Raw genomic sequence first — 576,716 nt, 5'->3', positions numbered from 1 at the left:
TATTAAACAGCGCCCTGCGAAAAAGCTGCTTGCCCATTGGCTCAGTTATAGTTTGATTGAAAACACACATTTTCCACAGGAATCGAAGCTAAAACCATGCGCTGTCAGGCAGCGAGTCATACACGTACATGTACTGTTACTGTTATTCTGTCAGACTGATTCAGTTTTGTCGAGATATAGCTTACCTGTACATGAACATTTAGCATAATGTTAACAATACTCAAGATCTGATAGTACATCAGCTGAGCATGATGGATAGATTTATGTAGCATGGGGTGCGTGTTCTTAAATTTGGCCTTTCCATTTTGGTAGTTGCTTTGAAGTCAGGAGGCCATGTCTAATATGATGTTATGGGAAGTGCACTCTTGCAGACTTTAGTAAACAGATCAAATAATTATTTAACTGTAGCTTAAACTCTGTGTGACAGCTCATTTGCATGAAATGGGCGGTACACTGTCATCTGCTGTGAGACCCCAGTCAACTCAGTCTCACTGTGGGTGATAATAATTAGGCAATTAAGGAAATTACTGATGTTCTGCAAGCAACTATCTTCCTCTATCTCATTACCCTTCAAAAAATACAGTCAGTTGAAGGACTCCAGTACAAGTCAAAGTGAGACTGAAAACTGTTACCCTGATCATTTCTCATGTCTTTTGTTAAATCAATGATCTCTTTTATGGAACTGAGCAACTCACAAATATATGGTTTAAGTGCAATTTTTATATAAAAATGACCAGGGTGTCCATGCGGCTATGAAGCCGACATATTCAGATGCCATCAGTCGAAAGGGGGCTTATTATGGAAGCAGAATACCAATGAAATATACCAGCATTCACCCAGATAGCAAACCTCCACTGCACTGAGGAGAGGAATAACTTAAGTGTATACATAAATTAAGGCAACTGATGCCAATCTACGTGTTCCCAGCAGTGTTTGTTAACGCCGCTGCAAAAGTCCAATACAACACTTTAAATCTCTGGCCTCTTTGAAGAAGTATTTGTGTATGAGACTTGATCACAGCCAATTTCACAAATTACAGCAACTTTTGGCACACCAGAGTTTTAACTCTGACTGTAATTGGCTGAGATTTGCTCTGAACCCATCTAGTAAACAAGGCTCCCTTCTCTGAGGAGAAGTAGGCAGGCTTCCTAAACTTGCACACACACACACACACGTATATGCCACCTCACATATTTTTTATTCATTTTCAGTAACACCAGCATCAGGATCAATGTGGCCAGTCATGGTGCAAAACTAATCCAGTTTACATCACACACATATTTCATTCATCCATTTTCAGGAAGCCCTTTTATTGTCAGAGAGAGGAAAAATAAAGTATTTGAGCAACCAGGGGAATGCGTCCAGACCACTCAGTTTTTAGCCAGGGATGTAAATCACAGTTTAAGTCAGGAACCTTTACACAAAACTGCTCATCATCTAATTCTACACAGCACTGTGCTCAGAGATAATGGCACAAAAGAAAGGTAACAGATGGAAAATGCTAGTAGATGAAATACTAACAAAATATTGTATTTTTTAGTGCTGTCAGCGTTAACCTCGTTAAAATGAAGTTAATGCCATAACCGCATTAACACGGCAAATCTCCGTTAGCGAGTTAGCGCGGATTGCCCCGTGCGTGGGGCTGGACAGCACTAACGCGTTAACAAGCTAACCGCGCTAACGAGCTAATCGCGCTAACGCTTTGACGCCGTGCATGCCGCTCTAACTCACTAACTGAGATTTGCCGCATTAATGCAGTTATGGCGTTAACGTCATTTAAACAATATTAACGCTGACAGCACTAATTTTTTATGTTTTACTGTGTGGTTCAATGACTTCATTGAATGTACATTTAAAGCATCTAAGAAAATGGATTTAATCATATTAGATGTGCTAGTGTTTGCTGTGTCTGGAAGTACGTTCATAAGGGGATGGTCGCTCTAGCTTTATGTTTTGTTTGTTGGACTTTGGTCATTTTATTACAACATATCTTGTAAACAATTACTGGCAAGCAACATTTAAGCACTCTTTCTTTCTGCTTACAGCTGCTTGAATGGTCACATGCAGTCTATGAATGCAGCTACTTCCTACCAAGCCTACTGTTCACTTTTCGACAAAAATGACTAAGAAATAAACATAAATTAATTAATTAATTAAATGGTTATAAAGCTAGCTTAGTTGAAGGTTCAAAAGCCCCAAAAGGTGATGGCTGATGGCATGTTGGCCATGTCCATCTTTGATGTACAGTCTATGTTTCCAGCTTATTGGCACTATAATCAAAGCCCTTCTTGTTCAAGTCCAAATCACGTAGCACAACACGATCAGCTTTTCATTAATTTTAAGCAAGAATGTCTTTTATATTACAGGAAATGTACTGAACAGCAGCACTTTTTAGAAATGGTCTGCACAAGCACTTCAAGCATGGAAATGGGAAATAAAGCTGGTAAAAGCAGGCATGCATTAGTACAAAAACCACATCAGTGGTTCAGCACATTTTTTTGCTGGGCTGAGAGGAGAAAAATAAGAGCAGTGGAAAGCTCCCACGTCCAATGAAAAGTCCTGCTGGAGCTGCCAGTGCTTCAAAACAGTCTCTAAACCATCTGCTCTATGATCACCTCATTCAGAACCAATAAGATATACTGACGTCCACCACCCTCCTTCCAAAACACATATTTGCAGGAAAATGCCCAGAAAAACTTTCACCCACAGGGAATTGTCTCCAGGTGCAACTGTGTTGTCTTCCTTATTCACATACTTGTTTTCAGCCATTCAAAAAACATGCACTGGATCGAAACCATCTGCTGGAGCTTGAATTCACAAGCTGGCATAACACATCCACCAAGAAATATGTATCACAGTCACTATGGCAACATGTTTCCAAGCACCAAACAAAACAAATCTGCATCAAACCATATAAGGGGAAATCAGCATTAATGCTTTGTTTGTGTTGTGTGGAGTTGATCTTCTAAAATCTACCAGCTACTAATCTAGGGAAATGAGAAGTGTAATCACCCCGCCCAATAAAACTATAAGATGCGTAGTGAGTTTTACACAGGTTTAATGCATGGAATCTGTGTTCGTTTTTATAGTTCCAATAATCCTGTCTTTTTTTCGATAATGCAGAGATGGTGGGTGGAGCAGACATCGTAATCCTGGACTGGACTTCGAGGATTAGGCTGAGATTGTCTGGACAGCACAGTGGGAGCAGATTGAGGCTGTTTTCTCACACACGCAGTCTCAGAAAGAGCTCAGGGGTAATTAACGATTTGAACTGTGATTGGTCCATTTTGTTAAGCTTCTCAGGATTTCATGTATTGTTACTCACTCAGTGCAGTTTTGAGTTTATGCCCCATGGGTGACCCTGAGATTCCAGACCACACATACAGTGTGTGGTCTGAAAAAGACCGTTTATAGCCCCCAGATTATATAGACAGCCTAAAAACAAGCTGCTCTTGCACCTCCTTGTTAGGTGTAGTACAATCCCAACAGGTTTTCATTCATGTCAAGCTTTAACATTCAGTTCAGTACAAAGCACATACAGCTGAGAGCTCAGCAGCCAGTAATTCATCACTGAGCTATCAGATTACAGTTGTTTATGTGACTTCTGCTGTTTTTGCTGAGCTTCACTCATGAAATCTTTATCAGTCTCATCAGTGTAGTCACTTTCACTTTAGTCAGTTTCTTTTGTACATGTAAAACCTGTGGCAGAAATATAGAAACAATGAAACCATGAAAAGAGTTAATGTGGATTCAAACTTTACATCTACACGAACACATCGACATTTAGACCTTTTCAGCTTGTGATTTGGGATGTTAATATTAATGTATAAGACAAGATTTTCTTATAATATAGTTCAGCCAAATTGTTCACAATGTTCAACATGGCCAGGGGGCACCGATGCAGAAATATCAAAACATTACAACATCATCCCTGACAGAGAAGAATTTAAAGCAACAGCAGTGTTTGACACATAGGCAGCGAAGTCAGATAAACAGTAGTATGACTTGTTTCTTGCCAGGGCCTGTTGTCTTCCTCTTTGACACCTGTTAGAGCCTGAGGGTGCGAGAGCTGCCATTTCGAAGTAAACCAGGTCCTGAAAATGATCAACAACAACTGCTGGAGTGTGTCTTTATTGAAACACAGAAGCACAAACACATATGTAACCTTTTTCTTTTGTAACCGGGGGTTAAAGTGGGTTGGATATAGATATTCTTATTTAAACATTTCATGACACCACTCATACCCTTAACATATCCCTTCTCTACCTCGTACAGATGTAAATAAAGATACGGTGGAAACCTGAAATTAAAATCTGTCGTCTTTATAGTTTTAAAGTCAGGTCTTGGATCAACACAGAATGTTTTTTTGTGAAACATCTTCCTAAACTAGTTGAAGTATACTAATTTTGTGTTATTCAAAGGTTGCATGAAAATACTGCACTAAAGAGTTTGGAATAGTTCGGTGAAGGATAAACTGGTAGGCTGTGTTATGGTGAAATCTGATCAGGCTTTGATGTTCGTGGTCAAGAACAGCAGACATCAAATTATGTTTAAGGTAATGATGGTGATTTGATTCACTCACCGAAAGCAGTCAGTATCGGAGTAGCAGTACAGTTTAGCTAATCATAGCCTGCAAACAAAGAAAAATACACTGGAACTCACAAAACATGTTATCATGTGACGCCTAATATGATTTTCCTCACGCTGCACTGCACCAAATCCCATCTTACTCCCCGGTTCATAATGTGATATAGTCATTAAAATTTTGCAAAATTAAACAATAATTAAACCTTAAAAGGGGGGCATCTAAATTAAACTGTGATTTGCCTGGTCCTGAAAAGCTAACAGTGGTTCAATCAATTTGTTCTAGGAACAGAGGAAAATTCAGCTAAAGCCCTCCAGGCGTGAGGTTTCTTTAGTCTCTCAATCATATGCTGACAAGTGGGTTAAAATTTGGTTTACTGGTTTGCTTGAATATGAAAGTAGCTTGCTTGCTTAATAAAACTGCCATCTCTTTGTCGCCTGTTGGGACATGTCTGCTGTGCACAGCACAAAAGATGTGAGGGCATGACATCATCAGAACTTTCTGCCTCTTTAAGCAAAAAGGCCCAAGATAAATGGTTTACCATAAACATGCACAATCCTCATCAAGCAATTCCTTAGATACGTTAACCTCATTTTACATATTTAAAAAAAAATCAAGGGGTAAGACTTGTATGGATAACTCATAATAAACAAATCTGTATTTTTGGCTGGTTTTACTGTTAACTGGCACCTTGATAATCAAAATTATTATTAATCAGCCAGTTGATTAACTATCATCAAACATTAAAGTATAAAAACGGCATCGCAAATATTCTGTTTGAGCAGCAGATTTAGGTCACCAACATAATCTCTGTGGCAGATATCCATGTACTGTGAACTGTGTCAGCTGCATCATCATCATCATCACCATCATCATCATCATGGTGCTGCTGGTGGCTGTCAAATCCACTGACTCATAAACACCCACCACTTTGCCATGTCAGCATATCGTAATGTCAGTGTGTTTGTACATTTCATACTGACAAATGGCTGCACAGACAGTGCTTATGTGCATGTGTGCGAGAGAGGTTTGTGTGTGTGTGTCTGCCAGAGCGTCTGTGTGTAATCAGAAGAGTGTTTGCACATGTTTTTAAAGTAAGCAGACCTACGCAGTTTATAGCCTCCTTCTTAACCACATCACACAAGCCACCTCGCCTGTGCCATGCCTGTGTGTCTCTTCACAGGTCTTTTTTGTTTTCTGGAGAAACTGCAGTTGAGATTTCAGAAGAAGTGTAACCTCCAGCGGAGAAAGGAGCTGTGCATCGTGCGTTCTTGCAAAAATCTGCGGGCCACTTTGATTAGTAATTGCAAGATATGCTACATGTGAGTTTGAATCCACCCACTTCACTTTTCTCACAGATACACAGTAAACAAATGCATGGTATACACTCAATACCCACAGAGGATGTATAAGATGACATACAGAGAAAAGATATTTAGACTAAAACGATGCATAGAACCGCATGCTTGTTTATCGCCCATTTCCAAATGTTTTCCGCTCTTCTTTCAGCCTCACATCTACAACCGCATGCGTCACGGCTACTGTAAGACAAACACCTATTATCCTCGAGAGACTGTTGACTCAAATCTACCAGTAAGTCCACTCGAAGCCCTGGAAACACTCGTTTTGCAATGGCATGTCTCTGCCTGCCAAACACAAAGCCGATAGCATCAATAAAGAAAAGTCACCGCCTCCTTGTTGCCACTCAATGCAGGCACTTATCTGGTTGATGGATCCCAGAAAATGTGTATATGTAGTTGTTTTATTTGTTGATACAACCCTACATCAGTAATCTGATTTTTTGGCAAATCTTTCAGGTCTCAAGAATTTCTATGACTAGTTGACTGATTGTTAGCAGTTGTATCTGATATATAATAAACATGAAGGATTTCTTTCCTTTCATAATTGCTACTGTGGCCTTTTTAAGGATGTCAGAGCTAACAGAGTGCGACACGGAAATCTAGGCTACAAAATACAGGATTTGAGAAACATTAAAAGATTTCCATGGTAATCTGTGTGAAAGAGGTTAAAGCTTTAAAAAGTGCTGCCTTCTAAGTATGATTAGTATGTAGCTGTCATTCTGCTTTCTCCGTCTTATCACTCTCTGTTGGAAACACGAGCTGATGTCTCTCCAACTCTTCTCGTGTTTTTTCACGGCAAACTTTCTCACAAGCCTTTCTGTTCTCTCTTTCTCTCTGTTGTGTTTTTCTCCCCCCCCTGCACTTCCTCGACTGTGGCCTGCACGATTGGTCGGAGGAGGTGGAAAGTTGGCCAATGAGAGGACAGTTGCCAGGCAGTCTGTACCTTGTTTGGAGGCGGCTGGAGGCTCACACAGCTGTTCCATTGAAAAGCAGCAGGACATAATAACAGGGGCCCCTCGCCAGACACATACACACACACACACACAAACACACACCCACACACGCACACACACGCTCGCTTCACGCACACACACGCTCGCTTCCACAAAGGCACACAATGCAGGCTGAATTGAATTCTGTGGTCTGAAAAGTTAACTGCGCTACTTTTTCTGTCGACATATGTGTCCGTTTAACATAACAAATGTGGCATACATGTGCTTAGCAGTTATTTTGAGACATTTTTCCCGAGTTTTGTCTAGTCCAAATGCGATGTTTATTTTCTTTTGCGTGCAAAAGTTTGCTCTTGGGGTAATACCTGGCTCTTTAGTGGCAAAAGTTTCTGCTATGTTGACCATTTATTGATTAACTTTGTTTTTCCTCTCTTGGGCGAATTTTTCGGAAAAAAAAAACGTACTAAAACAAGCTCTTGTATGTCATAGATCATCAGCGCTGGATGCACTGTTTTTCATGCTGTACTAACAGAGGAAACCACAAAAAGAAAAAAGAATATAACAGCGATGTTGTGTTTCAAGGTCAACGACTTGTTTTGCAGTGCTGCAGCGTACCTAATAACACTGGAGAATTGTTAACTGGGCCCAATGACCCACATCACCCGGCAAAACACTGTGGATCCATCTGTCTCTGTGTCCCGCTTTAACAATACAACTCCTTTACGCTGTGTGCACTTTTTTCCACCCACATTTTTGACACCTGTTGCCTGTGAGGACAAAGAATCAATCCAAGCTGCCCTTGAGAATTAAAAAGATTTTAAAAAAAGCATATACATTTTAAATGCACAGAGCCGAATATGTATATACATGAACTGACACATGCATTGTGCGGCATATGGTGAGCTTTTCTTGGCTGATGGCATCAATAACAGCTGTCAAAAGTGGCTTCGGTAACATGAGTCACTCTAGATGAACAAAGGGGTATTTTAAAGGACAAAAGCATCCGCTCTGCTACAGTGCTTCAGCATTGCTTTTGTTTCATCTTGCAATATGTGGTAGCCAAATGTCAAAGCTTCTTCAGATTGTTGCTTTTACACTCTATTTTTCTAAAAAGAAAAAAAACTAATGGATTGTTGCTGTTTTCTCCATGGGAAACGTCAATTTCAAGGGTGTTTGTAAAGGCCTGTACATGTGAGTCTCTGTGTGTAAGCAATCAATAGGCCTCCTGAGTTGTGTTGCTGTTATAGAGATGAGTCTTCTTCAACAAAGAAGTGGGAATGTAAAACAATTTCAAGGTTGGATGTCTAGGGTCATAAAGAAAAATCTGCTAGTATGAAATTGCTGTTCCCTCTTTTCCCACAAGTTAATGAGTTACTAATTCAAACACAGTATAAACCCATGTTGAAACCCATGTTGATGACTTTCTTTGAGTTAGCAGTGCCCTTGTCATTTTAGACCTAACTGTGCTTTGATCAGTCTGTCCTGACCGTTGATGTGATGTTTATGAAGAACTGACTGACCCACAGGTTAGATAAGCTTCATTAACACTAAAGAAAAATATGTTTTTTGCCAGGGTGAGGCTTTCACTTCAAAGGCCTTCTTCCTTCAACTTCAAATTAAAGTGTAAGGAAAGAGCCAAAGTCCTATTATAATCTATGTTTTTCTGCCTCAACCTCCTGTTTTACTTTCTGAATCATTTTTATTCTTTATCCTCATTTCTCCAATGCTTCTTGCCATGTTGACACAAGAACTAAAACAAAACCACCTTCATTTGGTGAAGCTATTCTAGGCAGGGTTAAGACAACAGTGTTGTGGGGTGCTCATGATTACTTCTATCCTTTTTGGCCAGAAGGACGAGAAAATATTTAGAAATTCTTAAAAAAGTATGCAAAAGGATAGCTAAAGTACAATCTGTGCACTTCCTGTTTTCATGCTCATGTAAGCTCATGATTTTCCTGAAATTCCTCTTTTCTTTTTAGTGCACTTTTTATATCAGGAACACAGTCTGGAATTTTTTAAAGAACAATCCATAACCTTGAAAAATTCCAGTCACTAAAAATCATTAACCATCTACGACAATATCAGATCTTCAAACAACTGAACTGGACTAGTCAGTGTGTTAATGTTTACCTTATGTTCTTCTGCCTGATAACAGAACTGCTGACATTTATAAAAGGAATAGGAAATACACCACGAAAGGCACAACCTTCAAACTGTTCTTTTCTCAAAGTTTTTCTGCAAATTAGTTATGTTAATGAATTGGTATAATATAGCAATAAAAACATCACATTATATTTATATCCAAAATACAACAGATCTAATACTTCCAAGAAGAAGTATCGGGGTTGGTGCCAGGGGAAGAGAACTGTGCGGTCAACCAACTTTGACAAGCAGTACTTGGCTCAACTTGCTTTACTATTTCATTTAAAAAGAAAAAAAATGAGCGGCTTCATGCGCACACTTGCACTCAGACTATGCCCATAAAACAGAGGTTATAAACTAAGATGCACAGTCACAATATACAAAATAAGAGAGGCAATCCTATAATTCTATATAATAACCTATACACCGGGCCACCGTTACAGGCGACACAACAAATTTAAGGATAAACAACCTACTTTAAACCACATCATGAACGGGTATGCATAATTACAACCATACACGCACAGTATGCTCATAGTTTTAAAAGTTTAAAAATATCTGTCTCAGAGGCCATAATATGCAAAAAAGTAGACATTTTTCTCAACTGTTAGCACAGAATATCCTCACCACCTTGTGAATGAGTCTAGCACTAGCTCTAATTATGGATACTGTGGTGGTTGCATGTATGACTTGAGCAACTAAAAAATCTGTGCTCAATTTTTTTGTGAGTGAAATTCTAGTTGGCCTATTACTTCAATGATTTATTAACAAAAATTAGCAGATATGTATGTGTCTGTGTGCTAGCTAGACATGCTACTTATTGTTAGCTTAGCACTCCACCCTGTTGACCAAATGTGTCACTTCTGGCTGCAAAACAAATAAGATGGCTAGCCTACGCTAAATATGCTATTAACTGTGCTAACTTTCAAAGCTGGCAAATAGTGACCCCCAACAAATGAATGATGAAGGAATATAGCTTGGATTCATCCTATTTTTATTACACAGTCATAGAGGTGAATATATAACCACAGTATATGACCCTATACATTCAGATAGTATAGATCCAAACACATGCTAGGTTTACACAAGTAATATCATTTGCCCTTGAAGGATAGGAGTGAATGTCAGTTGTGTGTTCTCCATTGCGTCATGCACACTGCACAAATATGGGTGCGACACATTTAGTGGAAAAATTGATCACAGTCTGTGTCCTTTGCCCTTTGTTAACCCCCACCCCACTGGTGCTACTGCCAGCAGACAGGCTCCAAGCAGATGGGATAGTTTGAGGGGGGAGGGTTTATTTTTAACAGGCTTGTTGTCACTCAAGACTTTTTCTTCTACTTCTTATCTCTCACTATTTGATTTTACTTCATTCTTCTCTCTCTTGGTCACTTTCTCCCTTAGTTTATGTCCTCAAGTTACACAGTATTGATGTTTGGTCTTTTTATTGTAAAAGAGTCTGTGCACTAGTAAAAAACTGGGTTGAAAACTGGGTTAATATTCTCATCTATCACATGTCCAGTTATCAACCAAGATCAGAAAAAGGTCCACTGTGGCTCTGCACAGAGAATGAACTGAAATCATACATCTTTATGTGTGACATTAATTCAGTCATATCTGTGACACACATGCAACCATTCAGACCAATACCACACCGGTCTGTGAAGCTGATCTCAACTGTTTGGAGACAAATACGTTACACATACCTGTCTTTGAGTTTCTTCTTTTCCACTAAAGCCAAATTTAAAATAAATAACTAAAAGGATAAACTTCAAACCAAGCATCTGATCATTTGAAACCTTATAGACGTAAAAATCCGTGACAAGGTTGAAAAAAGTACGATTAAAAATGGTAAATTAAAATGATATCTGAACATCTGTTTTTCATTTGCTTCTTTGGGATTTGGAGCATACAACAACAGTAAGGAGTAACTGGTGAGGCTGATGGGCGGCTTTGAGGATACACTGGGGGAACAATCATTCAACTGTAAAAGTGATTTGGCTAGGAGGCAAAAGTCCAGACAGACAGATTGTGGGGTATATCATACGCTTTGTCTGTGAAGGGGAATTTTGAAGCTGTCGATGGGAGAGACAGATAGCGAAAGGCTTTGAAATCGGTTGAAAGGGAGGAGGGGCAATGTTCTGTATAAAATATCATTTCATTTAAACACATACACGCATACAGCAGGCCCACATGCTGTACAGTGAAACACTCTCCCATATTTATAGCCTAAACAGGTGCAACCCTACGATACCACCTCCACCTCTGTTCCTTCCAGTATTGCTGCTTTTCACACCTACTCTCCTATACATTACGTCACCTCTGACAGGAAATGAGCCACTACTATTCAAGCAGCTGTAGAGACCGCTCTCTTCTTATGGGCTTTCATTTAGGTTCCCTTCCATGTCATTTATTATTCATGTGTATTAAAGTCAATATTGTTTTCTTCTCATGATCCAGAAGAACAGAACTGATCTAGACCCATACAAAACATTAAAGCCCATCTGCTGTGTTTTTTCAGTGCAGTCTTATGCAATAGGAGGCTCTTTTGGGGCAACTTGAGCAGTTATGTGTGAACATGCTGCCACTTTGTGGCCTTGCAATGCAACTACTATCAGATTGTTCTTTCACATGACATATTTTCTACACTGGAGGTCAGCATTTTAAAGGCGTGCCAGTGTGTGACCATAATAAAGTAGTGAAACTGCTTTGGTTTGGTACAAAAGGGCATAGTCCACATTTCAAGTGTTTTTGGCTTCTAGTGAGAAAACTCAGTAAAGCTGTTTCTCACATTTGGATATTGTTTTTGAACAATAACCAATTTGTAAAGAGTTTCATCATTTATTCTATCTTGTCTAGTGTGGTTCTATACTCGTGGATAAAACTGACTGAAAAGCATTGTTTGTCAGCTCTGCCTTTGTGTATTTTCATGACCATTTATGTTTATCTGTTTTTTTTTTAAAAGATAAACATAAATACTCACATTCCCACACATAATAATGCAATGGAAAACTAAAAAGCAGTGTTCACCAAATGAGTTCAAATGATTCACGATGCAACAAAAACACATTCACAGATTATGCGCTTTAAAGACACACATATAAATAAATAAATATCTGAACACTGAAGGGGAACGAAACCATCTGTTTGACATTTGCAGTTCGTTTTTCATTATTTTTAAGATGTGTTTTATACGGCATGGGAAAATTCTGTCCAAAATATTTACAGCATTGAAAATTGGCCCTGATTTTCAGGCCCTCGCTGAGCACGTTGTGCTTTAATCCACATGATCTTAAAAATAGTGTGGTAATGAATGGTTGTTTTTGCACAACACAACTTTGTTCAGCTAAAGAAATAACACAACACAAATTGTTTATTTAACTGTTTCTATTTGAAATACACATGTAACCTGATACAGCGCTGTTCTTCTAAATGTACATTAATTCCAGTGATCGCCAGGACAAAAAAACTGCATGTGTGGAATTGTTTGTCAAATCTGATTAACAACAAAAGCACAAGCTCCATGATTTGTTGCTCCCATTGCGAGTGAGATTTCTACTTTTTTGACATTTAATGTGTTGCAGTTTTTTCAGGGTTGATAGCAGTTTAATTTATACTGAAAATAATGAGTTGCTGCCCTTATCAGCACTCATGCTGCATACCTTAGAGAGTTATTATCTCTGTGCACTGTGGGGCTAGGGCATGAGTCATGAATTGGGTTGTTTTCTGTCTAAGCTAACATTGTTGTTGTTAAGGCAAAACCTATCATGGTCTACTACAGCAAGTATGCTAGGACATCTCAGCCAAGTTCAAAATTAAACCAGACCAGACATTAATTTATTAGAAGTTTGTAGGATAAAGCCTTGATTAACCCTTCATGTCTTTATATTTTGCTGGGGAAAATAATATGCACGTGTGTTTTGTGGCAGGCTGCTCTTAACAAAATGCCTAAAGATAAAATTTTAAATCGGATCTTTCCTAAGTTGTGTGTTATCTGTAGAGAAAGGTCCATCTTTTGAGTTAGGTGATGTTTTTATGGTTGAATTATGTAAAGGTCAGTGTTAAGTGGCTTAAGAAACATTAAAACATTCCTCTAAAATGGTCAAGTACACAGAATGAGTGAAAAAGCATCCGATGTCCAAAGAAAAATTTGCTAGACCTCCAGGATACCTAGAGAGTTATTACTCTAGACCGAGTCGCAATATGATCTGGCTCCTTGGCTGCAAAACACAAGAACTGAAGGCTGCAACAAGACTTTTGTGCAGTACTGTAACCTAATGCTGAAGAAGAGAATAATACATCTAACCATTCATCATAATCAAATTGCTATCACTGGTTTTTGCACTCCTGGAGTACTTCAAAATATTAGCATATGAGTGAAAGGCCAAGCAGTTTCCAGGATCCACTTCTCACCCTTATATAACCTCTTAGATGCAAATGCCTTCGCGTGGCAGATAGTAGCCACTGTAAAGCGGCCATCACCTCTGACCCCTCTTCCTAAAGTTGCCCCATTTTCCCACTATTGATCCTTCAGATTCCTCTGACATTGAGAGTAAGTGTGACAATCCTCTTCCAGATAAAGGCATTTTAGGAGTTATTACCCATGGCTTACCCAGAGCTTATGTGTGAAACCTCTCCATACAGAGAGGGGCACTGAAATGGACCATTAAAGTTAACTATGCCGGGGTAGTGTGTGGTTCAAAGGTTGCACTCTTTCTCCTGGAGTATTCTGTTCAGTAGCTTTTAAGTCTTCTGATGCTACAGATAGAGGCACGTGAGGGTCAACTGGAAAAGGCAGACAATAAGGGAATTCAGCATGATGGGTAAGCAACTCTCATACATCAGTTGAGCAATGTCTTTGTTGTGCTGTCCTTAACCTTCATTGTTTTACTCTATTATCATATTTAATGTATTATTTTACTGTATTCATATTATCCCTTTATAATTTTGGGATTCTGCATTCTATGTGTATTTTATTAATTTATTTAATTTTTTAGTTTTTTCACCAAAAAGTTATTTAAATATGAAGATGTGTAAATTGTTATTATTTGATATCGGGGTTTTTTTAGAATGTGTTTGAAGCCAGAAAGAGGTCAGACCTGTTAAAAGGGAATGAAAATCAAAACCAAGTACATGTTATGGGACCTAAAATGTAGCACACATACACATGGTCATTTATTATATTGTATTACATACAGAAGCCATTCGTAACTTTCTAGGAAACTGGAGATTCATACAATCAGTTCATGTTTTTAAACCTGTTAAGGTTTAAAAGCTACTGGTCAAAAACAAATGTTTAGCACACTTTAAATATCTGTGGCTCAGGATAAATTTATCAGAAGGGGTGAATAAGGCTTGTACAAACAAGTGCTCAAACAGATTAGAAAAGTGCCATATAAATAAGTGACAGGCCATTTATTGATTCAACAGGTTTATAAATGTAACCAGATTTTATTTTTAACGCTGAGAATGTTCTTATGACTCTTGTCTGAAATTTGTTTTACTGATATTTGTCCCTCAACAGAGAAAATAGAAGTGCTGACACTCACACTTGTCCTGCTGTGCACTGTCTCTGGATTTTCACAGAGTACGTATTACATTCCAGTAAGTTAAAGCTAGAAAGTTTTTAGCAGTTTTGAGTTGACATTCTTTCAGTAAAGATAATCGTTTACAGACCTAAGCCCTGACATTCCCGTAAACACCTTTCATGTTAATTATGCTAGTTGTTGTAACGTGAAAGTGTAGCTTTTTAGTGCTTATTTAAATGTATGAACTTTCTGTCATTGCATTGTACAACAGGACTGACTTTCGCTCAGATAGACGGATGGAACAGCCATGACCAGTCTGACTTGAGAAATAAGGAGCTTAGCGATGTCTTTACATCTGCAGAGATGAGAAAAAATGGCGCCGAAAATATTACTGAGGAATCCACTCAAATGACAAAAACTGAGGAACAGAGGGGTGAAAGGAATACCTCAGAGAGGAACCCTACTAGAGAGCTTGTCGAGAAAGTAAAGACTGTGAAGGAAAGAAGGGGAGATGGACTGACTTCACAGATAGAAACAGAAATGGAGGAAAACACAGAGCGTGAAACGACCACAGCTGGCAGTATAGAAGGACTCTTTGTAAAGAAAAGTGATGAAGGGTACACCCCTGAGACATTTCTCACAAGTAGTCTTTTACAAGAAGGAACAAAAAGAGAGATCTACTCTGTACCAGACACAGCTGAATATGTAGATACAGATAAAGAGGTTGCATCGAAAATGAGAGAAAATGGACCGAGTTTGGACCCTGCCTCAAAGACAGAGACACACAATGAGAGCAGGAGACTGATACGTACTGGGGGAAAATGGAAAATAGATCATGATCATGATGCAGTGATACCAGAGGAAGCGAATCACAACAGGATAGATGTGAAAGTGAAGAGAAGTGATCAAATAGAGAGGCTAAAACAAAAAATGGTTGAAGAGGAGCAAGAAGGAGAGCTAGTTGCAGGGATCAGTCATCAGGAGAAGAGAAGAGCGGCACAAACTATAAAAGAAATAGGAGACAAGGAGAAGGGCGCAAAAAAGAGTGAGGACATAGCCCATGCAGTCTATAAGGAATTAATAGAAAAAGAAGATCAGGTATTAATTAACAACATTGCATCTCCTTTAAGTATATTTCCTGCTCAGGTAGAAAATGCCACAATTCAAATTATCATCCGTTCTCAAAATAAGCCTCCCGCTTCTCACATCTCCCCTTCACTTCCTGTCACACCCACACAAATTCCTCCAGACTCCTCTCACCCTCCCACCCTTTACACCACGGATAGTTTTCAGTCTCCTTCTGTCAATATTCACATTCCTAACTCAGTCAGTCACATCACAGACTTAACAGAGAGTCTGGGGGGCCATCTCAAGCAGAAAGAAATGGAAGTGAAGGCTGGCTCAGTTATAGAAGATGTAATGGCTAAAAATGTTTTGTTGAAACCAGCATGGAAAGAGGTACAAACACACAGAGCAGAGGACAAGGGGGAAATAAACATAGTTGTGCAACCATATGAGGAGGAATTTATCTTGTTGGTCCAAACAGCAACAACACAACCCAATGAAGCAAAGTTTTTCACCAGAGAGCCAAACTCAACATCAAAAATAAATGCAGTTTTATCTGCTGAAGTGCCTCGGCTTGCACACAAATCAAACACGTCGCAGTCGATGGGAAAATACCGAAATGTTGAACTGATGGAGAATTACACCAAACTTACAGGGAAGCAAAATAAAGCATCTTCTCCGCAACTACAGCTGAACAAATCTTCAGCCAAACCACAGCTCGGAACTGCCAAAACACCTTCACCGAGGCCAGTGAAAAACAACAAGCAAAGCAAAAATAAGACCATCAAGAAGTCCAAGGAAAAGAGAAGGAAGAAGAACAATAAAACCCAAAAGCCACCAAAGAAGAAGAAAGAAATCTTACCACCAACGCAGTTTCCTTACTTTATGGACAACTATTGTCCAATCGAGTGTGCCTGCTATGGAAGGTAAGACAAAGGATACTAAAATGAGACTAAGATACCCTTTCAATATTCTTAATATTAAATCACTAATGATTCTTTAATTGTATGTGTTGTTTTTAGAGTGGTCCAGTGCTCAGACAAAGGTGTGGATAAGGTTCCTTATGGTATCCCCTATAATTCCCGCTACATCCTCCTTATGAATAACTACATCAACAGCATCCAGCTGGACCTGCTAAATCAATATGACTCTATGGAGTTCCTTGTACTAAGCAACAATCGTCTCACAGATGGTTCAATTGAGGGAGCTTTTGAAGGGGTCCCAGCTCTGAAACGCCTCTACTTGGATAGGAATCTCTTACAAAGGGTGCCAGCAGACCTTCCAGCTTCTCTGGAGGAGCTTCGTCTGGACAACAACCGCCTGACCGTGATCTCGAAGGCAGCCTGGGCATGGTGCCCTGGCCTCTTGGTTCTGAGCCTCAGCAACAACAGCCTTGGGAATAATTCAGTTCCTAATGGCGTGCTCTCCCCTCTAGGGAACCTGCGCACTCTAAACCTGGATCACAACATGTTGATCTCAGTACCTCTGGGGTTACCATTGTCAATCAAAGAACTCTATCTTAAGGGTAACGTCCTTGAGAGTTTTGGCCGAGGAGCTTTCAACGGGAAATCAGGGTTGGTGGTGTTGGACCTGAGTGCAAACAGACTGATAAACAAAGGGCTAGATAGGGATTCCTTCCTCAATACAACGTTCTTGGAAAGCATCAACTTAGAGGGGAACAGACTAAAACAGGTGCCACAACACCTTCCTCTATCTGTTAAAACTCTAAATTTGGAAGGAAACTTCATATCTTCCATAAAGAAATCAGCTTTCAGAAGTTTGAAAAAGCTAGAGCACCTAGGCTTAGCATGGAATAAAATCTTTAAAGTGACAACAGGTGCATTCAGGATGCTGCCCGTACTGCACCAGTTAGACCTGAGTCACAACACACTGAAGCAGGTGCCCAGACAGTTACCTAAAGGTTTGCACTCAGTAGCACTCAAGCACAACAAGATTCGGTCAGTGCCTCGTGATGCTTTCTGCTGGGGCAATAAAACTCTCAGCGGACTTGTGAAAGTGCAGTTGGAGCACAATTTCATTGATATGGCAAAGCTGGATGCACATGCCTTCAGATGCTTACGGGGCTTCCAGGTGGTGCACTTCTATTGAGCATCTGAAAAGTTTCATAGGCTTGGATTTTTTTATGCACACAATTGAAATAAAAGTTTATAGTACTGAATCCTGCTTTGAAAGTTTTATCCAAGACCTGTGGTGAATGCCACTATTACGAGAAACCAATGATGAAACTCAAAAACAATATTTATTGTGTGTGAAATTCAATTTATTGTGTGTGACCCACCAAAGTCTCAGTGTCCGACTATTTTTATGACTCAGGCTGCTTTTCCCAAAAGCCCTTATATGGTAGGAAAACATCTGTTTGCGTGCAGCATGAGCAGCCTAAGGTACCTAGAACCAGAATTGTATGACTGCAAATCATCATGTTATTACTGACAGTTTTTATTTCTGGCAGTTTTTCCATGACCAACTAAAGCAAACATTATTATTTTATCCTACAGTAATTAGGTTTTTTTTTTTTAAAAAGCTGCTCTGTTTTATTAGGCTAAAAGTTAAATTAAGACTACTTATATGAAGGTAACTGAAGGGATGAAGGAATTAGAAATTTAAAATAAAAAAAAAAGAAAGAAAGAAAGAAAAGCAATTATGTTGAATGTATGTAAACTTGTTTAATTTAATTATTGGATCCAAATTTACTTTTCTTTTTAACATTGTCAGCATTGTTTTCATTTGTCCTAGTTTCTAGAATGTGGATATGTCAGATATGCTGACAGTGAGAGACTCTCTGTGGCCTATGGATTCATGTTTGTTTTGGGTAAAGTGTGAGCTCACTGATTGCAACCATCTATTCTTTCCTCTGTGTGTACCAACAATATGTTTTATGAGTCACTGAATAACAAAGATTCTACTGATTATATACCTTTGTCGTGACACTCTATTCGGCTTTTCGTCTCCACTATAACATCTTACTTAACTAGATGTCTGTTTTCCTCAAATCTTCAACGAAAAAGTTTAATCATGTAAATTTGTCAGACTCAATAAAAAACAAGTTAAAATAAAGAACTCGTTTGCTGGTGTATTTGATTGTTTGTTCCTCTTTCCCTGTTTGTAACTATTCCAGCTTTCTGGTTCTTAGTGAAAGAACAAAGACAGTGTGATGGGGCAGTTTAAAGGTTCAGTCTTAGTTATCCTGTCGGTTGACTTATTGTTCCACGGTAAATACATGGTCCAAAAATGTAAATACATTCCTAATAAACTAGCCACTAGATGGCAATAATGTATAGAAGAACATTTCCAATGAGGACAGCCTTGGGGTATGTGTGCAAAACTAAAGACAGAAATGTGTTTTTACCTGGCACAAATACAACACTGTGGCAGTTTAAATGCATATGCTTCAGGAAGCTCATCCTGTCAGGAAAATTATATATTTAAGGTTATTTATGGCTTCAAGGCTCACACTACAATGGGAACTTAATGTGAGCATCGTGCACAAACACAGACAGGGGCAAGAGTCATAAAAAGATTTTCACTCTGAAGCAAATGTGTTTAGGATTTCACTCGCAAAATTTAGAGAGGATTCAACCTGACCACAGGCCTGGAAAAAATATACATGACAGAAGATAAATGAAGAAGGGGCATCTTTTCTATTAGTGAAAAGTAAGACAGAAGGCAAGAATGGGGTAAAAGCATTAGCCCACGTGGAGGTGCTTAGCACTTTTCTCCCTTTTCCTTCTTTCCCTCAGTCTAATAAGTTCAGTCAGCAACGTGGCACTGCACCCATAGGGCCTGGGAAAGAGGAGCAGGAGGGGGCAAGAGGGAGAGCCAGGATGAGGGGGGAGAAAAGTAGAAGAGAGGCTGAAGGAGAGGAGGGAGGGCTCAAAGAATGGATCCAGGCTCCACTGGTTCAGTGCGTGTCCAGAAGGGAAGAGTTTTGGCTGCAGAGCTTACCAGCACCTCCTTACGGTCCAGCAGGACCCTGACCCTGAATCTCACCACCATATCTACCTGGGTCTTCTAGAAATCCTACTTATTTCTTTTTATACCTTTGTGCCTTTCTCTTCCTCCATCTGTCTCACTCACTTTTTTTTCTTTGTTGCACATTATGTTCCTGCACCCACTCACCTTTAAACCAAAGTGCATATCAATTTATGCATATGTGCATGCCTGCGCGCATGCATTTTTCTTCTCTGTACTTGTGTGGGAGTCAGATACGTCATGATCATCTGAACTGCTCCCTTGACACAGTCTGAGCCCGTGTGCTCATTTAAGCAGTTTGGCAGATGGTTGATTTGGCAGATTTGTGTACGTCGGTATCCTGTGCTCGATGCTATCTGATATTTAAGCTTATCCTAACAGGAGGAATGCAGGAGTAGTAGTAGTAGTAGTAAAAGTCGGGGCTTTGCCATTCTTTATTAAGAAAAGCTTTTGCACTGATTGATTTTCATTCAAACATGACTTATAAGGCAAAGCAATCATGTAATATTTGACTAAAGCCCCAACACCACTGACTTAAACATTCTGTCTATTTAATTTAGCATTGCAATTTTACACTTATATACAGATTTCACTCAAACAGTCCCATAGGTACAAATGCTGTGACTGAGAACACAAAATATGCAATTTATTTAATTTTTTTTTTCACTCTAATGCTGACCAAAGTCATGAAACTCCTAGAGGAATCTGACCACAAAAGAGAGAATAGGAAGACAGAAAAGAACAGACTGAACAGGATATTAAACCACACCCTAGATGTGATCCAGCCAGACAAAACACACAGGCTGACTGGACTGAGTTGTGGTACTATTCAGCTGTTCAGTCTTTTCCTTTCCCATATTTGTAAAACTTATGAAACTTGTATACATTATCAGATGATTTATATTTTATGCTAAAAGTTTTATTAGCTACAGCAACAATTTTATGGAATACGTATAAACGAAGTGATGAAGTGTTTCAGTGATGGTTGACACTGACAGCATATCATTTGTGGCTGGCCTTTTTCACATACAGTAATTGAATGCAGTTCTAAGAAAGACACACATAAAGAAATCATTTTTGCTGTGTATATGTGCTGGGTTTAAGGGTGTCTTGCACAAAGACACACATACACATACACACCCATCTCTCTCTCTGTTTATCTTGCTGTTCGGCACTATACAAACCAATGGCTGAATTCATCCCCTAAGCCGAGCTCAAACTCTAGACTCCACTATAATTCAACCCCTGTCAACCCTTAACCTTAAATCAAAGAAAAGATGAATCCTAACTCTAACCTTAAGCCCAGACTCTGAAGATAAGATTGACCAACATGACCTCAGTTCTAAATCTCAAACGTAATCCTAAAGAATATAAAAGTCCTCGTGGAGATTCAAATGGCAGCTCGGTCCAAGCACGGTGACATTTCAAAAGCCAAAGGTAGGTGGCGCTTGAGTTAGCCCGGAGAAAGGGAAGGCAGAGGGAAGTAAAAGAGGGAGGGCAGCAAGTGAAGGAGGAGGCGATACAGAGAGAAACCATGGGAGCCAGAGGGACCTCTAGACACACACATACACACAAATTCAGCCCATCATATGGCTCTGCCTCAGGCCTGCACTAACAATACACACAGGCATGAGCACAGAAGTCACACACGCACATATACAAAATGCTAAATTGCTCTGCACCATCAAATTTTAGTTACACAAAGCTACTAAGGAACATTTAACGAAGGCACCCATTGCAGGGCATTCATTACTAACACATGTGTGCACACACTGTGCACATATGTTACTCAGACTCCACAAGGGGGCCTGTAAATGTTTATCTTCTGGAGCGAGACCGAACATCTTGATCTAAAGCAAAGCACAGTGGTATAAGCAGTCGTTACACTCCAAATGGGCCACATAATGTTATCTAAAGTAATTCATTTGTTGGCCAGTTTGAGAAAGCAGAGAGTGGTTTAGGTAGGATGAGGGAGTCTCTAGAAATGTCACACAACAGATAAGAAAACTTGCAGCAGGAAAGGATTTCCTCTTCTCTTCTTTGTTACAGTTGAAAACGTGTCTTATATTTGCTATCATTGATTTAACATTTTACTACTGGCATTAAATCCACCTGACACAGGCTTCTAACTAAAAAAAAACTTTGCAGGGTTGGAGTATGCAGAAATATAATTGCCTGTGAGTTATTCCCAGCCTATAAGTACTCAGGAAACATGCTCACAATAACCTGATTTATCAAGTCTTCTTTACGTGTTCTATCCCAGACCTAAAAAGCTGGTTGACAATTCATTTCACATAAAATAAATCTTCCAACTCAGTCTCCTAGCATTAAACTTGATGGTTGTTTATCATCAAGTCAATGCCTGTTTAGCTTTCAGCTTTCCTGTAGCTGGCCATTTGTTTGAAGGTGTTTGCACAGGGATTCATGCAAATAGCAATTACTGTACGTGCATGGAGCCAATCAGGGGTCCCTATTCTCTATTCACAGTGAGGACAACTTTGATCTTTTCCTCCCTTTTATCTCTGCCAAATAATTAATAAGCATATTCCATTGCATCTTACATATTCCCTCAGCCTTTTTAAAGTGATCCATATGATCCTTCCAAATAAAAGTAGAGACAGCACGGACTTGTAAAGTTGTCCAATTTCCAAGCTGTTCTGTTTTTTGAGAATTGTAAAATCACCAGCCAGTAATCTCCTGCAGGATTTCCCAGAGCACACAACTTTAAGACCCCGTAAATCTGGTTTTGGAGCCAATCAAAGCACCTTGTTTGTCTCATTCCCAGTTTGAGGAGCAATAAACAGTCTGACTTCATATCCATTCATCGAAATAAGTTTGAAGACATTAATCATTGCTTACTATTACAACAGTGATAACTGGGTTTTATCCAAAAGGACCTCCTGGAATTGGTGTTTGTCAAATAGTCATGCATAAGATACAAACCAACCATAAGCCACTTTCGCACAAATACTGCAGCTTCCAAAATTTGTATTATCTGATGCAGATGCAAGGGAGAATTAAAATATCTGACACAGATTAAACTCTTTAAGTTGCCAGCTCACCAGTCGAAGGTCCATGTGAGAATATTGCAGGTACATTCACTTGGATCAATACCAAGTGAATGGGTGCCATGCTCAGCCTCTGCTTGCTCTAACCAGGCGGCACCTTACCTAAAACCATACTGAGTATTTCCAGTATTTGGAATGCAACCAACCTAGACTATTTCATGCTTTGCGCTTCATGTTAGAAAGGGCATCTGCAAGCAGCTAAATATGCAATTTGAAACATACACTTATTACATACGTATACATATTTTGTTTCCAAATGTGACATGGCTTTACTTCTTGTAATCTTTTAATCCTGGACTCAGACCAGTCCCATAACTATGATAAATATTGAGATTTGAATACATATTATAATGCAAATGTGGAAATATTTATTCTAAAGCCCAGCTACATTTTCTACATTTCTGTGGTCTAAATCCATCTTTTTAGGTGTCTCAGAAGTCTGTTGTGCTTGGTTCTACATCAGCAGCGATAATTTATTCACCAAAGCCCACAAAGCAACCTAAGAATGCACCTTTGCCTTCAGGCCTCTAATTCAGTAAAGAGGCACTAACACTCACGTTTAGTTCATGAACTGGAATCTAACTGAACTGACTTGTGTGTTTTCTCTTGGTTCAGTCTTGGGTTTCGATCATTAGGTTGGTGAGTCAAAGGTTAAACCTGACTCTTGGAAAATTCCTCATTTTAAATTGAAAACCCGCTGAGCTTTCAGGTGTAAAGTAAATGAAAACAAGTCAAAACCACAGACAGGATGCAATGGCATTCCACTTGGTGCATGTAATATAGTTTAAAGACTTCATTAGGGGACAGACGTTTAGCAGCTGAGTCATGTAAAGATCACTGAATGACAAGATTTGTGCCGATCATGATACTCGGCAACCCATCAATCCATCTACGGTTCCAGTGATCTTCTGTGTCTCACTTTTTTATTGGTTCTGAACCATATGTCTGCCATCAACATGGGAAATCTATAAACCAGGTCACCCTCAGGAAGCATGTTGTTTGTTTCTCCAGCTTCCTGTGTGTTGGCTTTTGACATGGGCTTCAAACAGGTTTGTCTGAGGCAAATCAGGTCACAAAAAGCAAAAAAAAAAAAAAAAAAAAGTAATTCAAAGAAACCTTAGAAATATCATGGGCTAAAAAAAAGCCAAACAGTGACAGCTGGCACTTTAAATAAATAAAGATCAAGTAGAACATGGGGTTTTCCATGGTAGCAGACATTACCTAAGAAATTGTTTCCCCACCCCAATTTTACTGATGTCTGTTTTGAATGTCAATGAGCAGAAAGTACGACAGACAAAGCCAGTGGTTTTATTAAAGGGCAAGTAGGGAAAGAACTACTAGGAACTCTCCAACGCCACTTAGTGACATTTTTCTGGACCTAATCCATAACAGCACTATATTACATGACGCAAATACATTCAAACAGTAGTCAACAAATCACCTGACACCACAAATCATCACCCAGCATTAAAACATCTGATAACGCTGTTTCTCCACTTCCTGTTTTGCCTCTAATCTAACAGCTGTAAAGTAAATTAGTAACACTAGCAACAAGATGTTAAATTAGAGGTAAGTTCATTCTCAGCAGGTATTACACAGCTTTAATGTCAACAGTGGGGGTTGTGACACACAATTGGATGTTTTAAATAAGAGGCAAGTCTAAACACATGACGATGTGACGCAGACGTGGAGTAGAGCGGTGTGTATAGACACACGATTGGTGAGTGCTCAAAAACACTGTCAGAGCTAATTTATCTCCCTCGCACACTTCGGTGAGATTAACAAATGTGCCACTGCACGAACAAAAACATGACTGACAAATTAGATCATCTGATTATGTTAACGTGACAGCAAGATGAGTTGGCTGGATTTCAATAATCAGTTCACCCCTCATAGCAGACATTACAGTCAAAGAGTGACTGGCAGAAATGATTCAGACATTATCTGTGTTCCCTGCAGTGTTATTGGCACTTATAATCTAAGTGGCATCAACTATTTTTATGTGAGAAACACTAAGGATCTAAGGATAACCATACTGTTCAAAGCTGTACTTGAGCAGCATCCTAATTGGTTTTGCATGTATTTTTCTCATAAAATATCAAATAGGTTATAAATTCGAACCCAATAAAGAAAAGACAAGGATTAGCACGTATAATTATGTTTGTCACAAATATCATGGCAATCAATCAAATTTAAAGTTTATTATTAAGTATTCATGTTAATATTTCATTAAGACCCCAAAATAATCATTGCCATACACTATGATTCATTTCCTTACAATCCATAAAAATGTTGTGTATGTTTATAGACTTGCTGGACACTTTCTTAGGTACATCTTGTTAGTACTAAGTTGGACCCCCGTTTGCCCTCAAAACTGCCTTAATTCTTCATGGCATACATGCAGTAGGCTGTAAACAATCCACAATCCATGCACATCCTTGATGAATCTCTTGTTCCATCAGATCCCAAAGGTGCTCTGTTGGATTGACATATAGTGATTATGGAGTACTTTAGTACTCAGGGCTGTGTGTCGGACAGGGTCGTCTGCAGTACGGGGGCCCCACAGGGAACGGTTCTGGCTCCGTTCCTCTTCACCATCTACACTGCAGACTTCTCCCACAATTCCACCCAGTGCTTCCTGCAGAAGTTCTCTGATGACTCTGCAATAGTCGGCCTCATCACTGATGGGGACGACAAGGAGTACAGAGGTCTGACCCAAGACTTTGTGGACTGGTGCCAGCTGAACTACCTCCAGATCAACGCCAGTAAAACCAAGGAACTGGTGGTAGACTTCCGCAGGCACAAGCATTCTCCACTGCAACCACTGAACATCCAAGGTATGGACATTGAGGCTGTGGACAGCTACAGGTACCTTGGTGTTCATCTGAACAATAGACTGGACTGGACTCATAACTCAGACGCCCTCTACAGGAAAGGGCAGAGCAGGCTGTACCTGCTGCGGAGACTCAGGTCGTTTGGAGTGGAGGGCCCACTCCTGAAGAAATTCTATGACTCTGTTGTGGCTTCTGCTATCTTTTATGGCGTGGTCTGCTGGGGTGGCAGCATCTCTGCTGGGGACAGGAAGAGACTGAACAGGGTGATCCGAAGGGCCAGCTCTGTTCTAGGATGCCCTCTGGACCCAGTGGAGGTGATGAGTGACAGGAGAACGGCGGCTAAGCTGTCATCCCTGATGGACAACATCTCCCACCCCATGCAGCAGACTGTGACAGCACTGAGCAGCTCCTTCAGTGGGAGACTGCGGCACCCACGGTGTGGGACGGAGAGATTTCGCAGGTCTTTCCTCCCCACTGCTGTCAGACTCCATAATAAAGACTTTAACTGATCAAACACACACATCCATACATGTGCAATAACACTAAGTGCAATAATCCTTTCTGTCATCGTTGTATTTTTACTCAGTTGTATATAGTATTTGTATTTGTATTCTATTTTTATCTTATTGTATATTTATTTTATTTTATTCTACTGTATATAGTATTTTATTTTATTCTATTCTGTACAGTTGTGTACTGTATTTATTCTTATTGTATTCTAATTTTTGCCTCATAACTTTTGCACTGTCCACTTCCTGCTGTGACAAAACAAATTTCCCACGTGTGGGACTAATAAAGGTTATCTTATCTTATCTTATCTTTTCTTAGTGACATGAATGAATAAATTAATTAATTAATGTACTGGGATCATAAAGAGATGGACTTGGTCAGCAACCATACTCGGATAGACATGCCTGTTTACATGCATGTCCATTTCAAGTTTTGGAGAGGCGAAGCGTGAGATGGACACCCTTGCAGAAGTTTCATTGCTGCATGCAGAAATTGCATTACCAGCAAGGGGAGATAATGTATTTAAAGCTATGATGTTGGTAGTGAGCAAACAGCAAGTTAAGTATATTCCAGCGTGTCTATTACATGCTTTGTCGTGATGTGGAACCATAAATGTCGTGACATGGGTTGTCATATCACCTCAGACCGGCCATCCTCCTCGAACATTTGTGAACAACCGGACATTTTCATCCATAGAACGGCTATTCGCTGGCTATTTTCTCCTTCCTGGTGCTGTACAATTCCAGCAGATCAGCAGTTTCCGAAAAATCTATCTGGAAGGTTCAAAGTCATTCAAATCACCTTTCTTCACCATTCTCGCATTCAGTTTGAGCATTGAGTTGGTGCCATGTGACTGGCTGAGTAGTTATTGAACTGAACAAGCAAAGGCTTGAAGAGGCGTGTCTAATAGGGTGATTCTAGTTATTTCAGTTGTAACCCATATGCATTATTGACAGTCTCGATGCATTAAAGCACAATTTTTAATCAAATGTTTAGAAAATAACAAGCAAAAAGTTTTGTCTTACACTTGACACCGTCAACCTAATCAAGATCATGTCGACTTTGGTCTTCAAAAGATCCCATGTCCTGCTGCATCAGCAGGGACTGAAACAGCATTTGGCAACAACATAATACACTTAATTCCTCGATCCGGGGCAGAGTTTCCCGGAAAGAATGAGCTGTTACATAGAAAACAGATGCACTAAATTCGTGACATTGAACTCTGATTTTCCACAGTGAAACAAAGTTATCCATCCGGGTTTAATTAATTTCGATTTAAAGTTAAGAAACAAATTGAACCATTTAAAAAGGTGGGCAATAGTTTCTCTTATTTTGTTTTCCATAAAAAACTAAATAACAATGGAAATTTCCACACAAAAATGGATTACCATCATGTTTTTTTGTTTATTTGTTTGTTTTTATAACAGCACTATGATATACAGTTATTAAAACAAAGTATTGCATCTAAATGTAAAATCCAAAATCTAAATAAAGAATATGCAAACTATAACAGTTACTTTACCAAAAAGAAATAACTCCAGTTAGCATATTTAAAAAAAAAGATTTATGGACCAGTCAACTGTTTGTGCCAGGTATTGTGAAACAGTGACTTCTTTGTTGCCATATATTTTCAGTTGTGCAACAGTTCAATGACTGTTACTTAAATCAGATATTTCATCCATGTTTTTGTGTGAAAATACTACCGCCAACTTTAACATCTGCCCATTTTTCACTGCCAGGGTCATCAATGTGTCTGACAGAGAACTACAGAAGGATTATGGGAAAACACCCCAGTGGGTGACTTGGATCTGTGAACAGCTAACACCGATGAATCAGTGACTCTTCCTGATTGTGACTTTGATGTGGTTCAGATCCAGTTTTGTAGTGAGTGCTACATGTGTTGTGTAATTTCAGAAAGATAATATATATTCTTGTTGTAAAACAGGTAAAAAGAGGACTCGTGTCTGAAACAACATTAGATTTAGTTTCCTTAGAGAACTGCTTCCTCTTTGTGCTTGAGCTTTACAAACTTTATAAACACTCATAACCGAAGAGGCGGAGGTCGAGATGTCCTGACTTTGAATCCCTAGAATGGAAAAATCTTCAAAAGAAAGAACTGCAAATTCTGTGACGCAAACAATGCGATCTTTTGTTCAACCCAAGCTTTTAAATGTCTTGTCGTTGAAACATTATGCTCTTGCCTATCAAAGACTTTCTGCAGTTGCCAGCTTCAGACTTCAGCAAAGCTCGTCTAGAACCTTTTATACAACAGTCTAAAGGCAATTATGCTGACATTGGCAAGTTATCGCTGCCTGGAAACTGGAAAATCCCACCACACAAGTCGTTCATTGTTGTTAAAATTTCTGTCTGTATTAACAAATGAGAATTTTAGAGTGATATTTGCGGAAAAAAGATCACCGTGTCTGTCAGAACACAACATTAAATGATCTTCTTCTTACTCTAATCAGCTCTTATAGTACATTTCCAAATTTTCTTGCATTTTAATGAAAACATGATGATCTGTGACTCAGCTCCAAAGCCATCAATCACCCGAAACTCTATGGTCCAAGGAGCTTTCACGATGCACATACCTGGGAAACTGATTCATTTAGTTCAATAATATGACTTGCTTATATTTATGTCAAATGTGTTAAGCTTCTACTTGCATTTGGTTGCCATGTGGTTACATACTTTACAGGCTGGCAAAGCAAGCCTGCGTATCTGACATTAGGCTTTCATTGCCAGGGTTACTAATACAGACCATTTTAAAGGTGGAAAAGTGGTTGTGACTACACCCTTGTTTTTGTGTGGTCATCTTTCCCATCAGTAGACTCGAGACATTGTAAAGCTATGCAAACCTGGATGTGAAAATGTGAAGTATGTGGAAAGAATGGGGGCAGACTGTGGAGTAAACTTCAATTGATCCAAGAGTAACTGAATGATCTTTTGGCCTGCTGGTAAAATATCCTGGTTCAATCAGTCAGGCAGAGGTTCTGTACGAGAAATGATGGGCTCTATTAGTACAAGATTAGGCTTAGACACAGAATTCTGACCCTTTGCCACAGGTTTTCTGCTGCAGCAGCATTTAGCTGATCAGACATGGCCACTCCAAGAACATTTCATTTCATCCTAGAGTGAAGAACTCCATGAAAGAGAGGTTTTTCTCTTTTCCTTTTTTGTGGTTTTTTTTGTTTTTTGGAGAGTTCAGTGCACTTTGGAAAGCTTCATGAGAATACTAGGGAAAACTCTGACCACATCTCATCCGTTCCATGGATAGCCGGTCTGCCATCAACCACGGATAAATTATCAGAGTCTGGGAGAGAACAAATGTGGCCAACACCTAATTGGCTCCACCAACACTCTTTTTGTGTGTTAATCCTTTTCTCCTGTCAGTCTGTATTGTCCTTTCTTCGAAAATCAACTTTGCTTTCTCCCCTGCACATAAAAGACAAACGGAACAATATTCATCATTGTTTTGAAGTTGACCTTAGCATGTGTTTTACACATAACAGGTACTTGAAAGCATTTTCCATCTTTCAGTGAATGCTCCCTTCAGTTCCTGTACAAATTTTTCCAATCACCTGAAATGCATTCCCGTGGAATATCAAGCATTCATGCCAATTCTATTTCTGTCCCATGTGATTTGGGCAATCTACGAATGCTGACGTGTGTGAAGCAATAAGTGAGATAGGATATGTTTACATAGTTATGCTATGAGGTTATTGAGGAACTGGGAGTGAAAAGTAAACGTCTCATATGTCATTAAAAAAACAGAAATAGAGGACTACTTCCTTCAAAACTAAAACATACAAACAGCAGTTTATTTTGTCAGTTTTACTAGCAATAAACAGTAAAATTAACAAAAAAATCTATCCACTGAAGTAGCAAGCAACAATGTTTGTGTTTTCTTTCACTTTCTTCCTTTTTCTGTCACATCTGGTCCAGTAACAAAGTACATGTTCCTACCACACCTCGATGAAATAAACTTAAACAGCTAAAATGGGAAGTTGGACTGCAGCTCCTTTTGGCACACTGAATTATAAATGTGGATAGAACAGAAAAACATTTCTCAGGAGGCAAACATCGCCATTAGTCTGTCTTACTGTCATTCTGGTTGGGAACTGCCATCCAACATATACAAAGGAAGTGTTTTGTCTGGTGAAGATACAATTCTTCTCAGTTTAATTACAATCCACGTTGGTACTTGAACTTCATTGGCCTGAATTCTTGGTGAAGATAGATGGTTGACCCACTATTCTACAAAAGCCCACATGCTGCTGCCAAAGTAGGGTGTGGACACTGTGATGGCTCATGAGGGACAATGTGGAGACATAACACATGTAAGTGTTTTCTTATGGACGTGTCTGAAAAAGGGGGCAGGAAATAGGTCAAACAAAGTTTCCAAAGACACTGTACAGCTGTTACAGAATAATTACTAATGAAAAGCAACACAACAAGATTTAACACCATGCTGCTCCTTTACAGTAACTGTTCTTTGTTCCAAGAGCACACTCAGTTATTAAGGTCTATGAATAGATTAAGACTCTTTCCCTGTTGTGGTGATGTTCAAGAATTTTCCACTGGATCTGCTAAAAGTTGCATCAGTTATGTCCAGTACTGGCCCAAGTTGGTGATAAAATCAATAGAGCCTGTAGCGGTCTGTTTGCAGTAACTGGGTAGGAACACTTAGTCATGGCAAACACACAGAAACCCAAGTCTGAGGTTCCCAACAATGTCAAAGTCCGAGCCAAATGAAGGGAAGGTATTTGAAAGTCCTAACTGCATTCCAGACTTTAAACCTGTGGGCGTAGACCTGGAAAACGTGATAGCCGGAGGATAGATTTAAAGTAATAATCAGATATTTTGGGAAAAGCATGTATTTGCTTTTTTGGGCAACATTTTTGTGAGTTTACTTTAGCATAACTACTAAAACCACTGAAAAAAAATCACAGAAAAAGGTGGAGTGAGGGCGATAACACTAGCTTTTGAGGTTTGCAAACTGCACCTGTAGACTGGGTGTACCACATAGATCTATAGTTCAACTGAAAGTGAAGAAAACTTCAGCAGGGACTTTTTGCAAGGTGTTAGTACAATTAAAGGCCCAGAAAGTGATATTATCTGTTAGTTAGTCATATTAAAAATGCTCCAAAAAGGACTAGTATTAAGGGGTCGATTTTAGTGAATTAAAATTAGCTAACTTAAGTCTATAAATGCTAGCAAAAATATAGAGAGGGATAGTAGCTACATATCGGCTATTTTACTCAGTCAAAGGACTCGTGTTGGAGTTGGCATGTCAATATCTGTGGTAAATTTTGTAAAAAAAAAAAAAAATTTAAAACCACCAATAAAATGCACGCAACTGATTGACTAGTTATTAGTGTTACTAGATTAGGCTGTGTCCTTCAGGAAAAAGTAAAAATGCCATTTTGAAAGCTGGCAATGAGGGAAATGGATACACAACAGCAGCAAGTATACCATCGACTCAACGTCCTCCTTTGTTGTAGCATTCATGTTGCATACCAATGACATTATGGGACGTTGCTATAACGACCCATTAGGTGGTAATGGAAAATGATGAAAGTTGAGCCACATCAAGTAGGTACTAGTGGAAAAGGACTACTAGGGCTGCACCCTCTTTCCAACTAATTTCACCTAGCAACAGCTAGCAACCACCATCCACTTGCCAAGTTGCCAAGACGTCACTGACCTTTCCCTAGTTCTGTGTGAACCAGACAGCAATTGGTGAGTTTTGGTGTGAAGTGGATGGATTTTGAGGCAGAGTGAGGCTCACAGTGTGTGCAAAGCTAAAACTGTTGACAAAAACCAGCTGTTTTTGAGCAAAGCAGTGTTCCAGTATATACTCTGGACCAAATGAGAACGAGTTGCCCAAGATTTTGACCTGAGGGGAGCAGTGGGACATTTTTCCATTTTTATTGTAATCATGTTTGCAGCCATTTGGCTTCTTTGCACAAACAGTGTTTTTCTCTATCAGCATCCTGCTGTGTTTGGGCCTCCTGTTGTTCAGATTCAGGAACATTTTAGTCTCATCTTGCTGACAGCTTGTTTATAATCTGCCCTCCACTGTCTGGCGAGGCTGATGGAGGTACTCTATTTCACGTAACGCTTTATTTGGACTATGTTGAAAAAAACTAAAGATATTTGACATTTTGGGAAATAACTGACCCCACATTCACATGTGCGCTGGTCAAACAGGATCTCTGTTGGACTGCTGCATTAAATATTGCTACTATCCATTACTGTGTCTGTGTATGTGTCTCAACATCTGTTTATCTCATTACTTTGCAGATGTGTTTTCTCCAAAGTAACAGAGTTGGCTGACTAACACCCAAACTTAGCTCATTATGTCCTGTTGTAAGTTCATATTCTGTGTTTTCAGCTAATGAATTACTTTAAAAAACTACATCCTCGGTAACTTAGAACTTTCTGTCTTCCTAATATTGCTATATTAGAGCTCTTTACAGCTATAAACACTCTTCAAACGAATACAGTGACAGTCAGGCACAGACTAGTGCTTATTAGGTGGATTGTCTCTCCCATTCTAAGCTGACAATGCCACGGCAGGGTTTGACTGTTAATGTGTTTCCCATGCACACACTTTCTGCTTCAGCCTTACCAAATGACACTCGAGAGCCCTGGACTGCCTGCTGAATACATCACCCATTTTACAGCCACTCTTTTCCACTAAAACTCTCATACTGATACTATTTTCCAAGGTTTCTAAGTATTAATCTACATTTAGTGTGAATAAATACTGCATTTATACAAAATAAGTTAATGCAACATTTGAGAAGCAAGTAAGTTAGACATGGCAGGACAAAGCAATGCAATATGTATGGCATTATTATTAGTAAGCATCTGAAAATCAGCATTTTGTTGATGGATGGCTTCAAAGCTGATACACATTGGCAGTGCCTACTCTTGTGCAACAGGACAAATTCCAGTTTTACAAAACACACCTAAGGAAAAATATCATAAATCTACCAATCTGTAGCCTGATCCATCCCGGCCTTGCTTTCTTTTGATATTTAACCTTAACACAAGCCAAGTTTTGTGTTATAAACACTATTCAAGCATCAACTGCGCCAACATTCCCTTCAGTCGCATCAAACCTTTACCCTAATTCATCTCATGATAGCTGTTAAGAATACACTGAAATGTTAGGACAGATTCACCAGCTCTTAGGAAGAAAGACTGACAGGGCAGTTTAAACAGATTGTGCAGAAGTCCTGGACACTCCCTTCAATTTGGTTTGGACAGACATCAAAATGGACCGTTGGGAACATTTGAATTTGTAATGTGGTTGTAATCGGTTTGTACATCTTCACTGGTCATTGAATAATTCATTTAGTAAGAATTCTGCACATCGTGCCTCATACGCTCCTAGTATTTTACTCCCGATATGTTTTTTTGTTTGTTTCTTTTACTAGAGGAAATTAACAAATCTTCGCATGCAAACATAAATTCTTGTGCTGGGATGAATTGCAAAGTGCACTGCCATGCTTATTTGAAATGTGATGTGAGTATTTCTGTCAGAAATACTTTTTGTGGTTTACCCATCCTCACAAATTGCTGACTATATCTTCTGCCATAATGGATTACTGGAACATCCCAGTGAATTACCATCATTGGATTCAGACCATTAGAGATCATGTCTAATGTGCTGCTTCTTGGGGGAAAAATTAAAGGCATACATTTAAGGAATAAATGTTTGATATATATATTTCACCCACCATTAAACCTTTTTATACTAAAAAACTTTACTAACTTTACTATAACTGCCTTCACTTGCTGCTTGTTTGTGGGTCTTTCTGTATTCAGTATTGTATTTAATAAAAGCATGCTATGTTATGGACTGAATTTGAGCAGCCCTGTATACTTCATACTTCCCTGCTGTTTCTATCAGCAGTCACATCATCGATATGTGTTATGATGTGTTATTCATCAGATCATAAGCTGTTTCTCTCCTTCTCCATTACAAGTTTATCTTGGTTTTGTCTGTCCAAAGAATTCTTTGCATAATCGTGTGGCTCTTGTAGACGTTTAGTGTAACCAGTGGTTGGCGCCTAGTTGTAAACCCTCTGTATTTCATCCATGGAGGCACTACCTCTTGATTGTAGACCTTTACAGTGATACACTGTATTTCTTCAAGAGTGCTCCTGAGTTTGTGAAGTTGTTTTTTTAAGTATGAAAATCTGACATTGTGCACGTTAGTTGTCTTCTGTGGTCTTTCAAGCCTTTTGGTGGTACTGATCTGACTATTCCCTCTTCTTGATTTGCCCACTCCTGAAGTTTTCGTGTCTCTCCTGTCAAATTATTTTTGAGACTCTGAAAAAAGGAAATGCATTAAACTGGTTCTAGTTCCTAAACAGTTAACCTAAAAAAAAAAAAATCTGTAAACCCCCAGTTTACAGATTAAAGCTGTCTGCACTTCAATCACATGTGGATTATCTGATTTAAAATCTACAAAAAATTGTTTCTTTGTCCAACACTTTTTGGGCCTATCTGTATCCCAGGCTACTTGATGCTGTAGTGTTATGAAAGGTTTGTCCTCCATGAATATTATCACACGCACACATAGTAATCGAGTTGATGAATATTAGTCCTGTGGGCAAAATAATTAATTTCAACCAAAGGTAGAACAATATCGGAAAAATGTTGTTTTGCCTCATGTGCATGGAATGTAAAATGTGTATAAAAGACATACAGCCCTTAAATGCCTACAGATTGTCTGGTGTTGTGTGAGGTTAATAGTATATTAATAGAGCTGTCACTGAGACACACCGGCATGTAGCATTTAGCTCATACAGTGTTTTGTGGATCATCTGACTCTGTAAATACACCACAGTGTTAACGCTTAACTTCATTTTGTTTCCATGACTTGAAGGTTGAGCGGAAAGTATTTGTGTAGCTCTCAAAGCTTGGTTCACTATAAAGCTTGGCAGCTAACATATCTGTTTAAAAGCAAGCGGCTCTGGAAGGGTCAAACTTCGTTGGCAGACAAGAGAGCTGCTTGGCTGCTCACCTCAGCTCAGTTAATCAAAAACAGACTGAAATGGAAAGAAAAAAATGCCCACCAAACACATGCAAGCCCATACGAAAGATTAATGAAGTCTCTCAAACACCCAGTGGCCATTTGTACTTTGAGAAAAAACATTCAAGGCGGGACGCTTGCACATAGTTAACCCTGTATCCACTGCAGATTTGTGGATGTGAGTAATAGCCACTTATATTCCTTCACCATTATTTAAAAGCAGCACAGATTACACGCCAAAAAAGTGTTCACCCTGTGAAAATGTTGCTAATAGTTGAGCAGAAAATAAAGCAGCTTTGGTCACACTTTTGTTTAAGCTCACAATGAACTCAAACCAAATTGGATAAAATAAAAGTTAATTGTGTAATTAACGAAGAAAAACAATAGGTCAGCTTGACCTCCTCACCACCACAATATTTTATTGCCTTTTTAATGACACCACCTTGATACACTGGTGTGGTTTAAAAATGATAAAATCTTTTCCTTTGTTTTCTACCTCAAAGCGTTGGATCAGAAAAGTGTTTTTTATTGTTCTTTTGTGGTGTTCCACAATAAAACACCTGCCAACTGATGGGTGTATTTTCTTCTAATGAGCTTAAACTCTGCTGAATCAAACCACTAAAATCTAGCCATCGTTGCTATTGTTCTCACTTTTTGCTGCAATAGTCAATTTAAAACTGCTGCCTTAGTAGAAATGCATTGGCTTTTTAAAAAACATCAGTGTACATTTGTTGAGACAAAGATATCCTGTCATTTAAAATACAGTTTACAGACAGGCTTGTCAGTGCTTTTGTTTTTAAGGAAAAACAAATAAATTTAGTCTAATCCCACACACTGTCAGGAAAAAAACAACAGTAAAGTTCATTTTCTATCCCTACAGGTGCAATTTACCCCCCAGGGATAATTATTATTGAACAACAATCTTATTTTTACATTTCCAAAGGCTAAAAGGGCAAATATTTTATTCCAAGGCAACAAATGGTACATTTTTGCATTATTTCTTTTAGCAAAAAATCAGAAGAAAAATCAGTCTTTGACTTAATACAAAAGAAATAAATAAAATCTGTTAGTTTTACTCTGAAATGATCATTCTTTACAGTAAAAAGAAAAGAACTGAATCCATAGCAAGCTTTTGTATCTGTCTTTTATATCAGTGGCCTGTCAGCTCACAGCACCGTGTTCGTGACTTGATGAAGTTGACAAAGTGTGATGATGTGAGAGACATAAAGATGTGATAAATGTGAATCAATTTCCAAGTGTTTAAATTATATAAAATCAATTATAATTAAACATTTTTGATACCATTTGATTAAAGATTTGGCTTTTTGTGAAGTATAAACTGTAAGGGAACATAACAGTAGCTAAGAGTGTTCTGCCCACTCGTGAGCACCCCTAAAAGTATGGTGAGGTTCCTTATTTTCACAGATTTCTCAGCACATCAAACATTTGTAGATTTACTCATTAGCTGAGCTCAGCCACTACATTCATCTACCATAATTGATTCATGCTCACCTGAAATTAACAGGCTGTGATTTGGTTAAATTCTGAAAATGCCTTCAGTTCTGGTTGTGGTGATAAGACTGGACGTGTAGCTGGAAGTTCCAGCCCAGCCTTGCGGCAATACAGCCGGCGTGCCCTTTTAAACCTCGAGGTTCAAATTCAGAATGCATAAATGTTTAATTTGGCACGAAAGCAAAATGAAAACACAGCAGAATAAGCTTTGTTAAATATCAAAAGATCAAATCAATTAAAACTGATTTGTTCCCAAGGTTCCATATGAATAATCCATTTTTTATGCCATATGTTGCACTTCCTTAACCTAATTCTGCTTCTTCGATTTAAAACTGTATAATACAACTGAGTCAATATTCTAATACAAAAGCTTTCAGCAACTTTGTGACAAGGTATTTATATTGCAACTACAATACACGAATGATTTTAGAAATCAAAACCTGAGCAGTGCAGAGAGTACTGAATCTCTGCTGCACATCAACTCTTATTTGTCCTTTTTTCTCCTTTATTGTACAGAACAGGTTAGTAAAGGCTTTTTAACCTAAGAAACAAAATTATGAATGTTTTAACAGCACTGCTCAGCAACCAGGCGTCTGTGTTTGCCGATTCCATCGTATCCCTCTCCTCTATTACCGGATGTGATGTAAACTTGGCTGATCGTGTGTTCCGTCTTTCACTTCATTTTCTGCCACACAGGAGTCTGTCTCCATGGACACCGAAAGTCCTGCCGGCCCTGAATGAGCACGTTTGTATCAAAACACTTCTTGAGCATGTTTCCGTCGTCTGTGTGACTCATGTGAGGGCCGAGGTGAAATGCAGAAGGAGACATCTATTTGAAAAGACTTGTGCATTGTTGTGACGATAGGTGGCTCACCTTAATATGGACTAATTTGCAAGGAACATGAAAAAAACAAAAACAAAAATCAGATTTAGCCCCCATCTCTTCTTTCACTTTGTATTCATCCATCTTAGTTTCAATTTCCCACAGTACTTTGAGGAACAACCTCTTACCAAGAGATGATAAATGACATCTCCCCTCTATACACTACCAATGCCACAGTTACTCATTTGTGCAGCGGCACAGCACCCATCTCACCATTAAGGCTGGCAACTGAGTTGCCCAAGCTTTGTGTGTAGCTCAGAGGAAAGGGTGCAAACAGTGAACCAAAGTGACAGGATTCCTCCACAGCAATTATCATATGAATAAGTATCAACACACAGCCTTGCTTTGATTGGACCAAATAAGGTCATTTCCCACAGTACTGCTGACCCACAACCCGATTGTCTGCCTGTCACTGCCATCACTGGTGCCTCGACTCTCATTCGTGTGTGTGTGTGTGTGTGTGAGACAGAGAGCATGCATGTGTGTGGAGGGTCTGTTTTGTCCATTACAGCTGAGATACTCCATTCAGAGCAATAGGAATGACAGCTCTCCTACACCTCACTGCTGGTGAATTACTTAGAGAACCTGGGATGGGATTTGTGTGTTCAGTCCTGCACTTTAAGGACTTCCGTTGGTTTGTCACTGAGAATTACAGAAAAACAAAACTTTATTTGAAAAGGAATGTCACCAATGTGTACAGAAGCTGTAAATCTATAATGCAGGAACAGGTAAAGTATTCAATTATTATAGAAAAAAACTATTTCATGAATTCAAAAGTTTCCTAATTTGTTGTATTAATTTCCTTAAAAATGTAACTAGAACCACAATGGTGCCGGTATTTCACTTCGTGCCATCTGGTTTTGTAGTTTTACACATGCAGCGATTCAGTCCCCCCTCCACTTGTAAATCAAGCCACATTAAGGCTCACTGAGCGCTGGCTCTCTAAATGAAACATAATTTTAGCTCATTATGGTGAAGCAGAGTTTGCTGTCCAGCTGACCACAAACGACACTCAAGGTCATTCTCAGTATGTGAGAACATGACAAAGATTTTTCTTCCCAGAGTTGGTTACGTGCAGGTTACACACATCTGTCTTGTCACAGAATGTAGTATAAAAGCCACTTTGGTGGCAGTGGCACCATAAGAAGCCGATAAAATCTTGGAACGATAAAGATATGTTCCTTTACCCAAAACTTCCCACCAGAATACCCCTCATTAATGCTGTAAGGCTGCACTGTAGTGTAGTGCATTATAATTTCTATAACGCAATATCCATCCAGCTTCTTACAAAATATATCTACTAAACTGTTTTCACTATTTTATGACAGTAGAAATTTCTATACACATCTACTACTACTCTTCCTTGACAGACAAACACAGCGGAGCACTATCAGTCATGGATTGGCCTCCCCAGAGCCTGGACCTCAACATTTTTAAAGCAGGCTGGGATCATCTTGAGAGAGAATGGAAAAATAGGCAACAAGCATCCAAAGAAAAGCTCTGAATGTTCTTCAAAAAGCCAGCAGAACTATACCTGAAGACTACTAAAATTACAAGAAAGCTTGCTTAAGAAAGTTTAAGCTATGTTGAAGAATAAATGTCATACAAAATATTGACTTTCAAAGTCATTTGAATTTCACAAACTCTGTTTTTAATATACTGTATTTCCAGTTATGTTTCAACGTGTTTCAATCAATCAGTCACCACAGCAATTTCTCATTTTCTAAGAAAAATATAAAGAAATGTGAGCTTAGCCAGATAGTTGAAGTGATACCAAACAGCTTTTTTTTCTAGTACTAAATACTTATGCTAAGTACCTAATAGGATAAAGTTCGAATGGACTTTTTCGTATTTTCAATTTATTCTCAAGAACAGGAACAGTGACCAACACATATGCACTTCAAGTTAAAAGAAAACAGTACTCAGGAACTCAGCGTGTGATAAGCAGTGATCTGGTAGCCAGATTAAGCCCAGGTTCAATCAGCACTGCTGTCAAAGTACAGTTGATAAAATGGCAATCATTCTAAACATTAAAAAGGCAAGGTGTTTAAACAAGTTGTTCATCTAGACATTACCCAAGGCTACATTTCTTGCTTGAACCACACCCAATATCCATCTGTCATACTTGGCCAGACTTAATGATATAACCTAAACTAGCCTCTTAGCAACAATATTAAATGTTTGCCTTTAACTTTATCACGCATATTCGGACTTTACAAAGTCTGTGACTTTCAGCACAACCCTTTGTTACCCACTAGTAGCGGTAGAGTACGTGTAAGAGAGGCAGTACATGTAAATGGTGTAGACTCCCTGGAAAATGTATTTTTAAAGGAAAAAAATGACACAGTGAACAGGTTGCATGAATGGTTGGTAGATTGCCAAAATTGAGAGAGGCACAGTAAATACAGAGAGATGAAATAGAGCATATATTTAGCCTCCAGCTCTCTGCAGCAGATCACGTATGTGTGTGTTTGTATGGTGAGTGACGGATCAATGAATCATCACTCCCGTCACTGAATATGTTAGCACAGGCAAACAAACCTTCACATGCCTGTGTAAAAAAAAAAAAAAAAAAAAAGTAAAACATTTCTAATGCCATTGAAATGTCTGGAAATGGTGTTCAAACAATCTCTGATATGAAGGGAACGAATCCAGCCAGTGGCTTTCTTTAAGACGGAGATCAACTTTTTTTCTGCCCAGAGAATTACAACTGTGAACGGTTATTATTGTCTTGGAGAAAGGCATTGTTCTTTTGTTTTTGGCAAATCCTCTATGATTTAAAAAGAAAATAACCCACTGCTGAGGTCACAACTTGATGCTGAGCTTTTGACCTTTCTTTCTGACTTCTCTTTACAAGAGATTAACCTGGCCACCTTCCAATCTCTTTTTTAGGCACACAAATATAAAGCTATAGGCTACCTGAAATCCCACTTGTAATAGTGTATGTGCTTTCTGCACTCCTCTTCCTTAAACCTATCTTCTTTCTTCATCTCTTTTTTGACTGCTCCCAGCTTATTCTTACCTCTAAGTCCTATCAATATTTCTGTCTCATGAAACTTGTTCTTTTTATTTGCGTCTGCTTTTGACTTTAATTAGTGTTTGTAATCCGACCCTCCTTTGAGCCTGCAGAAATATACTGTAGTCTGCCTGAGGGAGGTCGGATTGAGCTGCAAGGTTCAGCATTCTATATCAAAGCAGAAGACTTCATCAAAACACCCACCCTGTAAGCATAAGGTCAGGGGTTAAATCTTCTCAACACATCCACATCTCCACAACAGCCACGTGTCATGGCAAAACCACCTTCTGTTTTCCATCATCTTCCAAAGATTGAAGGCCGCAGACAGGTTGTTTGGGGTTTTTTTCCCCCTGTCTTCATCCAGTTATTGCTATATGTGCCAGGTATGATCTCAGCTTTTGTGCTGGACACCCGATTTTTTTCAGTTCCTCACACAATGCTGTAATCTTTCTGGCCTCTGACCTTTTTCCATGCTGGTGTTTGGCTTGTGTCCTTCCTCTCTCCTCTAGTTCAAGTCTCATTAGAGCATAGATCGTGGATTTTAGTTAAGGTCACTATTTTGTACAAAAACCAGAAAAATCATGGCGCTTTTTCCGCCAAAGTACAGTGTTAAGACAAAGATGGACCATTTCAACACACTTGGGGGCCGCACCATGTGTGGTCTGCCCTTTGCCTTTTGCAGTGAGAGAGTAAGCCAGACAGGATAGAACTTGCTCCTCTGCTATCTGATACTTTTTCAAAAGGAAGAGCCGGAGACAAAGAAAAGGCAGAGGAAGAGTGTAGAGCTGAGATGGTGGAACTAAAATGTATCCTCCTAATGTCTTTTTGATTAGCTGAGTTTTCACAATAAAGACTTCAACAAAGACACGAGAAAAGAAGAGGAGAGACATGAATTTGAGAAAAAAGAAAAGTAACAGCTTCAGACCTTCATTTAAGGTCTTCCCAGGTGTTCATCTCTGCACTGGCTTATTTTACTTAATAATATATACTCACTTAACTCATTCACTGCCAGCCATTGGCAGTGAATGAGTTAAACCCATTGACTCATTCACTGCCATTGACGGCTATAGACGTCAATGGCAGTGAATGAGTTAAAAAAATAACTGGGTAACACCTGAATAACACCAAATATAGTCGTATGAATAAAAAAAAGTACAGTACAGCCTTGAGTTATGTCTAGATGAACAATTCAAACTAAGCCAATATACAGAAGCAGCAACTGTAAACCATGTTGATTTGTTACACACAAATCAAAATGGTTTACAGTTGGTGTTTGCACTGATATGCTGTATTTGGTTTTCTGTGCATTAAGCTGGGAAACACTTCTAAACAAGCCACTTCAGCTTTTTTCTAATTGTTTCCAAATGCATTTTAAAGTTTAAAATGCTACCTAAGGTCTGTAGTCTGGCAGTTGTATCTAAGATCATTGCTCCCTTCCTCAATGGGTTTGTCTTAACAAACTTGAATGCTCCAGACCAGCAAACTCCCAAAATTTCTGCTTTGTAGGTGGACTCAGGGGCGGAGCGTGGGGGTGGCTTACGGGGCTTAAGCCCGGGTTGTTTTGTCAGAAGCCCGGGGTATTTTGGAGTGTAATTTTTTCATAGTTAGATGCCTGGCTGACAACTGTATAAAACAAAAAGTACACACAATATTCGAAGCACATAGTGCACACTGTGGGAATTTACGACTGTGCGTGAATCCCCCCCTGATATTGGTATGATCCAAGCTCAGGCACTAAGCGACTGAGCGAGGGGGCGGGGCAGCTGCTGCCCGTGAGTGCGCTGTTGAGCCAGCCATACTAAGGAGAGCTTAAGTTTGACCAGGTACCAAAGCAAATCATTCGTACTGTACAAATAATGTAAATATGACGGTGCATCACGAAAGATTGATATGAAACTGATCACTTGACCAATATTACGTTACTTGCTCTTCAAGTGAATCAACAAATGGCAAAATGAAAAGCCGAACAAATGCTATTTTTTTAGAGTCTTAGCTTACGTGTGTTTATTTCATATTTTCAGTTCTTACCCTCCCCGACTAAATCGGTTTCAGTTATGTACTGAAACATAAGAATGGACATTAGAGGGTTCTTTCAAAGAAAAAACTCAGGTAAATGTTATTTTATATATTATGCTTTGTATGTTGTTCAGTATATTTCTATGCAAAACAAGAGGGATTTCAGTACACAGCAGGATATTCACATTTGTAACCAGATATTTACATACACTTTAGGGAGAAAACATAAAACATTTTTACTGTACAACATCAATTTAGAGTAAATTTTTGTTTTAGATAAATATTGAAATATATTTTGAATTAGTTAAATTTCAGAATAAAGAGAGACAGAGCTATTTTTATCACTTTCATCAAATTTAGGAGTACATGTACACTAAATTTATTGTTAATTAATAAGAAAACTCCAGACGATTCCATTCTGAGCTGAAGAAGCTTCTGATAGGTTAGTAGAGTCCATGTGAGTAAATTGCTGGCACAGCTGTGGATGCATATAAGGCAAAACACAGAGCCTGTTTCTTTGACATGGGAAAATCAAGAGATATCAACCAAAACACCAGGAACAGAACTGTGGAGCTCCATAAGTGTGGCTCAAGTTTGAATACAATTTGGTGCCATTTGCAATTAAGAAATACAGACAGTTTCTCTCTTTACTCTTAAAGTTAACAAATATGTTTTTATATTTATCAATCTAAAAAAAATAAACATTTAGTCTGATTTGATGTTACAATTAAAAAAGTGTTTTTATCTGAAGAGTAAATATCTGGTTTCAACTGTATATTTGATGATTGTCAGCACAAAGAGGGAGAGAGAGGAGAACGAGGACAGAACAGATGAACAAGAGCAGGTGAGACACACATGTTAGTCAAATGGTTGTTTACCAAAAGTATCACCGTATCATAGGTCCTCATGTATCTCGTACCTAGTGTTTCTTTTTAGGTTTGTTATTTTTCAAATTCTGTATTTATTAAGTTCTGCAGGCTTGTTTGCACAACAAGGCTGAATAATTATATAAACTTTTCTCAATCTAAATAGTGTACTTTGGTAGAATTAAAAAAATAAGTGTAGTGCAGGTCTATGAAGATTTTTAGTGCTATCATCTAGTTCTGATTCTGGTTCTGTCTTGGTTAAGTCCTCAGTAGTCCTGATTTTGAACTGTTGTAGTCCTGTTTTTAATTCTGGATCAGTTCTGGGTCTGGTTGAATTGGGGTTTAGTCCTCATGTCTTGATGCAGCCCTGACCTTGTTCTGCCTTGCTGCTTAATTAAAAAACTAGTTTAAGGTGTCCTGCACATGTGATATATATTTTATATATATATATTTTTCCCTATATGAAGTCATTCTTTTTTCTTTTTTCCAAAAAAAAAAAAAAAAAAAAAAAATCCCACATGCATACTACTCTTTGGGCTAAGCCCCGGGTGTTTCAAATGTCTGGCTCCGCCTCTGGGTGGACTTACTTGCTGATAATCAATTATTCAAGAGTATTTAGTTAGCAGCACCTGGCTACTAAATACCCTCTTAATTCCTCCCTTTCATTTTTCCATGGTGCTGTGGTGTACTTGTGTATGCATGAAAACCCAATTTATAAAAAAGCGAGAGAGAAAAAGGTGTGTTTTCCCTTTTAAATGAGAGATGTAAATACATCATCTTAACTTATCTGCACTCTCAGTAAATCAGGTTATGGCACCGGTGATGCAAGGCCTGGTGCCATAAACTGATTTTGGAGGGAAAATTGAGATTTCATTATTGCAATCAAAGCAGAAATAACTCTGCAGGGATAAAATTTGTGACATAATGCTTTTATCCATGTTTCATCATTTCCATTCTAAGTACAATAGCTACTTTTATGACCCAGAGTAAATTACTACAAGGAAGCAGATAGAGGCTTGCCAACTGAACACATGGCTGCACATGGAGATATTGGGTAATGCATAAGTTGAACTTAATGCGACCTTCCTACAGCAGCAATACACTTTCTCTAAACACCACATTTCTGCCTTTCAGTCATGATTATAAGATGACATCTGCCTCACCTGAAGTTGAAAAACTGAACCGCTCAAGCCCTGATGAGAGCATGCTTACACTCATCCAATCAAACACGAACAAAGGCAAGATTTAACACAACCTCACTTATTAGAAGTTTTCTTGAACCTGATGGCTGATTTGGTACTCAATGCTCACCACCCTCTGCCAATGGTCAGTGCATTGCAATCTGGGAACCAATGAGTTCGTCATCTCACTCAACGTTTGGATACTAAAACCAATATTTCAGTGTTTTAGGTGTAGTCAGCAGATATCAAGGCCAAGACTTCACCTTCAGCTGACCATTCTTTGCTTATTAAAACAATCTGAGAAGCTCAGACCACAGCTTTCGGGTCATTTGGGAAATGTTATATTTCTTTACAGTGATTATTATTGACTTTGTAACAATTACCCTTCTTATGGTTTTTCCCTTGCAATGATATTAAGTACTTATTGACTAAATGGTAAATGGACTGGTACTTATGTAAGGCCTTCTGACTAAGTTTGAGCACTCAAAGTCTTACTGCAACGTATCTCATTATTACAACGGTTTTATTTATGTCTAAGTGCTTTGTCTAACTTTCACACGTTCACACTTTGATGGCGCGCATTAGGGGCAGCTCGGTATTCAGTATCTTGCTCGGGGGACACTTCGACACGTGGACTGGAGGATACTGATCCACCACCTGGGACACAGTCGCTCCTGAAAGAGTGAAATAGTTTTGTTGCTAGATAAATGAAAGCTAATATGTCCTTTACCTCAGTCTTTCCCCATCCATAACCACAGCAATAGGTGGGCTGCTGTGGTAATTTTTTAAAATAACACTATATGAGTTTCAGGGTATTTTTTTCTTTTTAATAAAAATATATTTTAAAAATGTAATTTTTTTTTCTCCAAGGACTAAGATTGGAGGGCTCCTCCTCTATTTTTGTCTGGTAAAGCCCAACACACCCTGATTCATGACGGCAGCCTAAACAAACCTCATTAAGATTTGGGCAATGAGGTTAAAAAGGAGAAAGAGGTTTGTGTGTGTGTGTGTGTGTGTGTGTGTGTGTGTGTGTGTGTGTGTGTGTGTGTGTGTGTGTGTGTGTGTGTGTGTGTGTGTGTGTGTGTGTGTGTGTGTGTGTGTTTGTGTTTCCTGGAGGTAGTCAGTGGAGTTTGAATGAGAATGAATGACAGAGCGTGAAAGAGAAAGAAAAAGAGTTTGTGTGCAGTGTTCTCTGCTGAGCTCCACAGAGGACCTATCATTACCAGATGTCTCAGTATTTTGCTTCCAGACGAATCCCTGCTCACCGCCTTTAATTCGACTCTGCCTCTTTCTCTTTCTATCTTCCCTTCTTTCTTCCTTTCTGTCTGCTCGCCCTCTTTTTCTCTCTCCTTCTTTTCCTTCCTCCCTTCTCCATTCCCAGCTGTTTTTGGAGCACACAAGCACGAAGGAAGTTCTCCACCAATTGTTTCGGTCCTGAGAGGAGCTCCGCAGTTGGACCCCTCCCCCTTTCTGTCTCACTCCCCTTTCCCTCCTGCTACTCTTTTCCTCTCTCACCCTCTCTCTCTCTCTCTCCCCTCCCCTTGTTGTGACAGAGCACACCTGCTTGATCTTGGCTGCATGCGCTCCGAGTCCAATTACCCCATAGGCCCTCTCAGCCACTTCACAGTCTCATCGACTGGATTTTGGGAGTCAAGCTCATCTCAACCACTCTCTTTGCCTAGCTTCCACTGAGAACAGGTAGGTTAATCTTTTAACTCTGATAAAGGATGAAAATCTGAGAATGAATGAGTGATCTTAGCTCAAGAACAACGACTTGGGCTTGACTGTGAACAGATTTGTTTAGTTTGAGAATAGTTTTGAGATAACTCTTCAGATTTTTGTATCATTTAATGTCTTGCTTACACATATAGGGATGAATTAGGAACATCTCTTTGTCCATTATATAAAACTGACATTATTTGCTGACGATGTTATTTTCTAAACATGTGTCTACATGTGAGGCAAAGTGGGTTTAAGTGTGCCTCCTTTCATACTTAATTTTGCATCTGTGTGCATGTGTGTGTTGTATATATTCCCGATTTGTTGCCAAGCCTTGTTCCCACAGCACTCTTGGCTTTGTGATGAGACTTTAATCATTCCCAGTCCAATCTCCATACAGCTCTGAAAGCAGCGACTAGGGAAGGGGGTGTGGTAGTGCTGTTGATACCAGTACCTCGCTCGTCTGCCAAAAAAGTATTATTTTTTCCCCGTATTTGATCTCCAAAGTATCCACCAGTGAGGACTGTGTGAAGTTCTCTCACTTTACAGTTTTAACTTGCATTTCTAATTTGTTGGTTTTTATGGCAGCTGACCAGAGAAGTGTTTGGCCACTTATTTGTTGACTGTTTAGATGTAACCCATATGTCAGGGGATTATTCAAATGTGTTGTATTTTTACATGGCAATAGAATCAGATTTGAAATGCTTATGGAAGGGTTTAAGAGAGGAAAAGGAAGTAAACTTGGACTTTCTTTCTCCTTAACTTGGTTAATTCTTTTTGTCATTATTTGCTAACGTCAGTGGAAAAGATTCTGATTTGTTGCATTCATTTTTCCCTCTCCCTCTCTCTTTCTCTCTTTGTTTAGCTTTCTTTTTCTCTCTTTTTTTCCTTTCCCTGTGGCGTATTGGCCAGTCTACAAGTAAATGAGTGGAGAAAAAAAGTTGAAACGACAACAATGAGGATTTCTTTGTGTTTATTCAGCCCATCACTGCATGTCAAGATGTTGATTGGAAAGGTTGTTGCTGGTGCTTCTCACACTTTCCATTTCAGTGACTCATTTCAGGCCATTTTAACCCCAATCCCTTATCTGTCTGCTCAGTGAACCTGTTTCCTTTCAGTACATACCTCCTCTGTCCGCCGTGGCATTTGCAACTGTGTTTTCACAGAAGCAGAGCAGCGCCCAAATTGCTAGGGGCAACTTAAAGTGAGAAGAGGAGATGAAAAAGGAGGAGATGAAAAAAACCCTCTACCTGGCAACACACAGCACCATTAATCCTGTAATGGTACAGCTTCCTCTATCAAAGAGGTCTGAAGACTTCCCGGCAAGCCACCACACAACTCTGAGCTAACTCATTACATCCTTTCTTTGCCAGCAGAGAAAAAAACTTAATAAGGCTCAGCTGCACTGAATGACACTGAATGGAATGGAGTAAAACTGGGGAAAACTTAGAAACAACACAGAAAGAAAAATGTCACTTAGAATAGAATCGAAGCCAAAAAGAGGCATACACATTGTGCTAAAATACACCCAGAGCAATAAAAGTACTCCTCCAGATCATAGTTTCTTGGGCTAAGCAGCTGTTTAATGTTTGAACCAGAAACCAGAAATACCAGATTTTAAACTAAAAGCTGGACGGCATTTTTTTCCATTTGGAATTCAATTGTTTGGGTCAAAAAAAGGAAAAGAACAATGGAACTTGAATGGACATCAGCCTTGAAGTATTTTCCCCCTGTGTGTGTTGGAATACCAGAAAGTTCCACATGTCAGTCCTTCAGGCCAAAGTTAAGGGGTCAGACAGAGAAAGAAAATACCAAAAGCTATGAGAGAAAGGCTTGGCAAGGAAGGAAGAGAGCACAAAATGGGAGGAGGAGATGGAAAGAGAAGAAAGGTGGAGAAGGTTGGGCAGTTTGTCCACGTCTGTACAGCACAGACGTTTGATAATGGGACTGAGGCTGATGGCAGGTTGACAGCTCTTCACATGGAACAGCTGAAATGTGGTTTAACCACTCACTGGCTTTCTCATACTTTGATTCCAAACACCAGGCAAGGTTTTAAGACCCAAGAAGTTCTTTCAGTTATATTTTTTAGTCTGAAACTTTTAGTTTCTCTATGAAGAAACTACTTTGAATCATAGTGGTGAAAAACCCTTGGGTTTTTCTTGGAGCCTAAAACATCCCATCATGCAGATATACACGGAAGGAAAGACTGATTTGGCTTTACTCATATTAATTTTAGAGAACTCGTTGGCACTGACATTGTTTGTTGGCAGTGCCTGTGCATATTTTCAGATGTTCATGTTCTCCCTCACAAAATCCCCCAAGTATGTATCAGAAATTCGTTGACTGTAACGACCACTGACTTGTTGGGTAACTGCTGAATTAAAAGTTCTCAGTAATTTTACCATAGTCATCAATCAAGCATATGTGTTTGTGCAATCATGTGGGAGGGGGAAACATATTCATTTGCTGATAGGTTAAAGGGGCCACATGTGTTTTAAATGTCCTGTGGCCTTGTAAATACCTTCCAGTGATTCATGGCCTGCAGACACTCTGCTAAGTCAGGAGCAGGCCTGTGGAGAGTTAAGAGGAGAGGAGCGAGGTAGCAGACAAGGGTCGAGAGTGGCAGTTAGCGTCTGCTTTATGGTGATTGGTTCATCATGGTTTGATTTGTTCAAATTAAAGCTCTGTGGTGTTTAAAGCTCGAATCTGTTTCTGTTCTGCTGTTGCACTTTGGTCGATCGAAAGTGACGAAGCATAGAAGGGAAAATTGCTTTACTCCCTCTTGCAGGCTCCGTTTCCTGTCTGGGATTCATTAGTAATGCTGAGGCCAGTTTTAGGGGAGAGTGGAGGGAGGGAAGGGAGATGAGACAAAAGTTGAAGACAGGAGAACTGACAAGGATGCCACCGCCACAGGAAATGTCAAACCCTTCCCCCCCTTTTTTTCATTAGTAGCCTGGACTGATGAATCCCAGGTTTCAGATACGTAAGAAAATATTGTTGAATGGTAACCTTATCGATTAAAGCTTTTCACAGTTGCCCGAGCTTTTCACATTGCTATACCTAGTTTGATTCTTTGGTCAATGCTTTGAGAAGCCTTTGATGATCACTGGAAGCCCTTTCAAAGTCTTTGGAAGTCATTAAACCATCAGTTGTCTCAGTGCAGTAAAATACGACGATTAAAAATTGCTACTACACCAGTATCTTGATCCAAGTGTGTTTTAATAAATCTCACTATAAAGCCAAACATATTTCTCAAGTTAGGTTCCAATGACTGGCTATATATCACTTCTGCACATGCTAATCTTTGTTTTACTGATGAGGACATTTTTTGCAGCACTGTTTCTCAAACATGCATTTGTTTTTAAAGTGCAAGTGTTTGCTTCATAGCTCAATAACAGGAAACCTTTTGTCTAGCAGCTTTTGCCAATTAGTTTCTGTCCACTTTTTGTCAACAAAGAATTTCTCATTGTCACCTTCCAAGCTGGCATACAGCCACACCATCAACAATATTCGTCATGTTCCTCGAATAAAGCCACTCTGACCTGAAAGATCAAGCAGGGAGGTTTGGAAGATGGTTTAATGCGGTTACTATTTGTTCACACTTTCATGTGCGTTTAATTTGAAATGTAATTTAGAGATTTTACAAACATTAAATCACTAAAAAAATATATTAAAGTTGGGTTTTTTTGTTTTTATTTTTAATAGAAATAAAAGATGTTTTCTGCATTTTAGGAACAAAATGATAAAATTTTCTAGTGTTATGTTTGTATCTCCAGCTTGGTGGTGTCCTCTGTAAAACTGGAAGTGATAAAGTGAATCACATTTATCCTGTAACAGAAAGTTGTATCTTCTTAGAGGGAATTAGAAATGCACACACTGGTGTGATCTGGGGTTTTGCAGGGTCAAGTCATGTTCCTGCATGCTGTTCAGGGCTGACAGCCCTTCGGGTTGTTTGAGAAGCCATATTTCAGATTTGCAGGCCAATCCTTCGGGGCCTGTAGATGCATCTGAGCAGACTGGTAATTAAGGAAGCAATGCCTGGGGTGCAGCAGGTTGAATTTTAACTTTTTCATTGTGTCTGTGGGTTTTTAGAGTAAACATTAAAGCTTACAGAAAGACTTTGGGTGACCAAAATTTTTAGTTACTAGTTACTAGTTTATAAATTTCTACACCTCTTGACCCAAAAACGCCTAACTTAATAATGCTAATACCACTTAAAGTTTATTCTGCAGCTATGATTCCAATTTCTTAGTTAACGTCCCAAAGAACAATCTCTGTCTGAAAAGCTTTTAGTTTTATTTTTCTTGGGTTTGTTTCAAATAATTTTACTCTCATCATCAGCAACTCCTAAATCTTAATATAAATCATGAAGTAGTAAGCAGTAAGCTTTGTGTTTGCAGTATTGCTGCAGCAGTTAAAGGCTAACAGAGCTCAGTTTGAGATTGCTCTCATCTCGTTCTTCCTTTTGCATGTCTGGCTTCCATTAAAAGATGCTGAAGTGTTTATGGACACCGTCTGACAGATTGATGGCAGGGAAACTGAAATTCTGCACCAGTGAACATGTTCATGTATATCTAGTTGTGTGTTTTTGGCCAGAGGTCAAAGCAGACAGATAAGGTTCAGTAGTCCTTGGTTATGTGTGCCCATTTCTGTTCTGTTCTGTTAAATAAACCTGGTTTTGCTGATTAATTTGAGTTTTCAGCCTCTGAAATGTGCCAGATGTAAGGAGTTTACAATATCAGTAGTTCACTGAAAAGATTGGCAAAGTGGCTTGAAATAGTTAAACTATAATGCTTTAGCAAATGAATTATCATGCAAAACAGGTCCATCCAATTTGACATAGATACTTTGTTATAGATACTGTGTCAACAGCACAACATGATGTTGGTTATAGTTATTTTGGTACCATATGATCTGGCATCCACTGGCTCATAATACTCATAATACTGGCCTACGAGTGCCTTACATCCCAAAATCCAACAAAATTAAAGAACACTGCATTCAGTTTCGTAGATGAGGTTTTTATTGGATTGAATTTTCTGCTTTGATTAGATATGAGAGCCTAACACAGCCAAGATTACGCAGCCCTTGGAAGACTGGAACAACTTGTCCTCTGGATCAGATGTTTGCTGAGACCAGAGCTTTTTCATTCAACACATTCAAGTAAAACAAATGCAACATGTTTTTAAAGCACAGAAAGTTGAATCTGGACATTAAACACATGATCATGTGACACAATTCCAGTTTCTAATTTCCAACCTATAGAATCAGCTGCTTTGTTTTGGGGGGGGGGGGTTCTGGTTTTTGCACTTCATAGCAAAACAAGGAAAGTTAAGAGGCAGAAACGAACCTATCGAACTTGATTCCCCTCTGAATGGATGTGATTTCAAGCTTGGTCACACTGTATGCAAGCACTGTAACCGCTGGACTGAAGCTGTACAGTGTGTCAAATCGGTGGCTGTTTTGTGGACAGAGACTATAATTACTGCTCATGTTGAGAGTCACTTTGAGCCGTGATCCCCATGACCCGACACAACCTTAACCAGGATTTGCACTACGTCAGCACTCACTGTCACTCCCATTCTCTTAAAAGCTTACAAAATAGTTTAAGCAACAAATCTAGTATTTTCATTGTGACATGCCTAATAATAGAATAGAAAAAGTACTACAGTACAAAAAACAACACAGGTACCTGTGTTAACACACATTAAAACAAACTTTTTGTTTCATCCACACTTGAGAAGACCTTAACATGAACCCAGTCACACAAAAAAAAACCCAATAAAATAAACATATGGGCCACTAACATCCTATGTGTGCTCAGAGGCCATATAAGCAACCTCGGAGTCACTTTTAACCCTGGCCAGCTTATGGTTTTTGTTAAGTTTCATCATCCTGGTCATGATGCTCAGGTCAAGGTCGGCTGCAGACCAGCAGCTCCAAAATTGTTTGTTAGCAGCTGTGGCTCAAAAGCGCCCTTCAATTATTGTGGCACCACGAGGGAAGGAGGAACGTTTGGCTTTAAGGTTGACAAGCAGATTGCTGGGTCTTTGAGACTCTGCATGTGTGTGTGTGTGTGTGTGTGTGTGTGTGTGTGTGTGTGTGTGTGTGTGTGTGTGTGTGTGTGTGTGTGTGTGTGTGTGTGTGTGGTTATCTTTAGAAATAGAAAAAAAAGGAAGTAGGATTCTCCCAGCGACTCCACTTGTACTGTAGATATAGACCCATACAGAAGATGAAGTGTTCGACAAGCAAACGATCATTAAATATGATATACAGCTGCAGCCATGAAATTTCTTGTCATGCATCTTCTTTGAATTACTGTAAAAACGCAAGCAGCTGTTAGCTAAAATGGTTATTAAAAAAAAGAAACAGGTGCAAAAAATATGAAACACGCTTAATGAAAAGGTAAAAATTAATGGAAAATGAGCCTGTAGAGGTAATCCAGGACTTCTTTGATGCTACATACTGGAACCAGAGTACTTGGTTCACCTCATGGACAGGACATTAACAGTTTTGCTGGCAGAATCACAGAACACATTAAATTTTGTGACCACACTATCTCCCCAAAAAGGATTTCATGTTGATTTATAAGATAAGATAAGATAAGATAACCTTTATTAGTCCCACACGTGGGAAATTTGTTTTGTCACAGCAGGAGTGGACAGTGCAAAAGTTATGAGGCAAAAATTAGAATACAATAAGAATAAATACAGTACACAACTGTACAGAATAGAATAAAATAATATACTATATACAGTAGAATAAAATAAAATAAATATACAATAAGATAAAAATAGAATACAAATACAAATACTATATACAACTGAGTAAAAATACAACGATGACAGAAAGGATTATTGCACTTAGTATTATTGCATATGTATGGATGTGTGTGCTTGATCAGTTAAAGTCTTTATTATGGAGTCTGACAGCAGTGGGGAGGAAAGACCTGCGAAATCTCTCCGTCCCACACCGTGGGTGCCGCAGTCTCCCACTGAAGGAGCTGCTCAGTGCTGTCACAGTCTGCTGCATGGGGTGGGAGATGTTGTCCATCAGGGATGACAGCTTAGCCGCCGTTCTCCTGTCACTCACCACCTCCACTGGGTCCAGAGGGCATCCTAGAACAGAGCTGGCCCTTCGGATCACCCTGTTCAGTCTCTTCCTGTCCCCAGCAGAGATGCTGCCGCCCCAGCAGACCACGCCATAAAAGATAGCAGAAGCCACAACAGAGTTATAGAAGGTCTTCAGGAGTGGGCCCTCCACTCCAAACGACCTGAGTCTCCGCAGCAGGTACAGCCTGCTCTGCCCTTTCCTGTAGAGGGCGTCTGAGTTATGAGTCCAGTCCAGTCTATTGTTCAGATGAACACCAAGGTACCTGTAGCTGTCCACAGCCTCAATGTCCATACCTTGGATGTTCAGTGGTTGCAGTGGAGAATGCTTGTGCCTGCGGAAGTCTACCACCAGTTCCTTGGTTTTACTGGCGTTGATCTGGAGGTAGTTCAGCTGGCACCAGTCCACAAAGTCTTGGGTCAGACCTCTGTACTCCTTGTCGTCCCCATCAGTGATGAGGCCGACTATTGCAGAGTCATCAGAGAACTTCTGCAGGAAGCACTGGGTGGAATTGTGGGAGAAGTCTGCAGTGTAGATGGTGAAGAGGAACGGAGCCAGAACCGTTCCCTGTGGGGCCCCCGTACTGCAGACGACCCTGTCCGACACACAGCCCTGAGTCCTCACATACTGTGGTCGGTCGGTGAGGTAGTCCAGGATCCAGGTAGTGAGGTGATGGTCCACTCCAGAGTTCACCAGCTTGTCCTTTAGAACCGAGGGAAGAATAGTGTTGAAGGCACTGGAGAAATCAAAGAACATGATTCTCACAGTGCTTCCAGCGGTCTCCAGGTGAGCGAGGGAACGATGTAGGAGGTGAATGACGGCATCATCCGCTCCAATGCCAGGCTGGTAGGCAAACTGAAGTGGGTCCAGTGATGAGCTTATTAGGCGCCGAAGCTGAGCCAGGACCAACCGCTCCAGGGTCTTCATCAGGTGGGATGTCAGAGCCACCGGCCTGTAGCTGTTGAGGTCCTTGGGGCGTGAAGTCTTTGGCACTGGTACAACACAGGAGGTTTTCCAGAGCTGTGGGACTCTTCCCAACCTCAGGCTCAGGTTGAAGAGGTGCTCCATCACCCCACACAGTTGGTCCGTGCAGGACCTGACGACCCTCGAGCTGATGCCATCTGGACCCGCTGCCTTCTTGCCATTAATCCTCCTCAGTTCCCTCCTAACCTGGGTGGTTGAGAGAGACAGGCTGGAGCCTTGTGTTGAGTGTGTATTGGATGCTGCAGTTGGGGGTGGGGGGGAGTGAGCAGGGTGAATAGAGGAGGTGTGAAGTGTCTGAGGTGGAACAGCAGCAGTGGGGGTGGGTGAGTCTGCAGCCGATGTTGCAGACTGCCTCATGGCTGAATCAAATCTGTTGAAGAAATGATTCAGTTCATTTGCCCATCTCACATCTTTATGAACAATCCTTTGGTCATTGAAAGAAATGCCTAATGAAAAGATGAAGTCTTCATGTCTAGGGATAGGGTGGAGCTGAAGGTTAAGTTGAAAATGTAAGAGCTCATAGAGGAGGAAATTCAGAAACTCTGCCAAAGCACAACAGACAGCCGACCAGTGGGCAGGCTGGAGAAAGCAAATGTCTTGGCCCACTTGATGCTGCTCATGAAAACATCTCTTGACCCTCTGTAGTTTGCATATAGACCAAATCTGGGAATGGAGCATGCAGACATCTGCAGTATGTGCTGCAGAAAGCATACTCCCATCTAGATAGCAACAGGATCACCTTCTTTGATTTTCCAAGTGAATTTATCATGAGAAGATACAGGAAATGTCAGTAGACTATCTCAGCGGTCCCCAACCTTTTTTGCGCCACGGATCGGTTTATGCCCGACATTATTTTCACGGACCGGCCTTTAAGGTGTCGCGGATAAATACAACAAAATAAAACTAGTACCGGTACCGAAAAAAAGAAGATTTATTCATAACACACGTGAAAAGACCCAGGAAAACCGAGTTAACGATAAGAACGATAACAAAATAACGCTGAAAACCAATACAAACCCTGAAAAAAATACATTTCACACCTGAGCCTCAACTCTCGCGGCCCGGTACCAAACGACTCATGGACCGGTACCGATCCGAGGCCCGGGGGTTGGGGACCGCTGGACTATCTGACAGCCAGGACTCGGTGTGAGTTTGGGTAGTGCTCTGTATGAATTGGTGATACAGTATGAAAGAGACTATATTGTCTCCTGTTCCTGTTCACCTTATACACCTCATAATTTCAGCAAAGTTTGCAATACAACCTACAGAAATACTGACAATTCTGCAGTGGTTTGCTGTATTGGTGATACAGGAGGAGAAGCATGGAGCACTACTGGATGTTTTTTCTAGAGTGGACTGGGAGGTATCATCGTGTGAATATGAAAGGCTACGTGGGCCATGGTTATGCTGGGATAGGATATTGATGTGGTGTAGGTGTAAAAGTACCCAGGGATCCACATGGATTACACAAAGGCTCTATGTAAGAAGGGGATAAGTGGATGATTTTCTCTTACAGACTGAAACTTAGGTGCCAAAAGGACAGATAAAGGAAATCTTTCATTTCATTTCATTTGTATTGTATATCTCATTCTATAAATGTTTAAATGTTAAGCCTTCTCTAGTTCCAGCAGTAACAGTAGAAATGCAGACTTGACCATGGTCACAATAAGGCTGACACGTGGATTGTAACAATGTAAAAAAAAAAAAATTTTAAAATATGAAAATGAAAATATATTATTTTATATGATTGTTATTTTTAACAGTATCTGTAAGGGAACCCTCAGTCGGATGACCCTCACTAATCTCTCTAAACTAAAGGTGTTTTTACTTCTACATTTCTTATTCTTTTTCTTATAAACTGAATTCTTTTGTCTGCTTTTGACTTATTGCAGCATTCAACAGCATCCAATTCAACAGAATTTGGTATTTTCTAAACTTATTTTCTAAACTAAAAGACTATATTCAAAGTGTATCCACCCAAAACCTTCTGTGTCATTTCAGGCTCCCTACTATCAGCACCATGAGGTCTGCCTGTCTCTCTCTGCTCCTGGTCACCGCCTGCTGGGCTCTGCCCTTTCGCCAGTCTGGCTTCTTAGACTTCATGATGGATGAGGGGTCAGGGGACCCTGTTACTCAGTCCCCATTGCCCCCCGTGATTGGAGGCCCTAAATGCCCCTTCAGATGCCAGTGCCACTTGCGTGTGATCCAGTGCTCTGACCTTGGTAAGGCAATACACTTCCCAGTGGTGGTTTATATGGTTGTGTAGACTTGTTTTCTAGCACTGATTAAACAATATGAGAATTATCCATGGTTAAAGTCCAAAATCTTTCAGTATATATAGACAAACAGAACTCCATCACCTGTAAAGATATGCTTTGCATGTTTCTTTTGGGTTTGCTTGAGCACAGCTAACATCTATTTTAAGGCCTAATTCCTAAACATTTGTGAGAAGAAATGTTTTCTTCATTCAGTCCTTCATGTGCAGTCCTGTTCTAGAATCAAAATGCCTGAGCTTGTTCCACTGTACCATTCATGGCATTACATTTTTTAACTCTTTTCCTCCTCAGACACCTACTAGGGGTAACCATAGCTTCTCTTTTCTGTCATATTTCAGGCCTGCTTCCTAAAAAAAGATTGGGTGTGCATCAGGTAGTGATGGTTATTTCTCCCTGTACAGTTCACTAGTGCCACCCTATTAGTTGCCAAACCACATCTTAATTTATATAGAGAGGTGTGAAAACTCATCATTAAGGGTAGTGGAGAGATCACCAAATGTTCTTTATGGGGGAAGGAGTTAAGAGCCTGAAAGAAGTCACTTGCTTTCCTCGCTCCACCCAAACCCAAAGGGTCATTGGAAGGGTGTATTGTGTTACTCATTCTTGCACAGTCCTCCAGAGAACTTGTTTTGATACATTAACTGCTTCCAGATGCTGCAAGTCTTATTTCATTTATTGTAACAACAAGATTATCTTCTTTTTCTGGATAACAGCTTTTCTTTAATCGCAGCAGCGATTAAAGGTTAACCTGGACTTCATAAATATATTCTAGTACCGTAAATTAACCAAAAAGTGCTTCTATAAGTTTACATGGTTTATTTACCAAGGTTAGAACTACTATTAGTTGGGTTTTTCATTCATCACACTCACAACAATTTGCTCAATAGTCATCTTCTTTGTTTGGACCTCATCTGCCATGTTTGTCTAATCTCATGTATGGTATACACAAAAGGTTCAGTCATCTTTCAGAATCCAACACACAAAAGTCCCTGACCTCATTTATATTTGGTTATTATGTAAAAGTGCTTGACTAGGCAGTTCGGTTTGACAATTCTTTGGCCCTGTTTTTGTTTGGAAAGTATGAGCTTCAAGAAGGAGCAGGACAGGGAGGAGTGTCACTAATGGAGGATACTAGGATGAGGAGTAGACAGACATCGCATAAACAAACAAAAGATGTTTCAGATTCTGGAAAAGAAGCATAAGGAGACAGGCAAACAAATACGAGCAGGCGACTCAAACGGTTAAGGGACAGACAGGCAGTCACAAACACAGACGGTCAGAGAGACCAGTTCCATTATGTCATTACTCCAAGAGGGGCCGTGAGCAGCAGCACTTTCCCCAAAGATGCAACTCTATTCTCCACTCTTGCATCAGCACTATTTTCCAGATCCCCCATCTGCTCCGTAGATCTGCTGGCACATCCACAATAGACATTCAAATGCTCAGATACACACACACACACACACACAGGAATAAACATTGCATGTGTTTGGACACACACAAGTCTGGCCATAAAATGTCTGAAAGAACTCAGAGATTTGGATTTTTCTCAGTGAGGCTGATTGCTGCTGGCACGATGACAGTTAAAACATTCAGGGGGAAAACCGGTGTAAGGGTCAAAAGTTGCGATTATATCTGTAAGAAAGAGGTTTTGCTGACAGGCTGCAGAGCAGCTTTTCTTTTTCCATTACAAGTAATAAAATGGCGCAATCCCCCATTAAACCTGTAAAGCTAATTGTCTTTTAAAAATATATGACGGTATAAAGTGAGCAACCTGGGCATCACACCCTTCTGAACAACCCAAAAAAGTCCCAAACTTCCCAAGAGCCATTTGGTTCTGTGACAACTCATCCTTCCCAGACACAGTTCCAGAAAACGACAGGAAATTTCATAAATAGTGTCATTAATTCTTTGTAAGGCTCCAAATTAGTCCAGTCTACTCCAAAGCAATCATGCACTTGAGATTGTAATCACTCTGATATAAAACTGAGTGATTAGTGAAGTGAGGACAAAACTCGAAGCCCAGTTTTTTCTTGCTCATTTCCCGATTGCTAACAGATGAAAAACAAGAAGTGAAACATTCAGTTAATTTATGCTGTAATTTTAAACATTTTTTAACATTAGACTTTTGCTATTGTGTAATGAGGCGTTTTTCTTTCAAGCTTTGCTTTCGCAGTACATTTGACAGCTTGGCTACAGTTCATTAACCACATGAGGTTAACTTAAAGTCTCCAGTCACACAGGCTTAGAGAACGATCAGAGACCCTCTGGTAACCACCTGCTTCTAGGGGGAAATGTTTATTCCCAAGCTAGTTGACCAAAACTTCCTTGTTTTGGTCGCTAGCGTATTGGTGCTCTCATAGTATGAATGGAGGTAATAAAGTTGCCTACTGGCCAGCTACTGTCCAAGCTGTAGTGAAACTGTGAAAACTAACCAGAAATGAAGACCGTTTGCCTTCAAAGTTAAACCTGCAACTTTTGAAATGTTTTGGCTGCAGTGCCGAGGCTCAGATTTTATTTTTAAGGCAGCTAGGCAGCGAGTATTTGCAGAACAACATGAAAAACTACAGACAACCACGCCAACTCATTTCACCCACGAGAAAGCCAGCAACCTTCAGGAATCACTACTAACCAGTCCAGGGATACAGATTTGTCCCTAGCAACCAGTGATTGTATCACATACAGGGCAGACAGCTCTCCAACATAGCGTGCATGACATCACATGGAGAACATTAATTAAGCCAAACTTCGTGTCCAGAAAACAACGCATTTGTTGGGCCTTATGGAGTTCATATTCAGGTCATTTATGGCTCAACTACTTTGAATCACATCAGATTGCATGATCATTGCACAACGCCCTTTATCTTGAATGTTTTTGAGTTTCTTGCGAGATTTTTTTCCACACATGAGATGTCAAATCATTATTCACACTCAAATAGAAAACATTCCTTTTTAGCCAAGTTTTAAGTTAAATGTTTTGAAGGGGTGGTTTTTAATTAATTTGACACTCTTATTATAAAAAATGAATCTGCAGATGAAACATGCCGTCATAAAACCATGTATTTTGTTGGATAGTCAGCACCACATGTTCCACCCATTTTTCTTCTAAACCTCCGGTGACATGGAGTACTTATTAAGCTGTATTTGTCACCAGATAGTTGACTGTAAATTGTAATAAATAGTGTCTAGCTGAGGCAGATGACAGATGTTGGAAACTAGGTTAAGGCCATATTTTTCAGCAGTTGTCATTTGCCTGACATATTAATATATATGGCGTATTTTTTGCTTCTATTAGAAACCACAAACACATCCTTTTGAAAGTTTTTCCAGCTGGCTTTCTACAAAATTGTTGCTTTTACAATAGAGGCATCAAAAAATGAGTTTTAGGCCCGTGGAAGCAGAGATGTTTTGACTTTTTAGAAAAGAATAATAAAAGGTGTGTGTGTAAGACTAGAGCTATACAGTGCAGTGATGTAATGATGACCACAAACTGCTGTGTTAATGTGTCATGCACTGCCAAGTTGGAAAAGCTGACAGAAAAACAAACCAGCAGGAAATAATGTTTGGGTGAGCCAAACAGAAGTAGTCACAAGTTATTGAGCCAAAATTTGTCAAGACATACGTATGGAGTGGAGAAACAGAGTGTAACCTTTTTTGTTAAACAGTTTATTCTACGCCTCTTCCTCTCAAATGTAAACTGCCCATTAGGAATCTCGCCGTATGTTTTTTTGTATCACCACAGAAGCATAAAAATCTCCTAGATGTCTTCATTCAACTTTTTTGAAAACTTGTCTTTCACATCAGATGCCTTTTTTTTAATTTGCTCATGACGTGCCGCGCTAAAGTCCAAGCAAAAGGATCTCATGTGACCTCAGTGTCCAGGTATGCAGTTGCATTAATGCCAAAGGAAATTTGTTTCAAGGTCCATTTCCACCATGTGTGCCTCGCAGCACATCAAATAGTTTTTCTGTCCCTTTGGAATGTCTGTTCTTAAGATCTTAAAGTCAAAGCACCATCCTGTACTGTTAGATATTCCCAAGCCAGTATGCAACAGACATCATGGAGAGGCTTTATTCAGTAACACTGCAAGGCAGACAAACACACAACAGTTATCACATGTGGATTTGTAAGTTTAAAGGACCTATAAATGAAATGTGTGAAATTGTGAAAAATTTGTTTTTCTTGGCTGTTCAAATTAAAAACAAATCATCAAATCAGCTAAACCTGTTTTTGTTTATTGCTTTGAAAAATCGAAATCATCGATTCATCCACACTATCAAAAAAAACTGAGTGATGCTCAAAAAAACATGTTTTTCAGTATCAATCTGATTATTTTTATGGGATGGTTTAAAAATCCACACATGTTAGCTGACAAAAAAAAATCCTCCTTCCCAGGATGAAGACCAGTAACTCAAGACATCACATTCAAACATCTGTGTCCAAACTGTCTTTCCTGCAGCTCATGCTGAGCACACATTGCCTCTGGCAACAGCACAAAGTTCCACAAATACACACTACACATTTTCACACAGTCGGACAAAGGCGGACAGAAACCAGGGAAGAATAGCGGGTAATCGTTTTGTATCCATTTCCTCTTGGGGTCAGAGTGTGGTTAACCTCTCAGCACCTGAACCACCACTGTCACCGCCTTACTTCAAACTCCACCATCCATCATTCCGATGGATTTATTGCACTTGTATGCTGCTGACTGTCATAACCACACATGCAGTTAATCAGGTTCTTATTGAAATCGCCTCCTTTAGGCCTGAAGGCTGTCCCTGAGGATATTCCAGATGACACCACCCTGCTGGACCTGCAGAACAACAAGATCACTGAGATCAAGGAAAATGACTTCAAGAACCTTAAAGGACTACACGTAAGAGATCATTCGCTTTCACAGGGTCGCGTGCCCATGAACCATTTGTTATTCCCAACATTATATAATGTCTGAAGTTATGTAACTATAAAACTCACCACAGCTGTCTTTCAACATAAAACTTGATTATCCACACTGGGAAACATCTTGTCCATCCATCCATCCATTCGCTTCCGCTTATCCTTTTCTGGGGCGCTGGAGCCTATCCCAGCTGTCATAGGGCGAGAGGCGGGGTGCACCCTGGACAGGTCGTCAGTCTGTCGCAGGGCTAACACACAGAGACAGACAACCATTCGCACTCACGTTCACTCCCACATTCACACCTATGGGCAATTTGGATTAATCAATTAACTTAACCCCACAAATTGCATGTCTTTGGACGGTGGGAGGAAGCTGGAGTCTTGTATTAAATCAATTTTTTGATGTTGGATAGATCCTCCACCTCCATAAAGCACCACGTCCATTTCCCTATACAAATAGTAAATACCACGACTACCCCTCTCACAGTCCCCCAGTCCATGGAAAGCATTATCCCTATAGGCCTCACAGCCTTACACCTCTGAACTCTCGTAGCTTTCCTTCTCACAATAAATGCCTCAGTCTGACAGCCAGAGCTGTTTCCAATGTAATGTAACTGGCCTCACAAGGGGATTGGTCCACATACCACATATTGCTTCATGTCTGCTCCAAGAGAGGGCAACAGCAGGAGTGAGATTCCTCTGAAAATGCATTAGTAATAACACCCACCACCACAACATCTGCTGGGTTCAAAATATCTTTTGTTTTTGTTGCGGTTTTATTCGGAAAGTACGATTTCTTTCACAGTCCTATGGTGCATATAGCCATGAAACTTTCTCAGTGGAAAAACTAGAAGCCACCAAGGTGTAAAGTTTCAAATAAATGTTCAAATTCCATATAAATAAATATCAAACAGTGATCTGGATGTGAAACGCTGCTGCTGTATTTTCTAGACTGAAATGTTGCTGTTAATGCCTTGAACTCATCATTTCATGCATTTTTAATTAACTTTAACACTGTTATAGACACTAGGCAGCAATAAAAACATTTTACAGTCAAGAATATCATATTATTTCCCTTGTATTCCCTCTTACAGGCTCTGATCCTCGTGAACAACAAACTCACTATCATCCACCCCAAGGCCTTCAGCCCTCTGACCAAGCTGCAGCGCCTGTACCTGTCAAAGAACTTGCTAAAGGAAATGCCGGCTAACATGCCAAAGAGCCTGCAGGAGCTTCGCATCCATGAGAATGAGATCACCAAGATTAAAAAGGCCTCTTTCCAGGGCATGTCCCATGTCATCGTCATGGGTATAAAAATTTACTGATATAGTTACCACATTATATTTATACATATTCTTTTGCTCTTCCCTCAAGTAATTACATACAGAGGAATAGCTAGCAGGTCTGATTTACATTTTAAAAGAAGCAAACTTGCTCATGTAAACACACAGAGTATGCAGCTGGTGGCTTGACGGCCTCTGGGAAGGTTGATTTAATGTTTTGTGTGTGACCTGTTAATGTATTCTCTATTGTGTCTTAAAATACAACCCCCACTTCTTTTGCAGAAATGTACAGTTTACAAATCAAATGTGCATATTTGGGCAATGAGCTGTACTGCTGTTTATCCATCTAGATTGTTTTGCTATGAGTTGATCCAAATTTTGGAGATAGTGTCTCCGTTCTTCTGAATATTCTCTGCAGAAGGATCTGTGCTTTTCCCTTGGCTCGGTTCTAATGTTAGCTGATTGCACGCTTGTGCAAATTTCATACATGAAATCGCAAAGTTGTTCAGCATAGTGAAGCCTACAAGCAAGATAAGGCAGAGCCAAATGTAACAAAACTCCCTGCGTTCTCCTAAAATACCAACACATCTTCCCAATTTGGTGTGACACTTTCCCAATCATATATGTAGAAAATGATGAGCTTACAGTTTTTATAGCTTAGAATTTGGTGTTTAGGTTCAATTATCAATTCTTCTGCTGTAATAATAACAATATCAAACTTAAGTTGTTTGATTAAAATGTACTGGAACACTAAAAGGCAGGAGTTGTTTATCTTCACTATATTTGCAAGATTAAAGAGGTTTTCACTACTGAAATCTCCAAATCTGGGCAACTAACAACAAAACTTGCTGTGAATTGTCCCATTATTTTCCTCCTCACTTTGATAACTCATATCTAACTCTTAAAATTCCCTGTCCCACAAATAAAGTATCATTGTGTCACTGATTAAACTAAAGCCAGCGTGTGGATTCAATCAGCTGAAATACAGTGAAAGTGGTATGAGAATGATGCTCCGTCTGTGACAAACCAGGAAATCTGGCATGGAGAAAGATGACTGTGCAAACAGAATTATTTCATTAGTCAGCCCTCGTTGTTCCCGTAACACATCCAGGGAGGAACTAATTTGGGATCCATTTCTCTTTTTTCGTCATGTGTCCTCAATTCCATCTTTTTTTTCAGAGCTTGGATCCAATCCTCTGAAAACTGCAGGAATTGAGGCCGGTGCTTTTGCTGACCTGAAAAGGGTGTCTTACATTCGCATTGCAGACACTAACATCACAGAGGTCCCCAAAGGTATTGTTCTCATCTATTACCACAAATAACTCCTAAAAGAAGATTTGTGCATGTGACTGGATTTTAGTTTACAGTGAAACACTTGGTTTAGTGTAAAAAGAAAAGAAAGAAGAAATACTGCATATTCCTAGACTAGAAATATCCTCTTCTTGCTTTTTTTCCCTCACAGAAGATTGAAGAAGTCATAGAAGTTGCTACCTCTTAATACCACTTGGTTTTTGATGTGGATCTATTGTCTTGTGGGTTCGCAGGTCTGCCCAGCTCTCTCTCTGAGCTTCACCTGGACGGAAACAAAATCACCAAGCTGACAGCTGACAGGCTCAAAGGCCTAAATAACCTGGCAAAGTAATATGCATATGTTTATCATTTTAAACTGTGATTTCCTTTGCATTTTGAGCTTTAAAGTGAGTGCAGGTGGGACCACTTCAATGCAGTATTAACCACTTGCAACTACATGGCCGTGAGTAGTTGTAGTAGTTGTAGATTTAATGCTTTATGCTTAGAAAAAAGGAGAAAAACTTGACTATCCAGAGTCCGGAATTTAAAAAAAAAATGCAGATGCCCAAATGGATTTAAGAGTAGAGCACTGGCACATATTTACGTGTAAGAGGGAAAAAGTTTATTATGGGGTTTGTAATTGAATGATAATTAAGCTGAGGGTGCCTGCAGTCGCTTGCAGACAGGCTGGAGTGCAGTCAGAAGGGAGCCGAGTGAGTGGGGCACTCACTCTCCTATGGTTTGGAGTTGGTTGAGTTTTGCAGAGCTAGGTTTTTCTGCAGTACATAAAGAAGAACAGTCTGGGGAGGTTCACTGGAGACTGAAGTAAGCCTCTTAAGACACGCACTTTTTTCCATTAATCCTAGGTCATCTGAATTTGTCAGCTTCAGCTCTGAATGTGCACATTTTGTCACATTTCTCTGCAGTCACTTTTGCATCATTGCTGCTCCCTTTAGGCAGCTTTTTTCTGATTTGGGCAGCTGGTGGGCGTGGCTCCTATGAGTGCAGCTCTATTCCTGACATGAGTACTACATCAAGAATATCTGCTATCCCTGATATCATACAGAGCTACCAGACATTTGTACAGCAGGCTGAAGTCTAAGCTTGTGGCTCATAATTTATGATAATGTACCTTTCTGAATGAGTTACCTTTTCGAATTGTGTTTCCACTCTTTGGTTTGGCTTGTTGACCTGGAAAACTAGCTGCAGTGTTACTGTTTAAGCAATTTTCTGTCTGGAAAACCCTAAAGCCTAAACAGTGGTTTCTGGATAATCAAAATAAATGGTTTGCTCATAAATTTGACTAGAACGTGTTTATAAGATCACTGCTCAGATTATGCCAGGGATGGCATACCAAACCAGAACAAAGAACACTTTGATGCAGAAGTTGAGGGAAGAGGAGCATAAGATGCTTTTTGTTTTCCATTCTCTCATAATGAAGTAATTGAGTGGGAGATTCTGGGCTCTGCAGCAGGTGTGGATATTTTCCTGCATGCGCATTTCCTCTGGTAAATCTCTCTCACTTCCTTTCAGCTCATTTTATTAGCTATTGAGGACTTTGGAGTGAATGTCACTGGCTTAGTTTGCAATGTACTACTTTTTTCTACTTCCTGATTTTTCTTGCAGGCTGGGTCTGAGCTACAATCAGATCAGCTCTGTGGAAAACGGCACATTGGCTAACGCACCCCACCTGCGAGAGCTGCACCTTGACAACAATGCTCTGACCAGCGTGCCTCCTGGCCTGCCCGACCATAAGTACATCCAGGTACATACTCATCTGATTAACGTTAGGATTATGGCACTTTTCCAGTTTTCAATACACATCTTAATCAAAGGAAGGTTGTTATTGCAACCACTTATTTCCAGCACTGTAGTTATGTTTCTCATTCTCTTATGGTTTGATCACACACAGCTCCTTTTCTCTGATGTAAACCATGCTGAAAAAGTTTACTTTGCTGCGTTTTTTCATTTGGGTTGTTTAGGTTAACAATGCTCGATTACAAGTCAGCCAAGGCTTTCATAACTCAAGTCATATGGATTCATTTTTTGTTTGTTTATTGACTGTTGGTAGCTTACACTGATACAATCTGATCTGGAAAGTAGGGGGAAAGTAGACGGGCCATTTAACGTTTAGTTTGGCACTTTGATATCTCAAATGTGGAACTACTGCTTCAATCTTATCTCAGAAGGCTCCTTCATTTAAGGTAATTCCCTGAATTTCTCAATAGATCAAAACGTATTAGATTACAAACTACCTTTTTCTGTGAATGTTGTCAAGAGCAAACATCCCAGACTTTTGGAAGAAATGAACCAGGTTGTTGATATAACTTTCAAAATTTGCAAACTATGCACAGTCTGCACAAATCCTTTACTTCCAGCACAGATTGGGACACTTCCATTCTCTGAGTCAAAAAGGATATTGTGTGATTCATCTGCAATTCCTGTTCCCAGACATCCCACGCAAGTCTGTGGAAAGCCCAAAGTGGCATGGCAATAATTAAATGACGATCAGATACAGTATGAGAAGGAGAAACTTGCAGAGGCAGCAGCAACTGTAAGCATGCTGGAGCACATTAAATAGCACACCCTCTATGAGATTTACCAATAGAATGAGCAGAAATGTATCAGCCGATGTGGACTGATAGAAGTTGCATAACAGAAGGTTTTATTGCAACTGTAAGAATATCTACACTGCGATATTTAGGGTGTTTTTTACATTAAAAAAAACAAAGAAAGGTGGACAACAATATTGTTTTTAGTGAAACCAGATGTTTAGAAAAGGTGCCACATACAAAGAAATTATTTATAGAAGTCTCTTTCATGCTTTTTGTTCTGTCTTTTGACTTTTCCATTGTATATGATGACATATTTAGCAGGGTGACTCTGAAGTCTGTAATTAACATTATAATGTTATGCCACTTTCCCGCCTTTGCTCCTAGAGCCTAGCAGCTTTGTCATTTTCCTGAGTTCTCCATATTTTTTACACACCACTTGATTAGCATGTATGCAGTCCTTTTCTCCACTGTTTTTAGTTAAACATTCTGAAGAGAGGAGGGAAAAAAGCCTAGCTTGGTTGTTGCTATCATTCATTTTGAGACATATTATTTTCCTCTTAATCTGCTTTATTCTGGAAAAGCCAAATTATTGCCATGCACGTTCGGTGACCGAATGTTGTTATTATTTTAATCCCTGCTCTAGGTGGTCTACCTTCATGCCAACAAGATTGCTGCTGTGGGAACAGAGGACTTCTGTCCTCCCGGCTTCAACACCAAGAAGGCCATGTACTCTGGCATCAGCCTGTTCAGCAACCCCGTGCCTTACTGGGAAGTTCAGCCAGTCACCTTCCGCTGTGTCTTTGACCGCTCCGCTATCCAGCTCGGCAACTACAGGAAGAAGTAGAGCGTCCTACATGCCACTGCAAGGAAGTGTGTGTTTGTAAATGAGTGTGTGAGAGTTTTGTATGTGTGAGTGTTTGACAACAGCCCCACAACACTGACTCCCTACCAACACTGCCTTTCCACAAATGATGATACAGTTAATTCGCATACTCATTTCAAAACTCTGTGGACCTCAAACACAACGTATCAGATTCAATATTCAGCTTCAAGGTTTGTGTAACGATAGTACCCACAGCTTACTGCAACTACTAGCACACTACAGTGACGCTTTCGTGCACAGGGCACATCATTCACGGGACCAGTTACGCAAGCATTAATATTGCATATATGTTCACATAAGTGCTGTAACATATTAATGTGTATAATATGTGCAATTTATTCAGTGGACAACAAATTAAAAGATGAACCCAAACCAAAAAAAAAAACCCAACAACAACAAAAAAATCTCACTCAGTGGAAATCTCAATTTAATCGCCTTTTAGACCTGTAGCATTGTATGAATTAGCTGGCCTGTAGAGCAGGCAGCAATGGGTTAACTTGTGTTTTACCCTTTAACAACCGGTATACTAGAATGTAGTAGATATTGCCTGTGTACTAGGAATAGACTTCAAAGTGTAATATTACCAAGCTGCATTTCAAGAACACAGAGTGTCTATTTGAATTGTTCTCAATCCAAGTAGAGATAAAAGCAGCAGTGATTTCATTTGCTTTGTGATATCTTGTGCTTCCTTCCATGTTGTTTTAGCTCTGGATCTTTTTATATATTTTCTCCATCACATTCCATCTCCTGTTCTGTTCCAAGTGTGTGCTTCCCATAAAACAAGGTGAAAATAGCTTGTTAAATGTAGAATAAATCATATATGTTTTAAACAGAAGCCATGCCCAAAGATTTATATGCATGCTCTTAATTTTTCCTTTCAACTTGAACCTGATGCTTTCTTTATTGTCGTGTTAATGCGTGTATGTATCTACTTCATGTTTACCTTCCCTTTATTTTTATTTTTTATTCTTTTTGTTGGAAGTTGGAGGGTCTATGTAGACTGACATGCCAGCAGCAACCATGTTGGTGTGAATGTTGTATGTATAGATGCTGTATATAAATGCTGTATAAAAACCTCTCATTGCTTAAATGCACAAGCACTTACCATAGCTCAGACTTAATATATCAGCAACAAACGTGTTCCTCTTTTTTTCGGAGCAGGGGCTCCAGCTAAGTTGTCATGAACAAAATAAAAATACTAGTGGAAACAGTAGCAGTTTTTAATGGTTACAATGACCAGAATTAGCATTATTATCTTTGGTGTGAATGGAGAGTTAGCTCCAAGGTCACTGGATAGCACAAATGATCAAGCGAACGTACTAAACATGAGAAATCTTCACTTATATGGAACATAAATTCACATCAAATTCGAATGCTAACAGGAGGCATGTCATTGAGAGAGAACCTTGGCAAAGACTGGAAATATGCAATGAAAGCGCGATGAGTTATCAAATGAAAAACACATGCACCCAAACACTAAAAATTTCAATTTCATTATTTCAGCTGACTGCATTTCAGAATAAAACCAGACTAATAAGCGATCTAGGTTTGACTATGTTTCACTTTCGATTATTTAAAAGTCATCGATTGCTTTCACTTTTATCGCAGCCTTTATCTGCTCGCGCTAAACATCAATGCTTTCTTGCCATCTGGCAACAGTAAGTGAGTCACACCATAAAAACTGTACTTCTCTACAGTTTTAATTATTTTAATTATAGTATACAGGCCTGCAAGAGCTCAACATATCATGACAGAATCAGGTGGGTTTTAGTGACTTATTACATCAAATTAAAACAGCGCTTTTCATTAAAACAGTGATTTTGAGCTGTTATGTATACTGTGTTACTCACTGGTACAATATATTACCAGTGGGGTATGTAAGAGGTGTTTTAGTGTGTTTTCTACATTTACTTATGCTGTGTATGGTTCCGGGGGTTGAAGACATTCCCAACAAGACACTTTGAGCAGATCATCAGTCGACTGTTACACTGTTTATATTTACATGTATGCTGCAAATGTTGCGTCCAGAGTGCACCCAGCCTCTTGCCCTATTACAGCAGGAATAGGTTAAAAATCCAAACTGCAAATACTACACAGTGCAATCACCATAAAGTCTCCTGTGCGGTGTGTTTGATTCTTCAGAGGAAACCAGAGCTCAGACACAAACACATCACGTACACTTCACACAGGTTACCAGGTTTGATAACAGAGCTCTATAATCACCATCACACAACATCCAGATCCCAAGGTGAGTGAAAACACTGTGGTGAAGGCTGTAAAGAGCCTTAAAAATCTAACTTATGGTAGATTAATTTGCTTCGAGCTACCCCAGCAGGCTCTAACTCATTTTGATGGGTTTTGTGGTCCGGGATGAAAAAAACAGTATTTGCAGAAGAAACATTTCTGGCCTGTGAGCCATCGGAGATTTATAGTCAAGGAGTCATTTGGGAGACTTTAATGGGAATATTTAGGTTGAAGAAAAAAGAAACTGGCCTCCCATGAGATATATATAGTGGTTAAAATTCCTGACTCCAAAAAAGGCTGTGACAAGAAGTTTTTTGTTTTTTAATATAGTTACAATATCTTATTTAATTCAAAACTGTGGTTTTATCATTATTTTTTGGCTTCTTTGAGCATTTTTCTTGTTCCTACTACACACCTTCAATTCATTCAATTCAATAGTGCTTTTTTTTGTAAGGTATTGACAGTAGAACTGTCATAGCATTAGCAGCCTGCCTTTTTTTATGATCAACACAGTGCAAAACGTCTCGCATCTTTTCCATTCAAACAGCCGTCACTATCATACCCAGTAACATAATTAGTAAATATGAAATAAGCCAGAGAAGGCCTTTAGATCATCGGATATATTGCAACGTATATACTGCTGTATTTCCTATAAAGGGAACTTACCCATGAAGTTCCCAAAAATGTAACACAGATCAAGGTTTTTTTTTTAATTAATCCACCTTGCAGTCATGTGTATCAGTGGAAAGTCTACTTCTGTCATACTTCTGTTACAATCAAGCCAAAAAAGCAGTTTACCATGCCTTTACACTTGGACTGCTTATTGTAAAGGCAACTCTGAGGACATACATGGGAAAGTAGCAGCAGCAACAAATGCAGTGATCCTTTTCATTGGATAGTTGTTCAGCAGTCCATGTAAAATAATATGTTAGAACAGAAAACAATATAATTGGCTTATTGAAGTAGAATGAAACATATAACTCAAGAAACACAATAAACACAATTTTGTAGTACATGTACGATGACAATAAAAGGCTATTCTAATCTAGTCTTCTGTTCTAAAACACCAGACACTATTTAACCTGATGAGTTATTCAGTTTTCATGAGATCATCCTGTCATGAAAATGTTTGGGGTTTAATAATAATTTCACTTGGTAAATTAAATTAAAAACATGCTATGTTATGTTAAGTATTAACGAGTTGCCAAAAGCTCAGAACTCTCTGCCCCTGATATGACTTGGTTCTTCTATTTTCTTTAGACAAGGACAGAAAGCATCAGTGTTTGAGCTCTGGCGCTCATCCCAGGACCTCAGAGCGGGTTCAGCTAGACAACATGAATGCTCTTCAATCTGTTGCCCCCATGTGGTGGCTATCGGTAGAGCACTTTCTATTTTCCATCCGCCTTTCTGCCTCAGTCTCACACACACAGACACATGCCAGAGCAGCATGCAACTTGATCTTGTGCACAGTCGTCTATCTTCTCGTTGCCAGGACTTGTGTGTGTTTAGGCATGTGTGTCTGGTGCTTTACTTCATGTGCTGGAGAACTTGAGAAGCACTAGTTGGGGTGCGAGCATGCACAGATCACACCGATTGCTAAGAATAAGTGTCTAGTGTTATGCAATTGAAGTAGCCTGTGCCCTTCACCATGTTATGAGAGGAGAGTCGTGAGATCCTGGTGAGAAGCAGATGTGCCAATGATCCATGCAGATGTTTGCTTGAAACTACATTTATCAAATGCAGCTTATAGAAAAAACCCTGAGCTTATATCTGTCTGACTATCATCAATGTAGTATTCTCCTTAATCTACCTATCAACACCTTAACAATGTGTTAAACCCTGTAATTACTGCACGAGGTATTTTACACGAAATGTGCCTAAATTGGTCTACTTTACACTAAATCCTTTAATTTAGGGATTTAAAGAAAATTGAGGCATGTTTGTGTGTTACAAATAGACGCGCAAAGCTCTGTTTTGTTAAGTAGATCCTGTCATCTAATTTTGTTGCCGGGTCACTCTTGAGCCCATGAGACACCAGGTGAGAGAATCACTCGGGCTGCCAGGGATGAGTCTCTCTGTGTTAAGCACAGCCACATGACCACATGGTAGGAACAGAAGGTGGTGTCTGAGTGCTGTCTGAGACTTTATTAGAAGCTTCTGTGTGTCGGTGCCAAGAAGTCCAAGAATATCCTGTTTGCTAATATGCTTGCTTGGATCTCCATCCGTGTACCTGGCAGTCCATGTGCATATGTGTGTTACTTTGTTCAGTGTTCTCTTATTTTCCTATCCCCCTTTATTTTTATGCAATTATCTGTCTGAGTGCGCTGTTGATCAGAAATAAGGTCTAACATTAAGTAATGCAAATCTGTTGATTAAAAAAAGAGAATAATATGCAATGTTTTGTATACAGAAAAAAAGGTTAGTTGAAGGTTAGATGAAGTAAAAATGTGCAGACTATATTATATGGTGCACAAATGCTGTGTAAGATCCATGTGGGATTCAAAGTAGTTAGGTGTCCATTAAGGTCTCTTTTTATTGCAAAGCTTTCAAAAAAGGTCATTTGCACAAAGTTAGCATATGTACCATTTGGAATTGCGTGCTATTTTTGAGAGTCATGCAGCAGGTACTTTTAAAATCTAGATCTACCAATATCTTGCTAAAAGACTGAGGCTAGAGTTATATCTTCATTGCAGAAAATCCAGCTTCATCCCTAGTTAGTCTGAGTGACTATAGCCAATCTATGATGCTACTGTTGTAGTGAATGTATTTATTTTTTGTGTCTATTTCACATTTAATGTTAAACTAATGTGCTTTACCAGATGCCAAGTGAACTATTCACTAAAGGAAAAAAGAAGGAAAAAGGTTGGCCAGGTTGCCCAGTGAATGCTCTACTTTGCAAACCGCTAACTCATAGATTTTTTGTCAAACTACGTTGTCATCATTGAGCAGTTTTTGCAACTATCATGAAGAAATTAGCTTGATATGACAAATAGTATAATTAAGAGGAAAACAGTGTTAAAAGTCAACAAGAACATGTTTTATAGGAGCAAGTAAGCTGACTAAGGATAATAACAAAACAAGAGCATAATTTCAGATTGCTTCATAAAACCATTGACAGGAACACAGCAAAGACAATGAGCAACCAAAGAAAAACACTTTTTCTAGTTACATTTGAAGAGTATTCTGTGATTTGTATGTCCATGTTTGGATGCCTTCGTCCTTTTTGTGATTTATCTGATTTTATCTGTAAAAAATAATCAAGTTCCTGTTTTGCTGCCATTTTTACTGATTCCAAAAATATCATAAACCTCAGCCATATGTAATTTACCTTGAAATTTACTAAAAGAAAACAAACATTAGGACATGTGCTATGTGGAGCTTCAGGGTTTTTTTTTTAAATGTGTGAATATTTCAATATATGATCACTAAGGTGGACTCCATCTTTTGAGCCTCTGCCATTTGAAGCATCAGTATTAGATCTTTGTTACCACCATATTGACTGCTAGCAGTGACCAGAGTGTTAAGTTATTGGCTAACATTAACTTAACTGACTGCAAGCACTGAACTTATGATCTTGTTCCGTTTGATACGGTGGCTTCAAAGCTGGGGACCAGGTCTGTTCACAGCCAGTAGCTGTCTTGAAGTCAACTTTGGTGCATTAAGACAGCAACGAAACAGGAATAAGATGCAATTACATGCACTTTGTTTGTCATAACGCAGCCGTTAACTGTGACAAATGAGTAGCAATCCCATTCCTGTTACCGTCTACAGTACAAAGAGATTAACCTTGGGTGGTAACAATAAAGGTCAAGGAGAATTGCTTTGTCAGTCTAGTTACACATGTCCACCAAGGCCTAGTATATTGTTGCGAAGTTTGAAGACGATCCATAAAAAACTGTGAGCAAGTTTTCACATTTTGTTTGACCTGGACCTTTAACTCCACCCAATTGTCACCTAAATTAAATCAGCTAGAACTGTTATTGGGATCTTCCATCACACAACATATGAAAATTATATCCTAAAAATTGTGGACACTAGACTGCTAACAAACAACTTGAACTGATTAGATACTCCCTTCCTTCAAAGGGGGAAATAAATCACAATAATTGCTTACATTCATCTAGATTTGTAGATTTGATAGATAAATTCCTCCACCAATAGTAACATAGTTGCAGGATAGCAGTATAAAATGGCTCAGACACTCTGCAACTTCACATTTACACAGGAGTTCAATTCAATTTCATTTATATATAACCACAACAACAGTTGCCTCAGGGCACTTTATATTGTAAGTTTGAACTACTCTTTTTCCAGGGTGGAATGATTACACAGCATACTTTTGTAATGACTTTAAAAAACATAAGAATAAGGTGCACAAGTTTGAAGTTAATTTGGATGTTCTCTAATCCACATGGCGTCAAAGGTATGCGTACAAACTGAGTGTCATTTTGTAGTTAAATAACCATCCTGCAGCAACTATATCACTATTTGTGGAGGAATTTCTGCTTCTGTTGATTTCTACTGTGGGCACAAACCTGGTCCCCCTTTTCAAACCAGCCACTTCAAATGTAACAAGATCGCAAGTTCATTGCACAGAGTTGCAAATAAATTTGGTTGTGCCATATTGTCCAACCATTGTTTTCCCTAGTGTGACTCTAACATAATGTGTGCGAGCATTGTGACTGGTACGTCACTACCACATGGGCGGAAAGTGCTCCTAGGTTTCTCAGTCAGTTTCGCCGCTCTGCCATCATGATCAAAAGACCAAGATGGCAACCAGGAAAATGCTGCGATAAAAGCTTCACAATAGGACCTTACCAATTGGATGATGTCGGGTTGGTTATGGCCATCTTTTACATATAGTCTACCTCTGGGAACCAGTCTCAAGAGGCCAGTAGAGGTTTGTAACACTTCCATGTTACTTTCATTTTCAGCCCCAGCGTTTGCCATTAACTGCTTGCATTCAGTTTTACATCTGCATCTGTTCTGTCAGACACACATGGGATGTATGAATATGTCATCCAGGTTAGAGTGATTCATTTTTAGCTTCAGCCTTTAGATTAATAAGTTGTTAGTCAATATATCAATATATAATATTTTTGGAGGAAGTAGGAATCACGGTGGCTTTTAAATGTAGGAAAGGTATGTTATTACATTGAGCTCTGAAAGAAAAAGGAAAAACAATAAAAATAAAAAATACTTTGGCACAATCTTGTCATTCAAATTTGATGAAGAGAAAATTTATATATGTGAGCCATATAGATAATATTTCACATAAAACAATGTGTTAATTGGAATGATTACTTAAGAGTTACACAAGTTACAGTTAATAAAGCATTAGGAAAACTGTGGTGAGAGCCAGTGTCAGTCCTCTGGTCTAATGGAAAGGATAGGACAGCATAAGGCAGACATCAACACATTCAAAAAGAGACATAGTGACTAAGCAAAATGACTAAATGTCTGTTTTCCAGCCTCAACTAAACGAACAGTCTGGAAAAACTTGAGTCTGAGTTCATACAAAACAGTTCCAATAACAGGGGTAAAAGTACAAACGCCTCAAAGAAATAAACATTTTGGGCAGCTTGTAGCAAATATGTCAACTGTGCTGAGACCATTGAAATAATATTTTTATTCAGTATATAATCTGGAATATGCAAAGACAGTTGTTATTATCAAGAGGTTTTATTGTTTGTGCACACTGGACTATTGGCACCAATTTGCAGCAACAATGAATTAAATGTGAGGTGGGAGGAAAGTCACTCATAATGAGGAAACCAGTGAGAGGGTTTTTTTTCGTATCTCAGCAAAACTCCTCAGCATTTAAAGATCATTGTTTAGGTTTTATGGTCCACAACTTCTACTAATTTGCTTTATTGTCTACAGCCACTGTTTCCAGTAACAGTAACAGTGTTTTTACCTGACGCCCGTCGCACCAAACAGACAAAAGTTACCGGCTCCTGAACATTAACTGAAGCTGAGCAGCTGCATGGCTACATAGTAGTGGATAGACATCTGTCACTTGGACACCACTTCTGGTCTGTGTCCACCTAAACACAAAAGATCAGTGCAGGTTTCTTGGGAATTGGGTTCAAAATCCAGTTGTTGGGGGGGTTTTTTGCTTTGTTTTGTTTTTTTCAAGGGAGTATGGGGCTGTAATACATAATGTGTGACAGATAAATCACAATAAAGCAGTTAATAGATTACTCTTCCAGCAGCACAGAGAGCATCAGCTAAAATATAGTTTATAGTTTTTGATCAATTCTCTGTTCTTTATAGATTTCTGTCACCTGTTCCTCTGCTGTTGTCTCTGGTTGGGGTAGGGGAGGCTCTGTTGATGATTTTTGTGTGAAGGATGAGTCAAATAACATGTCAAGTCTTCCCTTTTATGTGAGTGTGCACAGTACCTGAAGATGAAAGCCTGTTGTTATAAAGAAAGTTGATAACCACCATCTGGACATCTCTTATCTCTGTCTGGAGTTTGAGGTGTTGCTATAACAGCTAAGCCATTTATATCTACTAAAAATATGGAGGCTCTAAAAGTAGCCCAAATTTACTGCAAGTTTTATGTAATAAAAGAACATTAACTGGAACTTGAAAGCATCATTAGCTGTCATCTATGAATCATCTATGTAAAACAAAGATAATCCAGACGTTTGTGAGTTATGTCTTTCTGAATTTAGACAGGTTCATTCAATTTGTCACATGTTAAACTGGGTTGTTTTGTCTTAGTTTTGTTTACTGAGTGACCTATAACAGGATTTTTAGCATTTTGGCATTTCAGTGAAAACTTAAGTACACCATTTGTGCCTTTAATTAATTAAGAGGGTATAACACAGCGCTGCAATCTTCTCTGCAGATGAATATCCCAGTAAATTGTCCCATGCAGTGCTCAGAGAAACTTAAAAAAAAAACATCTTAGATTCTACTTGTCTTAGTCAGCATTTTAGATGTTGAATTTCATGAGTACAACTAGAAAGACTGAACAAGGATGGCTTTTTTGGAAGGTCTGCCAGTAGAAAATTTCTTGTCTCTAAAATAAAAACATGGCAGCATGGCTTAGATTCACAAAATTGCATCTGGACAAACCACAAAACTTCTGGAACAGTGTCTTTTGAATAGATAAGACCAAAGTGGAGATATTTGGCCAAAATGCACAAACCGCGTTGCAGTCATTGAGTCGAGCATTCTACTCTAGGGGGAAATGTCAGGCCATCTTTCCGAGAACTAAAGCTTGGTCCAAACTGGGTCATTCAACAGAACAATGAACCCAAGCACAACAGCAAAGTCCAGACCTCAACCCACCTGAAGATCTGCAGTTGCATCTTAAAAGAGCTGTGCATAAATGAATGCCCAACACCCCCTGTGGACTGAAGTAATGCCGTAAAAAACAGTGGGCCAAAATCCAATGTGAGAGACAAAAAACAATTTTTTTCACGTTGTTGCTGCTAAAGGTGCTTCTGCAAGCTTTTGAATCAAGGTTTTCACAGGACTGTACCCTGACTCTGACCCCTTGCTAGAAAACGTGATCCCACTGTAGGTGCAAAAGAATTGCAGGATGTTTTTTAATAAATCACATGGAGTGAGTGCCTAAACATAGTCGTAAAAAATAGCATCCAATAAACATTCTGTTGGTCCCATTTCCTAGGTCCCATCAAACCATTCAGTATGAGCTCCTTGGAGACACATGAGGACCCTCTCCAAACTCTGCATATCTATAATGCCTCATTGGCCTTTTAATTTCTTAAATTGCATACAGTTTAAGAAACTGCATACAGTCCTTTGCATTAATTGTAGAACCACATAGCTTTGTGGAAACCTTTGCATGTCATTATGTGTAGCGAGGATCCAACTGTTAAAAAGAACTCTGTTGTTAGAATTTAAATGTGGGAGTTTTCTCCATGAAATGTAAGGGGTGTGTCAAGGAAGGTGTTTATGATTTATATGCGAGTCGGCTAACAGGCTGCACTGCAACCAATTAAATCCAGGTGCCAATTCCTGGAATGCATTGATGGTATGGATGCCCACCAACGAATGAGAGAAACATTTGGCCCTTTACTCCCCTAAACCTCCTTATTCAGCTGCAGTATTTAGAGAAGTTATGGCCACCACGGGCCGCATTCTTCTTTTGTCTTACTGTTTGTTTATAAATGAATATGACACAGATATTCACTGTAAAAGAATGTGGGGAAGCAAAATAAAGGGTGCAAGAATGAAAAGTACAATAATTTACATCGTAGACATATGGGATCAATTGGATCTGCTTTGACCTGCTTTTTTGGTCAAAAACAGAGGAGAAGAAATATTTACGTCAAGTGTTATGTAAGTCTGTTCTGGCTGTTTTTATCTTCTTGGTCAAATTTTCCAAAGCCTGATTCACAGCTCGAGGAGAACAGCTGAATTTATTCTTTTTCATGACCAGTGTCTGCGTTACGGGTCTGCCAGAGATTGTTTTCACATTTTTCCAGACCTAGCTTCTCCTGCCCTTTGAAAATTTCCACGCACAACCTACTAAAATTAAAGTTTGTTTTTTCCAGTGTGAACAAATGCAATGACATGGTTTGACTGTAATAGTGACAGGTAACAATAAAAAGGGAAAACTACTTTTATTTTCGTCGTACATGGTGCAATATTTCTGTTACTTGATGCACCTGCTCTTGGTTAGTTTACAAAACTTTTTGGATGATGCTCTTTCAGAAATTCATTTTGATGACATCTTCAATTTATCTGATGCCTGGACTCCAGTTATTTGAAGAAGCCTCCTATCAACCCCCCCTCGTCCCCTCGTCTCCTCTCCTCCCCTTCCTATTCCCTCTCTGTGTCTCTCCATCTACCCCTCTCTCTCCTCCCCCTCTCTCCTTCTTTCTCTCTGTGTTTTTCTCCAGAGACTTCCAGTTTTTGAACACCAAACTCTTCTTACCTACTGGCCCTCCACCCAACACGCACACTGAGAGAGAAGCACAGGTAAGCTTGCGACTGAGGGCATGGATTTGTGATTTCCTGTTTGAGTATTCTTCCATATTTCTGGGATTACCAAGTGTTACTACAAGGCTTTAGGGCACTGGCTGGTGCTGCAGCAGAGAAGGAAAAAAATACATGTGCACTAACAATTAATGAGTAGAAGTAGGAGTTTGTTCATTTGCATTTGGGTGTGTGAGCCTTAGTTTGTTACTTGTTTACATATGTCTGCAATGCATTTTAAAGACTGTGTGACAGACTTTGGTGACTTTAGACTTTGGAAAATAATCTTCTGCTCTTGGATCCAGTGTCTGCATTTTTCATGGGTCTGGATTCAATTATTCTGGTTTTCCTTTGTCTGCAGACTTGAGTATGAAAAGCCATGATTCTGAACGAATATAGATTTTTGTTTTTATATGTGTTAGAGTCATTAATTATGTAGCCAGAAAGCATGTATTTTTAAATGTTGAAAACGTAAAGCGTGCCTTCGAAGCATTTACATCGGCTTTTGTGTATTCTTGGAACATCCACATTATGTTGCTGCTTCAATTCATGTTTTAAAAAACCTCTATCATGCAGTTTGGCTTGTGCTGCAGCTATAATGATGTGATTCAAACAGATTATTAAAATAATCTAGGGCTCAGTGCTCTCCAAATTAGTAATGTCTTCCTTGACTGATCATATAATATGCTTTAATACACTGGGGAGTGGGTGTGGCATTCTCTTGGGTGGGTGAAGAGTTATCCTAACAAATTTTCAACTTCAAAGTTTACATTTTATTCTTACTTTTTTTTATTCCTTTTTATATATTCAGATTTTCAATAATAACATTTTGATCTTATTTCCTACCTCCCCTTTCTTTCTGTCTATTGGATCTGCAGACACCATGTTGCCTCTGCGTGTACCCATCTTGGCTGTGCTGGTCACACTGTCCCTCTGCCAGTATTATGACTATGATTACCAACCTAATCCAGTGATGGGGCCATCATCGCCCAACTGCAATCAAGAGTGCGATTGCCCATTCAATTTCCCCAGCGCCATGTATTGTGACAGCCGCAAGCTCAAATTTGTTCCCATAGTTCCAACAGGGATCAAGTACCTGTACCTCCAGAACAATCTGATTGAGGAGATCAAGGCAGGAGTGTTTGATAATGTTACTGACACACTGCGCTGGCTGATACTTGACAATAACCAGATCACTAATGCTAAAATAGCAAAGGGCACAATTGACAAACTCTCAGGCCTGGAGAAGTTGTTCATCAGCTTCAACAACCTTACAGAGCCAGCCATTCCTCCCTCAAAGTCCCTTGAGGAGCTGAGAATTATGAACAACAAGCTGTCCAAATTTCCTTCTGGACTCTTGACTGACAAGGAGAATTTGACCTCCATTCACCTTCAGCACAATGACCTAACCTCTGAAGCCATTTCAGGGGCTTTCAAAGGGCTAAAGAAGCTGCTGTCACTGGATGTAAGCCACAACAAGCTGAAGAAGCTCCCAGCTGGTGTTCCCAGTTCACTGGTAATGCTCTATGCTGACTACAATGTCATTGAAAGTATTGGAGCAGGATACCTGAACAAGCTGCCCTCACTTCAGTACTTGAGAGTCTCACACAACAAGCTGGTGGACTCAGGGATCCCTGCTGGAGTGTTCAATGTGACATCACTGCTGGAGCTTGACCTCTCTTTCAACAAACTGCAGTCTATCCCTGAGATCAACGAGCAGTTGGAGCAACTCTACCTTCAGGCAAATGAAATCAACAGTGAGTGATCAGCATTTTAACATCACAGGATTCTAAATGTTTTGCCTTTTTTGTTAAAGTTTTTTTAGAACAGCATCAAAGTTTGAGTTCCTGTGTTCTCAATGAAATATCTAAACATGTGAAAATAATACGGCCAAGGTTAATTGGTTAGTTAGGCCAGTTTTGTGCCAATTATACACGCATGACTGGATAGCTTAAATGTGGGCGTGGCTTATCAAATGTAAAACCAGAGAGAGGTTCTAGGTTGAAGCCATTTAGTTTGTTCATGGGTATTGGCATTACCATTTTCCAAAAGCAGAGTAATTGATACAAAGTTCAGAACTTTCCAAACGATCCTTTTTAAATGTTTTCTAACCAGATGAAAGATTAACAGGCTAGCATGTCCAGTTCTCTGTGCCAGTCATGTGACACCCAACTATGCTAAACATCCATATTATTAGATCAGGAGGAAGGGAGTAATTTAAACTAACTAACCAATTTAAACTGTAAATATAAATAACTTATTTTCAGCTGAAATCTGAAAACAAAAACATTGTGTAAAACAAAATGACATTAAGTAGGATGCTGGCTACAGCATGAGTGCTTTTACATGAAAAGAAGGGTTAAACTGTGTATATTTATGTGACCTGAAATGGAGAAGAAATGGAGAAGTTTACATTGGTAACACAAGGTAATGTTTTGTTTTGTTTTTATTTCACTTTATATTTAAAGCCATTGATATTTAACCTTATTATTATTATTATTATTATTATTATTATTATTATTATTATCATCATCATTATTATTAAAAGTGTGATTCTTAGTAGAAGCAGCAGTGTGATTGCAAATGCACAATTCCAACTCTACAGCATGTGCAAACAAGCATTGTAATGCAAATGTTCATCAAGGTTCTTTTAAACTATAGACTGCAGGCATGTAAAGGATGGACATAGCGACTATGGCATCTCTGATTAGTTATTGACAGTTCTGAAGTCTTGAAACTCTCGTTTTTAGTCATATCACTTTGGCTTTTTAAAAACTGACATAGCCAAGTTTGGGGCTAACATGCTAAGGCTAGCACTAGCTTGTTAGTGATATATTTTGGGATGCCAACTTTAACTACCTAAAAAAAAAAGCTTAAATGTACTTAACATAAAAACTGAACAGCATTACACTGTTTTTTAAGTATCTTATAACTCAAATTAAGGGGTGGATCTGAGCGATAAAGCAAGGGCAGTTAATGCACATATCAGCAACATGTCAGTTAAAACGTCGCCATACCCCAATGCATTCTCTGCTTTATCATCCATTTTTCTCGCGATATAGCCATAATTAAGAAAAAGAAAATTCCCCCTATGATGAGGGGAAAAAGCAATTGAGGAAAATGAAGGGTCCTTTTCTCAAAGACTTCAATGCAGCTGCAACCAGAGCAGTTGAAGGAATGGTAATTTGGCACACCTCCAAGGCACTTTTGTCATTCTCTTTACCAGGTTAAGGGGTTGAAAATGTAAAAAAAATATATTAAAAAAATCCCTACTGGCAGCTATAACGATCTCCACTTTTTATCATTTGTAGAGTTTGACCTGTCAAGTTTCTGCAAGCACATGGGACCTCTGAACTATTCACGTCTGAAGCATCTGCGTCTCGATGGAAACAACGTCACTCACAGCAGCATGCCAGCTGACGCTGTCAACTGCCTGCGCCAAGCCTCAGATATCATGTTCGAATAAGGACCGGCTCTTCTCTATCATCATGACAAAGCTCAGCCCATAACCTTCTGGATTCACATGTCCTAATAATACGTCTTTCGTAGTACTGCCATGCCTTTGCATGTCCGACATAGGTACTAGATAATCTGGGAAACATCGGCCAAGCTTTAGAACAAATCTATAGCTTAGCCAATGTGTGATACAAAAGAAGGCATGCACGTGCAATCAGATCAATAAATTCAACAGGCATTAAACAAATATTCCAAATGACTCATTGTCAATATTTCTACATACCAACCAATACTAAATCACGAAGTTTAAAAAAATTGAAATGCACACAATCTAAAAATAACCGAAAACTCCATGAGATGAATAACTATTATGCTTTGGTTATAACACACACTTTAAACATTCCAAACTTGTTTTTGAGCACACTGAATAAAGACACAATATAATAATACCGAGAGTTTTCCAATGTCTTAATTCAGCCCTAGTGTTCTCTTTTTCCTTGTCTTGTATGTTTCAGTGTCTAGCATGTATAATATAATCAGGGGGATTTTATTATTAATAATAATCCATTGCTGTGCAAAGGACCAGCACATAAGGACTGCATACTTGGATTTAATGTGTAGAGTAAGAAGAAAATGGGGGTGGGTGGGTGTATAATAGCAGCTACATTGCAGTCGTGTTTTCATCATAGCGGTTTTAGGGAATATATCAGTGTTGTGAACGTGTCTGCCTTTATATACTGCATACTTTAAACTGGTTTGAAACAAATTTTTATGAAGTCCCAATGACTGACTTTTGTTTTGGGTTTTTTTTACTGAATAAACGATAATTGACTAAGAAATGTCTGTTTTCTCCTAATAATTAACTAGTTCTTCAAAGGATTAGAATTCTGTTCAGAATAAATTACTATTAAAGCTGATATGTTTCTCTGTTTAGTTGTACCTTGTGATGTTAGAATGATGTAATCTCGAGATTAGATTGTTTCTGTATACTAACTAAAGCCTAACTATTTGCTGTCATTCACATTACTAATTTGTATACAACATTTTCTTTACTTGCATGCACCCTTTGGTGCCACTCTTTGAATAAACTACAGCTTTTGCAGTTAAGGTGCTTTCATTACTATGTTGTTGTTGGTGTTTAATACTGATAAATGTTTCTTACCAGCATTACATCAAAATGGCACCAATTTCATGTTGATCGAATGGTGTGTCTATTTTATTAGGTTACTACATCTGTCTAGTATTTTCTTTCCTTTTTTCATGACTTCTTTTGACACCTTTGACTCAGTAACTGTTCATGGATTCACTGTAAGAAAATTAAACACAGTTGAACGAACTATGTTTGAACATATTTTCATGATATCATTGGTAAGCCTGCCTATATGTAAGCCTATAAATAACTTACAAGTCTTACTTAGTGTAAATGTAAAGAATTGAGTTAACTAATCTGACATCCTGTATTTGGGACTTATTTCCTAGAAATGCTGGGGGTGTGTCCCAGAAGCAAGGGCAAAAGGGGAGTACATGAACTGGTTGCCAGTTTGTTGCAGAGCTAATACAGGAAGACAGATAATCATTCATACCCACATTCACGCCTATTGGCAGGTTAGTCTAAATTTCAATTTTGTAACACTTGTAAAAAATGTGTGAGTTTTATAGGAATCTTTATAAGTAAGTACATGACCACTATTGAGTTATGGAACTGCAAAATGAGTGGAAGAAGAACGACTAATGAAATAGACCCTTAAATAACATCTTATAAGATTTCTATTATAGTCAGAAGATTCTTTATTTATTCTCTGAGGCCTGCTAGTGTTCTTTAAACATACTATTTACATTCAACCTTTTTCAAAGCACAGTGCATAGTGGGCTTCAACGTCATCTTGTTTCAGCAGGTTTCTCTCTAGCCATTAATTTAAAGGAGCTGCACAGTCAACCTATCGTGTATATTTCTATTCAGCTGTGCAAAACAGCTGTGCTGGTCCACGAGGTAGGCAGGGGTTGCAGGGTTTTGCTTGATATAAGCTTAAGTGGAAATAATTTTTGCTGTAAATCTACCCTCCCAGCTGTCTCAAATAGAAACCACAAGTGGCTGAAGATTTCAAAATTATTGTTTTTACAGTAAAGGTTCCTTGTGGTCCTTCAAAACAAAAAGGGAGGACTCACCACTCTTACTTATCTCACTGTTCAGTAAGGTCTATTTTTAACTTTCTATTTTCCTGTCAACTGTGATAAACATGATTATTATTGTTATTATTATGATTACATACCCTCTGCAAAGAAACTGTAGAGAACAAAATAGGCATCACGTTTTATGTTCATCTTAAGAATGATGTGCTTTCAGACTAACAGTGACTCAGAGTCTGAGAAATGTGGGATTAATGGTATGAAGGAGGAAAAAAACATAAAACCCACACATTCCTTTCCAGAGAGGTACAATCCATTTAAACATGCTGACTGAATGTTAATATAAAGTAGATGTGTTTGGAAAGTTGTATGCTTTCTTTTCCTTCACAAGAAAATGTATCATTATTAAATATGAGATTACATATACAGTCATGTGATAAAAACTGGACTTTATTCAGTCCTGTGAAAAATAAGTCCAACCCATGATTCAGTAGCTTGTAGTACCACCTTTAGTAGCAAAGACTTGGAGCAATCCTCGTCTCTAAGGCTATCAGTCTCTCACATTTGTCGTGGCGGAATTTTAGCCCGCTCTCTTTACAATGTGGCTTCAGTTCATTGGTTTGTGGGCATTTGTTTATGCATAGAGGTTTGTTGGCATGCACAGTTCTCTCATGGTCCCACCACAACATTTCAATCATACTGAGGTCCGGAATTCAACTGGGCCATTGCAACACCTTGATTATTTTCTTTTTCAGCCATTAGGTTGTGCATTTTCTGCTCTGCTTTGTATCATTGTCGTGTTGCATGACACAGTTTTGGCCTAAATTGAGCTCTTGCACATTTGACTGTATACTTCGGTATACAGAGGAGCAATGACTGCAAGGTGACCAGGTACTGTGGCTGTTGAACAAGTCCAAATCATCACCCCTCCACCTTCATCCCTGATATTGTTGTGCTGATATCCTGTGTTTGGTTTTTGTCAGGCATAGAGCAAACGTGTCCACTCTGGTCTGGTGTGTCCAAAAGACATTGTTTCAGAGGCCTTGTGGTTTGTTCAGATTCAACTTTGCAAACCCAAGCTGTGCTGCCATGTTCTTTTTAGAGAAAATAGTCTCTTTTTTTTCTGGTGACCCTTCCAAACATACTCATTCAGTCTTTTTCCTTGTGCTGTCATGAACTTTAACATTTTGCTAACTGAAGCCTGTAGAATCTGAAGTATAGCTCTTGGGGTTTTTTTGCAGTTTTTTAGGTTCTACATGGTCTGACCTTGGGGTGAATTTGCTAGATGCCCAGTACTGTGAGGTTGTGGCATTATATTAACACAATTCAATGCTCCATACCATCAAACTGACAAAGCCTCTATTGTCATTTAGGTGGTCACACTTTTAATTAATCAAATGCATTTGATTAGCTGCTACTTACCATCTTAATTTCCAAGGAAGCAGTAAGGGTGTGCCTGTAAAGTCCTTCTTTTTCGCATGAATATATGAGATGTTTTCAAGGCGTCAAAGACACAGCTACAAAGTACACTTATTAACATATTTACTTTGTATCTAATTCAAACGGTCACTTTAATAAAAATGTAACCTTAATTCCTCAATTACTTAATTGCATATTGTGTTTGTATATTCTTCTCACCATGAGGTTAAACTGCAGATCTTAAAAGGACCAAAAGGTGCCTATATCACCAGAAAAATTATCCTCAGAAGAGTCTTGTCAGAGGCTAAAATGCCCAATTTTCATTATCTGTTCCTGTTTTAGAAATTAAAAAAGATTGTTTATAAATCTCTGCAAGCCTCAACACAGCAGAAGTTTCAACATGTACAAAATATGACATTTTTTTCAATTCAATTCAATTTTAGTTATATAGCACCAAATCACAAAAACAGTCGCCTCAAGGCGTTTTATTCTATTGTAAGGTAAATCCTACAATAATACATACAAAGAAAAACCCAACAATCATATGAGCCCCTATGAACAAGCACTTTAGCAACAGTGGGAAGGAAAAACTCCCTTTTAACAGGAAGAAACCTCCGGCAGAACCAGGCTCAGGGAGGGGCGGCCATCTCATCTCATTTTATCTGAGAACATATACAGTTTACAGCCATATTTTTTTTTGCAAACAACACCTACGTGAATAATAATTTAAATACATCAATTTAACCGTTTTGGGTAATAATCAGAATTTAGTCAGATTTTAGGTTTGCATCTACAAAATTAACTAATATTTGATTCCACTTCATTCTAACTGCACATTCTGCTCATATGAGATCATTAACATGGCAACTATTACAGCTGCCAAATATCATTCTGAACATGTTGTCAGACTTAGATTAAGCCTGAGGTTTGGCTGGTTTTTTATTTTATTTTGAGCCTTGCTTGAGTCTTAAGCAGCTGTAGATAATTTCACAGTGATTAACTCTCTCATCTATAATGTATTTAATGCACACACCTCATTATCAATGTGCATAATAAATTAGTAACACGCATACTGACTCTAGGTATGTACTTAAAATTCACTTATTACAACTTACACAGGATCACCAGCGCCTTTGCAAAGCTTTACACGAACTGTAACAACACTGCTAATCCTGGCTGATAAGCACCATATGCGCTGGAACAACGTCTTTCTTGGTGCATTGGTCTAGGTTTTCTTATTAGATCAGACACCATTTAAAGAGAGTAGGTTAGTTGATTATACGTGGCACTTATAGCTATTATGTAAACTGATTCCAGATGTCCCATTTGACTCATGCTAGGCTCTTATAATTCAATCCTGCTGTAAACGTCAGTTTGACCCAATTATGAAAAGTTATCTGTCTGTCGTTGGGTGCTGGAAATACACCACTTCCCAATGTCATCCAGTCTGTTTTAGCTATTTTTGCTCAGGTAAACCTGATACAAGTCTGGAGGTAAAAGAGTTAGCTGTTGCCTCACCGCTACCACCATTACAAAATGTAACATGTTTACTTTAACAGCTTTTTCACATCTCTAATGTTTTTATACAATCATATTCCAAGTGTAGGACAATTTCCTCCTTTTCCTCCTGTGCCGCCCCTATTTAAATCTTAGGTAGAGCTCCTGCTGCCTATGTCTAGACAATAAAGTCTTTTATAAAACCTTAAGCCTAATATCTTCCTGCTTGGGATGGCAGGTGAAAGTATAATCAGCTGTTGTAGCCTGGCGACCCAGTTTCATAGATCATCCTTCAATCCAGACTGCCTCCAGCTGTTCTTTTTGTTTATCGCTATTTTTACTCATAAACTGTGTCAATCAACAATCACCCCAGTTTTTGTAATTTCCACTAAGCTTACACACTATAGTTCTCTTAAAAAGGTTTATTTTATTTTTTTTCACCTTTTGCCATTTAATAGGAATAAATAGAACAAAGTAGCATACCTTTTCATGGAAAGCCTAGTATTGCAAAAAAAAAAAAAAGAAGAAGCCCAGCTAGAACTGCAAGAACAAAGTGAGTTGAAATGTGCACACCTTTTGTTTGATTTAAGTCTTCATGCTTGGTTTGGATACCCATGGATAAATATTTGCCAACATCACAGTGAAAAATATACAAATGCTTGCATTAGAACAATAAATTGATGTGTATCATGTCACATTTACTAAAATAACAGTTTTCCCTGCAATGTCTTTCTACTTTGAGTGGTTAACTTTAATTGCGGTTTGAGACACAAGGAAAATCTTTGTCTTCTGCAGTTGTTTTTGCAGTGAAACAGTGTAAAATCTTCTCCAGTACAATCTAGGTGAGTAAAATTGCTGAGTGTAATTATGTTATTTTTGTAGATAGTGCCAACAGTTGCATCAAGGTACTTTATAGTAAATATCCTATAATACCCTATAATATCCTATAATAATACAGAAAAAATGTGTATGTGCTTGTATCTGATTGTATGAGCAATGTAGGAGAAACAAAAACAAGACTTTCTGTGAAAAGCTGGGTGTAAAGTACCATCTAACCTCACCTTGCACCCTAGAAAATGTACCCCAAGGCATTTGAGCTGAAATGAGCCATAACTAATCATGTGTCCATCCCCCAGAGTTATGAGTAAAGAGCAAAACATCCATTTAAAGGTGGGGTGACATCAGCTTAACTGTCAATCGTTCAAGCATGACTTCATGTTCTATAAAAAAAGGAAAAAAATGGGGGGAAGACAAAAAGATGCAGAAAAAAAATGCTGGGCTGGCAAAAAGTAGGCAACACAGACTTCTGAAGGGACATCCCAGCTCGCACACAATCGTCCTCCCACCAACAACACACGCTCCATCTTCTCGGTTGCACCGGTGACCAAGGTGCAGCCTTGGGGGAAATCAAAAGAATAACAATACAAGAAACAGGGCTAGGCTGGGCTTTTGCTTCAGACCACTGAGACTGCAGACAATCATCAAAGCTAATCATTGGAGGAGCACAAGAACCAAAACTCACCTGGTCGAATGAAAAGCAGGTAAAGATGATTTTGGCTTTCATTTACAATGAGTCTGTTTGAGAGAGTAGTGGAAAGAGTTCAGAGAATTTGCAGATTTCTGATGAGATTGCTCTTTATCTTTGATATGGCTTCACTTTACTAACCTCTATTTAAAAACCTACACTTATTATCTCTTCTTATGATCATGATTGAGCTGGGCACTTTTTAAACCAATTTAAAGCCGCTTTACTAACACATTCACACCTAGAAAGGACTGAACCGCAAAGAAACAACTGTGGTACTTTTGAAGTTTCCAAATAAACATCTTGGAAAGTCGCATTTACTGCCAAACCTGTTTTTTTTTTCACGTAACAATTACCCATAAAAACATTTTTTTTGTCCTTTGTGGACACAGAAAGTCATGCCAACTCTTCCAAATATTTCAAAGTCATGAAGAGGATTTCAACAAATGGAAATAATCATGCAAAACTCATACATTGCAAATAAAAGCCATTGTGTAATTAACATAGCTGGCTCTGACACAAAGCCCCTGGCAGGAAGCCCCTTAGTCTGTCAGGCAGATATTACCCAACATTTGTTTTTAGTAAATACAGTTTCCACTTTGCAGATCTATGAAGCCATGACTCATTAAAAACTAAAAACAAAATAACAATAGACGATCTCTTAACCTTTTAATACAGAGAGTATTTCTGAGACCTTAATGTGTTTAGCTTCTCTCTCTTTGGGGGATCCTGTAAAATAGCACATTTGTGTGTAAAATGAATGAATCAAATTGACTTTATCCCCATGTTGCTCATTGGCCATAGTAAAGTAGCACAGGGAAAGCATATTTAGAGTACAACATTAACAGACTGTGTTGCAAGTAAATCAATTTCAGTGTCTGCAGTGTGTGCAAACACAGTAGTCTGATAGAAATGCATCGAATTGGACAAATTGGACAGCTCAACATGCCATTATATGTCTTTTATCACAAGTAAAGGAGCCGCTTTTTGGCTAACCCAGTAAAGGCACTGCTAAGGCACTGAAATGTGTGCCCTTTCAGCTATTCTAGATAGCAACTTGTCTTTTATGCATAATTCCTCCGAATGTGCTTGGGACAAATGTCTGGCTGTTTAACTGATCGTAGAGGATCACAAACATGTGTTAAGGAATAATCACTGTGCACAGGTGCACATTGGAGCTCTAATGGGTTTGCATGGCTGATCATGGATGAGAGTTGCTCCTATCCTCACAAGTGAGCTGGGATTATCCTGTTGTATTCGAGGCTCTGCCGTCACTGCCAGAATTGAGCACAGTCTTATGCTCGCATGTTGAAAGGTCACCGATTCTGATGTAAGCGAGCTTCAGCAAAACATTTTGCAAGGCCAGCCTGCAGTAGAATCTCCTCAGCTTAAGCATGACTTCCCTCCCATAACCTCTCATGTCTTCCGGCAAGGTTTTGTACTTAAGCAGAGTGCGTCAGCTTTGTGCTTGATGCTTTAGCAGTAATGCAGAAAAACGTGCCTCCCCTCTTAATAATGTCAAATTTGCTCAGGAAAATCCTCATGTTTTAAAATTCAACTGGATTGTGGCATTTTCTATGAGTATCACCTTTTGCTCCTTCTCTATGGTAATTTCAAAGTATTGTCCGATTCCTGCAGGTTTTTTAGATAATGCTCTGTTCCATCCCAGTATTTTTGATTAAACTATGGATATTTCTATCTTAATAAAGGAGCATTATATTTCCTTGAAGTCTTATACTACTTGAATTATTCAGAATAAGTTAAACTGAGATTTATATCCCCAAGCAATTCCCTCCCACATTCTTTTTTTCTGCCATCTGTGCAGACAGGGTTGACAACTCTTGACTTTCTGTACTTATTTTAAACATTGATATGGAGGTGGAGATGATCATCTGTACATGACAAATATACTGAGCTGTATGTGTGTGTACTTTTTGTTTATCCCACTAACTGCATTCACATAGTGGACAACCAATGAATAAAATTAGCACAAAAGGTTGATTAAGGACTCTTAAAGTGGCATTAAATCAATTATACCAGCAATGGTTTTACATGTGGAAGTCAGCAAACTAAGGACAGGTATATTTGCATTCTAAGTGTGCCATGGCTCAGGTACTGAAAAGGCTTAGGACAGTACACATCTATTAAGGATTATGACCATTGATCCTGGGAGACTCTAGCTGGCCAAGAGAAGCTTTAACGTCATCCTGAGTGACAGGCTTGCACACCATGAATGAAAAAGCCAGCAGTACAAATAGAGGGACGTAAAAGCCATCCTCATCATTTGAGACCACACTTGATAGGACTCCACAAAAGGAAACTTTACGGGCTAAAGGTAAGATAGACTGGACTGCAAGGCAAAGACATGTATACTGTCTGAATTATAGGGTTGATGGTTGTTAGTTGTTAATCTTGCAGCTTTAGTAACTGGGTTTAAACTTTATAAAAGCATGAATTACATTGCTGCCAATGCACTAAGTATTCTACTCCAAAGCTAATTGACAAAGCTTTGGCTTTTCTACAGTGAAAAATGAGGGGCACATCTCCGAGCAGAGGTTATCCGCCTTTGTCTTTGAAGTGTGGCCATCTATGGAAAGCAACCCGAAATGAGTTCCAGACAAACATGGAGTGCATCAAGAATTTAAACAAGCACCAGATGGTAGCTGAGAGGAATCAAGTTGTGGCTTAGAAGATGAGTGGATAGAAGATGGCAAAGCTGACTTTGGATTTTTGTTTGTTCTTGTTTTCATTTATTTTTTACTTCTTACTTGCAGAGCTTTCAATCTATTGCTTTTCTGCAACATCACACCTTTAATCTTCCTTTACGCCTGTCAGGGGTTAGCACCATTTGCATGTTTAGTTGAATATGTTTTTATCTGCATGCATCACTGCATCAGATATGCAGACTGAAGCTGGCATGCATTGACACGTGGGAGAGCTTCTAGACTGACCTAATACAATTAAAGTTGACCTGGATTTGCTTCCGGTGTTTTGAGACTTAATTGGAAGGCAAGTAAACCCCCGGATGAGTGGACTACTTCTCAGCTGGCTGCTTGCCTTCATAAATGAATTAATGATGGAGTAGGTGGTGGGGACTAATTTGGGATTTATTTCAAACACTTAGTACACTAATCCAAATGTATTTGCTGATAGCCATGATTTATATATTCTACCTGTTATTAGACATATTGCATCAAACATCTTACAAAGACCGTTGCTAGTAAAGGGGGTCAGAAGTTACTGCATTCTTAAGGCAGTGTGGAATAACTGCTCAACATTTTTTAAAGGAAAGACATTTGTCTGTAGGGCTTCCTGACTGTAATACTCTCTTCTTTTTTTAAACATTTCTAACGCAGGCTGAGCAGCAAAATGGAACTTCTACTGAAGCTTCTCAGCATCTGGTGCCTGATTGGGCTAACTGTCAGCCAGGACATAACTTACGAGGAACATATTGCCCAGATTCAAGCCTGCCCTAAAGAGTGTCGCTGCCCAACGAACTTCCCTCGTGCTGTTTACTGTGACAATAAAAACTTGAAGAATATCCCTAAAATCCCTCCATACACATGGTACCTGTATCTGCAGAGCAATATGATCGAAGTGCTGTCAACAGACGCCTTGCAGAATGCCACCCAGCTGCGTTGGCTGAACCTTAACCGCAATAAAATCACTAGTGAAGGCGTGGAAGAAGGTGTCCTCAGTGCAATGACTCACCTGGTGCACCTGTACATGGACGATAACCTCTTGTCTTCAGTGCCATCACAACTCCCAGCCAGCCTGGAGCATTTACGTCTGTCTCGCAATCGAATCTCCAAGATCCCTGCAGGTGTCTTCGTCGGCCTGGATAAACTTACTCTTCTGGACCTCCAGGGTAACAAGCTGATGGATGACGCTGTGACTGAAGTCAGCCTAAAGGGTTTGAACAACCTGGTACAGATCAATCTAGCCAAGAACCAGCTGAGTACCATGCCTCTTGGGCTACCACCTTCTACCACCCAGCTTTTCCTTGATGGCAACAACATTGAGAAGATCCCAGCTGGCTACTTCAAAGGTTTGCCAAAAGTGGCATTTCTGAGGCTCAACCACAACAAGCTTGCCAGCAGTGGAGTCCCCAAAAATGTGTTTAACATCTCCAGCATTTTGGACTTGCAGCTGTCCCACAACCAGCTGACTGATGTTCCTCTCATTCCCTCAGGCCTTGAGCATCTTCACCTTGACCACAACAAGATCAAAAGTAAGCCTAGGTGTATTATTTTCTGCTTAATCAGAAATCAATTTAAGCTGGAATTACTTAAAGGAAAGTTCTTTAGAATTTTTCATTTGGAATCTATCCATTCTTATTACATTAACTCCCTTTTTTTTTAATTTACAGCTGTAAGCGGCTCAGGTGTCTGTCCCGTGTCTGTCGAAGATCTGGGCGATTCACTTAATGAAAGTGCTCCTCGACTCCGCTACCTGCGACTGGACGGCAATGAAATTCAACCACCAATTCCCAGAGATGTCATCATGTGTTTCCGTCTCCTTAGGTCTATTGTCATCTAAACAGAAAAACGAACATTGTTTCTTAGGCCAATTCTTATTTTCCACAAATGATGACTTGACCTTGAAGTTGATTTGGTAAATAAGAATTGTGAAGCCATACATATTTGCATGTTTGTAAAGTATCTGACATTAGTTGGCATGAACTTATTGTATTGTTGTGTCTTGGAAACAGCTTTTTTAGTTAAGTCTGAATAAGATCTAAAAGACACTACTGATGGGTTAGAAGCTTTAATTGTGGTTATTGACAGCTAGCTGTGCCTTATGCAGGTGTAAACAGCTGCATGAATACTTCTGAACCAAAATGTAACTGTACATGAATAGGAGGACAATATGTATTTATGGCATGTAAAAAGCTTGGAGACTAATTGTCATTATGCGATATTGAACAGAAGCTAAAGCTTCTAAATGCAAAATCAAAATACAACTTTTATTTTTTTTTCTATGACTACTTTATATCTTTGGGCTTGAAGCCAAATAACTGGTCTTGTGTTCTTATAGGTGTGTGGTCTTGATTTTCTTCCGAAAATTACTCTATTCTAGAAATTTGCATATTTACTGTAGGTAATTTATTTTTATTTAATACTGGGGGAATAAAAGTGAAATCCTGTGAATATTCCTGGCCAACAGTCCTTAATGTTTTGTACACAACAATGTGAGAACTGTTTTTATAAAAAAAAAATACCAAGACACTTTTTAATTATGGCCATTTCTTTTTCTGAATAATTTGAGATAAGATGTCATTTGAATTGTCTTCAATTTAAATAAAACTTCTAAGAACAACTTTGTATCCTGGTGTTCCGTTTAACATAATATATCAAGCACTTTGGATCACTATAACACTGAAACAGTAATAATAATATATCCGTGCAAGGGTTTTCATGCACAGATAAAGTAAACATGTATTATATTATCAACCCAGATAACAGAAACATTTGTCCCACAGGATTAGCAAATGTTGTGTATGTTGTGTGGGCCAGACATGACCCAGCTGTCACAACACATTTGACATGCAACCCATATAAGGTGGACTTGTTGTTGAAAAGAGACTCAATAGTCAGCACTATCCGTCAAGGACTGTGGCCATTAGAAAATTGCAGATGTGAGCCACATTTAGGCCAAACATATTTTACTTGGGTAGTGCATGTGGTGATTAAAACATAAAATAATTCAAGGGACTTGTGATCAATGAGTAAAAATAATAAAAGAACCAACCTTAGGAATCATTATACTTTGTTAAACAAACAGTTTAGGAACTTTGATTAGTATTTATAACCTTCAGAGGAGCCACGTCCAATGTCAGATACTGATGTGCTATTTGCAAAAATATAGCTATAGATTTTGCAGTTTGTATTTATTTTAATTTATTAGCATGTAGGTACCAGACTAGATAGGGCTATGTAAAGAGTAGGCTCCTAAATATGTTAGCATACTAACAGTGACAGTATTAAAGATGGACATACCAGATAATCTGAAATCCAGTTTTGCATCCTTTAACATTTCTGCTGTCGCCATCTTGATTGCAAGAAACCAAAAGTGGCTAAAGACACTATAACCGTGAAACCACTTGCTTACTGGCTAATAGCTAATGAACTCAAAGAGAAGCCTTTTTGCAATCAAAAGTATAGCCATGTGGTAGCCTCCAGAAAGGATGCAAGTTTAAATCACTTCAACAATGGCTTTGTTTATTGGACCAGAAAGCTATGTGGGAGAGAAGCAGGAAGTAGCGATTTCTAAGTTCCACTGCAGCAGAACATTCTGACACCCCCCAAGTCGGTGTTACAACTCAGAAAGTTGGGGCAGCCACGCCAGACTAGCTAAAATTGCAATGTATTGACCAGGTTCTACTCAAGAACGTGATATATGATTCATGAATTGCTATTTTCTTGCTTTTTCAACTTTGCAACTAGAATTTTCTCTTCTTTGGAGTGACATCTGCATAAGCTCAAGTCAGTTAGCTAATTCAGCAATATTTCAAACACAGTTGCAATAGCTAAGATATATATGGAAAGACTGACTCATCTAATTTGAATAAGCTAATATTTAAAAAGTGTCAGTTGCTTGTAAATGTGACTAAAACAGCTAGCTAATAGCATTATGGCTAGCAGCTAAAATTGTTAGCTAAAAGTAACAGTTGACTAAACAAGATTTGTTAGTTATACATAATAAAGTTGCTAAATTTAGTACGTGAATACCTAATATAGTAAGACAATGGTTATGGGGAAAGATGAGACATCTCATTAATGAGGCGTTTTGCACAATGTATTTGTCATTGTTAGGAAGGTTAAGTCTGCTAGCATGAAAATAACAAAGGTTGACATGAAAGGAAAATGTTTCTTTTCCCTCATTCTGAGCCACATTATTATAGCAAGACATTAAGTGGAATAGGGAAATAACGAGTTTTTAATTCTTTCCTCATCAAAATGTCACCAAGGTTTACCAACCCCTGGATCCAACAGGGCTTTGAGGGTAAGTCAAATGAGAGAGATTAGGAACCACTCACATAAATGTTCTGACAGGAGATCAACTTCAACACTTTTTAGGGTACTGTCCCATGCTTCCTGTGTGATAAATCATTGTCTCAGGTATGATATTTTGGGTAAAAGTTCATTGTGTTCTTTCCTCTAAAGAGTGCTTGGCAGAACAAAAGCTGTGGATATAAATCCCAGCATATATGGCAGGTTAGAGGTTTGCCTGTCATTCATCATAAGGTCTAGAGCTACCTCCTGAGGGAGAAGTGGACAGGTTCAGACAAAACTATGGCCAAATAATGCTGACTTGCTCTCTGTGTTTGCATGTGTGTATGTGTCCCATATTTATTTTAACAAGGGACATTAATGAGCCAGGCTGTATTTGCAATGTCAGTAGAATCCCCTTAAATCTACATCAGGACTTTAGAAGAATCACTTGCCTTGGGGGTCTGAACCCTGATCAGAATATTTTCCATCAGTTAAGACATCCATAGTTCTCCTACAACTAAAATCAGGCTTGTAGTTAAAGCAGACCACTGAGCAGCTGATGGTGCAAAGAGAAATTTGCTTCAACCCAAAAGGAGGACAGAGGCCTTCCTAAATCAGGGACTTCCTCTCAGCACTATGCTAACAGGGGCTTCTTACAGAGGTCCCATTGTGTATAAGGTCCCCGTGGATCCCCCTCATACATGAAAGCAACACATGCCAGAGTTTCACCTGAGGAAAACACAGGGAAATATTTCAATCTGACTGAGCCAACTTCTTAGAAAAATAATGCATATTCTTAAAAGGGATGGCCGGATATTTTGCCAGTGGTAGGCCTTTACTCTCTGTTTCTTTGTGTCTGATGTGTGCGTGTGTGTGCATGTGCGTGTATAGTGTGTGTAATGTTTGAGAGGGTTGTGCATGTGGTTGTACAGTGTGGGGTGGGTGCACTCTGAGTGACCAAAAGCAATCTGCTCTGGTCCAATCAGTCTCAGTGCCTACCTTCACACATAAGCGGCAGGGCACTCAGGTCTGCCAGAGCGCACAGACCTATACATACACACACGTCTACACACTTGTCAAATTCACACACACACACCTTTCACACACTTCACACACGCACCCTCCCTCTTCAAGGCACCCTGTGCGACCTCTCACCATTGGCCAAGTCCCGGAGCCCTCAGCATCTCCATCACGGCTGACGGGACCATTCGGGAAAGCAGGAGACGGAGGTAAGAGTTTTTGGTGCTATCTTCATCTTGCTGGTTGAATGGCTCTTTGGTGCAGAGGATTAGGCAGGAAGAGTTGCTCAGCTAAGCCTTCCAAAAACACTCCTATTCAGAGTTTTTAAAATGAGCTACAACACAAATAAGATGGTGTGGCAGGGGCTTTAATTTCTCTCCTGGGTTTACTTTTGAAGATATGCAGGTGCTTTCTAAGGGATTTTTTGGGGGGTCCATAATGTTTTACATGTTATTCAGTTGTGTTAGACAGGTGTTTCACAGTATCAAATTTAAGGCTTTTGATTTTTCCTTGTTTCTTCAAATGTCGTTACGTATTCCTGTAGTGTATGTATTTGTGAAAAATGACCTTAGTCTTTGAAATAACAGCAGGTGTTCATGAAAAAGTGCATAAATAGCACCTTTTCATAACATCTTTTGCTCAACTTCTGCAGAAAACGTCTTCTACTTTGCTGAGAATCTTAAATAATTGAAAACTTTCTGCAAATATTCTCCCTCAAAGTATAGTTACATACAAGTGCATACCATACTTTTCTCACTGCCTAGTCACCTGCTTTGATAGAGGATTTTTTCAATGCAAATTAAACCTTCTTGCAGTCCAAATAACCCAGATTGTTTTGCACCAACAGCCAAGTGGGCATCACTTATTTGCTTGTGGGTTTTGAGGGGAAAAGGCAGAATCACTGAATATCAGGAATGCCCAATGCAAAGCCAAGCATAACAGAGAAGTAGTCTGGAGGCTCCAGTCTTACATACATACAGTTTCCACACACTGTACACTGTGATGGCCTGAGTAAAAGCACACCTCTGTCTTTAGTATAGTTCGTTCAGTCTAGCTGTGCTGGATTGCGTAGCTCCATGACGGGCGGTTTGTTTAAATAGCAATGATAACCAGTCAGATCAAGTTATCTCAGCAGAGTGCACTAAGTTGATGTTGGAGGGACAACGAAGAGACTGATTTGCATATTAACTCTGTCCCTCTCATACTGACAAGGTTAGATTCATGACTTAAATAACCTAGGAAGCTGGGTTTTTTTTGGTTTTATATCTGTCCTCATCCCAAAATAGTAGCAGCAGAGGTTTCTCAGTTTTCTCTCACTGAAAGATAGGTGTGTTAAAACAGAGTGTGCATCTGTGAGAGGATTGCGTCTTTCCAAGTGTGTGCATGAACGTGGATCTCTGTGTGTATGTGTGTGTGTGTTTGAGTGTCGCTGCTGCTGAATGAAGCTTTTCCTTGCAGCTGTAACTCGCTGCCATCCTGTCCACAAACCTCGGTGGAATTTGGAGTTTGAGTGCTGAGACAGGCAGCAACCGGCCCTCATAAAGGCCCTCTGTGAAGGGTGAGGGGTCGATTCAGCTTAGAAACCTGTCTCTCTCTCTCTCTCTCTCACACACACACACACACACACACACACACACACACACACACACACACACACTTGTTGCTCTCTTGCTGCTCTCTTCTACTCAGTCCTTTCCTCGCTCTCTCCATCTAACCCTGAGGGCCAACATCTTGTCTACTATCTTCGTCAAATTCTTCTTCTTCTCTTCCCTTACGCTCCTTTCTCTGTGATAGCCTACAGGACTCTCTTTAATCTGTAAAAATATATCAGTTCCAATGTGACTACACCTGCTATTAGTGTTTCGAACATTGACACACTAGCATACTGACAAACGATTAAAGTCGTAAGCCCACTGTCTGTGGTGCCAGCTAATTAAGCACTAATTAGCATATGTTAATCTTATTAGTGCTTCCCACTTTAGAATAATACTTAAGAACTGACCAACCTTGGTGAACTAAGTAGACCTGTGCAGAAGATTATGAACAGCAGCTATCGTATCTAGGCCAGGGCTAATGATAAAAATTACACATACTAATTTTGATTTTCCACTTTTAGAGTATCCCATTATATGATCAAATATCCCCAAAATCTTTACTTCAGCCATAAATACCACAGGCTGAAAGTGAATTTCTAAAATTCTTTAGCCTTAATGAGACTAAACAAAATCCTCTCCTGGTTCATTATCAGATCAACTCTGACTTTTGACCTTTGACATACCACAGACGAGTACCTATTTAAGCCAAGATGGTTGCTCCATGGAAAAGAAAGCCTCTGGCTAAAGCAAAGCAGGAGGCCCTCATATTTTGATCCCCTGAGCTGTCTGCACCATGATAATGAATTCATTGACCTTACAGATGGAACCCAAAGTCAAGCTTTGGTGTGCAGCACTGTAGACTGGTTATCCTTCCAGTATCTCGAACTGGTTATGGAGTAAGGTTCAAAGGCATGCTCTGCTGTGCACCGACAGCATATGGAACTATATTTTACTACACACCATGTTCACATTACTCACAACAGATGTCTTTGTACTGTAAAAATGAACCAGTTTAAAAGGGTTTTATTTAAGGAAACCTCTTAAAATTTGCTGTCCACGTCTTTTTTCGTGTCATTTTTTACATTTTGCAAGTGACAATAAACTACTAAGTAAAAAAAGTCACCATGTGAATGTGTAATTTCCCTGTAATGTGCTATACTTCACATACGTCTGTAAAATCTTTTAATCACACATTCCCCACTGACTTTGTGACTCTGCCCTCATCAAGGTGGACTATGAGGATGCTTGTGCGGCTTCTGTTCGGACTCTTCGTCCTCAAAGCGGCGGTGGCCAGCCCCAGATTTTCCCGGCAAGCGCACTTAGACACATACAGTAGCACTAACTATGATGACAATTTCAATTTGGAGAGTGACTATGAGGATGTCCTGACAATTGGTGAGCCTCAGGTAAGAAACACAATTTCTTTTTTGAGTTTATGCAAGAGAAAATGTATGTTTCAGGCTTTTAAACCCCTTCCAGACTCTTTTGCCTTTAATCATAAAAATAAATAGGTCACCTTAAACTTTTTACTCTAGAGCAACCGCTATAAAGGCATTTTCACAGACATGGAATTTATTTCATTTAGCAGCATGTGGTCTGTTGAATTTATTGCCGATTCTCAAAAACATTTAGAAGACACATGTCCTCTAGTCTGTGTGTAAAGATTGTGCGACAAATTTTATGCTGATTGATTACTGAAAAAACTTGAGAAGATAGACAGAAAATATGAATCATATTTTATCACATCAACATGACAGACAGCTGATGTTTTAAAATATAAAGGCTGCTGGGACAATTTGATTTGAGGTCACCAGGTTCACTGAGCACAGAGGGAACCGGCTGCTGTCCAGGAGCCACTGGGAAGCTAAATGTTTTCCAGATTTATGCGTCCAAAATAATTTTAGACATTGCAGCCACCAGTTTTACTTACATATTACTGATGTCCAACTGCAGCTGATGCACTTTGAACTGTTGACTGTTTTGCTTATTGTGTAGAAGCTGATTTCAACCTTACTTTATGTTTGCCTTTTCAAGCAGATACATGTAAGTAACAGGTAGAGGGAAAGGGCAAACACAGCTAAAGCTTTATCTGCTTCCAACAGATCTTCATACAGATTTCGCAGGTGCATGTCAGTCCTCTGGAGGCTAGACAGCTGGAATCTTTACTAAAAGCAGTGACTAGATGACCTTCAGTAACGAGAAAACCCCTAGGTGTTTTCTCGTTACTGGAAGTTTCTATGCAGGAGAGCGGCTTTTAAAGATGAATGGAGATCGGTAATGGCTACAAAGGAAAGAAGTGAATTCAAGAAGTGCCCTTCAAATCTCATATCACAGCTCAAGCTGAGAGTGATGTGGCAAGCCTTGCAGACACAGTGGGATTGAAAGCTATAGCCAGAATTCATGTCAATTTATTGTTCTTTGTGACAAGGAAATTAGTCCAAGGCAGTGTCAAAATGACATCAGATTTTCAGCTGGCTCCCTCTGAGCCAGTGACTTAAATCAAACCTGATGTGAACTGCACTTACAAAACTGCTCTTATCTAAGGTCTGCTCCACAATCCAGCTTATGAAAAGTTTTTTGTCATCCACCTCCATAGAAACTAGTGCCACCCAAGCTTTTTAGCCTTAATCAACTTCACTGGCATATTTTATGTGTAGTTTTACAGCTCAGAGTTACATTTGGAGCTGCTGGGTGTGAGAATGTTTTCATGTGTTGTAAGAGAATGGCTTTGATAATGTCTGCGTTTAATAAAATCGGAAATTACTCAGCAAGTTTCAAGAGGTTTTGTGGAAGTCTGTGTGGGTCGGAAGAGGAGAAGCAGTACAAAGTGCATTTAGAGTAACTAGAATCTTTTTTCATGCTGTCCACGCTGAATAAACATAACGCTTTGACTCATAATTGCAGTTTTTAAGGGTCTCTCATTTAGTTTTGTTGAGAGGGCAGATCATCTGAGAGAGCGCTCTTCTAAAAAGAGTGAAGATTTAGGAGAGGTTTTTGTATTTTTCACACAAACATCAGATCTCATGGGAGAAATGGAGCGATGATGAGCTCCATGCCTCTGGAATGCTGAGTCTTTACTTTCCACGGCCAGCTCTCGTTTGGTATTTCTCTCCTTTCTCCTCGGGGCTTGTCTCTTTTGAGAGAACTAAAGGCTCATCTACTTTGTTATCCAAGCCAATCTTGTTCAGTCTGCTGCATTCAAATACTCTGGACATGCTTTAATCACCAACTTTGGATTCATGCAGGCACATTAGTTTCATCATGATCTTCAGTCTGCCTCTTATCTATTTTCTCTTGAGTTTTATAACATCTTAGGAGCTGGATGGTTCACTTAATTAGAGATTCTATTTATTTGTTTTGTTTTTTGTTACCATCCAGAGGTTGGATGTAAGTTTTGAACAATGGTAAATGACACATAACTGTTCAGAGTGTAAAGAAAATATGACTTATTGCTTTCATGTTTCATGTAAGGTAAGAAGACCAATGCCAGGCTAAAGCTTAACCGATTTAAGCTTTTTTGGCTATTGTCATATATTTTTTTAAAAACCATGGAACATCCTGGAATATGGAAACAACATAGTGAGCAACATTTTCTCATTGACATCTAAACAATCAGACCTCTTTTGGCAGCCAAAGGTTTGACCCCCGCTGGCCATTAGAAGCAAAGCAGGTTTAATTGAATTTTTGAATGCACTACCTTGCACAACCTGTGTTCTCTCCACGTTTCAGACCCCATGTCCATCTTTAATTTACAGTCTATGTGGCGCTGCCAGCAGCTTGTCAGGGCAAAGACGACAATCGGAAGAGTAATAGATGGCATAGATAGCATAGCTCTGTCCAAAAGTAGGACAGTTTTACCAACCTGCACTCTAGAAGTAACTATATGAAAAATGATTGATTCAAAAAGTGTAACTAAGATGGAGTATTATCTAAGCTTTGGAGAATAATCCAATTTCCCAGAATGTGACTCTGCTCCTTTAATAGACATTCTGCATGTAGACGGTGTGCTATCTTTTTCACTCAGCAAGAGTTTAAGTGAGTTTAACTCATGTGGCTTTTCGAAGGACTAGATATTACATACATACATACATGCTGCACCCCATATGACTAAGAGCCTATGGCTGGTGTCTATGGAGTTTTCAGTACTTTTCCAAACTGCTCACTTATTTTGTGTCGATAAGCTGGAGGACATTGGTGAAATTTGTTTGGAAAGATTTCATCTGACTCTCAAACATGTTTTACTTGCCTATGAATATATTCATATATACTAATATAACAGTAATACCCTTAATTTTGGCTTGGTCGGTAATTTTATACATTTTGGTTTTGGCTTAACGCTCCACATTTCTCCTTTCACATCCCTTATTCCCCAAAATCCAGGATTTCAGAAACTTTTTTTCAGTGTTGTTTGTTACCCCCTCTTTCCCCTCGGGTGTATATGTTTGGGGGAAAGGGGGGGGGGGGGGGGGGGGGGGGTGGCAGCAGTTAGATTTTTCAGTGCAAGACGTTTTAAAGGCCTACCTCATTGTAGTATCCTCAGCTTTTTCTCAGGAAAACTTTAAAATGCAAAATATATGAATGAATAGCTTTTCATTGGTACAAGCCTTTTTTTCCTCAGTTACATTTCAGGTAGTTAATTATTCTCAATAATTTGACTGCATTCACTTGACATACATTTCCTTTGATGCCTCTTAGCTTACAGATATCTGATTACTCTGGTTAAAACTAGATAAAAAGGCTGAGAAATGGATCTGTGCAGCTACCATGTGAGTCTTGGTTCCACAAGGACCATTCCCTTTTTGAAGGACTGACTCAGCCTTGAGGGGCGTTATACAGTGTCAGGTACTACCTGTGTGAAGTGTGTGGGAGTTCACTGCCCTCATCTGGAGAAGAATAGAACTGCAGGTTTCTTGAGCTGTCAGAAGAGCAACTGCAAAGACTGTAAATATAATTAAAATAGCAAATGGCTATACCCGAAGCCTTTAATGAAGGAACCAAAAGGCACAGCTGTGTATAAAGCTTTCTTGGTTTGGCAGAGCTGTCTCATTTTTATAATTTCCCCAATTAAAATTGCCTGTTTGATCAACAAAGGTGCTAAGTCTTGATTTACAAAGTAATTTGGTATTGTGAAACTTGTGACATTTTCAGAGTTGTCGCTGCATGTTCCTTTTACAGTCTTTAAGCTGCCCAGTGTGCTGGATTATGTAAAATATGCAGTGCCTTTTTACTATAGAAAAAAATACTGTAATATTTACTGTGATGTAGTATCGCTGCTTTACTGGTCACTTACTAGCAGATATAAAACAGAGTTCTTGGCTGAATCTCTATAAAGTCTGAGCAAAGGTTATTTTGCATTTTACAAACTGGACAGCACTGGATGTTTTTTAGTTTTTTTATGAATCTGAGCTAGATAAATAGTGCACGCTCTGCAGTGGATAGTTTCTTCAGCACAATTTGCTGCCATCTAGTGGTTAAAATTTAAGGTTATGAATCAAAAAATACTTTCCTGTTTATGGAGATCTTTGTTGGTGTCTTTTCTTAAATCTTTGGATCATTATTTTTTTGTCTGCTCAACCTCTCCTCTAAGTTTCACAGAATTCGACACTGCTGTCTTTACGCAGTCTTGTTAACAAACAGGCAAACAAACAGCAATTATCAGGTGCCTGTGCGCTGACTCTGAGCTTAGCACAGGAGTACTAAATGTGAAAGTAACTGGGAAAAATATGAGTGGTGAGATAGTAAACAGAGCAGGGTTTGCACATCACCAGTGCTGAGGCATATTTTGTATGCCAAAATGCCAAGTACAGTTAGGTCCTTGATTTGTCCACAACAGTTGTAGTTTTGCCTCTTTACACGGCCACAGTGGAATTTAAAACAAACAGTCAATATCTGATTGCAGTCCAGACTTTCAGCTTCTTTTCAGTAGGTTTTAGGAAAATTTTTCATTTAAATTTTATGAATTGCAGCTGTTGTTATGCATAGTTTTCATAGATAGGCTCAGAAATCATTAGAAAATTAACTGATATGTGACAAATGAAGAAGAAAAATAAACATGATCAAGAAAGAGAGAAACAGCTCATGATCCAAATATTACCATATTATGTTTCAAACATGGCAGAGGCAATCTTATGCCATGGGCCACTGGTTTGTATTGATGATGTGGCTGCTAATAGAAGTAGCAGGATGAATTATGAGATGTAAAGGACCATACTCATTGCACATATTCAGACAAATCCCTCAAAACTGGTTAGACAGTGCTTCAAAATAGACGAAGCCTCAAAGCATAATTCAAACCAAGAGTTTCCCGAGGCAAAGAAATGGGATATTTTTCAATTTTTCAGTCAGTCATCTTATTTCAAACGAACACGGTATGCGTTTCAGTTAATAAATACAAAACTGAGTGAAGAAAACCCCACAAACAAGCAGTGACTAAAAGTGGATGAAAAGGGGCCTGTAGATAATCTCATGGGAGGAAACTGCAAATGATTTTCATCCAAGCATTCAAAACTATTTTTAAATTTAAAATGATGTATCTTCTGTCAATTATATAACTATGCATAAGGTGACTGTAAAATTCCTGCACAGTTAATATAAACTTTCTGTTAAACCCCCTGAATTAAAGTTGTCACATATTGATTGTTTGATTTAAACTCCAACAGCTGATGTAAAGAGGCAAAATCAGAAAAAATTTGTCTAACAGCACTACACAGTTTTGTCCCCATGCAAGTTTTTGTCACATAGAGCCATAAAAAAGTAACTTTTCTAATGCTTTATTTCATCTTTTATCATGTTTATTTTAAAATGCAGTTCTCATATATTTTTAACTCACTGCTGTTGTCTTTCCCTCAGATAGAGATTGGAACACTGCCCCCACCTGAATATGAGGGCTCACTGGAAACACAGAACGAAGTGGAGCAGCCGAAGGAAGAAGAAGAGTTGCCTCTAAAACCCCAGCTAGTCCCTCAGGGTTCGGGAGGATCTGGGGTTCTCATGGGCCTAGACACACAAAAAGGTCTGAAAAAAGGAGAAAAAGTCTTTATCATAGAACTACTTCATGAGTAAGTTCAGTAAATATGAAAGAGAAAGGGCCTTGTCCAGCATTGGGCCGTTGGATGTGTGAAAGCAGCATTACTTAACTTAGAAAGAAGGCACTAATCTTTCCTCGAAACACATCATCCTCATCGTCTACCTGTGATAATCAGTTCCATGTGCATGTCATCCATTTAACTTGCAGTCAGTGGTTAAATGTGCCCATTTGTCATCTATTGTTGCATGTAATCATCATCATTGTGAACTGTGTTAATCTCATCTATCTGTTCATTAATACCTAATCTTGTCTCTAACAAGAGGTGGAGCTTCGTCTGACACCCACTGATAGACCTCGTATCATTCAGGATTTCTGGATCTCTGTAGAGTCTGGGGCCTCTGGGGCCTCTGGAGCTTCTGGGGTCTCTGGGGCCTTTGGAGCTTCTGGAACTTCTGGGGCCTCTGGGGCTTCTGGGGCTTCCGGAGCTTCAGGGTCTGGAGGCTCAGGAGAGATTCTGGTCTCTAGCGCCTCAGGAGGCTCTGGAGGCTCTGGAGACATTGTGCTGATCTCCGGAACCTCAGAGGAGCTCCACATCTCGGGAGAATCCAGCCAATCATTGATATCTGGCAGTCTCTTGATATCTGGGGATCTCTTGGGATCCGGAGATTTCATGGGATCTGCTATTTCTGGAACCTCGGCCGATTTTGCCTCTGGAGGTTCTGGAATTTCCACTGAACTCCATTTGGGTTCTGGAGGGTCAGGAGACCAGTCTGGCTTTGAGGTATCCGGAGATCTTTTGAGCTCAGGGGCTTCTGGAATATCTGGGGTTTCTGGGGACTTTGAGTCCGGGGACCAAAGGATAACATTTATATCTGGAGGTTAGTATCGTTGCACCATATTAGTATCTAACTTGTCATTCTTTGTGGGATTTATGTTGATTGTCCTAAATTTCATTTAACTGCTTTGCTTTTTAATGTAGTTAAATGTTGTTCATAATTATTTGTGCTACTGGACTTTTTTACTCATAATCACTTTCTTTCTAACATTTTATCTCTCAAGAGTGATTGATTGGTTAATGGGTTGATTCATTGTCCATCTTACCTTTCACCTCCCAACGTTACCACTCCTAACACCAAACATTGGCTCTAACAAGAGGAGGAGCTGCCAATCACTCCAGACATTATTGCCCAGGAGACACTAGGTACTTCTGGGGAGTTCTCAGGAATCCCAGAGGTTTCGGGAGATGATGGAGTCTCTGGAGAAGTATCCGGAATCTCTGGGATTTCTAGTGTCTCTGCATCTGGAGAAACTGAGGTCCCTGTAACTCTGCTCCCCACCACTTTTGAAGGTCAGTACCAAATCTAGACTTGGGGAAGACAGGCAGTACTAAAGGCTATGTCTCACATTATCAGCAGTCTCCGAAAGTTGATTCTGTTCATCTGGACTTAGCGTTTTGTGGGAGAAACGTTTCGTCACTCATCCAAGTGACTTCTCCAGTCTCCGAAACGTTTCTCCCACTAAACGCTTCGTCCAGATGAACAGAATCAACTTTTGGAGATTTACTTTCCTGGATGATTGAAAATGCATCAAGACATTATCAGCATTGTTTTTAGGAAAAGGATAATTATTAGGGCTCAGAACCCCAAAGCAGAACAGAAACAACAAGGATATAAAAGTTTACTTTAATAAAAAATGTTCAAGGTTCCCATAAACTATGCAAGGTTAAAAAAAATGGGCACAGTTGTGCAGAACGGGAAAATCGATTATAGAAATACTTCCTGTGGCTTTCCCTGAACGTTCTTTCCTTCATAGCTTAGTATCCCACCATAGAAGCCATCTGAATTTGTTTCTGTCGGTTTGTTCTTTACTAACACCCACACTGTTTGCGACCACTCTGCAAATCATATTTCATGTTATTAACATCAGAGTCTTATTTTCATTTGTCATTTAAAGTCATAAACTCTTGCTTAACACTGCTAAAACACTGCGGCAAACCATGGGCTACTGTTTGCCAGATGTCTTGTCCCATGTCTATGATCTAACCTTTATTTTTAACACCTAATCTTGTCTCTAACAAGAGGAGAAGCTGCTTCCACCTACAACACAAAGCCCTCAAGAGGGTGCTGGCACTGTAGAAGGGTCAGTGAGCTCTGAGCTGCCAGAGCCCAGTGAGCCTGATGAGCCAGACAAGCCTGAAGAGCCTGTGGTTGACAGACGAGGTCAGTATAGAACAGATGGGAATGTTATATAAAACCTATATCCCCTTTGGACTTGGAAAGTTCTGGTGTGCTTGGACCTGATTTTTATTAACTTTGACCTGTGGATGGTTGTCTCTGGAGGATTCGGGACTTTTTAACAAGCTACTATGGCATGTCTTCCTTTTTCTGTTTTCCTTCTTCTTGTCCATGTATTCCAGGTATGCCCATTTGCTTGCTGTGCACATGCCTTGGTGGTTCAGTCTACTGCGATGACTTGAATCTGGATAGTGTGCCCCCTCTCCCCAAAGACACCACTCACTTCTATGCTCGCTACAACAGAATCAAAAAGATCAACAAGTCTGACTTTGCCTCCATGAGTATGTTTCCATTTTGAATAAAAACACATCAGTATTAGTTCAGAACCATACGCAAACTTAAATGCAAGCTTAATTTTTCTTCCGATGTGTTTTCCCACCTTCCTTCAGACAAACTGAAGAGGATTGACCTGACCCACAACGAGATAACATCCATTGAGGACAGAGCTTTTATGGGTCTGCCTGAACTGGAGGAGGTGGTGATTCGAGAAAATCACATCTCCCAGCTGCCGTCTTTCCCAGAGACTATGACCCTGATTGATGCCAGCCACAATAACATTGGCTCAAAGGGTATTCATAGAGAGGCATTCAAAGTACGTACACCTCTTTTACTTACAGTTGGACTCGCACATATCAAGTAAAACTGTGTGTATTTGCTCACGACAAGAAATTAAAATAACATTTTCTTAGTCATTTGGAAGTCATCGATGACCTGGATGACTGAGAACCTTCACAGACATAGTCATTTGGAAGGAGCAATAGTTTGTCAGCCACACATGTATTATCTCAGCTGAATGCAGGAAACTGTGTTTTTGGATGGAAACAGAATAAAAGGAAAGTAGCAGGATAAGAGTACAACTAAATTAGCAAAATTCTAATGTTAAGCCAGTGTTTGAAATCCAGTATTGTCATGAGTGCCTTAAAATGTCTTTCACAAAGGTAATATCTAAGGTTCTTTGCCATTAATGATTATCTTTCCTTACATTAAACAGGATATGACTGGCCTGCTGTACCTGTACCTAACAGACAACCACATTGATTATATCCCAGTGCCTCTACCAGACACCCTGCGGTCTCTGCACCTACAGGTATATCCTCTGGCCAAACCATAAAATCCATCCATCCATCCATCCTCTTCTCTAATTCAGCAGTTTTAACTCGCTGCTTCTGCATTTTGACTTTGTTCATGCTCTTGTTGTTTATTTCAAGTAATATTTATCTAATTTTAGGACCTGATCCCAGTGTAGTGTAGCTCAATGACAACAAATCACATCTTTCTATTTTTAGTTCTATTTCTATTATCTTTATTATAATTGTTAGCTTTAATATGCATAAAGATTTTATCTTAGTTAAGGGAATTATTGACCGTTTAAAAAACTCTGTTTACGACATTTTCCCATTTCGCATTATTAAGGAGGGATTTAATGTAATTGGGCCTAGTATATTATCACTAATCAATCATTCTTTGTCACTGGGTTGTGTTCCGGCTGCCTTTAAACATGCCGTAGTGAAACCTGTTCTTAAAAAGCGTTCCCTAGATCACTCAAACCTCGCTAATTACAGACCTATCTCCCAACTTCCGTTCCTGTCAAAAATACTTGATAGTCCTATCACAACTTCAGACCTATCTGAATGCGAATAACATCTGGGATCAATTCCAATCTGGGTTTAAACTGTGCCATAGTACGGAAACGGCACTCTTGAGAGTCTTCGATGATCTTCTTTTAATTACTGACTCTGGGCGCACCGTGGTCTTAGTTTTGTTGGACCTGTCCTCTGCTTTTGATCTGGTGGAACATAATATCCTCTTAATGAGGCTTGGACATCTGGTTGGCATTACGAGTATGGCCCTTAGTTGGTTTAAATCTTACTTATCAGAGAGGTCCTTCTCTTTCACGATGGGTACCTACTCCTCTTCCATTGCCCCCGTTACCTGTGGTGTCCCTCAGGGGTCTGTGCTGGGTCTCTATGTTACCTCTTGGTCGTATTATTGAAAAGTACAAACTCTCTTATCATTGCTATGCAGATGTTATTCAAATTTATTTTGAATTGACTGAGGATGATACTTCATCGATGCTTCGCTTCTTCCATTGTATAAGACAAGTTAAATACTGGCTGCAGAGCAATTCCCTTATCCTTAATGACAAGACAACGGAAATTGTCATCTTTGACAGTCATACCCCTAGAGCCCATCTAACTGGTGTCCTCGGGCCCTTCACTGATTATCGTTCCGACTCTGCGAGTAATTTGGGTGTTTACCTGGACGGGTCCTTTAAGCTTGTAGAGCATGTGTCCTCTGTTATTAAATCTTGTTTCTATCAACTTCGTTTAATTTCTAAGGCCAAGCCAAACTTACCACGTGAGGATCTAGAAAGGCTTATCCATGCCTTTGTCACATCCAGGTTAGACTATTGCAACTCCCTATACACTGGGCTTCATTCTGCCCTTCTTCATGTGCAACTCGTCCAAAACGCCACGGCTCGCCTTCTAACTGGTACTCATAGGTTTGAGTCTGTCACCCCAATTCTCACTGGCCTCCACTGGCTTCCAATTAAATACCGCATTGATTTCAAAATCCTACTGCTTACTTATAAAATGATAAATAATATCGCACCTAGCTACCTTATTGATCTCCTTAGCGTGTATACTCCCAGTAGAACACTGAGATCGTCTGACCAATTGCTTTTGGTGCAACCTAGGTCACGGCTGAAAACTTGTTTTTATCGTTAAGTCTTGCTTGCTTATGTGCGTACTTGTGTACAGTACTTGTATGCTCGGTTAATCAATGCCTCCCAGCTGCTAGCTTATCTGCCTTTGTACTTTACTACTGTTTGATTGGATTATGTGAAGCACTGTGGCTACCTGTAGTTTTAAATGTGCTATACAAATAAAGTTGTATTGTATTGTTTCAGCGTAACAATATTCAAATGATGCACGAGGACACGTTCTGCAACCTCCAAGATTTCAGCTACATCAGAAGAGCACTGGAGGACATCCGTCTGGACGGCAACCCCATCAACCTCAGCAGAACCCCACAGGCATACATCTGCCTGCCCCGTATACCCATCGGGGATCTCATTTAACCACACAAATACAACCACACGCACACATATTTGTACATATTAACAGCCCACATACGATTCATTCACTCGTCAATCCAAAATCTCATTTACAACAGTGCCTTACCAATAAACTGTCATACATGCTGCTGGATATAACACCATTTAGATTAATTATCAGCCTTAAAAAACAGAAATTAGTGAGTGTAATTCTGCTGACCAAGCACATATTCACTGCTCTACTCCATCTTCATCCCGTTGTTCGGATATTTATCCCAGGGCACACAACAGCACGCGTACACACCAAAAGATATGGATACTCATATCCATATCCACACACACAGACATTCACACAAGAATGTTGTCAAAAGCCAAACTGTCCCACAACTTTATTAAAAGTGAACAACAGGCAGTATTCACAGAAAAACAAATCTGTTAAAAGCCCTCAAATGTCATGTATGTGTTCGTTTTCACAGTTGGCAGAAAAATGACAACATTCTTTAAATGTATTTGTTTTGTAAAAAAATATAATGTTATTAATAATAAATCTAATAACTTTCGGCAATGTATACTAGAATATAGTTATCAAAGCTGGAGCTTGATAAAAAGTCAATTGAGTATCTAATGCAATAAAATGTGCATTTTAAACACACTCAGTGGTTGTAAAGTCTGTACTGTAATATAAAAAAATATATATTCTGATCATGAAAAAGGTGTGTTTTTTTTTAAGTGAACTGCAATTTTTCGGTATATTACACTACAAAAAAGTGATGTTTTAACCATGCACAATAGCTGATACCAACAACTCTGATGTGTAGAGTCAGTCAACAAAACACTATTGTTTAATATGGGGACGGGAAGCTGTTGATTTTGATTGTGGATGGGGTAAAGAAAAATGCTAACAGGTTGCTATTGTGTGCTCTGTATGGAATAACCACAAGTGAATAAAGTCATTTTGAAGACCTCTCCAAACTAGGAGTGGCTCAACGTTTTTATTGATAACTAGTAGGTGAATTATTAATGTGGATCTTTAATTTTATGAGGGCAAATGAGAACTGGGAACTGCTCAGAAATGTGCCAAAAAAGGGGGGAATTTTTGCAGATAAAGCCAGTGTATGCAAGGATTTTAGAGCTGAGATTTTCTCAAAAATTCTCAATAAGCTTCTCAAACAAATGAATTAGCCTCTGTTTCCTGTCCATATCGCCTGATTCTTTCACATTGCTGCTGTTGCTGCTGCTTTCTTCTGTAACCTCTTCCTCAGACCCTTCTTTTTCTTCGGAAAGGCTCATCAGTCTAGCTTTCTCTCGCTCCAGAGCCAGCCGGTCCCTGCGCAAGGCATCCCTGTCCCTCTCCACCATCGCCCTCTCCCTCTCCATTACTGCCTTTTCTCTGTCCAGCGCCGCCCTCTCCCTCTCCAGCACGGCTCGGTCTCGATCCAAAACTGCGATCTCCCTGTCCAGCACTGCTCTCTCCCTCTGCAGCACCAGACGCTCCCGTTCCATCACTTCTTTCTCCCTTTCTGCCACCTGTTGCTCACTGCACGTCGTCCTCCTCTCGTCCTCCACCTCTTGTAAGATGCAGTCTATATCCTGAGGTCCCTCCTGTTCCGCCACCACCTCCCCATCCTCAATCCCATTAAGTGGAAATTCAATCTCAGTTGGAGCAGCCACAATAGAAGACTTCACCATTGCGGCTAACTTCTTCTTTTTGGGTTTGATCAAGAACTCCCCATTGTCTTTGTTGTGGGGGAAGGCCTTGAGAATGGGGGCGCTGCCCTCCAGCCGACCCGCCATTGCATTGTCCATCAAGGAGAAATAAGGCCATACATCAGGAAACACTTCCACCCCTTCTGGGGGATGCTTTAGCTCCTGAGGAGACAGAAAGAGGGCAGGAAGTAAAGAGAAAGCTTTGTCAAAAAGCTTTATTTGTCCAAGTGAAAAGAAAACAAACAAACAAGATGCAGGATACCTTGTATCTCTTCTTCAGGTTTTCCCATTTTTTAGACGCTTGATGATGGGTCATCTTACAGTGTAAGCCCATATGTTTCAAAATGGTCCTAAAAATATAATATGCCACGTCTTGTGATTAAAACAATTTTATACTAACATCAAAAGCAACGATGAACCATTATCACTGGTAGTAATAGTAAGATGGGGCAAAGATAAAGGTACAATTTTTTTTAAGTATTTCTGGTTCCGAAATCTATATAGTTGGCATTTTTCAGTGTCTGGGAACTTGAAATTATTGGCATACCTCCATGCCCACATAGAAGTATTTCTCTTTCCAGAGAAGAGGTAGGTATTTGAAACCCTCAGCTTTACAAAGTCTTCGATTTCTTTTTTGCTCACTGAAAACGACAGAGAGAAAAATTCTATAAGTTACAAATGAATATATGAGAGTGTGTGAAAAATGTATAATACTATATCACTATTTATTAATTAAATACACCTATTATTTAATAATATTTAATAATATTATTAAACAGACTTTTTATTTTTTTATTTTTTATTTTTTTTACAAATGCTGCATTCATGGTACATCGGAAAAGGTAAGCCTTTACTTGGACTTACGTCATTTTAAACGTTCGCTGGAAAAAGAAAACATGGCTGCTACCAGGATTGCGTTATTGATTTTCTACAAGAAAAACCTTGTCAACAGACATGTAATTCACTTAACAGAAAGAGGAAAAATAATCGAAAGGACGCAAAAATCATATCAATAATATTTCAGCCTTTCGACTCAATGGTGAAGAGAAACAGAAATATAAAGTGCCGAAGTCGTATTTAAAGATCATCTTTATTTTGGTTCTTCTATTAGTCGGAGTTCTGGAATTCACACCCTTTTCAGTGTCCAATGAAGGCAGCATAACTTGTACTTCTCACTTCCTACGTGCGCAAGCTAGCTCCAAGCTATAGTTAGCTTATTTAATCACTTTCTGTCGTTTGTCCTTACTTTTATATGTGAAATCCACGGGCGTATGCATATCGCAAGTGCTGCTGGTGTACTCGTGGTCTGCGTACTCCATTTTTCCTATTTCTCGTACTTGGTGTCAGCCCGTTTATCGAGCGTTCTTTGTAGGAAAAGACTCCTTGCCCCCGTTGTTGGTTCCTTGCGAGGGACCCTACATTCTTCCTCTCGTGTTTGAAAAGAGCGTACTACCGCCACCTGTAGACAGGGAGACTCCAGGGACAGAGTCAGCTCACTTTTATTTCATTTTATTTCATTTTAGTTTAGTTTAGCGTTAACAAAATGTATCTCATAATACACCATAGGAAAAAAAAATCTATGATGTTATGTTGCAGATTTTAATACAGAGATAAACATTTTGCACAAGCAAAGATGCTGTTCCATTGTACGGGAGAATTGCATATTATTTTAATTCCGCACCTATCTTTATCCTTGTAACGGTGTTTGTTTATTGTTTGTTTCTCATCAGTTATCTGCTTCCCAAAGTGTAGAAAATACCAACACATGTTTACTACTGCCCATTAAACCTAATTCTCAAAAGCTGCTTAACACGTTTACTCTATTTTTTTGGCAACTTTGTTGCATTGGGTAGGCCTTATTAAGATCACATTATTATTCTAGCCTAGTATATATAGTGCCAGCCTCTTGGCAATCAGATGTGGGAGAGGCTCTTCCAAAGGAAAACGAAAGTGTTTTGCAGAAAGCAGAATGGCCTCCTCCTGCCGTGAGTATCTTTCGCGCTATGCTCCTTGTAACATTTCTATATTTTACTGTTCATATATTTTATAAAGTCTGGTGGTATTTTGTTTACTGTTTGTTTATATTTCCCTTTAAATCACATGCGAATTATTTTTAACAGCTCTCATTCTATCAGAGTTTCCATAAAGATTTTCTGTGAGGTCAAACATGCCTAAAATGTGCAAATGTGCAGCATATTTAATATTTTAACAAGACCAATAGTCTAGATTTGAACTCTTATTCTGAGACACTGATTGTCATTGTATAGAATTAGACGTTTACTTTCTGTTTCATTTACTGTGAAACTCGATTGCATAGAATGCCTACATAAAACCTGAAAGCTGGACTTTAATAGTTATGTTTTAATTCCTCATTTACATAATTTAATTAAAGTTAGTATGCATTTTTCTTTTATTTATACGTTTTTATAAACGTATATTATTAACATGTGTGAAACTCTTAATAGCATGTTTAACTAGCCAGCAGGGGGCAGCAGATAAACAAGTTATTTATTTGCAATACAAACCGGCACAGAAACTTTGTTTTCAGATTTTTCTAATAGCACCAGAAGAATTGTAAAAGTTATTTTATACATATATATAAAATAATTAACATACATTAGATAGAAAGGTGGAGCAGGTGAAAAAATAATAGCTAAACATAGTTCTAAAGTGAAATGGACAAAGCAGCTCAACAACAAGTGAGGGAATGCAGCTTTACAAGTTTTCAGCCTGCCTTTATTACCAACATATCGAAACTATATTGTCATACGTTATTTCAAAATAAAAAATACCGTAGTGTACAAAATTATTGAGCCACCCCTCACTTCTCAATAGTTTGCTTCCAAGGAGCCAGGCTGTTAAAGCGGTATTGAACAATGCTACTCTAGACTTTCTGATGGTTTTCCTTTGGACATTGGCTGCTTTATCACTCATTTACAGTCCAGGGCTTGTACCTGACCATTGTTTTTGTTTGTTAAGCCACTTAACATTGGCTTAACGATGTTAAGTCATTCCAGCAAACAAAAGGCGCCTAACTCAAGTTATGAATGTCATGTGCTTAAGATATTAAGGGTAAAATATTCGTTGATCCATCTGCTGTTTGCTGAAGCCTCATCACAAATGGTTTCAGCGGAAGAAGAAGCCATTTTTAAAGAACGGAAACAGTGAGAAAAGCCTGAGGTATGCCAAATTACATAACAACAGGGACTGAAAATCAGTGGCAACAGGTCTTAGAGAGTGATGAATCCAAGTTTGAAATCTATGTTTCTAATCATCATCAATATGTGCAAAGATCAAGAGAGAGATACAACTGTGAATCTGTAAAATATGCCGGAGGCTCTGTCATACTTCGGAGCTGCATGTCAGCCAGTAGTGTTAGGGATCTTGTCAAAATTGTTTCATCAATTTGAATTATGAACATAAGAAAAGTGCAGTCAGATTTAAATCCACCATGCAGTACCAGCTGATTGGCACTGGGTTTGTTTCTCAGCATGACAAAAAGCCCAAACACACTCAGTGTAGTAAAAGCTAGAAAAACACACAATAGACCAGCATCCCCAGAGCCCGGACCTCAACACTTTTGAAGCAGTGTGGGATCATCTTGACAGAAAATGGAACAAAAGGCTGACCAACATCCAAAGAAGAGATGTGAATGCCCTTCAAAAAGCCTGGAGAGCTTTTCCTGAAGACTATTTAAAGAAATGGAAAAAAAAGGCTTCCTACCAGAGTTAAGGCTGTGTTAAAGTATAAAGGTGGTAAAATCAAACATTGACAATTTCCATGCATATTTTCACACATTTCAATAAGTTTCTGGAACAATTTCCCCACTCTACTAGCAAAAGCTAAACAAATTAGGGGTAACTCAAGACTTTTGCTTAGTATCATATGTACTTTAACATCCTCAGCTCTGACAAGAAAGGTCTACCACAAAGCCCTGAGCATTAGTGAGATCAGATGTTGTTTCTGTGCCTTCAGAGTCTGGCTCAGAGTTACCCTCTGTAGTTGAATTCAGGCCTCAATGCAGGTCGAGTTCCACAGTGAACTGTATGTTTTGTTATGCTTTTCCATTCTTGTAGCAAAGTTGCCCAAAAATATGTACCTGTATTTGTTCATATTGCTTTATATATTCAGGGATGTATCTTTAGTAAATAAAGAATTTAGCTGTATATCGAAGGAACAAAATATGAAAGCATATCATGCATTTTTTGTTGTTGTTTTGTCCAGAGGCTGACGATGAAAGCACTTATGGTTCTGATGTCAGCAATGAGTCAGACAGCGCTGAACCATCAGATGAGGAAGACAATGAGGAAGACGATGAGGAAGACAATGAGGAAGATGTTTTACCCTGCAAGTTTTACAACAAAGGAAACTGTAGGGACGGAGAAAGGTGTGCTTACCTACACGTTTGCAAGTACGCTCTTAAAGGAAACTGTCGTTACGGCTCCAAATGTAGACTAAACCACACTGTAAGTCAAGGTGTGCCCTCCAGTGCAAGCGGCAGGACTCCGGATCGGTCATCATCTAGTCATGGTGAGTATTTGCTTTTGGGGTTTTCAGTTGTTTGTTTTATCGCCACAAGACGTTTTTTCTTTTTTTCTTTTTTTTTTAATTTAAGTGAGAAAGATTATTCACAAGTGAAAAACATTCAAGACAGTTTTTAGTCTTCCCAGGACAGGATGTTCCACTAAATTTCCCACAATGTCAAACTGTGCAATGCTCAAAGAAACCAAACAGCTACATTTCAGGCTTGCAGGCCTCTACAGTTCTCAGTAAGCATGTTAAATGTTAAATTTCACGAAAGCAGAATTAGAAAAAAACTGAATAGTATGGGCGTTTTTCAGGAGAACTTCTTCTCCTGTGGTGGAGGGCTGATAATTTGTTCTTGTTTTACCGCCACGAGACCTTGGGCGCCTTGCAGCCCCTGAATCGACCATGAACTCCTCTGTTTATCAAAGTATTTTACAGTCCAGTGTGAGGCCATCTAGCTGACTGTTAACACTTTGGTCTCCAACAATATCAGCTAGTTCCTAACAAATAGCTGCAAGAGCCACATTTTACCTTATACATATATTTACATGTTCGAGCCATATTAGAGCAGCTTTAATGTCCAGTAATAAGTCACCAATTACAATGTAATATATAATGTCTTTTTGTTTTGTTTTTCTAACCAGACCAGAGGCTTACTGATGGCCGACGCTACCAGTGGCAGCTCAATAACGGAAGAGGCTGGAAAGATGTTGAAAATGATCACATCCTTGAGGCCCAGTATTCGCTGCCCCACACCAAAAGCATCAAAATATACAACACATCATACGGGTAAGCAATGAGTTTATGAAGAACTTTTTATTTCCAGGCACACTGTAGTCACTACATGCTTCAACTTTCCTCTCTCTACAGGGCGGTGAGCATAGACTTTAAAAGGATGAAAGTTTTTGGGAAGAAATTGAGAGTGAGACGCCTGGATGACGGTAACACTGCGTGGATTTGGTACTGCATGTTGGGTCGTCGTTGGATCAAGTATGGAGCCAAGGTAGATAGCAACTAGATCTTTGCTTAAGTTAATGGAAATTGTTCTCCTTTGTCTGTTTGGTAATGATTCTTCTCTCCCTCGCGGACAGGATTCAAAGGGCGTCTCCACTCCTGTGAAGAGCTCCGACATAGAGGAAAAGTTTCAGAGAAATCCAACGAGCTCCTTTACTTTTAACGTCAATGGTGAAACTTTGGAGCTCAAATTTAAAGGTGAAGTGAATTCACTAATCTGTAAATTTGTAACACCCTTCCAGCTAAATTCCAGCTTTTTCTTAACAGTCATTAGCCTATTCCTTATTTCTGTTTGTTTGCTTAGAAATGCAACAGGTGAGTAAAAACAGGAAGAGGAAAGTCACCCGTCGACCTACGTACCAGCAACCACAAGCAGTCAGGGGGTGAGTGTTAATTTTCCTCAAGGATTTTTGTTCAGTTAAAAATTGTCAAGAAGATAAGATGAGAGAATTTAACATAGTTTTCTGTTTTATGAAATATTTTTGATTTTGTTGTCGCAGAGTTGCTCTAGCATCCTCAGGTTTCCAGAATCTTAGCTTGGGCACTAAGCCACAGTGGGAATTTGAAGGCGACAGTGGAAAATGGCACGAGTTCAAACACAGGGTATGTCATCTGTGCAGTGGATGTTATTTTTAGGATTATTCAAAGTACAATTTCTGAGTTATTGCATTGACATAAATCATCACAGTTTGTCTGTGGATTTTGTCTTAACAGAAAAGGACTTCCACTGACTGCTCAGTAACCAGTGATGACATTGAGAGCAAGTACCAACAAAACAACAAAGGCACCATGCCCTTCACAGTGGCAGGACAATCCTACAATCTTGACTTTGGAGGTTGAGTTTTTATATTTTAATCCTGTAGTAAAAAACTCGAAATAATAATTAATTGTTGGCTCTTAGAGGCATTTTAATAAACAACTGACTATCCATATCTACCTGTTCCAATATGAAAAAGTGATGTAACATTTATTTAACATTAGACTTTTGTTGATTTGTTTATGATTTTCCACAGCAATGATCCAGACCAACGTCAGGACCAATCACACACGCAGGGTGAGACGTGTGCTGGTGTGAGCCATCAAGATGATTTCCTGACCTCCAGAAGACTGTGCAGCAACGTAACCACGATGCTGCCACGTTCCTCTAACTTGAGATTTATATGAGATTTATTTTTGGATGGTTAACACATCCTTTTTATTGTTGAATTTCAGAATTTACCTCATTGCAGGCCTTGTCATGGGTGAAGTTTACAAGGACACTTTTAAATGCTGCCTGACAATCTTCCACTCCAATAATGCATTCTACCAACTTGCCTTTTAGCATCATGGTTGTTTAAATTATTCATCTTATCAACTCAGGTCACAGTAAGCATTTTTTTCCACACTTCCATATGGGGATGGAGGGGAAAATTTGTTCTTATAGCCAATAATTAAACAAAAGGAAGTGTATAACAAACACTTTGAATGCATGGGATATGATACATTTGCCTTTTTTTTAATGTAGAAAAATGAGATGTAACTGTGCAATATTAGTTCGAGGTCTTTTTGCACATTACCTTTGAGATCTTTTTATGCTTTTAACACACAAACTGCCTTGAAAAGTCTCCGTGCCTCTTTGCATTGTGCCACAGTTTTTGCTTTTTGTGGTTTATTTGGCTTTGCACAAATGCACCAGAAACGGGTTTCACTGATTTGGGAGAACAGACTACTGCATCTTTGGTATTCTCTAAATGCAATAAAAAATGTTTGAAAGTCACAACACACCAAGACTTTCCCCTTTTGTATATGCAAGTAGGACACCAGAACCTCAATGACCAGTTCTAAACAAATATTTTTTCAACAGCTTGCTTACATTTACATTTACAGAGGGCGATCGTGGCTTAAGAGTTTGATGGGAACTAGAAATGTCTTATTTTCTAATTATAATAAAATTTGGATTCATGTTGAGTCAACACTAAATTAGTCAGAAATGTAAATGAATATAAATATTTCTTTGGGGTAGTGTAGACCAAGTGGCGAGGAAGGTGATAAGTAGACAGCATCAGCATCAATTTCTTTTAATTGTACTTTATTTCTGACATCTCCATTATACCATTTTTAAAAACACCTCGGTAGGCAAAACCTCACTTGCTTTATACAGGACTTTACATACACCTGAATCTCATTACTCTCTACCACTGAAAAATAGGTTAGACCAAACAATATGATCTAAACAAAAAACAGGAATAAGATTATGCATCTAACTGACAAACTCATTTACACAGCTAAATGGTTTGAAAAGTAAAACACTGCATACAATACAACTCAAAATGTTACTTTAAGGAAAATAAACAATGCTATACACAATGAAAAACCCTGCATTTGGTTGCACCCTGTGATGCAATCAATGACATCATGACGCTATATAAGTAGGAAGTACTGGGGTGGCCCCTCCCACACATACAGAACCTCAACAAATGGACAAAAATGGTAAGTATAACCAAAGCAACGTAACCAAACATAATTTATTAGAAATTTACCTGTGAATAGAAGAAAATTCAAATGACCTGATGGTTAGTAGTATTTGCTTTAAAAACATATGCATGGATGTAATGGATGTAACTAATGCTACCACAAACACACTCGGGATAGTATGTCAAGCAAAGTTACACCAGCAGTGTCTAAATTAAAGCATTATGGCCAACTGTACAAAAACAAAACAAGAGATTAATTATCGATATGATCAAGAGACGAGTGGTAAATGAGTAACTTTCGTCATAATTTATGAATAACTTTTAACAGAACACCTATATAAGTGTACAGAATAGGAACTGACCTCACAGCCCATTGTCCCTTCAATGGTGCTAGTTTCAGTCATTGTGCAAATGTACCAATTTATAAGGTTGGGGAAACCTGCAGTCAGCTGAGACTGAAGAAGTCGCTCCGATGCATGACGAAACGTTTCACCCACTGAAAACGCAACGTCCAGATGAACAGAATCAGCCTTTGGGAACTGACAGCGGGGGGGTGTGACATATAAATGGGGAATGTTACATATGACGGCACTCACACATAATTAAGACACACTTACAGATTTTGTCTGTGAAGGTAAGACAACTCTAAGCCATTGACAAAATAAGGGAGGGGGCAAAACTCAGAGGGTGGGGTGTTGTTTACAGGTAGGTGTTAGTGAGAGAAGAGATGGGCAGCAGTGGGCTGACAGAGTAAGGAAGGGAAACAACGAAGTCTCATGCACAGTTAATTGATTAGCAAGGTAAATAGCAACTGGCTGGAGAGGCGCTGTTTCATAACAGTCATGTTAATTAAACAGCATCACAATATGAAAGAGTCAAAGAACTCAGTCCTTCTGAATTTCAACAACCAGTGCAGAGCCTTTTTGGTAACATGTAACTTTCTCATGTCTTAACTTTGTAAAGCAATAGGAATATTTTAAAGTTCCTGTTCCTTAAACTTTGCCACATTAAGTTGCAGGTAGTTTTGTTCACACCAAATATCAGCGTTGTCTACTCTTCCTCATAACATTGTAGGCCACAGGGAAGTACAAAAGGGTAATTTTGCGGTGAACTGTTCCTTTAATACCATGAAAGAGCAACTCTACAGTCATCTGATGGCTTCACTGTGCTTTAATTTTTGTCGCTGTGAAAAGAAACCAAAGCACTGGAATCAGCTGTAGTGTACACTCTCCAGAGACCGCCTTAGGGGAGCGTCATTATCGGTACTTTAGCTCCACCTATGTACCGGTACGCGCTAAATTGCATTAGCTGAAGCCCAGAAACGAAAGTGTAAGCCATCGTTTCAGTGAAACTATCCGCCGGCTTCGGTCCTCGATCGCAAGTAAATACAGCGATTTAACGAAACTATTTTTTCAAGTTTTAATCTGGAAGTGGCTTTTTAAGACTGACTGATTGTGTTTTTTCTGCTTTCATTCTGTCACAGTGGATTTTTATTATGAGATGAGGGTAAGTGTGTGTGTGCTATGTGGAGGGGTTTGACAGGGTCTGGAAAAAAAAACAGGCGAGCTTGTGTTCATGGCATCATTTCTATTAATTGCTTCCAGGACAATAATGAGGAGGAGCAGATTCCCCAGAACACCCCAGGTCTGTTTGACGTGACAGTTTAACTTCCTGCTATACTGCCTCTATCATTATAAGGCCATAGTTTAGAACACAGAAGACAGTAAAATGAGAACATGTAGCATTTTAAGAACAAAAAATGTCTAGTTTTGAATTTAATGGCACTAATACATCTCAAAAGTTGGGATAAGGCCATGCTCCCCGCTGGGTGGCATCTCCTCTTCCTTTAACAACAGTCTGTAAACAACGAGCTGAGTGCTGATAACAACCCAGACCGTCAATTTGTTTTTTAGGCTGATGTTTTCTAGAAAGAATTTTAAATTTTGACTAGTTCGATCACATAACAGTTCTCCACTTTGCCTCAGCCTAAGAATCATCTTAGCATCCCACACTGATTTCAGACTTGATTTCTCTAGATTCATGTCACTGACATGTTGCCATTTAAACTAATTAATTGCAAAATGTTCCTCCAGCAGTTTTTTTTTCTTTTTAGTACTACTTAATTTTCCTTTTGTTGCCCTCATTTGAAATGTTTGAAATTTGTTGGTGTCTTCAAATTCAAAATAAGCTAATATTGCTCTTAAAACAGTACATATTCTCTTTTTAAACACTTGATGTATTGTGAGTAAGATATTGGTTTATGAGATCACTGCATTCTGTCTAACATATCTTTATTTCAACAGTCAATGGGAAGTATTATGAGTGGCAGCTGTCAGTTGGCCATCAGTGGCTGAAAATTGAAAATGACCATGTGATTGAGACCCACTACTGCCAACCAGGAGCCAAGGGAATCAGTATCAATACAAGCCATGGGTCAGTATGTTGTGATTATATCTGATAGTATCAGCAACTTTAACGAAGTGAGAGTTGGTCAGGGAAGGGAAATGGAAATGTGTCAGATGCCATTTGAAATTTTACAAAGGTAAACCGAAACTCAGTTTTTGGGCTATTATAAATTAACTTTTTACTGTAGGTAGAACAGTCCTGTAAATCCTGTACGCTTACAAGATAAAGGGTTCAGTCAAGTTGAGCCATAAAATGAAATGGATCAGCTGATCAAACACAACATCACCTAACATCACTGGAAGACATCAGTTCTTCTATGCATTCTTTAGCTTTAGCCTGCACATATGCAAGCCACTTTTGAACCCCTCCTCACGCCATGCAAGGCCATCATGTTAAATATAAACGTTTGACCACAGAGGTCCTGTCTATAGAAAAAATATTATTTTATCAACAATAAGTATTGATACAGATACAGATTTTGTGTCAGGACAATGGAAAATAAATTATTGCATCAATAATCTTTTTTTAAAAGGAGCACATTCAGAGAAGTATACTTTTCATTTTAATCTTTTATGTTTCCACAGGGTGGTGTTCATAGATTTTGATACGTTACAGGCTAATAATCCAGGTATAAAGGTGCAGAGACTAAGCTTCCTTCCTCGGGGGCAGGCGGAAGACATAGGCTGGTACTTCAGAGATGACCAGCTGTGGTGTGAATATGGAACACAGGTGAGGAAAATTGCAGGAATTAACTCCTTAAATTCACTTGAAGGCTTTCTTTGAGTATTCCTTGTCATCTTCCTCTTCAGGGTTCCAACACCATGTCATCATCAGTCAGCAGTAGACAAGTTGAACAGCAGTTCACCACGAACCCTCAGGGAACCTTCAGATTTACAGTGGGCCGTACACCCTACTTGATCGATTTCTCCAGTATGTGGTGTTTATAGTGATATATTATTGTGAGCTTGCTCTTTTATACAGCTATGGAAATGTGTTTTCATTTCACTTTGTAGCCATGACGCAGAGAAACCTCATCACAGGCTTACAAAGGAAGCTGCGCAGGCGTCCAAAATTATCCTCCAACACTGGAGCGTAAGACTTTTTTCTTTTATTCCTGTAGTTTAGACAGTCTTTGTACACTGAGCAAACTTAGTCTACAGAGATGTCAGTAAGAAAAGTATCAAAACTCCCCAGAGAATAAATAAAAAGTTTCTCTGAAGAAGGCTAACGGATGTCACGGGAAAAGAACATGAATGATAATCACTTCTTGTCTCTGCAGAGTTGGCTTGACCTCAGACTTGCCTGCAGCTTCCTCCTCGCAGACCGGTTCTGTGGGCTACAGGTGGGAATTCATGGGAGTCAGAGAGCAATGGACAGAATACCAAGCACATGTAAGTAGGTCATCCAAAAACTGCATGGAAAAATTTTAAAGACTTGCACTAAGCTGCATAGTAGCATCAAAGATACATCAAGAACTGCCCTTACCTCGGCAAAGGAGGTTATGCTTGCATGGCACGTGTACGGATGTCTGTAAACAGCTTGAGAAGTTTTAATGAATTCTGATAAAACTTTGTAGGAGTGTAGAGTGGGGTCATGTTAGCAATCCATAAAAATTTGGATTACATCGAAAGAGCTTTTCAAGGTCAGATTAATGATTTATTGGTCGAAAATTGACAGAAAGCCTTGTAACTCTGAACCTATGATTCTTACAAGTGTACTGTCAACATATAGAAAGGGCTGTAAGATTTCAAGTATCATGTCACATCTGACCTCTGACCTCTCATTAAAGGAAAGGAAAAGTTTCCACAGGATTCTATGGAGTCCTCTTGAAAAACTAAGTACACCCCAGTAGCTTGTAGCACCAATAACTGCTTTCTATATGTGCTGTGTGCAGATATGTTCATTTGACAGCGCTGCTATTGAGAGACAGTACCAGCTGAACAAACAGGGCACACTGAACTTCAAGATTAACAGATATTCATACACACTGGACTTTTCAGGTATTGTACACACTTCAGAACTGCTCTTCTGTTAAGCCGAACAATTCATGCTTTTTTTTTTTTCTTTTTTTTTTTTTTAAGCAAATTATATGGCCACTGAGACATTATCTTCATTAATTTATCATAGGTATGTACCAAGTCAACAACAATTTAGGGACAAGAAGATCAGTTAGAAGGACTCCTATATATGGTGTTCAGCAGAACATCAGGTAAGGAGAAACATTTGGCCACACAGTGACCACATCTCTTATTTTGTGCTAATTAATAACATGAATTAGGTTAAATATTATATTTTGAGGACATTTACTGATGTTAACACTAAAAGATTGACTAATGTTAAGATTGTTTTGCCTCAAACACACCAGATATGCACATAAAGATGTATATGCTGTGAATGAATGAATTTCAAATCTTTTGTTTTTTTGTTTTTTTAGTTCAGGCCCTCAGGCACAATGGCAGTTCCTAGATATGGATGGATCATGGAAAGATTATTCCAAAGTAAGCCACAACTTTCTTTTTATTCATGTGTAGACTGTGCTCTAGAAAATCCTATAGAGTACATTTAGTGCATTCCATCAATCTGTCCAGCCGTCCATCAATCTTCTGCCAGGTCTGGGTCATGGGGACAGATGCTCAGACCTACCACTCCTCGCCTCCTCCTCTGCCTGAAAGTCATGGCCTTGAAGTTGGAGATGCTAATTATCATTCCGGCTACTTCACACTCTGCTACAAACCATCTCGGTACGAGCTGGAAGTCATGGTTTTATCAACCCAATGAAACCATGTCATCTGCAAATAAATAAAGAGATAAGAACCTGTGACCACTGAACTATTGGCTGTGCCCAGAAATTCTGTTCATGAAAAACAGAATCAATGACTAAGGACAGCTCTGGCACGGTCAAGCTTCCTCTGGGAATGAGATTGTGTTAGTGTGGGCAATATGAACCAAGCTCTCATTGTGGTTGTACCACAATACTCTATACTCCTAAAGCACTGTCAAAAATGCCCTTTTTAGATCCACAAAACACATCTAGAGTTGCTGGGCAAATTCCCACATACCTTAAAATTCCTTGGTGTCTTTTTCGGGTAGAGGGAAACTACCACTCCAGTCTGCCAGTAAGGAATTGGGAAGTGTGTCAACCAAGAGAGCTCCATAACATCCCGAGCTTTTTGAGAAACCTGGGGCCTCGTCCCTTAGAAGCTTCATGTGCCTCAGTGAGCAGAGCCCCAGTGGCATGAACCATAGTGAGTTCTCATCCTGGTCCCCATAGTCTTGTTACTTTACAAAAGGCCAACAGTGGGATTCAGGAAAATTTCAAACTACTCCTTCCACTACCCCACAATATCTTCAGCTGAGGTCAGCACTCCATCTCTGCTGCCTCCCCCTCCCAAGTTGTCTGACTGTATATATGTATAATATAATATAATATAATTATGGTTATTCATCTATAATATTTCTGTTGAGATGTTGTAGGTTTTGGGGTTAATTCCAAACTGAAACACAAACAATCCCTCGCACAGTTTACATACTTTAACATGGAATTATGGTAATTTGAGCAAAGTATTGGGTGACCTAACCAGAATTTAACAACATTGCCTGACTGTGTTTTCTCTGATGTGTTGTTGCTCTGTGTTATTCAGGGAATATGCAGCACATCCAGTCAGGAGATTGAGTTCCAGTACAAACTAAACCAATCAGGAACTATGACATTTTCCACCAGGAACTTCAGCTATGAGTTAAGCTTCTCAGGTAAGCAGCAAACATAATCAGAAACCTTTAAAGTTAAAAGCCATATTCAAAGATTTGTATAATTGAAGTTGTGAATAAATGCACTTTTTGTCTTTTATAGCCATGACTCAGAGAAACCTGAGCACGGGCACAACCAGAACGGTGAGAAGACTTAATCAGTGACTGAGCGGACAACAGATTTGTAGGTCGGGGGTCAACTTAATGATGATCCTACCAGTTGTGTCACTGCCCACCTCAGGTTGGCTCTCCTGTCAGAAACTGCCTCCTGCCTTTAACTTAACACAACTGATAGACATTTACTTTGTCCCCTCTGAAGACATGTTGTTTTTAATGCAAGCGTTATAAATTTTATTTTTCCACATTTAAGATGACACTACGTTTAGTGTTAAGCAGTAAAATGTATTTCCTTTATCAGTTTTCCACATTTCTGGGTTTAGGGCTGGTTTTAGCAGATTATTCCATATTTAAATAAGTGGAATCGTTTACAAAGAAATCAGTGGGAGGAAAAAAAAAATTCAGTTTACTTTAAGCCTTTTGTTAACTTGACTATGGTTTCATAAAATGCAACATGCTTTAGTAAATCTTCAAATATTCACAAGTTGTTGTAATGACTGGAATTTTTAAAAGTTTTCCCTTTTTATCCTTTGTCCTTAGCATGCATGTTTTTAAGAATTTATTAAAAGTGCCTTTTAATCAGTGCACTTTGCTTGTGTTTACTTTCCTTAATTGAGGTTCCTTACATTTACATTCCAAAATCTAAATTCGTGTTTTAAAGTCATCAAAGAAATAACCACCATATATGGTGTACAGATGTGTATATGTACAGATCTTCAACCTAAGAGACCAGCACTGTGACACATAAAACAAAGCCGTATTACACATGCAGGACAGCAGCTGTGTACAAATAATCTTGTGGAAGAATAAGCTTTCAGTTTCTCCTTTGAGCTTCTGCTAGGATGCATCCCACATGTTGATCTAAGTATAACAAACGTCTACTTGAAGACATTTTTAATCTTGCATGGAAAAAATAGGGAAATTAACAGAACACAAAGATTCAGTTGAACAATTAAGACTCCCATTAGTAGCGTTTTATACAAAAAAAGGTAGTGTAATAAAAGATAACTCATTCAAACTGTTAGCAACAATCATCATCTGAGGAATCAGCGTGACAAAGGTCATTACAAAAATGCTTATGTCACATAGCATTCTGTAATAACTTTTCCTCAAATATTTTATATTCCATATTTGTTTTTGGTGTTTATAGGGATGGCTCATTAGCTGTTTACATATTTGCAGGAACATATCAATTTAAGGAAGCAGGAAAGACCAGAAAACCAACATAGAATACAGCCTTTGTGCATTAGCGTAGTAATAATATATCCTAATATAAATTATGTAAATGATAGTGCAGGGGTGTGAAACTTGCGGCCACCCCTACTTACAGCCCGTATATAGATCTTGAAGTTACTTTTTTTGTTAGAGAGGATTTGCGGGGAAAAACTGCATTCACGTTTGCAGTTTTGTCTTATACAATACTTGAAATTTAAAAAAAAAAAAAAAAACACTCTTTTGGAAATATTTGTGGGTGTTTTCTTGTGTGTTTCTTTTAGAGTGGCCCTCCGATGAGATGACAGTGCCAACAGTGGCCCACAGCTTAAGTTTGAGACCCCTGTTGTAGTGTATTGCAATGTTAGAATATAAAGCATCTGCAGAAGGCTGTTGCTGTGTAAATGAAACAAAAATGATTTCTGTTCATCTGTAAACTTATGTTGACAAAAAGAATACATCTACAATGTGATGAACCTTACCATTGACTTATTTTATTGTACTGTGGGAGGTTTTTATTTTATTTTATTTATTTCATTCGATTTCTATTACAAGGATACTCAATTCTGCACTTTAATAAAGAAATGCCCTAAAAATTTCTGGTTTTGTGTGTTTTTGTTTTATTCACAAGTACTCAAACAGAGTCTTGCCCTCTCTCCATTCTAGACTGGCACATACAAGGCTCTCTAAAGGGTAATTGCAGGAAACTAAGACAGCGATAACAGCATTAGTACGTCTTCCTCATAGGCAATTGAGGGAAATTTTATCTTCTCTGAATCATATGGACCAACCAAACCCTAGTCCACACACTGGATGAACTTTAGCCCACCAGCAGAAAGTGAAAGCAGTTGTTTGTGTGGAATGGCACGTTTAGGTCTGTCTTCGATCATAAGTAAGTAAACCGGCGTTTAACAAAGTTATCTAATTACATTTTAATCAACAATGCAGAGAGAGGTGATTTTCTTCTTTTTTGTTTTCACAGGTGGTTTTTCTGAGTTGACAGTAAGAGTGCTGTATCAGTCTAAGCAGTGGGGGAAAAGGGGATAAAAAGGTTTTGACCACAATATGTTTATTTATTGTTATTCTAGATTAATGAAGGAGCAAAGGTCTATTGGCAGGAAACTGTAGGTCTGTATGACACATTTACATGCATACATTCATTTACATAGGATTGCCTTTTAGTCCTTTGACTTAAGGACCATTGATTTTTCTATCTCATCTGACTGTGCCAACAGCAGCTACTTAAAAAGAACAATATGGCCTAAAATAACAACTAACCATAAAAAATAAATACACTACACACGAAGCCATAGCCTTTGTGCAGATTTGCTCAAAAACACATATTAATAAGTGGAGTGTGTACGATAACATGATCTTTGCTTGTGTTTCACAGTCAACAGGAAGAATTATGAGTGGCAGCTGTCAGTTGGCCATCAGTGGCTGAAAATTGAAAATGACCATGTGATAGAGGCACACTACTGCCAACCAGGAGCCAAGGGAATCAGTATCAATACACGCCATGGGTCAGTGTGTTGTGAGCATATCTGATAGTATCAGCAACTTTACAAAACTGAAAGTGAGCATGTCATTGGTCAGAAAAGGACCTTTAAGTATTTATATGGAACTTTTTACTGGGGGGTGGAACAACCTTCATAACAGTGTTATAGAGTTCAGTAAAGCCATAAAATCAACAGATCAGCTGATCTCAGTGACAGCCCACATTACTGGAACATACACTTCCTCGTCCATGTATCTAGTATGCAAGCTGCATTGGACCCGCCCACCTTAGCTCCTCCGTTTCCCCTTTGTTATATGATGTAGGGAAAGGGAAAGGTGGGGAGGTCACAGAACATCATGTCAAATATAAACTACTCCCACCCATGTTGTTTAGAACATTAACAAGCTTCACACAGACGACTGGATTTTGTGTTGTCTTTCAACAGGAAGGTGCTCATAGATTTTGATAGGTTACAGACGAATGACCCAGGAATGAAGGTGCGGAGACTAAACTTCTTTCCTCAGGGGCAGATGGAGGACATAGGCTGGTACTTCAGAGATGGTCAAGTGTGGCGTGAATATGGATCCCAGGTGAGAAAAAAAATTCTAAATAAACTCACATTGAGTTTTACATGAAGGTTTGATCCCTTGAGTGTTCCATGTCATCCTCCTCTTCAGGGTTTAAGCATGTTGTCGCCATCAGTCAGCAGCAGAGAAGTTGAACGACAGTTCACCCTGAACCCTCAGGGAACCTTTGCATTTTCAGGCTACGTGATCGATTTCTCAAGTATGTGCCATTTACAGTGATGTGTTCTTGCTTTTACTTTTATACAGTGATATTTTTATTTATTTATTTATTTGGTTCATTTTGTAGACATGACCGAGTTCCACACCTTTACAGGCTCTTATAAGAAGGTGCGCAGGCGTCCAAAATTTGCATCCAACACTGGAGTGTAAGACTTTTTTTTTTCCTGCAGTCAGACTGCAAAGTCTGCAGCTAGCTGAGTGAAAATAAAGACTTTAATCCACCGAGATGTCAGTAAGGAAAGCAAAACCTCTGTATGATTGTGTATGATATTCATTTCTTCTGAACTGCAGACTTGGCTCCACTTCAGCCCTGCTCACAGCCGCCGCCTCCCAGACCTACAGGTGGGAATTAACAGGAGATTTCCCAAATCGGACAGAACACCAAGCACGTGTGAGTAGGTCGTCCAAACATTTCATGTTGTTTTAGCAGAAATGTGATGCACTTAGAGTGGACTTGAAAGATAATTAGCTGTAATTGCTTGGGTTCCCACAGACCTGGCGTGTCCACCACGTCCAGGGGCCAATCATGGCCCTAGGTCAGATTTTATATGTATTTATAGCCCTCCACTGCAAACGGAATGAATAAAGTGTAATTCCTCTTTCCATCTCATGGGCATGAGTTTTTTTTATACACTCACGCAATACACACAAAAATTAGTCAGATTTAAAATTAACCTGAGATGACGATCTTCAGCAGCTTCACTGAAGTTTCAGGTGTTCCAAACAGCTTGATCTTATTTTTTATTTCACCCTCCACATGTGACAGAAAAGTAGAAAGGTGAGAAGGATTGTTGGCCCCTGGGTGATTTTCCATTAATAAATATGGAAATCTTGGGGGAAAAAGTTTGGACACCATTCTTTCTAATAGTGTGTAACTCCTTCAGTTATTGTGACTGTAAAGATTTCTATAATTACACTATTGTTCAACAGGCTAATAGATGAAATCAGTAAACACTTTCCTGATATGTTTATGGTCTCAGTAGGTTCAAGTCCTACTTATTTCTCATAAATTATGGTCCTGTTTAGAGAAGAACAGATTTATCTTTGTTTGTCTTAAAACTTTTAATCCTTGCCCCACTGAATTTGCACTAAATGTACAAAGTGCATTTCTCTCTTTGTGTTTCTTTCTATATGTGGTGTGTGCAGATATGTTTATTTGACAGCAGTGGTATTGAGAGACAGCACCAGTTGAACCAACGGGGCACACTACACTTCAAGATGAACAGATCCTCATACACGCTGGGCTTCTCAGGTAATACACTCACTTCAGAACTGTTAAACCAAACAATAAGGCTTTTGTTGAAGCACATTATATGACCACTAGTATATCACAGGTATGTCTAAGTCGATAACAATACTGGGACAAGAAGGTCAGTTAGGTCTCCTTTTCATTCAGCAGAACACCAGGAAAGGAGAGATATTTAACTTAGTCACCACATATCTCTTATTTCTTGAGTTGTTAATGTGGATTAGCGTAAATGTTACATTGGGAAGTGAACGCTGCCCCCTTACACACGGATTAATAATTTGACTAGTTATTCTTTCTTGATAAGACACCTGCGTAAAAGCTGAATTTTTGTGAAGGTGTATATGCTTTGAATGTTTATAGTTTAAATCTACAGTCCTGGCTAATACACCTTTTGTATTTTATAACAGTAACTCAGATAAACCTGAGCACGGGCACAACCAGAGCGGTGAGACTTAATCAGTGACTGAGGGGATTTGTAGGTCAGGGGTCAACTTAATGTTGATCCTACCAGTTGTGTCACTGCCCACCTCAGGTTGCCTCTCCTGTCAGAAGCTGCCTCCTCCCTTCCTGCCCTCTTCACCTCAACAGGCTGATCGACATTTATTTATTCCTCCGCTGAAGTCATTTTGTTTTCATTGCAAGTTTGAATTTTTATCAAGCTACACTAACATGCAGAGATGCAGTAAATTAAGCCATGTACGAGTTTTTTACATGGCCGGGTTGAGCACTTGTGATAGTGGCTAATGTAGCCTATTCTATATTAAATAAGTGGAATCCTTTACAGATAAATCTTTGGAGAAAACTACTTACAAATCTTTTAACTTAAAATCAGTTATTTTTTATCAGTTCACCATAAAATACAAGTAAATTCCATGTTTTAGTAAATCTTCAAATATTCACAATTTGTGTAATTATTGGACTTTTTAGATGTTTTCACTTTTTTTTTTTTTTTTTTTTAACCCTAGTTAATTTGCTTATTTCGTGTAATCCTGATTGTCTACAAGCTGTGCCATGTAAATCTTTTTAAGAATTTATTAAAACTTCCTTTGGATTGTGCTTCTCCTTCATTTCTTAAATTTACACTCAAAAATCCAGACAAGATTAGATTGTGCACTTTCCTTTATATGTACAGATTTCCACCCTCAGAGACCAGCACCTTGACACATGAAACAAAGCCCACACTACACATATAGGACAACAGTCATATATAAATGATCTTGTAGAAGAATAAGCTTTCAGTTGTTCCTTTGGGGTTCTGCTAGGATATGTGAAACACTCCAAAAACTACATCCATTTAGCAATGAAATAATATGTGCCACATGTCGACTCAAGGTTGAAAAACATCCATTTGCAGACACATTTTTAGTCTGGTATGTGAAAAGCAGAGGAATTAACAGAACCCAGGGATTAAGTTAAATGAGTAACACTGCCATTTGTGGCATTTTTATACAAAACCAAAAGGGTTTTGTGATAAAAGATAAAACATTTTAAACAATCATCATCATCATGAAAAAAAAACAAAAAAAAAAAACAACCTGTATGACCAATGTACACCTAAAAACCCTAAAATTCTGTGATTCTTGAAAAATGTAGCTTTAGAATGAGCACACATTAATATCTAATTCTTTAGAAAATTTCACAGACCTATGTTATAAGAGGTCAAAACAAAGTTTTAGTTAAGGAGAGAGATGTTCGAGCCAATCGATATGCACCCTTAACAACCGACAGTGATTATTGCACACAACTCAGCTAAGGCCTCTTAAACATTACCACAACAACAACAACAAAAAAAAAAAAAAAAAAAAAAAAGGCAAGGCCCTCTCAGAGCAACCCACTTTTAAATAAACTATTTATCTACACTTCATAATATGCCACCAGTACAGGTCTACTGATAGCTGAAAAGTGCTACAATCAAAATATATTGTGATAATCTTTATTTCATAAACTGATCAACATAAATGGTAGCGCAGAAGTCCCTTAAAGATCTCATCAGTAAAAACGTGTTAATATATTTTTTTCATTGGTCACTAGAATCATGAGGAATCATAAGAAAAGATGTTAATTAAACTTCAGATCTTTTGTGGTCAAGGAGAGTAACATGCAACAAAGCAAGTGGTTAGAGAAGCAAGTGCCAGACAGCTGATAAAGATGGAAAACATTAATACTTGAGTAACAGATGAGTGCCGTCTAGATTTAAATATGTACCCACGTAAGGCACAATAGCTAAAGCAGTGCATATGCTCTTTTATGTAGTGCCTTTTTAAAAAGGACACTGCTTCAATGGTTACTCCACACATCCGACACAGGTTAGTCACCCATACTGCAGTTACAGAAACTGGTCTTGTTACAAAAGAAGGTGCCTGGGCGGTCAAAACTGTTTACTTTAATGTAGCAGCAGAGAAACAGACTACAGAGGAGCTACTTGGTTTTCTTAGCCTGAACTGCAACGGTGGGGCTGTCAATTCGACACCCTCTCTCAGACTTCCTCCACAGAGGAGCCTCTTGGATGCAGATCAGAGACTGCATGCTTCTCAGAGCCAAAATTCAAGCTACTGCCAGTCTACATTTAGATTACATTTTGTTGTTTGTGGCATCTGTTTCCGAGCCAGCTCTCTGATCATTTTAGACTTGCAGCAATTCTAAAAAACAGTCTGGAAAAGCAGTATAGTTCGCATGGATGTAATCAGCCCACTGACAAGCCATTATGTGTTGTAATCAGTCCCATAAATATAGTCAGCATGCACCCATCTCCACCTACTACCATCATAATTGGCAATAAGCAGAAAAGGCCTCAATTATGCAGGAGCTCTCTAGTGACTGTGTAAAGAAGTGCATTCCTTCTTTTCCTAACCAAGTAGTTTTTTTTAACTTAATATAATCAGCACAAGGACGCCAAGAAGCAGCAAATTCAAGTAAAAAGTAAGTGAAAGTAAAAATCAAGCCTAGAAGAAATGAGAAGAAGAAGATTATACCCCCACTTTCCTGCCTGCCTCTTTATGCACTATTTTCCTTTTGAGCAGCCCTGTTCTACTGAGCCCACTAGCAGTGAGGTGACTACCTACCATTAACAGTCATAGGAATAATAACAACCGATAACGGCAAATTAACGGGGTGATTACAATCCAAACAGGATTAAAGGTACAGAAGCCTGAAAATGACCAGATGAGAGACACAGTAACCACTTTTTAAAAATATTTTTCCGCCAATTGTGTTGACTCAGACGTCACATGTTCAAGAAGTGAATTGCAGTCCATCCACGCCATCATTCATGTTATAAACACAAACCCTTCCTGAATAATCTGAGTTGGAATTCAAGTCAACCCATCAAGAATGTTAAGTACAAAAACAGTAGGAAACCCCCAGCATAGAAGAAGAAACTTCACCTCGATAGTCTGTCCTTCTAGTCAAGTAAAAATGGAATTCAGGTTAGTTTGCCAACAGAGAGAGTCAGAACTTAAGCCAGGTCAGATTAAAAATGCCAACAGTAAGAGCCTTGAAAGGACTTTCAATCTTCACATTCAGTCGGCCTTTCTGTGAGAATTCAAGGCTCTTCTGTCCACAGTCATTAAAAGAATATACTTAACCTGGAGTCTCTCTTTAATTCTTGTTTAGCCAAATAAGTCTTTCAGATCATTGTTGACAGATGCACTATGTTTTATCCCACTTGGGTTCATGCTAGGGGCAGCAGCAGGTTGAGCAAAGTTCTGAGGGCTGAAAAAAGGGTTTGCTTGCATCCCAAACCCACCGGGCACCCCTCCCATACCAACTGGCACACCCTGCATCTGAGTCTGAGGGTTCTGGGGTGAATTAAACTGACCGAGCCAAGGGCTGCTGGTTCCAGGTGGAGCTTTGGGACCGATCTGGTTAAGAGTGACTTTGGGCTTGTTGGATGTAAAAAGATTGTCCAATGCTGACATGTCAGGAGGTTTATTTGTTTGTCCAGTTGTTCCTTGATTCTGTGTGAGGGATCCAAAGTTTGGGGTGCTGGTGGTGGTGGGCATTCCACCGTAGAGGCTGGGACCTGTGGGTCGCATGCCCATCCCCATGCCTCCTGCCTGGAAGCCCATAGCTGGGTTAAAACCATTTGAGACAGAGGTTCCCATGGAGCCGACCATTGGACCAGAGGAGGGGAATGTAGACATGGTGGATCCTTGCACTGGGGCTGGTCGTGCTGTGTTTGCCATGGACATAGATGTCATGTTGCTGAGAAGGCTGCTGGTCAGATCCTTAGTCTGTAACATAACAAGTAGTATGATTAGTGTTTGAGCACGAGTGTGTGTTTGTGTACACAGATATTGTCAGGATTTACCTGTGAGTTGGAGCCAGCAGTGGCTGCTTTGATCGTCTGTGGCGCTAACGGCTGCTGGTTCCTCAGTTTGGCTGCCTGTTCCTGCTCTTTAGCCAATCGCTGCTTCTCTTCTAGCGTGAGAGACACCTAGAGGTGTGCAAAGGAAGAAAGGAAATAAGCAAACCAGGCTGCATGCTAAATGAACAAAGAAGAAAGCGGGTGGAAATTAATCAAAAGAATTAACTGCATACTCTGCTAGGCTGTGAGACTGGTGCTGCAGATCCATTTTCCTTCCCATTAACCCCTGTGCCACCAAAGATGTCATCAATCTGAAAGCAAAAAGAAGAGATTTTAAGAGAGGCTAACATTTACAGTCACGTTGTCAGAGCCGATGACTGTCATGAAATCAAGCAATCACCTGGTTGCCAGAATTAGGTGGGCTCTTGCTCTCCTCTGCTTGGTTGAGTGGATTTGATATGTTCATGCTCCTGTTAAATGACATTTGTAAGTGCTTACTTAGTCATAACATTACCAACAGTACTGTCTGTTAATTGCTCTCTATTAAAGATTAGAGGTACTTTAAACATTCTAGGACATTTGTAGTTTAAAAAAATAAAAATAAAAAATAAAAATCACAATTAATATTCACAGTCATTTAATCAAAGATAATTAGGAGTTTTACTGTACGTGGTGAACTAAATTAAGAAAGACACCTCTGCTGCTCCTGCATGATGTGTAACTGCTCCAGCTTGGTCTTGTGCTCTGTCTCCATGCGGCTCAGCATGTCACGGATAACCATCATGAAAGAGTTAAACTGGAAGAAAGCATATCAATTACCCTATGTGTTATATTAATATTTATATAAAGTTTTCTGTTGTTTTTAGAAAGTTACAGTTAAATAACACAAATATTATATCAGTTTGACTGTGCAGTACTTGATTGAGATTGAGGTTGTTGTCTATACTGAGGGAGACGAGGTGGGGCAAACTCTTGGTAGCAAGATGCTCTTTGGGGATGCCCAGCTTCTTGTGGTTGAATGTACACTTATAGATCCCTAAAGTAAAGAGGAATCACGTCAAATAAAGAATTCTTAAGAAAAACAAAATGTGAAATGATATGGTAATATGTGTAACTTCCTCTGAGGAGGGGAGACGCTACGGTTTGTTTACCTAAGATGCCCATGAGTACTGCTGGTTCTCTAGAGGGGATCTGTTGCAGGAAGGGCAGGATCTCATCAATGACAAACCACTTGTCTAGATATTCTAAAATCTTCCCCAGGCACACGAGAGAGTTCACTCGCACCTACACATCGAGACAAGACACACGGTGACACAGCAAATTACAGAATTAAACAGGAAACACATTAATGCATTTCAGTCAGTAGCTAACAACACTGAAAACAAGAATGTGGCATTTTTAGAAAAGAAAAGGCAAAGTAAAGACTTTAAAAAAAAAAAATATATATATATATATATATATATATATATATATATAAAATTTTATTGAGGTAAACAGCTCGAGAGCAGAATGAGCGATGTAGACTCACAGCAAGTGAGGATGTCTGTAGGCAGGCTGATTTGATCCGAGGGATGAGAGAGTTCTTCATAGATGGGTAATCAATCAGGTTTGCAAAGGTTGGGATGATGTTGAGGCACAGCTCCTGCTCAGCGAGAGATAATGTTATTAAATGTGACATTTTGATAATGAGTTGAAATGCATTCTTACTGTGCTTGCAACACTAAAAGGAGAACTAAGAGTACAGGCAAAAATGAATGTCTCAAACTGACAAAGCACAATTCTAAAAATAAACACCAATGAAGTAAAAATTAGCAACTACTCTTATAAGCTGTGTCCCAATTCCTAGGCCGCATCCTTCGAAGGACCCAGCCTATGCGATCTACATGGGCCGAGTCCTTCGAAGACCGAGAACGCTGGAAGTGCGAGGCTGTGAAATGGGACGGTCTAGCCTTCAGATTTGCGTCACCAGCTGTCTCGGTAGAGTTCAATAAACTCAGCTGTCAGCTCCCTGCTTCCTAAAATATAACAGGACACTGGAGTAAATTCTCTACCATTTTCACACTTCTGTGAGGTCTTAGGAGGTTCACCAGTTTTCTGTTTGACATTTATTAGGCTGTGTGAAAACTATAACTTTAACCTCAGCCAAACCGATTTACTCAGGAACAAATAAAACACTGAAGAAAGCCAAACAATAACATTTTTAAATTAACACCTACATTCACCCCTGAAAATATGTTGAAAGTTTATTTTGTGACCCAGAAAGAGTAAAATTAAAGCACAGTAGCTGCCGCCATTGTTGGAAATAGGTTGGGCCACGAAGGATACACTAACCCATCCTTCAAATCCGGTGAAATGAAAGACGCATTTGTTGGGTGCATTGGGAGCAGCCTTCGAATTGGGACAGCCATTGTCACCAGGCTGTGACGTAATAAGCCTTCAAATGCGGCCTCCGAAGGATGCGGTCTAGGAATAGGGACACAGCTATAGTGTTTCTAATTTAGACAAAAGATATCTAAAGCAAAAAAAAGAACCAGACATACCAAGAATATCTTAGAATGTTTATAAAACTGCATCTATGTTTTTTCACAAATTATGTGCACAGTAGCTCCTTGAATCATAATCTATTTCACCATTCCTGTTTCCCCTCTGTACCTGGATCTGTACTGAAGGGGCTTCCAGAGCTCTGTAGACCATGGGCAGCACACTATTCTTTATATCATCTGGTGGCGTTTTAGTCAGCAGTAGGTCCATCTTTTGCAGGAATATCAGCAGAATCTGCACAACACAGAGACTCAGTTAAGAAAACAAGAGTGAGGAAATACTAGCCTATGTTCAACAGGTGAGTACAGTGGAAGACGGAAGTAAGAGACTCATTCCAGTGGTTTTAGTACAGCTTTTAGTATCACTAACAACATAACACATACACTAAGCTGATGCGACGAGAGAATATTCACAGCAGAAAAACCACTCACCATATTGCTAGCCTGAAGAGGCATGGGAAGAAAAATACAGAGAAGTCTTGATAATGCGACAGAACAAGACATAAAGCACCATGCGTTTTAGGCAGGCTAAATACAACTGTTCAATCACATATCAATTATTAATTACACACGTGTCTCAAAGTGGGAAAAAAAATATATCATGCAAACAGAGTTTTTAAAACAGATATACTTCCATACCTGAGGATCCATCCTAAGGCGATGTGTATATTTCAAAAGTGACGTTTCTTAAAGCACCAGTTGTTGCAAATGTGCACAAGTTTAAATTAGTGTCTGTGTCAGGTTACATTTCTGTATACCTGAATAGGCTCTTGCTGCTTGAAAACAGGCGTGAGGTCAGGCAGGATGAGGCGAACATATTCGTCCTTGGTGCACTCTTCAGCAATCAGCAGCACGTTGGGAAGCACAAAGGGAACCATGTCCGGATTGACGAACTCAGAGGTCAAAGCTGGCAAGATGCGATATACAACCACTCTCTAAAGAGAAGACACAACAGAATAGGTAAAAGATGAAATGACATGACTAATATGAGTCATAAGATCGAGTGTAACACAGTAATACTGCTAACTCAGGAGTAAACCAACGTGTTTATACAAATCCTGAAAATGAAGGTGAAATCTCCAGTATTCACACTGCAAACAAGTCTTTGGGGGGGACTTGTTTGCAGCATTTACCTTTGGTAGCTGGGGTAGGACTTTGGGGAGTCCTTTGTAGAACTGGGACTTCTGTAGGTTGTCCCTCTGGAAGAGGGAATCAAAGTACTGCAGAGTGACTGCACCAACATCATCAAAAAATGGGATCTGAAAAACACACACAAAAAAATATTTTTCCTCAAAGGGAGGCCTATGAACGATGGAATGATATTCTTATGCAAGCAATGAATATGCAGACCTTAGTCATCTGGTCGGCATCAGGCCGGACATTAGGTGTGACACTGAGCAGCATTTTGACATGCTCCCGCACCTCCTCTGGGATCTTGCTCAGCACCGCTGGACTCATGCTGCTCAACTACAATTGAAAGACAAGAATAAACCCCATAACAGTAACATATACCCAAGTTATTTGTATTATAGCTGTAATGTATTCCATAGTTTATCAATACATTAAGTCCACATTAGTTTAGAGGATCTTTTCTTGGAGTTTAGACTGTTACTGTCATGGTTCTCTTGCGCCTGAACTATGAGTTGGTAAATGACTCAGATCTCAACAGATGACAGTAGCTGAGCATAAAAACTAAACAAACCAGGCAAGCTGGAGTTTACATCTATACTGCCCACACTAATATTTGTGATGAAGACTTTGAAGGAATAGCTGGAAACCAAATAAGTGTATTTGTTCCCTTTATTATGGTCCACTTTTATTCTCAAGGCAACATTGTTATCTTGGCACAGCCGCACATCATTTTTTGTTTACTTCAAACATCTGCTCTCTAATGACTGGTGACAATCAAATCCCGTTTCACAGGGAAATCAGCTCAAGTGGAGGGCATCAAGGAACAAAGGCAAAAATAAGAGGAGGATGGAGAAAGATGGATGCACATGCACAAATGCACCAAAAAAAACAAAAAAAACAACAACAATGCCTACAACAAGCATTTTTGAAAATCAAAGCCAAAGACTGTGCAAAGGTTTTGGTTTTTTTGAGCAGCAGTCATTAAAAAAAAGAAACCAACAAAAAAAACAAAAAACAAAAACAAACCCACAACATGTCTACAATACAGCTTCACTTACCTGGTCCAGCTGCCTGCTGAAACTCTTAAAAATGTCATGCTTGTTGACTTGGAAAACAGGCTTCCCCTCATTGAAGACAGCATGCATGACCACGCCCAGAGAATACATGTCAGAGGCAGCATCACAGCTAACTGACAGTATGTACTCAGGAGCCAGGTACTCTGGGTTGGGTAGGCAGAGTGGAGGAAGGTTGGGCTGCCACTCTTTACATGTGTACTTGGGCTACAGGAAATTAAAGTAAGACGTCAAAAAGTTGCAAGATGTTATTCTGGTAGAGCTTCGTCACGGCAATAAGCCAAGCAGGCTGAAAACATACCTCAGCATCTGACGGGTTGTTAGAGGAGATGCTGAAGTCAAAACCCATGATCTTCCACGCACCACTCTTGTTGAGGATAATGTTCTCTGGACACAGATTGCCATGGACCATTTTCACCCCGCTGTGGAGAAAGGACAAACCCTCCGAGATCTGAAGAGAGAGAAAACTGAAGTTATTGGGAAATCTGAACAAGATAAATTAATTTGCCTCAAACAACCAAGATACACCAGTATTATCAGTTTAACTGGGTCAACATACATTTTAACACACTGTAAATGAGTTCTGGGTCATAAAGTTTAAACACAATTCTGCACTGCTGCAGTAAAAGTTGTGTAACAACCAACTGATGCTAAACACTGCAGGCATTTCTTTTAAGGTCTTTCAGCTTCAATCCCCTGCTTTATATAACAGATGAGAAATGCTCTGAGGAAAAAAAATAGAAGAATTAGGACCAATGTGGGTGACAGAGACAATAACGGAGGTGGAGGTGAATGTAAAATGTTCCCTGGTATTACAACCTGTCATAAAACATAATTCTAAAAGGTGACAGGCAAGGCTTGGCATCAAGCAGGTTCAACTGGCTTTGAGAAGAAAGAGCATAGAAAATGTTTTGGATCTCCAAGCATAGTACTAAGAAAAAAAATAGAAGAAAAAAAGAGAAGAGGAAGTGTGCACTAAATAAACACCAGTATTTCTTGCTCTGTAACCTGTAAAGAAAGACTGAGAAGCTGATTATTGCAACTACATTAATAACCAGTACTGTTGTGTAAATAAATGCTTAATTAAAAGCTTTAAAAGTCTAGTTTGCCATGTGCTTTGCTCAGTCTCAAATTAATATAGTGACTAGGGATGGATACCGGTGCCATTATGTCAGATATCTGGATCTGACAAAAGTACCGGTTTGGCACCGGTATCGAATGAAACCTAAACAATACCCATCCCTAATAGTGACAGTAAATTGATCCCTTTACTGTTTAAAAGTCGTAAGCTACCCTTCATTTCTTTATGTTTTAATGGGAAAATGGGAAGCAGATGTAGACATTTATTGATCTATTGTTCTGATTTATTGTTCTGTACTCTGTTAAGATGACCTTCCACTGCTTCAATAAAGTTTAGGTCTAGCCTCTGGGGAAGCTAATCTATGACTGATAGTGTTTATTGTGGGTTTTTTCTATCCAGGTATGCTTTTTTTTTTCAAGTCATTGCCAACCAGATGCTTTCCAGAAGGTGTTACCTGGTGGATAAAAATCTGATGGTAATGCTCTGGGTTTATATTTCCATCAGTTCTGACAAGATCCCCAACACCACCGCCTGAAATGCAGCCCAAAACCATGACAGAGCCTCTACCGTGTTTTACATACATCTGTACATCTGTAAACACTCATTGTTATACCTCTCTCCTGACCTCCTCCATACATATTAACAATGACTTACAAACATTTAAAGTTTGAAATCTACACTACACCAGACCAGTTGCTAACAATTTTCAGTTGTGTAATTTGGCATTCTTCAGCCTTTTCTCCGTTTTTCTTCCTTAAGAATGATTTCTTGACAGCTTCACTTGGATGATCTGATATCGTCGTGTTGGTGTTGTTCCCAGATCATCATGAAAATGTTGTTCCAGGATCAACATCGCAAGTGACCAATCACATTGTTGTGACGTTATTCTTTTGCGCGCCAAGCCATTTGTGCATTTATGAAATTCCAATGTTGCAAGGACAATATCAATTCTGCTTACCGTTTCTTAAAGGGTTACGGTTAGGGTTAGGGTCAGGGTGCGTTGATTGGCGGACAGAGGCGGTTTCTCGCAGCTTAAGTAGTTTTTGGTTTTACGGCGGTTTTTCCTGAAGTCGCAAAAGAATAACGTCACAACAATGTGATTGGCCACTTGCAATGTTGATCCTGGAACAACATTTAGTATGATGATCTGGGAACAACACCAACACGACGATATCAGATCGTGCGCTTCACTTCCACTGACACCATTTCTGATGAGGCTTCAGTGAACAGCAGATGGGTCAAGTGAAGGGACACATGAGTCTCTCAGGTCCTGTGTCAGGTCTTTCGGTTTATTTATTTTTTTCTCATTTCTTAAGGATATAGCTTTCAGATACTGACAATCTACTGTACATAGTTTTTTGTTAGGAATGCTACTTCTTTTGTCCTCCACTTTCTCCTACTGGAGTGAACTGAAAATAAATGTAAAAGCAGCTCTGACTGACCTTTTTTTTTTTTTTTTAATTATTCATCAAGAAACACGCAGCCATACAAAAAGAAATCTATTCTGCCTACATGCTCACCTGTAGCAAGCCATACTTGGTCTCCACATCATAGAGCTTGTACTCCTTGATGTCGCTGGGCACAGGGCTGGGCAGGTTGTCCCATTGGCCAAGCACGTTGGACAGGCTGGCAAACACCGGCTCTGTACAGAATGCCAAGCAGTCTCTGAGGGCCAAATAAATAAATGTCATCAGTTCAATTCAAAGCAATAACAGACAGAGAATAAACAAAACAGAAAGAGTAAAAACAGACGGAAGAGAATTATGAATTTAGAGCTGTCATGGATGAAAAGAAAGAAAGCACAAGGCCTTAACCTTTACTTGCCATGATCCATTTTCATCTCAAATGTCAAGATATCCTCTGAGCAGTGACTCATTCAGTTTCATCCATGACATACATACGTGTGTGTGTGTGTGTGTGTGTGTGTGTGTGTGTGTTAATCACCGTGATTCTTCCAAGGGATGCTGAACAGTCAGGAGTCGAGGGTGACGCAGTCTGGTTAGCTGTTGCACTCCTCTTTTCAGTGAATCGATGATTTGGTCCTTCTCAAATTTCTGATACTTGTCAATCATTTTCTTGTCAAAAACAAAAACCGCTACTTCCTGGAGGGTAAAAGACATACAACAACATGGTGACAGTGCAGTTTTCAGTCTCAAATTAATTCCTTTTCCCCTTTCAGCAAAAGTCGGGTAAATCATTTATGAACTTGGATCAAATCTAAACTTGTGTCAAGAGGTGGTCTGGTCAGAGACACACACACACACACACACACACACACACACACACACACACACACACACACACACCTGTTTGGTGGACTTCTTGGTGCCATTATAGATCCTCCAGCTCAAGCCGGGACCTCCACTTGCAATGTGTCGCCCCACCTCAAACTCCCGTGTCACAGGGTTGCCCATAACAGCACTAGTGACATCGGCTGTCACCTTAGTGACAGTGCTTTTCAATTTGTTCAGCATGGACTCCATGTTCAGGCTCGACCTGGCAGCTGAGATAAAACATTGATGATGATCATTAAGGAATGATCAGAGGTTAAAGACATAAGCTAGAGTCAGTCAGATGAGGAAATTCTTTGCAGTTTTTGCAACCAGGCACTATGTTACATGCACAGTTACAGTATACTCCACTGTTATTCTTAATATAGCAATTCCCCAAATTGCAAGTTGGCCATGCAAACTGTAAATTCAGTTTGTATATCACGCATTAGACCTTATTCTGATGATAGAATTTTTCAATAAAGATGTGGAATATGGTGGTAATATTAGATTCAGTACATTCAGCATGTACTGTCTGTGCTGTACACAAACCAACAATAGTTTGGCAGACTATAGTACAGATGCATGCCCAAAAAAAAAGCCCACAACTCTGGTCAGTAGGAGAAAAAAAAACAACTTCTTTTCAATGATATAAAAGCCTTGTATATCAACAGGTCTTTGGATTTCTGCAGATACTGAAGAAGCACCTTTTAGAAAAAAAAGACAGTGGTTAAAGAAATTAAATAGGAAGGCTGTGTTTACACAAAACCCCCAATAATGAGATTGATTAAATCAGTTCCTTTTGCAAAAGATTATCAGTAAACTGCAGCCACATATCAATAATTTAATTAAAATATGAAGCTGTTTCAAATGCGTTTCCTTTTCCTGTTTCAGAATAGGCCTTTATGGTGACCCTACTAAGAAGCCTCTAAAAACGCGAGTGTGCATTCCCAAACCCGTTCCCTGGCTTTCACCCCATTCTCCTGTTTAGCAAAAACTTCTACTATATTAAGATGAAATCGGTGGAAGGCTTCACAAAAAGGTTATTTGCTCATTTTGTCAGCTTCATGGGACTTGAAACACAAATATTCTGTGTAGGTAGTTGGTGAAAGAGACATCTGTGTGCTTCTGGCAAAGCAAAAGCCTTCAACAAACCATTAGACATGCACTAATGCACCTGCTTGAAAATTTGCACATCAAAGTCCCCACCAGCATCCTCCCTGTGCTGGCTGAGGAGAATAAGCATAGTAACAATCCGCGCTGTCCCCAGAAATATAAAATGACTCAGAGCAAACTGAGCCACACCACATTAATGCTCTCTTTCAAAATAGTCTAGAGTAAGAGCAAGTTAGGCAACAGAAACCTAGACAAAAGAGCATGACCGATGATTGTGAAGCAAGTTTTTTTTGTTTGTTACGTTTATTTTTTTAAAATGCAAACACTTCCTTCAGTGTTCTTAATCTTTCTTGAGCAGGCTTCTAGACCTTTGATGTTTGAACCGAATAAGCTCCCAGCAAATCCATACATTGCCACGTAAGCTGCAGTTTTAATAATTAATTCTTTACAGAACCCTACATTTAAAGTGTTATGGATGGGTTTGAAATGTTCAAAATACAGTGATTCTTAATAAAACGTTTTATAAATGCTTTCAAACTTAAATTCAATTTTGACTTTGCTGTGGTTTGCTGGAGGAGCAGCATCGGAGCTGCTGACACCAACAAACTGAATAAAACAACTAGGAAAACCAGGGTCTGTGACTGACTGCAAACTGGATGTTTTTGAAGCTGTGGTGGAGAGATGGTCACTGAACAATTTTTTATCCATCCACCGATAATCCAGACCAGCCTGTTCACTTCTTGGACAGGCAGCTGCCAGACAATATTATAATTTCCTCATCATTTCAACTACTGTAACAGCAGAATTTTCCTATTAAGGGATAAATAAAGTATTTCTCATCTCATTATATGTAGCATCACATAGCATCACCTACTTTTGAAGCTGTTAGCGTTCTAGAATTTGTCCCTCAGTTTAAGAATCGAAACCCTAAAGCCCTGATGCTTCATTTGAAAATGTGGCAGTGCTCTGAAAAATGCTGCAAAACATCGAAAGCACTAAAGGCAATCAGATTTGAAGATTTCATAGAACAGACAGCATCATAGCCTATTTTACCACGCCACTGCTTCTGCCTGGAAAGAGTGGAAAGGCCAAAAAACAATGGCAAAAATATCAGTACGCATGAATAGAAACCCATGACCCTGTTTTTCTTTGCAACAAGCGTCCTGACTGTCTGCTGACGAGTAACTAAATTGAAACGCGTGATTTACTTGACTGTAATCTATATTAATACCAGTTGCTAACCTAATAAAGTCGTTAGCACCTTAGCAGCTGGTCCCCAGAGAGCCTGTTAGTATCATGGTGGAATTGTTTATGAAAACTGGACGTATCTAATAACAAGTAAGTAACGTCGGCAGGAATTAATAAGTTCTTCATATTCGACACGATCAAGCCACATGTTAGCATGGGTTTCAAAGTGTTATGGGTCACTCGGCGTGTCTGTCAGATCTGATTGTGAAATACCTTGATGTTAGCCAAGTTAACCATCTTGTTTAGCACACAGCCAATGCAAACGAGTACTGAAAGCACGGCTGGCAGTCAACAGATATCTTTCCAATTCTTCTATTAACCCTTTGCCTACCTATGTCGCAGACATCATCGTTGCAATATGTTGCCTTTTTCCCCACATGAACACAGCAGTCACCTGCCCAAGCTAACTAGCCAACAATGCGCAAGTAGACTGACGTTCCAGTCAAACAGCGATTATTTCTATATAAAACTTTCACTCCGAATGCCTCCAGCTACTTACCTTAATATTAAAAAAGGGTCTCCGCTTTACTTCCTATTGTAAGTGGGCTCTCAGCCGTACCGCTGTCAGTAATGGCTGTGAAACACAGCCCCCATGTCTTCCAGTAGCATACGAAATGAGTTAGCTTGGTACGCTAGTGAACGAAGAGCTCTACTTCCGGGTTTGTTAACGGAGTCAGGTGCGTCAACGTCATCAGGTACTCTTTTTCTTTTATGTTTTTTTTAAATAACCACTTCGAGGTCGGTTTTATTTTAACTAAGTTAAAACGTAACTTTTATACACGGTCATTATTTCACACTTTGTCAATTTATTCAAACAATATGTTTATAATAAATTATTAGAAAAATATAAACCTATGAATACAAATATGAATTTTAAGGATTATTATGTAGTTAGAGGATAATTTAGGCTTCAAACGTGGTTTAAAACGACAGGAACCAATTTGTATTATGTATTTGAGAATAATAAATAATAAACCATCGATGTGCGGTGCAACCCTGTTACCAATATTCTAAAAAAGTAGATTTCAAAAATGTTTTTTCATAAATTCTTGACCAATAAGTCAAAGAGTCACCCTCATACTGAACACTCGAATATTTATTAAATTTCAGATAGGAATTAACTTAATGACAAAACATTTGCAGTAATAGTAGTGTTGAAAATCCTAATCAGAAACAGATGAAGTGTGTCAAAAAAAAAAAAAAAATCATAATTTATATTTATCCTCACTATTCCATTACAAAACACTGACTTCTAGTTTGCACTGTGGTACATACACTGCAACATCGAAAGTTTTAGAAAGGCTTTATTAAACATGTTAATCTGAAACAAAATAAAGTATGTTTCAGCATCATAAATTGCATTTTTTTAGATGATTTCAGTGTTTCTGAAAATAAAATGAGACCACATTTTTTATTACGACCATGTCTTCATTACAGTGATGCTTATAATTTTTAAAGAAAAATTACATCAGTAGCATATCCAGTTAGAGTACCGCACTTTTTCCAATGAGGTCATAATGTCTATCTTTCAAGTAAAAATCCTAAAAACTTCCAATTAGAATATTTAAATTATGGCACTAAATACAGTCATTAACCATAAAATTATACATGAGGATAGTTATCCTAACACCCTTCCTGCTTTCATTTAATAATAACATTTTTTAGAACGTTCACAGAAAAAGAAATTATTGCAACAATTAGTATTTTTCTTTCAAGTACAGCTACCAAATCAAGGCCTCAAAATGGATAACATCTTTACATCTTTTTGTGATGTAGAGAAATTAATGCTTAATTAAAATGCACAGCCCCAGAAAAGCACAACACTATTCCCAAGGCCTGATGCACACTGGAAAAAAAAGTTTAGTATTACACATACAAATAGAGCACTTCAATCTAGAAGCATAAGCTGTTCACTTAATGTTGCCTCAAAACAACCATTTGATGGCTGTGAGAATTCATTTAGTACTGAAATTTAAGTATTCCCTTTACACCCTTTTAACACTTGATTTTATCCTGCAGTAAAGCTAAATTGTAGAATGTAAAATCTGTGCCAACAATATAGTTTTCAAACTAGTGCAATACTTTTTACAGCAGTTGTTGACCAGATGTACTGAACTAAAATTTCATTGCCTTCAAGTTACCAGCAAATTTAAAAATAAAACTTCAGCTATCATTACCTCGTGATTTATTTGGATTTGGAAAGATTACACCCATGGAAACATGCCGTTTGAAAAGCATTTGTAGTATGTATCCACCTCAGAATGCCATCCCCACTCTGCATACTACACATTAGAGGTGTAACCATATGCAAGTCAGTACTTCCTTGTTAGTTAGAATCATAAAATGCATTCAAGTTTAACCTTTTTTTAAAATCCTGAAACTGCATGAATTTGTAGGTACACCCATGAAGTCAAACCAGTCCCAGCTACTTGTGTGTTTCAGAAAGTGCTAGAAAAGTGCTGCAGGAAGACCACGGGGTGATGCTTTTCAAATTCTTTGAGCATCCTCCTCTTCTCCTTGGCAGACATCCTCTTGCTCGAGGAAATGTCATGAAGAAGTTGTTTGAGGCTCTCCAGGGTGGTAGCCTCACGCTGGTCCTCGTATTCCTGTGGAGTCACCTGCTGGCAGAAGGTGAACGCTGCAACAAAACATGAAGAGGATTTCATGGTTTTCATGGAGGATGCACAGTGCTCAGGAACAAGTGGGGGTTTTGTTTTGTTTTTTATTGTGGATCTGGAGCAACAGTGTTTCCAAATAAGATAGGTACACAAAAAAACTGAAGTACAGTGTATCTATACATAGTGAGCTGTTATCTCATCTGATGGTGTACTGTGTGATGGTTTGTCAGAGTGTAATTAACATTGAACTTACTAGCAAATGAGTCAGGATCTTTTCCCTGCTGCACAGTCCTCAGTGTGCTCCTCACAGCTTCAATAAGGGTTGTAGGTGTCTATCATTATTGCAAGATAAGACCAGAGAGTAAAAGGAAACACTGTAACAACTATCAGGTACTTGTAGAGACATTAAAAAGTAAACTTAAGGCTGGTTGAAATCCAGACGGAAACGCATGTTTGTCTAAGAAGACTATTTCAATGTAGTTCTGAGAGCACAGAATTTTACCTTGAAGAGCTCAGAGTGATTGTCCATGAGAAAGAACACCAGAGCTTCACTTTGTGATCGAGTCAATTCATGATTCTGAACAAGAGCTCTCTGAAATGTGCGGCACACCAAGGATCTGTTATCAGTCTGAAAGGACAAAAAATAGGTTTCAATTCAATTTCATTTATAATTTTACAAAATAAAGCTACGGTACTATCAGATTATTCAGTGAAACAGATTCAAACATGTTCAGTTATTTTCTATATGGACTATTTGCCTTTTATTATTCTATAAAAGTGCAAAAAGATGAAACTGGCAGTGTGGTTTAGAGGATGCTGCTGACCTGTTTCTGCAGACGGCAAGCATCTGAGCAAGCTGCTATCGCCATGAAGGCCAGAAGTCTTTGCAGTTCATCTCTCAGACTTGTTTCCAGCAGCCGCAAACACAATTGAGATGCTTTGATGGCATCCTGTAGCTTCCCTTCATCTGGAAATTAAAAGACACAAGTATTAACCTTCATGACTGGAGAAAAAACAAACAAAAAAAAACAAAAAAAAAAAACTGTGGTACAGATCACAGCCCTATCACTTATTGCTCCACACCATGAATCAAAAGTCACTATAAACTTAAACTTAGCTCTTTTGGTTCTTACCCAGTAAATTCAGAACTGCAATATGTATGTCCAGGTAACGCCCTGAAATGAGTGGAGATTTTTCTTGTCCACTGTAGTATTTGGCAATGGTATCAAACAACAGCCTCTTCTTGCTTGTCATATGTTCTGCACTGGGATCCTCCAAAGACGCATTTCCACATTGCAGGCTTAGCTGTTCTCCTGCAACCACGATCAGCTGGTCGGGAAAGAGTTCCAAACAGTCTGCTGCTGCTGACAGCCACTCATCCAACCTGGAAAAAAAAAGTATGAAAGAACATACTACAGGTGTAATGGAATACATGAACAAATAGGTCTCAAGCCAAAGTGCAAAAGCCTCAAGGGATGAATCAGAGGACTGACTGGGGTAGGGGAAGGGTGTCAGACAGCTCTCGTTCCAAGCATGTGTTAGAGATAACCAGATCCTGGTTGGCCAGAGGAGCTTTGCAGGTTTGGGGATGAACTCTTTCAGGAGAGGTAAGAATGCAGTCCAACACTGGCAATTCTACTAACTGCAGCAGCTGCAACACGGTTTGCTGCTTCCAAACCTGATCTGACACTATGGAAGGAAGAAAGAGCAAAATAAACAAAAACAAAAATATCTGTCCACTCGAAATCCCCCCCCCCCCTTACTATACTGGCACATTTGCTCATTACCAGTTTTGGAAAGAAAGGTAGAAGATGTGGTGGTTCTGTTGTGAGCTGCAGACAAGGATGGCTGCAGATTGATGGCCCTTAGCAATCTTTCAACCCTTCTGTCTGAAGATCCAACAGCAAGAGGATTGGCAATTGTTCTTAATTCATTCAGCCTCCTGAAAGAACAGGAAACATTTGGATGATAACAAACACTTTGGTTCTGTGTATATGTTTCTTTTTTCTAAATAAAAATCTAAATACAAAATGTTGTAATACTTAGCATGAGTGTTGATGTTTATAATGTCTTAGCTATGAAGAAACTGAAATGAGAACATTAAGATAAATGCAACAAATTTACTAAAAAAAAAAAAAAAAAAAAAAATCATAATACACCTATTCTGCAAAGATGAGAGTTTCAGTGTTCAGATCAGCACTTTCAGTGGTGATTCACATGCTTTAATACTGGAAAATAAATGTAAATTAAGCACCAATGTAACAGAACAGAGAGGATTTTATGTAAAACTCACCTTGAGCTCCTCTTCTTTTTTATCTCCTGTTGTTCTGGCAGTATGTTTTCTGCATTAATGTTTCCCTTCACATCAGAATTCGAAAATCCTTTGTATTCCAGAAAACGGTAAAGACTGCAGCTGCTGTCCTCAAAGGTCACCTCCTTGTCCCTGCGAAACAGCTTTGTGCCTACTGGTTCAAATACCTTCGCCTCCATCAAAGCCTGACAGAGCCGAGCAGCTTTGAGACGAGAAACTTCACTTGTGCAAAATGCCACGTTCTGCATCAAGTAACTGAGAACTGCGTCCACAGCGTCTGAGCCTGTGAAACATTCAGCGTAAACACGTAAATGTCTCCTGCAGCTGCGTACTTCCACTTGAGTCTGTAGGGCTTGGATGATGTTGTGCCACAGCTGGGTGGCACCAAAGGGCCCAGAGAAGCCTGTTGGTAATTAAAGAAACAGAGGTTTGAAGAAAAAGTGACTCCAGTGAGTTTAAACTAGAACTTGCTTAACTGTAGCCAAAGGTAATTGTTGGATGTTAATGACTTGTTTAAAAGTTTGAAGGATAAGGGGAGTTTGTAATATTTCCTCCATCTAATTAGAAAGGGTTAGGGTTACAACTGTTGTTGTGATGTGGCGCTGTATAAATAAATTTTGAATTGAAATGAAATGAAATGAATTGAACTAGTAAGTAAAAGCTACACTGCATGTCATTATCATGGTGTTTATGTACTACGTTGAAGTACTTTACGAGACTATTTCAATTTAATACTTTATAAAACTACAGTTGAAAGTTAATTTACAAGCCCACTGATAACGACGTGTTTGTGGTGGCAACCGTGTTTATAATTATCACTAGTTCCATCTAGCATGTGTATTAATTGCTATGCTATGTTTGCATAGTCATTTCTGTAAATGAGAAACTCGTTAAAACGAAACTCATATCTTACCATGCTGTAGATTTTCACGAAAGCTTCGAGTTTGGCTGTTCAACCTTCTAAACCGAGGAGTCAAATCAAGCGCCATCACGAAACTCTATATGTGACGTAATCACGTTCTTCTTCCTCTAAAATGAACCGACTCAACCCCGCTGCTGCCCCCCAGAGGTTACAACAGCCACACGTGCAAAATACCCCGAAAGGTTTTTGTTTTATTTGTTTTGTTTCGTTTTTAAATGAAATTTTTATAACAATGCCCAAAGTCGAATAAAAATAAAAATTTTGCAGTTTTTATATTTAAGATGTACTGCCATTGGAAACATGCTGAAAAGACTCAATTTGTCACAAGTTAAGCATCTGGATCTTTTCTCAAGATGTCATATAACCACACAATGACCATACTGTAGTATTAATATAATAAAAACCTCCCACCTAAGACCCGTATATTTTTAGAGGTCTTATGTTAAGGGAAATAATAGCGAGCACAGGCGTCCACACTACCACAGGTAGTGAAGGTTCTGAGGTTACATCCGTAAACAAAACAACCCACGTGAACACAGACGTTTTGGAAAAGCAGGGCGGGGTGTACCATTTTTCGACAGCTTGATAAAATGTAGCCCGTATTATTACATTACCCTTTTCTGAACTAAATGTCTGCATATTATTGTATCTGCTCTCTTTAAATTGCAGATTCTTTTTAAATTAATTAGATTCTTCTTTTTTTTAAAAAAGACAATCCTTAGAATCGCCTTTATTTTTGTAGTTGAACACACCCGTGTGTAAAATGGTTTCGCCCGCTAGTTCTCAGAGCCAGCTGGGCTACTGAAGGACCTTTAAACAGAGAAGCAAACGCAAGAGGAGACAACTTTATTTTCCTCTTTTCTCGGTTTTTTCTTTTTTTATTTATTATTACTATTATTGAACACTTGAATTCCCTTTGCACAGCTCACTCATTCCAGTTGGTGCTGGTAATGCACCATTGCCAACCACCATAAATATAATCAGAACAGGACCTTTAAAAAGGACGACGGCGACTTTTCTCTTCAGAGCGGGGCTATTTTCGCTGTCAGCTTCACTTTCTAGTGACTTGAATGAGGTAAACATCGCGTTTCTCGAAGACATTTGTGCTTGTGACTTAGTTTATGGTGTCTGCTGCTAAGTTATCCGTCGCTTTGTTGTGAAACAGGAAGAAGAGTACAGTATTTGACGGTTCTGACATTTAGCATACCAGTGACAGCTGGTGTACGAAATTAATGACATTTATGACTCGTATTAAGCTGTAAACCAGGGGTTTTAGTCAAGTAACAAAGACAATTATATAACACTGACATAGTGCTGAGTTTGACGGATGCATCAGATGTATTTTGAAGGGAGAGCGTAACGCATTATTGTTTCCGCACTTCTTTTTCTGTGGTTTCTGTCATGATCAGATACAATATACTATTTGTAATGTACACGGAGTTCTTGTTTTGGTCTGCACCTCGGATCACGTGTACCCACTTCTTACGCATGTGTGGATATTTTTTTTATCCACGTTTGTAGCTGTGCAACCAAAGAGTTTCCATGTAGGGCTGAGAGACGGGGAACTGCAACCAATAAGGAGAGTTCCCGTGGATCTAGCCCTGCCTTCCTGATTCACTGCTTTGTTTACATTATACCGCAGTCAGATCTGGACCCCAAAAGGCTGTCTTTGTTCCTGCAGAAGTTGATGTAGCTGTGTGTGTGTGTGTGTGTGTGTGTGTGTGTGTGTGTGTGTGTGTGTGTGTGTGTGTGTAAGAGCGCCTGTACCTCTTATTCGATCACATATTCGCTCAGATATGTTTCCAAAACATCTGGGAAAATTATACGATATGTTCATTTATCTTAGATTGCATCCTTCTGGTTATAACAGGACAATGCATTTTACTCTACCTAGCATCTGAACTGCTTAAAGAAGCTTTCTCATAAAGAAGCTGCAGATGACAGAGTACACCTAATCCGTAATCAGTTTTCTGGATCACTCTGCTTTTATCCCTCTGGATAATCTCTGAAAATTGGCCTGCTGCATGGCTTTGACCTAGCTGTCAAGTCTAGCATATGATGTAATAAAAGGGCTCCCCACACCCATTTTCCTCGACCCTTGAGCTATCTTTAAACTGCAAGCGCTGCCAGGGAGTGTGCATTCATTTCTGGCAGCAGATAACTGAGCCAGAGGATAGGAACACCTATGGGTCATTCTGCCAGCACTGTATGTCTTAGGCTATATTAGAAAGGCCTGCAGGCTTAATTTAACCTGTTACAGTACTCAAGTAATGTTTAAGTGGGTTACTCTTTTTTTTTTAACAGTGGTAAACAGTCTTTACAATAACGTTAAAAATGTGCACATCCCGTCATCTTTACCTTTTTTTCCTATGTGCATTTGTGGAAAACAAACAACAGCACAGTGAGAAGTGTAACACGATCATCTTGACAGTTGCGTAGCCCTCTGTTGTCCCATGTTGCCCTGGAGACACAACTGACATTGGATAGACAGGCACAGGCATAAAGGCTTTTGTGTAAACCTATATGGAAATGTGTTCTGTTTATGTCTAGACTTTGTATTGTGATTTAAACCCTGGTGGCAGTAAACAAACACTGAACCACACTATACACTATTATTATTTCTTTTTATTTTTCAGTGACTTACGTCATGCACCATCATTGACTTTAATAATATGTTGAAAGTGTTTGCAACAAGGCAGCTTTGTCTGTTTAATGGTGCCCTCCAGCTGTTTCACTGAGTATGACTGGTGTTTTTGTTACACTCTGCCTTGGTAACAAAAACTGCAACAGTCACACACTATCTCACTCTCAGACGAGCTCAGGTAAAATGATGGTAAGATTGTGTCATGGAAATTTTGGTTTTCTAATGAGTACTTTGAGGATAGTTTATGCAGGATTCCCTTGAAAGTATCTCAGTAATTATCATTTAATAGTCTGGATCTTCTGAACATATTGAATTAAACTCTGTGGTAGGAAATCCCTTTTAAGTTATTACTGACTTGTTATTTGCAGCTATAATCCAAAATGCCTTTAAATGATGAGCGGCTTAACTCCACATCCAGCGGTGAGGACCAAGGTAGTGATGTGGAGTCATCATCAGAGCGCTGCGACAGCATGACATTGAACAGCGACCTGGAGTGCTCACGTGATAGCTTCACCAGTGACTCCTCCAGCAAGCATTGTAGCCCATCCTGTGAGTCTGTCCCCTTCCTTTCTCATTGATCTATGCATAAGCTCACTGCATATAATCCAAGTTTGTGTTTTTTCTTTTTGATGACCCTGTCTGAGTGGTAAAAAAAAAAATACATTTAATCTGCTGTTTTGTTTGCAGTTGTTGTTAGGGGTTAATGACTGTGTTTAATATAAAGGCTTGTAAGAAAGCTACCACCCTCTACACCAGGGGCATCAAAACATAAGGCCCGGGTGCCAGAATAAGCCTGACAGAGACTCCAATCCAGATATAACAAATAACAATTGTATAAGAATCTAAGATTGAATAAGAATATCTAACATGTTCAGTTAACGAACTTTCTGTTTTATAATTGCAGGACAGTCTGGGAAACTTCATCTGTCATTTTACATATTCATTTCTTACAGTTTAAATCCAAAAAGTCGTACTGTTCTTTTATTATTGCATCATTCATTCTTCTTCATCATGTGGAAAAACTGAAACATGCTTATTATTATTAGACTTCTTTTTATTATATTAAGAAAAAGAAGTGTGAAATGCCAAGGATTAAATGTGTTGTTACACTTCAGTTCACTGACATAAAGACGGACTTTTACTGGTTACCTTAAGTGAGCTGTATGTATGAACAGTGTAAATGGAGTTTGACATCTGTCATCTTTAATAGTCGGACATGCTTTTTTTCCCCCAATTTATAAATCAGCAAATATTTGATTCCCACAGCAAGCCCACCCAAAACCCTAACACTGGACGAGGTCATGGAGTCTGCAAGAGACCTTTTCAATCTCAGCCTCTCCCATGAGATTGTTATTAACCGCAATTTCCACCTGGAGCCAAATAGCCTACCTCAGGACAGGTAAAATATGACAAAAGCCTGTGCTTACTAATGTCAAGTTTTGCAATATTAATACCACACCAATACTACATTTCAGATTTTTCCATAATGAAGAACATGTTAGGTATCAGGGAGAGCTGATGCTGCTTTCTGTGCTTTGTACAAACATAGAGATTTTGCAGTGTTTAAAAATCATGTTTACCTTTTTAAACATGGTTATAAACTAAAATAAATGTGATTCTTGTTATACCAACTGTCTGTGTCTGATGATAATATGCGAGAATTTAGAGTTAGAAAAGAAAAGGGAGATCCAAAGACTCACTGTTATTTATTCTCAAGCTCCCAGTGGATAACACAATTTTAAGTTGACAAGTTTATCTTCAAACATCATAGCATCCTGTAACAAACACACACTTTCTGAGCAGAAAGAAAGATTTGAATTTGATCATTGAGGACATGCTTTCATGATTTGCATCTACAGTATATTTGCAGCAACTTGTCTGGGAGTGTTTATGATTGGTGTACAACCAGAAAACACCAAATGTTGCACTACTGTTTAGTTACTTACTAAATAGTAGTGTTACTTAGTTATATCAAAAGAAAGGAAGATCCAAGAAAATCATTTTAGTTCCTTCAGAGAAAAAAAGTTAATTTACCAGTCTAATACTCTCAAGATAAGTTAATAAAATAAAACTCAAAATCAAAGTGTGCTTTATAAATGGCAGTTTTACTCAGATAAACCCCCTATTATTTATTTATTTATTTTCTTTTAGTTTATTAAAGGCAGTGAGAGATAATCTTCAGAAGGCCTTCTGGGATATCCTGGAGGCTGAGCTGAATGACGACCCTCCTGAATATGGACAAGCCATCAGATTAGTGGAGGAGATCAGAGAGGTCACCACATGCATTCAAATATTTATTTATTTATATATATATATATATATATATATATATATATATATATATATATATATATATATATATAATTTTTTTTTTTTTTTTTTTTTTTTTTTTTCTAAAACAACTTTTTTTCCCCCTCTTGACGAACAGATCTTATTGTCATTCCTTAATCCGGGTGCCAATCGGATGCGGACCCAGATCATGGAGGTGCTGGACATGGACCTGATTCGTCAGCAGGCTGACAACGATGCTCTAGACATCCAGGGACTTGCCTCTTACATTATCACAACCATGGGCAAGATGTGTGCACCCGTGAGGGATGAGGAAATCAAGAAGCTACGAGAGGGCACAGATAACATAGTGACGCTTTTTAAGTAAGCGCACACTTTTCAAAATATTTCAGTGCTTGCATCCAATATACATTAACAGTGACTGTATTTACTGTCTGACCTGTTCTGTTTAATAATAATATTTTTAATTATAAAAGCAAATTTTTCATAGCATCTTGGTTATTTCTACACATTAGGGAAATATTCCGTGTGTTGAGCCTGATGAGAGCGGACATGGTCAACTGTACAATTGAAAACCTGAGACCTGTGCTGCAGAGGCAAAGTGTCGAATATGAGAGGGCAAAGTTTCAGAGCATCCTGGACAAAACACCCAGTGAGTGAATAACACTACATTCTTCTTTATATATAACCTTTAGCACCCTTTTATACACACAAAAATACAGAAAATATGCCACAGTTTTATTGAGGTCTACATTTGAGAATTATTTTTTTTTATATTTTGTGTGTGACTTTCAGACTGAAATGAAGCAAAAACTGTCATATTGACCTCCCAGTACATCTATTTATAACAAAAGAAACTCTAACTGCTCAACTCAAAACTTTAAAAAGAGAGTCCAAAGTCCAGTGGAGGATGTCACAGTGGCTATGCCATCTTTTCTTTACAGTCTGTGTCAAAGTGAAAAACTGAAACCCTGCTAGACTTGCGCTAATATGAAACTTTCTCAGGTGCTTTAGACCGCACTACCTCCTGGATCAAGTCTGCACTGGAGGAGCTGCAGTCATCCATCGCCCCTACAGAACAGACTAATGGTCCTGGAAAAGGACAACCAGTGGTGCCTGGGCCATTTCAAGTTCTCAACGCTGCCTTCATTCGCATCCTCACATGGGACTACTCCAAGAGCCCACCGCCTGAGGTAGTGTGTTGTAAATGTAGTTAAGAGAAGGATGTTTATGTCAGCTTCTCTCCTTGTTATTTTTAAAAAATATTTACATAGCTGAGAGATTAGAGATTTTACAGACAATTTGTGCTTTGGAGATTTTATTGGTGCAATCTTCTCCATTAGACGTGGATGACAGATGAGATCCGTCTCCAAGAGATTCAGTGGCAGCTTCAGCAATGTCAGGCTGTGAATGAGGTGCTGCTCATTGTCTACAGCACAATTGGGGGGCCTATCCAGGGTCTACCATCCTTGTCTGACCGCCTGAAGAGGATGATCAGTGTGCTGCTGGATGGGATGCACAGATCGTCAGTACCTTTGTGTCAGACTATTTTCAGACATATCTGTCTCAAACTCCATCTTAAACTGATTTTTTTTTATACCTATAGGGACTTTAACCTAGAAGAGTCACTAGAGGGCATCAGTGCTCAGATCTGCTGTGAGCTTAACAAGTCTTTAACAGAGAGGAGCTACCCTGCACTGACCCCAGCGCTGCAGGGCACCCTCACAGGCCAGATTTGCAACATTACCCAAAAGGACAATCCCATCCGAACCCTAGTTGGTAAGAGAGAATAAGTTGAAAGACTAACTTCTTAAAAAAATTTTAGTTGAGAAATTGATGTAATTGACTAAACGCTTGCTGTGGTTTTTCTGCAGAGGACCGTGTGCAGCAGTACTTCATGGCACTCATTTCTGACCCAAAACCTCAGTCCAAAATTGAACAAGTACCAGCTGGTTTGACTGCTATCAAGCCTGAACTAGCAATAATTGGGGCAAAGTTCATCTCCCTGGTCAACTACAACAAGACAGTCTATGGCCCTTTCTATGCTGACATCCTGAGGAAGCTGATGTTCAGCAACAGCCAACCAGCAGCCAACCCTCCTCAGAACACAGCTCAGGACTCTGTCACCCACAATTAAAATGAAAATATCATGCAGTTGAAGAAGACTGTTTTTCTACTAGACACAGGTAAAGCAAAGGAGGTGGGGAGTATCTGTGTCGACTACAATGTATTTGAGCAGCATCAAGCTGGTTGTTAATACACAAAGAAAACAAGAAAAAGTCGAAGCTATAGGAGGAGGAAGAGAAAGATTTTCAGTAATGGGATGTCAATGCATGGAGTGAAAGAAAAAAAGAGAAGAGGAAAGTGGGTCATTGTGTCATGCAGGTTCTGCAGCTGTGGTTTTGTCATTACATTTGGCAGTAAAAGCACAGCAGTGTATTTATCACATGCTCAGCTTTAAATGTGACTCCTTACTTTGCGAAAATGCTCAAACTTATTTTTCGGCAATATTTGGACAGTAACACAGTTGTTATAATTTTACCTCAGTACCCAATCAGTTTAATTTTATTTTCATTATTTGATTTTTTAAAAAGTGCTGACCTAAGCTGAGCTTTTATTCAATGGCTTGAACAAAAATATAGTGTTACTATATTACATAGCCATATACTTAACAATTAATCCAGCTGCTTATGTCCTTGGTCACTAAAGCAATAAACACTAGTGACCCAGTGCCATTGGACTGCCTCCACCATGTTTTACAGATATAATAAACTTTGGAAAATGAGTTGTCCACAGGTTGACTTCAGGTTCAGCTGTCCAAACAATACTTATTATATTTATTACCAAGCTAAATTCCTGAACCCTTTCTCCAGTTTAGATGTAAAAGTTCCGTAAATACTCACTTGAAGCCCGGTAAACAGCAAAAATAACAAATACCTTGTCAGTGCTTCCCTGTGAACATTTAGGACTTCAAACCAGAAAACCAGTATTAGCTACAATAATCCATTTCTGTACCTAATGTTGACACCCCCTATTTTATCATTGTGTCTGTAGTCAAACTCCTTGAATTTTGGAGGCAGTATATAAGAACAGAAGGGCATTTTTAATATGTACAATGCATACAGCAAGCTTTATAAAACACAGATGGAGAGGTTTATATAGAAAAGTAGCAGAGTAGAATTTCAGATTCTTTACATATAATGTTATCACCGTTAAGTACTAAGGTAACAGTATAACTGTTAACTACAGAAAAACTGACAATAAGAAGTGCCACACTTGAAGGTAATGCAAAACATGAGCCCTTTTCCTTGGATTTATTAGTTTAGTTGTTGTCTCTTACCTTTTTATCAGCCAGAAAATGAAACTGTTTGTATCATTTTTAATCCACACTTAGCTTTGACCTCTGAAAGAAAGTAATGTCAGTTGTCTGCATGAGTTTCTTTGTGTTGGGATTTGTGCATTTTAGTTGTTGCTTGAGTAATTTGTTGGAGTATTTGTTGCTTGTTGTATGTTCTGTAATTTTATTTGTTAGCTGCCAGTGGAATATTAGTTATGTTGATTGGTTATATTGTTATTTGCTTGTTACATTTTAACGTGCTGTTTTGTTTACAGTACATTTGCGCTGGATGTAAGAACACAATTGTGAGATGAAAGGTGCTGAACACAGAAATGAATTTTGTCTCGAAAAGTTTCCAGCGGACATTTGTATGCAGAAAGAAAAACATATGTAGTTTTACATCAGTTTACATAAGAACATGGAGAGTTTTTGTTTCCCTCTGTATCAATGTTAATATAATAAAACAACAAAATTGAGCATGTGGTGTTCATTTAATGATGAAACCTTATATACAGGGTGGGCCATTTATATGGATACACCGTAATAAAATGGGAATGGTTGGTGATATTAAAGTCCTGTTTGTGGCACATTAGTATATGTGAGGGGGCAAACTCCTCAAGATGGGTGGTGATCATGGTGGCCATTTAGAAGTCGGCCATCTTGGATACAACTTTTGTTTTTTTCAATAGGAAGAGGGCCATGTGACACATCAAACTTATTGGTAATGTCCCAAGAAAAACAATGGTGTGCTTGGTTTCAACATAACTTTATTCTTTCTTGAGTTATTTACAAGTTTTTACCACTTATAAAATGAGTTCAATGTGCTGCCCATTGTGTTGGATTGTCAATGCAACCCTCTTCTCCCACTCTTCACACACTGATAGCAACACCGCAGCAGAAATGTCAGCACAGGCATCCAGTATCCATAGTTTCAGGTACTGCACATCTCGAATCTTCACACCAATTGCCTTCAGATGACCCCAAAGATAAAAGTTTAAGGGGGTCAGATCGGGAGACCTTGGGGGCCATTCAACTGGCCCACGACGACCAATCCACTTTCCAGGAAACTGTTCATCTAGGAATGCTCGGACCTTGCACCCATAATGTGGTGGTGCACCATCTTGCTGGAAAAACTCAGGGAACATGCCAGCTTCAGTGCATAAAGAGGGAAACACATCATGTGGCAATTTCAAATATCCAGTGGCCTTGAGGTTTGCATTGATGAAGAATGGACCCACTATCGTTGTACCCCATATACCACACCAAACCATCACTTTTGTTGTTCCAACAGTCTTGGAGGGATCCATCCAATGTGGGTCAGTGTCAGACCAATAGCGGTGGTTTTGTTTGTTAACTTCACCATTCACATAAAAGTTTGCCTCATCACTGAACAAAATCTTCTGCGTGAACTGAGGGTCCTGTTCCAATTTTTGTTTTGCCCATTCTGCAAATTCTGTGCGCCGATCTGGGTCATCCTCGTTGGGATGCTGCAGTAGCTGGAGTTTGTAAGGGTTCCATTTGTGAGTAGCTAATATCCGCCGAAAGGGATGTTCGACTAATGCCACTCTCCAGTGACATGCGGCGAGTGCTACGCTGTGGGCTCTTGCTACGCTGTGGGCTCTTGCTGAATGAAGCTAGGACAGCCACTGATGTTTCTTCATTAGTGACAGTTTTCTTGCGTCCACATTTTGGCACATCCAACACTGAACCAGTTTCACGAAACTTAGCAAGCAGTTTGCTAACTGTAGCATGGGAGATGGGTGGTCTCGTAGGGTGTCTTGCATTGAAATCTGCTGCAATGACCTGGTTACTGCGTTCACCAGATATCAACACAATTTCGATCCGCTCCTCATGTGTTAACCTCTTCGACATGTCAATGGCTGTGAACAAAGAGAAACTTGTAAATAACTCAAGAAAGAATAAAGTTACGTTGAAACCAAGCACACCATTGTTTTTCTCGTGACATTACCAATAAGTTTGATGTGTCACATGGCCCTCTTCCTATTGAAAAAACAAAAGTTGTATCCAAGATGGCCGACTTCTAAATGGCCACCATGGTCACCACCCATCTTGAGGAGTTTGTCCCCTCACATATACTAATGTGCCACAAACAGGACTTTAATATCACCAACCATTCCCATTTTATTACGGTGTATCCATATAAATGGCCCACCCTGTAGATATATTTTTTCAAAGGGGTATTAATAGAGGGAACCTAACAGTTTAGCCCACAAATAGGAAGAAAACCAGGTTTGAACCTTTATCTTTAATTTTGTGTTGCTTTTTTCTCTTGTTGCAAGTTGAAAACACAAAGCTATAATGTATTATTGCTATCATTTTGCTATCTGGGGAATGCATGAGACTAACACACAACTGTTAAGAAAAAAAGCTATTTAAGCAAGGATGAAAATTATAATCACCAACCTGCATCCTTAATTAATTAAATACAGACAATAATTTGTATAGATGATAATTTTAGCTTGCATATACTTCATTTGAGTCTCATTGCACGCAGGTCTGACAACAAGCCTATATGTCCACAGCATTATATAGGTAATCTATTCACAGCTACTTATAATTGTATTATCAGGGCATCAATGTGTACTGGAGTAAACAAATGCTCTCATCACTTGCTGTCACCAGGCAGTAATGTTGCCTTCAAGTGCGGCCTGGAGGTAGATAAAAATAGAGTTGTCAAAGGATTTTTAATTCATAAATCTAATTTCGTCTAATGTGGCGTCTAATTGTGCAAAGTGTTTGAACTGTATCATGAATTTAGTGGGTAATACCACACACTAAAGTGTTTTTGATTAAACAAGACAGAGAAAGTAAATGATGGTCGTTTCTATGTTATGTCTTATAGTAACGCATACTAACTCTTATGTTACTCAAATTTACCATGAAAACACCGCCGCTGGAATACGTATTCATATGACTTTATCGTTGGAAAATATTTGTAAAGCCTAACCGTTTTAGCTGAGCGAACGCAAATATTTACAACACACGAGAAGTATATAAACGCCGCATCAGTTTGCCCAGCTACACATTCTTCCAAAGCGTGAGCTCACCGGTCACGTGAGCTAGAGCTTGCAAAGCAATTGGTTGCTTCACGCCGGGGCAGTTGTTTTTGTTGTGAATCAGGAAGCTCTTCTTTCAAAATTGGGTGTGTAGTAACACGTTAAGACAGAGAATTAAAACCTCTGTTTAGTGACTGGGTTCTTAAATCGTGACCTGATATCGAAGCCGCATACAACTAAACAACCACCTTCTTCGCTGAAGACTAGACGATATTCGTAAGTATCAGCTAGTGGCTACCTGTCTTTCTTTGTTTCATTTACTTCAAGCAGTCGGAGTAGGTTGAACTTCCTAACAAGTGCTGGATTGGGCTTGGTTTGTGAATATAACGCTAGAAAAGATGTCGACTAAGAATAAGAAGAGTCAAGTTTAGTCTTCATTAGCACTAGTGAAAGTTCATTTTGAGCTGTCAAAACTAAGTACTCCTACTATTTTTTAATAACAGATGGTAACCTATACCCCAGTGAATGCGTTATCAGCTCTTGTATTTTCACTTTTGATCTCTTCCTGTTTCGTATTGGAACACAGATATCTGGACATTAAAGACTGTTTTCACACACTTTTGTGGCTTTGAGGGTATTTTTAAGGTTTTAGACTACATTCTGCCGTTAAAGCCTGCTAACAAATTTTATTTTTAAACAGCAGGAAACCTTTAAAGCTTGACGAATACATAACCTTCAAGACTGATCAGTTCACACATATACACAATCACAAATACATCTGTATATAGCAGGGGCATGACGTATTGAGGACATATGTCAGGCGAGTTATAGGAAAAACAGTACATGTATTACAATAGAAACCAGTTGACTCACAGGCTTGTAAACATCCAGAGTCTCATTAAACATGCCCATCAGTGCCTCTACAACCATGATGTGATTTTTTTTTTAAAAACTTTTTAATTTATTTATTTTTTCCCAAACTAACAAATACTAAAACTAACAATATTTACTCTATGTTTCTACTTTAATTCTCCTTATTAAAATATATATATATTATATATATAAAATATATATATTTGTATTCCCCATGTAAATGGTACAGTACCAGTACTTGGATTGGTACTTATTTAATTTAATTTAATTTATACTTAATTATTATGTTTGGAGGGGAGGGGGGCACTATTGGATAGTTTGAGTAAAGAGAAGATGGTAGAAAGAGGAAGAGGAAGACATGCAAGCCGCTGCATTTGGCCTTGTAGCATGTGGTTGCCTGCTCAACCACTGAGGTAACCGAGTGCCCCCGTAAGTACTGTTTAACTTAAAATTCATTCAGTCACATTTACATGAAAGAGTTGCGCAAACTCTGGGGTTAGTATCTTGCTCAAAGATATTTTGACATGCAGGTTGGAAGAGTTGGAGATCTAACCACTGACCTTCTGATTAGTAGACTACCCACACTACCTCCTGAAGATGGAACAATAAGAAATACATGCCATGCCAAAAAGGATGGACAGATCCACAATTTATTAAACGCCGTATTTTTTTCCAATAGCGTGCAGTGCACCGAGATCCTGTATGGTTGGTGTGTGGCGCAGAAATGGCGCTGGAGGAAGGGGCACGGAGCTGTCTGCTGCGCTTCCGCCAAAAACTGGAGGAGGACATTAAGCCCACCTACCTGATGGATCACATGATCAGTGATGGTGTGATGACTGTGGATGAGGAGGAGAGGATCAGGACTCAGGTGAGCTTCTGGTGGTTTCTACATTTTCTAGAATTAATACTGTGGTCAATGAAAATATTGCTCGACATTACTGAAGCCCTGTCCTCCTTTCCTCCTCTCAGACTTTATTGTCCATGTATTGAGTCACCCTCCTCCTACCTTTATTTACTGAGTCAAGTCTTTGTTTTCACACTTGTGTTGACTTTGCCATTTTCTGTGGACACAAGACATGACGATAACTGTAGATAACTCATTTTCCCCTTAAGGTTATTTAGTAATACATTACCTTGGATTTCGCCATAGAGAAGCAATACTGTGTCATTAAAATGATGTTCCGTTAAGTAACTGAGGCATACATGAACAGAATGCTTTTTGGCTGCTGTAGAAATCAAACTAACAGCAAAACCAATAAGTGTGTACAATTTTAATGTAACTTTACATTCTCTTTTTAAATATTTAATAACAAAACTGTATTCCAACCTTTGCCAACATTTTGCCAACATGGGATTTTCCCACTAGATGATGCAACTGGTTGATTTCTAGAATACAGCTGGCTTAAACCATGCACAAATGTTGTAACATGAACAATCTTTTTTGTGGAATGTATCTCAGACTCTTAACATTTATTCAAAACATCGCCTGGTATGGTTTCTACCAGATCATAACATTTCACATCTCATCTCTGATGTTTCTGTCTTCAGCTTACCAGGAAGGATCAGGCTGGAGCACTAATAGAGCTCTTGTTAAGAAAGGACAACCTTGCCTACATTTCTTTCTACAACGCACTGGTCAGAGAGGCATATGACGATTTGGCCAGTTTGCTCCATAGGGACCTGCCACACATCTCATTGAATCCACATAAGGGCTCTTCTGATGGCTCTGCAACTTATGGTAAGAAGTAGGAAGCTGTGGGTGAGGATGGTGGAGGTTTGATAGGTTGTGCTGTTAGTGTGTGGGAGTTCATGAGTGCTGGCAGAAAAAAAAAAAGGATGTGCAGAGTCTGCTTGTTGTGTGGGAGTTGATCTTGATCCTGACTGAGCATCTTCTTAGTATTAAACTTAGTGTTGTTTTTTGTATGATAACTCTTCAAACACTCACAGTTTTGCTTTGTTCAACAGTTCAGTCAATGCTTAGTGAAGGTGGCATCCCACAGAGGCCCGTAGTGTTTGTCAGCAGACCAGAACTAGTGAACAGGGCCAGGGAGAAGCTTTACCGGCTCCAGAAGGAGCCCGGCTGGATCACTGTCTTTGGCATGGCTGGCTCGGGGAAGTCCGTCCTAGCTGCTGAAGCTGTTAGAGATCATGGAATCATTGAAGGTGAATATTTGACTGATATAAAGCACTAACTATCAATATGAATTAGTTTGAGGCAATGAATGAAACTGAGAAAGGAAAAGCTTAAAACAAAAAAGTTTTTGTAATCGTTGATGTACTTTTCTGGGTCTCTTACTAACATAGATCACCGATGCACTCAGCTAAGATGATGTTGTCGCTAATGATCCACGAACTGACAGATAGCAGTTACTTCTCTGTAGTTTGACAACTCTTGCTCCTTTAACTCTTTCTTCCCTCTTATCTCCAGATTGCTTTCCTGGAGGCGTCCACTGGCTGTCCATCGGCCAGGTGGACAAGCCAGACCTGCTGGTTAAAGTTCAGTCATTGTGTTTTCGTCTGGAGCAGAGCCTTGATTCTCAGCCCCTCCACCGTCCTCCAAACTCTCTGGATGAAGCCAAGGAGCGTCTTCGCTTCCTCATGCTGCGCAGATATCCAAGGTCACTATTTAGTAATTATATGTGATCTCCCAACTTTTTATTTATAATATTGAGTTTAACATGAAATACTTTAACTTTAATCAATCAATAAGACAGAAGTAATATGTATATAGAATAAGTTAGTATATCATTTACATTAACCATGCCATTCTAATATCGACATGTACAAGTAAAATAATAAAGGATGTAAAAAATAATTAAAACAGAAAGATACAGTATACATGTAAAGTATTTTTAAAGTTACTGAAGCAGATGAATTGTGTCGGTCAACAACGCCAACATTATTATTATTAAAGTCAAGTCAGATGTAGTTTATTGGTGAATTATGTTTTATGTATATACCACTGATTTAAACACAGCAGGAAATATAAACTGAGACATTTGAACTGCAATAATGCATTAAAAACAATTCAAATTTAAGTTAAAAGAAAGTTTTAAAAAGTTAAAGACAACAACTTTAAAAATTCGACAGACATTTTAGGTAAAGATGAATTGTTTCGACGGGGTGGGGGAAATAAAATAACTGTGTAATAAATGTATCCTATGTCACCAAACAAAATACCTTGGAAAGTTAAAACTTTTACTAAAGAAGAAACTTGGTTACATAGAAAATATAAAAAAATGATGTGTTCAGTAACTCTAAATCTGCGTATGGAAAAATAGAAGCTTAAAGGTAAAAGGAATGCAGATGGTTTCATGTGCTGAATGTTGTTTAACTGCTCTGCTGCGACAGATTGTTCATATGAAAGTGAGTAAGTGGTGCAGCCACAGTCATTTGGATGGTATCTACGTCAGCAGACGTAAACAGTCAGCTGATTTAAAAAGCAGCAGCTGTGACAAATTCCTTCTTTCTTTTGTGTTTTTTAGATCTCTGCTGATTTTGGATGACATCTGGGATAGTACAGTGTTGAAGGTGTTTGACATCCAATGTCGTGTTCTTCTCACCACCAGAAATAGAAGCCTCACTGATTCTGTTAGTGGTATGTGTTTTGTTGCTTTTCTCTGGTCACTGTACAGACTTAAGTGGGTGAAACTTCTGCGATTACTTTTCTGTATACTGAAAAATACTCTGTATTGACTGTTTTTGTAGGTGCTAAGCACGAGGTGGAAGTTGAAAGCGGGTTGGATGAAAACAAGGCCTTGGAGATCCTTGCTCTGTACACTAGAATAAATCTGCAAGCACTACCTGAGGAGGCTCGCAGTATTGTCAGAGAGTGTAAAGGTATGTATCTTGACACTGACTAATAAAGAAATCTAAGAGAAGCCTAGAAGATGTCTTTGCTAATATGGGTGATGTTATTTTTTTATAAGAAAACATGGCTAATTTCGATTTAGTTGTTGCTTTCTGGGAAAACAAATCAAGCTTTGTGACGATTTAGGTCTCATATCATTTTTAGGGTCATGTGCTTTAAAAAAACCCCACACATTTCTGTTTCCTCGCCCCTCATGTCAGGCTCCCCTTTGGTGGTGTCTCTGATCGGAGCGCTGCTCAGAGAAAAACCAAACCGCTGGCGTTACTATCTCTGCCAGCTGCAGATGAAGCAGTTCAAGCGTATAAGGAAGTCATCATCTTATGACTATGATGCCCTGGATCAGGCCATGGCTGCTAGCATCGAGGTACTTCCTGATGAGCACCGAGACCTCTACAAGGATCTTACTGTTCTACAGAAGGATGTCAAAATCCCCGCTAAGGTTTGTCTGCACAAAAGGAGATTGTTTATGATCCCTATATTTTCTGACACAGTGACATGACATTTTAAATTTTAATGCTTTTTGCAGATTAATGGCATATTATTCTTCCACAAGGTTAAGAACGGTTAATTGTGTTGTTCTTTCTTCTCCCAGGTGCTGTCTGTTCTTTGGGATCTGGAACCTGAGGAGGTGGAGGACATCCTGGAGGAATTTGTTAACAAGTCTCTGCTTTTCGTGGACAATAACAGTAAACCCTACCTGTACTACCTTCACGACCTCCAGATAGACTTCCTGTTGGAGCAGAACCGAACGCAGCTTGAGGTCAGTCTAAAGGCATCCTTCAATTGAAGTGGGCAGTGATTGTCAAATTAAGCTACAAGTTTTAAGAGGCCAGGCTAACTAATTAGCTACATTAGGTTTAAATTAGCTCTAGCATAAAATCAAAGCTATAAATCCAGTGTCATTATCTTTAACCCAGCAAATATGGTTCTTTGCTGTTGTGTGTGTGCTTATTTGGGTTTTCTGTGTTAAACAGAGCCTTCACACTAAGGTGGTGCGTCAGTACCAGCAGCATTACAGAGACGGTCCCCCCACTTCAGGAGACGAGGAATCTCTTTACTGGATCCGATATTTGACCTACCATATGGCCAAAGCCAACCTTACCCAGGTAGAAGTGATAATTATTTTCTTTTTCTTTTAAGTGTGTTTGAACCTAGTAATTCATTACAGTGCTGAACAATGAAATGGCTTTCTCATTTTCTGTTCTACAGTATGGGAAACCATTTTTATTATAGATAGATAGATAGATACATACATACATACATACATACATACATACATACATACATACATACATACATACATACATAAGTTAAAGTAGACCAGACTGCACAGCCCTATGCAGTGTTTTAAGATGACGTATAAGTGAGAAATAATAGCAGGGTTTTATTTCTTCAGTCTACCTTTTTTCTCACCATGTCTCTGTCTCTCTGTGTCTTTTTCTCTTTTTGGTTTCTGATCATCTCTGTCTAGGAGCTCTACTCACTCATGTTCTCTCTCAACTGGGTGATCATCAAGGCCAAGATAATGGGTCCAGCTCATCTCATCAATGACTATGTGGAGTATGGATCCATTCTGGACCAAGAGGTCAGGACATAAAAAAATGGCCACTGTGTCTATTGCCCTTTTCACATATGGGATACACATATGTGTTCAGATATGGGTCACTTTAAACTTAATATTTATCACTGCCACACAAACCTTTGTTTTCTATGTATAAGTAGTTTTTCAAGGCATAAGATTAGTTGAGTGGCATGATGCAGAGCCTGAAGATAATTGTTGTTTTTTTTAAATTTCCAGTCATATTTTCAGTGAGTGAAGCAACTCACAAAGATGCATGAGAGATATGTGCAGACTGCAGGAATCATAAATTTGTGCATACCTATCTGTTGCATCAAATTAGTGAAAATGACAGTGTCCTTGATGCTTAAATTTCTGATCTTCATGTACAAAAAGAGTAATTCAACAAAGAATGAGAGTGCAGCTCATTCTACCTCATCCCGAGGAAAAATACAGGTTTAGACTCCGTCTGTCTTTCATGTACTTTGTGAATTAAATAAAAAGGTTGACCTTTAATTTTCCTACCTTCATTTTCTTTTTAATTATCACATTTTCACTTTCTAATTTTCATCTTTGCAAGAGAACATGCCATGGTGCATAATAGCAATTACTTACCAATCAAACTTTTGTGATTTAAGTTCTTAGTGAAAAATAGTTATGATAACAAGCGACAAGCTTTGGGTAGTTTCCCTTTAATGTGACCTGGTGTTTGCAGTGGACTCAAGTATGCTTGTGTTTTCTTTGCTTCCAGAACAGTGAAGTGCGCAGTCAGTTCCAGGAGTTTCTGTCTCTGAATGGCCACCAGCTCGAGCAGCGTCCTTTTCCTGATGTTGTGCAGCTTGCTCTGTCTCAGCCGCCCAACTCCGAGGTCTACAAACAAGCTCAACTGCAGGCACAGAACCGGACCAAAGCTGGGAAACTCTACTTTGACTTGGTGTAAGAAAGCAAGCATTTAATATGGTGTTCTCTTTATAATGGAGATATTTCAAGTTGATTTTTACATCTCATTATTAGTTAGTTTGTTATTGAATTATATGATAACTAATTTTCATTGTTAAATCTGTACTCCCTTCTTTAACATGTAAGATTTTAGATGACATTTGCTGTTACAATGCAATTAAAATGAATATTCAATATATAATATATCTGAAATTGTTATTATTTCCATTTTAATGGTGTGTACAAGCTTTGAACTCCTGCTTTTACTGTTTTGTGTGTGTGTCGTGTTTTTGAATACAGGAATAAGAGCGGTGTAGACAATCTGTCTCGTTTGGTGATTCACCCCCACCAGGGCTCCATTTACTCAGCCTGCTTCTCGCAGGATGGAACCAAAATTGCTTCTTGTGGAGCTTGCAAGACACTCAAGGTACCATTTCACCGGCAAAGCATCAAAAGCAACAGCAGAATGGACCAAAATGCAATCATTAACTAGAATTGTTCAGCTCTCTGGAATCTACAAATAGCTTCAGTAACACTTTGTCGTAACCATTGTTAAAAGCTGTAAATTCATAGTTTATTAAACTTTAGTCAGGAGTTTTTAGTGTTACATGAGGAACTCAATATTGTACTGATGAAACGTGGCTTCGCTGCCATCTTTGCAATGGTGTGCAGGTGTTTAAAAGTACCTCAGGTGAGAAGCTCATGGAGATCCCTGCCCATGATGATGAAGTGCTTTGCTGTGCCTTCTCCCCTGACGGCCGTCTCTTAGCAACCTGCTCTAGTGACAGAAAAGTCAAGGTACACAGTCCACAGCACCATTATAACTATGTTATGATTAAGAAATAAGCGAGTAAAATAACACAGAAATCTGCCATGTTATCCTGATGTTCTTGACACTGCAGGTGTGGAATGGAGAGCGAGCAATGCTGCTTAGGACGTTTGAAGAGGAGCACGAAGAGCAGGTCAACCACTGCCAGTTTACCAACACATCAGGGCGCCTCCTTTTGGCCACCTGCTCCAATGACGATATTCAGAATGTCAAGGTTTGTCTTATTTATGCTTTCGATTTTGTTTTTAAACTTCTGACCTTTCGTGTTCTACTTCCATCAATTCATCTATTAATTTTTATCCAGTTTATCCAGTTCAGATCTCATTTGTGTTAGAACCCAGCTGTCATAGGAAGAGAGGCCTGGACAGATTGCTAGCTAACACATGCACATAAAAACACAAGGCAAAAAGGGGCTAATATGTTATGTAATGTGTTAGCCATTTTTTTTAATGCCACATGCATTTTCTTTGCTTCATTAGTTGTGGAACCTCAATAAGCCATCCTCCCAGAACACCATGTTTGGTCACTTTCAACCAGTCAACCACTGCTGTTTCTCTCCTGATGACAAGTATCTGTCAACTTGCTCCAACGATGGTACCCTTAAGGTGACTGCCATTAGTCCTGATACTTGCTTTCTTTTTGATACGGTAACACACACTGAACTAGAAATAATTATTAGCAGGTGAAGTGCTCTGACATATACACTGTTTTTGTTTAATTAAATCTGAAGTGACGGATTTAAATGGTAAAGATTTGTTTTTCTTAAATACGTTTTTGTACTTTTGTTGGACAACATGTTTCCTAGTCATGAGTTTACAGTCCCAATAGTTTTATAATCCCTGAATTAAAACATTTGATTCTAGAAGAACTTTACTGCAACAAAATAGGCAAATGATGGTACTCGCTTTCTATTTAGATCATTTATTAGTAACTAAATTTAGAAATATTAATATGCTTTACATACCTTGGTCTTGTAATGCACTGACATGCATGATTCTGCATGTTTGCAGGTATTTGAGGTTTCTTCTACCAATGAATGGAAGACGATCAATGTAAGTGACATGTTTACAGACAACAAGGAAGACGTCTTTGTCAAGTGTAGCACCTGGACTGCCGATGGCAAACGCGTCATATGTGCTGCCAGAAATGCCGTTTTGGTGAGCATTTATCATTGTAAGCATGCTGCTGTATGATCCTGTACGCTGTTTTTTTTGTAGGTGGTGCTAAATGTTTGATAAAATTGGGTGCATATGGTTTGGATATTGTTCATTATCTTAACACTTTCTCGCTGTACTGATTAAAAATTGAAAACACATTCACTCTATCCTCTTTGCCCTTGATGTTGGTGTGCTGTTTCATTGAAGGAGACAGGAAAGAGAGCTTGTTTGTCTTCTAGAGAGTCTAAATAGTGTGTCTTGGTTATAAATGTGCATATCCCCTCCTCTCCTGAGCTTTCCAAAGTCAGCCAGTATTGTCTTGTTATCAGCCTCACTCTGTTCCCTACATCTTCATTCATTTGTATTCTGGGAACCCAAACAGAGTGAAGATTGGATAGGTTCTTTTACTCTAAGGTGACTGAAAGGAGAGGCTTTATAAACTTGAGGAAAATTGCAACATTAATCCTAAGGCATGATGAAAATCTTTTTCTTTTTTTTGATGCAAAGCACAGAGTTATTGTAGAGCACATTAATACCTTGGTATACTTGATATTGTCAAATGACCTTTGAGCTTAACACAAGTTGCGTAAGTTGTGAGTTGGGGCCTCCATGGGTCGGACTTGTTTGCCCAGCACATCCCACCGATGCTCGATTGGACTGAGATTTGGGGAATTTGGAGGCCAAGTCACGGACCAGCCTTCGCCTTCTAAAATAATGTTATGTTTGATTGGTGTAGCTTGTTCCCCAATAGGCATTGAGTTTGATGTTTGCTTAGACCAGGGGTGTCAAACTCAAATACACAGTGGGCCAAAATTCAAAACTGGAACAAAGTTGCGGGCTAACGTTAATATTTATTGAAATATATTTATTCCTCCAGATAAAAGAATGAATCTTTTCTTATGGACTCAAACACGTTTTGCTGAAAAACTGAATATGGAACAAGCAAAGCTTAATACTAAACAATATATATATTGTTTCGTTCTAATAGTAATTAGGTGTGGCTTTGCGGGCCAAATGTAATTAGGCTGCGGGCCAAATTTGGCCCGCAGGCCAGAGTTTGACACCTATGGCCTAGACTGAATACTAAAGATGGCCATGGCCACCAATTGACTTGTCTTAAGCTTGGCATTTTGGCCTTTGCTGTTTTAGGTTTTTCGAGCCGGGCCTGACCTATTTGTACAAATTGGTCGACCGCTAAGTTCTCAGCTATTTTTAGCATTGCAAGGGATGCATGTAGGTACACTGCAGAGATACAAATATTTGCTAATTAGGGCTAACATATAAATTAATGAAATAGTCAAAGAATCAAAGAACTCACTGAGAATAAAACCAGGAGAGACAAATAACTGGGAAAGCCACGTTTTGTGCTTCTCCTTTCTTTTAATTTCAATGTGTTATTTGTACAGTCGTAACAGCTTTTGGACATGTTGATGAGACAACAGGTGCTGATTTGTTGTCTGTCTTTTATTGTTTCTCAGGTCTTTGATGTAGAGACATCAGACATGTTGTTTGAAATCAGGACCAATCGAATGAGCACAGTTCAATACTGTCACGCCTGCCCCACCAGTAACCTGCTGGCCATTGCATTTTCAAACTATGCTGTTGAGGTATCTCACTATATATTTAATGTCTCCTTTTTTTATATAAAATTCAAAATTGTGTATGTAAGTATGTAAAGAAAATTCTCAATAATACTACTACTAATAATAAAGATAAATAAATGTTTGTGTTCCAGCTGTGGGATCTCGAAGCCAATAAAAAGATGGCAGACTGCAGTGGCCACCTAAGCTGGGTGCAGCGTGTCCAGTTTTCTCTTGATGGCTCACAGCTGCTCTCCTGCTCTGATGATCAGACCATCAGGGTAAGACTGAGTGTGTGTGATAAAGCTACAGTATAACAGTACGGAGAGAGGCTGTCAGTGTTGTTCTAATTGCTTATTCTGACAGTAAAATTAACTTCACAAGTTGACTAATTACACTATGTTCCCCCTTGCCAGCTGTTTCAGTTCTTAATGAGCAGTGCTCAGGGATGGTGATGTAACTGTAGTACAAAAGGTATCTGGTCTTTTTTATGGGAATGAAATGCATTTAGGCCATGGCAGAAATAAAGATCTAACTGTTGCTTTGACTTGCTTTTAAATTACTTCTCTGTTATTTGGGTTACATAAAGATGGCAAAATAAATTATTTAACAGGTTTGTCTTGACTCATTGCTCTCTAAAACAAAATAATATGTATCTTAAATAGCTTGAAGACAATGTAACATGAAATATCTCTGCAGTTTAGCCTTTTGGGTGGTTTTTTTTTCTTTTTTTACAGTTTTTACAGCTGCTGTTTTTCAAACAAGGTGGCAAAACTGTCCCTGACAGTCCACAACTACAGCAGAGCCTTCTGTACATACTGCTTATTAGGGGTGAGAGAAAAATGTCGATACTGCAGTACATCATCTCACTTCAAACTGAGATCGCTATGCTGGCACCAGATATTGATCGTGACACACAGCCACAGACTCACAGCCACAGACTCACAAGATGAAAAGCAGTCACTCCTGTTGTTATAAACTTAACAGGGCAATAAATTGCAGGTCACACTAGGGAAAAGGTGGGATAAACAGACGTGTTTACAGTGTCCTCTTTCATCAAAAAGAAAAATCCTGACCTGCCGTGGCAAATATCCTGCAAGAAAAAAGAAAAGTACTTTGTGGCTATGTGTGGATTTGACTTGTTTTCACCAGAAACCCTCATCTTAACTGCCAAGAAGATTCCAGTGACTTAAATATTGCCACAACCGTCAATTTATTCAGTTGATATTGCATATATTCAACTCTAACTCTGGGTTATTATGTGAGATTTACATATCTTGTTCGTTCTGTTTTAAGATATGGGAGACCAAGAAGGTTCACACATCCTCAGCCATCCGCCTGAAGAGAGATTCTGACGTTCTGTTTAATCATGAGGAAATCATAGTGTCAGCTGCAGATAATTGCAACAGACTGCAGGTGAGTTGTTAGGAAAGTGGATATATCAAAGTGCATAGAGTTTTTTTGTGGCAGGAACGTGAAGCTGTAGTATTTTTGTTGGTTGGTACAGTGATTTAAAAAAAAAAAAAAAAATGCGTGTGTGTGTTTTAGGTGCGTGATGGTAGAACAGGATCGGTGCTGTTCCAGTCAGAGGAGAAGTCATCCAGGATCCGGTGTACCTGTATCTGTCGGCAGCCCTCTGCTGTTGTCCTGGGGCAAGAAGATGGTACTGTGCAGGTAGATTAAACAGATTCTTACATTACTGAAGGACATAATAAATTGCACATAAAACAAGCATATCGAAAGTACGCTCACTTTCAGCTTTATTTGGTACAAATTGCTAGTTCCAGGTTGAACTCTCTTTTCAGAGATTTTAGTATTCGTAGCTGACCGGAGTGGCATCCAGTGTGGTCTTTTGCTGCTGTAGTCCATGTGCTTCAAGTCTGGATGTGTTGTGTGTGGTCTTTTTTTGAATTCTGTGTAAACCCTAGAGGTGGCTGTGTGGGGAAAATCCCAGTGCTGTCATGCACCAACAACCAGACCACGCTGTGTAATGAGTAAATGAAATCACCTTTCATCAAATAATAATCTATAGTGTAATGTTTACTAAAAAGTAATGTTTCTCCTCTTTAAAGCGAGTATAAGTACTCAAATACTGCAAATTTCCTATATCTTTTTTTTCCTAATCAAAGAAGCACATACATGTATGGGCAGGTGTGCGTGTGTCTGTACAGATGTAAAAATGTTGAGCATTTGAGTTTAATGTTCCATTCCACATCACTGTAGGAGGTGTTCTTTCAGGCCGTGTTGAGTCATGAGATCTGACATTATCGCTGTCACTTTTTTTTTTTTTTTATCTGTCCTATCAGCGGTGTGACAGGTCAGCACCTCTTTCATCTCCTTTTCCCTTGACTTGTTTCAATGTTTAGCCTTTCCTTTTACCTGTAATTTATATTCTCAGTGCTTTTCACTCCTGCTCTCTGTATTTATTTCTTTTTCTCCCTCTTTTGTTTTATCTATCTTTTTTTCTCCTTTGTTCTGTATGTCCCCGTTCTCTCCTTGCTCCACTGCTCTTTGTCTAGCTGATAAATTGCGGTTTGCAAGCAGAGAATGAGATTGTAGTCTGGTGTGTGTGTACTTAATGCATATTCTGCAGCAGTAGAGGACATCCCCCAAAGTTACTGTCCTATATTACAGCACAAACACTCACTCAAACAGGGTCCCCTGACACATCAGAACTGAGGCCATTCCAGCCCCCTACAGGAGAGAGCAGCTCTAATTAATTAAGAGGTCCTGCTGTCTTAATGAATACAGGAGCTAATGATTTTAATTACAGCTCCTCTCTGGCCCTTCATATGTCTCCCTTCCTGTCTCCTGGGAACAATTTTTCAACCAGAAAGTAAAGAAAGAGCGATGATTAGTGATCCAAGACAATACCTGGAGAGAATTTTGATAAATGCAGATGCATACAAACAGTGATATAAACTATATTGCCAAAAGTATTCTCTCGTCTGCCTTCACACTCATATGAACTTGAGTGATGCGTCATTCTTTATCCATAGAGTTCAATATAATGTGAGCCCGCTCTTTGCAGCTGTAATAGCTTCAGCTCTCCTGGGAAGGCTTTCTACAAGGTTTAGGAGTGTTTATGGGACGTTCTTCTTCCAGAAGCGGATTTGTGAGGGTAGACACTGACAAAAAGGCCTGGCTCACGGTCTCCACTCTGTCATCCCAGAAGTGTTATTCCACACCAAACTTGCTCATCCATGTCTTTATGGATCATGCTTTGTTTACTGGCGTGCAGTCAAGTTGGAACAGGAAGGGGCTATCCCCAAAATGCTCCCACAAAGTTGGGAGCAACCACCGCAACTCCTGAAAAACGACCCTACACTATAATCCTCCTCCAAACTTTACACGTGGCACAGTGCAGTCAGACAAATACCGTTTCCCTGGTAACCGCCAAACCCAGACTCGTCCATCGGACCGACAGATGGAGACACGTGATTTGTCAATCCAGAGAACTTGTCTCCACTTCTCTAGAGTCCAGTGGCGGCGTGCTTTACACCACTGCATCCGATGCTTTGCAATGCACTTGTTGATGTAAGGACTAGATGAAACTGCTCACCATGGAAACCCATTCCATGAAGCTTGCTGCGAACTGTTCTTAAGCTAAACTGAAGGCCATGAAGTTTGGAGGTTTGTAGCGATTGATTCTGCAGAAAGTTGGTGACCTCTGTGCATCTAAGCATCCACCGACGATGCTCTCTGATTTTTACATGGCCTACCATTTCGTGGCTCAGTTGCAGTCATAACCAATCGCTTCCACATCATATTTATATATATTTATTTAGCATCTTTTCACAGTACCACGCAGGAAATTACTGTGCCCCTGAGAGCGACCGATTCTTTCACAAGTGTGAGTCAGTGGGTTGGGCATTATTCTGAACACTGAATATAATCCGATTCCTGAATCTCTGTTGCAGACATGTTTTCTATTCTGACACATTAAGAAATGAATGATTTAGGGGTATTTATTGTTGCAGTTCTAGCACCAGGTGGAGCCCTAGTGTAAGCTGGATAAAATCGTGGCTCCTCGGACTGCTGCAGCTCATTCATATTTTTTTCCTTAAACGTGTCGTTTTATTTATAGCCAGTGTACTGGAGAAAAATTAGCAATGATCTGTCAGTTTGCAGCATTGTGAGCTGCCAGCTTTGTTATGCTAATGTAAAAAGTTGAAAGTTTGTGAAATACGTGCAGGAGAGAGAACATAATGTCACTGTGTGTTTCTGTATGATTGAAAAGTGCAAATGTGTGTTTGTGTGCACGTGTGCATTGTGTGCCAGGCGTCAGGGCTGACAGTTAGTCATCTCCTAAGGATGCTTGGCTGCAGGATCCGAAGACTCCTGAGCCCCCACAGGGGGTTGGTGCTGGCAGTAGCTCTGTGCACAGGCAGCGTGCAGGTATGGTAGGGAAGGAGTATGATCTCTGTGTGTGAATGTGTTTGCACTTCAGAGTGTTCAAGAATAACTAATTGCTGTTTGTGTGTGTGGCTGTTTGTTTACTTTTTCAAAGGGCTTTTAAAGCTAATAATAGAAAAGGCAGATTATTGTTGTCACTGTGCGTATCAGCTATCACATCTCACCATGCAGGACCAGGCTAATTATTTGGCCATCTCACCACTTTTGTTCATGTGTCTTTGACCACATGAGTCTTAAAGCGAGTCAGTGGCTTGTTTATGTCTATTAAAATGAGCAGTCCCCTTTTTTCCCTCTTTACATATTTCCCCTTATATATTTATTTATTCTTTTACCAGATCTCCATGGACATTTCCATTAAAACCCTAGCCCAGAAATACTTGAGCCTGACGTTTAATGCTTGCCTAGGTGTTCTCTCACAGGCTGTGAAACCCGCGTGTCAGAACATGGAGCTTGACAAACATGGTCAGCACACCCTGAGGCTTGTTCTGCTCAGACTTTTCAACCCTTTCTCCTGAGACATAAATATTTTAGTGCCTGCTAAAAACCCCAGGTGACATCAGCCTTTACTTTATACCTTCAAAACCGACAGGTGATGGGATGGACTGAAGTTTATTTTGTGCTCTAGGTCTTTAATTATTTATGTATTACTTTGTTGTTTGCGGTTTATGAGGTTTCGCAGATCGCAGATTCCATAATTTATCACAATTGTTGGATAGCTGCAGTGGGGACAGACAGAGATGGGGCAGGAGGGGAGTGACATGTAGCAAATGTCCGGTCTGTTTGGGGTCAAACTGGGGGACTTAGCTGCTGAGGGCATTGCTTTTCCCCATGTGGTGTATGCCCCAATCACATAGCCATCTGTCTGCTCCAAATCTGAATATTTCTTCTATTACTGGATAAATCTGTCAGATGGTTAATTAGAAAAGTAAAGTTTTTGGATTAGTGTTACAGTAGATAATAAATCAAATTTCACCTCAAAATAGCCTAATTAACACTTTGTTAGTCCTTGGCAAGTAGAATAATTAGCTTTGGTGATCAACTAAACATCTATTATATTATACAGTTCTGTTCCACTTTTTCAGTGTTGCCTAAACCCACAACAGTTTCCCAATCAATATAATCTGTGATAATGATCTTTATTCTGATGTGATTTGTGATTGCTGATCAGTCTCAGTAACCAAACTACCAGTTTTGTGTTGTACTTCTATAGCACAGTCCTTAGTGCTAACCTGCTCGTTTAGCCCTTACAGTCCTGTGCAAAAGTCTTTAGCCAGTCATTTGTCATCTGTCACTTGTTTATATTTTGCCAGGGAAATGGGTGTAATGACTTACAGAAACATCTGCAAATAAAGCTGAAAACCCCTCAGTATATTTTGTACAATTCTAATAACCTTGAAAGTCAATATTTGGTATGACCACCTTTATTCTTCAACACAGTCTGAACTCTCTTAGGAAACTTTCTTGTAATGTCTTCATGTAGTCTTCAGGAAAAGTTCTGCAGATTCCTGAAAGACATTCTTTGGATGTCGGCTGCCTTTTCTTTGCGAATCACATCGTTAGTGCAGAAATACAAATTTTATGCCCATCTTTCTTATACTTGCTATGAATAAGTAAAGAAATCGGTAAAAATTGGCTCTTGGTTCTTTGCTAAGATGTTGTTTATATGTAGACACAACACTGGTTCATCTCTTAAGTTGGGGTTCTTTCATTTTTGAATGATTCATAGGTCGGTGTTCAAGCAAAAACCAACATTCCTCTGAAAATGGTCAGATACAAGATGTAATTGGAAAATGAGTGAAAAAGCAGCCGATGTTCAAAGAAGGACTTTCACAAAGCCTGGAGAGAGAACTGTTGTTTAAGACCACAGTAACAAATCACACACCTGGGTGCTTGGAAGAAAAATACATAAAAGTTGGAGGTGGCTTGAGACTTTTGCACAATATTGTATATTTTGTACGTTTCAATCACAGTTGATTGATACATCTAACAACTAAACACAAAGCAGACTGATATGAATGTGTGTCATTGTTTTTACAAGATTTTCATCACCGAAGTATCTAAGACAAAATCTTATCTCTCTCTCTCAAATCCAGCTCTGGCTATTCTGTGAAGGGTCTCAAAGTTTTATTCAGAACTCAAAAGTGACAACACACGGTTTTTCTTTTTGATGTGCTTATCACTGTTAAGCCAGCAGTGGTGCTTTACATCTCTTCTTTTAAGTTCTCCCTTAAAGTGTGACTTTCTATCAGGATTTTTTTTTTTTAAAGAGAACCTTCAGAGACACTTTTGCTGCATAAGTGTATCTTTAGACCCGTTTTGGAGCAAGCCATTAACCATTAGGTCTTACTGTTTACTTGATTATTTATGTTTATTTCTTCCTTCCAGGTGCTGGAGGTGCCCCCTGGGAAGCTTCTGGCCACTCTGCAGGGGCACACTAAGACTGTGCTGCACTGTCAGTTCAGTCAGAACGGCCAAACACTCATCACTTCATCTGAGGACGCCACCATAAGAGTAGGTTCCTCCTCTTTCTAGGTTGCTTTGTTTTTGTCTTTATCCTGTGTGTCTGTCTGCTTTATATTTCTGTTTCTCCTAGTCCTATTCATCAGTATGTTCTCCATCCTCACTTTCTTTTCCTGCTAATCAATGGCAAGTTTCTTTCACCTCCCCTGCCAACCTGCTTCCCATTTTTCTTCTCTGCTATCGATTACTCTTTCCCCATTCCCATTCCTCACCTTGAGTAAAAATGCCTTCCATGCTCAATCTTTTAACCTCACAATATTTCAGGTCCCTGTGGTGTTTTCACTTTCCCCTACCTGTTACACTCTACCAACTTCTCTGTCGGCCTCTGCACCTCTCCATTCTTCATCCCTCTTTTTTTGTGTCCTCTCCTTCCTTTTCTCTTTCTTTGCCTCGGGCTGTGCCGCTCTCGGTAGCTCTTTATCTCCGTCTTGCTCATGTGTTGACCGCGTGCAGCTATCTGTTATGTGTTATTGTTGTGCAGTGTGTGAGTATGTGTGTATTGTTCAGGCCGTTATGCTCTGTCAACTCCCAACGTTCATGCTCTGCTGCTCATTTCCCCTTTCCTCTCATCTCCCTCTTCTTCGTCTATTCCCTTTGCCGACAGACCTGTCCACTGCAGCACTTCCTTCCCTCACCGACAGCACAGCATCTAATTCCATATTCATACAGCTACTCTCTGCACTGTTCTCAGCACTCTCAAACAATCCCCACTTATTCAAAAAGAAACTGAGATTTATGCAGTTTGATATGTGCTCACAAGAAGATGGATATCTGTGTTTAAATGTATGCCGATTTAGTGACACTGATCTTAGTTAATGAAAAGTTTTAACCTTCACACCAATGACAGATTCTTTGCGGGGGGTGGAAAGGCAGCACCTTGCACACAAGGCCATGATTGATAGGATTATCTGGATGCTTCTCTCTGTCCTGCCCTCCGTCTTTGAGCTCAGTTGGACTCCTGTTTCAGCTCATTTCCTGTAACTCTCTGCTCACATAAAACAAACACTCTGTAGACTCATGCACAGGTCCAGATTTCTAACTTAACAGATTCATCAGCATTTAGTGAGCACATTTAAAAGGAAGGGGAAAGGAAAGTAAATCAATTAAGTACTATGATATTATGTTGTAAAGATGGATTTATCCACTTAATTTTATGGGGCGCTACACTGAGGAAAAGACTGCTTGAAAATACTTTCCTATGTTGTGTTAGTTAGAAATGTGTTTTTTAAATTCAGTTAATTCTCTTGAGTTTGACCAGTTTGATTCTTCCTTCATGTATAGATACTTAAGAAACGCATCACTGATTAAATTACTCATTAAATACATAGGAAAGGCAAAAATGGCAACAAGGGGTGAAAAGTGATTTTTGATATCTCTGTCACAAAGTGGCTGAAAGACTTTTTTTCTGTTGTCCCCCGTAGTTGTGGGAGTGGCAGTCAGGAAAGTGTAGAGTACTGCACGGTCATAAGGAGCAAGTCAGATGCTTCTCTCTACTCTCCGACTCACCAAACGACTCAAGACTGCTGTCCTGGTCCTTCGATGGTACTGTGAAGGTAAAACTCGTGCTCTTGCACATTTATAATATTACATTTAACAGCCGTGTGAGATTGAATGGTAATTTTTTCTTCTTTGCACACTCTTAGGTGTGGGACACCGAGAGCGGAGAGAAACTGCAGGACATTGAGGCTCATCATGGAACCATTCTGTCCTGTCATGTCTCGCCAGACGGATTCTTCTTTGCCACCACCTCTACTGACAAGACTGCTAAGGTTCAGCGCTCTCTCTCTCTCTCACACACACACACACACACACACACACACACACACACACACACACACACACACACACACACACACACACACACACACATATTACATGACATATTACTCATCTTCTCTCAAGGCTCCTTACAGCACAAACACATGGATGCACTGCTAGAGGTGATATCTTAAGAAACACTTTTTTTTCCAGCAGTTTGGTAAAAGACCTTAGAGGTTGGTATGCAGCAGAATGCCCCAATGGCCTTGGAGACTTAGCATCAGATCATCAGATCAGTCTGTCGTTCTGCATCCATGTCCAGTCTAGCTGGCAAACTACCCTGGCAGACTGGCAGGCCCACAATCAACTAACATCCCTGTCAGGATATTGCGTTTGCCAGGTTCCCGTTTGCCGACACCACTGCGCCTGACTTTGGCCTGACTTTGACTGACTCTGTGGACTAGAGGTTTTCTGCAAGCAGCTCTTAAATCATCGCTTTCCCTACTCATCATTCAAAGAGCAGCGAACTGCACCTTCGTAATACAAGCTGAACAATCCTGAGATGTCATGCTCTTTCACATCTTTGTGTGTCATTCCTTTTCCTTTCCTTGGATTCTGAATACAGCTGTGGGTTCAGTGTTAGATATATGCGATCAGTTATCCACTTACAGACAACTGGTGTCCCTGAGTGTGCACCATTAGCAACTATTCAAAGCGACTCCGTCTGGCGTTTGTTGAAGCCGGTGATCAAGAGTCACTGCCGCCGAGTTTCACACGGGAATTTGGATTCGGTTGACACTTACTGTAGAGAACAGGCATTGGGTCGTCAGCCAACCTGGCTTCTGTCAGTAAACGGCAGTGAGAGAGAATGTGTGTTTTATGGATTTGGCAAAGATCATAATTGAGGTGTGTGTGTTGTGGGGCTGGTTAGAAGCCAGTGACATAGTGCTTGCTCTCCAGACCGAGCAGGAGCTAAAAACACACACAAACACTGAAGTCCCTGGCTTCCCTCTATCTGGAGGTCAAACCAAAAGGCTCAGCCATGACTTGCTTTGTGGAGCACCACAAAAAAGGAAAGTGCTCTGTTCTGTCTGTCCCTTTCCCTCCACCTCTTTTTCTCTCCATCCCCCTTTTTTCTCCTTTCTTTTCTTTTCCCCTGACCTTCAGATGAATTGAACTTTGTGTTCAGACGTAGCTAGTCGACTGCCAAATGAAGTGTCTAATTATGAGGCGTGTTATTTTCAGTGCAACGCAGGATGTGGAGTGAGGAAGGAAGGAGTATAAAAAGAAAAGATGTGGAGGAGGGAGTAAAATATGAGAGACGGTAGCAATGAGGGAAAGATTACTGATGAACAGATAATGTTATTGTAACAACATTAGCTCTGCATTTGGCATGATTGTTTGCCGTCATAAGATCTATCAGTGGGTGATGATTTTTCTGAGCAACAGAAATTAAACTTCTGTGTCATTATTACTGTGTTCAATCTTCAGTATTTACAACAGATTCTGTTCTGACAGATTATTGCTAGGCAAACATTTCTGAACAGAGAGATTTATATTGAACATAAAAAATATAGCAAATGTAACACACTTTAGCTTATTCATCACCTATAAAGCACCCTTAAACTGTGATTTAGATTTCTGCAGGAAATCTACATCCTAACTTGTGTTGCAACTGAACACTCCTTTTATCTCTACACCGCAACCTTCCACGCGATTCAAATTGTTGTGGTATGCATCGACCCAACGTGTACTTAAATTTGTCAGTAGGTGTGCGTCAGGTTATGTAGAAGGTTGCAGCATAGGGTTAAAATGGGGTTTCAAGTATAGCGTAAGTTACGACATAGATCTGATGCAGAATATATTTCACGTAAAAACCGACACAAAATTCAGAAATTTTCAGATCTAAACTTACTTTATGTACAGACCGAACAAGTAGTGTTTTTGCCAAAAATTTGTCCCCAGAAAATACACTGTGGAATGAAGTCAGTATCAAGCAATGCTGGTCCTAATGTTTCTACACAAGAAAAGGAAGAAACGGAGATTCTGGTTTCATCCAGTTGTCTGGAGAAGCCAGCAGCAGGGAGAATTTCATGGTTTGATCCAGGATCTGAAGCTGTATCTCGACCGCTTTCGTACATATTTCAGGATGTCAGTGTGGCAGTTTGGAGATAGACTGGGTCAGTCGGCTCGGAAATTATTGTTTTAACTGTGAGTACGAGGTAAAATAGTATTATATTACTTCCATATCATATATTTACTTTCCATAACATTGTATTTGCAGTACCAGTGCACATTTTGATGCATAAATGTTGCCAAATGCTACATTCTAAATGTTGTGTTTTGTTTATTCGGATCTGAAAAATGGAGCTTGGTTAAAAAAAAAAAAAAAATGTCGGCCACGTAAATTACACGGTCGGTTTAAACGGCTGCATTAAGGACAGCTGAGTCTAAGAAATATTTTTAATGCACGAAACATTTGCACGGATTTTACACGTCCGATGTGTAAAGGCCTTTGTCTATCTTGACTAAATGATCTTTGGTCGCAAACTTGTGTGTGAAAGTGTGAACGTTAAGTTAAAAAAAAAATTCTATATGTTTTTCTTTTCTTTCTCTTTCATTCTGCTCTTAGTTGTGGCACTGTGAGTCCTGGCAGTGTGCCAACACATTGATCGGCCATCAGGAGTGTGTGAGAAGCTGCCGTTTCTCGTGGGACAGCCAACACCTTGCAACGGGAGATGACAACGGAGAGATCCGGGTGTGTTTTCAAAAATACTCAATTTTTGTTTTGAAGTCCTTTTATTCTGGTTGCTGTTCTAGAAAGAGACTAGTTAGGCATCTGCTGCTGATGTAAAGCAACCTGATACACAGAGCCACACAATGTTTTGTTGGGGAGGGATGATGCAAAGTAATATGGCGGTGTCAACACACTAGCCTGCTCTATGTTACCAATATGACAACGCATTAAACCACCTAATTTGCTGTGGAACATACAAAAAATGCAATTATAGCAGTCGACATTTATTCCAGAAATCACTCTGTAATTACGTCTCATCACTCATTTAGATAAAGTGCTTACTAATGCATCATGATTGCTGCGGTGCACGGAGGAGGGGTGAGATGAAAGGGGGGAGCTAGGGCTCCCTCTCAGGAGGGGGTGTGGGAGCTGGAAGAGTGTGTAAGAAGTTGGGGTGAAGATAGCAGGAAGAGGAGGAGACGTCTGACAGTGGGAGGTGAAGGAGAGGACTCAGGCTGCCAAATTGGATCTCTAAGGCTTTGGAAAATGAAGCACTTGTACACAATGTACACAGAAACTCACACATCCAAAGTAAATATGAAGCCATACTGTGTGAGAGGTAGAGGAGAAGATCTGCTATTCAGCCAGCAAGCCGTATCTGGTTAATAAAGGGTTAATGCCCTCTAGTGGCCTCTGCGCAGAGCAGCTCCATTATTTAGAAATGACCGAATCCATCAGATTCAATTACGTAAACTACAGCGAAATCTCGCCCCGGTTTCTATAGAAACAAATGTGAGTCATTCAGCACAAAAAGCATGCAAAGTGTTAAATATAGCGGTATGTGTGATGTGTCACTGTCAAATGAACATGACATGTGAACAGTTGCATAACAGCTGCAGTAGACTCATCATTTCATTATATACTGTATGTTATATATTATATGGTTTTACTTCAAACTATACACAGAAATGTCACATAAAGAGCAATCCTCATACTCTTCTGTGTTTCCTTTGTCATGTTTTTAGGCTCAAGAGAAGCTTATAGCATCAAACCTTAATATTGCAGTTTCAACAGAATTCATGCACATCATAAAGTCTTAGTGGCAGGGGGCCTAGAGAGTGCAAATAATCCCAGACATACGTGCATATTTTATTAGAGATGTTTCAGTCCTCAGACTGTCATCTTCTAAAGTTCTTACTGACACTGGCATACATATATATACAATCATGTGCTGCTCTTAAAATACTGAGGGGAAGCCAAAGATCGGCTTAGTACGTATAGCAATGAAATTAATGAGAGTATAAACTATACAACATAGTTTAAAGCCGTCAAAGATTTAGAAAAAGATGCCACAAAGAGAATAGAGAATACTTGAAATAATGTCAGTACTCCTGTGTCAGCCTGAGAAAAAGTGTATCTCAAAGACAGCGACTTAAAGGTAAAGAAGCTTACCTCTAAATCTAATGAATGGAATCTACAATTTTACTCTACCAGCCACTACATCTGTTTTATTACATAACAAGAAGGAAACATGTATTTAAAACTGACAGCGTAAAATGTGTGTTAGTTGTTTATAGGCCCTAACATTTGTTTATTGGATGATTTATAATGTGTGACTGTGCACCACAGCTCTGGAGTGTCAAGGATGGGTCCTTGCTGAAGGTTTGTTCCCGGGACGGTAAGGATGGCATGGACTCGCTGCATGGAGGCTGGGTAACAGATCTGCACTTCTCCCCAGACAACTCTCTTCTGGTCTCAACTGGAGGTTACATCAAGGTATGCTAATGCATTCTGCACATTCAAACCCATTTGGTTTTCACAGCTGGCAATGGGTGCGTCTGTTCTCAAGGGAGTGAAATGCAGTTAAGTTGAATTGAGCTGTTCAAATCCATGCCGTCTTACTTGTTTTTTCTTCTGCCTCTGCATGGACAAGGTTCTCAGAGTTGTCCGTCCACCTGACATTGTTAGATATACGCCAATAAGTGTCATTCAAGTGACAGAATCTCTTAAACACCTTGTGGAAATGTATTCAGATCTGGCACAAACATTCACTCGAACCTAAAGAAGAAATTATTATATATGATTGTCAAGATTCTAAGGTCAAATTGACCTCACTTTTGCCTAAACCTCAAGAATCATTATTAATTTGGCAACCTTTCAAAGGATAGATTGCAAACTGATGACATTTTAAACTGAAAAGGTCAAAAGTCAGTCTCTCAGTGACCTTATGTAATTCCCAAACTGCTTTGTGGGACATTATTTAATGCCATAATTTGTGAGCAGGAGAGATTTTGATCCTGTTAGTCCTTGGTGAATTAATGACAGGTCTTTGATGCCCACTTGTTATTTTTCCTCTGTGGTTTCCTTTACTTTACTACATTTGTCGTATAAATGTGCACAGACATGGATCTAAACTTCAGCACTACTGGCCAGCAGAGGCATACAGTCACTGGACATTTTATGTCTTCATTAAAACACCAGTTGGAAAGATGACAGGAAATAAAGGGAGAATGAGGTGGTTGATAATAAGCAACAAATGTCTCCATGAGCTTGAGATATTGCAGTTTATGGCGAGTGCTGAATAATCACCTTCATTTTTTTACATTGTGGGTTGTTGTTTTGTTTTTTTTACGTGATTTTTCTGGGGGATGAGAGGGGGGCAGTGTTTCATTTTCATGGTATGCAACCCCGATGCTGCCAGGACACTACAAAATATTTACTTTTATAAGGAAACAAAATTAACAGTGTTGGCTGGTCACAAATCCTTTTATTAAGTGATGAAAACCCCCACAAATAATAACAAAGGATAGATAGTAATTTACCTACTATCACCCTAAGTAGTAATCACATCACACACACTCTGTGTAATGTGTGTTTTTATTGCCTTGTATTGACGTATACATAGGTATTGTCCTGCTTCCTACTTACTAATAAACTTGAGTATATTTCTTTATTGAAAAGCTGTTTATGGATGTATGCAGAGTACATTTCTTGATGACTCTATTTTAAAAAATGTAAGGTAGGTAGGTAGATGAACGCTGATTGAGAATCACAGTAAAATCAATGGAAAGATGCTTGCCAGCATGTGTCATCTCTGCATTCACTAGACAGCTGTTGCAATGCTGCAGGTTTACATAAAACACAGAATGCCTTAGAGAAAGATATCAGTGTCTCCTTGTGACGTGACTGGAATGTTCTAGGTCTACGGTCTCGTTCTTATTGCCTTTACTTTACAGCAGAGGGGTCACAAAGCGGACAGTCTCAGCTGAGCTCTGATTGGCCATTTGTTCAGCAATGATGTAATTCTCCAGGGAGAGCACTTCTGATCCATGAGGCTTTATATCTCGGATTACTCCTGATACTGTGTGTGGGGTAGTGCCGTGTGCACGATTGTGTACAAGTGCGCATTTGTTTATACCTGCATGTGTGGGTCGACAGAGTCGTTTCTGTCGAAGGCAGAGAGTGCTGCTGTTCAGGCTTTATATAGACAGATGGCCAAAACGCATCATAATCTCATCTGGTGCAGATTGCTGTTGACAAGATTATAAAACTTGGAAATTATTTCAAAAGTTGAAATAATCGTTGAATGTACTCATTTTAATTAAGAGTCTTTGGTATTTAGAATATAAACATTTAAAAAAAAAAAAAAAAAGCTCTTTCAGACGTATTTTTGTGTCCTCGAGGTATAAAGTGAATGTGCAGAGTAGTCGAAGAATAAAAGTCCTCACCAGGCGGTTCCAAAAGACCACGATTGTAGCATGACATCATACATGAGAATATTTATGATCTTTAGATTTTTTTCTGGATTTAGATAATAAGGGCCATTTTTGGATGTTGAGTTATTCTGTTGCAGCTTTTGGAAACATGACATAAGAAATCACAATAATGGGAGTCGAGCAGTATCCACTATAGTAAAGATCAGCAACTGAACAATAATAAAATAAAAATAGGTTCCTCTGTAAAAGTCCCTTTCTTTCTCCTTGCATTTGTTTGTGTGCTGTGGAGAGTGGGTAAATACCCCTCAAAGTGGCAACCCATCAACTTGCACTTTGGGAGAGAGGATCCCAGTCTCCAGCCAAATCACTGGTAAATAGAGGCTGTAACCCAAAAAATCCTGCATTTTAAAGACTTTGAGTTATTTTCAATGTTTTCCATCACATTGTTGGCCGCTTGCTGTTACAGTAGAACTGGACAATCTGATCTGGGGGTATGTATATATTCATTGTGGACAACTTTGTGTATGTCAAAAACAACTGTAACACTCCTGAAGTGATGCACTTCCTCGTAGCCTTTCTTGTAGCTGAAGATGCAGTTTTCATCATCTGGGGTAGTTTTCGACATCAAGTCATGATCAGTCGCAGACATGTGCATCAAACCATGATCGGAATGAGTCTTTCATTAAGTGTCCAGAATTAATAGATTTTTTTTTTTCACCACCTGAATTTTAAATGCGTAAAGGCCTTCCACTAAACTGCAAGTATAGGTTACTGAATTACCTGATTTATGCCTTTTTTACATCAGTGAATTTAATTTCTTCTCTGATGGCACAGCATATTCCAAGATGGCAATGCCAGGATTCATCGGCTCAGATTGACTGGTTCTGGATATTCACACAAGGATGGGCAACAACAGCATCCAGACCTTAACCTCTTGAGTCTTTGGAGTGTACTGGAAAAGATTTTCATAGTCCAACTCTCTTCATAAATACAGTTTCTGAGTGAAATATTAATACATATTAAAACAAGTCGTGCATAGACAGTGAATGTGCGCCACTATCTAAGCTAAAGGCAGTTTAATTAAAATATGTGTATGTGATTTTTTTTTTTTTAAGTACTTATTTTTAAGCTGGGAAGAGAACATTTGTTATACATTTATGAATAGATATAAACAATATTCAATAGATTTTTACAAATAAATAGCTATTTACTGTTATCCAACTACTTACTCATATTTAACTACTTAAATATTTCTTAAACCAAACATTTCCTTTCCCCTACAGTTGGCAAAAATTTGCATGATGTATTTGATCATCCAAGATTTGTATGTGTGTGTGTGTGTGTGTGTGTGTGTGTGTGTGTGTAATTTGTGTAATCCACATAAAGACAGAAGTGTAAAAGCATCTAGCTAAGCCAACTGATTATCAGCCTGAACTTCACAGTTGGTACACAGACATGATAATGGTCTCACACCAAAATTCTGGCAACAAAGCCGTTTCCTATATTTTCACCAAAATAAAAATATTCCTGTGATCATGGTTTGCTAGCAACAGATTAAAAACCTGAGAAGCAAAACAAAAAACCCCAAAATAAACTTGTTTAAATCCTTTTTTCTTTCTTTATCTCATCCTCAAACTTACCTGCCAGTGAAAATCTAATAGTCATGTGCTGTAATCTGCTTATGTCGCCCTTAAAACTGTGACAAAATTATTAAGAAAAGCATTAGATGTCTACTAAAACACCCTTCTGCTTGTTTATTAATAAACATATACAAACAGGGGTGCTCTACCCGCAGCACTAATGCAGACCTCATCTGCTTCATCTTGCGTCACATCAGGATGACGGTCATAATTATTCTGGGAATCGAATCACTCTGTTACGCCGTTTCATAGACCCTCTGTCTTCTTCAGCGAAGCATGTTGACGTGATAGATCAGCGAGTGGATTTGAGGAGAGGTGATGGATTACTCTGCCTGTCTTAAAGGGTGAACCTCCCTCAGCCTCAGGCTTTGATTGATTAATCACATAGTGTGTCAGCTGGACAGCGATGAGAAGCCATCCCGTCTGTCATAGTAATTACCCTGACAGAGAGAGTATCTCTCATGACAGATAATATAGCCCACAGACTGAGAAAGCACAATAATAATCTGTTTTAACGATTATTGTCAGCGTGTCTCCACGCTCGCCCATTCTGCAACAAATGTCTTCAATTTTACATGGAAACTTATTAGTAAGTAAGCTGATATTTAAAACCTCTGTTTCTGACATCTGGATCTGACAGTTATGAATAAATATAAAGCCAGATACTATTTACTATCACTCAACTATTTTCTCAGATTTGAGAATGATTCATGGAGTCTTTTTATGTGGTAATCATTCTTCTGTCAGTCTTGGAAAAAGGCCTGGCGATCATTTGAGCGCCCTCATAAGGGTATTTGGTTTGTATTTATCCTCAGCTGGTGTAAGGGAAAGATTTCATTATGAAGGATCAGTGGGATTGTGTAAGATGTGCGTTTGGATCATAGATGTAGGCTGATATCGAAGTCTGGCTTGAACACCACAAAAGCTCTAAATAAAGGCTTAGCTGAGGAGCATGAGGGCTGAGTAACTTGTTTTTTTGTTAATTAGAATTTAGAATTAGAGTTTATAACCATCAAACCTGATAACAGAGTAAAGAAAATGACAATGCAGTGTACTGTAAAACTATACCTTCACCATAATAACAAATTCATTCTTCGTGGTTTCAATAAACAACTGTAAAATGCTTAAAACGTTCCTAATATGTTTGGTGTCAGGAGTCGACCAATTTGATTAACTTGGCTAGAAAAAAATCTGATCCAGAATCAGGATGTGATCGCAGTCTTTATTGTTTACGAATTTGAATAATAATCAGCACATATAAATAGCATTACAGAGCTCGAAACTCCACTGACTCGTAATGCTACACGACAGATCTAAACCAATGTGTTTATGCAGAGAAACAGCAAACCAAAATTTAAAGACTGCAGCAAATGTATCTTGGGGGCAATATTTGGAAGTAGTATTAGCATAAGAACAATTTAGATTAGGTTTGATATAAACCAAAATGAACCCTTTAATCACTGTTTTTGTTAATTCTGCAGTTATTTCATAGATTATAATGTAGTAAGTACAGGAAGAAAGTGCGTTCTGGACTACTGGAGAATTTAGGTTCATTTCACAGGTAGTAGCTAGCTCCTACAGACCCTTGCACATCTATAGTACCTTGCCACATGCCAGAATACAAAGCATACGTGAGTATTGGAGGTTTTATAGCTCAAACTTACAACGTACACCTGGTAGTTGATTCGGATCGAGATCGGCTCACGTTCACACCATAAACAAACCGCACTGGAGTTTGTTTGGATCTGCAATGAGATCACCTCCTTCAAAGGGTCTTGGTCCGGTTGTTTTGGTCCACACCCAAGTGCGATTACTCAGTTCCTATCTGAACAAACGAACCAAAGTTCAGTTTAAACGGATTAAACACAGCAGGTGATAACACTGCTAAGACCGAACCACGTTTCATTTGTGCGACAGCGTTTTGGAAGACAGCTGTCATAGTAAGCAAAGCGGAGCACACCCGAGAATGTTTTCCTTATCGCGATGTGATTCAGTGGAGAGTTTTCAGCTATCAGATCCTCTCTGATCACAGCTGTAAACATGAGAAGCCCTTCCACGGTGTGACTCGGTGTGTTGATGCTAGCAGAATGATGATGTTGCTGGCCGGATAAGAGCCAGAGCAGTGACAGCGGGTGACATCTCCCATGGATCTCTCTTAGACGATGGCTTGATATGATACAACACGAGCCTTGTAGCTCTTATTGTTTGTCTCCTTCTATTTGTCTCCTTGGCCACCTGTGCAGAATGATGTTTTCTTGTTTGTCCTGGTGCTTTTGTGTTTTCTTGTCTCTGTCAGTACTCCTTCCTTAATCATCTCTCAAGCTGCTGTTTTTCCACGTCTGTGCTGCTCTCATTCTGTGCGTTTTATCACGCCCTGCTTCTCTGTATGCTTGGGTGAATGATGCGAGTGTAATTAAAAGCAGCAGGCCATTGTGTGAGGGTATGTGTTAGTCCAGTCCCCTGTTGTGGGTAGATGCCGGTGTAGAGTGTTTAATTAAACTTCTCGTGCTCCTTGTCACCAGTGTTTCTTTTTCTCTTAAAAAAAAAGAGGAAAAAAAACACATTAAATTGCTTGTATTTCTTACAAAACAAACGCCTTCAGGAATTGTTTGGGGTGTGTGTGTGTGTGTGTGTCAGGATTTGATGTAGTGGCGTGGTCCAGCCCTCAGAGAGAGGCCGTTACATTCTACAGTGACTCCCATCATTTCTCTCTTCTGTTCTGGGTCCTGCCAGGAAATGCTGTACCTGTCTCACACCTGGCCTTGATACACACACGAACACACAAACTCTGCAAACGGCGATGAGACAATCCGTCACAGTGCCATGGTCCAACAGGGAGGCAGCAGGTGTGAAAAGGCTCATCCTGACTGCAAGAACACACACGCACCCCCACCAGCCCAGAATAATTCACACCATTATGTTACAAACAAAACAAAAGCACTCAAGTGTCTCTTTGTAAATACTGACTCAAAAGAAAAAGACCTGTCCTATAGTATTGAGCCCTAATCAGTAACAGTGGGTACTCTTTAGGAGATTTTATACTTTCTGCATCCATGAGTCAGCTTATTGGACGGTGAGTTTAAATGACAGTCACCAGCTACGCATGCACCTGGGCAGTGAACTTCAAAGAAGTATAACCCAAATGAATACTAGGCTGTTGGGTCCCCAGCTTTGCGTGTCCATATCCTCAACAGAGTTTAACCCAGGCTTCAGGTTTGTTCTGTGTTACTAAGCGACCTGTCATAAACCAGGCTTAGGAGCCATGTCGTTAGCAGGGATCTGAATCCTGTTTGGTTGATCATCTTGCATCAGTTGGATCAGACTTGTTTTAAAATTAGAATCCAAGAAACTTGTTGGATAATCTAGCAAGCCCTAATGAGAAGTCTTCTTCCTATTTCAGCTACTCCATTTAGGGGTTGCCGCATCAGATTATCCGCTTCTGTCACATCCCATCCTTCGTTTCCTCTTCTGCCACACCAACCCTCTGCATGTCTTCCTTCACTACATCTATGAATCTTCTCTGATCTTCCTATTCTGTTCCTGCCCAGCTTCAACAGTTCTTTTCCATATCTTCATGATATGGCAGTTCAGCTATATCCCCCGTAGTTACTGTAGCTCTTTCCATCACCCTTGTTCACCCAATCTCCAAGAGTCCTCTCTCCCAACCATCTCTCTACCTGCACAGGTATGTCATCTGACCAACCACTTTGCTACTGTTCATCCTCTTTGTACCAGGAAATGATAGGAAGTAAGAGTTCTGTAAAAAAGGCTACTAATGTGAGAAAATAACCTTCAGCATCGAGACTGCATTGAAAACTCATTGAATGTGATTTTTTTTGCATTATTGGGCGGTGATTGTACCAACTAACTTTGATTAACTAACTAAATTCCACCTTAAATTAACATAGTCTTCACTAGAACAGGGCAATAGCAGCACAGAATTGCCAAACACATACTAAATCGCACACAAGCATACATATATACATACACTTCTAAAAGGTGTAAGCCCAGATGGATACGAGTATTTCAGGTGATGGTTCTCCCCTGCTACTTCTGTTGTCAGCCATCACTTATCAGGCGAACGTGTGATGGAGGAAAAAGGGAGAAACACAATTTCACCTTTTTACTTTCTTGGACTCCCCTTGCTTCCAGTCCCTATTTTTCTTGGGTTCCCAGAAGACCTGTTCATCCTGTTTCTGTTATCTCTGTTTTACACCTTCCTTCAGTTGTCGTTAGATTATTTTTTTAATACAATCACACACTGTGGTTATCAGTGTGCCTTTTTAGCTTTCATCCATCATATCAAAATCCGTCTCTTTGCTGTTTCATCAGCTCAAGCCAACATTATTAAGCGTCCTAACAACTCCTTGGCGGCCAGTGAATTGTTAGAGCCAGTCATCACTCCAAGCAAGACTCAAAGTGAGGTAGGAGGGCGGGGAGACTAGATGAAATGAAGGAGTGAAGGTTGCGCTGACCTTCCCTCAAGAGACAGTTGATAGCATAGCAGCAAGTTGCGTAGGTCTGAGCAAAAAGAACTGTCCAGAGTAACTGCATTCACCTCTCCCGGGGGATGGGTGAGGTATCGAGCAGTCAAGACTCTCGTATAATGAGGTTGACTAAGCCATGAGTAAATGTGTCTCATGTTTCCTCACCGGCAAAGCCGATCTTAATGCTTTCTCTCAAGGCTAAACATTAGTCATTACAACTATTCATTCTTCTGTCTCTAGATCCTGTTGTGTAAAGTCTTTTTTCTTCTTCTGCATAAATAATACTTGTTGCATATGTGATATTTATTTATTTTTATTTATTTTTGATTGGACATAAGAAAAAGGGGGCGGTGTGTTTCAAAATGTTGAATATTTTAGAATTCACGTGTCACCAAGTGATTTAGTGAGCCTCTATCCCAGCCATTATAGAGTATGGGGACGCCACTCCATTACAGGACAGACCTCCACACACTCAGATCCACAGCTGCTTCCAATTTAGAATCACTTATTAACATGGATGCCTTTGGACTCCAGATGGTATTGCATTGTGGATCAAAATTTGACTGCACTTTTTTGTTTTCAAAATTTCACAATGTTTGACAAAATCCTCAACAAATGCAGCTCCAAACCATGAAAGCACCTCTACCGTTTTACAGATGATGTAGACTCTCACTGTTGTCCTGAACTTCTCCATACATATCCCAACTGTTTTATCCAAAAATTGGAAATTTGGATTCATCACTCCATCAGACCTCTTGTCTCTGATTTTTCAGTCTACTTCTTTTACAATTTGGCAATTTTCTTATGATTTCCATTATTTAAAAATGATTTCTCACAGCCACTGAGAACATTTCTGATAATGCTTTAGTGAACAGCACATGGATCAACTGATGAGCCAGATACATTTTTCTATCTCTTAAAGACATAACTTTCTACAGAGCCCCGCAAGGGACATGGGAGGAAAAAAAAATTACGATGAACTTTTGCGAGATCTCGCAAAACAAACTCGGGATCTCGCAAAAGTTGAATTCCAACAATGGCGGCAGCTACTTAGTTGTAATATTACTCTTTCTGGTTCTTCAAAATAAACTTTTAAGATATTTTGAGGCGTGAATGTAGTTGTGTAAATGTCGAATATCTGCTCGGTTTACAAGACATCACATATTTTCAAAAGTGCTGCGACGTTTTCGGAGATCTGACACCCACCATCTCGAAGCTAACGGGAGGTCGAGACCTACTACAGCCGGGAGGAACGCCGCTCTCCCGGCACATTGTGCCTTGACCTCCCGGTCGGCTTCGAGCTGGCGGCCTCCGAAGAATGCGGCTAAAAGTTTTGCGAGATCCCGAGTTTGTTTTGCGAGATCTCGCAAAAGTCCGTCTTAATTTTTTTTTTCTCCCATGTCCCTTGCGGGGCTCTGTAACTTTCAGATCCTGTTCATCTGCTGCAGATGTTTTATTTTGTCCACTATTTGCCCAGTTTCCTTAAAATATTGTGATGGTACACTCCAAACTGTGCCAGTTAACTTTTAGCTAGTAAAGGGTGACCATAATTTGAGGGCACTTGTGCCAGTCATGAAGATCTTTAATAATACTGTTTACTTAAAGAAAACTTTAACATATTTAAACGATGCCTTCTCTGTGCGGTAAATGAATGGTGAAATAAAAATATGTCATATAGGCTTTTAGAAGTAAACAAGTGCAAGAGGACGGTTGGTCAACAACTGTGTTGTTTTGGGGATTTTTCCTGGATACAACTACAAAAAAAATGTTTCTGCAACAGGCAGCCAATTGTCTGTTATGTGTATGCACAACACTGGTTCATCCCTTGAGTAAGGTGCTATTTTAAATGTTTGAATGATTAACAAACCAACGAACAAAACAAACATTCCTCTGAGAATGATCAGAAAACAAGGGCTGGTACAAACCAGCCAATGTTCAAGGAGACCTTCAGAAAACTTGGAGAACTACTGCTTAAGACCAAAATATAAATAGAACAGAATAAGTGGGCTCAAGTCTTGAAAATGTTGTTTACTAAGTGAACTGGCACTCTTTGGCACCTTTCGCTGCTGTGTCACAGGGACCAACGCTGACTGAGGAGCTGCCATGTTTATTTCCAATCCTAGTGTGTCACAGGTTATTACCTCTCTCCTGTGATTCTAATTTCAGCCCTTCATCAAATGTAGGCCAACAAACAAGTCCCTTAATTGCGAAATGAACTGCAGTTCGTGATGTTTTGTCTGTGTCCTTTATTCTGACACTGGAAGCTAACTCTGTTACACTAATAAATCATGTAGAGCTCACTTTGGTGCTTATTCAGATAGAAAAAAACACTTACATAGGCTGCCAGTCATACTTACAACTTTTGAAACAAAAGCAGGCCTAGACAGAAATCTGAAGATGGCATGACTACATCCTGAAAGAGAACGATAAATATTTGGACTGAATGATGCTTATCGTGAGAAAAAGCATCAAGATCTGCTATGCCTGTGTTTTTTGTTTTATGAAAGGATGGGATAGGCCCATGTGAGAGCGTTCACACTTGCCACAAGCCCTTGGTCAATAATCTATTAATACAGTGAATCGCAACTTTATTTATAGCTGCAGTTTGTGTGGCTGTGACTTTCTGGTTTTCTCTTTCTGTCGTTCCTCTAATATGCTTTGAGGTTATGTTATTTGCAACAACAATGATAACAATTAATTTCTTCATGAGGTTCATTTTATCTCCACGCAACGCTTGTGTGTACTTCGAATCTTTCTTTTTTGTGTAGCAACAAAAAGATAGCCACCTTTAGTATATTTGGAATTTGTTGCACCCCTTGGCTTTCACTTTGATCAGTCCACTCCCACTCCTTCAAAATTGGTCCAGAGATGGAAATAACACATTTTTATAGCCTTCTAAGAGTCAGTGTAATAGGCCACCATGTTGGTTCAGGCAGCGTTTGCAGCTTTGCTTTCATTCAATGGGTTCGTGCTTCAGAAATAAGCATCCCGCAGTGCTGCTCCAACGTAGAAGCAGACCTGGCTCTAAAAATACCTGCACACACTCACAAGATGCAAAAGACCCCCTGAAAGCCGACTATCTTTTTCTTAGACAGAACAACAGTTCTCCTTCTTGTTTTTTTTAATGCATATTTTAACATGCACATGCTCTTTCTCATGTGGTCAAAATACATCCAGAGCAGACACGTACTCCCTCGACTGTCTGCTTGGGAATTTGTTTCTGTATGAGATAAAAGAAGAGCGAAGAACTTTAGAGAGAGTTGATATCGGAATGAAGATGGCCTGGTTTCTGTACTTTGGGTATGAACACAAGCTGGTGAAATATTTATCTGCCTCTTGGAGGCGGTTGTTTCCTCTGCGTCGCTCATTAAGCCAGGGTTAATTGTCTCGCTTGCTGTAAAAGAAGGGTCTCTGTTTGTTCTTAAAAAAAAGGAACAGCAAGACGAAATGAGGCAGGGAAGATGTGTTAGATTACTGATAGAGGGGAAAAGTAGAGCTAGGTGGTGTGTGCTTTTCAAAATGCAAAGACGCTCGCTCACAAATGAGCTTACTCAAGCTTGTTCTTTAAAGTAGGCTTTCATGTCACATATATATACTGTTACTGTGGTGGGTGCTCATAGGAAACAGCCAAAGTTTCACATAATGAGGTCGGCATATGTGCAAGTGATCCCTGTGAGCCAAAAACTCAGCTTCAGTCTGCAGTTTCTTCCTACTCTTGGCTCTATATAACGGCAATAAGAGCAAGGTAGTTAGTTGGTCATTTTCATCCCATGTGGGTCATAAGGCTGCAACAAAGAGAGTGGGTATACGTTATGTGGTCGTCTCAAGCACACAGCTCTGGTGGTAAGCGCAGAAGCCCCACCAGCTCGCTGTTCAAGTCTTCTCTTTGCAAGAGAGAAGCAATCAGGCAAAAGTCAACTAGAAGGGAACCGTTTGTGTTAGACAGGGATGTTCTGAGTGGCTACGGCAAGGCATAGATACAGAAGGATTGTTTTGAACTGTGAATCATGCAAAGCTATTGTGATGTCAAAAATAAAAATACATTTTGAAATGGCGCATTCCTACTGATTTTACTTATTCTGTATCTTGATATGTTTTTGGCTCAAGAGTTGGGAGTTTGCCTTGTAATCGGAAGGTTGCCGGTTCGAGCCCCGGCTTGGACAGTCTCGGTCGTTGTGTCCTTGGGCAAGACACTTCACCCGTTGCCTACTGGTGGTGGTCAGAAGGCCCGGTGACGCCAGTGTTCGGCAGCCTCGCCTCTGTCAGTGCGCCCCAGGGTGGCTGTGGCTACAATGTAGCTTGCCATCAAGCATTCGTGTAAATGTGTGTGTGAATGGGTGGATGACTCAATGTGTAAAGCGCTTTGGGGTCCTTAGGGACTAGTAAAGCGCTATACAAATACAGGCCATTTACCATTTTGTATTCTTTTTCTGGCATTTAATTTTGTTCTTTATTGCTTTCACTAAGGAGGTTATGTTTATGGTAGAGTTTGTGTGCGTGCGTGTTATTTTGTCTGTTAACAGTCCATTCAAATTGGCTTCTATCCACCAAGGTCTTCAAGGTCAATTTAATAATTTTTGGATCCAAAATTGACAGAAAGCCTTTTAGCTTAGAAACTATGATTCTTACCAGTGTGATATTGTCAACATATAGAAATTACTGTATAAATATAAGATCAATCGATTAATCTGAAGGTCAAAGTGATGAGACTGCCGTATGAGAACAGGTTATCAGACTGACAAGAACATATTGGCATGGGATACTTTGTGAGTATAGTTGTTTCATTTTTTAGGACTTTGTTATGCACATCAGAGTAACAGGTTATAACAATTTAAAGTCATAGAAATACGAATATACGTAGAATATTCTGAAATAACTATTATTGTTTTATTATTTTTATTTATTACTACTACTACTTTATTACTAAACATTTAACCAAATTTTGCCAAACAGTGAAACAAATGCTACACATGGATCATATCCACATAATTAAATCAAAGAATAATAAACAATTGTGCTTTAAAACGGAGCAAAAAACAAAAGCTTGCACATTGCTCTTGTTTTCACTGCTCTAGAAAATTCTTAGAAAGGAAAAATAACAAAAGTTAGTTCAGTCTTTTTTATCTTGTTTGAATCACAGTTATCACCACCATCTGTCCTTCCAGCCCTGCTGGTTGGAGCTATGATTTCATTGTTGTTTACTTTTTCTAAATTAAGCGTGGCCACTTATTTCTGTTGCTGTAGAATCTGATTTTTATTATTTTTTTGTAATAAAATCAAGATTTAAATGGTCACACCTGCCCTTTCCTTATAAACCCAACAAATGATTTATTATAAATGTATAAAATAGCTGTTACATGTATGTGTTGTAAATGTAACAGTAATTTTCTGATTAAATCAAATGAAGCTCACTCGTCACAGCTTTCTAGCTTTGGGCCAAACTGTTAATGTGAAAACAAGATTTTCTGTTGAAGTTAGCTCTCCTCTTTTCACTCGTTGTTTTTTTTGCCAGTTTCACACATAATCTAAGTGTAAATTATATATTTGTCTTCTTTTCTTAATCCCCAGCTGCTCTTTTATCCATCAAGTACATTTTTTGTCTCTCGCCATTTCTTTTGATGTTTCTTGTTCTTTCCCTGTTATGGAGTCTCTTGATCTGCATATATATATTTTTTCATTTATCTTTGCTACATTTTTAAATCATAAAGTCGGGGAATACATGACAAAGAACAATAAGACACTGAGGATGAAAAGTGGGGAAAAAATTCAATGATGTGATGTGTCTTTGTTGCTTTTCATTTTTTTCTCTGCAGAATCCATATTCATTTCCATTTTTTGGGAGGGGGGGGTGGTTCTGGTTTATCTGCAGTGAATAAGGAGTAGCTGGTGGGAATGCTGGTGAGAGAAAAGTGAAGGAAGAAAGCCAGCGTGTGAGGGAGAGATGTGTAGAGGATTGTCTGAGCATCAATATTTCAGCAGCGGAACCTTGGATAAATAATTCAGCCTCAGAGTCGCGCTGTGTCCCTCTCTGCTAGACTCATGACCTGCTCACACGCTAAATCCCTCACTTTCTCTTTATGAAATGGAGGTGGCCTTACAAAATCACCTCTGGTCGGTCCCTTTTTTTTTTCTTTTTTTTTTTAAATCTTCTTCCTCTCCAGCGTCCACTCCTTGTGGTCTGGCTCTAGATACTTTTCTTCTTATTTCTACTTAGCATAGAAACTGTACTTATTCCCCCTGGACTCTATTTATGTAAGAGGAAGATGAATTACCTCCTTCCTCCCTTCTAAAAGACCCAACTGTGTTCACACATAAGCATCACTCTGGTCCTCAAATGAATATAAAAACTGTTTTGTTTTTTTATTACATAAGCAATCCTGACTTTCCCTCAGGTAGCCCGAATAAGCAGACCTATTTAGAATCACCACAGCTAATGGTGAGGGCCTGTCTGAGCCAGTCTGGTTCTCCTCTGTTGTTGCCTGAGATGAACTGGGGTTACTCACATTCACACAGACGCTATCAGGCCTTCCCCAGATGTCATTCTAACCTCTGTGTATGTGAGCTTGACACTATCTGAATCTACAGAATGCTTTGGCTGTATTGATAAGGGGATCAGTGGCCATTGTTTTGACATCACGTTTTAGTCAAAGGAGATGCCATAAATATTTGTGCTTTTCATCCAGTGCCATTTGTACTCCCACTGATTGTTGGTATAACTTCTATCATTTGCTATCAGGGATAATAGCTTTTGGACTGCTGCTTCACTTTCCCTTGATGGTTACAGAAGGAAGTTCTTTTTGTTTTATGTTCTTTTTTTGAGTTTTTTATTTATTCGTTTATTACATAACAGTTTCCCCCTGTCCTTCTCTGGCAATAAAAATGTACTACAAGCTCACCGGTTTTACCCAGAAACTGATGGTTTCTGCTCCTGTGGCTGCCTAAGGCCCTCAGGGACTGGAATGAGACGTGCCAGCTGAGTCCCTTACCATGATTTTTTTGCTTCACCTAACATAGTGGTGTAAGAAGCCACAGGATGCCAACTGAGTTCCTGATTTCCAAAAGCTATTCCAGAAGTCAGTCATTTAAAGTGCAGAGTTTACAATATTATACTGTACTGCACCACCACGGCTCTCTTCTCACATATTCTAGTGTCAGGTGATGCTTTATTTGTACCTCAGCCCAGTAAAAAGTGACATGACAAAACCAGGATCTTCCCACAACACCTCCATGTTGGCCTTGTTTGGCAGCATTGTTTTGTTATAATTTTGTCTTCAGTGTAGATGAAGGTGGTCTCCCACTAGAAAACTTTGTTCTTAGCCTGCAGGCTTTCTTGTGGTTTCTAGAGTTTTTCTAAATAGAATGGGAGACAGAGCTTTCAGCTATCAGGGTCCTAGTTTAGTTTCAGCAGACAGACACCTTCTCTAAAGTAAAACTAGGCTTAAAACTTTCCTTTTTGATAAAGCTTTTATTTTAGTGAGAATTAAAAGGGAGGTTTTTTTTATTTTCTTCCCATTGCCACCAAGAGTTCATGAGAGATCGTCTGATTGTTGGGATTTTCTCTCCAACATTAAAGGATAATATGTGATTTTATGCTATATAAATGAAATAAAATTGAAATGAATAAAAATAAACATTGACAACTGAACCTGCTGCTCCTCCAGTATGCATGGCAAAGTGTCCTTGGGGGGTTCTGTGATAGAAAAAGAAATATATTAATGTGTCTGTGGTCGAAAGTGTCTTCAAATATTGCTAAACTATATGTAAGCTAATGTGAATAATAAAATTAATTAATTAAAAGAAAAAGGCTAACGAGAGGATCCTATACTGTGTTTATAGAGCTCCTTTTGGCACAACACTGCCTTCAGATCATAATTCTGCTTGCTAAGCTGCCTGGCAGGCGGATGCTATATAAGTGAAGTCCATTATTAATGAATAATCCCCCGTGTTTTTAGTTGTAGTATTTGTGTAACCTACACTTGGTTTTGCTTGTATATTATTTCCATGTTGATGCACTGATGCATTCTCTGAATACGCTGAATTTCCACTTAGCCTCACCTGTGCGTTGTCTTCTTTGCATTTGCATATTGTACATGCAAACATTGTCACAAACCCATTTCCCTCCGCTTTCAGCGGCTTCACTACAGACTGTGTTGTCTTACATCTCAAAGAAGACCCAAAGTGGTCACCAAACACACACAGAACACCCAGCAAGCAACTCCAGTTTAGTTATTTAGCATCTACACGCATCACTAGCTGTCTCCCATATATCAGTGGTCTCACGGAGATGGTGTTTATGTCAGCACATCAGCCATCTGCTCCGAGGATATGGGCCCTCCATGTGACACACGAACGCAAAACCCAGCTGCATATTCCCACGAGAGAGAATAAACAGTTGTTATGACAAATGTGAAATATGTTTTACTGTTTTCAGCATCTTTTATCTGTCTGGATTTGCTCACCTATCATTTACCTTTCTCCCGTCTGCAGCTTTTGGAAAAAGCTCACTTTCCTTCCTGTCACATAAAACTATAAATATGCATGCCACCCAGCATAGTCTCATCCTCATCCTCCTGTGTAAATGATTAAACATAGCGATTTTCTGGCTAAGTTTTTTTTTTCCTCCTAGTAAATCTAGACTCACTCTGAAATGATTTTCACACTTTCACTCCACACATCTCCCGTCGTCCTTCTTCAAAGCCAACGGGCTTTTTTAAACATTTATTTTGCACCAGCTCTTTTCTCCATACATTGCGTCTCTCTGCTAATCCTGTTTATAACCACTTGGAGTTATAGAGTTTTTACTCCCCTTATTATCAATTTCGTCAAAGAGTTTCATCATTCGTCTGCAGCCGTTGTTTGCTGGGAGGCTCAGTCTTGTTTTTCGACTCTGTTTGCTCTCTTCCTCGCCTGTTTCAGTCCGTCTATTGGTCTGTTTATTTTCATATATGTGTTTGTGTGCTTGCGCAGCAGGCGTCTCAGTATTATTTCTTTGTTTGAGCTGTCAGCTCTTTGACAGGCAGCAGCCATCTTTGTTTCATTTCAGATGCAATTAGGCTTTAGCCAAGTGTGTCTCTGCCCTCCTCTGGTATCTGCGGTATATACTCGGTTTGTCGCCTCACCAATCAAATTGATCCCACCTCTATCGTGTTTTTGTGTTGTTTCATGGCTGTATTGTAGGCATCATGGTTTGACCTTGAAAATCTCTTTGCTGAGATACAGGATGAAAGGTCATCGGTACTCGAGTTTAAATCTTGTTAGCCAGACTCTCTCTAATGGTAATTTTCCACCAGTTTGCTGTAGCTGACCTTTTTACACTAAGTAGTGTAGATTCCAGGCGTTTTTGGGGGGTAGTGTGATAAGCCCATCATTAGATAAATGTGTTGGGATCTGACTGATTAAGCTCTATTGATGATTGAATGACAATTCTGCTAAGGCCGCCTGATTTAAAAAAATAAAAAAAAAAAGTTTTGAGTGGACTGTTTGAGGTCTCACTATTTCGGAGAAGCTTGAAGTGGGTCAAGTACTCAGGCAGCTTTTTGTAAAATGAAACCTAACAGTCTTCTGTCAGGCGTCTTCTGTTTTTTGCCTCCTTAGAGGTCTCTAGCACAGCCTGGCTGCTTGATTTCAAGTTTGGGAGATAACTAAAGAAAACTCTCTGAGGAGGGATAACCTGCACAGTGGGGTTGATCGTGCCCTTGCAATCTGGGAAGCCATCGGGCAGTCTGCCGACTTGTCTGTGGGGGCAATTTTTCTGGGCCTCTTGTGTATGGAATAAAAAAAAAAAAGGTAAATAAAAAGCTGAATTATTGTGGATGATAGCAGACAGTTTTGGGTGTGCAGTCCGGCAGTCAAAGCCCCACTTAAACAGGGCTTTGGCTACATGTAGAAATTGTATTTTGCCTACAGATTACATAATTTAGAATGCAGATAGCTGCTTAGAAATATGATTCCTGCTGTAAAAAATGTGCCCAATAACTTTACCTTGATTTTAATACTTCCCTTTATTATATACTTTCTGTTTCTCCTGACTCTTGTCAAAGAGAAATTCAGTTTGTATTGATCATCATCAAACCTCATTTTATTCAACTTAAAAGCTAAGGTCAGGCCACACTTGTAGCTGGCCTTGTATTAAATACACCCTATATGCATATGCATAAACTGCTGCCACTGCGTATAAGAACAAAAATAGGAGAAGCAAGGCTGTTGCTCCACATTATATTGATGATATACCTCCATGACCTCTGTATCAACTTCAGTTTTTCTTGTGTTATCCGAGAGGAAGGTATTTTGCATGCTTATTCCTGTCTCTCTCTATTCACATTCATTCTTCACATTTATGAACCATGTAGGAATTAATTGCTTTGACATAAAGTCATGTTTACTCTCAGGTCACGTTTAGCCTTGAAGGCAGTAGCAAATTACATAGCATAGCTTTGAAGTTCAAGGTAACAAATCTGTACTAATAGCTTTTATGTAAAGCAGCCTTTGTATGCAAATGTTTTGTTAGACAAAGTATGTTTAATATAATATGTTGTGAAATATTTTCTTGTCTGATTTATGGCTGAATATAGACGAAGGAGATGGAGACATTATTTCCATTTCCATAAGGGTTCCTTGTCAGATACGAGCTGTGTAATGATGTGAAAACCACAAAAAGGGGGGCTTAAAATAACCTAAGTGTAACCCGACCTGCTTTTTGTTCCATTTAAACTCAGTAGAAACTGTCTCATATTCACCACAAATATTTCATAGTAGTGTGTCCAGGTGCTGGGCTACCAGGAGAAGTCTGGGCATGAGAGAGAAGATTATTTTTAGCAATTAAAGAAGGATGTTAATGGAAAAATGCACCACATTGCACTATATTTAAAAAAACATCTTTAATCTTCTGGGTCACAAATAACCTAGATTTAAAATTATTCACCCTGCAGACAATAAGATTGTTTTGTTTTTTTTGGTTTGTTTGTTTTAATACCAGATACTCCTGTCTCCATTTCCCCCAGTGCTAAAGTAGTGGATACTTTTTCTTTTAAAGTCAAAATCCTGACACGGGGGCTTAGTTAAGATGAAATCATCTACCTGCACCATATAGGACATTAAGTAGGACATTAACTAGTATAGGCAAGTGTCACCAATTTAAAGCAACTGCTTTGATTATAAATTATAAATATGACATTTTAGGAGACTATTATAGGAGTCTTCTCTGTTGTCTTTTCTACCAAGATCTTAGCAGCCAATAGTAACAGTGAAGGAAGTCTAGTGAACAAGTATTGCCAGTGCCTTGAAGCAGCAGCAACAACAACAACACACACGCACACACACACACACACACAGTGGTGCAGCGTGAAAATCTGAACAAAAGGAACCTTGCCACATTTTTTTTGCGATGCCTTTTTGGGGGGTATGCAAATGAGCTCACTTTAAAGTTGCTGTAGGGTTTGTGTGATTAATGGGCTGTGTGTGTGCGTGAGTGTGCGCACCTCCTATAAGCCAGCAATCTGCTGCTGCCACCTCTTCTGTTGCAGTCTGTCGATAGACTTAGGGATTCGCCTGCTTTCCTTTATTAACCCACACTCAGAGCAGCTAAAGGTTCATAACAAAAACATGCTCAGCTACTAAAGATTAAACCTATTAAAAAAGTCACGCCATCTTTATTTAGCTGGAAGGGGCATCGTTTCTTGTTTTGATGTGTCATCATCGTGCCTAATATTGTAAACGCTGAATACACACACACACACACACACACACACACACACACACACACACACACACACACACACTCGTGCCAAGCTATTAATGATTGACTTGATGTGCCTTTGATGATTCATCCCAGTGTGAAGGAGCTTCAATGGAAAATGTCAACTTTAAACTGAGATTAAAGGGAATAACTCAAAAAAGCTGCAGGGGGTGGTGTGTTTATGGGTCTCCATCGAAGTATTTGAGAGAGCCTGTGGGTGTGTGCGTGAGTTTGAGTCTGGAGATTTTAGAATATTAAATTCGAAATGGTCTTCTGGGCAGCCATCGTAAACTACTGAGTCTTTTTAGTTTTTGTTGTTGTCTTTGTTTCATGAATCAGACAAATCATAATGTACATTACACGACTTCTGCCTTGATTTACTTGTTCCAGAGAAATGTAACTAAATACATATTTTCTTCAATGGTTTGTACATAACTTCTTGTTCTTTCAGATACCCTTGGGTCAAACGTAATGATTTGAACATGTTCTTGTTTTTTTGTCCTTCTTCTTTATATCAAGTGGTGGGAAGTGAAGACAGGGAAAGCTCTGCAGACCTTCTATACAACGGGAAGCGCCTTAAAGAAGATACACGTGTCATCTGACTTCTCCACCTTCGTCACTATCGACAATATCGGCATCCTCTACATCCTCCAGAGAGTGGTGTGACGATAACGCCGCCGGCACCGCTCCAAAAGATGACAGAAACAGACACCATCATCCAGCTTATTGCAAGAACTGCTCAATTGCATAATGTATGCAGACTTGTCCAACGCTAAACGCCCTGCGCATCTAAGAAAAACAGTTTACATTTTCACTTTGCACAGTCAGTAACAATAGCCTTGAGAGCATTAGACAAATACACTTTGCTGGGGTCACATGACCAGTTTGCGCCAGCTTTAAATGATGCACTGTGAAATCTTCTTCCTTGAATCTGCATTACACACATCTTTTTAAACACAAAGAGGTGCATTTAAAAGGTAACACTGATTTCTAAAAAGCCAGCAAACCTGATCATCGGTTCTTCTCAAACCCATTTTTTTTCTATCACTACTATTTACCAACAGATGAAAGATTTAAATGAAAAATATGTGTTTTTTGGGGTTGAGGATTGCACATGTGCAAGAGATTTTCCACTTTTGTATGTATGTATGTATGTAATCGTAAAAGCTATCATAGACGTCCTATGATTTGTTAGAAGTGATGAAGTGAGTTTGGTTTGTCTGTGCTGTGATGCTTTCGAACTTCTGCATTGGGTCAGTATTCATCATTGACAGTTTCAAACCGTTTCTAGACACTGCAGCCTTTTCGTGAATGCACATACTGTGGGTAACAGAGGGTATGTGTGCTTTGTGTCAACACTTTCTAAACATACCAGCACATTTGGAGCTTTTGGTGCACTTTGATGAGCATTAAAAATGGATAGCATGATAAAGTTTTTATGAATTAAATTCTTTTCAAAGCTGAAGAGGTTATTTGTATGTCAGAACTGTTTGTACTTTTGAACGTGGATCAAAGGAAATGTTTTCTATAAAATATAATCACAGCATGTGATTTATAATTTATACTCGAATTTCATGTTGCCAGTCTTAAGACATTTTTCTGCTTTAATTGCCTTTTTTTCATATAACTATATAACTGTTTTAACTTTAGATATTACTTATTACTGCACGCTGTCTTACTACTGAGCCTTCACTTGTTGAGAGCACTTGGAAAAAGTAGTTACAATCTTTAAGGATGCTTTTCTTAATGTGACTTGAAAAACAAATCCTTAATTTGAGTGAAAATTCTGAGGTTTTACTGAGAGAGGCAAGTGTCCCTGTACCTTTATCGAAACCACTCACGTCAGTGAGAAAGGTGTGGACTCCATGTGCAGCTGGAGCAATAAGCACAAAAAAAGAATAAATCAAAGTAAGGATGAAATTCAATAATGCTTGTGTTATTCTCACACTGTGCCCTTCCTGATTGGTGCTTTTTTAAAGTTGCTGTTCAATCATCAAATTTCCTTCTAACTGATATCAGCTCAGGATGTAAACTGTTATATGATGTGGTTCAATGGAAAATGTAATTTATTAAGAATAAATCACATACGCTGTGAAGTTGTATGTGTGTGTTTCCCCTTTCTTTTTAGTTGTGTTTTGTTTAGCAGGCGCTAAATTTATGGTTAAGACCTGGTGTGCTCTGCCCTATAAAACCTCCTCCTTCCTGCCGTCTGACGCTCCCCATGAGGAGCGAGAGCCCTGCTCTCAGGCACAGTGACAGCATGATTCATCCTCACATGGCCTGCATTGTAGGGACGAAGGATTTGCTTGACTTGCCTTCCAGAATGATTCAAAATCAGCTTCTCTTTATTCAACTGTCTGGAATCAAATTTGCAATGATATTTTTCCCTGAGTAAATATTTTGATCTGTAATGTAACAGAGAATGGGCTCAATTCGTGTGCGCAGTGATTAGGAGCCTATACATTTACCTGTTTTGCTTTTCTGCTCATCTGGGGAAAAAAGTACAAATACTGGTGATTTTTTTCTTAGCAGAAGATATGAAATCTTCCTCTTGAGTTCATTATTTTTCATGTGCAGGAAAAATTCCCATCTTTATATCTAACAGAATAACAAACTGGCTCAGTCTACCATTGTCCAGAATCTTGAGGCATTTTAGTCAGTGAGGGACAGGAGGTCACTGAACGAACCATCACCTCTCCATTTCACACTGTAGAGATAGCAGAGGCTGGTTCTTATTCGACCGTGCTGCCATAAAGAACGCTGCAGGAAATCATTCCAGCCGCTTTCTATAACACTTCACAAGAGCTCTTCTTATGTGACAGGTAAACACACCTGTCAGGACATAAGACTCCACAGACACTCCTGTATCAAGCCTCTTTGCTGCTCTCATATTTATAGCGCATATGTTATGAAGGACCTTTGCCAGAATTCTCTTTTTCACAATCTCAGTTTTATTTTATTTTATTATTTTATTTCTTTAACCTTTTTATTATTTTATCACTGTTGTATCACTATATACATTTTCACACAGCCTTACATTATAAGACCTTCAGTGTAGACCTGTAGCACTTTTAACAATGTTGTTTTATAAAAGATTATACAATTTTTATGATTTATGCTGCTCCTGTATCTATCTGTTTTGGATTTATAGATCTAAAACCTGCAGGACACCGGCCCTTGAGGCCTGGAGTTGGACACCCCTGCTTTAAGATTTCCACTCATCAGATGACTTCCATTTTACTGAATGAGCTCAGTTTTAAAAGTAGCTAAATACTAGATAATTAATCAGAATCAGGTGGATCAGGTAGAATATGTACTGCAGTTAATAAACAGTGAAACCTAAGAGACTGGAGTTAGAGGACTGGCTGTTCATAATATAGTTGGTAAAGCAAATGTTAGCATCATGCGTTAAAGCGCTATTTTATGCAATCAAATATTCTCTCTTTTCCCAGCGTTTCATGTCTGCTTTAAATATATTGAGTGCACAATAGAAGCATTTTTGCTTTTGTTCACATCAATTTCAAACTCACCTCTCAGAAATTTTGCTATTTTTTATGATTCCAACACTTCTAATTATGCTAGAAGTTTTTTCAGGGTATGTAATTGGTACTAATATATCTTTGTTGGGATAAATCTGGCATAACCTTTATTATATATCTATATATTTTAAAAGTGTTCATTATTTTATTCCTGCCAGAACTTTTTGTGCATTGAATATGAGTTCAAAAATGCATCTTAGTAACTGGAAATAGAGTTCTTGTTTCAATGAAAGCATTTCAGACTACAAGCCACATTTAAACATAAGTTCATGCAGTTTTTACCTCACATCCATGGCCAGTTTAGAATAATCAGTTATCTTAACAAATGTGTCCAGAGACACCACTTTTTTTGTACTGATTGTGAAACGTGGGATTTCAGCTTTTCATCAAACTAATTGGAAATATTTAGTCAGCATAAAATCGATCTGGTACAATAGATAAACATCAGCAGTGGTTAATGAAAGAACTCAAAGCTGATGTTAGCAATACTGACATTTGGCCAATACTGGTGCGCACATCACTCAAAACGCATGCCAAGGTTTCATAGGATGCATTTTTTGGCACACATTTCTTAGTTTAAACATCAATGTGTTCTGATGCAAGGATGTAACTGAAATATATCATGTAAAGGTGGGAAAATTGGACAAATAACTGGATGGGCAGTTACATTAGATTTTTCAGCTGAAATCCCCCCTCAAGTTGAACTCTGGTAGGTGGAAAAGTCACAGAAAAAACATAGCTCCTGTATCATCACCCATTGGTTTGTGCAGTGCAGTCTCGTGTTCTGAAGTCTTGACACGAGCATCAACTTTGTCACCGACATGGTGTTTTCAAATCGGATGTGATGAGCAAGAGGTGTGTGACTAAGATCATGAACTCAGAAAGAAGGTTTTTACAAAAGGTCTAGACCAGGGGTGTCCAACTCCAGTCCTCAAGAGCTACTGTCCTGCAGCTTTTAGACGCATCCTTGTTCCAACACACCTTAATCAAATGAATGGCTCGTTACCAGGCCTTTGCCAAACTTGATGGCATGCTGTAGAGGTAATCCAACCATTTGATGGTCTATAGATTTAAGAGCATAAAGTCTTTTTGACCCCTGCTGGACTTTGTAAATAATGTAGGTGCAAAAGACTTCCACTTTGGCTTCACTTTTTAGATCAGAAAGTTAGGATTGTCTTTTATGTTGTATTTAGTTTGCTAACAGGAAATGAAAGACTGCATAATACTAGAAATACTATTCACTGTAAAGTTGTTCCACACACTCATGTGGAAATAGGTCATAATTGTTAGATATTTCAAAATATGTGTTCCTTGCAAGAAAGAAGAACCCACAAAAAGCTCTGTATTTTAAGTTCACCTTTGCCTCCTTGAGTCCAGTATTTTGGGTCCTTTTTTCCTGCCTGCCTGCACACAGCCATGACGGTTCATAAGTTAGCTAATTGAGAAGCTGAAGTTGATGTAAGCGCTGTCAAACAATTACGTCAAATTATTTTGAGCAAAATAAAATGAAAATGAAATCATAAAATAAGGCAGAGGCAGAAACCATCAATTCAGTTTGGAGGTCATGAAACATCCTCCAGCCATCTTTTGCCAAGCTCTGTTCATTGGGTAAATTTTCTCTGCCATGACTTCACCACCTGTTTTTCATCCTGAGAACCAGCTTTGAATACTCATAGTAAATCTGTCCTGTCTATAAATTTACTGAGCTCTAGCTTGACACAAACACAGCCCTCGTTATCTGGCCAAAAACATGACGACATTACCTACTTATATCCTGACTAAACTTGAAACCATTTGTCTCTGGGTGCTCAGTCATTCAGTGTGCTGCAGTGCATCACGGCTGTCGTTTAGATTTGGGAACAGGATCAGTCTTAGAGCAGCCATATGACATGCTATAGCATCGTTGCCAGTTGTCTGTCAGACTCCAGCGCTTTCTATTTATATGCTGTCGTTTTGTGGGTGATGTAAACACTCGAGTTCTCTGCTGCACGAGCCTACTTATCAGGTTGTATATTCTCAGCTAACCCTGAGCTGGATATTTCCAAGAGAAAGACAAAATTATTTGGAGAGGGTTTTAATCATGCTCAAGCTGCAATTACACACATTGTCTTAAGAGCCCAACTGTCTGAATTTAGCATTCAGTGAGCTATACGCTAATGGGCATCTTAAATTGCTGCTGTTCGTATCTTGCTCGCAATTACACCTGGATGGAGTAAGCAACTGTGATCCCTATGCCTTCAAGTGCAAATTAAACATTCCTGATACTGTTAGCCCCTGAAGGTAGGATTACGTTTGGGATTAGGTCACTGCATGCTTTGAAACAGCCTTACTTTCCCTCTGAATGCATATTTATGTAACAACAAAATGAGAAACGGGGAAATATTAGTGACTCTTGCAGTCTCTACGGCAGTGGTGTGAAGTTTTTAAAGTCTGGTTGAGGTGTGCTAACCTCATTAATTCTGCTCCCTCTTGCTTAATTAATCTTTGTCGTCTCCTGAAGTAATTACAGCTATCTGGCTGTCTGAGTGTCTACACACCACTGACACCACCTTCCCCCTCATGGTTGCAGCAAGGCCGGGGCTTCTTTTCTTGATGCCTGTCATGCTGTAAAGTACTAATTCGATACAGCAGACTCGGGGTAAAGAAAGGCAAGTTGAGGCGTCATTCTTTTTCCCCTGAATACTGGCTGCTTTTTAATGTCTCAGGAGCTAAAAAAAAAACACTCTCCCGCTGTGCTACTGAGCATGAAAAATTGTCAAAATCTCTCAAAAGTGTGTCCTTGCGTCATTTTATTTTCACGTGCATTTAGATTTAATTAATTTTGAAAGGAACACAAAGAAAAGATGTGATAAAACTGATGTGGATATCCAGATTCAGTAAATTGCGCCCTGAATAACATTATCTCCTTTAAAAAGCCATTCAAATGTAAAGTTCAGAGTCCTACAGGCTAATTAGCCTCCTTAAGAAGCACTAACTATTCAGAGGTGTAGGCTAATGTGAGGGTGATATTTAACCCCCCCCCCCCAGTTCCTCAGTGAGAGGTCTGCAGTCGAACGTGGACTCCCAGGAGATTTAAAAAGGGTCCGTTTCAAAAGAACTAAGCTCCCCTCCGGCTTTCTGTCTGCTGTCTAAGACTTTCATTTTGTTTTCTTTCTCCCTCTGTTCTCTCGCTTTACACGTCTTTCCTCTCATTAATTTTCTCTGTTTGCTATTTCTCAGGCTGGTGGCTTTGCAACGTGCAATTGTGCATGCAGATTTTTTGGGTAGTCAGCCAAACATACGCATGCACACTCGGAAAAGTGAGGAATGGGGTAGCCTAAATAAAGTCGCACGTACGTCCTCGGGAAGGGAGGTGTGAGGCACGTCTGAGTGTCAGCTTGTGTTTGTAGGCTGGAAATGTACGTGTGACTGTGTGTGTCATAAGACTTAAAGTGGCCACAAGCTGCTATTTTAGAAGCTAATTATGTGATGTGTATGTGTGTATGTATGTATGTATGTATGTATGTATGTATATATATATATATATATATATGCAGTGCAGTCTCGTGTTCTGAAGTCTTGACACGAGCATCAACTTTGTCACCGACATGGTGTTTTCAAATCGGCATACATGGTACGCCATAACCAAGTGGCCGGCATAGTGTACAGGAACATCTGTGCCGAGTATAACCTGGAAGTCCCGAGGTCAAAATGGGAGATGCCCCCAAGGGTGGTGGAGAATGACCGAGCTAAGATCCTGTGGGACTTCCAGATACAGACGGACAAAATGGTGGTGGCTAACCAACCGGACATAGTGGTGGTAGACAAACAGAAGAAGATGGCCGTAGTGATCGATGTAGCGGTTCCGAATGACAGCAATATCAGGAAGAAGGAACACGAGAAGCTGGAGAAATACCAAGGGCTCAGAGAAGAGCTCGAGAGGATGTGGAGGGTGAAGGTAACGGTGGTCCCCGTGGTAATCGGAGCACTAGGTGCGGTGACTCCCAAGCTAGGCGAGTGGCTCCAGCAGATCCCGGGAACAACATCGGAGATCTCTGTCCAGAAGAGCGCAGTCCTGGGAACAGCTAAGATACTGCGCAGGACCCTCAAGCTCCCAGGCCTCTGGTAGAGGACCCGAGCTTGAAGGATAAACCGCCCGCAGGGGCGTGCTGGGTGTTATATATATACACACACACACACACAAGGTAGGGTGAAATATGGGATCCCATCTTTCACCAGTTTCCTGCATTAGTTCAAACCACATGGTTGACAAAGTATTTAAAATCTGGTCACAGATGTGATCAGAAGTTTACCTGTGCTTCTCAAGGAGGTTGACTTTTATGGTAATTTGGGGCTTTTAATAATTTCTTTGCACTAAAAAACAAGATTTTTGACTGGATGTTTGATATTTTTATTTATCTATGTATGTATTTATCATTTTTGTGATGATATGAGAGCAAAATTGTCCAAAGCAAATTTCTCCCAAAGATGACAAATAAAGAGACTTTTAAGTGTAGTCCACATATTCTCAATAGAGTTTAAGGTGGAGCTTTGCAAAAGTCATTTTAGGAGTTTATGTTTTGGACTTTCTGAATCTGGTTAAAATGACATTCTAAGCTGTGTTATATTTTCTGTGTGGTTTATGTTTGGTTTGCCTATGAGTGCTTATTAGATCGTTTAGTTTCTAGCTCTAAGTTTCTTGGTAATTCTTTCTTCATGTTTAGAGTGGGTTTCGGTTAACCTTCAGTCCTTACTGATCATCGTTCTCCCTTCCTCAGTGTCTAAGCATCTCCTGTGTTTAGTCAATCTCAGCTCTGTGTTTATGCTTGTATACTCAGTCTCTCAATCAAGTGTGCGTGTCTTGAGTCTGGGTTTCTGTCTGTGTGTTTCTTGTCTTATTTTGATAGTCTCTTTTCCTGTATGCATCGTGTTCAGTTTCACTTCCCTTATCTTGTTATGTGTTGTGATATTTTGATACCATGGTAGCATTTACAGGATATTGTTTTATAGTGATATTATACAGGAAAACTGTTACTCAATAAGGCCCATTTACTAGTTGTTTTTCTCTTTCTCTGTGACCCAAGAATTAATGTGTAAGAATCACAGGATGGTACCTCAAGGTTGAAAACACCACAGAGATCACTCCCTTACTCCCATCCTCCCTTCTTTATCTCCTAGAAAAGAGCTTGTTAAAGGCCAGGTGGTTTGTTTCAGAATTCACTAATGAAAGAACTCTGTATTCTATGTCTAGGAGTGTATTTTGCTGGGATGATCATAAATTGTAGCTGAACTGATAAACTATACAAAGGATACTTCTTTGCTCAGAGGGCAGGAAGACGTTTCCTTATTTGGTCTGTACCGGTTTGAACTGAGAATCTGCTGACACACGAACCTTTTTCCTCTATATATACTGTTGTCTGATGAATAAACCTTTGAGTTGATTTTGGGAAAGCAACCTGAACAGTCTCTGTATCATTTTGTTCTCCTAACTGCTCCCGACGTCGTAACTAACCCAGCTGAACGGCATACCTGAGTGTTACTTTGAATCATTTTGAATCTTATACAAAACTCTGCTTATAGGTGCCCACGCCTCGGAGGAAACCCGATCCACGGAGAAACCCGGGACGGAGATTTCCTTCATTATGTCTGATTTATTTCTGCTGTGTTCCCTCCTGTTTCCAATCCCCTCATCATGATGATGATGGGGTGGCTGTAGCTCAGGTGGTAGAGCAGGTCAGCTATTAACCGGAAGGTTCGGGTTCGATCCCAGGCTCCTCTAGTCTGCATGCCAAATATCCCTGGGCTAGATACTAACCCCATGTTGCTCTGCGATGCATCCATCGGAGTGTGAATGAATGATAGATAGTAAGCTTTTAACATGCTTGTGTGAATGGATGTGATTGGGTGAATGAATTAGTTGTATAAAGCGCTTTGAGTGCTCAGAGTAGAAAAGTGCTATATAAGAACCAGTCCATTTACCATGTGTGCATTTCATCAACTCATCAGTCTTTTCCTGTCCGTTGTCGTGTCCTCCACATTAGCTGCGTCTAATGGTCTTGGGTTCCTTAGTTACCAGAGCCTTTGTTTCTAGTTTATCTTATGCACGCTTCTTTTAGTGTTCCTTTCTTTTTAGTTTGTTTTCTCAGCTGCTGCTAAAGTCAATTTTTCCATCTGTAAGTCCTGCGTTTGGGTCCTACCCCTGCCTGCCACACAGCTCAACCTTAACACTTTATTCATTCCAAAAGTTCAGAGTCCATCCAGTTTTGATGTGTGTTTGGGATCATTGTCCTATTGTAGCACCTAAGTTGGTCAGAAGGTTCCTTTGTGAGTGCGCATGCGCCATTAGCGTGCTGCCTGCTGTAACCCCTAATTTCCCTCGGGATGAATAAAGTATTCTGATTCTGATTCTGAACTCCGCCCAAGTTTTAACCATCTAACGGTAGATTTTTAAGGGGAAATTGAAGAATTTGGAGGTACTTGTCATTAGTCATGATTTCATCCAAATTGTGCTATGTAAAAGCAAAACAGCCCAGAATCTTGATGCTACCACCACCATGCTTAGTTGGGCAAATAGCTTAGTCTTTGTATTTAGAAATGGCTCCAAGAGACAACTTCTGTAGCTCTAAATCTCCTTACATCTTCGCTGAGTTCCTTGGACTTTCTCAATATTCTGAGTGCTGTCAAACATTTTTTATGTTGGCAAAAATAAACTAGTTGTAGTCTTGTTGTTGATCATTAATTGGCTTTGCCAAGTTAGAAGATAATGTAAATCCTTCAGCACCACTTATTGAAAGATTTATATTTTTTGAGTATCCATATTAGCCCTGTGTGGGTTAGACAGAATCCAAAATCAATAAAAATAGTGAACACAATTCTTCTTTTGTTATCATTGGTGTACAATTATTTCACCTTGGAAAAAGAACACGAGTGTATGTAAACTTTGATCACAGCTGTACGTTAATGTTACTGGGAAATTTATCTTTTCGCTACTGAAGATCATAAATAACAGCAACACAGAGTACTGTAAATACTGCTATTTACATGCAAATAGTATACTGTGTATCCTGCTCTGAGACGTCTCCGGGGCTTCTGTGGATCAACTCTCTGATTTTTTTATTTTTTATTGCTTGATCATTGTTTTCCCTCTTTTACTTAGAAAAGAAAGACAGATGGATCACATGATTGCATGGAGCTGAACTGTACACAGAGTGTGCATTTTCAATCATTTTTGTAACTAACATAAATAAAAACCAGCCTTGTACAGCCAGGAGGAGTATTTCTTGTCTGCCAGGTGGGTCAGAACCTGTCCTCCTGTGCATTGCTAGATTATGCATTTGCAATGTTATCAGCAGGGGAGCTGTTAGTCCTGTGGCCTGGACTAGCTACCCTGCTGTCAGCAATAGTGCTTCTAGCATCCTAGCCATTGTTGCCAGATTTAGGTCTCATTTAAAAAAACACTTTAACTATACGTTGGAGATTAGCTGGGAAGTGTTTGTGTATAAGCTGGATAAGCAGCCTGGAGTGCACACAGAATTATATAAATTATCAGTGAAATATGAACATGGGTTAATAATTAAGAGTAGCTATTAGCAAGTTGGCTGTTATGGGTGTGAGCATTTCTAATTATTAGCGCATTATGTATGTTTAGATCTACATTGTTATTTGATCTACTTGAAGCTGATCAGTCAGAGACTGGTTATAGCCAGTCAGTCTACAATTTTTAGTCTTCCTCGTTTATCTTGTCAGTGAAATTTAAAAGAAAAAAAAAACCCAGTTAAACGGTTATAAAATTGGCTTTTCAATTCAACAAACAGTCCAAATTGCTATGATTATTTTACTGAAATTATCTATATTTACTTTGACTGCTAATTTATCAACTAATTGCAGCTTCTATCCTAATAATTTTCTTACACGAACACACCAACATTTAATTGCTTTTTTGTCATTATTAACACATCTACAGGAAAAGACAAATGCTGGTATAAGCTATAAGCTAAGGTATAAGCCTGCCACTGTTCATTAATTTATTTTTAAATAAGTTTCACACCGTGTGTTTAGAATTAATCTTGCACACTGAAAAGCCCTTTGTATTTGTTTCTGTGTGTCGACTGTACCTGCTAGCAGAGCTCGTAATGTCTGCCAACAATAGCAGGTATGCTGATTACATGACTCTCTCTCATGCCAGTGTTCAGACAGACAGACAGACAGACAGACACACACACACACACACACACACACACACACACACACACACACACACACACACACACACACGTGTTGTCGTTCTGCTCTATGACCCTTAGGTGTCTGACACCCATTGAGTACTGGGTCACCACAGTCTCATTCCCATGTGACTTTTGACCCCATTTTTCTGTTTATTCTCTTACCCCATGTGGATGTGAGTGGTTGTATGTGTGTGCTCTGATTTTACTGACCTTGGCCAAACATTGGTTCCTGTTCCTGTCAGCTGTTGGCTCAGCTGCGTGCCACCTTTATTGCTTTCCCTCGCTGAGCCAGAGGGCTGAGAGCCAGATCTCGTTCCTTGTTGGGCCTCTTCCCATCTCTCCTTAACTGCTTCACCTTCTCTCACCTATCTGCCCAGTTGGTTTAGGTGACTTTAGGAAATGCAGACGTGGCTACGTCATGGGGAACTATGCTGGTTAGTGGCATAAATGCAGACTTAAGTTTTCGTTTTTAAGGAGAGGGTTTGAATTTGAAATGGAAGAAGGCCCAGAAACAGCAGATGCTGTGGTCACCCGAGCCTCACCTTGTCCTGCTGATCACCCAGCCAGACCAGCAGCATCCATGCTAACAGTCCACAGGAAAATGGAAGCGAAGAAGAGGAGGTGGAGGAGGAAATTGTTAACTCTTCAGCCATTGAGCTGAAGAGCATCAGTGAATTTAATAACCATGTCTGTCATAGTTTAAAAAATATTCACTGTAAAGTCAGACTGGTGGTGATTTTCTAAACTTTTGCAAAATTAATTAGGATTAAACTGGAGAGAGGACACAGGATTGTGTAACAGGAAGTAGCTCTGGATGTTTGATTTGGTTTTAATGAGTTTTACACAATGCAACCCAAAAGATTTGCCTCCAAATGGAATTGAACCAGTAAGGTGTTGCACACTCAACCTCTAGTTGCGCAGATTTCAGATAATTGTAGCAATCAACTGGCTGGTTACTGAAACTACTTGTTATTGGTCACTGATCGTAAACAAATAGATCCACTTGTGACTGAGCCATGAGATGGCACTCCACAGTAACATGGGGGTGTAACGGTGTTATGAGACCATACTGACTGCATTTAGCTGGAATCTTTCTGTTAATTTTGTGAGATTGTTATTTTTTTTTTTTTAAGATTAATTGCCTCTTATACTCAACATGCAGACATTTTACTTTATTCAATAAAGCCATGTTCAAAATATTAGAGGTACTTCCTGTTTGTGTTTTTGGGGGTTTGTTGTTTGTTTGGTTTTATAGTGGGAATAGGAATAGGAATAGGAATGTACTGGTTGGGTTGGTGAAACCGTATGGCTAACATAGACACTTAAGTATTTCTTTAATCACAAGTCATGTGGTCATTGCAGATTAATGTCATTGTCAGTTTGTCAGACCTCAGTCTGGCTCCTCTATATTTAGGGGTGATTAGTAGAGTGTAAGAACATTTATTTTAGTGTGTGCTGTTTATGTGTTTGTTTGTTTTTTAACTGTAAGTTGTTGGTGGTCTGTGTATCTGACAGGTGGCAGGAGGGGGTCCTGAAACAAATTATTATCCAGAAATATATTGTCAGGGCAAACTTATTAACTGTTTTGTTTTTTTCAGTTTACATGTTTTCACTAACAGTAAAACCTGTAGTTGCTGTGAATGCTGGAAGTCTAGAACAGGCATTATGAAAGCAGTGAGAAGTAGACATTTATGATCTACTTGCCTTGTGAAAAAGTTCACTGTGTTACTCATTTCTACTTCAACCAGCCCATGGATGATGCACCACAGGCTAAGCATTTCTGCTTAGCAACATAACCATAAAATGACCAGACATTCAACGTGCTCAGGTAGCAGATAAACCACCTTGCTTGACAGGCCATTTGTCCCTGTCGAGTCAGTCTCCTGTCACCACATGTAGTTTAGCCCAGATGTCTTGAATTATAATGCAGGGATCATTCAAACAGTCAACGGAGCAGCTTTTGGGATAGTGCTCCCAGAAAATAAGCCCTGAACATGCACACAGTTTTGTTTTTTTGTTTTTTAAATACCCCAGTCTACTCTTTAATGCCTTGAATCTTGTTTTGCACCCATGAACAAAATTCATGGCAGCTGGGAAAGTACACGCCAACAGAAGTTAAGCAGCAGTTTTAAAAGCCTCTTAAGGCAGAGTGCTGCAACAGTCAGTTTTATCTTACCAGCATTATGGCTGGAATATGCATATGGTGCACTGATCAGATTATAAGGTCCCAATTTACAATCCCCAGTGTTTTTACAACATGTGTGTCATCTCAGGGACAGATAGACAAAACTGCACTTAAAATCCAACTCCCACATAAAATCTGACCTCCTTAAGCCCTGTATAGTAGTATTTATGCATTAAAAAGAGAAGTTGTAGCCCTATAAATGTTTAATTTACACAGATAACACACTGACAGGTGAAGAAGTATTTATAATTTCAGTAGAGTATAACTCCGTCCCACAGACCAAGAGACCAGTCAGCAGCCCCCTAGCAATCACCTGTCACTGAGTAAAAAAATATACATTCTCAAACTTACTGGCGAGTGACTGCTACCTGTCACTGGGAAATTGGTTGCAAAGAAGATGTTGCACGAAAAACCGCCTCATAATTGCTTTGGTCACTATCTCGGATTGCCATAGTGGTCCATAGTTTGCAAGAAAGAAGCCACTTGCCACTATTAAGCATTTATACCTTAGGGCTCAACCAACATTTGTCAAAAGGGTAAACTTTTATTTTGGAGGATTTATCTCCAGTTTGTGTGCATTTAATGATTTCACTACAGCTTGGTGAGCATATGGTGAGTATTTGCAGACAAGTTGGTGTCTTTAATGGCAATCTCCTAGAACCAAAGCAATCGCAAGGAGATTTTTGGTGCAGCAATAGCAAACGGTTTTACCTAGCGACTAGCAGCAACCTTCACCAACTGCTCAAGGAATGAACATTTTTCCCTAGCAAAGTGTAGTGTCACGGAATCACTAACTGTGTGATTGAATTGTATTTACCTTCATTCATTCTCGTCTTTGAGTTAGCTTCCTTGTATTAAGTTATCAGCACTTTTTGCCTCTATCTTTGTCTCCGTCTTTGTGAACCACACTGGCAGCTGTGCCTCTAGTATCACGACGGAGTATTGTGTTCATCAGCTAGCGATACACTGGTAAGTTTTACCAAAGAGACTTTGTGGCAGATTTGTTCTTTCATGGCTAATGGAGAAATCTGAGTTGGCTTGATGCTGCCTCATGCAATACAGGGTCTTCTGCTGTTGAGTAACAGTTTTGATGGTTAAATTGCTGCAATCTCATTAGATAGTGCAATGGCAACTTCAGATACAGTCTGTGTGCATCTGCTTTTTGTTGTCTGATAACAATTCAGTTTGATGGCTTCTTTATAGACTCATTCACCGTAAAATATTTACACTTTTTAACAAACGTAAGGGAAGACTCGATCATCAGTGTAAAAATTGTATAAAACCACTGTGTATCAATTTCACCTGTCCTTAACACTCTGCGTAGCTTTGGGTTGTTACCTGCAGCCCTTTCAGATTGTACAGGTAGCCCGGCACATCCATAGGCATTTTGTCGGAAGGAGGTTTTATTTGTCTCTGTTCAGTCTCAAGAGTGTCATAGAGATACCAAGAGATGGGCATGAGGAGAGCTGGACAGAGCCGTAGAAGGGTCTCAACTTGGCATCGGGACCAGTATCTGCTCCTCTGTGTAAGGAGAAACAGAAGGAACACTGTGAGAGCCCTACAAAGTGACCTCCAGCAGCCTATTAATGTTTATGTTCCCAACCAAACTATTAGAAACAGACTCTATGAGGGTAACCATATGTTCCAGTTGTCCTTTAGTGGAACCTGTGCTCACAGCGCTGCACTGTGTAGCTCAGTTGGTGTTCTCCAGGGAACATCAGAACTGGCAGCTCTACCACCGATGTCCTATTCTCTTCACACAAAGAGTTTGGACACCTGTGCCAAATGCTGTCTGTCTGTACATGGTACACTTATTTTCCTGGTAGCGTTTCATTGCGATGCCTTAAGAGGCTCTGACTCGACTGACTCCACTGATTATGGGCACACTAAAAGCTTTCAAGAGAATTTCTTAGAAATGTCGCAGAATTGTATTTTTAAATGACATTTAGAACATGAGAGGCTAAAGCCGTCATCACAGCAAACTTTTCCGTGGAGCTGGTTGGTGGTATTGAAGATGAATTTTGTTTTTCTGGGTTACAGCTGAGAGAGAGAGCTGCTGTCTGTGGCTGTTAGGTTGTGAGGCAGATTTTCCTTTCTTGTCCTAAATTTTGGATCCAAAGAGTCTCTCTTCATCTCACATCACTACCCAGAGTTGTTTTTTGCTCTTTTTTTTTTTTATCTCCCTTTCTCTTATTTGCAATTCTTTATTGGTGTTACTTTTATCTTCTCACTCTTTTTTTCCAACTCCATTTACCAGCGGATCGTATTTTACAGTATTTATTTTGTGCTACACTTGAGCTCTGATTACTGAATTTGTGTAAACTGACACGGTGCTTTGTGTTTGATGGGGTTTTGTTTTATATTAGTGCCATGGCAGTATCTGAGCTTCAGTATCAGTGGCAAAACAATACAACAGATTTATTAGAGGCACCAAAATGTCCTGAACCTTAACATAGCCTTACTTTATGCTTTGCCCAGCCCTACTTGCACAAAATTGTAGAAAAAAAACAAAACAAAATGAACATAGTGAAATTTTAAACCATAATTAAACTAGCAGGGAATGAGAAGCACCAGACCACATGTGGTCTGTCCCATAAAAATTACATTATATAATCATCCGGCTTCTGGTCTTCATTGTTGTCTTGGCTACCCTTTCAGTTTGACACAAAACAAACAAGCTTAGTCGTGCATAACTTGGTTTTCTAAGGAAGAAATGACCAGATTTATTTGTTCTAACTTTCTCGCAACATTTAGCATTAATCATTGGTTGTCCCAGTCAATTAGTGTTGCTGCTGCAGAGCTCAAATAAAGGCAGACAGATCTGGAGCAGAGTGACAGGAGCAGGCTGATGAGCGCTGGGTTTGTAGTCTGTGTAGCCTCAGGAAAACTCTGCATCTGTGCTTATGTGCACTTTATCTGGTTATTTTCTTATGAGATTTTATTTTTATTATAAAATAGTGAAAACAAACCCCCTGAAGACAGAAACATGCACACAGGCTTTGTACGTGTGTTGTTTTGGAGGATTGAGAGGGGATGGAAGTCATTAAGGTTTGTCACTCGCCTGATACTCCTTTTATGGGATTTAACAATTTAAGATAGCAGATGGCTTAATTTTGCTTAAGTGCTCTGAGGAGTTTGTCTTTGAATATAACATCTTTATGCGTCAGCGACTCTGAGTGTTCAGCAGATACTTGAAATTTAAGTTGTTTAATAGCATTGGACTGAGAACTAGAAACACAATACTGAGTGTACTTATTAGTGGTTTAATGACCGCCTCCACTAATCAATTAAGCAGAACAGAAGGTTGAGACAAGTGTACGTTTTAACAGAGCATAATGGAAGGTGTTATGTTATATTTGTTCTTATGAATACAAGTAATACCACGGCGGTGGTAAAAAAGGCCCAGCAGCGTCTCCACTTTCTGAGAGTGCTCAGGAGGAACAACCTGGAGGAGAGGCTGCTGGTGACATTTTACAGAGCCACCATAGAGAGCATCCTAACGCACGGCATAACAACATGGTATGCAGGGTGCTCAGCTGCGGATAGGAAAGTATTGCAGAGGGTCATCAACACAGCCCAGAAGATCACTGGCTGCTCTCTGCCCAGCCTGGAGGTCATTGCAAACTCTCGGTACCTCAGCAGAGCTGGCAATATCATTAAGGACTACTATCACCCCAGTAATCAACTGTTTGAACTATTACCGTCAGGCCGACGGTACAGGTCACATAAAATCAGGACAAACAGATTCAGGGATAGCTTCTTTCCCAGAGCTATCACCGTAGTGAATAAGCACAAAACAATTGAACCTGCTTAGCTATACCATACCGTCACTGCCATTATATTATGCTGCTATTCATACTGTCATTATATTAATGCTGCTATCCTGTATATATCTTACTTACTATTGTTTGAATACTTGCGATTGTTTTATTGTACTTTTTATATTTTACATTTATATTTATTATTGAATCTTGCACCAAGGGAGTGGCACTCCAATTTCGTTGTACTCTGTACAATGACAATAAAGGCTATTCTATTCTATTCTAATACAAGGTATGATAGAAATAGCCTGATATTCAATATTATTAAGAATTAGTCCTGTGGTTTTTCATAGTAAACCAATTATGAAAGTCCAGTCCTGCAAATATCTTGGTGTGCACACTGATAGCACCTTGAGTTGGCATATTCATATTGACTGGGTATGTTCTCAACTCCTGCAGAGGCTGTTTCTTACACATACTGGATGTGTATGGAGTTGAGGGGAAAAAATAAGTTTAATAAGAAGTGGGATAACCTGCATGGTTCAGGTACCTTTCTGTGAGATTGAAATCAAAGTTAACAGGCTTGGGTCAGGCTGCAATGAAAATGATTGGTTTAAACAATATTTGACCAGCGTGCATTTTAAAAATCCTTTTGTGAGCCATTCTGCATTTGGCACTCTCAGTATGAAGTAGTATTATTAGACATAGGGTGCAGACCCCAATGCAAACTAAACCAGGTTACAAAATATAATAAGATGAGGCTATAAAGGTTGCAGGGGAGTCGGCTATGTGATGTCTATTGTTTTATTTATTTTATTATTTTTTTAATGCCTGTCTGCTGGTGTTGTGTACCCATATGTGATGATAGGTGTAGCTTCAAAGTCAAATTTAACCACGGAGGTCTGTCTATAGCTATCTATGACCCATTCAGATAAAAACTGTATGTCATCGTCTTTAGTGTACTTGTGAATACCAAACTCTTGTGCATGAAGTAGTTTCACTGACGGTGTTCTTGATAAATACCAGTTTGTCTCCCTGTGGCAACAGTAAGGCCATGAGATGCTACTGCACCCCACTTTTGTTCATTATTAAGAAACAGCTGGGTTAGGAGTTTATGAGCAGACCCTATTTTCAACCTGGTATGCTAAGATAATCCCCTTTGGGCTTAGGGTCTATATGTAAATGATGCAATGTTTGCTATTTTTAAAAGTCTCTAGAAACAATAATCTGGTGCCAGTATTTGCCCAAACATTCCTTGTCTCCATGCTGACCATTATGACGTCCCTTTCCGATGGGCCTTCCAATAAAAGTGAAAGCTGGAAAATCCACAGCTCTCATTTTGTCTAAAAATGTATTTCAAAGATTATCTAAAGCGATTGCAAGGCTTCAGCTGTCTTTTGGATAATTGGATAGAATTACAAGTTTGATTTCTTCTTCTCTGTTGCCGCTCCACTTTAATTGAGGCCAAACAGATGAGTAGATTCTTATATAAAAAGCTTTTCTAGTGCAGCTTAAACCTCTGATCATCTTTCTTTCATATTAACGTCTGTTTCTCTAAATTCTTTATTGTCTAAAAGGTATGTTTGTGATCTCTGCTTTACCATTTTGGGGCATAAGAAAGGTGACATAAGAAGCTTTCTGTGATGGTTTGGTGTCACAAAATCATCATCAGCTGCCTAACAACTTACTAGGAACCCACCCCGACATAAGTTTAAGGTGTTTTGGGAGTAGACATCAGACTCTGATAAGTAAGGCAGGCCGGAACGTCAACGAGAGCCTGTCGGCTCTTATCGCAGTCGTGCCAGTTGTATTTTTTGTGCTCTTCAGGGTAGGTCTCCCACATGCTTTAAAAACCACCTACCTTGCATGAAACATTTCCGTTCTTCATCCAGTTGTAGAAAATTGTTATGTAAAATACTTCCTCTGAGCCTTTTTGCAGTGCTGTCAAATCTCATTTTGCAGTAGCACTTAACCTACATGCTTATCCTCTGCCCCATTCAGCACTCTGAGGAGATTCCAGCAAACAAACACAGATTTAGTTTGTCTGGTGCTGGCTTTTAAACAAATGTAAACATTTAACTGAATACAAAGTTGATGCACATCTAAAATTATTTTCCTTCATCTCCACCACCACTAATCAGGTCATGCTTCAACTCTGTTTCAAAAAGTTCAGTATGCAGAGCCTTAGTCTTTGAGCTGTAGTACAGATGATAAACCATATCTTGTATTTTACTTTTTAGGCTTCATTATGAGGTTCTTGCTTTATCTTAGATTTGTGTAGTCAGCTTGGTAAGTATTTGACCACTGCTTTTGATTTTTGTAATTTTGCCTTTGCACACCACAACAATGGATGTGAAATCAAACAGGCACGATGTGATTGAAATGCAGACTTTCATCTTTAATTCAGGGGATTTCACAAAGTATTGCATTAACTGCTTTTTATAGTTTATATAGTCCCCTATTTTCAGGGGTATTTCATGTCTTTCGTTGGGAAACCTTTCCAATTCACAGGCTTTGTGTTGTCACACAAAGCCTTCATCTCTCCTTTCCAACTGTCCACCTTTGTGGATAGTTTGACTTCTGTCTTTGGGCCAAGTTAAGAATGCAGGGTTTCCACCAGCGTGTTGAGATTTCTCATGTGACATCATAAACACAATGCTCAAGAGTTATCCACCATAATCGACCTAATTAAACCACCGGTTGCTAGGGGAAAATGTGTATTGTGTATGTATTGAATCAGGCCCATAGATGGATTGTTCTCAGTCATACTTTTCCTTTTCATCAGTCAATCAGGCCAAGCAAAATATAAGACTGATGCTGCTTTTTAAGGTAAATTTAAGTCTAAATAGATGGATAAACATAAGATAAGATAACCTTTATTAGTCCCACGTGTGGGAAATGTGTTTTGTTACAGCAGGGGACAGTGCAAAGTTGCATAGAAAAATAAGAGAAAAACACTGGAATAAGATATCAATAAGATAGAATAAAATACTATATACAATCGAATAAAATAGAATACAAATGCTATATACAATTGAGTATAATACAACGATGCCAGAAAAGAGTATTGCACTTAGTGTTATTGCTATTGCACATGTGTGGATGTGTGTGTTTGATCAGTTGAAGTCTTTGTTGTGGAGTCTGACAGCAGTGGGGAGGAAAGACCTGCAAAATCTCTCCGTCCCACGTCGTGGGTGCTGCAGCCTGCCACTGAAGGAGCTGCTCAGTGCTGTCAAAGTCTCCTGCATGGGGTGGAAGATGTTGTCCAACAGGGATGACAGCTTAGCCACCATTCTCCTGTCACTCACCACATCCACTGGGTCCAGAGGGCATCCTAGAACAGAGCTGGCCCTGCGGATCAGCTTGTTCAGTCTCTTCCTGTCCCCGGCAGAGATGTTACCACCCCAGCAGACCAAACCATAAAAGATGTCTGAGGCCACCACAGAGTCATAGAAGGTCTTCAGGAGTGGGCCATTCACTCCAAAAGACCTGAGTCTCCGCAGCAGGTACAGCCTGCTCTGCCCTTTCCTGTAGAGGGCGTCTGAATTATGAGTCCAGTCCAGTTTGTTGTTCAGATGAACACCAAGGTACCTGTAGCTGTCTAGTCTCAATGTCCATACGTTGGATGTTCAGTGGTTGCAGTGGAGGATGTTTGTGCCTGCGGAAGTCTACCACCAGCTCCTTGGTTTTACTAGTGTTGATCTGGAGGTAGTTCAGCTGGCACCAGTCCACAAAGCCTTGGGTCAGTTCTCTGTACTCCTTGTCGTCCCCATCAGTGATGAGGCCGACTATTGCAGAGTCGTCAGAGAACTTCTGCAGGAAGCAGTGGGTGGAGTTGTGGGAGAAGTCTGCAGTGTAGATGGTGAAGAGGAACGTAAAATTTTACATTAAAAGTCCTTGAAATCAAAGAAATTAGAAATTTCATGATACATTTTTTAATCTTTACAGATATTAGGTAGACAGCAGAATAATAATACAATTAAGAAAGTTAAATGTGTAAATGAGTGCATAATAAATATTGAGGTGAAGATTACATTTACAAAACCTTTTCATTTCTTAAATATAAAATTTTATTTTCATTAAAAAAAAAAGAAAAAAGATTAAACTGGAGGCTAGCTCTGACTCTGCCTAGCTTTAGTCATAGCAACTTTTCCATTGTCAGCTTGTTTATAATATGCATGTTCAGCTGTTCGAAGGTGGTTTAAGTAGATTAGGTCTGTTACAAAAGGTTTTGCAGTGGTTCCCTTCGCAGTTTAGTTTGGTTAAAATTGTGTCATAAGTCACTAAGAAGAGCTTTTACCATGCTAGCCTGTAGCTTCCATGTTTCTCCTGAGGTCTGTATTTCAAAGATTTTTTTAAAGTACATTTCTATTCAGATAATCAGCTTTTTATTTGGATAAGTACATTAAACTTTAACTTGTCAACAAATGCCAATGTCAAATCCCGCACTGCGTTTGTGTTTGTTTCATTTTGAGAATCCAGGTTGTTCGCTCGGGTGTTTCTGTGTTAAGAGAAGGTGATAGTCTGTTTGGTTTTTGCTTCTTTGCTTTTTGGACCAACACTCTTCATTGTGTCCAGCTTTATCATGTTGACATCACAAGCTGCTGCTTAGCAGTGTCTCTCTGTGTGCATGTGTGTTGATTCACCTTTTGTTCAACTCTTTTGCAAAACCAGTTGATTTCTCTGTTGCACACTTTCTAGAAAGCCCATTTCTATGTTGAGCTCATCCAGGACATTATGTTAATGCCAGTGTTGCTGCAAATCTGCACAGGTGCAAAAAAGGTGTTTTGTGCTCAGCCAGTCATTTACCACAAGAAGCAAATTGTCTTTTATGTAAAACAGTTTCTCAAGGCAGATACTAATCCAATTTTTTGGTTCTGTTTGCATATTAGAGGCATGGAACGGTGGATTCAGGTGTGTCCAAGGAGCTGAATCTAAATGTCCACACAGACCTGTTTCTTTTCTCCCTCATTTCCATTCATGACTCCGTAATCTTGCTTGAAGCAGTCTCTGTTTAACGAATGCCAGATATAATTGTGATTGTTACATGAGTTGTTTTTCTAAAGTATTCTCATTTTAGTTAGTGGCCGTGGGAAGAACACACCATCTGGGATGTTGGCCCTGTCCCACAGTCTGACACAGACACTGAAACAAAGCGTGCACTCTTCCTGCTTAACACTTCGTTGCAGACAGTACAAAATTTAAAAAATTGGTGTCAACAAATAGAACCATTTTGCCATTATTGGTCATTTTCTCGTAACAGCAAAAAAACCTGCCATGCTTGTCCGTGTGTTCATGTCCTCCCCCATTATTGTGTCCTCGCTGTATCTCTTTGTGCTCAGTTAAGTGTCTCCACCGCTGCCAGCAGTAGAAATAAAATTGAGCTAGTGGAGATTTGGGAAGCCTGCATACAGCATCCACTGCACCACTTCCTCCACTCTTAGTATAATCTTCCAGAAATAATATCTTGAATTAACTCCCACTCTCCTCCTGCAGTAGTGTCCTTTTATAAAAACAATATAATGCATTGTCAGTTTTCAACAGAATGCACCAAATTGCAGATTGGCAGTAAATCTTCTGCAAACGAAAGTGCCACAGCACCACGCCTTTCTCCTCCGATCTCAGAGAACGGCCCAGCGGTCTGTCGGCTTCTTTAGGCTGCAGATTTGAACTGTCCAACCTGCAAACAGATTGCGAGCCATTTTGCTCTGAGGTTTATAGCTCATGGCAAATGCTTGTTCAGCCTTTCACAGACTTGCTGTAAATGTCAGTCCTCTGTAGTTTCATAGATAATAAACCACATCCACTCATCCATACGTCTACATGAGTTGGTAAAAGACGTTGACAGCGATGTAAACCGTGCACTAAGCCCTTGTTTATATATTTATGGAGCATCCCGTTGTTTATTTCTAACGTTTTTCTGAGCCAGCACCAACATTTATGCAGCGTTGGGATTTAAAGCAATTTATATTCCTTAAAATCCCCCATTAACTCTCATTTTATTCTGCTTCTAACAGCTTCTAGGTTGTAAATTGCAAAAAAAAAAAAAAAAAATTTAAAAAATAAGACTTTTAGACACCTTTTGCTGACTGAGAAGGCAGTTTAATTTTCACATTACTGCAGCCTCAAAATGTGGGAGATGGCACACAAGAAATGCCAGTTAATTACACAGATCAAATCTATCACTTATTTTAAATAGTGTCTCTCTACATAGAGACAGTATTTCAGCTAGCATAGTGCTACAGAGTCAAGTTACTTTACCTCTGATTTGCCTGAAATTGATAAGGTTTACAATTTGGACATATTATATCATGTTTACTGTGAAATTTTAGCTTTATATATTTAAAAAAGACTCATCTACCGACTCTCAGGCTTTTTATTTTCTTGCACATTTAAATCTGAGGCAGTGTTTAAACATTCACTTTAGTTTCATTTATATAGTGCCAAATGACAACAACAGTTCCGTCAACTTGCGTTATATTTATAAAGGTAAAGACTCTACAATAATACAGAGAAAACAAAGAAAACAGCAACAATCAGATGATGCCGTATGACCAAGCAATTTGGTGACAGGGGGAAGGAAAAACGCCCTTTTAACAGGAAGAAACCTCTGGCAGAAGCGGGCTCAGGGAACGGCGGCTATCTGCAGCGACGGTTTGGGAGTGAGGCTGAATTTTCTGTGAATAATTTGGAGTGATGCTGACTGTATTTGGATACACCATCTACTGATATTTGTTTGTGATACAACTTTTTAGTAATATTTTCAGAATCCAGCATGAAAGTTGAATGTAAATCACATAACTATTTAATTTAATCTATTTGTGAGGCTAAAATTGTAATAAAGCTTGAATAATACATAAAACATTTTTGCAAATCAGAGATTGTCAAGCAGACGGCCCACGATGATATGAAATTGAGTGACCGAATACTTACATGATTTGATATAAATGTAGCAGGTGGCTCATTCAAATAGTACTTCTTGATCAGAAATACACTCACCTTCAATAGAGCGGATCTTTGCAAACAGCTGCAGATCCAAACCCTACCAGCCTCTTCATGTAGATTTTCTTTTTTTAACTGCAGTTCTCGTCTTTTGTTGTTTTTGAAAGACTAATGTTAACGTGAGTTTGTATCATAAGGTGAATATTTTATTTTTTCACCTGAAAGCATGTGGTGCACCTCCATTCCTTCATTTTGCACCTTCAATTTTGTGTCAGATTTACAAAAAAGGAAAGACATCGGATAAAATCATGGTGTGACTTCAGAGACGTACCTTACTCAAATAGACTGCATGTTTCTCTTTAACTGCAAAATTTCTCTGACACGATGTGCAGAACGGTAACTCAGTAATGGCCAAAGGCCTTTGCCTTCCTGTCACAATCTATCTGCCTCCCATTCAGTGGTTGGAAAACCAGAAGAATGCAAATGAAATGTGGTTAATCAGCTGAGAAGTGAATGTAATTAGGAAGCAGAGGGGAGCGGTCATTTTTGAAAATGATTGTTTCTGTTATATATGCAGAGATTTGTTGCTCGTTATGATTTCATATTGTGAACACTTTACAATAGGGAGTCTCTCTGCAAATACACAGCAGCTGCAATGGTTCACTGCAGACGTGTCGTGTCAGTGTGTGTGCTTTTTCTACATGCAAAGTTCGATGATTTGGTTAATGAGGAGGCAGCTAACTGCTCACCCTGCAGTGACCTCAGTGTCAGAGCAGGAAGTTGCTCATCTGATCAGTTCTGAGCTCATCTGCAATCTGTTTTTAGTATACTAAAAAATTCCTATATATATAATTGTATACACCTAATTAGAGGTTTGTAGTGCACAGCAGTGGGTTTTGTTCTTTTTCTTGAGTATGTGTTTTCACTACAGTCTTGATGCTGAGTATAACTATCGGTGAAAGTACACTTTAACAAACTCCTGGTCTGTTTCACTACTGTCTCAACATCTTTCTGTCCAGTGGATTCACAATTGTTTTCACTTTCACTAACTCCTTTTACACGACTGCCCTGAGACCTCAGTGATTTTCACCACCTGAAGGTATAAATAATCCACCAGGATTCTGTGAGGAACTTCCTACAAACCAAAAACAAGCTAGTGGAGGAGAAAGTAACTCTGAGAGCTCTGCAATCAATATTGTACTGATTTATTAACTACAGCTTTTCCCCATGAGTGTTAATTTGTGTTCAAATTGTTGAGCAAGACTAAGAGAAGAGCTCTTTAAGAATGAATACAAAGAGAAGATTTGTAGAGATTCTTAATGCTTTGAAGCCTGGAGGAGCCAAATGATTCTCCTCTCTTTCTCAATTTCCTTGGTAGAAAGCGGTGAAGTTTTGAAGTCCCTGACATCACAGCTGGGCAGCAGGTCCAGTTTGAGGTATGTGAAATATTACACACACTATAATGTGCGAGTAAGTTCTGAGATGGTGATTGTTGTGCAGAAATGGGGCAAGACCCAGATGGTAAAAGTACATTTTGCAAATGAGAATCAGTGCAACGTGATTTGTGATACTTGGAGATGCATCCTTATCATCTGCAGAAGCTGCACCAAGGGTTAGTACTACAAACAGAGTAGGATTTGCAGCTAAAGCTTCATTGAAATATTCAGGTTGAAAAGTTGCAGACACTACAACAGAGGAACATTACTCAAATATCTCCATCTTTGCTCTCAGTCACAGTGGTAACCAATACCAAAATAAGCCACTATTGTCAGATAATGTGTGTCTAGGAATGTTTATGTTTACTCTGGTATTAGATCTTCTATGCAGTGATTGAGAATGGAAAAAAAAAAAAAAAAAGATGTAATAACAACTTCATTCCATGGATAAATATGGTTGTACAAGTCATATTTTATTTAATGTGATTTACAAGGATATAAATAATGGCCAAAATTACAAAAATCAGTGTGCTGGAAGCCCAAGCCTATGTACATTAGTTGGTCAGCAGTGATGACACCAAATAATTCATGTTAGTTTGCACTCAAAATACAGTCTCTACAATCTACCACTTTTTTTTTTTTAAATGTCCAACCTTTATTTTGGTACCATGTTTCCAGTGCCATTTGCTGCAAATCCTTTATTCTTTTCTTTTACATGTATGAACAATGAGTTGGCAAAATATCTATGTACACTTTATAACTGGATGATTTCTCATCCAAATAATACAGTAATACTGCGTTTTTAAAATAGTACATCTGCTAGATAAGAGTAGAGCCCCGTGAGAAATGATGGAGAGTTGACCTGACCTAAAAGTTAGCTAGCCACCTGCGACATTCGCTCTCTGTGTACAAGTGTGATCGCCTAGTTTCGGATTTTATTTTATTTTATTTTTTTTTTTTGTTAAAGGATTGCCATCATTCTCAGGCCCAAGGTTTTCATTTCAGCATATCATAGAAAAATAATGTAACATTAAGACAACAGTAGACAAGAATTGCACAAGTATAATCATAATCCTCATGGTAATATAATACTCTCATATTAAACATTAAAATGTCAGGCAATACGAATAGAATACTTTTTTTTTTTAGACTCTAGATGCTTTGTTCACATAGGCTCTTCATCCATTATGAGACACCCGTTGCATCTTGAGCGTGTTGCAGCTAGTCATTTACACACTTGTGCATATATCTCTTTATTATTTTCTGACATTAAAGGAAAAACAACAACAAAGAAATAAAATAAAGAGGACCAAAAGAGCCAGCCAGACATCGTGGAACTCATGCCAACACTGACACATGCCCGGGGATGCCCTTTAGTCAGCCCGCCGTCTATTACCTAAACATGCCCTGTAACCATACTCACAGTCTCCATGGAGATGCTGACCTGCCAAAAAGTTCGAAGGTCATGCCTCCCAGTTGGGCGCATAAAACGGATCCTGCTGGAGTTGCAGAAAGTTGAGGCTGCTTTCAAATAAGTGTACATTCAGAGCAGACGGTCGTCTGTCAAGATGCAGTCCTGTCAGTGTGTGTGTGTGTGTTTAATTATTAGTTGGTCCGATGTTTACCGTGTCTAGCAACACGTGGATGAATGACGTTAAAATTTTGTAGTCAACTTTAAACACTGTGGAGTAGCATCCATGTTTGTAGTCCTTTTGAAAAGTGAACAAGAGGGTCCTTTGTAGTCCTTTTTGCATTGTGTGTGTGACAAGGTCCATGTTTAGGGCTGGCTACATTCTTTGCATTCCACAGTAATAGACATGAGCATCCGGCATTGCCCTGCAAATGAGATGACATCACTTATCGAGAGAGCCCTCACACCCCGCCTCTCCACTGGCCCCCCTGCTCAGCAAATCCAAAATGGCCACCATGCGTTTCACAAGCCACATGCTAAACCTTTTACATACAAGATTTATTCCCCCAAATAAAACAAGGTTTATGGGCTGGGAAAAAAAAATGAAAACAAAGTAAAAAAAAAAAACAAAAAAACTCCACGTGATTAAAGTAATTCTGAACATATACACAAACATGTGCTGAAAAAAGGTGCTAGAAAAGCAAAAGTTCACCTAGATCTTCCTGTGTCACAGGTCAAGTTTAAAATATAGTTTGTCAAAGAAATTTACAAGTTTATCTCCAAAAAATAATCTGATATAAAGAATCAAAAAGTTGAAATACATTCTAGTAGCCTGCTGGATGAACCAGTTTGAGTCAAAGTTAGACTGTGCTACATCACCTCTCCCAAAGTTCAGCTCTCCTCTTTGATTAAAAAGTGTTTAAAAAGTCTAAATTTCCCTCCAGTTGTCAAGTTAGGACAACATCCCTCCTCACTGTCAGCTCCCACACGGTGCTCAGAGACAGCTAAAACACTGTTTCGCCTCTTAGCAGTGCTCTGGTTTCAAATCTTGTTCAAGTTATCAGGGGCAGTTGGACAAAAGGGCTAAAATGAATAGTAAAGTGAGGGATGGAGGCAGTTGGAGGAGAAAAGGAGGAGAGAGACGAAGCCAAATGGTTGCACCCATAAACAGGAAGAAAAAGAAACAAAAAAAACAAGAAACTGGAAGCAGAATAACCGAGTGGTTGACTGCTGACTGACCGACAAACATGAAGTGGAAAAACAGAGCTGACCATTCCCCCTACAGGTGGAGACAGAAGTGCACCACAGCCCTGGGTTCAAAGGTCATGCGCCAGCCCTGCAGGCAGGAGGATGTGGCCCAGGCCAAAGAGAGGGGGGGAGAGCAGAAATAAAAGAGAGAAGAGACAAGGAGAAAGAAGAGAGAGACAACGCAGCGCCAAACGTCATCATGCAGTGGACAGGCTCGGCTATCGGGGGCGGGGCGAGATGTTTTTTTAATTTAATTTTTTTATTTTTATTTTTTCAGCCGGTGAGGTGGCGCGGCGGCGTGCGTCGCTCGTGCCCAACTCCGGGGCGGGGCCCCGGTACAGGGCAACCTCTGAAAGGCACACACACACAGGATTGGACAAGGCGGGTGTATGTTAGAAAATAGTGGTCTCGTACTTGGTGTTGACTCCTCTTTTGGCCTCCTGACCTGGCTCCACAATCCACGGCACGTTGGCATGGCCCTTCTGATCCATGGATGGCTGCTCCATCTGCCACAGAGAGAGTCGTCGGAGGAGGAGGACGGGGAGAAGCAGAGTTAGAAAAAAAACAAGAGGGGGAGAAGCAGGACAAACGGCCAATTTATTATATAGTATCGCTGTGTTGAATGATTTCAAACCAAACAATGCAAAAGTCTGTGTTGTAGTTTTAAAAAAATCCACTTGAGGTGCAATTTTCAGATATTATTTCATGCTGATAGTCGGTGACATCAGAGTGATACAGTAGAATGAATGAGATGGAGGTGGAGGATCGGCTGCTTACAGAGAAATGAGGTGGCGGGAGAAAATATTACAGATGAGAAAGCAGAACTGAGAATATACACTTTTTTTTTTTAATATGAATAAATGTCATGTCTGTGTTCACACTGAGGCAGTGCATCACCTATAAGCTGTACAAATGGTAAATGAACTAGTTCTTATATAGTCCTGTCCCACTCTAAAATGCTATACAACCTTCTTCATTCACAAGCACTTTGGCCTTGGCTTACCCAAGGATGCTTTGGCACTTCCAGGGATCGAACCACAAACCTTCCGTTGAGCAGACAACTTGTTCTACCTCCTGAGCCACTTCCTGCAGCTTCGAAGACTTTTAACAGAGATGCTGTCTGTAACTGCAAAGCCATCGTGGTGGCTGAGAAACAAACCAAACAATCTAGAGCGCTTTCAAAAATAACCCCAAGGCAACAATCAGGAGGCGTATTGCCGAGGGTGGCTTTCCTCCAGTCTGTTGGTTTGTTTTCAGATGGTTTTGGGGGATGGCAGCGGCGGTAAAGTTGACTCGGTACAGGAATACGCGTGTTTGTAAACTTGAATTGCAAACATATATGAGCAAATTATTAACTGCATCTCCATGTAGTGTTAACATTTTATAATAAAGCCAAAAAAGATCAGCTTTGAAAGGTGTCGTAGTGTTGTTGGAGGAAACTGGATTAACTCTGCGGTGCACTGACAGAGCCATGGTTCTGTTATCTTCTCTTAACACACTGCTACAGCAACAGTACTGAAACTAACTGTAATTTTAATATGGTTCTCTATCCTCTTCTTTACACACACACACACACACACACACACACACACACACACACACACACACACACAGCCAGAGCAAGACCATATAATCCTGTTTTGGGGTTATAGGATTAAGGCAAACACAGACACACTTTCGATCTCGCGGCATCACAACACATCACGCTCAGTGAAGAGCTCATCCAGAGCATCACCAGTATCAAATTCATCAACCACACATGAAGACGCTGAATGAATCGTCTGCCTTCAAAATGAATTTTTCCCAAGGAAGGGGTGGGAAGAGAAACTTTAAGTGATGCTACCGGGGCGTCCAATGTTTGATTTGGCTCCGAAGTCAGTGGTCCAAACCGATGTAAAGCATGCTCTTTGTAGTGTGGGTCTATTGAACTTTTGAATAATTTCTTGGCGCACTACATACTCTGTGGAATGGCAGTCGTTCTTTAATGACCCTTTATAAAAATCATATGCTTTGTGTGATAGATGAAGATGTTTCTGGGCGAGTGTGAGGTTGGGCCAGAAGTGAAAGCACTCGAAATATAAAAGTTCAGTGCAAGCATTTAGTTCTGGAAGTACTGAACCTACGTGGTTTTAAGTGTGTTTAAGCATTTAGCTCATTTTTAAGCATTTGTTATAAAGGGTAGGCAGTGTCTTAAAATGCTCCAGCAGGCCACTCTGAGTCCAGCGTTTGATTTGATGATTCGCATGAAAATGACTTGTGAAGTTTTAACTACACATTCAATCCCTGAGAGATCTTACCGGTAATATAAGTACAACAGTAGACATCAGTTTTTCCACATGAAATTAAATGAAAGAATCTGTCAGCACTCTTCAGGCTTAAACTGGAAGGAATAAATCTGTAAACTGCAGATTTATGCTGTAAAAAAACAAATAACACATTTCTGTAGATGTTGAAAACCCAGAAACTTTTCTCCCATTTAATTCTTTATTACCTAATTACATTGGTGTATGAGTATGGAGGGACCCATGGGGATCTTTATAAAGGAAAAATGCAGTTAAAAGTCCAAAATTTGTCCCTTGTTATCATTTTCCAAAGCTATCCAGTGAGGCAGACTGGAGTCTTTGCCAGACCGATTCTGGCCCCCGGGACTTATGTTTCACAGCCTTGATCTAAATGAAGTACAGCCTCTAATGTTACAATCAAACTAGGGAAAACCATAGTTGGAGACTGCAGGACGACCACAATTATTGTGAACTTCCAGCCCTATTGCCTTAGTTGCTTCAAAGAACAATCTTCAAAGTAAATTTGACATGTGATAAATTGGCAAGAAGACCAATTTGCTCCAATTGAATGGAGTCAAGTTGTTCAACTGTAACAAATCAGTAAAAAACGCAAATCTGTTGCCATCTATATACACAGAAATTCACATAAAATTCTAAGTCCTGCCAGACCCTCATAAATTTAAAACAGAAATTCAGAAATTCATTCCCACATAGTGATATAGTTTCTGCAGAACGGAAATGTAACTGCAAAATGCTATAGGCAGTCTAAAACCTTACTTTTATATAGGAATATAAACAGAAAATAACCAGTTGAATCAAGTCCCCTATTGCGATGCTTTCCTGCTGAGTTGCACTTGTCGGTGAAGACTGACTCAGGGTGATTACAATATGCTGGAAATCTGTCTCCATTTATAAATTAGATGGAAATTATTTGCAGACTGCTGCTAGTCTATCTGAGGGTGACTGCAGTCAATCTGAGTCATACTGCGATGGTGTGGAGACAGGTTGCCTTCTGCCAGTTGACCCAAGCAATCACCATGTGATTGAAATTGGTTGCCCAGAATTTGAGTGTGTTGCACGTTCAACACACTCAATATAATATATAATATACTATATAACTATAAATCAACTTAGTCTTTGGGCAACCACCAGTTTTTTCCAAATCGGAAAGAGGTTGCGGTCCTATTTTCACTGTAGTATGACTGAGCCATGAAAGAGCAAGTAAATGGGGAAAATTTATGTAATTCAGTATTTAGGCCACACAACCTGCAGCATGTGCCACTGAAAGGCTGACAACACTTGTCGTAGCTGGCAAGCTAGGACATACAAGGTCACTAATGATGAGAATCTTTGGCAACTCTAAGAATTTATTAAACACAAAAAAAGAAAGGAAGGAATTCACGAGATAATTATTGACTGAGTCAAATTCTCAAGAGCCAGACCCTTTAATTAGCATAATTTAACAAAATTTAAAAAAGACCAAAAAAAATCCCTCATCCTTCAGCTCGGTCCAATTACTGTTAGCTGGTTTATACGTCCAACCACTCAACTCTACTGTTTATTGATCAAAGCGCTTTATTTATATTAATTTACCATCTCAAATATACCACAAAGAAGGAGGCGGTGCATCTCCATCCAGAGGCTGAATTGGTACAGACAGACACGTAAAAACTGAAGCACTTATGAAATGGATTGGCTCTGCAAGATTGGCTGTCTTTTTAATACCAGCGCTACTAAAAGTGATATGGAGCCATGGGGTAGTAAATGAAGAAACACACACAGCAAAGAGGACACACAAGGATGCAGAGTCAGTTGAGTAAAAGAAACAGAATTAAAATGGAAGCACTTACAGATGGCGCCTTCTCCTTGAATAAATGAAAAATTATGTGAAAACAAAGGATAAGAGAAGGAAAAGCGTGGAGGACCTGTGACTGAGCTTTGTGAGGAAGATGGAAGAGTCGAGAGGGAGGAAGAGGAGGGTGAAGAGGAGGCCGGTGAGGGGTGTAAATGTGGCCCAGTGACCAGCGGCTGGAGGGGGGCATGATGACCTACAGGGAGGCAGAGGTCATACACAAGTCAAAGTCGGCCTGCTCCAAAAGCAACAAACCAGCAAGGCAAAAACCACAGCCAGGACAGAGCAGCTACATGGCAACAGAAAAAAGGCAACAGCGGTCTAAAACCAAGAGCAAAAAAACCATGGCAACAACATGGCAGCAAATTCATTGCCCTGGAAACAGCGGGGGACAGCAGCATTACCACAACACAGCAAAACTCAAACTGGAGAAGGCAATGTTACGCCACACTTATATAGCAACTCCTGCATGGCAACAACACTCCCACTAGTATGAATATGCCACAGCAACTGTACAAAAAAAGCTCTGAAAAAAAAGTGTCTCTAACACTCAGGCTCAGTTTATTCAAATGGATTTAGACAATTTTCCCCAGGTTCATGACGGGTTTCCAGTTGTTTTAAAGGTTGTTAAAGGGTAAGGGCTTCCTAGTCTCTCAGTTTGTCAGTTAGATTTGTCTGGTTAAGTAACAAAAAATATAGCAACAGCGAAAACACTTAAAAGCCCGATTTTGCTAACCAATTAGTGAAACCACGACTGCTATGTCCATCTTTAATATACAGTATATGAGGCGGAGGCATTTTTCTACACTCATAGTCTCCATCTTCCATAAGGACTTCTAAACAGCTGTTATAATCTGATACGGCCCAGGCCTATTGTAGACCATCTAAAATGAAATCTGTTGCTTTACAAGTGTCACATTACAGATTACAGTAACATACCAGTCTTCGTTAGTTCAAAGTTCACCTTTGTAAGTTAAGTGGAAGTTGGGGGGGATTTGCAAGCTGATATACTCACAGGGGAAATATGACAATGGGAGGTTGTGGAGAAACTGTTACTGGTGCACAGAGAAACAAAGCTACTGTATTTTAAAGGACATGGGTTTAGAGGTGCTGGAGGATGGAGATCATTGCTGGCGGGTGGCAGGAATATTAAATGAATCCTGCAGTATCTTTGCCCTGCTGCACACCACAAGCCATTAACTACATCACACACACATACATATACATGAAGCAGGCAGGAAAAAAGACAATTAATGGTTAATGTAATGGTTGCCGACTAAGCAGATTGTGTGTACACATGCCATCATCCATCATCTCTGTAGGCACTCTCCTTTCCCATCTTTCCTCACCATCTCACATCTCACACTAACTTTAGAAAGCGAGAGCAGTCCTATGAAACTGCTGTTCCACTCAATCACCTTTTTTTTTCATGACTCACAGTATGTAAATTTGGTCCAAGCACACCGTTACAGCAGCAACTATAACTCTGTACCAGGCCTTTTGGACTCACATGTGTGCTGCTGAGCCTGAGCTGGTGTTTGTCAGTGGAGGAGGGTAGTGAGTGCAGAGTGGGTTAGGGTGACTATTTTAATTGTCTGTTGTGGGGTTTATGGAAGGGCTGCAGGTTTATTGATAGACTTTGTGACGCCGTATTTGATGGAGGCATGACACATGCTTTTATGATACCATTTGGGAAAGAAGCTGTTAAACAGCGAGGGCTGGGTATTGATTACCATAATTTATATGTATCAATATAAGTTGCATAACTGTTAGGGGCATATAGAGTCCACTAGAAGCATGACTGATACATTTTGACTTGTCTGAGACCTATTAAGCTCATTTCAGCTTCAGATTTTAAGCCTTGGACTCAACTCGAGAGGCTTTGAATGAATGTGTCCAAAGTAACTGCTGCAGACTCTTAGTTCACCACCTGCCTAAAACAGGCCATTTTACTTCTTCTCCTTTTTAAAGCCACAATCCCTTTAAAATTTCTTCTCTTTGCCGTTTGCAAACGGGAGGTTTGACCAGTGGGTGGGTGCATGAGATAATATCCTCGCTTTGGTGTCATATAAGAGTACAAGAGTACATCCAAGAACAGAAAAACACTCTGAAATTGAGCCATTGGTGCATCTGCAGCCTGAGCTTTTGGAACACTATAACTGTAATATTTGAAACCTTGGACACTTTTAATATGACCATCCGTCATTGTAGCTTTTGCCTGGGCTCAGACGTTGGACTCATCCCGATTATCGAGTTGACACAAGACATGAAACAGTTTTCGTTTGCAGAACGATCTGATCAATAAGCACTATTGAAGGGCTATCTTTTAGCCCATTGATGCTACAAGCTGGAGTAAAGCCATTGTCAAGCTACTATACAGCCACCAACGAGGATATCTATTACACTTCAGGGAATGTCAGGCTAAAGGAGGAAACGGAACAAGTTCACAGTTCTGAATGATATCTGCGAGCAGAAATAAGGGCAAAAATGGAGCACTTTGCTCTGCTTAACCATCATCGTTCTCTAAATCCATTACGGTTACATTCAAGTGCTTTCCTGCAGGTTTGAGAGAAGACTAGGTTTTTTCCTCTTTTGCTCTGTATGCACTGATGCAGCTTAAGTGAAGCTCCTCAGCTTATCATTTAAACCATCAAAGCATTTGTATATCAGCATTTGTATTTATTTCTTATAATACCCAGCCCTACCTTAAGCAGATTACTGCACATGAGCGAAAAGCTCTTCCCTATAATGCAGTCCTCCACATGAGAATTCTTTATCTTCTTTTACACAGAACCCCCCCCCCCCCCCCCATCCACACACACACACACACACCCGGAGAGAGAGCGGGCAAGCCTCCCTGGAGCTTTATGCAAACACGCATCATCAATCAGCCAAGTGTGTAAGAGACTGCAGGGACAGTAAGACTGAGTGAACGCTTAACAGATCAAATATCCACCTACACCTCTGCCGCTTAGTCCGCTGGGCCAAGGCGCACGCAAGCAAAGAACATGAGCAGATAGAGCTAGAAAACCAATCTCAGATGTTTAGAAATAATGTAAATGAGTGAGGATGATACTGGTAGGGTATTATGGACAGAGTCCAGTGAAAATAGGAGTGCTTTATTGGAATAAAATTCAAAAAATTTGAAGCTTTTTCACTTTAGACCAAAGCAATCCAATCCAGACCATCTGGAACATGTGGCCTCACTATTGTGGAACTTGACAGGGATGGATTTTTTCTTTGAACAGTAGTGCAGCTGTGCAGCTGCGTTACTTACAGACTTGCGGATGTTGATGCGTGGCTTAGGGACAGGTTTGCTGGGTTTGCTGTCGAAGCTTTCGGGCAGTGTGGATGATCCGTGGCCACTCTTCCTAGCCTGTAGGGCTAGCTGGTAGGCCACCTCGAAGGCCTGTCCAAGCGTCAGGATGATCTCGTAGGCCAGGTTCTGATATAAAGGCAAAATCAAATAGGTTAATGTGATCTTGGACAGTGAGTCTGATGTTCACCTGTGAGCACAGCAGAGTGTCAATACTGACCACATCAAAAGCAGTGAAGACATGGCAGTAGTGGTGACTGGACTTGAGGTCTTTGGTGATGTAGGCAAATGTGGACAGATCCTCTGGATCCTGAGCTGCACACGAGATGTTACGAATCTCATGCTCCGCTATGATGTTCTACAGAGAGAGAGCGAAATACGGAGAGGAGGAAACAAAAAGAGAAAACACAGAAGCAGAACGATAAAGAAGCGCACAGAGAGATCGTAGATTATCTCCATTGAGCCACTTCACAGAAAAACAAATCTGATTTATTATTCATCTCAAACTCATAATCACTGTAGCACACTTTTCAGTTTGAGACGTTTCTGGAGTCACTAAGTTGGAATTTGTCCTCTGGTAATGTCACTGGAGAACGCTCAGACTTTGTGTTGCGTTAATTAAAGCACATCTCAGCGCTGTGAATTAAAAAAACATCAAAGCCCAAAGAGAAGTTTTAGCGGGGGCCAACATCAGTAAACATTACATTTAAGTTAGAAGTTGCTTTGAGCTATTATAAGAAAATATGCTGAAAATGCATTAAACTTTGATCTAGAAGAAGTGGATTTTTTTTAAGGGCATGAAAATGAAAACATTAAAACAACATATTGTAGAGATAAAAAAAAAACAAAAAACGGTGCAATGCAGATGATTCCACCTGAGAGAAATCAAAAAGAAGTTGCATAACATTCAACCAGTGAAATGCCAGGTTAGTCATACAGGACAGAGCTGTCTCTCTGCACTGATTATATATAAATAGGCATATTGATTACTTGGTTTAAGCTAAGAGAGGAATCCTCTCCTTGTAGTTGTTGTTTTGGGTGAACCCACACAGCAGGTAACCACAGAGGACTAATAATGACTTACTATATTTGATCTTCCTAATGGATTTTGTACTTAATACTGTTTCTTTCCATCTGTCGTTCGCGGTTTAGTACATTAGTGAAAAGCCACGAGGACGGCTGCACAGATAGTTTTATTATTACATTTTAAAAGATGTTTTGAGGATGCTTTTTATACATTAAGCGCTATAATGGTGTCAACAGGAAGACGCATAATCATTTTTCCAAAGTCTGTGTAATTTCCCTCCACAAATAATTGCACATTTAATTATCTTTATATTGTGTTGGAGACAATCGCAGATATACGTAGCAGCGGACGTCTTCACGCAGCCCATTTTAGTTTCCAGGGCGTGGAGGAAACCCTACACTAGCCTAACGCAAAATGAGTTGTGGCGTGCCGTTGTAGAGGGAGCTGCTGCACATTTCATCTCCTTCTGTGTTCTATAACAACGCAGGACCGAGAGAAGGCACAAGCATGTCTGTGTGACTAATTGGAGAATTGAATTGCCAAATACAGATTTACTTGGGATTTTTTTTTTTTAATTAATTAATTTTCTGGTAAGAATCACCAGCTGGTCTCCTTCTCATCACTGTTGGGTAACTTTAATATCTAAAACTGTCTCTGTATATTTCAGTGTGGATGACCTACTTGAGCATACTCTGTTTTAGTGCAATTCAAACAAGAATCCGAATATGTACCCGATTCTTTTCTTATATATGTGCACATGAAACTCAAATATTTCCATTCTGTTCTAGACTTTCAGCTCATCCCTCATCCTGATTATTGCTTGTTTGTGCTCTGTGTACATACCGTTGTAAATCAGCGAGGCTGCAGCAGCACAGAGCAGACACGAGCACTGCAATGCTGTGCGGGCTTTACACTCGGTGTGTCATTTACACCGGGCCTCACAGGAAGCGAGCCGTGCGCATTGCTGTACCTTATTTGTGGCGTCGATGAACTTCACTCCTTTGTAGGACACGGACAGCACGATGGTCGGCACTTTCTTCATCTGTTCTGTCGACTTCTTGTGCAAAAATGAGAAGGTAGAGACAAAAAAAAGAGGAAAAAAAACAGCAGTGACTTTGGAGGCAGCTCGTGAAAGTAAACTTGACAATTTAACTTGGCGTATTTAATGAGGATTTCTGTTCTGCTTTGATTGCCAAACTTTAGTCGCACCATTCTCAAAGGTTATGAAAAATAAAATAAGAAACTACCTTTCTACACTCAAGTCACTGCAGCGATTCAATTCAATAAGTCTATTAACTTTTAGGTCATATCGGGCTCTGACAGTATATCTCTCCTCACTCCTTGTAATTACATACCTATACTGAACTCATTATGCCGAGAGGTGCTGTGAAGAATTGTGTGATTTACAGCGATGTCAGCGTTACCCTCCCAGCTGTCATTCTACCTGACAAAAGGTTTAATATATTCAAAGCTTCCTTCTCTGAACAACTTTGTGTTCTTCATCGCTTGTCATCTCCTCCTCCTCAGCATCCATATTCCTATCACAGCCCGTCCTTTCTTTCTCCTCCCTTGTCGAACACGCGAGCTGCTATCCCATATCTGTTTGTCTTTGTTCTGTTCTTTGCTCCCTTCCTGCAGCATGTTGCTGCTACAGTTCGACCCTGTCACTATCAGGTAGTGTTGAAAAACTGACAAAGGCAGTTCGCTGGCAGTAAATCCGAGCCGAGAAGTGAAGTTGGATCTTAAACATCCAAAACTACCTCAACCGTGGAGGGAAGGATGAAAGAGTGGTACGTTAGCGATGTTACAAAAGCTGGGGTTAATATGACGTGCATCTCTTTGCACCTAATTGCAACCACAGTGTGCAGGAAAAGGTTGGTAAAACTGAGGAAAATGAGAAGCAGAAGAAAAATTTCCCTCTGATGATGGTGGCATACTGTAAATATAGAAAGTAAGAAAAGAGAGAAGAGGAACCGAGAGCTTTGCATACGAATATTAAATTTCTTCTTTACACCGCAGCAGCCGGGGGCCGGAGGAGTGAGAGAGTCAGCGTTAAGAGTAAAATATGGAAAGAATGAGCAGGATGAAAAGACATGGATAGTAGGGCACATTCCTCTTTCTCTTTGTCAGTAAGAAACAAAGGAAAGGAGGAATGAAAAAAAGAGGGAGCAGCAGAATGACACAAGGCGTGAGGAAGAGATAAGGTGATTAGAGGTAAAAGGGGGATTGTGAGGTATCAAGCAACCCAGGCAAGGATATTAAAAATAAATCCCTCAACACACTTAATCCACCGCTATGATATTTTAAGTTTAAGTTCAAGTGAGAGCGTGAGGGCATTCAGACTGTGTCCCAGATTTAAAGGTTTAGTAAGCCTGCTCTCATGCTAGCTGCTATAGTATAAGCTAGTAAGCATAGCTTGGTAATAATTTTACTTAAATTTGACTTAGTTAGTTTGGGGCCTTAGTCTATGGGGCCCGGTAGGGCACAGCCCAAAAAAGGGACATGGGCCCATGTTATTGTAGGCCCACCACCCACAGGAGGCGCAGTAGGGGTCAGGGGTTAGGTGCAATGTGCGTCGGGCGGCAGCCAGGAGCAGAGGCCCTGGCAGGCCGATCCCTAGCTATCAAGGCTAAATTTGGTCGAGTGAGTTTTAATAAATCAAAATTATCCAGATGTTGACTTGAGGTTCCAGTACCAGAAATAAAGTTAGATTGAGCTTTACCCTCATCTTGGCGCAGGCATCTTGTGTGGACTCCGTCCCCCTCAGCTCCTTCACCAACATTGAGCCCAAGTACTGTTGGAAACACACAAACAACACGATGCTAGGTAAATACGTGAACTTTTGCATCAACTTTGTGACTGCTTTTAAATTTCCAATAACTCAAACGGAAATGATAGAGACGAAGTCTAGCAGCAGGAAGAGTCATCTGCTGTCAAATTTCTTCGCCGTTCTGATGGTGACTGATGAATTAGTCAGAGCCATCCTCTCAAAGAATGAACAGACCATCCTGCTGCCATCAGTGCTGCTCAGTAGGACATTGCTGTTTCTACCATTACTGCTCCTGTGTAGGTCGGGACTGGTGACAGCTGTTTTACTGCCTCAGCTGCTTGCAGCGGTGACCCTGCTCTATGGCTTGATTATGATAAAATGGCTTGAGCCAACCTGCCAAATGATCAGCAAGCAGTGCCGTAGCTGAACGCTACACTGATCTCTGCTGAAGAGGATACCACAACCTCCAACAGCAGCCCTCTCTAATCACATCGTAAGTTAAGACACCTGCTTCATCAATGTATTTGTAGACTGTATATCAAAGACAGAGCATCTGGGTCTGAAAATCGAAACTGATACATAGTTCCTTAAACCTGCATTCTTAATGATAGCTAGCCTGGGGCAACTGGTGTCTCTCCTGATCCATGACCTCAGTAAAGGCTTTCCCAATCAGCTTAGTCATAATCAAATAATCAAAGTTTTATTTAATTAACATCATGTAGATTTCTTTTAAACTTTTCTTGTGAGAAGTGTGCAATGTCTCTACATAGCTCAGTCAAGTCCACCCCTCAGCTGTTGTATCTAGTTTTAAAATGCCAAGATATGGCTTCCCAAGAGGACAGTAATAAAACCAGTGTCTGATGTCCCAGTGGCTAGTCAAGCTTGCATATACAGTTTATCTGCAGATCCTTTTTTTTTTTTTTTTTTGCTGATAAAAAGCTAGTTCTACCCTTTTCCAGTAGCAGAGCACTTCATTTTCAGTTTTGCAAATGAGATTAGATCTGGAACCTATTGCAGTTTGGGGGAACATTATAAAAATTATATTTTCCACTAAAGATAAGTTGACTTAGTTTTAGTTCTTAGAACAAAAATCCCATCCCATTCATGCATTCTCAGGATAAGCAAAATTAGGGTCACGAGGGGCTCAAGCGAATTGGCAGAAATCGGTATCGACCAAAGAAATTGGAATCTGTGCATCTCTACCTCTAACCATTGCTATGTGTGTCTAGTTTAGCAGCTGGCCAGGTCTTGACTGTCAACCAGCTCAGCCTGGATGTAAACAGCATAAACAATACAGAAGGCACTGAGTGGATGGCTTCCTACATGGCTCATATGGGGTTTCATTAAAGGCACACAGCAGTGATTACATCAACCTTGAGTGGCTCCCTGAGGTACATTAACATTGCTGTCTGGTAGATCCTTCTGTCTGGATGCAGTTAGTAATTTTGCACACGTAGTATCAGATTTAATAAAGAAGCTACTAATGGTGACGGTGTTTTACAGGGACAATGTTTATGTTGGCATTAGAGCACTTAATGGGCGTGACATTCACTGCCTCACAATGACTGACCAGCTTCTTGACGGGGATTTATTCCCCAAAGTGGGACCTTAAGCAGGCTTTTAGTGAATTAGGAGAGAAATATTTACAGCTTCATTTATCTCATCTATTTAACTCTACAATAAATGACTCGAAAGTCAAGGACCACACGCGATTTGTCTTGAATCTGATGGACAATATATTTGCTTAAAGTCACGAAACATCATTCTGGGCCAATTGCTTTGCATGATGAGTTGCTTTTTCGCAGCACAGACACTGACTCAGTCATATTTTCATAGTCTAGTCCTTGGCAGATCAGAAAGAGGTCGTCTGGGCATGTTAATACTTCGTCTTGACTCAAGCTAACAACGTTAAATCGCTGTTATGGCTGGCTTGCTGGCAGTTATCTGAGAAATTGCATTATAGTTGCACACAAGATCAGCTGCTGTCTCCTATACCATGTCGCTGGCAGTAATTTTTGGTTTTTATTAGTTTCAAATAAAATTCAAGGCATCATAACAAGGCTAAGACTCTACAGCCATGCTACTAGCTTTGTAAGTCTGTATCTGGGTAACTGTAACATCCGCATGCAACGATGAACAGAAGGACATTTTTAATGTTTAGCATATGTTAATATATTGTTATTCTGCATAGGTTGATAGTTTTCATTACATGCTAAGTGGACAGTGGACCTCTAAGCCTGCTGGGATTGTCACCAACAAATGTAAACTTCATGTTGGTGTTGGAGGAAAAGGTCGAGAAAACTCTGAATGACAGTACTGTCCAACAATCTTGAGCCACCCCCCTATTTCTTTATATTTTGCTTCCAAGGAGCCAGATTCTTCTTGCAATTTCTTTTAAAGTGGTCTTGAGGAACAGAGTTCTCCAGCTTTTCTAATCGTCTATCAAAGCTTTTCTTTGCGCATTTGTTGGATTTCACAGTCCAGCGCTAACCCCTGACCATTTTCAGAGGAATGTTTCATTAGAGGGGCCCACATCCTCATTTTAGAGGTTTGACAGCGTTTTTTAGTGGATAAAGTCGAATGGCTTAAACATGAACTGAGCTGCGGTTTGGGGAAGGCCTCGGAGGGGACCGGCAGCGACTTTTGGGCCTGGCAGATCCCCATGGGAAGTGAAGAAGTGAAGGGATTGAAAATGAGAACAAACTGCTTGTAGAACTGAGGATGTCATATATAGATAAGAACTGGAAGTGTTCAGAGGCATAGTCCCACTCCTCTAATTCATATAATTAATCTCCAATTAATCCACTTAATACTGACCTTTGAATGATTCAAGCACAAAATACGCACCCAATGCAAGGAATGAGTCAGTGCTGTCTACACATAACAGACAACTTAGCATTTAAAATGGATTATTTCCTGTCTTTATCTTTCGTTGATAGAAGCCTGTCACAAACAAATTATTTGTTCTTCTTTTTTTAACTGAATCTGTGTAAATGTCAAGGATTTTTCAAACACTGTTTGAAAGAAAAGAAAAAGTATTTTGCACCAACAAGGTGATTTTCAAAGAGCTACAAGCAGAAAACTTGTATCTCAACACAGTGCCATCGTGCTCTTAAGAATTTGAGAAAACTAATCAAGTAGAGGACAAAAGAAGAAGTGTCACGCCTAAAAACTCAGATGAATAGTACCTGAAAGTCAAGTTCTTAAGAAATGAGAAACGAGGAGTAAGGGCTGAGGTATCCCAAATGACACAAGAACTGAACTGAAAATCACTGGCAACAGGTCTTATGGAGGGATGTGTCACGATCGAGCCAAACCAGTGAGTGTTTACAGCCAAACATTCCAAGAGAAGCTTTGAATGTCCTTCAACAAGCCTGGAGAACTTTTCCTGGAGACTATTATAGACATACAAGAAAGCTGTGAAGCATAAAGGTGGTCACACCAAATATTGACTTTGAAGGTTGTTAGAATTGTACAGACTTTATTTGCCTTATATACTGAGTTCCCATTTGTGTTTCCAAATGTTTCAGTAAATCACTGCTTCCCATTTTCCTACTAAATACAAAGCAACATGAGCAGGTTTAGCTCACCAGCTTGACCCATATGAAAGAGCGACATCACAAAATATTCGTGTCTGAGCCCTGAGTATTACTCAATGATATTTTGTATTTTCCTATCTTCAACGTTTTTTTTTTCATTAATAAGAAAGAGTAGGCAGTCTGTGCTGAGATAATATTGGCTGTTAATGATGTTGCATGTTTGGTAATAATGTCAAAATGTCTGCAGGGTTTTGCGGGAAGTGGATCTCTAATAACTTCAGATAATAATTTCAAAATCTAGTTGTAAAGCTGACATAATAAAGTTGCAATGTTATGCGAGGAGCCGCTGAAAGTAGAGAGAATTTTGTTTGTTTGCAGTCTGAGCTGAAAATGAGAACACCGTTGATGCATCGCATCTATTGTTCTGCCCTGGTTGCTTTCTTCTTCTTCTTTTTTTAGCAATTCCTCTTTTTTTATTAAAACAAATACAATGCGGTCCCCTTCAGTGTCTTATCCATCTAATTTATTCTTATTCACTCTCCAGCTTCCGTCACCTTGCCAGTATTCACACTGAGCGCTCTTGCCTGGCGCTCTGTTGAGGCTCTCCCTCATTTATCTCACTCTCTGAGCTTTCTGGAGCCTGTTGTCCTGGGACAGATAGCATTAGAGATCTTGTCATAAATGGCTCCATGAAAGCACCGCCACCACTTTTCCCCGGTGGCCCACCCGTCGTCGATTCCTCCCATTTTCCCAAACACATTGCTTGTGTAGTTATACAACTGTTGGAAGCCTAATGGTCCAAGCTTCTGCTATCAATCTTCTAAGGTGTAAAAAATAAGAAGGGTGGGTTTCTAACAGAGGGATGACACACTCTTGGGAAACTTCTTGCACCTCTTTTTCACAGCCTCTATCTCATTTTTTTCCAAATTAGACATCAATTTAATTTCCCAGCTTCTTTTTTTCCCCTCTGTTACATAATAACCAAGCTCATAACTACTCTGTCTTCATCTCACTGCCATCAAACCATCCAGTCTAAGAGATCCATTTATATTGCCTGTCAGTGTTTCTGAAAGCAAATGGCAAATTGGTTTCTGGTTACCAAGTAAGTAATCGCTTCAGCCTGGAAGCTCAGTATGTAACCCGTGAGAGGTGCGAGGCTGTATCTGTGGTAACGTGGATATGTAACATCCTTTATGTAACTGGCAAAGGTCTAAATTTACCAAAGTACTGAGAATAACCTAGTGCAGTATTGACTGAGAGGTGAAGCTGAGGGTCACTGATCTTTAATAATGTTATATGCAGTAGGAATTGACAGCATTCAAATAGAACCGAAACATTTAGTCAGTTAAGCCACGAATCAATCAGCAAAGATTATGACTAGTTTTTCAAATGGTAGGAAAATATATAGTTATTTATAGTGCTTGGATTCAGGGATTTTACTGCTACATTATAAACCAAATGATCAATAAAAAGGGAAAATTTAAGAATGCTCAACAACAGTGTATGACTCACATAGGCTTCGTAGTCGCAGGACTGAAAGATGAGCTTCTCGGGGTGATGCTGCCAGTACTGCACCGGAGTGGATGAGGTGGCCTCGTTTGGCGGACGCAACGTGATTGGCTCACACCACTCGCCTGCCTGAAAACACAAGCAATTGCATGTCGGGATTACACAGGAGTAAAAGATGAGGGCATGACATTGCGGTCTGTGCTGCATATCCCGTGTTGACCTGATAAAAGTGTGTAAGTTTGTAATACAACAGCTTTCATGACTGCATGTGGACACGCCATCAAGGGGACATGCTTTGGACAGCATCCAAAAGGAAATTAAACTTGGATGAATTATGCTCGGCTCCTGCATGTTCGCATGCTTCAGCTGAGCCGCTCGCTGCTTTTTCACCCAGTAAAGTATCCAGCTTTTTAAAAAAAAACAGAAAGAAAATGCCCAAATCTTGCCTTCATCCTTCTCGAATGTCTCAGGATAACAAGCCTGTTTTGTTTTTTTTTGCTTTTTGTTTTTTAGTCCTCCTTTTATAAATGAAACCAGATGATTTTTGCCTGAGGAGGTATTCACACATCCTCTGCCAAACACTGCATTTTTATGTGTCTGTTCACATCTGACTGTTTTTGTTTGGCGGAAGGCTGATGGACCGCAGAGGTGAGATCTTCTATTCCAATGCAAAAACTGTTGAATAAACAGCTCAGGGACGAACCTTTGGAGAGCGTCCGCGAGAGTCAATTCTATGCTATACGCCACCGGTTTAACCAGATTAAACAGTTTTTCCCTTCTGAGAGAGACGATTCAAAATATTTAGTCGGTAAAAAGTTTGTAGTTTTACCACTTTAATGGCCAAATGTGTCTAGAAAGAAGTGAGCTGCAGTAATTGTTCTCTGGGGAGGAAACAAGGAGAGTGAAAACAGACGGTGAGGAAAGAGCTGGCGTGAGAAACGTTTGCGGCAACCAATCATGGAAACATTGTGACAGCCAGAGAACAAGGGTAATGACACAGAATAAGGATGTTTCCTCCTTCCTCTAACAGTTGTCCTTCTATTCTTGCAGAGATGATTCAACAGAGATTTGCTTTTGGAAAAGGGGGGGGGGATACACTGTGACGCAAACACACAAAAAAGAGATTTATCAGGGCAAGCATACCGTGTGCTAGTCTGCACTGATGGGCTCTCTGATTCACACGGAGACACCAAAAGACCCCAATCATACTGAACCAAAACACAGCTGCTGCTGCCTCCGATGTAAGCCGGGATGTGTCTGAATCACTGTGCTGCTACTGATTGAAAGCCATAATGTTCTAATTTAGCATTTCACATGAGATTACAAGTGGCTAAATGGACGAGATGCTTACTTCTTAAGTCTATATATGTGTGTGTATATATATATATATATATATATATATATATATGTATATATGTATGTATGTATGTATATATATATATATATATATATATATATATATATATATATATATGTGTGTGTGTGTGTGTGTGTGTGTTTGGTATTTTTAGTGACGTGTCTATGCAGCAAACACTGCTTAGATGGTCTGCTGTAGATTATTAATGATGACTTATGTTAGAATAACTAAGCAGACAATATTTTTATCTCCCATCTCATATTTTAAAGATTGTCATTTGATTACTAATATTTCATCTGTAATTAAGATATATTCTGCTGTCCTGATTACAAAATGCCTGCCATGAAGCTCATTTGTTTCTAATAAATAATAATAGATTACAGCTTACATGTAGACCTGAAATCAGATTTGCATTTATATTACTTTACATAAAGAAACGCATTTTGGTATGAAAATGAGCTTTTCTACTATTTCTTATTCTGTTTTCTTAACTCTCACTGTTCAACAGTGAGCAACACAATAAACCTTGAAAGGTTTTGATGAGACGTATTCGATTTGATTCAGTGTTATATTTCGGCTTTTAATGCAACTATCAGAATGCTTATGTATTCAAGCAGCCAGGTCTGCATCTATGATTATGACCATTCATAATACACTCCTGGAGTCCATCCCTCTCTCCCAGTTCCCATCTTCATTCATCCCTCCATCCTCTCCTCCCTTCCTCACCATGCTGACTTGAGCCATCTGTCGCTCCAGCTTGGATCGCGGCACGTCCTCAAAGTAGTTGTCATTGCTGCGCTGCCTGCGCCGGGCGTCCGCCTGCATCATGAGGTGCTGCACGTCCAGAGATCCACCTGGGACCCCTGCTGTGTACGCTGCCTGGCCTACCGACGGGCTGAGCTGGGGAGGAGTGTGATTTCCTCCGGGCTCCTGGTGCAAAACAGGTGTGGGCAGATTGAGAGGGGTTAAAGGAAGCAAGTCAGGTTTTGTATATCATATTATAATGTGCTATGTCACCGCTGCAAGTGTAAAAGTAGGGCAATGCAGTGCAATGTGTCACATTACATTTTTCAGCTACAGTGATGCTTTTCTGCTGACTACCCAAAACCACTTTGCAAACTTGAGGACGAACAGCAGTGTCCTGTTACCAGGAGGTCTCAGTAGATCCATCAGTGTCCTTAATCACAACAGTGAACCCTTGCCTGCTCACTGTAAGTCACTTTAAGCGAAAGCACCTGCTAAATCCTTAAAGTGGAAAATGATGTTCATTTAAGAGGTTTTCAAACTTGAGTAGAAACTCAAATCCCCAAAAGAATTAAAACTTCCATTGGCACAAGGGTCAGTTATTTCTCCTGAGAGGCTGTTCACTTTCAGCTGATATCGTACGAGAAGACTCTTGAAGAAGCTTGGTAATATTTTCTTGCCTATGCAAGCTCATGCATTGCATCTCAGTTGCTGTCTAAAGCTTTGCTGTGTTCCTTCACCCATTTTGTCCATCACACAAAACTATCTGCTCCTGTTTGTGCAGGATTACTGAGTAAACACAGCCCTCTGCTCACACACTGGAAGAAAAGGGGCTTGAATACATAATTTTTCCCTGCACTAAGCCATTCAGTATCATCACGCTTTGCTTTAATTACACATCTTTGTAACACCTTTAGGGAATTTTGTGAAATTAGGACTGATATTAAAAGTCTGAAAGTCTCGTTTCAGACTAGACTATTTGCTTGCTCTAGTTTGGAACTTTTTTCTGTTTTATATGTCTTGAAATGTGGACTTTAAAACGTTTAAAATTGTTACGACACATTCAAGCAATACCGCATACTATACACGCTGGATCTAGCTGAAGCTAACAGCGCTTGTGCCTGGTTAAGCATTTCGAACTTTATTAAAGGAGCCAAACAAATTCCTTTCCCCCTGGAAACTAACAAGGATTATTGTTGTAATATTTTTCAACCTATTTCATGACTCAGTGGTTTACAGGAAGACGTGTTTAGGAACAGCGGGCTGTTTCAGCACTGCCTCCAGATTTTCAGGCTTTCTCTGGGCTTGAAAAAACCGAGATATAGGAGTGTGGCTGTGATGGGAGAGGGAAAGCCAATTCATTGTGAGTAGCATCCAGGACAAATCAGCAGGGAGGAAACGGCAGTGGGACGGCCATTTTGCGCCTCTCCGAGAGATTTGGGTAATCATTTGGGTGGTAACTGCAGCAGTGGGGAGGCTGAATTTCCCTCAGAGAAATAGAGAGCCATCTGGGAAGGGAACTACTGTCTTATAGAGTCATGATAATTTGAATCCTAATTGGTTAAGATATTGCTCAATATTGTCATGGGTAAAACCCATACTGTCAGCTTGCAGAGACTCACTCACCCGTAAGGAGATGGCCCGTGGAGGTTTCTGTGGGGTGTCTTCGTGTAGCCGGTCCCCCAATGAGGCCAGAATCCGTTTTCTGTGGCCGATAAGGTTGATCTTCAGTACCTGATGAACACAAAGATATTCGTTTTCATGCATTGTGCACAAAGATCATTCATCGTAGGAGACCTGAAATAGTTATTTGACGCATGTCCAAAACATCTGTGTTGGGGACAGACATCAACAGCTCAGGGATTTCTACTATAGTTCTTCTCCACACCAAGTTTTATAATGTACTAAAACACAATAAGTGCATCCCCCACAAACGACTCTGCTGGCAAAAAAAGATGACTCTCACTTTCATTTGCATAATTTAAAACAAATTTTAGCAACAGCAAAAGGGTTAATAGACTTTTAGTCGGGATGATAACAAGATTATGTGAGTGTTTAAAAAAAAAAATGCAAAAAGGTAACAGATCATCATCATTAGCCTAAAATGGAGAATAATACTAGTTTTCAGAAAAGGGTTTCGGAGACAAAACCATTGGAGAGCACTAGCAGAGCACTCAGGGGTGCGCTAATGAGTGCATAATGATATAAAATGCCCCTGAGAACATGCATGTCATTGTTGTTATTACATTACCAACATGGCTTGGATGGCTCCATTCAAACTGGTGCCTTTACCTGAATAACAGCACAACTGTACCTTATATACAAAGAACATCAGGTATGTATGAGACTTACGCCTAAGAGAAACAGTGAGAGAGACAAGGGTATAAAAAAATACATTTGATCAATTAATTATTGCTCTTTTGTAACGTTGATCACATTGGTCTGATCAATCTGAGAATATGACCATAAGAGTAGCCACATCTGGATCACAGTTTCCATTTTCATCTACCCAGCTTTGTTTACAGAAGCAGGTTTATTTTAAAAGGCTAATAAAAACCCAAATCCTCATTAGATCGTAGCTGATGGTTATTCAAAGCATTTTGACAGCAGCATATCTCTTGCAACCGAAAACTGCTCACTCTCAATCGGTCTGTTGCTCGGATGACAAATGGACAACAAACAAAAAAGCATAAAACAGAAATCTTCAAATTTTGGTTTTTTTTAGAGATTACCGTACATTAATGGTAGATGAAAACAAAAAGCTGTTTTTGAAATTTTAACTTGTATGATTCTTCTTAAAATTATATATAAAAAAAACAGAAAGACAACAGCAAAAGGTGAGTCTCGTACATCTTTATTAGCCCTTGATCCTGAAAGGACCTTGAAGCTATAGGCACACCTTTTGTTCTCATGTACATCATTTACAGATCCAACCTGTGCTCTTATGTAAATAACACTGTTTATATAACATCACAAAGAATTAGCTGTTTCTTTGTAATTCTAATGGAAGATAGGCTAGCTATAGCTTTGTATGTGAGTTATATCAGTCCTCTTGTCTGACAGCTAGCAAAAGAGTATTGAACAAAATGTTAACCTATTCTTTTAGAGAGCTTTGAAAAGAGGCTAGCTCATCGTTTCAGTGACTAGATTTGTCTCAAAGATTCGCTTTATGAATTCTAAAGATCTTTTAGTATTCTTTAAGCTAAGCTAACCATTGCCTACCTGCACCTCAACAGCAATTCATTAATCTTCCCTTCTGATCACAAAAGCAAATAACTGCAAGTCCCTAAATGCCTGTTCTAAACTAGTACTACTGCTTAACAAAGTGTTGTTAGTGACAGCTGAGAGTGTACTCTGAGATTTTGCTCTGACAGCAAGTAATTGCAAATTCCACAATGAGATTGTGGCAAGTTTGTAACTGTCTATTGGGTTTTTTCCTTTTTCCCCCCCAGGTTCTCATTACACAGTCACAGAGAACAAAGAAAAGAAAAAAAAACCATGCACTTGGACTCCAATGAAAGCGTTCATTCTTTCTCTGGTCACCAGGCGTCCACTGACTGTGCCAGTTACTGGGTTTTCTAAAGAGGCGGCCTGGAACATGGCAGCCTTCTGCAGGGATGTTCTCTTTGCACCTTCTGGTACCAAACTTCAGTACACAACAAACTTCTGCAGGTTTTATAGAGCTGCCTCTGGAGAACTTCGAGTAAACGTATTTATGAACATGAGAGAATTTGAATGTGTCCTCAGGGCAAAGGGTGGTAATTAGCCTCATGGCACGGTCTTGCTGTCAGTCTAATGGCCTGCCTCTGTTTGAGTCAGCACAACATAAAATCTCCCTCACCAATTACTGCTGCACATCTGCGGAAGAAGCATAAAAATACAAAGAAACAACCAAACAGGCGCTTAGGATGCATACGGTACGATTCTACCTACGTGAGCGCAAACCTAAACAATCAAAGAGAGCATAAATAAAAAAAAATCATATTCCTTGCATAGTAAATGGAGCAGATATGCAAACAACTCTTGTATAATTTATCAAGCAAGTTCAGAAGTGGTAAGTAGGTCTTATAACTTTTATTTCATTTCATAAAATAAAGAATACACCGTGGCCAGCAATGTGTTCATCTCCACTGGTCTTCACTGCATGCAAACATGTTTTAATTGTTCATTTTAGACCGATCAAAGGGCAATCAAGAGCACACAAGCTGATATTATGTAGTAATAATAATAATGGATTGCATTTATATAGCGCTTTTCAAGGCACCCAAAGCGCTTTACAATTCCACTATTCATTCACTCTCACGTTCACACACTGGTGGAGGCAAGCTGGGGCAGACTGACAGAAGCGAGGCTGCCATATCGCACCATCTGCCCCTCTGGCCAACACCAGTAGGCAGTAGGGTAAAGTGTCTTGCCCAACGACCAGGATAGAGAGCCGGGTGATCGAACCGGCGACCTTCCGGATACAGATACGCTTCCCAGTCCCCTGAGCCACTTAGTGAATTTAGTGCAGTAAAAATCAAGTGATGTTTGTCCTTCCTTTAAAGTGTCAGTAATATTAGAAGCAAAAATAATGTGGGACTCAAATGATAATAATGAACGCAAGTGCAAATATGATGTATTCTCAGCCTTTTAACTTTTGGCTTTTTTTCTTTTTTGACATTAGAGATGATGATAGAGAAATTCTAGCCAGATACTAATGTTAAAAATAAAGGGGGGGAAAAAATCTAAATTTAAAGTCTGTTTTGCTTGTTTTCATTTATTTGTGCAAACAAAGAAATCATCAGTATTAAAGCCCTGCTGATGTTGAATTTTTAAGAGCATTGTTGGTGGCTTAAAAAGTATTATTCATTCATTTGTTGTTTCGACATATTGGCAGAGATTCTTTGTTCTCTCCCTCAGATACATGAAAATATGAAAAAAAATGTTCCTTCCAAAAAGGTGCTTTTCTAACAGGGAAGCTGCAGAGCGCCCTCTGGAGGACAAGCTATGCAACATCAGCACTTATAACACAGCTGAAGGGTGTTTCTTTCTTATATTCTTTGCGTTTATCGTCCTATTTATCAGCTAATTATTATAAAATAACTGACTGGATTTTTAGTCTTGCAGCTCTTCACACTGTTTCTGAATACTTAACCCAGAACTGAACACAGAAATATCAGCCCTTTATGCTGGTAAATGCCAACTTATTTGCTGATGTCAGCCCATACAGTTTTGATGCCCTTATTTTGGACTCTTGACTAACTGACCAACTGTTGCATTGCACATTCAATAGTATGGCGCCATTATTCTGCATTGGTATTCATTTTTGCTTCTTATAACTGACTTGCGTAACAGTAAATAGTCATTACATAAAAATGATGACTGCAGTGTAAAATGTGACATGTATGTGAGTTTTCCTGCTATACGGAAAAAGTTATGAAATATTCAGCCTCCTGCCGATCTCCTGAGGGGCAACAGCGTGGCACAGTCCTCACATTGCTCTTTTGTCAAACACGCACACTCGAGAAAGAGCACAGTAATTGCCTTGCATGGTGCAAATCTGTGTTATACTTTACCTTATGCAACAGCATCTACTTCAAATACAGTAGAAGCCTCAACCTCGGCCTGAAGTTCAGCTGTCACCATAGCAACACAGAGCTGCAGCAGCAGTTGCCCACTCACGCTCATCCATGAAATAAATAAATAAAATACACACACACGTGGATGAGGATGTGTACTCACACACACACACACACACACACACACACACACACACACACACACACACACACACACACACACACACACACACACACAAAGAGCCCAAACAGCTGTTTCAGAGCTGCTGGGGAAGATGATTATATTGTTATCCCTCAATGGATGTGAATTTAAACGAAACCCAGCCATTATTGTTAAAACACACACTCACTCCCTTCCTGATGGTTGCAACACCAGCCCATTTGCATTGAAATTATATTCAGAGCAGGTGTATATATACTGTCAGGAAAAGTGCTGAGCTACCGCAGCATATACCCTCTTCTTCCACTTCTGTCTTGTGCTATCGCGCCAGATTAAGCATTCATTTAAGCACAATTCTATTCAAATCAACTCAAACACGGAGCTCAGATGATATAATCTTGATAAGCCAATGCTTGTACATTCTGTTCCAACAGCACATTGAAGGTGGGAAAAAATGGGAAAAAAAAATGCTCAACAGATATAGACAACATTTCTGTCACCGCAGGTGCAGCAAACATTTGATTGATGCTGACAGTAGAATAAATCTGGCATTATTCTCTATTTTATCACTGTCAGCAGATATCCTGAAAAGACCCAACCTAACACTGTCTTAGTCCACCTCTCAATCATTTTCTCACTCCATCATCTGGTGTAATTTTAAGAATACTGGTTCTTATTGATAAATAGTAGAGACAAAAAAAATTGATTCATCCAAGACTTTATTGACAGTTTACCAGTTGTCATTTCTTGATTGAGCTGTGGTACATGCGAACTAGAAATAGACTTATTTACTGGACTTGTGACTGGCTGGGTCAGACTCATATGTTAAGAGATTGTGAGCTGGTGTGTTTAATGCACGCGCAACAAAAGCATAGCCAGGTAGTCGTGCACTCACTAGCAGCGATAGACTAAGCTGTTACGATTAAAGTGAAAAAATACAAAAAGTTCACTGAAGTAAAACTGTGATAGAACGCGCAAAAATGCAACAACAAAACCAATGAGACACTTAAACACGGACAAGTTAAAGAAGCTAACAAAGGAAAAGCGGCTAAAGCGGAAAGTGCCATCCAGAGCTAGCAACAAGCCAGCAGCCTCGGTATCAGCAAAAGGTCAAAGCAGTGAGGAAGATTAGGAAGACAAATGAAAAAGAGAGAAAGGCTCGATGGGGTGTTTTCTGATAAAATTATAAAAATGATGGAAAATGATGTCCGTGCCTGACATTTGTTTTCTTCTATGAATCTGGCGCACCTACACTTGTTTTATAAGCAGCGTTGGGCAAGTTACTTTGAAAAAGTAATTAATTATAGTTACTAGTTACTTCTCCAAAAAAAGTAACTGAGTTAGTAACCGAGTTACAATATTCTAAAAGTAATTCATTACTTGAAAAGTAACTATTGCATTACTTTAAAAAAAACGTTTAACCCTCTGGGGTCCAGGGTATAATTGGCCATTTTTAACTACTTTTGATTTTCCCTCTACATTTCACCTTTAAAAACTATTTACTTTGCCTTGTTTGGTATCATCCTTTTCAGCACAACCCCACGTGTCTAAATTTACAGTTATGGTTTCATTTTGACATACTGTATTAACACAATTGATCTAAAATCAGACAAAAAACATAAAATCAGACTAGAAAAAGTTATATTTTTTTACTGTAACAACCACAAACATGTTTAATGAATCATATTTCATAACTTTAAATGCAAATATAAATTGTCAATTTTAAAATCCTATGCTCAAGTTTTGCAAACAACAAAGTTATTTGCATCCATTTACCTTTTACCTTGATTTTTTTAAATAACCATTTCAAACTATTTACAGAACAATCAGCTGTTCTGCATTCAATAAGATGCCACACAAACTATTTGTGCCACTCCAAAAAAATAATTTCTGTCCACTGTAAAGGAGAACATCACAGCCTGATACCTGCAGGTCTATCAACACAATTTAAAAACTGGTATCTATCACTTTGTTGCTTTGTCCTTAAGTGGTCATGTGATTGGCTTACCACGACCACTTTATTCTTCCTCAGTCAAACAGCAGCACTCATGCGATTGCTTTGTCCCCTTAGCTCCAGGTGTTGTGCTAGACAGTGATCGTGATTACCGTCCACGGGAGCGCGCGCAGCTGCTTAAAGCTGTAGCGTCCAGATTACTTACGTAGTCAGCTACTTCCGTGCAACTGATATAAGATGCGGTAAGCTGAACACGGCTTCAATTGTCTGTTTGTTGAAAATAGTAACGGACCGCATTTTCTTGTTAGTAACTGTAACGGCGTTGTAACGATAGGAACAGTAATTAGTTAGGTTACTCGTTACTGAAAAAAGTAACGCCGTTACTTGTAACGCTGTTATTCCCATCACTGTTTATAAGGCAAAACATGTCAGGTAAAACTCATTTTCAGTCAAGTATTTATATCACTTTCCAGCTGTAGAACACTTTATTTTCAGCTGTTTAAGAGAGCAAAGATCCTGCAACGTACTGCAGTCTGCGGGAAAATTTAAAGTTTAACAATCTCTTTGAAGAAAAGCGGATTCCACGGGAAGAAAAACTAGTATGTTCAGGCAACAGAGAAAATATTGAAGCACCCCATAAACTTGCTTTGGAGATACTCACAATTCACTTCAGTGTGTTTTTAATCTTAGATATAATTTAAATTTTGCACTCCTGGCAGACCAGAAAAGCTCAAAACTATGAACCAGAAGGGTTTGTAACACAAGTCATAGCACTTTCGCTTGCAGTGAGACGGTGCTTGAAAGTGATGTCAGATATTAACAAAAGGGTCCTGATTTCAGAACTTTGCTGCTATGATTGTGTTTTCTGTGTGTGCGTCTCTGTGTGCCGATCAATGCACTAATCCTGTTAGCAGTCCCGTTAGCCCAGATTGAACGGGCTTGATTAATGGATTAGATGACACACATACGGTTAACAGAGCCACACAGCCATCGCCGCTCTGTGGCCTCTGTTCCCTGCTACATCTTGCCAGCTCCAGCTTTAGTCCAACAATTACATTTACAAATAACAATGTTAATTGTAAGTCTGACTATTTCTAGAAACCTTTCCATCTTTCTCTCTGTCATCAGAACTGAACGAAGTGTGATGTGGAAAGAGAAGAGTGTGTTTTTATTATTTTCTAGTGCTGGAAGGATGTCGTGTTGTTTGGGAGGATGAGAGAAAAAAGGCAACAAAGGTGTGCGATGCCATTAGAAATACCAGTGTGTTGACCAATGTGAAGAACACTTCTTTTTTTTACGACAACCATCATTCAGTTTTGCCCCTCCTGTTTGAAATGATGACAGAAGGATACAGGCTGGAGTGACAGCGTGTGAGATGCACACCTGTCTACACACCAGCCGCTGTTAAGAGCTGTATCACCCACAGCTCATGCAGGTGATGACAGGCATGTCATATAAAGTTTTTTAGTGCACTCATTTGTGAAAGATGCAGTGTAACAAGATCTGAAGCACAGTTTACACTTTCAGGTGTGTAAGCTGCCCTTAAAATATTTTAAGTAAAAAGAAAAAAAACCCCAGTGACCTCTTTTAAGCACAAACTGTGACAAAATGACATATTTGAAAAGAAACCAGTGACAATAAGTAGAAAGCGTCAGCGATCGTGGACATTCACAGCGACTGCTCTCATTCGGGACACTGGAGACAAAAAGGCTTTTCTGTGGCTCTTACTGGAGGGGAGGTTGGAAGCTGGTTGGCTCAGTGGAGCATGAAACCCAGCGAGAGAACCAACAGTCCAGTCCCTGTCTGTGCTCAAGCTAGCACATAGTTTTAATGACAGAGCGGGAAGAGAGTAAAACTTCTTTTATCAGTCTCTTTGCTCCTTTTTAATCTACATTGACTTGGCTAACAATCCCTTTCACTGCCCTCCAATTCTTCACTCACTGCTCCCTTCACTTTCTGCCCATGGTCCCTTGACCCGAAATTACCTCTCATCATCTGCTCTTGTGTCTCGTTTCCTGCAGGCTTTGTCCTCATTTTCACTCCGCTGTCCTCTCGTTATTCAGACGACAGAGAAAAACACCAAGTCAGAGAGGATAACTACTGTGTCTCGGGCTAATAAAAGAGTTAATTGAACTCCTTCAGTTCAGCCATGGCAACTGCATTTGATTGGTCCATCTTGGTTTGTTATCGCGTATCGCGTGCATCTACCTTCTCCGAGCTCACTCATGTCAATATGACCGATCACCTGACCCCTGCAGACAGAGGTTGTGACCTTTGTGATATCCACAGACTTGTGCATGCCTCATGGGTTGTCTCCTAATAGCACGATCGGGGGTTCGAGAATCCTGCATCGACTCCGTACAGATCAAAGAATCACTGGCCAAAGCTTACTTAAATTGCAGAGGTCAGAATACATTACAGGCTAAGTAAGCAGTAATATCGATCAGTAAAAGGCGCGTGCCTGTCTGAATGGCATCTTAGGGAATGAGTGCAGGACTGCAGCTAACACTGAAAACACAGAGGTCATATCTTTGTTGTTGGTGTATATCACAGATTTTTGCACATTATGTTTATTCTTTAAGTGCTGTTTCCAAATTTTTCTTAATATTTGGCAAACCTGTTAGCGATTTCCATAATGGCGTGGAGTCTGGATGAGAGAAAGGTGTTTAGCTGTCTGTCAGAACATACGCAGCATGTGTATTTAAGGCAACACAAGGCTTTGTGCCTAATTATTTCTTGCCTCGGAGCAGTTGCCAACATTTCTAAAGTCCTGGCTGCGAAGTGTGCATAATGGTTTGTGGAAGAAATATAAATTGAAGTTAAGAGTCATATAAACACCTGCCAAAGTGTAGATTATGCTTAAGTAGGTGGCTCCAAGAGCACATTTTGATGATGGCATCATTACAATTTTCAGACACACATACACTTGAAAACAATACCAGCCACCCTGTCGCCTCCTTGTAGCAATCAATACAGGTTGTGATAGAAAAGCATTGATGTAACGTAGATAATGTGCACAGCACTGAGTTTATGCAACAATGCTTTCCTCATTTTCTCTCCAATCATTGACATTTTTTTCTGACCCTGAATACTTAATCACAGCCAGCTGCCTTCCTCTCCCTTGTTCTCTCTTTGCTCTCTCTCTCACCTAATGTGTTGTTTCGAGGTGGAGCTTTTCTGCAGGGATGATTAGTGTTGATTTGCCTGGAGCTCCAGGCCATTAAAACACACATGCGTAAAACAATCATGCCCAGGCTTAATATAATCTAAATAAGCAAACAAATAAATGAATAAAAGGAAACATAGCACCACTTTTTTGGGGGGTGGGTGGGTGGGATGAAGCAGGGGAGGGAAACTGGAGACAACTGGTTGCCTAGCAACCAGTTACGAGTGATGTGTTGAAGTTGATGTCCAACCAAGACCAATAGGACATTTCAGTTCTTTTCAGTGCTGACAGAAGTGGCAGCCAATGAGAGGGGGCTGTTTAATAAGCCTGCCTACATGGAGACAGCTATATCTCCATTAATAGCATAAGAACTGTAACTATGACTGCAAGCACAGACTGAGTGAGTGTGTGTGTGTGTGTGTGTGAGTGTGTGCAAACAGAGCCAAATGCTGCAGGATCAAGGCTGAAACAAGATCTCTCAAATCTTGCTTCTGCAGGCACACTCGTACACGCACACACACCCTCATTCTTTACCACACACGGAGGCTCATGAATTGAATTCCCAATAAGATGGGAGAGGAAATGGTGGATGATATTTTTCTGGGTTAATAAATACTTCAAAGCCCCAAGATGGAAGCAATTTTCACACTGCAGAGAAGCACAAGCTCTCCTAAGGCACCAAGCTGTGCACATGACTGTGTGTATTTGTGAGTGTACAATATTGTCTAGGAGGGGAGGGGTTCAAAGAGTTTATAAACCTCTGTATTTTTTGCACACACACAGAGCATATATCTAGATTACATTACAATGAAACAGCACTTGAAATATTAGATCTGGGTCTCGTGTTTTAGGTATTTGCTAATATGGTTGTAAATATTACAATGGAAATTGGCAGTCCACGACTGCATAGGTATATTTCTTTGAAAGCACAAAGACAATATCTGTCAATTTTTAAGATGTATGATATTTTACTTTTATTTATTGTGAAGTTAGGACCCAAAATGGTAGACTTTGCCCAATCCTTCAATGGTAAAGAATCCTTACAGAAACTCACGTGTCCAGATCTGGATTGACTCCAAAATCTAAGCTGGGCCAAGTTGTCATGCAAATCCAATCATAACTTTTTGAGAAAAAGGTGAACGCACAAACAGAACGCATCACATAGCTTCCTCTTAACTGCTTGTAAGACTTATTTTCCATTCTTCTATCAGGTTTCTGACATCAGTACTTTGCTGAGGTAGTGATTGTTTCTAACAGCTGCTTGTAGTCAGAGTCAGTGAAGCGTGAAACGTACAGTACGTGCACTTTTTGGGGCGGAGGGAGAAATAAGACAAGATACGGTTAATAGGATGCTTGTAGCAGCCATATGTGCATCTGTGGGCTCTCTGCTGAGTGACAGCTTTGGATGGGACCCTGCTGTGTACTCTGTCCTGGTTCTCTGTGGCGGCTGGGAAAACTTTTAAAACAGTTGCTTTTCTTTGTTGTTGAATCTAAAGTTTTGTAAATTCGATTTTTTTTTTGTCCATTATAAAGTCATCGAGTATGCAAACAAGAACTGATGCATCAGCAACATCCCTTTAAGCTTTACATTAAACTTAATTTTATTCAGTTTTGCTTATATAGCATCAAATCACATCAACAGTTGCTTCAAGGCGCTTTATATTGTACGATACCAAATCTTCTATATGTGCATGTACAGACAGAACAGACAAAAGTGAGATGGTACGATCTTCTGTCTGCTTTGATGTCCCTCTTTTTAATGCATATATAGGGAGTATAAGTGTTAGCCATTTAAACTGCTGATGAATGCCTAAGGTTGGGATATAAACAGCTCATAGAAAAATGGCGATCTTTAATGTGAGCCATTAAAATAAGATAAATAAACTTGGACAGAAGGGTGCGGTATATACCCATTAACGATCTGAATGGTCCACTAATGAAACGGCATAGAGTAATATGTCCTCTTGCAAAGCGTAGGAGCATAACTAAAGAGATATTAAGCATAAAAACATTTGTATCAGCATGTAAAAAGTCTTTGTCTGTGGAATGCCTCTCGCGGCATCATTCATCACGCCGTGGTTTCTCTGAGCTGCATACTGATTAATGCCCGTCACTGACAGGGAATCTATTGCAATGAGTCGCTGTGGTGACGATTCGATGAACAGAAGGCGAGGCTGGGTTTTTGATGGATCGGCCGACGTCTGAGATAAACAGCATCAGGCAGACACTCCAACTCAATCTTTCTGTCCATCCAGGCTCCGGTTATCAAACAGCTGGGCGAAGAAAGAAATACTTTTAACTTTTCTTTCTTTCACGCCACATGCTGGGACCCGTCTCACTCTTTCCCAAAAAGGACCTAACCCATTATCCTGCACAGTCTTGTATTTTCATTTTTCTTTTACTTGTTTGCGTGCGTACTTTTTGGAAAACAAGTTGGTACAGGCTAGAAAATATTAATTGGGCTGTTTGAGTTTTAGCTGCCAGTGGATTCAAGGCAGCTGAAGTTTAATTTAAGCCGGGGTAAAAATAAAAAACTTAAAATAATGGCAATCACGGCTGGAACAATAACACTGGTTTAAAACAGATAAGGGTTTAAACGCTTTGATTAAAATAGCTGAAAACAGTCATCATCTGACAGCAAGCTTAGCCCCCCTGTTGCTAATCAATGTTTACAGTTTATCTCATACATGCTGATTATCGGTTGCGTATCACTCGCTGTGTAGTCAAGTCAGCTGTGCAAACCAACACGAAGCCTTACAGCATCTCTCTAAGCTACTACATTCCTTCTCAGTCTTGTCCCACATTTCACTTCTCCTACCATTTTTCTAGGAGTACGGTATGTTAGGTGAATGCAAATAAGGAGAGGACATTAAATTAGGCCAGCAACTGAACTGGAGTGTATTTAAACGTAGTGGCTGATCTGCTAGACGGCGGTTAGTGTGTTTTCTGACATTCTGACTTTTCAGTGACAGCTAGGTCCCCTCTCTGAATGATGCAAGCAAACAAAAGTCACACAAATTTCTCTCGTTGTGCAACTAAATGGCATAAATTCACCATTGTTGGCTGTATTTGCTAAACTTGTGGACAGAGACCCAGTGGCTCTTTAATGAAAGCACAATCAGAGCTTTAAGTACTACAACATGAGGTCAGACTCTTACTCTAGATGCACAAAAACACTCCAACTCCTGCGCGCACGCACGCACAGTTACACAGCCTGTAAATTAGCCCAGTCAGCAGTGTTGATTGAGCGCCGTGGACTCATTTCTTGTGTTTAAATCATCTCTGAGCACAGAAAGCACGAAAGCTGCATTAAAAGAACAGCTAGCGAAGAATAAAAGTATTAGTGTTCATCTCTAAATCCCCCCGCATGCTTTATAGCTCTCCTTTTGTCATCACCCTTTCCACATCCCGTCTCAAAGCAAGCTCACCTATTTCTCCACAGGACGTGACTCATTCCAAAGGTTGAGGAGTAATCTTGACTCCTGCTGTGATTTCTTTTCTCGCCCTCTTCTCTTGAGCTGTTTACTGTTGCTTTGTTGCTGACCAGCACAAGTGGTTTTCTTTTTTTCTTCTTCTCCCTTCTGCCTCTCTCCTTTCTTTATCCACGCTTTCCTCCTCGCCTCCTCAGCACCAGCTTTTGTCTCCCTTTCTCTCACTTTCTCTGCAGATTTCCAGCGCCCGAAAACTCCTCCTCCTTCTTCAGCTTGCGGCAGCCAGACTACATCTCCTACATGTCTCTGCCTGAGCTCTCTCTCTCTCTCTCTCTACACACTCTCTCTCCCGCTTTCTACCCAGTTTACATTCACCCTCCTCCTCCTCTCTATCCCGTCACTATGGAGACACACTGAGCCTATACCAAGACAAGCTTGTGCTCGCAAGGAGTCTAAGTTTATGTGTTTGTGTGCTGCTTGAGTTGAAAGAGTTCAGCAGTGATGTAAATATTCAAAACAAAAATTACATTGCTAACAATAAAATGTGAGATAACTCCTGATCACAGGAGTATCTTTATCTTTTATATTTATCTATATCGCTTCTAATTATATAATAATTATATTTTCATAGGGTCTATTATGGACTGGTTTTGTGTTTAGCACAAAGCCTGGAAACGGCTAGAGTTAGCTTTACAGCAGAAATATACATTTTATGGCCTTTTTTGCCTCCTTTCTGCCTTTATAATAATGATGCTTAGGAATGTTTTATTAATATTATAAAATACTTTACAACACCCCCACTTTTTTAAAGCCTTGAACTTATGCTTCACTAGAAGCACAAGCAGATAAAATAAAATTCAAATAAAATTCTCATATTCCATTAGTGTATTGGGCTATTTCCCAGTAGACAGGCTTCGAGCCCCAGGACCCTGAACTGGGCAAGCAGAAGAAAATGGAGGGATTTATGCTAACCAAGCTAGCTAGTGTTAGCTTCCATTGCATTTTCTATAAATAAATAAATAGTCTATGGATTCCCTCTCTTTTCTGTGTTTATGTCAAGTTAAACTTGAAAAATGAGCATAATTGATTTTCCGCAAATGTAATGATATCAACATTATCACCTAAGAAAAACCAGGTGTCTAATAATTGTTCTTTTAGCTATTATTAGTTATAAAATATGTTGTTAAAGAGTCTGGAAAAGACTAGCCTTAAGTCCGAGCTGTAACAAATTCAGAATAGTTGCAGTTTGACACAAAACACCTTAAAGTCTTTAAAATGGATTTAAATATATCCACTTCTTTGTATATAAGATCTAAAGCAATTGTAAACCTATTATACTGACCTGAACTCCTACACAGTGAATGCAAATATTAATGCAAATATGGGAGTAGTAAAAAGAAAAGAAAGAAAAACGAGGAATCTCATTTCTTTTTTTTCTTTTTTTTCTAATTTCTAATTGATGCGAAAAAGTATTTTGTAGTTTGTGATCATCTCAGCCGGGACAGTTTGATACCAGTCCGACCTTTCTGATTGGTCAAACTTAATGCTATTAACTGGAACTTCAGAGCCCTCTCGCAACCAAAAATAAAGCTTTAGTCTCTGGCTGCAGTTCTAAACAAGTTTAGACATGTGACAGGAAGTAGCCTAGAGCACAGAAAATTCCCATTCATCTGATCATTATCAGTTTTGCAATTCTCCTTCGTGCCTCATTTCAGAGAAATCCCATCACTGAGGAGGCTTTCGTAATATTCAAATATCTACTATTTACCAAAGAATGAAACATTTAGAAATGACTCACCTTCTCTTATGTCTCTTAGGTCAAGACAACACTAGTCCATGTGGTTACTTTATATATTGAGCGGGTACATGTGTTTATGTCCGTATTAAAGTGTCACATAAATGAAATCCAAGCTACAAAGCTTGACGTCATTCTAGCTATTTCTGTCTTTACAAGCGTCTACTTAGGTTATGCCCCGTGGATCACATAAATAGAGTGCTTGAATCCCTCACACTGGCATCTCCATTAGAAAACAGCAACAACGGTTGAGTCTTAAATCTGTAATTAGATTTTTTTTAAAACCTTTAGACATTATTAAGCATTTTAAACTAATTTTAAAGGAATAGATCCCACGTGGTGACAAAATAGTCCCCTAAAGACCCAAGTAAGCAAAAAAATATGCAAACTTCAAGATCTCAATGCACAATTATCAAAACTGAAGTAATTCACAATTGGGATATTAATGTAACATCTAGCAAACATATGCTAACATAAGCTAACTTTTTCAGGTGTAGGGAAAGCATATATAAACAGTGTAAAACATGGACGTAGCTTCTAGCTCAGAAAAAGGAAGCCAATGCGAAAGTGCCTTGTAACGGCATTCTGCCTGTTCTATCTGTTAGTGTTGATACTTGTGTCCTTTCATATTTATATTTGCTTTGTTGTCCTTTGTACGTCTGCTGCTATGGCGACTCAGTTTCCCTCTGGGATTTATAAAGTTTCTTTAGTCGGCCATCAGATGGCATTAGCTGTGACTGCATGTGAATGGAAGTCTACGGAAAAAACAGCTTTCGCTCTTGACCTCTGTAAACACTTTCCTGCTCAGTGTATGAGCTCAGTCACTTGTTTTTGGTCAATAAAAAAAAGAATGTCTATTTACTGCACTACTGTTTAACCATTGGTATGCTTGTAGCTGTCTATTGTGAGCCATTTCATTTACTTATCAAACGCTGTATATGTGCTTTTGTACTGTCTATAGCCTCCTTACACATGGCAGTCAGAGCTACATATAGTAGAAACTTGCTACTCACATTTATGACATATTTATGACATATTTCCAATTAGAAGTGTCATTTCAAGGTTTAAAGGGATGTGATACTAGTAAAGCTAGTCAACTTAATGGTGTCACAAACCACAACACAGACGAGAAATTATTAGTAATGCGTGACTAAATTGAACCTGGGCTCTGTATAGATGAAACAAACACAACAAAATCAAGTAAACTCATCCCCGTTTTTACAAACAGATTTAACAAGTGAAGATGTAGTAGACCGGGATGTGCAGCGCTACAACAGATCTGCCAACCGCAGGTTCATGAGCCACCGAGGGGTCACACATATTCTCTCCTGACACCTCCTACACGATCTGCAGCACGGTGAGCGCTATGACAGGAGGTTGTTTTTTTAAAAGAAGAAGAAAAACTGCAGGAAAGTGATATCAGCAGTAAGCAGTGACGGTGAAGTACACTGCAGTCCTGAGGCAAATCTGCCCACACAAAAATTAACACCAGCTACTACTCACTCCCTTTTCACACATACTGTATCCCTGCACATTTCAGCACGCCGGACGCAAATACACATATGAAAAACAAATGTTCCTCACCGGGCGCAGGCATGAATTTTCGGTGCGAGAACTTGTGAATAGGCAAGATACCTAGAAGCATGTACTGTACGTGGCGCTCGCTTAATGCTTGCGTGTCTGTGTAGGTTCTAGTTTATGAAGTATACGATCCGGCGGTGTCTAACGAAGGCAGGAACCATCTGGTGTTGGGATGTGAGACAATCTGTCCATTTGGAGAGGTGACAAAGAAGGTGATAAGCACAGAATAACAACACACACACGAACTATTTAGAATAGTGTCAGGAAAAAAAAGCAATCCAGCACACACACACACACACACACACACACACACACACACACACACACACACACACACACACACACACACACACACACACACACACACGTATTTCATTCCATTTATACCAAGTGCACAGTCTCTATGGTAACTAGTAGCCATCTTCTACAAGCTGTAGAAGAAAAGCTGAACTCTCATGACTCTCCTCAATTTATTTTAGACCCTTCATGCAGTTCGCACACACTTAGTCACTTTAAGCTTTTCACAAAACATTCCTAGCATATTGGGTGTACACTTACTGAAATTGCACGTTGTAAAAACTGAGGAGAATGCAGGGACAAGTCCGGCCCTGTGGGTGAATCACACACACACAGATATACACCCACACGCATACACCTACACGATATGAGCACACACTAACAGGCCTTCACATGCAAAGGACGAGTATGAAGAGGCAAAAGCTTTTCCTCCGCTGCTCTATTTTACAAGAGCAGATCATGATTATATACCACGAAATCATGAAAATCAGTCAGAGAGATGTTGCACTTACTTCCTGTATCTATTTAATACATAGGGTTGGTTTAAGTTAGCGGTAGTTAACCTGGATGTTAAGAGATAATAAACAAAATAAGTGCAATTAATATGTGTGTGTTTCCACTTGGTGCTGCTTTATACTCACAATTCAGCTTATTTTCCTAAAGGTGGAAACAATGTAGCTTTTACTGATTTACTGGAAGGTAAAACTGGAAACACATTAGTGCCATCTTCAGAGTATTAAAGTCAAAACAATCCAGCTGCTTATCATGCACATCATCTTAGTGGCCATGGGTGTGAGGGGAAGTTGAGTCCTGGAAGTTAAACATTTATGTCCATTCGACTCAATAAACTGCAGTTCCTATATTTACCTTTAGGAGGTCTATAGAGAAAAAACTAAACTACGTTCTTCTCACACACTTAGCCTCATGTCAGGCTATAAAACACGAGAAACCTCTTGTGATTAGACTTAATGAGGTCATAAAAAGCCATATATATTGATGCTATAGTAATTAATCAGCAATTAATATGTAAGATGTTACTCTTTACCCGAGTAGAAGATTTTGTATATACTTCTTGAATTACTCTCATTATGTTATCTGTGTAATTTATTTTTTAAAGAGGAAATACTTGAGATTTATAACTACGTTGGAATATGAACTTTCCTCTCTGAACCTGTGAGAGGCTGTGAGTGCACATACTTTTGCCTAAAATGCTCAAAACACATCACAGTGATTATGATTAGAAGCTTCTATTTTAAGCTATTGTGGGTCTACTACTACTACTACTACTACTATTCGATTATTTTTGCTACCCTCAATTTTAATCCGATTACTTGAAATCAACTTGAACATATCAGAATGGGAAGACGGTCCTTTCATACCCAGAAGACCTTAACGACTCAGCTTTCCATCCTCTGTGAACATCAATCAAACACATTTCCAGAACAATACACAGGTACGCTACACTTGTACACACTTGCAGCCGCCCTCCCTTGATATTAGGAGCCACTCATCCAGAAAACATTAAGGGAATCGTTCCTTAAGGACCAGAAACTATCTGCACTCCACCACCGTGAATGCGGCTTTCTAAAATGAAATCCATTTCTAATTGCTTCACTGTGGGCTCTCAGAGGACTCGCTTTAAATGAGAGCAATTTGGGGCCTTGACTCAGTTATTTTGTACTTTCTTTCACCTCCAGACGAGATCTGATTCAAGCGAGAGGCAGCAGCGCCACCGTGTGGATTCTTAAAGGATGTGCCTCTATGTCACTGCACTGCAGGGAAATGAAACAGGGGTATCAGAGTAGCCTGGTAAATCGGCAGGTAAAGCTGATGATTGTTATCAAACAGTCATTTTTACTGACACTTTCATGTTGCAGCACCTCCCGATAAAACAGCTCCCCCAGACTTTAACACAACAATCAAGACTTCTTTTCACATAATCTGATGAGCCTGAATGTATTGGTGTTCCAGCTGCACAGCTTCACTTTTTAAAGTTAAATTGGATCCATTTAAACAGGCTTTCTCACAGCCTGGAGAGCTAAGCAGAGTAAGGATGATCACAGTAAATTATTCTTGAGACAGCAGACAGATTTTACCAGGAGACTTGTGTTATTAAAAGGAGGCTGATAGAGTTATAAAGTCTTCCCCTGATTGCATTCTCAAGTATCTAAAAAAGCCCTCAAAATCAGTTTGGCTTCTGGGGAGAAATTAAGGTTGCAAAGCAGCTTAAAACGGCACACAAATATCCACAAATATTCAAAAACCTCTGGCCTCCCTCAATCGAAAACACACAAAATACTCTTCTGACATGAAGGAATCCAGGAAAACACGCATTTGGAAAGCTCTAACCACCAGTTTGTATTCACTCATATTGCTAAAAAAATAATTGAACTGGTCCCATTAAGTATTTCATGAGTCAGTTTGGTGATACAAGGCGAAGCAATTTATCTTGAGTACGTTCTGTGGAATATGATTTGTTAAATTTGATCGGTGTAAGAAACTCCAATTATAAGCCACGTGTGAAAACTTACTCTGTCAATTTTAATAATGAATTCCTCTAAATTATTAATAGCAATTTCATATTTTAAAAATTTAAGTCTGATTTAATGAGTTTTCATTTCAGGTCTTTCAGACTTTTGGTTCTTTTGTTACTTCGTTTTTCAACGTCACAGCTAAGTGAAAATAACTAAGTGCATGTGGGGCCTACGTTAGCTTTATGTGTGCTTGTTGTCCTTTATGATGCAAGACTGACATGGTCTCTGTTCTTAATGCAGCTCCTGGATATTTAGTCTTCTTTCATATTACAAGAATTTTGTCCAATTTTAGCTTTTCTGTTTCCCTCCTATCGGCTCAAAGCACTCTGACCATTCACCCCTGACCTCTGCCCTCCGACATCAACAGTAATTTTTACTCAAGAGAACTGCCACTCACTGCATATTTTCTCCTTTTCTAACAATTCCCTGTAAACCGTGCCATGTTTAAAGTCTCTTAAATCGCCTTTCTTCATCATGCTGATGCTTGCTTTGAACTTCAACAGCTCATCTTGACCATGTCTACATGCACTGAGTTGCTGCCATGTGATTGGATGGTTAGATATTTGTGTAAACGAGTTGAACAGGTGTAGCTCATTTAACAAGCCCTCATCCTCTTTGTTTAAGCAGTCCTAAGTAGTGCAGTGTGCAGCAGTCTCTAGCACCTGGGACCAACTTCAGATTTAAGCCGGGGCCGTTGCCAAGGGCACAAGGATGGGAGAATTAAACACTAACATACATGTAAACTAGCAATACCATTTTTGATGCCAGAAGAAACCTCTGGATCCCACAAGAAAGCAGAGCAAGAACACAGAGAACACGCTAAATCCACCTAATCTTGTACCAGCTAACGGCGCTAAACACTGGAACATCATGCTATTGTTGTGTGGGAACAAAAGATGTGCGTTGCCCCATTGTTGTTTCATATCCTGCTCAAAAATATAATGAAAAGAGATGTGTGTGTGTGTTGTTGAAAGATTATCAGTCAAACACGACAGATCCATACACACTCCCAAGCTGGTTTGCTCCTATACTTCTTTAATTTGGTTTCTTTCTTTATTAGTTTCAGTCTGCATTATGTAGAAATGTGCCATTTGAATCTATTTTTTTAACATCATTAGAAAATACTTGCTTTGATATGTTTGTGAAATTGCAAAACAGAAAGATATAATTTAGTTATATACGAATATTATAATAATAAAAGCAAGTCATGAAAGAATTGGATTATCCAGTAGCGCCACTGAGACTAAATCTAACAGTTAACTTGGACCAGGTGTGACTCCGAAGACTCAATCTACCCCGACGTTATAAACCCTGAATGCCACAGTTACTCTCTCTCTCTCTCTCTCTCACACACACACACACACACACACACACACACACACACACACACACACACACACACACTACTGCAGAGAGAAAGCTGCACCTGCTCTCTGTCTGCATTGTATTGTGCACGAATGAGGACCAGCGGGCTTAAAAGGTGTTTTGAAATACTCTGCTAATCCCACAACAGCAGGTATCCACATATGTGCCCAACTATACACACACACACGCCTATGCCCCCACCCACACGCACTTATATCCCACTTTAAAACACTTCAGGAACGCTTCACACTCCTCCCCCATCTCCATGGACACCACTGCATCTGTTGCCCACGGCAATTACCTGGTGATTACATGAAAGCAGTGTCCAGATTCGATTTTTAAAGATTCGTTCTTATCTCTCTCTCTCTCTCTCTCTCTCTCTCACTCACTCACTCACTCACTCACTCACTCACTCACTCACTCACTCACTCTTTTCCCACTCCCTGTCATTCTCTTAAATCCATATCTCCTTCCCAGCATCACTTTATATTATTCTCCCACCACAATACATCGTTCTCTACACCATCTCCGGACAAACACACACCTCTCTCAGGTGCAGAAGTGACCTCTCCAAGTCTCCAGAGACTACTTCAGTGACAGTGCGCTGCTGCAGTGCTGTGCAGCAGACATACACGTACACTCTCTCCCAGTCAGATGTGCTCACAAGAGATCGATAAGAAACACTACATCCATGAGATAAGGCCAGCTTCACAGTCTCCCTGCAGACTGCGGACTAGGCAAGAGTAACACTTCATGTTATTGGACCCATGACTCCATTAAAACACTGCTAAGATTATTCCTTCATATCTATTTTAGTACAGGGAAAACATTTGATTCAAATACCTTGTGCTTAAAAGCAGATGTTTTCCACTATTCAATTCCATTTTATTTATACGGCGCCAAATCACAACAACAGTCGCCTCAAGGCGCTTTATATTGCACAGTAGATCATACAGAGAAAAACCCAACAATCATAGGAAACTACAGTAAATACTTCTTTTTGAACACGTTCAAATTTAAATTTGCAGTTTCCCCAGACTTCATATATGCTGAGTTGTCCAGTAGCCTGCAGTTATCTTTAAAATATATGGATGTGGATGACGGGAACTCTGATCAAGGACAGACTACTGAGTAGGCCTAGACCAAGGTGCAAGAAGAGTAGGAACTGACAACCCTCACTCCAGCTGCAGTGATTGCCCCACCATGTTTCTTTGATTGCCACCCTCTTACACTAATGGTTTTCTATCTGCTTTTTTAATCCCTTATTTTCATTATAATACGACATGAAACTGCACAGCAACTGTGGATGTGAATTGATGTAAATTAGCCCCTTGGCTATATCTGACTCACACTTGTGTTTAAGTTCACAACAAAATGTATAAAGGAAAAAATACCTCCTGGCACACTACCTAGATGATACTGTCTTGTTTTGTTTTGTCCCCTAAAATATATGCAAACTATGTTACATCCAGTAAATGCAAATTATAAAATCAGACACCAACATGTACATTACACTACGGAGGCACACCATCTCTATCACCCAGCTCTATTCATTCTATTAAAGCTCCTGAGTTGAGTTAAACATCAGTTCATTCTAAACATTTACTATGAGATATAATAACAACAAAAAGAACTTATTATAAACATAAACAACTTGGTCCTTTCTTTACAGGTGGTCACATCGGATCATCTGCCTTCATCCACGGAAATTCAGGAACAGATGAGAAACAAAGTAACTGAGCTTTATATTAGCATATACAGCTGTGGAACTCCAGCGAACCAAAATTACCCCAAGAGTGCGACAATAGCTCATCCAAGAGGTCACAAAAGACCCCAGAACAACATCCGAAGAACTGCAGGCCTCCCTTGCCTCAGTTAAGCTCAGTGTTCATGACTCCACTATAAGAAAGAAACTGGGCAAAAATGTTCCAAGACAAAAACCACTGCTGAGCAAAAGGACCTTAAAAGGTTCATCTCAGTTTTAAATGGAACCATGAATTCTGCCGTCTACCCAAACACTCTAACGCGAAATGTGGGGCCATCAGTTTGTGACCTTAAGCTGAAGCGCAAATGGGTTCTGCAGCAGGACAGATCCAAAACACACCAGCAAGTCCACCTCTGAATAGCTTAAGAAAAAAAACGAAGACTTTGAAGTGGCCTAGTCAAAGTCCTGACTAAATCCGACTGAGATGCTGTGGCATGACCTTAAAAAGGTTTATACTTGAAAACCCTTCATTGTGGCTGAATTATAACAATTCTGCAAAGATGAGTGGGCCAAAATTTCTCTTCACCATTGTAAAAGACTCACAGGCAGTTATCACAAAAACTTAATTGCACTAACATTAATTTAGAAACTGCATGTTGTGTTTACTGGTCTTATCTTCGTCTAATATTTACATTTGTTTGATCTGAAACATTTAAGTGTGACAAACATACAAAAAATACTATTGTATTCATTTTTAACCCTGTCCATCCTGGTCACTCCAAATAAAACTCCCTCTTCAGCAACACTACTTTCAGCTCCACCTCCTGTCTTTTTGTCAGTGTCACTAGCTTCAAACCATACATCATTGCAAGTCTCACGCTTTACACTTACAAACCTTCCCTTTCACTCTTGCTGCTATCCTTCTGTCATAAATCACAGATGACAATCATACCCATCTACTTGATTGTCCCTGCAACCCTTCTTCACTCCCCTTATATAGAACATGAACTAAAACCCAAAATAAAGCATTGGGTAAGTTTTTATACTAAACTAGGGAAATCTCTTTATCCACAGTCATGTTGAATAAGTGAAGTATTGTCACCAAAGCACTATGATAGCAAAGTTGGGGATAGTACAGTCCAAAATAAAAGCAAGTTTCCTGAATCAAAGAAGCCCGGTGCAAACAGTGAAATGCAATCTGAGGTCTTATAGGGACATGCAGTACTTTTGGCTTTACAGTGTACGTGGGCACCCTCTAGTGGCTGCAAAATGTGCTGCACTGCAGTTTCAGTTAATTCAGAAAATCTTTTGATGCTATACAGTATTCAAATTTACACGAACAGGTCTAAAACTAATATACATCCATGCATGTCATACATTGAATACAAATACATAAACATACAGGAATGTATTAACAGTTTAACTGTCTCACATATGCATCCAGACACACACACACACACACACACACACACACACACACACACACACACACACACACACACACACACACACAGAAGTGCAGCATGTGGGCGGTATCCCCGGCGCTATAAAACATCTTGCATCCCACATGCTTATATAACTCCCTCTCCACCTCCTCCAGCTGATCACTCATCACTTTATCCTCCGCAGGGAAGGAAAAACACCCCTTCTCACTCTCTCTCATTGAAATCAGTCAGGCAGGCGCCCCCTGCAATCGAGCATGATTTCGTTACACTGCCAGCATCAAAGAAGCACATCACTCCAAAGAGATCGGCCTGCATTAAACTGCATCTCCGAGTGAAGATTTTATGTTGGTAAAAATTGAATCATAAACCTGGACTATCTGTGACAACACATAAACCCAAATGTCAAACCTTCTTATCGTTCCCCTTTACTAATATTTACAGAAAGAGAGAATTCAACATTCAGAAGCTCCTTGTTTTTTTTTTGTTACTGCAGATATCGGACCAGAAATCTCTACACCGAAATGACGAAAGAAAAAGACAAAGCAATGTTATGATTTAACAGTAAAAAAAATGCACCTCCCTCCAGTTTGTTTTCTCAGCACATATTGCACAGTAATGAGAAGAAATGCCTGATGGGCCTTCTTTACAGTATGGCCTCTGAATCAACTTCAGCCTTGTTCTCGAGTAAGAAGCCAAAGGGCTAACAGTAAGCCTGCATGGCTACTGAAGTTTGACTTTCCGGGGTTATAATATGTACACTCAATAGGAGATACAAACTCACTCTGTCACCAAGGTGAAAGATGAGGACAAGAACCAGCAAGCATCCAGTTCACAAAGCACCAGCTCAGTCAAATCTATAGATAAAAGAAGTTTGTGGCTCCCTTCTGCAGTGATCTGTATTAATTTTATGGCGCTGCTCTAGGACCTCCGCACCCTTCATAGAGCGTGCACAGCAAGCCACAAGTGGGAAGAATGTAAGCGACAATATCGGACACAGCATGTTAGGAATGGGGGAGGGAGGGGGTTTGCCAAGTGGCTTGCAGCAACTTTAGGCAGGTTAAAGGAGCCTGAATAGCAGCTGGAAAATTGGATGGGATGAGATCAACTTGTGGGATGGTGGTTGAGAATTAGATGGTGCTTTGCCTGAACCAATGCTATGCTATCTGACTAGATATCTGACTATTGACGGGGGTGTCTCGATGTGTGCTCAATCATCCAGGTAAGGAAATCCCAGAAATTGCAGCAATTTCCCAATTTGCATATTAATGACTATGAAACAGCCTCTTGTTAGTCAGTGGTACTACTTTCGGCCACTATGTAAATGTATATAAGGCAGGTGAAACCTGCAGTGAGCTGAGACTGAAGAAGTCACTTGGAGTAGTGATGAAACTCTCACTGTGAAAACGTCCAGATGAACAGAATCAAGTTTCTGGAATTGGTTGACGGAGTTTGACCTCAACCAATTCATACCTGTATTCATACCTGTCTTGTTTGAACATATTTTCATGGGTTCTGCCACAAATGTCTTTAGCGAAGAAAAAAAGAAAGAAAAAGCAATGAATTCAGAACTCTGCTACCTTGACCATTTGCCCGAAGTTTTAAGACGGGACTCAAATTTATGGTTAAAAAACAAAAACTCAGAGATTCCCTGAAACAGCTGAGCGCTGCTGTTTTTAGCAAATGTTCCTGGATTAAATGGTGAACTCACTGGGCACTATTTTCAGCTGCAAATTGATTTTTGTTGTTTTTCTGTGCTCTAGTGAGTATTTATGGCCACAGAAATGTAATGTGGAATTGACTCAAAGTGAACTGCAGAGCTCATTCTCTTGGGAAAAAGTAACATATCACCCAGTGGCTAAATTAGGTTTTGGCTTCCCATGTAATCCTTTGTGCTTTCATTAGATTTTATCTTTTAATATGGCTATTTTTAGCACTGTAGACTTACATTGATGAGCTCAATTTCCCAGATCTTTTTGACCAGCTCCATGGAAGTGTAACCATTGACAAGGAAAGACTTGGTGTAGTCCCCGAGCTCCAAAGACTCCAGCCACTCTGCCACTGATGTGGGGTTGTTGCCATCGTATCCGATAGGTCTCACCTTAAGTACACAGAGCAGAAAAAAGGGATTAAGGTAGAAGTTTGTCTTTGGAGCGCACTTTTTATTACTTTTCTGTAGTTCTGTTTGTTCTCGCTGCATGCTCTTGTACATAACAGGAGGCTGTGAGCACAGCGGATTATCTTTCTTCTCATTTTCCACATTTTAGACCTGGAGTTTTACTGCATAAAAACAGCTGCTATCTGAAGCAAGATCTGGTGCGAATGTTTACTGCCTACATACCTATTACTAATTTCCATTTTATTCCTGTGCCATGCTTTATTTTCAAGATGCATTCCATATTAAAGGCTTTCCTCAATCGAAAGGAAACAGGTGAGGAAGCTAAACGAGTACAGGAAAAGGAAACACGAGCACAACTGTTGAGAAGGTTCGTAAAAAAAACCCACCAAAAGCAGACTCACTGCTTGCACTGAGACACTTTGAGTGTAGCAGATAATACATAATTCATTCACTTTTCTTTTGACAGTCATAAGCACTTCAGAGAGCTTATGTTGCTTCAAGCAAGCGTTCTGCAACCTCCACCTCAAGTTAAGCATGTGTTCGCCTACATGTGTCTGCACAAGTGTGTGCGTCTTTTTGTGAGAGGGCAGGCAAAAGTTAAAAGGTTCCATCTCTTACAGTGTTTTGAAAAGTTTATTGGGGATGAGAGGAGGAAAATGCTGACTGGAGATCAAAGTTTTCTTTGGAGTCTCTATGAAGCATGCTTATCTCCGAGCTCAGACTCTCCCCTTTCTCTTAGCTCGCTGTTGCAGACTCCTTTCTTCTGCTCGCACTGTGTGCAGCTGGGCACTTTTGATCTTACTTTGACTCTTGCACACTCACACAAAAGTATTTGACCTTGCTAACATATAGCAGCAGCCTTTTTTTAAAAGAAAAAAATCGACTTCCGGTCTCTTTTCAGCAGCAAATGTCGGCTCAAAGCGTGTCGATATGTTTTTATTGAGTGCATTTTGCAGATGCGAGAAGGTATGGATTTAGCAGTTTCTCGCATCATTTAATTTTATGTGCTTTCAAAGCTGTGATAATGTGGCTCGGTGCCCCTGTCTCTGCATGCTTCTTGTTCAAGTGTTGAGTAGAACATGCAGAGAGATACCCAGCCACCCACAGAGAGTTATATCACACGGAAACAGATGTAGCAGAAGATTTGCTGAATTTTATATGAAACAAAGAGGACTGAGTACAGGCCGGCTCAAGATTCTCTCCTTCAATTGGTCATGAATTTATATAACTTCATTGAGATGGATGCTGCAATAAACCCAGTCCAGACTGACTAAATTATCCACTTTGTAGACTCTGTGGTATTCTTGTGTGATAGTGTTACTATTTGCAGCGCTGACCCTGGGCAAGAGCCGTATGGCCTGCAGGAGACGTTGTCTGTGGGCCGAGTTGAGGATTCCAATTTCCAGCAGGTCTTGGTCCTCCACCACATTGCTGCCCTGTAAAACACCAAATAACACACAGGGTAAGAAAACAGGTTACAGCACAAACCAACAAGGCTCCACTACAGATATCTCCTTTGAAAAATAACAACAGAAGAGCCACATCTCAAATTTCTTTTCAGTGTGAAACGCTTCACTTCTGGTACTTATAGCCTGACCCCGTTTAGCACTGCTTCTGATAAAAGTTTGCACTATCAGCAGCTTTCGTGTACAGCGCATTGGCAATGCACCACAACTCATTATTCTAACATAAATACAATGTGGTTTCTTCCAGACATTACCCGATGGAGCTGCATGCAAGAACACAAATGTCCACATCTTTCAGATCTGACATTAGGTGGTTGCTTCCAAGTGCAAAGTCTGTGTAATGTCTATTTGAGGACAGTGCAGGTAATTGTCCTGTAAATACCCAGCAAGCTGGCCAGATAAGTCCCTGCCTTCCTGCATCCTTTACCCAAGCACATTTAGCATTTCCGCTAGTAAGAACGCATCTGCTTTTATGCGTTACATGTGGAGGGAGCAATTCATCTTTAATATTGTCCAGTGTTGATGTTCGAAAAATGTCTGTGCAAGTTTAAGCTGCAACTCAGGTAGACTCTAAATCCCTGCTCTGTTTAGTTTCAGATATCTGGATTTTTCTCCGCTTTCTATGGGAGCTTGTTGCCAGTTGAAATTTCAATGTACCAGGTCAAAACGTTGAGATAATTAACTTGACATATTGAGATAATAACACCCAAATTTTATGGATGATGTTTTTCCCCCAGCGGTGGGAGAAAAAAATAAACGTGCTCTAGCTCGTTGCAGTTTTCTCCTCATATCATTAAGTAATAAAATCCTATTTGCAAACTCATCAAGTTTTCTTAAGTTTTGTAACTCTCTGACACAGAGTGTGCATTTGGTTTAATAAGGTGGGGTAATGATGGTAAAATCCGAGTTTAAAAATCTTAGTATCATCTTATTTATAGCAGATATTATGAGTTAGAATGTTTGAGAACATCCAAGTCCACAGGTACGTCTCTCTTTGAATCATCACACCTTTGCAGTCTTATATCAATACTTCTATCTTGCTCCCTCTTCTTTTCTACATTGATATGAGAATGTTTTAACTACAGATCTGTAATAAGATAGCCATATGAAGCTAATGTGTAGATTTATATTATCTGGAATATTAATACCACACTATTAAGAATGCCACATATAGCTGCTGTAGTTTACCTTTGAAAACAGTTTTTAGACCATAACATTAATAAATCGAGTTTATTCCTCAGATAATATTGCATTAAGATTTCATTAGCTGTGAGGAAAAAATATCATAGGAAACACAACAAAGAAAAAGAGATTTTCCACAACCAACAGAGCGTGGCAGACAGCAGTACGATGGTCTTTTATTAAGACTAACAAGAGCCTATATGGGTATCATACAGCCTCACCTTTAATTAATCCAATGGGAAGCCATAAGAGAGTTATCAGTCATTCTCCCGCAAGAGAGACAGAGAGGGAGTCTTCATGCAGACAGATAATTACAGGAAAGAAGAGATGCGGTGTGCAGGCAGACAGCTGTAGCACCGAGAAGCAGCGACTCAGCCAGAAATATGGTCAGAAATACAGATTGTGACAGAAGTGAAAAGTAAAGAAAGGTAATCATCAAAATGATGGCAAAGAAAATGGGAAAGGAGAGGGACTGTGTACGCAGCCTGCAGGCAGTCTCAGGGCCATCCATACACTCCCAGCACACACGGACAGCGCGCACTCTGTGGTACTGAAGGATTACACTTGTCATTCCCTCCACATCTCCTTTATGTCAAACTAATAAGAGCTAACTAATAACACAGAAGATAAGAAGGAAAAAAAGAACACAGGCAGATACCAGATAGCTGCTGTTTTCCTCCACCTTATTTCATTTCTGCGTAGAGATCGATGCTGGGAACACTTTGCCCTCGAAAAGGACATTTTGCTCCCTGGCTGTGACATTTTCATTCTAGGTATGCCATTGCTGCAGTTTAGTTTTCACTGCAGCTTCCTGAAGAGTTTCTGCAGTCATGCATGAAACATGCTGCGCTTTATGGCTCTCTCACGCAGATTCCTACGCCATTCTGCGTCCAGCTGTGTATCTGCTAATTGCATCTGCTTGTATTTGCATTTAAGAAGGAGGCAGCGTTCTGCATGCTGAATTTTAAATGGCTTCCCAGGAAAAGCGCTGCACGGTGACTACTGCGGCGCTCAGGTCTGTATATGCTAAAGTGAATTTGACTCCGTGTTAGACACGTACGCTCGGCGTAATGGCTTTGAACAGGTGCAGTGTGAAAAAAAAAAAATGGCAAGGAAGGAAATATCAAATATGAAAGAAAAGTGGAACGACATGCGAGAGGCTGTATTAATGAAACGAGGAAGCAGTGCTGGAGTTAGAACTAAAAGATCAATGTGTGTGTTTTAAGAGATTTGAATCTTTTGGTGCAGCAGCTGAGCTTCTGTTGTGAACTTGTATAATGCATATCAGGGGCTTTGGTGAGTTAAATAACAGGTGGGTGCCATTTTGCAAGTAGCATTAAAAGACACTGAAGTTGGCTGTTTCCACCTCTACGATTGCTAAGCAGGAACACATCCTGAACACCAGCTCCAGGCTTCAAGAAGCAATTCTAAAAGGTAATGAGCAAACTTTTACAGAGTCTCTTGAGCAATTTCAAAGCTAGATTGTGCTTGGACAAAAGTACTGAGTCGCACCTCTTAACCTTCGAATACACCCACTAGCCAGGCAGTCTGCTTCTACCAGCATTTGTGAAAGATTATGTCGTTCTAAAGAGCTCGCTGAATTGGAGCACGGTGCTGTAATAGGATGCCACCATTGTAACAAGTCACTTTGTGAAATGTCTTCCCCTCTAGATATTCAACAATCAACTCTGAGTGGTATTATCGTAAAGTGGAAGCGCTTTTAGCTCAGCCACAGAGCAGCAGACCATGGTAAGCTACAGAGCAAAGAGAACTATGCACCAGCAGCTTCGTGGCATAGAGGTCCATGACTGAGGAGCTCCTCTAGGTGTGGCTGGCATACTTGCACTACTAGCAATGCGATGCATGTTTTAATAATAAAATATGAAGTCATGATGTTTTGTTTTTGCCTCAATAAAATTAAATCTCTATCCAGTTTGTTTACACCACAGTCTAAAAAACAACTGCAGAGCAGATCATATAAAAACAGATAATACAATATCTTATATGATGTCGTTAGCAGACTTTAAAGGTGTGTAGCTGTGAGGTAGATTGGTCCATTTTGAAAAGTTGGATGAATTTAGGACCTTACAAAGAACAGTAGTTTTATTACAGTATTATTGTATAAGAATTCATTTAAAGCTTTTGAAATTAAGAGTGGCATTTTGCCATTTTATCCCCAATAAATCCAGTACTGAATTCCCTTTTGTAATCTGATTACTTCTAGATCTCTGAGTGAGCCTACTTCTGCTTTGTGTTCAACCTTTGAAAGATCCAGATGAAATATGCAGGTTGCAAAGACATATCTCCTGAAAATGACATAATGCGATCAGATGAAAAACTAAATAAATGCCCATGAAAAGTGATCGACTTTTGTGTGACTGGTCCACCTGCCTGTCACTGTACCGGGCTGTGAAAACTAATGCAGCAGATGATCGGGCTCATTCTGTGGCTAAACCTTAGCTTCCACAATGTCTTCACCTACTTGTACACTGGGACCTCTGTGGGAAGAAGAAGAGTGCAGTCCATAGATCAGCTCCCAGGCTGATTAATAGAGCACAGAGAGGAGCTGGTGTTGGAGCCACAATGCTACAACTTCACAGCAGAGTAATGACTCCGAGAGTCGGAGCAGAGTAGATTGGGGGGGTTTAAAGAAGCATGACTAATTGCTCCCTGTTGGGCTCCTGATACAGAGAGAGATGGGGTTCCTCCATGTTTGTTCTTTCTCTCTCCAAACCTATTTTGTCCTGTTTCTCTTTGTCTGAACATTATGTTTGCCCTACAGTATGGCTACCACTTCCAAGTGCGCGTGATGGATCATGGGATCAGCTATCACATGAATAGATGAACACAACAGCCAGCAGAAATAAGTGAAAGCAACTAATGACGGTGTTGTGCTTTTCCTCCTCGTGCTTCTACTGTTTATCTTGTATTCTGGAGGTAAACATGAGCTCTGGTATGGACTGGTATGAGCTCTAACAATCCATTATGGAGGTTTTTAGCATCCACAAAGTTGATACAATTGCCATAGCCCACAGTTATTTTGTGATACTTAGACCACGCCGCTTAACAACTGTGCCAGAGAGGGCAAAATCTCTAAATGCAGAAATTAAAATTCATGTGCAGTAGCAGGGGGTTGAGGCTGAGATTAGAGATGGAGCAAAAAACGATAGTAGTGACGACCATTATCGGCTCCAGCAGGCCTGGGCGTGTGCTACAAATCATGCTCGACCTACTGTGTCTCTTTGCTCTCTCTCTCTCTGTTCTTTCCATGCCTGTGTTCATCCCTCTGAGCTTCTCTCTTTGCGATTCTCCGTTGCGCCGCTTATTTCAGAAGCGTTCCTCTTTCCTCATTATTTTGTTGCCTCTCTCTCACTTACTAACTATTCAAACCCTCTCTTCTCTGTCCTCACTTGCACTTTTAGTCTGTAATTCATATTCCTTTTGGTTTCTTTACAAAAGTTGTTGCTCTTAGATTTATCGCCTTCTCCCGTGTGAAGAGGCGGTGACTTAAGTTTCTACAACTTTGCGGCAGTTTGAAGAATTTCGGTTCCAGAATAAATCCCTTCATGAGCTGTATTAAATGTAACCACCTTATGAAATATGAATACTGAGATTGTGTTATTTCTAATGCTGTTGTTTCCTAACTTCACTATCAGGAGAAGCTCAGGGTCAAATTAATTCCGCTAGCTTTGCGTGCTTTTTTTTTTCTAATTCAGCTGCTGTTTCTTTATTATACATAATGCTTTACTTCTCCATTTCTTTCACTACGGCCTCATTCTTCTGCAGCTCTGGAGTCTTTTATCCTTCTTTTATTTCACTGTGTTGAATGAAACTAAATAAAAAGCATCATGATTAAGGAGGTTTCACTGCACATGGCATTCTTTTGTATTAGTGTGTGTATCTCAGTGCCTCCACAGTCCATTTATGTGGCACTTAGTAGGAATTCTCTATTTTCTATCACAACTGTGCTTAAAAAAAAAAAAGAATCAGCTTTCTTTACTATCCTCTATTCATTCGGATATTCTCAGCATATATATGTGCTGGCATGCAGTGTGTGTGTGTGTGTGGGTTTGATTGTAATGAGTATTAGCTGGGACAATGTGACTGCAGTTAGAGGGCTAAACAAGAAGAATGAGCTTCTCGCTCCAGTGATCCCATAAATATGACGTAGCTTTGCTTTCAATTCTCCTCTCACTAGATGCATTTGCATCTTAGAAAACATATGAAAGGCTGCTGCTCGCCATGATGAACAACTAGGGAGCGGTAATATCACAGACTCTCCAGTGCCCTTCAGTTTTATGAAGCATTTTATCGTCCTTTGTCTCCTTGTTTTAGTTTCACAGCACACATCTTGACCATTTAGGTTCCCTGCACTCATCGGCATAACTTCCAGACCCGGGAGGCGGCTATTTTTTGTGAGATAGCCCAGAAACACCCGCTGTACATTACCTGCCAAGCGGCAAAAAAGCAACTGGATAATGTATGCAGATGAGCACCTAAAAAAAACTCTTTTAAAAAAGGGTAGGAGGAGAGAAAAAAAAACAGACCAGAGGAGGTAAACAGAGAGTGACTACATACATTTGCCAGGTGGCCACTATCTGAAAATCTATTCAAATATATGCTCTTGTTACACCCTGTCTGCCGCCTGTACCAGGGTCCAGTATCTGTTATGAAAAATGCAACCAGCACTATTTTTTGAAGTGTAGCACATTCATGGAAGAGGCCACCGCATGCTGCTAGGACTACAGCAGATGCAGCATGTGTTGTGCTTAGTTTCTGTCGCATGAAATTTGGTACAGTTCCAGCTGAGAATTTTTAGCACAAGGTTTAATAAATGGTTCATTGTTGTAAGGACATTATTTACTCTCTATTTGACCGTTTTGTCATTGCTTTCCAACATTCTTTCAAAACTCCCTCTGGATGTGATCCTTCCCTCTGTGATCATGTTACTGTACTCTTGCATTACAGAAGTCCTTTAATTTTCTAAATGATCGAGAGTTAGAAAGAAAGAAATGGTGCAATTGCCCCAATAATAAAAAGGACAAAAACACCAGAGTAATCTGCAACTTTTCACAAGAGATGATATGCAAGAAAGGACATGAATGTAAGCGTAAAGGTAGAAAACTATGCAGGTTGCAAGCACTATGAAACCTCTGCAAAGCTCCTGCTATTGCAGCTCGCTAACATAAGAGATTTTTCGCATTAACAAACTAGAGATGAACAGTCTTGTAGCATCATTTATTGCATCATATGAAGTGAACTTTGGGGTGTGTTTTCCTGACAACTTTACTGTTTGCTCTAATCCTTCAATAATGAAACAAAGGTTTAGGGTATGTCCTTTAAATTAGAATGGGAATTTGTACTGATACGTGGACATATATACAGTAAGGCTTATTGTTTATTAAGCTGCAGAATACCACAAAGGTAGTGTCAAGTATGCAGGAATTAAATAAGTAATGCATTGTTTTAATAAAAAAAAAAACCCAAACAAACACTGAAGAAGATTTTACGACAGGCGATAGCGAGCGTAAGAGGTTAAGCTACCAACAAATATCTTAATGAAGAATCGCTTAGTAGCTCATTCAGCAAGTCAAAGTGCAAGACAAGACATGAGGGCCTGTTTGGATCCAAACAGAAACAGCTAACGTGAGTCAGCCTCTGTCTGTCTGTGTCCGTGCTCTTGCATGTCTCTCTGTCTTTAAATTTTCCATACATGAACGGTCACTGAAGTGGATGTGATTAGCCTCTATCCAGTGTCCTTCGTATAAAATTCTGTGTCCATAACAACCGTTCTACTCCTCGCCATTTGTCCATCAATCCGGCAGCACTCGTCCTCTACTGGGTGGTTAAGGTGCCCGGACACACCCACACTTATGACTCCTATTAGCAGTAAACGATAATGGCAGATTGGAAGGCCCGTACTTAAACAGTATTCATGTCTATATAGATGTATATATTCTTGCACGCCACATGGGGCCTTTCACAGTTATGCACTGACGCAGATCAAACTCGAGGGCAAATTAATTTGCAAACCAATCAGCTGTACAAATGAACTGGCCTTGAAACGGGAAGGGAAAAAAAAGCTTTTATTTTGTAATAAGCAGAGTCGTGGTTTGAATCATCCACGCCACTCGATTTCCCATACTGAGTGAAATGAATGTGGCACAAAGCTCTCGTTCAAGAAGCCAGTCAACAATAAAAAAAGAGCTGCTCTCGCCCAACACAATGCCTGTAGCCAGTGCCTAAATCGCATTAATATCAATTTGTGGTGGACACTGATTTTTTCCCCCTTTAGGTTGAAAAATATTAGCAGCCTTCTTGTTTAGTCAAGACTGTTAAAAAGCATAAAAGGAGTTACAAACTCTACTCAGCATGGGGGACACCAGCGAAACTTTAACACCCGGAGAAAAGCACCACTTAGAAAAAGAGACTTTGAAGTTACTCTGATGTTTGCGAGGCAGCTTCATCTCTTTTCAATATTAATTGTATCTAAAGGCGTTTCAGAGGAGACGGTTGAGCTATTGAGAATACGTTTTTAAAGAGGGGTGATGGGATGGAGGGAGTAAAGCCAGGAAAACAGATAATCCCAGAGTCTCTCAGAAACAATGTTATTGACAATAAACTAGGTCCACACGAGAGTAATCCAGATACATAAATGGTGGTGGACAGCCACGGGCTTAAAAAAATACATGTGAGTTCAAAAAAAACAAAACAAAAAGCTGTGAACAGCCTATGTGTGACGTTAACAGTTGCCTGGACACTAACAGCTGCTGCAGTGACTCCTACCTTCTGCTCATTAACTTACCAAAGGAGGATGTAAACAGAAAAATTATGTAATGTTCTGCAGACACCCATGAAACTCGATTCATTATGAGAAAATGGATTTATATAAATTTCCAATTAAAATTAGAAGTTGTGCTGAAACTCCAGATGGCAGGTTGGTTTTAGATAAATATCTTATTAAAAGATAGTTTGAGATAATGCTTCTGAATGAATCTGTATGCCAATAAAAAATTCAAGTATGCTTTATATGTTGAGCTTTATTAGGAAATATCTGCTATCTTGCCATCATCACTGCGTTGATGCATCCCTTAAGTACACAAGGCAAGAATGGTACCGTTTCAGCCACCCTGACACAGTAACCATGAAGGTGCTCCAGGTTTTAACTTGCAACTTGGGCTGACTTTTGAGAATGGCTAACTAGATCAAACTAAGACCAAGACGTTCTCTAAAACCGCATGTGCTCTCAACAGTTACCAGCTTAAGAAAATCAGGAATTTCTGTCTTTCTCCATCCCGATATTGTACTTCATTCTCAGAGCATAGGCTTACTCATGGTTTTTAGGAAGTCCAAGCCTTCAGTTATCTGGCTCCCGTCTAGTGGGTTCAGGAGATGAGCACCATTTCTACTTGTGATGCTGAAAACTTTACTTTTTGATCAATCTTATACTTAAGGATGCTCTGTCAACCTTGAACCATGCCTTAGATATGTTCCTATGTATTAAGTCTGCTAGGGGACCTCCAATTACGGACTTTTTTCACTCGGCATGGGTTTATATGTCTATCACTTTGATTATGCCTCCTTTCTCCTGCATTTTCAAAAGAGGAGCATAGAAAGACTACGAACAACTTAGGCCTCATAGCTAAACTGGTCACAGCAGATGACTGCCCCTCTTTTAGACTCGTTCTGCAAAAGGTCTCTTCCTGCTAAAATGAAGTTCTTCCTCCCTGCTGATTTTTGAGGGTCTCTTTCTAACATTGTTGAGTCTTTACCTCACAGTGCAACATTCATTGAGCTAAATGTTGTTGTGAACTAGTGCTATACAAATAAAACTGATACGCCTACTGCTTCTTCAAAACCATTTCATCTGTATTAAATACTTTAACCACAAGATAAACTGTGACCACGTGTGGGAGAAACACACAACAGAGAGATGGTGTGATTTCATCCTGTTGCCAGGGTAACTAAAGGAACAGATGCAGGTCACACTGAGTGTAGGACCAGAACGCTCACACAGGCTTACATGCATCCATAAATACTTATGGTGATCCATGCATACCCTGGCGATTGACCCGATGTCAGAAACATCAACATTTATCTGCATTCTCTCTTCTGGATGTCAAGAAGTCAGGAGAAAATAAGAGGCTGTAAGTCAACCAGAATTAGAGAACTGGATAAACCCTCGAACCCCTTTATATCTGCCATTTTTGAGATATCGCCCCCCCTTCAGTTGGAGATTATTAGTAATAATAATCTCCAACTGAAGAGGAAGTCATCCAGTCAGCATGTCTCTGCTTTGTCTCCCATCTTTCTGCTTCTGCTGCAGTTTTTCTTGATCGAGCGTCATCGCTTCTCTACTGCTTTCTCTCCTTGTTTTCATTTCCTACTTTCCTGCTCATCCCTCCCTCTTCCGTGGATATCTTTCCCACTAACACACACATGCAACATCAAAAGAATGTCCAAAATGACCTAGCGAGTTTCTCTTCCTACGTCACTGCTTAAGAAGAGATTGCATAAACTAGAGGAGACCATCAGTTTGGATCCCGATCCGCAGGCTACAGGTGGTTGTGTGCACAGTTTTTCCTCTGTGTGCAAGCGGATGCATGCAAAAACCGTAAAACAACTGTGATTTCTGCATGCATTTTTATTGCAGCATGAGCACGTATGTGTGCAGCATGATGCTGGAGTTGGATTTTTTGCTGTGGCAGAAATGTGGTGTAGGATTTCTGTGCGTAGGAGGACCTCACATGGCATCAGATGGGAGAGGCAGTAATGATGGGAAGGGAAGAATGAAAGAAAGAGAGAAGATGATACAAAAAAGGGGAAATTCAATAAATTCAAACTAAAAAAATCAGAGTGACGGAGGAAACATGCTGGTCATGCAAATCCCTGCACAGAAATCGATGACATGATGAGCTCGAGGAGCAGAGAAAGCTTGAAGAAGCTTTCTTTTCCCTCAAAACATAATGAAAACACTCACCATAAACTGGACGTTGTCAAATCCATTGGCCAGCAGGTGGTTCTCGTACTGGACCAGGCCGATGGAGTCTAGCCACTGGCCCACAGACTGCAGCGGGCAGCGGGGACCTATAAGGGGGTGGAGGGGCAAACGTTTCAGTAGGGAGTAGCCATCCACGCGGTAGCAGCGGCAGTCTGGCTGAGACAGCTGGCACTGCCACATCATGTTGTGGCGGGCAAAGTGGCTGTCGAAGGAGCCCGCCATGCTTTTGAAGAGTCTTTTGGCAAGGCAGCAAGACAACAAAGATGAAGGGAGGGCAGGTAGAGGGGGGAAAGGGGGGAAGAAAAGGAGGCTAGGCAAGGGGCATGGTGAGTATGAGTGGGGTCAGCATGCAAGGGTGCAAGCAGGTAAAAGTGGAGGTTAAGACGTCCAGACGTTTCTTTCTCTGAATCCAGCTGGAGGAAAGATGGGAAGGGGCTGAGGGCTGAAGTTGTATCCAGAAAAAAGCTTCTGTCGTGGAGGTTAAATCCTGCCAGAAATGGGTGATGGATAAGACTGGAGGTATAGATCCGCAAGCAAAATCGACTGTGTGTTTGTCGTGCACAGCACAGCAGCAGCTTCTTTTCAGCTGTTGCGCTCGCTTGGCTGCTCCCCGGAGCTTGTGTGTGTGTGTGCACGCAAATGTGTGTGTGTGTGTGTTTCAGAGAGAGAAAAAGAGAGAGAGCTGCCCGCGTTGTAGATTTCTCTTTATCAAGTACTCCCACTCTCATCTGTATGCTTCTGCAGCCTCCTCTCTCTCTGTCTCTCTCTCTTTTCTGAGCGCACTGCTTTCCTCCTTCGTTCCCTCACTCTCTCAGTCTCGCTCGCTCGCTCTCTCTCTCTCCCTCGCTCACTTTCCCCTGTCTACCTCCAGTCTCCGTCTTCTCTCAGTGTCGATCATCACCCTGCTCTCTCTCTGCTGCTCTACATATATCTGGCTCGCACTGCTGATAATAGTCCTTGCAACATCTTCAGCTCCTTTGTCTGCGAGCTGAGCTGCCGACCGCTCATACCAGCACCATGCTGACTGTATCCATGTGGCCATAAATATACACACACGTCTGTGTGTGCGTGTGTGCGCGTGGTGCTTTGTATATGTTGTTGGTGGGAAGAACTGGTGTGGCATAAACTGGATTTCTCTCTGTGGTAACCATGGATAAAAGCAGCTTTGCATTCACAGATGAAAAGTGAGAGAGAGAGGATCAGGAGGTGGAGGATGGGGGACTTAATACAGGGAAAGGGGGATGAATGCAGTAAACAGAGATGACTAGTGGAGACTTCAAGGTATGCAGGTGAGGAAACTGGCAAAAAACAGTGCTTTTCTGTGCAGAAAAAAAGTTCCATTTTTCCTGTAAGAACCACACAAGATCACTTACAAAACCACCCACATGCTAATCAGATAAATTCTTAAATTAACAACGGCAGTCTTAATTTCATAGTTTTGGCCACCATTTCTATCAACAATATAAAAAAGCTTCTTAGCTGAAAATAAAACAGGAAATCAATTATTCAAATTTTAGTATTTCCTTGCAACTCCACCTCTATCTAATATTCTATATACAACCTATATAGATTTTACAAATCCAAAAAGATGGTAATTTTTTTTTAAAAAAATGCAAGTTTAACATTACTATTTTAAGTGACTTCTTGTCTGAACTGCTATGCTGTTGCTTTCCCCCCATTATTTCAAAATTTACCACATGTGGGGTCTCTCTTTTGTTTCCTATAATGGGTCTAGCTGACAGGGTCAATGCCTCAGTTCAAGTTATGTCGGACCCAGTAAGAGCTGAGCTCCTATAAGATCTGTGGCACTTGCTAATTCATCATTAACACCCATTATTTCAATTACAAATAATGTGTTTTTAATGCGATCAATAAGCTTAAAGAAACCTTTTTCTAAAAGATCTATGCACAGTATAATGTTGTGTGAATGGCACTTTACCACCAGGGGGTACAGCACATTATTTTGCAAACATTTCCTGTTAAAAGCACACACAGTATAGACCATATATCCATGATGGGTGTAGCCACCCTTTGGTTTTTGAAGCACTAACTTAAATCATACACATTTTGTGGTTTTTTTGGAACCCAAAGTGAAAGTGGGTTTCTAAGTACCAGTTAACAAGCTTTGTTAGCAATCTGCAGTGATTCACTGTAGATGGGCAACACAAATACACATACCTGCTAATTAGTGCTTAATAGCATATTAGCAAAACACTGGAAATTTGCTGGCAAAAACTGAGGCAAAGACCTATCCAGCAGGCTGTGAGTATATTTTTACCACAGCAACAGAGAAAGCACCAGAGCATGATGGTAAAGTGCAAACTGTGTCCATACTGCATCATAACGTTGACACAAAGCTAGCAAAGAACTGACTGTATGCTGAACCCAGTCCGGCAGCCAGAGCCTGAACTTCAAGAGGCACTCTTCAAAGCAGCATTGCTTTGTGTTTGTTGGCGTTCTGTTCAAAAGAAAGATTGTGTGTCCTTATTACTGTAGGGTAGGGATTTGTGTCGGTGTATGGGACTATGGAAATGCATTAGAGGGCATATTAAAGAATAACACAAAAGTAAGGTAATGAATAGCATAAGAAATTCCATTCTCAGAAGTAAATAAGCAAATTAGTAAGTAAATTTTTTAAAGTATCAAGTTATGTGTGAGTAACACTCCAACACTGCTAATTTATCTCATTACCCAAGCTTTGGTAGTAACAAAACTCAGATTCTAACTTGTCATAATCTCTTAATTACTCAGCAACTGCTATGTTAAGTGCAATACTATCATACTATGGAAAAATGGTGCCCAACATATGAGCATATGACTAAAAATTTAATTGATACGACTTGCCCTTAAAGTCAGATTCACACACACTCACTCATACATGCGCGTGCTTACCTGAGGTATCATCCTTAATGTCCAATCCACTGCTTATTCCTGCCCCAATGGAGCTCATAATCTTGTCAATCTGATCAGATCAGAGAAAGAGAGTGAGGGAGAATCTCAGTTAGAGAGATGTACAGCGTGTGCAAGGAAAAGTCATTTCCCAGTAATAAGGCTAACCCCTATTTCTAGATCCGAGTGTCACGTAGCATGATCATTACGCCAGCCTGCATGCTCAATGCCAGTCATTCCCCCTGTGAATTGGAGGAACGGGAAATTTAAAGACACCAGAGCAGAGATGAAAGGAGAAGGTTGGATTGGAGAGAGCTAGTGTGGCTTCATTAGTGTCTGACTACCAGCAGTAAAATGATCATCCTCAACCCTGGACCTGCTGATAACCACTTACAGTGGGGCAAAAAAGTATTTAGTCAGCCACCGATTGTGCAAGTTCCCCCACCTAAAATGATGACAGAGGTCAGTAATTTGCACCAGAGGTACACTTCAACTGCGAGAGACAGAATGTGAAAAAAAAAATCCATGAATCCACATGGTAGGATTTGTAAAGAATTTATTCGTAATTCAGGGTGGAAAATAAGTATTTGGTCAATAACAAAAATACAACGCAATACTTTGTAACATAACCTTTGTTGGCAATAACAGAGGTCAAACGTTTACTATAGGTCTTTACCAGGTTTGCACACACAGTAGCTGGTATTTTGGCCCATTCCTCCATGCAGATCTTCTCGAGAGCAGTGATGTTTTGGGGCTGTCGCCGAGCAACACGGACTTTCAACTCCCGCCACAGATTTTCTATGGGGTTGAGGTCTGGAGACTGGCTAGGCCACTCCAGGACTTTCAAATGCTTCTTACGGAGCCACTCCTTTGTTGCCCGGGCGGTGTGTTTTGGATCATTGTCATGTTGGAAGACCCAGCCTCGTTTCATCTTCAAAGTTCTCACTGATGGAAGGAGGTTTTGGCTCAAAATCTCACGATACATGGCCCCATTCATTCTGTCCTTAACACGGATCAGTCGTCCTGTCCCCTTGGCAGAAAAACAGCCCCATAGCATGATGTTTCCACCCCCATGCTTCACAGTAGGTATGGTGTTCTTGGGATGCAACTCAGTATTCTTCTTCCTCCAAACACGACGAGTTGAGTTTATACCAAAAAGTTCTACTTTGGTTTCATCTGACCACATGACATTCTCCCAATCCTCTGCTGTATCATCCATGTGCTCTCTGGCAAACTTCAGACGGGCCTGGACATGCACTGGCTTCAGCAGCGGAACACGTCTGGCACTGCGGGATTTGATTCCCTGCCGTTGTAGTGTGTTACTGATGGTGACCTTTGTTACTTTGGTCCCAGCTCTCTGCAGGTCATTCACCAGGTCCCCCCGTGTGGTTCTGGGATCTTTGCTCACCGTTCTCATGATCATTTTGACCCCACGGGATGAGATCTTGCGTGGAGCCCCAGATCGAGGGAGATTATCAGTGGTCTTGTATGTCTTCCATTTTCTGATGATTGCTCCCACAGTTGATTTTTTCACACCAAGCTGCTTGCCTATTGTAGATTCACTCTTCCCAGTCTGGTGCAGGTCTACAATACTTTTCCTGGTGTCCTTCGAAAGCTCTTTGGTCTTGGCCATGGCGGAGTTTGGAGTCTGACTGTTTGAGGCTGTGGACAGGTGTCTTTTATACAGATGATGAGTTCAAACAGGTGCCATTCATACAGGTAATGAGTGGGGGACAGAAAAGCTTCTTACAGAAGACGTTACAGGTCTGTGAGAGCCAGAGATTTTCCTTGTTTGAGGTGACCAAATACTTATTTTCCACCCTAATTTACGAATAAATTCTTTACAAATCCTACCATGTGAATTCATGGATTTTTTTTTCACATTCTGTCTCTCACAGTTGAAGTGTACCTCTGGTGCAAATTACTGACCTCTGTCATCATTTTAAGTGGGGGAACTTGCACAATCGGTGGCTGACTAAATACTTTTTTGCCCCACTGTAACTATGCAACCTGCACATCCATCTACATTTCAGCACCGCTGGCTCAGAGGTCAGAGAAACCCGAGTGTTTAAGGAGTCAGGTCTGACAAATTCAAATGCTGTTTACAAGCTGACAGACCATGAAGGTGGTCTTTGTAATAGGATAAACTGAAAGTAATTTCTGCATATGTCACTACACACCAAGCACCAATGCAAATGCAAGCAATAAATCAAGACTCAGAGTGGTAGATTTAAAGCTGATTTAAAGCTGATGTGACATTTTTCTAAACAACTTTATTTTGAAGTAAAGTAAAGCTAATGAATCGAAAATGCTGTTAATGATACATTATTTAAAAAAAAGAAAAAAAATGACGTGCACAACTACAACTATTTAAATGCAGTTTATTGGCAAGGAGATCACATCTGTAAGTCTAAAAAGTCTAAAAGCAGTTGGTTTGGGTCAAGTCGAATCCATTCATCCACCCCAGTATCAAGACATCAAAGCCAATCTGCACAGAAGTGCCTGAGATGTTTTGAATCATCGTTAAACAACAAAGAAGAAGATCACTGGGTGATGGACCAATTAAAATTTGACACTATATTATATAACACATCAGTCATGGACTATATTATCGGTAATGCCAGAATACGTCTTTGGAGTCCTGTCATGAGGGTCCATTTTTCACAGGCGTACAGAAAGGTCGACAACAGGAAGCACAGCAGGTGAATTTTGGAGCACATACAGATAATCACAGGGTGTTTAGCCAATGTAAAAGTGCAGTTTGTTGTTTTGGTTTGTGAACTTAAATTGTTTTATGTCTATATTGTATATGAGTGTAGACTTGTATATAGTTAAACATGTATATTGTGTGATGACATGTCGAACTCTGAACGTTGGAATTAGAGATAAGGTGGTAGGAACAAAAAAGTGTAAACTTAGCTGGTGGTCTTAAATTTTGGTATTTCAGCTGCTATCTTTACCAAAATCTCAAGTTTTAAGCCTTTATCTAATATCATGCAACCAAGATACTTGAAGGTCTTCACCATTTCCTGTCTTGTCCCACTGACTTTGAAATCTAAATTGATACCTTGGATATTGTTGGTTATGAGCTGGGGCAATGCTTTATCAAGATGTTCCAGCATCTTTTCTTGCAAGTTCATCAATATCATCTGCACAATGCAAGTTCTAGCAGATCTACCATAACAATGCACAGTCATTCAAAGCAGGGATAGAATGGTTACCTTTGAAGAAATGTCAAATAGTTTGCAGGTCCTAATTCCAAATATGATCAGATGCATTTACTAGATCTACAGCAGATCTCTGGAGTATTTAAGCTTGACACTTTAGCTCCCCTACAAAATAAAACTAATGCAACCCATGTTTCATGTGCCAGGCTCAGATTAAGAGACTAATCTGGGTCACTTGAGTTTAGATTTTGACCAAGAAGAACCCCCCAAATAACCATATTTTTTGTATAAACCAGCATATTGGACTACCTTTCAGCTTGTTGCACTAAAGAGAATGATCTTCAAATCACTGACTGTTATGGAATGTCCCTTGCCACTTCTCTCTTCTCAATAATGCAACACTTTCCTGAGCATGTGATAGATATAGAGCAGCTTTGTTATTTTTTCCTCTGAAATCCCTGTTTACCAACCTTAAATTTCCCCGGGGCCAATCTAACCTTATCTCTTCCTCACGCAGCATGCAATTATCCAGAAAAAGAAATATGAGAACTGTGGAAAATTCCATATGGCAATTCATCATCATCAGGAAGTCGTGAGCTGCGTGGAGTAATTAATGAACATGTGCATGCAAATGTGGAAAGGCATGCACAAATGGACTTCCACTGACATGCATTAGAGTTACTTTAAAAATAGAGAGACTAATTAAGGCATCCCCATGATTACGTGTGATGGAACTTGCTTTTCATTTTCTGGGTGTGTCAGGGTGCAACGAGTGCTTTTTTTCTGAGGCGTGAAGAGTGAGCAGAAGTCAATGTGTCTGTGACCCCAAATGGTTATAAGGATCCAAACAGTGGTGTCCAGTCAATACATCACATCTGTGTCAGAGACCCTTTAATATTGAAAGAACCCCGGGCACAAACACACCAAGACCAAAGCACGCAGCACCCTGGACCGCATCTCTTTAATAGAAACTAGAAACTTCCTTCTCTCAGATACGTGGGTCTTCCCCGCAGCTTCATTGCTGGTTACAGAACAAAATCAATATGTGAGCATGTTAAATTAGCACTTGGGCTCCTTCTGCACTGTAGTAGCCGAGTGTATTTCAAAAGGAGGAAAAATTGAAGCAGCTCACTGCTGTGGGTGCGGAGTTTTCAACTGTTTCCTGCTGAGACGGTTCACTTGACCAAAATAAATGCAGTGTCAGAGCAGAGGCGCTGACAACTTGGCTTCTTCTTTAATGTTGCAACTGATGCTAAATGTTGGGTGATAAGCTGTGCATGTCAGGAAAACTGTCTTCTTACCTCTTCCCACTCAGCAGTGAAAGACGGCGTTCTCTCCAATCTCCCCTCCGGGCTGGCGCCTTCACGTGGGCTCGGACTTCCAGGGCCCTGGCCCCGTGATCCGGACCCCCAGCTGTGCTCTTCCTGTAAGAAAAAAAAAACAAAATAAAACCCTTTGTGCTTAATTACTGCACAAATACGAGATGCAAAACAAAAGTTGCCAAATATTTAACCTTAAAAATATGAACAACTAAAACTGAAAATAAGTCCGTTCAGTGCTCATCAAACTTTCAGCTGTAATGGCACTATTTTCATCAAACAGATTATGTATTCTCATGATTTATTTACAATGAATTACAGAAGTCTCATAAAATGTGCTGCGGCAGAGAACATTGTGACCCAGATTGATGAGTTATCCAATTGGCTGGACTGGTTTCTGCTCTGTTTATGAAGTCACATGACACAGCAAGATGCAAATTATTTTTATATAAGTGAATATTTACGATATTTGCATTTGTGCTCAGTACAACAATACTGGAGACTTCTTTGCTTGTGCAGACGTTTAAAAAGAGTGAAGTTTTACTTATGATGTCAAATGAATTCTCAGAAACACTTAATAAGAAAGACTCTTGGTAATAACTCTTATTAATCTAAATCGCAGAATTCATGTTCTTTTTAGTGCTCTGGCTGCATAGAGAATGACGCTTTTAAGGTAGCGAGAACTTACCTGTATGGGAGACACTGCCACTAGGTTAGAATCAGACTTGGAAAGAGATTTCGAAAGCTGCAGGTCCAACACACTGCGTGGCATGGACCTCATCCTCCCAAGGGTGCAAGCCCTTTCCTCGTAGCCAATCCCAGGTGAACTGTCTTTGGATGTCGCTCCTGTCTGGCTTCCCCGTAAATCTGCAACTTCTCCGTTTTGACCAGAGGAACAAGAGGGTGGGTGGCTCAGGGTAGACCATCCACGAGGCAGATCTACCTGTTCACAGTTTCTGGGTTGGGCCTGGTCCTGGTTGACCTTGGTGTGGAAGATAGTCCGGTACACAACCTGTGGCTTTCGAGTGTCGTTGGCTAAGCTCTGAGAGTATGACTCACTCCCTGGCCGGGAGAAGACCTGACTGGCTCCTCCGCCGATCACAATGCTGAACTCAGGGGTCTGCAGAAAGTTGCTCTGGACATCTGTATTTTTAAAGGATTTGGGGCTGTAAAGGTGGTAAGGTGTATCGGGGGGTTCACAGGCTGGAGAAGATCCATGAAGCAGGCCTGCAAACTCCTCTGGGATGTGGCTTTTCCTGTGGTCCTGTGACAGAGCGTTTGATTTGGAGGACAAGCAGGGAGGAGGAGGAGGAGTCGGGTCTCGCTGATAAGGGATGTCGTCTGCAGACAGGACACATGCACAAAAAAATTTGATTACCATTAACTCAAATTAACCTAAGCATATGCATTGTATTTGAGTCAAATGCCAAAACAATGATACAAATGAATGAATTTATTCCAAGAATACAAGACAGCAAGTATAGAATAAAGGACTCATTAAATAACAGAAAGAGAAAGAAAAGTAAAAACTACACAAGCTGCAAACAGGAAGATAAGAACAGGGTAATGCATCTTCTGCTTCCCTTGTAGAAGACTGTTTGTTTCTCAGAGGAGTAAAAGGGCTCCAGACTTGCATTTTGCACCTCTGCGCCTTCACTGTGTGGGTGCAAATGGCATGCTTGTGCATCTGAACTTACATGTATGCATGAACTCGTCCAGACAGATATTCTCAGACCATCGATGTGGTTTGAGTATTTTTTATTTTATTTTAAAGTGTCAGGGGATGCTTTTAGACGTCCACTCACTCTGTCTGTGTGCAGCAGTTGGAAAGCTGCTTCTGACTCTTTATGTGTGTGTGTGTTTGTGTACGCACGCGTTCTATGTATACTTGACTATTATTGTATCAGTGAATGCTTATAGTTACATCTCCATTAGTTACAACTTAAGTCGTGTATGTTTACATGTTCTTTAAAAAGATATGCTCATTAGGAAAAATGTAATTTCACCAGAACTGCCACATTCTCAGACTCATGACAAATCTTACACTAAATATGAGAGTGTAGTAAAGGAGAGGCTTAGAATCAAACAAAAACTAGTTAGTTAATTTCTCAGGTTAGAAAGGAGCTGCTCCGCCCCTGCACTGACTTTACTATTAAATCCATCTTTCATGTTTTTACACCCACTGTGAAAATAACAGACTTTGACATCCACCGAGCATCTGACTGGCAATTACTTCATTACTGCAAATGCAGTAAAAGCATACCTGTATACAAAAACACACACATAACACAATCAGTCATGGACTGGCCTCCATAGAGCCCAGACCTCAACATTACTGAAACAGTGTGGGATCATCTTTACAGGGAATGAAACAAAAAACAGTCAACATCCAAGGAAGAGCTTTGAATGTCTGAAGGACTATTCCTGAAGACTGCTTAAAGAAATGACAAGAAAGCTGCCTAAGTTCGGGCTGTGTTGATGAATAAAGTCATACCAAATACTGACTTTCAAGCTCATTAGAATTATACAGATTCTGTTTTCCCCTTATAAACTGTATCACTTATGTACTTTTATGCTGCACCTATTTCCCATTTTTTGAGGGGAAAAAACCCAATAAAAACAACTGATTTCACTGCTTTGCATCCAAGGCAGGTTTCTAAAATCAGATTTCATTTTCCATTCATTTCCTGATTAAACTATAATACTGGTAAGAAAAAGGGTTTATTTCTTGTGTTAGTCGAGCCCCGACCCTCCTTTCGCTCCCTTATCGGTCACTTTGTGTTAAGATTGTGCACCAGGCCAAGGAAACAGTCTGACCATTGATTGATGAAGTATTTTTTTTTCCTCACACATAAACACACACACCTAATAACTCTTAACAGTCAAATACAGTTGTTTGAACAAATAGAAAAATTTTACACTCTTGTAATCAAAACTGTCACTGGAATAATGGCATGTACCCTCACCGGCCCACACACACTGAATTTACAATCATTTGACTGCATACCCCCGCTGCCAGCCACATCCTCGACCCAAACAAACAGACAGTCAATGTCTTGGTTTGTCAGCCAGTTTTTGCAAGCATTCTCTGACTGCCTTCTGCACAACAAGCCACACATCAATATGCAACAACTGCATAATGGAAGAAGAGAAAGAAAGAGAAAGAAAAGAAAGCGGAAAGAAAGCATAAAGTTGCCAACTAAAATTGCTCACTATGATTGAAACAGGAGATGATTCAGTTCTTCTAAAAACATCATTAATGGGGCCCCTCAAACACAGACATGTTGACTGCACCGCAAAACACACCCATCCACATTTCAGGTAATGAGGGATGAAACCATGACTCATCCTTGAGTATTGCATCTACTGAAAATGTCATTATTTCTTACACAACTGAAAGCATTTCGGATTATTAAGCCCCATCATTTTTTCAGGATAAATGGGACAAAGCAGCCAAAAGATTAGTAATCCCCCTGACCTCTGATCTTAATATTTCTCTCTCATTGTCCACAGTGTGTTACTTTGATCGAGCAGAAGCATCCATAAGAAGACATACTTTGAATGGTCTTTCTGAGGGAGGCTCCAAAAGCGAGTCATTCCCCATAGGCCTAGCCATCTCTTATCACTATCTCACACACAGCGAATGCTTACAACATAAAACATAAATGCATCTATTTTAAATTATGTGTCAGAATATTCACATGAGATGCGGTAACTGAATTGGCCCTTAAAAGGCATCATTAAGATCATTCTCCCCTCGCTTTTCTTTCTGTACGTGCCTTTCTCAACCCTGTTATGAATTTCTTTTGCTCCCTTCACTTCCCCTCTTTGTAATAAAAATGAAAAAGTTGGCAACAGGTGAGTCTACCCGTAACTATGGCAACAGCGAGCGCCAGCATCTCTCGCAGTCATCGGGCAGCTGAGTGCCTTTGACCTCCAGGAGAAGGAGGGGAAAAGTGTACAGTGGATAAACACAGCAATCAAATCAGCAAGTTGTTTATCGAGACAGAAAACAAACAAAATAACAAAACAAAAGCCGAGCAGATTTTTGATTTGAAGAAAAAAACAGAAGTAAAGTTCTATAAAAAAGTATAAATAGACCAATACGTCTAACAGGCAGCTAACTATGCTTTTCTTTCTTCTTCTTCCCCTGCAAACAATCGATAGATTCCCCCTCTGAGTTGTTTTCACCTTCATTACTTATCCATTCCTGAGTGTCCAGTCTTCACTCACCATCCTCAGTGTCTTTGAGTAAGGCTGTGTGTGTCCGTGTGTGTGTTTCTTACCTGGAGATCCAAGGCTAGTTTCAGCTCTAACTAAAGAGCCGTCAAACTGTGTGCACCCTGCCCTCGCTTAAGTACAGCCAATATCTAGGAATCGCACAACAGCTGCATCACTGCATACCTGCTTTTTATTGCGACACTAGTATGAAAACACACAAATACACACAAGTTGTGGCATGCAACGGGACAGCCCAGGAACTAATCTTCAACTGAAAGCAAACAGCAGCAGCAATGTAAATGTTTGTGCAATAAATACAGATTTGTCATAATTAGAACTAAATGCCAACTGTAAAGGTGGCTGCTGACCGACTTTTAAACACTAAAAGTCTTCACTTGTGCACGTCCTTCTATTTTTCCATAGAGAATAAGCAAAAAATAGAGAGGGAGAGAAATAGAGCTGTATTTACTGTATGTAGTGTACGTTACGTAAATGCTCCTGCTGTTTCTACTACTTTTCATTTATCGGAGTTCTTTAGTGTTATAGCTGCCCAGCACATCCTACAGGTTGTAGATCAATTCAACACACTATTCTTATTCAAAAGAGGTATTGAGTGTATTATGTATTAGGACTGAGAAGTGACTAAATTAAGCTTAATGTAAAATGTCAATATACACACTAAATGTTCAAGATAGCTGGGAGAGAATCCAAATAAATTCATTATAGATTTTTATAGCCAACAAATCAGCAGAAAATGTTAAATTTGTCAACGTCTGGTAAGGAGAAGGCTGGAGTAGATCAACAAAACACTGGAACAAGGGAATTAGCTTTCCTGCTCCAGGCAGACAACAATATTATTGTTGCTGTGGTAAGCACAACCACATCACCTCCACTGTAGTCATGTGCTTACTGATGTAACCAGGTAACCTCCAGGTAACCTAACTCAATGTTTTAAGTGTAAACTAAACCTAACCATGTTATTTTTGTGTTGTAATTTTACCCACAGTGTCTGAGAGCTTTAATTTACTTGTAGGAAAATCCCTTTACCACCTCAAAATGCAGCTGCTTGGGAATAACACTTCCTGAAAGTTCAAATACTTTGGGCCTGCAGCACTGATTTTCTGCGTACAGCCAACATTCTCTGTAGCACTATAAACAGTTTGCATTGGGTTAATTATTCTTTAGAACATACACATATTTACAGAATGTAGCAGACATCATATGGACCAGTAATGAGTTATTTTAAAGTTGTTCATCTGGCTCATAATCCATCGCAAGTCACATGTTATTGTAATGTTAAAAGTACATAAAAAAGTCATTGTTTGGCCATATTACACAAACTAGTGGAACTGAAAACCCACTGAGAAGTTAAGGTAGCTCATAGACGCTCACATCCAGGACAAATGAATCCCATTTCACTACATACTTTGGAAGGAGGAGTGATTCTTGAGTGCCTGTAGAATGAAGAAGAAGACCCATTAGGTGATCACTATGTTAAAGGTTCTTTAGAAGCTTAGCAGTACTATGAAAGGAGTAGCAATCCTTGTGGGACTGTGGAGGGACAGATGGTCAGCGGATGCCTCAACAGTCTTTGATGAGCAAAGAACCTCAGCTGATTTTGTTTCAGGTAGAAATTCAGCAATAGCTTGCTTTTTTGTTGTTGTTGTTGTTGTTGTTTTCGGCTTGCCCTGCTATGTTGTCAGTGTGCGGGTGGCGGGTCAGAGTGGAACATGGAGCACAATAGTAGAGGACAGCCAGTGAGAGGAGAGGACAGAGTTACTCAAGTTGATGACAAATTGTCAACCTACTGTAGCTAACACTGAACATGGGGGTAGTGGGTGGTGAGTAGGGGTGTGTGAGCTACCTGTCTCTCCGAAGCAGCTGCATCACGGGAAACACTGGATAGCACACTGCCTGACCAAAAAACAAATCGCCACCTGGATTTAACTAAGCAAATAGGTACGAGCCTCTTATAGGTGCATAGGTGATTATCTTTCAGCTGGCAACAAGTTATTTGCAAACTGGTGCAATGAGTTGCTTCTCATTTCATAAACAATCATGTCGAAAGACACATCTCGTGGTTGTGGAAAAGATGTTAGTGTGTTTGAGAAGGGTAAAATCATTGGCATGCATCAAGCAGAGAAAATGTCTAAAGAGATTGCAGAAACTACTAAAATTGGGTTGAGAACTGTTCAACGCATTATTAAAAAGTGGAAGGATAGTGGGGACACATCATCTTCCAGGATGATCACGATCAGCGATCACTTAAAGTTTTGGTGAAATCAAATCGTAGAAAAACAACAGAAGAACTCAGGGCTATGTTTAATAGTGAAAGTAAGAGCATTTCCACACGCACAATGCGAAGGGAACTCAAGGGATTGGGACCGAACAGCTGTGTAGCCATAAAAAAAAAAAAAAAAAAAAACACTAGTCAGTGAGGCAAACCGGAAAAAAAAGACAATGGAAGATGGTCATGTGGTCTGTTGAGTCCAGATTTACCCTATTCCAGAGTGATGGGTGCATCAGGCTAAGAAAAGAGGCAGATGAAGTGATGCACCCATCATGCCTAGTGCCTGCTGTACAAGCCTGTAGGGGCAGTGCTATGATCTGGGGTTGTTGCAGTCGGTCAGGTCTAGGTTCAGCAACAGTATGTGTTCCAAGAATGACTTAAGCTGACTATACTGAAGGACCAGGTTATTCCATCAATGGGTTTTTTCTTCCCTGATGGCACAGGCATATTCCAAGATGACAATGCCAGGATTCATCAAGCTCAAATTGTAAAAGAGTGGTTCTGGGAGCATGAGACATCATTTTCACACATGGATTGGCCACCACAGTGTCCAGACGTGCTGGAGAAGGCTTTGCACAGTGGTCAGACGCTTCCATCATCAACGCAAGTTCTTAGTGAAGGTTTAATGCGACACTGGTTGGAAATAAATCTTGTGACATTACAGAAGCTTATCGAAACAGCGATTACGTGTTGAAATCAAAGCTAAAGGTGGTCCAATGAAATATTAGGGTGTGACCTTTTTTTTGGTGGTGACTTTTTTTGGGCCAGGCAGTGTATCTGCTATGAAATTTTGAGACCTCTTTGGTACCATGCTCTAATCTAAAACTGACATGTGATGAGTGAAGAGAAGATATTAATGATATTAATGATTCAGTTTCTGAACAGCTTGTTATAGCAGAACAAACACAGGCTTAACTAATAACACTAACAATGGCTCCGTTTCAACGAGGGAACCCCGTCGGGTATGACTCTGAGCCTCCTTCAAAGGTCTGGAAGTGGTATAAATTAGCATCATTAGTTACACCTGTGCTTTTCCTGCTATGACATCAGATAATCTCATTAAAAAGAGGTACACATGCACGTGCAACCAACCGAATAGGACTCCAAATTAATCTTTGCAAATAAAAAGCAATATTTTTGTTTCCTAAGATCCTCTTCAAGCCCAATTGCAGTGGGTTGTAATGTTCAGCGGTGTATCGTGCATGCATTAGCAGCACACTCAGAAGTCAAGTGTTTTTAGTGTGCACACTGACAATTTTGAGTGTTCCCTAAATTCATTGCTTATTCACTGTGTGTACACCGCAAACTCAAAACCTGCTTAGAGCTTCTAACATCATATCGAATTTGAAAACTTTTTCCTTTCACCAGCTCATATTAGTAAGTAAAAGTAAGCGTTCTTCCTTAAATGAATATTCTCTTGCAAGTAATCACTTTATAGAAGTAAGATTCAATTCCACAGTGGTGTATAATGCAACCCCGGTCTAAATTAAACCCTCTCTACAGTAAATAAATCTAGTTAAAGCTGAAACAGCTGGAAGACTCAGCATAGCTTGACAAAGAGGCAAGACAATATTCTTTCATTGAGGCATAACAGTTTGCAGGCCAGCACTGAAAGGGAAAACAACCTAGAGCACGAGGCTGAAAAGGTGAAAAATGAATTGCAGAAGATGGAGATGGAGATATGCGGTAGAGAGGTTGAGGGAGGTTATCTAATAGAAAACACATTTTAAAAGGAAAGGCAAATGAGTAATGCACAGGCATACTGTCGCAATAAAACAACTAACCAAAACACAGAAGAAAGGTTGACAAATGGCAGCAAGGCTGGTGTAAAGTGAGGGGGAAGGCTAGGGGCACAGACCAGTGACTGACAGGCAGACAGAGTGTGTGAAAGCGGCTAGAGAAATAAGGGAGTGACAGAATGAAGGATTGAGTGATTGAGGGAGGAGGGGTGAGGGAGAGAAATAAAAGGGTAAGGATACAGGGCTGGAGGTTATATATCAAAACTGCAGAAAATAAGAGTAAGGCTTGTTCTATCATAATAAAGTCGGCCAATCTACAAAGTATCGGAGCAGTCCACTGCAAGTTGAGTTTCTACTGCAAACTCTATCAGAAATCTAATAAAGCCTTTTTCATTATTGATTCTTACACGGACAGGTCAAAAAAAGTTGCGGCGAGAGGTCTCAACACATCTTATTTTGTTGACTAATCTCTACAAGGGACAGTGGAGGTGTATGCAGACGGTTGCACAAACTCACCATCTTCTCATACAATGGGGTGTTTTTCTTTCTGTGTGTGAGGTAGCAGGAGGGGCTGGGAAACGATCCCAATATCTGATAGCGTTGCGTTCATTGCTCCATCTCATGTGGCGCCGCACTGACTGTTATTAAAAACTACAGAGTAATATCTGAACTGTCAGTCATTCCTGAGATTAAAGACTGAGCCCTACTTTCTAAGCACCACAGGCCTGGATAAATCATTATCAGCTCCCGGAGCCTTGGGTACCAAGCTTACATTAGGTTAGTCTTAGGCTAGGCGAGCAAACCCCTCCCCCATCTGAGTGGGACTGTAAAAGTCTGCTCGGACTTATGATGATGAAAGCAAATGATTTGATGCCATTGATTTAAGAAAATGTTAAAGCAACATGGGATTCAGTGGGTTACATGTGAGAGCTAGATAAATGTTTCCTTCAATGGTTGTTGGAAATGTCAGAATCATTAGCTAAGGTCCCGCAAGTACACTTAACAAGAAACAGAAAGGTTTCAGTTGTACTCTTCCAGCTTTACACCAAATGTTTAAGAACCTGGGGATTCAAAACCACACAAGGGATTACAAAGGAAAAATGACCTACAGTGTTTGCTTTTAACTCCTACTTGTGTCACAGGATTGAACATAGCATAACATAATGACTAATCTCCTGATAGGTCCCATACTATAGGATGACTCTTGACTCTCGGAAAAAAAAACTCAGAAAGGTTACATTGTGGTTTTTAAAATATGACTACAATTTGCTCGAGAAAAGGTCTGTTGTTGAAAATATTCACCAGTGTTATTTGTGGATTTATTGAGATGGAACATCTCTCGATTATGTTTCAATTAGCTTCTGGTCCTCATTCTCTAATGCACCTGTCCTTCAAACTCAACTCAGCCTGATTCACTATCCTACAGAGCTAATATCATCCTATATGTATTTACAGTGCTTTACAATTTTGTTTAGACAACCTGTCCTTAAAAAAAGGCAAAAAAAATTGTAGAAATCTGTCAAAAACTTGTTTAAATTAAAAATTATATTGTTATTTATTAGGCAAATAGCAGACTGAATTCACATTTTTATGTCAAAATAAAAATGGCACACTGGTCCTCACTTCAAATAAGAAATTAATCAGGCATATCATTCTCCACAAAAATATTCTTATCTTCAAGAATACAATAAATAACTGTAATTGGGCATCTTAATTAAATAATAATAATAATAATGCTAATAATGATGATAAATTCACAGATTAAAAACAATAATTATATTTTAGCATTTATATTATAATTTCAATTAAAGAGCTGGGAAATTACACAAGCATAAGAAAGATTTTGGTAATTACCAATGCTGTTCATTTAGGCCAGCTGTGGGATAGACCTCACACTGGGTGCTGGTCTAAGAAATGTGTTAAGCACTGTATATAGTCATTATAAATGCATTTTAAATGGATTATGGCAAAAATAACTTGGCTTACCAAATTAACAGATACTTAGAATTCACTGTTACACATATTGATATAAAATGTATTCATTTACTTCCAAAGATACGTACTCATTAATATAAAAGAATAGGAAACTCATTTAGACACTTATTTAGAGATATGCATGTGACACTTGGACACAAGGTAGAAAGCACCCAGTAACACCACTCTACTGTGGTTATCTTGGATTTAAGCAAATTTAGTGTTTGTAGCTCCTTACATGGCTTATTCCACATAATACATCACACAAAATCATGAGGCTGATAATCACCTTTATCTTCATCGTATTTAACTATTTTAGTTCACCATACATGGCTAATTGGTTTTAAACCACACCCCATTATGTTCGGCTGGACATTTCTTGTTCTCAGTGGAGATTACACCTTTACTGCATTTTTTGTTTGTGTCAGATTGACCAAATCTGAATCCCAAATTCTGTAACAGGCTTGTCACCATCATTTCCTGCACTTTATTATAGCTGGCTGTTCTGATGTGAGTATTATTATTACACTGAACACAACAGTATTTATGATTTCCAGCCTAAGCCTCCGTGGTGCAGGGTCTCTGAATTCCACCAAACTCCTAAATTATCACGCTATCACGTTGTCTGTAAAAATTAAAATCATCACTATGTTTTCACAGCTTGTGAAAGATGATGCCTGCTGCCCAGAAAATTAAAGCGCCTCCACGATCCTAATCAACAAATTAGTTTTTAGGTTAGGTGGTCGCCAATTTGGTACCTTAGGTGAATTTCAGTCTATTACACATACTAAAAAGACTGGAAACTACCGAGAGATTGTCATGGACAAGTGTGTGTGTGTGCATTTGTGAGGTTTCTAACAAACACGAATGTCAAGTTAATATTAGACTGTATTTTCAATATCCTCTTTATTTCTCATACACACCCAAAAGCAAGCGAGCAAAACAATAAGAAGACAATGAATGGCAAACAGTTCTTATCTGAGTTATGGGTTAAGGGGCATTTTCCTTATCTTCATCTTTTCATGCTGAAAGTTGGCCTCGGGTTTGTGACACTAGAGCTAGCGCCACACTAACAGGTGCAAACAGGTCAGGCTAAACTCTGCCCCGTGGGTAGCGGAGAAGCGATAGGGATTCCCTGCTGAGAGCGTTACTTCATTACTGAGAGCCTGTACGTATCTAAACCCAGCCTTAAGGCAGAGAGGGGCCAGTCTGGAGATATTGAATTCACACTTTCACTCGTAACTCAAATATGCAGAGGGGTTTTTTTTTTTGCCACAGTGACTGTCTTTTGTCTGCTAAAACCCATTTTTTCAGGTCTTCTCAAGTTGAGAATGATGGCAGTCACTGAAATTTCATTCATTCAGCTTATGTGAGACAGGAGAGGATGGTGACAGTTAAATGACTAATACGAGATCAGCAGTGATTAGAAATTTAGATTTTATATATACGTGCTATCCAAAAATCACATAAATGCTTAACAGCTTTAGAGATTTTCAGAATACAAAAGGAAACTTCGCAAATTAAAATGTAGTCACCGATCATCTTAGTGTTTATATAAAGAGATCCAATGGTCACAAACTCACAAAAGGTACCGATTTTTCAAGTCAAGCTTTCTTTACCACCCTTCAAAGTCAGCACATTTCCAGGAAGTCTAAATGCTGCCTTTCTTTCAAATGCTACAGGACTCTTTAGTAGGTACAACTTACTAATATCAGGCTGGAAAGCCTTCAGAACTGCCTTAATGCTTCATTCTATAGATTTAGCAAAGTGTGGGAAGCAGCACACCCATGATGAGAATCTCCTGTTAAACTACATACAAAAGTGTGTTGTTGGATTGAGATCTGGTGCCTGTGGAGGCCATTTAAATACTAATGTTTCTGAACTCACTGTCATGTTCAAGGAAGCAGGATCTGGACTTTCTGACATGGTGCATTGTGGCCATAAAGGGATGGAAATGGTTAGCAGCAACACTCGGGTCCAAGGTCTTCCAAAAAAAAAAAAAAAAAAAAAAAAAAATAATCCCCCCACATCACCAGTTAATACAAGGCATGACAGATCCATGATCTCATGTTGTTTACGCCATTACGCCATTATTCTGAGCCTAATATTGAAATTTGCAGCAAACATTGAGGCTCATGGCGAGACTGGCAACATTTTCCTGGTCTTGGTGTCCAATTTTGGTGAGCCTGTGTAAATCATAGCCTCCTGTCTGTTGTTTGGTCATTCTCCTCTGACTTCTTTCATCAAAAAGAGAGACCATGCCAACACTGGCCATGAAATAACAGCATTTTAAAAAGCTATAAATTACAAACTGTCAGTGAATAATGCCCCATTTGTGGACATAAATCACCAACCGACAGTTTTATGCTTTGCACTCTGCTTCACTTCATTTTAACTTGCTTTTTATTTTTGCTGATACTTAGTTACCAAAACTTTGGTAAGTTTAGGAACAGACTGCAGCTTGAATAATAATCTGCCCCTTCACAACCCTCCACACTGAGAGATTGCCCAGTGAATGTGACGCCAAGGGAACTTTAACAAGGGTCCAAATGTTCAAAGCTGGGAGTGAGAGAACCACATCACTACTGACTAAACCCAGTGTGTCACAGGACAGACGCCAAAAGTGACTTTCTACATAACTTTCCTTCAGCACCTATGACGAAATAGTGTCTGAGACTGTGATTAGAGGGTGTGAAAAAACACATATATGAAATGTAACTCCCTGTTACCCATTTCTAAAGAATTGTGCTGCTTTTTCTTTATCTTTATATATGTCTTATAATGCTGCAATAACTGTAGCATGCCAAAAAAACCCAAAGCACTGCAGACCAGATACAACTTCTCCATAAAGCTTCTCTTAAGGCGAGTTTCTCTGTGCATCTCTCTAAATTCTGCTACCTTCTGTCGAGCTATTTTGAATATTGTCTGGGTATCAGCGTGAGCCTCTTTTGTGTTCAGAGCTTCCAAACATGACTCATCATCACCTCAGGTCCTTCTATTCAAAACCCAACCACAAAGTAGTGACAGAGATTTAAGCCCGAATACAAAGAGAAGAAGGCACAGAAGAGGAGTTACATAGCAATGAGGTGTTTTAATAATGTTCATGCACATTGTTGATTTCAGTTTGCATGGATTTTCAAGAGGCTTGTTACTGAAAAGACTCAATGAGAACTAAAAAAAATAAAGAAACAAATAAAAATCACACAGCCAATGCGAGAGTCTGCAGTCACAGTGTCTCTATTAGCCAGATGAGATTTATGAGTCATCCGTGATAAGAAGTAACCCTAACTCTAAGTTATGCATAAAATTTTGTGTTAGTTTTGTGTGCCAGACAAAAAGTGAGGAGATCACAGACTCCTTAATATTCATCCCTAGTATCATGACTCCAAGGAGAGCTATTGACTGATCTTGTAATACACTTCCATCTCAATAACTACTTTTTATATTTGAGTATTTCCTGTTATTTCTTGTATTTTTGGGGGACAAAACTCATTCTTATGAAGAAAAAAAAAACAAACTGTCAATATATCGGCTGATATTCTTTGACACAGGGTTGACACAGCTTCAGAGTTATGCAGCGGTGTGTTTGCCCACTTCCTGGGCAAACACACCGCTGGGGGGGGGGGGGGGGGGAATGAAAGGCTCAGCGTTTATTAACTTTCCATCAATATTTTTCAAAAACTAGTTAAAACCTTATTGTGAAGGCTTTGACTCACTCAACAACACCATCTGCCCAGATGTGATCCTACACTATAATACGTTGCCACATGTGTTGCAGTCAATGCAGCCATTTTTGCAAACAATGAAGCTGCTCAGCTGGAATAACAGCTAGCATGTTAGGAGACATTTTCCAAATTACCCACTGTATATTTTGCTGTTTTATTTATGTTTATCATGTTTTAGGTAAAAAGAAGGTTTTATCTTGGTGAATATGAGTACATATGCTGATACATAGGGTTGTGCGATATGACCAAAATCTCATATCCCGATATAAGAATTCTATCGTCCGATAACGATATAAATCACAAAATGTAACATTTTCTGTAAATTCTGTGAATCTCGGGCAGCTCGACTTGCGTGAAGTATTTCCAGCTGCGCTTCATGTAGCTGGAGTCAAGTGTTTTAACCGATGCATGAAACTATACATTTTTAGACATAGGTTGTAACGGCCGCCGTTTTCTTTGTGAGTATTTATTACACAGGGTGCTGCGGGGAAAAGCCTGTTCCAACGTTTGAGTGTAAGGTTTATTTTTTTAGCACCTGGCGGCTCTTTTTTACTTCTCATCTGTAAATAATCTGCTCTTTCATGTGATTCAGTTTATTTTGAAAAGTCTCAACAGGATCTTGAGCTTTATTGTGAAAGGTTTATGTGGAACATAAACAAGCGGACAGGCGATGGTGTTACCGTCGTTGTTGCTAACCACAACGCATAAAAACAGGCGCTTGTCCATCGGTAGTGTGGTTATATTAAATATAAGAGAAATAGAGAACTTTAAGAAATTAATGTAGCCACTACAGTGACCATCAAAATAATGAAAAAATATTGCCGTAAACAGTTTATTTTGCGAGACCAAGAAACAAAACGATAGACGTTTTTATATCGTCATCCGATATATATCGTTATATTGAACAGCCCTACTGATACATATGTAGCTGCAATAGGCTGAGATGGGTTAATATTATTAAAATCCCCTTCGAACACACAAAATCCACATTTGTCCTGAACCTGTTTGGTAGCAAAACTGCCTAAGGCGAAAAATAAATTAAAGACGGAGAGTGAATGTGTGATCAAAACTATCCACCTCATTAATGAAACTGAGCAGTTAATTAGTGCTGCACCCTTAGGGCGGTACACTCTACTACCAAGACTGTCCAAAAACTCACATATGATCCCACTCTGTGTCAAACAGTCTGTTGACATAGCTCTAATAATTTCTACTCAGACCATGAGTACAAAATAAAAAGGATTGCTGCACTGCAAGGCTTTGCACTGGATTGCATCAGTGCACCTTATGAACTTTAGTGTAAAACTGCATGTATGGCATAAAACCAAATCACGCACTTATTAAAAAAAAACTTTACACACACGAGACAGAAGCAATACAGCTCAAACTGCATAACCGCTAAACGCTCTTTCATCTCTTTCTTCCTCTACCTTTCAAATTTGACTGAACAGCTTTTATCTTTGATTGATCCTCTTTCAAACCTGATTGAAAAAGTAACAAGAGGAGCACTATAATTTCACCACTTCTGCCACACAACAGGGGACACATTCAGCACATTAAACCTGGCCAGAACCGCAGGGGAAAACTTGCATGATGTGTCTCTGCTTCAGTTTATCTCAGGTCTTGATTAAAATATTAATGAGATGTCTAGAACCTCTTTCTTCTTATTGAGGTTACGTCAGAAGAGATGCAATAAAAGACAACTCTTTCAAATGTGTGTTGACAAAGGAAGGTGAGGAGAAAGCTAAGGTAACTAAGGTGTGTGTGTGTGTGTGTCCATGAGTATCAAATTAATGCTCCAAACAAAGGCTTTGCTGACTGTGACGATGACTTAATAATTACACGCAGCAGGCCGACAGACCTGCATCTGTGCAGAAGAATGTCCTTATACAGGGAACAAGTGGAGTGTGTGATAGTTCACAACAAAGGACTGAATCAAGCAGTGGAAGTCTAATGAACTTAAGTCTTTCAAGTAAACACACAGCAAGAGCAGCACTCGCACACTGAGTAGTTGATCGCTTTGCCATTTACGGCTCATTAACTGATGGAGATCATCGATTACTCAGCCGCTTTGTGTGTCAGCTGCATTATGAGGAGAATATGAAGTTTTTAGGCAGGATTTTTTTTTTAATTTTTATAACACACCAAAGAAAATGTAATTCTTTATACTAAATCGGGGCGGCTTCACCTATCTCAGAGAATCCTTTTACAAACTAACCTCAGTTTATTAAGATAAGGTCATGAAGACAGAGTGATGAAAAGAAAAAACCCTTTACAGATAATCTAGCAGCTGCATAACAGATCTGCTCTTTGGGTAATTTACCATCTGTCTTAACATGAAACATGGTTCAATTTTCTATTTACTTTTTATAAATGGAACAGAAGAAGCTACGAATGCGGTATATTGACTCTTGCTCCAGTTTCTTCAAAAGCTTCATCGAACGCATATCTTATGTTTGCCAAAACTTTGCTGTAAACCAAGCATTTCAACTGCATTGTGCATCATTTCTAAATAGGAATAAAATAGGATAAATAGGAACAAATAGGAATAAAAAGCAGAGGTATGCCAAATTACACAAAAACTGGACTGAAAATCAGAGGTAACATGTCATATGGAGTGAAGAATGACTGAGTGTCTACAGCCATCTTTAAAACACAGTGGAGGCTCTGTCATGGCTTCAGGCTACATTCACCCAGTGCTGTTAGGGGATCTTGTCAAAACCGATTAAATTATGAAGTGCTGTCAGATTTTGATCCACCATGGAAAGTGTCTGATGGGCAACTACTTTGTTTTTCACCATAAATATGATCCAGAAAATCCTACTGAGGTATGTTTTACACAGAGCCAAAGCAGTAAAACATACCTCAGTAGGATTACACACCATCAAACACTATCATTGATGGACTGGCCTCACAGAGCCCGAACTTCAGCATCACTTAAGCAGCGTAGGATCATCTCGACAAACAACAAAACAAAGAATAAAAGTAGTCAGACTGAATATTGACTTACCAGCAGGTTAACCTACAGAAAGACTATCTTCCCCCAGAGTGATCTTTCCTTTAGACTATAATACTATATATAATATAATATAATATACTATAATTCGGTATATATTTGCACCTTTTCAATACATTGCTGCACCTATTTCCCATTTTCTTAGCAAAATGCACAGAAATAACTAAAATAAATTATAGCATCAAGGACTAAACTGAGTGTTTAGCTGAAGTCGTACTTTGCCCTGTTTTGGTTTACACCACGTCCCGAGCAAAAAATCTGAGGGAAACAGCAAGATAAGGTCTTTGTGGGTTAATCACTTTTAGTGATCCCTTTTAACTCTACATGAATCACCTGACCTAGCGTTGGTAGGTCAGGTGATTACTGCTGCTTTTAATGTAATGACAAACTTCTGCAAGAGACAAAAAACAACTGCCATTTAAATTACATGGAAAATAACAAAATAAGGAGTGCATAAAAAGCTGAACAGCTCTCAGAGGAATAAATAGAGACCTGAAGATTTATGCCTGTTTGCTGCTGACTTGTCGCAGGGGGCACTGCATAATTCATTAAGGACAACTGCGTCGACAGTTCCACTGACTTTGCTTAATACTGAATTAGACTTGTTGGTCTGCGCTGGAGGAATATCCTCTCAAAGCAGTGTCCAGCACTACATAAACTTTAGTTATGTAGTGTAACAGCAGCACCAGGGATGGATCGGGTTATAAATAGGAATCCTTATAGTCCAACTGCCCACGCAGGTTGCTGACACCTGCATACTTTGCTTCGGGTTGAAGGAAAGTACACAGTGTTGAAGGGAGGAATGAAAGGAATAATCAGAGGACAGACAGATGTGTAGCAGGAGGAAGGAAAGACCTTTTATGGAATGCCAGGAAAAACGTGTTCCCTTCACTTTCTTGTCCTAATTTCTCAAACCAGCCCCCTGAAATCTCACATTTCATTCTTTCTATTTGCCTGAATTTTGTTCATCACCAGGCTCCCCCACCCCCTCTGCAACATTAGACGCTCATTCTCTCTCACCCACTCTTTTTCACTGGCATCCTCTGAATTCTGTGACTTTTTGCCTTCTGTACCCACATACATATATACTCCTTTCTCTCATTTTCTCTCTCTCGCTGTCTCTCTTTCTCTCTGTAAGCCACTTGTTACCATGGCAACCCCACAATAGGCCTTATAAAGCTAATAAGTAGAGAGAGCAGGCGGGATGAGCAGCGTAGCAGAAGAAGACGGAGGAGGGAAAAAAAATAGAGGAAAAAAAATGAAATAGAAAAATAAATGGGTGCCAATCTATTCCTGGTATTGGAACTTCAAGCAAGGAGAGTGAGGGAGACACACATCCAGAGAAAGAGTGGAACAAATAGAGGTATACATATTTAGAAGGCATTACTGGCAGCATCTATAAAGTGCTGTAGGACTTATATAATAGGTTTTCATAAGCAGGATGATAAGGCATTACACATCCATTATAAGAAGACAATCCCTCCCCCAGAATGTAAAATTTTAGTATGTCTGCATCAGCAGCCAGTTTTTATAACAAGATTTTTTTCTATATGCTCTAAAGGTTAAAATAGTAATGTGATGCTTCCTCCTGAAAAATAGAGATAAAATGGATTTATTGATTCATGTTTTTAACCTATAGCCAAAGACTAAGTTCCAAGGACTTAATCAAGAAAAGTAAATTTAATCAAGTCTTTAAGTAAAAGAAAAAAAATGTTTTACTTGTTTTCTGGAGAACAGAGTTAAAAGTTGTCACACCCATCAAGAAATGATATGACACATCAATCCTGTAAAAAGAATTAGAGGTTAACGGGATAATGTATCAGCTATTAACAGAGCCAAGCTAGTGAGTCTCTAATATATACTCTGTCTTTAACATGGACTGTAAATAAAAGATGTATCCGGCCACCATGAAGTCCTGCACTTAACAAGGTCCATCCATAGACTGCATAATACTGGATAAATAGAGTTATGATAATCATATCAATAAGGTCATCAGAACGGCTTTTTGTCACACTCGACTTGCTGGACTATCCAAACCATCAATAGTACAACTTTGACAACAGCAGTCAAAGTCCTTACATGGAAATTTGAACATATTACCCCAGTGTTAAAGTCATTTCTCCTATTTCAACACATAATTACCTTTAAAATGCTTCTATTAGTTCATAACGCTCTCAATAGTTTGGCTCACTATTACATCTCCGACTGGTTCAGTGTCTATAACCCAATTAGACCTCTCAGGTCACCAGGTGCAAATCTTGTGACTATTAGATCCAAGTGTGCTGAGTGTTTCAGTTACTGTGGTCCTTTTCTTTGGAATACATTCTCTGCAGACGTCAGGTCAGTCACAACTGTGTCTTCATTCAGAAAGAAACTTTCTTTTTGGGAAAGTCTTTCTGTTCTCACAGGTTTAAGCTACATCCACGCTGGGAACCATTTGCTCATTGCATATCGCATTAAAGCTGACAGTTCGTTGCTTGCAGATATTCCACGCTCCAGCTGCCTAGGTGACCATCTAATGTATTTATGTATTTACTACCAGGTCACGTATCAATCAACAGTAATCTTTACTCTCACTGGTAGTTGCTTCAGTTGCCTGCCTGGAAGTTGAGAAAACTTTATCTCAGGTCCGATGCAAGTTTATAAGAACTGACTCGTTTTTGGAACCAGCACCAAGTGGTCACTCAAGGAACTTCAGCCTTTAGGTACTTAGGCAATAGACAATAGTAGTAGTTACAGTCTACAAATAAGGACATGAGTGGTATCAGTCTACTCGTGCCTATTCTCCAGGAGAGTGAAAAAGTATGTTTTCTAAAATGAAAATAAAAATGTATTAAAAAGTTTGAACAGCTCATGATTAAAATGTTACAGATACATGATTAGCCACTTAGCTTACTCCTTTTTGAATATGGTAAATTCTTAAGATTTACAATTAGAGTAAGTTAGCCAATCATGACTGTAAATAACCTGGAATGTAATTTAACTGATTGTTTGTCACTCTGTTCATCTTTCAATATTTATGAACAGAGCAAATATCTTACATAGTACAGTATATGTTATTGCATTCATTCAACCAATAATTGGATGCATAATTATTAAGTACAGGATCAATGCATTGATCCAATGCACTGAGAAGTGGGATGCCTTTTAGGCAACAGTGTCCAAAAGACACTTTAAGTGGTTGTGCATTCTAAATGAGCCACTGATAACCTATTTAAGCACGAGAACCTTCTTGCAAGCCATTAAATTTTTATGTATCCACTCAGCAATTCAACTATGAACACTATCCATGCCCGATATATTTACATAGTGTCAGGCAATGTTTTCAAAAGTCAAAAAGAAGAGATTTTCGAGACTGTGATCAATAATTGCTCCTCAGTTTCTGTCCTCAGAAGTCATCCACCAGATATCAGTGACAGGCCAAGGCTCATTATGTAGCTTTAAGAGGGAAATAACACAGTCTTGTAACATAAATACCACCGCAATGCTTCAATAGGAATACTAGATGAAGATGTCTCATTCAGTTTTACGCCTGTGTGCATGAGTGTGTGCGCGCGCGCGCGAGTGTGTCTGTGTGCATGCACCTGTGGATTGATAATGAATGTGTTTTTCCCCTGCTGAGGCTCTACTCAGATCAAAGTCTAGCAGGGTCTCTGAACTGCTCCCGGATGAAACACACAGACAAAGACACACACACTTCGAATATGTCTCCTGCCTGGACAGCTTCCCTTGCTTTGCCTCTTTTGTTGGAAGCCCGATAGCTGCGGGTGTGAGGGACAGTTGGACTGAAAGCCAGGTGAGAGAAGGAAGTATTACCACGTCACAAGCTAACCATCGCCAAGGCCACCACTTTTCCATGACAACAGGGATTTTATCACTATGGTAACACAAACGAGGTTCTAGGAAATGACACCAAGGAAACGAAGGTCAGAAATAAATATCTCATAATACAGAAATACTTAAATTAAATATTGAAAATTAAATATTACATTGTGCCGACATAAACGTACAAAAATTATTTTTTAATAAAAAGGGGGATTTACTGTAGGACTTGGTATTTCAAGCAAAAATAATATTCAGTGTTGACTTAGAACTATTCACTCACCCACTTCTAATCTCCAGTGGTGGTGCATATTTCTGGTACATCTGTCATGCTAGCTTTACCTGGTGACGTTTGAGCGGAGCCTCATTTTTCTTTATTTCTCAGAACATTTTGACAGCTGTAATTGTCACGGACCCGGTGCCGGGGACTCGGGGTTCGTGAACAGTGTGGACCTTTATTGTTATTAGTGTATTGGATGTATGTTTGCTGCACTGTGCTCTTGTGTTCCATGCTGGTGTGTGTGTGTGTGTGTGAGGCTGGAGGATGAAGGACAGCCACCTGCAGGCCTGATGGGTGTGGCCCTGCCAGCTGCTGGTCACGCCTAGCTTACCACACACCTGCTTCTGATCAGGATCGTCGGGGGAGCTACTTAACAGAGCGATGGAGCTTCCTCCGGCGCAGGATCGTTGAGTTAGACTCCATGTCAGTGTTTGTAGTGCTGGTCAGTGTATGCCTGCTGGAGTTGGTGCCATAACGGCTGTGTCTGTGTTTTTTCCTCAGGAGAGTGGAACACAGGACTGCAAGACACACGGGGTGTGTGAAGGCACAGGGGCAGAGAGCACGGGATACCAGCACTTGGGAGAAGACACGTCACGGGAGTCGAGGGAGCACTTTTGGAGATTCAATGTGTGGTGTACATTTACCTCACTGTAAATAAACCCACTGTTCATTTCATTAAGTCCAGCGTTTGGGTCCTTTCTCCAACATCCCCCACGGTCTGCCCCCCAGACCGTGACAGTAATAGTCTTCCACTTTTGACTTTTCTCCTGTTTGCTAACTACCATCAAACCTTAAAGTGCCATTTTTACATTATAGCCACCTTATACATACACACATAAAACCAGGAGTAGAAATCGTCGCATGAACGACTTGATTTTTTATAATTTAAGGAATATTCAAAAATATTCCCTAATTTACACAGAGACATACATGGTAATGGAAAGTCCATGATGTTAAAAATGTGTCAAACTCATAAATATGCAGTCACAATTTTTTAAAAAGGGGCACATGAATAGTAAACATGCTTGCATCAATTAGCATTTATGCTACTTTTTTATTTTGTGAGCTTAAATAAATGCAGTGAAATGTGCACGTGTGCAGATTTAAGACTCAGATGCACTGATTACGGGACTCTTAAATGAACACCTCATTCATTACTCCGAATATTCCTTTTGGAGAAGAAACTTTGAAACTCAGCGGGGGAGAGCATCTAATGATGAAACAGTGTTTCATCTGGTGTGACAGTAAAAGCGACTCCCCACTGGACTAACAGAGAATTTTTTGCTGATGTCTCAGAGCCTAGTTTTTAAGATAGCCAGCAAGCTTGCATCCTGATTTGCATCAAAGCTGAACAGATGTGCGATTCATCTGCTATATTGTTACCCTAAAATCTTGCTTTTTAAAGGCCAGACTAAAAAGAATATATTTAACATGATTTATTCAGTAGTAATAGTTTAATCTCTAACATTAATCTGTTCGTTACATCCCCACAAGCATTTAAAATGGTGAATATATCAGGCTAAATACATTCATTTTCACTGGCTTGCCATGATTAGTGGAGTTCTATGCAAAAGCAAAGAAGATTTTTGGTGAATATTTAATAGTAAGTTTAAAAAAATGTTAACAACTGCAAAGCATTGATGCATTTAGCTTTAAGGGAAAAGACAGAGGAAAGTCTGAAGTTTGTAGTCTCCAGATCACCTGGCTGATTGGTTGCTCACATGCTTTCATCTGACTAAATTCTCACTGTTTGGAAAATTACCGGTGTTTCTTTGATGAGGAGAAAATCACGAGTCCTCTGGGAATCCATTATAATCCATTATTTTTGCCAGTGAGAGGAACACGCTGCTTGTGGAAAATGGGAGTTTTGAAAATGTTGCATTTTCATAACCGTGAACCTGCATTACCCGACAGGTCTAACTAACCGCTGAGCATTCGGTGTCAGAGCCAACCTGCAGTAATTGATGCTGTGTAAAAGTAGCTGGTGTGGCTGTATTCGTCAAAACAAAGTCTAGGGCAGATTATGCAAACACAGTTTAAGAAGTTAAAATGGCATATAATCTAAAAACATCATGCTAATGTGTCTGTGTTGGGATGTGCTGATAACTTTGAATGCAAACAAACCCAAACTGGCATCTTTTAATATGTTTGCACTAATAATATGACTATCCTTTCAGCAATAGCTTGAGTGGCTCCAGCATCTGCAAGTAGTAGCAAATAGAGATATTATTCATTTATTTTGATGAATGAAGTCAGCATTGCCTAACTGAAAGATAAAGTGTTCTCCTGCTGTTGCTAAACTGTCTGCCTGCCTAGTGTAGCCTGGATCATGATCTCTAATTCATCTCAGTCAGAAATGATCCAGCTTTCATGGTGCACTCTGTACACCTTCCAGCTGTTCTCAGACATGTTCTTAGCCTCTAAGGTGCTTGCCACTTGGTTATGGCCACCAGAATAGAATGAGTAGAAATATGATTTCAATTTCCTGGGACCCAGGACAAAGAGATTAGGGTTTTATTTGGTTCCTATGCAGTCAGAGTTTAAGCATCACTTACACCAAGGCAACAGTGACAACATGTAAAAGGAAAACATGAGGAAAAAAAAAAAAAAGGTGGGCTTAGCTATGTTATAATGAGCAACCCAAGTGCAAGAAAAATAATGCACCACATGGCGAAACATACAAGCAGTCATTATATTCACTTTCAGATAAAATATGTGCGTTATGCATTATTAGAGTAGATATTTAGTAAGAGAGGAGGTCACCAAGACACCAGCTGGCTTATACACATGAGAAATGTGGCATTTTAAATATTCTGAACAGATTTTACATTCCCTTTCATTTTAGCTCAAACCACATTTCACTCCCTCTCTACAGATGCTTCACTGAGAATAGACCCCTCTGATGATAAAACACCACTAATCCCAAAATAAAGAATAATTCAGGCAACATGTTAGTGAATATCCAAAAAAACCACATTATTCACAACCATGTTATTTTTCATCAAACTGATATGACAGATTTTTTGGTCAGGCAGCAAAGAATGAATAAATCTCTTTAATTATTTTTCTTAATTGACCAAATGATAAATTAGTTAGGAAAGACACTCATAGAACAATAAATAATTAAAACAGCCCTTTAGATGCCACCTTAAACTTGTACACTTCCCCTTTAATTCCAAAGTTACTCAGTCTTAATTTGCATCTATTAAAACAGGAAGAAGTGTTTTAGTAGCTTTGATTGCTGCCATTACATTAATGCAAAGGGTTATATAAATAGCACAGCATTACTCCTTAGAGAAGATATCTGTGTTGCTTCCCCCTCCTTCCCCTCGGGGAAGTGAGATGTCATTACATTCCAGGTAAAAGACTTGTTCTCACTTGAGGCTCAGGCCTTCAATAATGATCATCTTGTTTTGTAACTGGAAAACTGAAGGTAAAGGGCATTTAATGCTTCTTACCTGTGAGCTGACAGTCGTCGTTGGAACCTGCAGAGTCCTCCTGGTTGGGGCTGAGCGGAGGGCTGGCGGGGGGACTGGTGCTGAAGCTGGCGTAGCCGAGGGAAGAGCTCACCTCGCTGGGCTCACAGCTGTGGTTGACCGGCCTTTGGACATCCAAGGATGAAGACAGAGAGGTGCGCTGTTTGGGCTGGGAGAAGAGAAGACGAAGGGTTTGAGAGTCCAAAACTTTTTTGTTTGAGTGTTTAGTTTTGTTTGGGTTGCTTGAAAAAAGGTTTGCCAGACAGATTTTTTTTTTGCTTCCCGTCTGAATAAAAAACTTAAAATTAACTCTCAGTATGGTTTTGTATGTTGCGATTTCAGTTTCACATTTTCCTAGTAGCAGGCTACTTATTTGTATATCTTTTGATTACTGTGTTATTATGACCTGTTTCTGTTAGATTTATATTGTTGGATTGTCATTTATGCTTAGAAATATCTACTCATATATGCTTAGAGTTTTATAATCAATGTCATGTTGGTAGAGGGTTGATCCTTAATAGTCTGCAAAGACTTTGTGTGCATTCCAGAGTGTTCTGGCATCCACACCCACATCCTGGGAGCATGGGAGAGGTCGTACCTTCGCTTATTGTTTTGTGGTATGATAAACATATCTATATCTGTTTTAGTCTAAGTGCCTTTTCTTTAGATGAACTGCTGGGCTTCCAGACCAGCAGGTTTAGGGAAGTTGTTTATAGGGTCACACTCTGACCACACACACACAGCAGTGTTACGAGGGAGCGGACGAGAGCAACTGGGGTCAAGTGGAAGGAACGTCACTTGGATCGGGCCTCCCTCGTATACGAGAAATATAAAGAGCTCTGCTTGGTGTTCAATGCTTTTTGCTGTGTAACTGAACTGTCCTGAACATTCCAGCGAATAGGTTTATGCTACAAACTTATCAGTTTCCTGTTTATGAATGAGGTTTTTTAGGTTTTTACTAAGTCAGATCCTACATTACATTATGTTGTGTTGCAGCTTTATGTTGTTCATGACCAGATCGCCACTAAAAGGGAACCATTGCAAGAATTGCAATTGCAAGAATTTACAGCTTTAGAGAAACACAGTTCTCTCTGAACAAACAGCCCCTTTTTGATTTATACCAAAAATAAAATGCAGTTGCCTGCAGCTCAATAAATGTTCCCACTCATCATGAGATGTAAGAAGAGTTATCTGTTTTTCATCACTCGTTTTACCACAGGGACCAGCTAATAACTTTAATTACCAATAAAGCAATTTTCCTTATTTTTGTTTTGATCCTCTCGCCCTTTATTTTCATTTTCCTTTTTATACGAAAGATCCACTTCTGTTGCTGAAGATCTTGTGCTTTCTCATAGTCAAAAGCAAATCCCTTTATTATTTTATTTTATTATTTTCTGGATGAGTTTATGGGTGGTGCAATCACTGCTAGGAAAAGGAGAAATGGATGCAGCAGTTTATTGAAACATGTGGAAACATACATGAAAATACACCATATGAGGCAAAAACACAAAGGCATTGTTTTAAGTCAAGGCATGTATTCCTATTGTTTCAAAAAAAAAAATGTGTATAAGATATGGACATCTGTTTTTTCCTCACGTAAAACTGGGATGCAAGATAGCAGATGACAGAGGTAGAACAGGAAAAAGAAGCGAGCCAAAATGGCTGCTTAGAAGACGCAAATGTGAGTGATAAAGTGAGACAGGGGACAAATGAAACTGTAGACTGGCATCTGGTAAACACATCTTACATAATGAGGCATTTGCAGCTCTCAACAACCTGCTGCTAAGCTTCACAAACAACTCAGGCAGTCAAAACCCTGCTGGTGCATGTATATGCAATCACAACTCAAAGGATGTATGCTAAGGGAATCAATAGAGTGAACTCTGAACGCAAAATATCATCCTGAAATATTGAGAGACAGACACACACACGCACAACAGAACAACCTTCGTAAGACCTTCACGGTCTATTTTGTGACTCAAGGTATGAAAACGAAACCTTGAGAGATGGGAAAAGAATATAAAAGGAAATGAAAGCAGGAGGAGGAGAGGACGCTCTTTTCTATGCATGACGCATTCAAATTGGGCTTTGAGATATTCGCCGAACTAAACTGGGATGAAAAACACAAAAGCAGAACAAGAACAGGGGAAAAGGCTGAGTGAGGATGAAAAAATGGAAAAAGTGAAGACACGCCGACTGAAAAGAAAAGCAATTAAGAAATAAAAAGGAAGAAACAAAAGAAACAATGAGTAGAGGTAAACATTTGAAACAGGATAGGGAGGATCAGGCCAAAAAGCAAGCGATCACTGACGAAAGTAAGAGGTACGAGATTGAAATACAGAACAAAAGAATGGAAAATAGGAAGAGAAGACAATGTACAAAAAAAAGGAAGGACAGTGAAAGAATGATTAATTTAACATAAATTTGAAAGCCTGGATATCTTTCTCTATTCTGGGAAATAAGTGCTGTTGGGTGAGAATACTAACGCTAACCCAAACTCTCATGTCTGTGCAGTATTTATGAAGCTGCAGCCTTTAAGCTAGCTTAGGGGAAAATCTGACAGTTTTTTTCTGCTTGTTTGCATCGATTAGACAAGGTACGCCATGCTGAGTGAGCTTTAAGGGTGCAGGTAGGCTGGGGTAGAGCTGTTTATTCCATTTCTTTAGTAAATTACAATCATTTCCAACTAACTTTACCAATAAAAGAAAGAAATCCACCCCAAAGTACACCGCTACTGAACTTGAATATCAATTTGGTGCAGTGTGTTTGGTCTTTTAAGTTGAAGAATGAAGAAGAATTTTTGCACACACAGAGAGAAAATGACATCCAGCTAAGAGTGAACACTTCAGGATACACCACTGCTCAAGTCCAAGCTAAAAGAACCAAATATGGCACAGAGTTCTTTTTTTTTTTTTTTTTTTTGTGGAAAGTCAGTCACCAGGGAGTTACACGGCAGCAGCAGCAGAAACCAACAGAGTCTAAGGATGTTTAAAGGACCAATGCATCAACCAGACAAGATCACAACAACCCAGAAAGGGTACAGGGAGTAAAGACGGTGATGTATGAGCCCAACAGGGAAACACACTGACTGAGCAAGGGGAGGGACATTACAAGAACTAGCTGTCAAAGCCACGTATTCTCTTCATTAGTCTTTCCATTTGTCTTTGGTCGTGTAACAGAAGCAATTCTACACAAACCGACAACTTAGGCGTTGTTATCAGGTCTCTGCGATCTAAAGCGTACATAATCTGTGGAAAATAAAGACACTGCTACAAGCCATGTGTGACATGACTCAAAACGTGTTACTGGAAGCTTAACAACAGAACACCGAGGGCTCAAAATGAGATTAAGCAATCGTGAACACAGAATGAGTGAACTCCTTCAAATGTGACACCGTGGTATTTTAAAGTGGCAATCTGAGCCTTTGTGTGTCTCCGTCTTCAGGGAGTTTAATGGGTACATCAACTGCTCCTAAAGCATCCCTCTCTTACTGTACTTATCGGCAGCTCATCTATGTGCATTTGTCTTCCTCTTCTTTCAAACTATTAAATGTGTCTGTTCTCTAGACTTGTGCTTGTTAAGAGCCTGCACACGCACACTCATTAACGCATATAAGAAAAAAAACATGCACATGTGCCATAGCTCTGGCTGAGGCTTAGCGTTAACAATGCAAACAGGCAGCGGGCTAATGAACATGTCATGCCCGATTGGAAGGGGATTAATGAGCATACACACACACACACACACACACACACACACACACACACACACACACACACACACACACACACACACACACACACACACACACACACCATGCATGACTAAACATTAGAAGAAACCATTTTCCTTCCTTTAACAACATAGCAAAGGGGGGGGAAAGGTCATTTAACAAACTACGTGTGTTGAAATCCTAATAATTGACACTTTTGCAACCCAGCATTTGTGCGGTAATTAATCAATAACATGAGAATCTGATCTCATGATTAGAAGGTAGAAATATCACCACTTCTGATGAATGAAACTCCCCACAGAAATATTTACTATGCTTCTGAGGGAAGCAATGCAAAAAAACCAAACATAATATATGTCAAATACACCAAAGAATGAGGCTTATTTGTCTCTAAATGTTGCTTTTGTTAGTGTAACGTGAGCAGTAGACTCAAAGTTAATTATGGTTAGATTTTAATTGATATTTTCAGTTGCTACAGCAGCTCGTCCTCTGTTAACATTAGCTTAGAGGTAATGATCCCAAATCCGGAGCATTGCAAATAGCATATGTCTGTCTTTTATTTCAGCTGCCACACACGTCCACAGAAAGATGTGAGCGTACAAACAAGAAGGCAAAATGTTCAAAAGAGCCGAGCTGACGATGCTTCTGCTTCCAGAGGGCAGTGAAGAACAAGAGAATAGAAAAGATAAAGGAGTAAACATCTAAAACCTCCTTTTCCCCCCAATTCCAAAACAAACTCTTAACTGCAACTCTTACAAGTAGCATTCCGCTGCTCATCTCTGGATTTTGTACACTTTCTTTTGATGCATGCTGTTTTTGCCCCACTCAGCTATATGGCTCTGTTTTCTTGTGTGTTTCTTGTAATGATCAAACTTCTTTTTCATTATTTGCCTTAAGAAATATGTCATATGTCAGCCAATACCTTTTGATTAGCCACAAAGCAAGAAAGCATGAGATTAGCCTTGTCTCATGCTTTCTTGCTTTGTGGTAGATCTTTGTTCTGTCTTCACTGAGATATTTGAATGCTAATCAATAAAAAATAAAATAAAATCATGTACTGAATTTAAAAAGCTGCATTCAGTGCATGACATATTTCTTTTTTTTTTTTTTTTTTTTTTTGGCCTGTCCCGTTTGGCTCTTTTGCCTTCAGAATTGTTGTCTAAAGGCAAAGAAAGATGCCCAACGGATTTACTTTACCAAACTGACCATCCCAGCCTTGCCGTAATGGTCCATTTGATTCACCTTTTATTGTTTATTTTATTTTCACTTACTGAATACGGGACAGACTTGACTGGGGGAAAGAAGGGGAGAAAGAAAGAGGGAAAGAGAAACAGCTGAGAAGAGGGACGGGGGAGAAGGGCAAAAGACAAAAACCAACAGAACGGGCAGAGAAAAAAAAATGCATATATCAATCACCTGGATCACCTGCTGAGAAAGAAAAAAGAAAGCAAGCAGAAGAGAACAAGAGTAATAGAATAAACAACATCACAATGATATATGGGAATATGACAGTAAATACTAAATATTAAACATTATTGTGCAGCACATAAGATCAACAGAACACAGTGTGCTTTGAGGTAGGAGCCAAAAAGGGTGTAGTTTGTGGGTGTGATCACCCGTGTGTACACCTGTGAGCATGGACGCGCTTGTTTTTTGTTTTTTTAAAAGGTTCCTTCATGTAATAATCTGCTAGAGGGTGTGGGGGGGGCCACAGCCCCGTCCTCCAGGGCGTGAAGCAGGTGTGGAGGAGATCAAAACTCCAGACATCCAGAGGCCCCCAGAACACAAGAGACCAAGGAAGACCAACAGAGGGGCAGCCGCGCCACTGTCCCGGAAAGAGCTGAGGAGAGTCCCAGATGAGGGCTCACTCAGCAGCCGCGGAGCAGAAGCCAGGGGGAGTTGCAGTGACGCGCCCGTGAGCTCCGCCGGCAGCCAGCTGCGCCTGAGTGACCGAGCCCCAGGCCGAGAGGCCGGGGGCACCCCACCTCCGAAGTGGCCCGAGCGAGCCCCAGGCTCCAGGCCCCGATAAGCGGCCGCCAAGGAGTGAGCCGGTGTGTACCTGGACGCCCATCCCCGGACACAAAAAACCACCAACGCACCGATGTCTGAGGGGGTCCGCCACTGGCAGGGGAAGTGGTGGTAGGGGGAGACATATTTCAGCAACGTATACAATTTGAAGGTGACACAATTGCTGGTGCCAGACAAGGCAGTCTGAGTATTTTAGAAACTGCTGATTTCCCATAAAGCTATTTCTAGGGTTTACATAAAATGCATACCTTTACAACCAAACTATGCAAAAGGGCATCTCTGAATCCTCAATATGTTGAACCTTGAAGCAGATGGGCTACAGCAGCAGAAGACCACACTGGGTGACACACCTTTGGTTCAGCTGAGCATTGTTTAAACAATGCAGCCTACCCGAATACTATTCCCAACCATACCCATCCGTTTACGACCAATTGACCAATCTGCTGATGGCAGATAGCATGACAACGCATGCTCATTCAGTTAATTGCTCTACTTTTATTCCTCCATTAAAATACTGTAGATGTTCTCTGAAAAAGTAACACCATGCTAAAGATCTTTTTGTGAAGGGATTGTTCCTTTCTTCCTCTGTGACTCATAAATGTGGACGTAGGAGCACTTACATCTAATATACAAAATCTTTTTCAACATTTGAACTAATTACATGCTCTACGTACTATCTATTTATCTATCTGCTAAACATACTGCTCACCTGGTTGTTAAACATTTTAGTTTGTGGTTTTTAAAATGGGCAAATGTGGATTAAAGGTTTAGTCTATTTTAAAATTAAACCTAATAGCTAATGAAGAAAGTTTTAAATTTCAGGTGATGGCAGGTCCAATTTTCCAATCAATGATTTCCATGTGGAATAAAATATTATTGGAATCTGGCTCTCCTACTCTTTTATCCCGGACCTGTATCCAGTTGAGGTATTATGTGCAGACTATTAACCTTTTAAGGTTATGGTTAGGTCTTAGCATAAACCTAACCATAACCTAATTGTTACCCTCACACTAAAACCACTTTTTGAGCCTCAAAAATGCCTTCAAATTCGTGGGGATGGGCATTTTGTCCCCACAAGTATAGTAAACTTCCAATTTTTGGTCCCCACAAAGATATGTAAACATGATACACACACACAAAATAATCTTCCTAGAATTGTAAGTGTCCTCCCCACCATTCTCTGCTATCGCTTGCCATCCCTTGTGTTTATTTGCTCTATCCCTCAGTCAGATGAAACAGTCTTTTATTTTGTTCCATCATCTAAGATTGTGAGGAATCCAGGAAGTAATTTACCTTCTGTTTGTTACCAAGCACTGAACTTGTTTTCCCACCAAATCTATTGTGACAGATGATTTAAATGTGATGCAGAGGCCAGCAGAGATTAGCAGTCCTCTTGGCTCATAACCAATGATATGTATGAAATGCATCATTTATTGAAAGCATCCAAATCCCGGTTACAAATCCTTTTAATACAGGCAGAAAACGGCAGGGAAAAGCTGAGATGTGCAACTCCCACTTGAGAGATTTTAGTATTAGCTTGAGTCACTTCTATTAGCAGTGCATGACCCAAGTCTGTCCTCTGGGGCCACCGGCTGGGAAAGAAAATCTCTTTAGCCACAAACACAGAAAGGTCTCCTACTTGTTGCAATAACTTGAAAATGTCCAGGTGGAGTAAGGAAGGGTTGAGAAAAATGAACTGAACAGTATAAACCGAGGGCCCCATTCTCTCCATTTTCTCTCGTCTTTTGTTACACAAACACACGACAATGTGGGCCATATGAAGAGCTGGCACAAACACTTAGATGTATTTATGGAAATATAAAGCAAGTGTTTACTGTAATTACAGACAAATCCGAGCAAACTTCCTGTGAGATTAACTAACAGGAGCAACACTGTTACAGCAGCCGGCAAGTGGCACAAGCAACAACCTCAGCATCTAACTGACTGATGGGAGTGAAAGGATGAATGAGCTCTAAACACCAATGCGATTCGTAATCAGTCTGTGAGGTGTTGAGTGAAGATTCTAGAGGTTTGTTTTAGTCAAGAAAATGTGATAATTCTAGAAGTTCAAAATAAATCAATAAATATATAGAGAAATAGAGAGAGCATTTAGATCCCACCAGCACAAACGGTGACAACAATTCACAAGCATGTGTTGACTTTGTACAGAATACAAGGTCAGTGTCAGAGCATATATAATGGATGAGCATTCAACTTTGACAGGGGCATTTGGATAAAGTAACTTTGCTATTACACATTTTATTAAAAAAAAAACAAAAAACAGGAATACATTTATGCCCACAAATCAGAGACTGTAAACTAAAATACACGTTCTGTTATTTTAAATTTACATAAATTTCCATTTAAAGCTGAGTGAATCCCATGAGACTGATACACCTATACACTGGGCCTACAGCCAATAATCAGTTGACATACATTTCAAGTCTTTGGATGTCACAGTCTTAGACCGTGGGAGGAAGCGGAAGTCCACGCATGGACAGAGAAAACATGCAAACTTTACAGCTGGGAAGTGGATTAGAACCTAGGACCTTCTTGCTGTGAGTCAACAGCGATAACCACTGTTTTGCTACTTTAAACCAAAATCATTAACCTGTCTGCTTGATTACAACCTTACACACATAGCACACTCACAGAAACCAACTCAGAAAATGCAGATATATCTGTGTTAGATTACAGATGCAAAGCGGTTAAATGAATTTACCACATACTGGGAAAGTTGCATATATATGACTGTGAGTGCAGAGTGCCCTCAGCACAGTTCCATTTGTTATGCTAAGTTCAAGTAGGGTCATCAAGACTAGCTGCATAAGCTGATGAATGACCTCTCCTCAGTTCCAAAGAGACATCAAGGATATTTTGCAGAGTCTGACCTGCACAGGCTCATTGGTGACTGCATCAGAAACACCAACTGAATAATTAACCTCAGTTTGAGCTGGAATAACTTACCAGCAATGTGCATTTTTATGTTTTTCATTAGCGAACAGTAAACTTTAATTTAACTAATACTTTAGTTATATCAGCAGAATTCAGCTGAGAGGGCGCAGTGATCTTTTTAGATGGGCCTTTCCATAAAGCTGACGGTGACTACACCAAAGAGCTTCCTTGTCAGTTCCAACTGCTACTTTTTCTTTGTTGAAATTCAAGTGTGATGGCTGAAGTGGAATTATTAAAGCTGTTGAGCAACAAAAATGATCCTTGCAAATATAAGTTAATACCTACAGTAAAACCTGAGGTATCAGCAAAAGCAATGTAAATCTAACGTACACACTGAGAAAAAAAATACACATGTCAGATGTTGTTTATATGTTGAGTCCTTTTATCTTGTTGGTAGGTGGTTGCTAGGCAATGTGATGGGCGTCATATGATGTGGATATGAACTTTTTTAGGATATAAATGAGGTCTTAATGTTGTGACATTAAAATGTGTTTTTTTATATGTGTTATATGTGCATAAATGGCATAAATGGGTGTTACACATTATCAAGGTGGTTCTTAGACAACACAATGACATCACAAGATCTTATTATAGATCTCCTGATGGTCTTTTTCAGTATGACGCTGATTAAAGATGTATACCTAGGCGTGCAAACAACACTTTAAAAATGGATGTCATGCTACTTTGTTGGCAGAGACCAGAGAGACCACCACCACCACCACCAAAAAAAAGACAAAAAACACACTGCATAAAACTTTCTGCCTTGTTTACAAGCCACAAGCTAGCAGAAAGCCTACAATTATGCATGGGAGTTGTAAAGCTAGGTGTTGATTCACAGTGGGGCTGATAATACTACTAAATCTTTTACACATCTTAGAAGAGTGATTAAATTTGAGGCTAAAATCAACAAAAGCCTTTAAGACAATCTCTTTACTGGATAGATTGGTTGGTTTATCATCTGCTATCACAATAATGTCTGAGAACTTTACCTCCATTTGTCCTGAAGAACAACAAGTTTTCAGTGTTTTTAACCTTTTCACATTTCCAATGAGATCTGTCCCGAAATGGCAGTTTATAAGTGTGTCTTTGGTGCTAACAGAGGCAGGCAGTCTTTTCTGTGACGGTCCTGTTTGTTTACTGTAATTATGCTGTCATCTTAAAATTACTCTGCACTGATGTTGAAATTACACATATCAACTTGCTCCGGACTGGTCAAAACAATCCACTATCCACCACCAAAATCAACACCCTTTCCCCCCACTGAGTTACAATAAGGATCTTTAGGTCCCTTGCTCAAGAGCACTTTAACTACAATAATTTGGAAATATGGGACTGTACAGTAAGTCATGGGGTTTCCACACAGGCACATCATTCACATGTCAGGCTGACATCCTTCTGAATGCTCTGGTGATGTTTTCAGAGTGACAGCGGTGTCATACTTGGTGCCTTTATTATGGACTTTGTGTGCGTCTGTGCATCCTCTCGGCCTCTGTAAGGGGAAAAGTATTATCTCCATGTTTCAGCATCAGAAAGCAGTTGGCTCGCTTTATCTACTCTCTGAGTGTGTTTGACTGTCTTCATGTGGCCAGGGTAGCTATCAGCTCAATCAAGGAAGTGTTGAAGTGTGACAGATCCAGGGTAGGTAGATCTGAATGTGTGCAATGCATACTGTATTTCCACATATTCTTCTGTGTGTGGGTGGGTGTGAATGGGTGTATAAGAGAGAGATCCCAGTATTGCAGACATTCGCATTAGGTAAGCAAAAGAAAAATTAGAGCCTGAGCTTTAGTAATGGGCAACACACACACACACACACACACACACACACACACACACACACACACACACACACACACACACACACACACACACACACACACACACACACACACACACACACACACACACACACTTAATTTCATACTGCTTCTAAGGACTTTTAACAAACAGGTCCCCTGTCCCCATAGAGGGGTCTATGACAAAAGTATACACTTTGAGTCACTGCAGCAGAACTGGAGAGGTTTTTGTCTTGGGGGATGGCACACTGCAAAAAGAGACCGTGGCAGCAAATCACTTGATCTTGCACCATTATGCAATTGTTACGGTGCCAGTTCGGCAGAAAATCTCACCATCAGGGTGAGATAAACTGCTTGTTTTCAGTAACTCTCACTGAGTACTCAGTTTATTAACTCTTCATGATGTCAATTATGCTCAGTTGGTTCTTGCCAGATTAAGACTTCTCTAGGAAGTCTATATCGTAATTTATGCCTTAACCTTCTGCGTTATTCAGTCGTTGGCTGTGTCATTCGGACATATAGCGACATTTCTCAGGAGGTGCATGTCAGTTCACGTGGAATGATCTGGTTTATGATTAAAAGGAATTTATGGCTGCATCTTAACTTGTGAAATAGACTTCCCATAGAAGTCTAAATTAGGGGCCAAGAGTGTGCAAAGAAAACATCCTGCACACCAAAACATCAGAAATCAAAACTCAGACCAGGCAACATTTTTACTACCTTCTAGTGGCCATTTTTTTAAGCCAACTGTAGCCTCAATTGCCTGTTTTTAGCTGACCGGACCAGGACCCGATCTGGTCTTCTGCTGCTGTTCTGCTTCAAGGTTCGATGTGTTCATGTGTTTTTTCCTTATTACTGTTGCCTTCCTACCAGCTCAAAGCACTCCAACCTCTGCCATCAATAAGGCATTTTTGCCCAGAGAACAGTCGCTCACTGGATATTTTCTCCTTTTGGGACCAGTCTCTAAACTCTAGAGATGCTTGTTTGGGGGAAAATCAGTTGATCGCCAGTTTCTGAGATACTCATATGAATCTAGCATCAATAACCATGCATCCTTCAAAGTCACTTAAAGCACTTTTTTTGCACATTCTAAAGCTCAGTTTGGGCTTCAGCAGGTTGCCTTAACCATGTCTGTCTGCCTAAATGAATAGAGTTGCTGCCATTTGAATGGCTGATTAGAATTTAATTTGCAATAATGAACAGCCGAACACCTGATAAAGTGGCCGGTAAGTGTTTATTAAAACACAATCTGATCAAACGAATAACACAGAGTTTTCATGTCTTTATCAAACACACTGAGTAGACACTGATGGTGCAGGTCAGAAAAAGTAAAAGGTTGTCTGTGCTTACAGTTTCCCCCAAAGCTGCTTGGAGTCAGGTGTCGCAATTAAGGAGATGAGACTGGAGGTGTTGGAGAGGTGCCTTTCTCAGCAAATAAAGGTGCCTAAAGTGTGGTTACTCACAAAATTTGCTCTTTTTGACAAAGAGTGGCCAGTGTGAGTCATATCTCAATAACATTCACAGGATTTTAGAAAAAAACATTTCAGAGATGCACACAACAGCGTATTACAAAAGACCTACACGTTCCTTAATCATCAAATCGTTCACAAAGAGAGCAAATTCACAAGTGCTGCAGTACTCCTCTGCTTAGAAGTAATTTTACTGCAAATATGTAACATACAAAGTATAGTCCTGCAAGAAGTTAAAAAAAAAACCCTCAAATGTAGGAACAAAACTGCAATCTATGTTTCCAATTTAGAAAGAAAGAAAAAGCTGAATAAGAATACTGTTAGCACCACAGAGGAAACACCTGGTCTCAATAACAACAAACAAAAAAGTTAAGGTAAACTAAATTTTGAAGCATAAAGGCAAATCACACAAAACTACTATCACTGCTTTGAGGAAATATGGTGGAGGAAGCATCATGATTTTGGGCTGCTTTCTACTTCAAGGTCTGGACGCCTTGCAAATACTAAGAGAAAAACTGAATTTCAAACTGTACCAGGGGAAAATATCAGTGCAGAAAAAGAAAAGAAAATAAGATGCAATAAGCCACTGACCTGCATTTTTCAAATAAAAATAACTAAATGAGATCTTGGATTCAGATTCCTGACCTAAGCTTAACTGAGATGCTTACTGTTTTCATAATTAGCCAAAGGAAACATCTAATGGATGTTGTTGCTTATTCCAGCCTGCACAATGTGATTAATCAGTCTGAAAAGAGATGAAAAGCACCAGTGTTTGGTTGTTTTAACCTCACAAGTCAAATGACGATTAGACCACATAATATGAGTAATCATTGCAGAAATCACGGTAATTCCAGAGGGTTCACTAACTTTTTGCTTGCTTGTGTGTACTGCTGAAATAGCCAGCGGGAGCACTAAAATCAAATGAAATGAATTCTAGAGAATTAATTAAGCACTATAAAATTGAACTCTGGTGCTCCTTGATTATGTGCGCTTCAAGCCGAGAGGAGGCCCGCTGGGCGCCGCATGTGATCCCTCTACGCACATTAGTTAACATGCCAAAGATAGACCCATGATAATGGGTGGGGGTGGGTGAAGAAAACAAGGCAACAAGAGAAGATGCTGTGGTGAGTAAAGGCCATTCAGAGAGTCAGAAGGTCTACTTATCTCACGCCATGTCTTAATCTTCAACAAGAATGAAAATCTTGAAAAACACTGACATGATAGTTACTACACTACATTAAACAAGCAGATGAGTTCAATATTTTTTTCAGTGTTATGTCACACATCATCTGCTCACTGAGAAACAACTGCCTTTAATTATCAAGGTGCGAAACGCTCGCGCTGCGCTCGGGTGTCTGATACTATCTTCCCAGTGACCGAAAAAGCGAGGAATAAATTAATCTCAAGTCTCTAATGAACTTAATTCGATGTTGCGTTTGAATCGCCGAGTGTTGATTTGAAGTTATTCAAGATCAGAGGCATATTATTATTAATCAATTCTGCTGCTGGTGTACACAGAAAGTGAAGTTTTGAAAGCTTTATAATACAGGCAAAGCATCTATCTGTGATATAATGATGCTGATACACATTTAATACACATTCCTTTCACACTTCAGTTGGCTCACAGGAGGTTCCTTCACTGAAATAACCCTAATGAAGCATTTTTTTAAATTTAATTTCATACAAATATCCATAAATGACTCTGTTTCTTAAGCAGTAGACGATGAACTTCAACTTCTGTCTGTCTGGGTTTGACTTTTTCATCTAGATCTCATTAGACCTTTATTATAGTGAACAAATGATTCGCTACAACGACAAAAACGAATCTGTCTAGATGGGGAGTTGTGCTGGGTTAAGGGCAGGATCGTTGTGTTTAGCAATGACTGCTTTTTGTGTTTCGGCAATCTTCATCATTATTTTTCCAATATAATCACCAGGTGATCAATGTTGTACCATCTGTGCCATTAGCATTAAAAAATAAACAGTGAAGTTGCATAGATTCAGGTACAGCAGCTACTGAGACAGTGACACAAAAGGAGTTTATATAACTCCCAGCATGAAAAGAAAGTAATATAGGCCTATTCATCGGGGGACCTTTTTTCACAATGTATCATATAGTTTCCTGTGTTAGTGAAGACAGTGTGGCAGATGCAGGCTGTACAGGACCGGCTGTGGCTCAGGAGGCAGCGCAGATCATCTACTAATTAGAAGGTTGGTGGTCTGCAAGCCAAAGTATCCTTAGGCAAGATAGTGATAGTGCTCCTGAGAGTGAATGTGTGTGTAAATGTACTTAGACTAAGAAAAAAGTGCTTGTATAAATCTGTGTGTGAATGGGTTAAAAATACATGTCGTAAAAAAGCCCATTAGGTGCTTAAGTAGAACAGAAAAGCACTACATAAGAACCAGTCTATTTACAAGTAAACTGGGACATCACATCTTTTTTTTAAACCATCTTTTCAGGTCAAACAGGAAGAAATATGAATAACATACATTCACCAAATTAACTGTTTTAGCTTATGTCTAAAAACCACCTTAAAAACACATGTGACAAATATGGAGCAGTCTGTAATTGACAAAAATCTAACGGTGAAACAAGGAGCTGATGAGATGGGATCAACTAGCATTTCTAACAAATGGATCAATGTAGGCTCTCCTTACACACACATTCATTTCAAAGAGGCGCAAGCGTGAACTGTCAATACAGTTCAAGCTCATGCACACTGGTGCCTCAATGAGAGAGAGACAAATTAAATAAAATCTAAATTTTAAAATCATATTAATTTAATGCGCCAGTGGGAAAAATCTGTTAAATAATGCAGTGACTGGCAAGCTACTGGTGCGCATTCTGACCACAGTCAACGCACAACCCAGCTGCATGCAACATGTAGATGCTGGTGAAAGGTGAAAGTTAACATGAATCAACAACTGAATTATTAAAAAGAGTGTAGCTGGTGCAGCAGCAGACCACAATCTCTCAATCGCACCCCATTATGTCAGCGTGGAGGTTCACAGATGACACAGCAGATACCTGTCTTCCAAAGCTGTTTCTTCAAATACAGAAATTTGACGTTTTTATACCTGCGGTGCAAAACGTGCCCCCACAGGCTAGACTTCCAGCAGGTTTTGTGACTAAAGAAAATATTCTAAAATAAGACCAAAATAAGACACTGAGAATGGAAGTTAAATCACATTTAGAACAGAAACACAGTCAAACTTTCCAACCCTGGTTTAAAAGGACCGTCTGAGTTTTTGCTACCAGAATATGATGCCTATAAGCACAAACATAATGGAAATTTTAGATAATCTAAACTACTAGAAACAGGAACAGAGAGAGGAAGGTAGATGAAACGAAACAGGGAGACAAACAGAAACAGAGAGATGTTTACCATTGTGTGTGTGTGTGTGTGTGTGTGTGTGTGTGTGTGTGTGTGTGTGTGTGTGTGTGTGTGTGTGTGTGTGTGTGTGTGTGTGTGTAGGTTTTTAAGCTACTTGTGGGTGGATGCTCTGATGTTCAATAATGCATCAGGTGCTTCTACAACGCATTCATTAGTGTGTGTGTGTCTGTTAGTCTTTTTGTCTGTGTTTGTGTGTGTGTTCACCTGTGGGCGGATGACTCTCTCGATGCTCTTCAGGGCTGTGTCAGGGGAGGGGGGCGAGCAGTCCGGTGTGGGTCCTGTTGAGCAGTTGCCATGGTTACCATGCTCCCCCTCACTCACCGTTACATGGGACAAGTGACCTTAGAGGGAGAGAGAAAGAGTGAGAGACAAGTAAAAAGAAGAGGGGAAGACTTGCCCTTTGTACCCCCTTCATCATCCACAGGAGGGCGGAGTCTAAAGCCAGATTACCATTTCTACGATACTTGCAAGCAGATGTGTTTGGATTTAAACTCTGCATGTAAACAGAGTCACAGTTAAAGTCAAGGAACAAAATAACACAGAATAAATGTAGTATTATGGGACAGACATTTAACAACATCCAGTCAAAATACTGCAATATACACTGATCAGGCATAGCATTATGTGCACCTGCCTAATATTGTTGGGTCACCTTTAACTGAAAAAACCATCTTTACCCATTGAGGCATGGACTCCACTAGACCACTGAAGGTGTGCTGTGGTATCTGGCACAAAGAAGTTAGCAACAAATCCTTTAAGTCCTGTAAGTTGTGTGTGGATTGGAATTGTTTGTCCAGCTCATTGCACAGATGCTTGATCGGAGTATGACACCGACTTGCCTTCTTGCCATAGTGGATCATGGGTCCAGGTATTCCCCAGGTAAGCAATGCACCCGGCCTTCCATGTGATGTAAAAGAAAACGTGGATCATCAGACCAGGCTACCTTTTCCCATCCAACTCTGATGCTCATTGTTGGCGACAGTGATCTACACGGGCACCCTGATTAGTCTATGCCTATGCAGCCACATACCAACAAACAGCAATGCACTGCTTTTTTCTATCGGCTTTCTATCAGAAACAGCATTAATTTTTTAGGCAATTTGACCTAAAATAGCTCATCTGTTGGATCTGACCACACACGCCAACCCTAACGCTGCACATGCATCAGTGAACCTTGGCTGCCCTGGACCCTGTCGCTGGTTCTCCACTGTTCCCTCCTTTGACCACTTTTGATGGATAATGACCTCTGCAGACCGGAAACACATCACAAGTTCTGACCCAGTCGTCTAGCTATCACAATTTGGCCCTGGTCAGACTGTCCCAAATCCTGAATCTTGCCCATTCTTCCTGCTCCTAACACATCAACTTGGAGGACAAAATGTTCATTTGTGCCCTAATATGTCCCGCCCATCGACAGGTGCCACGATGAAGAGATAATCAGTGTCATTCACTTCACTTGTAAGTGGTCATAATGTTATGGGTGATGGATGTAAATGCTCTTAAAAAAGCAAACTAGATTATCGCATCTCCCCAGTGCTCGGTTTTCAGTCTTTAGAAAAAACAGGTGAGAGCTTAGCCAGTCTTTTCAGACTATATCAGTTGCCAGCATGAAGCAGTATAGACAGCAAAATAGTTTATGTAGGAAACAAAACATAGGTGGTGTAATAGCGTGTTAGCATTTTCTAGTTCCCGCTAAACACATGAGAATTCAGCAAAATGGCTAATGTGTCATATTATGTACAGTACCTCCGCCTAACAGTGACCTGGTAGTTACAGTTGTTTTATCACTGAAGAGAACCAAAGAGAGGCGAGTGTCATTTTGTAATTTTACAAGCTTCAGCAACAACCACAGCAGGAAAACGTGACTGCTGTCCAGAGCAGTTTGATGTCTATCTCAGTTTTCTATACACACACTCAGTGTGTGCAGTTGATTACAGAGTATCTGAGCTAATTTCCCCAGTGCATGATCCTTTAGCAGAGAAGAGGGGAGGAAAAAGGAAAAGAAAAAGACCAGAAAGGAAGGAAGAAGAGAAAAGTGCTGAAGTCGACTGAATTAACTTTCAGTGGGAGAAAGCATTTGTCTTAATCCACTGGAAGAGACACAATACCCAGACAGCTTTCTCGCAATATTGTCATCAGACACACACACACACACACACACTCGCTAGATGTTTTCTGTCAGTTACCACCTGCCTACACGGACTCGATCAGATGCCAGAATATCATCCAATTAAGGTGTGAGACCCAGTCGGGACTATTACCTCACAAGTGTGCATACATGTACACACTGACACAACAGCACTAAGAACAGAATTATATATTTCATCTGATTTCCAGGGATTGTTTCTTAACTAAAGCGACAACATTAAAGCCACGTGCCTACTACGTGTATGTACGACCCCCCCACCCCCACTTGTGCCACCAATAGAGCTCTAGCATGTTCTAAAATGGGCCAGCAGCTCTGTGGTGGTGTCCTGTGGCATCTGGCATTGGACCTCTGGTAGTGTTTCAGGCTTGTTCCTGTGCATCCTGGATTGGATGAATTAATTAGTTCTGCGGATTGATTATTTTTGCTCCTATGTAGGGAGAGTGCTGCCATCTGCTTGGGCTGCAACAATGTTAAGGTGGGTAACTTTGATATGAATGCCCAGACGCACGGTGTCCCAGCAGAACACTGCATTCTTACAAGATAATCGCATAACTTTTAATTATGTGGCAGGTCCACTTAGCTCATTTCAAATGGAAACTGAAATAAAAGCAGTGCTCCCTGTTGTTGTTTCAACTTGGATGTCGTTGATGGTGTGATTTTTCACAACTCCCACAAATCATCTTCACCTATTCAAAAAGAACAAATGTATAAAAAAGGGAGAAATGTGGGGCTGCTGCTGATGTTTTGCATAATGACACATACAGCGTCCTGTAATTTAATGAGCGACAAACGCCTTTACTTTACATTTACCAGGATGTCAGCCTGCAGAGGAGGAATTCTAATCTTCATGTGGAAAAAAAAAAAAGCAAGAAGAGGTACCAAATTATTTGTGAACAAACTGAAAAGGATAAAAATAAAGTTGTATTCAGATTTTCTTTTTACTGTAATTGAAAGTAAACTCTACATTTTTTTGTTACTTATTATGACAGAATTTTTTAATAATTAAAAAGAACATGGTAACTTTTGAGAAAGCAATAAGAAAAAAAGGATAGCAGCAGATGCATTAGATCCCTGAAGACATTCCTGGTGGAACAATATTCAGTCTAAAAGGTTGAAATCAGCCCAAAATTAAAGTGAGCCAAATAGAGAAGAAATAAAATACAGCAGATACGGTGTCTGGTGTATCAAATGAAGCTTCTGCCCTGGATTATAAGTTTGAGATGAAGCCATTTACAGTCATTCAGTGTAGCTGGTCTTAGCTGACAAACACTGTTGCCATCTGTTTTTAACATTTAACAACCACACAGAAAGAATATATCATTTCTTATATATTCTGAGAAACTCTTGGGATCCTTTTTCAGTACACTTTAGGTCATTATCCATTTGGCTAAATCTGACATTTCATCCAGCTACCGGTACTTCTATCAGCAGTCAGATCATCAGTAAATACTAGTAAGCCAGTTCCACTGACAGTAATACGAGCTCACGCTTTAACATAAGATCCACCGCACTGCATTATATCCACACTGTGGGTTGCGCCACTTCTAAAGCTTTGGCATCTCTCCGATTGAAAATGATGGCCTCTCACTCTTATCAACATCTCTCTGGGCCTTGTATCCAGTAAAAAGCTACCAAAAGCAAATATAATTGGACCCAACTTCGGATCTTCAATCAGTTCAGTCTGTCGTACAATTATAGAGCAGGTCTCACCTTGCCACACAACTGCTTATCAGTCATTCGTCCAATTTTTTTTAAGCTCCTAAAAATGAAGCACTGTTTCTTGTTTGGTTTAAAATCTACTGTGATGGTGTACAGAGGTAAATTTGCCTCTTGTGGAAATAATTGCATATTCTTTATTGACATCTAATAACTTAAGATTTTTCAAAAATCTACCAAACAGCATTTTAACAAGAATCCAGAAAAACAGCAAGTAGGACCAATTTTCACAGTAACACAAAAGAATGAGGCTCATTAGAGAAGAAATCATAAACACTGAGAAAATGCTAGCAGGAACAATAATCGAGCAACAGAGAGAAACACGATTTGCAAAGATGTAAACCTCATAAGAGACCATTTCCAGACGCAGCTAAAACTCCCTGAAGTCCTTAAATACTAAATAAATAAATAAAAGAACTGTATTTCTTTTCATGGAAGATTTTCTATATACTCCAGCAACCTGAAGTTACCAGTTTTATTGTGAAGCAGCTTTAAAACCAAAAATGTCTGATCCTGGTTTAGAAATTGCTACCATCTTCCATCCTATTTTGATTTTGATTTTTCAACAGTCTGGCTGCAGACGTGAAGCCACACAATCACGCAGGCACATCTGTCCTGCAGGGGGAAAGTGACACAGCTTCACAGCATGCTCTCACATCTATCAAACATGTTTGCAAACACACACGAGCATGCGCATGCACACATACACACGCGCATGCACCATAAAAGAACTGCCTGGAGCTGAATCAATGTTTAAATGTGGGCGTAAATAGATAAAATAAAGAGTGAAAAAAAATGGGAGAGAGAGAAAAAAGGAAGGAGGGTTATATATAGATAGGGATTGAGGTTTTGTCCTATTGAATAAGCCTGTCAACACTGTTTTTGATGATGGATGTAAGATGTGTGTGTGAATGTGTCTGTTTCTGACTCTGCTTCCTTTACATGTGCCTTGGGCTCACTCCTGGGAAACACTCTTAGCTGTCCTTGCCAAAGAGAATACATGTTTGTATGTTAGTGTGCATACAAAAGTGCACATGCGTATGGGTGTCGAAATGTAATCTCTGATGGATGTTGTACCTGTTCACATCCTTGATACTGGGAAGCGCCGAAATGTTTCATTGTACAGTTTCTGTGTCTTATAATAGAGCCTGGATATATTCAAATATAACTCTGTGTAGATCCAAGACCAGCTGCCCTGCTCTTTACAGCACCCTGTAGAGGACCCGTGTGTCTAAGTGAATTCTCGGTGTGCGCAAGCGTTCAATCAGCTGTCCACTTCCTGGTCATCTAACAAGACAAAAACTGTCAATTTTAGACACGTTCTTTGGGCTGTCAGTTCTGCCTCTCTGCCACTCTGGGGGTATTTCATATGTATAGTGTATGTGTGTGCATGCAACCTTGCAAGTCAGTGTCAACTTACAGCTGAGCTTCTGTGTTTTTTTAACACTACAGTTGGAATCGAAAAAAGAGGAAGTTTGAAAGTTTTATTTACCCATGCACTACAGCAAAGATGCTTTAGCCAATCCCTGTGGTTTGGGGTTTCAGCTTAGGATAACTTTAAATCCACACAGGGAATTGAGAGTAATAATCTTTAAGATCCTCATTAAATCGAGGCCAATTCAGTACTATTTTTGGTCTGTATTTTTAGTCATTCAGTGTATTTATATTTTGTGAATAGCCCTTTTATACAGAAGTTGCCATTGTTCCCACCTTGAGTGGAAATTGTGTTCATGCTGAATTTGTGAGTTCTACTATAAACAGACATCAGCTGATCTTCTGTTGCATTTCAGACAAAGTACAGTTGCTGCTCAGGTTATTTATTTATTTATTCACATACTGACTATACTGATACAAAAATTAATAAAAGAGATAAGAACTTTATTAATCCCAAAGGAAATTCTTGTGCCTTTTATATGCTCGGTGCAATAAAAATAGAAACAGGAGCAGAAGCAATAAGGTGTACAGAGTCAGATAGCAAAAACAGCAAAAACAAAGAGCACTCAGCATGCAAACCTCTATCAAGGCAGCTCACTCTCTGGGCAATATTTAGCTTTATGGGAACAGTATTATATTTTCTATATATTCATTTTGTCTTCTTTCTTTTTAAATGTACTTTAAGTTTGTCGTGCAGTATAAATCATATATTGGTAGCACGTCAGATATTTGATTAGACAAACATTATTTGGGGATCAACTTAAAAAAATAGTTGAAATGTAAAAGTGAGATCAGACGCCAAATGTGACCTCATGTTTGGATGCAAACTATAATGTCCGTAAGTTATTATATTCCAAACATTTCCTAAATGTTTCCGATACAAACCAAGGTAATATGTTTAAAAAACAGCATTATAAAGCACAGCTACTATAAAACAAGAAATATTAGAGGAATAAATATGCATATAAATAAAATACATGTCAACTATCAATATGTACAGTATCTTACCTATGAGAAATTTGGCTTAAAATTTTAATTAGATTAATGCTATTAACAAATGCAGTATAAAATAAATTGCATGTGATGGTGTAGTAATAATAATCCTTCCATCTGGTAATGAACAGATGGGATGGAGCAAGAGTATAATATGATAAAATGTTGATGTGCATGTGTAGATTTTTAAAATATCAAGTTACATCATCTAAATGCTATAGCTCGGTAGTAGAAAGGATCTCCTCTACCGCTCATTCCTACACCTTGGGCCAATGAGACTTTTGCTATGAGTGCTACGGTGACCAATCAGGGAGGCATGCACGGCATAGGGCAGATTGTCCATCATGCTGAGTAGTTTCTCCAACAGGAAGTTGAAAAGGTTTGATTCACTACTGGAATCACCATTTGAGGGTGTGAAATGAGTCTTCTGTGAGCCCCATATAAACATAATGTCTGCATAAATATTGAAGAAAATCCCAAATCGAAACTTTTTAGTAATATTTTTGACTAGAATACCTACAACATTTAGAAAATAATTATATGTTTTAAAGATTATATTGTAAGATAAGCCTCCACAACAGGGAAGTCAAAAAGTATTTAAAGATCTTAACTCACTGTTGATCTTGAAAGTATGGAAAAGCCACAGAGTCTTCTTTACTCCTACAATAGAGCGCAAACAGAACTATATGACAGAAACAACCTAATCTAAGTAAGTCAACAGAAAACTCAAGGCTTGAATCTAAAGCTAAGACCAGAAACTTAAAAAAAAAAAAAAAGTGTATGACCATATCAACAGCAATTTCCTCTGGGTGTCAAAGAGGAAGACACGTTATTGCCTTTCTTTCAACAAGTCAATGGGCCTCGACCCTTTTAATGGCGAAGCCCTGGGCTAGTACATGGTGCCATTAGCCACTCTAAGCCTCCAGTGCCAACCAAAGTGCGATAAATGGGGTGAGACGCAGCAACATCACAGCTTTATCCACCAGAGAGCAGTGAGGGTGAAAGTTAATATGGGAGGGGGAGTAAGAAACTAAAAGACCGAGTACTTCATTCATTAACCTGTCAGGTAGCAGGGCTGCGGTGTGCATGCCTGTGACTGGCTAATGTGAACTCATTTAAAAATGAAGCATGGCTGTGACAAGACCATCATTAAAAATGCCTCTTTCTGTAACATAAGGGGAAAATCATGAAAATCAACACTGTTATGAAGTAGCAATCTTTATATATTAACCATCCAGATGAGACTGTGAGCAAGTTCAGATTGAGGCTGCGCTCACACTGCGGGATAAAAAGGACCAAAATCTGAGCTTTGTTTAGTTTTTCCTCCTCATATGTGACTCAGAGCAGCCAGGAATCTAATCTTTTCAATCTGCCTCAGGCCACTTTCACATGACCTCAGTGTGAACCCTCAAATCAGAATTCGTGTGACTTTCTGTGTCCTGAAATTTGAAATGAAATATGATGTAACTTAACATTGACATACACCTCCATACAAAGCAGCAGATATACAGTATGGGTAAAAAGTTCTCACTCAACCTGCTTACACATCTGTTGTTAGACAAAAGCTTGTGGATCAAACAGCTTCAGGCAACGAGGTTCATCGCTCAGCATCGCTGAGAGTTGAAAAACTGTCTAAATTCTTTCATCTGTAATCAAATTATCGGTGTGGCTGCTTTACCAGGGGCGATCGTGGCTCAAGAGCTGGGAGTTCGCCTTGTAATTGGAAGGTTGCCGGTTCAAGTGCTGGCTCGGACAGTCTCGGTCATTGTGTCCTTGGGCAAGACACTTCACCTACCGCCTACTGGTGTTGGCCAGAAGGGCCGATGGCGCGATATGGCAGCCTCGCCTCTGTCAGTGCGCCCCAGGGCAGCTGTGGCTACAACTGCAGCTTGCCTCCACCAGTGTGTGAATGTGTAGATGACTGGGTGTGTAAAGCGCTTTGGGGTCCCTAGGGGGGACTAGTAAAAGCGCTATACAAATACAGGCCATTTACCATTTAATAATTAAGTTTAACATCCAGGCATCCATGAAAACAGGATTTATAAAGTTTAATCGAGTTAGAAGCCAGCAGGAAGTTAGCACGTTAGTTTCCACATAAACATGATATACCATGTTCTAACTGAGAAATTTCTGAAAAAAAATTAAGACGTACACCTCTGCTATCACGTTCTGCTCGGGGTGTCCGGGTGGATTTTCGAGACTGATAAAAATGTTTGGGTTTTCCTGTATTCCGACAGAAGACCCATGAGTGTGACGTCATCCCCGAACTGCTGCTTTGTGAGCGCTTGTTCTGAGCTCACAGACGGGACTAATGATGTTTAAACGATCCCAAAGCGCAAGTGCATCTTTTCAGACGAACTGCAAAAGAAATTTCCCTCGTTCCGACCATAGCTGGACTGGCCATCGGGGATACTGGGCATTTGCCCGGTGGGCCAATGGTGATTTTTCGTTTTTACGGCCGATGGTTTTGTTGTTGTTTTGTAACGGTATAAACAATGAAAGGTGGTGGATTGGCCAGATGCTGGCTGGTGTGCAAAATTAACTCAGTTATTTGGTGGTGTCTATGGCGGAGCTTCCACAGAGGGCAGCAGGTGGATGAGTGTCAGGTGAACTGAAAGTTCACTTCAGGTAAGAAGTTATGACCTGCAGTCTATCTGGGTCAGATATAACCCAAGTTTAGGTGGAGTTTATTTTCGTTGTGCTGACTTTTTACAGTAAGTTACAATAACTTGTACTGCCTACCAGCTAGCATGACAGAGTTTCTATACAGCTGGGCAGGTGCTGTGATGTTACTGATAGTGATATGATATCGGTTTGGATATGTGGTGAGAGGGAAACCAGGAGATGTCCTTACTGAATCATCAGAGCTGAAAAGCTGATGGAGAAACAGGTTTACCTTTTAGGTGACATGAATGAGTTGAAGGGAAGTTATGAACTGTTTCTGAGAGACAAATAACACCAGGATCCTTTTCTAAGTAGCTGACAGCTGGTAACTGTGCAGGGGCGGGTCTAGCAAAGTTTTGCCAGGGGGCCAGGTAGGGCATTAACAGGGAGAGGGGGGCACAAAGAAATACTTTTCTTTCTTATTCTCATTTAAAATGTCTCGCTTTTAATAAAAAATACTGAATCTTACAATCTAAGTTTTTATCTGATGTAAAATGTATTGAAATCATACATATACCAACAAGACAGTACACCACTGTCACAACAGCGTTCATTTTAATTCAAAGGCTTTATGGCTTTTCCTATAATACCTGGTGGGCCGGTCTCTGCCCTGGCCAATTTTTTGTCCCAGTCCAGCCCTCATACCGACCTAGTACTGGCAGTGTTGGTCAAGTTACTTGAAAAAAGTAATCAGTAACTAATTACTGATTACTTCCCCAAAAAAGTAATCCCGTTACTTTACTGATTACTTATTTTCAAAAGTAATTAATTACTTAGTTACTTAGTTACTTAGTTACTTTTTAAAAACACGATTTACAACCTGAAGAGGTGATAAAGCGATAGATCTTTCAGCCCAATTCTACTTTTTCTACATAATCCATCATACAAAATGTAATCAAATGGAAAAGTCTCTTTTTTTAACTTGTTTTATCAGTTTTAATCTTTTAACTTTATGCATCAAGCAAAAATTTAATTATATGCAACATTCTCTGAGTTGAATAAATGAGTTTAACATTTAAACCTATTTTCTGCACATTCCAGCACATAAAATAAAATAATTTTTTGTGTTTACACTCACTCTTTCAAATAGATGCAAGTAAAACACAGCAGAACATAAATAAAGTCAAAGACTCAGCGGTCCTGTTGCTCTATTTTCACCTGTAAAGCAGGACTGCAGTAGGCGGAGGTTTACCCTGGTGCAGGTGTGCAGCGGTCAGTGGAAGGATACGGCAGTTTCTCTGTGAGTTTCCCATCACGTCGTAGCTACTCGGTGCTTGCTCGGAAGTTTAGGGGTTTTTTTCGCTGTAAAAAGAAGTTTTCTTCCCACGCACGATGGACGCTAATGTTTTTGTCACTTTTTATGGAATCAAACTCAAAGTAAGGTCAGTACTTCCACGCTTTAAACGCTGCACGCTCATACTCTCTCCCGCACTCGATATGTGATCCATTGTTGATCTGCACACAGCTGTTGTCACTAACGGCGCACTCGCTTACGTCACTGTCGTGAGACATTCTCGCAAAAAATCACGGTTTTAGTAACGCAGTAACGCAGCGTTCCTACGGGAAAGTAACGGTAATCTAATTACCGATTTTGCAATAGTAATCCCTTACTTTACTCGTTACTCGAAAAAAAGTAATCAGATTACAGTAACGCGTTACTGCCCATCTCTGAGTACTGGTAATTTTTCTTATGCAGATGAGGCATTATTTCTGTAGCATTATTTAATTCCAGAGGTTTTTAAGTTATTTTTTTGCACTTGTTGACTTGTAAAAGCCTATATGACATATTTTATTTCACAATTAATTAACCGCACAGAGAAGGCATCGTTTAAATATGTTAAATATGTTTCTTTAAGCAAGTTCTTCATGACTGAGCTAAGGGTCCTCTTTTTTGGAAATCAGAATATGGTCAAACTAGGCTAGCTGGTATATAATGATGTGCTACGTGATCGCTAGCAGCACAGCCATGTTAGCAAAAACACAGTGAAGCTGGAGGATGAACGCTAACTTTTTTCCACTCGATAAAAGTTGACACGAGGATTCCAGATGATTAGGGACAAATGCAACTGCATGGCAGGATGCTGTAAACGGACCAAACTTCAGTCAGGAGAACAACATAGATAATCCATCCACAATACGAGGTTAGTCATTCATATACTGATGCACGGGCTAGCGGCAATAAAAACTGAGAGAGGCCGACAGTGATCACTGACTGTTTTTAAAGGCTTGTTGAGATTAAATAGAACAAGATACAAAGCATTAAAACATGTTAAAACACAACAGCCTTAATAAACACCGGATTCATCACATCATCACTTAAAGACCGGATAGTATAAATTTAAAAATCCGAGATGATTTTCCAAAACGTTGACCTCTGAGGTCAAAGCTATGATGATTCCTGTGTCGCCTCATTCTAAACATATTGTGTTTTAGGATTTGCCACACATAAGTCAGAATTTTGAGTTATCTCAAAACTTAATAACTCAAAAAGGTTCATCTCCAGTTTGGAGTTATTTTCTTAGAAGTTTGACTTAAAATGTTGAAATTTTCAGACATCTAATTCAGACTTTTCCGATCATATCCCAAAATTTTAACTTGTGAATGGAAAACAATTTTTTCAGTTGCAGAAACATGCTTCAATAGAAAGCAGTTGAGGATCCAGGTTAAAATTGGTCAAATGAACGTATTTCATAATTACAATTATGAATTATGAATTATACAGTATTACAAATTTCTCCAAGAGGTGACAAACCAAAGAAAAATTCAAAGAAATTCAAGATACCCATCCTGCATGTTTATCGGCTGATTTTGTCATTGGAAAGTTTACAGAGATGTATAGGATATAGGACTGTGAAGTATTATACGCATACACAAGCACATACATAGGTACAAACACCAAGTGTGTATTTATCTTAGGAGAAGTCAGTCAATAGCAGAAAAGAAGCACTTTTGCTCTTACTGCTTGGCAACAATCTGTACTTTCTGTCTGCTCCATACGTGACTGGAAGCTGGGAAGCTTCGCTCGCAGGTCCCTCCTCACCACTCTGCTGCCTGTTTTCCTATCTGCAGGATCGCACTTTACCTGCAGTGCTCCTGTGCGTTTCTGCAATCGGGCTGTTACAGCAGCATTCCTGGAGTTCAAATCTACTGATTGTTAAACTGATTACCAGTACTGCAGAACTGTTTAACTGGTTAAATGTCACAGTTACAAATACTGAGTAACTTAATAAATGTGCTTCTTAGTAGCAGAGCAAAAACTAAACAAAAAAAGAATAATTTAAGGTTGAGAAACTGCACAAAAGAAAACTGAGACATCTGATGGTTGAAAGTGACACCAGATATGTTTCTGCCTCTCCTACTAGCTTGTTACATTCCACTCTCTGCATGAGTGTTTTAATTTACACTTGGCAAGCAGTTGTATTTCTATCTGAATCTGTATACATGTAAAAATGAATAAAACGAATCTGACAAATGTACATTAAATCTATCTGCAGGCAAACAGTGCAGCAGAAATGTATTCTCTCATTCAAAACAAAGGAAATTCTATCAGAAAGGAATAAATATAATCCTGACATAAAATAAAAAATGACTTGCCTTAGGACTCGAAGAATAAAAGGATTACGTGCGCAACTATATACTCCATGTACTTTGCATTATAAAGAAAATAATTCAGCCTCTTCATTGTCAAAAGTGACAGTTTTCATATCAGAGGGCATATTGTGCAAAGGGACACCGCGTTCCCATGAATACCGCAGCATCAGAAGGAGGACTGCGCCTCTAACACTCTGTGGAGAATCTCTTGACAAGTGCTTTAGGAGACAGAAAAAAATAAAGTTAAAAGTAAAATAAAAAGAGATGAAAGGTTGGTGAGGAATTCAAGAAGCCAAGACATGAAATGCAGGAAATTGTTTGGGATGGCAGTCTCAGTGACAACAGGCCCCTGGTGTTTCTGTAGCGGCTAGGCTGAGTGACAGTCAGCAGATGAATTTTGATAAAACCGCCCTGATTCTTTGAAGATTCTGAGTGTATTGTAGCATCTTCCCCTCCTCAACTGTGAGACTGCAGCAGCCCACACCTGCAGACCACTAACCAGCAATAACAAGACAGGTGGCTATCAGGCAGGGTTTACACTACAAAAAATATCCAGCTAGACCCTTCAATTTTTTTAGGATGAATATCTGGTACTCTGACACTATGAATATGGACATTCAGGAGTGTAATATTCCCCAGGTATGTATGACACCATAAACCAAATCCAAATGAACCTTTTTAGAAAGATCGAGTTTCTGGTAATACTTAAATATAAAAAAATTGTAATAAGTTCTTTGTCATTTTCTAAATATGAGTTTATGAAATACTCCTATTTTCAGATACCTGCTTTCCACTACAGGCGCTGATGATGTTAACTTTAAAAAATTTTCAGATGCACAATATAGGCTAGTAATTATGCACCATTTTTGACTGTGACACAATTTCACAAACTGTAAATGCATATGTAACATCTGATCCGTCTGTGTGGAGATTTTATGTTGAGGCAGTACCGTTCATTTCGTGTCCCCAGTTTAACAAATCTTGAACCAGAACTTTTTATAGTGCTGTTAAAAAATTGTCTCTTCTGCCGTTGTTACTGTGGTCAGAAAACAGGCCTAACCTGTTAATGTTGCTGGCAACATTAATAGGCTCATTACAATTTTATTAAAACATATCAGCAAATAAATGCTTTTTTGATAATAAAACAGTATTTAAAATAAGATGTGGCTTTTTAAAAAAAAAAAGAATAATTATCTTATAATACCTTTATAAACCATCTATATAGAACTTATATTTCATCCAGTGACTGGCATCCTTCTAAATCCCTGTACCTTGTGGAAATTATTTCTTTATAATGTTATGTTTGGACATTGATTTAATTCCAGAGTTAAACTATTCCACAATCCTACACCACATATGGTATAGAAAAACTTCTGGTTGTCCAAAAAACTATACCTTTAAATTTAATGCAGCCCTTTAACTCTAACCCCTGTCTATCCCTCTAGAAATCACAACACATTGTTCCTTAACTTATGCATTGGTGGTTATTGTTGTTGTTAAAGCTCTTTTTTGCAATAAATACAGTGGTTGTAATGAACTTTTCTAAGTATTTTCCCAAAACCTCCACACAGTAACTTAAATATGATAACACCAAAGAACAAACCAAATTTTTTGCAGTGTATTGCACCAAGTCCCACTCTGCTCTTCCTTTTCCTCTCATCTCAGCCCTTTCCTCCTCATGTTCCTTGATCACCACATCCTTCCTCTCAGAGGCAGATAAAGAGAGACTGACTCACACCCATGTCCAATTAGGCTGACATGTGACTGGACTCAGAGCAGGAATCCAGGATTTTCCCTCCTGCTGTGTCATTTTCATGGAGATGGCTCAGCCTGAGTCAACCTTTGACTTCCTCTACTGAATGTATAACCTGTCCATGGTCCATCTCAGAGTCTTTCTTACCTTTGGTCTATCTGGATTAACACATTATCTGATACCTGGAAGGAGTTATCTATGTTATATGTAAACTATCTCAGTGTTATAGGTGAATATGTCCTTCTTGTCATGCTTACCTATACCATAGATATGTAGTCAGCTCTGCCTCACATCTCAGTCTTATTCCCAATCTCTGTATGTGTGGCTCTCTTTCCCTCTCATTTGGCCAGGTAACAGCACTCAGAGAGATGAGAACAAATATAACACCCACACTATTCCTTTACGTCAGTGGAGCAATTCTCCACCCAAAAACACTTTGACATAAAACAACTAACCTATCACATGCACGCACACAATCTAGAGTGTGTGCTGACAGTTCAACTCTCAACTCTCAAACAGTCGATGATGAGCAAGATCCAACAGTCGAGCACGGGACAAACACACAGAAAACAAGGCTCTACAGTAGCCTCTCGCTGCTCCTCTGCTCAGGAGTGGTGGGGAGGGGGGTGTCACTAGCAAGACAGTTCCCATGGCAACATTCAGGTGACTCACCAGCCGGTGATGCAGTTGCCGTGACAACCTGCAGCAGTGTGTAGTCGAGTGAAAGGGGTGAATGCATCCGTGGGTGTTTGTTGTCGTGGGTGCAGAGGCACAACGCCGCAGACCAAACAAGCGGTGAGCAAACAGAACTGACTGAAAGGTCAAAGGCCGAGGGATTAGCTCATGCTAGAAACAGATTAGAAAACAGTGTGGATGACAGTGAAAAGGTACACCGAATCAGGTATAAATCGCTGAATGGTTGCTGCTTTAGTTATAAACGCATTTTTAGACTGAAAGAAGTTAGAAGTTACTCAGAGAGCAGTGCAAATACAATATTTGTTTCCACCTGCTCCTAGACTAAAAGGAACCTCAATATTTAGGAATATAAACGAGCAACTGTTTGCATATGATATTAATTAGTTATTAATTTGCTCCAACCCACGTTTTTTTGTAGATTTAAACTACAGTAACAGTAACAGACTCTGGGTGCTAATCTGGCAATGAAAACCTCTGTAATATGAAAAGATGGCAGTCCTAAGCTGTTGAGCAGCAGTTGAAATTATATACAAAGCAAGGCAACAGAAGCATCTGCTCTCCATGCACAGTGATAAACAGGCCTCTATTCTAACTTGGGAATATATTTTAAATTAAAGTTTCAACTTTTGATACGATGTCAATTAAATATTGAGTTCCAATCGTTGGTAAGCTTTTTGTTGACAAAGCTGAAGCAGCAGCAGGATCTATAAAGATTTTAAGGTTATGTTTATGAGGTGATAAAGACAGGATGAAAATGAAGTACACAAATTAAAAGTACGTTTTAGGAACTAATTATTACTGGGGAGTGGAAAATTAAAATAGAAACTCAGACCTCATCTGTATATTACCCTGATACTAACATCTAATCTCGGTCATCAATTTTAAAAATCAGCTAAGCTGCCTTAAATAAATGAAGACCAACAAAAGCCACCATATTTTTAACAATGCATGTATCCCAAACACTGCTGCTCTCACTCTCACCCACTGTCTCCACACTTGTTTACTGCCATAAAACTGTGTGTTCATGTTGAATAGGCAATATGTTTGGCTTTCAGCTGGCTCGTTTCTGCTACTGAAGTCGTGATCTTCACAGCAGTGGGATTTTCATATGGATCATGGCTTGTACTTGTATGTACCATATGTTCCACTGTCAAATTATTCTAAGACCATTCTAAGATTTTCTGCAGTGACAGACTGTACATTTTCTGTATGACATTAACGCCATAACGCAGCAAATCTCCGTTAACGAGTTACCGCGGATCGCCCCGTGCGTGGGGCTGGATGGCGTCAACACGTTAACAAGCTAACTGCGCTAATGCACTAATTCCCACCAATTGAGCATTGCGTGGCACATCCACCATACTGTTTTACTTTTGTCGATGACGCGCTTACCATCAGGGTCATGCTTCACATGAAAACCAAGATAGTTCCAAACGCCAGATCTGAATGAGGGTGGGGGAGGTTCAATTACGAGCTTAGCTTCTGTCTTGCTAGCTTGCGCTGCGCTCAGTGGATCTGCACTCAACAGTGCAGCCTAGGCGGAGTAGGCGAACGCAGATTCACTGAGCGCTCAACACAGACAGCATCGTCAGAAGAAAAGTTGATAAAATAAATAAATTTTTTTGTATTGTTCGATACATATGCGTACCGAACCGAAAGCACTGTATCGAACGGTTCAATACTGATACGAGTATTGTTGCACCCCTAAATAAAACCTACACTTACTGGCTACTTTCTTGCCCAAATATCCAATCAGCCAATCACATGGCAGCAACTCAATGTATTTAGGCATGCAGACATGGTTAAGACATCAAGTTCAAACAGAGCATCAGAATGGGGACTTTAAGTGACTTTAAACACAGCATGGTTGTTGGCACCAGACAGACTGGTTTGAGTACTTCACAAACTGTTCATCTACTGGGATTTTTCCACACAACCATCTCAAGGACTTAAAGAGAATGGCCTAAAAAAAGAGAAAATATCCAGTCAGTGACAGCACTCTTGGTAACGCTTTAACCCTCTCGACCCAGGCGTTGCCAATTTGCAACAGTTAAAAACTAACAACCCAATTACCCCACATACATATTTTATGAGTTTTTTTTACTCAGAAGTACCACTGCAGGACTTGGTTGTGCATTAGCAACAAAAAGTTTAATTTGAGCCTGAGAGGGTTAAGAGTGCAGAAGAGAATGTTCAGACTGCTTCAAACTGATAGAAAGAAAGCACTAGCTCAAATAACCACTATATACAACCAATGAATGCAGAGGAGCATATTTGAACACCAGGTGCCACTCCTGCCAGCTAAGGCTTGAACTGAGCCTTCAATTCACATTGCGCAACAGAACACTGAAAAACTGCTGCCTGGTCTGATGGGTCTCATTTTCAGCATGGGCACAATTTGGTGTAAAGAACAGGAAAGCATGGATCCATCATGCCTTTTATCAAAAGTTCATGCTGCTGCTGGTGGTGGTGTAACAGTGTGGGGGATATTTTCTTGGCACTGAACGTTTTTTACCTTAGTATTGTTGCTGACTGTGTAAACCCCTTTGTGACCACAGTGTGCTGGCAGAATATCTTGCCATCTCTCAAAGCTCAAATCATCTCAAAATGGTTTCTTGAACATGATAATGAGTACACAGTACTCGCACAGTCACCAGATCCCAGGGGTGGAATAGGATGTTCACATCATGGATGTGTAGCATCATGTTAATTCAGACCAAAATCTCTGAGGAACGTTTCCAGTACTTGAAAATGTGCCATGAAGAATGAAGCCAATTCTGAAGGCAAACTTGGGTCCAACCTGGTACTAGCAAGGTGTATCTAATAATGTGTCTAAAGTCTTAGATATTCAAGTAAGTATTATATTTACATAACCTAAATAAAAGGACACCTAAGTTTATAAATGCAAGTTACTGGACTGTTTTAGTATTTTAGGTGCCAGATACATGTGTAGCTATCCTACCATTGCGTGGACAGGCGTTGAGTCGTTGATTGATATCAAGAGAGGAGGGTTTGCGTGTGACAGCGGTGGTCACAGACTCATACGGGTTGTCCTCGTCTTCTGGAAGGAAAACATCCAGCGAAGGAGAAGTGACGATCTCTGCCGAACGCTTTGAATCCTGGGAGGGAGAAGAAGAAAAAAAAAAAAAAAAAACACGGAAAGAGAAATGGTAGGGTAGTTTGTTAAACATATCATAATAGCCACCAACAAGAAAAATCTGATAGCTGTTTTTCTTTACACCACCATAATTTTACATGTTTTATTCAAATGATTCCACTGGAAGCTACCAGCCGCACTCCATTCATTATAAGACAAACACCACTAATTACATCATTAATTATGTACTTCAGCCAAACTGGTATTATACCCTTCCAGAGACCCATAGATGATGTGTCATGTTAATGAATGGTCTTTGAAAAGGGAAGTGAAGAAGCCTCTGATTGAGTCCAGCCAGGAATTCTTATTTTGTGACTTTTTAAAAGCAAGAGAGGGCAGATTTTTATTTTTATTTTTAAGACAAAAAGAGGTCTGTTAAGGGGCTAAAGTTCTTTTTGTTTGCCTTGGCCTGAGGTGCTTCATTACAAACAACAAAGGAAAATAACCACATCAGATCAGTAATGCGAGTTCAGCTCAAGGCTATCATTCAAGTCCAACCGTGTTCACACAATTGGATTATCATCAAAGGTTTAGGCCAGTCTTCTCTTAAAATAAAGGGTTGGGAAAAGTTTGAAGTTTCCTCGTTTCTTTAAAATCCGAAAGTCACTTTGGGGTTTTGTCCTCAATGTGATCGACAAGACTTTCCTGGAGCTTTTCCTTAACACAAAAGAGACAACTTTTCTCCCATATAATTGCTGTAACATTACTGCAGTTTTTACTTTAATCTTTGAAGGCTTAATGTGACGAATCTCATGAACGTGATCAAAATCCTTTAATAATAGGATAGGATAACCAAAGCCAAACCCTAACCTTGAAGTACAAACATACAAGGGGATACAAAAGCTTTATTTCAACTTATTAAATGTTGAGAGAGCAGGCTGCTGATCTTCTGATGGTGCAATAGCTTCAGGGTATGATCACATGGCGTGAAAATATTTATGCGTAAAAGAGGAAAGGAGTCACTAAGAAAAAGAGGACAGAGTTCATAAATTAAAGGTAAAAAAAAAAAAAGGCAGAATTAACCTGGAAATTTTTAATTGTTAGTTTTTCTGTTTGAATAAATCAAAATCCAATTATTTGCAGGGTAAAAATAGCAGCGAAGTAAATGATTATCTTGATAGGCAAGGTTTTTAAGATGCACCTTGTGCAAGGGTTTACCCCTAACCCAGCTGAGGTTTCAAGTGTGAGAAATGAAATCAGCAAAACTTCATAACAAAGACAAAAAAGTTGTGTGAAAAAGAACAAGATACATCTTAACTGCTTTCACAGGAATTAAGAGCGCAAGCAGCAACCATAGTCAGCAGGTGTGTGTTAACATAATGCCACAATCTTCCCAGGAGTGAACATATCAGCAAAGTCACCCCAAGGTTAGACAATGCTCTGAGAAACTGCAAAAGTGTGTAAAGACAGCATTATGGGCAGCCCCCAGCAGCCAAGGTCTATTGGGTTTAGTCACCTGACCCAGCCCTGACTATAAGCGTTATCAAAAGGAAATGTTTTAAGCCTAATCTTAAAAATAGAATTCAAACTGGGAGCTGGTTCCACAGAAGAGAGGAGTAAAAGCTAAAGACAGCACGGCTTACGTTTGAAAAGTTGGATTTAAACAAACTACCTACTATTTTTGGAGTAATGTCCATAATGTTTGGCCATAATGCCCAGCACCATATATAGTAAAAACAAATATGAGCATATTAAAACTATTTAGCAAAATAACGAAGGTTAATAGAGGAGGACACAGGCTTGTTTGAAGTCCGCTATATACCAAAGTATTCTAGTGTCAAATGTGAGGCCATCTGTTTAAAAGCCAAAGCTTGGCCAAATTTGGGTCATGCAGCAGGACAGAGATCCCAAGCACAGCACGAATTGCAATGGCAAAGTTAAACTTACGACCTCAACTTCATTGAGATGCTGTGACGGGAACTGTGCATAAATGAATGCCCACAAACCTCAATGAACTGAAACAATGCTGTAAAGAAGAGTGGACCAAAATACCTTCACAATGATGTGAGAGATAAGTTCAAGTCGCTATTGCTAAAGGTGGCTCAAGGCTCAAGTGTCTTAAGGGTATTTGCAAACATTAAACTTTTGTCTTTGTAACATTTTTAACTTATTTAACGGACAACTAGTTTAGGTTTAAGGAATAGGGGAGTCCTTATTTCCATTCACAAATTTAACTTCTATCCTAATCAAACACATGAACTTGTTTGCCTCTACTTTCTCTCTTTAGGTTTCTCTCTAGTCCGTTAACAGAGCCAGGTTGGATTTTCTTTTCCCATTTCCCCAAAATAAAAGGTTAGAAATCCAAACTTGCACAATAAACTTAAAAGGTTCCTCTTGATTATTTCTTATCCGCCCCTTAATAGAAATTACAGGATACTCTTCATTCAATTCTCTCAATAAGTGCTGTTGGACACATTTGTGAGCCTTATTGTAATTCACTCTGACTAAACTGCAGAATGCCTGAAATGTCATTTGCATATTAAATGAGACAGATCATTGATTTTTAGCAAAATGAGGCTTGCAGCATTTTGAAAATCAGCTCTCATTTGAATAATTTAGAATCATAAATAAGGAAATGTTTCTGTGGGACCTTTATATAACAGCCTTGCTCTCTGGGTATTTCAGGAAAATTTCAGATTGCACTTTGTTGCGGCGCTGGTGAAAAGGTTGAGCCCCAAAGGGCTCAGATAGAGAGCTGAAGCCCAAAAGGTCCATTATCTGTGAGGCAGATGTGTACCAAGAAAGAATGAAAAACAAGAGAGAGTGATGTGAAGCAGGGGAAAAGGTTACAGGGGCGAGCGTCATTTCAGCCAAAAAGACAAAACATTTCTTTCCAGCGACTCAGCCTCTGGATGTCTGTCCTTTCCCTTAGACTCCATCATCATTTCTGAAGTGTCACTTGGCAACCTTCTCCAAGTTGTACTCTTACTAATGGGATCAGTGGTGAACGCTTCACTGTGTGTGTGGCTGCCCCTGTTCTCACCATTGCTTCATACATATTTCTAAACCCAATGACTTCATCTTTCCGTTCCTCTTCTCCTAATCTCTTTTCTAATTCAACAGCCATTACTCTTCTTGTCAGCATCTGCTACTACATTACCCACACTGCACCAGGCCATCAATCACACACTGAGCACACTCAAAACTGATTAATCATTCTAGCTTACAGAGCAATCAGTCCTTTGATGATTTCTCTCGCTCACACCTTCTGCACTCAGTCTGGGATTTATTTCACACCCCACTTCATTAAAAGGCCCACAAACTCAAAGTCCCTTGTTTTTTCTACCCCTTTTCCATCTCCATCAGCACTCGATTAGGCCGCCATTACCACTAATCCAGTCAGACCCAGTCAGACTTATGCGCCTTCAGTCCACAGGTGGCCCCGTCTCGGCTGACAGATTTGACGTGACAGCCTGGTTAGCTAGAGATTTCCCTCACGGAGCTGAAGGAAAGGTTGAGAGCACTCCAGTACAGCCATAAAGAGCCATTTCTGAGACATAAAGATTATTTTGACCATTAAAGGTGCAACAAATCATGTTCACATTGATTTTAAGACCGTACCAAACCATAACCACATATGGGTTTACACACCTCTATACCCCAAACCTTTATCAGCTTCACAGTAGAGCTGACGCTTTAATTTTTTTCTGATACGTCTCAAAGGTTATTGGATCAATTCAGATTGCAACAGCTATAGAAGTATAAAGGTGTTTTTGGTTTTTGTGATAGATTTACACTAGAAATAAAAGCTTGTTTCATAGAAAACATATAACAGTAACATATTCTCCCATTGAAAATAATTGCATTCAGAACAGGGCTGAGAACTGTTTTAAAAAGTAGCCTCTAAACGTTTATGAAAGATTCCACTTTTTATCTATTGTAAAACTCATTTTTGTCACTACACAGTCATGAGTAAAAATCAGGAAGCAAAACTTGTCATTATTACTGCAATAGCTTCTAAAAGCACAACCTGATTACTGCCTTTCTGCATGTATACATTGATTTACAACCTGGGGCCTCATTTATGTCACCGCATGTATGCTTACAGCAATCGGGCTGATTACTTCACAGCAACAATCAGTGGTACCCCTTACCCCGGGCTATAATATGAAAATGGAAGTTTGGTAGATGAATGCAATTTATTTATTTATTTATTATATATTGTTATGGTAAATCTCACCTTCCTTGTGATTGGTGCCCATCACCAGCATTGTAATGACTGTATGAGAGCTGTCACTGGATTTATTTCCAGACTTGGCTAATTCACACAACCCATTGATTCATGATCCAAATGAGAATATGGCTGAAATTATTCATTTTTTTTTACTCATTGTTTGTTTTCAAATCACAACTGAGATTCCCATTAAAGCTGTCACTTTCTGTTATAAAGCTGATGGCTCCACTGCTTTAACTTGGAAAGATTTGCCATGTTTTCTGAAGAGCTGCCTACTCTCCCAGATTTGTGTCACAAATCAGTGTAGTGTTTCTCCTGACAAACCTGACTTTCAGCATCGCCGTCACACTTTTACTGCCTCAGTATTGATCTTCTGGGGTCCAGTAAAATCTCACTTTTTAATTTTTTTTTAAGAGGCTCTACCTTTTGCGGTGGATTCGTTTAGATTGATGGTAAATGGAAAAAAAAGAGTTGACTTTTTCTTTAAAGAAGCAGCAAAATAGGCAACAAGAACATGCAATAATACAAACAAAAACCATCAGAATTGAGGTATACTATCATTGAAGTGACTAGTCAGTCTGTCAGGAAGGCAGCTGCTGAAAAGTAGATGGCATAATTTAATGTTTAAATAAATTTAACTGACTTTTTTGCATTACAAAATAAGTAAAGAAATAACTGGGATTTGAATAATGGGGAGCTGCGCTCATCTAGCACTGTGTCTAGCAACAATCCTGGCTTTACATGTAAGTACTGGTCACGGCAGATGGCCGCCCCTCCCTGAGCCTGGTTCTGCTGGAGGTTCCTTCCTATTAAAAGGGAGTTTTTCCTTCCCACTGTCGCCAAAGTGCTTACTCATAGGGGATTATTTGATTGTTGGGGTTCTCATTGTATGTATTATTGTAGGGTCTACCTTACAATGTATAGCACCTTGTGGTGACTGTTGTTGTGATTTGGCGCTGTATAAATAAAATTGAATTGAATTGAAGTATATTTACAATCACATAAGGCAGAAGTTTAACATATGCTTCTGTTGAATCATATAGAGAATTATAGATAAAGATAATTTTTTACTGTTATGTGACTGACAGCTAGTAAACTTACGGATTTAAATTTAAGGGGAAAAATTATCCTCAAACATCAGGAATTCCTCTGCTTGCATTCTCCATTGCAGGCCCTCTTAGCTGTTCCCATAGCCGGCATCATTACAAAAAGAATTTGGGCACTTTGTGTTAGAGCCCTGCAACTGTGGATGTCTTTACAAGAAGAACTGGGGAGAGCAGACTTTGCATCTTCTTATAAAGCCATGGCTGCTGGAGACACCTAGGTGGAGTAGTCATTACTGTCATACATGTTTAAACTCTGGAAAATCAGGCACATGCAAAGTTGGTGTAATAAAATGTAGCATCTCCATGGACGAGCTCGTGCAGCTACAAAAATCATCTCAGCAAGGAGCGATCAACATTGGACCATTAGTCATACCTCAAAACGTATTTTTACGTAAAGTTGTTCTTGGTTGTTGTTTTTCTATAAGGATTGTTTTCTTATTCATTTATTTGTATTGTATTGACCTCACTGCCATATTATTTACCCTGTTTGTCCAAGTCTTATTCTGTTCTTACTTGCTTTTGTTTTAACTGTGTTTAATTTTCTTTTTGATTCTCGATTTTCAATCAGTGGCATTTCAATTTATTCTGCAAAGCATTTTGGATCTATGTTTTGAAAATTGAAGCATTATTATTACTATTAGTAGGAATGTAATCATACCAAAGGGGTTTTTCAGTGGGTCAGATTTGCCAGGAAATGCATGAGATTGCTCCAAAGCGCGAAGCTGGGAGGGGGCAGTACTTTAGAGCGAACGAAGATAAAGCTTTCCGAGTTACTGTTCACTTCCAGTGAACAGAGGTCCAAAACGAAACGGAGACAAGTGGAACCATTGTCCTTTTAAAAGGAAGTGTCAGAGTTCATAGGAAATTCAGTTGTGATCTGAAAATAAATAACTCGCATGGTAAATTTTGGTGGGAAAAGTTATGAATAATCTCAGCTACTGTCTCCATTGTTCACAGGAACAACGAGGATGTCATTCTGTATTCCAGAGCTTTTGAAACGCTACGAGCGGAGTCACACTGATTAATAGATGCACTGAAGAAAAGCATATGACAAAATCTCCAGAAAGAAATAATGAAAGCTTTGCCCCACTAGCATCTGAAGGGAGGAAAAAACAAAATGAAAAGAAGTGATGGTGAAAACTGAAAGAATGGCAATAGGTAGAACTGTAACTAAATGTATTCCTTAAATGAATACAGGTATAAATAATCAATAATTGTATTGAAAAAGACCTATTTTTGTGCTGTAACTTGTGCTATACCCTTTGCTACCAGGTATAGCTACATTTCTCTCTTTCACTTCTACATCACCTTTTATTATTCCTGTTAAATCTCCAGCGTCCACCCTGGCTGCTTTGGCAGAAACAAGGCAAAAGAAAGGAGGTCAAATCTGACAGGTGTAATAAAAACCACAGCTTTGGATAAGACTAGAAACAGACAGCGAAAAGAGAAGGGAGAGGAAAACACAGGTAGATCAAAAGGACGCCAGGATCCTACTCAACACTTACTTTGGAGTTTGTGTCAGCGAATCCCGAGGAGATGAGCACGAGACAGAGAGACAGAGCGGGAAGAGGAAAATGACTTTGTGCTCAGGAACAGAAGCAGAGGAAGTGGGAGTGCGGTAAGTTAGGAGAAAGGATTTCCTCACGCACAAAGACGAAAAATGCACAGAAATGGGAGGCAACTCAGACAACGTGCTTGTTTTTTCTACACTAAAGTAAGCCAAAGAGAGACAAGAAAGCAAGCGATCCGGCTTCACTGAAGAGAGCAACAAACTTAAAAGTTTGAGCAAGTCTCTCTACAGCACATGTCCCACCTATCTCAAACAGGACAGTCGGTGCCGAGAAATCTTTCGACAGAAGCCTAGGAGCACCTGAATGTGGAGATGAAATTAATCCGGCAGGGTGACAGCAGGTTTAGCTACCTGATATTCTGATGGTATTCTCCCATTTGTCCCTGGAGGTGATGGGGGGGTCAAAAAGCTTTAAAATGTGGTCAAAAAGGCTTCACGCAGAGAAGTGTGTGCTGTGCCTCCAACAAACAGACACACTCGGTCTTCATTCATATCCCTCCCTCTCTCTCTCGCTCTATCTTAAAGGGAAGAGATAGGACAGAGAAACTTGTGTCTGAGCTGAACAGGAAGAGAGCAGACAAACAGAGGCCTCCTCTGGCCACTAATTAGCAGGTCGTATGCAGCTCCCATCCAACTGCCAGGCCAGATTAAACGTCTGACAGTGTGCGTTTTGGGTGTGTGTGTGTCTATGTGCCTCCACATGTGGCCAGAAGATTGTTTCTGATTATATCTGTGTAATAATGCAGTGTGGCATTTGTACGTGTCTGTCTGCTGCAGATACAGTTTGGTGGGGGTTTTATGCGTGTGTGATCATGTCAGAGCTTTCATGCATATTTTGTGTGTTTTTCTCTGATTGAGTTTACTCTCGTTATGTATAGCATTTGTGTGTGCGTGCCTGTTTGCATGTGCGCAGGCCTGATAACCCAACCAGGAAATGTGCTGTTGCTTCTGTTACATCCGAGGAACTTAAATCCCAAATCTCTCTTTTTCAGTTAAACCCAGCGCTGTACCACCCAACAGCCAATCCACCACCCCACACTGTACACAGAGTTCACAGGCCATCAGATATGAATAGACGCTATAATTTGCTGGCATTTCCTCATGGAGACCATTTGATTAGAAAGAAAGAGGAGGGGTGAACACAAGAAAGGACAAAGGACACTCTGAGGGCCTGAGGGGTGCGGTCAGTAGAGGATACCAATAAAGAAAAGAGACAGAACGTGAAGAAAAATTAAGGCAGTTCAAAACTGAATGGGTATGTTCTTCTTTCTTGATAATCAAACATTGACCAAAATCCCATCTGGCAACCTGCAGAATGCTGTAAAAAAAGCTGTATTTTAATTTTTTTTTAATCATTGCACAGGCACAATTGTATCCATTCTGTCAAAACTTCATCTCCATCTATGTGTTCTGTTGTGGGTTATGATTTGGGGGATTTGTTTCCCATACAATTCTACAAGAAAGCAATTAAGTACATCTCTAAAATTTCTATCCGGTCGTTAAGTCTGGCGTCACTAGCCATGTCTGGACCTAAACTCCGCTGCAGGTCCATATATCAAACGATCACTATGGCATTACTGAGAGTTGAAAAATTCTCTAAAGTCTTTCATCTTTAATAAAATTATCAGCGTTCTGCTCTACCAGGTGTAACAATTGAGTTTAACATCCAGGCATCCATGAAAACGGAATTTATGACATTTAACGGAGTTAGAAGTTAGCAGGAAGTTAGCTCGCTAGCTTCTATCTAAATACAATATAGCATGTCCTGACTGCGGGGTTTTGGAAACAAATTAAAAAGTACAGCTCTGTTATCATTTCCAACATAAATGACAACAGAAAACTAAACAGCAGTGACGTTTGTAGGGTTACTGAAGTTGGGCTAGCTGGTATATAATGATGTGCTACGTGACCGCTAGCGACACAGGTATGTTAGCTTAATATAAACAAGCTAACTTTGCTGGAAGCTGGATGCTGTAAAAGGACCAAACTTCAGCCAGGAGAACAACTGAGATAATCCATCCACAATACGAGGTTAGTCATTCATATACTGGTGCATGGGCTGGGCTGTAGTTACATCCTAAGGTTTTAAAAACTGAGCTTAAATAAATGATTAGCGGTAATAAAAGCCGAGGGAGGTCAACAGTGATCACTGACTGTTTTAGGAGCTTTTTGAGATTAAATAGAAGAAAATACAAAACATTAAACATGTTAACAACACAAAAGCCATATTAAACGCAGACTACTTTAGGCCCGGAAGTAGGATTCATCACGTCATCACTTAATGACCGGATTACTGTTTGATCTCGGGTAATCACAAAAATAGGTAAGGTATAGGGAGTATTTGATTGAGAATTAAAGGACAGAGTGAAGTAAATCTGAAACTGGAAAATAGAAGAAAAGGAAAGAAAAAGTCAGAGGTGCAGGTTGGTCCGATCAGCGAGCAAGGATTGCCTTGCAGAATTGGATTTCCCTCCATGGCTGGCTAATCCCTCAAAAATCAGCTAGCTGAGCCACCCATGGGACACCGACACTCACTCCACAGAAAATTACACCCTTCACATTCCCCATGTATTCTACTGTATTGAGCAAAGCTCTAACTGCGGCTTCCCTCGGCTCCACGCTTAATCCCACAGACACGGCAACCAGCTGGAGCAAGAGACTGCAGACAGAGAGCCACTGCTGTGTGACCAAACTTTTACTGCATTTAACTGCAGGTCCTTCAACTTTGGAGGAAGTTCTGAAGCAACAAAAGGCTGCTAAGGTGAGTGTGCGTTGCGTAACGGTGGGAGAAAAAAAGTTTGCAGTAGGAAGCACATTTAGTTTGGAGCTGAAATTAACTTCCCAGTTATTATTTTATTTCCCATGGCTGCATTTACACAACCTTACTGATAAACCAGAAGCAAAAACTGAAAGCTGATATCCCATTGTTTTCAAAGCTGTTTAAATATGAACAGATTAAAAAAAACAAAACAAATCTTTAACCGCTTAAGACCTGAACTCTTTTATGGCATGCATTTTCAATTTGTCTTTGCTATTTGGGCTGTTTGAGACCTCATGAATGTAAAAACAAAGAATTATGTGGGGGGGTTTTTCCTGATTTTTGTTTCTGAGAAAAATGAGATCCACATTTTTACATTTCGATAGAACAGTGGCAGTATAATGTCCTTGTAAGTGGAAATCAGGCCCTTGTGGAGCAAAATTTAGTATTTTGGTCTAGACAACCCAAAATGTGATGTCCACATATGTGCACTCTAGGTCCTAGGAGGTTAATATAGTAGTTGATTTAAAAGTCTGATCTTGTGTTTGTTAATCACTGGCCAATATTACAAACATTTAAAACAGCTGAAAAAACAGAATTAAAGGCAATGCATATGTCAGCCCCAAGTGAGGCAACCATGCAGACTATGCCTGGTTTTTGCAGGGACTCATGGGAATGTTAATGTTGAAGTTGTCATGCTAGCAGTATTGTTATCATTCTTGCAGTGTTTGCTTTTTGATTGTTATGTTTGTGTGTAATATGTTTTTATGGCTGAGTGAAAACTGTTTTCTTCAAGCACAGGCCACCATGACTGAGGTTACCGCAGTGGTTGGAGACCACTAACCAGCCTTATGAAGAGCCACAAAAAAAAACATCCCTCCCAAAAGAAGGGCCATTGGACTTGACCTCTGTGAACACTTTTCCTGATCAGTTTATGAGCTCAGTCACTCATTTCGAGTCATACTGAAGGCTACGTCCACACGTACCTGGGTATTTTTGAAAACGCAGATTTTTCTATGTGTTTGCGCCTTTCGTCCACACGTAAACGGCATTTTCGGTCACTGAAAACTGAGATTTTTAAAAACGCCATCCAGGGTGGATATTTTTGAAAACTCAGTTTTTGCATTTACATGTGGACAAGGAAAACGGAGAAAACGCAGCGTCAAAGGTGTGCGCATTTTTTGACGTCACACTGTGCGCCACATTATTGTTTCAGTGAAATGAATTTCTACAATGGCGGACTTACACCAAATACTGTTACTCTCTGCAGTGTTTAAATGCTTACATATACACACACAGTTACTGTCCCTCCACACAGGACTCAGTTCTGTTTCTATGTGCAGATCTATCTTTGTTTAGTCTTTCCCACCGAGGCTTCTAGATTTCTGATTGGCCAACATTTCTACACGGTTAGGAATATATCGCCACCTGTTGCTTTGGCATGTTCCTAGCAGTGTTTTCCTTCGTTTTTGCGTTTACGTGTGGACAGGATTTTTTTTAAAAACAAAAACGGAAAATCTCCGTTTGCAAAAATACCCGTGTACGTGTGGACGTAGCCAAAGTCTATTTTGTAGATTTCTTGAGAGGAGGATAATCCAAGGATACGTTCATTGTCTAATGAAGTTGGACTGACAAAATGTCAGTTAATAAATGTGTGGTTTCACAGTCAGTTCACAGTCACTTCCAGCATACAAAACAGGATTTTATTCACCAGGGTGTCATCACAGTACCTATGTCCATCTTTTATACTGCCTATCAGCTTGATGTTTGCTTTATTACACTTAATTTATTTTAGTGCACAAGAATGATTTTCAGTGCAGACCTAAAATGATGTGAGACAGGGGCACAAAGTAGTGGAGCCAGTGGCTCCTTGGCACTGGCTTCACTACTTGGCAGCTATATTGGTGAGGATATAGCTGTCAAACACTAAATCTTTGTATTCAGACTGAATTAGCAAACACTATATCCATTTAAAATCAGCATGCTGGGTTTGGTATGATGGTACACTAAGCAACTGCAACCTCATAAATATATTTATGTAAAAATCAAGAAATTCCTTTAACAGAGAGCGGTTCTTTTCCAGAAACTCATAATCTCCCGAGATTAGACCAAGCTAAACATGATGAAGCATCATCTGCAACTGCCTCACATCTCTCGACAAAGTTCATTCCCCTTTTTTTAGCAGAGTGTAAATCGCTCAAAATGACAAATACCTATCATCATAGGTTTTTTTTGCATAACTGTGCTGCCAGAGGCAAAATAACAGAGACAGACGTTTCCTGCCAACATCATTAGCCCTCGCGTCATGTGGGGCCACAAATAATTTCCATCAATATGTTACACAAATACACGGATACAAATGATGTTTGTTTAAATATGAACTCGGTACGATCAGTCATCTTATTTGCCTGTAAAGCCTTCTAACCACATCTTTAATTCCTTTGTAAACAAGAACACAGAAAGCAAATTTACCCTTATCTCGCTCTGTCACCTGTGTGTAGGATTGTCCCTTAATCTCTTTAACGCGAGCTCATTTGAACTGGAACACAACATAATTTGCACACATTTAACAGTCTCTGCATAAGCGTACTGTGTTTTCAATGCCTTGCTCAAGGGCATCAACACTACAGGAAGGGTTGCTGTGCTGCACCGTATTATAAAACCAACACTGCAGTAAAAAAAAATAATAATAATAAAAAAAAAAAAAATTCCTGCTGGTGGCTTTTCTTTGAGCTTCTATTCCCCTCTCGGCAGCTTTCTCTGCCTTTTCCTGTTTACCTCAAGAATAGTGAGATATGTGATACTCCGACGGGATGTAAAACTACACACAAACAAGCGCACGCATCCACAGCACATCTTCATGGAGTCAAGGGCATTATAGGTTTGTGCCAGTCTATTTCAGGTGAAATATGACAGCACCTATATGTGTCTTTTGAGTTATTTTGACAGCCTATAGCTGCAGTCTAGAGGGGCATAACGCCATTAACAGGCACCAAGTGTAAGCACAGAGCTGCGTCACGTCCCATCGAGAGACGGGAGCAAGAGCGGGAAATGAAAGCAAAATCAAATCAAATTAAAAGAGAACATAATAATAATCAATTAGTCTAATTCAATGTTTTGAATGACAGAATTTCTGTTTTCAGCCAATTAAATGAATGATAATTAACTGGAAAAACAGGATTAAAATCCACAGAGCAAACAGCATCATCCGCTATTCACTCCGAGCAAAAATTTATAACACTTTTGTTCACATCTTTGTCTCAATTCATACAATCCTCACACACACGCGCACACATTTGCAGGCACTGCAGAGTTTTAGACGTCTCAGATACGGACTGCAAGAAGTAATTATTTGCTTGATCGTTTAGTCTGCTAATTATTTTCTTGATAAATTAATTTTGTCTATAGTAAATATCAAGAAAATAGCCACCACATTTTCCTGGATCTATTACTGACTTTTAATTTAATTTTACAAGTCCAAAATGAGATAATTAAATTTTCTCCAAAGGTTCTATTAGACATCAAACGTCAAATCTGAAAAGCTGGAGCTGAAAAAAGAAATCCTACTAAAATAATTAAACACATCATCCAAATAGCTGCTGACTATTTTCAGTTATGTATTTTTATCTCATAACTGGCACGCTCATTTTCTTTCAGGAAATTGATGTTTCCTTTCCCGAGCAGTTATGACTACAAGGTTTATGTGAGTGGAAGAGAATTATACTACTAGCATATACAGAATGGCTACATATTAACAGTTTGATTTATTACAATGGTATAATGCAAGATTAATTAATTTTTCCATTCAGTTCAATTCAATTTTATTTATATAGCACCAACTCCCAACAACAGTTGCTTGATATTGTAAGGTCAAGACCCTAAAATAATACAAAGAAAGCAACAACAAAAAACCCCAACAATCATATGGCCCCCTATGGCAAGCAATCCAGCGACAGTGGGAAGAAAAAACACAGTTTTAACAGGAAGAAACCTCATGCAGAACCAGGATCAGGGAGGGGTGGCCATCTGCTGCGACTGGTTACTGAACACTTAGGAAAGATTCTCCTGTTTTGACTTTGTAGTCACATCAACTCGTGCTGCCCGAAGTCCTTATTAAAAGACTCCAGGTAATGCCACCAAGAAAAAAACTCTGTACTCTGAATTTCTGTAGTATTAGTGATGAGCAAGAGGAGGAGCATAATGGTGTGGGTGGAGTCATCTTTGTCTGAATGGGAATAAGACCAGAGAGATGCAATTTACCTAAGTAGGCCTCCAAAATGACCAAGCACCTGGGTTTCCTCATCACGCGCAAATTCTTTGAGTCATCCGCCCTGTTGGATGGAATATAACCAATGGTTACGAGCGGAAAAATGTTTCTCCCCCAAATGGTTGGCAGTGGGCGAGAAATTTGGGGTTGAGTTACTGCCACTTCCTATCACTTCTGCTATAACACCACTAACGGTGGACTGTGGAATATTTAATAATAAATTTTTCATGACTGGACTTGTTGCACAGGTGGCATCCTATCACGGAACCACGAAGGAAGTAAATGAGCTCCTGAGAGCGACCCATTCTTTCACAAATGGTTGATTTTATACACCCACGGTGATGGAAGTGACTGGAACACCTGAAATAAATCACTTGGATTGGTGAGTGAGTACTTTTCAGTACCTTTAGTCTTCTTTGTACTCATCGAATCTCATCACCAGTTTGTTTGCATGACATTATGATACCGCCACTTTGCTTCCAGGAAAAACTTCAAAAGGCCAGCTGCTGTGTGTGATTTATTTATTTATTTAAACGAAGCATGTCTAATTCTGCACGTAAGATAAAGATACAGTTTCCATGGAGCAACTTCAACCTTGCTTATTTTAAATAATTAAATATTACAAAACATTAAACAATCTGAAAAAGGTCAATGATCTTAAACTTTAAACATAAGATGAAAACTCACCCACTCACACAAATTCTACTCCCTCATTTAGATGCTTTTAAAGCTCTGCACATAATTTCTGCCCCCTCATAAACACTTGCCTTTGATGTTCCTTAGCACCCTCAAAGGCTCTCATGGCTGTCTGATCTGTGACAGCACAACACTAACCTCTACAAACTGATATCTACATATGAATGCACACAATCTGGAGTCAACCAGACCAGAAGCTTATCCTGCACTTAGTCTCATGAGTTTTGACCGATCATGTCTGAGCAGGCTTTGACTATGCTGTTTGTGTATCTAACATGCAAATCATGAAAACATCTGCTCTCATACAACTGTTTAAAACATATCTGTAAAGGTGGACTGTACTGGAAACTGAGCCTGGATATCACTTATCTGGATATTTGCTGGCTAAGATTCTTTCATTTCTCACACAAAGACACCTTACAACACACATCTTAAAACTGCGTCAGCTGTGAGTAAAGCCCTGTTTCCTAAGAAAGAAAATTAGAGCTTGAGAAAGAGAAATGTAAGAAGCAAGTCTGACTAAGTGTGGAGGAAGAAAGTCAGACGGAGGAAGAAAAACAGGAAGGAAGTAAAGATGGTGAAATGAGAGGAAATAACCTGGTAGAAAGTCAGGAAACGCTGACATGTGCAAGTGTGTGTGCAGCAGTCTGACGCACCTATGCTGTTGGTGACTGAGATTTGTTAATGGTGGACATCCCACGCCTGACATCTCAAGAAAGTCTGTGTTGCTTGGCAACACTCCAGACCTCTCTCTACAGCATCTCTTGTCTTTCCTGCATTTCATCATTACCTGTCTCTCTTTTCTTTTGCTTTCAAGGTTGTCGCAAATGAGTTCTGTAACTTAATTTTAAAAAAGGTGACGCTGCAAAGGAAAGCCCCGCACATGCTTTGGCGTCAAGCTGCGTTCACATGGAGATGGTCAGTGGAAACCTGTAGCTAGTAACGACAATTCTCAACAGGGGAAACTTCGTAATGAGGGAGTGAGTGCAGTCATGTGTGCACAAAAAACACGCATGTGACAGGCAGCAAGGATATGTTAAATTCATTACCTCGGGCCACAAAGGTACAAGGTACAGACACACAAATATGTATAGACACACAAATATTAAAACATAGGCAAACTTTATTTCGTGCTTGCTTAAGACGTGCAGTCTTGCACAAACATAGAAAAATAAATAAAACGTCCGCAGCTGCCATTTAATAAAGGTACGTATTTACTTTGCTGTTTTTGTTTCAGGGTATGACTTCACGTCAGATGGCTATTTTGGAAGCTGTGAATTGTGGGCCTGTTGAAATACTTCAAGCAAGTTTTGACATTAGACATCCATCTCCGTAATGCTACAGGGCAGCTTTTCTTATTCCACTACTCATGAACCTTCATCCAACACAATGGACTGGCAGCTGCTGGGACTGGATGTGTTATGAGAAGTAGGGGTGGGTTTACCGATTAAAATTGGTTAGGTTAAACCTCACAAAATTTCAACAACCACCAAACAACTAAAACTGTAAATGAGAGCAGGTACATGGATTCTGCACAAATTCGTAAACATAGAGCGCGGACCCGCCGACGCATCAGAATTGGTGAGATGTCAGCTTTCTATGTTTACGTCTTTTTTTTTTTTTTGCACTAGATTCTGACGCTGCAGGTTTCATCATCCTCCAACCAAAACTGACTGAACCATCAGCAAAAGAAGATCCACACTAAGCTTCACCTTTCGCTTCACGTAAACATCGTCATGAATTCCCTCTTACTTTTGCTGTTTTGCTTCCACCATGATAAAATGACACGTCATGCACAGCTCTCCCTCTCTCTCAGTGTACTTCAAGAAGAGTGTCACATCTAAAAATCTCTGTTTTCTGCATTATCCACTTTCTTATTACGCACCAGTCTACCACTGTGTACAGCGCTGTCGGCCGCGGTTTGTTTTTTATTTTTTTAATTTAACTAACTTACAACAAGAAATTTCTGCTGCTGAAGAAATGTAAACTTTTTAAAATTATGCGAAATTGCAAAATGCTTAGCTGTGTCTCTAATTAAACCTCTGTAACTTTGCTCTGCTTCAATTTAATAAAGTTACGTTGAAACCAAGCACACCATTGTTTTTCTTGTGACATTACCAATAAGTTTGATGTGTCACATGGCCCTCTTCCTATTGAAAAAACAAAAGTTGTATCCAAGATGGCCGACTTCTAAATGGCCACCATGGTCACCACCCATCTTGAGGAGTTTGCCTCCTCACATATACTAATGTGCCACAAACAGGACTTTAATATCACCAACCATTCCCATGTTATTACGGTGTATCCATATAAATGGCCCACCCTGTAGAATGAAACGGTAAAAGGTAAAGAGTTAATAACATTTTTTTCAGACCAGACTTTATTCGTTTTTTTGGTCTTCGTCCTGGTTAGAAATTGAGACAAACAGGATAGAGGTACATTTCCAGGCACTGGAAAATTACACAAGTTCCCATTAATGATGAGAAGGGTTTCTGATAGTTAAGCTTGAACACATGTTGTAAAAAAATCTGTATTTCTCATGCCAAATTCTCTTTGACTCTTACAACTAGTATATATCTACACACCAATACCTGAACACTCCCCGGCACCTTTCTACCAAGCATCCGTGGTTTTTGGAGTGGTGAGGTGTCTGATCAGAGTCCAGAGACAATATCCACCCTGGGCACATCCTTGCTCACCCTGATACCACCCGGTGGCAGAGGACAAAGAAGTATCCCCTGCTAAACCACCAACTCTCAGGTGTTTCACCCTCAGGCGTAACTAAGGTATAGCTATGAATTTAACAGTGTTGTTTTTCAGCCACATAATATTTTAAAACACTTCCATAAACCCTTCATTGCAGTATTTTACATTTGCAATGGCTAGCCATCCTGTTTCACAGAAAATTATCAGCCAACACTGCTTTTCCCCTCGGCTGTACTGACCTTTCAGGTCATTGTTTTGGTTTTCCAGCCTTTTGGATGCAGCAGGCAGCTGTGTTCAACAAAAACTCTCCTGTGAGCTCTCCGCTCAGCACCAAACAGAGCTGCCAGGTCTGTTTGATAAAACCAGCCTCATGGCCAATCAAACTAACCTATAATAAACAATACAATATAACACCCAAAAGGCAGGCACCCGGTGTTGGAGAGTATCACAAAATAGTTTGTTTTCTATCTAAGCCTGCATGCTGGAGTTCGGCTTTTATGATTTTTAGGATATATTAGCAATTTTCATACACAACACGAACTCATGGACAAGAAAAGTTCAACCTGCAGAAATGCTTCAAATGTGGGCCAATTACTCAGAAAACCGCAGACCTCGCAACCATAGCAACCCTGGCACCAACAAAGTCAGTAACTAGCTGGTGAAAAAGGAAGCATATAGCAGCTACTGTAAATCAGAATCAGAATCAGAATCAGAATACTTTATTGATCCCTGGGGGAAATTATTTTTTGTTACAGTGCTCCATTTTAAACCAACATTAAGACAAGACAGACAATACACTAACTAAGAATAGTACAATATATACATATATATACATACATACATACATAAGTCACTCATAAATAAATAGTTGGAAAAGAAACATGTGTAGTTGTAGCAGCAAACAGTGTGTTAAGTGGATGCGTTGTACAGGGAGATGGCCACAGGCAGTAAAGAGCTGAAAGGAGCACTCTTGCCAGAAATTCAAAATGTAAATGTTGCCTTACACATTTCTCAGAGATAAAAATGTACATGTGATTTGGCACATGACTGTAAACACTGTTTATATGTCAGTGATGCTTTTCCAGTTTAGATAGATTCATGCATTTCTTTTCTGCAACCCCCCCCCAAAAAAATACTCTGAATCGGGTGCCAAACATAAGGCCCAGGGACCAGAATCAGCCTGGCAAAGATTCCAATCTGGTCCTATGGAAGGTTTTAGAAAATATAAAGGAAGACATTGCTCTTGGATTTGTAACTGTATTTTCACAAGGTTTACAGTTTTTTTTCTACTGATCAAGACCTCCCCCACTGGCCATTAACACAATTTCATTTTAGATTTCAGTCAGTTTACCTCTTGCAATTTAAACCCAAAGAGTCATGCTTATAGATTTCTTTCATTTACTACAGCAGCATGTTAGAAAAACTGAAACATGATGTTGAAATTGTGCTTCTTCATCTTCTATTATTACATTTATATATTTATATATCAATATTATATAGTAAGATTTAATAGATTCACCAGTTTCACCAGTCTAGCCCACATAAGATGAAAGTGGGCTGTATGTGGCCCGCAATGCAAAATGAGTTTTATATCCCCGCTCGAAAGTTTTTAAATGACCAGCTTGATAGGGCTGTGGGAGGTTCCTGACCAGATTTCAATTAATCAAACACATCTATCTGATTAATATACTCATTTTCCTCAAATTAAACAATACACAGCACATGAATCAATTTTTATTTACCAAATATCTGATTTACATGTTTATATGAACACTGCCTGTATATATTAGGAGGGCAGGGTTCTTAGTCTGGAGGATATTTTGTAATCAATTGAATTTGACAACATCATTTCTGCTGACATACAGTAAGTAAACCAAAGATATATGAATTTTCCAATGAAGAATTTGAATAATTTTAATGGCATTAAAGTATATTGAGGGGGGGGGGGGGGGGTTAAAGAAAACTTTAAATTACACCGTATTTCACTTTAACATGGTGCTTTAAGCGGTTTATTTTAAGGTTAGACTTTCTGTATGACTCATTACAAAAATCTAGCACTTTGATTGACAGCTTTAAGTGACAGCTGACAACCAGGAAACTAAACACTCAGACAAGAGACAGAGGTTAAAACACTACTGCGGACATCTAACGAGGGAGAAAGATGACCAGGGGGGACTGGTGAGCGCGCATGTTAGCAGATGTCACGTGGATTGATAAAAACAAAAGATTGAGATGTAAACAATGGTGGCGACTGCAGCACAGCTATTTTTTTTTAGACCCTATTAATCCTCTAAGGGGATGCAAATGCTTTTTTTGTGTGTGTTTATGTTAACTCTGTTTATCCACAATGGCAGTGGGAAAATCACTGCAGTGATAAGTTAATTATTCAGCAACGACTCGGTCCTTCTCTCCCTCTGACACTCTGTTCCTTCCACTTCTACTTCTTCAATAAAACCAGCGCGAGCACGCACGCACGCACACACAAATCCTCCCACGCAAGCTCGAGATGATGTCACACACAAAAAGCTGATGATACCGATTACGCTGTGTATACCCACATGCTCGCATTCAAAGGTTTAAGCTATCATGCACAGCGCATTAGTACAAACGCACACACTCGCCCAGGTGCGAACATCTCCAGGCGGTGTGCCAGTCAGGCCGGCAGGCTGCCAGTATACCAGACAGAGGGTCTGTTGTGTTGTAAATGTCAGATGTCCCGCTGTTTGTGCCAGCATGCATCTCCCTGCTAAGCACTCATTTAAACACACTTAATACACAGCGTGTGGGGCTGAGGGAGCCGGAAGGAAGAAGTAAAGATGGAGCGGGAATACTGAGAAGTAGTGTGAGTTTGGATCAAGCCTGCTTGTTCAGTAAAACCCTAAAAATCAAGCTTCTGTCCTACACAGCCTTTCTTTGTTGTTGTAATATGCCCATTTTTCCCCACAGGGATCATTAGCCTTTCATGTCGCTTCACTGTATCAGATATTTCAGCTGAGAGTTATTCAGAGTTCATGAACTACTCGTAAAGGTAAAAGGCTTCAAAAAACAAACAAACTGGAGAGATAGGGAGGATCTTCAGAAATGTATGATAAGGAGATGAAGAAAGAGGCAGAAACTGAGCAGAGTATTTAGAACTGCCAGGAGAGCCGGTCTCTCTAGTGACGGCTCATTCACTGCGTTCCCAAGGTAACCAGTGAAAGTATTCGCTCAGAACAATGGCAATATCACTAGCCTGTAATTTGTGTGTTTGTGTGTTGCTTTACTCTACATCATGTATGTTAAATAAGAATTGTGATGATGATATCATTCTTTGACTCTGTGCACACCGACACTACATTATAATGCAAATTAGGAGTCAAAACATCATCATCATGCAGTTAGAGTTAGTTAACTCACTGCATATAAGAGTGTGTGTGTGTGTGTGTGTGTGTGTGTGTGTGTGTGTGTGTGTGTGTGTATACCTGCGACAGGCTGGAGAAGCCCAGGTTACGACAGCCATTGCATGGAGTCAGTGCTTCCCAGAAGCCAGTGGGACCGCAGCTCTTTTCTGCCTCATCTTCTTCCATGGCCGGAGGGAGAGGTGGCGTCGGCCGCTGTGAGCACAAAATTCAGAACACAAGTATACGATTGTCATTATAACAAGTAACCAGTAATAATCAGCTCAAAGATTAGAGGGTGTATGTGTCCCAAGAAGATTAATTGTCAACCGGACAAAGAAAAGACTGATGGTACCGTACAAAAGCCATTTGTATACATCAGCATAGATTTAGGAGGACAGAGGGTGACAGCAGTTATTTTCAAAGCTGCTATGACCAATATATTTACAGTAACAGTGGCTCGTGTAACCCTGGCACAGACAGAAACAAATTGGAATAAACAAGCTTTTACATTAAGACTGAATTAAAAGAACAGCAGAGCTCCTGAAGGCTCTGCTGGTTGAGAGAGGGGTGGGAGTTGGAGGCTATTATGAAGCCTTTCCAGGTGCCACTTATTGGTCAGAAGCAGCTCACTGTTGATTTGCCTTCTGGAAAGAAAAAAGAAGCAAGTAGGACCGCAGAGACTGGTCACCCACCTCTGCCATTCTCTTTAGCTCTACACACAGAGTTATTAAATTCATCTTTTTGGCTTCAGAGCACAATGCTAACGTCGCTCTGTGACAGCTGTGGGTGCAAGTAAGTGGCAGTTTGCTAAAATTATTTAACTTATGATGCTTATGGCTAAATGTGCAGCAGATTCACCAAAAACACTCTTATGGGATAAAATCAAACAATCAAATACATTCTTATCTAGAATTTCTTTCCCTGACTTTCTTCCATTACTGGAGATTTTGATAATTACAGTAAAAGCCAGCTTATTTCCCCTCAAAGGCACCATCTTTATCAACCTCAGTATCTCTTTGTGAAGCTCTTCATGGGGATCACAGCAAAAACCTGCAACCCTTCTCATATAACTACTTGAAATACCTGCACAGCACTGCTTTGGGCTAGTATGTGTTAGTGAGAAAAGCCCATTAATAGCAGAACATCTGAGGCTCACACGCAGTGCCCTTTCCTGGGGGCTCTTTGGCTCTCAGGGGACAGGTGTGCGGATGGGCTCTGCAGTATGAAGCGTCAGAGGGCAGATAAAGCCCACCTGATATCTCTGTGAACCAAACAACGCAGCCGAGGGCGTAGACCACAGCAGATTACAAAGACAAAAACACATATCGGCCGTCTCTAAAACTGCATATAGCTTTTACCAGGAGTGATGAGGGTACACAGACTGAGGGAGGTCTCATGTTCATCATGCGGTGATTATCTTTAGAACAGAGGTCTAAAAGATGACAAGCGAGAGGGCAAAAAGAACAAAAAAAGAAAAGGATTAAGAGCGGCAGGAATGCAGAGGGCATGCTAAAGAAGCAAAGAATGAAAACTGTGCACCCAAATGAAGTTACAGAAGGAAGGAGAGACAGATGGAAAGAGCCAAAGAACGGCAGCGAGAATGGAGACGGAGGCAGAAAATGAGGCAGAAAGCGAAAGGTCACCAATCGCTCCAGATTGCAGAGGGCCCTTTGCAACACTTGAATATTGATTGATCTAAAAAGGACTGCAGTATTCACATATACATACTGCACTGTATGCATAAACAATACATAACCTTTCATTACAGTATGAATGTGATGCCAGCCAGTGTTCAATAGAGAGGACACAGTTAATTATTCATACTGAAAGCTGCATAGCTAATCAATATTACATTAGTTGTCAATGGGAAAGCTTTAAAGGGATAGATTATGACTTAGGGAAAATCACCTGCTTAACTACATGAAAATGTGTCTTTTATGTCTGTCTGAAAGCTTCTTAACACAAATGAGTTTAGTTCATTTGATGGAGGAAACACAAAATGATTTATACTTGGATTTAAACTGACTCCAGTGTAATGAGTTTAAGTTACACGAGTTTAAATTTTACAGATCAATATGAAACCCAATAAACCCTTAGACATTTCCCTGCACTACATGCACATGGCTCTGATAGTGCAGCCAACTGGTTAGTGAAAACTAACCATGCATAAAAAATATCTGTTGAAGAGAGTCTTTGCATGGATGAAAAACACAGTTTTTACACAGATTTTAAGTGGCTCGACAGATCCAGGCTCAAATATCTCTACAATGACTGAATGGGTTACGCTGCACTAGATTTCTTTCCTAATTGTTTGGACCACTAACACTGAAAAGTGTGATATGTCCCCTGATGGGAAGACAGGAACTGCAGGTGTGGCCACAAAATGCCATTTCCACAAAAAAGAAAGGAGTACATTTTCATATTATAATTATATTTAAAATGGGTTTCTTCTTTTACAAAATAAAAAAAAAAAAAACAATCAAACTAATCAAGTCTGGAGTGAATTTTTTATATTTTATGTCTCATGTTCAGAGTTTTTACTCAGGGCTGCAAGTATTGTACAGATTTCCAACTAGCATGGAGAAGTCTTAATTAACTGGTCATTATAGACAATCATGGTTAGCGATGAATAAACAAGGATCAACTCCTAAATCTAACTGACATCTACAGCAAGGTGACATTTTTGGTGCAGAGAACAATATCGTGGCAAAAATTACATTTCAAACCAGTATGAAAAATCTGATCAATATGCCCAATAATATGATTTATTACAATATATCCTTACTTGATTCTGTGCTTAGTGATAGAATGTTAGTATCGGGAGACAGTAAATTTTATAACCTGCTAATCAGTGTCCCTCAACATATAGCTTAAAGCAAAGCTGTATATCATTATAGTCCTGCAGGGTTGTTAGCATGGCTACAGATTGGCACCAAATATTAGAAATTAAGGAACACATTTGATTTTTAGTCCAGACAGTACTTGTAAAGGGTATTTACAGGTTCCGGCCTCTTAGATGTGAGGATCTGATTCTCTGCTCTATGCATCATCTGCACGCAAAACACAGAAAGAGTCCAAGTAGGGAAAAGAAAAGTGGCCAGCAGGGGGCGAGCTGTAGAAAGAAGTCAGAGTGCAAGTCCACAAGAAAGTTTTCCTCACTTGACTTATGACCTCATTAAACACTTTTCTGTTGGGTTTATGGCCTCAGTCACTACCTTAGCTTTAATTCACTTAACATGATGTCAATTTTGGTCCAATTTAGAGTAAAACAGACGACAAAGCATCCAAGCCTCATTTGTCACATCTGGTTTCCAAACACCAAGATGAAAATGGCCAGAACACTCTACTTAAAGCTCCACGATGACATCCACCTTTTATGTACAGTCTGTGCTTTTCCATCACGGTTATTGGGATACACAAGTTCTGGAATTCTGGCTGGAAAAAATACACAATCTCAGCTTTGATTTGAAATACTTAGATAAGCATGTGGACTAAATTATTTAGTTTTGAATTATAATTGAATAATAAATTCTTGTGTAATAAATGTAAGCAAAGAATACAACCAGTGCCAGCAGACCAGTGGCATCAGATTATAACAAACACATGCTGGTTTAACCACACAGAATGCACATGCTAGTGCTCATTTGAACACAACTCACACACATTTCCACTCTGACTTTCTGAATTCACACTGTGCCAGCATTCTTCGTGAGTGTATGCAATCTATGTGTGAGTTATTGCGCATATTTGCATTGTTCATTTCTGTACTATAGAGACATTGAATCGCATACTAAATAGGCCCGGCCTCAGTTTAGACAGTAGCCTGCGGGCACATATAAACACACACAGACATACACAAGCTAGGAGTGTCAGTAATAGAATACAAATTGGTACTTATAGAGAGGGGCACAAGATGGATTCAGGTAATTACAGCCTGAGTAAGACGTGGTGTACGTGTTTAATGTGCATGCACGTGTGAGAGAGCCTCAGCATGAGGTCTGTGCACCTGCTGCACTGTCCATAAAAGCTACTTGAATTACGCTGAAAGTGAACTTATTAAAGAAATGAAAAAAAAAGAAATTGGACTATTGATCAGCGTCACAATATTTTTTGCTGGAGTGTCTGTGCATGTGTTACTGTAGGGGAGAGAGATGGAGAGAAATAGAAAGAAAAATAGAAACAGACAAGCAGTAATAAGTGAGAAGCGCAGGCACATTCGATCGCATTTCTTTGGACAACCCTGTGAGTGTGCACGCCTGAGCGTGCGCGCACGTGTGTCTGTGTGTGGTCTAAAGGTTCAGGTGTGATAGATGACCTGTGTTTCTGTCTTTCTGGCTGATGGAATTGAGCCTCAGAGCCTCTTCGTCACGCTGTGCTGGCTGTTAGAAATAAACTGCAGGTGTGATTCTCTGGTCAGCTAACACTGATAAAGGTCATCCACTTCCTCCTGAGCTGAACTTCAAGCCATTAATGTCTAATCAGTTTTCTCCTGCGTAAGAGTGTGTGTGTGTATGTGTGTTGTGTTAGGAGAGTGTGGACAGATACGGGGAAGGCGTGAACAATATTTCAGCATAAATAGGCACCAATTTAGAAGAAGGTCATGAAAAATATCTGCAGGCTGTGAACGGATCTTTGAGCACAAAGAATAATTACAATTGTAAATAAACCCTGGACCTGTTTTGTTTCTGTAACAAGAAGTGACAACTCAACAGGACGAGCCAACTCAGCAGCATCAGTCTGATACTGCCCTCTGTAGTCAAAATAGTCAAAGTGCAGTCTTTTTTGTAAGCCAGAAGTACACAAAGTGCCCATTTTATTAGGTGCACCTTGTTAATACAAGGCTGATCCCGCTTTGACTTTAAAACTTCCTTTAAAACTTCCTGAAGGCTTCATGACGCAGATTCAGTGAGCTGCTGGAAACACTTCTCGTTCACATGGATCTCAAGTCTCAGACTGAGATATGCCAAGATGCAAGCCATGCTTTCATGCTGTTTACAGCTAATTCTGATCCCATCAACAGAATGTTGCAGCAGAAATCGACACCCATCAAACCAGGCACCATTTTCCAATCTTCTCTTCCTGTTTTTGGGTAAGCATGTGTGAACGGTAACCTCAGTTTCCTGTTAGCGTTCTCTTATCTGACAGGAGCGGCACCCGGTGTGGTCTTCTGCTGCCGTAGCCCATCTGGTTCAAGGCTGTGAACTCTGAGATGCTCTTCTGTACATCCTGGTTCTGACAAGTAGTTATTTCGGTCACTGCTGCCTTCCTATCATCTCAAAGCAGACATGCCCTTCTCCTCTGACCTCTGGCATTCAACAAAGCATTTTTGCCCAGAGAATTACCGCTCGCTCGATATTTTCTCCTTTTTCTCAGACCAGCCTAGCTGGCACAAACAACCACATCACTTTCAAAGTCACTCAAATCACCTTTCTTTCCCATACTAATGCTCAATTTGAACTTCAACGGGTCATCTTGACCGTGTCTGAATGCCTGAGTAGCTGCCATGTGACTGGCCGATTCGATATTTGTATTAACAAGCAGCTGAACAATACCCAGTGAAGTGGCCTTGACAGTAAATGAAGATCTGCAGCACAGCTGGGCCCTGTGTGCAGTAAGATAAAACATCTTGAAGGACTAAATAAGAGCTGATAAGCCTGCAGAGAGAAATTCTTTTAGATAAACAGAGAGCCTGCCTGCAGTCAAACATTTATAGATGTGGCAGAAACATTTTACTCAGAGCCAAAATATTTTTCTATCGATTTTTAAGTCTTAATTTATTCTAGAGCAACACAGACATTATTGTAGGGACTAATTGCAATTCGGTCACTCCTGAAATTAAGACTTTCTGAGCCAGTGACCTCATACCAATCTTATCTGAAATTGCAACCATAAACTATCTAGTTTTTTTTTTTTTCTTCATTTGGCAGATTTGCACTGACATTTGCACTTTTGTTTTATCTGTTTACTAAAACAGGGGGAAAAAAAAGAACAAGTAAAACAGAAAGCAGGCCAGCACAAAGCAGCCAACTAAAGGGATATTTAGGGGCATAAATCAAACTCCAAAGACAGCAGGAGAAAAAGAAGTGCTGCAAAACCACTAAATTCTTGTATTTAAGAAACTGGAATAAGGCCCGGACATTTACTTTTGAGTTAACCATCATCATAGTCAAGTGTCAGTTAACAGAAAAGTAGAAATGCATTAGTAGTTTTTCTTTTTGGCATGGAGTTTTTCAGAACAACTTTAAACTCTGGTGTGAGAATATTTAATTACCAACGAGGTGTTCAATTGCAAACTACCTCAGTGCCCTTTTTTCCATTTTTGCCTGGCTCATTACTTCCCACAAAATGCATTTACATGAGCAGACCAAGAAAGGAGAGGCAAACACCACAACCAAAATGCACCACGCCTCTGTAATAGCCTAGTGGCGTACCTTGCTGGCTCGAGTCAGAGTGCCGTTGGGTCGATCTGGGCGCTCCTCATCGGACAGCCGCCCGCTACCGAAGCTGTCCATAGAGTGGGAGGAGATGGTGTGGCAGAGCTCCTCGAATGAGTAGTCCCTATCCCGGCACTTTTTGATCTCATGAAGCAGTTTGGACAGTTCGCTTGTCACAGCATCATCTGAGGAGGATGTAAGAAATGTGATCCGTATCTGTGAAGCCAGTTATTCTCATACCGGGTACGCCAGCAAATATATTTTATCACCAAAACAACAAAGAAAAAAAGGTGGAAGAAAATCTTTTATATGCCTGTCTGATAATCTTTATTGTGAGATTAACCTGTTTGGCAGACACAAAACTCCTCCCCCGTCTGCTTCCTGCTTTGCTTTTGTGTCGCATTAAGGCACACTGTGCTAATCACTTCCTCCTGCTTCCCTCCACGACTCTCTAGGTAATCAAGGTAATTATGGGATCTGCTGACAATCACTGAGAGGAGAGCAGATCAGCACACACTCAGCAGGTTGCAATGTCATATTTGTAACACAGGGGGCAGTGCTGGACAAGGTAAGTGTGGAGTGGCAGTGACTGTTATTCTCCACTAAAGGAGCTGCTCTCCATGGCTTTATTCAGCCCATATTGCAAAAAGTAAACAATAGTTCCAATCAAGTTTAGTGGCGTTGTTCTTAGAGTAAACTGGACACATGCATTTGGATGATGGACTGGTCTGTAATGTTCCCTTATATATAAATAAATGCTTTATATAAATGCCTTTGTAGTTGTTTGGGTATATTACTAAACATATTGTAAGCCTTTGTGCAGAATGCATAAAGGAATGTGCTACATAGGTTGTTATTTGTTGTTATGTCATCTGTCTACACCCAGTTTCTGTCTTTATTTCTACCACTTCCTCTTTTTAGAACTAAAAAAAGCTGTATTTAGTCACCTCAGAGCTCACAGTCCAGTACTTCAGTTGTCACATGAATCTGTCTTCATACTTACTCTTGTGTCTCAGTGAAGGGGACGCGGAAGGCGAGGGAACAGAAGTTCGAGGTGTAGGGACAGGACACGTGCGGACAGGCTCCTCCAGGATGCTCAGCTTCTCCATCTCATCCATCATATATTCTACAGACACGTGGAAACAGCGGAGAATTAAGAAGATGGACGATGAAGCAGACAAGATGAAAGCAATGTGAATTAAGGGGAAAGTGAAAATATGCCAGGAAGACGGGAATAATGAGCAGAAAGGGCACAGAGTGGAGGAAGTTTGGAGAGTGATCGAGGAGGGAGAGCGAGAGAGAAAAAAATCATTTCAGAGGCATTTTACCAGATCAATATAATAGCACAGCCATCAGTATTGTAAACAGCTTGAGCTGCATTCAATTCACACTTTTCCCCGCACCGCAAATTCACTTCACAGCTTCTGCTAATAAAGCAATCTGCTGTTCACGAAGGTAAAACAGAACAAATTATGTGGCTAGGGAAGGAAAGAGGAAGAGGAGGGGAGAAAAGGGTTCAGGTGAAGGGCCAGAAACAAAGTTCAACACTTGCTTAACTCAGGCAAAGCACACGAATACACTTGCAGACAGAAATTAGGTGGCAAATTCCCTGCAGAGTCCTAATGAGGGAGCCGGTTAATGTCAGGAGGAGTGTTTGTGCGTGTGGGTATATTTTCATTATTATGAATAGTGGCATTCAGCTCAGTAGTTATGACGAACAACCACATTTGCATACAACTACACTTAGTACTGGAATTTGTATCCGACTCAAAAAGAAAGACGAAATGCTTCGACAGATTTATTAAGTTCCATAAACAGCAGAGAACATAAAGTGCAGCGTCTTTATAAAATAATAAAATAATCCACTGAACTGTAGTACACAAGCAGTTGCTGATGGGTAGTACAAAATGAACTTGTTAATTCAAACAGTCGGATGAATCGTGTGCTGTGAAACAAATGAGATTCTATTCATAACGAGGTGCCTACGGCAACCAGAAAGCCCCTCGACTGGTACAATTGAGTAAATGACAAGTATTCTGCTCTTTGCGTCTCTGTCTGTGCGTGTGTGTGTGTGTGTGCTTTTCCATCTCCTCTCCAACAGGAAATGGCATGCAGCTGATCTTTTCACTGAGTCACAGCTGCGTCCTTTCCCTCTCTCTCTCACACATTCACTCTCCAATTTATGCTGAAGTCCAAATCTCTGTTTGCACTTCTAATTTAGAGAGACAAGCTTTTCACGGCTGTCATTTCTGACCAATATGCACAATGACATGAATTTTTGACTTTTAAAAAGCTACGTTCATTTCATAAACATATTTTCTAGCCTCACTTGTGTGCATATTAACAAATATTCCCCCAAACTGTGATTCTATATGCACAGCTCGGGATGTGAACAGCTAAGGATGCCGAATTAAGTCCAGACAGCTGCACTGTATTGACATCTTCAACCCCAGTTATCCACATAATCACTCTTCATTCTTGTAAATACAAGTGTGTAAACAAGCAAATCCACAGAACTGTATTGTAAACTCTATCCATTCTCTTCTGCTTTTCCAAATTAGGGTCGCAGAAGTTATTTTAAACTGTAGAGGAAATCCCAAATATACCAAATAAAGCTAAATGTTAGGAGTAGGTGTACAAAACAAGGAGCAAGAATCTAGTAGGTGGTGCTGCGACAGAGGCTATACGGCATTTGGTTAGCATACACTGACTGGTGAGTTACATATATCACTTTTCTGTCATTTAACTGTTCAATCATGTTGGTTTAAAATGAATGTCAATGTAGGAGGTCTGTATCAGAGGGAAAAGCTGAAAAATGTTTGAAAGTCCAAAATGTATGTCCTTCATATTTTCTAAAGGATTCTGGCCACCAGGCCTGGTGTTCGACTGTCTTGAATCTGAAGTCAATAACATGAACATCCTGTCTTGGATCAAAAATTCAAGCTAGTGCTGGTGTTATGATGGGGGGTCCAACTGGGCATTGTTTCAATTCAATTCAATTCAATTCAAATTCTTTATTGTCCCAAAAGGGAAATTAGTTTAGCAACAGGATAAAAGTAAACAAAAAATAATATAAAATGACAATAATAGTAGTAGAAAATCCCAGAACAGTTATATGGCATTTAGGAGACAGGATGCAGTACGGATAAAAGAAGTCTGGAGTCTTTTGGTCTTCCTCAGAGGTACCCTAAAACAGCGGCCGGAAGGCAACAACTCAAACTCACTGTGAAGTGGATGGTTTGAACAATTAACAATAGAATGAGCCTTTCTAAGCACATTTTTATTGTAAATGGCCAAAAGTCCATCTTACCAGCGCCCTGAAATTTTGCTAGCAGTTTTTACCAAAAGACCCAACCTCTTCTTATTCTTCACCGTCAGGTTACCAAACCAGGCAGCAATACAAAAAGACATCACAGATTTGATAAAACTTCTATAAAACAAAGACAACATCTCAGATGAGACATTAAAAGATCTCATTTTCCTTAAAAACAACAGTCTTTATTGAACTTTTTTAGTAATGGCATCAGCATGAGATCCAAAACACAGTTTATGGTCAAGTACCACACCTAGATATTTGAAACTCTCAACAATCCCAATATCAGCAGTTTTAACGATAGTGGGTGATGAGCTATAAGACTAAGAGGACTTCCTAAAATCAATAATCATGTCTTTAGTTTTTGACACATTTAGTGAAAGGAAGGAGTCATCACACCAATCCACAAAATCATGTTTAAACACCACAGCCTTGAGTATTGTTGCTGACCATGTCCATTCCTTTAGGACACAGTGTACCAATCTTTTAATGGCCGTTTCTAACAGGGTAACTCATCATTTCACAAACTCAAATCATATCAAACTGGTTTCTGGAACATGCACTCAAATGTTCACCGTACTCAAAGGGCCTCCGCCGTCACCAGATCGCAATCCAATAGAGAACCTTTGGGATGTAGTGGAACAGAGCAATATTGAATCTGTGCCTCGAAAAATTCAGTAAGTGCTGAAGGCAAAAAGCAGGTGTAACCCACTACTGCTGAGGTGTACCTAATAAAGTGCTGAGTGTACATCGTGTAGTTTCAATAAAGGGCTTGAACAGAGTCCAATTCTGTTATGTAGCGGAGACGCAGACCATCTCTAAAGCTCACTGCTCTTCATTAGCAAAAAACGAATTACTCAGAAGTTTTAGATGCTGGGTTTGGGGGCCGCTTTATGAACTGAAGAAGAGAATTTTAGCCCATTGTTCACTATACCTTTAGCTGGTTAAGCCTCCAGAGGTAAGCATGTGCTGTTTAACTCTGCCTGACTGATGAGAATCACAAAAGAGAACTAAAACTAAAAAGCATTTCGGGGAGCAACTAGCTATGTGAAATCATTTTTCAAGATGTGTGGGTAGGTTCTTCGCAACAACAAACCACTTCCACTTCACATATGTAACTCTGAAGCAAGTAGAAGGATAATAAAGCAACAACTACATGTTAAGGTTTAAAACACAAGACAAATATAGACAATTTTCCCCGATTTTGTTATTTGTTTACGCCTCAAATTGTTGTCGTGCTAAACGTGAAATAGGAAACTTGAATCACTAATTACATCTAAATTGTTCTGCCCTTTGCATCGCTGTGCGTTCCCTGGTTTAATGTCAGCTTTCTGTCTGTTATTTTCTAACCGTGGACGATTTGTTACATTCCTGGGGCTCAGTCTCTGCTCCCCTTTCTATCTTTGTCTCCTAGTTAAGACTGTTTAGCGGTTAATTTAGGCTCTCCTCGTTCGCCTATCCCTCCAATCCTGTCTGTCTTTATCTCACTCTCTTTAAATCATGCGCAACAACACGCCTAACGTACACCCACAGACTACACAATGACAGATAGCGAAGGCCTCCAAGCCACAGATTAGAGCGTTCAAACTGAACCTCATAATCACTTCAGGATAAAACTGTCTTTAGAAGGTGCAATATGGAGAATCTTTGGGTCCGCGGGGACTGCGGCGCAAACTCACACAAACAAGCATTGGTTGCACACAAAACCCACTGCAGCAGGACAAGAGCCAAAACAGGGTTCTTAATAGCAGGTGGAATAAAGTGAAGACACTGAAAATGACAATATGCTTTTTTCTTTTTGGGCCATAAATTACAGTATAGCTGGATATAACTGCAGTACTCCTCCAGCCACAATCATTTTGAAAACTCCTAAACATAGACTATAAACTGCGTATTAAAAACATTAATATTACCTTGACTTTACCCATTTGCAATTCCTGAGTTTAGTGTTATCACAGAAACAGTTGCCATATTTAGAGAAGTGTATAGGTGTATTGCATATTCATCACTCTCCACCATTTGCACTTAGAGCTGAAGAAGCGTCTCGGATGAGGGGTGAAAGGTTTTCACGAAACTTAAAGAAGTCCAGACGTTTTTCTTTCCAAGCTCCTTAGACTACTATGACGTGGATGACTGAGAACCTTCAGTTACATGTTTCAGATCAAAGACATTTTTGTATTAGACAAAGATAACCTGAGTAAATTGGTTATCTTTGTCCAGCATGGACAGCATGTCAAATCATCTTATTGGGATCAGTTCGGACTTTGCAAAGGCAATTCCAAAACCGTCTTCAGGACATGAACTGGTGGCTGGATTTTCTCCTTCATGAGTATAATTCATGGTTCCATCGATTATAGCAAGTCGCCCTGAAGCAGCCCTGAATCATCACACTACTGCCACCATGTTTGACTATTGGTGTGATGTTCTTTATATGAAATGTTGCGTCAGCTTTATGCCAAATGTAACGGGACCCAAACCTTCCTAAATGTTCAACTTTTGTCTCATTGGTCCACTGTCTGGCAGTAATTGGGCCACTTATTTAATGATTTAACAAGGGTTACTTCGGTTATCTTTATTCAATATTAAAATTTGTCTGATGATCTGAAACGTGAAAAAAAGTATGAAAGTATGAAAAATAGTATAAATCTGATAGGGAGCAGATGCTTTTTCCTAGCACTCCCACTTTTATTTTGAAACTATCAAAGGCAGAGTACACCAAGGACAGATCATCGACCACATCAGCCACCATAAATATGCATTTCTTGTATTTCTTAGGACGGAAACTACAGCACAAGGGCAAAAAGTCCACAAAGAAAGGCATCATTTACTTCACTCATCATAGCTCGTGGTTCTAAACTTCACAAGAGTAGAAACTCTTGTCAGAGCAGATAATTTTTTTAACTCATCAAAGCAAGAAAAGCAAAAATGAAACTGATGCCTGGGATGATTGTTGCATTCCAGTTAGCTGAGCCTTTTCCAAATTCAACCATCATTAAGGATTTTAACAAGGGATTTTCCTGCTTTGACAAGTTGGGATGTTTGAAACTACTATTAAATAGCAAAGCAACAAAATCCAATATGAAGATGTAAGTCTGACCTTTTATGGCATGCCAAAGTCTTGCTGCTCCTTCACAATGTGTGTCGATATTAGTATTCATTTATACACTGCTGGAGAACATCTATTATAAGGGTTCTTAAGTGGTTTAGATATGGACTTTATTGCACAGTAGTCATCAGAAATACCATAGTGCTATTTATCCACTGAAACTTCCAGAATCTTATTGATAACAATCTTATTTAAAATCCAGCTAAACCAGTGAGACAAAGAAAATAAGTCAAGGCTAACAGTAACAGTGCATTCAAACTAAACACATACAGGAGCTTCCATTGTCGCTGGTGAACTGTTAAATCTTTCTTTTTGTTGTTATATATTTAGTGAACTTATATAAGATTCTTACACCTGAAATGCCCCACTTTCTCAATTCATCTAAATCAAAAGTGTGTGCGTCTTTACCTTGGATGAGAGCAGTGATCTGCTGGGATTTTGGTGCGGGATGATCTCTCAGAATCTCCAGAGCCGTTCTTCCTTGGCTGTCTCTTAGATTGGTGTCGATCCCTGACACACAAACACACCCAAGAAAACGTGCATAAAATACAAGAAAAAGAGGGGGAAAAGTCAACACCCATTACTTAGTCTAACAATACAGGACCTACTCAGGCTTGCTCATGATAATTCACCTTCACCGCAGATACACAGAACTAAACACATTCAAGCGCAGTATACAAAAATAAATATGAAGTCAGATCTGTAAACACACCACTCAGTCAGAAACACCAGGGAGCATTTTTTCCAAGATTATAACCCAAATGTTTTGTAGATGAATGCAAATTAGTCTCACACATACACATTCTTGCAATGCTAAGTCACAATCTCAGACAATGACACATAAAAAGACTGCATTCAAAGACTGATGCACAATATCAAATAGGCCATATGTGAAAATAAATGTCATTCCAATCGTTCTGCTGGGTACCATCAGAAATGTATCAAACTGTAATAAAAGGACATTTACACCTAAGTTAGCATTTCAGGTTTTTATTTTCCCTCCTTTTTCCTCCTTATTTCTCATGTGGTTTGTACATTTATAAATGAAGTCTGTAATGTGATTAGTGCTTCAAGGAACTGTAGATGTAAAAAAAACAGCTTCCCTGGCTTTTTTATTTATCGAAAATAACAAATGTGTTTAAAAGAAAAACAGTAAGCTAAACTTAGCTTACTGTTTAGTAGCATTCAGTTTTTATTTAGTTGTTCTTAACTTTCTATTTTTAGCCTTTTTAGCCTTTATTTGAGCGGTCAGTAAATAGCAGACCAGAAAGTAGCAGACACTCTAATGACTGGAGGCCCCGCCAAGCTCAGACGTTGCAATGCTCAGAGAAAGTACAGAAATAACCACATTTACCTACTCAACTTGAATGTCACATGATCCTTTTCTGTGATACTAAAGGTTATTTCTTTGGTCAAAAAAATGACTGATGCTTACTTGATAAAGCAGTTACACCAACAAGCCATTCTCTACGCGTAGGCATTGAGGCCCATCCTACACCTCTACAGTAAACCCACCTACCGACAGGCAATATTTTTAGCTATATCGGGTTAGAGCTCAGTGACTCTGACAAGTACAGCCCTGCTTTGATCCAGGATGTTAATAAAATCAAGGCAAAAGGAACATGGCCACCCAGAGGAAATCCTGTAGGAAACAGGAAGTGCTGAAGGAAAGTAGGTGGAGGATGGCAATGATGTCAAAAGGACAACAGTGTCCAGGCTGTTTTAGTAAAAGTACTAACTATACCCACATGACTTTGAGCTACTAGTTAAGACAGGAGCTGTTCTACCTTCGGGAATCTTTTTCAGTCATTGCATAAGATGACATAAGACAACACATCCTAATTATGCAGTTGCAGAGAAACTGGCCAAAACAATAACAAAGCTTGAAGTGAGGAAGAATTTAGCAAACAGATGTTTGGAGTTCACCTGAGGGCAAACTGACTCACAATTTAGGGAAGGAGAGGGAAAACACAACAAAACAAAATTCCAAACATCTAGCCACAGGTTGAAAAAAAAAAAAAAAGAGGGAGAAACAAGGGAAACACACATATAAGGAAACACGCACAGTTTTTGTTTAGCCGGGGTATATTTATAGACCCACCTGAGTCAAGCAGAAGGCGAACAACATCCATCTTCCCAAAGAGAGCTGCCTCATGGAGGGCACTGCCATTCTCGGTCTACAAGAGACAGAGATAGCATTTGTGTATTAATATTAAGTCACTTTAACAATTCAAAGTGGAGACAAAAATAGACATCAAAACCAGAAAGCACAAGAGGCGTTAAAAAAAGAAAGGAAAGGGAACTGGGATTAAAAGGGAGCAAAAAGGCAATATTTTGATTTGATACAATCTTTTTTTTCCCCCCCCCTCGCTGGCAGTTAAATGAAAGAGATTCAGAGAGATTAAAACAAGTTACATTCCCTCGCCTCCAAACAGTGCGAGGCCACAGCGATTTCAAACCATTACACAAGCAGCAGGCGCCTGTGTGGAAACGTCCCACTTTCACCTCACCCTACGCTGGCCCGTATCAGCCTCCAGTCCAACTAATAGAGATATTACAGATATGATGCAACACACTGAAACCAGCACGGGGATGGTGCCAGTAAGTGTCTCATCCCGTATCAGCAGTGATGAGAGAGACGATTATTCTGACAAGGATACATTTAAAAAGTGCAACAACATAAAGAACAGCTGTTTAATCACACAGCCTGAGGGTGAACAGGACCAAAATAGCTAGACTTAAAGGTGTAGAATTTTTATGTTACAGCATCCTTTGCTGATGCTAATTACTGATATCCTAGGATGTGGAAACACACACATCGGAATGTTTTCCATACCAGCGGGCAGAGTAAGCAGAGTAAGCAGCTTAAGAACAAACAACCTCCAAACAGTTCCATCGAGCACTTAAAGCCTCCTCCACTAATGCTCCACCCCACAGCCAACAAGACCCAATATTCACTATCAACATGCCAGACACTAGAGTACATCCACACAGGGTCTTTTTATAACAGATTCCCTTCCTGACAAAACCCAACAGATTTTTTTATTTAACTAAAGTCAAATCTATTTTAAATAACCTAAAGTTAAAATTTATTGGAGGGCCAGTATTGGGCCGATATTATTGGCCAATATTTGGTACTTGTTAATATATCAGTAATGGCATTTATTAAGGCACTCTGCTGTTGCAAACACACGTACAGTACAACTAGCTCCATCCTCCATGCTTCTCATGAAAAAGCGACAAATTGTCAGTGCTTGGGAGGAAGCGAAGCGTGGCTATATGTGGACAAGTTTTACATTTGATACCAAGGAAAACAGGATGCTTTGTAAACCACGTTGAGTAACTCACAAGGGTAATAAAACAACAACCTTTTACACTTTATTCTACTATAATCTTATAATATTTAGTCTAAATTCTAACTAAAACGAAATAACTTTTTAGTCAAAGGACTATGACTAAAAAGTCAGATCTATAAATTGTCCTAAAAAGGTCCTATGTTGGTCGGACTCTACCAAATAGCGCGCAGTGAATTTGTCCACTGTATTTCTGCTTCAGTCAATTGTTTCCATACAATCAGAATAATTAGCAAAAATAAGCTACAAAAATAGATCAGGTCAATAGGTAGGGATGCTATTACTATGTTAATCATCATTCAGCTACTTGAGACTCACGTCCTGCAGTCCAGTTGACTCATTCTGCACTTGAGATGAGCAGCAAGCTGGAGGGCCACTCCAACCAGAACCAACAGGAGGTAATGAACTGCTACTGCTATGCCTACCTCAGCAAGGACTATTAGGTGCAGCTGGGAAGACTTATACACACACACACACACCCCGCTAATAAAGCCAAAAACACAACGTGTATATATATAAGGGAAACGCTGTAACTAGTTTTACTTTGATGAAGTTACTGCTATATAGCTTAACAGGACATCATGATCCTGAAGGTCTTTCTGGAACATTAAACATACTAATCTGTGCATGTTGCTGGAAGCAATAGAGCCCATCGAGGATACTAAGGACTTCAACATACACAAAGACACGTGTTTCACACTCGCAGCCACACACACACACACACACATGCTGAACACGTTGCATCCTTCATAGCTGGCTTCCTGACAACACAGATGAAACCCTGGACTGAATAGAAGTCCCAGCCGTAATGAAGACAAATTATCTGGACGACAGCCGACACTGCCAGGAAATTCTGCTCGACGCAACACTACACCACATCAGTGTGATCGTCTTCTGCAGGAATACTCAACTTTTTCTGTTTCCCCTGACACAAAGGTGTTATCGCCACAGAGAAGGGATTGATGGCAAAATGAAGCTATAACGCCATATGCGACAGCTCCTCTGTCTTTTGAAAGTTAAAAAGGTCAAAGGCCCAGATCCCTCGGAAAAATCCCGCAGGTGTGAATCCAAAGTGGAAACAGACGAAATGTCAAATTTGTAGCGCCTGCGAGTTTATCACAATGTGGATGTCTCCCCTGCAAAACAAAATCTCTGCTGCCCTCATGCATGAAAGCGGAGGTTGTATCTCAGGAAGAGATCCACCCCCTATTCTAGTACACACATCTTGCCCTCCTGAACCTCCTTTACCACTTCCTGTCCTGTTTCCCATAGCGATTATGCAGTGATGTCATGAGGAATCAAGGAAGGCAGTTCTTACTCCGAGTTTCCTGGAATTGAAAGGCAGATGAATCGGTTTAACGACAGCACGCAGAAATGTAGCACTCACTGCTCATGATGGGACGACGAGGTAAATGTCTGAATGTGAATGCTCACATCATCCCTCTTACTTATGCTTGACAAAAAAATGGGACTCTATATTAATCAAAACAGCTGCACTGCAGGCAATAATGACCTAAAGCATATTTTTGTGCAAGACAGTGTTGGAAATAGCAGTCAGCTGTGTTTGTGAACAAAGATGTGTGTATCTATACTAAACTTTTGCCCTGTGTTGGCTATAGGTCACTCAGTGGCACGTTCCTCCATACTGTAGGGATTTCCCCTCATTATTATGGGAACAGACAGAGGATGAAAGAGTGTGTGAGAGCAAGAGAAAAAGAGAGGAGAAAAGAGAGAAAGTGCGCTGCATGTATAAATTATTCATCCTCGCTCACACAGACCTATATGGCATGACTCCAATTACTGACCTGTACACACACACTCTCTCTTTTACACACACACACACACACACACACACGCACACACACACGCACAATTTGCTTTCCATTCTTGGAATGCCATCTGTGAGTCACCCACAGCATCCACTCTGCACCGTCAACATTATAGTACAGTTCTGACAGTGCGGCCTTGCAGAAAATACAGAGAGAAAGAACGAGCGAGGCAAGAGGAGGGGAAATGGAGAAGAGCGGAAAGCAGGTGGGGAAAAGAGGACAACTCGACACTCGCTGTGTTTCTCACCTAAGTGGCATTAAAAAAGCCTTTGCTCTTCAGGGAAGCCATTAAGTCTGCTTGTTTACCTGATGTTATTGCAACTGAACATCAAATGCAAACAGCCACATGGGGCTTTTACAAAAGCAAAAACTGTATATTAAAGGGAGTAAGGTCCGAAAAGTGTAGCCAATGCTGTGGAATCATTATTGCTATATCCATCTTTTACGTGAAGTCTATGAGTAAAACCAGGAGAGTCCAATTACCGTGCAACACGGAGATTAAATGAAAACCCAATTTAACAGAAATGCCTACCATTACAGTCGAGCAGTGTTTGACCCGTTCCAGGTCAGGTGACATGTGTAGGCTCACTCTAATTGACTATCAAGTTTAACCAACCAAAGAGCCAATTTTACTCGCCAAGTGTGCAACAGCTACTCTCATCCAACGTATGATAATGATAGCTAATAGAGCAAAAGAGAACTCGATGCCTCTATGCATTATTTTCAGCAACAGACACGAGCGGAGCAAAAGTCAAGGGTAAACTAAGGAGACGATTTGAGATATCAGACTTGCAGCGCTCTTGATCAGTAGGTAGAGAGGAAAAGTAAGAAAAGGGGAGAGCGGAGGATTTGCAGACGTGTGAAGAGAGATGAGGCAAATCAAAGGCGTGTAGTGTTCATCTGCTCTAGACACATGGAGCCTCAGGCCAAATCCCTGCAGAGAAACACAGCCCTGCTCTTCAGATCTGAGCAGGCATGCACACATTCGGGCATAAACAGACACCGCAGCGTGTAACAAGGACAGAAGGCAGAGAAGATAGGTGCAGTGCCACTGAGTCATGCATATCCTCACTGTGAGAGCCTCACAGTGATTCTCATATCCAAGAGGTCAAACTGTTTTCATCCTTCCAGATATGGAATCCACACAGACACACATCCACGTCCGTGCCCATCAAATTCTTCTTTGCTACACATTCTAATGGACGCTGTCACAGTACGGCAAAAAAGCTCATATTTGTCTTGTAGTCGCAGACCCTCCTCCATCCACATGCTATTTATACTGTATATAAACTGTACTTTACACAGCCAAAAAAAAAAAGGGGGGGAGAACGTAGCATCTGTTACGCCATATGTCTCAGCAGTGAATGATAATAGAGTCAAATCAGATTTTGGCACCAGCAGAAGTTAACTTCTAGAGTCTCTCAGATCCACATAGCAACAGCTACACGTTTTAGATCCATAAAAGCTTCTGGGGCACTGAAGGAAATTTCCTATAAAGGCTTTGAAGGATTGTTTTGTCGCATATGTGTACAAACTCTGATCAATCCCTGTTTCTATAGCTTCTAAGCAGAAATGTCCCTTGATTAAGAATCAGCAGCTTTAGGGGGCTTTAGATTCTGACTGAGCTCTGAAACTCCTGGAGCTGCTTTTCGGCTTTGATTCTTCAATCCAACAAAACCAACTCCAGTAAAGAAGCGTGAAACAACAACGTCCAACACTGTAAAACAGAATTTTGAGCCTTTTTAAATATAAACTTTCAGTTTTATCGTTGCAATTATTTAGTAAATCAGCATTTCTTTTTCATGTATAGATGTATTATTGAAATTGTGCATTTCTTTCTTATTTTAAGACACCTCAGGGATTAAATGTGTAGTTACTGATACTGACAGAAAAGTGGCATTTCACTAGTACAGCCTACGTAAAATCAAAGTGGGCTCTATATGCCATTTAATGTAAAATGAATTTCACATAGCTGTTTAGACCTCTGTCTTGTTTAAAAGCTCGTACCTGGACATTGTTTGCAGTGAAGTAATATTTCTGGTGAAAATGTTCAATTAAAAAAAAGTTAATTTGTTTAATAAAATATAGAAATACAAAATATGGACTTAAAAGTGGCTAATCCCAGTAAATTATATCCATACAGTGTCTGACGTTTATCTCCGATCAGGTGATATTGGCAGCAGAATAAGCATCAGTACTCCTCCTCAGGCATCCAAAGACCTCCATGCCATTTAAGATACAGCGCATGCAGTAAGTTCTGGGTCTACCCTGGGGTCTCTTAACAGCTGGCCACACCTGGAAAGACTCCAAAAGGTACTCAAGAGGCCTCCTGAGCTGCTGCCCGAACCACCTCAGCTGGCTCCTTTCCATACAAAAGAGCAACTCCTGGTTAGTGTAATCTCTGCCAAAAATCTCATAAGCCTCGTTCTAAACTACAAATTGTAAAAGGGAAATGAACTTTAGCTGCAAAGTATGCGTAATCTCATTCTTTTAGTCATCCATAAGCTTGGAACATAGAACAAGTCATAAATCCTAAGCCTTGTCTTCAGTCCACATTCTCTCGTCAAAAAACAATCCAATTAATGCTGACTTTGCAGGACTTCAGAACAAATACAACTGTTTACCAGCTGTTTTAATGAATAATGAATTTAACCTGGTTCTAAACTACACAACTTCTGTCACAATGGCTTGCACATTAGACACCAAAACCCCCAAGCCAGCATATAATGAGTGATGACCTTATAACAAGCTGTGAGATGTGAAAAGTATCTATAGTTGGTCAGCAGGTAGCTGCAGCAGTTAGCACTGTTGCCACATGAGAACAGCTGACAGCTGGGACAGGCTCTTGGATAAGTAGTTAAGATGCATGGATCTATAGTTGGACAATGAATGAACAAACAATCACAAGCGGTTTTATATTTTGAAATAATAGCGCCATTATTGGTACACATTGATGATCTGTCCAGATAAAAAACGAATAAGCCCACTAAGCCAATGATCAGCTGTGATGTTCTTCTGTGCCGGGTCAAAATAAAGCTTGTGGTGTGAGCAATCCAGTAATAAGTCCAAAGAGAACCGTTAACACAGTAAAGGGCTATATTTCTACATTTAAGACAAGTGATCAAAGTCAAACAGTTCAGCTTTTCTCCAGAGAAAGACAACAGTGCTCAAGAAATCAGCAAAGCGTGGCTGCATTTTGACAAGACTTCACAAAAGCAAATGGTCCAGAAAGGGTCGGGACTAAGTTGTATTTGAATCGCCCAGACAATTCAGAATACACAAAAAGACAAAATATAAAGGTGAGAAGAGCGGAGAGGTCCAAACATCGCATCAGAAACCGAGCAGTAATGAAGCTCCACATATTGTAACCGACACCGCGTTTCCCTTTCCTCTAATGAAAATATAAAGAGGTGTGTAAAAGGAGGGCCCTCTCTGGAACACCCTGTCCTCTTTCTTCTTATTTCTTTCTCTCTTACAGTCTGTTCTCCCAATTAATTATACATCCTTCCCCACCACCAAACCATAGGACCCATGTAACACATAAATATACATACAGTATATGCTCTCTGATCAGATGAAGGAAGCACATAGATTCAAAAGAAGAATTCGGGAGATTAAGTTTAAAAAGGAATGTGGTGGTGCCTTCTTACCACGCAGTTTACGTCCATGCCGGCCTCAAGCAGAGTCTGGATGGTGCTGTGGTGTCCGTTGCGGGCAGCCAGGTGAAGCGGAGTGTGTAGCCGAGTGTGACTGGTCATGAGATTGGGGTGGGCACTCACCAACATGCGCACCACCTGCCCACAAAAAACACAGCCACACGTTAATGACAAAAACAGCAAACATATAAAAACTAGGCCACTTGTCACCTTCTTACACCTGCTAAAAGCTAAATTGCACCAAACACGAATTTCAAAGCGAAGGTCAAAGGAAGGCCTTGCTTCATTTTGTAGCCATGTTAGCAGGATTAAAATCCAGAGCAGCCACCTTGGACCTTTTATTAATAAATAAAGCAATTATATTATTTGTCATCCAGAATTAGCGCACATCAGGCTTGTGTGGTTGGGTGTGGTCATTTAAAACAAGGCTTTGCATATCACAGCACATACAGGTCTTTTCTCTGTAAACCCTACAGATGATTGAGTGGGAAAATCGCAGTAGATCACTAGTTTGTGAAATATTAATAGACCCAGTCTGCAGAAACACTCATGCCCCATCCAATCATGCACCTTGGTTTCACATCATCCACTCGTCATTGGATCATCAACTGGAGAGGATGCTTGACGATGAGTTAGTGATGCTGTCCAGAACAAGCCTATGACTTAAAGTGTGATAATACTTTCCAAAAGGTTGATTCTGTTCATCTGGACGTAGCGTTTTGTGGGAGAAACGTTTCGTCACTCATCCAAGTGACTTCTTCAGTCTCAGCTGACTGCAGGTTTCCCCAACCTTATAAACAGTACATTTGCATAATGACTGAAACCAGCCCACTGAAGGAACAATGGGCTGGGAGGTCAGTTCCTTAATCTTAATTATGCAAATTCTCATGACCATTGATCAACAACCACTGACCAAAACCCACTGATCAAAGACCACTGATCAATGGTCATGAGTACCATTCACAGAGAGTTGGGGAATGGCTGCAATCACAGCATTGTAAGATGGTGAAAGATGTACCCTTAGGCCCCCTCCTCGATTCAGAGATGGTCTTTCCCTTTTCACGTAAATGGCCTCCTTGACTCTGCTCTCAAACCAGCGTTCTTCCCTGTCCAGGTTGTGTACATCCTCATGCTTGAAAGAGTGTCCACTGGCCTGTAGGTGTAAATAGACTGCAGAGTCCTGGCCTGACGAGGTGGCTCTTCTGCGTTGTGCCATCCGCTTCGCCAGAGGTTGTTTGGTTTCCCCGATGTATACATCTTATCAATCCTCCTGGCACTTAACAGCGTACACCAGGGGTAGGCAACTCCAGGCCTCGAGTGCCGGTGTCCTGGAGGTTTTAGATGTGTCCATGATCCATCACAGCTGATTTAAAGGGCTAAATGACTCCTCAGCATTTCTTGAAGTTCTCCAGAGGCCTGGTAATGAACTAATCATTTGATTCAGGTGTGTTGACCTAGGCTGGGATCTAAAACCTGCAGGACACCGGCACTCGAGGCCTGGGAGTTGCCTACCCCTGGCGTACACTATGTTACTCTGTTTGTGTCGGGGGACCCGATCCTTGAGGTGGACCAGTTTTTGGCGCAGCGTGTTTTGGGGTTTAAAAGCCACAGAGACCCGGTGTTTAGAAAAAATGCGTCTCAACTGCTCCGATACTCCTGACACATATGGGATCACTACAGGTTTTCGCTTGGGCAGCGGTTGTCCTTCTCTCCTGGATCGGCTGGAGCTTTCTTTAGGTGTCTTTCCAGCTTTGACAAAAGTCCAGCTGGGATAACCACATTTACTCAGGGCCTTCTTGATGTGCTGTTCTTCTGCCTCCCTGGCCGCTGTGTCAGTAGGGATGGTGTTCGCTCTGTATTGTAGCGTCCTGATGACACCCAGTTTGTGCTCCAGTGGATGATGAGAGTCAAACCTTAAATACTGATCCATATGCGTAGGTTTACGGTACACGTCAGCTTTTAGTGGTTGTTGATCAATGGTCATGAGAATTTGCATAATTAAGATTAAGGAACGGACCTCCCAGCCCATTGTTCCTTCAGTGGGCTGGTTTCAGTCATTATGCAAATGTACTGTTTATAAGATTGGGGAAACCTGCAGTCAGCTGAGACTGAAGAAGTCACTTGGATGAGTGACGAAACGTTTCTCCCACAAAACGCTACGTCCAGATGAACAGAATCAACTTTTTGGAGATTTACTTTCGTGGATGATTGAGAATGCATCAAGATGTAATAATACTTGTACTTTGGATTGCTTTACAAGTTTCTTCCTTAAAACAAGGCACAAATTTAAAATGTCCTATTAGTTGTTTAAACCTGCTACCAGCAACTGTCATTTTACAGGACAAAATCAACAGTCCAGAAATGAGAAGTCTGCTTTAGTATCACCAAACTTTCTGTAAAATTTCTTTGCAAAATTCAAAATCATAAATTCAAGCTTGCAGTTCCTGATCTGCTTGACTAAGTGGGACGCTAAGTAAACACTGAAGATGGATTATCAGCAGGTATTTTTACCTTTTTCAACCAATCGTGAAAGAAAATATCCTTTAAAACTCCTGTCAAAAACGCCAATATATCTGTGGTAAGAGGCTTCTGTGCTTTTAACTGATAGTGAATGACGTTTGTTTAATAACTCAGCTCGCCAACAGGCGGTTCTCTCGAAAGCTTCCTCCCTTTAATGTGCATCTTTGCGAGCGCGTGTGCGTGCACGTGTCGTAAACTTTTGCCCTGTGTTAGTTACATCTCCATGCAGCAGGAGCTTCCACCACAGGGATTTCCCTTCATTATTATGCAGAGAAAGGAGAGGAGAGAGAACTACCGTGTTGCCTTTATAAATTATTCATTCACTCAGACAAACCTGTATGGCTTGACTGCAATTACTCACCACCTTAGCAGAAAAAATTTGTGATTGCATTTGAACATCAGCAGGCACACGCCTCTGTGTGGGATTGCGCTCGCATGTGCACGCTTTTTGTCACATTTTTGTTACACTTCTTTGTGTCTGCCTTTCTGTGGAGTAAAGGCAGTATTTGAGGGTTTTTTCCCCCAACACATATTTATCAGTTAAATTGAATTAGCAGTAGAGGTATGGAAGGTCTGATTCCTTTGCCCTGTTAATTCTTCACCTGCTGCTTCACTTTACCGGCCAGTGAGGAGCTTGGACAGGATACACAGTGCACGAACAGGTTAAAATACGGTAAATCATCCACATACCAGCCTCCTAACCAGTAATCAACAAAAACATGACCTAGACTGAGAAACCAGTGTGTATCTTTGGGGGAGAGGATGCTCTTCAAAAATCTTTACAAGAACAAATACCTGCATTTAACCGCGCTTTCTTTTAATTACGATCTCTGCTGCCTTTTGAGCAAAGTACTCTGTAAATAAAACGCAGCTAATTTATTCTTCACCCCAAATTGCAGAGGATTTGTGCCTCCTGTCAGCTACATTAAAAGCTCAGCTAATTATATTTTTTTACCCATTTTGTCACTTTGAATTTTTTTTATTTTATTAATGTCGTTGGAGTTTCAATTCAATTTTAATTGCAAATTAAACTGATTAGGGAGCAGATGTTTGTATCACATTCTTATGCATGGAGTGCCACCTATGTCCTCTATATCGAGCGGCTTTTATGGAAATTAAAGCTTCTCCAATGTAGAAAAGGTCAAAACCTAAACAGGTTGAGGTATGTTTTTATATCTGTTTTGACTTCAAGGCGTTGCATGCTCATTATTCAGGAGAAGATGCATCCGTTAAGTAAATATTAAAGTGCTGGGAAATCAAGGTGATGACGTTTTAACCATTTATGTCTATATTTTATAGACGCACCTATATACACACATATATGTGTATACACACACACACATATGTGTATACACACACACACACATATGTGTATACACACACACACACACACATATGTGTATACACACACACACACACACATATGTGTATACACACACACACACACATATGTGTATACACACACACACACACACACACACACACACACACACACACACACATATATACAATTATTGCCTTCAGAACTGCAGTAACTCTTCAACGTAGAGATTCAACACGGTGAAGGAAACATTCCTTACCTCTGACATCAACAAGACATTTTAACCCAGAACTGCTGTTCACTAGATATGTTCTCCTTTCCTACTCTGGAGGGGGGTTGTGTTGGAAAATCCCAGCCGATCAGCAGTTTCTGAAATACTCAGGCCAGCCCATCAGGCACCAACAACCATGTCACATTCAAAGACTTTAAAATCATTTCTGATGTTCAGTTTGAACTTCAGCAGGTCGTCTTGCTACGTGGCTAAATGCACTGAGTTGACTTATTGGCTCAAACTAAAACTAAAAGATTCAAAGCAGTGCTTCCCTTCTCGTTTTTCTTAGCGTCAAGTAATGATGTTTTCATTGATCAGATATTCTCACAGACCTGCAGTCGGCCGTACAGTGCTGCCAAGTCTAGAGGACTCTCCTGTCGGCTGTTTCTCATGGTGGGGTCAGTCAGCTCCTGCAGCAGTACTGAAACCACCTCAGAGTGTCCATACTGGGCTGCACAGTGGAGTGCAGTTTCCTTCTCGTGGTTCTGTGGAAGAACACGAAAAAAAATGGATATTGAAAAGAGTGAAGTTGAGGGAAGGTGGGGGGTAGTGAACTTAGGAATTATTGGAATAATAAAGAGTCAGAGACACGAAGTGAAGTGAGCCACAGAAACATGGCGAGATCCAGGGAAGTGATGAGAAAGGTGATGAAATTTTGAGAGAGATAAGGTTAGGAAAATGGAATGTAAGTTTGATTGCAATATAAGATATAAGAAGGTGGTGATTTATAAGTAGGGCACATGTGGGTGAAACGATTGAGATATAAGGGAAGAGAGGAAGGAGGAGCAGTTAGCTTTATTTATTGCCCCAGTGATATGGGGCATACATACAGTGATATGGGGAAGCTACATTTCACTGCAGAGATTTCTGCTACACATATGAAACACATATCTCAAGTACTATATCATTCTGCATGTACAAATTCTAAAAGGCTATCGGGATTGAGAGACCTGCTAGGAGAAATCTATGGTGTCCTGTCTGTGTAACAGAAGCAACGGTAACTCACTGTGCCTTTCAATGATTAAACGCATTATACGCTGTTATGTACTTGGATGTTTTTAGCTTTATATCACCTCACTGCCAATTAATCAAGCTCCACTGTTAATACACATTTTAAAAATCCTTAATGCATCACATTTCTCACCTCAAAACATTTACTTCTGTAAAATAATTTCTCAAAATGTTCCCTCAGTTAATTACACTTTGCCTCATCATGTATTTTGGCTATCAAATGTGATCTGATTAAAGTAGATGCAAATATGAAGGTAAGTGTTTTAAAAAGCATCTGGATTTGATTTGGATATGAAATAACTAAAATGGGGCCTCAGTTCATGTGCGCCGTTAGGATACATTCATTAGCACATTTGTTTGTCAGACGGCGTGCTCAGTTTTGCTGGGTGGTGGGGGTTCTTAGATAACACTGTGCAAGCTTTTTGTTTGTTTGTTTGTTCTGGATTCCTGAACATTCCTGTCAAGAGAGAGAAAGGCAATGTTTGGAATTCCAGTCTTGAATTGCTCCGATTGACTGGGTAGGAAACAACCGGCAAGGGCCCGCCACAAGCCAGCAGCCTCGGGATGAGCAGTTACGAGAAATAATATATAAAAAGCATCAATGTCTCTTTTTCTGGTAAATTTATTATCGCACTGGAAAATGCATCTGACAGTAGCTGACATTTTGTTTTGGTATATAAGTCTGCTGCACCTGATTTTGTTTGACAAGATTAAATATGTGAGGTAAAGGTGGGTGAACAGCAACTTACTGTTAGTTCAACATTTGTACCACTTTCCAGTAGCAGATCACTGTTTACAGTTTAAGATAAGATAAGATAAGATAAGATAACCTTTATTAGTCCCACACGTGGGAAATTTGTTTTGTCACAGCAGGACCCCAGGTGCAGGCTGTGTAAAGATGCCCCAGAGACAATCCAGCACATAACAGCAGGGTGCAAGATGCTAGCAGGCAAGGCATACATGGAACGCCATAACCAAGTGGCCGGCATAGTGTACAGGAACATCTGTGCCGAGTATAACCTGGAAGTCCCGAGGTCAAAGTGGGAGATGCCCCCAAGGGTGGTGGAGAATGACCGAGCTAAGATCCTGTGGGACTTCCAGATACAGACGGACAAAATGGTGGTGGCTAACCAACCGGACATAGTGGTGGTAGACAAACAGAAGAAGACGGCCGTAGTGATCGATGTAGCGGTTCCGAATGACAGCAATATCAGGAAGAAGGAACACGAGAAGCTGGAGAAATACCAAGGGCTCAGAGAAGAGCTCGAGAGGATGTGGAGGGTGAAGGTAATGGTGGTCCCCGTGGTAATCGGAGCACTAGGTGCGGTGACTCCCAAGCTAGGCGAGTGGCTCCAGCAGATCCCGGGAATAACATCGGAGATCTCTGTCCAGAAGAGCGCAGTCCTGGGAACAGCTAAGATACTGCGCAGGACCCTCAAGCTCCCAGGCCTCTGGTAGAGGACCCGAGCTTGAAGGATAAACCGCCCGCAGGGGCGTGCTGGGTGTTATGTGTGTGTGTATATACACACACACATATATACACACACACACACATATATACACACATATACATACATATATATATATACACACACACACACATATATACACACACACACACATATATACACACACACACATATATACACACACACACACACACATACACACACACACACACACACACACATACACATATATATATATATATATATATATATATATATATATATATATATATATATATATATATATATAAATATATAAATATATAAATAAATAAACACCCAGCACGCCCCTGCGGGCGGTTTATCCTTCAAGCTCGGGTCCTCTACCAGAGGCCTGGGAGCTTGAGGGTCCAGCGCAGTATCTTAGCTGTTCCCAGGACTGCGCTCTTCTGGACAGAGATCTCCGATGTTATTCCCGGGATCTGCTGGAGCCACTCGCCTAGCTTGGGAGTCACCGCACCTAGTGCTCCGATTACCACGGGGACCACCCTTACCTTCACCCTCCACATCCTCTCGAGCTCTTGTCTGAGCCCTTGGTATTTCTCCAGCTTCTCGTGTTCCTTCTTCCTGATATTGCTGTCATTCGGAACCGCTACATCGATCACTACGGCCGTCTTCTTCTGCTTGTCTACCACCACTATGTCCGGTTGGTTAGCCACCACCATTTTGTCCGTCTGTATCTGGAAGTCCCACAGGATCTTAGCTCGGTCATTCTCCACCACCCTTGGGGGCATCTCCCATTTTGACCTCGGGACTTCCAGGTTATACTCGGCACAGATGTTCCTGTACACTATGCCGGCCACTTGGTTATGGCGTTCCATGTATGCCTTGCCTGCTAGCATCTTGCACCCTGCTGTTATGTGCTGGATTGTCTCTGGGGCATCTTTACACAGCCTGCACCTGGGGTCTTGCCTGGTGTGATAGACCCCAGCCTCTATGGATCTTGTACTCAGAGCTTGTTCTTGTGCTGCCATGATTAGTGCCTCTGTGCTGTCTTTCAGTCCAGCCACTGGTAGGATTTCTGGATATCAGCCACCTCCTCTATCTGCCGGTGGTACATACCGTGCAGGGGCCTGTCCTTCCATGATGGTTCCTCGTCTCCCTCCTCTTTCTTGGGTTTCTGCTGCCTGAGGTATTCACTGCGCACTCGGTCAGTTGGGGCCATCTTCCCAATGTATTCTTGGATGTTCGTTGTCTCATCCTGGACCGTGGTGCTGACACTCACCAGTCCCCGGCCCCCTTCCTTCCGCTTAGCGTACAGCCTCAGGGTGCTGGACTTGGGGTGAAACCCTCCATGCATGGTAAGGAGCTTTCTTGTCTTTATGTCAGTGGCTTCTATCTCCTCCTTTGGCCAGCCTATTACCCCAGCAGGGTACCTGATCACGGGCAGGGCGTACGTGTTGATGGCCCGGATCTTGTTCTTTCCATTCAACTGACTCCTCAGGACTTGCCTGACCCTCTGCAGGTACTTGGTGGTTGCAGCCTTTCTAGCGGCCTCTTCATGGTTCCCATTTGCCTGCGGGATCCCCAGGTACTTGTAACTGTCCTCTATGTCTGCAATGTTGCCTTCTGGTAGTTCAATCCCCTCAGTTCTGACTACCTTCCCTCTCTTTGATACCATCCGACTACACTTCTCCAGTCCGAACGACATTCCAATGTCATTGCTGTATAGCCTGGTAGTGTGGATCAGTGAATCGATGTCTCGTTCACTCTTGGCATACAGCTTGATGTCATCCATGTACAGGAGGTGGCTGACAACTGCTCCGTTCCGTAGTCGGTATCCGTAGCCAGTCTTGTTAATGATCTCACTGAGGGGGTTCAGGCCTATGCAGAACAGCAGTGGGGACAGAGCATCTCCTTGGTAGATCCCGCACTTGATGGTGACTTGTGCTATGGGCTTGGAGTTGGCCTCTAGTGTTGTACGCCACATCCCCATTGAGTTCCTGATGAAGGCTCTTAGGGTCCCATTGATCTTGTACAATTCTAGGCATTCCAGTATCCAGCTGTGGGGCATTGAGTCATAGGCCTTCTTGTAATCAATCCAGGCAGTGCACAGGTTGGTCAGTCTGGTCTTGTAGTCTCGGCTGATTGTTCTGTCTACCAGTAGCTGGTGTTTTGCGCCTCTGGTATTCTTGCCAATTCCTTTCTGTGTCCCGCTCATGTATTGACCCATGTGCCTGTTCATCTTAGCCGATATGATGCCTGACAGGAGCTTCCATGTAGTACTGAGGCAGGTTATTGGTCGGTAGTTGGAGGGGACCGGTCCCTTCTTGGGGTCCTTGGGGATCAGGACCGTCTGACCTTCGGTTAGCCATTCCGGGTGTCTCTCGTTAACTAGCAGCTGGTTCATTTGTGCTGCCAGACGCTCGTGGAGTGCAGTCAGCTTCTTCAGCCAGTAGGCGTGAACCATGTCGGGCCCTGGTGCTGTCCAACTCTTCATACTGGAGACCCTTTCTTGGATATCTGCCACTGTGATGGTTACTGGACCCTGTTCAGGGAGGTCGCTGTGGTCTGCCCTCAGATCCTCTAGCCACTGAGCATTGCCGTTATGGGTTGCATCCTTCTCCCATATGTTCTTCCAGTATTGCTCCGTCTCCAGCCTTGGTGGTGCTGTTCTCTTATTGTTCCCTTGCCACTGAGAGTACACCTTTGCTGGTTCTGTGGAGAACAGCTGGTTTATTCTCCTGCCTTCTATCTCTCTGGTGTACCTCCTCAAGCGGCTGGCCAAGGCTGTGAGTCTTTGCTTGGCAGTTTCCAAGGCCTCAGGTATGGACAGCTTGCTGTATTTCTTAGGCACCTTATTTGTCGCACCTTGCTGCAACTCCGTTAGTTGGCTAACCTCCCTCCGTGCTACTTTGATCTTGCCCTCTAGCCTCCTTCTCCATGGAGGGTACTGCCCCTTGTCGCTGTTCAACTTGTAGCCAAGCATCTCACTGATCACTGTTGTGGGTGGTGGTGACACACAACCAACATGCTCAATGGGTGACATGTCCGGTGAGTATGCTGGCCATGCAAGAACTGGGACATTCTCAGCTGCCATCTGCCCTGAACAATGTGAACCATGATTCATCCGTGAAGCGCACACCTCTCCAACGTGCCAGACGCCATCGGATGTGAGCATTTGCCCACACAAGTCTGTTACGGCGACGAGCTGGAGTCAGGTCAAGACCCCGATGAGGACGACGGGCATGCAGTTGAGCGTCCCTGAGACGGTTTCTGACAGTTTGTGCAGAAATTGTTTGGTTGTGCAAACCAATTGTTCCAGCAGCTGTCTGGGTGGCTGGTCTCAGACGATCTTCGAGGTGAACCTGCTGGATGTGGAGGTCCTGGGCTGGTGTGGTTACACGAGGTCTGCGGTTGTGAGGCCGGTTGGATGTGCTGCCATATTCTCTGAAACGCCTGTGGAGACGGCTTATGGTTGAGAAATGAACATTCAATGCACGGGCGACAGATCTGGTTGACATTCCTGCTGTCAGCATGCCAATTGCACGCTCCCTCATTGCTTGTGGCATCTGTGGCATTTTGCTGTGAGACAAAACTGCACATTCCAGGGTGGCCTTTTGTTGTGGGCAGTCTGAGGTACACCTGTGCACTACTCATGATGTCAGATCAGCATCCTGATGTGGCACACCTGTGAGGTGGGATGGATTATCTCAATATAGCAGATGTGCCCACTACCACACATTTGGACTGATTTGTGACCACTGTTTGGGAGGGATGGTTATATTGTGTATCTGGAATGAATTTTAGGTCTCTACGTCCATCCCATGGGGAATGGGAACAGTAACAAAGGTGTTGCGTTTATATTTTTGTTGAGTGTGTGTGTGTGTGTGTGTGTGTGTGTATATATATATATATATATATATATATATATATATATATATATATATATATATATATATATATATATATATATATATATATATATATATATATATATATATATATATTTTTTTTTTTTTTTTTTTTTTTTTTTATAAATAAATAAATAAAGTGACATTACTATACTGTAAAACATTAGTATCATCAGTATGTCCTGTTGCCTGTTTACACGTTATTCAGATACCTGATTAAGTCTGGCTATTGTGTTATTTTTAGCTCAGGCTTGGGTATCAACGATTTGTGTTTTTGAAACTAAACCATAAAATATGGGTGCCATAAAACCAAAAAATAGAAAAAAAAAAATAGAAAAGCAACTAAACATATGTAAAGTTCATCACTACAGGTGAGTCCTCACATGCAAACAGGCGTATATTCAAAATTTCAAGAGCTTCTATCTAGGAACTATGAAAGAAATCATATTGATTTATGATCCATTTGGAAAGGTGGAAGAAAATGAGGCCAGCTGTAAGTCCTCCAGACACATAGGGATGCAGGTTCATTTACACTAGACAATGTCCTTTTCAACACTTCAACCATGGGATCACGGGAGTTTCTCATGTGTTCTGTTCTGGGAGAATGCGGCCGTTTCCTTGCTGGCTAGGGGCCCCTGTCAGACCCTGAACCGTTGGTAGTTGGGAGCCCCTTAGGGATCCCTGGGTAAAAATAGGACTCATTTACTTAACAATGACTAATCTGGCTCCCGTATATTTCAGATATATGAATTGTGCATGCAAAGTGATCTGCATTTAGGTTTCTGTTTATAATATCAGACATAGAGTGTAGCTCCAACATGCTTTACTGCAGTAAGCACAATTAATAAAAAGCAAGTGAACTTTACTTCTTAAATAACTGCAAACACATTTACCTCAAAGCCCTTAAAAATAATGACTCGAACTTCCGTTTTAACGGAAAATCAAATCAATGAGACAGAAATGTCACTGGCTGCTGATTGGACAGAGAAAGGCAAACAAAACGTGAGAGAATGTTGTAACATGAAAAAGCAATCAAGCGTGATTATCAAGATGTTCTTTAAAAAACAGCTTTTTATCACCAGTTGAAAACAACACACTCCAAACATGAAATAATAATAACTGTTGTGTGAATCGTTTTTGTAATTGATATTTCCCTGTCTTCTTACGTTGTTTCATTAAATGTTTTCATCATCCAATTCACCTCTAATATTTCCATGATGAAAGTCCAAAACACAACGGCCACACTCCACTGCTCAGATCTCATCTCCTGGCTTTTTCTAACTCACTTGCTCCCCAGAGCCAGAGTCACCCCCGCTCTCGCCTCCCTCTCATGGCTTTCTATACTTTCATTTATGCCTCTGAGAAGTGTATGAGAGCGAGATGAAGAGATACTGTATCTGCGAATAACAGAGGGTAAGAAAACCCTGTGAAGACACACACGCACACGCTGTAGCAGCAAAAGAACACCACTGTGTGATTTAGAGCTTTCCCTTCTCCTTAGCCAATCAGATCCATGCATTTTCCCCTGTGGACTTCACACCCCTCCATTCATGGCCGAGTGGAACCTTCCAGAGCAGGTCTGATTGCAGATCCACTGTACTGTAAGAACAATAATCACACACTCAGGCGCTCTGTAATTCGCATTCATTACAATATACTGGTATAATTGGTGCCAGAGTTGTATTTAATAAACTCCATTTGCTTGGTTATTGTGTGAATATTCAACTTGGAGTGACTCAGTCTCCCTGATGGATAATTTGAGTTTCAGCTTATCTAATCAACTGCATATCCTGACTTCATAAACTTCTACCAAGTCCCAAATAACCAAAAACGCAGCACAATCATTTGGTCCCGATATTATTAAGTGTCCAATTACAAAGCAACGTCTGGAGACAGAGCCATTCTTTCATTAAAGATCAAAAAAAAAAAAGACTTTGTAAACGGTAAAGGTGAGAGAGTGGTGGCACTCTCCTTCATAGCATACTTTATTATTGGAACATCTCAGTGTCCAATACTGGAATATCAACTTCCGCAAATGGCGAGTGCAGAAAGAACCACCATGTGTTAGAATTTAAAAGGTGGATTGTGTAAACTTTATACTCACCAGCCACTTTGTTAGTGCTCATTGACACAAATATCTAATTAGCCAATCACACAGGAGTGAATGTATTTAGCCATGACAGCCTTCTCTAGAGTTTATATAGGCTGGTCTGAAAAACAGAAAGTATACTGGGCCCGCTTACTTAAATATTGCTGTTGACCACGTCCAACCATATTGTACCCATCTACCCAAAAAAAGCACTTTGCTGAATCTATGCCATTAAGAATTAAGGCCATTCTGAAGATAAATGGGGTTCCAATCCAGTACTATCCAAGTGGACCTAATAAAGTGTCTGGTTAGTATACATACACACCAAACAGGGTAGCAAGTTATGGTTTTAGCAACAGTGATAAGGATGATATCTTCATATTCAACACAAAACAAGCATCAGAAAGTCATGAAGAAGCAGCATCACACACTGATGACATGGATGTGATAACCACTGGGATAAAGATTGCAGACGTTGCTGCTGCCGCCTGTGGCCTATTCCGTCTCTGCAGCCTTAAATGGACAATGAAGCTTTGTCATTCCAAACCGCCGTGCCTCACGCACGCTGCCTAAGATAGGAAAAATGCAATTTCCTGACAGAAAGAAGAGTGACTAAAACACGAGCAGAGACTCAGAGTGACAAGACAAGAGCAATAGAGCCCGAGATGTGGCGAGAGAGCAGCAGGCGGAGAAAAAAAGATCCTGCCTCTGTGTTCTCGAAGTGGCCATATATTCCTATTACGCTGCTCTGACAGCTTTCCGATACCATCTAGCACTCAAGTGCATTGTTGCTGATTGGGCTCTGAGCAACAGCCGTCTACTAATGCCGCATCAACAGGCATGGCAGAACATTATTGACAAATGATTGTGTCACAGCCTTTCTTTCAGCAGCATATGCAGCTGATATTAATGCTCACACAGTAATGAAGCCCTGGCTTGATAAAGCTCACTCTACCATGACAGCTATATGGTTTTATTACTCTTTAAAGAAGGATTTATTCTCATATATATTGATTATATGTGGCGCATCTTCTGCATTCTTTAAGTGAAGGACACAAAGAATCAACTTTTGCTCACAGAATGATACCTACACACATACACGCACACACTTCCCATGGTGCACTCTATCAGTGCTCTCGCAGTTCATCTCCCTGGAACCAAACAGCTACATCCATGCAAATAAGCAAGCCTTATCAGCGAGGCCAGGTCTGAAATGAAACCACAGCGGAGGAAGAGCAGAGGTATTTGTTTGAACATGCACTGTGTTAATGCTGATGGACTGATATGCAGGATGAGCTCCGTCTATGTTACAGAATCGCATAATCCAAGCAGCTCAGCTCGCCGCCCAGGGAGAGCGGGGTAAATGAGGAATGAAAAAAGACGAGGCATACAAGGTGAATGTCTCTGCTACTCCCTCTTATGTTCTGTTATTAGAACTTGTGCGTTGCCTGTTCAGGGAGAGTGTTGTCTTTTGATGTCACCTAAACGCAGGTCTCGGGTGTGTGTTTTGAAAAATAAAGAAAAACAGCTTTTAGATTATATTTACGAGCTGTTCAAACCAATAACTTTTAAGATATGAGATATTTAAGGTTAAGATATGATTTTTTCAGGCTGATGGTCATTCAATGTCTTCCAACCAAATGCTTCCAGCCTGACCATCACGAACGATACATTTCTTGATAGGAAAACGTTAAAATCTCAGATCTCTGCAGTTATTAGTTGCTCATAAAAAAATATTTTTGTGTTGAAGTCAGGGCCATTTTCAAGGCTTTACTCTGCAGTGTTTTCTGTGGAGCCAGTTTCAAACAGCTAGATAAAAAGAGAACTACTTAAGCTACAGTGGGGCAAAAAAAGTATTTAGTCAGCTACCGATTGTGCAAGTTCCCCCACTTAAAATGATGACAGAGGTCAGTAATTTGCACCAGAGGTACACTTCAACTGTGAGAGACAGAATGTGAAAAAAAAATCCATGAATTCACATGATAGGATTTGTAAAGAATTTATTCGTAAATTAGGGTGGAAAATAAGTATTTGGTCACCTCAAACAAGGAAAATCTCTGGCTCTCACAGACCTGTAACGTCTTCCGTAAGAAGCTTTTCTGTCCCCCACTCGTTACCTGTATGAATGGCACCTGTTTGAACTCATCATCTGTATAAAAGACACCTGTCCACAGCCTCAAACAGTCAGACTCCAAACTCCGCCATGGCCAAGACCAAAGAGCTTTCGAAGGACACCAGGAAAAGTATTGTAGACCTGCACCAGACTGGGAAGAGTGAATCTACAATATGCAAGCAGATTGGTGTGAAAAAATCAACTGTGGGAGCAATCATCAGAAAATGGAAGACATACAAGACCACTGATAATCTCCCTCGATCTGGGGCTCCACGCAAGATCTCATCCCGTGGGGTCAAAATGATCATGAGAACGGTGAGCAAAGATCCCAGAACCACACGGGGGGACCTGGTGAATGACCTGCAGAGAGCTGGGACCAAAGTAACAAAGGTCACCATCAGTAACACACTACAACGGCAGGGAATCAAATCCCGCAGTGCCAGACGTGTTCCGCTGCTGAAGCCAGTGCATGTCCAGGCCCGTCTGAAGTTTGCCAGAGAGCACATGGATGATACAGCAGAGGATTGGGAGAATGTCATGTGGTCAGATTAAACCAAAGTAGAACTTTTTGGTATAAACTCAACTCGTCGTGTTTGGAGGAAGAAGAATACTGAGTTGCATCCCAAGAACACCATACCTACTGTGAAGCATGGGGGTGGAAACATCATGCTATGGGGCTGTTTTTCTGCCAAGGGGACAGGACGACTGATCCGTGTTAAGGACAGAATGAATGGGGCCATGTATCGTGAGATTTTGAGCCAAAACCTCCTTCCATCAGTGAGAACGAAGGCTGGGTCTTCCAACATGACAATGATCCAAAACACACCGCCCGGGCAACAAAGGAGTGGCTCCGTAAGAAGCATTTGAAAGTCCTGGAGTGGCCTAGCCAGTCTCCAGACCTCAACCCCATAGAAAATCTGTGGCGGGAGTTGAAAGTCCGTGTTGCTCGGCGACAGCCCCAAAACATCACTGCTCTCGAGAAGATCTGCATGGAGGAATGGGCCAAAATACCAGCTACTGTGTGTGCTAACCTGGTAAAGACCTATAGTAAACGTTTGACCTCTGTTATTGCCAACAAAGGTTATGTTACAAAGTATTGAGTTGTATTTTTGTTATTGACCAAATACTTATTTTCCACCCTGATTTACGAATAAATTCTTTACAAATCCTACCATGTGGATTCATGGATTTTTTTTTCACATTCTGTCTCTCACAGTTGAAGTGTACCTCTGGTGCAAATTACTGACCTCTGTCATCATTTTAGGTGGGGGAACTTGCACAATCGGTGGCTGACTAAATACTTTTTTGCCCCACTGTATGTCATTCAAATGTTTCAGGCCAAATATTTGCTACAATGACTTCAGGAATATGGCGTTTCAAAAGTGTAGCTGAAGTTCAGCATAAAATTCTGAGAGTTTGAATTTGCTTGAAAGTGTGATAGTATGGCCAGAGAACATTTTTCAGAGGTAGGTTAAAATTTCCAACACTGGTTCCATTACATGATGTTGGCATTTACCATGAAACTACTCAAATCATTTGAATGGTAAAAACGATAATAAAGCTTTAAAATGGGGGAAAAGTATTTTCATGCAAGTTCGTTCCAAAAAAAATTACATTGTCTAAGAACTTCAATTTGACTTTTCTAGAAAGATTTGGTGTCTAGCAGCAACATATTCGAAATGTGGTGGTGTAGGGAAACAAAGAAAGAGAAAGACGTGCAATTTTTAAGTTAAAGTGAAATACATCTTCAATCTTTGCAGTTCTCGGTGCATTACTAAAATCTCTGTGTGAGCTCTTTTCAGTTCTGGGTGATTGGTTTTGGTCAGTGATGACAATTTGTGTACTGAACACCAATTCAAAACCAATGGTCCCTCCCCCCCCGAAAAAGCTACACTCAGCGCCATGACTGAGTGAGGTCGGGGTATTAGGATGCTGGATGCTGGCAGGCATGTCTAAGCTATTGGAGCAGCCTTGCTAGTTAATGAGAGCACCGTCTCTGATCTGATTGTTCTTGGTGAAAATCTGACCGTACAGAGGTACAGTGATGAGGTGTCAAAACCTATACCCGGCTGTTTCAACAGGACAATTGCACAGGCCTTTCCAGATCATAAGCATATCCACTTCCTTGGCCAGCATTTAGTCCACATATGTCTCCTTTTGAACAATCCTATGAACATTGAAATCAAATGAGTCAAATTGCTGAGAGAATCTGTTTACAGAGCAAATTAATAACTGGGTCACAAAATAAAATAACAATATATTGCTATAGTGATATATTACACCCCTACTCAACAGCTGTAACAATTCGTTTTAGAGAAAAATGTGGATAAAATCTGTTATCCAGACAGAAGAACATATTGTAGGAGCTGAGAGGTAGACTGAAGGACAATAAGAGAGAGATAATAGGTGGTTTCTGTTTCTTTAACTCCTTTTTGTGCACTAAATAGGTCAAACTGGGTACAGAAACTAATTTCTAAAAAATGAGCCATAATAACTGTGAACATAATAACTTAATAACACATGTGAGGACAAGTGGAGTGATTGCAAAAGATAGCAGAGAAGATGAGACCAGATCAGAAACAACAAAGATGAGAAGCGAGACAGAATAGACTGCAGTATACACATTTCGTAGCCGACTGACTGATCACAGACACTTTGGCAAGAAACACACTCGTTCGCACAACCCTTTGGGGTTTTCCACAGGATTCACAGCAACATCAGCTGCAGACACTGATTTAATTCCAAAATAAAAGCACTCAACTGAACACATTTTGAGGTAAATGGAGCCAGGAGTGTTTCTTGCAACACACTGTTTTATAACCATTATTAATTACTCTCTTAATATTACTTGGGGAAAAACTGACTTGTGGTTTTCCATTAAAATACTGAAAAATGCACATCACGATTACTGAGAGCCCACGCTGCAATAAAGAAGTAAAAGCCCAAAGATATTGAATCTGCAATGAAAGGCAACTGTCATGATGTGAGCTGCAGCAACTCCTCACATCTGAGAAGCTGAGAGCATCTTGACTGATTGAGTAAAAGACAAACTTTCCCACAGTCAAAGTTGCAATTAAAATACACTTCATTTAATATATTTGAAACTCAAACCCCCAAAAAAACATGATGTATGGCTTTATCAAAGTGGACTTCTCAACACCAGGGGCAGTATGCTTGATCTTTAATGCTTACACATGGGCGTCCTTGAGCTAGACACCGAACGCCCTTCTGCTCCAGGGTGGCCGGTCTGCGGTTGCCATTGTAAACTCTGACCTCCCTGAAGCATTCCCCAGCTAAACGTCTTAATTGACGACCTCAAAGAAATCCTAGAAATCTGTTTTGCAATGTTTTTTTATAACACCTCAATTAACACCCTCGCACACAATCTGCTCTGGGCTTGCTTTAATCGCTCAGGGCTAAAGCTTGTTTTGATTCATGGAGAAATGAATCTGTTTACTTTTGCTGAACTTTAATTAGGAATCCCACTGCGGGCAGGGAGTCAGGCTTTTAAAAACATATGATATACAGTAACATATCGTTTTTTAAGAGATTACTCATGAGAAAGCGACCTGTGGCTCAGTGTGTGTCTTGGCAGCAGTGGGCATCTCAGTGGCCGAGGACTTTCCCAGGGCGGTTTGTCGCAGCAATAGTAGCATGTGTTCTCAAGTTGATCACCAAGACACATATGGTTTCATTTTCTTGTGTGGAAGCAGCATGTGTGCATGACCGGACATCGAGTTACCAAGACCGAATAGACACAAACACAGAAGCACTCTCATGGAAACACACAGCAGGAAAATGGCCTCGTGACCTGTAACATTTGCCTCAGTTCACACAGTCTTTAAGCCTTCAGAAGTTCTTGCTGGTGAGAGGCCTGCCTCTCTTGTGATCTTGCTCAGTGTCTCCTCTGGGAGGACAAAGAGAGCAGGAAAAGAAGAACGATGAGGGGGGGGGGGGGAAATGGAGAGGAGACGGGATAGAATAACCCTACATCCTCCTGTTGTTGCAGAAGAACACATTCCTACAGCGACACATAGTTGACATACTCAGTCACCCACACGCATACAGTACACAGTGTACGCACAGGATAACCCTAAACTGATGAGTCCAAAGGTCCCACACAGAGAAAGTAGCCAAGACGGTTCTGTGCTGGTTCCCACGCACACAAACCACATCTGTCCTCCATCAGTGGGCAAATCTGCAGGACACAACTACTGTAAGGATACACACCTAGCAAAATTTACATGCTAGCTTTTATCTGTGCAGGTACGTTGGAGTAAAAATGTCAGAATTGGTCAGTAACTGTTCAAATTTCCTTCACGTTTCATCAACAATACAGCAATACTACAACAGTTTGAAAATAAAATGTTGTTAAACCCAGTCGCATCGTATTTTTATATTTACAACCTTCAAAACAGACTGAAGCCAAAACCTCAGGCATCTTTTTTCTGCTCTTGGTTCTGTATGATGTAAGAGAGGGAATATCGCTATGGTCATCCTGGGTGCACAGCTCCAGCTGTGAGCACAGACACAGGCGTAGGCAGTCAATCAGAAGAAAGGTGGCTTATAGGCAAAGGAAAGGAGCTACTGTAAAAATGCTTGTTTCAGGCTGGGGCTGCTGGGCTGTCAAGGTCCAATATGTGATAGAATTATAGAACTTTCTACAAAAATATGCAACATTACTGTTTTTAAAAATGTGGTGGTATCTGTTTTCTTACCAGTTCATGCAGAGTGCACCAATTCATAGGCCATGAGTCTATACTGGCTTTGTTCACTGCCATCATTCTTTACAGCATTTTTCAAATGGCTGTAGCTGAAGCTTGCAGCCTTTAGATCTGGTTTTTAAATGCAGTTTAGTGTTAATCACAACCCTGTTAAATAAATGAAAAGTGAAAATGAAATGAAAGCTGTACCACATGTAAAACCCACTGAAATGACCTTTCAATTTCAGAGCTTTACAGCAGATTATCTTTTATAGATATGCAATTATGAAAATCTCTTTTAGGCCTATAAAACTTAAATACAGTCATTAGATATTTAAAATTGTTAAAATAATTATCAGCAGTTAATTTAAAGCTTGTAATTTACGTACAGATCAGTGTTTTTGCATGATTCCTTGGATCATTTTTTTTACCTGCAATAATGTTATTTCCACAACACATACCTGCTTTTGCTCCATGTGTGGTCCCAACACACTAGTTATGATAACTAGATTCATCACACACAGGATGATCATGCTTTACACTGCATGTGGCTGATTTTCCATCCACAGTGTGAAGACTATGAGAATTAACTGCCTCACATGTAAAGGTGCAGCATGGATATGTTTTTTAAAGACATCCATATACAGTAAGATACCCTTACTACTGGTTTGATGCTTCACTCTTAGGTCATCAAGAAATCCCCACTCTTCCCACTTCTCATCTTCCCGATGTGCATTTAAAGAATCGGAAGAGCTTCCTTGATGGAGGAGGGGAAACATTTTCTGTGTCCATGAGGATGGAAAGCCCCAACCCCGCTACAGTACAAACTCCTCATGTCTTTATATTTTGCTAAGACAATGGGAAGCAGGTGCAGGAATGTATTGAAATGTGTGCAAAAATACATGGAAATACAGGCAAAAACACAGCTTTAACAATTCTAACAAGCTTAAAAGTAAATATGTGCTTTGAACACCTTTGTTCTTCAACACAGCCTGAAGTCTTTCAGACAAAAGCTTCCTTGTAATTTCTTTAAGCAATCTTTGGGAATACTTCTTGGAAAACATGAAAGCTCTCCTCTGGTTATTCGCAGCCTTTGGTTCCATTTTCTGACTAGCTGATCCCATCCTGCTTCTAAAATGTCGAGATCAGTACCCTGGGGGAGGCCAGTCCATTGTGCGTTTCTATCCAGGTATGTTTTTACTGCAGTGTTTGTGTGTTTGGGATCATTGTCATGCTGAAAAATGAAGCTGTTGCCAATTAGATGCTTTCCAGATGGTATTTCATGGTAGATCAAAATCTGATGGTACTTTTCTGTGTTCATAATTCCATCACTTTTGACAGGTTTGCCAACACTACTGGCTCAATTTTTTTCATTTATAGCTCTTTGGAAATTGTCTTGTTTTGATGGTGCATAAGTAAGATTTTATGCCTGTCAAACTGTGTTATCTTTAGCTTTCTTTTGTAGATTTGACTGAACAAAGCAGGAATAAATTGTAAATTATAAATACATTTTGCGACAGGCTGCTAGTAGCAAAGTACAATTTGAAATTGGTCTAAGTTATTAGGTTGCCTGTTATACTTGAATGATTCATAGGTCGGTGTTAAGTGGAGTTCACAAACAAAAAAAAAACAAAACAAAAAAAAAACTACCTCTAATAATCGTCAGGTTTGCAAGTCTCTTCCAAGATTGACAATGAATGAAAATGTCAAAAGAAAAACTTTGAAGGACCTTCAGAAAGAACTATTGCCTGAGATCACTTTTAAAAGATTACAAGAAAGTCTGCTTGGAAGAAGAATACAAACAAATAGCGGCTAGCTCAAGACGTTTGCACAGTACTGTACCTCATGGAGCACCTTTTCACCAGCCTGGCTGTATACGAGATTTCCACTGACAATATTCTCCCTCTCGCCTTTCAGGCAACTAGTTTCTCCTTGGACTTTTCGGGTAATTGCATCTATTCTTTGATTTAGCGATGTGTATTTTGGCATTGTTGACCCCGTTAAAATGTCCCGAACAAGCCAGGTGTAACACCTGGTCCTTACTCTTCCCTTTTCTATCATAAAAACAAACAAAATTAAATGAAATTAAACTCCTGACTTGTCTTCTATTCATTCACCCAGCCGTTGATCTGAGTCAGTGTCAGTGGAGGAAAGAGATCACAAACAGCCACGTGTTAGTCGTCAAAACATGCATTTGGCCTTGCAATCCGAGTGCAAGCTTTGAGCAAACAAACAATCTCTCACCATCAATCACTGTCTCACTGTCTTTCACACATACACGCATAAACACGCACGAACACGGCATGTATAATCATCTCCTCCAGTCAGGCGGCTTCCACCTCTCTCGTGCGCACACGCTCCCGCAATAAACAAAAGCAGCTGCGAATGGGAACTACTGGGACCAATTAGACAATAAACAGTGGGCTGGAACTGGTTTACCGCCAACTAATAACACCCACTAACCTTGAATAATCTTCTGCTGGCTGCAGAGTGGAACTGGCCCACAAACTTCCCCTAGCTCGATTTTTGTCAACCTCCCATCTCTTTCTTTACACTCTCAGGACCTTTCGCACTCATTGCAGTTCTCTCCTGCTACCTTTTCCACACTCCTGTCACCATTTCTCACGTCGTGCACAAAAGCAAGCACAAATGTTGAGTTTCCCTTTCTCCTGTAAGAAAAAAAGATCATATTAAGGCAAATACTGTGCCACCAGAGCGAGCCTATAAAACTAAGCACGCGCACACATAAATACTCAACCTCTGACACGAGTAATGCTGTGTGTGTGGGCAGAGTAATATTGTTGAGAATGGGGTAATGTGCAGCCAATGGCTTGCTGCTGTACGTCTTGATGATGGGTGTGAGTGCGCGTGAGACTCACTACATCACCCAGACTAATGTATGCAAGCTCTGCTCTGTACTGCAGACACGACAGACAGCGGGGAAATATGGAGCTTAGGCATCGTAAACACACCAACACTAAATAAATCTTACCCACTGATTTATGCTTGCAACCTGAAAACAGCTGTACCCTGGCGCTGATATAACAACAAGAATACTGTACAAACATGCAGCATGCATATAAAATATAAATAGATATAAAATACACAAATAAAAATGCCCAAGTACCACATTTTCAGTTTTCAGTGTTTGCAAACCTGAGTGCTTAGGAGAAAACTAACACCTTTAAGGACACTAAAGAGCAGGCTAACATAACAGTGTTCATAAAAGTGGGAGTGTAGTGTGTTTATCTTTTTTAATGTAACAGCTTATTACACACAGAGGAGGATGGAAGCTGATGACAAGCATCAAAGTGAGATATAGCATATGAAGAGTGTTACAGAGAAAGATGATCAGTGTAATTAGATGATTAATTGGAGATTATGTATTGGAATTTCAGGAGTGGGACCACGCCTCCAAATACGCTCCTTCCGGCTGTCATCTATATAGGTTCCCTCAGTTCTACAAACTGGTCATTCTCGTTTACATGCCCCACCCTCCCTCCTTGTTCTCCATTCTTTAACTTCTTCACTTCTATTTAGTGCATGGGGATCTGCCAGGCCCGGGAGCCATCGCCAGTCCCCTTCGAGGCCTTCCCCAAACCGCAGCTCAATTCATGTCAAAGCATTCACTTTTACAGTTTTAAAGATAAACTGGAAATATTCTGTACAATTATAAAACACATTCGCATTTTCTGTCCCTAAATATTTATCAATATACACCAAGAAACGTTTGTTCATTTTCTTTCTGTTATCAAATTCAGGCTCACAGGATCCCAGCTACCATGGGGTGAAAGGCCTACTGGCCACCAGTCTATCACAGGGCTAACACGGAGGGACACACATCCACTCACAGACACATCCACAACTATTGCTGATTTTTAATTGCCAGTTAACCCAACAACATCTGGCCTGCGGAGAACCCGGGATTCCCGGAGAGAACCTCCACAGTCACAGCAAGAACATGTGAACTCCACACAGAGAGAGACCGCTGGATTCAAACCCAGAACCTTCTCGCTGCCTAGTATACTGAACGAATATTTGTTACAGTCTTACTTCAAAAATGTATATTTCACAATATTCAATAGTAAAATACTCATGACTATTCATGTGATTTTAAATTGTTTAACAAATCTCAGAATTTCATTAGGAAAGAAAAGCAATCACACCGACACAGCACATTTACAGTGCAGCGCAGCAGATTTAAACTGAACTACAAACTCAACTTGTGTGCTCATTTTCTTACATAAAGTCACAAATGATGACAGGAGTGTGGAAAAGGTAGCAGGAGATAACGGTAATGAGCAACTTTATTTATAGACACAAGCAAGTCTCAGTTTAGTTACGGACAAGCAAAAATGTCAAGACACACCTTTATTCACACCTGTGCAAAATATCGCCCACATTATCTGACATGCTTCTTCTAATTGCATTGTCAGAGAAAGGCACATTAGCGGAAACTGGACCTGCCATGATAGCCACAACTTTTCTTTGTTTTTTTGCAAGAGTATCCCCACTCACTCGCTTATAGTTCAACCACCAGACAGTTTCACAACACAGCAGACAGATTTTCCACCTGCAGTTCAGATCCAGTGCTCCTTTGAAGGACACGCGCTTTTTATCAGGAGGGATGTTTGCTTACCGAGTGCATCCTTAGCTATTTTGGCACCGTGCTAGTATTGCAAAAAAGGGAAGAAAGTCTCACTATTCAAACACTATTTGGCTCCAAGTAATAATTTAATCCTTAAAACATTTGTACAAAAGCAACATTGGTTTATGAAGGATTTTCTTTTAGGGCAAACGAGTACAAAAACCACTTATACAGAATTCATTTTTCATTTTCTGTGCAGCTGTGTTAGAAAACATAATGCACGGTCATCCCAAAAATCGCATGCCTCACAGCATATCATTTGGGAATCCCTCCTCCGGAGAACACATCTGTATATACAGTGTCAACTGATTTCTTATGTCTGGGTTTTAGGGCCAGAAAAAAGGGGGGGAATTATTTGCACAGGTTATCGGCTCAGTATCAAGAACGACTCTTCCAAACGTGCCACAAATTACATTATTTACATTAAAGTCATTTTCAATTAAACTCAATAGCCTACACATCACTGCGTGCTCAGAACTATTTTGCTTGAGAGTTCAATAATATTTTGTCGTGAACTGATTCTTCAGCTGCAGTGGAGCCAGTGGAGCTTGCAGCATATAAAATTCACAGTCTTTGGGTTTTTATTTGCACTATGCGCCAAATACGGATACAATAAACATAATCTCTCTTCTGTTAACTTTGTCTTGCTGGACTGGATTACTTCTCATAGAAACCCACTCTGGCCTCCCACATATAAAAAGCAAAGAAAGAGAAGCCGCTGCTGCTTTGGGGGTTTGCTGACGAAATTCCAGGAAATTTAAGAAAGCATTAAATAAATGTGCTTGAAAACATGAACGCATAGATAAGTGGGATGTTTTTCACTGTGTGTGTGCTTAATAAGAGGTACAAGAACACAGTCAAACAATGCCAAGAAGTCAGCACCTGTCCACAGTACTCTCTCCATCAGCAGCTTCCACTCAGTGTGTGTCCACGCTGCCCACACAGCAACTCATTGACAAGGTAAAAGAGAAAATTGTCCGTGTTCACTTGCTGACGAACCTCTTCATTTACGGGGAAAGGACATCATTTATCACAGCACACAATTAGGTTCTAACAACTCTCACGGGGAAACAATCTGGCTAATGGTGACAGAGGAAATTGTGCTTATTAGGCAGAGTAAATAACGCTCTGATAGCCAGCGAGGTCCATTACTATGCCATCGGCAAGTGCAGGATTTGATTTGATTTTTTTAAAGAAATATCTAGGGTATTTACATTTTTGCCAACACTTCTGATTAAACAGCTTCCTGTGTTTTGTTTCCTTATCTTCAGATGCAGCGCATCAGCGAGCTGTGACATCACCAATATGCTGCCAGCGAAGATGGACAGAATAGGAGTGATGCAGGAGAAGAAGGTCATTTTTGCTGATAAGGAATGACAGCAGAGGCAGGCTGAATGCTCCCGGAGCTGAAACGCTCACCGGGCTGTCAGAGAGAGATGTCTGGAAAATGTAAAGGATCGGCTCTGTTGGACAGAAGCCGTAATGAGACGACCAGCGGTAGCACTGGTTTACATGCCCCGAGAAATCGGGCTAAAGGACTTTATTTTAGTGGAAGAGGACGTCCTTGTTCAGGAAGAGCAACGTAATAGTTCTGCAGTGATTTCAAAAACACTTGCGTGTATTTTGCTTCAGAAAACACGGAGAGGTGGTGCATGGGGAAAGGAAAAATCCATTCGATTTTAGTGCAAATCTAGATCACTTTCTTAGAAAGTGGAACAGAGGTTGTTGGCCTTGACACAAGAGTCCCTTCTCCATATCTGAGTACAGATTGTCAGTCTGGGGAACTAGTCCAACTTAGTCTAGACTGACTTGGCCTCTGATGAAAAAGCCAAATAATCCAAGGCTTCCAGTGTAGCTGGTGGATATGCCGGCCAAGTTCTTTTGTTCTGAATTCTCTATGGGTCACCACAGCAGATTATCTGCCTCCATTTCACCTTAAACCTCCTCTGTCACATCAACCCTCTGCATCTTCTCCTTCATGACATCCACAGAAGCCCACAAAGAAGCCTCAGCAAGGGGGCTTCTTTGTGGGCTTCCTCCTATCCTCCTCTAGGCTCCTTCATATTCACCATCCATTTCCCAGAATATCCAGTATCCATCCTCTGCACATGTCCAAACCATCTCAGCTTGCCTCTCTTTACAAATAAAAACCCATTTTAAAAAGTAAGGAATGGACTGCTAAAAGATTCTGCAATACAAAAAATGGCAAAGTAGCTATTCTGACCTTTAGTAGCACAATCAATAGATTTTATGTTTGCTCTGTTGAGTCCAGTCAATTAACATTCATTACAAGAACATGAAACAGCATCGCAGAACCACATGTACTTTTATTTTGAAGACAAAGAACCACAAGCTAAAGCCTGCTGCCTGATTAAAGGACACCTGAGAAATCACTTTTTTATTTAGCATGACCTCTAGGGCTGCAGTTGATTGAGCCTGTAGCCTTTTGTTGGACCGAGAAGAGACATAGCGGAGCTCAAACAAAAGCTAGACTTTAAGGTGACACTGAAGGTGAAGTTTCTTAAGAGGATGATGAAGGGATTATTGCGTGTTTACCTGTTGGTTGACACGGCAGTGGGATGGGCCGTGGTGGATGAGGATACGGACGATGTCTACATCTCCCCTCCAGGCAGCCAGGTGTAGCGGGAAGCAACCTTTGCTGTCAGACACATTTGTGGATGCCTCAAACTGGAGCAGTTTCAGCACCACCTCTCTGAGAGAGAAGCAGGTACACTGATATCAATACATTAACAGAGGAACAAGTGGAAGAACAGACAGTTAAGGCAGCCAGGTGCTACAAAATCCACATGATGGTAAGCAGTCAACTTTATTTGACAGCAACGATTCTTTTTTAGCACTTTTCACTTTGGAACACAATTTGCAAAGAATCTCTTCATCATATTGGCCAACGAATCATTTTTAGTGGTGGAAGAAGTACTCGAATCCTTTAGCAGTGCACAGACAGCACCTAGCAAAACATGCTACTTTCCGAGAGTGAAGTTTTTACTGACTATATATAAAAACAAAAAGTACTTGTATAAATCACTAAGACCTTGGTAACAACTGGCTAAATAAATGATTTTATTATAATAATCTTCAGGCTGTGTAGATGGAAACATAAATGCTGCATGTTCACCTTCAAATGCTCAGCTATACTAAAACGTTCAAGCTCTACAGATAAATGCCTTTCTTTCATTTAAGAATAATTTCTCTTTTTTTGCCATTTTCATCATTTTCATCTAAAAAAGTCATCCTTTCTCTTCTTTAAGTAATATTTTACCCAAGTTGACTCGAGGGAACAAACTCAAGGACAGCAGTATACGAGGTGCTTCTTTCTTTTCTTTTTTTAAAAAAATGCAAATTCTCCACTTCAAAACTGAATGTGCAAGAAATGAAATAAAGCTATGCCTACAAATCGTGGGTCACTTTGACACTACAATTAAAAAGATGCTCAATAAACACGGCTGTATCGTAATGAGCTTTTCTCATATTGTAGCTACACAATCTTAATTTCGCTGTTCCACCATCGTGGTATTTATTGTGTTTCTTTCTGCAGTAGATCATCTTTTATGCAGGTTTTTATCCACCTTATGTGATAATAAACTTGCACTTCCTACTAAACCCTAGTTAAACAAAGCCTTGGTTCTGAGGGATTTACAGGAAGCTCGCTGCAGGAGGCACTGGAAAAAGTACAGCTACAGAGAGCAGCATTGCTGCTTTGCTGCTCTTGATAAATAAAGCAGTACACAAATTCATAAAGCAGCAAATCGCAGAGTTGGATTGGGCTAAAAAAAATCCATTTAGCTGCTGCTGAGTAGTAATGTCAGTGATAGTGTTTTATATTAGGGGGACTCCAGCTGAAGAGGCAAGGCGAAGTGCTTGATTTGCATTGAAAATGTCAGGAGGGAGCAACAGAGGAGACAGAAGGGCAAAACCTCTCCCAGGAGAGCACAATGAAGCAGCTCTGTGCTGCTTAATGAACTACTTACTTACTTATTTCTGTAGTTTATTATATCTTCTTATAATTTCATTTCAGTTTAAGGAACAGTTAAAACAAGGATGGCGTAAGGATGAAAAATATGTATTTATCACCAAAGCGCCTTTGATGTCATAACGTTGTGATCTTTAAAAATTCAATTCAAACCCAGCCTGAAGAACAGCTCTCTGAAAACAGCTCTGCCTGTTGCCAAGTCCTCTTCCTTCTCTCTTTTCACTCTCCCACCTAAATGCTAAATCACTCCTCTGAAGCTTTTTGTTGGCAGCCTAATTTTCACTGTGAGGGTGCATTTTTCTTTCCCTCACTTCCCTCCTCCTTTCCCCATTGATCTGAAGGAGGAAATCCACATAATTGCCCCCAAAACACGGTGCTAATCCTTCAGTTCCGCCAAACCGGGATAGCAGTCAGGCTCGCAGCTAATCCAAAGTGTGTAACGGATTTCTCAGCAGGACCAGGTGAAGAAAGGGAGCTGCACTGTAGTTCTGTGCAGCTGTAGACACTCAAATAATTCACATATTGTACAGTTTGGATGGAAATAATGTAGGAATTTTGTATTTCTGACTGTAGGCAACTATTTTACTGCCCAAAAATGCAAGATTGCTTTCGGTAATGGCTTTCATTTTCATTGTTATGCACTAACTTCTAACTTTGATTTAAAGCCTCTATAATTAAAGTTATTTAGCATCAAATCTCTATGTGACATCCCATGAACAAAGCAGTCGATAATATCTTCAAACGCCTTTTACAGCCAGAAATGTTGCGTGACAGCATTCAGTGCTGGTTTCAAAATACATTTAGTCTAGTCCAAACAGTCCTTAAGTCATGATGCAAACTAGCCAGGGCAGGAGGAGCAAGTAGTGGTACCTTGCAAGCAGTGGTACCAGTGGCATTGTTGCAATAAATTTCCCTCATAGGTATTCTGTAGGTGTAGCTGTAAGTGGTATTATCGCAAGCTGGAACCACAGCAGCTCAGTCATGACGTGGCATTAATATCAGCACATGAAATGTGTGCTGGGAGCTTCAAGGCATGGGTTTACAGTACCTTTGTCCATACAGTGTATTGTACAGTGTTTGTACCAACTTTTAACTCAGCCGATCAACATTTTCATTATGTGCTTTGATATTGACTGTATGAGTGCAGAAATCAGACATCTGGTTCAGGAGCAGCAGGACGGGAACACAACTAGTTTAGCTGCTTCAGTTTTCACTGAAGTTGTTTACTGGAACAGGCCCCTGGATGTGTAACTACCTTATCAAGTTAATAGGATGTGTTTGCAGTTAAGACTCCTCCCTGCAGGTTTATCCAGAGAAAGGCCCGTTCAAAATCAGTTTACACTGACAGCATGACATAAGCACAGTACCATGGCCTCTCATCATGTCACAGCAGAAATGTGAAAACAATTAAATAAAATTTATGACATTCTGACTTCTTTTAGATTCTTTTCCTTTGGTTATGGTAATTTATTTATATATTTATTTATTTGCACAGAATTACACTTTTTTTTTTAAAGAATAGAAAAATCACAGAGTGCAATCTGTAGAAGAAACTGTCAGACTTTTTTAAAGAAACCAATCTAAAGATATCTCTGTGTCCCCCATTTATTTGCATGCAAACACATAAAAATCCAGATAATTAGAGATTTGCTGATAATGGAAAACAATATTTAGCTTCAGCTCTACAGCGTACAAAGAACAGAACAATTTGTTTCCAGTGCACTGAGTAGCACTTGCATTTACAACTAATTTCTATCCAGCAGAAATAGAGTGACAGAAACACTCATTAGCAGGCTTACCTGTGTCCATTGAGTGATGCATGGTGTAAGGGTGTGTATCCTGAGCTGTCTGTGCAGTTCACGTTCAGGCCCTTCCACATGCTGTGGAACAGAGAAATGCCTCAATTAATCAACGCGCACACACACACACGCACGTTTATGACTGCTTTTAGTTGTACAGATTTACCACCTTTATTTCATCAGCTGGTGTAAGTGTCCTACCAGCTGCGACAGTCTCTTTTAGTTTAGAAGCAGGAAATGACAAGCCAGTCCCGACCAATTAGGATTCACATTCCTCAAATGTGTCAAGCATGGAAAGCAAGGACAGGTGGAAAGTGGCTTGTGGTGTTTTCTTGAGAAAAATGCCCTTCAGAACACAGATTGCTCATTTTAAAATGTTTAGTGACACTTTTTCCCCAAGTAAATTACGTATGAAGTCTTACAGGTGTTGTTTTACAGAGCAGTTTCTTTGTGTAACAGTGTGTTTATTAGTTTGTTTTCATATTGCGCTTTTCTTCACACAAAACAATCTAGCTTTATTATGTAAGGGTCCCAGGGTGAGGCTTGTAATTTCTCATTCGGAGGCAACAGTCAGGAGATCTTAAGTTCTGCTTCATCACACTGGCAAATAATGGGAGCGAATGAGGTCAATTCTTGTACTCGAGAAACGGCTGAGCATGCAAATAAAATTACACAAAGACAGAAAGTTACGAGGAAATCCAGCTCCACAGAGGCTGAACACGCACCGAAACACACCCGTATACAGATGACACACAAACACTAAAATCTACTTACAGCTCAGGGTTTTCCCGGGGCTATAATTATATGACCTCTCTTTTTCAAATGAACTTGTACAAGTGAGAGAAGTACTAATTAGCTCAATTCTAGCCTGAGCAAATCTTAGCTGAAAAGCTGCATCAAGAAACTTCTAAAAGTGACTGTTGAGCCTTTTTTATTATATATACACACACACACACACACACACGCACGCACACACACACACACACACACACACACACACACACACACACACACACACACACACACACACACACACACAGAGCTCTAAATCTTACTGGTTTTATGTATCTAATTGCCAAAAACATGTATCTAGTCACACCACCCTATAATCTCTATAACCCCGTGTCTCCCTCTTATTGATTTTGGCATATGTGCATCCTGAAATGAAGGATAAAAAAAAAATCAATGCTTCCTTTGAAGATTTGCTGTACAAAATAAAAGCTGCACTTTAACTCTTAATTCCTTTTATTTCATTGATCATATCTGCAGGGAACCGAAGGAATCCTTCCTGTAGTGAAATCTAATTGAAAATAAATATTATTTCTTTCTATTTTTTTTTTTAAAGAAAGCATTTAAATTTCACTTCTACTTTCACTCTCACAGACAGATTGTGTATCTCATGAGGAATTGTCTCCTTGGAGACACTGGAGTAAAGCAGCAACAGCAGAACATTCACTGGGTTTTGACAGGCATCAACACAATGATCAAGGTCAGGGGAATTATGCAACAGCTGTACACACAGAGACACAACTAAACGTGAATTAAAAGTGCTATTAAGGGCTGGCTGCACACGCACACATACGCACACTAACAGAACAAAGTGCACGACTAGGCAGTCTTATTTCCTCTGAATTCAGATTATCATTCATTTCAGCACTATTTGCTCTTAATACGGTACACACACACACACACACACAAAGACAAGTAGTAAATCGTGAGGCAGAAGATTAGAGAGAAAAAAAGAGATACAGCAAGGCTTGTTTCTAATGGTTCAGCTGATCAGTGCACACTGTGACTGTTTGAGGCCATATCGATCATGCTGCTCTGCTGACCCCTTCTAGCACTGACCTATCCAGCCAGCAGGATGGGTTGTTAAAAAGAGCCGACTGACAGCGAATGAGGAGAGAGGAGGAAAACCTAAATTCAATGCACGTAGAGATAAAGACACAGTGTCCAGTTTCGAATCCGTTCTGAAATAAATGTAGATAGATCTGACTCACAAAAAACAAAAAAAATCTGCAAAAAAGTATCAGATAAATTTGTGCTGCGTTTAAAACCTAATAAATACACTCGATATATTTCTAAGAGGGAGAGACAAGAGAAAATTTTGATTCAAGCTTTCATCATTTAATTCTCTGGAGTAGTCGTCACAGTATTTGGGTGGTTTTTTTAAGCAAGACAACAGCTGGGAAAATGTAAGGTGACAGATTGTAGCTCAACAAAAGGCCAAGCAGCTTTGTCAAGGTAGTGGTTTTGTTGTGTAGCAGCTTCTATACCTACAGTTTCTACATTCACATAAGTACACGTGTTCAACTGCTTGTTAGCACAAATATCTAACCAGCCAATCACGTTGCAGTAGCATTTAGACACACAGACATGGGCAAGACAACCTGCTGAAGTTTAACTGAGCATCAGAATGAGGAAGAAAGGTGATTTAAATGTCTTTGAATGTGACTAGTTGTTGGTCCTGGAAAGATTGGTTTGAGACGACAGTTTCCACAGGATCACCGAAACTGGACAATAGACAATTGGAAAAGTTTTTCCTGATCTGATTTCTGCTGCGACATGCCAATAATGGGGTCAGAATTTGGCATAAAGAGCATAAAAGCATGGATTATTGGCATAGTTTGAGCCTCTTAGTATTGCTGCTGACATTCATTTATGTGCACATCTTCTTATGGATGCTTCCGGAAGAATAACACACCATGTCAAAAAACTCAATTCATCTCAAACTTCCTGAACTTTGTAATCAGCTCACCGTACTCAAATGGACTCCACGGTCACCAGATCTCAATCTACATATATAGAGCTCTTTTAGGATGTGGTGAAATTGGAGATTTATATCATGGATGTGCAGTTAACAAACATGCAGCATCAATCCTTACGTTGGGTGACTGCTGAGTGTTTGTACTGTATATGTGTGCATGAGGGTGGGAATGCATGTTTGTGTCTGTGTGTGCCTGTTTGTCTGTGTCTATATGTCAGGTTGGGTCTTAGACTCCACCTTTCTGGGAACTCCCAGGCCCTCCAAAGTGTGGAGGCCTATCTCCCCTCACCACACTCCCTGCCGGTGACTGATGCCCTCAGGGGTCGGTGCATTGGTGGTTCTTGGTGTCCAGAGCTGGGCGCTCAGGTATGTACCAGCTCACTCCCGGTGGCTACCTGGCGGGGCCTGGCGCCTGTTGCTCAGTCAGGCCTCTTCCGGGGCGCGGGGGGCCCTCGGGCCTCCGGCCTCTGGGCCTGCGCTCGGTTCACTCTGGCACAGCTGGCTGCCGGCGGAGCCGGCGGGCACGCCGGTGCAGGCCCCTCTAGCTTCTGCTCGGTGGCTACTGGGTGACCTCTCGTCTGGGGATCCTCAGCCCTTCCCATGAGGGTGGTCCTCCTTGGGCTCTCGCACTCTGGGGCCTCTGGATGTCTGGGGCCTGGATCTCCTTCATGCCTGCTTCATGCCCTGGGGGACAGGACTATGGCTCTCTACATCCTCTTGCAGACCATTACATGGGGAATACAAGCGCGCTGATCCACACAGGTGTGCACACAGGTGTTCACTGTTCGTAGACTTAAATCACACCTTTCTTGGCTGCTACTTCAAAGCACATTGGGCGCCGTCTGTCCTGCGTGCTGCACAACAACATTCAATATTTAGTATTTACTGCTGTTTACACTTAGCTAGATTAATGCGATGGTGTTGTGTTTAGTATATTGCTTTGTTTTTTCTTGTTTTCTATTCTTTTTCTCTCAACAGGTGATCCAGGAGATTTTTTTTTCCCTTTCTCACTGTCCCTCTCCCCTTCTGTTTTTCTTTTCCTTCCTCTTTCTTTCTCCCTTTCCTATCCCTCACTCATGTCTGTCCTGTCTGTAACAATTGAAAATAGAATAAAATAAATAATAAAAACAAAGGTCGATCAAATGGACCAATACGGCAATGCCATGATGATCCATTTGGCAAAGTAAATCCATTGGGTATCCTTGTTGGTCTTCAGACAACAATTCTGACGGCTAAAGAACCAAATGGGACAGGCAAAAAAACAAAAAACAAATATGCAGCAACTGTGTGATGCTATCATGTCACTATGGCCCAAAATCTCTAAAGCAGGGTGTGTCTAACAACGTGGCCAATGAGTGTAATTAGTAGCTACATGCCATTTTTTTTTGTTAAAGGTACACTGTTTATTAAAAGAAGCATTTTTATAATATTTTATCACATATTTCCTTTATTTAACTCTAATCCCAGTAATACAAGCACTAAGCTGCCAATGTGGGTTCACTGGGTTTGAACAGACCTTGAAAGCACAGAAACAGATATTTACCACTGGTGTTACCCCAAAACAAACATGTACACTGAGTCATTAAGCCCTGCAGTACAAAGAATCTCTGGAAGTGACAAACTCCCAAAATCGCCGTATTAACGCTAAAACACAGCAGTCATACACAGAGGCATATTACCATCATAAAAACCTGGACAAACAAATTTGTGTAGCTACTTTGTGAAGAAATGAGGAAATCTTGTTTGCAGCATGCGTGAGTCTCATTGTAAAGGCCAGAGCTGAACAAGGTGTTCTGTTTATGGCACACTTCTAGGTTGTGGAGCAATGGCCGATGTGTAACACTACTGAGTTTCTTTTGCATTTGGGGGTTGGCCTAAAGCCGACAGAGAGCTCTGCATAGTTTTTCTGGCCTCTTCTAGAGCTTTTTTCCCCTTCAGTCACTTACATTTCATCAATTTTACATTTCAAAGTTTTAGAATCACTATTTGTATTTATTATTATGCCACAGAAGGTCGAGGAAGCTTGCAAATGACGTCTTATTTATATCACTGACAAAAAAAACAAAAGCAAAATAAAATTAGAAAAATATATTTTTGAAGCTATATTTATGATGGAGCGTGGCAGATCAATTCAATAACCTCACGGCCCGAGGAAAGAAACTTCTGAAGTCTGGTGGTTCAGCGGGTTGCTGGTTGGCAGCAGGGTGAACAGGCTGTGGCCTGTGTCCGTCGAAGTGTACTTTAGTATGCTTTAGGCTCTGAGCAGACACATAGCAGGGTGCCAGTGGTGTTCTGGGCAGATATAATCAGATGCTGCAAAGCCTTGTGGTGTTGGTCTGTGCACATCTTTTAATAGTTGGTAATGTTTCCTGTTAGAATGCTTTTTATTGCTCTTCTAAGGACGTCAACGAGAACTTGCATAAGAAATTTAGCCTAACACTCTTGCTCCCAACTTGATACATACCAACACTTGGTCAGGACCCCCTTCTCATCATATTTTAAAGATACAAGTACCGCCTTAGGCTCCTCTTCTGATATACTTAGATATCCCTTTAGTCTCATTTGATAGTGTGGAGAAGAACAAATACATAGGGTGTTGGTTGACGGCACAATCAACACAAGCTGGAGTCCTGTCTGGAACATTTTACTCACAGTTATTGTCCACATTAGTATTGGTGATGACACCAGCTGTTTACTGTCTCATTTCGTATAATCAAACAATGCAGGACCTCCATTGATTGTACTGGACTAACCCGCATGTTAAAAAAAGTTGGCTCAAATAGCAGCCAGCACATTGTGATGTAATTAGTGTCCAACCTATAATAAAAACCATGCCACGTGTACAAATTTTTCATACACGTTACATAATTAGTCATTTCATGCAAATGGAAATTTCTTTCTACTCATTTAAATACACATGATATTGGTTCAGCGTATGTGTAGGTGAGCAGGTAATAATATTGTTGTCTGGCATTCTCTTAGAAAAAAGCATTATAATGTGCAGTTTGACCATCAAGGGAATTCCCTCAACCTCTACGACCACAGCTAACTGTTAGAGGCCTGACAGATTACAATATTATTCTTTGTTGTCCTATTACTTCTTTTAAAACTCATGCATATTTGATCCGTTTCATAAGCTCTACGAGGGCCTCAACTCTGAGAAGGAGTCTCAACCCCATTGATAGATATGTATTTATATTCACTGCTGCCCAGTGAGAGAACCTGTGAACGTTGTATTCAATGTGTAAACCCTGCCAAAAAGTACAAGACGCAGGCGATGCGCCTTTTGAAAATGAATGCCACACACACTGGATAACAACTTGAACTTTGTAAATCACTTTGTAATGAGGCCAGGTCTCTTATCACAGCTGTTCTGTTCCGCTCTTCCACGTTCAACCTAAATTCCCGAACTCGGTCTGTTGCCCTGTCACTCCTCCATTGTTTTCTGTTCTTTCACCAGAAGCATAAACCGAGCCAGCAGAGCTTAAATAGATTTAGAAGACAACTTGCGATTAGATAATGGAGGAGAGGTGCTGCTGCAGGAATGCAGACTCTTGGCGGATTAGTCAAATATGCAGACGACGTCCTACCTAATTAACCTCAGCAATGTGAAGGGGAGCTCTGGGTTGAAATGCTGTGTCTCTGCATTCATGTTTGCATGCAACTGCTGCTCCTGTGCTGCACATTTACATTAAAATTTAATAGTGTGTTTTCCGGTTTCTGACAGATCTCTTTTCTCCTTTGTATCAGGTTCTCCTTAAGGTCCAAACCCTCTTTTTGATCAAAGCAGTAAAAGGTAAAGAGGTCAAATGTCATGACGGGCCTCCCCGCAGGCAGAGCAATGCTGCCCTCTGTTTGAACTCTTCTTTAGTTACACCCTGACAGTTTCTCCCTCCCTGTTCATCACTTTTGCAGAGAACTAAGCAGACATGATATAGCCAAAAAGGTGAGAGTACAGTACAGTAAGCAGTTTCATTTCACCAAGCCTGTTTAGGCATTACAAAATGATTTTCTTTTCTTTTAAGCTCACCTTGATGTACTGGATGCTAATTGGGGATGTGGTGAAAAGCAACACATACCTCGAGCAATTTAAAAAAAAAGCTGCTGCTCAACAAGTGAGAGCTAAATTTGGTCTCCACTTCTTTATGAATGTAATTTCTTATCAGTCATTAAAAAACAGAATATGTAATGTCTTTCAAGTGGGAAGACATTTCCCATTCTGGATGCAAACTCGGAAGCGAAAGCCTTCATTTGCTGGTTCTCACTCAGTATTGATACTGAAGCTGGCATCACGCTGCAGCAAAGTTCAGGCTACATCAAAGCGGCAAACTGTCATCAAAGGAAAAGGAACGAAGGAACTGGGAAAACCTTTGTAGTTCTGGATTCTTTTTAAAAAGGAACCTCTTCTTTGTGGGGAGGGAATTTAAGTTAACTGAATCCAACTGCCTGTTGAAATTCACGCCGCCTGATATAGTGAAAAATCAAAGGGCGTTTCAACAGAAAGAGAGGACTCAACAACAGCAATAACTTCAGGGGAAATAAAAAAAAAGGAACCAATATGCGCTGAGGTGCACTTGCCATCACAACAGATAAAGTCAGACAGGAAGTGGGCTTGCTTCATATCCTGTTTTGAAGAAGAAGCAGAAGAGATACCAGCTGATTAATAGCAGTGCTGCAGAAGCTCACTAACTGATATGACCTGTAGGATGATAAAAAATACACACACGTAGACAGACTCTTACATGTGAGCATTAACTTCTCTTTGGAACTGGCCTTTGATGTTTGAAACCGACTCGCACAGAGAGAGTCCAGCCCCCATGATGCTTTAGGGTATGAATATGCTACTTTTCACGCATGTCTAATGTAGCAGATGCGCCCGTTTACATAACTGAGTTTGCGTGGTGTCATAGTTGAAATTAGCTTAACCACAGAGAGAGAATCAAAGTGCAAAGTGTGTGAAAATTCTCAAAAGGCAAATTGTATTTCTGGAGAGAGAACAGAGAAGAAATCTTGCTCCACGATCTTTAATACAGCTTAATTTCTGAGGCCCCGGTTTACTTCTTTAGTGGGTTTATGTAAGCTGCACAAAATGTGTGCATGCATTTGCAGCTGTATAGTACATGTATGCCCTGCAAATACAGGGAGAGGTGCTACTTTAAAGAAAAAAGCAGAAACAAATGATTTTTCACGCTCATGTATGACCAGTCAGTGACTGCAATTGTGCATACTATAGGAAAAAGTAAGTAAAGATCACTTAAATGTTTTGAAGGAAGGCTGTTTTGACACACAGTGAGCCCTGTTTCCTTCACATTACTCCATGTTCATAAAAGAAGCAGGCAGTGATGGCGGAGAAGCATTCTACCATTCTTTAAATCAGATAAATCAAATCAGATAAATCGGTGGTAACCAACTAATTGAATTTATTAATTTCTTTTTATTTAAGTAGCAATTTCAAGTAGTTACAGTAACAAGCTGGTTGTCTTGGGCATCTAAGGCAATCTAAGGCAACCAGCCAATTGCAATCTGGCCTCCACTGACTGCAATCACTCTCAGACCAACTGGCAAAGGTTTGGAAACAATGGCTAACTGTCTAATTAATAAACTCAGACTCAGAGCTCATTGCAGCTGACTGCAAATGTTCACAAACCTGGTTAGACATGTCATCAGAACCGATACTTATGGTGCCATCAAGTACCAAAATTCTAAAAACACGATGGTACTTGTTTTTCTTCGGCACAGTAGGGACTACAGCGTACCAAGTGTGTGCCAAGAAGGCAGTTCCTCTGGAACTGAAGTGGGGAGCATACAGCTACAAGTGTTCTATATTTAGATGCTGAAGAAGAAGTCAATAACACAATACTGTACCATGGTACAGCGAAACATACACGTGGAAGATGGCAGCTGACGTGATAGCTCTGGTCTTACTCATTGAAAGGTCCACTATGAAAGTACTTGGGTGATCAACAAATAACTGATTAATAACTGATAACTGATTCATAAATATATATATAAATATATAAAATCAGTAGAGACCCTTTTAAAGACTGCTAAGGTGCATACTTCTGTCTTTAATCTAGAAATTCCTTTTTTCTCTCCGTGTACAGTAACACTGAAAATCTCGATGTTTCTCCCTGAACAGAAAAGGCAATTAGCTAATGCAACAGGCAATAACACATTAGCGACATATACAGTGTGGAGTCTTTTTATAACAGGAATTTCAGTTTCACCTCATATTCCCACAGTGTCAGGAAGAAAATCCCATTCACACCTACACAACTCTAAAAGGTAGTCCTGCTCAGCTTTTTCAAGGAGAGGTGTTCCCCCTGTCTCTCTCTTCTCTCTTCATCACCAATCTGTCACTGTCTACTGCTCCATTTCTGCACCACTAAATCCACACTGTGGGTGACACAGGGTCAAAAAAATAAATAATATCTGAAGCCCTTGTATGTCAAACTTCAGCCACTCACTCAGCGTGTGGATACAGCAGCTATTCAGCAATACTTGAAAGTTTGCAAAGGGCATCATTTTTCGGTTTTGCAGCACAGATTTAAACTATTTAACCTATAAGTGTCATCTATTCTGTACATGAAGTTATTTTCCTCACCAGCTACTGGCCTAATTTGCTGATTAAGTTCTTGTAAAACAGCCTTCAGTTTTTAGCGTATTTAGCAAAACAGCAGCTTCCTACAAAACTCCTTTTTAGTAATTTTGCTAATTTGAACAGCATCCCCCCAGCACTGGACTATATTTGTCTCCTTTATGTAGCTGTTCATCCACTTTTAACAACTCTAAAAAAATTAATTCAGTTTTTAAAGGAGAAGACTGAATTTTACATGACAGCGAGGAGAGAAAGGGGAAAGCACAGCTGGTAAGCTGGTCGCTATAGCAGAAAATGTGTACTGAAACCATTTTAAGTATGTAGAATCAATATATACAATAGAATAAATGCCAATTCTGAGGTTAGAAGCTGGAGTGAATGGAACCAGAATGAGAGCTAATAACAAAGACACAAAATACAGACTGAACACAATTAAAACATCTTGCTCTTGTTTTGATCCTGATAAATTACAAATGCCCTTTCATAATTTTTTGGACCGAATTTCTAGGAGCATCCAAGTGGAGGAGGGCGTCGGGTTTAGTGGTCTAAGGATCTAATTTCTGCTTTTTGCAGATGATGTGGTTCTTTGGGCTTCATCCAGCCAAGACTTCCTGCTCGCACTGGAGTGTTTTGCAAGCCAGTGTCAAACAGCTGGAAATAGGCAGAGTGTCCAATTTTTGGTTGGTGAAGTGAGGGGAGAGTGGAGCTGGAGATTAACAGACTAGACAGATTAATACTGGTGTAGCATCTGCAGCAAAATGGATGCTGTACCGATCTGCTGTGGTGAAGAGAGAGCTGAGTGGGAAAATTTACTTGTTGATCTACGTTCATACCCTCACCTGTGTTCACAAGCTGTGTTTGGTGATCAAAAGAATGAGACTCCAGATGCAAGTAATGACAATGAGTTTCATCTGCAGGGTGTCTGGGATCAGCCTAGATCATTCTGAAGGGACTCGAAAGAACCATTACTCCTTCAAATTGAAAGGAGCCAGTCAGTCTTGGGTCAGGCATCTCACTAGAACACCTACTTTCAGGCATGTTCAACTGGGAGGAGACCCCAAAGCAGACCCAAGAGACACTGGAGAGATTACATTTCTCAGCTGCCTTGGGAATGCCTCACAGTCTCCCTGGAAGATCTGCAAGAGGTGGTTGGAAAAAGCCATATTTTTCCAGCAATGACTAAATGATACCAGCAGCCAGTTCACTTAGCTTAGCACTAAATGGGGAAACAAATACTCGGTCTTTACTTAAACAATGGTGTCGATAAACACGTAGATTTATTCCAGTTTAGTTTTTGCTTTGTGTCGGGTGCTTTTTGGAATTTTGTCGTTACTGGCGTTGCCACTGTTTAGAGTCAAGAAGTAGTCAGAAAACAGCAAACTGTCAGTTGGACACAAACACACAAAGCTTTAAGCAGAGCCAGGCTTCCCGTTTCCTCCTGTTCCCAGTCTTTATACTAAGCTACGCTAACTGGTTGCTGGACAGAAGAATGCCATGAATCATCCAACGCCCCACTGGCATGCAAATATAAGCATAAATATGCAGAGTGGTATCTTACTGAATAAATACATGCAGATAATTTTGCAGATGATTCGTGAATGAATATGCAGTGAGTTACTGACAGATGCCCTAAAAAGGCACAAAAATTAAATTACATGTTCAATAGGTCAAGCGGTCACCACTTCCCAACGCAGGAAGTAATTTATCTTTGGGTCAAACTGATCTCTGGTGCACAAAAGAACTTTGAGGTTTGCTATCGGAGGCAGTGGGTCAAACACACGCACGCACGCATGACTGAAATTGCATCCGACCCCCTCATTTCTCACCAGTAATTAAAACAAGACACAAGAAATCGATAGTTGCACAACTTCCCCGCGGGGATTTAGGAAGTCTATTGATGAAGTTTGATCGTTGATAATTTGCTGGTCCTGTGGGGAGTTACTCAGAGAGTCTGGAGGGAGGAAGTCACATAAAATTCACAAAGGAAAAGTGCCATCAATATTGGGCATAAAACAAAACAGTAGTCTACATTGTTGTAAAAATAAGTTTAAGGACTGTGTTGGATTTGAGTCCAGGTCAGTGCAATGAGCCTCGAAGGGCTGCAATAACTCATGGACTGGTTATCTTTAAATACAGTGCACAAGGCAAATCCCTGCAGCTGTTTTGAGCTTGTTTTATGCTGTTTCACACATACTTTACCTTTGCATTGAGTGGATGTTAAACACACAGTCTTAAAACTCACTGTGTATTACACATAATACAACAACACTACTTTAAATGAGGCCATTACAAAGATTTTGGCTTAAGGAAATACAATATATTTTAAAAATACACTAAATTAATGTAGACTTACTTTATAATTATTATTATATGAATGTTCAACGGAGTATTTCAGAAAACTGCTAATTCTTAGGATTTTCCCACACTATGATCTCCAGGTTTTACAGAGTAGTTGTCTGGTTGTAAACACCTTGTTAATGACAGAGATTAGAGGAGAATAGGAGGCAGCAGTAACTCAAATAACTACTCTTTACATCACTGAACATATGAGACATCAAACCTTGAAGCAGATGGGCTACAGCAGCACAATAAAAAAACAAAAACAAACACATACTGTATTTTCACGACTATAAGGCGCACATAAAAGTCTTAGCACCTATTGTAATTCTTATGACACAGGACATCAAAGAAGGAAAGGAAACGGTAAAAGCTGTATACATTTTCCACTTAAACACACACAGCTTCATCAGAAAGATACATGTACTACTCAGTCTTAAACAATCTGGCAGTTTATCTCTCACCCATCTCCTTAAATATGATGGCAACATCCCTCTTCTGTCCTCAGCTGACTTCCAAAACTGCACAATCTGAATACAGAATACACATCAAACTGGCAGCTCTTTGAAACAAGCAGCATAAAGGTTTCAAGTAAAAAGTAGCCTCTGTAGATTCAGATTTTTTTAGTCCTGTAATTTCCAACCTTTTACCAAAGCTGTCTGATTAAAAATCGGCAAGCATTCCTGTTACAGCCTCCTGAGAATAACTGAAAACAAAGCTGAAATTCCTCATTTCCACTGTGACAAAAACTGCAGGGCAGCAGAGAAACCACTTAATAAAGCACAGTGTAAATTCACACGGGGTCACAAGTCAGCCGCGCAGGCCCTGCAGTCCCTAACAATCCAAATACCTATGCTGCCGTCACTGCTAATCACAATAAAGACCACGCTGCCAAACACACAAATCTATCACCAGGGCCCTGTTTCAGGAAGCCGGTTTAGTGGAAAAACTGAGTAAGTATACCCTGAGTTAACGAAAACTCTGGGTTTTCGGTTTCACAAAGCGAGTTCAGCTGAAGCCTGAGTGAGTCACTATGACGACACACGCCGTGAAGCTAACCTGCCCCCTAGCAGGTTTACTACAACTAACCCTGACTGTCTCCGCCCCTTTGTCGGAAACCTGACAGTAGGAAGTGTCAGACATGGCGTGTCCCTTCCTTGAAGAGCCAGTAGATCGTGAAGCCCAAATTCTCCGCAGAGCTCTCCGCCGGGAGAGAGTGATCAGAGCGCGTTTGGACATTTTATCATTTCCTGATGATTGTCTGTGCGAACGTTACCGTTTTTCAGCACAATCTATAATTTATTTGGATAACATCCTCAGGCCATATATTACGCATGTGACACATCGCGGACATTCTCTCAGTTCTGTACATATTATTTGTATTGCACTTCGGTTTTTTGCAAACGGGAGCTTTCTGTATAATATTGGTGAAGCTGAGCACGTTTCCAAGGCTACCGTCTGTCGGGCAGTCAGGAATGTTACAGTTGCACTGAAACGTCTCCTGTACACGTTTGTGGTGTTCCCCGGTCATAGACCCACAAGATTCATCAAAGAGGGATGCCACAAAATTGCAGGTATCAGGATGACCAAAACTTAATTTATGATGTGGTGATACTTGAACTACTACTTAAATATTACATTTATTTTCAGGGTTCCCAGGCGTGATTGGCTGTACAGATGGCACTCACATTCCAATCATTGCTCCTTCAGTAAATGAAGGAGACTATGTGAACAGGAAGTCTTTCCACAGCATTAATGTACAGGTACATAGTTCCCTGTAGCATGTCAAACTAACAAATTATTTCATCATAGTAATGGATGCTAATTTGTGTTCTCTGCACTGTGAAGATCATATGTGATGCTGCCAACATTATCACAAATGTGGAAGCCAAGTGGCCAGGCTCTGTCCATGACTCACAAATATTCCGTGAATGTACACTGAGCACAAAATGTGGACATGGTGAGTTGAAAATACTTTAAAATATATAAAGACCAATTGCTTCAGGGACATTTGAACTGAAGTGTATCCTTCTGTCTTAGGAGAGTTCACTGGCTACTTGCTTGGTGATAGGGGGTATCCATGTTTACCCTATTTGCTTACCCCTTACTCTGACCCTGAACCGGGCCCACAGCAGCGATATAATCTGGCTAATTGCAGGACAAGAGCCAGAATTGAAATGACTATCGGAATGCTTAAGGCCCGGTTCCAGTGCCTGCAAAGACTCAGGGTCACCCCAGAAAGGGCATGTGACATTATTGTGGCATGTGTGATTCTTCACAACATTGCCACAATTAGAGGAGAACACTGTCCTTCTGAACCAAACATCAGCAGTGATCCAAACCATGAACATCCTGACCCTCCCACGGACATACAAGATGGAAGCGCAGTCAGAGACACCATATGTCACAATCATTTCTTTTGACCCATCACCTCAACATGTTGAAAGAAGAATAAACAGATTTTTTGTTCAACTGGCTTTATTGGTCGCCTGTATTTCCTGTACACAAAGTATTAAAAGATGTAAACCTCATAAAGTGTCTCTGTTGCTTCCTCCTCTGTAACAGCTGTCAATGTTTCTTCATTATTTTCCTGTAGTAAAGAAATAAACAACATTGCTGTTCTACTGTAACCTCATATAATCTGTGGAGTATTACTCACAACTGCATGTTGGTCTGGCTCAACAGGAGGCTGCACCAGATGCAGTAAACCACCACCATCAACTGATAGAATATGAGGTTTATACAGGTCACTTATAACTTACAAGGGACCAAATGGCAATTAACAAACATACCAATCACCTTACACTTCATTGTCATTATGCTCTCAAAGACAACCAAGACTGAGGGAAGGCAAAATCAGTAGGAAAATAACTTCACTACAAAATAATCCATTATGGTAAAGAGTTTATCAAATGAATGAGTAGCACTGCGAAGGTGACTGTGAAGAAAGGATGTATGCACATCATGTATTATTTTGAATTTACCCCCTATGTAGGCACTTGTGTCTTGCGGGGTTATTGACTCAGAGGATGTCCCCGCAGAGATGCCTTCGGCCACAGGGCGCCCACTGTTTTGGCTGAGGGCCAACTGCTCAGCCTCTGTGAGTGGTGGTGGTGGAGGACCCCCACCTGTTTTTCGGGCCTCCGCTTTTTTTCTGTTGGCTATAACGGGTCACATTTGAGCATACAGAGTAAGCAAATATGTACTTGTAATGTGCTCAGATAATTTCAATAAGTGCTTACAGAAAGGAAATTAATGTAGCCTCTAACTGCAATTGATTTACATCGGACAAACAGACCAAGCACTATGGCTCATAATACAATTACACCTTACCTGTTTGGACTATATTTTTATATTTCATTTTTACTTGCTGCCAGGAACGTTTGGGGCCTGTTGGGTTGCACCTGCGCTCACATCACGTCACAAAATAAAATGTATAAAATAACAAATAAAATAACATATGATAAAATAACGTGTTAAATGGGTGGGAATCCCTAGATCAATGTTTATATTAACACTCACGCATTGACTCTGTCGGCTATGTTTTGCCATGCATGCTCCCTGTCTTTTGCAGCTGTGGCTGTGTTACTTTTTTCCGCGGAATTTGCATGTTATCAGCATATGCTGCCATCAGAATTTCGGCCTCAAGCGCTGTAAAATACATTGACCGCGCCTTCTTTCCCTCCGTCTCCATGGTGACTCGCTTAATCTGTGCTCCGCTTATCAGGGCTTTATGTATCCTCGTCCGCGCGCTTCACTTGGGGTTAAAGCAACTCCGCGTTGACTGAACTAATTGTTATCAGCCTTTCTGAAACCGAATATTCCGAGTTGGACAGTTCGGGGTTACTCAACCCTGCGTATCGTTTTTCACTCTGAGTTTTCTAAACCGGCTTCCTGAAACAGGGCCCAGATTCATCTCTGCTGTTGTTGAAGGCTTTTAATTCCCAAATATTATCACCCTCAATATCACTTGTGCTATATGTGAAATACATGCAATATTATTCTAAATGTGAATGAAACAAGTGATGAGATTCCATCAACAAGAAGAAAAAATGATAAACATAAATGTCAGCAACAACAAAAATCCTCTGACACAAAGACAGAAAGACAACAAGCAGCTGATGACATTCTCTTTTCTCTTCAACCTAAGCGGAGGTAAAAGAAATTACCACAATCTGCTTCGCCGCTGCTGCTATTGATTACACAGCTGCCTTTCCAATCAATCACAATCTGGAGCGCTGCAAACAATCTGTAAGTGTGTGTATTGGACCGTATGTGTGTCTTCCTCGGGCACTTCTCCTCACAGTAAGTAAGTGACAGAAAGCTTTAGATTTCTACTTGACCACAGCCAGCCACAATTCCATCTGGCCGACCATCAATATAGCAGATCGGTAGCATTAGGGATGGGAAACATGAGGTCCAGAAGTCCGTCTAAATGAGATAACCAATCTATGCAGTGGATTGAGTCAGTCAATGTATTGATACTGTAGAGAACTCACACTGAAGCTCTTCAGAGCGACTGTGACGGGAATCATTTCATCTGCCGTCATGCTTTTTCATCTTTTTTTTTTTTTTTAAAGAGGGGGTAAGTAAGAAAAACAGGAAGTCTTTTTACCACAGGCATGGTTGCTTAATCATTACTTGATCATGAACTAAAAAAAGACTCCATTATTCTGTATTTTCAGGTCTTGCTTTTTTATTTTGAAATGCGGCTTCTACCAGAGTAGCGCACTTTAACCAGACATTAACAGCTTCCCATGCCCAACTAGCAAAAACACAGTTAGCGCATGCTTTTTGGCACAGCATCACTCATTTGTCATGCATGGAAATTATTACCATAATGCAAATTACTGAAGCCATTTCCAAACCGCCCTTATTAAGCTTCCATTTATCTTAATAAAAAATAAATAAATCTCTTTAAGCACACAACCCTCCAGAAGTTCTTATGCGTTTACATTCAGGGACCAGGTTGCCGCCCTTAACTATTGTGGTACAATGTCTCTATGTCCTATTAACACATCTATAAGAAACTTAATGACAGCTCAACATTGGTGGAAATGCGGGGGGCGGGCAGATGGAGGAGAAATATCTCACATGGAAAAATGAAAAAAGAGACCATGTTTGGATTAGTTTCAGAATTGTTACACTCCTAATTATGACTCCACACAAAAAACAAATGGGTGTCTCCAGCACATCTGTCTAATAATTTACTTAATGAAACACTAAGGAGCTGTCAGTTAGCCCATCAAATGAGCTAGGGATCATTTACTCAGTGATCAAGTGTCTGCCACGAAAAACTATCACATGTTAAATGAACGTGAAAAATGCTCCTTGTGATTTTCCCTCATCCTGCGATCACAAATTTGGAAACAGATTATATTTTGCATTTATGCATCAATTAATACTGAAATGGGAAGCACAGACTGGCAACCTATCCAGTGTGTACCCTGCTTCTCGCCATGACAGCAGGAATAGGCTCCAACCCATCCGTGGCCCTGATTTGGATAAGCTGAAGAGAAGGGACGGATGGATTAATCAGTAATCAAAATACTTATCAGGTGATGACTAAGGCACTAGTGAGGCAAGCCTAGAGACCAGTTGGCCTGGCAACCACCAGTCACTAGGGAAAACAGACTATTCTCTGACTGTTTGGCAAGTGGTTGTTTGGCAGTTGCAAAGTGAAATTAGTTGCAAAGAGGCATACAGGGCTGCACCAGAAATGTCTTCTGGTTCGTGCGGTCGCTTGAAAATTAAACTGTCTGCCCTTAAATAAAAACTGCAAATTTGATTTCAGCAGTAAGGCAAAACTTTCACTTTTTAACTTTTTAACTTTTACTTGAAGGCGAACAGTCTCCGGTTCGAGTTTGCAACACACTTTTTCAAATTTTACTACAGCTAAGCGAGTGTTTGCATATAAGTTCCTGGCATTCATGCAAATTACAGTGACCATGAAAATCTGTCAGCAACCATGATAATCACAAGGTTTTTGGTGCAGAACTTCTCTGCTTTGTTTTTCTTTGCTGAGTGACAGCCATCAACATCCAGAAACCTCTCACACACTGATCAGAGTGTGCACGTTTTTCCCGGCAAACGCCAGCAGGTTAACAACTGGTCTCGTGGACTGTGTGACTGAAGCCTTTGAGTGTTTTTAATGCAAAGGGAAGCCATTTCATATCTGATGACTGCCATAACATTTAAACAAAGCAAAACAAAAACCCACCAAACACATTTTTTGCTATTGCTATATTTCCCTGGGCAGTCTGAATATTCAAAAGAAGGGACCTTTGCCATAAGCCGCCTGCTTTGTTTTCATTTCCCTGCCAAAATCTTGCACTGAAAATACAAGACACGCCTGCCTCCACAAACTAAACCATTACCTTTAAAGGGAGTTCAACTTTACAAATGCATTTTAATCCGTTGCCATTTCCTGGTATACAGAACATGAAACCTGAGTGATTCTGCAAGTCAGTTCAGGCTAAATATCATCTGGCAACTCATCAGGTTAGTTACAGCCACGCCAAGTCCATCTTCATTATCTACTCTGCCACGAGGAAATTAGCCATGCAGGCTCAATGAAAATGGTGATAAAACTATATCAGTGGGAGTCATTATGAAGAAAAGCAGGGTCCACTCTCACGCGCTCACTGAAGAAACAAAGTAACACTTCTGTTTAGTCCCAAACTAAACATTTACACTCCTGCTCTGTGTCTGTGTTACACTCACAAACATTTTCAGACCGTGCCTGTACTGATTACAGCTCTGCTGTGTGACAAAGCATGCAATATATCCTGTGAAAGGGAGGGGGGGGGCAACATCAGGGCAGTAGCAGGGAGCCATGGCTATATAAGGACTTTTCTAAACTTCTAAACACTGAATTTAAAAAATGTTTCTTGTCCTTTTTTAGTTAATTCTAACTTCATAAATGCCAAAACTGGGTCATTTTAATCTGTTCCTGGGTGGTCGCTAGGCAATATGATGACATCACATTATTTTATATAGATAAGGACCCTCAGAGTTACATGATGTACCTGCATGCCAAAATGTGGCTGCTCAAATCCTGATGTTTGCACACAAAATAAAAATACATAAACATACACAGAGGTTTGTCTCTTATCATAGATATATAGATATAATATGTATATATTATGTTTATTTATACACTGGAATCCAGGCAAATACAAAGAGTAAACGTCCTTCTGCTCTAACAATCTGTCCACTATGTGTTTTACCATGGTAGCCAACACAGTACACAACTCCCCAGGGATGAAATAAGAGCAACTGCTACTGTGATATCCGTGCATGCTTGGTATGTAAACAGCTGACCAGTTTATATATTGTTCACTTTAAATAATTTTTTTTCATATTTTTGCCATAACGAGCTTCTTTTTCTTTTAATGACAAATGCTGCGTGCTCCTATGTTGGACAGCTGTGTCTCCTTATGGCTTCCCCCCTTTTTTCTCCTCTGAGTGTGTAATAGGCCTGTCAGCAGGACTGCCGCATTCCATTTAAACTGCTCAGACCACAGGCTCACACATCTGCTGCTGCAGCAAGCACAGGTAAACAAGGCTCAAATCGACACTGAAACGAATACCAACTGCGCTGGGGTCAGAGCGCATTTGTCCTCCGCAGCTTGTGGTATTAAAGTATTAGGGGGTTATTTTCGGGAAATTTTAGATAGTTGTGCACCGACACTTATTGTTGTAAAAAGCATGCTCCAAATTTGGAATTATCCACATAAATTGCAGGTTTAAATATGACTTAGTGAGCTGAGGAAAAACACAAGAGGTTGGCAATACGGCAAAAGCATTCATACAAGACTGAGAGAATTAAATAAATTAATCAGAAATACAGTCAAAGAAAAGAAATGTGGGCCTTTAAAAAAAATACATGAAGAAAAATACAATAGAAAAGGCACTCGCTATCTGATTTTGTTAATTCGAACTGTTAATCTGGGCTGCTTTAGTCCCTTTATACAGTTTCCTGATAGAAGTCTCTAACTCAGCAGCTGATCAGATTACTCTGGGTTAAACAAAAAAAACAACAACAAAAGAGGCTGAAAACAAAAAAATGAAACAAAAAAAACAAAACTGTTGGGCTCATTTTCCAGGATGGATTTGTTTGTTTGTTGCTCATCATTTCCTATCTACAGCTGAAAATTATATTGTGTGCATTCTCAACTGTATAAAAGGCTGAGTAAGCAAGCATTAAGGTACGCAATAGAAATGTCAGGTAAAAAATGATATGCTATAGCAAACAAATATAGCCTTCCTGTTCCTTCCAATAAACACAAAGGCCAGCAGTCTGTTGGGGAGGCACAAAGCCAAAAGAGCACCATCTAATACAGATACATTGCTGTTGCTCTGGGACCATCAGTGGAACTGACCAGTCAGGTTTTTGCGATGCTGTGGCTTTGCAACGTGAGGCAAAGACCACACATGGGAGGGGTTTGCCTTCAGGGCTTTCTGCCAGAGTAAGGAGTCAGAAAGACTGTTTCAAAACGCAGTGAAAGTGGGATATTTACCTCGTGAGTGGAAGTCTTGTTTTATCATTTCATCTACCATAAGCTCATCTTTATGTAGCCTTTTTGACAAAGCTAGGATACCACAACATTATGACTGGTCAGCTGCAATGGCACTCCTGGATCGGTATCTACAAGGCAGCACCTTGTATCTCATATTGTGATGTTATGTCTACAGCTGCACATTCAGATTGTGATTACTTATCATGGATATTAACTGGCTTTAGTGAGAAAGCTGGGTTTACTGCCTTTACATCCATGTTGTACCAAAGATTTACATTAAATTAAATCAACACTGCTTTCGCTTCTATATTGTGTCATATTCCTGTTAATTAAAACATCTTTTCAGACAAATAAAGTGCTTATTTACTCACATAAGTGGCTCTAAAACAAGCAAAATAGAAGGTCTTTCAGTCCTTTCATTGTACCTGCATGCTGGACGTGGGTAAAACTCAAAGCAAAAGTACTCGACTGTGACATTTTGCATTGAGTGCAACATTTGCCACTTTGGAAAAATAACTACGCAGGGAGATATAACATCTTTTCTCCAGTGTGCCAACCACTCTCCTCAAGCCCTCGGTGCACACTGTGTTACTGATTTGCATGCGTCTTTATGAGCTGACAGATACAGCAACATCCTGTACAGGCTCATTCTTTTGGACGTCCAAGTTGATTCATGTCAGCAACAGCTGCATTGGTTTTCTTGGCCCTGGTGTTTGTTTTCAGGCAGTTTAATGAGATTGCAGACGACTCCTTTGCATATGATTTGTTTTTGGTTATCGATCGATAGATCGATAGACAAAGAGTTCAGAAGTAGCATGTGACGTTTGAAAGTAATACGTTTCTTTGCAAATGCCCAGGAGTTAGTTGGAAAGATTGATGCTCATCTCATGTCTGTAGGGTAAACATGAAGCTGGAGGCAGTTACTTTAGCTCAACAAAAAGACTGAAAGCATATTTAGAGGTCAGCACACCTGAGCCTCTAAATCTCACTAACTGCTGTCAGCTTTCATACAGTTTTAATTCTGTCAAACAGCATATGTATAAAATAAGTGATGCTTTGACAGAGCAGGGGCAGCTGTGTGCTGCTGTTCTTAAGGCAGACTAATCGTCCCCTGACTCCAGCCGAATACTGAACAAGCAGTAGGAGAGCAGTGTAATATTTTCTCATTTAAATGCAGAAAAAATCTGTTAAGTATATTTCAATTTAACTCACATTGGGAAATTTAGAGAAGAAGTGGCTTAAACTCAAACAATGCTTTGATTGAAAAAACACAATAATCCTTTAAACCATGAAAATAAATACAGAAAAGAAACATATGGACATTTTTGGGTTTAGACACAAAGCAGGGATTCACTCTCTGTGTTTAAATAAATTATGCATTTTTTCCTAAAAAGGGCTTTAATAAAATCTCACACTTACGTGTTTCAGACCAACAAACAATTTGTTATATTAGTGAAAAATAACCTGAGTATTGAGGAGAGCAGTTATCCAAACCTACCTGGCCCAGTGTGATAAAATATCTACCACATAAACCTAATAGCTGGCTGTGCCACCCTTGGCAGCAAGAACTGCAATCAAGCATTTGTGAGAACTGGAAATGAGTCTTTGACATTACAGTCGAGGAATTTGCACCTCCAGGACCAGACCATTACCACCACCATGTCTGACTGTTGATATGATGCTCTTTAATGAAATTCTGTGTTAGTTGCCAAATGTAACGGGACTCAAACCTTTGAAAAAGTTTATCTTTTGTCTTATCAGTCCACAGAAAATATTTTCCCAAAGTCTCGGGGCTCATCAAGATGTTTTTTGGCAAATATGAGACGAGCCTTTGTGTTGTTTTTTGACAGCGGTGGTTTTCTCCTCGGAACTCTCCCATGGATGCCATTTTTGCCCGTCTCTTCTTTATTATTGAATCACGAACTCTGACCTTGACTGGGGCAAGTGAGGCCTGAAATTAGATGTTGTTGTGGATACTTTGATGACCTCCTATTTGACTTGTTGATGCACTTTTGGACTAACTTTGGAAGTCCGGCCACTCCTGAGAAGGTTCTCCGCTATTCCAAGTTCTCTCCATTTGTGGATAATGGCTCTCACCAGGGTTCACTGGAGTCCTAAAGCCTAGGAAATGAATCTGTAACCCTTTCCAGACTGATTTCAATTACTTTGTTTCTCAGCTGTTTCTTTACATTGTGGTTATATTCACCTGATTTCTTGATTCAACAGGTCTGGTAGTAATCAGGCCTGGGTGTACTAGTGGCTTTTTCCCCCTTAATAAATAAAATGATCATTTAAAAACTGCAGTTTGCATTTACTTAATGTTACAATTTGATGATCTGAAACATGTAAGTGTGACAAATACACAAAGATATAAGAAATTAGGAAGGGAGGCAAAAACTTTTTCACAGCACAGGTTTGATTATTTTAGGCAAATTGTCCCATAAGGTCAAAGCCAACACATCCATCACTCCACTGACTGCAGCAGCTCATCAGCTGAACCTTATTTGCTCCTGCAGACGCTGAGTGTAAGCGCAACGTTCGCTGTCTGCTTCTATCGCACTCGTTTTCTCCTTTTCTTTCTTTTCGTAAACAAAATTATACTTTCACAAGTTTTCCCATCTTAGCAGCTATTCTCTCCTCGCTTGCCAATCACGCGCGCACACACAAACACACACAAAAAGCCAAAGAGGGCTGACACATACGCATACATGCAGACGTGCGCTGCCAAATTGCGTTCGCACACAGCTGCATGCAATTACCCGCCACAAGAAGGTATTTAAACCATGAGGTTCTCTGGCCTGTGTTATTTATCAGATCGATCAAAATAGCTCTTCCATGAATGTCTATAAATCTGCCGTGTGTGTGTGTGTGTGTGTGTGTGTGTGTGTGTGTGTGTGTGTGTGTGTGTGTGTGTGTGTGTGTGTGTGTGTGTGTGTGTGTGTGTGTGTGTATACACATACATGGCGTACGGCAAGTGGCATCAGCCAGAAAGGATACTTTACTAAAAATCAAACTGTCTTGGCTCTCCCAAGATTTTAGCTTCATTTTCAAATCCATAATGTGAATCTTTAATCTGCACATATTTGATATCATCTAGGACCACTTTCTAATCTTCCTGCCTGCATGCACAAGAGACCAAACATATACATATACAATTGCTTTGAAATTGCTTTAAGACTTTCAAATGTGAAGAAATAAGCAATTGTTTCAAATCCCATTAAGAAGGATTCAATCACTGACATAGGTGCTTCAAAGTCAGAACTCCCAAAACAGAATTATAAAGGGAGACACTCATTCAATCTAGAAGGTTATTGCATGAGAGGCAATTAATTTACACCCAATTATGTCCACAGTGAATACTCGCCCTGTGCTTTCATCCTCTGCTGCTCCGAGGCTAGAGCGCATTCTCCAAAACACATCAGCCTGAAAAGCGCATCTTCGCTGCTGCAGCATACTGTACATGTGCATGATGGAGTTGTGAGGTGGTCTCTGTAATTTCTTGCAGCTAAGTTCTGCTCTCTCCACTTTGTCCTTGAAAAATGTTGTCTGCACCACAGGTAACAGCTCAACACAAACCATGTCCACCAGCACGCTTCTTTTAAGGCTCATTTCAAAACATTTCAACATTTTAGTACTACAGCCTGGTAACTGTTTATTTATGCATTTGCCACATCCTGCACAGACTATTGTAATCTGCTGTACCCGCATGCCAATTGTTTTTGTTTTTGTTTTTTTTTGGCCTGTCCCGTTTGGCTCTTTTGCCATCAGAATTGTTGTCTAAAGGCAAAGAAAGATGCCCAACGGATTTACTTTACCAAACTGACCATCCCAGCCTTGCCGTAATGGTCCATTTGATTCCCCTTTTATTGTTTATTTTATTTTCACTTACTGAATACGGGACAGACTTGACTGGGGGAAAGAAGGGGAGAAAGAAAGAGGGAAAGAGAAACAGCTGAGAAGAGGAACGGGGGAGAAGGGCAAAAGACAAAAACCAACAGAACGGGCAGAGAAAAAAAAAATGCATATATCAATCACCTGGATCACCTGCTGAGAAAGAAAAAAGAAAACAAGCAGAAGAGAACAAGAGTAATAGAATAAACAACATCACAATGATATATGGGAATATGACAGTAAATACTAAATGTTAAACATTATTGTGCAGCACATAAGATCAACAGAACACAGTGTGCTTTGAGGTAGGAGCCAAAAAGGGTGTAGTTTGTGGGTGTGATCACCCGTGTGTACACCTGTGAGCATGGACGCGCTTGTTTTTTGTTTTTTAAATGGTTCCTTCATGTAATAATCTGCTAGAGGGTGTGGGGGGGCCACAGCCCCGTCCTCCAGGGCGTGAAGCAGGTGTGGAGGAGATCAAAACTCCAGACATCCAGAGGCCCCCAGAACACAAGAGACCAAGGAAGACCAACAGAGGGGCAGCTGCGCCACTGTCCCGGAAAGAGCTGAGGAGAGTCCCAGATGAGGGCTCACTCAGCAGCCGCGGAGCAGAAGCCAGGGGGAGTTGCAGTGACGCGCCCGTGAGCTCCGCCGGCAGCCAGCTGCGCCTGAGTGACCGAGCCCCAGGCCGAGAGGCCGGGGGCACCCCACCTCCGAAGTGGCCCGAGCGAGCCCCAGGCTCCAGGCCCCGATAAGCGGCCGCCAAGGAGTGAGCCAGTGTGTACCTGGACGCCCATCCCCGGACACAAAGAACCACCAACGCACCGATGTCTGAGGGGGTCCGCCACTGGCGGAAGTGGTGGTAGGGGGAGATAGGCCTCCAAACCTTGGAGGGCCTGAGATGTCCCCAGAGAGGTGGCGCCTGACACCCAACCTGACATATAGACACAGACATACAGGCACACACAGATACAAACATCCATTCCCACCCTCATGCTCTCATATGCACTTACTCCACACTCAACCAACGTGGAGACAGACATAAAGAGACGTTGTACACACGATCACACTCCCCAAGCGTACTCTACAAACCGGGTCTAGGTGCCCCCGCCCCTGGAGGGGGGAACTGCACCCAGACCCAGGTGGTGTTTCCCTTTTCCCTGCGGTGGGGGGAGGCAGACCGCCCCGACTCCGCAGCAGCAGGAAGGCTCCACACTCCAGACCGCAGTCGGACGGCCAACTCCTCCTCCTAGTCCTAGCCCCCCTGCTCCAGCAGGTCGCAGAGAACGGGGGTGAGAGAAGACTCCAAACCTCCCTCCACCCGCTCATTGTAATGTTGATGCATGTGTGTTCTAAGGTGCATTTAAAACCCAGGAGGGCTTGGAGCTACCTGCCAGAGAGCAGCAGGTAAGCGCATGGTCCCTCCTGCTAGCCCTCAATGTCTACGTGTATTTAAAATTGAGAGGTGGGCAACGATGCCAGGGGTGGGGTGTACACCCTGATGGTACTTTGGACTCCGTGTATCGTGCCCACCCCCAAGATCCTATATGTATGTGTAATGAGAGTGTGAGTAATGTGAATGTCTAAGTTGTGGGATAAAATTGAGGCAGAGGCAGCCAGAAGGGGACAGAGGGGGGGGTAGCCTCCTCTGCACCCTGGTGACATACCCCTACTCCAAGGCCCTGCATGTGTGGGTGGTTGTGGTGGAGCGGGAAGAGGGAGGCAGCTGGAGATGGGGAGGGAAGGAAGGGAGGGGCAAGTGACCCCTCCCTGGGGCCAGCTCCCCCGCTGACCCCAGTAGGCACCCCCATACTCCGCGACCCGCCAGGGAAAGGGGGCCCAGGCCCATCCAGACCGGGCCCAGTGCAGCAGCGCCGCCCGGCCCCACAGAGCCCGGGACAGTCCACCCAACCCCACCACAGAGAAAACTGCACCCACCCCACCATCCACTCATCTTCCAGACTACATAAGACAATAAACACCCAGGCTGAGATCTTCCTCCACCTCTCCTGTATCTCCCCCTCCTGCAGAGGGAGCTCCTGAGGAGAGGAAAGCTCCTGCAAGATGTGACAATCTCCCCCACCAGTTGAAGAGCCCCCCAGGTGGCTCGACACACCGGCGGCACCCTGCTCCAGGGCTGGGCCCCCATGCACCCACCCGCCCACAACCCCGGCAACACACCAACCAGGACCCAAGCCCCCGAGGCCCGGTCCGGGTCCCAGCCCAGAGACGGAGCGCCCCCAGAACCTCACGCCCATCCCGGACCCACCCAGGGGCAGCCAGGCTACCAGGTCAGTAACCCACGTCCGTCAGCACAGACCCTCCCCTAGCCCCGCTGCACGCAGCCGCGAGGAAACAGTCACCTGAGAGCCAACAGAGCCCCTAACCGGACATGACCGCTACCCCGGGTTGAGCCCCCCAAGGAAGATGCCTCCGGGGAACCCCCCGACGCCCTAAGCCTGTCCCTACCCCCACACCAATCACAACAGTGAAGTCGACCCCAAACTATGACCCCCCACCCCCACTAGGTGATGGAGCTGATCAAAGGAGCCCAGAGCAATTGATCTGATGTGGTGGCAGAGGCTGTATCAAGACTAATGTAATCTAATAGATAATTTCTATATTGGTTAGAATTAAGATTATTTTTATTTTTCCAGTTCATGAGGACTGTTTTCTTGGCTATGCATAGGGCAGTGAAAACCATATGGGCGATATTCTTTTCTGAAGTGACATTATCTAAGCTGCCCAACAAACACACTAAGGGGGAAGTTGGAATGTTACATTTCAGACACTTCGATAAGTCTTCACATATCTCGCGCCAAAACTTCTGAACTGGTGGACAGAACCAAAGAGCGTGGATATAATTGTCCGGTGAATTGGTTTGGCAGTGTGAGCAGTTGTTGGTAGACGTAAAGCCCATCTTGAACATCCGATGACCTGTATAGTGCACTCTATGTAATATTTTGTATTGAATTAATTGAAGACTGGGATTTCTAATTAGATGAAAGGTTTTTAAGCAAATCTGAGACCAGAAGTTTAGGTCTAAGTTAACTGATAAATCCGCTTCCCATTTTGCAATAGGAAGTGATATTGATTCATCTGTTTTAGAAAGCATTCTGTATATTTTGGATAGTAATTTGGGGGGTTTAAGAGTAAGAAATTGAACCACACTTGGTGGTGTTTGTAGTTCAACTTGACCCGGTTTAAATTTCTTTTTTTACTATGGATTTAATTTGTTGATATTCTAAAAATCTTTTCTTGTTGATCCCATATTGTGTAACTAGTCCGTCAAATGAAATAAATTCTGTTCCTTCTAGTATATGTTCTAAATATTTGATTCCTTTATCACTCCAATCTGAAAAGTTTATCATATTATTGTTTTGTAATATGTCAGGGTTGTTCCAGATAGGTGTACGTTTGCATGGGATTAATGAAGACGCCGTCAATTTTAGAAACTCCCACCATGCTGTCAGAGAAGAGCTGATGTTGATGTTGATGCTTTTAAAGCATTCATGTCGTTGGATGTTTGAGCTGATAAATGGTAGGTCTGAGATCTCTAGATTATTGCAGAGTGCTTGTTCTACATCTAGCCAAGGTTCATCTAAGAGGGTGTGTTTTAGCCATCCTGAGATAAACTGAAGCCTGTTGGCTAAGAAGTAGTGCTGAAAGTTAGGCAGTTCTAGTCCTCCTTTATCCTTGGTCTTTTGTAGTGTTTTTAAGCTTATACGTGGGGGTTTATTTTTCCAAAGGAATTTGGACATACATGAATCTAGAGATCTGAACCAATCTTGTGGCGGTTTAGTTGGGATCATTGAGAATAAATAATTTATTTTTGGTAAGACCATCATTTTTATAGCGGCAACCCTTCCCATGAGTGATATGGGTAGACATTTCCATCTAGCCAGATCATCTTCTACCTTCTTTAAAAGTGGGATATGGTTTAATTTAGTTAGATCTGCAAGCTTGGGAGAAACATTAATACCTAAATATTTTATATTTCCCGATTGCAGTGGTGTAGAAGAGGAATTATGGAAGGAGCAATTAATCGGTAGGACTGTAGATTTTGACCAGTTAATTGAGTAATCTGATATTCTTGCAAAAGAGTTTATCAATTCAATCACCCCAGAGATATTGGTTTGTGAATTTTGGAGAAAGAGTAACACATCATCCGCATAAAGGCTGATTTTATGTTCCACGTTCTTGCATTTTATGCCCTTAATTACTGAATTCTGTCTAATTGCTGCTGCTAGTGGTTCAATAAAAATTGCAAATAGTGAAGGGGAGAGTGGGCATCCCTGACTGGTGCCCCTCAAGAGACAGAAGCTGGAGGATGTCTGGTCATTTGTTCTAACACAAGCTGTTGGGGAATTATATAATATTTTTAACCAGTTTATGAAAGAGGATCCAAAACCAAATTTGTGTAAAGTTGCAAATAGAAATTTCCAGTTAACTCTGTCAAATGCTTTTTCTGCGTCTAAAGAGAATATTGTAGTTTCTAGGTTTTTACTGTATGAGTAGTCTATCAAATTAAGTAATCTACGTGTATTTGTTGATGAGTGCCTACCTTTTATGAAACCAGTTTGGTCAGGATGAATTAAGAGGGGGGTTATTTTCTCCAGTCTCTTTGAGAGAGCTTTGCAGATTATTTTAAGGTCTACATTTATAAGGGATATTGGACGATAGCTTGAGGGATATACAGGGTCTTTGCCTGGTTTTAGCAGGAGATTAATGTTTGCAGAATTCATATTTGATGGAAGTCTGCCCTTTTCTTTAATTTCCAACAACGTTCTGTAGAAAACTGGTGCTAGAATCGACCAGAATTCTTTGTAGAATTCTGCAGGAAAGCCATCTGGACCTGGAGCCTTATTATTGTGCATACTTATCAGGGCTTCCTGGAGTTCACCTGGTGTCAGTGGTGAATCCAGTGCCATTGCTTAACTCTTCCAAAATTATTGGACACTCATGTTGTCCAAAAACTGATCAATTTCTTTTTTAGATGGGTTTATTTGTGGTGAATACAACGTTTTATAGAAATCCCTGAAAATGTTGTTTATTTGTATCGGTTCATATAATGTGTTCCCAGATGAATCTTGAACAGCACATATAGTTGTTTTTTCTTTATTTATTTTTAGCTGGTTTGCTAGAAAGTGACCGGATTTATTACCATGTTCATAATTTTGTAGGCGTAGTCTTTGTACTAAGAATTTTGTTTTTTTATCAATTATCTCATTTAATTCTAGTTTTGTTTTGCGTATTTTGTTCAATGTTTCCTGATCTTGGTGGGACGCGTAGGCTTCTTCTAGTGATTTGATGTTTTTTTCTAATTCCTGAATATTTTTGTTTTCTTTTTTCTTTTTATGTGATGAGAAAGAAATTATTTTACCTCTCATCACAGCTTTCCCTGCTTCCCATAGAACAGAAGCTGATGTTTCGGGAGTGTCATTATAGTCCAAATATGAAGTCCGCATGCCAATTGTGAAAAAGCCTGCAGTTCAGTTGGAATGGAACAGCGAGGACAGCTGAAAGAAACCATCTACTGCACCGACGCTCGAGTCTGTTCGCAGCTTGACTTCTTTGCTACTTTAGATGCATGTACGTCTGTCCTCCACACACACACACACACACACACACCAATTTTTTTAAATGCGAGTCACTTTTGAGTCACTGAACACTCTTTTCCAAAGACTTGCTTTTGTGTAACCTTTGAAGGGCAATATTTAAAAAAACGTCCATTTGCCCACTGTCATCCCAACAACTGGCAAATGCTGATAATGTATGTAGATGCTTTATAGGTCGGTCGCTCAGGGCAGCTAATAGATCACGGAAGAGTTCGTTGTGAAGGATTATATTAAGTAGTTTAAAAGTGTTTTAAACTACAAGCCAAAAGATGAAGGACACTCAACACACAAAATGAAGAGGTACTCAGGGTGTTGTGTAGTGTTGTGCACCAATCCAACAATTGATGAGATAGCAACCACTGTAGATGACTTTGACAGATGTAATGACGTAATCGTGATCATAGCTTGTAAAAGTAAAAAAAGAACAATGAATACATGCATAAGAGGCCAAAATAACTGACTAAATAACATAACACATTTTAAGAAAAAGACATGCTCACATTAAGGTCTTTAACGCTTTCATATCTACTTTCACATTCAGCCTGATATCATTAAACTGCATGGGAACTAGCCAGTTTCCTTCAGTTGTTTCAGATGCTATCAAAGCACAACTTTTTTCAGTTTGCATATCAATTAATGTCATCTGTTTGTAACTTATGGCATCCTAACCATAACCACTTGATTTGTTTGGTTAGAACGTGCTGGTGCAAATGCGTCTCTGTTAAATATAACCCAGCATTATTACAAGGAAATAGAGAGAGATAGGGAAATCACATGAAACCAAACCGCACTCAAACCAGTAACATTGTGGTCATGTTACATTCATATTAGAACATCTAGGACATTAGCATATTTATCAGTTATAAATGATTAATGAACAACACAGATGGTACTTTCCTTGTCTGTAAGTGACAGAAAGCGTGCTTGTGCAGCGCTTTTATATTCACAGCCTTTCAGCAACTATGCAATGTAGACTGAAAGCTCTGGCAGTCAATTCACTGACCTTAGGATAAGTGGACAACTTGTCCATTTCCTGAACCACAGCTGCCCTAAACCCATATGATGTCTGCAGAGCTACTTGTAAGAAGCGAGAGCAACGGATGCTTTTCAGCACCAAGCTCACAAGATGCAGAAAACAGATGAGACAGACTTAATTATTTTCTGTCAGAATAACTCTTATTTCACAGTTTTCTACTTTACTGAACACACCTGCCAATGCGCAAGCCCGACGGGGCGAGTACAGAGACAACAAATGCCTCTGCCCCAGTTTACGCCGAGTCACTTGTAATCCCGCAGTAGCTCTCTCAGGCACAATGGTGGAACAGCGTGCAGTGCAATTTAGAGTGCACAGGGTTGTTTAAAGAGAAAAACAAGGACACAGCCCAGTCATAATGATCACTTCTCAGATTCACACAACCACGCACAAGGCAATGAGCGTGTGCACACATGCGACACACAGCCTGCCTCCTCCATCATTACAAATCCCTCCACTTACAGTGTGAAAGATGCCTCTGAAAAAAGGTGCAGACAAACAAGGGGCAATTACAGACCAGCATATAAATCTATGGCCAGCAGCCATATTGAGGTAGATTGGAGACAGCCATGCAAAGCGCATGCAGTATGAGTACACTGTGTTATTATATATGCAAACAGCCCAACAGCTTTTACAAATGCTATAAATACATGACAAAGCAAGACTATAAAGGCCAATGCTTGTGCAGGAAAATGCGTCCTGTAAAAAAACACATCCTCTAAAGCTCATAAACAACAAATTCCACAATGTAAATTGGTCCAGTTATTAAGATTACTAAGGTCTCAGGACTGTGACCGCACAGCATAATAAGCAAAGCACTGCTTAACTTCAAGCCTCCCACAAAAACTCTGCTTTAAGACTGCTTGTCTCTGTACATTCAGTAGACAGTTATGTAATAAAGAAGTGGAGACAAAGAGAGAAAGCAAGGAGGGTCATGTTTCTCCATGAATTAAGTCATTATCAGTCCCCATGCTTCAATAAATCTTGGTAAGAGGAGAGGTGCACAAGGCCTAAAAGGTATTTATGAAGCACTCAGAATCAAAGAGAGCTGACTGTAACCATGTTTAATGTGCTCCTTGGTGGTAGAGACTTTTAAACTCACTAAAGGAGATTGCAAAGAAGCCACAAACACACTCTCAAAGAGTACGTGTTGAGAAAACACGTCAAGAAATCTCAGTTTGAGGAATTTTTTTTTTTTTCAAATATTTGCATGGGACACTCTCCGTCTCATCTTTTTTTTTTTTTTACCTCTTTTATGCAAATGCATGAACTGACTCAGCAACATCGTGGCTTGCACCAAAATGCCCTCTTGGTGCAAGTCAAGAGGGTAAAAATTACTGTGGGAAATTCCCACACATGCACTCATCTGAAATGATGTGCTTTCACTAACAAGCTGTACTTTAACACTGGTTATGCTACATAATTCTCAACATACAGGAACAGGATAACTGGAGTCTCCACCTAGTCTGACTTCACCCCATGTCATTTCCTCTTCTGATGGTTGCGATTTTCTACTTCTTGTCTGACTCCCCTTATCGAACATCCTGCTGCTTATTTCTTTATCACTATACCAACTTCCTTCCACCTCTTTGAAATGTGAGCATTTCTTTGCATTTTTATTTTTTTAATGTAAAATGTGGCAACACTGCTGAACAGAAGATGTGCTGACAAAATTTAAATAGAGACTCAAATTGAAGATATCAACAGCACATAAGCTCATCAAGTGCCATCAAGAAATATTTTGAAATTTCCTATATAATATATTCATCCATCAATCCAACTCTGGATTGCAGCATATCAGAAACTATTTCAGCAGTTTTAGGGAAAACGTGGATGTGGAAAGGTCATACATCCATCAAAGGGCTTACACAGAGACAGACAACCACACACTGTCACATATAAATTAGACATCTGATTGTGAAACTTAGTAACCGTTTAGAAGGTTTAACCAGCTATTAGACAAAGCAGCTCCGGAGGGATAAGTGAGCACTATTCTACAACGACACCACATACTGTGTTTCAAAGTTGGAACATCTGGTTGATGTTGGGGTGAGGAGAGACAGGAAGAGGGAATGATTCAGTCTGCTGTAATTAGGGAATTTAAGCGGATGGATGTCAGCTGAGCAACTGAAGGTGAACAGTTTGCTTGTTTTTTTGTTTTTTTTGTTATACAGTTTGTAAATTTATTTTTGTTGTACTCTTTCAGGCATTTTTTTTTATATATGTAAAACATGTGTTCTGTGCCATAACAGAAGGTTGATTCCACACATAATAGAGCTAAACAGTTGTGGCAGAATACGGATGATGGCTGGATGGAAAGATAGATGCATCCACTATAAACTGTAGCCAGACTAAATTCACAGTCTGCACTGGCTTACTGACAAGTTGGACTGAAAGAGATGCTTGCAGCACAAGGGAATCCTCCTACTAACTGGATCGACATAAAAAACATCTCCAAAACATCAAAGATCTTCTCAAAGAAGCCAAGAAGGGACAAATAGAAGAGCAATGGAAATAAAGTCAGAAAGGCAGCATCTGTTATAAGTTGACAGACATGTGCATTAATAACCTTCAGTAAGCACTGTTCTCGCTGAACCTTTACATCCAACTTATTAAAAGAGTGGGAATGGACACAAATACAGACATTAAGCAACCATACACTCCAAGCTCTACACTAAGAGTGAATAAGAAACTGAATCGCTGATCCACTTAACCGTTGTTTAGGATTTTGAGAAAGGACATTGAGACTCAGTCATGTGGCGGTGAAGAGGTGGTGGACAGCTCTAACTATCTGGGTATCACACAGGCTAAAAGAAACCATGATGAAAATGCAAGCTGGTCAGCTACAGCCAAACACCTTCAGAGGGTAAAACAGGTGCTCCAGAAACAACATCCAAGCCCTACCAGTCATCAGATACCCAGTTGCAATAGTACGCTGGATATGTAAAGAGATAGTCCAGCATCCTGAAACTCTTTGGGCACTGACAAGAGGAAAGGAGAATTGGTGAGTGGCAGAGCCATAACCCAGAATGAAACAATGAGCATCCATGAATGCACCAGGAAGTATCTAACTTGCCACAAGAGTGCATCAGGCAGTAGAAGCCAGACAATGACAGAAGAGGAAATACTGTAAAATACCAAGCCCTCCATGGGATGTACCGTTAGCAGATAAAGGAAGTGGTTGACATCAAAAAAATCCTATCAGTTCCTAAAAACAACCAATTTGACTGACAGCAAAGTCAAGACCCAAAGCACCAGATCTATAAAGTTAAGAGTACCCATAGCTTACAAGACCTAAGATGCACAAAGTTTCTCTGAGAAAGACACAGTAGCAAGGTCTACATGCATGCTCTGAGACGCATAACTAAACGGTTGTGATAGCATACAGGAACATCTGTGTTGCGTATTAATCCACACTCAAATCCCCAAGTCCCGATGAGAAACAATTCACACTACAATGGCTTTGGAGATCAAAATGAAACATGTCAAATAAAACTACAAGCACATTATGAGTCATTTTGATCTGTTTTAGAATCAGAATCAGAATACTTTATTGATCCCTGGGGGAAATTATTTAATTATTTTACAACACTAGTTGGCAAGGCCCTTAAGAAAGCCAGATATTGAATGAACCATAATGAACCATTAATCTGCAGAAAATTGTTTGCAGTTGGCCCTAATAAGTTTTGCCTCAGAACACTGAGATTTTTCGCCCCGTCATGTGGTTGTGTTTACGCCCGCAGGATTGCTGCAAATCACATAAACAGACTAATTTTAGGTTAAATATGTCAACAGACAAAGGTCCATTTGATTTACTCCCTTTTTCATCCCTTTATCCTCACTCTCCCTCTGCTTCCCACTGAATGCACTGCAAGTTTTATGGGTATGAGTGCAAAAAAATACTTTTCATACAGAAAGTCTTTGTGTAGTCTTAATTCGGGGAGGTCAAAGAGGAAAACTTAGCCCACAATTATAACAGGGAACAGCTGATGTCAATGCCAGTCCACAACAGCAAATTATCATACAGGATACATTATTTAGGCTAATAAAAGTTACTGTGCATATGCAAGCTGCTTTGCAACCCATTGTGCTATTCTGTGCAACTCTGTCCTCCTCAGGGTTCCTATTTATGCAAGCAGAGGGCCAGAACGATCCCATAACAGAGTCACACCACCATGTACAATTTGGACCAGATGAAAATAATCTTGTAGGGCTCCTGACTTTACTATAAATGAGTAGCAAATTTTGTATTTTCACTCGAAGCGTACAAATAAGATCCTTAATACTCGCTCATACTAAATAATCCCTTGCGCAATGCCCCAATTTCGCCACAGGGATCAATCAAGTGTTATTCCAGGTTCTAATTTGCAAAAGGCTTTAAAGCCTTTTACGTAAGTGTCTACATGAGTCAATGGAATTGGTCAACATTTAGATTTCTTCAGCATCCTTCATACGTCAAGAAGATAAGCTGCAGGTCAGCAGCAGAGGTATGAGCTGAGCTGGAGGTTAAAGTGCAAAAAACAATGTTATTGCTCAAAGAATTAAACTGCATTGAGATTCTCGTCATCAAGATGGCTAACTTCAGCTGCAAGTGAGAGGCTGATGAAAGGAAATCCCTCTGCTTAAACACACACACACACACACACACACACACACACACACACACACACACACACACACACACACACACACACACACACACACACACACACACACAGCAGTTTTCTCTTTCTACCTCCAGCTTCTCCCTGCCTTCTTCTCTCATCCCCTCTCATTTAACTCCCACCACCATCCCATCTCTGGGTTTTCTGTGCCACGCTGCAGGCTCTCCAAGGCTCCTCCATTCAGTCCTTTCTAATTAACAACACAGGAGCAGAAGCACAGAGAGAAACTTCCAGAGGAGACATCCCTGCTTAAAGACAGAGGCAGCACACACACACACACACACACAAAAGCACACAAACCTCTCAACACATACACACTGAGACTCATGAAAAATGCATACACATATGGATAGATAGGTCTGTACTGTACTTCCAAAGCACATACTGTATGACCTACTTTATATGCAGCACTGAAGAATCCCAGGAAGGAGAAATGATATACATTTGAGGTGGTCGTAGCTTTATTCTAAAGGGGAACTCTTGAACTGTCAATGTTAGTAAAAAGCACAGTCGTGTAGAGGATGTGAGAGTTCTCTGTGGTTTCAGAGCAACTGATTGCAGAGTTGAAGTCCACAAATCCGTACTTGTGATTGATGTGGGACAGCTATGCTAAATACATATAAGAAGCAAACATAATCAATCACAGCCTTGGCTACAGATCCTCTGCAAGCTGCAGTCTCACTCCTCACTATAACACTGATAGTCTGTGAAGTCTGCTGAGAGTGCAAAGTAGATAACTAACGTTTTCTGTCTCAGTTGACCAACTCGGGTCACGATCAGGTTAACAGCATGGGTCAGACTTGTGGTGGCAGTAGTGTAAAACTGATAATGGCTTGACTGAAAGGGAGCAAACCACATGCTTGCTTCTGCCCCAGCAGTTTGAAAGCTGAAATTTAACAATCACAAATATAAAATGCAAAAGACTTTTACCATTCTCATGTCTGTTCATTAAATATGAAGATACAGGAGGTAGTCGACTTTGGCCTCAATCACACAGGTCTAGAGACCAGTCAGTGACACCTTGTCAACCACAGGCCACTTGAGAAAATGTGTATCCCACAGCTGTTTGACAGAAGGTTATAACTAGGTGACACTGGTCATAAAGAAGTCCAAGGTGGTGTACCGAAAACCTCCTTGTGGTTGCTTTGGTCATTAGCAGATTGCCACAGCTGAATGGAAGACCCAGACTTATCTGCAGACACTTACCAACTATTCTTGGAGTGATAGTAATATTACGACCTTTATCACCATCAGGTGGGCCTTTTGAAGCAGTAAAGCACAACTTTGGTTTCCATTTCTGGTTTAACTACATACTGCTTTGCGAGCAGTTGTCAGGTTTTTCCAGACAGGTTGCCAGGGCACGAGTCTCAAAGCCTGTTCGACTGAAGCCTCAGATTTGCATTAATGCTGTGGCCATGTTAACTTTTGCTGTGTTTATTCTATTTGGCCTGACTACTCCAGAAGACTTTTGAAAAGTTGGGAAAAACTTTGGTTTTTGGGAAAACACCCAGGTTCACTGGATGATTACATGCTTGGCCTTCCCACTGTTGTCATTTGTCATTTGCCAGCAGAAAACATCTGCCACAAATGCCAGTGGACAAAAAATTATATAAAATCAACTAGAGCAGGGCGATATGACCAAAAATATTTATCACGATATACATTTGAAAGTTTGCAATAACGATATAACTGACGATATAATTGACACTAGACAAAATACTACACAACTCCACAACTTTATTAGTGCAAAAAAAACAAAAACCATCAATGTATTTTCACTTAAACAAGCAGCTGTTTTTTATTTGCATTAAAGTTGTATAAAAATTTAACAGTGCAAATGCAAATTCCTTGCTGACAGTTTAACCAAAAGGCATTTCCAGTGGAAACTGGCTGACATATCCTCAGCATAACAAAGTATAATATCCACAAAACCTAAGAGGTTATACACACACAATACGGTAATATTATGTTGAAGCACAGTACGTATCACTCTGCGAGGCTCCTGCCTATGATAGCCGTAATGCTCCGACAATCCATCAAGCGGTGCAGCTTTGTAGCTTAGCAAAGTCGTACTAAAACATTTGACAGATTTTCGAGCGCCGTGTACCACATAAAATCATTTCGAGGTCAGTAAACACAACCAGAATTCATACATAAGGCCCATTGGATTATAAAGGGCACTGTCGATTTTCAGAAAAATCAAAGGATTGATTTTAAGTGTGCCGTATGTTCCAAAAAACACGGTAACAACGACGGCCCGCTAGCATGCTCTACCAAAAATAGTGCTTTGTTGTGTATCTGACGGATGAAAGCTAAACCAGTCCCACACCACTGAAGTTGCAGCATTTTTACAAACCAATTCTGGTTCATCAGTTTCATTCAACGATCTGCTTTCGTCGCCATGCTTTTTCCGCCGTGTGCGTATGAAAACAAAGGCACTGTGTATGCACGTTTTACCCATATTCTATCGCGATATTTAATTTTTCTATCGTTGCCCAACATTATTTATACCTGTATGATATGGCCCAGCCCTAATATCAGCTCTCTTGTTTGGGAATGGGATCATCTCAGGTATCGAGATGTGTTCTTTACTGTGTTGTTCTGAGCATGTTTTACTTTAGATTTAACATTTAGGTTTAACTAATAAAATGGGAAACAAAATAATAAGGTGATTGCCTGTTAGTTCAAAAAGACACACACTGATACCGCAGTACATTTGTGCAGCAAGTGGTACTTTCATAATCTAATTTGCACCTGGATTTCTATTGATTTTTCAGATCCAATTTCCAACAGTTTGCCTTCTGGCTGTTTGTGTTTGAGAGTCAGCAAACAGGCAAAAATAATCAGATTTTATAGCCTCTTAAATCTCATTTATGGTAAACAGTACAGGCGGTAAGCCAAAGTTTTTAAGCATTTAGACTGGCGGGCCAATAGATCAGATGTTTATTCAGCATGTAATTGTTTTGAGATTGGAGAGACTGTGGAGCACAAAGCTTTTACATTCACTTTTGATGACATGAACATGACCGTGCTGGGATTTGAGACACATGCTGAGTCAAAACTTTCAGACACACTGCTCTGAGTGCATTAACAGCTTGGTATAGTCCAGCACTGACCCAGACGAAAACCACACCAGTGCGCCATGCTGGAGGGAGGTCTGTGTGGTACTGAAAGCATTCTCAATATCATTTGATATACTTCCATTTGCCACACGTGGCCTTGCTGGCATAACTCTGCAGCATGTCTTAGGTTCCTGTAGATTTACAGTAGAAAGGGGATGGAAATGTGGAATGTGCTGCCCTGAAAGTGAGTTAGAACATGAGTAGGTGTAGAAATGTTAAGCTTTCAACATTCAGGCTACAAAATGTGACCTGTGGAAAAAAAATACACAGTGATACACAAAATACTGCTGTGTCACCCTCCCATGCAAACAGCCTTAGGTAATTCAACACCTGGCGTCAGTAAAAATTGCATATACATGAACTCGACCGTATATCCCAATGCAGAGGATTCATCAAAATTCCTGGTATATACAGTACAGAGCAAAAGTAGCCAGCCACTCACTTCTTTTTATTTCTCACAGAAAACAGGTGCAGCTGTTTGTTGAAATGTGTGAAAGCATAAAAGGAAATAGAATATATAAGGAAAAAATTGAGTTTGTATAATTTTAGTATAAGATAATATTTGGTCTGACCACTTTTATTCTACAATACAGCCTGAACTTTCTGGCTGACAGACCAACAATAGCACAAGCAAGAGTAGCTTACTGACTAGTTTTTACACCATAGTTTGTATATTGCCTCTAGCTGACAACAAAGCCGACTGCAGGCAGACGGGCCATGCCCAGATGGACAGCGCTATCCCCACTGAACCATAAATTCTGCTTTAGGTGCATTTTTTAAATGTTTGAACAAATCATAGGTCAGTGTTAAGATTCTTTTAACAAACATTACAAGACCTACACTGAAAATAAGTTAAAAAACAGCCAATATCCTATGAAAACCTATGAAAGACCGCCTAGAAAGCCTTGAGTGTTCAAGACCACTTTAAACAGGGCTAGGCCAAGACTTTTGCACACTACTGTACATGTTTTGTCCTTTTCTTTTCTATAAGGCTATTTGGACTAGAGGAATACAAAATTTGGGATGAGCAAAAACAAAAATGAAGCTGCAACATAGCTATTGCTTGACTTTTACCCTTTCTAGGATGCCACTGGACCATTTAAACAAATATCTTATCCTTATTAGGGATGTCAACAACAAATCGTAGATATGACTTTTCACAATTCTTAAGACTAAATATTACACCAAAATTTTAAAAGCAAAAAACAAAATAAAACTCAGTGGCTTTGAAAATTTTTACCAGATTTTTAAAAATTGCTGAACATACAGTGTAAGAGCACATGAAACATTATACAGACTTAAAGTAATGATGGTAGTGCACTAATGTTATGAGCAACACTTGCTAAAGTTACAAGCTTTTGCTTTACTGTCTCTAGGCCAAATTATCAGACATTACAATAATATTTCTTATCACCTTTATGCTGATGATATTCAGTATAACCATTGCAGAAATCAAGCAATGGTTATATGACAACTTCCTCCAGTTAAATACAGGTAAAACAGAAACGTTGCTGCTGACCATATGGTCTCAGAAAATAAGCACTATATCAACTTCAACTATATCAACTTCTTAGGCTTCTTTGGGAATGATATTTGACAGTTCATTGTCACTTGAGAATCACTCCAAACAGCTGGTTCAGAATTGTTATGATCTAAGAAATATTTCTATATTCAGACTACTAGTGTCAAAGGTCGAACTTGAGATGATTTATTGTGTTTATTCAGTTTAATTCAATTCAATTTTATTTCTATAGTGACAAATCATAACAAGCCTCAAGCACTTTATATTGTAAGGTATCCTACAATAATACAGAGAAAACCCAAACAATCATGACTCCCTATGGGCAAGTGTTTTGGCAACAGTGGAAAGGAGAAACTCCCTTTCAACAGGAAGAAATCTCCAGCAGAACCAGGCTCAGGGAGGTGTGGCCATCTGCCAGTTATTTGGATTACTGTAACTGCCTTTTTACTTGTTCCAACAAATCAGCTTTGGATCACCTTCAGACTGTACCGAATGCTAAGGCAAGACTTTAACTGGCACTAACAAAAGATCGCATTTTACTTCAGTTTTGGTTTCCAGTATATCGCTGACCTGTTGAAAGCTCGTGCTTCTTCCTAAACACTTCAGTCTTCAGGTCAGAGGTTGCTGTTGGCCACACGTACTAGGTTCATAAAACATGGAGACTGAGGTTTTCAGGCAGGGGCACCAAGGTTGTAAAATTCCATAAGTCAGCAGACCCGTGCCTGAAGCTTTGCTGCATGTTGCTATTATTATCCTGTATCTTGATGCATTCAGTATCAGATCTACATTCAGGAAAACAGATGCCTTCGTGAAACCCCTACTCCTTTCTGTGACCCATTCTGGAGGTCATACTAAGCTTGTCAAGCTGGGCTTGACAGACTATAAGGTTTTCTCACTGTGGTTTATTAGCTCCAGCTGGCCTTTTATACCATAATAACACAGTTAAAGTCCTATTACTTTGGATTTTTACAATCCATCGGCCAGATATCATGGCAATCTGATAATATAATTTACTTGTCAAAATTTTTTGTAAATCTCACTAAGCAGCCACAACCCGTAGTGTGAAGCTACTAACATGTATCACCTGTGTAATCAAAGCCTGAGATGTATGACCCTAGTATTCAAGTGGACGCCATCATTGTTCAAACAATACCCCATCAGGATTTTACAGCTAAGGAGTAAAAACATTAACGAACTTAATCACTGCAGGACACAACTATTACAAGGCCATATATAAACTACCTCCCAAATAGCAAAGCAACTTACTAGAACACCAGATGCCTATTAGTTCTAACAAAACTACCATTTGCTACAAACATCAGTGACCAGTCAGTGTTGGAATGACATAGATAGATTTCATTACTAAAGAAAAAACAATATAGTCATACTATATTAGTTTAACGGTAGCCAGCTGGAAAATATCGCCCAACCTTACTTCAGAGAAGCCATTAAAGTCGGAAAGTAGAATGATAGTCTAGCACATTTTTGGCGTTCATATGGAATTTCTTGTTATTCACCAAAATATCACCTGCCAGTTCATCTAAGACTTTTAACAGGTATCACGAGACAAACAATAAAGCCAAGTGACGTCTTCCAGCACTAGCTGGCAACAAAAGGGAGCCATTAAAGGGTGTGAACATCTTCACCAAACTTGGTACCACATATATTAACAGTTAAGATGTCACTCTCTGTTTTAAGCATTTTACCAACAAACTAACCAGCATGTGAAATATGAGCACATGCACACCACAAATGAATAGAAAAAGCATGGGTATACTGTTCTAAATTGGGCCTCTGAATCAGCACCAAAACATCCTTGGGACAGCAACACACAAACACATACACCCCTCTCACTCTCCCTTGCCCTATCCCCCTGACCCCTCAGTTTCACCCCCAGTGGTTGTCCGGGAGACAGATCAGACTGTACAGCCTGTCTAGTTTGTGGGGCTTAGAACGAGACAGGATGTCGCCAAAGACCTCTTTAGCAAAAAGAATGACACACGCACAAAGTAACGTCACAAAGGTATGAATACACACATTAAAATGCACTCTCTCTTTCTCTCACACACACACACACGCTTGGATGTTCTGGAATATGTGACTCAGCAAGACCCACAGGGGCGCAAAACAGCAAAGACGGATGGTATCACTTAACAACTCTACACACTGCAAAAAACGTCTGAAGTAACAGTCTTACCCCTTTTCCTAAGTTTTCTTAAAGGAAACCTATTACATGCCATGTGTAGATTAGAAAGGTGTTGACCACTAAAAATCATTCCATCTGTCTAAAGCCCTTCATGAACAAACATACAACATAGCAAATACGGCCCTCGTTACTAACCTTTTAAGTAATGAGTTTTGATTTTTTAGGCACAAAATTAAGCACCTTCCAAAGTCATTAGAGTTTATGAGGGCAGAGTGAATCTGTGCGCACGCTTTCACGGTAATTGATTCAAGATTTTTCAACATATTGTTAGTAAAAAGCCAGGGGATCACCCAAAGTCAAGAGGTGCCATCTCCTAAAGAACATAAATGTCTCTCAAAATGGTGATTAAAGCGCTGACCACTGGGACTGATCAAGCATCTGTTAGAAATCCCTGAAATAAAACACTTCTGAGCTATTTTCACACATGATCTCCAGGAAATGCTCTTAAACCTATTGGGACATTTAACACAGAACAAGGGATTGTTTGATTCAGATGCATTGCCACAATTGTAAATATTCTATTTCTTTGGCAATGGCCACAGATTTGTCATTTTCAACAATTTATCATTGCCATATTTTCACAAGCAGACTGCATGCCAACTTGACCTGCCTCAGTCGTAATGTGACGACTCCATCTCGCTGCAGTTTTATCGCGCTCTGGATGCACCAAAGTCCATTTCAAAGGCCACAAGATCACAAGTTCGTTTCACATGTTCGCAATAATTTTGATCGTGCCTCCGCCTCCAACCCCCGATTTCCCTGGTGTGACTCTAATGTAAGGGAGAGTGTGCGGGACTATCAGACATGACGCCCATGAGCTTGCTCCAAATCCAGTAGGCACTTAGATGCAACGTTCTCACTCGAGCACAATCGAAAACCACACAGAACAGGGAGCTGGCAGGCTAGAGACCAATTTAATGGAAAATTAGCATTTTCACCTGCTTTCGTGTGGGTATGACCTGTGTGGGATGTTCAACAATAGATGCAGAAAATAGATTTCTAGCTCTGTGACTTTTATTCTGTCTAGAAAAAAGAAGAAGAAGAATGTACACAAGCGGTGGGCGGTTGTTGACCAGGATGCTACAAATTCAAACTGGTAACTCTTTGCATTTTCTTTCTCCTTTCTCATCTCATCCCCATCTTCCCTTCTTTCTCCCACTTGCCTGCTCAGCCTTGCATGGATGTCTTGAATACTAACAAACTAACTGGCTCTGGGCTGCAACCAAGCATTCACTGAGAAGGGAAGCATTTACCAATCCTGCAATCGTCAAGCCGAGCTACATGTTTTGTGATTTAATTGAGCTTGTGTAGCTGGTGTAGCGCATTTGAGCGTGTGTGAGCGGTGGAAGCAGTCCTCCCCCCCTTCTGCTGCCCTCCGTGCTTCTTGTTGACTGGGGTAGCTATTATCACAAGCAGGCAGATGTATGAGGGCCACAGATGAGAGAGAGGGGGGCAGAAGAGGCAGGACACAGAGTATAGCGTCAAGCTGAAAGAGAGAGCAACGGATTTTAATTTCTTTGAGCAGGATCAATGACTGTTACTCACAAGGAGTAATGTACGTCACAATAATTTATTGTTTACTTGGATTTAGAATTTAAATTTGTCCTCGTCACAAGGAGCCGATTCGCAGCGAAGCAAATTTTTAAAAATGCATTAACTTGAATTTATAAAAAAAAATTTATCAAGCAAAAAATATTCACTAGATCAAGTTTCATTACTCGTTGCATGGTCCTGAGGCATCCCTTTAGTCTCTAAGGAGGCTGTGATGGTCACGTTATCAGATTTAATGGACTAATGCCAAAATAATCCCTTGATTAGTCATTAGTGAAAATAATCTATATTCTTTGCTCAGTGGCATGAAAATTAAGCACTGGAACATGCAGACGCAGTTACTTTTCCCTTTAGACCAGCTAATTGTGTCTTAAGCGAAATACAAATACACTGAAGCGGCATTTAATTAGTGCAGGACTGCAGAGATCACTCTCAATCTCAAACATTATGAAAATGGTAAGAATCACTGTGTGGGGCTGAAAGAAGCTAAAAGAATACTGTAAAACACACTTTCTCAACCAATATGTAAATAAAAACACAGCTAAACTACTTTTCATTCACTCACATGTACACATTTCTCATTCATAGACAACATGCAACACACCAAGCTGCAGGTTTGCTTTCAGATGATGCTGGTAGTTCCCGTGTTGTGCTTCGCACCATAAAATCAAACGGCTTCCCCTCTGTTGGTCTTCCTTGGTCTCTTGTGTTCTGGGGGCCTCTGGATGTCTGGAGTTTTGATCTCCTCCATACCTGCTTCATACCCTGGAGGACGGGGCTGTGGCCCCCCCACACCCTCTAGCAGATCATTACATGAAGGAACCTTTTAAAAAAACAACAACAAACAAGTGCGTCCATGCTCACAGGTGTACACACGGGTGATCACAACCACAAACTACACCCTTTTTGGCTCCTACCTCAAAGCACACTGTGTTCTGTTGATCTTATGTGCTGCACAATAATGTTTAATATTTAGTATTTACTGTCATATTCCCATATATCATTGTGATGTTGTTTATTCTATTACTCTTGTTCTCTTCTGCTTGTTTTCTTTTTTCTTTCTCAGCAGGTGATCCAGGTGATCGATATATGCATTTTTTTTTCTCTGCCCGTTCTGTTGGTTTTTGTCTTTTGCCCTTCTCCCCCGTCCCTCTTCTCAGCTGTTTCTCTTTCCCTCTTTCTTTCTCCCCTTCTTTCCCCCAGTCAAGTCTGTCCCATATTCAGCAAGTGAAAATAAAACAAACAATAAAAGGTGAATCAAATGGACCATTACGGCAAAGCTGGGATGGTCAATTTGGTAAAGTAAAAAAAATAAAAATAAAATAAAATAAAATCAAACTTTGATGAGCACTGCTGCAGATGATTTGATGGTTAGAACAGAGTATCAGCAATCAACAGCAATCACTGAGGAAAAGTGTGACAAGCTAAAGAATAAGAGTGATCTTTTTTTATTATTAATATTTTTAACTTTTTGCATCAGTGTAGACATAAAATTCATCATGACAACGCTTTCTGGCTGGCTGGTGCATCTTTTGCAGTCATTGCTCTCCCATGCAACATCCTCTTTTGTGCAATTAGTCAAATACTAATTCATTCACGGCCCTATTCATTTCATATCCAGTGCCTCAATTGCCTGCTCAACTCTCCCTCAAAGTTAAATATTGCTAGTGTGAACAGGGAAATTATAGCTGTAATCAATTCTTTTGTCACTCACATTAATGAGAGAGTAAAGTTGCTATCATGCCAGCCAGCAGAGCAGAGCAATTATTCACGCTCAGCATACCAACAGGAGCTCAAAAAAGAAGAGGGTGGGAGGTTATGTGGAGGAAAACTCCGTGTACCATCAACACACCTTTCAGATCCAGTTTTTCGGTTTTACAGTGCGCTGGCAAGCCGATGCACCACACAGTTATCCACATGATTCATAGGCAGCAAGGAACGCTGCCAGGGAGGACTCCTCCATAACAGATCGATAAAATCCTGAGCTGAGCAGCGATTTAACTCCCACATGGCCATCACCACAGTAGGAGGAGAGGAGGGAGAGCCCTTTGGATTGTGGGAGAACATCACAGGACTGTAGGCATTCTGTTTCTGCTGTATCATCCTACCTGAAGCGGACAGTTTTTGTTTTTGTTTTTGTTTTGTTTTTTTGGGGGGGGGGGGGGGGGGGGTGTAATGCGATCTTAAATTATAACTGGAAGAACCAACTCCTCACGCCAACAGGCTGGCGCCAAGTGCCAAACAACAAACACACCAGGAATAATGTAGATCTCTGACTTATTAAAGCATTTCGATATATTGTTAGAAGTCACAACAGTTCTGGGGTTTTGCATTTCTACATAATCAAAATTTTAAGACTGTCACACTGTCTGATCTTCGGTTTAAGCATCTTGCAGCAGTCAGAATATTGTGACCTTAAAAATAAAATTCCACCTGACATTTCTTTATCAAAATCAAAGTAAATCTGCACACAGAATCTCCAAAATAAGGATTTGAAAAGAGGTGTGTTCAACAACTCAACTTCTACATTTGCATTAGATATTTTTACATTGTTGTTAGAGCCAGTTAGTGTAGATGGTCCTTCCAATTCCATCACATTAATTGCTTCTTGTGAATCTAAATCATAACATGACCTATATCAAACCTCATGGGGGGTCTCAACTATGAATGCTACTAAGTCTTACTTTAAGTTTAACCCTACTAACTAGTCTGAAGTAAACTCTCATTGGCATTAATTCATCAAAAGGTAAGTAAATTAATGAGTCTGCAAAACAATAACCGGCAGACCTGCATCATTTTTAATGTCCCTGCTAATTCTACATACACAACAGCTACAAGCACTAAACAGTTAAAAAAAATCTAAACTATGTTTAGATATTTTTAACCTTTAGCGTGGTGTACACAGCATCTGTGTTCTGTATAATACACTCCCTATAGGAGGATCACTGTTGACCACTAAACTGTCACATGCTAACAGCTAACTGCTGACAAAAACAGCTGCAGGGCAAAAACGCTCAGTCATACAGCGAAATAAGCGAACTCACTTCCTCGGGGAAACAACTGGATGTCTGCTGTCATGAATTCACAGTCTGAGGAGGTGGGTCAACATATGAACTGCTCATTAGAGAGGTCACGACCTTTCAGGAGCTATTATGCTCTGCTAAGCTGGGAGGGCATTCGAGGAGACAAGCATCGATCTAGGCAGGCCATAGCGCTGCAGAATGAGCCCCAAGAGAGACAGACAGATGCAGGCTGACTGCATTCACAGAACAGATACAGTATAAGTTTATATAACTAAGCACAAGTGATTTTTTTTACATTTACATGGTGCTTACAGTCAAAATTTAAGAAAAGCACATTCTTAAAAACGGGTTGCAGTCAGTTCAGACATTGCTAAATAAGAGTCAATAAAATTGAACTGCAGGAAGACATTTAAAATCTGACATTACATTAACAGCTCTGTCTGCTTCAGGTAACCTTTAAAATAAGTAGGAGTACCAAAGTAGAACTGAAGTGTTCTTAAAAGTTTTGTTTTTTTCTAGAGCAAGACTTCATGTGATACTTCTTTTACGGTTTTCTGAAATGTCTCAGTCTTCATTCTGAGGCTACTAAAATGAATGGAGAATACATCAGCTTACCGGCGCAGCTCATCTATACACAATGGAAGGAAAAATTGTCTGAATTCTTTATGACTATGTATTTAGTTTCATGTGAAACATTGAAACATGTGACCTGAGATTTTATTTCTGCAAACTCATCATTTGGGATCATTTTGGTTTTAAAGTGAACAAAGCCAGCAAACTAAGGAGCTGTAAATGAAGCTATGAAAGATACAACTGCAGCCACAGATCACCAGTCCACTATTTGGACTGGCTATCGTGGAAATGTGCCGAACTATGGGTGAACTACTCAGCTCAGTTCTTTTCTGTGTTTACTTTGGTATGCCACAATAAACAGCTAGGGGTAGAGCTAATGTGGCATGACTGCAGCAACAGTTTGGAGGCATTTCACGCCTGTTACACCAGCAGCTTTTTTTTGTGTTTCCAAAAGTTTTTTACCTAAGCAAAAACTACAGCCAAGCTGGCACAACTATGAGCAGATGCCTAAAATCAAGGCCTTCCTCTTATTTTGGCTGCTTCCTTTAGGGGCCGTCACAGAGAGTCATCTGCCTCCATCTCACCCTTTCCCTAGCATCCTATTCCAGCACACCCACACTCTGCATGTCCTCCTTCACTAGACCCATGAATGTGGTCGTCGTCTTTTCCTCCAGCCTGCCAGCTCCATATTCAACATCCTTTGTCCAACATATCCACTCCCCCTTCTCTCCCGGTCATTCCTGATCAAAACCTAAAAAAACCTAAATTCCCGATATCAGTATTGAATCGGAAATGGAAGAAGTCAAAACTGTGCATTTTTACCTGCAGCCTGAATAAACAAACAGGTGGGGATAATGTGATGATAATTATTAATGGGCACAACCTGTCTGCTTAGAGCAAGCAAATACCTTACCTAACGTGGGCTCTGGGATAGCGCCCTCTGTGACCACTCAGGTCTCTACGGCACTACATTTGGTACCAAATACCCCATAAAACTGCTTAAAACATGATTTAAAATTCAGCAAGTCCTCATTCTTTTGAGTGTGGACAGACATCGTGCCTTCATAAACATGCTCCATAACAGTATGGTAGCTCCACTGAAGCACATGATCTAACAAAATGCATTCTGGTTACAAGCACAAAATGTTGTATTGATTGAGTGGTAAAAGTAAAAAAAAAAAAAAGCCAAACACCTCACACATGTTTTGTTTTACTTTTAACTGATGTCCTCCTTTCTGCCTGTAATAAAAACCAAATCCTCTCGAGTCCTTTATTAACTGAATGTAAAGATTTCGTGTTTAGACTCAGGCCCGTGACCAACAGTAACAACGTCCGAAGCATACTTGACACGTGAGCCACCCTGTAGAGATACTATGGTAAAAAGCAGGCAGCGTGACGCCTGCTGGGACTTGCTGGCACCCGGTTCTGCCCCTGCCAGTGGCTTCCGTGACATCAACAGACGGTCAGACACCCCCTGATCCAGACAACACACCTCGGGAAGCAGAGCGCAGAGATCCAGGCTGACTGCTCCTGCCGAGAGGAGGTGGCACATGACATGTGGGATGCGCGCAGTTGGCGGTGTGTGTTACTAAATATGTGTGTCCGAGCCTGGTGGAGAGACACGCTATCGTGCAAAGAAGAGCTCTAGGGGAGATAGAGAGAAGGAGTGATAGATCATTTGTGAAAGCTCCATTCATTGGTAAAAATGGCTGAGATGCCAGTTACTATCAGCATGCCTGCGATGGCTGTCTCAGCTGCCAGGGAAACAGCAATCTGTGGTTCACATTTTAGTTTAGGAATGAGAGAAAGAAAAGACAGCAACTGTGAGAGCATTACTATAAATGATTCTCTCTCGCTTCTCCTCTATCAGCTGCAATCTCTCCACACTGTCAGCCTAAACCCGTCTATGAATATCAGCCGTTTATATAGTGTCTAACATATTCATCCTAAGAAGTATTTTCAAACCACGTTGCATATTTAGCCTCCAGTGGAACTGATAAGTTCAGGGTTTTTTCTATTTAATATCAACCTATTTAAAGAATTTGCTTTTATGTTTATGATTTGGTGATATTCACAGAGCTTATTCAGTGAATTTTAATTACATTGACTACGTTCCCTAAAAATTTGAGCAATAAGCAAAGTTGCACTTGCTGGTTTTTCAAACAACAGGGTCTGGCTGGTCATGATAATTCAAGACTTTACTTCTTAGACTGGGTTTGATACTACGAACTCTAAAAGACTTGGTGCATAATTTAATCAAAATAGCATACAATGATCACCTAATGTGTCTTCAACCTAAATGTTCTCAAGGTAAAGGTTACATGTGCCATTTTTACAGGTAACTGTAAAATGTGATGGATTATGAGTTGGATGAGCTACTACATCACTGATGTTTTGGGCATGTTACATTTCGTTAACTCATTTTTTTAAAGGACTTGCAGTTTTATGGTTGATGTTTGATTCTTTCTTTGATAGAAATATTTAATTCATCAGGTATAACTTGATGTTTCTTTCTGATCTCAGGGCTAATATTATGATATTGAATCAGGTACGATCTGCACCTGACTTATGTATCTGCAGCCAAGTTAATTTTCTTCATGTAGTAACTAATGGAAAACTTGTCATTTACCTCCAGGCAAAATGTCAAACAACTTTCTCCTAAAAGTTTCTTTAAAGCACGGCTTCTCCATTTTCCATTTTTCTTTCTTGCTTCCTGAAATTAAGTGTATGACAGACGAGTATTTAGAGATAAAGCAGACAAGCTGTTTGGCTTTCCACTGGGTTAAACAATGCTGTAATTGGCAGGTGTGTACATGAAGAAGAAAGTGAGCTTGTCTGATCTCATTAGGGAGCTTTTAATTCTCCTCCTCTCCACTGTCAACACTCCTGCATCATTAGATGTAGCTGACAGGTCCACTTTGTATCTCTAAACACAAGGTGCTCCCCTGTGATTTTTAAACCATTTTTCTGTGTTACAATACTTAGCTTTGGCAATTAAAACAAGAAAGGAAAAGGACTGAATATATGTGCCATAGCTGCGTAATTTCAAACTCAAATATTGATACACATGTGATTTCATATTCTACTTTTTCCACAAACTGATTTGGGATTATCTTGCTGTTAAACGAAGAATAAAAACAGTTCAAGGACTTAAGTGAAGCAATCAGGACACGTCTCAGCCTCCCAATGAAAAAACAGGTGATTGCAATTTTTAGATTTTACTTATTTCGCTCATCTCTTTTATGAAACTATATTTCAGTCAAGACCTCTTAACCTAAATAGGATTGTTATTTTATTATATCTAAACCATTTTGGGCCAATGTTTTTCCTTCTATTGTCCAATTTTGGTGAGAATTGTAGCTTCAGTTTGCTGTTCTTACAGGAATGGCACCTGGTGAGCTCTTCTGCTGCAGTAGCCCGTCTGGTTCAAGAGTCAATGTGTTGTGCGTTCAGAGATGCTCTTCTGCATGCCTCCCTTGAAACGAGTGGTTATTTGAGTTACTATTGCTGAGGCATTGTGGCTTCAGTAAGGATTTTTTTAGTTTTTTGGGCCTTTCTCTGTAAACCTTGGCAAAAAATCAGCACTGTCTGAAACACCCAGGTCCACCTGTCTAACACCAGCAACCATGCCACAGTTATGTCTAAATGCCATGTGTTACAACCATGTAACTGGGCTAATTAGATATTTGCATTAATGAGCAGTTACCTAATAAAGTGGAAGGTTAGTGTACATAAGTCTAAATGGGCAAGCACAGAGAATATGTGATTTAATACTAATAATACCATTATTATATATTAGAACACATAAAATCATAATAATAAATACCATCCAAAACATTACATGTAAAATCCACTCATAAAAAAAACAACATTTCCTGCACAATTCTGCCTCCATGGTCTGTGAGAACTAATGCAATGCTCACTAAACCGTTTAATGACAAATCTAAAATTAAAGGTGTGGCCACTTTTTTAAAGCACGAGCATGAGGGCCAAAAAAAAAGCTGACCAAGGACACACAAATAATTGCACCCACAATCAATAAAAAGGTTTAATAACAAAGGAATATCACGGTCAGTACCAAGACGTGAACACATAAAATGTGAAAGTCAAACAATTATATCAATCCCACAAAATGGTCTATCACACACACACACACACACACACACACACACTCTCTTAGAGAAAACATCACATAAGAAATCACAAAACGGTTAGAACCCAAACCACGGTGTGATTTTTGGATTCGCATCAAAAACCCATCAGACACAGTGAAGGTGGAGCCACTTAATTACCACAAAGAGAAAAGGGGAGGGGGGGGGGGGGAGGGGGAGGCGTGCTATGTGAGAGGATAAAGGGATGAGGAGAAGGAGAGCTTTACTCACAAGCCAAAATCTCTGGATGCTGAGAAGAAAACATCCAAAAAAGCATTTATTTGTGTCCTTGTTCGGTCCTGCGTGCGTGTGTGCGCGTGTGTGTGTGTGTGTGTGTGTGTGTGTGTGTGTCTTTCCCATGGCTATTTACAGCCCAGTCAGACACTGGGGACTGTCTGGAGTTCACACACAGGATTAAAAAAAAAAAAAAAAAAAAGATAGAAAGAAAGAACACACACACAAGCAATACACACAGTCTCAGAGCCATCTCATCCTCAGGCAGTCATAGATACAAACACACTCATTCATATGAAAATATTATCTCTCTTTCACTTATTAAGTAAAACTACACACAGTGTATCAAATTGGCTGAAGATTTTGTGTCTCAGAGAAACCAAAGTAAACTACATAGAAGTAAATAACTCTACTTTAAAGCAGAGAAATGTGGCTCGCTAAAATTAAACCCTTAAAACCTTTTTTCCCATGGCAGGTTTGAGGAACTGGTGGCATTTCAACTATCAACAGGTCGTTAGTTTGTATCATCATTCAGCTCTAACAGTGTAATTTAAGTTTCACACTGCAGAATTAGAAACTGAAGAAAGAATTTGTAACTTAAAGTAAGTAAGTAAGTAACCCGCATCTCTAGAAAGTAAAACTTAGACTAACAGAAAAACTGCAACAAGGTTGTGTCATTTGGTTTTATTTCTGCAAACAGCAGTGCCATAGAGCTGCTTTTTTTACTATGTTCTAAATTACCTCATAATCGAATTCTAATACAGTTACCATGAAAGTGAGATTTGAGAGTGAGATTTATCTGATCACTATCTGATTTATATATTGTGCTCTCTAGCGCCGCCATAGCTCTGGTTACAGAGTAAAACTGATGTTAATAATATCGCGGCTTTTGGATGCTCAGTCAACAAATCGCTCTGAAAAATGAAATTAAGTTATTTGGTCTCAAAACTAGTCTGAGGGTACTCGTCTGTATCAGTGTATTAAGGAAATAGTTCATCTTGAGTGAGGTTAAAAATAAATATATTTATATCGTTATTACAGTATAATTACTTTTTCCAAAGAAAACAAAATACGATCACTTCCTGCCAAAATGTAGCCTAAAGTCTATCAGATCAATTAAAATGTGCTCTTTTTATACAAATATAAGATGTTAATTAACAGAGTTTAATGTTGGTTATAAATGCTTTCTAACTTTAATAAAACTATTTTAAGTCTTTTTTCAAAGTTAAGCTAACGAACAGCTAGCAGCAGGTTATTGCAACTAATGAGTAAAATTCAGCCGGAATCACTTTTAGTCATGACTTCTTGCAGCCAAATAGCTTGCAATTGTATTCTCTTTCTTGGGATGGATTAGATAAGAATATAAATATCTTACTTCTGTAGTATAAAGTAACAAGTAGCAGTCAGTTTGATTAGCTTAGTTAGCACTTTAGCATGTTAGCTTTTTATGATACTGTTACTGACAGTATCTCAAAATCTGAAGTTAGTTGTCTCAAAATTTTGAGTTAATTCAAAATTTAGCAAATGCACATTTTGAGAAACTTGGAATTTTGCTTCATTAAATTAAAATTCTTATTTACTGATAGCAATAAAATAATTACTTTAAAAAAAACTGTAGTAGAGGCTAGCTTCTAAAAAAAAAAAAAAAAAAAATCCTACTTTTTCCAAGGAAAACAAAAATGTGTCTGCATCCAGTCAAGAAGTTGCATGCAATATAAATCTCATGTGATTTATAAATGCACCACATTTTTAAATTCGTTTAATCCTAAACTAATCTAACCACTGTTTAGCCTACTGTAACGAAAATAAAGTCCAGCTAATCACACTGAGTTATACCAAATTAAATTCTAGTCTAGCCTTGTTTTATGAAAATAAAGGACAATATTGGCAAAGCTTCTTTTTGTGTCAGCAAGATGGCAAACAGCATGCCATGCCTGTGTTTGACAGCAGTGGAGAACGACAGGAAGAGTAAACAAACTTGTGCTGTAGCTAAATGTCATGAACAGACAGTGTGTTAGTGTTGCTGAAGAGGAAGGATGTCGTCAGCACCTACCGGAGCAAACTGACATTTGCAGGAACATTTATATGCTGTTTAATGTGCTGCAGCAGAGCAGCTAATTAGCTTTCTAGCCTGCAAAACTGAATCAGCAGTGCACTTTCCCCCAGTGAACGGAGAACGGGTTGAATAAAGTGTCCGTCTATGAGTTTAATAAAGTGACGGTGCCCTCTAGTTTTTCCATTAATTGGACAGGATACAGTTATATTCTTAAACATTTAAAATATAAATTTATTCCTTAAGGGTTCTTTTTTCCCCCCCCCTTTAACAAAGGCGACTACATGAAAAATATTTTTAGAAAGAAAATATTATATAAAATATTTTAGATTATAATATCAATGACATTTCAAAGACTATGGATTTTCAAGTAACATGCCACAACCGATTCCACCCACATTAGTCTATGCTGCCACAGTGGCACACAGGTTATACAGTCAGGTCCATCGTTTGTTAGGAGTTTTGTATTTTGCCTCTGTACACCACCACAGTGGAGTTTAAATCAATCAATCAATCAATATGTGAATGAAGTGCAGGCTTCTGACTTTAATTAGAGAGGTTAAAAATTAATATTTTAACTATAAAAAATAATTTGACAAACTAATTAGTACAATTTTAAAGACATGAACTGCTGTTAATGCCTGGATAAAAATCCTTTGCAGTCACCAACTGCAGTTTTGAACCCATGGACGTCACCAAAATTTAGCATTTCCTTCCTTAATATGTTCTGTCATCCCTTCAATGAATTTGCTGCTGGAATATCCCATGTCTTTGCCCTGAGATGCTCATGGGTTGCTTTTGCATTATGCATTGGGTCATTATCCATTTGCGCTGTGAAGTGCTGCCCCATCAGTTTTGCAGCAGTTTGCTAAATCAGAGCAAGGACTATAGCTCTGTTACTGTCACAATTCACCCTGATACCTCTATCAGGACTCATGTCATGGACACAGTAGTGGCACAGGTTCACTGGCAGCCACACATGGCCATTGCCTCGGCCGTGTTTGACAGATAGTGCAATATGCTTCAGATCTGGTGGCTGGGATAACTGCTTCAATGATAATAATAACAATAACAACATCAACAGTGCATCAATGGGAAAATTAGATCACCTTGACTCAGCTATCGCCATAAACTTTCACCATTGTGAATTCCTGACACCAACGTCCATTAGCACAATTCTTCTCCATACTTCACTCTTCCCAATGTTAAAGTGCCGGTTAAACTTGATTTTATGTATCCAAAGAGCCTTCTTCAGAGCTGTGCAGATTTTTAAGAACTTATAGATGTTTTCTGGGAAAGTCAAACCTTGCCTTCTTTATGTGGAGTGTAACCAGTTTGCAGCTCGTTGCAAACCCTCCAGATTTACATTCATGAATGCAGAAGAAGTTGCTTTTCTCTGCAATTTACATTCATATCCACTTGTTTTTTCCATGCACTGATGGCCTTCTTCACTTGTACAGACATCTCTTTGGGCTTTATATCAAAAAGTCCAGTGAAAAGCTTTGAATTGGCTCATGATAGCATCTCTACTTCATCTGTCATAAAAAAAAAACGAAGTAATGGACCTCACCTCAATGAAACTGCTTTTCAGCTAGTGGTCCAATTAACTTTGAGCCTCTGAAAATGAGAGACTGTGTCTGAAATTCCTAAACAGTAAATGCAAACATCTACTGTACAGAGGCAAACTACACAAATTATCTATATCTAACAAATTATGGACTAAACTGTATGAAGTCACTCTATCGTCTACCTTTTATCTGTCACTCATAAAAACAATGCTTCATTTCAGTAGACTGACAACCTAAACTCTGCTTGCATAATGTTGAGATTTAGCAGTACTAAAAATGCTATTACTGGAGTGCAAGCTGACAGACAAAGCTAGCTGAAGGTATGAAGGGCATTGCGATAATATTTTTTAAACAGACCAGAGGGCTGACACATCTGTCTGCCTCTGTGTCTCTAAGCCTCTTTGTGAGATGAACAGACTGAAATGTCAGCATTATTAGCTGCTTCAGATGAAGTGTGTGTAAACACTGACGAGTGAAATGAAACCCAAAACAGTGATACATCATAAAGATGGTAGTGAGGTCAAGTGTGGATTTGAGCAAGAGCCTTTTTAAGAGTTTAAAAGCAGTGAACCCAAGAGGACAGATGGAGCGTCAGCCGTCCAGCAAGAAAAAGAGAGAGGACAGTGACTCAGCTGTGCAGATGGGCCGATAGAGGAATCACGGGAGACGCGCCAAAGAGCAGGACAGAGAAAGGAAGGAGAAAGAAGGGAATAATGGAAGAGGAAAGATTAACGCTAATGAAAAGGGCAGCACTGAGGATGATGAGTCACTGCGCATCTTTATGTAAACCCATTCGCTACTTCACTTCCACTTCAATAGGAGAGGGACTCGTCACTGCAGGTTTGTTGTCAAACACAAGAATCCATCCAAACGGTAAATTAGCACACCTCCCTGCCTAAAATATAAAGGAGCTCACATCACAGCTGTGAAACATGCAATCTTTGTAAACACTGAAGACACTTGTCATTACGGACAGATTTTTGTCACAAACAGCCACAACGCTTAAAATGAGGCTGAAGCATGCGGTGCTGTGCTGAGAGGTGAGGAATGGGGGTAGACTGGATTTCAATGACACCGAGAGTTAAATAAAAATGAATTTTTGCTGTTTCAAGCAACAAAAATGATAATATACATGTATATATTTAAAAAGCTAGTTTTATTTTTCAGCATAACAGACTTAGGAGTAAAAGATGATTACAAAGCAGCTTTCAGAAGGGCTGTTTGCTCTGTAGAACGTCGTTCCAGCAAAACGGCTTATTTGGACATCGATGGAACTTTCTGCAAGAAATCTTTGAGATCAATGTTTTAAAAAAACAAACTGGTCCAGCTGTGAACATCTCTTGATGTTTATTTCTAAACCAGTATTCATTTTATTCATGTCTTTGCACGCCTGGTTTCCCTTTGCTGCTTCCTTCTGCTGTTTCCACCGAGTTCAGCGTGCGTAAATGACTCCCGCTTGATCCAGATGTTGTGCGACTGTTGTGATGCTTTCAAATAAAATTAGCAAAGCATGTCACTTTGCTTAATTTGAGTGAAAATGTCAACATTAGCGACAGTAACAATGATGAGATGTCATTCATCACACACATTCGTGCTCAGCCAAAATGATAATTACTCCTAATTTTTTCATAAAAGTCCCAATTAACAGCTGAGCTCTTTTACTGTAGTCAGAGGCTGTGGCTTTGTTTAATTGGCATCGTAACCCATGAAGACTTATACCCAGCTAACAAAGCAAAATGACTCAGACTACATGCTACTATGTTCACGAACACCAGAAGATTTATGCTATCGATTCATCCACGCTGTAAATTAATAAATGCAAATCTAATCTTGAGCGTAAATTTGGCATCTTCCATTATGAGCTGTAGGGGTGGTTGTTTTTGCCAAACAATCCATCTGCTGGCCATGTTTTCAAATCTGCATATGAACTGATTTTTTTCTGACATCTTTTAAAATGTTAAAGCCAAACTATGAATGCATTTCAAAATACTAGCACCACTGTATTACAAACTATTAAGACATCTTATTTCCAGCTCATTTCCTCATAGCTACTTGGCTTCTCTCCTTCTCTATTAACACCTCTTTATGTCTGCTCACTGATGAGCTGTGGGATAAACTTTGAGGTTGTTTGCGGTTGTGTTTCTCGGTTGAGCATATTCGTGGTATTTCTTTGAGTCATACCGGGAGTTCCCCTGCACACTTTTTTGGCAACGACTCTTCTTTGTCTATCATGCTTCACTGATGTTCACTCCAAAAACGCAACCAGCTATTAACCAATTTGGTTAACACTGTTATTTATTTAATAATATTTAAAAATCTATAAGATTCACCAGAAGATCACATGTCATGTGAAGACTGTTGGTGATATAAATCCTCAAAGCACCTACCCTTAACAAGTTGTTACCTTGCTAACCACCAAATAGCTTTTTAGTATGATTAACATACAAACATAACAGAAGCACCTCTTGCCACTAGGCAAGGCACACATCTGCTTGGAGCCCCAGGCCAGTGCTCCCCCCTGCCTAAAGGGTCACCAGATATAGGAAGGGGTAAGGGCCAGCTGGTTAGTTGCAACTTTGAAAATAAATAAATGAAGTGCCTGTGTGGCCCGCTATGTAAATTCACACATTTGAAGCGATATTTTGACATTGTGTATTATTCTTCAAAATCAGTAATGTTAATTATGACTGACATAAGCTAAAATACTGGATATTGTTCTAAAACCTCAAACCCTTTGTCAAGTGTGTGATGTTGTCAACTGTCAAGGACACAAAGCCTCTAATGCAGAAGGGCAACATGGCAATGCATATTAGATAATCTGCCTGCCTGCCGGTTACAGTGACGCACAGACGCAGACACACACAGGGGCAGGGGGCATATTGACAAAATGTCAGTCTCTGTTGTCTGACACATTTCAATAGCCCGTTTTCTGTTGTTAATCAGACCACACACACTCTGATAACAAGGCTAGATATTACAGAATCTATACAATGTCCTTTTATTGTTTAGTTTTTAATCATCTCAATAAAGCTCGGTTGATGTGAAATTTAAATTTAGTACAAGGGCAGAGAGACAGAAATAGACAGAGAGAAAGAGACTAAATGAAAGAGCTGCAGAAGAGGCCCGGTAGAAAATCCATAGCCTGCCTGTTATCTGGACAATAATTGGTTTTCCCCCTCTGCATCCCCCCCACCCACTCCTCTCACATGCTTCCTTCTCCTCCTCATCATCATCCCTCCTACCCCATCGTTGTCTACCTGCACACCACACACACACACACACACACACACACACACACAGTCAGGCAGGTAACAAAGAGCGTGGCAGGAGCTCGCCATAAACACATCATTTCCCACATCCGCTTTGTTGCATTTTTGCACTTGAATGTCGAACAATGAGCCGACGACACCGTGGAGAAGGCTTAGTGTCAACAAAATGCCCCTCGCCGTTTTTAAAAGACACAATGACACACTCGCAAACATGTTGAGCATCAAAAAGGCACCGCACATGCACACACACAGTCAGACACACGCATACATGATTAGCGTTAAGCGTGTAATCAGTGAATGGCCTGATTAGTCGGTTACACTACGGTGCGAGCCAGAGATAGAGACAGAAAAATGAGGGGGTGTGAGGGTGGAGACACAGGGGAGAAGCTATAAAAATCATTTTGTGGAGGAGCCAGAAAGACAGACAGGGAGCAGACAGACACACGCAGACAAAGAGGCAAAGAAGAAGAATGCATCGACCGACAATAAAGGAGTACAAGGCAGCACGGTGGCGATGGAGGGAAGAGAGGAGAAAGTAAGAAGGAAAGACACCAGAGGACACAAGCAAAGACAGGCAGGCGTTTAGACAGCCACACACATAATCATACACACAAAGGGTTGGCGCGTAGATTGAACTCTACGGGGGCGGTGGGGGGTGGCTCTGCTGTATTCACAAGTTGAAGATTCAGGAGTGCTTACTCAGCAGATTTACAGTGTCTCCCTGTTTTATTGGGAATGAGTCAGAGACGAGCAGGGACGAGGGGTGGAAAGGAAAAGGGAAGTCCTTAAGAGGGTCGGATTTGTACTAATGCTGCTTTTGAACTTCTGGGGAGAATGCCAAGAGACATGAGTGAACAAGCGTACATGCTGGGAATACTTTTTTTTTTTTTTTACTTTTACGCTTTTAAAGGGGCTGAAAGTAAGTATTTTAGTTCAAAACATAATACCATTTAGTAGCTGAAGAGGAAAGAGTGAGTCACTGGAGCATCAAGTCCAACTCTTTTTTTTTTTCGTCTTTATTAACCAGAAAAAGCACCCAAGCAGGAAGTGTATGAAATCTGAACAACCATCTGCTCGATGTGGAAGCACAGTTCAATACAATCCACTCTACCTTCACAAAAGTTAGCGCAGATGTCTCTCTGGTGGCTCTGCTTCCATTTTCTGTTACTAATGAGGTAAAAGCAGGAATTCACACAAAAATTACCAACACCATCAAAGCAAAGTAAGGAATAGTTACACATAAAACCAGCAGTTTTGCATCATCATAAAACAGAAACACAATCTGTGAGGAAACTCAGTGTTAATTCAGATATCCACGTGACTCTTTTAAAGCCAGTGGTTACAAATGCACTACCCGTTTAATAGGACATCGCTGCTGATATGGTAAAAAACCAGGCATGTTTTTAGATGGAAGTGTGCATCAAAATCTTATCATTCCAACTTTTTAACTATGAACAAAATGTTCAAATACAGACTACAGACAGGCTCGAGTCTTTGAAGGCAACACCCTCAACTGCTCAGCGAAAAATTTCGATTGCAAGACGACTGCACAAGAGGCAAGCAGTCTTCTAACAGTCACAATCCGGCTCGGACTGACTGCGTACACTCCCAAACAGATCTGCACCAATGAGCAAAAATCGTGGGATGGCAATTTAACTGCAAAATGACAAAGGTGCTTTTAAACAGCAATGCAACTAGAATACAAACAGATGAGTTGAGTCTTCTACTGCACAGAGATGTGGTTGAGCCTATGTCATTTTGCATTTAAAATGCCATCTTACTGCAACTCTGTCACTATTTGTAGAGGAATTTGTGAATTTCTGTTAGAAATCTGTGAGGTTCTGTTAGAGCTGGATGCAAGTAAAAGTGAATTATTTCTGTAGATGTAAAAAGATTGGAAAAACAGGCAACAGATTTGTGATTTTCCCTGATTTATCATGGTTAATTGTCTTATCACCACAAACAGATTGGACACAATGGCCGACTTTACCCCATTCCATTATAAACTGATGGCAGACTGATGTTAAACCCGGTTTCAATCTTTGAAGGAGCCATTTCAAAGATAATCAGTGTGATAATGGTTGCAAAAATGTTGGTTTTGCCGCAGTCTCCGTGACTGTAACATTAGACCTCACTGAAGTCGTCACTTAAAAAGAAGATTGCACGCAGATCTGAGTATACAGCTACAACGGTCTAAACGGATTGCTAGCTACATCTGTAGTTTAGACTGCTATAAGAAATAAAGGCAGTGGGTTGAAAAGCTCAAAATTTCAAGAGTCCTCTTCCAGTTTACCAAAGCAGTACTGTAAAAATGTTGGACAGTTCAAAAGAGGCTCAAATTCAGTGCTGTAAACCGACAGATATATTCCTTCTGTAATTCTATACATTCTTCTTTTAAAACCGCACACCTGCATTACCCATGATGCTAGCTGTAACTAACATAGCCTCAGACTGCTAGCTTCAAGCTGATGATAAGAGAAAGCTAAAGCAGTGTCCAGAGCCCAGATATTTTTCTTTTTCAAACTTCACAGACATTATGCAACTCCCTTGGGCACTTTTTGCTCTCATATATAGTTAGAATCTGATCTGAGACCGTAAACTTTGAAGTGTTTTATCATTAACATAGCTATAAACATATTAGCCATGTTTTAGAATAGCATAGAAAGGCCTTTATTCTCATGCTACATGTACAATGAAATTGTGGTCGCCAGGAAAAAACATTTAAAGGAAAGACAAAGACAAGACAGGGTGTCATGATGCAAGGGGGATCTTCTCACAGATATATATGTATATACTTATGAGAAAAAAAAACAATTGACAAAAAAGTAAGAAGCAGAGAAGTGGATGGAAAGGAAAAGTTGGGGGAAAAGAAGGGAATGAGTCAAAGGATGTGTGCAGGTTACAGTTCTAATTTGCAGACCTGTCCCTCAGGGTTGCCAGGTGTGTGAATGCATAACATGCACTGCCTGAACCCATAGACATATCACCTTCATACCCAGCTCCAGACCTTTCTATCATTCCTTCTCCTTCCTCCCACACACAAAAGCCTTTTACCCCTCCAGATATTTTTTTCCATACATATTTCTCTGTTTCCTTCCCATTCTTCTTTTTTTCCAGGGAGGGGGCTGACTACTTCCTCCAAGGACGCAAGGAAAAAGCAAAACACAAAATCCTTCCCTTCCCCATCCCCCGGGTCTCTGCCTTTTCCCCAAAATAATGCACCACAGGCAAACCTAATCATGGCAAAGAAAGCTTTTTGGGATACTGATTTGTCTTTCCATCAGTCAAAAGAATCTTGCACTTAACCATCATGCATAAAACAATCTGCAGGATAATTCACACCCGGCTGCTTTCTGAGCCTCGGTGCTTGTAGGAGATAAGTGAATTCAGAATTTAGTGGTAGTGGAAAGCAAAATGAGGACTAGGTGAATGATATATTCTCCATTTTCTTTTAAGGGTTTAAGGCCAGCTAAATATTTTATAATTTTTTTTTAGAAGACTCATTCATCACGTAGTTCACATTGGCCAGGGGACTGTTGGAATATGAGGGACGATTCTGTGGCGAGAGAGAGTTATGGAAGGAGTCCAGATATCGGGGCTCATTATCAAGAAGATGGAGAACGCTGGTGATGGAGTTAGAAATGTATGGGAGAAGAGAGTTGAATTGCAGGCACCAGATGAGGCTCCATCTGCATTCAGAGTGGGGTTAAGTAGGAGAAGTTGTCACCATCGAAAAACGAATATAACTTTTTGAATTTGCTGGTCAACTTCTTCAATAAACTTTTAAAAACTTTGAAAGTCCAGTCACCTCTTATGGATGGAAGTAAAACTACGTTACAGAACTAAGTTATTATCTTATATCATCCAGGCTTGACCCTGGGGTGGGTGACACCTACATGCTCTTTGTTTTGAGACTGTAGAGTGGTTACTGCTGATGTTGTAATTAGATTTTGCACATATATCTCTAGTCTCCAGAAGATGACTGATTTGGTAGCATGTGAAGGGTCTCCTTGTTACCCAAAAAGTGATAAAAGCTTAAAAGCTTTTCCTTTACCAATTGGAGGGGGGGGGGGGGAGTAAGAGCTCTATTCTTTATGCAGAGGGTGAAGAATAGAGCACGACCAGTTTATTGGTGGATTAATCAGCAAGCCGATATTATCTGCCTGTATTAGATATTTGCCAATCTATTGGTATCAGCATTTACAGAGATAGAGAGACACCCTTCAACCATGTTATGCGTGTTGATGTTGCATAGATTGTGCCCACCAGAGGGCACTCTGCAACCTTAGCTCTGGAGCATCACAAACATTAACTAGCCAAGCAGAGTCGGATTGAGTATAAACAAGTACAAAAATATACCTTTAACTAACAAACGTCAGGGAAATTGGTATTAGGTTTAGGTTTTTGTTTCGTAGTTTGTGCTGCGTTTTGCTCTGTATGAGCTGATTGGAGAAGTAATTGGCTACATAAGCTACACCTGGACCCAGTTACCTTGGTTTTAAAAGCGCCCTCCTTTCTACTTTCTACCTCCCTTTTGCTCACTGCCCTGATTTGAATACCAGCTTCCTTAATTAGATCAACTTAGCTACAGCGTGTGTTTTTGAGTTGTTTTGCTTTCTACAGGCCACACACCCATGCATGCCTTACACTGCTGACTTACTGACAAATATTTCTCTTTAATTATGCTACATAAAATAATTTATCCATTACTTGCAACTACCTCATCCACTCTCCCTCTTTTGTTGCAGCTTATGAGCTGGGTTATGACATTGCGTCTGACAGAAAAATATAATATAAATCAGCCAATATTTCAGAATATCAGATTTTTAATTAAATTCATTTTATTTACATAAAGGAGCTGCATAATGCAAAGTAAAGACCCTACAATAATTCTGAGAAACCATCCAAACTGACCCCCCTAGCAAGCACTTGGAGAGAGCGGTAAGGAAAAACTCCCTTCTCACAGGAAGAACCCGACGGCAGAACCAGGCTTAGGGTGTGGCAGCTGTCTGTTGTGACCGGTTAGGGTGAGGGGAGGAAGACCGGATGAAAAACGCATTGTGGAAGGGAGCCAGAGATTAATGATAACTAATAACTGAACATTTTTAAATAAGCAAACATCAACATGGTCTTAAAATATCATTTGGGGTCATGCATTTCACTGACAGCTAGTTTGCGCAAATTACCAAGAATTTGCATTGCGCTGTATATCATTTCTTGCATCCACTCAGGGTCTTTATGGTTACAATGCAAGGCACACCCTATCATTCTTCACTTCTATTTCAAGTGTGAAAGCAGCAAAGGCACCAACAGTGTACTAAAATAACCCTCTGACACAAAAAAATTAATACATTTAACTAGGTAAAGCTCCATTATTCTGCCTGTCTAAAGTTTAACTATTAATAAACCACATCTGATTACAGGTTCTATATTATCACAACTACAACATATGAAAGACTATTGTACACAAGGACACCCGAGTCGCTTCTGGCCCACAAAATCCAACGTGTGTGTCGGTTATGTGTGGGTGGATATGGAAAGTATACAAGTGCCTGAATACATTATATCTGTATGTACAATGATGATGCATCTACCAGCCAGTAGCACATCACACACTGAGTGTGTGTTCCTATGTGACACAGAGACCATGAGAGAAAAAGACAATAAAAAGGCAACTGTTGGCATCCTTCTGGGAAATGTGTGTATCCCATGGGAGGCTATCAGCTCATGGTAGTTCACTTCCTGGTTGCATTCCCTCACAGTTAGCACCAAGGAGAGGAAGATGAATGGGGAAGCAATTACACACCATCACAGCCAAGATAGGTATTTCTGACACACACACACACGCGTGCGCGAACCGTAAACTCATCACACATACAGGTAAAGGCCAGTGTTATCCACACATATGGTGACAAATTACATAAGACACCTGTGAGAAGCAATATGCCAGGAGAGCACACAATCTGAATTCATATTTAATATTCATACGGGGTCTTTTTGTGACAGGCTGGGGAGGTGTTCAGTCACACACTAATCTGAGGTGATTAGCTGTGGGTACGTGTGTGTGCGGGGGTGAGAAAGAGAAACCGAAGGAGCGCAGCATAATTGGGAAAACTCCATATTTGCATAGACTGGAGATGAAAGAGTTTCTGGAGTTTTTTCATCAATAAACGTGCTAAAGAGCGGTGCAATATGCTTGAAATCACACTCTGCTGCTCGCCTTCTCCGTGTCATTTCATATGTATTTTTCACATGTGCGCTTAGTGCATGTGTGTGCACACAGATAATGTGTACATTAGTGGTGAACATTCATGTTTCTTTAATGTCTATTCTTATTTATACTGCAGTTGAGACACGGTATCGATCTGCACCAGTTCTGAGGGATATATAGGATTATAAAACAAAAATCTAGACACATTACTAAATACATTTAAATGTAAATACTACATTTTTCATTTTGTACACAAACACACACAGCATATGGTACTGAAAAAACAAAACAAAAGTATCTGTTGAGTATACTACAATAGCAGAAGTCCTTCCCCAAACTGTGGTGTTAAATTAGGAAGTGCAATACTAGGCTAAGACACAAAATGAAGAAGAGTTAGTTTTACAACTTCAGGTCTGTAAAGAATATTGTAATTCTAAAAACTAAAAAAAATAAAAAATAAAAATAATTGTGCGACGACATTTGAACCAAAGCTTCAAACAGCCTCATTCTGTGTTGTTATCTAACCACATGTAAATCTGGCTCTCAAGCAAAGCTGGTGCCTAGTTTACCTAATTTTCACAGTTGCAATGAAAATGCCAACTGGAATGTGTAAAGAGGTTTTCGGTTCCTGAGTGCTACTGTCAAAGGTCTAAAGTTTGCAGGTCTATTTGGACAGGAGGAGACAGGAGACATATACAGTAAGTACAGCAGGCCAAAAATACCTAAAAGCAGCACTGCCAATTTTAATGGATGTTTACAAAAGAACTGAGGATTTACTTCCAGAGCAGTGGTTTCGATCATATGTCTCACTGTCTGACGCCTAGTTTGAAAAAACTAAATGTTCACGCTTTTAACACCAAAAGCACCAAAGATACTGAATATATGCACAAACATTTAATTTAAAAGCTCCATTAAAAAAAATCTATGTCCAAAGTAGTTCAAACCAACAAGACACACGCTTACATGCATAATTTCCCTGCAGTGCCCTCCAGCGTAGCCCTTGCCCTAACCACATAACAACATTAGCATTTCTAGCCCTCTTCTCTCCACATCTTATCTACTTCAAAAGCAGCGCTTCATTAAATACTGCCATCTATCAGAGAGCGGGGAGCCGAGTGGAATGCGTGTGTCTCCACAACACATGCAGTGTTATGTGGGGTCACGCACACTTGTAGATTAGTGTGACAGCCTGGACGTCACACCTCTCCCCCCACTCGCCTCTCCTCTGGCTGCTGCCTGTGTGTCTTCTTCACTCAGTATCACCGCGTTTTGCCCTTCAAGACGAGACTCAACATGACCAGAGGGGCAAGTGTGCAAAATCTACTTATGTAAAGGGGAAGTCGTGAAACAATTAAATTAACTCCTGGTAATGGATTTAGCATGCGTTACATTTTTTTCATGACATATTTTTATAGAAAGTTTACTTGAACAAATAACTAATCTTCCAGCTGGCGGTGGTTAGCAGTGTCGCTTCCCAGAAAAAAGGTCCTGGGTTCGAATCCGCTGGCCGAGCCTTTCTGTGTGGCGTTTGCATATTCTCTCTGTGCAAGTGTGGGTTCACTGGCAGTCAAGGGCAGTGAAAGGAAGCATGTTAGGTTAACATTTGAGTCTTAATTGAGAGTAGGCATGAACTGTCAGTCTCTAAGCATTAGCCATGTGATGGGCGAACTGTCAAAAGTGGGCACTGGGATAGGCTCCAGTCGATGGATGAATTTTTCTTTCATCTCAGGCTACATTATGTTTATGTATTTAATATGGAAAGAGCCCAAGTGTCCCAGACTAAATCTAAATCTAGCACATCTTGTTGCCAAATTTGTAATTAATAACTCACCAAATCCCCAAGAGTGTACTCGGGCCCAAAGTTGGCCCGAGTCCCGCTAACCAAAGCTAGATCTCAGCCAGTATTAGTCCTATCCTGCACAGCCAAACTCAAATCAAATCTGGCAGTGATACTACTGTATATTTGCCATCTACTGCCAAAACACTGCACTATTTTAGGTCCGATTCAGTACTTATCTCTCTGCTGAGGTGAGACAAGGTGAGCCTATCATAGCTTAATTACTGTGCACATAATCTTGATTCGTTTCTGCACAATATTAACTTTATTTATGTCCATTTCACTTTCTGAACTTTTTTGCCATCGTGTAGTTACAAAAATCCAGTGCAGCAAATTGTCATTAGGCCAGTTTGGAATGTGCGTATGAAGCACATTTTTTTCTTTTATATTTCCCCATTTCTCTAATCTCATTTTCATTATGTTGTTACACACTTCACCATCAAATTGGAGTCAGTAAGTGTCAGGATAAGTGCTTAAGTTCAAGTGGGAACAGCTGTAGTCTGAACACATCTTAACAGATCTAAATCAACGGCACACTGCAGTGCTAATTTACTTATTCATAGTGCTGGTGCAAAGCTGCTAATTCTTAATGCTCAATTTTTGTCTCTATTTGCGGTTTAGCATGTAGCAATCATCATCTGGAGAACACAGCTTTGACACATTTCCCTACACCACTTTATCACCGTTTCACCGGGGACGACACAATGCTACATTTCCTCTTCGAATAGAGGACTCAACCAGGACAACACTAATAAATCCCAGTTTGTACTTGTAGTGGCAGGCGGCGCAGCGGATTCCCCGAATTCCCCATTTGCCACCGTCAACAAACACGATGTTGCACCGACGAATGATGGGTAAAAGATGCTCCTACATACTGATAACAGATGTAGAGCGGCATGAGATGCGAGTCAGAGAAAAAGCGAAAGAGACGTAGAGAGGGGGAGGTGGTTTTTGATAAGATAGGAGAAGGTAGGGAGCAGAGGGAGGAGAAAACGATAAAGGACAACAGTAGGGAGGCTTGATCGTCTGTCTCTGGAGAGGGATAGAGGGAGGAGAGAGATTGTGGAGTGGAGTGAGTGATGGAGAGGAAGCCAGGAAGATATTGACAGAGAATCCAGGGCACCAGATGGAGTGAGCGAGACAAAGGGGAAAAAAGAGCTCGGAGACTGAGACAAAAACCAAAGATTTAGATAGAGAGAAGAACAAAGGCAGACAGAGGCTTAGAGTGCAGCAGAGAAAAATCCAGTGTGTGTCTGTCTGACTTAGTGAATATGGAGGTCTCAGTTTCTTGGCAGAGCGCTGCAGCAGAACTTGGCCCGGACCCTAATGGAGATGTAAGAAGTCTCTGAGTTTGATCTCTCTCTCACACACACACACACACACACACACACCATCTCAATCAGTCTGGCTCCGGACAACCTCAATGCACTGACACCACAGTTAAACCAAACTTAAGCAAAACTTCACTATATAAGTATAGTGCGTAACACAAACGTAGCAGCTTTTCAAGGTCGTGTGGCAACTGAACTTTTTTCAAAAGTAAATACTGACTAATTAAAGTAATGAATAAATACTATTTGTAGCACATATAAGCTTCATGTGGGAACATGTGGGAAAATAAAATCCCAGTAAAGGTATAAATATCTGATTTGGTTGCCAAAATATCAAGAAACAGTGTTTATTAAAGGGAACCCCCTAATTTATGTTTTTCTCCCACTAGCAAACTATGACATCACTGTTGGATGCAATTACAAGAGCGACCAGAGACCCATTTGACCGCAGCCAGTCTCACCCATTAGTGGTGCTGGGTGTGGTCAGAGGTGAAGCAGGTTGAATCTATGAACCACAAACAGTCTGGTGCTAATTACTCTCTAACCATGTTCATAGCTGCATTCATTTGTTTCTCTTGCTTTGCCACAGTAAAGCGTAACAGTAATTATAGAAATATGAAGGCAAATGTGTGGTTTTCATACATTTTTCCATAATTAAATTTAAAAAATGAATACATTAAAAAATAAATAAAAGTGCTTTCTAAACGCACCACCGGTCATTGCCTCGCGGAGTGATATGTACTGTGCTTCAACATAGTATTACCGTGTTATGTGTGTATAACCTCTTAGGTTTTGTGGATGTTATACATGGTTATGCTGAGGATATGTCGGCCAATTTCCACTGGAAATGCGTTTTGGTTAAACTGTCAGCAAGGAATTTGCACTGTTAAATTTTTATATAACTTTAATGCACATTAAAAAAAAACAGCTGCTTGTTTAAGTGAAAATACATTGATGGTTTTTTTTGGTTTTTTGCACTAATAAAGTTGTGGAGTTGTAAAGTATTTTGTCTAGTGTCAATTATATCTCCAGTTATATCGTTATCGCAAATTTTCAAATGTATATCGTAATAAATATTTTTGGTCATATCGCCCTGCTCTAATTGTAATGTATTATGATAGTTACACTAATATAATACCTGGTATCTTTTGGAAGAATAGCCTTCATACCACCAACAGGATTCCTGCCATTTGCATGTAAATCCCTTTAATATTTGATCAGTAGCAGCAATTGCACACATCAAAAATTGTTCTTGGTCTAATTAGCATTCGAAGCAAACATATTCAAACCATAATTTTGACTGGTAAAATTTTTAATTACAAAAATGTATAATTCAGTTTGCACAAAATTAACAATTCATTTCTAACAGCAAGAAATGCTCCTTTCAGATGTGTTTGTTAGAATGTCAGTTTTTTATTTCAGCAATTAAATTCCTACTCATGCGATCATTCGAGACATCAGCAATTTTTCATCAATAGAAATCTAGATAATAAAATAATAATAATCCTGGCCAGCTAAAATTAAATTATTGACATGTTGCTTAAATTTGAAATCTAATTTCATATGTTTTCAACACAATTACAAATCAACCCAGATTGTTTTTTGTTTATCATCCAGTCACAAGTGCTAATATATTCAGTTTACCATCATATTTAGTCACGTAAGCACAGCTATTGTTTGCAAAAAGACACAAATCCAATATTAAAGCTGCAAGCAGCGTTATGAGGGCCCTCGCACCCCCGGCACGTCGAGCCACTGCCAACACCTCAAACCGGCACGTCCGATGTGATGTCACATTGATGGATTTCATGCTTTTAATCACCAGCTAACATTTCATCTTATTCAACCAGGATTATATTCATGCCACTAGGTGGCGCTCTAACCATTATTGACAAAAAGCATAACAAACATTTCCAAGCTCGAGTCTCATCACACCTGCGACCTTTGGGAGAGATTGGACATTGTGTTTTTTAGTGACAGCAGATTACTGCTTTTTGCGAGTGATTGAAACTCTACGTGCCGCCATGACCACCCCGTTTCCCTGAACGTAAAAAGCTTCGCAATTTAACATCACAAAGGTCTTTAGATTCTACACACTGAAGAATACTTCAATATGATGAAATCCCTTGGAGGAGTTCGTCAAAGTATGAGGCCTGAAAAGGGGGGAAAATGTCATCAAAATTACACATTAATTTTAAAATGGCTGACTTCCTGTTGGATTTGGGATATTGCTCCAAGAGACTTTTTTGTACATCTTGATATCTTACACAAGCTTACCAAGTGTCAGACTCATAGATGAAACACAGAGCAGGGGCTGATGTTTTGAAATATTGTAGGGGGCGCTGTGGAGCCATTTTGGGATATTCAATGAAAATGATCACATAACAACAAAGCCTTAACCACATTGGAGGTGTGCGCCAAATTTCAAGACTTTTTAAACTTTCCAAGCCCCTCAAAAGCCACTTCATCTTTCATGGTTAACAGCGTTGCCACCAGGGTGCGGCGTTCAGTTTAAAGTCACAATTTTTGCACTGAAGCATCACGAGGGACTGATGGTGATATTCACCGCTTTTGAGGTGGCCACGATGAACCTGTGAAAATCAGTACAACAAAATTAAAGCCATGACATTTCCTGTTGCCACTAGGTGGCGCTGTCCGTATTTCTGACAATGGGCACATCAATCTGTTCAGGGCGGGTCTGACATCATGCCTGTAAAGTCTGGTACTGATCAGACTGGATTTCATTGAGTTATACTAATTTGTTTCTTCATGGCGTGACATCAAAGTTCGCCATGCTGCTGGGGTCACACCCTTTCGCGAAAACTCACAGTTTTCACTGTAACCCAAGACCAACTCCTTAAGGCTTTCCTGGAGAAATTTGAGGCTGCAGATGTCACCCATTACTATACTGTACCCCAAAGTGTAAAACATGACATTTCCTGTTCCCACTAGGTGGCGCTGTCCTTGAGGTCAAATATGGCAGTTGAAATATGTTCAGGGGTGGAGCCTTATCATATGTGTTCACTTTGGTCAAGGTCAGAAAATGTATGACAAAATGAGAGGCAATAAGATTTTCATGGCGAGTCATCGAAATTCGCCATGGCGCCACGGCCTCATAGTATTGTGAAAACTCAAAAGCTCCGCAATTTAACATGGCACAAGGGTGTAGTTGACACTGTCCAAATTTGAAGGTTATGAAATCAAACCCCAAGGAGGAGTTCGCAAAAGTTCGAGGCATGGAAATGGCAAAATTAGAGCCAAAATGTCACCTTCTCTTCCAAATGGCGGACTTCCTGTTGGGTTTGCGTCAATGGGCCCACAGACTTTTTTGTTCGTCTTGGCATGATACACATGTGTGCCAAATTTCATACATGTAGCTCAAACGATGTGGTCGTAGGGCTGCATTTAACAAGGCATAGGTGGCGCTGTAGAGCCATTTCCCAGTGCTCATATGTAAAACCATTAAAATACAAAATTTTTCACCAGACCTGGCATGTGTGCAAAATTTCATGAGTTTTTGAGCATGTTTAGGCCCTCAAAAAGGCCCTTGTTTGGGGTGAATAATAATAATAATAATAATAATAATAATAATAATAATAATAATAATAATAATAAGAAACGGAGCAGATACAATAGGGCCTTCGCACTCTCAGTGCTCGGGCCCTAATAAAGTCAATAAGATCAACTGTTCTCAGTAGCATAACTATATGTTCTAGCTTTATATGGTTATATACAGTGGGGCAAAAAAAAGTATTTAGTCAGCCACCGATTGTGCAAGTTCCCCCACTTAAAATGATGACAGAGGTCAGTAATTTGCACCAGAGGTACACTTCAACTGTGAGAGACAGAATGTGAAAAAAAAAATCCATGAATTCACATGATAGGATTTGTAAAGAATTTATTCATAAATCAGGGTGGAAAATAAGTATTTGGTCACCTCAAACAAGGAAAATCTCTGGCTCTCACAGACCTGTAACGTCTTCTGTAAGAAGCTTTTCTGTCCCCCACTCGTTACCTGTATGAATGGCACCTGTTTGAACTCATCATCTGTATAAGACACCTGTCCACAGCCTCAAACAGTCAGACTCCAAACTCCGCCATGGCCAAGACCAAAGAGCTTTCGAAGGACACCAGGAAAAGTATTGTAGACCTGCACCAGACTGGGAAGAGTGAATCTACAATAGGCAAGCAGCTTGGTGTGAAAAAATCAACTGTGGGAGCAATCATCAGAAAATGGAAGACATACAAGACCACTGATAATCTCCCTCGATCTGGGGCTCCACGCAAGATCTCATCCCGTGGGGTCAAAATGATCATGAGAACGGTGAGCAAAGATCCCAGAACCACACGGGGGGACCTGGTGAATGACCTGCAGAGAGCTGGGACCAAAGTAACAAAGGTCACCATCAGTAACACACTACAACGGCAGGGAATCAAATCCCGCAGTGCCAGACGTGTTCCGCTGCTGAAGCCAGTGCATGTCCAGGCCCGTCTGAAGTTTGCCAGAGAGCACATGGATGATACAGCAGAGGATTGGGAGAATGTCATGTGGTCAGATGAAACCAAAGTAGAACTTTTTGGTATAAACTCAACTCGTCGTGTTTGGAGGAAGAAGAATACTGAGTTGCATCCCAAGAACACCATACCTACTGTGAAGCATGGGGGTGGAAACATCATGCTATGGGGCTGTTTTTCTGCCAAGGGGACAGGACGACTGATCCGTGTTAAGGACAGAATGAATGGGGCCATGTATCGTGAGATTTTGAGCCAAAACCTCCTTCCATCAGTGAGAACTTTGAAGATGAAACGAGGCTGGGTCTTCCAACATGACAATGATCCAAAACACACCGCCCGGGCAACAAAGGAGTGGCTCCGTAAGAAGCATTTGAAAGTCCTGGAGTGGCCTAGCCAGTCTCCAGACCTCAACCCCATAGAAAATCTGTGGCGGGAGTTGAAAGTCCGTGTTGCTCAGCGACAGCCCCAAAACATCACTGCTCTCGAGAAGATCTGCATGGAGGAATGGGCCAAAATACCAGCTACTGTGTGTGCAAACCTGGTAAAGACCTATAGTAAACGTTTGACCTCTGTTATTGCCAACAAAGGTTATGTTACAAAGTATTGAGTTGTATTTTTGTTATTGACCAAATACTTATTTTCCACCCTAATTTATGAATAAATTCTTTACAAATCCTACCATGTGGATTCATGGATTTTTTTTTTCACATTCTGTCTCTCACAGTTGAAGTGTACCTCTGGTGCAAATTACTGACCTCTGTCATCATTTTAGGTGGGGGAACTTGCACAATCGGTGGCTGACTAAATACTTTTTTGCCCCACTGTAACTATTGTGGGATTTAAAATTTTACCCAAATCTTCTAAAATATCTTGCTCATGCAATTCTATAATACCAACTGTGATCATTACAAGAGTATTTCCTTCTTTGTGTTTTCACTGATTCATTGCTTGCTGAGTCTCCCGTTTTCCTGCATTGATGCAGTTTAAAACAAGTGCAGGGTCAGAAAATAGCTATGTAAATGAAAGATAATCTTTAACTTTTTTATATTATTGATGCCATCAGCACTATTGCCTCAAAGCAAGAAGGTCTTGGGTTCAAATCCACCAATGATTTCTCTCTGGATATTCCTCCTTCTCTCCACAGTCCAGAGACTTCCAGCAAGCTTTTCAATATATGACCTATGAATAATTTAAAAAACTGAGCAGACCAATCAGCACAAGCACTGCTTAAGCCAAGTTCCATACAGCATCTGGACAAATATATCAATATCATATCTGCAACTGGCAGAGTCCAGCGAGTCTCCTCATTTTATTTTTCTAATTTAGCGGCTTGCCTCTTTAAAAATTCAACTTGTTAAATCATTTTTTTAATTTACCTACAGGTCCCTGAAGACCTGCAGTTGCATGGTCAATGTTATGTAGAACAAAGCCCTGGTGTTGAGGTCTCCATGACAACACACACATTCATATGATGGGAGTTTCTCCCGGTGAATATATTGGTAATCGTTGGCCTCACTGTGGCTGGATGAATATTTAGGACATGTTAACCAACTGCTTAAACCATATGCACAACAACTAACGACACACAAATACTCTTAAGTTGTGAGTCTGTATGTTTGTGTGTGTGTGCGCATGTGTGTCTATGTCCTTAAATGACTTGCATTCTCCAGAATTAACCTTTGACCAGTCCATGTCGCCTGCACCACATGCAGCTCATCAATTCCTCCATCAGCTCTCACTCTTACTGCTCTGCGCACACAAACACACACATCTGTGAATGCTAGCAGTGATTATGCAAGGATAATGGTTATGTCACACACTTAAGTCTCACAAAAAGCCACATCCAAGCACAAAGGGGCTGCTATCCACACTTGGGTTTTGGTTGTGTGATTTGCCGTTTCCTGAAACAGAGAGCCGAAGTGCTGCGGCTGTGAAGCAACTTGAGAAAAATAAACAGATTTGTGGGTTTCTTTCTCACTCTTCATCCTCATTGGACAACATGTCATACAGCTACAGACACACACACACACAGAGCCCCATGCTGTGTGCTAAAAAGAGTGATCCGCCTAAAAACTCGAACACAAGCACGGGAAAGAATCAGAAAATAAAAGCCAGGGAGACCGCCTGTGAGGATGCCAATTAAAACAGACAGCCCATACAGGAGGAGTGTGTGCATGTGTGCCCTCTGGGAGTCACTTCTCTCCTCTTATGGGGTGTCTGTTTGCTAAGGAGAAGGAAAGTAAACACACCTATCCCCCCACCCCCCTCACACACACACACACACACACACACACACACACACACACACACACACACACACACACACACACACACACACACGAAGGGCTTTCCCCTAATGTTATTGAGTTAGAGCGAGCGAGAGTGAAGAGGGATCATCCGCCATCTGCCGAATCATGAGTCACTCTCTTTGTGCGTATCAGCTTTCAATCACCATCACCCCATCAGAGTCAATACTCTGTCTCGCATGCATTTATCCTCATTTCTCTTTATGAGGCACCGCACAAAGAAAATGATGTGTACAATAACAGCATGTCATCACAAATTCATCTTCAGTGCTAATATCAGCCCATGTGCAACACTGCTTGAAGTAAAAGTACACATTCTGATACTTTATCCCCTCACAGCAGTATCAGGGACTCACACACTATCATTTTGATTTTTTTTTTTTTCTTCATTAAAAAATAAAGACTGTCAACCTGCTTAAATAAAACATTTACAATGCAGCATCTTACTACTTCAAAGAAGACAGTCCAATATAATATAATATAATATAATGAAGCCTTGTTTTTGTATTCAAAAATACTCCAAACGGCTCTTTAATTTATGTTGCTCACCCCCAAAAATCAGCTTTATGGAAAAAGTTGGGGTTTTGCTGTTTAGAAATATTGGCCAAATGTATTTAAACCAGTTATTTTTTGCTTTCTCTTCCTTTTTAAGTTCCAATTTCCTTCGGGGCCAACATTCGGGATCAATAAAGTTTTATTAAATTGAACTGAATAAAAAGGAACTATCCACAAAAAAAGAAGAAGCCACCTTCAGAACTTAGCATTGCCATTATCTAGAGATAGTTCTGCTTTGGGGCATTTGATACGCACAGAAGCTGTTTGTCTACCACTATTGAATAACACGTTAACTACATACGTGGCGTGATCAGATTAGATGCTAATGCTCCAACAGGACAAAAATGCACAGCTTCAGCGAAATATATGAAATGAGGACCAGCGCAAACTCTGACAAGTGAAGCTGGCGTGTCACAAGTCCAACAAAAAAAATGCACAATGAGTAAGGTAAAAAAAACACCAAAGAATAGGTTTAAAAGCCAGAAACCAGGACATGGCATTTCATATAAAAAAAGGATATGATAAAAGGTTTTGTCTTCTCTGAACAACTGCCACAAAGAGGAGGCACATTTGTTAAAATTAGACATTGGCCACTCTGAGTCACTGGCTTGGTGTCAGTGCCAGGACTGATTTGATTAAGCAGCTCAGCTTTCAACCAGACATGACCAATCCCCGAGGTCTGTTTTTCATATTCACAAAACTCTGATGTGCCACTAATACAGGCTCTCTGTAAATTATGCAACATTATGTAACGTAAATATTACAAGGACGTGCAGCTGTAAGTGTTTCGGGGATGGTTTTTATTATTTATTGTTCCCTCCCAGCACAGACAAACCAGCCACCGTGTACAGTACGGGTCATCTAGATGAGAATGTGGCCCATTAAAGAGTGATGAGATCATCCACTATTGATTTTCCACCGTGCACGTGTGTTCATGTGGAGCACTCCACGCCACAAAACTGCAGCAAAGGATCGCCTTCTCTACATCCTCCTCTAGTGTGTTTATACAGTACGTGTGCGCCTAATGTTCGTGTCCCACTTGGCGGTTTAGTGCGATTCTTTCAGAGGAACCTCATGACTTAGGAATGCCGTGAATGGCTCAGAGGCCTTAAGATGGGAAAGTATGCATCGATTTTGGAGATCATTCCCACAACATTAGCCTGCACTCGCTCCTCCGATCACTATGACCTCTCTGTTGACTCATTCATCTGCTAAAGCACAAAAAGCTCTCTATTAGGAGGTGTGTCACACATCTGGTCACACACACATGACTCTAACAAGACTGCCACATCTGTGCGTGTCTGCGTGTTTGTGTGTGTGTAGCCTATGGGAGTTTTCAGGCATCTCCTCAGGGGCCTGTGTCTTGATTGAATAAAAGTCAAGTATGTGTAACAGCAGACATAACTCACTGAAAATGACCTGTAGACATACAGTATTTCCACCCATAATGCATCTGACTGACCTCGACTTCACCCTTCAAATTAATCATGTTTCATTCTAGCTACTGCGCTTTGTTTCTCATGCTGTAATGACCTAAACACTCCACCTCTTACCACCCCCACCCCCTCAGTGGAAAATCTGGCTTTTCACCCTTCGATAAATTAAACTCCCAAACCTAATTCATAAAGTAAACACGATACGGAACAATGTGTACAGTTCTAGGACATCAGAGATGAGATACAGACAGTAACAAACTGGGTGTCGTTGTTTAGTTAAATCCCTTTTATCAACACACATTTTTGTAGACAGGATAAAGAAACGCCATCGTCCAAACTAATGTTAATTTACTTTTAAATATGACAAAACGAAGAATCCATAACACAGCACCATGAACAGGGTTTCGGGCATACGAAGGGAAAGTCCACACAGAAACAGAGTAGCAGAGATGCACTAACCAGAAAGCATGGAAATCAAATCAATCAGTCAATGAAATTCAGTGACGTGTAGTGGCGACAACCAAAATAAATATTAGTAATGTGAATTGGGTATATCCCAAGTTAAACTTCTTAAATTTACCAATGTACAACATCCCAACTCTCACCTATGGTCACAAGTTCTGGGTAGTGAAAAGCAGGAAAAACTCCTAATTTGGCAAAGCAACTTAAAGCCCAATATCCAGACCTCTTCTGAGAATTCAAGGGGAGTTTTAATTCAACATGATCAATGAGCTTCTTCTGATGGATGGCAGAGCTCAACATTAGGGATAAGGTGAGGAGCTTGGCCATTCGGAAGGAGCTCAGAGTACAGCTGCCGTTCCCCAACATTGAAAGGAGCCAGTTGAGGTAATTCGGGCATCTGACCAGAATGGTGGCAGGTGCCTCACAGGTGAGGTGTTCTGGGCATGTCTCACCTAGAGGAGGCCTTGGAGCAGACCCAGGACACGCTGGTGAGATTATATCTCATGGCTGGTTTAGAAGACTTGGATAAGTGACAGGAGGAGGATGGATGGAGGTTATGTTTAAGTACACTGAGTAATCATTTTGTTGAAGTATCCGATTGGCTATCGAGAATCATGTAATTCTACTGGCATCCATAATGACTACATTTCTGGTATCGCGACATCTCTTTTGCAGATACGATCAGCTGAAACGAGTTTCCTGTGTTGGTTGCTTGGCTCAGCATTAGAGATGAGATGATGAGCGCAGACATCCGCAGGGAGCTCAGAATAGAATCACAGTGAGAGGGTTTGGGCATCTGATCTGGTTGCCTCCCTGATGCCTTCCTTTGGAGATTTTCCTCACCTATCTAGAGAGACACCCTCAGAACTCACTGAAGAGATTATATAATTCATCTAACACTTCATGGGAGCACTTTGGGATCCCCGAGGATGAACTGGAATAGCATGTAGCTACTACAACCAACTTTGCATAAGCAGAAGAGAATAAATGTATGGTTGTGTGGATGGATTACTCTAACGAGACAACATCCTCTCCAATTGTGAACGTTCAGTCAGCCGGCTCCTGTCCTCACACACTCGTGTTTCACTTGCCGGCTCTCTACTACAGAAGACTTTTGCCACCAATGAACCAAAAAGAAGAACAAGAGCGAGCAAACAGGTTCACCAACTCCTTCCTCTACCTAAACAAAAAGTCAGTTACTTTATTATCTCAGAGAGGAAATTAGCATCCAAAAACAGAAGAACACAAATACATGGGATCAACTAAATGCAGAACATGACCACAGGTATCATAATGAGGAGTGAAGCAAAAATCTGTCCTGTCTTGATCACAACTTGTTGCAGCCAGCGGGGAGCTTCTCTCTCTTTTTCTATTACATGTATTATTCACACAACAAGGGCTGCAGAAATTATCACCAACTGCACATAACAGACACCATGTGCTGTGATTCCTCTCTGTGCTTTTACACTTGGGCTGAATGTCTCAAAGCACGGCTGTCTCTCCCATTTCTTTGGGTTGTGAAGACACTAATCTTCAGATCTGGCTGTCTTCGAATGTAGCTAACGTCTGACTAATTAAACAGAACTTGAATCACGATGTCTCTATTTGAATAAGGACTCTTTAAGACCCTGACAGAGGTGCTGACACCTGTAGTGGACTGGTTTGTCTTCCCCCTGCAAGCATGCGACCTTATCCCAGTCATGAGACGTTCTGCTCGGGAAGCCTGAGGCTGTACTCTTCCCAAACGCCCCCCTTCTTTGATCTCCTAATCACCTGGCTCAGCCTGGGCCCGAAAAGCGAGCAGGGAGCGGCTGCAGGGGCAGGAGGAGGACAATAATAACCACAGCAGTTGCTCTGGAAGGGAGATTTAAACCTTTTTTTTGGGGGGGGGGTCATTTAAAGGTTGTAGTTTCACGCTACAATGTGATCACGCCCCAGCATACCGAAACTAATGAATTTACCTGTTATGCATCATTCAAGGTTACAAGGTGAAATCTGGAGCCTCTGAACACAGTGCCACCTGTTAACCTGACAACAAACAGCATTTCCTGACACCGCTCACGTACCTCTTCGTGTTTGAAGAAGCAGCCAGTTCGAGTGAAATCCACATCCCCTTTTGTTACAGGATCCAGTGTTTGTTTACCATTTGTCTTCTCACAAAGAAGCACATGAATGCTGCAGAGCAGCTTCAAAGCCAACTTGGACGCTGTGCCTGTCAGGCCTTCCCAGCATCATGTAAAAAAATAAAATAAAAGGCCATGGTGCGATATAAATACCACACCGGCATCAGTTTAGCAATAATAATATTTTCCCGGAAATACCTCATAGCTGCACAAAAACATATATAAAACAGACTGAACTGAAAATTACAAACACTTGCATTCTGTTAGTGTGTGGAACTCTCTCGCCCTCTCTAAACACTCGACCCAGTCGTGGGATCAGCAGAGGACAGGAGCTGACTCCCCATTAAACTGTCACATATTGACAAATTCTGCCTGGGATAATAGGGTGCTGTGTCTAGTTATGATTTGGCCTGATGCTCGTTTGTGTGGCTTTAAAAGTGCACTTTGCTTCACATGCTGGTCTCTGGACTTTGCATAACATTCCTCTTCCCCTCCTGTGTCAAGCAGGGTTTTGCAACCGAACACGAAGAGCCCCCTAAACACCCCTATTGTCTCCGAGAAGCCCTGTGGTGGTACCGAGCAGCTGACACAGTGTTCAGTGCGGAGGTCTTTTTCTGCAGCTCAGAGGAGGGCTGGCTGACTGGAGCTGCGGTTTCTTGGCTCATTTCTCGTGCACTGACCTGAGATGAAGCTAAAATGTGCCTAATTTTTACAGAGTGGACCCCTCCACCCTGTGGAATCCCCTCCAGCACTCCCCCCTCCGGGGTTCCCCGCCCCTCCGGACATTGTTGCGGTCATGGGAAGCAAATTCAAGCAGGCTGCTTACCTTAGTAGGTTGGGCAGAGGGATGGAGCCGGAGCCTGACCCCAGTATTCCCTTCTTTCCGCTCAACAATTTCTCCACCAAGGCGACATTCCCAGTCCGGGCGGCTTCCAGCAGCTCCTGCTCCTTCCCCATCCCGGACACAAGTTTGCAACGACAAGGAAATAGAAATCCAACAAATCTCCCATATACGCCTCCTTTCCTCCCACCCCCGACACCTTTCTTCACTGTCTGGTGTGGGAAAGCATCAGAAAGGATTCCTATCACTGCATGCTGCTGCTGCTGCTGCTGCACGGTGGAAATAGGTGTTACTGATGCTGCAGATCAGCTCTGGCGCGCACTGCTCTCCTAAGTTCACGGGCATGCACGGGTCCGCTTCACTGCACTTCTCCCCGGTGCAGTGCAATCAGGAGCAGCGGGGAGAACCGAAGCGAATCCCTGAAGTGTGAAGTGAAGAGTAACCAGGGTTTAAAAGAGAGAGGGGGGACAAAAAGGAAAAACAAACTCCTTCTCACTCCCAACTCTCACTCCCCTCCGCTTCTCGTCTCTGACGCTCCTGCCGGTAACAGCCGGGAGGTGAAACTCCATCCGCCGCCACAACAAGCTGTCCTTCCCCCAGCTGCACTCCTCTCCTGCGAACCAAGCGCACTGCCCGGTGCTTTTCTGTGTCGCCTGAACCTCAACGTCAACTCACCTGTCGTCAAACACTGGGCTTCCTTTTCCTGCTTACAAAATAAAACAACTTTTTTTATTCTCATCCTAAATCCTTCTACATCTCACACTTGAGTGGTTTTGGATCCAGATAAAGCTGGAAGCCAGCAAAAAAACTTCTCCAAATCGAGAAGATTAACTGCTGTTATGGGGTACAATAGCTACATTATGGAGACAGAATTTCGGGTTAGGTAGGTTGAATAAATACCGACTTGTTTAGATCTATTTTGAGGCCCGGTAGATACTTTATGACAGTATTTAGGAGAGCAAATTGCTCTTTAGCTTTCAATATAAGCAAAGCACAATATGATTATACACCCTAAACAAAGCAGCAGAACTCATTTGGGGCTAATCATTTATACAAATAATCACTATTATTTCTGAGCCATGTTTACTTCTGCTGCACTTATTCCCAAACACATTTACTGCTAAATTAGTACTTTTTTAATGGCCCCCTGGAGTACTGCGTCCCCCTGGGGTAATCGGCTGTTAATTAGAAGCCTTCTTTCAAATCCTTTTTGTTTCTGGTGCTTACTAATAAACACTCTGGAGATAAAATAAGCTAAAATCATTATGCTATTCCTGTACTGAAGAGAATCTAATTAGATTTTGTCCCTTATCACTTATGCGATGCTAAGCCTTTATTTTGAAAGCACTCCTGCTGTGCTTCCTCTGTTACCACGGGTTACCTGACTGGCAGACTTACTGTACAGTCTGGGCGTGGATGACGATGCTACAGCACCAACGGGAGGCTATGCCTTTGTTAGGTTCACACTCGCAGCAGCCACCGGCAGTAGCAGCCGCTGCCGCTCTCACACCTCAAACTTATTCTGGCACACTTGCACATGCGCACTCCTCCTCTGTGCGGACAGTGTATTCTCGTCACTGCTGAATAGATTTAGAAGCAGGTGAGCTCCTAAAATATCCCGCAGTCATGCTAGAGCAGAGTTTGTGTGAATGCAGAGGAGGGATTTGTCGTTTTTTTCTCTTATGTTTGCTGATGTGACAGCCTGGGAAACTGAGACTCCCTCCACCCTCTCCACTGCGCCCCCACTCTGCAGGTCGGTGCAAGCTTGGACCTGCTAAATTGGAATTTAGAAGCAAATGTTGCCTTTAAGCACTCCACCTGCAGCTGCAGTGTCACCTGTTGATCTGAAATCAGGTCAGCAATAGCAGATTTCGGCAGCGATGGGGGAAAACAAGCTCTTTGTTCGCACAGACTTATGATATTACTGTCATCCTTGCACCCACATGTTAGTGATTACATGATGCTGCTCAGTGAGAGAGCTGGATCAAGCCTCTGCTTGCACAGGTTACTACTATTATTGATTATACAGTATTTATGTGACATACATATCCCAGTAATGTGTAGGTCTGCAGATGTGAAATAATCATTTAAAAACACATGTCATCATGATCACATGTTGTTTACTTTGTGAACATGTAGAAGCTTAGGCTGGTGGAAATGTATGGTGGCCCTGAGGTGCCAAATGCATACATAAATTGCTTTTTACAAAAAACAAAACAAAAACTCATGAAAATACAGGTGCTACTTCATGAGATATTCTCACTGGTCACTTCATTAGGTACACCTTATTGGATTGGGTCCCTTTTTATCTTTGTAGCTGCCTTAATTGTTTGTGGTACACCCACCCAACAAGTTGCTGGAGACACTCCTCAGAGATTTTGGTCTGTACTAACACAATAGGATCCCATAGTTGATGCAGACTTGTCTGCTGCACATGCATGATGTGAATTTCCAGAGATGCTCTGTTGGACTGAGAGCTGGTGATTGTCAAGGCCATTTGAGCACAGTGAACTCATTGTTATGTTTAAGAAACCAGTTTGAGATGATCTGAGCTTTGTGACATGCATGGTGCCATCCTGTTGGAAGCAGCCTTCAGAAGATGGGTACACTGATCATAAAGAGATACTCAGATATGTTTTGGTGTTTAAATGATGCACAGTTGGTACTAAGGAGCCCACAGTGTGCTGAGAAAGTATCCCTCACACCATTAAATTACCACCAGTCTGAACCGTTGATTCAAGACACGATGGCAATACTTTAGCTTTCTGATCTTAGAATGTTTTTCAGTCTATTATTGTCTGCTTTTAGCGAGCCTGTATGAAATACAACCTCAGTTTTCTGTAATTAGCTGATGTACCTAAGTGGCCGAAGAGTCTATATTAATCTTGTTCAAAGTAGTGAACCTACCAGCAGACTGTCATTTCCTTCCTCATAAGAGGTGCCACTAGTATGACTGAAAACAATAGACTGCGTGGCACAAGCTGAAATTGAAATGCTCCTCTTAAAAAAGACCAAACAAAACCCATTTCTTCTGCAATACTATAATGCTTCTATAATAATTCAGTTTTTTTTATTAAACCTGCACACTATCATTGTATAAAATATCACAGGATCGCTCCAACGCTGAACTAAAACCAGAGGATGAAACAGTGAAGAGGCAGCTGCAGCCACACTGGGTGTTGGACACAGATTTTGCACTTCGCACTCAGCCGAGACTCAACCTGATGCCTCTCTCGTTCATCCTATTTCCCACAATCCTGCCGCACATGGAGCTGGCAATCCTTGCACTCTGCTCAACACACACACGCACGCACGCACGCAGTATATAAGTGAACGTGTAAACTTTGCTTACATAAATGGGTCTGCACTGTGACGTAGCTGTCATCACAGACACATTAAGCTGCAGTATGTAAACAGCAGAGGAGAGCAGAACTTTTCTGTCTCTTAGACACACACACTTGAACACTTAATGTCCTTCTATGACTCACTGCACTTCTCCAGCCATAAAATGTCATGACCATTTATGTTCACAAAGACCAAACGCTCTGCTGCAGCGCTTCAGTGCAGCACGTTTGAGCCAACAAAGTGGCTGCACTCTTAAAGAGCTTCACCCTCCAAGCTTCAATATTTAGCAGTATTTCTTACACACACACACACACACACACACACACACACACACACACACACACACACACACGAATGAGCAGTTTTAAAAGTGTTCATTAATCTAGCTTTCAAATAGAAGTTTCAAAAGTAAGTTATGTTGCGGTTGTGCTGTCAGAATGAATTTTTATGTGTTTTTAATTTGTTATTTTTCACTTAAACTGCATATAAACATGTGTTAGATACGTTTGACACCAGCGTGCCTGTTGTATTCATCCAGCCAAATTTTTTTAGCACCTACATAAATTTACCTCTCAAATCAAGTCACATACATTTTGTTAAAAGCCTTTTCAATTTGTGTGAGAATCAATCAAAAAGGGGCAGTCGTTAACCTAACTTTGACCCTTGAAGGGTCACCGGTGTCTTGGTGATTTTTAGGAGGCCAACAATGCTGCTGTGTAAATTGTAGATGTATGAGCTATACGGCTGTGCTTCAAAAACAACACATTTTCACATACAAAAAAATGAAATATGTAGTGCTCCTGTATAGGCTGAGATAAAGTGTAGAAATAGCAGAAATCGCTGAAGCACTAAAAGACCAGGAGAAACTGCCCATTTTAGAAAGACAGTTTCTTAGGTTTTCACAGGAAAGCAAAGAAACTATAAAGCTCCAGTATTAAATCAGCCAATGTGGTTTTTCTCTTATTAGCCAACAGTGATTAAAGTCCAGCTTTTAAAGTTTGGTAGCTAAAGAGGGAGTGTTACGTTTCGGTGTTGTCAGTGTTTTGTTTTTTACCAAACTGTCATGTGTTTCCTGTTTTACTTTGAAAGTCTGTGTTATCTTAGTGTGTTCAGTTTACATTTTTCCCTGTCTCGTCAGTTCTAATTTGCCCCAGCTGTGTTTCCCTCCTGTGGTCCATTCCCTGATTGCTCCTTCTATGTATTTAAGCCTTGTGTTTCTGTATGTCATGGTCGCGATCTCCCCCCCGTTGTAAATAGTTTGACGTCTGGTGTTTGGTGATGTAAATAAATGTGGTGTTTTGCTTAAATCTCGTTTTGGGATTATTTTTATTTTCCTTTTTTTTATTTTTCTGCGTTGCACCCCGGTTGCCTAGGCCGGGGTGTAACAGGGAGCCTCAATAGTCTGAAGCTGAAGACGACAACTATTTGACAAGGGATAAGACAAAGACGCGTACATATAAACATCTTTCTGCCCCTGCTGGATTCAAACTATCATACTGTAACAGTGCTAGGTTAATGCAGTGTTAAAGAGTCGGAGTTAACGTTTGGTAAAACTTTGTGCTATGGCGCTCATTTTCTATTTGTTTATTACATAGTTGTCATACAATTATAATGCCCTACTAAGCATAATCATGTTCTATGCACACCCTCTGGGCCATTAACTAAATAGAAACTTCACCATCGAGCCAGAAACAGTCATAGAGACTGAAATTGGAGCTCTTAATGCTTGTAGTTTAGTTGCATAAAAATAGGCTGCGTTTTTTTTTTAAGCGCTATTAAAGGAAATATCTACTCTCACAGTTCCTCCACCTTAAAAGGCCCAGACGGAGCAAAGCATGGTAACATTGTATTCTATGAAGGAAAACTCTTATTTAATGGCCAAATAGAGAAAGCAATTAATATGGGATTGATAGTGAGTTTAATAAAGAATGAATAGGCAACTAATAAGCAATGAGGTAATGGTGAATATGTTGATCTTAATATTTTAGATCAACATATTCACCATTATAAAAACATTTTAAAACATAGCTCAGCGTTTTTGTCTTTTTCCAAAACAAATGCTCACAGACCGAAGAACAACGTCAGTGTGTTTTGTTTGTTCATGGCAGTTTGTGTTTCACATTTTTAAGTAATGAGCTTTAGACGTAGGCACGGGAAGTCTCATAATGAGCCGAGAAAGATGTCTGCAAAGAACTTCACACCCGACACTTAGAAAAAATGAAACCTTTTCAGTCGGATACCTTTTATTATTGTGAGTATTTCAGCAGCTTTGACAGACAAAAATACAACTTATTATTACGTGTGTATTTTTTCTTTTTTTAAGATAGTTTTTTTTTGGTGGGGGGGGGGGGAAAAAACGAAGTCTAGGAAAAATGGGCCAAAATAAAGCAGACGTAAAGTAAAACATTCCTCTTTAAGAAGACAGCTCTGTTAAAAATCTAATTTCAAGTCTGAATCGCTCATTCGTGGAGGCAACTAGCTGTGTTTCAGGAAACCAAACAAATCAAAACATTGTTTTAAATTAAAAAGAAAAAAAACAAACATCCTGAAATGAATAAATGCACCTTCAGACCGATTTAATGTTCCGAATCCACAGACACCAAAAACTATCCTTTTGTGCTGTGCCGAAGCATGTGCTGTTAGAAAAGTCACTCCCCCTAAAGTAGCCGCACAAGCGTGAGGCATGGGCACATGAACAGATAGTCTTTGTGCGTCCACGGAAAATAAAATAAAATTACATTAGATGGCAGATTAGAAAATTCACATAAAGACACACACACACTTAAGTAATCAGGCAGCTTTACGGTGCCCTAATTTTCCTCTTTTCTCAGAGTGGATGTTTATTTCCACTGTCTCTACTCGTCGGCTCAACTTTTCTCTCACAGTTCTGATTGTTGTATTTACATTGCCTCAGTTTTAAAAGTGCAGCACATGTTAAGGAGCTATTTACACATAATTAAAAAAAATAAAATAAATGGGAATGGGTGCAGGCGGGGAGGAACAGACTGGTGTCAAAGCCATGGAAATTCACACTTTACTTGTAAAGAAATGCTTGTTCTGACTGAGACATACACTCATTCAACTGAATCACTGCAAAATCATTCAAAGTTCTGTAGAAAATAGTTATGTGTTCCCATTCTTGCACAATATACACTGTACACGCTGCGAGGACGAGCAGGAACATGATTCGTCGCTCCCCTCTGAATATGAAAGCGCTGGATTACAAATCGAATTTCAGCGCAGTGCAAAGTAAGACATTCCTCTGAAGATACGACATTCAGCGTTTCCCCATGCCTACAGGTCTGAGTGAAGCTCACTGACGAAAAGCTGGGATGCTTTTTTTAATTGAAACTTGAACAACAGAAGCAGGTTTCTGGGAATGGTTTTCTGTAGGCACGACCAAAGTTAGAAATCTCATCCTCTTGCTGTCTCACACAAACACACAAAGGTGCGCATTTTATCCTTCTTAGCGCTGCAAACGTGTGAATTGTCCGCAATTAAAAGTGGAAAACAAAACAGATGACGAGTGTGTAAAAATGCGTTTTCTCAGAGTCGTCAAAGACTCGGGATTGTTTTATTTGTATAAGTCTGAAGTCACGCGGTGGCTCGTGAAAAGGGAGCCCCCATTGTAGTTTAAAAAAAAAAATCATGTTCTTTTCCTTCTCATTTTGCGAGACTTGTAGGGTCTTCGAGAGTGGCGGTCTAGCTGGTGCTGACTTTGAGGTTCTTCAGTCGGTGAAGCAGCGAGTCCTTCTCCATCTGAGCCTCAGCCAGCGCCATCTTTGCCCGGGAAAGCTCCACCTTTAAACACTCATTCTCTTCGATCAGCATCTGAAAGAAGAAATAAATAAACATCACAATCTGCCCCACATACAGAATATGGAACATTTCATCCTTCATTGACCGCTGACATTCTCAGCAGTTCAGTTGCTGTTAATCAGCCAGCTCCAACCATTCCAGTCTCAGTTTCCCTACAGGTATGAAGTCATTCAGGTGTCTCATCGGTAGGCTTATTATACCCTCCCAGGGATCGCTGCTTATACGAAAACTTAAGAGAAATACTGCTTCTTTGGAAAGTTGGGCTGAACAGAAAACATAACGACTGCAGCAAGTTTTACCACAAAGAGGAAGAAGAACAAGCAACGGCTACAGTGAACAGTTTCAGGGGCTTTTCGTGTCTGATTCCACTGAACTATAGTGTGGCTTTTGCACATAATGACTTCTGTCTTTTAGCCGTGACCAAAAAGCCAGATGAGACAATAGGTCTTAGCTGCCTACAGTATGATGTAAAATTCTTGAGTCATTTCTCATTTCTTTTTATTGTGCTTGCAAAGAGACAGATTTTGTGGTAATATTTCAAAGCAGTCTTAATCAATAGAAGAAATGGACAGAGACCATTTAGACTCTTTGTTACTAACATCCAGTTTCAAAAACACAATTTGTTCATCAACAGTAGCTTTGCACCTACAGGGTGATCCCCAGAGAGCTATTAGCTAAAAGCTCAGTGTATCTCAGCATAGTGTGCAGTGTGTCTTTAAAAAAAATTGGAGGAACTTGAAAAAGTGGAGGACAAAAGGGGAAGAAAAAAAAAAAAAGCTATCTATGTATGAAAGTCATCATCTCCTTAAGAAATAGGAAAATATCCAGTCAAAACCTGAAACAGGACCTGAGAGATGCATCTGACCCTTCAGCTGATCCATCTACTGTTCACTGACGCTTCATCAGAAATGGTCTCACCATCCAATATCTGTATCTGGAAAGCACCTGATTGGCAGTGGGTTCAGACTGGCCTCCTCAGAGCCTGGACCTTACCATTACTGACGCAACATGGGATCATTTTGACAAAGAACAAAACAAAAGGCAGCTAATATCCAAGCAAGAACTTTGAATGTCCTTCAAGAAGCCTGGAGAACTATTTGTGAAGACTACTTAAAGAAATTACAAGAAAGTTTGCTTAAGAGAGTTCAGGCTGTGCTGAAGAATAAAGGTGGTCAATAAATTGCTGCACCTAATTTCCATTTTTCCAGCAAAAATAAATGCAGAGAGGCTCAAGACTTTAAACAGTATTGTAATTCCAAACAGACCCTCGCCGTGGGATAAAGTTTAAAAGGTAATTTAGCTATTTTGGTGGCAATGAATAAGCATCGAGTAGATTGTAGATCTGGCTGAAAATGCAATGCTTTTCCTAAGTTTCTAAATATCACTCCCACTGTGAAACAAGCTGAAGCCAAACACAGAACTGGAATAGCTTTACCAAAGCAAAACCTGGCACACCATGCTTCAGCCTCCAGAATGATCAGAAAGAAACAACATTCTCATTTGGAGCTGTTTGTAGGAGAAAATGACAAAGAAGAAGAACAAAAACATGAACATCAACACTGTTTGCACATGTGGTGTTTGTTTATTTTTGCCTCTATGCTCTCTTTCCACTGTGTTTTGCCGTATTTCTCACCTTCTCCTTGTCAGATGGAGGGGGGCTTGTAGGCGGAGCCTGAGTCTGCGTCGCCTTTGAAACACCACAGATGCCGCCCACAGTCTCAGGGACTGGACTCAGAGAGCTGTCAATCACTGAGGCCGCTTGCTTGGGTTTGGCCTCTCCTGCTCTATCCACTGCGAGGAAAAAGAGAGAGGGAGAAGAGGAGGGAGTTCGGATGTGTGGATGCAGCGAGCGTGGACTTTAAAAAGCCACTTAATAGGTCATCTTATATAACCGCAGTGAATCAGCGCTGGAGTGGAGGTGGAAATATCTGGCAGATGAAAATGCGTGCACGTTTGTCACCTCCTATAGAGAAAGACCCGTCGTCTCTTCTGTGTACGATGAGGCTGTCGATGTGCAGCATGACCGGCGAGGGCTCCGAGTTGGGATTATCACGAGGGTCATCATCCTGCAGGAGACACAGCACATGTTGTTGGGACTGAGTGTACCAGAGACAGAATGAGGGAGACGTTTAGTCCAAATCCATTTTCTCAAATCAGTTTCACAGCAAAGCTGCTTGACCATGAAAGAACCAAACAGAGAGTAGAAAGGCCTTTTCTTTCTGTGTCATTAAACCTTTAGTTCAAATCCAAATGCCAATTAGGCCACTGTTCAAAATATTTAACTTGATAACAAGAGAGTGCTTTAGTCTGAGGCAGTGAGTTATGGGCTCCATTAGTAAAACTGGATTTGAAGCAATGAGACAAATTTCCCACTGAAACAGTTCTGTTGGTGTTCTGCAACAGTAACCTCGGGGTAAAACACAAACTTTGCAAAGTACAAAACTGAAATAAGTCTTTTCACCTTTAAATCAATGTGTGTGTCCCTGATGCTGATCTCCATGGGCAGCACCTGGGAGGCCGAGTCGTCCTCCAGGAAAAGGGAAAGGTTGCGGAGCGAGGACATCATGAAGCTCGCCGTGTAATCGTGAAGCTGCAGCTGGAGGAAACCGTTACGTTCAGCCAACGGGGAGTGGGCGGCGGCCCAGGGCCCGCTTTCCAGCCGAGCCCGGACCGCCGGACCGTGAAGGCCCTGGATGGATGCAGAGCTGGTCTCGCCGCCAGCTGGGAAGGAAGACATGTAAGCTGTTAACATCAACGCCACATTTGTGAAGCTTGGAGATAAGACAAGTCAGCTTAAACACACCCGACATTAAAATCCACCCAACATGAAATAAGGCTGGTGTGTCTTTTGAAAGTGCCCAGGAATCTGACAAGAAGAAAATTTCACTTCTTGTCTAATTCAAGATTTGGACCGTTTTAATCTCTCTGTGTAATCAGGTCAAACCATCAGCTGATATTAGCTGACTGCAAACTTTTATCTCGAGATGTTTTTGAACCTACTATGAACACTGGTCTCAAATTTATGTCAGAGAAAAAAAAGATGGTGCCAAAATCTCTCTTTTTTTCCTTTTTCATTCCCTTTTCTCAACATCAGTGTAGAGTCACTTTATTAGGTACACCTTGCTAGTACTTGGTTTGATCCGCTTTTGGCTTCAGAAACAACTTAACTCTTCATGGCACAGATTCAACGAGGTGCAGGAAACATTCCTCTGAGATTTTGGTTCATACTGACATGACCGCATCAAACAGCTGCTGCAGATTTATCCAGTGGATGGAAGTAGGAGATATCTGAGTAAAGGACACTCATTTTCATGCTCAAGAAACCAGTTTAAAATGAGTTTTGTGACATTGCATGTTATCCTGCTGCAAGCAGTCATCAAACAGTCGGTACAATATGGGCAGACATAGTCGGCAACAATACTCAGGAAGGCTGTGGTGTTTAAATGATGCTCGGTTGATACTATGGGGTCCAAAGTGCACCAGAAAAACCCACTATTATCCCAAACAATTACTCTACCCGCAGCTGTTGATACAAGGCAGGATGGATCCATGCTTTCTTGCTGTTTAAGCTAATTCTCATCCTGCCATCCGAATGCTGGGGCTGAAAAATCAAGAAGCATCAGACTCTTTGGGTGCTACCATTCACGTGGATGTCACTTACCACCCATCAAAACACTGCAGCAGACCAAGCACACCATGTCACACTACCAAAAACTGCTCAGGAACCACTAAAAGAATGTCACAAAGAGCTTTGGGCACTGAACCTCGAATTATCTTCAACCAAATCTGAGCATCGGTGATTTCCACAGAGGTGTCACCCCGCAAACTACATCATGAAAAGGATCCACTGCTAACACCCACCAGGTGGGACTATACACTATTAGGCACTATTGAGCAGGGCATTTAAGACATTAATAAAGTTTAATATGCTCACATTGTTGTCACGGTGAAGTTTAAGGACGTTCCTTACTTCTTAAAATGTGTCAAAAACATCTCGAGGTCATCACGGTTACTTCTTCTAAATAAAGGGTGAATTTTAATATCAGGTTTACACAAGCTCAAAGTAAGAGGTGGGATGAATGAAAAGACAGAGGAAGAATAACATCAGAAAGACGAGTGGGAGACGGACTTGAACAGAAAGTTAAAAAGAAAGAAAGAACGAAAGAAAAGAAGCCGGAAGGATTTAAGAAGGTGGGCTGAAGGAGATCTTTTACAGTCCCATCGGCTCTTTCCAGCTGTAATGTTTAATTATTTCCAAAGCCTGGGGACTTGAGGGTTTGGTGGAAAATACAAGCAAAAGTTTTCATTTAATACTTTTTTATTTATTATATGAATAAAACACCTAGCACATCTAAGCTCCAAGGAGCTGAAAAGAAAAAGGTTTGCTGGTGTACTAATGAAAAAAAGAGTTTCACCCCTGAAAGACTTGAATATGACTACAGGAACTACAAAATGTGACTGTAAGAATCCTATTTTTTTTGCTGGGTTTTTTTTGAGAAACAGAAGTAAAGAAGACAAAAAAATGAGTACAGAGAGAAAGAAGACGTGAAGTGAGAAAAGTCTCAAGGAGTCGTCAACGTCAGCACACAAAAGGGGGACGTTCACTGGGCAAGCGCACAAATACAGACAAGCTTTTGAACAGGTGAGAGAGTCGCAATAGGAACACTTAGCAAGGCATGAAAATGGCCACTTAAAGAAATCACTCTTTTTATTATGACAGCGAGAAGCGCGTCGCTTCCCTTTCAAACGCTCTCTAAAGGACAGTCAGGAGAAGGTTAATACTGTAGGGCAACTGCACGCCTAGCAAAAACACTCAAAGACACACGCGCACACACGCACACACACACACACACACACACACACACACACCGAATTCTGTCAGCTTTTCCTCAGATAAAATTGCATATTCTCTCAATCCTGAGCAGCCAGGGTTGAGGCGAAGAGAGGGAAGATGGGAGTGGGTGAGGAGAGAGAGCGAGGAAGCCGGCAGCCAAGAACTGAATGACTGTGATAAGACAGGGAGGGGAGGGGAAATGGCCTACAGAGGGAGAGAGATGAAGGAAAGGAAAGGTGAAGGAAAGGGAGGGGTGAATGACAGAGGATTAGTAGGAAGATGGAGTAGGACCTGGAGGGAAGAGTGAAAAGGAAGGTGGAGGGAAACAAAGAAGGAAGAGGGGGGGAGGTAGGATAGCTTTTGTGAGAGGAGGCGAGGGGTAAAGCTGGCATTTCTCTCATTGCCTGAATCACTGGACTGAAACTGCAAAGTCTGCTGCAGTGGAGAGATGAGGTAGTAGGAGGGAAAAAGAAAAAAAAAACAGGGGAGGATGGAGAGAGAGGGTGAAAGAGGAAGGATGGGAGGATTTGGGGTTAAAGCTGTCAGCACAAAAAGTAGCTGTTACCCTAAATATGGCACGAATGTGCATAGATTTGAAGGTTGCAGGCCTAATGTTGCAAATAATGGGACCACTCACTCCATTACGGTCACATTTATCCTCTGTTAAGTGCCACACACACACACGCACACACACACACACACACACACACAATACCACATCAGCACCCCGTGCTGCTGCTGCTGCTAAAAAAATAAATAAATAAAAAGGAGCACCACACACTCCTCATGCGTTGCAACACACGCCGTCTGCATCTGCAGCGCATGCCACTGAGCAAGTCCTGCAAACCGTAACACACACACACACAAACAAACAAAGAAACACGTACACAGATGGAAAAAGAGGCACGAATGCAAGCATGCACGCTAGGCTACAGATGGCGCATTAACACGCAGCAGTTACCTTGGCTGCTTTGTGCAGGTATTGGTACTGAACACACCATACCTGTGGGGAGTTATGGAGGGTAAATAAAAAAGGTGAAGGGGGTGGTTGGTAGTGGTGGGCTGTTAGTGTGCGAGTGTGTGTGTGTGTGTGTGTGTGTGTGTGCACTTGAGAAGATAAGTGGATTCAGACTCAGGCTGCATTCATCTACCAATCATCACACAGGGATGTGCCATGAAATGTCTGGCTTTGTCCCAGAAACTCCACCAAGGATGGCAATTCATTCTCAAATCTGAGAAGCACTCAAAGCCTTAAATGATCAATAAATCACTGCTGTAACTGAGAACAAACGTCTTTTTTCCCCCCAACACTCTCTATATATCACCTTCCTGCTTTCACTGGCATCTGCTGAGAGAGAAACGTGGATGTCCTGATGTAAGCTGCTGTTCACCCCATCATTTCAAATGTGAACAACATTTTTTTTTAATGTCAGGTGTCGCCTCAGTATCCTGATGGTCTTTTCCAGGACCTTTATCACATGTTCCTTCCTCTCCCTGTCCTAATGATCCCTCTTACTCTCTGAAACACTCCACCCTCCACCTCCTCAAAAAAAAAAAAAAAAAAAAAAAAAAAAAAAAGGATAAAAAGCCACAAAAAAAAAGCTGTAGCTGGATTGAGTCTAAATCCATTAACAAACACAGGTGCACACAATTTTACGTATTAGCACTGGTTTTGCTAATTATCAATTGACAATGTGGCAATATTCATGTGATAGTTTGGCATTTGTAACATTTAAATAAAAAAACACTCAAAAATAATTAGAGCTCACATGAAAAGCTGTTTGTCTCATGCTCATTCTCAGACAAAACTTTAAAACATGCGCGTAGCCGACTTGCATTTCTTACCCAGGCTGCGGTTGCTGAGGTACTGTCTGAGGCTGACATTTCCCAGCTGGCTGGGTGTGACCCGGCCCACCTCCAGAGCCACGGCTGTGCTCTCGCCCATGGCCTCCATGCCCACACACACCGACTGCACCTTCAACACCAGCACTGACACCTGGAGGTGAGGAATACATATTTAAAAATCGAATAAGCTGCGCATGCTGGCTTTTTATTGTTCATCCCAAAACCACTGTTTCTTACTGTATCTTTGGTGGGCTCATCAATGCTCTGTGATGCTGCGCTGGCAGAGTCGGGGGACTCTCCCCCCTCGTGCTCCTGACCAGTCGCTGCCTCGATGGCGCTCTCTGCGGTGCTTTGTTCACTGATGACGTCCTTGAAGCCTGAGATGGACACGTCGTCTGCAAAGTACATAAAGGAATACAAATGTGACACACACAGACAAATAAACACATGTATGATCATGATAAAGAGAACCATACACCCTCTGATGAACTCTAACGTTTTACATAACGCATAATAAAAAGGATCTGTTATAAACTAAGTGCATGTCGTGATTCAATAGTTTGCAGAACCACCTACAAGAGCAATAACTGAGCTCACCTTTTTCTGTCCAACTTAATCAGTGTCTCAAAGTCCTTAAGAAGGAATTTTGGCAACTCCTTTTTAACAACACTGCTACTTTAGTTCATTGAAGTTTGCAGGCATTCGTTAGTGCACAGCTCTCTTAAGGTCCCACCACAGCAGCTCAATCAGGTTGAGGCCACTGCAGCACCTTTATTCTTTTCTTTTGCAGCAATTCTGTTGTAAATTAGCTACTTTGCCTGGAATCATCGTCTTGTAGCATGATCCAATTTGGGCCAAGCTTTAGCTGGACTCAATGACTGCAAAAGGTGCCCATGTCCTATGGTTGCAAAACATGCCCAAATCATCGCCCAGCAGTTGTGCTGATATGCTGTGTCAGGCTTTCTCCAAATATAGGGCTGTGAATCATGTCCAAACACCTCCACTCTGGTCTCATCTGTCTAAAGGACACTGTTGCAGAAGTCTTGTGGTTTGTGTAAGCTGTGCTGCCATGTTCTTTTTAGAGAGAAGAGGCTTTGTCCTGACAACCTTTCCAAACGCGCCGTACTTGTTCAGTCTTTTTTTCTAGCTATGCTGTCATGAACTTGAAATTTTAAGACATGAACCTGTCTTGTGACAGGCCTGTAGTGTCTGAAGTGCAGTTCTTGGGCTTTTACAGTTTATCTGAGCATTGCAGGGGTCTGAACTTCTGGTGAATTTGTTACATCATCCACTCTGTGTTGAATGTTTCCCACTTCTAAATAGTCACTCAGTGTATGATGATGGACTTCAGACTGTTTGAAAAAAAATGCCCAAAACCCTTCCCAGTTTACCAAAACCTCAGCTTTTACAAGTGGATCTGATTAACAGCACCTGCCTACTATTTACCCTCTTAATCCCTGTGGAAGCCTTAAGGCTGTAGTTATTTTTTCCACACGCAGCTTCTGCATTGTTGGCCTAAATTTTGTTGATCCAGTATAGTATATCATGTTTTGTATTCATTAGTGTAACTTTTTCCTTTCTCATGTAATCCAGTTCACCAATGCACAACCAGCACAATGCTGCCACCTTAAGGCCAAACAGCAAGCTGCAACTACACCTACACAAATCATTAAATCTTGATCCCTGCGGAGATATGCTCTACTCCATGAAACACATAAGAAGTCCAAAGGTCAGGATAAAATGGTGGAGCTTAGTGCAACTACACGATATTTTTACCTCTTTCCAGCAGGCTGTAAGTGTCTCCATCCTCCATCAGGTAGCTATCTATGGAGATGTTGTCCAGGGACTGCAGAGAGGGGCTCTTCTTCATATTTTTATAGGACACAGAGAAACTGGACTGGGAGCGATCCCGCATCAAACGACCACTACAACACACACACATACACGGGCGCATGAGGAGGTGTGACAGTAGTGACCATAATCACCCCGATCACTCTGTTTCTGCTTGAGGTACAATTTTCATGCATGCAATTAATTCTAAGTTATGACAAATTTATGACAGACTGAGTAACAGTGACATAAAAAAGGAGTCCAGTGAAACTATTTCATCACATCTGATAGGAGTTTGTGTTATGCCGACACTAGCCGACACCACAGTGCTCTCTCTGAGCTGACAGAGCCTACTCGACAAGTCATGAATTAAATATCGCTTCATTCCTTTGTGTAGTGTTGTTTAAGGTCACGTAAGAACCAAGTGTGCTAGCCTCACCAGAGCGCCAGAAATAATCTCAAGAAAAATTCAGATCAGACAAAAAAATAAAAGCTGCTCCCGACAGACTGAGAACACAAGGCGGGGGGGGGGGACTGTCACAAAGGAAGAGCTTCCCATTTCATCTCGACCATGAAGGGTTAACAAATAGACAGCAAACAGAGGGGAGAAAAATAACACATACAGACATGCACTCATGCAAATGCATGCCCACAGAGGATGCACATATACACATTTGCATTTGTACTCATCCACAGACTGCAAGCAGGAGGACACACACACAGGGTACATGTACACCCTCATTAGCACAGCTAGTCACAGATCCAGTGGCTTACATGTTGGACATGGAATAAAGGGAGGTGGATCTGCTGGAGTTTGAGGAGCTGAGGAGATCAGATACCACAGACAAACTTCCTTTCCTTGATAGAGAGAAAACACACACACACGCACACCTCGCATGGGTCAAAGCAAAGGTCAAGAGGCAGAAAAGGAAATGAATGAGTTAAAACACAGAACATCCAAATGTCGACAGACGGCAGATGAGAAAACACATGTAAGAAAAGACAGCAGCTTGTGGCTGGCCAACATTCAGAAAGTGAGACAGGTGATGTGAGAAGACTGAACATTCAGACTGACGAGCACTCATGTGGGAATTCGACACACAGCTCTTGTGTTCAGGAATAGACATGAAATTAGTGAGAGAAAGACTCATGTAGGTCAATGACAACGAGGCACAGAGGTCTTTCTGAAAAAGCTGTCTGGATCATTTAACAAAAGTCTGACAACTGTGACATACGATCACTTCTCTGGATTCAGCACCGCAACGCTATTTAAACTGGGTGCAAATCATCTAGTAGAAAATATGTTTGCTGGTTTACTTATAAAATCTAATAGATATTTGATTTTTTTGACATTATGTTTGCAGCTAAGGGTGTACTCAGCACTTAGTACAGTTGTCTTATCCTGTGCCTACACACTCCTGCTCCCCATATTTTACTCCATTGCTTTTCTCTCTTATAAAAGGCACAACTAGTTTCATATGACGGTCACCTACGGAACCACTTTAACCTTTTACATGCAACTAAAATAGTTGGGCAAAAAAAAAGGGATTGTTTAGCCTTTTTCCTACATAAATAACTTTATCAATTCATTAACTAACAACCCCGCTGTCAATTAATTTTCTGTCAGCTAAATCAAGTCATCAGCTGAACATTTCTGGACTACTTATTGAAGGCTGAACTAGTCTGGAAGTGGTTTAAGTGGTATGTTTCAAGCTTTAAAGATCATATGGAAATTAAGATTTCAGCTTCAAACATTAAGATTGTTTGAGTTTGTTTATCCCCCCCCTCAATTACACATTTGATTACTCTTCCTCGTCTCACCCAAACTGGTCAGTGTAGATGTCTGCCCATCCCTGAGCCTGGTTCTGCTGAATGTTTCTTCCTGTTAAAAGGGAGTTTTTCCCTCCCACTGTCACCAAAGTGCTTGCACATAGGGTGTTCATATGACTGTTGGGGTTTTCTCTGTTGTATTATTGTACAATCGACCCCACAATATAAAGCGCCTTGAGGCAACTGCTGCTGTTATTTGGGCGTTGTATAAATAAAATTGAATCAAAACTTTTTCGAACTCCACAAATAAAAAAGAAACATATCCCAATTTAAAGTTGCCTGTTGTCACTTTCAAGGGCCTATTTTTGTGTTTCTCAGTTATATTTGGATTACTCCATGGAAGCCATGATCTGATCTGCAAATGCATATTTGCAATTTCGCAGTTTCCTCCCTGGTGACGAGAGCTCCGTTTCCAGCTACAAGCGCACTCTTCAGCACAGAAGAGAACAGAGTATCCAAATTGAAGGAAACACTTCAAGACTAACACAACCGGGGGCATCCTTTTCTTAATAAAGAGTCCTGCTGTAACATCTTAACGCCTGAGAGAGAACGTCCTGAGCTGTGGTGCAGCCACACCAACACAATCCCCCCTCAGCCCTGTTCGTAACATTTGGCTCCCTGCAAAGTTACATTTAGGTTGTAGGGTCACTTTTAATAAATGAAAACCAGGGCAAATCTCAAATGCACATGAACGAGTAGTCAGATCAACCAGAGAGTGATCCAAACGCAGCAGGAGTGATGAAAGTGATGACACAAGGAGACGGCCTTTCAGGGGATATGTTTGTTTTTGTTTTTTTATGGGTGTGATTCTAGTCCTTGTATGGTAGCAAATTTGGGCTTTAGACCTTGGTTGGATAAAACAAGCATCTGTACAACATTAGTTAGGATGTTGACATTGTAATGGCCTCTTTAACATGCTTTCCCGACTGGAAAAGATTCTACAAAGATTAACTTGTTAATCAACAAAATCATCAGCAGACTAACCTTATTAAAATTATGCTTTGTTGAATCCTTAATATTTTTTTTGTTTCTCTCTTGGTGTTCAGCACTAACTTAATAATGCACTTACACAGCCTGTACTGCAAGCATCTGATTCCCGGTAGAGCGATTCCTCTTCTGCAAATGTGTGAAACTGAACTGTATAAACAAAACTAATTACTGGCTTATCTCAGCGGAGTCTAAATGTTGAAGCAGCACAGTTCTGCCTTAACGTATTAGTAATGACTCTGTTGTGGAAACTAATAGCATTCGTGAGACAAACTGAATACCTGGATATTGACTGAGGCATCTTTGCAGCCTTGTCTTTGTCGCTCCAGTCTTTGCTGCTGAGTGGATCAGGCAGATGGTCACATGGTTGGCTTTTGGAGTCTAACCTAGATCCCATATCATCACCTCCAGACAACCCATCCATCAGCACCTCGCCACCTTCATCTGAACTCCCCCGCCCAGTCCTTTTAGCTGGAGTCCTCTCCTCCACTGACGTTTTGTGGTTCAAGTCGGGATGTGTAGTTGAAGTGGAAGCGGGAACGAGAGGTGCAGGAACCTGCATGGGTCCTCCCTCTAAGCCATGGCTACATAGCAGCTGGTCTACAGTGCAAGACTGCTTGGCTCTTCCACCTTCTGAGCCAGATCCTTCATTCCCTTTCTCTCCCCCGTCTCTCGCATCACTCGCAGGCTCCAGAGTTCCTCGGCTCTCTGAGGGCGACAGCTCCGAGCCTGGAGGAGATCCTGAACCCTCAGGCTGCGGAATGGGCTTCAGGAGCAGGGACACCTCTGCGCTTTTGAGCAGGAGGCCCAAGCAGACGGTGAACGGCTGGCGATCTGCCGGATGGTGGGAAGGATCCTTGCGGTCTCTCTTGGAGCTCATCTTCTCCATATCCTGCTGTAGTGTCTGCTGCAGGGATTTGATGGTGCGCTGAAGCTGCATCAGAAACACATACTGCCGATGGCTTACCTAAACACACGCACAGAATAAAGGCGTTATTAAAGATGTATAAATGTGTTAATGCTGTGAAGCTTTTTTCAGGGGGTTGTTAACTATCAAAGGTTTATTGTTTAACTTCTTAACTTTCCTGTCTCTTTTCAATCTGTGATGTTTATTCTTTTTATCCCTGTAAAGGTAACAGGTCAGAACTGTTACCATTACCAATTAAGTAGATTTTCCTTCCTATTTAGGTTTCAAACCAACCAAAAGATATGGAATAAAAAAAAAGCAAATTAGATACAAAAGCCTTTATGAAAAAATACCTGAGCGCTCAGATGCTTCTGCACATGCACCAACACATGCACATCTGCATCTTTATCTGATGACAAAGAGGAGGATGAGGAGGGCAGACTGTCTAGTGAGAGGGGTTTATGGAGACCATTACTGGCTGGCAGTGCTGAATTGCTATTGTGAGGTGATGATGTCGTTGCATCAGTGCTGTAATACTCCTTTAATAATCGCTTCCTCTGTAAACGTGCGACAGCCTCCGCTGACGAGCTTCTGGACAGTCCTGGTCCAGCAGCACTCCTCAGCTTCTCCTGATGCTGGACGAGCTTTGCTGGCTGACACGCCCACACAGTTAGAGGGAAGGAGTCCACAAAGGGCTGGGGCCGCCCTTTACCTCCGCGGGTTCCTTCATAGTCCACCCAAAACTGGGCAAAGTGCAACGCCCAAAAGTCAGTGGCTGCAGGCATCTTGAGGGCGTCCGTGCCCATCGTGGGCACCACCAGGCCCCGATAAATGTCGTGCAACTTGGTGTCCTGTTCGTGAGCGTGGCGCTGGAAGACGGGATGGAGGATTGGTAAAGAGGATGAGGAGCGAGGGAAAGAGGAAAAAGATGAACAGAAGAAGGGTTCCTCTTCAAAGGCCTGCAGAAGGGCTTCAAGGTGGGATCGTGTACAGTTGGCCGGGTGTCGGGTGTTAGTGGCTGCCATTTCTGAAGTCTGAATTGAGATGGAGCGAGGCAGGTCAGCAGGCGAAGAAGAGTCCTGATCAGTGGGAATTACGAGCTAGTGGAGAAATAATAATAATTTTTTTAAAAAGGCATGAATCCGAGAAAATACAGTCCAAGCTTCAAACCAGGAAACGGCCTATCCCTCTGCAATCCTTCTTACCTTCAGCATGAGGCCGTCAACCCTGATGTCAACATGCTCGTCTGGTTTTTGAGAGTCATTGAGCTTGTAGATCTCCATGAACTGCTCCAGACTCTGCCTCAGGTCGAGGGCAAAGAGGTTGAGCCACACCAGGCTGCGAGGATCCAGGACCAGCTGAAGGGCATTGAGCTGAGCATAAAGGTTTGGACACGGAACTGGAGGAGCAGAAACATGATGGAAAAGATGGAAAGGTTACATGATATTTAGAAACACGTAGCAGAAAGTAATAAGACACTATACGCATTAAAAAAGAAGGAAGGAAGGAATGGTACTTAATTTGCTAAATGTTATTTTCTTGGCTGCACACTCGAAGTCAGAAAAGTAAAAAACCTTTAGTGGCTCTCATAATGTGTGCTAATAGAGCTTGTGAGAAATCCATAAATGAATTAATTGGGTGATCCCTCATCCAGAGCACTGAGTGTAATTCAGAAAAATCAATGTTCTCTCAGCCACACAGGAGTCAATGACTAACCCCACAGCTCACCGATTGGACTAAATGGACTCGAAAGTGTGATGGGAGATAGAAAACCTACCATGAAGCAGAGCCCGGGTTTAGAAAAATTGTTATTTACACAGCGCACGATCAACTCATTTATTTGTGAGGTGAGAAAATAAATGTATCCTGAGTATCAAGGCACAAAAGTCTTACTAGGGTAGTCTTTTCCATCAGGGAAATAGTATTCTGTGAACTCTACATGGATGGCCGGCATCTCTGACGGAAGGTACAATGACTTCTTATTACAGGAGATCATGGTCTTGGGGCTGGAGCGGCGCTGGTCTGCTGTTGAGACCTGAAAAATGAATTAAAGGTAGTTGAGAAAATGTATACAGCCTCAGTGATTTCCTGCAGAAAAAGTCTGCAACATTACTGAACCTGATAGATGCTGAAGTCAGCCACCCTGAGAACAATTGAGCTGGACATGAGCTGAGCCTTGGGAGTCTGAGGCGGAGGAGGACTGAAGGAAGCGCTGGAAGACGTGTTTATCTTACCTGGAGGGAAAAGAAGAAGGTATGTGTAGGTAAAACAAGAGGAAATGACTAAAAACACAACAGCAGAGAGGGCGGCAAACAGTGTCACAACTCAGTTCTCCAATGAGAAACTTCTGTGCCTAGACAAAGGTGTGTATCACCGCACCAAACTGTGCGCAAACACACCGCGATACCTGGCTCCAGGCACCAGCAGCACTGCGCTGGAGGCTGTGCGTGTGGGCTCCAATCTAGTAGTGAGGAGTGTGTCTCACTAAGCCCTACTGCTCCTCCTCCCGCTCCTTCCTGACTTCCTAGAGAGCCATACACATCGTCCCTAAGGGACACTGGAGGACAGAAAACCCACAGGGGTGATGTGCTGTGGGTACAACAAAAATGCACCTAACACCTGTGTGTGAGCGTGTGTGCTTTTACCATGCTTTGGGGAACTGTGGGTGTGGCTCGGGCCTTGCTGGTCTCGAACTGTGCTCTTTAACATCTCCACGTTGGTCTTGAATTCATCCAGGAGGCTCCGTGCCCAGCTCTCTCTTGTCTTAGTGGCGTCGCTGTAGTGCATCCAGTGAGCGCAGCTGTCACCTATGAAGATTGAAATACAATTAATAAATTCTGTTTGTTTAAAGTAAACAGTGTTTATTTTGTTTGGCAGATTACTGATCTCAACAGCTGAATTCATACCTGCTCTGTGGAAAGGGTAGTAGTCCAAAGTAATGGAGCTAAAGGAAAGCTGCATGGCTCCACCGGTTATCCTTTTATTGACGACTATACACCAGAGGCAAAAAACAAGAGACCTCAAGTTGAAAACAATCATGCTTGTCATTTGTGTGCTTAATAAAGTAAACACGTAAAGCTGCACATGCGTTACCTTTGTCCTTAGCATGGATATCATCGCAGATGTGCAGGTCTAGGTGTGTGATCTGGAGATGGTGCGATGTCTCGCACACATCATAGGCGCTGAACAGCTTGGCCATGGTTGCACTCTGGTCAGCAGCTGAGGACGCCTGTTGGGTGCGAACCTGTTGGGCTGAAGGGGGCGGCGATGACACCTGGAGAACACAGAACGTTTTAAGTGTTGACGCTTTGCCCGTGTTATAAACGCTCTGATAGATCATCCTATTCTTGTCACTGATGAGGTTTTCAGTTCATTTCCTACAAGAGTGACTCATGAAGATTGATGAGTCCAATAAAAAAGATGAGCGGTGAAGTACTCGGTGTTTCCACCAGGTGGCATATAAGGCCAATTTACAGGAAACTGATTCATTACTGTAAAGTAAAGCTGCTGAGATATAGGAAGGTGTGAATATGAGTGGGCGATGGCTGTCTGTACATTTTGTGTCTCTGTGTGTGTGTAGAGAGCAGGAAAGTAGGACACTGACTGAAAGAAGCTAAAAAGCAACAGTGAAAGACATACTGTGGGCACAAATAGGGCATCAGACGGGATTTTGACAAGCATGAGGACTAAATATTACACCATGGCTCATTCACACACAATTAGAGCATGAACAGGAAGAGGAGGAGGAAATGGGAAAAATGGAAAAATGGGGAGGGTGACAGAAAGAGGGGAAAAAAAGGTAAGAAAATATGATAAGCGTTCTCTATGCGTGGAAAACGTCACTGACTGGTACCTGGTCTTCTGTGGCCATGCTTTTCCTCTGCTGTGCAGACTTCTCCATAGCCTCACTGAGGGACTTGGCATACTGCACCATAGCTTTGAGCTGAGAGTCTGTCAGCACCCACAGGAGGTCATCCAAGATCAGAATCAGCTTGGAGGCCACCACGTTACAGTCTTTGATCTGAATCACACAGAAGAGTTGCTATAAACAAGCAATATGCAGGTGGAGGTTCGCCAAGAGTTTCCAGGAATGTAACATGACACCGAATTCACAAGAACATTTATCAGATTTAAAACAAACAAACAAACCGAATACAGGTTTTTGCAGTTTAAGGAGCATCTGTATCTTTGTCCAATAGGAACTCAGCAGGCCAATTACTTTTGCTCAGCACACTAAAATCCCCTTTGTGTTGAAGAAACTGCATACTGGTTGCCATTTTGGCTGAAATAAACACCAGCTGTTTAATGAAGCACTGCTATTGGCCCTGCAGCCTGTGAGGCCACACAGAGGGGTCATTGTTCACAGTGGACAAGCCGATGTTGCCTAGAGTCTGGGTTTCAAGCCTGCTCCGTCAAATGTCATAGCATGAATATCTGAAAGGGCACATGCGTGGTATCTAACCCGTCTCTTGAGAGTGACTCGGATCTTGGACTGGTTGGTGATGAGGCGGATGGGGGCGCTCAACATCTCGTGCTCGGCGCTCTGGATAGCGTCGGCCTCGATCCGGATCATCTGCCAGCTGATCTCTTTAAATGTCAGAATCTGAGCGAAAGAAAAAAGGGCAGTAAATGAGAACGTTGTGTGTCAAAATACCCTTATTTTGTTTAAAACTAACAAACACCGACCTCTCCTTTCTGGGGGTCCTGAATGCGAGTAAAGCGTAGGTCACCGATGCTCCAGCTGGTGTTGACGCTGTAGACCTGCAGCTGGGAGAGCTCAAAAGACGCGTTAAAGGCCTTGGCACTGATCCGGATGATAATGGAGTTGATTGATAAGGATATGCCCTCTACCACCTTCTCAGCAAAACCATATTCACTGTAAGATGCACAGAGAGGGGGGGGCAATAGATCATTAGTAGCCTGTCAGTCATCTGCGTCTTTCAACAAACAAAAACCTCACACATTATCTAAATAACCGCCATGTTTTGTATTCATTAATTTTTGAAGATAAGCTTTATCGATAGCTGTATAACAAGCAAAGTAAATATTAGTCTTATCTCTGAACTTTGATTTGTGACCTTTATGATCAGAAATAAACTCCCATCCCATTGTTAACTCATAAAAATGACCCTTTTTTAATACTAGTGGTTGAGTAATTAATATTTTTTAGAGTGGGAGGGTTCCGGTTTCAGTGCTAGTACTCTGACACTGTTTTAGCTGCCCCTCAGAGTCATTTGATTTATAGTGGTGTATGGTGACACAACAGAACTGTTTTAAAAATGTCTGTTTTTAATTAGTTTAGATTTTTTTTTGCCATTACTGGTCAGCACTATATATATATATATATATATATTGCATTAATTCACATTCAAAAGGCAAAAATAAAACAAGCAAAAACTGGACTGTTGAAAAGTTTGAAAGCACTTCATTGCTGCCTACACTGCTCATCCGACTCATCCCAATGAGTATAACAGAAAGAAAAGCCCACCTCTGTCCTGATGCTGTTGCAATGGGAGATGGGCCATTGGGTGGACGAGGCTCATCGCAGGTACTCATCTCCATCACCACTTTATCCAAAGTCTGAAAGAACAAGCAAGTCAAAGACTAGAATGTCATAGACATAGTAGCTCATCTGACTCATTATCGATCACAGTTCAGAAGTATATTGGTTGTCCTGTCAGGTCTTATCACTGATTGGTTGTACTGCACAATCTAATGAGAATAAAAATTCATTGAGAAAGACATTTGACAAACTTGAGCATGTTTTGAGTGAAGGCCATTAGGTGGTTATTTCAGTTTAGTTAAACTCGGAGCAGCATTACAGGCTGAGTGATTCTGCGATAAAGGTTTGGTAACCAGTTGGCGAAGGGACGGGTGCCTTAGTATGTCATGAGCTCAACAATCCTCTGGCTGCATGAGCTAAAATATGCAAAATAAGCAAACAGCCTTACTTTTATATAGTCTTTGTCAACGTATTAAAATTTGCCAATCCAACAATCGTCAGGAAGCGCTGGTGTGTATTTTATCTTTTCATACTTTGATGCTAGACCTGAATGTGTTAAATCTTGCCCCTGATAAATACCAAACACAGTATGATATGAAAAAGCTCAAATTAACACTAAAACTAATGAACCCCGAAGAGGAAATGCACATTAGAAAACACAAAAATGTTTCCTTGAGCCCAGAAAGTTCACAACGCTCAGAACTGAAGGCGTCTAAAGGTTTTGTGTAGGCAGGTGTACTGTGTGTTCTTGTTGCTGGCTTTCACTGGCCCGTGTTCTGGGAATTGAAGCTACCTGGAGACGGAGTCTATCAACCTGACACCTGTGGCCTGCTCATTCAGGCGGAGGTCAGAGAAACACTGGCAGCCAGTGGAACAGACATAAACGAGCTTTTGGAAAAGTTCAGCACCAACACGAAGGCCAATTGACAGCATACTGAAGATAAAACGGGCTCAAGACGGGAAACTAAAGGCTCTCGTACGTCATATGTGCAAGTGCGTCAAAGGAAAGCTTCAGCAGTGCTTTAGGAAGCTTACTGACACATTTTGTTTGCCATTTCCTGCTCTTAACCTTCTAATAAAGTGTATCATATATCCTGGACATTCACTTATTGATTGAAAGTGGCACATCAACTTACCAAAGAGATCGGGTGAGTCTTCAACTTGGTCCATGGTATCTGTGGGTGAAAGCAGAGCAGCGTGTCAGCTTTGCAGCATTGCATGCTACACAGAACTAATCTTTACCTCACCCATTCAGATTTTTGGTTCACTGAAATGAAAAATGCAATTTCAATTAACAGGATGTACAAATCCAGCAGAGTAGAAAGAACAAAAACGTAATCGATGAGTAGTATAGACTGACTGGCAGCTCATTCATTCATCTCCAGAGCGTCATTAATCCTCGACATGCAGCCTCCTGATTCAAGTCAAATTATATAGCAAAACAGATTAAATGCTTATGTTCGGTTTCAGGGGGGGTTTTTTGTCACAGAGCGACTCCTTTTTGTCATAAATCAAGTAATGGGAAATACTCGGGATTTGTGCGTCTAATTCAATTAAATCCATTTCATTTGCCTTCCTTCTGGTTTTCAAAGACATCAGGGGGTTCTAGCTCATCTTTTAAACTACTGAGGCAGAAACATCTACTACAGTATGTGAAGTTACAACTGAGTCTTTGCCCGTCTAGATATCGATTGTGTAACTTTACTCAACATTCAATGAAGCAACCTATTTTTACTCTAATTTGTGTATTGCGGCCTTTTAAAGGGAAGAGGTGAATGTGTGAGGCTTACTGTCTCCGTAACAGGAAGATGCAAAGAACAGATGGGGATCTAACAAGTGAGGAAGTGAGATATGATTCTGCTTTCTGTTTTATTTTAAAAGCCGGTTTAATAGCAAACACAAAAATACCCAGCGAGCTACGTTAAGGCTGTAGTGAAGGTTTCAATTCACCAGCTCCATTGTTCACTCAGAAATCATATTCCCCTTACACTGACCCCAACTGTCTTTACTTTTACAAGTAAAGACAAGGGAACAATGGTACATTGCATTTACAGCTGATCAGACATCGAAGTGGCAACCTTAAAGCAAATCGAAACAAGAAGAAAAGGCTTGAAAAATTATGCTATGAGCTGACGGTTCGGCTTTTTGAGGATAAGAGGGGAAGGTAGTCGGGTGGGGGAGGGAAGGCAGAGGTGGAAAATGGACCTTGGTCTGAATAAAAGTCCAGTCATGAAGAAAATTATACAGCTGCATTCACCGTTTCCAGGGTGTGTCAGAGGCTGCTCTCAGTCATGATACTTGGCTGATCACCATGACCGCATCGGAGTGTCAGACAGCTCCAGCAGAGAGTGCTTATGTAGTGCAAAGAGTCATTAGAGGTTACCAGTGTGCCTTCAACACTTGTATGATATGTTTTTAAGGCACACTGTTTGTATATACACATTGTGTGTTTATGGAGTATTCTAGGTATCCTTGACTTGAGTGCAAAATCTGCTTTGCACATCTATTTAAATATGCCTCCTTAAAAAAAGCACCACTGGAACCAGCATCATAACCCATGTCTCATTTTTCAAATCAAATCTATTTTCCTAAACCCAGTGTTTCCAGTCCTAATGTTCTCTATAAAAGCATAAGGGTTGTTTCCATCTGAAGCCAAAGCTCTTCCCTAAAAGTCGTCATTTCCAGTAAATAGGTGGCAAATTGAACAACCCCGAGTCTCACCCTGATGGCAGCCTTGTTGCATTCCACACGATTGATGGCCAGCCAGGTGGGCAGGTCCAGCAGGCTCTGGAGCACCTCCTCATCGAGCTCCAGGTTGGTGAGCTGGCCCTCCCCTTTCAGCGTGCTCAGGTTGATTTTGTCGGGCGACAGGTTCTTAGCAAACCTACGGGACACAGACGAGAAGAGTCCAGATATATTTATAGAAACAGGCTGTAAACAAACCGACAGGCCAGCCAAGCAAATCCCAAGAGTAGCGCTTACGGTGTATTGGATGTCGATTGCAACACACACACACACACACACACACACACACACACACACACACACACGCTTGTGGTTTTAAAAAACATTTATATTAAATACAGAATAAATTATATTGAGAAACACTAAAAAAAAAATGTTTAAAAGCCCATAATTTAAGGTTATGACTGCTGTTGAATTTAACATTCCAGCAACAGGAATGGAAAGACATACGTCATAAAACCACAGCTAGTGTTTGGAAAAGGTGTTTTCTACTTAATTGAAGCTGTATTTGTATTTGTATTGCTTATACACTGCTCAATCTACTGATGATGAGCTCATAAACAGATGCTGAAAAAGAACAGGGGTAAGTCTAGCACAGTAACATGTGTAACTAACACTGGACAAAGTGTACCCAGGCCTCACAGTCTCATAAAATAAGGTGCACATTTATAAGTATTTGCCAGTGTCCCATGCTATATGCTGAATCAGTGAGTCCCCGTTTGCTTTTACACAAAGTAAAGACACTTAATCACACAAACTTGATTGTCCATGACCTAAGTGTTTTCTGCCTCCATTCACAGTTTGAGTATTGGTTAATAGTTAGCAGAGTAGCCGCACACTGAGTTGATCATTGACGCAGAAATCTCCGTAGACCAATTCAGCACAATCTCCTCTAAACACTACTGTGATTTTATTGATTTCACATTCTTTCTTTTGCCGTCGGGAGCTTCACGGCCTTCCCTGTACATTCCCAATTTTGGTCCGCATCACATTTGAAGAATGCAGTGAAACCATGATAAAGCCCCACAAAAGCATTAGATCCTAGCCTGATATTCATTTGAAATGTTAAAAAACAATAAATAAATGAAACCTGACCATAGAAGTGTCCGCCACAGTTTGGGGTATCATTGTTACTACTATGTGGAACATCTTTAATAATAGCAAACTGACACCAGAAAGAGATTTTCTTTCTGAGTTACACCAGAAAATAAATAAATTTAAAAAAAACAAAAAACATTTAACTGAGTGTAAACCAACTGAGCATAGATTCTACCAGAATGCCATGATCCACTCAATAGTACCATATTATCCTAACATTTGTATATCAACACTGTTAAGTCAAGATACATGCAGGCATGCAGTTTTATTGTAGCATGATCTAAATCGTGTGATTGATCTTTGTATTTATTGTCTATTTCACAAACAAATATTGATACATTTTTGCTTTGAATTACTGTAACTCAGACTCCTATTAATAGTTATTTTATATAAATAATATTACAGGTTGGGATCAGGTTAAAAAAATAATTATTTATTATTGAAACTCTTTAGCACTAGAATAATACATCTATTGCTTTTTCAACCCACCATAGTGCTTGCTTACTTGTACTTTTCTAGTGAGGTCAGCAGAGGTGACCATCCTGAAATAACATTAGGCGTGGACGCCAAAGCTACCATTAAATCAGGTCAACACTAAACCCAACCAACACTGGACACACTTATCTTGATATACCCACCTCCTAATTTAGAGCAAGCTAATAAAAATAACACAATCCATATGTCTATGCTCAAGACACAGATATGTGACACCATATGTGACTCTACGAAGAAGCACAGCAAAACCTGAGGAAAGGTTGATTATAGCAGGAAGGGGTGGACTAACTTGTGAGTTGTAGATTCATATGTGACTATAACTTAACCTCTGGGCAACCGCTTTCAATCATGAGGCCACTGCACAGGTCGCCTAGTGAGAGGCGATCCTGTCTCCAAACGACCACGGTCCAACTTGCACCATCTCAATTATAAATACAGATTTGCACAATGCTGGACTCAATCTGAGCAAGTCAGATTGGCGAACAAATGGCCATTTCAAATCTAGGAGGTTCTTGCTTTGAATGCAAGTAGTTAACGTGAAACTTTCTGTGTAAGTAGATGCCAACAGACTTGCCATTTTCACCATTTCATTAGTTTATCTTCGTTTTATTGCAAATAGATTGCGTGTAATTGCCAACTTAGCCTCATTCAGTTTCAAACTGTTAAAAGACTGATGGCAGAGTTGCTCCATGTTATTGCCGCTTTTTCGGCATCTTCACACACCAAAGTACATTCAAAGACGGCAACTGGCTGCGTTTGTTCGCAGACCATGTTGCCATCTTTGTAGCAGCGATTTCAAAGCTCGCTCGATTGCACAAAGCTGTAATCATTTTGGTCGCGTGCATTCTAAAACTACTGTTTTCCATTGTGTGAGTTCGGCATCAGCAGGTAACTGATTGGTGAATTTGAATCAATTTTTCAAAACAATAGTAAAAGCTGAAAAATATAACAAGAGACCAAAATCAGGTTAGCCTAATAAGAAGTATAAGAGTCAATTAAAAACCTGAGAGCAACTTCTTAAAGTCACATTGGTAGAGAAAGTCACGGAGAGCTCATGAGAGTCACGAAGAGCTCAAAAACTTGCACTCTCAGCATTCCCGAAATGGTGCTGTATGATTACGCAGCCATTAAGAAACTGGATAGTCATAAGAAGACAAAAGGTTTTTCTTTTTGTTCAGATGGTCTGTCTGGACCCAGACTATCAGGACACTCTGTCACTGCTTTGTGATTTGGCAGCTCATGTCTGTAATGATTCAATCAGTCAAATCCAGTTCCTTTACACCCAACACCTTCTCCTGGCAGCACTGGATTCTTCTCGTATTCGCCATCCGTGTAAATTATTCAGCTGTGGAAGCATAAACTGAGCCTCGGCACAGCAGAATGAGTCCAAAAAATTAATTAATTAAAACTCTTACAAGCAAAACACAAACAATTCAATGCACACATGGGCATGCACATAGAAACAGTTTGTGTCTGAGAGATGGAGAGTCTTAGCCTTGTGACCAGTGAAATATTCATTTCTGCTGCTGATCAAGTATCAGCCAACTAGCCAGCTAGTTTCCCCTCCCTCCTTTGCACCTTATCTGGTATATCATCCTCAGTCGGGGCTTCCTCTTGCCTTCCTTCAACTCCATAAATAAATCACTACTGTGAGCAAATAAAATGCTGTTAATCAGCTGTCTAATATCAAGGCTACTAAAGCTAAATTAAGCAGGTAGATCCCAGTCAACAGCAAGAGGTAGAGGGTATTATGTTCACACACACTGTCATCTTTCTCTTTCATCTCTCCACACTAGACCTCAGCCATTATTCCAGTCAGCAGGTTCCAGCTCACCGGACCAGATCCAGGCCCATAAAGAGATTAGAGCAGGCTAATGGCTGCAGGCGGGGGTGTCTGCCTCTCCAAAGGACAAAATTAACCACTCAGCACAGAGCTAATTCCTGCAAAACTTAACCAGTTTCACATGACCCATTTGAAACGATTAGTAACCATCATGCCAAAAGATACACAAAGTAGGACGCCACTTTTAAATACCTTAAAGCGTTTAAAATGAATATTTTTTTTTATATTAAAATGTGATCAAATGAAAGTGGCTGCACTACAGTGACAGTTGTACCATCTACCCCTCGGCTCCATTTGTAGTTTCTGCTCTGTAGTCGTGTTTGGAGAGAGCTGCTGTCTCCTTCTCTCCTGCCGTTCAGGAATCTTACCCAAAGCTAATCTAACCTTCTGCTTCAAGGTTCACGTTTATGCAACACGCATCACCAATTTTTCATCCTTCTTTTTCCATCTGCATGACTTGGCTGTTCAGTAAACACCTGCTGCTAATAAACATTTGTGAGTCATTTTGCTCAAACTCAGCTAGGGACGTCTCCAACAGTACGCTGATCCTGCAACTTCCCACACAACCACAAACCAAGAGCAGAGATTTGGCCCGCCACACTGTATGCTTATGTCTGCGGATCTGGTTGATGGATACAGGTTTTTCCTACTCTCCGACGATGCATTTGAGGCGCACCCTGATGACATCAGTGCCAGAAAGAGAGGAGGCAAAACAGCCAGAATGACTCAGAGGACTACCAACTCTATTTTTGTTTTTGTTTTTTTTAGCAACAAAGACTGCGGCGACATAAAGTGAGAAACAAAGAGACAAACAGAAAGAGGATAAAACAGGAAACACAGGCGGCATCTTCAGGGCATTCCTGTGCAACCTAGAATTGCAGTTTACCGGAAGAGAAAGGGGAGTTCCAACATTTTTACTTGGCTCAACAAGAAAAATGGTGAACGTGAGCTTTAAATAGCCCTCTAAATCCTTCACTGGCCCATTCAGTGTAAACAGGAGAGCGGGTTGAGCCTCCTGAACTGATAACGCCTTTCATTAGGGTCAGTATTCCTCAACAGATCACCAGGTGCTGGATGTAATTAGAGGCCAATTAGGACAATAAGATGCTTCTGGTGAATGTGACTTGCTGGGATAATTTGACAAGTCACACATTAAATCACACTAAAGTGTTTCTCAAAGCCAATTATATTTTTAAAGCCGTGCCTAAGATACGCTTCCAGGTCAGAGGAGTGCAGTGTGGGTTTGTGCAGCACACACAGGATCCTCTTCTTAGTTACCAGTCGCTGTGGTCTCCAGTCTTTACCCAATATTCACATTATATAGAGCCTTCCTGAGGATATTGCCTCTTACTGCCTGGCTTTAATAATTCGAGCTTGATTAAAGCTTGGACTCATTAACGGTATCTGAAGGCTGCAAGCCACGGTCTGTCGCATCTCATCGTCTTCTTTGATCTGTTCTGGGTCACAAAATTCTGATAGCAAAGGTTAAGAAAAATGATTAAGCATTAGGCATCAGTCACTTATCCTTAGCTAGCTGGATGACAACCTATATGATATGATAACCTGCAATTTACAGTATCATCATTTTTAAAAAAAAACAAATGGCCCAAATTTACTATTTGATTTACTAGAATATAAATAATTAATGATCTGATAATCAAAATCTTTCGTTACAGTCCTGCATTTGGTTATATTTGTTGTTTTGGGGTGGCCTGACTAAGTATTAGGGATTGGATGAGGAGCTTCTACATCATGATGGATCTGATGGGAGCGTCAAAAGGAGACAGATGAGGCGGTTTAAGCATCTAATCACAATGATTCCTTGGTGCATTCCTTTGTAGGTTTTCCAGCAGGGAGGGAGGAGACTCAAAGCTTACTGGAAAGACTGGCTTTCCAAGTGTCTCGGGATTCCCCAACAGGAACTGGAAAACATCGCTGGAGTGATTTTTGTGTGAAATACCCTGCTCAATCAGCTACACTGCAACCACAGAGGGAAAATGATATTATTAACTAAAGGGGAAAATCTTTATCAAATCTTTACCAATTCTGTGTTCAAAGGCAGCTAGACGGCGAGGTTTTAGCACGTGTTTCATTATTTGCAGTGTGCAAACATGATGTAGACAGTAAAGCTGCACTGCTTTGAGTTTGACGTCAGTGTTTTGCAATGATCAACTGTCAAAAAGACATGCAAGTACTAAGAGAAGGAAGCGTTCGGCATGTTTCTCGATTCCCAATTGAAACCGCAACTTGACCTCAGTGAAAGAAAATGGATGGGTGGATTTTGGCTTAGTGAAAGTAAACGACTTGGCAAGAAAAAAAAAGGCTAAAACAAAAAAAGCATTTGCATTTGTTTTCACTCCCATTATATAAATCTTGAGCGATTTTGGACTCATTTGCAATATTTGATTAATATTTACACTTATCAAAAACTTTATAATTCAACTCATCATTAACATCAACTAATCGCATGGTAGCAACTCACTGCACTTTGGCATGCAAAAGATCATGATGGCCTCCTGAAATTCAAACGGGAGCTTCAGAATGGGGAATAAAGGTGATGTCAGTGACTTTGAACGCGGTGTGTTTGTTTGCGTCAGACAGGCTGGTCTTGGTGCAAATCAAACAGCAAAGTCAACCTGAGTATTATTCCCTTTATGACTACATCACAAAGCACAGCTCATCTCAAACTGGTTTCATGAAAATGACAATGAGTTTCACTGTACACAAATGAGCTCCACAGTCCCCAGATCTCAAACCAAAACAGCACCTTTGGATGTACAGTCAAAAAAAATCAGCAGCAGCTGTGTGACGCGTTAATGACAACATGGACCGAAATCTCTGAGGAATGTTTCCAGCACCTTGTTGACTCTATGCCACAAAGAATTAAGGCAGTTCTGATGGCAACACCTTGGGCCTCACCCCTTACTAGCAAGTGTGCCTAATAAAGTGGGTGATGAGTATATATTGCCAGTAAAGCTTCAAGCATGCTACCAGTTGGACTTTTATTGCACGCCTGGAATTTTTGCCTGCTCTTCCTTTTTGAATTTGACATCAGGAGGTAGACCCTTTAATCCCACATACACAAACTCCTACTAAACGCCTCCACGCAAACACAACACAATGAAGGCAACCTGAAAAAGTTAGGCGAGTATGTGTTGGCACAGCACGTCTTTGTGGAATATTTACAGCCCCGTGGAGGCAGCGAAAAGGTTAGCGTGAAGGAGAAAACAATCCACCAGCCCAGTCACGGGCAGCAGAGGATGCCAAGGCCTGGAGGGACCCTGGCCAAATGTCGCTCTATTGCACTCGCTGCACAAACACAACCTACACACTAAGCACTTCACAGCTACACACTGATGAGACACCCAAAGCGAGGCACTTAGTCATGACTCAGGCCATAATAGCCTTCCCACCAGCAGAGGGAATAGTGGAGTGCATCACTATGGTGCATTATTACACAGCTACAGCAGAGGATGGGAAGATACTCGTGGTGATAAACACAGGAGAAGAAATGAATCCATTTCTCCCACTGCAATGGCCACTAAAACTCCAATGATGAGAAAGCACAGACTCAACTCAACCTCAAAACACTATATCGGATTCATATCGGTATCGGCAGATATCCAAATTTATAATATCGGTATCGGACATAAAAAAGTGGTATCGTTCCATCTCTACTTACAATTAGTGGTAGTGCTATATGACGGCCCTATGAAATTCATAAGCATCCATTTAACTCAGTCATAATGACGTTATGAAAGGAAGAGGTCAAAACACAGCAAAAAAATATATAAAAAGTTGTTTAACGTGTCAAATCGTATGCTTCTTTGAGGAGGACTGAATTCAAGACATGGAAACAAAGAAATCACTGACATTTTTTGATAGCTGGACAGACAAAAACAAAACCTTGAGTTCTGGTATATTCTCTTGCCTGTTTTTTGCTATTCTTGGATATTTATTTGTATACTGGAGGACAATAAACTAATAATTTCAATTTTATTTCTATAGCACATTTAAAAGTCACAGGTACAACAAAGTGCTTCACAGACGAGCCATACTTGCAGGTTTACAGCAAAAGAAAACAATCAACAACAAAAATACAGTTATAGGATGGTACTATTGCAACAAGCATGAACCGGGAAGAAATTAAGCTAAGTAGTTTGAAAGGCAAGCTTAAACAAATGGGTTTTTAACCGTGATTTGAAAGATTGAATAGTTTCCGACGCACGGACATCAACCGGCAGGCTGTTCCACAGTTTTGGTGCAGCAAAAGCAAAGGCACGATCCCCCTTCGTCTTTAGTCGAGACATTGGTTGCATTAGGAGCCCCTGATTAGAGGATCTGAGTGCCCTTGTAGGGATATATAAATTAAGAAGGTCAATCAAATAACTGGGTGCCAAGTTATTTAAGATTTTAAAAGTGTATAGAAGAATTTTAAAAACAATACGGTACTTGACAGGAAGCCAATGGAGGTTAGCTAGAATAGGAGTGATATGATCCTGTCTTCTAGTGCCGCTTAAAAGGCGTGCTGCGGCATTCTGGACTAATTGTAGGCGTTGGATGAGGGAGAGTTGGAGGCCTAAGTAAAGAGAATTACAATAGTCCAGTCTAGAGGTTATGAAAGCATGAATGAGCCTTTCAAGGTCCTTGTGTCGTAGGTAAGGCATTGCCTTCGAAATTTGGCGTAGTTGGTAGAAGCTGGACAAAAGTCAGAATCAGATTAAGAGACTAAAGGTAGAAAAGTGAAGAAAGTGAGGACATTTTAAAAGGGCCACAAAAGGGTTAAAAGAATCACATGTGCTAAGAAATGAAGAAGCAACAAAAGGAGGAAGACAAGAAATAAGGAAATGAGTGCTCATTCATTAACTGGAACACCTGTAATTAAGCTCCTTTCCCAGCTCCGTAATATTCCTTTATATGAGAGTGTGACCTTTCATTGAGACAGCCTCTTTCAGGAGAAACATAGCGTCGCTACATCTGTTTTTGTGTGTGTAACTGGATCTCGCCGCGTCAGGCTCTGAGCCAGTGTCGTGTCGATATCCAAAGCGGTCCGTAACGCAGACAAGCAAACACCTTGTTGTTAACTCACCCCCGGGGGTTACCTGAGTTCGACCTTCTGCGAAACACTTTATCGACTAAACACTTTCACATTAGGGCAAAACATTGAGGCCAGCAGCTCAGCCAGTGCTCTCTCAGCATTCACAAACTCATTCTTGGGCATGAAAAGTAAAACACAAAGCTTCTTCTAACAGATCACATCGTGGAAACGGGGCTCTTTCAACTAGTTTAATATGTCATGCATGCCTCAGTGCACTTGTCCTGCCCAGAGGGGGAAACGGTCATTGCAGACGTCTTGATCAGTGAACTGTGAAGATGTGATGCTGGCTCACTGTGACAGTCCTAGTCACAGACAGTATTTGAGAGAGGAATGTCCTCTGCAACAGTTAAGCTGTTGACACCCACAACATAAACTGCAACTGTAAGCACACAGATAATGATGGTGATAAAGCAGAAAGAATCTATGCAGAATCACAGCCTGCTGTGGCCAAACTCGTGCGGTAGAGCATTTAGGGCCACCCTGCTCTGGTATTCTGACACCAGCACCTCGATCATGACATCACCTAATTGAAAGATGCAGGACTGGTTGACTGTCTTCTTCCGCTCAGAAACAGACCAATCAGGCCAGGACAAAAAAAAAAAAAAAAAAAAAAAAAGGGACGGCAAGCAAAAAGACAGATGACATCACGCCTCCTCCAGTCATTTCCTGTCAAAGTAGATGCTATTTTTTTTGCTGACAGCATGCACAGTCATATGTACATGCTCTTATCTCAACACAACACCACGTATGAGGATGCTGAAGGACGTGCCACTAATAAGTGGTGTGTAGCAGATCATTTTAATTTTTAACTGCAGCAGTGTGCAAGAACATCAAGGGCACAGCAATAACAAATGCTGATATAATCCACAGGGTGACAAATTCCTCACAGTTTCAACAAAGGTTTTTATCAGTGAGGACAATCACCTCACTGCTTTTTTCTTTCTTTCCAAGCACCAGTCCACCTGCATGCTTGTAGGCTTTTCATGACTTACTCATCAGTGATCTGGATTAGAAATATGACAGCTGAACGCTACTACATCATTACTATTCCATGACGTTTGGAGAGGCATTAAAGGGCAACATAGATATAATATGGTGGGGTGTTTAACAGTGACGCAAAATGCTGTTAAATATATTGAGTTAGGGGGCAGGACAATATATTTCACTTTCTAAATGACCTTATCTTGAATAATAGGACGTTGAGGCTCCATGTACACCAAGTATGATGCCTGATAGGGGAACACAAAGGCGAAAAGTGCCAGATAAAAGGGGTTTAAACCCATGTAAACAAACCTGTACCTTGCACATGTCTTCCCATTACTATATTGACTGTATGCCCACTAGCTACCTGCAGTTGCTGAAGGTTAAGCTACCTTGAGGTGAACGCTGAGATTGTTGATTTTAACAATCTGACTCAACTACACAACTGGTTCAACCCGACTTAGCAAGTGTCTGGAGGATTAGCAGCTCGCGTGGTGCTAGCACACTTAGCTGGGTAGCCACGTCTCAGGTCCTGTGAGGGTTACCAACTCAAAAACGCACAGTGACAGTCAACGGAGGGACGTGTTAAATTACAGGACACCCTTCATCTATGTGCGGCAAGCATAAACTCATTAAAGTGAGGTTTTTGTGGGTGCTAGCTAACGCCTGTGACAGCTTGATCCATTCGTCGTCGCTTTATTTCCACTCCCTGTCTGCTAGCGTTAACCTCAACTCATCACTGACCTGGAGAGATGCTTCAGGATCTGCTTCTTGATGAGCCCCGCCATGGTTGCGCAAATCCGATATCCGAGCCTCCGCCGCCGGGTGTCACAGCTAGCTGGCTAGCCAAACCGCTAGCTTTTCCCACTCGAGGTTTAAACTCACGGCTCACAGCCTGATCCCTTCGCCCGCGTTCATGTTAGCGGTGTTCCCGCTTTATTCTCTGGGAGACGAGGGGCGAGATGGGCGGAGAGACGGCATTTCGGACGTCCGAGTGACAGACAAGCTCGGAGACAAAGCATATCGCGTTAGGCCATTTCACGCAAATATACCGACAGAGGTCTGAAACGGTCCGGATCACTGCAATACCTCACACCGTACACCTGGACGGAGAGGCGTCTGCTGTCACGGCGTCTGGGCGGGGACTAATGCGGGGTTCATAGTCTGCTAGGAAATTCCCATTACCCACAGCCGGGTAAGTGCCAGTGTTACAAGTGGTAACGTTTTACAGTATATAAAAATGTCTTCTTTATGATTTTATCATTTCATCTAAAATGGGGCTTGCTAAACTATATTAAAAGTATATGCTGATCAAGCCAACACTTCAGTCTCGATTAATAAACGTTTTGGACGTACTTTCATTGTCATATCTACATGTTCTAAAAATGTAACTTACTTTATTCTGAAAATCTATTTTACGATGGTTTTTATAAAACAAACAAGTCTCATCTTTTAATTTCGTTTTTATTCTGTTTTTTTCTTTCAGGATTTTTAAAGGCATGATCTATTTTAAGGAAGATGTAATTTCAATTCATGTCTTTAAAATTAAAAATTAATTTTAATGAAAGTGATTTATCCATTTATTTATTTATTCAATTTCCTTCTTTTTTTTTTCAATTAACGTCGAAGATATAAATGAAGACATTTATCAAATTACTTTAAAAAAAAGTTTAAAAACTTTTTAAATGAAATGAAGATTTTCGTGATAAATTAATCTTTTCCTCATTTTGCATAATTTATACCACGTAACATCTGTCAACTGATTGAATTTAGCTATTTATATTCATATTTAAAAGACAGCTACAAAACTTTTCAACCAGCTATACAGGCACTATTGGGTCCTCTGGATGACGAAATATCATTGTCACTATTATTAACTGTTGGGGGAAAACTCTGTAAAAGACCCAGGAGAAATAAAGACACAATGAGACAAAGTTACTTTCTTTATCAAACGTGTACACGGGTGAGCTGCTAAGGACAATTCACACCATGCACAGTGGCTTGGTAATTTTTATAGGAAAGACAGTGAGAACAGGATAAGAAAATACAAAACAAATAAAATAAACAACTCCATATGTGGCACTAGTCTCGTCAGCAGAGAGCTGGGAGAAGGCTGTGAGAGATAAAACAATCTAAAACAATATGTCCCAAAACAGTATGTCTTTGCTGAGAAAGTCTACAAAGATAATTCTAAACTAATCTAACCATAGACAAAAGGGCATGCTTGCACATTTAAAAGAAGGTAAAGAAACATAGAAACATTTTTCCTGTAACATTAACTTTCTTTCTTTTTTAACTTCATAATTAAAAACGTCAGACCATTAAACAGCATTGCTTTGTAGTAGAAGTAGAGGATTGAAAGTGCCGAACTGGCCTGGCTGCAGTCCACAGCTTTAAATAACTGAAAACATTTAAGCATCACGAAACAAAACATAAAATGCAAAAAGAAGACAATGCCAATGCAAAAGGTAACACTGTGACTTATTTTAACTCTCTTAATAGTCTAAACTTGTTGCACATTTGAGTTTAATACACAATTATTATTCAGTACATTTTGAAGGAACAAATCAAGGTGTGAATTGGATCACTTATAAGCTCTCTCTCTGGAATAAAACAGGGCAGTAACTCATTCCACTGGGGTCCTTAGGGACTAGTAAAAGCGCTATATAAATACAGGCCATTTACCATTTTACCATTTTTAAGTTTATAGTTTTTTTCCACATATACATGCTAACATTTTTATCATCTTCTGACTTAGTATTTCCATTTTCCTTCCTTTTATTGGCAATTCTGTTGTACTTTTCTATATGCAAAATTGTTATGTTGCACATCTCTGCTGAATAAAACATTTAGGGAAACATAGACAGTTGCATTTAATTTAATTTAATTTAATTTAATTTAATTTAATTTAATTTAATTTAATTTAATTTAATTTAATACGAACGTCAATAATTTCATCAGTGTTCTGCACATGCAATGCTCTCATGTATAGAACAATGCTTGTTCTGGTTTTGACTTTAAACGCTCTCTTAGCGACATCTAGTGTTCAAACCGAGAATGTGACCATTTCGTCGTTTTTTACGTCTTTTTTTAAGAAAGGGGGCAGAAAATTACTAATATTCTGTCTCAGAACGTTTTCGTTATGTGGTTTAAAGAACAAAATCCAGAAATAAAATAAAAGTCTATCAGTAAAGATGCAGATTAGAAAGCCCTAAAGAATAAAATGACAACATTATTAAAATATATACCATGAATGAGTATTTAACGATGCCACAAAGATCACTAAGACCACTGAACTGTTGGTGATTTATTCACCTTTATAATGCGTTTACTGACTTTGACATTTGCACACGGACTCTGTGACTTTTCTGATGTCTCTTCTCTGCGCGAACGTGTACAGTACGTGATTTGCTGCCGTGCCAAAACTTCAGCTGCCACGTATGAAAGGAGGAGCAAACTGGAAGGGAAGAAAGTGCCCCTCCCTGCGCTGCGCTGCTTCACTGAGCTGTGTGCAGAAAGTTTGCATCAGCAGAAAGAAAGAAGAAAAAAAAAACAGCATTAAGGGAAATTTGTAAGAATAATAGAGACAAAAGTGTGTGGATGGCACACCGACTGACACTTTGATAAATCTTTTCTTCTTCTCTCCCCTTCACGTTATTAAAAAGTCACAGTTTTTCTGCAAATGATGAGAGTATGACACACCTATATAAATCTGTCTTTATGCGATTATCACACGTGATGCAAAGATAAAAACATGCCTACTATAAAAATTTACTATAAGTGCAGCAGCCCACTAATCATTCATTGCTTCCTAGTGTTTTATGTCACCGGACAAGACCCATTCAGAGCCTGGAGTTGGGCATGGGACAACCCCCATCCGCATACCTCAGCGCAAAAGCCCCCCGGGGAAAGACACGAAGCGCTCACTGATACGCTGCTGGTCCAGTCAGTGGGACTGGACTGAAAAGCCTCTCCATCCACGACTGCAAAACTAGCAGCCCTCTCTCACACACACGTCTCAAAGCTCCCGCTAACCATGACTGCGAAAAAGCCAAAGAATAGCGACAAGAGCGCCGCATCCAGCCAAGAAGATGCGCCGAAGAAAACCCAAAAGAGCAGCCACAACGGAGCGAGTGCCCCCGGACCTCAGGGGTCGCCACGGCCAGGCAGCTGCCTGAGTCTTCTTGTGACCACGGTGTTTTATGTGGCGTTAATAGGTGCTGCAGGGTTCGCTGCTTTTCACGTACAGCAAGCGCTTGATGAAATCCGCCAGACGAGCGCAAAACACGAGGAGAGCGCACGGCAAAGCGCAGAACTGAGCGGCAAAGTGGAAAGTGTCGTTCAACAGGTAGGTAGGAAAGAATACGAATCAATGGATAGAACTTCTAAACGTCACTTTTCTTTTATCCAGGTATTTTCCAGAACTCTAAAAGGAAGCATCACCTTATAATAAACGCGTATGCACTTATATAGACGTGGATAATGTGGTTTTACTTCATGTACTCTAGGAGTCTGTGTTTGTGAGCTCTAAAATGTGAGTGGGTAATAAAATTTCAGACCCACTCAATAATACGTCATCTACAGTATTATGAATTTCTTTATCGCGGGTTTCTTTGAATGAGAACAAGTCGTTTCTGATTGCAAAGCTGGACAGGGCAGATTATGGATTTACAAGGTCAGTCATTAATGCAGAGATTCAGCTTTCTCTTGCTTCACAAAGAACATGAGGTGGCAATATCTTTTCCCGAACTCAGCCCTGCTAAAAAATTCAAATTCATATCTAGGCTGTTAAAGTGGAGACTGAGACTCCGTTAAAGGCTTGTTTCATATATCATTTCTTCTTGTGCTTGATCTGAATGATACCAAAAAGAGAGAGGAGACAGGATTCATCTCAGGCACATAAAAGCAGCCCACTGCAAACCTTCTGTTTGCTAGGATTGATAAATCAGAAGCAAACTGTGTAAAAAGGATGTGTGGCCTTTAGAAGCAAGGGACTGCACTGAGCCCCAGTATAAGATTATCTTACACTGTGAAGCTCTGATACAGTTCAAGGAATAACAATACTGAGAAACTGAAAAATTCCTGCACCATCTTTTCAACCTTGTAGAGATTTCATTTTTATACTTTGAATTTGAGCTTCATTTGCACTGCTGTAGACTGTGAAATCTAACAACATCTAAATGCGAGAAAAGAGTGTATGAGTAAAATTTGTCTTTGTGTTTCCAATGTTCTTTGTAAAGGTGGAGTCTCTGAGGGGTGTTGTGGACGGGCTGGAGTCATCTCTGGGGATCACACGGGTGGAGATGGAGGGGGCCATCAGTCGAATGAAGAGAGCCGAGGTGGAGACGAGGAGAGTGGAGGAGGCCCTTCAGAGGCTCCAGAATGATCTACTCAGGGACCTTTCAGAGGGTATCAATGACGTGAAGGAGGCTCGAGAGAAAGACTTCTCCTCTCTGGAGAAGACTATTGAGGAGCGCTTAGCTGAGGCCAGCCAGTCCATTAAAGCCAGCGTTGCAGAGTTCACTGAAGCTCAGAGTGAGGCGCAGAGCCAGCTGGCTGATCTTAAAGCCCGTCTGGGTGACATCGAAGACCCCGCTCTCATCAAACAAGAGCTGTCGGCCATTGTTGATGCTGTAGCTGAAATTAAAACAGCCAAAGATGCAGCTGACTCGTCAGGCGATTCCCTCAGACAGCAGATCAGTGCAGTGAGGGAAGAGCTCCAGACTCGCAACCGAGAGGTGGCCTCAGTGTCTCAGGAAATTGAGACACTGAGGAAAGTAATGCAAGACACCACTGGGAATCTGAGGGAGTCTCTGTCTTCAACCGAGGCTTCGCTTCAGGCTCTGAAGGACAAGGCTGTGATGCTAGAGAGTGGCATGGAGCAGTTTGCCGATGCTGTTCGTAATGTGGACGAGCAAGTGAATGAAGCAGCTACTCAGGCCCTGCTGAGAACTGATGACCTTGCAGCCAGAGTCAAAGCATCGGAGGAGAACGTAGTTTCAATGTCTGCCTCAGTGTCAGACATCAACTCCAAAGTACAATCACTGTTTGACAAGCATGATGCACATGAGAGCAGTCTGGCTGCACAGGGGAAAGCTGTGGAGGACATTAAAACTAATTTGGAGCAAGAACTGGAGGCAGTGAAGAGCAGTTTGGAGGATCTCCAGTCTAGTATAGCTGCTCTAGAAGGAGACAAGACAGAGTTACCTTCAGCAGACTCCAGCCTGGGTGAGCAGGTGGAGGACCTGGAGAGGAGGCTCGCTGCTTTGGAGGACAACAGCAGCAGGATGAAGCCCGAGCAGCTGGAGAACTTAAGAGACATGGTAGCTGGTTTGGAAGGCAAAGCAGCCAAGCTAGAAGGCCACGATCAGGCTATCGCTGCCCTGCAGGAAGCCCTGCAGAAGACCACAGAGTCACTGGCAGGCCTGTCTGAACAGCCCGACATCACGGAGGAGTAGTTAGCAATGTCCCATCGGGATGTCAAAACATGCAACAACAGGGTCAATAATGAATCCAAATGGGTGACAAGCTTTTCCTAGTTTTAAAAAGAAAGGTTTTTCAGAGTTGATGGTTGATGCCATGAAGTTGCACACTAGAAAAGAACAAACATGAGGACAGTTAGAGCAGGAGTGAGAGGGGCAGAGACGGACTGCTGATCTGTGAATCCACACTCATTCTGCACTGTACTTTTCTATTTTTATTTTTTTCAAACTCACCGTTTTTGTGCCAGTTGGCTGTTTTTTAATCTTTCTAGTGGATCAATGAGCTCATTTTGAGCACCCCGTTTTTATTCACTTTGTTTTTTTGTTTTTTAAGAATTAAAAAAAAACCTTGTTAACTCAAAATTGTGAAGAATTATTTCTGGGTGTGAACTACGTGATAAAATGATTTCTTACTTTGGTTCATTACATCATGGGTGATGTATTGACAGGAAGGGCGGGAATGAAAAAATAAGAGACGTGATTTACCCAGTGGCTGATGGGGAGAGGGGAAAAATCGTAATCCGTCTTCGCTACATTATTTATAACGTCAGCATCGTGTTATTAATAATATGTGACAAGGCTGTGAAGTCCAGGCAACGATTTTTCACCTCTTAATGAATAAATACCAGATGCTGAACTCTTTATACAAGTGAAAAATAGTTTTGCCTCTTTACCAAGTGTTCCATAGGAAGGCGCTTCCTTCAGCAACAGCTAAAGCTGTGGTTGGGTGACCACTTCACTGGAATACTTCAAAGCTATCTGTTTTGGTTTAAGGCATTTGGACATCAATAAACTATTTAAGTAATCTAGAGAGTACATCAGGAAACACTCATGTACTGCATATCTCTAGTGACAAACTGGATTTCCAAGTCTGTAGCACTTTAATGGTAAAGGTAAGACGATTTAGGACAATGTGTTAAGTAAAAGCTGTAAGAAGAACTGATGCGTGGGGAGTGATGTCAGTAAGATATTACTGACATCACTCTGAGCACAGTGTAAACACGGGGAACATGAAAACAGGCAGCACAGCCGTTTTCAATGTTCCAAACATTAAAAAAGGGTCATGGACTACCAAACTAATCAGACACAACATTAAAACCATTGGCACTGAAAGATCATCGCTTTATAAAATCTGTTTAAGTTGGAAAACCTTTTTTTCTGGCATTCATAAGACACACTAGTAGTGCAGTACTCACACCAGATTCTTGTACATTGGGATATCTGCATCACTTATACTACTACAGAATAAGCCATGAAAGTGGTTGATTAACAGTTCAATCCTTTCCTTATTTACTGGCTTTGCATCATGTCAGTTAGGGTAGCTAATCCACTTAAACCCGATGTTGGTGGGTTAAAGGGAAAAAGAAAGGGATCTAAAATGGCTTATTTCAAAGGATGAACCGAGGGGGTGTGAAGCAAGTCCAAAATCATAATATAGCACTTTGACTCTTAAAAGGTAGCTTCAACACTGGAAAACAATGAAAGAGCATGCTTAAACATGAACGCAAGTGGAGAAATATAATGGCACCATAAAAAAGGTAGAAAGAAAAAGGGAAAACAATTAACCGCTGCTTTTCGTTACACTTGGTTTCTATAGAAAATGTATGGTGTGTGTGATGTAGTAATGGTGTTTAGACTGGTGTAATTTAAGCGTTATATTAATGGGAGGCTGGACTGGAGAGGATTAAAAACTGCAGTAATTATTAGTTAATTGACAGTTAAAACTATAAAGAGGAAGCGCAATAAATGAATAGAGAAGAATGACACAGCTTCTAAGGCCTCCGATTTCCACAGAACTTTAACCGATCGAGCATCTGTGAGATAAACCGAACAAGCACCCTGCAGGTCACTGGAGCCAGGGGTCCCACTGAGGTCCTTTGTCCAGCTTTGACAAGTCAGAGCTTTTCTGGTTTGAAGAGGGGGATCCAAACAATATGTGGCAGGTGGTTTTATTGTCGTGGCTACTTGCAATCGGTGACAGGGCTGGTCAGAACCAATAACTGGAGCTATAACTCAGTAATTCACATTTACCCTGGAGACACGAGAGAGATTCTGCAGAGCTCTGCTGGAACGCGAATAGGCACATTCCTCAAAATGTCAAGCTACTGTATTGCTGTATCCCCTAAAGCTAGTATTATGTGGCCCATACTGAATATCAGGGAGATTATAGAAGGAGGAGGAGAAGCCATCGCACATGGCATGAAACCCGATGGAAATGTATGAGAGAATTGTGCAGGTAAAAAAGAGAGTTGTGTAAGTGAAACTTCTTCTGGGGGGCAAAACCAGCAAACTTTTCATGCAGTTGTATTTGTTTTACTGGGGATTCTTGACTTGGTAAGTAATGAAACTGACACTTAGATGGAGCCAGGCAAAGAAAAACAATAAAGCGATCAAATCTTCATCCTCGAGGTCCAGATCATATTACGCCATTTAGAAAAGCTGACAGCCTCAGATCATAGGGATTGCTTCAAGGGTGTTCAGATGCTCACATTTGTTTTATTCGTAATAAAAAACAGATTTATTTCAGTATTTGTTCTTGTTCTAAAACAGCAGTATGACAGGTAATCGGGTTAAATCGATGAATTGAAGCCAATGTCGGTTTGTTTTTCATGTTGGCTTGTGTATCTCTCCAATGTCTGTTATATCAGCTATCTCGTTGACCTGTTTACTTGTGACGCTCAAATCTCCCTCGACTGCAGTGAGGTTGCTTAATGTCTGTCGAAGCTCAGCGATCTCTCTCTCTCTTTCCATGAGATCTTTTGCTAATCGTCCTATCCGAAGAGTCAGGTCTGACAACTGGGGCTCAAACGCGCCAAAGTCTCTCCTAATATTAGCCACCTTTGGTTTAAGGTCGCTGGCAAAGGTCACCGTTCTTATCACGCGGGCCCGGCCGCTCTCTAGCTCCACCAAGCGCTCCGAGATCTGCTCGTCGGCGCTGGCGAGTTCAGGGATGCGTCTGCGGAGCTGCTCTGTGGCCTGAGAATTGCGTTCAGATGCGGATCGGAGGTTGGAAACTCGATCGATGCTGCTGGCCAGCACATCCCCGATGCGTTTCACCATGCTGTGCTCCACCCGAGCAGCCTCGTCTTCAAGCTCGCCCACCTGAGTCAGCAGAGACTCCACCTCAGAGTGCAGGCCATCCATCCTGCGCACATCAGTCCTCACTGACGACACCTAGATGGCCATAGGGAAAAAAGAAATGTCTGAAACAGCACTAAGAAAGCTTTTTTTGTAAGGGCTTTGCATTATTGCACAGCACTGTGTAAGTATTTAGTCTTTCGTTTTTATGTTATCTGTAAAAAAGCAAAAAGAATCTTTTGCAGAGGTGAACATGCTTTTTTGTTGCAAATTTGGGTATCAACTGAACCAAATAAATACGCGGCCGTACTGCTGATACCAATACTGCTACTTTTAACCTATAAAGGGACGCGAAATATATAGCAGAGTGTGTTATTGTTTATGAGAGAAATTATCATCAACCTGCAATTTCCGAAGAGATTTTAATGATCACTAAATCACATTTTTACTTTCCACAATAAATAGTACAATAAAGCACCCCTATCAGCTTTTCATCTATTTTTAAACTTTTAGACCTTGAATGTAAATGTGGTGTAGCTGAGGTATAGTTTTTCACCCCTCCACCCCCAAAAAAGTATTTAACTGAATTCAGTGGGCTACATACTGAACGGCAATATCGATTGCTCTAGTATTAATCAGATACCGATACCAGAGTTGCTATCAATATGATTAGTCTCCACCCACATACACTTGCACTCTAGAAAAAGAAAAGACGCGACATCAATAACATCATCAATAACCTTGCTGGTAAAGTCCTTTGTGATGGTCGATGTCCGTGCTTCGATCTGACCCACAGCTTCTCTCAGTGAAGTCAAGCTGCTCTGAAGCTGAGCCCTCTTCTCAGTCAAGCCAGTAGCCCACTCCTTCAGCCGAGCTACATCCTGCTCCAAACCCTCCAGCTGAGACTTCAGAGCCCCACGCTGACCCCCGAGACTCTCTAGCATCAGCTGGACGCTCTCACACTGAAACAGGTGGTACAGGACATGTTTTTTCCCCAATGGAAAAAAAAAACAAAACAAACACCTCAGGACAGAAGACGATTCACTGAGAGGAAAAAACAAATCAGACATTGTTCTGTAAAAACAAAAAAAGATTGTTTTATTAAATAAGCTTAGTGACACAACAGGTGACACAAGAACAAGATGGAAACGTGACATTCAAATATGTGGATTGTCTTGATATTTGCAAAGCTTCTTCTGTTTAAAATCTAATCTAACACTTAGAAATTTTATTGACCCTGTTCATTATTGCTTGTTTCCAACTGATCAGGGGATCTTTTGCTGTTTAAACAACAAAAACGTGCAAAGAAAATGATCAACAATGACGACCTTGCATCAAAGGTGGTGATATGAAACTGCTTTGTTCTCAATCAAAACTTTCAAACCTAAAACATATCCAGTTTACATTTGAATAAAATAGAGAAAAACAGAGAAGACTGAACAAAGACTGGCACATTTAATGCTTTAAAACTGTATCAGTGCATATGGATACCTTGAGAGTAGTCGGGCATATTTAATAAAATGGTGCACAAAGGTAAATGTATCCGACTTCTGTAATACAGTGCAGTGTTTTAATGAGCTCGTGTTGACATCAGGCTAGTTTTCTGACATTAAAGTGAGGTACAAAGTTTACAGAGATACTACTAAACTCAACTTAAGGGGTTTACAGCCTACAGTTAAACAGGACATTCCTACTCATTTTTCCTAGTGGACAAAAAAACAGCAACAATGACATCATTCTGTGAGGTCATCAAGAAAAGGCTCGGTCAATTTATCCTCTTCATCTTTCTCCCACTCTTCCTCCTCCTCATTCCATTCCACTTCCTCCAGAGCGTCAGAGTTCATTTGGCTGTCAACCCCACTTTCCCTCAACACCATGGTGAGTTCACGGACCGCCTCTTTAACCACGGACAACTCATTTTTCATCTTCATGATGCTGTTTTGAGCCTGCAGGGTGTCCAGTTCCTGTCTGAGCTCGAGGATTTCATTTGTTGCTTTCAGCATGCTGTCCTCGGTGCCGAACACCTGCAAGGTCACCTCCTCCAGCCTCTTCTCCATCCCGCTCAGATCTCCACCCAGTTTGAGGATGGAGCGCACTGCCTCTTCTACCTCCGGCAGATGCTCTTCGCAGGCCCTCGCACGGGGAATGTGCTCCTGGAGCTGAGAGCTTAGCTCGGCCTCCCTCTTGTTCAGGATGCCGATCTGCTCCTCCAGCTTGTGGATCTGCTTGGTGTTCCAATCCAGCTGATCCTGCGCTCGCTTGACGTCGTCCTCCTCTGTGCGCTCCAGAGCTCGGGCGTTCCTCTTTGTGCTGTCCTTGAGCTCCTCCAGCCTCTCCGCCAGTGAACGGATTCTCCGCTCGGCTTCATTCACCCGCTCTGTGGCTCCTGCATGAGTGTCCCTGGACTCGGCCTTGAGTGAGGTGAGATCGGTGGTGATGGCTGCCAGACTCTCTTGCCACGTCTCGGTCACGTTGAGGAAGTGGGCGTTGACCTTCTCCAGATCACGGGAGGCAGAGCTTTCATCAGCCTGTATTGTCGTGACAGCAGCATGGAGGGTGGAGATGTCCTGCTGGAGTTTTGTCACCAGGGAGATGGTGGAGAGCGCATCCTGTAGGTCATCCTCAGAGGCGGCAAGCTGCAGCCGCAACACAAAACAGGAGTGCTGTTTCTGTGGGAGCTCTATCTGCAGTATTCATATAATACACAAAGTGGTGCAGTGATAACTCAACTTTAAAAGAATGAAATTCATGAAGATAGTTTTTTTTCTCCCTTTCTTTAACTTAAAGGTACTTTTTGTAATTATCCCTGTAGTTATCTAAATCTTTCAACACCAGGGGGCAGTATTTGACATTGGGTGTACTTCCATGTTTTCAGAAGTGCCCATAATTGTAAATAACAATGCACCCCTAATGACTTGCTTTGGTAAATAAAGGCTTGCTGCACCATCTTGTGGTTCAAATCAGTATACCATGAGAATACAGGTCCTGGTTCAAATTCAGGTGACATCTTTTAAACAAAGAAAAATCAAAGCAGTTGTTTCTGCTCTACCTGTCATTGACTTTGGGTAATATTGGAAGGTTTTAAGGTGTTTTTAAAACATAGGAATTTACAAAAGGTATAGAAGCATCCCTTCTGACTTGATGCTTAAAGTTAGTTGCATATGTTTGAGGTGAGTAAAAAACCCCAGAATGTCCCAAGAAATGCAAAGACTAAGCAAGTTTAATTCTGCAAAAAATGTAACCATAGTTTTCCCCTCCCTTGAGGTTAAACAAAATATATATAAAATAAATAAAATATAATAAGAAGACACTTTTTCTTTGCTAAACTTAAATTCAAATGGGCTGAAATGCAATAATCTCAAATGGAATTTAGGTGAACAGACACATTGGATTTTATGTGTCCAGATTTTGGAATATTTGTCTCACAGCTTTCCTTAAGCAACCCAATACAACACAATCATTGTTAAGTTTATTTGTTTTGCCCAAAGAACTAAATTCTATGTTGAAATAAAGAACATCTGGTAGCCATAGAGTCCAGTTAAAAACAAGGTAGCGTTTTATAATACAGTGTGTGGTTAAAAAGCAGTTCCGCTCAAATAAAATCTATTTTATCCAAAGTATTAATAATTGCCTACAAATACCTACTAGATACAGTAGAATAAGGGGCAACAGTTCACGTTTTTACAGGAGCCAATAAATAATTACACTGTAACTAATTTTCAGTAATGCATAACTTCCTTAAACCTTAAAATTACTTAAAACTAAGTTATTATTTCCTGTAAAATATCTGAAGTGCTGTCCTACTTAAACGTACCTACACATAGTACTTACAGTATAATAACTTCTTCTAATTACATCTTCTCTAAAATACATGTTAACATACAAGCTATAAACTACTTAAAATTACTTATGGGCTATTTAAAATTACTTGGGCGCAACTTAAAATGACATAAAACGGAATGATTTCTTCTTTCCTGTGAAATACCTGGAGTTAGCACTACTTAAAAGTAGTTACGCTGATACTTAGAGTATAATTATTTCTTCTTGCCTAAAAACATATTATTATTACACCCTTATCCTACTGTATCTAGCAGTAAATATTTATAGATACATAATTACATCGTAATTTCATGTAAAATACACTTAAAATCGATTTAATTCTAGGGGAATTACACTCTTTATCGTCGGGCTAAATATTTAAAGATCGCTAAGTATTTGACATTCACACCCATCAAAATTTGCAGATTCATGGTCCAAACACGTTGAGGATCTGCTCCACAGTCAATCAAACGTACCTTTTTGGAAACTCTGACAATCTCCTCCTCCATGTCGAACAGACTGGAAGTTTTTCCGTGTAGAGATCTGTATTTTTCCTCAATCTGGGAAAACTTCTCATTCTGCTGCAGCACCAACCTGAAAGTCAGAAAACCTTCAGAGAGAAGTCCTCTGTAGTTCTGAAGAAAGCGTTAATACTAATATGTGGACTTACCAGCTCAGAGCCCCGCAAGCTGCGAGCGACAACAAGCACATTACACTTCTAATGTCCAGGCCCGAGGACGTTTTGTTCGCTCCTGTCTCGTCTCCTGCTTCAGTCTTCACTTTCTGCGTTTCTTCTTTCCCGTTTGAGCCTTCTGATGGTTCATCGCTTTGCTTCTGTGCCTGCGTCTTCCTCCTCTGCTTTAGTTCAGTAGGCATTTTAGCGCAGTAATAAACCGCTGGTTATCTTTTTATAGCCTATTTAGAGAGTTAAACGGGCTTACCAGAGTTTGTTACCTTGCACAGAAAAACAAGACTCCTGTTTTAGAGAGAAGTTCATAATGTAGAAATCAACTTCAAAAACGCAAAAAATAACGGACTGAGTGTGCGTGTGTTGGCGCTTTAAAAGGACTTTTTCTTTACCCCTGTTCCTTGGGAAAATGCGACCTTCAAGGGGTGCTTCGTAAGCTCGTAAATATTAATACTGTAATGTTTAACTAGTTAAAAGCACCAACGCTTTTAGTTGTTTAAATGCTATAAACACAATTAAAGAGAAACATTTTACTCCAGTAACTGATTATTTGTTCGTGATGAAACCTTTAAATTAAGCAACTTTTCGCCAGGTTTAGCAGTGTTGTTTGATTTTGCATCAAATTTCCGACAATGACCGCACGACTATCAACGCAACAACCGGCCACGTAAGCGGTTGCCAGAATTTGCTCTGAAATTGGCCAAAGTGGATTAATGTCTGCAGAAGTAGATCAACATTTGATAGACTGTCCGATGTGGAAGAGAACTTTACTGATATAATTTTAAATTTTCACTGATTATTTAAGATATTTATCAAAAACACGAGATCACGTTTCAGCTTTTTAAAGCAAGAACTGCTGCTTTTATCTGGTTTATACTATTGACTTTTAACGAAGTGATATTTGCCCAATAAAAACACGCAAAGGTCTTGAGCCACCCTTTAGTCTTATATTTTTATAGAGAAAAATTGGAAATGAATGCATCAATTGCATGAAACACTGAAATTTACAAAAGATACGGAAGTACAGTAGGTAAGGGAAAATTGAGTGGGTGGGACAACAGAAGGGCCAGATGCATCTCTCAGGTCCTCCAGTTTTTTTAGGGCACACTACTCACCCTGATGATAAAGGTTTTCTGCCAATAGCTCTTTGAGAATCATCTTGTTAATGCAAAAATATTTTATGCCTGTCAAACTGTGCTGTCATTGGCATTTTCAAAGATTCAGGCTGGGTTCTTGGATGTTTAAGAGTTTTGCACAGTACTGTGAATAAGATGTCTTAAAAAGAAAAAACAAATCCCACTTAAATCTAAAAAAAAAAAAAAAAAAAAAAGTTTGCAGGCACACGGACCACAGACACATTTACACAAATAATGAAGACAGTAAAAGTTTAAGCACAAACCATTTATTTGGCATATTCCCAAAAGTCGTACTTACATTTTGAGTGTCAAAAATGGTCAAAATCTATCTGTAAGTTTTTTCATTAATGAAAAACCCCTATACAAGATTGTATGTAGCAGTTCACAGCGGACTAGAGTTTTAATAAACAAGTTTCTTAATCCATCTCATATTCAGGATGTGTTGACATATTTATTTTGAGGGCTACAAGGGCCATGCAGCTTATACAAGCTCCTACATGTAACAATATAGAACGGCAGAGACACAATCTTACAAAACATATATGCCGACTTAGGGGCAAAAACTAGAGTGCAACCAAGCAAAAGCTGTTACACACAATTTCCAACACATGTGCAAAAGATACCTAGATTGAGACAACAAGAAGGTGTGTAAATCAAAGATCTCCGGACTAAGGCATTTACTGATGGGAATTAAAAAACAAAACCCAAAAAACAAAAATATATTTGACCATTTAAGAACCTCTTTAGTGTTTCATATTTGAACATGTCAAATCAAACTCCTGGGATGTTCCAGCTTCTCAGAAATTAGTCTGTACTATTATGACGGAGTCCGGGCTTTAATTAGTCCCTTTAACTTTGGACAATGATAAAGGACAGAAAAAAGGCAAAAGCGCAAGCTTTACTCTGAACAGATATCAAATCTAACTCAAGCACTGCCTGTAGTTCTACTGTGTTTAGAAACAATAGCATATATAAAGTTAAAACCTTTTATGATGGCAGTTAAAGTAACAGAAAAAAATAACTGATGGTTTTAAAGGGATCATTCACATTGTTCTTTTAAAGTGGAAACGAGGCCTGAAAGCTACATAAAAGGTCTCAGCACATCAAGAAATCCTTCAAGTTTTATAGAGGCGATCCAAGGGCCATACTAAGTGTACAATTTAGAGATTTACCAAGATGATTAGGCATTTATTTCAAGAACATTAAAAAAAAACAATAATCTAACAAAAATTACTTCTTAAAATGATGACTGAATTCTTCATAGCATCTAATTCTATGCAACTGGAGCTTTTACGAAGCTCATTTGTTGTTTTAAAGAAATATTTATATCTTATAATAATTGTTTTTTTACTCCTTAAAACTTTGACATATCACATTCCTTTTTTATAAGCATTTCTGCATGACTTCCAAAAAACAACAACAACAACAACAACAAATTGCGACTCACAGGATAATGACACTTATGTGCTAGTGACGCATCAGTTTACATAACTTACAGTACTCTTACTAAAAGTATATCTGTTTCCCCAAGGCCTCTGTTTTAAATCAGCTTTTGGTCCTGCCTTTGGAAGAGCAAATGTAAGTGCACTTTGGGGACAGAAAGGACACTTTCAACCCTGCATGAAGGGGCACAAAAAAACAAAAAGCACAAAAACAACACTACAAAGTGCACGTGATGAGTGAGTTACTGAATTAAGTACTTACGGAGGTAAAGGAATCAAACGGATAGCCCTCCTAGCTCCTCAGACTGCTACATACAGCATTTCTATATATGTAAAACCCCGAAGCTCAAAGCAAACTTAACATAATGCAGGCTGAATATTCTTCATAGCTGTATATACACAAATATCTTCCTTCAAGGTGTTTGCAGGGGGAAAATAATTCCACCGAAAAATATTGTGCTCTGCTCATCTTTATTTGATCCCAAAGACTACGACTATGTATATACATCATCTAATAAAAAACTAGATATAGATATACAATATACAAGTACATTCTGCAGACTTGCTCATAGCATTGATTTATATTTTCCTCCCAACTCTCCCACGATGAGCACCCACTAGAAATGTCATCTAACTGGCAAACAGAAGATACCTATGGACGGTGAATCCGACATGTTCACTTAGGAACTGTAGTGATCCTGAAAAAAGGAAATTAAAAAAGCACCATGAGACGTCGTCATTATTGATGAACTTCTATCATACGCTGGAATATATCTGACTGACCTGAATTGAGCTAACTACGCCGCTGGCCATGACTGAAAGTTTTCCTGCAACTGAGCGCACTCCATGTTTGAGCTGCGACATGTCGGGAGCACTGGGGAGTACGTTGCTCAGACGGTACGAACTCGCTGTGGACACGAGGCAAAAAGTCAAGCAGACAGAGAGACAAAAAGCTCGAGGACTCGTGGAGAAGCCACTCGCATGTACAGTCATGTGAAAAAGACAGTTTTCAGGAGACTCTCTGCAGTCCTGTGTAAAACAAAGTACAGTAGCCTGCTGAGCACATTTAGCAGCAATAACTTGAAGCAATCATTTCCTGTATGATCTTACAAGTCTCTCACATTGTTGTGGAGAAATTTTGGCCTGCTCGTTAAAGCAATGCTGTGATATGATCATTGTCCTGCTGCATGACCCAGTTTTGTTTAAGATTCATCTCTTGGACAGATGGCCTCTCATTCGACTCTACAATACTTTGGTATACAGAGGAATTCATGGGGGTCTGTGACTGCAAGCCCCCCCAAACAAACATCCCTACTTTGGGTTTTATCTGTATGAAGGACATTGTTCCAGAAGTCTCGTGGTTTGTTCAGATGCAACTTTGCAATCCTAAACTGGCAATCCTTCCAAACAAACTATACTTGTTCAGTCATGACCATTAACATTTAACATGCCAACATGCTGAGGCCTGTAGAGTCAGAAACAGAGAAACTAAAAAAATAAAATAAAATGCTACAAATGGTCTGACCTTCTAGTGACTTCCACTCCTGATAAGATCAGTAATTATATTGAATGTTTTCCACTTGTGAATAATTGTCCTCACTGTAGAATGAGCGACTTCAGATTGTTTGAAAATGGCCTTATAACCCTTCGTAGATTGATTGGCAGCAACAATTGCTTCTTTAAGATCATTGCTGATATCTTTCACCCCGAATGCTCCAGAACAGGAAAACAAAACGTCTGCTGTCACAGAGGTGTTCACACTTGCTCAAAATCAATTACTCAAATGCCTTTGATTAGCAGCACCTGGAGGCTACTTACCTTCTTAATGCCTGTGGAAGCAGTAAGTGTGTATTTAATGTTTTCAGTCTTGTGAAACCTGCTTTTTCACATGATCATATGAAAGAATTTACGGTATTTAGATTTCCTCTGAGGTACAAGGGTTGAGACCAGTTCGACCAGTATGCACAGTTGGTATGGTTAATCACTCTGGAGCTAGTGCAAAACTTCAGTGTATGTGAGATAAATTACTCACAATTTCAGCACAGCTTCACAATAAACTCAAAAGTCAGACTTCTTTTCATAATTTCAGGGGCATAATATTTTATATTACAACCTGTATCACAGTTCAATACTTATTATGTAATTATTCTAGCAGAGATTCAAGGGTCATCAGACAGGTGGAAAACCTCCATTCCACCTAAAATTCCACCCAACAGTGTAACACCAAGTAGGATAGGCCAAGATTGTCTTCTCAATGTGACCACCACCTAACTAAGCCTGGAACAAGCATCCAACATGTGCAGTTTCTCTCTTATGATACAGTTTTAGCAACCGGCATTAATCAGTGACCCAAAGTCCCCAATAAAATTAAGAACACAGCTGAATTTGTGGTGCGTTTGTCTACTTATTACTGACAAAATGACCTGGAGTTTGGAAGATGTATCAGAAAAGCACACAGTTAACAGGTTGTTAAATCCAACTTTAAAGAATCACACAAGTCGGCATCTTATTAAAAACAAACAAACAATCATACTAAGATGTTCCTCCGAGCGGCTCAACATACAAGCGCTAAGAAAAGAAGAGACAGTCATGTCTTACCAGTCTGCTTCTTTGGATCATCAAATAGATCGGCTGAACTTATGGATGCACTCGCAGAAAATCTCTCCAGTCGGGTTTTGGCTTCATACTGAACAACAGAAAATTTTGAAAATTTCAACCAAGTTTTATGTTTGACCATTTAAGAACCTCTATTTAAATTAAAGACCTTCAGGAACTAATGTTCAGGCTTATCTCAAGTTCCAAGGAACAAATACAGACAGTTTTTAATGTGATTTCCCAGTCTAGTATTCACCAAATGAAATCAAAGGAAAAGCACGGTTTAGAATGTGTGTCCACGTTGTGCTTGTATACCTCAGAGTTGTCTTGTTTTCCAAAGTACATATCAGACGAGATGGCTTTTACATCATCTCCAAACTTTTTCCGAGCTTCTCCCGTGTCTGAGAGCGCTGCTGTTTCTGGTTTCCTTCTGGTTGTGGGCCTGATAACAGTTACCAACAGAAAAAAATAATAATATGACAACAGGAAGAAGTACTTTAAGCACAAATCGTGTATTTTAAAAGAACACGCTGAATTAAATTACACCAAACATATTTAAGACTGAAGAGTCTTACCTTTGTGTAAAAAGTATCTTAAGCTACAATTAAAAAACACTGATGACCACCAACACTACACCTCAGCCAGCTAGCAGACGCACTTATGCTATCATGTGTTGAAAGTTCTACTTTGCCTTCTTCTCGAGTTATTGCATGTCACCCATCAGCCTTTTGCGGCTGAGGTGTAAAAAATTTCTTTCTGTAAATTAGTAATTTTATTTGATAAAATAGAATAAATCTGATTATTTTATTTGATAACATAATCAGATTTATTCTAGAAAGCCCTTATCTTAATTTGCTGTTAATTTTGATTGTTGTATTTAACTAAAATTTGCTTTGAATCATTAAACCTAACCATAAAAACACGTAGAAAGCTTCAGTTTTGTGTTTAAACAACTAACCTGTCATCAAATGAAGTTATAGTGGAGGACAAGAAAAAGTCTGGCTCTGGTTTCTTGCTCTCTTTCATCCAGCCTCTTCCATCATCTCCATCGCCCCACCGTGAAGAGAAACTGTCTGAGGTTTCACTTTGGTCCTCAAAGCGAGTTAGAACCCTGAAGAAAGAAGCCAACAAGAACAAAAAGAGAGATAATGGACTTTACTAGTACGCTGACACTAAGATACCCAAATTTACACAGTCAGCACATTGTTTAGCATGCAAATGTTAGATTTATAGACTCCCATTCATCATGCTACAGTGTCAGGGAAGTGCTCACAGATCCCACATTAATCCTGTAACTTGAAAATGACTCTGAACATAAAGAAATATTAGAAACAGAAAGAACAAAGAGCTCTGCAACACATAGTTCAATATCAACACAGTCTGAATTGAAAGAATGAACTTTGCCAAGTGGTTCATTCGTCTATAACTGATATATTTGAGTGCAAGAGCACCAAGAAGAATTACTCCTATTTAAAAAGGCTATGGATGTTCACAACAAATGCTACTTCAGGTTTCCCCAACTGTTAATCATTAAGAGCTACTACATTTTTCACACACCATATATATTTTTGTACCATACTCAGTTTTATTTATGATCATTTAGAATATTATATGTTTTAATCAAACTGCATCAGTAATTTTTTTAAGAAAAAACAAACATCTATCTGACCTATCACATCGACCCTCTGCATGTCCTCCTTCACTACATCTGTAAACCTCTTTTTTGATCTTCCTCTTTTTCTTCCTGCCTGGCAACTCCATAGTCAGCACCCTTTGTCCAATATACCCACATGTCCAAATCATCTGAGCATTGCCTCTCTGACTTTATCTCCAAACTTTTCAAACTGAACTGTCCCTGTGATGTACTCATTTCTAATCGTGTCCACCCTGCTCACTCCCAATGAAGACCTTGACATCTTCAGCTTGGCTTTTTGTCAGTGCCAACATCTCCAAACCACACATCAAAGTAGGTCTCACTATCATTTGGTAAACATTCCCTTTCACACTTGGTGTCACAAATCATTACTGAGACATATCTCCATCCACTCCACCCTGCCTGCACTCTCTTCTTCACCTCTCTTAGCCACTGTCCGCTACTTTGGATAGTCAACTCCAACTATTAAACTCATCTACCTTCACTACTGATATTTTTTACAGCTTTACTGTTATACCCGTCTCTGTCTCACTCAAAAGGAAAAAAACCCTGTAATATTATTAACACAGTATCAAGATTTCATTTTGTTTATATATTATCAACATCAACTTTATCTGACCTAGAGCTGAAGGACCCTTCATCGTCATCTTCATCAATAAATCGCCGTCCTTTGGTGGTCTTTGCTCCAATTGGATTGTCCTGCTGGATGGTGTGCATGTCTGACATCACAGAGTGAGAAACTCCACTACAGAGAAGAGCCAAGAAAGAGTAAAAATGACACTGAGACACATTAAAATGGAGAAAAAAGAAAAAAAAAAAAATCTTAAATCTACTAGAGGTTTGTCCCCCCTCACTCCCAATTTGTCTTACCTCCTCATGCCCAGACCCATGCCCAGTCTCTCAGCCTGTTCCTTCTTTTTCCCCTCTAGTCCTTTCAGCTTCTGCTCTTCGATTTTCCTCTGCTGCTCAAAATCTTTGTAGGCCAGCCGCATGGATGGAGCACTGAGAAGAAAAAAAGTAGGTAAGCTCAGAGATGGAAACAGACGAGCCAAATGTGGTGCATAGCTTAAGTAATATACATGATTTAGCCCCTTTCTCCTGAGGTAAAGAGAAGAAAGAGCCATGGATTTCATCTTGCCATAGAGGACACAAAGTTACATTCGCTTTCCGATTAAGTGATTACAACAAGAAAGATGGAATGAAAAAGAAATAAAAAGCTATGGGTATTCTTACATGGACTCCTCAGTTGTAACGTTCTTCTTGGCACCAGCAAAGCTCTCTTTCTCTCTGATTTTGTCAGCAGCCTGCGCCTTCTTCTCGAGCTCCGAGAAGCTCTGGCTGCTAACCTTCTGAGCGCCCAGACCGCCCTTCTTTGAGGCCAGCTGCACACAAACATACACATTACAATGATGTACCAAATAAAACAGATAACGGAGCTGGGGTAGAAGCTTGTATTCTGAGATAACATTCAGAATCTCCAAGATTAAAAACATATTTTAAAAGAGGAAAATTCAGAAAACAAAAAACAACCTCTCATAATACTATACTATAACCTCTTATAAATGGGTCCATGAGGCAGCAGGACAGTGCAAACTGCAGGGACATGTGGAATGGGACCCCAATTCATTATTTAAAACAAACGTGTAAAGATAATTTATTTTATTGGCAGTAAATGGTGCCTACTGTTGTTGTGATTCACCTTATTTACCTGTTCTTGTGTCTCCTCAGGTCAATCATGTGATGTGTGTGTATGCAGTGACTACTGCTGCACTGCCTAACTTGGGTGTAAATGTGGCCCTCCCTATGTGGCTGTGGTGTGTAGTACGATCAGGTTGACCCGAGCTTGTAAAGTAAGACAACGTGACTGGCTTTCTATTTGTCTTAAAATTTATCTCAGACACTACTTGAATTTTTTGTCTGAATATTACCCTCCTCCCTTAAGTAATAGTTTTATTGTACTTATTATGACACCAATATAAAACTTTATACATACTGTTTTCTTGGCACCTGCTGGCTTCTTCTTAAGAAGAGAAGAGGGCTCTGAGAAAACAACAGACAGAGTGAAGTCAATATTTAGACAGACTTTTACGGGCATTTAGGTAGAGTTAACTAAACATGCACAGTATTGACTCAAACCTGGGTTTGCTTTTGGTGAAACACTGAGCATTTCCACATTGGGACCCTCCTCTGAGTTACCTGAAGATAAACATGTGATGAGCCACAAAACTATTTTAATATAAAACTGCAGTGAGTCAGTATAAATCAGATTATTAAGCAATGACACAAAGATACCATTACGGTCTTCATCTTTTTCTGGCTCTGAAAGCTTCTCTGATGCGGAGGGGCTCAGACTCATTTTGGCCATGTTCAGATTTTCAGGAACAGCCTGGCCAGGAAACAGACACACGTAGTGAAATTAATAATCGCTGTGTCAGGCTGTGCAGCATATCTGTGGAAAGTTCTGGACTAAATCCCAATTGAAGAAACCACACACTTATACCTGTGTATGCAGACTGAAGAAATCCACCTGCTTGTCGCCTGGGGATGTTGGAGACAGAGGAGCCTGACTGTCCAGCCACAGCTGTGGAGAACAAGAGCCGTAAAATGATTCAATTATATGAGCGTTTATTATAAGTGTGATAAGCATATGGGTAATACCCAGGAAGCCAGTGTTTAATAAATTTAATCTCTCAGCCCCAGGTTGGTTTCTCCCCGCCCCCCTTGAGGAGAAACGTGGAGGTGTTTTCAGACTGTAACCCAGCCTGTCAGTGTTACCTCAGTGCCATGGCGTCTGGTTGCTTGTGTGGCTAAAGTCTTTATCTTCTCTCTGTACAGCTGTGCAGCCCGGCTGTTGTACTTGGCATTGGCGGCATTGGCTCTGCAGCCATGTTGACTGAAAAATGCAATCTGACACCGAGAGGTCAAATAAGAAACAGGAAAGCAAACAGGTAGAATCACGCTTGTGTCACACACTGCTGGAGTTTTAACCTGATGATAGTGTGCTGATATTTTACTCACTGCGCTGGTGTTGCCTCCAACTTGCATACATCTTAGCTGGAACCACGACCAATTAAAATCCAGCTCGGTGGACCTGTGTGGCACAACAGGATCAGGGTTTGAAGAATGTGTGTTTGAACAAAGAAAAACACCTGAGGTTACAGAACCCTATCCACTCCCATCTCCTTGCTTGAGCTGCCTTTGTTCCACTTATCCTTCACTGTATCTGAATCATCTTTATTCTGTTTTATTTGTTTTGGATGCTTAAGTCATTTATTTTTATCCAAAATTACAATAAATCTCTAGAGATTGTTATGTCCAATTAATATACCGTATCCAGGATTACTGCTCGTAGTTTACACATTCGCCCAAAAAGTGAAAGATCCCTGGTTCAAGTCCAGGAGGAGAAATAAATCCCTTTGGGGTGGGGTCAGGAAGGGCATCCGGCATAAAAATCTGCCAAGTCAAACATGTGAAGCTACCTGTTGTGGTGAATGATTGCAAAATAAGGAAGCAGCCTACAATAGCTTTACTATTACATTACACACTTTTAATGTAGTCATTTGAAATGACAGTTTATTTTTTTCTTCTTTTTTTTTTAAATTGCTTATCTTTTTAAAAGTTTACTTTTATTACACAGGTAACACAATCCTATGCCTTAACAATAAGAACACCAGTCATGCTTAGTTACCCTACAAAGGCCTGTTTTTGGCTGAGAGTATACTTCTGAGCTGTTGAGTCCATATTGCACTACATCTTTGCAGTTTGGGTTATAAAAGGTAGAGGGAATTTGATCAAAACACTGTGCATATCTTACCTTCTTTTCATTTCTATGACTGCTGTTGTCTTGAATTTTTTTAAAGGGTTTAATACTATCCTAACGAGCTGATATTTTTACGTCCTAATTTCTTATACTGCAAAAAAACAAAAACTTTTTATAAAACTCAATTTAATTAAAAAAAAATATTACAGCAACAGCAGAGTCAAGGCACTTTTGTTTGCAAAAACGGAAAAATAATCATTCACATCCACTTTCACTTCAAAGAGGTGGCTACAGCGAATCATCTGCCTCCATCTCACCCTATCCCAGGGATCCTCTTAAGTCACACCAACGCTCACCAACACCTTCTCCGTTTTCTTCCTCTTTTCCTCCCATTGGGCAGCTTCATCTTCAGCATCCTTTGTTCAGCGCTGCATATCTTCATACTAGCTCAGCCTTGCCTCTCTAACTTTGTCTCCAAACTGCTCAGCCTGAGCCATCCCTCTGATGTACTCTTTTCTAGTCTTGCATGTCCTGGTAACTCCCAGTGAAAATCTGGAAGCTCTGTCCCCTGTCTTTTTGTTAATCCCAACATCTCCAAACCATACATCATAGCAGGTGTCAGTAACGCACTGCAAATCTTCTCAGAAAATTAAAAAATAATAATAATAATAATTCTCAGTGTTTAATCCTCAAACACAACCTTCCCATTGAACACACTTCTGAACTGTTGTTTACTCTTGATTTATTATTTTGTTAGAGGTGCTTGTGGCTCATGATGAAGAGGAGGTTGTCTGCAAACTGGCTCCTCTAGTCTGCATGTTGAAGTAAACTTGAACCCAAAGATCCTGATGCTTCTATTGGAGTGTGTGATGTTAGATAAAAAGCACTTATACATTTTCTACTGTATTTGAGAACTTTCTTACAACAAGCCCCATTCACACATTGACATGAGCACCAGTCCATTTACCTCCAACTCCAAGGAAAATATATAATTCCTGACTTACCTAATAAATGAAAGGTGCACTCCCAGAGACCTGTGAGTCCCAGAACAATCTATACAGACAAAAACCCCATAGGTGATGCTGGCCCAGCTGGGGTTCTTAGCTGCGCAGTCAAAGCAAACCTGAGGGACAGAGAGCAAGAATATATACAAACACACGAGATATTCATCATATTAACAAAAGAGACGGATCATTCTATAACTGGAGAAGACTATTTTTTTAAAATATAGATAATTTAAAGATATTTTATTTGATGTAAGTAATAAAAACAAATAATAAATTGATATGGCCAGTTCAGGCATCAAAGGTGCACTTTTTATTTGTTGCATACTATGCTTGATGCAACCTGGTAACCAATATGGCAGAAAAAAAAATGAGATTTTTAAAATAGTGTTTAATAAATTCTTGACTATTAAGTGAATGAACTCATATTGCATACTCAGTTTCAGATGAGAGTTAGTTTAATCACTTTAAACAACTTGACCCTGTACTACAAACTTTTACAAAAGCAACAGATTAAGCCCTTATGAATGAAAAAGCAACAACAAAGCATTTACGATCATTTTAGTAAAAATTATATGGTAACCTGGTTAAAATAAGAGTAACAAGATTGTACAAGTTAACGTGGCTGAAATATAGTACTTTTATTTGCAGTTATGACATAAATGTGACAAATACTCAGGACCACAGCAGTGTTGTTTAATAATATTTCATGATTTTAAAATGTTTATTTTATATGTATGTCAACAGGGTTGCAAATCATAGCTGTTATTAGTGTTTTCTCAGAAAAATATGCTATCTAGGGATAAATGTGGTCATATAAATAAAGGATACTTTGAACCTTTGGTAATATGAGTAATAGGGTTGTATTGGTTAGACTAATGCACTCAATGCACTTAACTAGTCAGAAAAAATTGAAAAAAAAAATAAAAAAAAAAATATGTCAGAGGACAGACCTTTGGTCTACCCATGGTGTTGGCACATGAACAACATGACATGTCATCTTACTGTTTTATCTCTTCCTTTCTAAGGCGAATTAGGTCGTACATGTGCTGTTGGACACAATTTACAGAGCATAATGTTCTTTAAAATATGCTGATGTTAACAAAATGTTTAAAAACACATGTGGATCTGGAAGAAGTGGATTTCTAAGCTGGAAATTTGTTTGTTATATTTAGACGTGTTTTATAAAATATTTCATAACCACTGTTTCAACAACTGGATTTACATTTTGTCTCAGGAGTATATTTGGTATTGTAGTATTTTATGCATGGATTCTTTTCAAATTAACGCAGTTGTAGAATGGTCCACGGGTGGAGGCCAAGAGCGTGAAGAGTGTCCGACTACACGAAGCAACAGCTGTGAGGATAAACAGGAGACTGTGCTACTGACTCAAACAGCTGTTGGTGAAGTGGCGTTAATTTCGCAATGAGATCAACAGATAATAGTTACAGCAGCGAGTCGCAAACACATCTTTGTCCCTGAAGATGTCTGTTCTGTCTTTTACATGACCCGAGTCGAGAAAAGGCCTTAGAAACGGAGCTTTAAACAAACACGGCTAATGTAAACTGTCAAAATGTAGCTAGCTAGCTGTCACCCCGTTTGCTAACGTCACGTCACGTCAGGTTACAATTTCTAAGTTTTGTGATATTTTGCTTCTGCACGTTTTAAAAACACGTTGTTTTTTTTTAAACCCGACTTATTCTAAAGATGACACACGTCAGACAGCTGTTAAATTGGTCGCAAACTGAAGCCAGCTGTGGCGTTTCCCATAAAGTGCGACGTGTCAGATATTTAGTTCAGCGGACTTCCTTGTGCACCAGAATACACCCGTCTTTCTGGTATTTATTTAACTCTCACCTTATTCGTAGGGATGGAACGAAGTCGCTTGAAAATAACAGAAATGTCCTGCTTGCTGGGTTCTGCCATTTTTCTACCTGTTGGTGTCTGGCGGTTAAAGGAACAGCATCAAAAGCAGACCCGTGTTTTTCCCCTGAACTAAACCCGACACGTCAGTAAGAGAACACCATGGGCGGACGCTGATTGGCTGGAAATGATCCGTCGTCGTGTTATTGTCGCAAAGGCTTCTTGGCAATGTAGTTTTAGATCATATAAGCGATAGCTTACGTATCTTCGAATTTCATGCATTTCTGTGTGACCGCAGCCAAAACATTAAACACAACGCTGAACAATATAACTTTAATAACGTGTCTTGAAATAAGATACAATAACACTAAATAAAAAATACTAAAATATGATAAAATAGTTCAATAAGATAAAAAAAAATGCATGAAAAATGGATCATTTGAACCGAAAAAGAAATAAAGCTCAAATCAAATCTAATCTAGTTATTATTTTGGAATGTGGTAGGTCATTTCCCGTCTTTTGTGGCACCTTTTTATTATTAATATGATCATTATTACTAATGATAAGGAGAGAATTCTAGGAGTAAGGTGAAATGGAGGCAGATTATCAGCTGTGGCATCCCCTACAGGGAACGTCAAGGTATGTGTGTATATATGTGTGTTAGATGTTTTATATTGATTCTTATGAGGGAATACAATAACACTTTTTTTAAACTGTTATCGAGTTGCTCTGTGGTGTATTGCTTAAAAGGTTATATGTGAAAGGTCACATGTAACTCGGATTACTTGAGTTTCCCCGAGTGTGAGAAGAGACACCCAGACCCAGGGGGCCCCAAGCTAATGTATAGAAAAATGGGAGGGTAGCCAGCTAAATCCTGTGCCAAATGAAATATGCAGATCTATCTGCTGTGGTGACAACTTGGGAAATAAGGGAGCAGCTCAAGTTACCTTTCACTTTATATCTAATATATTGTACACACATTAAGTTT

The 576,716-nt window shown here is 40.2% G+C and overlaps 17 protein-coding genes and 2 long non-coding RNA genes across 32 annotated transcripts; 12 read left to right on the top strand and 7 right to left on the bottom strand.

Moving 5' to 3' along the window:
- Positions 1 to 1,404: 1,404 nt before the first annotated feature.
- LOC143413170 (uncharacterized) lies at positions 1,405 to 8,530 on the top strand. Its single transcript, XR_013093777.1, has 5 exons — positions 1,405 to 1,484; positions 3,124 to 3,254; positions 5,769 to 5,907; positions 6,095 to 6,178; positions 6,842 to 8,530. It is a non-coding gene; the product is annotated as an uncharacterized LOC143413170 (long non-coding RNA).
- Positions 8,531 to 13,638: 5,108 nt separating this feature from the next.
- LOC112436227 (uncharacterized) lies at positions 13,639 to 18,671 on the top strand. The gene is made up of 4 exons (XM_076876113.1): positions 13,639 to 13,861; positions 14,563 to 14,625; positions 14,838 to 16,557; positions 16,654 to 18,671. Exons 1-4 carry the CDS (start codon positions 13,855 to 13,857, stop codon positions 17,738 to 17,740), a joined length of 2,877 nt encoding a protein of 958 aa, XP_076732228.1. The 5' UTR covers positions 13,639 to 13,854; the 3' UTR covers positions 17,741 to 18,671.
- Positions 18,672 to 46,083: 27,412 nt separating this feature from the next.
- On the top strand, positions 46,084 to 68,768 carry dcn (decorin). Its single transcript, XM_004548310.6, has 8 exons — positions 46,084 to 46,257; positions 56,374 to 56,594; positions 61,412 to 61,524; positions 62,639 to 62,852; positions 64,007 to 64,120; positions 64,372 to 64,465; positions 65,744 to 65,882; positions 67,316 to 68,768. Exons 2-8 carry the CDS (start codon positions 56,393 to 56,395, stop codon positions 67,514 to 67,516), a joined length of 1,077 nt encoding a protein of 358 aa, XP_004548367.1. The 5' UTR covers positions 46,084 to 46,257; positions 56,374 to 56,392; the 3' UTR covers positions 67,517 to 68,768.
- A 9,861-nt stretch (positions 68,769 to 78,629) lies between these two features.
- Positions 78,630 to 83,549, top strand: lum (lumican). Its single transcript, XM_004548311.3, has 3 exons — positions 78,630 to 78,760; positions 79,636 to 80,514; positions 82,069 to 83,549. The coding sequence occupies exons 2-3, from the start codon at positions 79,641 to 79,643 to the stop codon at positions 82,221 to 82,223; spliced, it is 1,029 nt and encodes a 342-aa protein (XP_004548368.1). The 5' UTR covers positions 78,630 to 78,760; positions 79,636 to 79,640; the 3' UTR covers positions 82,224 to 83,549.
- A 5,032-nt stretch (positions 83,550 to 88,581) lies between these two features.
- Positions 88,582 to 94,100, top strand: kera (keratocan). Of its 3 annotated transcripts, none has more exons than XM_004548312.2 (3): positions 88,582 to 88,797; positions 92,138 to 93,012; positions 93,151 to 94,100. In XM_004548312.2, exons 1-3 carry the CDS (start codon positions 88,787 to 88,789, stop codon positions 93,318 to 93,320), a joined length of 1,056 nt encoding a protein of 351 aa, XP_004548369.1. In that variant the 5' UTR covers positions 88,582 to 88,786; the 3' UTR covers positions 93,321 to 94,100. The 3 variants fall into 3 exon arrangements, with proteins under 3 accessions (XP_004548369.1, XP_004548370.1, XP_076731971.1); XM_004548313.3 differs by lacking the exon at positions 88,582 to 88,797 and adding an exon at positions 91,010 to 91,116; XM_076875856.1 differs by lacking the exon at positions 88,582 to 88,797 and adding an exon at positions 91,190 to 91,790.
- Positions 94,101 to 96,759: 2,659 nt separating this feature from the next.
- Positions 96,760 to 111,168, top strand: epyc (epiphycan). Its single transcript, XM_012918332.4, has 10 exons — positions 96,760 to 97,005; positions 99,620 to 99,797; positions 105,241 to 105,403; positions 105,739 to 106,296; positions 106,572 to 106,766; positions 107,497 to 107,637; positions 107,835 to 107,993; positions 108,102 to 108,304; positions 108,704 to 108,799; positions 110,624 to 111,168. Exons 2-10 carry the CDS (start codon positions 99,627 to 99,629, stop codon positions 110,792 to 110,794), a joined length of 1,857 nt encoding a protein of 618 aa, XP_012773786.2. The 5' UTR covers positions 96,760 to 97,005; positions 99,620 to 99,626; the 3' UTR covers positions 110,795 to 111,168.
- On the bottom strand, positions 111,145 to 113,897 carry si:dkeyp-38g8.5 (uncharacterized). The gene is made up of 4 exons (XM_004548315.3): positions 113,724 to 113,897; positions 113,025 to 113,118; positions 112,740 to 112,827; positions 111,145 to 112,639 (listed from the first exon to the last, which is right to left on the bottom strand). Exons 1-4 carry the CDS (start codon positions 113,794 to 113,796, stop codon positions 111,914 to 111,916), a joined length of 981 nt encoding a protein of 326 aa, XP_004548372.1. The 5' UTR covers positions 113,797 to 113,897; the 3' UTR covers positions 111,145 to 111,913.
- Positions 113,898 to 114,347: 450 nt separating this feature from the next.
- Positions 114,348 to 119,779, top strand: si:ch211-244b2.4 (uncharacterized). Its single transcript, XM_004548317.5, has 9 exons — positions 114,348 to 114,462; positions 116,702 to 117,007; positions 117,649 to 117,793; positions 117,875 to 118,007; positions 118,096 to 118,216; positions 118,323 to 118,401; positions 118,519 to 118,621; positions 118,733 to 118,853; positions 119,032 to 119,779. Exons 1-9 carry the CDS (start codon positions 114,447 to 114,449, stop codon positions 119,091 to 119,093), a joined length of 1,086 nt encoding a protein of 361 aa, XP_004548374.3. The 5' UTR covers positions 114,348 to 114,446; the 3' UTR covers positions 119,094 to 119,779.
- Positions 119,780 to 120,450: 671 nt separating this feature from the next.
- On the top strand, positions 120,451 to 127,328 carry si:ch211-244b2.3 (uncharacterized). 3 transcript variants are annotated; one of them, XM_012918352.3, is made up of 13 exons: positions 120,467 to 120,487; positions 121,955 to 121,977; positions 122,076 to 122,115; positions 122,775 to 122,904; positions 123,462 to 123,606; positions 123,687 to 123,807; positions 123,891 to 123,969; positions 124,157 to 124,268; positions 124,772 to 124,877; positions 125,005 to 125,086; positions 125,312 to 125,375; positions 126,519 to 126,627; positions 126,728 to 127,328. In XM_012918352.3, the coding sequence occupies exons 1-13, from the start codon at positions 120,475 to 120,477 to the stop codon at positions 126,787 to 126,789; spliced, it is 1,086 nt and encodes a 361-aa protein (XP_012773806.3). In that variant the 5' UTR covers positions 120,467 to 120,474; the 3' UTR covers positions 126,790 to 127,328. The 3 variants fall into 3 exon arrangements, with proteins under 3 accessions (XP_024661454.2, XP_012773806.3, XP_024661453.2); XM_024805685.2 differs by lacking the exon at positions 120,467 to 120,487 and adding an exon at positions 121,837 to 121,852; XM_024805686.2 differs by lacking the exon at positions 121,955 to 121,977 and having other exon boundaries at positions 120,451 to 120,487.
- A 5,279-nt stretch (positions 127,329 to 132,607) lies between these two features.
- scyl2 (SCY1 like pseudokinase 2) lies at positions 132,608 to 146,921 on the bottom strand. 2 transcript variants are annotated; one of them, XM_012918425.4, is made up of 19 exons: positions 146,771 to 146,921; positions 143,944 to 144,140; positions 143,582 to 143,739; positions 143,158 to 143,302; positions 140,858 to 141,007; positions 140,542 to 140,763; positions 139,703 to 139,819; positions 139,486 to 139,611; positions 139,111 to 139,287; positions 138,785 to 138,796; positions 138,465 to 138,587; positions 137,341 to 137,454; positions 136,964 to 137,096; positions 136,730 to 136,848; positions 136,508 to 136,608; positions 136,213 to 136,282; positions 136,046 to 136,123; positions 135,816 to 135,941; positions 132,608 to 135,738 (listed from the first exon to the last, which is right to left on the bottom strand). In XM_012918425.4, exons 2-19 carry the CDS (start codon positions 144,118 to 144,120, stop codon positions 135,115 to 135,117), a joined length of 2,772 nt encoding a protein of 923 aa, XP_012773879.3. In that variant the 5' UTR covers positions 144,121 to 144,140; positions 146,771 to 146,921; the 3' UTR covers positions 132,608 to 135,114. The 2 variants fall into 2 exon arrangements, with proteins under 2 accessions (XP_012773879.3, XP_012773880.3); XM_012918426.4 differs by lacking the exon at positions 138,785 to 138,796 and having other exon boundaries at positions 146,771 to 146,920.
- Positions 146,922 to 147,349: 428 nt separating this feature from the next.
- Positions 147,350 to 152,219, bottom strand: depdc4 (DEP domain containing 4). The gene is made up of 9 exons (XM_004548321.2): positions 152,114 to 152,219; positions 151,183 to 151,603; positions 150,677 to 150,831; positions 150,383 to 150,578; positions 150,023 to 150,273; positions 149,714 to 149,856; positions 149,392 to 149,517; positions 149,143 to 149,221; positions 147,350 to 148,909 (listed from the first exon to the last, which is right to left on the bottom strand). Exons 1-9 carry the CDS (start codon positions 152,187 to 152,189, stop codon positions 148,710 to 148,712), a joined length of 1,647 nt encoding a protein of 548 aa, XP_004548378.1. The 5' UTR covers positions 152,190 to 152,219; the 3' UTR covers positions 147,350 to 148,709.
- A 687-nt stretch (positions 152,220 to 152,906) lies between these two features.
- Positions 152,907 to 160,868, top strand: tcp11l2 (t-complex 11, testis-specific-like 2). Its single transcript, XM_004548322.3, has 10 exons — positions 152,907 to 153,197; positions 155,135 to 155,315; positions 156,033 to 156,165; positions 156,918 to 157,038; positions 157,195 to 157,418; positions 157,571 to 157,707; positions 158,061 to 158,248; positions 158,399 to 158,580; positions 158,662 to 158,834; positions 158,930 to 160,868. The coding sequence occupies exons 2-10, from the start codon at positions 155,147 to 155,149 to the stop codon at positions 159,190 to 159,192; spliced, it is 1,590 nt and encodes a 529-aa protein (XP_004548379.2). The 5' UTR covers positions 152,907 to 153,197; positions 155,135 to 155,146; the 3' UTR covers positions 159,193 to 160,868.
- Positions 160,869 to 163,506: 2,638 nt separating this feature from the next.
- Positions 163,507 to 209,320, top strand: apaf1 (apoptotic peptidase activating factor 1). The gene is made up of 27 exons (XM_004548324.4): positions 163,507 to 163,685; positions 164,962 to 165,150; positions 165,831 to 166,020; positions 166,248 to 166,445; positions 166,711 to 166,900; positions 167,768 to 167,880; positions 167,991 to 168,122; positions 168,354 to 168,592; positions 168,746 to 168,913; positions 169,128 to 169,259; positions 169,625 to 169,738; positions 170,463 to 170,647; positions 170,951 to 171,077; positions 171,323 to 171,448; positions 171,553 to 171,693; positions 171,959 to 172,084; positions 172,490 to 172,636; positions 174,115 to 174,243; positions 174,372 to 174,497; positions 175,513 to 175,632; positions 175,765 to 175,890; positions 181,018 to 181,143; positions 182,574 to 182,705; positions 182,796 to 182,921; positions 185,543 to 185,668; positions 187,277 to 187,423; positions 207,744 to 209,320. Exons 2-27 carry the CDS (start codon positions 165,007 to 165,009, stop codon positions 207,888 to 207,890), a joined length of 3,777 nt encoding a protein of 1,258 aa, XP_004548381.1. The 5' UTR covers positions 163,507 to 163,685; positions 164,962 to 165,006; the 3' UTR covers positions 207,891 to 209,320.
- Positions 209,321 to 233,743: 24,423 nt separating this feature from the next.
- anks1b (ankyrin repeat and sterile alpha motif domain containing 1B) lies at positions 233,744 to 511,669 on the bottom strand. 5 transcript variants are annotated; one of them, XM_004548325.5, is made up of 28 exons: positions 511,033 to 511,669; positions 430,729 to 430,809; positions 427,495 to 427,651; positions 405,345 to 405,497; positions 400,895 to 401,038; positions 394,164 to 394,239; positions 392,471 to 392,572; positions 386,647 to 386,769; positions 385,641 to 385,828; positions 379,291 to 379,422; positions 358,358 to 358,514; positions 340,604 to 340,740; positions 325,006 to 325,192; positions 301,169 to 301,821; positions 300,463 to 300,585; positions 295,998 to 296,067; positions 293,085 to 293,191; positions 282,794 to 282,892; positions 281,286 to 281,438; positions 255,973 to 256,080; positions 254,329 to 254,532; positions 252,249 to 252,374; positions 247,150 to 247,221; positions 245,398 to 245,481; positions 243,621 to 243,758; positions 243,362 to 243,529; positions 236,365 to 236,456; positions 233,744 to 235,127 (listed from the first exon to the last, which is right to left on the bottom strand). In XM_004548325.5, exons 1-28 carry the CDS (start codon positions 511,161 to 511,163, stop codon positions 235,079 to 235,081), a joined length of 4,014 nt encoding a protein of 1,337 aa, XP_004548382.3. In that variant the 5' UTR covers positions 511,164 to 511,669; the 3' UTR covers positions 233,744 to 235,078. The 5 variants fall into 5 exon arrangements, with proteins under 5 accessions (XP_004548382.3, XP_012773819.3, XP_023008434.3 ...); XM_012918365.5 differs by having other exon boundaries at positions 245,398 to 245,484; positions 511,033 to 511,645; XM_023152666.3 differs by having other exon boundaries at positions 233,744 to 236,456; positions 245,398 to 245,484; positions 511,033 to 511,644.
- Positions 371,186 to 375,207, top strand: LOC143413153 (uncharacterized). The gene is made up of 3 exons (XR_013093745.1): positions 371,186 to 372,809; positions 374,361 to 374,557; positions 374,755 to 375,207. It is a non-coding gene; the product is annotated as an uncharacterized LOC143413153 (long non-coding RNA).
- Positions 511,670 to 516,605: 4,936 nt separating the features above from the next.
- Positions 516,606 to 549,354, bottom strand: bltp3b (bridge-like lipid transfer protein family member 3B). 3 transcript variants are annotated; one of them, XM_023152658.3, is made up of 24 exons: positions 548,952 to 549,354; positions 538,669 to 538,831; positions 537,084 to 537,122; positions 535,933 to 536,024; positions 535,131 to 535,320; positions 534,907 to 535,047; positions 534,298 to 534,465; positions 533,538 to 533,718; positions 533,351 to 533,434; positions 533,090 to 533,251; positions 532,563 to 532,678; positions 532,338 to 532,479; positions 531,650 to 531,843; positions 530,798 to 531,544; positions 529,819 to 530,504; positions 527,495 to 527,578; positions 526,667 to 526,815; positions 525,128 to 525,285; positions 524,891 to 525,041; positions 524,007 to 524,048; positions 520,673 to 520,932; positions 520,172 to 520,277; positions 519,845 to 520,002; positions 516,606 to 518,223 (listed from the first exon to the last, which is right to left on the bottom strand). In XM_023152658.3, exons 1-24 carry the CDS (start codon positions 548,993 to 548,995, stop codon positions 518,095 to 518,097), a joined length of 4,386 nt encoding a protein of 1,461 aa, XP_023008426.3. In that variant the 5' UTR covers positions 548,996 to 549,354; the 3' UTR covers positions 516,606 to 518,094. The 3 variants fall into 3 exon arrangements, with proteins under 3 accessions (XP_023008426.3, XP_023008427.3, XP_004548384.3); XM_023152659.3 differs by lacking the exon at positions 524,007 to 524,048 and having other exon boundaries at positions 548,952 to 549,353; XM_004548327.5 differs by lacking the exon at positions 527,495 to 527,578 and having other exon boundaries at positions 548,952 to 549,353.
- A 2,777-nt stretch (positions 549,355 to 552,131) lies between these two features.
- On the top strand, positions 552,132 to 555,052 carry ckap4 (cytoskeleton associated protein 4). The gene is made up of 2 exons (XM_004548328.5): positions 552,132 to 552,555; positions 553,448 to 555,052. The coding sequence occupies exons 1-2, from the start codon at positions 552,244 to 552,246 to the stop codon at positions 554,663 to 554,665; spliced, it is 1,530 nt and encodes a 509-aa protein (XP_004548385.2). The 5' UTR covers positions 552,132 to 552,243; the 3' UTR covers positions 554,666 to 555,052.
- Positions 555,053 to 557,165: 2,113 nt separating this feature from the next.
- Positions 557,166 to 562,705, bottom strand: ikbip (IKBKB interacting protein). 3 transcript variants are annotated; one of them, XM_004548331.4, is made up of 4 exons: positions 562,257 to 562,704; positions 562,063 to 562,180; positions 558,508 to 558,729; positions 557,166 to 557,863 (listed from the first exon to the last, which is right to left on the bottom strand). In XM_004548331.4, the coding sequence occupies exons 1-4, from the start codon at positions 562,460 to 562,462 to the stop codon at positions 557,297 to 557,299; spliced, it is 1,113 nt and encodes a 370-aa protein (XP_004548388.2). In that variant the 5' UTR covers positions 562,463 to 562,704; the 3' UTR covers positions 557,166 to 557,296. The 3 variants fall into 3 exon arrangements, with proteins under 3 accessions (XP_004548388.2, XP_004548386.3, XP_004548387.3); XM_004548329.5 differs by lacking the exons at positions 557,166 to 557,863; positions 558,508 to 558,729 and adding an exon at positions 558,837 to 560,451 and having other exon boundaries at positions 562,257 to 562,705; XM_004548330.5 differs by lacking the exons at positions 557,166 to 557,863; positions 558,508 to 558,729 and adding an exon at positions 558,837 to 560,403 and having other exon boundaries at positions 562,257 to 562,703.
- Positions 562,706 to 563,660: 955 nt separating this feature from the next.
- On the bottom strand, positions 563,661 to 575,905 carry arfgap3 (ADP-ribosylation factor GTPase activating protein 3). Its single transcript, XM_004548335.6, has 16 exons — positions 575,723 to 575,905; positions 573,866 to 573,984; positions 572,120 to 572,192; positions 571,877 to 572,008; positions 571,602 to 571,682; positions 571,394 to 571,487; positions 571,238 to 571,297; positions 571,095 to 571,141; positions 570,335 to 570,483; positions 569,972 to 570,103; positions 569,721 to 569,846; positions 568,406 to 568,558; positions 567,763 to 567,889; positions 567,451 to 567,538; positions 565,636 to 565,760; positions 563,661 to 565,550 (listed from the first exon to the last, which is right to left on the bottom strand). The coding sequence occupies exons 1-16, from the start codon at positions 575,789 to 575,791 to the stop codon at positions 565,533 to 565,535; spliced, it is 1,593 nt and encodes a 530-aa protein (XP_004548392.1). The 5' UTR covers positions 575,792 to 575,905; the 3' UTR covers positions 563,661 to 565,532.
- Positions 575,906 to 576,716: the final 811 nt, after the last annotated feature.

The sequence above is a fragment of the Maylandia zebra genome, linkage group LG17 (assembly GCF_041146795.1).
Source record: "Maylandia zebra isolate NMK-2024a linkage group LG17, Mzebra_GT3a, whole genome shotgun sequence".
NCBI classification, from domain to species: Eukaryota; Metazoa; Chordata; class Actinopteri; order Cichliformes; family Cichlidae; genus Maylandia; species Maylandia zebra.
This window is presented reverse-complemented; position numbering and strand designations above follow the sequence as displayed.

What these genes read in the sequence shown, in the direction of transcription:
- lum (XM_004548311.3), top strand. Translation starts at nt 79,641, where the DNA reads ATGTTGCCTCTGCGTGTACCCATCTTGGCTGTGCTGGTCACACTGTCC. An exon ending in TCAGGCAAATGAAATCAACA is followed by an intron (nt 80,515 to 82,068) that starts GTGAGTGATCAG and finishes TATCATTTGTAG; the next exon opens with AGTTTGACCTGTCAAGTTTC.
- si:ch211-244b2.4 (XM_004548317.5), top strand. An exon ending in TCGGTCATCATCTAGTCATG is followed by an intron (nt 117,008 to 117,648) that starts GTGAGTATTTGC and finishes TTTTCTAACCAG; the next exon opens with ACCAGAGGCTTACTGATGGC. An exon ending in GGCACGAGTTCAAACACAGG is followed by an intron (nt 118,622 to 118,732) that starts GTATGTCATCTG and finishes TTGTCTTAACAG; the next exon opens with AAAAGGACTTCCACTGACTG.
- si:ch211-244b2.3 (XM_012918352.3), top strand. An exon ending in ATTTTTATTATGAGATGAGG is followed by an intron (nt 121,978 to 122,075) that starts GTAAGTGTGTGT and finishes AATTGCTTCCAG; the next exon opens with GACAATAATGAGGAGGAGCA. An exon ending in ATACACACTGGACTTTTCAG is followed by an intron (nt 124,878 to 125,004) that starts GTATTGTACACA and finishes AATTTATCATAG; the next exon opens with GTATGTACCAAGTCAACAAC.
- tcp11l2 (XM_004548322.3), top strand. Translation starts at nt 155,147, where the DNA reads ATGCCTTTAAATGATGAGCGGCTTAACTCCACATCCAGCGGTGAGGAC. An exon ending in AACATAGTGACGCTTTTTAA is followed by an intron (nt 157,419 to 157,570) that starts GTAAGCGCACAC and finishes TCTACACATTAG; the next exon opens with GGAAATATTCCGTGTGTTGA. An exon ending in CTGGATGGGATGCACAGATC is followed by an intron (nt 158,581 to 158,661) that starts GTCAGTACCTTT and finishes TTATACCTATAG; the next exon opens with GGACTTTAACCTAGAAGAGT.
- ikbip (XM_004548329.5), bottom strand. Translation starts at nt 562,462, where the DNA reads ATGCCTACTGAACTAAAGCAGAGGAGGAAGACGCAGGCACAGAAGCAA. An exon ending in GCTTGCGGGGCTCTGAGCTG is followed by an intron (nt 562,181 to 562,256) that starts GTAAGTCCACAT and finishes TCTGACTTTCAG; the next exon opens with GTTGGTGCTGCAGCAGAATG. An exon ending in TTGTCAGAGTTTCCAAAAAG is followed by an intron (nt 560,452 to 562,062) that starts GTACGTTTGATT and finishes TGAATACTGCAG; the next exon opens with ATAGAGCTCCCACAGAAACA.
- LOC112436227 (XM_076876113.1), top strand. An exon ending in TGTCTCTGGATTTTCACAGA is followed by an intron (nt 14,626 to 14,837) that starts GTACGTATTACA and finishes ATTGTACAACAG; the next exon opens with GACTGACTTTCGCTCAGATA. An exon ending in GAGTGTGCCTGCTATGGAAG is followed by an intron (nt 16,558 to 16,653) that starts GTAAGACAAAGG and finishes TGTTGTTTTTAG; the next exon opens with AGTGGTCCAGTGCTCAGACA.
- depdc4 (XM_004548321.2), bottom strand. Translation starts at nt 152,189, where the DNA reads ATGGCGCTTGATTTGACTCCTCGGTTTAGAAGGTTGAACAGCCAAACT. An exon ending in AAAAAGAAGAGGAGCTCAAG is followed by an intron (nt 150,832 to 151,182) that starts GTGAGTTTTACA and finishes CTGTTCTTTCAG; the next exon opens with GAGGCTGAATGAATTAAGAA. An exon ending in TACCTTTCTTTCCAAAACTG is followed by an intron (nt 150,579 to 150,676) that starts GTAATGAGCAAA and finishes TTCCTTCCATAG; the next exon opens with TGTCAGATCAGGTTTGGAAG.
- scyl2 (XM_012918425.4), bottom strand. Translation starts at nt 144,120, where the DNA reads ATGGAGTCCATGCTGAACAAATTGAAAAGCACTGTCACTAAGGTGACA. An exon ending in TCCTACCCCAGCTACCAAAG is followed by an intron (nt 139,288 to 139,485) that starts GTAAATGCTGCA and finishes TCTTCTCTTTAG; the next exon opens with AGAGTGGTTGTATATCGCAT. An exon ending in TACAGACATCCTCACTTGCT is followed by an intron (nt 137,097 to 137,340) that starts GTGAGTCTACAT and finishes CTCGATGTGTAG; the next exon opens with GTGCGAGTGAACTCTCTCGT.
- ckap4 (XM_004548328.5), top strand. Translation starts at nt 552,244, where the DNA reads ATGACTGCGAAAAAGCCAAAGAATAGCGACAAGAGCGCCGCATCCAGC. An exon ending in TGGAAAGTGTCGTTCAACAG is followed by an intron (nt 552,556 to 553,447) that starts GTAGGTAGGAAA and finishes TTCTTTGTAAAG; the next exon opens with GTGGAGTCTCTGAGGGGTGT.
- arfgap3 (XM_004548335.6), bottom strand. Translation starts at nt 575,791, where the DNA reads ATGGCAGAACCCAGCAAGCAGGACATTTCTGTTATTTTCAAGCGACTT. An exon ending in GTTCCATCCCTACGAATAAG is followed by an intron (nt 573,985 to 575,722) that starts GTGAGAGTTAAA and finishes TCTGTCCCTCAG; the next exon opens with GTTTGCTTTGACTGCGCAGC. An exon ending in GTGCACCTTTCATTTATTAG is followed by an intron (nt 572,193 to 573,865) that starts GTAAGTCAGGAA and finishes TGTGCCACACAG; the next exon opens with GTCCACCGAGCTGGATTTTA.
- dcn (XM_004548310.6), top strand. Translation starts at nt 56,393, where the DNA reads ATGAGGTCTGCCTGTCTCTCTCTGCTCCTGGTCACCGCCTGCTGGGCT. An exon ending in GATCCAGTGCTCTGACCTTG is followed by an intron (nt 56,595 to 61,411) that starts GTAAGGCAATAC and finishes CGCCTCCTTTAG; the next exon opens with GCCTGAAGGCTGTCCCTGAG. An exon ending in CCGACCATAAGTACATCCAG is followed by an intron (nt 65,883 to 67,315) that starts GTACATACTCAT and finishes TCCCTGCTCTAG; the next exon opens with GTGGTCTACCTTCATGCCAA.
- apaf1 (XM_004548324.4), top strand. Translation starts at nt 165,007, where the DNA reads ATGGCGCTGGAGGAAGGGGCACGGAGCTGTCTGCTGCGCTTCCGCCAA. An exon ending in ATGTCAAAATCCCCGCTAAG is followed by an intron (nt 168,593 to 168,745) that starts GTTTGTCTGCAC and finishes TTCTTCTCCCAG; the next exon opens with GTGCTGTCTGTTCTTTGGGA. An exon ending in CTGATGATCAGACCATCAGG is followed by an intron (nt 174,498 to 175,512) that starts GTAAGACTGAGT and finishes TTCTGTTTTAAG; the next exon opens with ATATGGGAGACCAAGAAGGT.
- epyc (XM_012918332.4), top strand. Translation starts at nt 99,627, where the DNA reads ATGAGGATGCTTGTGCGGCTTCTGTTCGGACTCTTCGTCCTCAAAGCG. An exon ending in TGACAATTGGTGAGCCTCAG is followed by an intron (nt 99,798 to 105,240) that starts GTAAGAAACACA and finishes TCTTTCCCTCAG; the next exon opens with ATAGAGATTGGAACACTGCC. An exon ending in TTCATAGAGAGGCATTCAAA is followed by an intron (nt 108,305 to 108,703) that starts GTACGTACACCT and finishes TACATTAAACAG; the next exon opens with GATATGACTGGCCTGCTGTA.
- si:dkeyp-38g8.5 (XM_004548315.3), bottom strand. Translation starts at nt 113,796, where the DNA reads ATGGAGTACGCAGACCACGAGTACACCAGCAGCACTTGCGATATGCAT. An exon ending in ACTTCTATGTGGGCATGGAG is followed by an intron (nt 112,828 to 113,024) that starts GTATGCCAATAA and finishes TTATATTTTTAG; the next exon opens with GACCATTTTGAAACATATGG. An exon ending in ACCTGAAGAAGAGATACAAG is followed by an intron (nt 112,640 to 112,739) that starts GTATCCTGCATC and finishes CTGTCTCCTCAG; the next exon opens with GAGCTAAAGCATCCCCCAGA.
- anks1b (XM_012918365.5), bottom strand. Translation starts at nt 511,163, where the DNA reads ATGGGGAAGGAGCAGGAGCTGCTGGAAGCCGCCCGGACTGGGAATGTC. An exon ending in CTCTGACTCGAGCCAGCAAG is followed by an intron (nt 379,423 to 385,640) that starts GTACGCCACTAG and finishes TTGTGCTCACAG; the next exon opens with CGGCCGACGCCACCTCTCCC. An exon ending in TCTTCACTGCTTTTGATGTG is followed by an intron (nt 243,530 to 243,620) that starts GTCAGTATTGAC and finishes CCTTTATATCAG; the next exon opens with AACCTGGCCTACGAGATCAT.
- bltp3b (XM_023152658.3), bottom strand. Translation starts at nt 548,995, where the DNA reads ATGGCGGGGCTCATCAAGAAGCAGATCCTGAAGCATCTCTCCAG. An exon ending in CTGACTTCAGCATCTATCAG is followed by an intron (nt 532,480 to 532,562) that starts GTTCAGTAATGT and finishes TTCATTTTTCAG; the next exon opens with GTCTCAACAGCAGACCAGCG. An exon ending in ATGAGCCCACCAAAGATACA is followed by an intron (nt 525,042 to 525,127) that starts GTAAGAAACAGT and finishes CCTCACCTCCAG; the next exon opens with GTGTCAGTGCTGGTGTTGAA.
- kera (XM_004548312.2), top strand. An exon ending in TGACCACAACAAGATCAAAA is followed by an intron (nt 93,013 to 93,150) that starts GTAAGCCTAGGT and finishes TTTAATTTACAG; the next exon opens with CTGTAAGCGGCTCAGGTGTC.